The following is a 576,716-nucleotide window of genomic DNA, read 5'->3' as shown; positions in this document are numbered from 1 at the left end:
TGGATACAGAAGGCCACTTTCATTTAGAGCTGGGAAGCTAGAGTGGATATGGACAAAATAAATAAATCATCATCATGCCAGGACACCACACCAAATAGTCTATGCGTGGTTATATGTGTTTGGGCAACTCAGTGCTCTCTTAGGGCAAAGAGGAAAGTTTTTGCCCATTACACTGACTTTTCATTATTAACACTGAACAGAATCTCTAACTGTGTTATAGGGTAGGGCTCTGTTTCTATTTGCATCAGATGTGTGTGTGTGTGTGTGTGTGTGTGTGTGTGTGTGTGTGTGTTTGAACATATTTAAGTATATACATCAACATGTCAGATGTTATTTTGGTTTCAGAGAACTAGATGTGTTTCTTTACCAGTATATTAATAAATTTGTAGTTAAATCTCATTCCAAAAATTATTCAAGACATATATCAGTGTATCTGAATATGGATCATATGCATTACAGACAAAATTTAGTGACTACAGGTAATAAACGTTGGAGAAAGTGAGCAATGTTCAGAGTAAAGAGAGAAAGGAATAAGTATATTTGAACTACTGATCCATTCTTTCCCTAGAGTCATTAATTATTTCATTTCTTTATATATATTAAGTTCAAGCAAGTTTATCAAGTTTTATCCCTCTACTGGTTTGTATGAAAGTAACAGTGTTCACTACTATTATTCAATCATGGTAAAGAGCTAAATTAATCATGGTTACTCAGTGTATCCTTACAGGAGATTTTCTGTGCAAAGATATTTGTTATAGATACTATGTACACAAGGCCACATGATGACTGAACCAGGCTATTAGAGGAGAGATCCCTAGAAAAATATCAATTCTTTTTGTGACCTCTTCTATTTTACATGATTGAATTTTTAAATTTTGGTCTAATTAACTTAAATTATTATAGGTACAATTTTGTGAAATATAGAATTAATGGAATTCACATTTTATGAGATTATAACAATAAAATGAGTTTAATATCATTCTAATTGGAAATATTCCATTGTTCCAGAATTCATTTATCTGGTAGTATCATTTGGAGATAAAGAAACTATCAGTGGTATATTAGGTTCTAATTAAAATTTTCTTGGTTCCTCGGTTAATGGAGAGTTGTGACACATCTTAAACTTAAAATCATTCTCCGTAGAGTTATAGAAGTGTAATCTTCAGGGAATCCAGACCAAACAATGTAAATAATTCAGCTTTGAAATTTTAGAATACAATAGAAATTTCTAAGCATTGGCAAAATATTCATAATTGTAAAATACTTAATTTTCCCTATTAATTTTTTTTTTAGATCAGAGATCATGAGGTATGCAAGTACAGTTGTAGGTTTTTGACAAATTTGGGGATTCCCTGGGATGAAATGCAAATATGAAGTGGGCATAATTAGAACTGGCACTCATTCCTTCATTCATTAACTCTGTTTCAGGAATGTGTTTCACCCCTTGGCATGCACAAGGGGGGACAATGATTTCTCCCCTTTCAAAGAAGTCACAATCTATGTAGAAAGACAAGTACACAAGAAACTATAATTTATTTCTTCATTATCCATCATTTTGGCTAATGGTCCTTTATACTGGTTATGGATATTTAGAATTTTAACAATAGATTCTGATGATGAATCTGCTCTCAACAGAAGGACAATTTCTCTATTCCATTGTCACTTCCTCAAGAGCATCTTCCAGTTTGATATTTTAGCATGATCTCCAGATATTTTACTGACATTTATGTAAATATCCCCATCGCAAAGAACAATTATAGAATGTATCCAATAGAGAATATTTGGGCCAAAGTGGTCTTGTGAGCTATTAGATCATGTTTTGACTATTAAATTATAGTATCATGGTACTGTTAAATCCTATGGGATAAAAATGAGGCTGAAAGACTGGAAAATGGGAAAGCAAAGTGCCAAGTCACTGGGCATTGATTGGAGGTGACCTTCTAATTTATAATGCATAAGAATTGACCAGAAGCCACAGACATTTTAACCAAATCTCTAAAGTGAGCTATATCAACAAATTACAGTATATACAAAAGTGCAATGCTATGCATAAGATAGGGATACATTATGACCCATGCCACCATAACTCACAACATGTAAATCTATTCACAGCTGAATGTTATAAAAACTGTGCAGGAAATAGAACTGCAGATTATAACTTGCTAAACAAGATCATAATTTCCTTATAACAATCTTTAATGTACTGTCTTACCACAAAGCTAGGTATGACCTGTAAACCTTTGGTTGACTTGTTTATGTTGTCATTGTAATCATTAGTTTTACAGATATGGTTACTACAAAATCAGAAATAAGGTGATGATTTAGTATAATGTGGGGGTGCAAAAAGATTCAATACCTACATGTCCATGGCAGGTATTAAAAGGCAATGTGTAAGAAGGGACCTATAGCATCAGCTGGGACCATTTGGGGTAAGGACTCGGGTACAGGTAAGGGACAAACATTATGAGGCAGGAAGGTGATGTGGGAAAATGGAAAAGCCCCAGAAGAAAGAAGAAAAAATAGAAAACAATTCTTCAAGAGTCAGAAGGAAGCCAGAAAGGTCAGAGAATGTGACCTCTATCAGGTAGTAAGTCAACAGACTGAGGCTTGAACCCAGTTCCAAATCCTTACTGTGACCTTAACTATACAGTAGAGATATTGACAGAACCTATCTCACTGAGCTAGGGAGAAACTTAAACGATATAATGCAAAGACACAACATGACCCCTCAACAAGTTAAAATTTATGGATAAATAGAACAAACCAGGAAGAGAGCGTACTTACAAAACAGGACAAAAATCAACCGTGATAAAATATAAGTCACAAGAATATTAATATATTAACAATGTGAGGACCTGCCCCCTACTGAATCAGCTAAACCTATATAAGCTTGATGCACTACATCATATGAAATTTTGGAAAGCTTACATATTTGGAATCTTTGTCCTCTTCTCTCAAATAGTTGACTTCGTGTTGCATTAAGCTCAAAGAAACTTGAAACTCCAGGACAATTACATCACTACATCCTCTCATCCTTCTAAATAATCACTATAACAAAGATGCAGACGGCTGAGAGACAAGTCTCTTGCATTTCCGCACACCTTCCAGGCAAGGCACTAACCATCCTTTGTACCAGACTATCTATTCAAGTGTCTTTGTATAGAGGACATCCTTGGAGTTTAGAGCTGGTGCTTCTCCCTCCAGAGCAAAGGGAAGACATATTTATGGTCCATTCTAAAAAATTCAGGTTCCCTAAGTTCAGAGTTCCTCTTGTAACAAACCTACCACATACATGTACAGGTATTCTGTATCCTCTTTGTAGGAACTGAGGATCAGAGAATTGCCTCAAATTCTGGTACACTTGGTATTGCTAAAGCTGTCATAAACTTTGCTGTCTCCAATCCAAGGATAACGCATCTCCTACCAATATCCGTTAAATTGTGGCGGGCTAACTTACTAGTTTGCAAGTAGGGTAAAATCTCAGGCTCTTCACGATTCTTGACACAATTGTTTCAGGGAAAACATACCCCCTTAAGTAACTGATAAAAATGTATGACTATGCCATTTCAGGAGACTCTTCGGATCCCCTGAAGCCCATTTACTGACTGCTATAACACTGATGGACCAAGGGTTTAAAAATCCCTCTGTAAGTCAGGAGACGCTACACTCAGTCAGAGCTTATCAAAAGTCGTCATGACCATGTAGGGGACAGATGCTGCTGGCAAATGAATAACAGCAAAATACAGCTAGCTGGGAATGTCTGCCCTTGGAACAGGACTTGGTAAGTGAGCCTGACTACAGAAGAAGTGGGACAGGGACTGGATCTTGTCAAGTCCGTTGTTTGGTTCAACCCAACTCTAAAGACTTGATGTGCATTCCTTTCTACAAAAACCTCTACAGCCATCTATAAATCCCACACTTAAATTCTACTTCAGCACTGAGCAGACGCTTCAAACCTTAGAGTCACAACATACCACCCAGTTCTCAATTTCTTTCCTTGATGGTAGCTCTGTCCCACAGTGAGAGACTTTTAACTAGATTTTTTTAAAAAATGGTACCAATGAAAATATGTACAGCACATGTGTTTAACCCAGCTCATGATATCTGCCCATTTTTATACTCAATCATGTGAGAAAATTAATGTATCATTTCTAAAACAATGTCACTATGAGATAGAAAATTTTCAAGAGGAATTTCAAAATGTTGACTGAAGTATCTCTTGGGAAAGGGTATATATGTGTGATGTAGAGGGACAGGCAAGGGCACGCTGAAGATTCTCCATGTTCTAATAAATTAAAATTTTGGTTTTATTGACTCCCTTTAAAAAAATGAAAATAGCTCCACTCCTTAATGTAAATTGTTCTAATCAGATTATCTCCTAACACTTAGCCAACATCAGCTTTGAGAAAGTACAATCTTGATGCGAGAAGAGGGAAAGACAGGAGTTACAAAAGTCCAGTCTGCACTATGCTATGCTTTGTTTATTTTCCTGGGTGTTTTCATAAGAGAAAAATGGAAAATTATCTTGTGAGGAACACAGTGTTTTAAGGAAAAAATATTTTTATCAGTGGTGTTATCACTGATAATTAAGTATAAAATAGGTTTAGGGGATAAAATACTCTTAAATCTACAGGTAACAGAATATAGGTATTATATATAGAGAGAGAAATTAGGCAAAAATGTTAATTATCTCATAAGAATATACTTGCAGTACCTATTAATGTCATTAATTAGAAACTTTCAAAGGAAACAATGACTAAATGATACATGTATTTAAAATGTCTTTAATTCATTAGAAGACATCTTATCCAATCATAAATATTTAAATCTGTCTATACTACAAACACTAAATCAGTTCACCTTTATAAGTAAGGAAGAAGAATTAGAAGAAAGCTCCTTTGAAAAACAAGGTTAGAGGGGCGCCTGGGTTAAGTTAAGTGTCTGCCTTCAGCTCAGGTCATGGTCCCAGGGTCCTGGAATCAAGCCCCAGGTCTGGCTCCCCGCTCAGCTCGGAGTCCACTTCTCCCTCCGCCCCTCCACCTGCTCGTGCTCACACACTCTCTCTCTCTCTCTCTCAAATAAATAAATAAAATCTTTAAAAATGTTTTTGAAAAAAAGAAAACAAGGTCAGACAAAAAGAAATAATAGTTGTCATTTGGGCAAATAACTCACTACAGAAATTTATTCCTTTATAAATGTTTTAGGAACACACAAAATTTTCAGAGATTAGTTACTCCCCTAACTGTTCACCTGTCCATCAAACATTACATTGTTAACTTCCTTCTTTGTGGTATATCATCTGGTTTTCAAATATTTCCAGAGTTGTTCTACCATCTCAATTAAATTTAACCAACAAATGTATTTATCTCTAAACACTTGTAGAGTTTTTCTTTAGTGCTACCTTGAGTCCTGCGCATAATATGTCACTTTAAGATACAATTTAATATAGCCTATAGCTTCCACTGCAATGTCTCTCTGGACATTCTTGCAATAAAAAGTTTCCGTTCAAAGATGTTTTTGTGGAAGAAAAATATTTAAATTTCCAATATTGTATTGAAACCTGCATGACAAGCTTTGCATTTGATCTAAAAACTTGAATAGTTTTATAAATAAAGAGTATTTGTAAATACTAATACCAGTAGGGGAAAAAAAAAAAAGAACCACCATAGACCTCAACTCATTATTTTGTATCATATACCCAAATTATTCAAATCATGTAGTCACAGATTTTTGTAGCTGGAAGGAAATGTTAGCAATTAAACATACGAATGAAGAAACTAAGGTTCTAAATGGTTAAAGGACCTGTGTAGAGAACAACTTCCTATAAAGATAATGAAAGACCAAAACCAATGACCAGGATTTAGGCCATTACCTCCTGTTCTACTAGCACAAATCAGCAAGTGGCCAATGGTACTTCACGTTGTACTGCCCTGACAATCTCGATATCCATACGCCCTCGTGTTAAGTATACGCCTATTACCAAGGGAAGAAATTCTCCTGGCTTTCTGCCTGCCATTTGTTGTAGACCAAAGTCCATACCCTCTGGTCCAGCTGTACTTTAGACCTCTCTACTGACTTACACTCTAATGTATTTTAGTAGCAGTTTAAATATCCTGATCCAGGGATGTTGCAGGATTACCATTACGGTTAATTCTTTTTTTTTTTTTTAATCTTAAACTCATTTTATTTTTTTAATTTTTTTTTGTTTTTTTATTATGTTGGTCACCATACTATTCATGCTTAGTTTTTGAGGTAGTGTTTCATGGTTCATTGTTTGCGTATAACACCCAGTGCTCCATGCAATGCGTGCCCTCCTTAATACCCATCACCGGCCTATCCCAATCCTCCCCGCCCCCGAAGCCCTCAGTTTGTTTCCCAGAGTCCGTAGTCATATTACAGTTAATTCTTACAATATACAAAACCACATTAGCTGGAGGACGGTGCTACTGTCATTGAAAAGGTTATGCCCCAATCAGTTTTTAAGTTTCTATGCAGCTACACCAATACTATGCAGAAACAGGCCTTGGGAAACTCTTAATTTCTGAAGACAAATAAAAAGATGTGCAACAGTTCTTTCTTTTTGCTAAAAATGTTCTAGCTTGTTAGTGGTTGTTTGTGTCAAATCCGAAATGACTGCCAAAAGACACATCTAACTTTTTACAGCTATCAGCTTCCCTACATGAATGGGAAGGAACCCATTTTATTTTTTTAAATGATTCTGATTTTCTTGTCCTAAAAACAACAACAACAAAATAACGTAGGAGATTAAACCCTAAGTATGAAACCGTGTACAAAAGGAGAATAGGTTGTGGAAAAATACGCCATCGTAATGTCTTCTGCTATCTGTGCTGCTAACTATAACTCTCGCATATATAATTCCATTATACTTTTATAATTCAGGGTTTTGAAAATGCTTTTGAACCATTAATATATTTTCCTGGTTAAAATTCTTTGAGATGTTCTTAACAAGAGTCTTAGATAATGAATTTGGGCAAACTCTGGAACAGTCTTTACAGTATTATCATTCTCATTAATTTTCAGAACTACCCACTGTGTTGAGATGATTGTCATGGGCCTAAGACTTCAATTTGGCTAAATATTTTTGCATATATTTCAACATATAAGTAACTAACAGATGTTTAAATGTTAAGTTCATATGGAAGAAATGGTTAAATGTGTTTACTCTAATCTTATGATTTCTTTGCAACACTAATTCTTATTTGACTATTTCTTTATGTGTTTCACAATTTCCTCTATGCTTTGATCTACAATGGGCCAATAATTCCAAAATCTCTTCAAAGATAACAAAACAATCCTTTAAAACATTCTGGAATTTAAGCCATTTATGCATGTATAATATTTAACATATGCAGCATCACTAGTTTTTTTGAGAGAAAACCTTAAATAGTAACTCAAACATTATTTTTATAAAATATGCCGAGCTCATATAAAGCCTAGGACTACACTTTTTTTTTTACAGAAAGAGAGTTTTCCATTTATATTCTTATTTGGCTTTAGCAACCTGATATATGATACTGCCCTAACCTGCCAGAAAAAGATGGGTAGGAAGCTAAAAACAATATTACTTTTAAGAGAGCCTGCCAGAAAAAGATGGGTAGGAAGCTAAAAACAATATTACTTTTAAGAGAGTTAATGCAGCACATAGTTCCATACTTTCATCCGGTTTATTATTTTTTTTTCTTTGCCTTTTTGGTTATCTCTGAAGACTGCTTCTGTTTCCATTGTTTCATCCTTCAGCATTCACATATCAGAGCAATAAGTATTTCATTACTGGTTTATCTGTCCAGAGGCTTGAGAAGCGGTAACAATTAACCCTCCCTTCACAGTGATTGATACAGGCTTTGCTTTCAATTTGTTCCACTACACAGATCATGAAATTCTGAATGCAATCATCCTCATTGACCTACACTTTCAAACACACGGCTACAATGAGACGAAAGTAATTATTAAAAGGAACACTGGACTACTGAGATCTGAAACAAAGTCTTTAAAAAATCTGTGAGATGACCTTCTGGTGAAATTGGCAAATTTTGATGTTAAGGAAAATGATAGCTTTGTGTCCCTGTCTGGAAATATTCAATGCAAGCTGATCAATGTATATTATGGTGATTGCACTGACTACAGTATGTACTCAGAAAATGCAGAAAGCCATTTTAGAACTGTTACAAACAAGAGTTAAACTGTTAACATTCCAGCTTAATATAAATTTTTTTCAAGGAAATTAAACCTCCTGATTTGTGTATAAAGAACAAACAGTGACTATAGCAAAGACTGAAGGTTGGAAAAGCAATAGCTTCACTTTGTAAGAAGAGTTGCATACCTGAGTCCTACATCTTCCCTCTCCCCCTCCCTTTAGATGAAGATTCACAGTAAGAAATGAATACATTTTTCACAAAGTCTGAAAAATAGCTTCAAATAAATATTAATCTACTGCAATCGATATATATGAGGGATGGAGAGGGGCTAGCAGGACAGTGGTGACTACAGAACTATATTAAAACAAGGGTTGCAGTTAAAGAAAATCAGGGCGGAAAGCAAGGCAGCAGGCCTGAGGCTCTAATCACAGAACAGAGTGATGGAGATGAACCAATACTGCATGGATTAGCAATGAATTATTTTGAACCGTAATCATATGCCTGCACAGAAGAGAGGCAAAAACTAGCCATTACTCATAAACTGATCTGCTGATTTCTTGTGGGGGGGGGATGAGAATAAATTCATATGCTAAACTAACTCAGAATAATGAAAACCTAAAGATGTGGTTACACTTCAAGTAACATTCTATTTTTAATGTCTGCCACATACCACACAATACAGGGTGTTTAAAATATAAACTATAAAGTGCTTAGATTCGAGTGGGATTGAACCCACCATTTCTTCTAAGGTTAGGATGTGATATAGCCACTCTACTCTCTATTCTTCATTGGCCAGTAAAACTGTTTCTGGATAACTTTAATATGCCCAAAAGTAAAAGTGTTGAGTATTTGGTTAAAGAGAAGCAACAGCATTCAAGAAATTAATTTCCTTTGGATCACCTAAAAAATCATACCAATTGAAGATTCAATTGTTAGAACTAATTTTGTTAGGAAGAAAAAAAAAATCAAAACTGCGGGTAGAAGAGATTCCTGAGATTCTTATGAACAGACTGTTTAAATGAAGAGCACTTTAATCAGTAGAGGAATCCTCACGTTTCTAATGTCTTGCTGTGCATTCTGCAGGTTATAGTAGCAGCTGGTAGAGGTCATATATCTTTTGTGAGCATCCCAAAAAGGCTCACTGCCAGACTGTTAAATTATGAATAAGCAATGAACAAAAGAATGCAGATACGGTGGTGACAAGATAATCCAAGCAAATTTATCTATGACAAATTTCACAGGATTAACAAATTACATTTACACAGAACAATAAAAATGTGTAAAAAAAAATGATGAGCCTACTTTTCCTTACAGCATTAGGAAAACAAAAAAAGTCACCAATTCACTGCATATATGTAAATGTGACTCGATCTAAAGTAAGACATTTATAATATGTTCAAGATATCTTTGTAACATTTTTGCATTTTAGGTAGATATAATACAAACATGGTAGATCTGATTTATATTTTATATATAAGTTATGTTTAAACAGTATACATGTAGGCTTTACATATAAATCATGCAGAGTATACAGAATCTTGTGCAATAAAAAAAAATTCCATTCATATTGAATAGAATATATGTGTTTTTCAGATACAGATTCGGAGGAATAAATTATTTGTATAGGAAAAATACTCCCTCAATCAGTGCAGTACATATTAGTTACTAAAATACCCTTATCCTTTGATGTCTCCATTTTCTAGAACCAGAGAGGTTCTGCAAACAGCGTCAATCAGTCCATCTGCCCCTACCAAAATACTGCACTCTTTCTGAGCAAAGTGCTCCTGGATGAAGTTCAGAACTAGTATCCTTTTCTGTAGTGTTGCCATGGCAGAAAGGAAAATTCGTAGATTGGAGGGTAAAAGGATGCCGATTTGAGCTATATTCACATAAAGATGACCCTTAATCCGACATTACTATTTTTCTTTATAATAAAATTCTTGTTATAAATCTTACAAATGAAAGAGCCCCCGTCTATCAGAAGTAATGGGATATAACTGAAATGACCTATGATTCCATAAAGTGGTCTTAAAATGCTATGTGGCACTACTTTCAAAAATATGTGATGAAGATTTAAGCTTTAACGTTATATATAACCTAGGTACCCAAGTCAGAGCCCTTTAATTATGCATTAGCATACTGATGATAATAAAATACTGTAATCAGAAGTCATTTCTTTTAAGATGATCTGAATGCTATTTTGAATTTTGTAGCCTATTTTTCACTTATACTTCCTATTGACTGCTGCTTTTTATCTTCAATATTTTAACAAAACATCTCTCTAAATGAGCCCTTTCCAACATTTTATAAGGCAACCTATTCTTTATGTAAACAAGAGATTTTCTGAACGTAGAAGTGAATATTTTATTAAAATACACAACAAAATACCCAGCTCTTTCAACCAGAAATACTAAAGCACTGCTTATCTACTCCTTTCAAGGTCTGGAATTCCTACTATATACCTTTTTTTTTTTTTTAAAGCTATTTGGTTGACAGTATTACATCCCAAAACGTAAAGATAAATTTGGCATGCTTGTCTACTGCCTCAAATCTAGCAGACATTCTACAGTGAGCAGTAAGGGTGTCAGATGTTCCGAAGTTTCCCAAAGTGTAGCTTTGGTCAAAGAAGTGTTACGTGTCAGACCAACCCCTGTGATTCCTGGCCTCAGAGAAATTAAAATGTTACCAACGACTCTCCCATCTTGAAGATGCCACAAGTGTCTGTGTGTGCCCAGAGGGGAAGAGGGACTAAGTAATGAGAACTTATCATTTATGTATTTATTGTGGTCCATTTTTAACAAGTTTTTAATTAAATGAGTTAATTAATATATGTAAAGCCCTTAGACTAGTACCTGGCACATAGTGCTATATAAATGCTTGCTGTCATTATTATAACGCCAGACAATTTGGCAGGAGGCCAACCTGAATGAGTCCTTATATATTTCAAAAGACAATATCCAGAAATACAGTGAAGTACTAAAGTGTGTTATTCAGAAAGTCTGTGGGGCTCTTTCCACCCATTCAGTGGCAAAACTATCACAAAACAAGAATGTCTCAATTGTAATCTTTAGACAAACTATGGCACAGTCCCAGGCACAGAGAACAGGAGTGGAGGAGGTCCTGAAGTATTTCACAGTCTACGACCAAAGAGCTGTGTGTATGGGGCAATCCGATGCTTCTAAAACCATTCTGCAACAAATCCTCCCCGAAGTATCTATAGCTTTGGAGTTTGCCCACAAAACTACGGGAACATGAAAGAGTTGAGGGAAAATCATTTAAACGTGAATTCTTCTAACTTTATAAACATTGCATTTCTGAAGTTCTCCAAACATCCGACAAATGACCAATAAGCAGAGATCTAGGTCACTAATCCGTAGTGCACGCGGTCTTCCTGCCACACGGGCTCTCTGGCATCAGCACAGAAAGCCCCGGCACCGCAAAGTCCAAACACGGAACACCTGCACGCTACTGTTAAAGGTACACTCCTACACAGACAAACCCAAATTCAATCCCTAACCCTACTACCTTCCTTGGGAAGATTAGCTTCTGTTTTCTTGACTCAAAGTGGGGATATCAACATTTGCCTCACAGGGCAGGGGGAAGCCACTGAGAAAATTACTGTGAGGTATTTAATATAGGGCCCCAAACATGACAGTGTCCAATAACTGTTGATAATTATCATGTGTGATCTATTTTTATTTTTTTTAAACCCACCAGAGTTTGTTTCTAAAAATCTTCTATAATTTCACTTACATTTATATGGCATCTTTTCCTTCCTTCCTCCAAGAACCTCTAATCATTTTACAGTCATTAGTTACAATATTTTACAACCTGGATACCTACCTTGCCCCTTCCCCCACCCAGAACACTAAACTAACGGAAGTCCAAAGAGGTAGCCTTATCTATATGTCTATAGATTCTGTACTTCCTCTTCTTGCAGAAAAGGGCATTTTCTGGCTCTCTATAATATTCTGCATGTCCAGTATAAGGGCAAGTCTATGAGCAGAGCAAGTGCTCTCACAGACTATTATTAACTACCATCTCTGGCACAAGTCAGGATTGTCCATAGTAGAAGTTCAATAAATAAGGCTGAGTGAATAAACCAATCGATAATTATACTCAAAGGGACGAGCACTTCGGGCCATAGTAATATGCGATTTTCATCTTGGGCCTCATGATTTTGTACACAAGACCACAAATATTTCGATTAATTTACCAAAACATTGTGCTCTAGAAATGTATACAGGCAACAACTTCAAGTGCTGTTTAATCTTGTCACGACCCTAGTCATTTCAGATATAGTAGTAATCACTTTACTCTTACTAAGCTATGTCCTGCTTATGCACTGTAGTATTACTAATATTACTACAAATTATTCTAACTATGTAAGGTTCTATCAAACTTAATAGTGCAAACATCCTATTCACACTAATGGGGCCCAGAGCAGTAAAAATACCATTCAGTTACAGTTGGTTTATTACACTGCCCAATGAGGAAAAAAAGGGGGGGGCAACATTTACTGTGAAAATACTAACATCATTAAATGCAAAGCAATGTAACAGAATTTTTCCATAAATTCTAGAAGTACAGATTTAAATATTAGTACGGATCATCGTACAGATTTAAATATTTAAATTCACATATTCCATTATATGCAACTTTGGTAGCATTTAAATTTTAAAATTAATATTTAACCTACTAATCAACTAAATTTTCAACATACCAACTCTTTCACTACCTTTCAGCCTTATCTAGTGTAAACAATTAAGGAATGTCTGTAAAACACCTGAAGTTAGAATCTCAGCCTATGCAATGCAAAATTATTAAAAATTTAACTCAAATGATGAAACGTTACACTATAGAAAAAGTGGCCATGTTGGGGCGCCTGGGTGGCACAGCGGTTAAGTGTCTGCCTTTGGCTCAGGGCGTGATCCTGGCGTTCTGGGATCGAGCCCCACATCAGGCTCCTCTGCTATGAGCCTGCTTCTTCCTCTCCCACTCCCCGTGCTGTGCTCCCTCTCTCTCGCTGGCTGCCTCTATCTCGGTCAAATAAATAAATAAAATCTTTAAAAAAAAAAAAAAAGAAAAAGAAAAAGTGGCCACGTAAACATAATAGGAGGGGCCAGTTCTCCTCTCATGCATGCTTAATTTTCTTTAAATTTTGTGAACAGCGTTCTGCAGAGGAAAGAGGATTACAGGAATGCAGGAAAAATAAGAAAACAGAAGTAGAGCATCTAAGGTTTACACTGGGGTCATTATTAATAGTAAAGCACTTAAGAAAGTTCATAGGGAAAAACATTACTAGGAGAGATTTAGAAATATTTGTGACATATCCAAATATCTCACAAAATATAAAGCTCTACAGCTTTAAAAATAACTAAATGAGGGGCGCCTGTTGGCTCAGTCCTTAAGCGTCTGCCTTCAGCTCAGGGCGTGATCACAGAGTCCTGGGATCGAGCCCCACATCAGGCTCCTCCTCTGGGAGCCTGCTTCTTCCTCTCCCACTCCCCCTGCTTGTGTTCCCCCTCTCGCTGGCTGTCTCTCTCTCTGTCAAATAAATAAATAAGATATTTTTTAAAAAAATAAAAATAGCTAAATGAAAGCTACACTGCCTATATCCTCCCCCAAAAGTGGTGCTTTACATAAGCACATACCTATGCATCTTGTCATAGAAAACCTCACCACAGAGCAGGAGATCTTGGACATCAGGGCCCATTTCAAACAGATGCAATTTTAACAGGCCACTGGATTCCACCCAGACTAAGATCTGGGACACAGTAAAAGTATTGAGGGGTTCATGGAAACTCCGGCATTCCCATGAAATAGCTCTACTGTAGGGACAACCACTGTGTAGAATTTCAGAGGAAAATCAAACTTCCTATCACTAAAAATACCAAACTGGTCCAATGCGTAGATTATATTTAAATCACAATACAATTCTTACCAATTCATTGCTGAGATACTAATTTCACATCACTTATAGTCAAAGAAAAGTCATATTTTTAAGAATATGCAAAGATACAGGGACCAAAACTACTCATAATACCACTAGGTGCTGAAAATACCTCATGTAACTTTTTTTTTTTTTTAAGCCAAAAGCATTAAGTAATGCTGATGTCAAGTTTGCTCCTTGTAATGAATCAAATCTAGTAACTGGCATATTACAAATTTGGAGTAGCTATTTGTCTCTCAATTCATAAACCAGAGATTGGGAATATAGAAAGATGGTGTAATGTGGGAGGGTCCTACATAATAAAGGTCATTATAACTCCTGACTCCAGAGCTATACCGTCTAATATCCTCTCTGGTGGTTCTATGATATGCCCATGCATTACAGTTCTTGTTGACAGTCTGTTGCCTTGGAAATATTTCATTATTTCAGTTTTTCCATTTGTAGACCCCTGGCCTTGTGATATGAAGGCCATCCTATTTCATATTTTCGATTATCATTTAAGCAATCTTGTGGATCTATTTATATATAAGCAAGTGTTAGACACGCATGTCATCATTTATCACTCTGTGTTTAAGCTTACAATGTAAAAAGAAACACCTCCCAAAAAAAGTCTCCACCGCCACTTCACTTTAAACCAAAATCCCTGTCCCACTGTACTACTAAATATGCTTTGCAAACCAGCATGGACACATCATATGCTTGACACTTCTGTCTAATTTTCTTGGTTATACATCCACATAGTGGAAAAACTCTGTGGTAGTGCTACAGAATTTGCAGCCTATTGGAGTTTAAAGAAAAATCAAGCAAGTTTAAATACGCAAGGTTTTCAACTTGTTCTCTCAGGCTCTTTCTGTGTGTAAGAGTAAGAGAAATTTAAGCAGTACTAAATAGTAACGAAAGACATCATTAAGAAGAAGCTTCTTTTTCTAAAATTTACCCTGTAAATATTATTAGAAGAAAATGACTTTTGCACTGTATTACTAAACTCAGGTCAGATATTTTATAAATTAACAACAAGACCATTGGAAAAATATCTTTTTTCCTATATAAGTTTGTGATTACTGGTATATTTGAAAAGCAGTAAAGAGCAGCGTCCATAAATGCCTTTATGAAATCAATGATTTGGAAACCATTTTGTAAATAAATGGGAGGATATCACCTAAAGGATGTCCACAGAAAGTCACCTTTTATAAACATATTTGTGTTCAACTGTTACAGAGAAATACTACTACTAACCAACAAGTTCCAGGCACAAAATGCACATAAAGGTGAAATGACTCTACTTAGTTTAAGCAAGTAACTATGAAAAACAACCCCCTCCTGAACAAACCATCTGACTTTCCATTTCTCATTACAAAACCAAATCAACTAACATGTGTAATGTTTACACTTAAAGTGTTAAGAGCATTTAAAGCCCTAATAACAAAGTCAACCCTCGGGGCATAAAACAACTGGCCAAGTTTGTGGTTATTACTGTCTGAAACATTTCGTTTATAACTCCTTCTTTCCTCTCTATCGCTCCTTCTGCCCCCTCCCTCGTTATTCCTCCTCCCTCTCCCTACAGGTTAAACCTTCTCAGATCCAACCTTTAAAATGACAGCATCCGAGCTGAACAAGAAGATGCTATTAAAGGGCATTAAATTAAATACAGTATATCCTCCTACAACTTCAATCAGAATTTCAGACCAAGTGTTATTTAGTTCAGCTCTCAAGTGGAGCAGAATAACAAACCACGCACTTTGATTTACCTTCTTCGAATGCCAAATGGAGACAGGTGATAAAGAACGCACTCATGCACGGGCTATGAAGTTTCCTCTAGAAATTAATTCTATCTTCAAGATCCCTATCTCAGAAAAATTCCCAAAATGGCACACAAATAGGCCTCTGCTAGAGAGATTACTAGGGCCATCCCAGTAAATACATTTACTACCAACAGAACTGGGGAAGGAGCACCGGTGGAGGAGGAAAGAAATCAATTACAAACTTCTGATCTGAAAAAGTATTCATCACCATGTTAAAGGAAAAATAACTATTAAAAGACCCACACAACGCTCTGAAAAAATTTCTTCTTACCTACAAGAGCAAAATACTTACTATGTGAATTCTCCATGAAACACTGAATATTCCTTTTAGCTGTATGAGTTGTCAGACAGTTAATGCTATACACATTTCACATCTTTAAAAACTGGATCATGCATGATTTACTTTCAGGTATAGGATTTATATAGAAATTATCTAGAGTTTAGAATTAGTCAATTATGTACCTACCTAACAAAATTCTTCCCTTAATCCTGACTATTCTGCTGTCCCTATTATAGGAAGGAAACAAGCAATAGTGCAACTGAAGCTTTCTAACGAATAGCTTGTTTAAATATCTCTCTACCCTCTTCTTGATGGAAGCTATAGTTTAAATGCTATGTTGTATCAAAAATAAAACCTCCCATGTAATAATAATTAAATCTTGCAACTACTATGGACTTCCCTCATCTTTTTTCTCAAGTTCACTTACACCTATGAGGAAAGTTGGGGGTGGGGGGCATATATCTAACAGCATTTGTTTTCCTCATGAAGCAATGGGTAACATTTCATACTTCCTACTGAGCATTTCCTCTTCGGAGACAGAAAAAGATACTTTGCACAAACCAATATGCTATATGCAATTAATGTCATTAACGCTGCCAATTAATAGCAAATAGGATTCCAAACAAAGTAGGCTGGGTGGACAGCAGAAGGGAAAACCACGTGGGGCGGGGGGTGGGTGCTTAGTTACTATGCAATCTAACAATGCCATTCACGTAGGACGGTTAAGGATATTTTGAATACAAACTCCCTTTCCCTTTGGCTTTAGTTTAACTAACTTCAAACAGACATGCTCGGCTGAGCCCCTTGCCTGGATATGCAATTCTCACCAGGAACTTTTTAAAACACAGATCCCCAAACAGTAACTAACGGGGCAGAGACGTTCCAACTGTTGGCACATTTTGAATCTCGCTGTTTACTCGCTAATTTGGATTTGAGGGTTTTCTTCATCCCTTTTCTTTTTGTCTTTGGGGAGCGGGGGAGTGGAAAGGAGGGCAAGATGAGAGCAAAGCAGGGCAAAGCAGGAGACCCACAAGTTGCCAAGGCTAAGGGCGCAGCCCGGGCGGCGGGGAGGCGGCGGCCGCGCGCCTCTCTCCTCCCGGCCCGGCCTAGCTGCTCCGCGCGGAGACAACCCCTCCGCGACACATTCCCGGCCTGGCGCGAGCTCCGCTCCCCGCCCCCGGCCTCCTCCTCCTCCTCCTCCTCCTCTCCTCCTCCTCTCCTCCTCCCCCTTCTCGCCTGCCTTCCCTCCCCCTCCCCAGCCTCATTCCTTCCTAGAGAGCAGCTGCCAAGGGACCTGCGGCGGCCCCGGGGATCCCCCGGCCCCCCACCCTCACTGCTGTTCCTCGTCACACAGCAGCCCCTTCTCTTTTTTTGTTTGTTTCTCTCTTTTTCTTTTTTTTCTTTTCATTCTTTTTCTTTTTTCTTTTTTTTTTTCTTTTTTTTTTTTTCTTTTTTCTTTTCTTTCTTTCTTTCTTTTTTTTTTTTTTTTTTTTTTTTTTGTCAGCGAGTCACTCCATTCGCCGAGCCGAGGAGGTGCGACTGCTCGGAGAGCCTGGCGCCGCCGCCGCCGCCACCACCGCCGGAGCCCGCTCGCTGCCGCAGCCGCCGCCGGCGGACAATGCGCGCGGGGACCGCGGGCGAGCGCTGAGCCGCAAGCCCGCAGACGAGGTCCCGGTGGGCTCGCGGCCCAGGAGGAGGACTGCGGAGCGGGCCCCGCCACCTCGGCGGCGGCGGCGGCGGAGGCGGCGGCGGCGGCGGTGGGAGCAGCCGCCCCGGCGGCAGGTTCAATAAACAGAAAAGTGTTACCGTTCTCGCCTGGAAGGATCCTGCTGAAAGCTGGGCTTGGTGGGCGCCATCTTCCTGCTATTTTTTTTCCTCTCTTACTTTTTGCCTCTCTCCCCCCTCCCGGGGTGGGGGGCGTGGGGAGGGCGGGGGGTGTGCGTGTGCGTGGGGTGGCGGGAGTGAGTGCGGGCGTGCGCGGCGCTCAGCGGCGGCCCGGCGGGCGGCGGCCGTGGCCCTGGCCGTGGCTGCGGCGGCGGCGGCGGCGGCTGCCGTGCTGCTGAGGCAGGGAGGCTACGGAAAAGTAGTGGGGCCGGAGCCTCGCCGGCGGCCGGCCGTCCCCTCGCGCCGCCGGTGCCTCTCGCCGCAGGTCGCCGCCTCCTCCGCCGCCTGCGCCTTCTCCTCCCCCTGCTCGCCCGGCGCCGCCGCCGTCCATGCGCCGCAGAGCCCCCGCGGCCCGGGCCGCTTCGGCTCCCGAGACATGCCCAGCGCGGAGACAGGCGACCGGCGGCGGCGGCGGAGGAGGGGGAGGCGGCGGCGGCGGGGGGAGGCTGCCGCGCGGCCCCGCGGGCAGCCCGGCCCAGGGCCCCACCGCCTCCGGGTTCTCACCGTCGCGCGCCGCCACACCCCCCACTGTCGCCCCCCACCGCCACCACCCGGAGCTGGCCTGGTGGCAGGTGGGGCACACACCCTCTCGGCGGGGGGCGGTCGGGGCCTAGGCCAGGAGGGGCGGGGAGGGGGAAGACACGCAGGGGGTTCCCAGCTTGACCGCTGTGAAAGTATTTCTGGGCATTTTCCAGCTGCTTTGCTCCAGAGCGCTCTCTCGCACGCAGACACACACCCCCCTTCTCTCTCCCCGTCTCTCTCTCTCCTCTCCTCTTCTCTCTCCCTCTCTCTCCCTCTCTCCCTCTCTCTCTCTCTCTCTCTCTCTCTCTCTCTCGTTGGGGGACTGGGAAGCTCCGCTGCCAGCGCAACAACGCCACTCAGTTGCAGTTTCGAACACTTCCCTTCTCAGGAGTATCGCAACCAGGGAGAAAGAGAGAGGAACTGGGAGGCCACGGGAGCGGCCTCGGACAGGACACCGTCCCGGCAGCGCCTTCTGAGCTAGTGGAAATAAACGCGGGTGGGAGTGCGCTGACCAAGCCAACGAGCCGCGAGAGCCCTGTGGGCGGGCGCAGCGGCCGCACAGGCACCTTAGGGCTCCGGCGCTCTCACCAACATTTCCCGAGCTGGAACATCTGCATTATTCACGCGCATACATATCCGCAGTCCCCGGGGTTCACAGGTGAATCCCCAGGAGTTTCAACGCAGTTAGGTATGAACGCCTGTCCCCACTTGGCTCCTGGGACTTGGGACCGGAGGAGTAGGGACCTCTGGGATCAAGCTCTGTTGTTTCCCCCATTTTACAGCCCAGCGAGGCCTAGAGAAAGGGCTACTCAATAAAGGGCCATTGCTGGTATCCCATTACCTGGGTAGACCCTGGTCAGAGCGCCCTCTCCACTAAACCACTCTGCTGGGTGTGGGCAGCTTTTCAGGCAGAGACTTGGGTCAGTCATGTGTCAACCAGGAAAGCAGAAAGGACTCCCAACGCATTTCCACTTTGAATAAAAGAGCCACACAGAAAACATTAGTGCTGTGTGAGGCTTTGCATTTTACTTTCAACTTCGAAAAGAAAAAAATAGACCTGTAAAGGGGTCCCCTTCGGTCCTACCGTCCCACTAAACTGGGGCTAAGAGTTGGAAACTTTGAAAACACAAGTGTTTTCCGTGGCAGAGGTGTTTAATCTGCGTGATGGTGTTTGAGTTCTCTTTGGAGTACACTCTACAGGTAGAAGATGAGAGTGATTGAAAAATGAGCTGAAGTGGAGAGTACTGAATACAAGCTATACATGGGCTGGCAGGGAGCGGGGAGCGGGGGGGGGGGGGGGGGGGGGGGGGGGGGGAGTTGCCAGTCAGAAGTTTTGGCTCCAGGACAGTCTGCCTAGGGCGTTTCTACCCAAAGATGACAGATGAGAGAAGTTGTGTGCTCCCAACAGGCCACTTTCGCTTGAAAAGCACCCAACTCCTGTCACTCCCTCATCAGACTCCCCAAAAGCGCTTAATGCAAAAAAAGATATTTTGGTGAAATGATGCGTCACCATTCACTTTAGCAAATGTATCCAGGTCTTGAAGTGGAAACTAAGTCTGCCCCTCAGAGCGTCTAAAGCCTCACATGCTGGTGGCCTGGTGAAATAATGCCAAGGGACACGGGACTCATGACTCAAACCCTCCCTTAAGCATTTGCCAATAATCTTCTTGCCTCACATGGCTCACTCTCCTGTCCCCAAATTAACAAAAATTAAAGGCGGTAACAGGTGTCATCATATCTGACTAATGAAACCAAAGAAAGCTCCATTTTTCACAGCTAGCATCTTCTCTTCTGTCAATATGACTGAACATAGAGAGGAAGGAAATAATATATCCCAAAGGCTAAAGTTTAGAGTTGATTATTTTTAAAGCTTTAGTCTTTAGCACCACAGTGGGAGTCAAGACTTAATAAAGTAGCCCAAATTCAGAGATGAAGGTGGAAGGCATCAGTGGAGCTTTGAGTGTTGGAGTGGGAGATATGGAGGTTGTTACCCCTGGAGGCTCCTGACTTGTGGGGGAAATTGGCCCTGGGAAGATCTTTGTGGTGAAGGATTCCAACACTCTGAGAGCAAATGGAAAGGCTGAAAATTCAGGACCACCTCTTATGCCCAATTTATATCTTAATGGATTAGTTGGAGGTCTCTGAAATTGTCCAAAGGCCATCTGACATTTCTGACCCCTGACTTTCTACTTCACAGACCATAGTATTATAGCCCGCACTTCCTAAAGTGACGGTCAGATTATATTGTCATTTAAATGTTTTGTAACTGACAAAAAACCCCAAAAAACAAAAAACCTTACCTGAACCATGCAAAGGAAAAAAATCTAATTCTTTTCTAGTCCTTTATGTTTGAAAGATTCCCAGATCTTTTGTATTAAAGGTTCTTTTAACCACTGAAAACAAGACTAAAATATTTAAAATTTAAAAAATCTCTTTGACCAGAAATAGTCTATTTTTGAGTTATTTTCAAGACTCTCTTTTAAAACTTCCGACAGTACTCAAAGCGTATAATGAAGTCTTCTACAGAATATTTGCAGTACTGGGCATCAACTTGGAAAACACTCAGTGTGTTATGCAAAATCTGCTCTGGTCGCTGGGCCATTGGTTAGAAAGCACAAAATATGGCAGTGATAGATTATCTTAACCTTTTCAGTTTAAACACTGTTGGTTCAAATCAAAGGTTCTCAAATCAATGAAGTTTGAAATACAAGGTAAAAATAGGAACTGTTATTTGAATTATGCATTGTGTATATTTTAAGTTAAATGCCATTGGCAAATCTCTCAGATATTTAATCGTGTGCAATCTGGGAAACACAAATATTTAATTTCACACTTTCATGTGTTCTTTTTTTCTTCCATCTTCTATAAAACTGAGCCCCACAAATGGGAAGCTTACCTTTCATACTACATTGTTAGTTTTTCTCAGCACATTTTTGTGGATTACATTTTTAATAAAATCTTGGAAGATCACAACTTGTTCTTAAGAAAAAACTTTAGGGTTCTAGGGCTCTTGGTGGTAGTATCCCCCCCAATTCCTTTCCTAATTGAATCAAAGAATGTTTACTAATTCAATATCACAACTATATTTTATTAAAAATCTACAGATGTTTGGGAGAAATACAAACAAGTAATACTTCAAAACTTCCTTCTCACCCTCCTAGCCTAACTTTGTAAAATTTGCTTCCTAACTCGCATCTCTGAATCTTACGCATTTGCATTATAATGCATTTAAGATGAATACTTAACAGCGCCGAGGAGACTCGGATTTCATGCTGTATTTCCCTGTAGTAACAGGTGACATGATAACACTATTATGTAGAATTGCAAGTCTACAGCTACACGTGAAAATCGTTCCTATTCTGTTTGGAAACAAATGATCAATCAGCCTCCAGTGATCAATTGCCCCCCAGGCTGCCCGTCAGCTTGGGTTCGCACCCGGCAGAGGCAGTGAGAAAATTCTGCGGAAGGGGACGGGGATCCCAAACTTTGCAAAAGCACCTTGTGCTGTGTCTAAGACTTCGCTGCAACTCCTAGGCTACGCGGGGCTGGGGTTCTGAATTTGGGGCCAGGCAGAGGGCAAAGGATGATTTCACTTCGCCAGTACACTGGAGTGCCTTTCAATCCGAATTGTGAATTTTTTTTTCTTTTTCATCTGTAGAACGAGGAGGAAGCAAAGTGAGCCCTGACGGTGTGCATGTGTGTTGTAACGCATAAAACAGGAGGCAAAGTGAGTCCCACCCCAGCACCCCGGGGCGGGGGCACTATCCCAGCCCGGGCGGGACTACTCACCGCTGCTGGTAGGAGGTGATGCCCTGGACGTTCTGCGGGGTGCCGTTGGCCGCGGCGCCGGCCCTCCCCATGCCCGCACCGGCCGGCACCCCCGCGGCCGCTCCGCCGGCCGCTGCGGCCGTCACCTGCACGCTGAAATCCGGAAAGATTCGGATCATCGCCGCGGCTTCGGCCCCCGGGCGCGGCGGCTCTGGGCGAGAGCTGGCGGGGGCTCGGGTTTGGGCTCCGGCGGCGGCAGCAGCAGCAGGGCGAGCAGCGGCGGCGGCAGCAGCGGAGCCAGGCACCAGCCTGCAATCCCATTAGTGAGCCGCGGCCACTGTGCGCGGCGGAGAGGCGCTTTGATGTGCGCGCAGCGGGCTGGGGTGGGGGGGCCGCGAGCGCTAGGAGGAGGTGCGGGGGGCGTGCGAGGGACTTGCAAACAGCAAAACGTGTCAGGGTGGGGCCTTTTTTCCCTTTTGGGGGGCGGTGGTGCTCCCCCCTCTTTCCAGGATGTTGCTCTCACTGGCTGCTCCGGCTGCGCGGCGCGAGCCCAGCTGAGAGAAGAAGGGGAGGGGTGGCGGAGGAAGGATGCACCGGGAGGCTTGGCGAGGACTTGGCCGGTGCAAGGGAATGACGGGCAGCGGAGGGTGCCTTTCTTTCCCGCCCCCTCTACACACACACACACACACACACACACACACACACACACCGCGCACTTCCGACCCAAAGTGCAAGACTGAGGCGCGCGCTCTCCCCTCTTTTCTCTAGAGAAATAACCACCATCCAAGCAGGCTCGCGCCTCCCGCGGCTTCCAGCAACCTGGACTTCAGCCCGCGTGTGCAGGAATGGGGGCTCAGAGCTTCCCCTCCCACCCGGGACCCGTCTCTGCCAGTCTTCTGCACACAAGGCAGTGCGGGGGTTGCCAACTGCAAGTTGGACTACTGGAGAACTTGATGCTTATCGAGAAGGGATGGTGCGCAAAGGAGAATGGGGGAAGGGGGTCGGGCGGAGAAGCCGCTTTTGTGCAATGGAGAGTTTGTTCCCTTTATAAGAAGGGACTCTCCTCGCTCCTGGTGGGCGGGCAGGTTAGTCTTGGACAAACTTGCAAGCTGGGGACTGTAGGTCCATGTAGAGAGATCCGGGTGTGCCCCGGATGACCCATCTCTATACGCCCTTTTCAAACGTTGAAACGAATAAATTAGCAGCCACAACTGAGGCGAACTCTGTAAATTGCAACCACCAGGGAAACAAAAAGAGAAAACACGTGCATTTATTTCCTCGTGTCTCCCAGTTACTTCTCTGCATTGTTACATTGGTATTTCTTTAGGGGATGAGGAGGGATGCTTGTGATTTGGGCGCGCCTTTTTAATGACAACTTGCACTTCTTCTCGCCTTACTAGTCGGGGGTGGGGGCGGGAGTGGATCCTTTCCCCCCACCCCCTGCCCAGGACCCCCTGTTGCCCCACTTCCTCCCTCTTTCTTCCGGCTAGCGAGCCTGGACCGGAGTTGCGGGGCAGAGGCGCAGCCCCTGAGCCACGCGGGGCTCGATAGGGCTCCCCTCCTCTTGCACGCACCCACCCGCGACCCACTTTGCTGGTGCTGATGTGGGTTTCCCCAGCTCGTTCTCTCCTTTCCTCTCCCCGCGCGCGGAGGCCCGGGCCCGGCAGCCGGGGGACGAGTGGCCGCCGCGCCCGCCGCACGAACCCAAGTTGGGCTCGGCGGAGCGTGGTGACCGCGGCCGCGCCGCCCCGGCCCTCGGCCAATAGCGCCTCGCCGGGCGAGACACCTGCTTAACCCTTTGAGCCTGGGGCGCAGCCGGCCGGCGGGGACCCAAAGGGGCAGGGCCGATTGGCCAGAAGTTGCCAAGGCCGTGAGGGGCAGAGACTGCCCAGCCTAGCGTTCCCGCTCGAGGTCTAGGGGCCAGACGCCTGCCCTCGCCGCAGAGCTGGGCGTCCCCTTCCACCCTCCTGCCTCTCAGGAAGCAGCCGACCGGCACAAAGGCCGGTCCGCGCCCCGGCTGCGTCCCGCGCCTGCCTAGGCAATCCTTGCACTCCCCTAACCCGAGTCAGTTTCCGGAGGAGCCTCCCGCGCCCGGCAGCCGCAGGGAGACAGAGGGAGGGAGCCCCAGCTCTCGCTGGCCGGGCCCACGGCGCAGCTGCGTTTCCATTTTCCTCTCAAAGAAAATGCTTTGGACGGCAGATAATACCAGGAGATATGAAACTGCTTCGTCCCCCACATGTTGCACGTAAAAAGAATCGTAATGAGCATCTGTGGCGTGTGCTAGGGATCCCACGAGTTAGTTGAAGACCTAACCGAGGTCCTGACTCCTTCCTTCCTGGGAAGGGGTCATTTTCTAGTTTAGCGGCGTTTCATTCGGAGATACTTGCTTTTCAGAGGCCAAACTCAAGGTCTTAGAACCGGGTGAGGGGTGGATGTTGAGAGAGTGGAGGGTCTGAGTAGATGGAAAGCCGCCTTGTAAGGATCTGGTCGCAGATGTGGGTCCTTGTCTCACTCGGAGCACCGCAGCCAGGCGATGCGGGTTGACTGGGTCTCTGCGCCTTCTCCCCACCTCTCATCCTCAGGGCCGGATCTGAAGAGAGAGATTTTAGATACCATCCCTTGACTCTAAGCTGACTTTCTAGTTGAAAGAAATAGGAGTTCATGGCATTCTGGAGAGGTCAGGAATGTTTTAGGGGTTCGGAAAAGTTCTCCTCTGACTGCATAGGTGAAGGCCAGCAGTACTTTAGGCCAAAGGAAGCCAAGTAAATGGCTGATGAATGAAGCTAAAAATGAACACAGATCCAGGCAGTGGCTTTCTATAAAACAGCAATTGTCTGAATTATTGGCCCATTGTGGGGTGGTGCTGTGCTTGCCACCTGATATCTAGGTCAGCCAGGTGACAAAGGCTTCCAGCAAGCAGCTCCAGCTTCCATATATACTTTGACTCCAGTAACATAATGCAATATTCCAAGCTAGATCCGGTTGATCCAGAGGCAGTCTCAACGTGCCAAATGATGCCAAAAAGGGGAACCCTCTTTGGCCAAAAGAGCAGAATTTTTCGAAAATTACTTTCCCTTTTAAAGTCTTTCTGTACAACCAACAGGGAGTTATATTTGTAGACAGTATAATAGTTCTTCTTTGTTTCAATACAATTCTATGGATAGAAAAGACCAGCGATTATATTTTATTGACTACTTATTTTACAGAATAGTTGGTCTGGAAATATGTGGCCCTGCTTTGCTTCCCTTCTGGAGGGCAAGTTCTTCTTGGAAACTTAAGGGGCAAAATTGTCCCAATGGAAAGAATATGTGAGATCTGTTGTTAGACATTAAGACTAGATATGCTGAAGCTCACTTTCAATTATACTTTATATTATTAAAAGAGAGTTTAGTGAGCACATTCAACTTCAAAGTTCCAAGCTGTCAACCCCATATTTAAGAGAATTAATATAGCTCCTGCCCTCCAGAAACTTTCTTTTCTAAAATAGAAATACACAGAATACTCAAAGAAGACTTACACTGTAGGTTACCTTAGAATGCCTGTGAATGTATTTCAGTATTTTGTCCTTACATGTGTGACTCTACAGGTTCGGTTTGCATGCATGAGAGACAAAGTCCTTACTGGATCTGCTTATCTGCATGTTCATTAAGGACCTTAAGCAAAATATAAGTTTATTCGCTCATTAGTAATTCAGATTTCATTACTCTTTCACTTAAAATCTTTACATGCTGGCAGCTGTTTTGAAATATTTTGAAAGTTGCTTTGGCATTCATCCAATGAAAGGGGCTCCAGTTAGCATTAACCTGTATACTTTCTCATCTTGTATTCTCCTCCCCACGAAAATCTACATATTAGTGTATGTAGAGATCTAGAAAGAATTTTATGTTGTTTTAACCCTCAATACATGCATAGGATATATATACAGCTGCCACGATTACATGTTTACATCTTCATCCTTGTTGTCAGTGTACAACTATGCCTTTTGCTCATATGATAAAAATACCTATTCTCTGGAAATTCATTTCCCTATACTTAGAGTTAAATGGTTTGACTTTGGATATTCACTATTGGCTGTCAGAAGCTACCAATGACAGGTAGGAGAGAGGAGCTACAGAGCTTGATTGTATCTAATTTTTGCTTTACTTGGGTCAGATACTTAAGAGGAAAATAAAACAGTACCTAGAGATCAGGATAACACAAAGCAAAACAAAATAAACAGAACGGAAATTCTATATGTAATGAACAAGTAAGATGTTTTACTCTGAAAGGTTGAGTGTTTTATGAAAGTGATCATGCTGCAAGGAGAGATTTTTTTTCTATTAAAAAAAAAACCACCTCATGTGATAATTTACGACAATCTGTGAGATGAGTCTTCATTGTAGGAAGAGCCATGAGTTAAAATTAACATCCCTCTATACCGTGGGAAGGAGATTTTACATTCTGTAGAGGGGTTAAATATTTGATTTAAACAATTGTCCATCTTTGCTTCTCAATCCAAACTGAATTCCAGCTCTTACTGCTAAATTTGCCATGCTATTAATATGTCCTCTAGTCCATTCAAAACGAAGACTATAATGTCAGGGGAGAAAAAAAGTAACATAAACTTGGCAAGATATACTTTCTTGATATTCCAGAAGAGAAACTAAGGAATTAAGAGAGAATATCTAATAAATCATTATTTATAATATATGTATGTTCATATATAATATATAAGGAGAGTACTGAGGATTTTTCATATTAATACTACCTATATCAGATACTGAATATCTCAAGCTATTATGCTAAACTAATTCTCAGAGGACTTTATAAATATATAGCTAGAAAGAGAAGAGATTTAGTTAAGAGAGGAAATCCTTTAGCTATTTCTTAAATTCAGCAGCTGGCAGTAGGGGAGGAGGAATTGTTTTTTTAAAAAAAATAGTGGGAAAGGGCCTCAAATCCTTTTTTTTTTTTTTTTTTTAGTTACAATATTCACACATCACGGTCCATATTATTCCAAAGCATCTGCCAATCAATTGACTCGAACTAAAGCTAAATTTAGACTTAAATGCAAAATAACCAAATCCTCTCAACATATACAAAAGCCCAATTTGCCTTCAGACAACAATCTTAAAATTGTCCTTTGCTAATTTTTTTATGATTGTAGGTTTGATTTTGGAGTTGAAATCTTTCTGATTTTTAGGAGACAACTTAAAATCTACCTGTGATCACAAAGGAGTTACAACGGTTTTAGTTGTTTCTTCTATTACTGGCAGCATGAATTAGAACTTGCACGAAGCCACTAAGTGTGAGTTGGTAGTTGCACCACAGACCCAGTGACCCATCACCTTTTTATTTCAGTGAAAATTATACCCAGTGCCAACTGGAAATTTCATTTCTATTTCACTTGGTTCTTCCAGGTAGGCATACTTATATAGCCAATGGAGTCTTTTCTTCACTGAATTTTTTTTCTGTGAATTTTGAAATCATTAATTCAGTGACTGGTTGTATGAAGGAGTGATTAATTGTTTTAGATTAATTTTTTTTCAAGATGAAAACAACCATTCCAGATGAGGTTTTGCTTGAATTTTTCATTTTCTGTAGGATAGGACATTTTATAAACCTAATCACACAGCAAATCAAAGGAATGGTTTTATTATGCTCCATGCTGAGTCAACCATTCTGTTTCTATTAAACTGTTATGTCTCTTCACTTAGAGGAGTGATTCTCAAACTTCAGCGTGTATCAGAATCACAAGAAGGGCTTATTAAAACACAGATTTCTGGGTCTTACCTTTACAGGATCTTATCCAGTAAGGGGGCATGCTAATATTTGCATTTCTAACAAATTCCTAGGTGATACTGATGTACTTGGTCTGTGTACCATATTTGAGAAGCACTTACCTGCAATGTTTATCCTAGAAGGTTGGGATGGGAGATCTAGACTCAGATCCTGATGCTACTCACTGATTGAGTGGTCAAGGGCAAGTTATTTAAACTCTCTCAGCTTCCACAACCTAACCTGATATTAATTCAGCCCAGCAAAAAATGCATTTGTCCTGTGTGGTGGGAATTCAGACACAGTTCCTTCTTGAGGAAGCAAAAAGGTTATTAGCAGAGGTAAATATATAAAGAAATAAATTGCAACAAAGTATCTTCCAAGGGCAACAACAGATTCATGTGAAAACACAAAAGTGGCATGGGGGGTTAGGAACTGAACTAGATGAAAAGAGTAATAAAACACAGTCAGGAGCTTGGGGTGAGAATTATGCACTCTAGGTTTGAATACAGTTCTACCTTTTACAAGCTGAGTGACTTCAGGCAATTTGTTTATTTCTCCCAAACCTCAGTTCCTTCATTTGGAAAACTAGTAATATTGTTCTCAAAGGAGTGTTATAGGGATTGATATAAAGTGTGTAAAATACTTAGGACAGTGCCTGATTTATGTTAACTACTCAGTGAAAGGTAGTCATCAACATAAGAACAACTTCTAAATTATCTTCCAAGATCTCTTCCTTGGAGATGGGAAAGGTCCTGATAATTACCCAGGTAAGTGATGCAGTATTTACAATGCTCTACTTATGAATGCTGACAAGTCTAAAGTGATATTTATTTTAAACTCTAGGACAATACACCTGCAGTTGTGAGTGATTAATTTTTTTTATCAAAGTCAAGAAAGGTAACATCAAAATATTTCAATTGTTCCCCAGAGTTTGGTACACTTTTGATAAAACTTAAAGTTCTGCTTTACACAAAGGACAGTAAAATTCTGGCATTAATCATGTGCAAGATGTGTAGAGGCATAAAATAGTTTCACAAGATGTAAATACAATACTATTGAAGATTTATCTATTTATTTGAGAGAGAGTGTTCACGCCAGCAGGGTAGGGATAGAGGGAGATGGAGAGGAGAGAATCTCAAGCAGACTCCATGCTGAACACAGAGCCCCATGTGGGGCTGAATCCCAAGACCCTGAGATCATGACCTGAGCCAAAATCAAGAGTTAGAGGTTTAACCTACTAAACCACCAGGCACCCCATCAGGTCATTTAAAAATGATAAAAAGAAGATAAACTCATTACATGTTAGTGTAAATAACATTTTTTAATTAAAAATTAACTATTTCTTGGGGCACCTGGGTGGCACAGCGGTTAAGCGTCTGCCTTTGGCTCAGGGCGTGATCCTGGCGTTCTGGGATCGAGCCCCACATCAGGCTCCTCCACTATGAGCCTGCTTCTTCCTCTCCCACTCCCCCTGCTTGTGTTCCCTCTCTCACTGGCTGTCTCTATCTCTGTCGAATAAATAAATAAAATCTTTAAAAAAAAATTAACTATTTCTTACCAAATCAAAAAAAAAAAAAAAGAATGATACTCTTCTGTATTTTTTATTTTTTCAAATATCTGGCTTAGTATAAGACAATCAGACTCCCATATCTCTTCTGCATTCAGTCTGTTCTAAAATGTGGTTTTGGTTAAAGTATGTGAAGAAAATTCAGTTTACACAGAGATGTGTGTGATTACTGAAGAATTAATAACTGTGGATATTTTTGTTATTATGCCAACACTCAATAAGTTTCTTAAAAGTTAGCTGTAATGTAGAATCTGGAATTATATTAAGAAATTTTTTATACTCTAATCATTGAAATCCATTGGACTATGGATTTTTTGGGTACATGTGTGATTTTGTATTTTCAAGCAATGGTAAGTTTTAAAACACATTAACTGTATTAGGCAAATCTTCCAAGTGTTAACACATTTCATTGCCCAATATTAAAAAATGACATTTATTAAGATCACTACCAAACTAATCAATAAAGTCTTTACATACTGGGAAGCTGTCAAGCTCACCAATAGCAAATACAAGTTTCCTAAATACTAATTTTCACTTGGTATCTCAAATATTATTATTGGTAACCAAATATCATCAGTTGCACCTTCAAAGTAACAGATGGCATTTTATTCATTTTCAAGAAAATGTCGCTAAATCCCCGCATCTGAATAATCATCATACGTCAGTTATTCTTTCAAGTATAAATTGTGCTCCCTGGGTGGGGTGGGGGGATTAATGGCTAGTTGATCTCGTAACTCAAGGAATGGCACAAGTTTTTTTGTTTTTGTTTTTTGAGAGAGACATAAATTTGCAGCAAAAGTGCTTTATGTGTACTTCCCCTTTCATCGGTAAGAATATTTTAAAGATATTTGTTTAAGGGTCCTGATTGAATAAAATTAATAATTCTTACTGCTTCATCAAGGACATTCTTCAATGATACTGGCTGCTTTTGACTGAATGTGTGGCAGGAAAAAACACAATGACTGCTAGTACAGCTTGGTGTTGTGGTCTTGATTCATGTTGACGCCACTTTACTCACCACTGCTGTTGCACCATCAGTTCAGACAGCCACAGTGAAGAAGACAAACAACGTCTTAGTAGTATCGTAAAATAGCGTGACCTCATGGATACCCTGAAAATGTCCTCAGCCTACACTTTGAGAACAACCATCTTACTAGTAAGCAAGTCTCAAGTTGTTGTTCTTATGACTGAGAAATAAAAGGAAAAGTTTAAACTCTTCATGTGATGTATTTTTTTGAAGGGTGAAAATACACTTTGCAATTATGGATTGCTTTGCTAATGAAGCATGGATTATTATGGATGTATTAGAATTTAGAATTAGAATGGATAATTAGGACTATATTAGAATTTTGATTTGGAAGAGAATTCAGAGATAGGTACTTTGTTTTCTTATACTGCCATCCAGAAAGTGGGCACAGTTTGGAGCAAAGCAATTCAAATACTTAATGTTGAGGATCTGGGACCAGGAAATTAATTTTCCCTCTGTTCTCCAAAAAAAATGATGAGAAAACAAAAATCAGAATGACACTCCAGAAGGATGGAGAGATGAAACACATAAGGAACTAGAGGAAGATCCGTAGCAGAAAGAGGTTTTCCATTACACAGAAACCAAAGAGGACCACTTGTGGAGGAACTGAGCCTCCCTTACTTGGGAAGAATTTTAGCAAAACAAGATGACCACCTTCTAAGAATTCAGATAAAGAATTTTTCACTATGGGTCTGTTGGAGTCAATGTCCCTTAAGTTCATAGTTTTTATAGACATAATCTTTAATTATATTATCTCTATACCTTAAGCAAGACATCCTAACACTGTTTTCCAAGTGTTTTGTAATCTTTCTAACATGGTTTACACTGGCAATCACAAATCTTTTATTTATTGTTTATCATTATTCTTTATTTTTTATCATTATTCAAAGTCTTCTTCAAAATGGAAATACTGAGTAATTGTGAAAATCAGCTTCATTTTCTCAAAACCCCCAATTCAGAAAACAAAAGGAAAAAAATCTGTAATTTAAGTATTTATAGTAATTAATTTTGTTTAAGTACCCTGGACAGCTGCTCAAGATACAGACCAAGTAGGAGGAGGTAACTAAACCTTTTGAAGCTAAATCACTACTTGTTATTAGTGATTCATAATCAAAGGCATATCTCAAAGAGATGATAAACTACTGAAGAATGAATCATTTAATATATAATTTAAAATAATCTTGTTCAAGAATTATAACTCAACTGTCAGATATATATTTGATGAAAGTTCCAGAAGAAGGAGCTTCTTGGATGACTTATTTACAGAGACAACTTCCCAGTGATTGTGTCTCAGGGGAATCAAGAAGGGATGTTATCAGAAATGTTATCTGTGTATCTCTGCCCAAAGCTAAACACTTAAAACTCTGCTTTAATTTTACTTATTTTGACTGAGAAATCATCCCTCCTAAGAAGTGATTTGTGTGGTCAAAGCCAAAGAAAACTATGGATTTGAGGAAGATTCATTACCAATTATATGAGGGAAAACATCTAAACCAATTGTTCAAATTTGAAAGTTTTGCCAATTTTATTCAGTTTTATTTTGGACAATGGTACAAAGTATTTTCACTTGGAAATTGCCTTGTTGCCAAAGATCTTGGCTTATTATGATTTCCTCATCTTTAACTTTTCCTTAAAAAAAAAATTGAACATTACAGAAGTAAATTAAACTGTATATGAAATCACTTCAGCTTTGTATAAAACCAAAGTTAATAATTGCTTATATCAAACAGAAGTATTTCTCTGTCATGTAAATATGTGGAAGTAGATGGTCCAAGATAGAGGTACCCAAATTTTCATGCAGGAACCTGGGCTCCTTCCATCTTGTTTCTTCTACCATGCCAGTGCTGTCCCAGATGGTCAGCTGCCACGTCCACATTGTACACAGCAGGATAGAAGTACCAGAGTTAAGGGAGAGAAGGGCACGATCTTCCTCCTAAGAACATGTTTTAGAAGTAACACATACTACACTTACATCTCGGTTAGCAAAATTTACTCAATGGCCATGAATGCCTGTAAGATAAACTGGGAAATGAAGTCTATATCATAGAGTCATGTGGCCAGGTAAAAATCAAGTGTTCCTTGACTGCAGAAGAAGGAGACAGTCCAACTCAGAAATCCACTTGACATCAGGAGACAAACAAATCCGGAGAAGTAACTCTTCATTGAAGTTTATGAGGATGAATTTCGAACGGTATTTATTTGAAACCTAGTTATAACCACATTCTGAAGTATTCACCAAGGAAGCTGGAATGCATTCTGATTGCCATTGAAGCCAAAGAGAAAGGGATATAGGAATAAATTGTGATCACATTTTTTTCTTTTCTTAAAGGGAAGATGGTACATTTTTAAGAATTGCAGAATAGTGAGATATTTTGTATTGTGAGGTATAATTTTCATTTGATCCATGGCTGAATAAAACCTAGATAATTGTGCAAATATTGTTCATTCAATAGTAATGTGGTCAACTATTGTTCTTTTAACCCATATTCAGAATATGAGGGAGGGGTATCAAGGATAGAGATTATCCCAACACCATGTTCATATTTTGTAGGATTTAGAGGGAACAAGGACGCTAGGAAGCCTCACTCACCCCTTTCATTGAGGGAATGGCTGCAGGCATTCAACAATTTAAGAATGGGAGAATCTGCTTTTGGTGATCTCAGATGTCCTTACCATCTGGTTCTGCACAAAGGCAAGCTATGGCTCTAGGAGAACTTGCTCCCTGCCACCATTCCCTACTAAGACTCTCTTACTTTCAACTCAAGCTTATTTTGAACTTTTATCTAAATTCCAAGTTTCTTTTTAATTGTTACCATTTGAAAGTTACAGGGAAACTCAGATACTTTAAAAACAATTTAGAAAGGTCCACATCCTGGAGTACATGTTAAAGGTCCGGAGAGGAAGAGTTGAGTCAGAGCACCTGGATTTTACAGGGCCAAGGACTGGAGGGAAATTACTTAACCTCTCAGGGAAGAGTTGCTTTCGTTCATTTCCTTTCATTGATGCATACATTTATTTCAACACTCCTTGAGCACCTACTATATGCCAACTATTCTTTCAAACAGTGGGTCTACAGCAGGGTGTAAAACAAAGCTGCTTCTAATGGAGCTTTCATTATAGGTAAGAGGAGAGAGCAATAAACAGATACCTGCAACAGCTGGAAAAGCCAACTTCAGAGGGTTGTCAGAAGGATGAATTAAGACAAACAATAAAGTGGTTAGGCTAGCTCCTGACCTGCAAACATACTTCTAGGTGGGAACTTTTACTGATGATATTACATGGATTTGGGAATAGTACGAATCAAAAAATTCGAGTTTGCAGTAATCGTCTAAAACAACATGCCTAGTCCGTATTGAAGATGTTACTCCTGGGGCGCCTGGGTGATACAGTGGGTGAAGCAACCGACTCTCGATGTCAGCTCCAGTCACGATCCTAGGGTCCGGGGATCCAGCCCCGCCTCGGGCTCCCTGCTCAGCAGACAGTCTGCTGGAGATTCTCTTGCTCTCCGTCTGCCCCTCCCCAGCATGGGCTTGTGCGTGTTCTCTCTGCTGCTCTCTCTCCAATCAAGCAATCAATCTTTAGAAGGTGTTAATCCTATTATCTCATTTTTATTTGGTAAAAAAATTTCTGCAATATCTAATGAAAAATAACCCCACATTAAAATATTTTGTACCCCTTCTTTCTTATTTCTCTGATTTGTCAGAGTAAAATATATTTTTAAAAAAATACCTCCCAAAACTAATGGTGTTAAAATGGATAAAGAAATGAAAATGAAAAATGAATATTTCTTGATTATCTGCTGCTAGTTGGGCACCATGTTCGGCTTTCGACACACACACTTTCCTTCAACCCTTGTAACAATCCTATAGAATACCTCTTATTAGCTCCAGGTTTACAGATGGAAAAACTTCTAAATTTCAACAAACTCCAGTAAATATTAGAGACAACTAAAGAAAAAGAAAGACAATGAAAATAGTTCATGGTTTTTAGTTACCAGTTATTTTACAAATAATTGGCCGCAAGTATTTTTCCTGTAAGACGCAAAGGAATATAATGCCACCAATCAGACTGAGAAGATAAAGGACAGTTTTTATATCTTACTAATTAATTGTCCTAAAATATATCAGGATTTTTTCCTTTCCCTATTACGTTCACTTAGCTATAATATAAAAGTTATAACACGAGAGTTCAACTAGGAATGCTAATAGAAATGTTAAGGTTTTTTTTCTATTGGGTAATGTAATGATGGTACAGATCAATAATTCTCTAGGTGTGTTCCCAGACAATCTTCATCATCATCATAGAAAATGGTGAGAAACGCAAATTCCCAAGCCCCACCTATTGAATAAAATCCTCTGAGAGTGGGGCCGGGAAGCTGTGTTTTAACATGTCCTCCAGATTACTGTGATGTACCCTAAAGTCTGAAGATTACTATTGGTGACCGCTAAAGGATGTTAAGGGTCATTACAATACTATTTTTTTTCTGAGGCGAGAGTCTCTCTTCTTAGCCTAAAAAATTTATGTCGTTAGTTCCCTCCCATGAAAAGAAGAAGCAGAAAACAAGACATTCCTTTATTGACTGCAAATTTCAATACATTTCCAAATATCACCAGTTTGGGAGCTGCACCGATAGGAAAACGGGAGCAAATATTTCAAAGGCAATCAAAGACGGATTCCCTTTCTAAATTCTTCTGCTTCCAAAAGAGTAGGGAATATATTGCAAAGACAAGATCCTGAAAGCACAGAAGGGAAAACCCACAGAAAAAGAATACAGAGCCCTCACAAACGTGCTTTAGAGACTTCCTTTCCTACCTGGAGGGCCAGAAGGAGTAGGCCCTGTTCCATATGTAGGAGGCCAGACAGCGGGATTGGTTTGTTAAAGCTGTCACTGAGATTAGAGCTTCCCGAAGCTCCTGTCCTAACATCAAGTCAATTTCTTGCTAAACTCTTTCTCATTTTAAATGGGAAAAAGATTAGGCTGTTGAGTGCTTGGGGAAAAATATAAGACTGGCTGGTAGGCAAGCTTTCTTTTTTAAAAGAAAAATTCTCTCAGCCTTCTGAACTCAAAGATAGCGTAATAAAAGTTACAGAGAAGTCTAAAATGAGTGGGAAAAAATGAGAGGGTAAGAAAAAGGAAACCAGATCCCTCTTAAAATCAGTGTTCCTTCTCAGTATCGGTGGGGAAACAAACAAACAAACAAACAAACAAAAAACACCTTTAAAGTCCTTATAGCGGTATTGTTGAGGAAGAAACTAAAAAATAATTCAGAATAATATTTGGAGACTTGAACTTCAGGATAAGGTGGGAAACAAACAAACAAACAAACAAACAAACAAAAAACACCTTTAAAGTCCTTATAGCGGTATTGTTGAGGAAGAAACTAAAAAATAATTCAGAATAATATTTGGAGACTTGAACTTCAGGATAAGGTGGGAAACACAGGATAGAAGGATGCAAAACAATGCTTAACAATCAAAGTAGCCCTAGTTCTCACACGTACACTTGCCCTTCTGTGGTGTGGATGCCCTTCTCACCATCTCATTAGCAACTCCTTGGGCAGAGACCTGCTGCAAAATATAATAGAGAGCAAAGAAGACTAAATTGTATTTTCCTACAAATGTAAAAAGTAGTAATGAAAGGGTTCCTGGAGCTGAAATTATCCCCCGTCTGTTTACCGCAGAGCTTTGGCTTTGCAGTAGAGTTCTGGAAAATGAGGTTATGGTGAAGGTCACGAAGCGAAGCTCCCAGAGTTTGTTCCCCTGAGGAACTGGTGAACACGTTCCATGAACTAAACTAGAGGAAAGGCCAAGTGATCTTGAAGCAGGTGGGCAATGTAGACTTTAGCCCAAATCAGAATTTTACCAACTTACTTCGTTAGTTATTACTCACTGGGAATTACATGCTAAGATGAAGATAGAAGTTTGCAAGAGGTTGTAAGTGGTGTGTGGGATGGGGATGGTTATAATGCCCATGAAAGATCAAGAGACAGGAAGCAGGATTTGGCAAGGAAAGCCCCTAGACCAGGAGGATATAAATCTGAGATTTGTGAAAGAGGAAAGTGGAGTTTGGGGGTGGGGAGGATTGGCCAGGGAGAGTCTTAGACTGTGAAACATGGAGAGTTAGATCATGTGTCAGAGGAACCCCACGTTGGGCAGAAGTGGTCAGGCCCTGGTAGCCTCACACTGCTCAGTCACTGGGGACTACCAGGGAAGACTGTGGTCTTGGTTCAAAGGTTGTGTTACACTCCAAAGCCACTGTCACTGGAGTCTGCCAGCCATTTTCAGTCCCTGAAATGGAACAGCAAGTTCTTTCCTGAAGGGAGATCCAAGTAGTACATTTCTATGGCGGCCGTAGGCCACCCTCGTGCCATATGGATCCACTTCTCCATGTTTTCACAGCCCTCCAGGACGCCTGTAGGTCTCTCTCCTAACGTAAAACTACCGTCCTTTTTGCAGCTGGTCTTCATCATTGCCCTTCTGTACTCTTCATTTTAAGTTCTCCTTGTCCTCAGTCACCACTTCTCTGGTCTCGATGGTTTTTCACAAAGTGTATATTTCTCTGCTGCAGACAGCTTGGACTTTAGAACCCCAGGCTCCTGTGTTGAGATTCTCCAAATGGGATTTGCCATAAACTCCATTGTATCTTTTCCGTGGCTGACATCTTCCGAATTATGGAGTCGGCCTGATTATATAGTCCAAGCAGCAGGGTGGCTTGCACGTGCGCTCTGGACCTGCTCTAGAGCCCTGCCCCCTCGTGTTTGGGCTGAAGCAATATCCTAAGTAGGGAACGAACCCAAAGAAACTCACCAGGCATTGTGCTTCTTTCTTTTTTGTAGGGTATACAAGATGCAGTGATTTGTACTTTTTTTCTACTTTGTAAGGGGTGTCCTAGCATGTCTCTCACTGCTGAGTCCCTAAAATTTTACTGACATGATGGGTCCCTATATCTTCATGTGATTTATTTCCTGTACTCCGGAGTACATGCGTCTCACCAAGACTTTCATTATCCCTGTCACCTCTTACTCATCCTGCCTGATCTGCATAATATCATCAATGCAGCAGATAAAGTGATATTCTGAAGGAAGGTGGATGGTCCAGATCTCTTAGGACTATATTATGACATCATTTATGTAGCCCGGGGACAAAACTGTGAATGGATAATGTTGTCCATACCATGTAGACCAAGGTGAACTGTTTCTGTGCATCTTTCTTGATTAGGATAGAAAGTAACAAATACATTTGCCAAATCAAAAGCTGCATATCTTGTCTTGAGGTTCTCACTAGGGTGAAATTCTGTATTCCAAGAGAGTACTCCTAAATCAATTAAATCTCCTTTATCCAGTCTTATGTTCTGGTTCTCTCTGTCAAGAACCTTCAAAATCCAATCCCAGGGTACTTCCCCAGCTTCTGCTAGAATACACTTGCTGGTTTTTGTAGCAAATTATCCTATGATTGCTTTCTCTATTGTCAAGCTCAACACATCTCTCACTGGATTATACTAAGACTTGATCCCCGTCAGCAGCAGGACAGCCTGCTGCCTTGCCTTGCCAGGAGGAAGACTCTGCGGTGTCCTTCCACTTGGGGAGAGTTCTAGCTCTTAATAAGGATGGACAGGCCCCTATGCAGTCTCTGAAGGCTCAGAGGTTTGGGGAACCAAAATCTTTAGGGGTATCTACTTTGATGCCCCCACATCATATGTCGAGCTTCCTGATTTTCCCGGCAAGTGCTCTGATCATGAGACTTGCCTCCACTGAGCAGTGAACTATCCAAAGCTCTCACTCCAGAGTTTTGTGGGGTTTTTTTGTTTGTTTGGTTCTGTTTTTGTTTGTTTGTTATTTTTTTCTGGTTTCCTCCTGCAGAAGGTAAAGGCTGCTTTTGAAGCTGCCGAAGAGGTCCCCAGGTCTCCTCCCTTAGTGTTCAGTTTGGTAATTGCCCTTAGCTTTTCATTATTCTCTAGTGTTTCAATTAAGCATAATGACAACAAGCCAAATGCACTGTACTTGTAGACATTATTCTCCGCCCATCTCCTATTCAACATTTTTTGAAGTCCTGAATCATTGTTGCAACCAGGATATTGCCCTCTACTGCCACACTGTCCCCACTCTCCACCCCCCCAACCTGTGAAGGTTTCAGTAATGGAGTCAGCACCTGTGCCAAGAACTATGTGCGCCCTGCTTACCACCCAAGGTGGGGGTTCTCCTTGCCACATAAGTACTGAATAACCCAGCCCCAAACCCAGTCTTGTCATTAGCTTGGGCCTTCCAGGAGGCAGAGGCTGAGACAGAGGTAAGAACGGACCAGGTTCACTGGGAGAGCTAACACCCGTGAAAGGTAAAAGGGAAGAGAGCAGGAGTGGACAGGGAAAGCTTTCAGATCAGAAGTGACCCAAGTTGCCAAGTTGCAGAGGGACACCTGTTATTTTTATCTGCTCGGCATCCACTCCCCCTGTTCCGCAAACCGTACTTTGGTTTCCTTAATATAGAAATGTTAGAGAAAGGGCCACACAGTGGCGTAAGCCTTCCTCCTCCTTCGTATGGGCTCAAAAAGAGTCATTTAATGTTAGAACGGAACTCACACAGCATCCAGTTCCAATCCAATGCCTTCAAGAGGGATGTGACACAAGTTGAGGGACTTGTCTAAGGTCACAGAGCCACGTGGTGGCAAATCACATTTTGATTTTGTCTTCAGTTTCTAGGCCATGGCTCTGTTCCCTGTAACACACTCCGTCCCCTGAGAGACAGGAGATTACACAATGTAATTCATAGAACTCACAGAAACAGAAAAAAAATTAATTTATAAACAATAGCAGTCAGCTAATGCTAATTTAGTATTTAACGCCAGTAATCCTGGATAATGTGGCTATTGAAGAGTAGTTGCTAACGTGGGCTTCATACTATAATTTAGCATTACTTAAGAGAGAACAAAATCAAAATATGCACTTTTGAACAAAGTGTGAAAAATGTTTAATCCTTATTAATTTTTCTTTTTGTGACTTGCCTCAAAATGTTCCTTTTCTTTGTTCAGCATATTTCTATTCTTTAGAACTTCTGCGTACGATCTAGAATGTTGTTAAGATGAAAATCATTTTGGAAAATTAACGTGAACTTTTTCTAGTGCACTGTTATTTACTTAATTACTGTAAAGAATATCAGGGAGACTTTGCCAGTTTGAGAGGGCCACTATCTTGTTGTTATAATGTATTCTTAGAGCAGCACTTTTAAAAATCAGCAATCTTAGGTTTTAAAGGTTAAATTAAAAGCTAAATTTTTGAGTGATGACTGTGTCCACATAAAACACCTTAAGGAAAAGGTGAAACATACGTTTATGAGTAATTGATTCTTTTATAATTTTTTATTTTCTAGAAAAGGGCTCATAAACCATCTGGGGATTTCTATTTCAGAGAAGATTTATTTGTAGGTTTTCATTTGTTTCACCCGGGCATTTTATTATTTTAAATTTAAAATATATTTTGGGTTTTTTCATATGCCAGATTTTTTTTTTAAGTTTTCCAGGTTTTTCTAAAAGCAACATTACGATCAATCCCGTGCTGTTACATAATTAGCTTAGTGTATCAGTTTTACACACTGCAAAATGCAAACAGAGAGGAACAGACCAAAATTAAACAAGGCAACGAGGAGAGTGTACTCCATTAAACGTGCTCCACTTGGCAACTCTCTCTGCTTCTATTTTTTAAAGATAAATTTGATTTCAGGAAATTCATCTATAATATTCAATTTAAAGCCTCAAGTAGTCCCATGCAAATCTTTAGATTCAAGAGGCCATAATTGCAAATAGATGCACTTAAATTGTATGTAGAAGTGCCATCATTGCAAACATCTAGTTAAAAAAATATATTGATGACAAGAAAAGCAAAGAAATGAAACTTGAGTATATTAGTAAGAAAGGAGGAAAGTTGCATCTCGGTATTTTGCTACTAAAGAAAGCCTGATTTTTTATTTATTTATTTTTTTTTTTGCCTCCTCAGATTCGATAAATTCATTGGTACATCCAAGAAATATTCACTGAGCTTCCTGTTCACCCAGCACAAGAGTTATGGAGATGGATGGACCCAATCCTGATGCCCGAGGAGCTTAAAGAAGCAGGAAAGCTGGGGCGCCTGGGTGGCTCAGTTGTTAAGCGTCTGCCTTCGGCTCAGGGCGTGATCCCGGCGTTCTGGGATCGAGCCCCACATCAGGCTCCTCTGCTAAGAGCCTGCTTCTTCCTCTCCCACTCCCCCTGCTTGTGTTCCCTTTCTTGCTGGCTGTCTCTATCTCTGTCGAATAAATAAATAAAATCTTAAAAAAAAAAAAAAGAAAGAAACAGGAAAGCTAAATGCACGAACAAATGGCTAGGGTGCCATGTGAGAAATGCCGCAATAGAACTTTGTCCTGATGGACAGGGAAACAGAGATGGGAAGGTGACGGTGACCTAGACAAATAGAAGGGAGGATAGGAAAAGACTTCATGGTTGAGGAACTCAATAGGAACTTAACAGGTGTAGAAGAAAAGGACATTCCGGGTCAGCAGTTTCTTGCAGACGAATGAGAGTATGTATGTCTCATGCAGGGAGTGGACATGGGCAGAGAGCAGGCAGGGTGTGTGGTGGGATGTGGAGGTGAAGAAGCAAAGCAAAACAAGCAACAGGAAAGAAACTCAGGTGTGCAAGACAGCAGATGCCAGAGAGAAAAACCCTTGAATGCCACGCTATGGATCTGAATTTCATCTCCTTGTCTATGGAAAGTCATGGAAGATGTTTTAATTTTATTATGTCAAGATTATGGCATAATTTATACTATAGAAAGATAAAGTCTACAAGATTGCCGAGGATAGATTAGTGGGGAAAGAGACTGGAACCACAGACCCACTTGGAAAACTGTTCCAACGGAAAGTGGTGTGGTGAGAAATGCTTGGCCTGGAAGAACGCGGTGGAGTGGAGGAGACAGGAGCGTAGCTTGGATAAGGGGTGAAGATCAGTGGTGTTAACTAAGGTAGGGAACATGGTGCACTGGAGAGGAAAGACATGTTGGGATTGGGACATGTTAAACTGAGGTGCCCATGGGTACTGAGGTGGAGCTGCCCAGTAGACCGTTGGAATATCAGCTGCCGAGCCTAGCTGGAGACCGACATACGTGGTACGGAGGGAAGACGGGCCGGCGAAGACCACTTGGGTCTTTCACAGCTGTCAGCCACAGAAAGTTGCAGTTTTTATCATAATTGTCTTCTGGATGGCTATAAACACACAAGAAAACACTGTTGTGTTCATACAGCTCTCATCAAAGAATAGATGCCTGGAGAAAGCAGGACCTTGACTCAGCTAAACAGCTGGTAGGTGGTAGAACCCAGAATCAAACCCAGACCACTAGGACCACTCATGTTACCAGACAAAACCAAAAGAAATGTGATGTCTGAACTAATTAATGCATCCAGCTCTCTAGGCCTTAACTTCTTCATCTGCGAGAAACTTTTGGATGACATGGTCTCAGAACCCCTTTTGACTCTACAGTTTCATTATTATATGCCACATTCGTGAGGAAAACCTCATTCTGGTTTCCACATCCAAGCTGAGTGAATTTGAGGAAATCACAAATCCACCGAAGCCCAGTTTTGTCATTAGTACAAATTGTTAGGAGGATTTGATGATTGTGGCCATGTGCTTTTCCATTTATCATAGTGGTCTTTAGGAAAATGTAAATTAAAACAGCATGAGGCCACTACCCATTGTCTAGCTTGACTAAAATGTAAAGGACAGAAAAGACCAAGTGCCAGCTGCCATGTGGCTCAATTCTCAGTCACTGCCGGTGGGGTTGTAGACTGGTACAACCATGGGAGAGAACCAGTAGTGTCTCATATCCACACAACATGCGTGCGCTGTGACCCAACTGCTCCTCCTTAAGGAAGCACCCAACAGAAATACATCAATCTATTAACCAAAAGTCATATACTAGAATACTCATGCCACATGATTTGTATGACTTGTATGTGAGATCATAGAAAAAAATGTATTAATCTCTGCTCCTAGTTCCTAGAAAAATGCTCCTAAAACCCTTGTAGTTTCCTAAATGACAGAGCCCTCGGAACATCTCTTGTAATACTTGGTCTTTGTCCCCAGACCTTGACAGAGCCTCCTCTATCCTTTGCAAATTCCTAAGTGATAAGAGCACAACGGGCATCTAGTTCTAACGAAGCAGCTCTGGGTGGGCACCTGGGTGGGCTTCTGAATAGGGGGCTGATCACCAGAAATAACAAAGCTTTGATTAGAAGCTTGGTATTTTCAGCTCCGTCTCTCCCTAACTTCTCCAGAGAGGGAAGAGGGGCTGAAAACAGTTAACGCCTGAGCAGGCCTACATGACAAAGCCTACATAAAATCCCAATCGTACAGGGTTTGGAGAGCTTCCGGGTTGGTGAATACATCCACACACCAGGAGGGCAATGTCCCCCAACTCCATGGGGACAGAAGCTCCTGTGCTTGGAACCTTCCCAGAGCTGGTCCTACGTATCTCCCCCACCTAGCTATTCACCTGTATCCTTTGTCATATTCTTTAATAAAGTGGTAACTGCAAGCATTTCCCTGAGTTCTGTGAGCCGTCCTAACAAATAATAAATCCAGTGGGGAGGAAGGAAGTCATTGGAACCTCCAATTTGTAGCCAAGTTGGACAGAAGTTGTGGGTAACCTGGGGACCTACTACTTGTGATTAGTATCTGAAGGGCCTGTGGCGGGTGGGGGGTGGGAAAGGGCAGACTCATGAGACTGAGCCATTAACCTATGGAATCTGATGCTCTCCCCAAGTAGATAGTGTCAGAATTGAATTAAATTGTAGGACATCCGGCTGGTGTCACAGAATTGCTTGGTGTGGGGAAAGATCCCACACCTATGGGGACCAGAAGTGAAGTGTTCTATGTGAAAGTAAAAGAGAAAGACACGGGAGGAGAACTGTAGGTTTTCCCAAAACAGAACCCCAAACTAGAAATTGCCCCCAAATTCATCAACAGAATGGATAAATAAATCAAGGCATATTCAAGATAGAAGGAAAATGAAATAACAAGTCTGTCCAACATGACTAAACCTGACCAGCGAAGGTTGAGCAAAAGAAGTCAGACGCAAAAAAGTACATACAGCATGCTTCAATTTATAGAAAGCTCCCAAACAGGCAAAGTTAGTCCCTGCTGTCAGAAGACAGGAAGGGGTTACCCCTTGAGGGGGAAGAATGAGTAGCCTTAGGAATGCTGGTAATATTCTGCTTCTGGATCTGAGCGCCAATTATATGAGTACAGTTTGTCAGAATTCATAGAGTTCTACACCTACCATTCTTGCATGCACCTTATACTTCAACAAAAGTTAAAAAACTCTTCTCAGTATCTAACAATTAGCATTCTCTCTATATAAATATTTACTTCTAGAGAGACCTATGTTCATTTTACTGTAAATGATGCCTTCTATTTATTATAATCTGGTAGAAATATGTCCTATTGATTAGACGTCCATGCTAAAAAGTACAGAGTTTTATTAATTAAAACACTGAGGCAGGAAAACCAAGAGTTAAAATTAGATAATCTTTAAATGTAACACCATGAGAGGTTTAAAGCCATGGAAACTGAGGAGAAAGGGGCGAAAAAACTGAGTTTCAAAGACTGTGATGGTATAAAAAAATGTAGGTTTTTTTAAATTGAAAATTTTAGAGAAATTTAGCATATTTTCTTTCAATTGTAGTTTGTATAAAATGAGAGAACTAAGATGGGAACAATTATTTGTCATACTTGAAAGAACGCTTAAAGTTTATTAAGTAAATTAAAATTTGAAGATCAAATGTAACAGTACCTAAATCTTCTAATTCTCTAGCCCCCCTTTTTTTTTGTCCAAGTTAAAATAAAAAAGGGTTTAGGTTTGCAATCCCATATGATTTATTCCTTTATGCTACTTTCTATTTACAAAGCTTCTCTAGTTGAGGGGAACCTGCCTCAAAAGCTTCAAGTTTCTTGCAAGAGACAAACCATTTAACTACAATACATTCAAAAAGAAGAGACAATTAATGCTGACAGAGGGAGTCCCACAGTAGCCCACAGGGAGGGAAACCAACAAAAGATAAGAAATGTGGGATGTACTGTATGGTGACTAACATAATATAATAAAAAATCATTATAAATAAAAAAAAAAAGAGAGAGATCATGTGTGAGCGAGTGGGAGGGACAGAGGGCGAGGCGGTAGAGAGAGAGAAAAAAAAAGAAATGCGGAAATTTACTCATTTGCCTCAAAGGGGTTTTAATACAGTCACTTTGCCTGAGCCGTGGATTCTCCTCTTGAATGTGTGTCATGCGTGCGTGCGTTGAAGGAAAACTCCCTTTAGCTGTCCACAGGTTCGGTGGCCAGAAGGCTGGTCAGGGCTGGGGGTGGGGGGACATTTTTAACAACTTGGTTTTATGGGGACCTAGACATGGCTTCATATTTAAACTTGAAGATAGCCTTTGGCTATGGCTTCTGACTGGTCTCTACTTTCTGAATTGATGAGGACATTCCAGTGCTAACCCTGCTTCCTCTCCTACCCCTTCCGTGTCCCTTTCTTCCTTCTTATTCACTCCATGGGCAGAAGCCTTAAGGAGTATTTTCCTTTCCAGCATTTATTTGACAAAAGCTTCATTGAAACAGCATTCTCAAAATAAATAACACCCACCACCAACCCCCTGCCATTGTCTGACAGAAAAATACCAATTAAAAGAAGAAACAAGGTTAATGTAAAAATTACAGCTTTTGGAAAAACGACCACTAATTTCCAGTTTTAGAGGAAATGGGAATGCAAGCCTGGGCGAGTAGGAAATTGCAGTGTTAAGAAAGAAAATGAATGCCAGTTTAAGGTTGCAAGTCAAAAATCACCAGGACCAAAAAGTAAAGCCCGAGGAAAAAAAAAAGTCAAAAAAGAAGGTGACAGACATGCTGATTAAAAACGATCTTAAAAATGAGTTTCTTTTGAACATTAAATGGAAAAATCCGGAGTTTGGACTGCCAACTGTTTATAAAGAAAAGATTATTCGGAAGAACTACGTGACTCAAACAATAACATCTTTCAGATTCTGCTGGGAAGATTGGTAGATAATATGAAATTTAAACTAACATTTGGACTTTGTCCATTTTGTGCTCAGTGAAGACATTTTTGGCATGCTATTTAAAATATTTTCATATCAGTTTATCATTCCAAAATACAGTGAAAACACACACATCTGCAGCTGTAGTCTGTGGTATAAAGGAGAAAAATGGAAAAGGCTAAGGCCATTTTACCTTATATAGAAATAAATAACAATTCCCTGTATCCACTTCGCACTTATTTTCACCCTTTAATGTACATAAGATACAATTTTAAGAAATTCTTTGTAAGAGCAACATCATCATGGAGACTTGAGCCAGTTGCTTAACCCCTGCTATGCTTTAGTTTTCCAGGCTAAACCACAGAGACAACAGAACAACCTATTTCGCTGGGTTCTTGTGAGGATCTAAACACTGCTAAGTACTGAAAATGATTTAGGATGGTGTATGCGTGTAGTACTAAAAATAAAGAGAAAAAAACAAAATACAAAAGTAAAACAATACTTACTGTTTATTAAATTACCAACCATTGAAACATTGGTACTGCTAGAAACAAAAATACGAAGAATATGTGACAAAGACCATATGTGGCCTGCAAATCCTAAAATATTTACTATCTGGCCGTTTGCAAAAGTATTCATCAATCCTTGCTCAAACAGACCATCTTAACTACCGTAGACAACGTTTATTAAGCGTAAGTGAGTAATATATATGGAATGTCAGAAATATTTAGATTTTTCTCTAGGGTTACATAGCATTTACGAAGATTAAAAATTGATTATATAACCAAATTATAATTTCTTGTATAAATTCAAAGGTCACCAAAATATTTATCAAAGAAACATATTCTGAAGTATGTCTGACGCCAGCAAATTGTTGAATCAGATTTTTGTTGTTGTTTTTGCTATTTTTTTAAAGCCTGGCCTATGAACGTGAGTACCAGGACCTAGCATATGAGCATAGACATGTCAAGAGTAACATTGCCAAAGTAGAGGTGCCTGGGTGGCTCAGTTGGTAGAGTATCCAGGTCTTGATCTCAGGGTTGTGAGTTCAAGCCCTGCATTGGGTGTGGAGCCTACTTAAAAAAAAAAAAAAAGGAGAAGAAGATTACTGTATTATTGTATTATTGCCAAATTAACCTCATTCAGAGGTTAATTTGTATTATTGTATTATTGCCAAATTATTGTATTATTGCCAAATTAACCTCATTCAGAGCTGTGCTGGGTGCACAACTCAGGGGGCACCAACCACATTGTACTCTATGAGTCATCTTCAGGGGTGGACTTGTGAGCAAAAGACAATATGAAGGAAGCCCCCTGAGTTGTGCACAACGGTATTAAACCAAGCTCCTTTTTCTGTGGAATTTAAGTTGGCAAATAAGGAAAATAATTTAGACGATCTATTTCTATTTTAATGGAATTTTTTATAAACTCCATCTTGATACCTTCCTGTGAAGAAGGAGAAATAAACTTTAGATACTAAAAGGATAATTTAGAAAGGTTAGGGTTTTTTTTCCAGAAGTATGCCAGCTAGTTGGGGGTCTATGCAGCAGGACTAGTTGCCTACCATTGGACAGTCATCTGGTCCACCAGGAAAGCTCAGCTTACTTTGAATCTGTGATCTAAAGGAGGTCATAGAAGCTATGCTTATGAATTTTGCTTATGACGTAAAGTTGGGAGGCCTGGAGGATACCAGGCCTGGTTCCCGGATGAACAGTTTACCAAGGACTAAACCTAACCAAAACAATCATAAAAGAGATTGCTCTTTTGCATTAAGAAACTCTCTAAATCATGACTCTCTCAATATCGACATGCATAATTGATTTTTGAACCTAAGCGTACTTTGGGTTCAAAAGACTCAAGGAATTTCAAGAAAGCTGGGGTAAGTACGGAGAACAATAGTTGTCCCTAAATATTTGACTTTTTCCCCTTTTCTGGAGTAAAGAATATAAATTTCATACATGTTCTCTCCCCACCCCCACCCCAGGTGAAAATGTAAGGTAGGATTTACCTCAGAAGTTAAAAAGCTGAAGGGCTTACAGCCAGGTTTCACCCACAGATGTGTATTTAATCTACTGCCCTTGTCCACAGTGTTTTCTCTAACATTTTGAATTAGTTACCATGTTGAAAAGCCACAGATTTCACAGAACTATTTAGATTTTTGGCATCTCTTGAGTCATAAGAAGACTTGGCAACATTGACCCCTCACTGGGATGGCAGTATTCAGCTGGAGCAGAGTAGCACCTTCCAGGCACCACAGTCTCCAACGCTCTCTACTGTGTCACAGCTGGCCTGCTGCACTCATGTATGTACAGGTGTTTGAACTTACATAACTCCAGCAAAATAAAATGATAAAGAAATTCTTTAAAAACAGAATCTATCCCCAAATGTAGTGGGTTACCTGAAGAGAAGTTAAGCTTCCTATTATGGAAAGCAGCACTGTTGAAATAGGCTGGCATGAATGTTACAGTGAGGATTCTTGTATGGGGCTGGAAGTTAGGTTACACCAATATTTATCGATGTCTTTCTTTCTTTCTTTTTTTTTTTAAAGAGATTGACAACGTTGTTTACTTAAATTATCTTTATTCTAATGACTCAAGCATCCACAGATATAAAATTTGTGAGTTAAATTTTTGTGTTTTATCTCTGATTTGTATAAACTCCAAACAAATATTTATTTTTATAGATTTTATTTATTTTTCATTTAGAGAGAGAGAAAGGGAGGGAGGGAGAGAGAGAGCGAGCACGGGGTGGGGGAGGGACAGAGGGAGAAGGAGAGAATTGCAAGCTGGGCATGGAGCTTGACTCAGGGCTTGATTCCATGACCCTCAGATCATGACTGAGCCAAAAATCAAGAGTCGGATTAACTGACTGAGCCACCCAGGTGCCCCCAAATAAATATTTAAATTAAATTCCAAAATTATTGCTGTCAGCATCCATAAAAACCTTAAAAAAGAGTCAAACTTTTGTGTTTCCAGATCTTTATATATTCATATTTTAATTTGAGTTTATGATGTGTGGACACAGGCTATATTTTTTGGATCAACACTTAGGTGCTGGACTTAGTTGAAACTAAACTTCAGGGTAATTCCCATTGTCCAAGATTCCCAGGAAGCTAGGTCCGATTCACAACCCACATTCAGAGAAAAACAAGTACATGATCCTAATTATGCCAATTCATTCCAATTATGAATTTTCAAGAGCTGGTTTATGCTGTTTGGTATTTAGGTGCCCATTCGTAGGTTCCTTTTTCAAATGAAAAGCTCTGACTCACTGGAATGAAGTCAACGGGTATTTGTAGTAAGTACTTAATGAGTGGCCACCATTGTCAGGACAAAAGATGTATGAGATAAAGTCCTTGCTCCTAAGGAGCATACTCCCTCTTGAAAGACAAGTCCTAAACAGAACAAATAAATAAAAATAATAAAAGCAATGTATAACCAAATATACTACAGCCTGCTTATACAATAGACATTTGAGGAAGGGAAAGATTAATCCCCACTGATGTAATTTGTGAAGAATGAGTAGAGTGTGGATAATCCAAAGGAGGGGAGAGATATTCTAAGTAACAGGGACAGGATGTGCTAAGGAACATTCGCCCACATTAAAGGAAAGTTTGAGGCATGTGTGGGTATGTGAGAATCTGGATTACAGAGGTCCTAAACACCACTCAAGGTTGAAACCGTAAGTGTTCCTTTACTTATGGATGAAAGGGGTTGTATGACGTAATGACTGTGACAGCATCCTGAAGACCAGCCAGAACACTAGCGCTCTGGTCTAGGCGGGTGTGAAGAGAGGACTCCTCCAGGAGGCAACAGAAAGGTAATTACAATTTATTTCAAAAGGTGAACGCATGGCATTTAGCCATGGGTTGGTGTAGCAGCATGGTGACAAATCAAAGAGAAATGCCATGGAAAACTTGGACTTTGAGCATGCTGGTGTGCTGACACAAACAGTTGGATGAACTCAGATTAGAGCCTGCTGCCTTTCTTTTGATATTATAGCCTCAAAGGGGGGAATTAGCCTACAGGGAGGTGGGTTGGTTTTTATTCAGAGACAGAACCAAAGAAAGAGATTGGCTAAAGGTACCAATTTGGGGGAGGAAGTAAGAGAGGTTGAGAAGTCATAGGCTACAACATCAGTCTCTTGCTCTTTTTTTTTGTTTCCTCAGCGAAGTAGGCAGCAAGGTCATCTACTGAGGGTGAGTAACAGGGCTACAGCAGAAGCATGGGGACTGTGGAAAAGGCATGTCAGGAGCACAGTCATCTAGAAATTCAAAAATACACAAGCAAAATAAGATTGCTATTTAAGCAAGATGAAATAGTATGAATTTGTAGCTGAGACTAATACCATGGCCTTGAGATTTTTCTCCAGGATCCTTTGATAAGAACTGAGGATACAGAACCAAGAAAGTGGACAGTAGGTAAAAGAGTCATAAGATTTTGAGGTGGCATCTTGTTTGTTATTGGCACGATTATTGCTCATTGCAAGAAGTTGAGCCTAGTTGAGGAAGCAAATAAAATCAGAATTGCTTGGATGGGGGTGAGAAAAAGGGAAGTACTGAGGGCATTGGGAGGACAAAGTGAGCAGAAGGAATGAGGAAGCAAACAGATTACGTATCAAAAACAAACAAACAAAATCCCTGTGTTCAAGATGGACAGGGGTGGCGGGCCGAGGTGACAGTGGGGCCACAGGTGTGGCTGAGCCCAGGCTGGCTAAAGTTGTGTGCTGCCTAAAGATGAGGAGTTTTGAGACCAGGAAGTTACAGGGTCATCCCCATCTGTACCGGAGCCATGGAAAATGGTGATAGACTGAGATTGTAGAGGAAGACAAGGCTTTAATGCCATTGAGGAGGTTGGAACACCATCCTGGTGGCTGGAAGCCGAGGTGAGGGAAAGAGTGGTTTAGGGAGAGGTGACGGATTCCAGAAAATTAGTGACTGGGTAAAGTTAGAACAGCGCCCCAGGTACGGCAATGTTTAAAGAAGTGGCTGCCCCTTGATTAGAACACTCCTTGTGCCTCTCTTCCTATCCCTTCCGGCCGCAGCTTACTTCGGAAATCACTGCCATGACCACTTCACACTGACGTAAGCCGACGGCACCCCAGCTCAAGCACACCCGCAGCCCTTACCTTCTACCCCGGGGCCTTTCTGACAATAAAATGTGGCCCTCACTTAGACGCAATCTGAAAATAGAGGGAGTTAGCAGTATTTGTCTGCCACATAGCTGGTGGATACATGCTTCCCTCTTCCATCCATTGGGCAAACAATTCTAAGATGCTGCGAGGCTTCTCAGAATGTCCCAAGTGGATTGCTCTCCTATGGTCCATAGCAGTGATCAGTTTGATAAGGCATCTCTGTACTGGCTTTCCCCCCTTCCTAGGGTCACCCATCCCAGGTCCCCACCCTCTTCCCTGGGATTGCTTATTAAAATACACCAACTCTGGGCACATGGGTGGCTCAGTCGGTTAAGTGTCTGACTCTTGGTTTGGGCTCAGGTGGTGATCTCGTGGTTGTGGGATTGAACCCTGCCATGGCTCCACACTGAGTGTGGAGTCTTCTTCAGAGTCTTTGACCTTCTGCCCCTCCCCAACTCACGCACGTGCGTGCATCCACACACGCACGTGCACGCTCTCTCTCTCTCTCTCCCTCTAAAATAAATAAGGAAAATCTTTAAAGAATTAATTTAAGAAGGTATACCAACTCAACGCAAGCTCTTGCAGTACACCTGCCTTCTTGGAAGAATCTAGGACTCTTATCTGTAAGAAGAAGTCACTAAGTGAGCAATAGGGAAGGTTTTATGGTCAAGTAAAAGTCAATTTTCAGTTAGGTTGAGGAGGAAAGAGCCCTGAATGACCTAAGAGAAGTTATCACAAAACATGCATTTCAAAAGAATCTTCTGGGTGAATGGATGGGTGGCAGATCAGAGCTAGAGCAGAACTGATAGAGATGAGAGCATGGAGGAGAAGAGAGGGAGGTGAAATATGAATCATGTATGTTAAATAATTTCCTCCATACTAGAAAATAAATATGCTAATAACCATGAAGGTCATGTTTTAGACAATTGTATTTATTGCTATAGCTTTGCATTTGCCTTTATCTTCATTTGTTCCACGCTGGGCAGAACATCAGACAGTCTAGCCTGCTGTATATTTCTATTTCTTGCCAACATGCTGATGTCATCCTCTATCCAGCCCTTAAAGTCATTTCAATTCACATTCATGTCTTTTGTCTTTTTCTTGGTGTCTAATTTACTATAGTTTCATTGAACTTGCTTTTCCCTAAGTAGAATACATGGTCAATTCATCTAAGAGAAAATGTCAAGAAACAAACTAAATGTATACACAATGAAACCGTGTAGTGATCACTGGGGACAGTCTTAAAAATATGTATACATATACGGTAATTTAAAAATATATACACAAAAGCACATAATTCTGACAGAGCATTAGATTTCCAGAGAATTTTTTTTGTAGTATCACCACAAAATTTTGCCCTATTCCCTGAACTTCTGAAATTTGAACCAATCAATGACAAAATATTTTGAGTCTCTTCTGAGCTGAAGTTTGTCATTTTTAGACATCTTTGGTTTAAAATTTTCGGTTATAAGAGGCATTGGTCAGGAGTTATAACAAACAGAGAGAAGACATCTGTTGTTACTTCCTGAATGTGCTGAGTCATAAGCCAGGAAGACTCACTAGACCTGTACCCGACAGCAGGCCTGGGAGAAGGGCCGGCGCGTTTGACATTGACCTGAACCTCCAATTGTTGTTGTTTAGAGAGAGTTCACAAAGGACACATTTGTTTTGGAATTGTAGAAAACTGAGATCAAAAGAGACCCTTCCGGTCATAGGCTCCCCATTTCCTGCCAGTCTTTTATGCCCTGTTCTGTTTTTTGTTTTGTGTACTCTTCACCCTTGCCTTAAAGTTCTTCACAGATGACCCTTTATGACATTATTTCACGGTATAATATTATGCATAAAACTGCCTTGTAGGGGCGCCTGGGTGGCACAGCGGTTAAGCGTCTGCCTTCGGCTCAGGGTGTGATCCCAGCATTATGGGATCGAGCCCCACATCAGGCTCCTCCGCTATGAGCCTGCTTCTTCCTCTCCCACTCCCCCTGCTTGTGCTCCCTCTCTCGCTGGCTGTCTCTCTCTCTGTCGAATAAATAAATAAAATATTTAAATTAAAAAAAAAAACTGCCTTGTAGGTCTCTTGCCCACAACCATTCTAGATCTGGTCCTTCTAACGCCGAGCAAAGTTCTGCTTGTCCTGTTCCCTCACACTCTCCTCTCACCTGCTCACATTTACGAACCTCAGGATCCTTTCGCTCCCACAGTCCTTCATTCTTAGCCACAGCTTGTAGACTTCGTCTTCTTTATCCAGGCTCTTTCTATTATTTCTGCTATTTGTTTTTTAATTCCTCCCACTTTACCTCTCACTTCTCAATGATGAGGAAGTTTAAGCTGATTTTTTTTCTTAAATATAATTCACCCCCCCCTCATCAGAGTTAGTGATGGCAGGTTTAAGTTATGGATTTAGAAGCACAATTCAGAAAAACATAATCCTCACCATCCAACAGACTCTAAGCCACAGGAACAGTCTTATTAGCTACCCTCCCTCCTTTCTTGAGTAAGCTTTCCAAAAGCTACTTGGTCATAGCAGTGCTAATGACCGAGATTAAAATGTATTTATTAAGCACGCAGTGGCAGGCGCTTACTAAGCCCCATATAAAACAAATTAGTTTTAGTGCTCTGTCTCTAGGAGTTTGAAATTGAAGCTCATCCATGGGTCCAGCTAGTTGGAGGAAAATGTAGTATTTTACTAGCATCTATAGACACGAACTGTGTTACATAGGAGGCTTGGGCTGTTTTCCACAACTAAGACATTGATTTGTTCTGTTGTTGTGGGGGAGGGTATCACCCCTACCCTATGCTCAATCCACAGGGTTTAATTGTTGCTGACCCATGCCCTCCATCTCCCAACACACACAAACATATGCTTACTCACTTTGGAGGTGGAGGAGGACACCTGATTCTGGTCTGGCCATTCAGAGCATTCTGAACGTTTTGGGGATGGGACTGTGATAAAACTCAGTCCAATGAGACTCAGTCCTGGGACTTTCATCTTTCCAGTGAAGCTGCTGAGAAGATGGCATGTAAGCATAGAACTGTTGGTGGCCATCTTGCCAACTCTTACAAAGAGTCTCCCTGAAGGAAGCAATGTAGAGGAGAACAAATCCAAAAGATGGAGTGGGAAATCAAGTCTGGATGACATCCTTGGAAAGCCAACAGATGGTCAGATTTTTACTAAAGCCAGTTCTAATCCCATACTTTCCAGTTACATGAGTCAATATATATATCAGCTTTAAGCCAGTTTGATTGGGGGTTCTGTTACTTGCAACTGAAAGAGTCCTTACTTATGTATGCAGTTCGCTAAATAACCAGTCTGACCAGACTTTTTTCTTTTCTTTTTCTTTTCTTCTTCTTCAAGTGATCTCTATGCCCAATGTGGGTCTTGAACTCCTGACCCCGAGATCAAGAGTTGCATTCTCTATGGACTGAGCCAACCAGGCACCACTTGACCAGACTTTTATATCATATCTTTTGTGTTCTAGCACTTGTTAAAGTGAGATCTACATGCCATTTGCTTCAGAATCACCTAGAATGCTTACAAAATGCAGATTCTTAGACTCTATCCCAAACTTCTTAATCAAAACCTAAAAAGGGGGGCTTAGATAGACCTCATGTCAAGCTCCCTCTGGTGATTTTATGCACATTAGATTTTGGAAAACACTACTGAAGTCATAACTTTTCGATTGTATTCACACAGATCAACCCATTTTTTATCAAATGGGGGAATTCAGTCAAATAGCAATTCTTTTCAAATAATTGGCCATCGGATTTTAAAACGTCAGCACTGAAGTAGATAGGAAAATAGTAACTACTTCAGGGCACGTGTGAAGAAATAGTCACAGGACTTACATGTTTAAATAACTGCAGAAGTTCCTTATCACATTCCACCTGTAATCCAAGCGGCCATTAGAACAAACGGATAAGGTCGGAGGGGAAACTAAGTAATTTGACCTTAAAGAGAAACAGGAATCAGGGCGGACCATAGCAGAGACCCAACTATCAAGTGTCTCTGTTCCGTCAGATGTTGAAGGAAGTTCACACCTCTCCAGTCGGGCACTAATCCCTCATTTCCCAGAAAGCATTAGTCCACTGGAATGTGGTTCATTTCTAAGGACCCCCTGGACCCCTCTGCATCTTTGTGCCTTTTCTACTATATTAAAATGCACATATGTTTAATCAGTTAAATTTTTGAGGCAGACACCTTGAAACTTAAGAGATTCACTTCCAAACCAGTTTCAAAGGAGATGGAAGATTTGGGGAAAAAAAGTCAATATGAATCCTTCAGCTGATCCATTGCTAAACGTCCTGCGGTATACAATCAGCAAAAACCATGGAAAGAAACATTCATATACTTAACTTCCTGATGAATCTAAAAACATTAGGCTAAGTGAAGTAATTCAAATACAAGTAGAGTGCTTATTATATGACTCCTATATGGAATTCTAGAAAAGATAAAACCACAATGAGAGAAAGTAGTCAGTGGTTGCCTAGGGCTGAGAATCAGAAGGCATCTGCTACAATGAGGCTCAAGAGAACTTTTTAGGGTCATGGAATTGCTCTGTATCTTGCCTGTGGTGGAGGTTACATTAGTGTATATAACTACCAAAATTTAACAAGCTGTGTACCTCAAACGAGTGAACTGTATGTAAAGATAGCTCACTAAAGCTATTATGAAAAAGTGAACTTTACATGGAATGAGAACCATGTTTATCAGGAACCAAAGTAGGAACCAAAGACAGGCCTAGGGAGGCATGGGTTGATATCCGGGAAGACTGTCCATGGCCTGGAGAAGTAGTCAGGTCCCAGCAGAGAAAGGACCTTGGAAGTCGAATGGGGAGGGGAGGGAGTCTCTTATTCTCTATTCCTCATTCACTCTTGTTTAATGTTGCCTGCTGGTTCCAGGGCCACAGGTGATCAGAGCCAGAGGAGGCTCATAGCTCTGTCTAAGGGTGATCGGGGAGGAATGAGGCCTTTCGCATTAGCTCACGTGCAAGAGCACGTCAACCTCTTAGAAGGGATGGACGAAGAAGGGCTATAACAGATGAGAATAACGCACAGAGCCATCCCGGTGGTGGGCAGCTAGCAGATGTACCGGGAAGGAAGAGAACACCGCCTCATCTGGGGAACGATCATCCAGAGACCGGTGACCTTTTGTTGCAGGGTAGTCCCCTTGGGATTCTTTGAAAGATGTCCCCAGGTTATTTGCCCAAGACACAAGTTCTAAACAATTTGTGAGTGAAAAACTAAAGGATACTAGTAAATATCCATTGAATTAGAAAGTTAACCTCTAGAGGGGATAAAAAAAAAGGTTTGTAAAAAATAGGGAAAATTGCTTTTGAAAAATTGAGGGCATTTAGCAAGCAAGCTTGATTATAACCACTTTACCTCAAACCTTCCCATTGAGAATGGAAGGTTTTTTTTTTTTTTTTTTTGGTTTGAGAGTGCTTTCCCATAAATATCCTGTCTGCATGCTGAGGGAACAAATGAGAACAATTGAATTCTGTCCATTTCATGAACCCCTTAAAAATAATAGGGTGCCCCATCAGTAGTGTTTTACGAGCCAAAGGATAGGTTTGGGCTGCCAAGTGGGTAACTTTCTATTTAAACCCTAATTTTCTCTTTTACTCATTTGCTGTCATAAAGCAAATGAAATTTGGCTTTTAAAAAAAGTGGTAACTCATGTAAAGAAACTATTAGAGGGATTATTAAAAATCCATAAATTACATTAAATTTATAAAAAGCTCTTAGTGCCAATAAATAAGTCATGTCCTTATCTAGACACATGCAAACTGGGCATCCATAAAAAAAGCACAAGGAAATGAAAAGTTCAAATGGAAGAAGAATCGCTAGATGAATTACTTCATCCTAAATGTTGCAATTGGCTCCTTTTACAGGAACAATTTTTTTTCCAGAGGTGATAAACGCAGAGCCTCATCAATCCAGCTCTTTACCCTTGGCGGATACTTGTCTTTCTTTCTTTCTTTCTTTATATATATATATATATATATATATATATATATATATATATATATATATATATATATATATATATATATATATTTTTTTTTTTTTTTCTCTTTGGCTCCAGACACAGAACAGAGTATCTTTGTGATCCAGGATTTGTTTGAAGAGATTTCATCTGGAAAGAAGTCAAGCAGGGCACTAGCGGGGGAGCTTTTACAGATTATGACCCGTAATCTGGTTAATACTCTGAAACACAAAGCTCCAAACGTTGGGATAAAACTACTTCATATGCGGCCATGTGCTCTACCTCCCCCACCCCCTTTGGAAGTCATCCCAGGGTCTGAGAAGAGCCCAGCTTGCACATGCTGGCTAAGAGGGAAGAGAACATGGCTATTATGGCATATATTCTAAATCTAGCATCGGATAACCACCCGATAATAGGATTCACTTATTCTGCTGTTATTGCCACAGGAATCTTTTTATAATTTTTTTAATGTTTTAAGTGTAGGATGTCCTATCCATGGCCCTTGATAAAGACGGGTGGTTGGGGTTGAATGTAAGTTTCCATGTTCACTCAAATATTTGGGCTGATCCTTCCAGTTTTCTTTTTTTTTTTTTTTCCTGAAAGCTTACATAAAACTAATGTTTAACTTTACTATATCCATTTGGAGACCAGTAAATTTTAATTTGTCCTCTTTTTGGAGCCATCTGCGGAGAGTAAATTTTCATAGCATCTAAGTTAAATGGTGAATATGTTTTCTTGAAACACAAAGAAGTTTCTACAAGGTACTAAACAATACTATTTCTCTATCTAAAAAGAAAGGTTGAAGTTTATTTCTCAAATTTGACGCTTGTTAGGTTGTATAGATAACAAACAGATTTTTTTAATGGCCATTTAAAGGCCTAAGACATTACATCTGTTTTGAGAATAATAACTGCTTGTGAGAAATGAGATCTCCCAAACTCTGGCTTTGTGTAGGTCAGTCTCTCAACACATCCACTTGCATCCATGTGCCCTTTGTCCCCAGGAATCAGGCATCCCAACAGTGATTCCCCAAATAATAAATGCCTGACCAAAGAACAATCCACACGCGGACATGTTAGCGGAGAGCGCGAACCCCGAACCCCCGGTTCCTATGGGCATCATCCCTCGGCTCCCCAGTCAGATGTGAGGAGTGATTTGTTTAGAGGAATGCTTTGTCTGACAAACACCTGAGAGAGAAGTCATGAGACCTCAGACAGATCTATCCACCTGTTCTCCGATGGAGCCGTTGTCCTCTGACTCTGTTCCCTCTGACACTGATGCCGCCAGGGCAGAGAGATGGGTGAGAAGCGGCAGTGCCTGTTTCTGCTGGAGTAGCACGGGGCCTCCTGATTCACTGCGGGTGAAGTTTTTGCAGACTAGTTGGGGACTGCGTTTTTAGAAATGCTTTCAGAGAAAAAAATAAATTTCAAATTTCAGTCAATTGGCTTTTATACCAACGCTTAGAATCCACTCATAAGTTGGGAGCTCCTGGGATTATTCTTCCGAGGTCAATTATTTGCTGTATTGGTTGAAAAACTGAAGTGAGGCTAAGTAATTTCCTCATAAGATTCAGAGACCGAAATGACTGGAAATTCCCAGACACGTCTACTCTACACATTATTCATCTCATTCAACCTGCACGTTGTTATTTTGTTCATATATAAACTGACTTGCCAAAAAATGAGCCAAAGCATTGTTCCAAGTGCAATTTTCAGTGCAAACATTTTTTAAACGTCCTTTTGGGCAGGCAAGACAGTAGATATGAACTTTCCATTCTTCCATGACTCAGTGGAAAGGATCAGTTCTCATACCTCCTTCGCCAACCCACAGTGTTGAAATAAACCTCATTCTAAAAACTACATTTTGCATGTTTTTATGCCTAGTGAGGTAGAGAAGAAAAAGGAAAGGGAAAAAGGGATCTTTCAACCTGAAGATGCATGGCTGATTTAGGCCCTTGGGAAGCTTCTCTGCCCTATTCTCTCTATTTATTAACCCGGCATCTCGATGCATTTTTACAATGAGATTTTTAAAAACAGGTTTATTTTAATAGAGAAGTGCAGAATGAAATTTAAGATACAGTTAACACCATTCCGGGATAGAGCCAAGTGTTAATGCAAAATGAACATACGTTAGAGAACATGTAACCTTTCCCAGGATGAACTTCCCACATAAATCCTCTCCTTTCTCTGGAGGCTGTGAGAAAAATATCCCGGCTGTCAAAATGGGAAAGCTTTTGATTCCGAGTAATAAGGGGCCTGGGGCAAAGGACATAATTTTTTTATCCCATTGTCCTCATTTGTAAAATGAGAATAACAATACCTTCCTGTTCTACAACACTGTGAAAAAGAAAAAAATTTTTTTTTAAGTTCCAATTTTGTCGAGGTACACTCTAAAATCTGTCTTTAAATTCAACCCCCCCGGACTGTTTGATTGTGACTTTTTTTTTTTAAAGATTTTATTTATTTATTCGACAGAGATAGAGACAGCCAGCGAGAGGGGGAACACAAGCAGGGGGAACACAAGCAGGGGGAGTGGGAGAGGAAGAAGCAGGTTCATAGCAGAGGAGCCTGATGTGGGGCTCGATCCCATAACGCCGGGATCACGCCCTGAGCCGAAGGCAGACGCTTAACCGCTGTGCCACCCAGGAGCCCCTGGTTGTGACTTTTAAATGCCTGAGTAGGTGAGCTCTATTTCTTTTGCACATCCAAACCCTTCCCTCCCCCCTTCCTTTTAATCTACAACCTTGTTAAGTTCTAACATTTAGAGTGTTATGATACCCTTCCAAGCACATCATTTGATTTGATCGTCACAGCAGCCCTGTGAGGTAGATGTGGTGTTTCCGGTGAGAAAGCTCATGGAGGAAGAAGCTGCCATCTTGCCTGAAGCTCACAACCAGGAAGCAGCAGAGTCTGGCCCTGAACCTCGGTCTGCGGTCAGACTGTCGGGTAGCCCATGAAGGATCATGGCGGGACACAGCTGGTTCCTCAGCAGGGAGAAGGCCATGCTTTTCTTGATCCTTCTTGTTCTCAGAGTCCCCTTAAAGCCCCCCAGATCACTGGGATGAGGAGCTGTCAAGATGGGAGATGTGTGTGTGTATGTGTGTGTGTGTGTGTGTGAACACAAATAGAATGCGCATTCTGTGAAGGCAGCACAGGATTTTATGAAGCTCAGCTAAGAACTGCTAATTGTTTGTCCTTTGCCGTATTTTTTCCAAATATTTTTTTTTCCAAATGATCAAATGGGGGATGGGAACAGGATGAGAGAATGAGCCAGAAAGAAATGCCAGTAATCATGGTGAATAATAGTCGTGGGGGGAAGTGACATCTTAAGGCTTTACTGTTCTCATAAAAGTGGTGCAGTTTTAGAGCTTTAAGCTGAGCAAACCTCTGGGGTCTACGGCCACCGTGGTTCTATTAGCACGAGAAAGGGCGAGTTGGTATAAACAATAACGAGATTTATGGGAGCGCAAACTGCTGACTATTGACTCTGATTTTGAAGAGAAGAGAAAAAGAGAAAGCGAAACTGGACTGATTCTCATTAGGTCCCTATGTATGGGACAGTGAGAAACTTGTCCGATTCTAGTGGGCATTAACGAAGAGAAGGCAAGCGACGGATTCAGATGCCTTAAGATGATAGTCAACGAAATAAAACGGAAAAGACACAATAAAACAAAATAAAAAGCTGTTGTGTGGCTATTTTGCACCGAAGGTTTCTAACCACCGAAAGGGACTGAGAGTGAGTTGGCCAGGACAGTGGTACTCAGAGGAACAAAGACTTTGAAATCCTACTTGGTGGAAGGAAACGCTGATGCTCAAGTGGCTACCAGTGGAGAGGAAAGCTCAAACACGCTTTTATTCACGGCTTGCCCTTCAGCTGGTGAAATTTATCTGAAGAAAAAAACCCAGGTTTTGCCTCTTCTGCTTGGACTTGACTTTTACCCCATATTAATGTCTGAGGGATCCCACCTCCCCTCCTTCTTCCCTTCTTTGTCGATAAAAAGTACCTTAAACCCGACTCTTCTTTTTTCAGTTTATTTTAAGGTAGGAGAGGTCCTTTTCTACTCTGGAAACTTCCCTGTTGGAAGCTATCGAGCTATCACATTTTGGACTCACGGATTGATATTAACCACCTCATTAACTCAGATAGATCTTTTCAGCAACAAAAGAATGTTCCTTATTACATTTGCTTAGATGAGAAGTACATCTTTTTAATAATTACAGGATTATAAAAACAAATATGTAGAAAAGGAGTCTTCGGCCACAGAAGGGAACTTAACCAAAGTGCCATTGACAGATCTTAATAAAAGAAAATGGGGCGCCTGGGTGGCACAGCGGTTAAAGCGTCTGCCTTAGGCTCAGGGCGTGATCCCGGCGTTCCGGGTTCGAGCCCCACATCAGGCTCCTCCTCTATGAGCCTGCTTCTTCCTCTCCCACTCCCCCTGCTTGTGTTCCCTCTCTCGCTGGCTGTCTCTATCTCTGTCAAATAAATAAATAAAAAATCTTTAAAAAAAAAAAAAAAGAAAAATCAGGCTTAAACTAGACAATTGAATACTTGAGCACAAGATCTACTCCCATAATCTGGGAATTTTATGGTCTCCCTAAAGGAAAGAGTATGTGGTCTGTTAAATCTGATCATAAAATATCTCCTCGAGACCTTAAAATGTAATGGGTGGGATGTTCAATCCATTCAGTATGGGCCAACTGCATAGCTAAGATGTCAGCCCCCCAATTTCAAGACAATCCTTCTGGTGTTATTGTCACAGTCTACAGCCTTCAGAAAAGGATGGAAACTATAAAGCTGAGGACATAATACAAATATTAAGATAGAAATATACTGTAGGTATGTATTTATTAAATATATTCGAATATCCTATCTGTACATCTACTTTTCTAGAAAAGGCCTGGAAGGATACAAATTAAAGTCTTACGTGGTCATCTATGGAGACCGAGATTGGTAAGAGGCAGCTTTTACTTTTCATTTTGCCCATTAACGTTACTGTATTCGATTTTTTTCCCAAGGAGGATTTATTGGTGAAATTTAGCAATTAAAAATAAAGTCAATACAGCCTCTTTTCTAAGGTATGCATAAAGCGAGAGGAGACATTTTAAAAATATCTGGTAGCCTCAGACAGTTTCAGTGCACAGTGAAAACCAATCTTGGGGGTGATCTTGAGGCCAAAACAGAAATCATGATGTTAGGAGGGGTCTTTTTATATTTAGTAGAGCGGCTCTGTACATTCACTAACTCATCCTAATTTTTTATTGCCCTTGAGATGCATTTAGAATCAAGCAGTCAGCAGTTATTTCTGCTTCAGGAGAATAAACGATTATTCCAGGTAAGCAACTGATCCATTACCCAGAGTTCATCCCAACAAAAGAACACTGGAGAGTACCAGTTCGAGGGTTGCATGTTATACATACATACTCTATGGCTTGGAATTGGGAGTTCGTGATCAAAAAGTCGAATAACAGCAAGATCAAAAAGTAGAATAACAGCTACTTAGAAGGTTAGAATGCACGGGGCGTAGAACACCGTATCCTGACACGTGCAGTCTCAAACTGAGCAAAGCCTGTGGTCAGACGGACGCGTTTTTTTGTGAGAATGGAGACCTCCACCAGACTGCAGTTCGGTTTGTTTGCAAATGTTTTAAAAATATGTTGTAGAAACAAGGGACCCAGTGCTGAGGTGCTCAGGTGCGGGAAGGGGAAGGGGGATGGTTAAGTGGGGGGAGGGGGTGCTTAGAGTTGTTCTAGCCAGTTTCCTAAATCAAGTCATTTATAAAAGTCGAAGAAGTAGAAGACCAAGTTCACAAAGCCCCAGAAACTGCAGATTCGTAGAAGAGACAGCCTCTCTAAAGCAATTGAACAAGGAGAAAAAGGGCAAGAGGGAGACACTTCATAAAGCCAGGCCTAAACTAACGCTTCTTGCCCTACACCTTCACATTTACACTTAACCTAAAAAGATTAAAATATCATAATAATTCTGAGATTTCTGGCTCTCAAGATTTCCATTATGACACATCAATAAAGCAAGGCAAGGTGACTGAGAAAGAACGGCCGGCTTTCATTTCCTGCTCATTTGAAGGTCACTTTTGGAGATAAAGATTATATTTTTGCAGAACCAGAGGATACACGAACATTTCTAGAAACTTGTAACATCAGATGTTCTGAACGAGCGAAGGAAAATGAATGATCCTATTAAGATACTTCTGACCATAAATCAGAGGTGTTAAGCTCTGACTGGCTAACTTCAGCTTCCCATTTGACTCATTTGAAAATGGGGCTGATGTGAATATAGATTGAGGGAAGATGCCCAGTGCCATTAGAGCTGGCTCATAAGCTACTACTCGTCGGTCTCCGATTGAAATACAGTGTGCCTAGCACCCGGAGACAAATATTTGCATCGTTTCATTCTTAAGTGACTCTATGCAAGTAGCAGAAAAATGGGGTGTCGCGCTTGTAATGCAAAAGAAGCGATCGTGGTAAAACTCCCGGGCGCACCGGGAAGCGCGGTGAGCAATTTATTAATGTCGAGCACCTGGGAAGGCATTCTCGTTTTCAAGCTGACCCTTCTGCCATTTTCAAAAGCATCTGTTCTCCCCTGTGCCACTGTTACACCCCCCCCCCCCATTGCTTAGTGGTCTTTTGCTTTGAACTTCTAACGAGCGAAGCTTCCACAAGAGCCTGTGGCCCCACCTGCTGCCATTTCTTCTGAGTTCTTAGTCTCCACGGACTTCCCCCCCCCAGACAGCACGGTGACGGTCTGCCACTCGCTCGTGGGCGGGTGTTCCCATCTGCAAGATGAAACTAAAATAATTCTTACCCCAGAGGGTTGTTCTGAGGCACAGAACTGGGTTTGTGCGCGAGAATGCGACGCCCGGCCCTCCACAGGTGGCCCACAAACGATAGCCTCCTTCCACTCCAAACTTGCCCGGCCGGCCCGCAAAGACCAACGCCTCGATAGAAAAGATAGAAAATTGCACTTACCTTTGTCTTTCCAGGGCTCCACTTGGTGTCTGGCACACAAAAGCCACTCAAGAATCTTTGCTTCACAAATATTGTGTAGAATGTCCTCTATAAATGCAAATCAGTCAACCATTTCAACGGTCAGCCGGGCAGGGCGCTGAGGGCGGTGGGGAAGGCCATCGAATAGCTTAAGAAATGTCATCGGCGAGTATCCTTGGTTGAGGCCAGCCTCCCGGGGCTCGGGGAGCGCCTCTGACCGCCTCCCTCTGACCTGGGTGTGCTCGCCCGCCACGTGCCACTAATCAGCACAACACACAGAGCAGAACATTAGAAGCAGCTGCTCGAGGACTTTGCAAATATCACTTCTCCTTAAATGTCAGAGAGCGACATATATGCTCGTCTCTGCAGAGTACGGAACAGAGACACCCAGACGTAATCTTTAAAAGAAACAAAATTAGTATCTGATATTTTCTAATATAACTACCACGGGCATTATGATTAGGGAAGTCCTACAGGAAAGCACTCATGAGGCTGAAGATAAAAAGGCACCCTAAGAAGTAAATAATGACTCAACCTACGCATTATAGTTTTGTCATCTAGGCGGTTTCTTAAACTTGGAGTTGAGATATAGAAATATTTTTCATACTAGAGTTGAGTGATAAAACTATAGTCCTTTAATACTAACACATTTTAAAGAAAGAAGAACAAGACATTTGAGTAAAATTCCATGGATTTTTTTTATAAAGACTTTTTTGGACAAGTATATAAAATTCTAAAAGAAATACTTCAAATTAAGGGAGGACTTCACTAAAAAACCCACAGTTCATTTGAACTGAGATTTTTTTTTTTTTTTGAGTAAACAAAAGATCAAAACGTTGTGTTATAGAATCCAGAAACTCTTTCCATCTCCTAAAAAATTTCCGGAGAGGATACTCTAGTTTTGTTTTGACATGTTTTTGGTGTTTGTAGGGATGACTTTTGCACCTAGGTAAAAATATTGTAGTTTGTAAGGCTTTGGAAGTTATTTGTTTCTTCATTCAGTGACAAGCCAAGATTTTCTTTTTTCTACAAGACTGTTTATTCAAGTTGGAAAATTAAATTTAAATAATTAAAATATCAAATATTTATGGATGTTATTAGGTATAAATGTTAAAATCACAAATATTTGAAAACTAAGTTTTCAATTAATTTCAATTCAAAAATAAATTCAATTAATTTATCATCTATGAAAGTATTTTCAAGGTCTTTCAAACTTCATTTAAAAAAAAGAGTATTCTGTCTTTTCTTTATTATATACTATGTATTTGATCGTATACTCTAAGTGTAATGATCATAGTTTCCCACATTCATCCATATTCTTTCATTTGTTTAGGAATGTTTATTTGCTCATTTAAAAATTCTACAAATTTTTGTTGTTTCCCATAAAGTCCTAAGCTTTGGATATAATTATGTACAAATTACACAATACTTCCTGCCCTCGTGGGACTTACAATCTAATATGGGAGACAGACACTAATTTTTTTAAAGTCACACAAGAGAATGATCGCAAAGTATGACAAATGATCTAAAGAAGGAGCGCTTCGCGCGTGACTGAAACAGGGGACCTGACCTTGTTTGGTCGCTCAGGGAAGACTTCTCTGAGGAGGATAGCTAGACTGAGGCATGAAGATTACTGGTCATTCACAATGGAAAAAGCTAGAAGTGAATGCCAGTTGGTTGGCCTAGTCTGAAAAGTTGAGAAGAATCATTTGGCTTTGGTGTAAGAAGGGAGAAAGGCCCAGTGGTAAGCCTCTGCAAGATCCCGTGACAAGTGGCTATGCCAATATAGTGGCGGCTGACACAACCAATGGCTACAATAATAACAAATTATCAGCTTTAGTGACCTGGATACACTTACTCATTCAGTCATTCTATTTTCCCTGTGGTAAAATAGTTTATTGAGATCTTAATTTGTGTTTTTCCCTCTTGCAGTTCTTTCTCCCTCAGCACTTCTATAGGATAACGGGGGGCTGAGGACGTGGGGGTGCTGAAGAGTTGGTGAGCACACCCGCCCTGCTCTCCAGGAGTCAGTTCTAATGAACTTCGTATTTCCCACCATCCATGTGATGAGGGATGTGCAGATGATGAGGAGCAGAGGGCGGGCTGGGGACAAAGTGGTAACAGACGCCCCACAACCCCCACCATGGGATGTATGTGGCATCCCTCAGGCACTCCTGGCTGCCCTGAAGGACAAAGAAATAGTTGACCTATAGAGACCACAATCCTGCAAGACTTGAGTCTCCTTTAGTGTACAAATGTCTTAGCGGTCTACAAGAACAAAGCATCTCTGTCAGTAACCTAGCTTCCAGAAGGGAATGTAGATACAATTGAATGTCCTTGTAGTCTGCAGCCTCCAGGAAGTTCCCGACTATCTTCATGGTAATGCCTTACGAGAGGGGTAAAAGGCCTTGACTTGACAAGAGAGGGGTAAATGGCCTTGACCTGACAATGGCAAGGCCTCGGTATCCTGTGAGTCTTCTTTAACATCTGAAAGTCCTTTCTCAACCTCCCTTTTTCCTTTCCTCCCCCAATCCCATGGTATATAATCAGCCACCCCTCACAACCCGGGGCAGTATCTCTTTCTGCCCACTGGTCCTGTCCCCGTGCTTTAATAAACCACAATTTTGCATCAAAGACGTCTCAAGAATTCTTTCTCGGTCGTTGGCTCTGGACTTCACCCCACCGAACCTCACCTGTCCCTCATCACATGCAGGATCTGGGCTGAAGGTTGAGTTTCATTTGATTTAAAGAAAATGAAGACATGTGCCATATGGAAGCTACTACGATTATGGTTGCCCCTTCCCAATCTCTCTATTACATTGGACCATACACGGTGAGCACATGTATGCGGCCGTCCTCATGCTAGAGGCTAGGAATAGAGTAGGGAGTAGCCTAGTCCCTGGTTAGAGCTTCCAGCACAGCGAAGAAGACAGAGAAGGTCTACAATTAATCATTCTGTAAAGAGAAGCACTGGGGAGAAATCCGCAGGGATGGTGAATACGCAGGGAGATCAGTGGATACAGATGGCCCAAGATGGCCGCGCAAGGAAGCTATCTGAGCTGAAGGAGCCAGAAGTGTCCAGGAAAGAGGGTGACAGAAGGAACCGGAGTCAAAAGCATCTGGCCAGCCAGGCTGTCTGTTTTTTAACAAGCACAGGGGAGAACAACATGAGGTGCCCTTTTAGAGGCTTAGAACCAGATCATGTGGAGCCGTGGAGCCCAAGGTAGAGAGCCTGAGTTTAGGCAGTGGGAAGACATTGACAATTTTAGAACGGTCTGAAAGCTGACCGCTCTTCACCGACGGCACTCCCAACGACTGAGACAACGGGGCCTTGAAAGGGCAGCCTATCTCCGTGTCCATCGCAAGAATATTTCCATCATCTTGAGAAAGTTCCCTGATGTCAGTTCTCAACCCCACCAGAGGCAATGGCTGTTGTAGATATTTATCACCGTGAATTAGTTTTGGTTAATCTTAAACTTCACATAAAGGGAATCATAAGATCTGTTCTCTTTTTTGCCTGACCTCTTTCACTAAATACGATGTTTCTGAGTTCCATCCATGTGTTGTGTGTAAGTAGTTCATTTCTTTTTAATGCGTACTATTCTGTTGTATTCATAAACCACAATCGGTTTTTCCATTTTTCCGATGAACATTTAGGCTGTGCTCAGAGTCGGCTATTATGAATAAAGCCACTATAAACAAGTCCTTTTGTGAACAAATGTGTTTATCTTGGGCAAAGACCGAGAAGTAGAAATCCTGGGTCATGAGGTAGGCATACGTTTAAGAAATTGCCAACATTGTACATTTTCACCTGTCAGGTGTGAGAGCTCTAGTTGCCCCACCCCCTTTGCCAGTATTTGGCATCGTCAGACCCTTTCATTTCAGTCATAGCGGTTACGAATGGCATCTCTCGGTGGTTTTAATTTGCACTTTCCTGATGACTAATAAACCTTCGAGTGTGCTTATTTGCCATTTGTATATCTTCTTTTGCGAAGCGTCTATTGAAGTCTTTTGCACCACTGCCCTCTCCTTTCAAAATCAGATTGGTTGTTTTCTTATTTTTGAGTCTTCAGAGTTCTTATTCATTCTGAATATAAATCTTTTATCAAATATATATTGTAAATATATTCTCCCTGTCTATGAGTTGTAGTTAAGAAAACTTAAAGGTAACTCATAGACTGGGAGAAGAGCAAAGGTTTTTAATTTTGATGAAGTTCAATTTTTTCCTTTAGAGTTCCTACTCGTCATTTCTAATTGCAGTGATCTTTGCGTAAGCTGGGCCACTAATATTTTTCTCCTATGTTTTCTTGTAGAAGTTCTATTGTTAAGTTATATTTGTTCCTTTCTTAATAGATTTTATTTAAATTCAAGTTAGTTCACATACAGTGTGTTATTAGTTTCAGGGGTAGAATTTAGTGATTCATCAGTTGCATATAACACCCAGTTCTCCTTACATCAAGTGCCCTCTTTAATGCCCATCACCCAGTTGCCCCGACCCCTCCCCCCACCTTCCCTCCAGCAACCCTCAGTTTGTTCCTTACAATTAAGAGTCTCTTATGGTTTGCCTCCCTCTGTTTTTATCTTATTTCCTTTCCCTTCTTCTATGTCCATCTGTTTTGCTTCTTAAATTCCACACATGAGTGAAATCACATGGTATTTGTCTTTCCCTGACTTATTTCACTTAGCAAACTGCACTCTAGTTTCCTCCTTGTCGTTGCAAATGGCAAGATTTCATTCCTTTTGATGGCTGGGTAATTGCTTCTATGATACATTTCAAGTTAAGATTCATTTTGTTTCTTTTCTTTTTTCGAAGCAGTTACAAGCCCACTCAGATTCCAGGGAAGGGCATAGACCCCACCTTCCAATGGAATGATACTCTTTACCACTGTTTGTGTATGGCTACATGACATGTTTGTGCTCCAAGTGGCTGAACAGAAATATCTGTTGCATGCCTAAATATTTTAAGCTGATGGTTGCACTTTACATGATAAATTAAAAAGTGCGTGACTTGAAAAAAAATTATATAAATTGAAATTTTGATAGAAAGCAAATTAAGACATCCAAACTTCTATAAAATTCCAAAACAAGGTCTTTTAAGAGGTAACCTAATAAAGGATATGAAAAGACTAGGAGAACATAAAATTTATCTATTTCTTTCTTTTTTTTTTAAGATTTATTTATTTATTTCAGAGGGAGGGGGAGAGAGAGAGTGCAGGGGGGAGGGGCAGAGGGAGAGGGAGAGAGAAACCCAGAAAGACTCCAAGCTAAGCATGGGGCCCGACTCAGGGCTCCATCTCATGACCCTGAGATCATAACCTGAGCTGAAACCCCAGAGTTGGTCGCTTTAACCAACTGAGCCGCCCAGTCACCCCAAAATTTGTCTATTTCTTTATCAAATAGTTATTGAGTATGTGCTATGTGCTATGTGCTGTGCCGAGCTGAGTTGGGCACAGAAAGAGTTCATTGCCAACAGTCCCTGCCCTCGATGACTTTACAGTCTAGTGGGGAAGTCCGTGCGAACAAACAACCCTGTTTAGGATACCTGTTGTCAAGGAGGCAGGTGGTATGCGGATGGCAAGTGTGAGACTTTCGCAGACTACTTAGCAGCGATGCCATCTGGGGCCATCTAGCTCGCTAGGGTGAGCAGTGGCCTGCCATGGGAGCCAGCAGGGGCCTCTGTGTTCTAGGCAAGAGAAGGCATATGCTAAAGAGAAATTTGGAAAGTTTTGAGATGGTGTGGCATGTTTGGAGGAGGAAGGGGCTCTTGCTGTGTAAAGTCTGCTGTAGGCATCTTTTCCAGTCCACAGGGGTAAGAGAGCCAATGCTTTCTGACAGATTCTGTTGCTCTTTGGTTTGGCACTTTATCCTGAGGACATCAAGGAAACTACACCCATTCTCTTACCCTACTAGTTAAGGATCAGAAGGAATCAGACATCCTGCAATTACCCTGGGACATGGAATTACTCCAACGTTTCTTTAAACCAGTTTACTCCAACGTTTCTTTTAACCAGTTTTAACCAGTTTACAGAATATTGGTGGCTAAATGTTGGGGTTAAAAAAAATACTTTCCAAGGAGAGTATCAAATCTACATTTATTACTATTCGCCCTGCCATTTTTCACATGCACCCAGAAATTTTAGAGAAATTCTTCTAGAGAAGTTGCTGAAATTATGTAATGGTGACAGTTGAACAGATATTCAACTGTTATAGTCCAGTTAGGGGACTGTAAGTCTCAATCTTGTGGGTGAGGAGGAAACTGATACCTCAAAATATGGTTTTCTTTATCACCTGCTAAATATATCTGAGAGACCATATAAATCAAATTTGCATATATTTGTCAATGAACAACGCTAGGAAATTTTGAAGAAATATGTATTTGAGTTCTCTTTATTGAGAAACGGCCAGATAAATAAATTGTGCTGGAGGTCAGCACAAAAGAAAAGAACATGGAGCTTTCGAGAAACATCTTTATACATGAAGGAAAGGCTATGATGAAGACATTATTCTCAGCAAAGAACCCTAAATTCATGAGGGAGACCTAAATATATTTACTCAGTGTTTTCTTTGAAGAAGCCACAACTTTAATTGGATCCCGATTTGATGAATATTTTTCTTCTTATCAGCAGAAATAAATAAATAAATAAACACATAAATAACGACAATCTGAGTTTCTCTTTAGGCAGCCTCCATTTCTGGAGCTCAGGCTGTGGAGTCCTCTGAGAGAAGCCTCTCTCTCTGCACTGTGCATTCATCACTGTCATGTTGCCCGGTCATCACTTACAGTTTCAGAAAAGTTTCTGAAATATTCCCTTTTTTTCTGCCCAGGCAATATGAATCACACTGATAGCATTTTCCACTGTGAAATGGATATTATGGCAATGAAAATAATTCGCCCCTACCAAGTATCTGAGAGACTCTCAGGAGATGCCACCCAAAGACATTCATGTCCACATGCCTGTCAGAAAGGAGCAGAAGAGGCAGTTTCCAGGAAGGTGTCCGTGGCCTGCCTGACATCTGAACCTGTCAGGTCTGGTGTCAAAGTGGCTTCTCCCACTCTCCATGTTTTGTTTATCAAGGCTTGCTCTTTTGTTGTCACAGAATTACACTTCCATAGTTCTGTCTTACTGAGATCTGGGGGATGCCATCTTGCTAAGACGGACCAGTTGGTGGATAGAGGAGAAAACTTCTGCCTTGTTAAAATATCCAGGTGACACCCCATATGTAAGTTCAAGTATTCCAGAGATTAAAAAATAGTTTCAAAGAATCCAAAATTTCAGAAGGTTCAGATTAGCAGCTACAAATTAGTATGTTTAGAAGCATAAAGTTGTTTACTTTTGCTTTTTGGCAGACTGTGTTGGAGTTTGCCTGTGACTGGATATATCCTATATGATATTTGATTCTGAGTTATTGCCACTGGGCATCAGGCCAGTATTGGATCTTTTTTGATTCCTGGTTAACTCTTCTATATGCAAGAAGTCTAACAAACACCACACACAACAATAGCCGTGTTGCTAGGACGTCTAGCACCTGATCATAACCAGGCTCCTCAGGTGTCAGTTTTCCTGTTAGAAACTCCAGATTACTCATAATAAAAAACTCCAGGGAGAAAACAGGAAAAGGAGGCCTCATTTCTATTTTCTTTATTTCCTATTTTAAGTTCTTAGTGAGATATGGGCATTACAAGGAAAAGAATGCTGGGAAGTACAAACATGAGGCTCTCAGATTAAAATCTAAGAAGTGTGTTCTTGGGCAGGTGATCCGGGACAGGTGAGACAGCTATGATGGTGGAGTGGGCTCCCTGCAGAGCGAGAATAAGAACTTAAAGGGTAAAGAAATATTTCCCGATGCTCATTTCAAAGACTGTTTGCCAGTTTGCTTCAGGTGTCAAGTGATTCATGCCCAGGGTAGGTGGATGGATACGCAAGCTTCGAACAGATGGACGTAGCATGCTTTTATTGCATACAGCTAATTCGTACAATTCATCAACAAGGCGCTGAAGGATGGATAGAACCGTTGATTGTGGGGTAGTTGTAGCTGAGCTTCGAAATCTTTGGTTGCCAGCCTCTAAAAACGTCTCCTGTGATCTTTGCCTCCTGGTATGCATGCCTTTATGTGGTATCCTTGCACACTGAAGCATGGCTGGTCTATGTGGCCTATAGAACACGGCAGAGGTGACTTCCCAGGTTAGGTCATAAAGGACAATGAAGTTTCCACCCTGTTCTCTTAGATCATTCTTTCTGGACAAAGCCCATGACAATGTCTTGAAGACACGCAAGGGGCCCCAGGGAAAGGTCCATATGAGGAAGAATTAGTCCAATGGCCAGCACCAACTTGTCAGCCATGTGAGCCACCTTGGAAGTGGATCCTCCAAGATCCGCCCAACCTTCTGATGACCAAAGCCCCAGACACTATCTGAATTAACCTCATGGGACACCCTGAGCCAGAACTGCCTAGCTGAGCCAGTCCAGAATTCATGATTCACAGAAACAAACAAATAAAAAAGTTGTTTCAAGACATTAAGCTTTGTAGGAATTTGTTACAGAGCAGTAGACCACTAATATTGAACTTCTTCTCCCATCTGATTTCTCCAGGTTACTCAGTTACCTCAAAAATACCTAACCTTGGGAAATCAAGACCCATTCAGGCCTTGTCTCCTTGTGGATTGCTAACTGTTTGCCAAAATCTACTTCCTTCAACTTCCTGGGCACACAGCTAGACTAGATTCTCCAGCCTCACTAGAGGTTAGGTGGGACCATGTGATTATGTTCTGGCCAATGGAGTATAATTGGAAATCGGGCTCATATAACTTTACCCATGTGCTCCCCCATGCTGTTTTCCCTCTATTCCTGATTGGGATGCAACTCTCAGAGTGACTTTTAAGTTCTGTGTTGAAGATGGCCTTGCCACTGTCAGCCCAAATCTCTGAAAGACTATGTGGAGCAACGTGGACTGTTTTGTAGACAAAAAATGAGTTTTGCTCTGATGCCACAAAGCTTTGGGGGTCTATTTGTTACACAGACCTAGCCTATTCTAGTCTACTCAGTGCCCTCCAGACCCTTTTGGGAAACTTCATCAAATCTTTTTCCTTTCCTACGTACTATTTCTTGAAAGTTAAGTTCTCTCATAAACTAGTAAACAAATCTGTTCTAATAGGCTCAACAAGTGGGCCCATATTAAGGTTTGAGCACTACAAGATAGCATATTACGGTTTAACATGGTCTGCTGACAGATATATATTAAACTAAAGAAGCAACTCCAAAGAATTTCAAGAAACCTAGCAAGCTAATGAAATAGCTTTGGGAGGAAAGACAGATTTTGCATGACTCCAGTCACAGCATATAGGGACCTTCCAACATTTGGAGGATGTTGGTACTGAATTACAATGTATTCTCAGAGTTTTAGTCTGGCTGACTCCAGGGAAGATGAAGGTTTGTCTCTAAGTTTGGTGTGATACCACATCACGAGGTTTGTTGTTTCTGGAGACTGGTGTTGGGGCTAATTTCTCATACATAGTTGTGGCTGAGCAATTTTAATCCTCAAATGTTTCCATGTCCTTTAGACATCAGCAAGAGAAGAGGCCAAATATAGTGACTGAAGATGTGATGTTTTGTGGCATACTTAGACACTGAGGAAGATCCCACTATGATGTGTTGAAAGCAATTTAGGTTTAGTTTTTTTATTTGTTTGTTTTATGAAAAGGAGATAAAAAAGAAGACAGGAAGGAAGAAAATATCCACATAATGTTGGCCACACCTGGAAGGTTACGCCAACTAAGGAGAGATTATGCCACCATCAGATTTTACCAGATACTAGCCTTCGTTCCTCCTTTTACAGATTTCCCACCAGTCCCCATGTAGCCAGAGAGATGTGACTGGCGGAGAGTATGCAATGCTCCAGCTCCTTCATATCTGCACATAGTTACAGAGCAGTTTAACACTGTCTTTTATGGGTAATAACACTAGGAAAACATTTTCTATATACTCGTGTCTTAGCCTGGGTTCCTCAGGAAGCAGAGCCCTAGGCTAAAAGCCTATGTGCAATTCCTTTATTAGTCCCACATGGTCCTGGGGGACGGAGGTGAGGGCAGTCACATTTATCCAATGGTTCCATCAGCAAAGAAGTTATACAGATGGCAAATAAGCATATGAGAAAGCTCAACATTGTGAGTCATGAAAGAAATGCAAATTAAAGTCACCGTGAGATTCCACTATAACATATTGGTATGGCTAATATTAAAAGATTGGCCATACCAAGTGTTGGCAAGGATTTGAAGCAAGTGGAACTCTGATACACTGTTGGTGGGAATGTTCAATGGAATATTACTTTGGGGAAATGGTTTGGTGGGTTTTTGTAAAGTTACGTATTCACTTTCCATATAACCAAGAAAACCCACTTCTAGATATTTGGAGAAATGAAAGCATCTTCACAGAAAAACTTGTACACAAATGTTCATAGCAACTTTCTTTAAAATAGCCAACCCTAAAGTAACCCAAATATCTAGGGAAAAAAGAATAAACAAACTGTGGTAAATCCATACAATAGAATTCTCCTCAGCAATATAAAGCAGTGAACTTCCCTCACACATAACAACATGGGTGGATATCAAAAACATTATGATAAGTGAAAAAAATCCATACCCAAAAGCATGCATACTGTGTGATTCTATTTGTATGAAATTCTAGAACAAGCATAACCCATCTATATTGACATATCCTTGTTGCCTGGGACACAAAGGGACACCCCCTTTCATTGGAAGATTCCATATCTTAATTGTAATAGTGGAGATAGGGCTTATAATTTTTTTTAAAATTCCTTGAAATATAAATTTAAAATGAGTATATTTTAAATAAATTATACCTTACTGAAGCTGATTATCTTAAAAGACTTTTACTCCGATGGGATTTTTTTTTACATTGTTAAAACTAAAAAACAAGAAAGTATCTTGAAAAAAAGTTTCACTCTACAAAAGGAAGCTTTGCTAAAGAAATAAGGACATAGCCTCACGTTGAAGAATTATGTATTCATTATACAAAATGTGATTTCACTACACGTGGAATCTAAAAGACAAGTAAATCATGATGTACTATATGGTGACTAACATAACATAATAAAATAAAAATTTTTTTAAAAAATTAAAAACAAGTAAATGGAAAAACAAAACAAAAGAGAAACAAACTCATGGAGAACCAACTGGTGGTTCCCAGAAGGAAGGGGGCTGGGGAGGATGGACGAAATAAGTGAAGGGGATTAAGAGGTCTGTCTTCCAGTTATAAAATAAATTAGACATGAGGATGTCAGGCACAGTATGGGAAATAGAGTAAAAAGAAAGGTGAAGAATATCTAATGACATATGAAAATGATCAAAATGGATTTTTAAGGGAAAAGAGTCACATAACTATAGGTGAATTGTGTCTCTTTTTAAAATTTTCAAATCAGCCCTCATAGCTTGAAAGTCAATTTCTTTTGTGCTTGCCTGCTCCCTTATAATTTTTTTAAATCTTGGCAAAATGCTCATTTAATTGTATAGCCTTTGTGCAAATTATTGTGTTGCTCAAGGATTCATTTTGACCCCGACTTCGTATTCATAATTGAGAAGAAAGAAGAACATACGTACATAATTTGTTTCTTCACAACCTGGGAATAGATCTAGCCACATGAAGAAATACATTTTGCAGGGGGGTTTTTTGTTTAACAAGATTGAACCAAACCAGGCACACTGAAAATACTAAATATTAAAAATTTGGTATAAATAATAACGTGTTTAAAAACACATTTAGGTAGGGCTTATTGTAATTGTGCTATTTTCTTTCTTGAAAATTAGAGTTCATGAATTTTTGCACAGTACATGATTTTATCTCCAAAATAATTATAAACATTCAGGAGAAATCATATTTGACTTCACATTTTGTCTAAGATTTTATCATTTTAATTGTCCTTGTGGTTATTTGTGTGTCACAGGAGCATTCCTCGTCCTAAAAGTTAACCCAGTTTTCTTTAATTGAGGGAGTGGAATCAGAAATGGAGTCCGGGGGCAAAGATTGAGAGGGAAATTGAATAGCAGTTCCATTTAGGTTTCACAGAGTTAAAAGTACCCATGATCTATTATAATTTCAGGAATGAATACTCCTACTCATAAAACACTTTAAGAATTGTTTTACTTTGCTCAAAACACCTTCACTACCTCCCAGATGTCAACTAGATAGAATCTTTGTTCCGAGTCTGGAATCCAATGCTTTCTATGACCAATCCCCAGTTCCACAATGACCAATGATGACTTTGGGCAAGGTACTTTCTCTGAGCTTCTAGTTTCTTAGTTGTTTCTAAAAAATATACAGGGAGAGTAATGTCTTGGTCATAGACTTGTGGGAGATCAATGAACTAGAACATTGGGCACACTATATGATTGGCATATAGTGGACTGTTTAATCGTGGAAACTATTCATTTTTTGTGTTGCTATGATTTTATTTGTTTATTCCCCTACTGGGTTGTAACTTAAAGGATCACCGTTGTATTTATTTTTCTGTTGTCTATTCAATGAATATTTATTGAAGGCCCACCACTGCCGGGCATCATGCTGGGTGCTGAGGCTACAGTGGTAAACAAAATGAACAGAGCACGAGCACTTAGGTAGTTCTCAGTCTAGTGGGGAAGAGAGTCAATAAATAAGAAATTCACATGGAAAATAGCTGATGGGGGATATTAGCATGGAGAAGTGGGAAGGTAGACCTAATTTTGGTGGTAGTTGTCATCAGAGAAGACCTCTAAGAGCTGAGGTTGAGACCTGAGAAAAGAGTTAGTTACATGCAAAGAGCTGAAGGGAAGAGGTCCCAGTAAAAGCAGAGTCTGGGCCGCAGGCCAGGTTTAACAGAGCTGGGTGTGTGAACGAGCAGAGAGAAGGGGCTGAAGTCAATGAGTGAAGGACAGACAGTCCTGAGATCTGCCCCTCTTGTTTATATCATTGATATTGTTACTTGGATCAGTAATGTTGGAAACCTACATGATTACCCTACATGATTATTGACAAGTTTAGCATGTCAAAAATGACCTTGAAGTAGGCACTCAGCTATTTTGCCTTCTGAAGTCTGAAGTCAAAGACAAATAGCATATTTTGTCTGAATATGAAGACCCAAAGAAAAATTTAAGGAATCTTGGGGCACCTGAGTGGCTCAGTCAGTTAAGCATCTGCCTTTGGCTCAAAACATGATCCCAGAGTTCTGGGATTGAGCCCTGCATTGGACTCCCTGCACAGTGGAGAGCCTGCTTCTCCCTCTCCCTCTGCCTGCTGCTCCCCCTGCTTGTTTTCCCTCTCTCTCTCTCATAAATAAATAAAATATATTTTTTTAAAAATTCAAGGAATCTCTACTGACTTCCATTGTCTCCGACAACAGACTCCAGTCTTATTATCATTAGTATACTAATCCCTGGCTGGTTTTTCCTTCTTTTTGAAATTTTCTCTATTCCTTCTTTAGAATGCTGCTTCATGGGAATGGGGATGCTGTCTGTCTTGTTCAGCAGTGTCTCCTGAGCCCAGAAAAGCATCTGGCACATAGTGGGTGCCCAATAAATGTTTGCCGAGTAGATTGGGAGATGGACGGATGAATGAATACTATGGTAGTGCAGGCAAGAAATGATGGTGGCTTGGACTCTTGCAAAAGAAATGGGGAAAGTAATAGATTTTTTTGCACATGGAATCAACAGCACTAGCTAAGGGATCAAATGTGGGAGATAAGGGCAAATTATCAGGGTCGGTTTCCATGACTGTGGATTGAGAAACTTTAGTATCTTCAGTGTTTAGCTTCCAGCCTAACACATAGTAAGTGCCTTAGAAATGTTTGTTAAATTAATGAATGGACTTGAGCTTGGACTTTAACAGATTCACTCAGTAGTTGTGATACTGAGAAGTACCTATGGGCATTCTGGACAAAATTTCCCCAAATCTGTGCCCATCACTGATGCTTTGATGCCCAGTCTTTTCTCAGTGGCTGAACTCTGCAGGCTAAGGCTGCTGAATGGCAACTGTTGAACATTACTGCTCTGGAGAGAGACACAAAAGCATGATTGCTATTGCCGTCATTTAACTTGTGGTTTCGACCGTCTTGCTATAAACGTAAGTGGTTGGCAGTTCCTCACCTTCTTCCCTGGAGAAAAATGAAGAACGCTAATTCAGAACAATATGGCAAATTTTCAAATTAATTATTGGAACAGTATCTGAACCATGAAAAATTCAGTTTCCAAAAGAGGATTAAAAAAGAGCATACGGCACTAATTGTCATAGAGTCCTTGTTACATTTTATAGATCTTTCATTTTGTAAAGCAGTGAATCATTTAAAAGAAAAAAAGTTGAGCAGCAATCCCAGCGAAAAGTTAAATTAATACAGACATTAGCCCAGGCTCCACGTGTATGATGTTGGCAGGCTACAAAAAGCCCTTGCTCCTGTGGGCGCCGCACGTGAGAAGACAAGCTCCCAATTTCTTTGCTACAGAAGTCATTTACTAGAATGTGAACCCTGATGTGTCCTTGTCCCAGGAATTCATTATGTAAGCTTCATGGGCTTGCTGGCCCTCCAATTAGCCAGTTTTCCTGCCTGATTTTTTGAGACAGGGACAAAGCTATTTGAATGCAGCAGTATCTTGCACAATATGGAGTCTTTATCACTTTCCCCCTGTCGATGATTTTACAAATAATGATGTGGAGAGCACAGGGAAGATAACCATTTCAGCATGTGGCCACCAATCATCTCTTATTGTTTTCAAAGAATGGGCAAGTGTTATTCTACACTTTGGGTCAAAAGAATTTTTTAAAAATTGGCTGGAGTCCTATGCATGCATATCTAGAAAAGTTTCATTTTTAGAATCAACAAAATCGTCGTCCCCTCTCCTAACTGACCCCACGACTTCAAACCCGCACTGCCTGAAACGAGTCTGAAACGCTGGAAGCCTGTCTCTTTCCCACCCTCCCTGCCCCGGTTTCTACGGACTTCCGGTGACCAGCAGGGCAGCACAGGGTAGCTGGAAAACAGCAGGCTCTCGAGGGACCAGCTTGACTTCACAGCTTGGCGCTGCCCCACGATGGCTGTTCTACCCAGGGAAGGGGCTCGTCTTCACCTGCAGAATGGGTTTCATCACCGACGCCGTGCGAGGTGGCAGGCAGTGTGTGCATTAGAAGCACGTGTACAGTTGCGACCACAGCAGTCGTTGTGGCCTCCGGGCACCCCGATTTGTGCATTAGTCAATGGGACCACGTTCCTTTGAGTTTTACACTGTGAGGCTGGCTCCCATTCCACAGATCACACATCTCCCTGCTGTTCCTCATTTATTCAGTTAACAACCATGAACTGTGGGACGATTCTGTGCCAGGTCCGACATGAGTCAAGGTGCTTTGGAAATCTCCCTGCCTTTTGGAAGACTGTGTCAAACTGCCTTTTGGTATTTTTTTTTTAAGTCCAGGACATCCCTTATTTAAATAGGGTATATTCCTTTCAATACGGACCCACTTGCGGAGCGCCGCCGCTTGGGAAGGCACGGTGATAGCATCGACGGAGCCGCGGACAGCCCCCTAGGACCTTGCAGTCCCATAGTTGATGCCGTTGTGTGCGAAGTCGTTCAAACAAGTAATTTAATAAACATGTTCATGATTTAGGTCTGGAGTATTACAGTTTACCATCTCCTGGGGGAGGCCACAGACTTGAGGACTCAAAAAAAAAAAATGCACGTATACAGCATGTCTTTCACTTGTGTAAGAGTACAACTCTAGACATTAAAATACACTATTTTTATGTTCAGTAGAGTGCCTAAAATAGTCATGTCTAGAAATAAATGTCCATTTTCACGTGATAGAGCATGGATAACTGGTACCTCAAATAGTATACAGAATCTCATTTTAGTCAAAAATTATAATATTTTTCCCACTGAACTTTCCACCAGAGCTACCGAAAACATAGGTGGAGAATACCAGCGAGTGGGAGCCCACAGACTCTGAGCACAACTGCTGGAGCAGTGAGAATTTAGGAATGTAGCAGAGGGTCCAATGCTTGGCCACCCAGAGGGAGGCAGGGCGTTTGCCCAGAAGCAGGTTGGAGAGCCTGCTGACCCAGCAGGATTATAGGGCAGCAGAGGAAGCCAGGAAAGTGTGCAAGGCCTAAACATCCCAGCCAGCTCTGGGATCTGAGGGTAATTAAAAGCCCATCCTGAGAGGAGGGACCCAGCCCAGTCTTCTGAATACTCAGAATACTATAGGGACTATCCCATGGTTATTTATTCAAGAATAATTAAGTGCCTACTATGTGCAAAAACTATGCATGTGGGCATTTCACACGGCCTTAATTCTGCTCTTATTCTCCTCAAGAGAGTCCACCAGCAGGGTCTCGTTGTTAGGGAAAGAAAAGTGCTCTCTTTGTCATTTCTGAACTGAGATGCTTCCATCAACCTTGAATTACAGGAAAAGTCTCCTATACTTAGCCCCTGTTTGCATCATCATCGTCATCATTATTCCGGGCTCCTGAAAGGGAGCCGACAGTGCTTCTTTTAATGCCAGCTGTGATTTGCATGTCCATGGAAGGTTTGAAGTTTCAGAAATTAAATGTCGGGGTGTAAAATTTTCTTGAAGGAAGAAAGTATGATTGCATCGAACTTTCAAAGTACAATCAAAGTCTAAAGGAAATATAATTATTATTGTCGGTTTATCACTTCAAACATGTTGTTGTAAATGTCATTATATCAGATGAGTTTGGTAACAGGTTTTCCATTTTGCACTTTATTTGACAAGGTGATTCATTGTTTAGTGCAGTTTAAGATGTCAGTCCTTCTGGAAGGAATTGAGCTGAGCTGATGTGCATAAGAACATTCTTCCATCAAAGTATATGATTAAAGAAGGGTTAGACTCCTGAAATATGGTTTCCAAACTTGCTTTGAATAAGTGTAGTTTCTTTGTCAAGATAGAATTTATCCCAGTGTGCTACATCTGGGAACGTGTACACAGCCTCTCCATGCTGCCCTAGCTCTAAGCCCGTGGAAGGTGAATCTACTTTGGATAGGTTTGTCCGCATCATGGAAACCTATCTAATAACTGAAATTGTGTTTCAAATAAAATATTTCACAATGAACCAGGATGATAGAACACTTGGCTCAACATTAAGCATGTTGTATTTGGATTAGTATGTGTTGGTCAGCTAATATTAGACATTTTACAACAGAGCATCTAGCTTTTGAGCCTAAAGGGAGCCAGGTCCTTCTTTTTTTTTGCCATTTTTGCCATTTTGATGATGCCCAGAGCATTTCCTTGTTTTCTTTGTTAACTTCCTATATCAAATTCTGAATAAGAACACAGGATCTTCAGAATAAAGAAAACCATTCATCCCTCTCTATATATACATATATATATATATATACAATATATACAAGTGTGTGTGTGTATATATATATATATATATATATATATATATATATATACACATATGTATGTGTACACACACACACACACACACACCTACAAGGGGATAGCAACTGGGCTAATTAATACATTATCTATCATATTCAAAGCAATTTTGCAAATTATTTGCATCCTTATTATACAATCAAGGGATCTAAAGCTTTGAAAGGATAGGTAATTTGCCTAAAGACCTACACATGGTGAGTAGTAGAGCTGGGATTTGAACAGAAGCCCGGTGACTCCAATGCCCAGAGCTCTTCCTCTACTGTGTATATGTCCAAAACATACCAAGCTTACCCCCTTTTTAGCAGTTTTTTCTATGGGTTTTACTGCTTGCCTGGGCAATACCTATATTTATAAATAGTATCTATTAAAATTCCACTTGATATCTGACTTAGGGTCTTGTTTTAGGAGCAGTTGTGCATATCAAACAGAAGCTGTAAGACAGAACATTTCTTCTTTTCTTTCACCAAATTGAAATATATGCTGATTTCAAGAAAGGTCAAAATGTCCCAGGCCTCTTAGAGGGAACTAGAAGGAGAACTCCCAAATACCTTCCAAATCATATTAGTTAAAATTAACCAGATAGAGGGTATTATGTGATAGAATTCCTTGTTTAAACTGAACAGCCATAAAGAAATAGATAGATGATAGATGATAGATAGACAGGTAGATAGATAGATAGATGATAGATAGATAGATGATGATAGATAGATGATTGATAGATAGATGATAGACAGACAGGTAGACAGATAGATAGGTAAATTGAACAACCTTCTTATGAGATACAGTGACCAGCATTTGAGAGTATAAAATAATTGTGATGTATTTATGCAGTTGCCATTAAAAACTGACTGATATGTCATAGCTGAAGAACAGCCTCTCCAATGATAAAAGCAGAGGCCAACTTGACACTATGTAGACCCAAGCTTGAAAAATTTTTCAAGGCCTTTCTGTTCACTCTGAGGATGGGTAAATCCAAGATAACTTTCAGAGCTCTTAGCCCTGTCTCACTTCTGCTGCTTAGAATGGAATCGAGACACCAAATTTTGGACCTGCTTGAGAACTCCCATATCTTGAACTAGGAGAAAGGTTGTGGTGGCTTCCTATTTATGTTGCTACACTGGAAGCTTTGAACTGGAGGTTTGTATGTATATTTGACCATAGGTTTTTTGGTTTATGTTACTATGAATAAAACCATGTCTGAGTAAGAGGGCTTGTTTTCATTTCCATTTAAATTTTTTAAGATATTATTTATTTAAATACTTGAGAGAGACAGCATGTGTGCATAAGCAGTGGGGGGCAGGGACAGAGGGAGAGGAAGAAGCAGCCTCCCTGCTGACCAGGGAGCCCCATGACTCAGGGCTCCATCCCAGGACCCCGAGATCATGCCCTGGGCCGAAGGCAGACGTTTACCCGACTGAGCCACCCAGGCGCCCTCCTTTTAAATTTTTAAAAGTGAATCTGTATGCATGTCTAGCTACACACACCTATCAACAAACACACACTTCATGGTTTTTAAATTCAATAACAGAATTAAAATAGTCATCACACTTTCTATAAATTACACATTGCTCAGCAAACAGTAGAGGCTTGGAGAGCAGTGAAGGGCTTCAGCTCTGACGTGTAGGTTCAGATCCCAGCTCTATTTCCATACTGTTTCTGGGACTTAGGGAAATTATTTAATTTCTCCCTCAGTTTTTCCATATTTAAATAGTGCCTATTTCATAGGCCTACATGAGTTCATAGTTATAAAGTACCTAGAAGAGTATTTAGACACATGGTGAGTTCTATTTACTTAATAAATAAGGTTTTTCCAAGAAGCAACATGATTATATATCACCTCACACCTGTTAGAATGGCTATCATCAAGGGGCACCTGGGTGGCTCAGTCGTTAAGCGTCTGCCTTCTGCTCAGGGCGTGATCCCAGAGTCCCAGGATCGAGCCCCGCACCGGGCTCCCTGCTTCGCTGGGAGCCTGCTTCTTCCTCTCCCACTCCCACTGCTTGTGTTCCCTCTCTCACTGGCTGTCTCTCTCTGTCAAATAAATAAATAAAATCTTAAAAAAAAAAAAAAAGAATGGCTATCATCAAAAAAAGAAGTAACAAGTGTTGGCGAGAAGGTGGAGAAAAGGGAATGCTTGTACACTGTTGGTGGGAATGCAAACTGGTGCAGCCACTTTGGAAAACAGTATGAAGTTTCCTCAAAAAATTAAAAATAGAGCTACCATATGATCCATAATGATCTACTTCTAGATATTTATCTAAATAAAACAAAGGCACTGACTTGAAAAGGTATACGTATAATAGAAAACTATCCAGCCATAAAAAGGAAGGAAATCCTACCATTTGTGGCAACATGGATGGACCCTGATGACATCATACTAAGTGAAATAAGTTAGACAGAAAAGGACAAATACTGTATGATCTCACTTATTTGTGGAATCTAAGAAACAAAAACAAGCTCATAGATACAGAGAATTTGGTGGTTGCCAGAGGCAGGAGTTGGGGGCAGGGGGTGGATGGAATGGGAGTCAAAATGTACAAACTTCCAGTTATAAAATAAATAAGCCATGGGGATATAATGTATAGCATGGTGGCTATAGCTAATAATACTGTATTGTGTATTTGAAAGTTTCTAAAAGAGCAACTTTTTAAAGTTCTCTTCACATGAAAAAAATTTATAACTATGTATGGTGATGGAAGTTAACTAAACTTATTGTGGTGATCATTTGACAATATATACAAATATTGAATCATTATGTTATACACCTAATATGTTATATGTCAAGTATGCCTCAGTAAAAAACACATGACCATAATGGATTAGAAAAAATATGCTTAGAGGCATATTTTGAGAAGCATTAAGTCTTTTGAAGTTATACTTGGTCCTTTGAAGGAGATAATCAATAAACTTTGAAGTAGAAGTCAACTTTTAATGTGAATTGGCTTCCACATAAAGGTGACTACAGAAAGAACCAGAATAATATACATTGTGCAAATTGGCCTGACCATTACTATTCTGAACTACTGTTCTCAGAAACAGTATGTAGCAGTGGTCAGAGAATTAATCTGGTTGAATCCAAGACCAACCCTGGACAAATAACCTAATGTCCCTGAGCCTCAGGGTCTTCATTTATAAAATGGAAATACTAATATTTACCTGTCAGGCTGTTGTGAGAATTAAATGAGATAACATTTGTCAAGACCTATTAAGTATTGGGGCATCTGGGTGGCTTGATGGGTTGAGTGTCTGACTCTTGATTTTGGCTCAGGTCATGATCTCAGCTCAGGGTCATGGGATGGAGCCCTGAGTTGGGCTCTGTGCAGCAGGGAGTCTGCTTGAGGATTCTCTCTCTCCCCCCCTCCCCCCCCACTCATGCTCTCTCTAAATAAATAAATAATAAATGAATAAATAATGAATAAATAAAATCCTTTTTTAAAGGATTAAGTATAGTGCTTTACCCAACGGCAGCTATAATTTATAATTTGATTATTGGAGTCCCTTGTTCACAGTTTCTCACCGTTTAAGAGTAAGTGTAAATGGCATCCATTGACTACACTAACAATTAAATAATATATGAGAATGTCAGTGGACCACAGTAAGAGCTGAGTAGTCAATATGCATACATGCAGCAATGGCCAGATGTTTCTGGAATAATTTGTCACTTTTTTATTTCTGTATTTTTAAAAAACATGGAAAAACCATAGTGAATTTAAAGAACAAAAATTTAAAAAGAAGATAAAATAAAATATTGAGAAAATAGGAAATCAGCCCTGAGAAAAGAGATAGAAAACATTGACCTTTTTTACCCGAAGAGACTGACAAGTGACTTAAAGTTTTGAAGGACAGTTTTTATGAGAACGCTGACTTTCATTTGCGAGGTGATAAAGGAGCTGACTATAAGCAACAGAGACTACGGTGTCTGACATGGAGGCTGTATAGGAACAATGTTCCTGCAGCAGAAGAGTCTTTGAAGAGACTTTAGAAAGCTTTGAATATACGGTAAACAACCACTATCTTGGATATTTAGAGTAATTTAATCTAATGCCAGGGACTAAAAAAGTGGACTTGATAACCACTTTCTACTCTAAGATTTGAGTTTATAAACTTAAGACCAGGGCTTCCCAAACTTGGTTCTGACGCACACCAGTATATGGCATTACTGTTGTGGTAGGGTTGGATCTTCTCAGCCCCATGGCGGCCCAGAGGGCCTATCACCATGAGCAGCCTCCTTCCTTTACTCCAGAGCATGAGATCATCATTTCTAATGTAGGTCATAAGGGGGAAAATACAGGAAATCCTTGACTTTGTTGTGTAATGTACCAAAAAAAAAAGCTGGTATCTAAATACAAATATATTATCAATCAACTGAAAACTTTTTGGAGGCTAAATAGAACTCCCCAATACATACATGGAAACCACAACACAAATGAAAAAAATTAAGGAATTTATAGTCTTCATGATTCAGACTCTAGGTGTTCTTTAGATTTTAGAGGAATTTGGATTAGAGGAATCCAACTGGAACACTGCAATGGCTTGACCAATGTGACAAGGTCTGTAACTTCATGACAAGTGCTGATGAGCCCATCCATTTTCAAAATCTCTACCTTGGAAATCTAGATTTCCAAATTTTCTTGACTGCAAACCAAAACAACCTCTTGAGTTAAAAGACACAGATCACATTTATCACATCCTCTGACTTTCTGCTTCTTTCTTCTGTGTCTCCAAACTGTATGGTTAGGAACTTTATTTTTGAACACAACCAAAGTAGGAAATACTCACTATTTATTCATTTGCCTACTATTTATTCATTCTTTTCTTAAACAAAAATTTAGAGCACTCATATATTTATAGAATGACTGTTCAAAGCTTTGGGTGATCCACTATTGCGGAAAGCTAATTGGGCCTCTAAGATATATGTTAAAATAACTATAAGAGAGGATATAAGAAGAGGCACGAGGAGAGATTGAGAAATAGGTTTGGATAATTGGGAGGGAGAAATCAGCATGCAGAATATATTTCTGAAGATAAAATGCAGTCTTTCAATCAGTTAGAAGCATTTTAAGACTTTTCATGGAACTTATTGATTTATCATTGGACATTGAATCCATAAAGAGGCCTAAGTGTATGATCTCAACAGAGATTCAAGGCTTATAATTCTCTCTCAGAGCCATTACTGCTGAACAATATGGCACAAATTAACATGGATAGAAAAGGCCTTCTTTTTGACAGATGAAATGTCTATTTTAAATGGCATAAAACAGGGCTGGATCCCAAGCGCCCTCTTTTTAATTTTATAACTAAACAAATTGCTTGTTCTTAGATGACCTAGCCACAGCAAGACAAGTACCCCTCATGTGTTGATGACATGCCTTCCTACCTGGTCACAGAAGTGGTTTTGACAAGCAAGTCAACCTATTGGCCAACTTATGTCAGGAAGAGCCGCTAAATATTAACTCTCCTAAAACCAAATGATCGATTTTGGCAGGCACACTTTGACATCTAAATGGAGAATATTAACCTGGTCTGCTCAACGGATTGCCATATGTAGTTCCTTAGGATCCCAGTGTGTGATTTACCTGGTTAACCCTTGGTATGCAGTTGGTCTCAAAATTAAACATTTTACAGAGGTCATGTTAAGGATCCTCTATGGTCAAGACAGATCTTTGGTACTTCTTAGCCTCAAAACATTCCAAGGCAGGCCATTTCTTTTGTGCTTTATGGTACAGAATTCTGGCATCGCCATCAATTTGTGCAGACATTGAAATGCTTTGTGAGAATTGCCCTTGAACTGTTTGAAACTACTCAGTTAGCTCACTGTTGTCCGGACGTAAAATGACTCTCCATTAAGATGAAAATACAGGGCAAGTCCTTTTATCTTCACACGGAAACAGCATCTTTGTCATCCACACATAAGATCTTTTTTCAATCAGAAAAGTGGACTACCTGTGAGGAGAACTGGATAGCATTCTCAATTTTGAATTGTCTATTATTCATTGTCAGTCAAAAGCCTGGCTGAGACTATTGATACTTAGAAGAGATTATCGAAGAAATCCACCGTTGTCATCTTCAAGGTTCTCCAAAATGCTACCGTATTATGCCCTCAGTTTTCATCTAAGCGTATTGTAAGAAGTAGCTCTATGCAGGCTTCTTTACAAAAAAAAAATATTTAAATTATATTATGTATTATGTCAGTCAGTGGTCCCCAAATAAAGAACCATTGGGTAAATTCCTCTCAAAGCTCAGGTGCAGTAGAAAGTTACTTCTTTTTATTAGATAAAGAATACTCTTGCCGGTCATGTTTTCTTCTTTCCCTTGATTGCCGGGTTGCTTGGAGTGGGTTGTTATGCTTTAGCTTCAGTACTTTCCTTTAGTCTGGATTTTCGGATAATCATTTCTTCACTGTTTTTATTTCTTGGCTCGAACCTTTTATTAACTTAATGATTTTCCATGTAATTATGAATTTTATTGTAAGCTGCCTCACATCACATATCACTTTTGGAAGTATTGTATAAATACATATGAGAAATATCTGTTCAACATGGAGTCAATACTAGATTAGGGACTATTTGGAAGAACATCCTAGAAAATGTGGTCAGTATAATACCTGCAAAAGAATAACCTGAGGTATTTATTATACAGCTTAGGCCCTACCCCAGTCCTACTGGATCAGAATAAAGGTGGGGACTGGAAATCTTCATATTCACAAGCTTCTCTGGTGAGTCTTCTACAGGCCAAAGACTGAGAATCCCGTAAACCACCTTTCAGAGGAGACATCTGATATTTTACAAGTACTGTCTTCAGCTCTAGTAGGGCACAAATTTAGGCTATCACAAGGACTTGATTAAATCAAATGTGTGAGAGAAAGTGATACCTGCTATGAATGACTCAAAAATGAATTTTAAAAATTATTGCTATGAACCATGAGTCATGCGGGTCTTGGCATCAGGGTGGCAATGGAAATAGAAAGTACCTAAATGGGATTTCAAAATTTGGGGAAGAAGGAAACCAGGATTTTTCTAGTCATGTTTGGGGAATTAAAGAGAGAAAGAGAGAAATCAGAGCTATTCTGGTGTTTGAATCTTGAGCAAGTGGAAAAATGTTAATGTTATTATCTGAGAATCATATAAAAGAGTGAAAAATTACAAGTTTGGGGGCCCCTGGGTGGCTCAGTCAGTTAAGCGTCTGCCTTCAGCTCAGGTCATGATCCCAGGGTCCTGGGATCCAGCCTTCACTGGGCTTCTTGCTCAGCGGGAAGTCTGCCTCTTCCTCTCCCTCTGTACTCTTTCACTCTCTCTCAAGTAAATAAAGAAAATCTTAAAAAAAAAGAGAGAGAAAAATTACAAGTTTGGTTTTAAAGTATGAGCTCGGAGGTGAACCATCAGGTGGAAACACAGTTGGGTAAAAGGAACTTAGACCTAGAATTCCTGAGAAAAACCAAGCTTAGTGATAAGATGCTGGAAAATTATACCTAGAAGTGAGGTGAAATTATGAAAGTAGGAAATAACTCTGATGGGAACTATAGAGTGAAAAGCGAGGAAGCCTAAGAAGGAAATCTAGAGAAAGACCTGTAACAGAAAAGGCAGGAAGGAGACACGGTCAAAAAGGAAGAGGTAAGGAGGAGAGTTGTAGCCTTCGGAAGTCAAAAGAAAAATGGCTTTCAAGAAAGGTTTCAAGTGCCAGATACTTCTTTGCTGTCTAGCAGGACTATAATTTCCTGAGGAATTGTGGTTGAGCCGTTTCAGAGGAGTGGAGGGGACAGAAATAAGACTACAGAGGGAGAATGAATGGAAAGGATACACTGGCATAAAACTTCCAAGAATTCAGATAGTGTAGGCTGGAGAGAGATGACTGTAACATGATGGGAAAGAAGGATTGAGAATGAAGCTACTGCTAGACTCTACAGTGCCCTCTGAAAATGATGAGAACGTGACCCTAAGTAGACATAGTCCCACGTGAGCGCTGGCATGACTTGGACAGCAGAATACTGGCTGGATTTTATCCTGACTGGCCCCTCCAGCTGGGCGTCTTGCGGCAGAGCACAGAGGCAACACTCCTGAGAGAAAGTGTTTGATGACATCAGATACGTAAGCATGTTTCTAGGCCTAGGAAAAGTTTCCAATTATTGGTGGGGGTAGAGGTGGCACGGAGTCTAATTAAGAGACAGGGGGATAGGGATAACTCCGAAAGGAAAATCAAGAGAAGCATGAAATCATGGATTCAAAATGCAGCTGCTCTTAGACAATAAACAGGGCAGATACGGCCATTGACACCAACACCTTACTTTAAAAAATCTCTTGTCATTAATCCTTGCATATAATATAGGCATGGATGTACTCTAAATCTCCTTTTGTAGTTACAAAAGTGCTTCCGAAAAGTTTTGACCAGTGAATGTGATACAGTTACAAAAAAGTTTGAGTCAGATCTCTGTGAAGTGACACAGAGTGATTTCCAAGGGACAACATCAAATAAAAAAAAAATCAAAGGCAAAAGACACAGTAATATGCTAGCTTTTGTGCTAGAAAAGAAAATAAGAGCATGTACATATATCTGCTTATTATTACAGAAAGAAATAAAGGACAGATAAAGCAGAAGACAATGAGACTGCGGACTTACCAAGACGGAGGGGAAATGGGCTTGATGGGCTGGGGGAGGGGGTAACTGTGTTGAATATAACTTTGTGTGTAGTTCTGACTTTAGAAAGCATGTTAATAGTCTGCACATCCAAAAAATAAAATTAAGTCAATAAGAAAAACAATAACCTAAAACTAAAAAGAAATGAAAACGAACTTATTTTAAATGAATGTCATAACTGAAGGGAAGAAGTAAATAAGGGGAAAAAATGAAGGAAGGAAAGAAGGGAGGGAGAAGAAGCAGAAGGAAGGGAAAAAAAGAGGAGAAAAAAACAATACAAACTCTGAAACAATTTATTTAACCAAACTCCCTCAGTACTGAGCAGAGTGAGGTATGTAGGAAGGGAAATGTGGCGATGGGGGAACTGCAAATGAATCCTGAACTCTTTTCAGGAGTTGTTTATTATAATGCTTCTGAAGCAATTTCTGAAACTATTTTAAATGTTTTATTCAGCAAGTGAGTAAATGTATTGATGTTGCTGGTATCCAGGGTTGTCATGGTGGAAGAAGGGAATAACAAATATGGAATCGCAGCAGTCAAGAATCTTGTGGGATAGATTGACATTGGAGGAACTGGGGAGAACTCCTGATCTCTAAAATAAGTAAATGTATGTGTACATGCATGTTTGCGTGCGTATGCATGCATATATACAAATATGCCTTTGTGCATATATAATTGTATGTATGTGTACATATATGTGCATATACATTCATGTATTTCCTAGCTTTGTTGGATGAAAGCATCAAAAAGCAAAGACAGACCCATAGCCATAAGAACACCTAGCGTTCAGATCTTTGTCTCTAATCAGTCCCTACTAAAAAGAACCAAGGCTCTGCAGAGAAGAGGCTGATTAAAAAATTAGGGCAGGTAAGTACAAGATTAGACTGGAACACTTTATTATACCAGAAAGTAATGGATTGCATTAAAGATGTCGTAAGAATTCAAGAGCTAGATTGAAGAGGCTCACACTAGCCAAATCTGAGACAATTTCTACACCAAAATAATTTAAAGTGCAGTAATGAATTATAACGGGGAAATAATTCATGCCTTTTTATCTATAATAAATAGATAAATAAATAGGGGGAAAGGGAGGGATCTAACTTACAGTGGAATACCAAAGCCGACTGGTAAATGGTAGCATTGGAAAATCGTAATATTGCAACCATCTTGGCAAGGATCAGATTAGACAAGACTTACCAACGAATGCTAAATATATGAAAAATTCTGAGGCCGAGCAGGGTATTTGCTGGCTTTAAAGTATTTCTCCACAAAATGATCAAAATTAACCTCACTAATGGGGGACAGATGCACTGTGTGTCTCTCAGCATGACACTCCAAGAAGGACAGAACACCAATATGCCTACTGAGAACGCATGCCTTCAATGCAATCGCCAGGAAAGATAAGATAAACACAAGATGAAGAATAGTGTATTTTTAAAAGGGGTTGGGAGAGATCTATTCTTCGTAATTATCAATATCATTCAAACAAACAAACAAACAAACAAACAAAAATGAAGAAAGGCTGGGGAAATGTTTCCAGATTAAAGGAAGCTAAAGAGATATGACAACTAAATTCAATACCTACTTTGTGTAGTGAAGAAGGAAAAATGCTATAAGGGATATTATCAAGGAAACTGACAAAATTGGAATGTGAAAGGTAAATTAGATAAATCTATGATATCAATATAAACTTTTGAAGTTGATAATGTACTATGGTTATATAAGAGAATATACCTATACCTGTATTAAGAAATATACAATGAAATATTTAGAGATAAAAGGCCATGATGTGTGTAATTTATCTTCAAAGAAAATAAAAACACTAATTCGAAAAGACAGATGCACTGTTATGTTTACTGCAGCAGTATTCACAACAGCCAAGATATGGAAGCAACCCAGTGTCCACGGACAGATGAATGGATAAGGAAGATGTGGTATATACATGCAATGGAGTATTATTTGGCCGTAAAAAAAAGAATGAGATCTTGCCATTTGTGACAACATGGATGGACCTAGAGGGTATTATGCTAAGTGAAATAAGTCAGGCGGAGAAAGACAAATACTGTATTATTTCACTTAATTCACTGTGGAATTTAAACAAAATGAACAAAATGAACAAAAATGAACAAAAAACCCCAAAGACTCTTAAATACAGAGAACAAACAGGTGGTTGCCAGGGGGGTTGTGAATGGGGGGATGGGTGAAATAGATAAAGGAGATTAAGAAGTATGAACTTCCAGTTATAAATAAGTCATGAAGATGAAAAGTACTGTATAGGGAAGATAGTGAATAATATTTTAATATTGTTGTACGGTGACAGATGGTGACTACACTTATCATGGTGAGCACCGAGTAATGCAAAGAATTGTCGAATCAATGTTATGTACCTGAAACTAATATAACATTTTATGTTAATTATACTTCAAAAATATAAAAAAAATAAAACAGATGGGGTAAAATATTTACAATAGGTAGACCTGGTTAAAGTGTACTATTTTTATTTTTGCAATAGTTCGTAAATCTGAAGTTATTTTATTATAAGAAGTTAAAAAAAAACCATTGGATTTGTTATTTTAAGTGTTTATAGTTAGGTGTGTTGCCAGGGTGAAATCCAACAAGTAGGATCCAGGCACTCTCTTATCTTTGGAAATAGCTCTTGAAGATGATGAGAAATTTTGAGATAAATTTTTTGGAAACTGAGACTTCAGTATTTACTCATTAAGCGAGAGCACCTCTGGGCAAAAAGACCCATGTGAAGAAAAGTCATATAAAGAACGCTAGGAATCAGCAAATCCCACGTTTTCATCTCATCAAATTAAAACTTAAGTTTTATTTTATAGAATTGTCTCTCTCCACCATCTCTTTCAGATATGAACAAAATACATGGAAGGGAAATTGCATATTTTAAAGTACTTATCAAGCAAAATGTAATGATAAAAATGTATGTTCCTACGAGAACATTAATCTCGTCCTTCATGATTAACTATTGCGCTTTTCTTTCATCAGGCTCTGACCTTTAAGGTGTTCCTGTTGTGTGTGTTTTTAATGCCTAACTTTTCTGGAAAATGTGCAGAGGTCATAATGAGGCATAATTATATACAATATATAATTTTCTTTGGCCTTTTTCAAGTGCTAATTTAGCTATCATTTCTTCCTATAGAATTTTTATAAGAAATTTTTTTTTAAAGTGAAAGTCTTTTCTTCAGTTTTGGCATGAATTATATGTTCAATAAGTAATACAGACAGGAAATTTAGCAACGTCTGTATGAATGTTAAGTGAACTCCATAAAATAACTCCTTATTTATCTAGATGGAGAACGAGTTTCTGAAACAGCTTTTTCCCCTCCACACTCTGCTTTTATGAAAAGGAAGCCAAGAATAATGACCCTAGATCTCTTCATCCTCTGTTTCCTTATTCTAAAACGGGTATCACCAATTAGCACAGAGCCTGGTACAGAGTGAGCACTTGGTGATAAGAAGTTGTTTTATTATTATTTAGATTGATTTAAAAAATAATATCCAGAGTATGTTTGCTGACCTAGCCAGATTTCCTGTAACTTATTAATATACTATACCAAATGGTAACTGGTAATTGCTACGGTGATGCCAAATCATCGAAGATGAAATTTTGTTTAAAAATGTTCGAGTTGCTAGTAAGTCACAGGTGACTTAAAAAAGCAGACCCATAGGTTAACAAGAATATTCTGGCTTACAATCATTCCAAATCCATCAGAATCTGTTTTCTTTTCCTTTTAAAAAATAATATACCTATTGAGTATTATTTCATTCCTATTGAAAATGCCTCTTAGCCTTTAAATAATTAGTAATTTTACTTTCTAAAAAATGTTTCTACATACAGTCTGCAAGGAAAGACATACTGGTGGTCCTGAAATTAGAAAGTTGTAAAAGTATTTAGAAGAGAGCCAAAATGGGTGTACACTGTAAAAAAAGAACTATTTCCTGAAAAGTTAAGGAGCTTTCATTTTATAAAACCTTGCCGTAAGCATCATTAGTCATCTGAAATCAGCAGGGATAAGAGAACCTATATGAAGACTGATTTGATTTTCACAGCACTTTAATGACAAGATAAATTTTCAGCAACTTGGATTTCTATATAAAAAGACATTTTAAAATAAATGAAACATATTTGCAAGCAAGCAAGCAAACACACACACACACACAGAGGGAATTCTTTGTTTTGAATTGCTGACAGTGTAAGTAACTTGATCAACTAATAGAACAAGACTAATTCTATAAACCTTATTTTTTATAAACCAGCGGTTAGGGAATATTGGGATTTAGAGAGGATCTTTTGCGTTTTTACGTTCCTAATACCTTCTGTCATTTTAGTCCTTGAATAAATTTTGCTGAATAATGTTTGTTTTATGCCTGTAATGGCCCATTTGTTTACAGGGAGTTAGGATGTGTTTTTAATGGCAGGAAAAGTATAAGGACAAAGAAATATTTTAATAATTTTAGTGTTGTTTCTTATTAAATCATGTATTTGTTAATTTTTATTAAGTTGAGAAAATACCTTATCATAGGTCTTGATGGTATGGAAAAAATACCAAATTACACATCTGTAATCTTTTTCCCAATTTCCACATAAAATCAATGTAGAAGGGAGAAAGATTAACGTCACGGTCTGCGAAGTCGATGAACGTGGAGGCTGCTGTGGTGGAGACACAAAGTGTTTTGTGTGTATCTGGAAGACACTGATGTTCCATATCTGATGTCTCTGTAGCTAACCGGGGTGAAGTTACTTGGGCTAACTTATCAGAATTGGCCATTTCTCCAATGAAATGTGAGGCCAAATATTTTCACATTTTACATTTGCTTCCCTTAAATTCACTTTTTAAAAGAACGGACTCACCAGAAAGCTTGAGTTCTTCGTCATTGTGGAGGGTCCAGAGCTGTCCATCCATGCACAGGGGTGTCGATTCTCTTTTCTTTGGAAGTCCTTTCCCAGGTTTTGGGGTACTTTTCAACCAAGAGAGCACAAGCTTCAGTGTCAGTGATTCTTAAACGTGATGTTATAAGGGGTTTGTAACCAATAATAAGGTACCAATATTTAAAAATAATTTTTTAGGGTATCTGGCTTGCTTAATCCATTAAGCATCTGCCTTCCACTCAAGTCATGATACCAGGTCCTGTGTTCGAGTCCCACATCAGGCTCCCTGCTAATCAGCCTGCTTCTCCCTCTCTCCTACTTGTGCTCGCTCTCACTCTCTCTCAAAGAAAATAAAAATCTTTAAAAAAATAATATTTTAAAGTATGACTTAGGTTTGCTTCAAAGTTATGCATAGAGTAATGTCACTCCAGTCAGCTGCATTATGACCCTCTTTGAGTGGGAGAGAAAGGTGCGGGGCGGGGAGGGGGAAGTTTTTCCTCACTGGAAATTGTTTATGAATCCTTGGTAAAAGCCTGGAAGGGTCTCACACATGTGAACATCTTCCAAGTTGTGTGTGTTACAAGAGAAAAAGAGAGGGAGAAAAGTTGCTTTATGTAGACCCTGTTTTACTTCAAAATTCAATTACAAATAATCTTTGCATATTTTCTGCTTTGTGAGGGCCCATCAATCAAGGAACAGAATGGTCTCAAGGTACTGGCCAAATGCCTTTGCTACAAGAAACTGTAATAACGTGAGCCTGACTTGCACATAGCATTGTGTTATTTTACTCTGGAAATGCAACTACATGGCAAGTCTCATATTTAGGGGCCATTGCTATATGAAAGGTACGTGGTTGCTTTTTAAGGAAGAGGAAGTGGCTAAACAAACCTTCCTTGAGTGTTCCCTTCCTAGGCATGTGGCAATGGGAGGTAGTAGTGCTGTTGATGGTGAATTAAGGAAAAAAAGTAATACGGATGGTTACCCTTTGAACATCTTCTATTCAATAAGAATGCCCACCTATGGCCACAGCAGGCTCTGTGGTGAATACTTATTTCCTTGGCAAATTCAGATTGTTGATTATGACCAGTGTGTGGGAAATGAAAGTGTATCTTACATAATCAATGATCATGATTTTTACCTTTGTTGGGGATGAGAAATAAATTTGGAAAAAAAAAAAACACAAAAAACCAAAAAAACGGACTCTTTGAAATGGCCCGGATTTAAAAATGTTTTAGAAAAACATTTAGAGAAAGGATTCCAGTTTATCAGTGAATTGAAGTGAGTTTAGGTTATGTCAATTTTCCTGATGGTTCTGATTGAACTAATGACTTACTCTGTAATTGACTAACCCTCTAAATCAATCAAAGCCAGGCTGTAATAAGTGAACTAAATTTAAGTCCTTAAACCGACTGTGGATGTGAAACAATCTTTAAGTGTATGAAACAAGGCACACTTCATTTTACTAAAGGTAATATGAAACTAAACTTGAGAACTCAACAAAATCTAGAAAGCAAAAAATAACGATGGCAGGTGCTAATATGTTACATTGATTTTGCAAATGGGAATCCATCTACCTCTAAGAAGACAGTGTCAGAATTTGGAACACTGTAGACCAGAAATGGGAAAGCTTTTTCTGTATTGGACCAAAAATATTTTTGTAAATATTTTAGGCTTCGTATGCCACATGGTCTCTGTCTCAACTACTTAACTCTGTAGTTATAGTGGAAAAGCAGCCATAGACAATATGTAAACAAGTGTGTGTGGCTATGTTCCAATAAAACTTTATTCATGGACACCAAAATTTGAATTTCAAGTAATTTTCACATGTCATGAAATACTCGTTTTTTTTTTTAACCATTTAAGAATGCAAAAATCATTCTTAGCTCATAGGCCAAACAATAAAAGGCTGTGTGCCCAATTTAGCCCAAACCGTATTTTGTTGACCCCTGCCTTCAACTAATAAAGCATGTGCTATAAGAGTAACCTGTGAACTTCAAGACATATCAAGAATGTCAGTGACTCATTCGTTCTTCATTAAAGAGTAGCTATCGAACACAACATCACCTATGCACTATACTTGACAAAAATGTTTACCCTGAGTTGAATAATGAAAAAAAAAAATTGGAAACATCCAGATTGTGGGCCATTCTATAAAACTGGCCTTGACTTCTCAGAAATGTCAGTTATGAAAGACCAAAGAAAGAGTAAGAGCATAGGGAACCTGTTCAAATGAAAAAGACATGAAAATTAAAAGCAATGAATGATTTTTGTTTGGATCTGGCATTAAAACAAGAACAACTGCAAATGGACATTATTAGGGCATTTGGAGAAATTTGAATATAGATTGGATATAGATGATCAGATATTGTTTTATCAATTTTACATTCCTTGGGTGTTAGGATGGTATTGTGGATTTGTAGAATAACACTTTTGTTCTCAGATGATGTAGGCTGAAGCATATAGAGAAGTGTTAGGATCTGAAATTTAATTGCAAATGGTTCAATCACACAAAAGTGTGTGTGTAGAGAGAGAGATGAAACTAATGGGGTAAAATATTAACAATAAACAAATCTGAGTGATGAGTATGCAAATATTGTACAATTCATTCAGCTTTTATATAGGTCTGAAATTATTCAAAATAAAAATTGAAACAAGATATAGAAAAAAGACAGTTGTAAATTTAGTTGGCTCAAGTTAAAAAATTTGAAATATAGTAATTACACGATGCTTGAAAAATCAGGTATTCATCGAAATTCTAAAGTACTACTAAACTCATTTGGGAATTAAAATAATTTGACTCCTAGGAAATAGCTGGATTATTTCAGTGTGTTTTGATAGTTGCATCTAATTTGTTCCCAGGAATTTTAGCTATGGGTAAAACCTCAGCTGGATGAGCCAAACACAACAAAATCATCAAACTCAGATTCTCAAAAGCCCTGAATTTAGATTGTTCTATTGTTGTGTAAGATGCATATTTATTCAGTGACCAGAAATTTTTTTTCTGTAATTAAAATTTTCAAATAGAAAAAACATTTCACTTCTAGTAGTCAGATCCAGATAATTCCGCATACTATTTTTGTTCATCAGGTTTTTGAAAATGTAGAGAGACTAGATAGAAAAATGAAATAAATGAGTCATCATTTAATTTGGAGAGATCACTCTGTTCAAGGACATGAAAGGCACTTTCACAAGAAAAACTGTAAACCCTTTGTAGGCAGAGACTGTGTTCTAGTTGCCTTTGTATCTCTAATGCCAAACACAGTGCCTCACACAAGTAGCCACTCAATCAATGCTTGTTGAATGACTGAATAAATGAATAAATAAATGGGGGAGGGGACCCTGCTTTATATGGAAACAGGTTAGGTTTGGATTTGATGTAAGGAAAAGATTCAAGATGACTCCGGCACTAGACTGGGCCACTAAAGGACATGATGGATTATTTATTTATTTATTTATTTATTGAAATTTACAATGATAGAATAAACATATATCTTGAATATATTTTTAGAGAAAACCACTTAAATGTTCAGATATTTTTCTACATGTATGATGATAAAGACAGTTCCTCAATTTCAAGGATTCTGTCTGCTAACATTCACTCAGGTTGAAATGGATCTGAAAATCATGACAAGTGACGGGTAGTTGGAGGGAATGAAAAACAGAAATCACAGCAGCTGGGAGAAGACGAGTAACTGGCCTCAGTTATCTTCAAGGATGCCATGAGAAAGGAGGGGTGGAAATACTGACTAGCTCATCAGGACAGAACAAGAACTGGCAGCAAAATTAAAAGCAGAAGAAAGGGAGCACTACGTACATTTTCGCAGCCGAAGAAAAAACCTTCCAACAAAGACGCGCCCAACCATAGGACAGCTTGCCTTAACAAATAACGAATCACTCACTGGAAGGTGTAGGCAAGAGTTGGTGTGACCATTTTCAAGGATGACTGGGGAGGTAGTGCCCACACAGCAGGAGATTGAAGCTATCCCATCCCTTCTAACCAGAAAAAGTACTGTTCAATAGAAGTCATTTTACAAATTCAGTATTAATATTAAGTAGGTAATTAACAAATATTCTGAATACGTGAAGGTCTTCAATGAGCGTATAACAGGTAAATGGAACATCATGGTCACTTTGTTCCAGCAGATGTAGACCTCGGCATTACCCAAGGAAAGTTTAGGTTGTCTCAATATGTAAAATAATACCATACCTTAACAGAGATCCCAAATGCTCTTAGGTGTTTCAAAGACTCTAGGATTTCTTTCTCCACATCTCGGGCCACTCTCCCCGTGTCCTCTGTTATTTCAAGCCTAGCTTATTTTCTACAGCTGTCTCCTAATGAGCCATTTATCTCTAATCTCTTCCCCCTGTAATCATCCTGACCGCCACTACCAGATGTCTGCCTAAACCTTTTGAACTATTACCTATTCAAAAGCCTAGAATGATTAATCAATTTAGAAATATGTATGGGAAAGATTAGAAGAGACGTAACAATACAAATAGTTATTAAAACGTTAAAATTATAGACTAGTATTTTTTAAATGTTCTTGGTGTTGTCCTAATGTTCTAATGATAAGTAAAATCAGGTGCAAAAGAAAGACTACAAAGTTTCCTTACTACCTACCATATTACATACCAAAGCTCCAACGTGACTTTTTCAAAGACTCCTCATTCGGTCTCCCAGTGTACCTTTTCCCACTACCCCTGCAATGAAACTCCACTCATTTTCTATTGTCTAACTTTCTGTTCCCTTCTAGCACTTCTCTCCCGCCTTATCCCTCTTTGCTACTTCTGCTTTGTGCCCCTTTTGCTACTTTGCTCTCTTCCTTGCCTGCAGGACACTGCTGCATCTCATTTGTATATTCACCGCATCTGTGCTGTAGGTAGGCTTCCCGAGGGCAGGGCCTTGGTTCATCTATGCATCCCCCGCATCTAGAATGGTCCTTGCAGATAAAAGGTGTTAATCATCTAGCCGTTGAATGAATGATTGCATTACCTATGTTCCTAGTTGTTTAGGTTTTAGTGTAGGTCTCTCAAAATGAAAAGGTACATGTCGCCCATACTGCCTAATTCAATACTTAAATTCAGTAAATTTTTATTGAATACCTACTGTGTATCAGGCACTTTAGTAGGTGTTAAGATATAAATTAAAAACTGCATTTAAGAGGAGTAATAAAGACCAGATGGAATATTTCTCAACTAATTTCTTTTAAAACAAAATAAATACACCTGAAATCTATAGTCTAAGTGAAAATAGTCAAATTTTCTAGACTTTACTACCATCTTTCTAGCAAACGCATTCAAAAGGAATTACATAAAATAAATATGAGACCAACTAGATAGCCTGAAATCCAATATTAAACCATTAATGATAAGTAGAAATAAAAAATCTAGGATAGGTTCTTATTGGTTTAGGGGAACTGGCATTTAATCATTTGTGTTCCAAGATCTTTACAGTGATCAAAAGATTTTGAAAATTATGAAGGCTTCATGTATAGTTTAAGTAATTTTAAGCCTCTTATGCAATATGGATATTTTGGAAGCTCTTACGTGTTCTAGTTTTTCCAGAATCAGATGTAATAATTTGCTAAAGAACACAGGTAGAAGAGATCACTGATTTTCCTTTTCCCCCAATAAACTATGTTTATTATGCCAATTTTAATTACCATGCAATCTAATGGTTTAAGGCTTATATTTTCCACATCACTAGACATCATAAACATGAAAGCATTTTATACTGTCATTATACATCAATGTTTGTACTTGGTTATACATATATACAGAAATTATTCACACATCTTAACCTTGCTATTTCCTCCTTTCAAACCAACATAATTTTACCGTGAAAGCAGCTTTTTAATAAATGGTATAAGAAATACAGCAAGGCACACTTTTTTTAAAAACTTTTTTCTCATTACCACCTCAAGAAGCATAAAAAACAAAAAATGTTGTACATAATTTAACAGTAGAATGTCACTAGTGTATAATATACAACACCATATAGTTGTTTCTTGAAGTGCTGCATAGATAATTATTTTTTAAATAAAATAAATAAAATGGCGCTTTTAAAAGTTGCTTAATTTTGAAAGAAGGACCAGTGTTTCTTCTGTATGCTGCAATCAAATCAAATGTTGGCTTTTTAGGTAAATCTCTTTCAATAAACATAGGCATCATACCATAAAAAACAAAAAAAATCCAGATTGAAACATGAAATTGGTCAAGTTCCGGCGGGGGGGGGGGGGGTGTCATTCCAGACAGGTGAATTTAATGGACCATTGATTTGGTGGACTGCAGAATTTTAAAGAGTAGATGGGGAGGGAGGCGGCAAACGGAAAAGTCTCGCTGGAGAGGCGGGGTTGGTAGAGGTAGCTCGGGATAGGAATCCGTGGGAAAACAAGCAGCTCTGCAGAGAACTTCAAAGACAATCACCTAAAGAAAACCAGTGCACAATCCAGGTCACAAGGCTCATGTGGACAAATCGCATTCGGAGGGAAGAGTCATCTTGGGAGAGGTCAACGGAACAAATGGCAGTGACGTGATGAAACCACAGACTAGCCCAGGGTGGGACTAGGAGACCACCCCTGAGGTACAGCCAGGCTTATCTACGAGAAACAAAAGAAGTGATAAGAAAAGGTATCAGAAATGTCAGTTTCATTTGCAAAACTGGGCCCTTCGAGGAAGCCTGCCATGTTGGAACTACCTGCTGATATTCTGAAATAACAGGATACATAAAACATAGTGATGTTAATAGCCCAAGGTTCACATTACTGACAAAAATATTTCAGAATCAACTGAAAAATACATTGCTTTTTTTTTTTTTAAAAGACATGGTTATAAAGAAAACAAGAAAAATCATCAAGCTTGACCTTTTCTCTGGATATCATCTACTCTTTTGGTTGTGAACTCAGTTTTGAACCCTCAAGACAGCTTCAAATCACTATGAGACTGTGAGGCTGCCGGAGCCAAGTGACGCAGCCAAGTATCTACGGTGATTCACAGCCTGGGAACCTGGACCCTCAGGTGGTTTAACCTTTCCCTTGGGGACTGTGTGTGTGCCCGTGGGAACTGAACAATTCCACTATTATATGGTGGTGACGTATTCATAGCTTTGTTATAATCCCAAATGTTTCACCCCTTGCCGGTAAAAGGATATAACCTGAGCTTCTAGCTCGAATATGAATGCATTTCATTTAAGGTACAGACGCCCTGTGCAAATTAGAATGATTCAATTATTTCTGTACATCTTGATGGCTCAGATACAAATTTGTTCCAAACTCAGTCAGTTCTGCCTATTTCTAAGGGGCTGAAAGCAATAAGCTGGATGTTAGGAAAAGCTGAATTCCAGGGATAGGCAGTATAGTATGCGATTACTTCAGGCCCTCTGACCAGCTCTCAAATAAAGCAGGCGTTTGCTTGTCTAGGTTTAAACCGAGCTCTGATGTCTGACGTCAGGTTGCTTTATTGCCTTTCTAGAACTAAATATTCTCATTCTCTGTCTTTCTCTTTCTCTATAATCTTGCAACCTGTTTACGAGCCAGAAAGACTTTAGCAAATGTGGCTTGGCTGAAGTCACAGGAAGTTGGGGAGAGAAGGCCGGTTCTCAAGAACAGGGAGAGATAGACAGGAACAGATGGACAAAATTTGGTACAGTCAAATACTGCAGTAACTCAAGAAAGAGCATGGTGCATTGTTCAAATGCCAAGGACACGACTCGCTTGAAATATGGACACTGAGTAAGGAATCCTTAGGTGAGGCAAAGCTGGTCTTACTAAATGCTGATTTAAATTCTCTCTGGCTAATCAATTCTTTCAACTTGGCCCACTTGGAAAGGGGCAGGCAAAACTGATTGAAGCACAGATCTGGGGTGTGTGTGTGTGTGTGAGAGAGAGAGAGAGAGAGAGATGGGTGATGACCAACAAAATCTTTGTTATTTAGCATGGCAGGGCTAGTTATTCAGAACTGATGGATAATTAAAAAGCATTTCACATCCACCAGAACCGTGACTTACTAAAGTGATTTTAAAGGTAAATTTGATGCGATTACACTTGCATTGTTTAGCGAAAAATTAATACACTATCACCAAGAGTAGTTTTTTTAAAACTGCTTGGCCAGCTTTGGATCATATTAAACACTTAGTATCAATCCAACTAACACAATATGAATTTATGTTCTATACGTGAGAAATGTTTGCTTTTAAAGTTTTCTCAGGTTGTAAAAACTGAGTGGGAACAATTTTACTGTGTATGTGTATACTTGAGCGTGCATAAACACAAGTAATTGCTGAAAATCTAAAATCTGTGAGCTACCAACAATCACATTTGCAGACCAATAAAGCAGGAAAAGCAAACGAGCTAAAAAGTTCTGAAGGAAATACATGCGTCCTAAGTAAATACAGCCCCTCCGACACACACACACACGTGCACACACACATACAACATACACAGTAAAACAAAACTGAAAACCAGAGTAAACCAAAAAGAAAAAGTACACACTGGCTGCATGTGATGAGTTAAATTTTTATACCACAGGATTTATCCAGCCTGAAGTTTACGGTTAAATCATTCACCAAAGATCAGAGGCTTATGATGAGGATTACGAAGAAATAACTGTCAGAATACAGCAAAAAGATTAGTGCAAAGTACATCTCTTAGGCAGGTCCTAGGAGGCACTCCACACATACATTATGTGCTTCTTCCAAATTAGGCAGAAATATCTGGATCTATCCAGTTACCTTTCCTTTGATGTGATTCGTTACAACTGACCTCTCTATTTTGGTAGAAACATGGCACAAAAATGAAAATAGTGAAAAGCACAGCAGTGTGCCTAGAAATCAGTGCAAACGCATCCTGTGTTAGATCATGTTTAAAAGTTCAACAGTTTCAGTGGGTTTTTAATTAGAACAGTACATGAAAAACCTCAAAATTTTTTGAAAAAAAAAATTCTTGGTACGGTTGCAAGCTGTAGCTGCTGTTCTAAGTTGTAGCTCTTCCAGATGACGTAACTTCATCATCCGAGAACTTAGTTCTGGGGGAAAAAAAAAAGCCCAGCAAACTGAACTCAGTGTATTTTATTATCTTGCTAGGGCACCCCAACTGATGGTTTTGAAACTGCTTTAAAAAGTACAGTTTTTCCCCCTCTTTTGAATCTTGTAGAAAGTACAATGACAACAGTTAAGCTTTTATAGACACAAAGTCTCATATTTACCAAATAGCTTTACTATGCATCCCTGATATTTAACACCAAAGGCGTGTCAACCTTTTGAGATTAAATAATTTGTCCTGGTTGGTAGTATTTTAACAAAGTGTAAATATTTATGCCCAGGTACCCAATCCTAACGACAGGTGAAAAATTTAGGCATCCAGATATCTGGTCTGCAAGATACTGAAAAAACTGAATAGGACCAGTGAATATGGCCATTTAAATGGCCCTTGGCGGATCACAAGTCACTTGGGGGCGATGTGAGTTCTGCAGAAGTACAATCTGGCTGCGGCTCCCACTGCCTGAGATGGGGCCAGGAACCACCCCTCGGGTGCTCAGCAAAATCTCGCCAACTGTCAGGTGGGCTAGCTGATAGTTTTGCACCGTCGTGCCTGTGAAATGTGAGGGCTGCGCGGATCCCACAGCACGTTCACTTGCCCAGGTCCAAAGATGGAGCTGCTTAACATTTACATTTCGATTCTCTAGCTACATCATGGAACAGAAGGAACTCCCAGAGTATCTAAAAGGGAAGGGTGCGACCCCGGGACTTCTCCAGGGCCAGTGCCGCTGGAGTTCTGGATCTTGGCATGACTGGTGACTTGAGGGCCCCAGTCACACCATATCATGCTCTGAGGGGTGTTGCTTTCAAGCCTTTATCCCCTTGCGGAAAACAAAAATCAGCCAGGCTCCACCAGCCCTTCCGTGGAGCTCGGCAGAGGCAGCAGGACATTGGGTACTAATAGAACTTGTTTAGAAGCGGCTTATGGAACTGCAGTTACTCTCCCTTAATGGTCGGTTTTACTGCATACTGATGGAGAATGTGATTATAGGGTGGACATGTTTCACAGAAAATACGTTTCTCTCTCTCCTACTTTTGTTCTCACTTGCGGCCAATTGTAAATTGAGTCTGAAACATAGGAAATTAGTTGAGCTATATTAGTAAGTAGGATGTCTTTCTTCAATTTTGCATACCGAGTTTATTTTTAGGGTATATATATGGTATGGATTCCCCCCCTCCCCATTTCTAGCAGCTCTACACAGAATCACACATTTTAATGAGCTTAGGGCACAGGTGTTGCAGGAAAAAAATAATGATGTTTGCCATTCATCTTTCAAATTAAATAATGTGTTTTTAAATAGTAACTTTTTTCATAATACATTATGGGAACAACATTTATCTGTCACATTTTAAAAGATGTATTTGTAATAAATGTAAATTACTTTTAGAAAATCAGTAATTAGGCTCATCAAAAAATAAACAATCTGCCACAAAAAAGATAATCTTTAGCATAGTTAAGTGTAATAACTGTTATTTGAATAAGTTAACAAATTAGGGTAGATTGCTTCTGTAATTCATTTCCTATAGCACGAGTTTAGGTTACGGCATTAAGCTTCTGGAGTGGGGGGTGGAGATGGCATTCGGCACCTCATACTTTGGTGAAACACAACTCTCACATTCAAAAGCTCAAATTTTCTTCTTTAGACTTGATTGAGAAAGTATATTCATCACTGGGGCTTAGAAACGGAAAATAACAGAATTTTTGTGTCACTTTTCGAGCCATATCATCATCTCCGAATTATCAATCAATAGCTGTCTTATTAAATGTGAAGAGTGGAATGACTTTCTCAAAAATTTTGATGGAAATCAGCCTGTCACCTTCAGGCAAAATTCAAAAATTCTGTTTTTATCAAAACGCCATTAACTTGTCATGTATTCTCTCCGCATTTGCTTTCTGGGCCTGTTCTCGGTCTGTGTGTGGATAAACAAGAGCCTCTTCTTTAACACCAACTTTCCCCTCCTGTTTGAATCCTCAGCCTTGGCCGTGAGTAGGAGCGGGGACAGCACAGCCTTCCACTGGGGAAGCAAATGTGATGATAGTTACATGAGACAGAAGCATAAAAGGAAGGCCCAGAGCAGGAGATGCAGCCTTTAACCTCATCATTGTTCATTTCCAGGCACCGGAGGGAGCGGGCAGCTCTGCGTGCAGGAAGCTGAAGTGGGGAGCCCTGTCACTCCGCATGCATTTTGATCAGAGGGGATACCTGCAATTGGGAGAACCTTTTTCTTCCCTCACTGGCAGAATGTGAAGTCCTAAATTATTCGCTGCTTCCTCAAATTTTGTATTCTGCCAGAATGATGTCGTAAAGATAATGTCATTAAAAATGTTGCTTGTGACTGTCTCTCTCCCTTTTGCCTCACAGTCACTTGTATTGTTGGCAATGTCTCTTCCACCTAAATGTCTTATTCAGTGAAATGTCTGCCATGCCCAGTCCTGCTGACTAGTCTTCCCTATCGTGGCACTGTTGACTCAAACTCATAGTTGAAGTACATATAGATATATATTAAATACATGTTAGAAATACATTAAGAACATGTATTAAAACATGAGGAGCATACATACCTTTCAATGAGATGATTTTCATGCGTGGAGAGGGTTGCACTCTACCTATGCATATTTTTATGTTGTTCTTCATGAAGATTTGGAAGATTTTCCTCACAGGTTAAAGTTTTGGGGTTGGGATGCAACACAGCCTTGTCTTTTGGCTGCTTTGCCTTCGAGGAGAGTTCTGGAACTTCAGATTTGGCTGAAGCAGCATTATGTTCTTCTGGCCTTCCCAATTCACCTGTGTTTTCTGAACTCTCCTTTTCACTGCCCAGCCTTGAAGTAGTTAGCTCTGAGCTTTCCCCACAGATCGTAGCTTGGGGTAAACCATCCGCTCCGTTTGCGACATCAGATTCTTCATGATGGGGAGGAGTTGAAAGAGCCACCATGTCTGCCTCCTCAGCTAGGAGAGGAGTGTCACTGGACTTTGGAGAGCCGGCTGCTGCTGCTTGTGGCACAGAGGTTTCACCGGAAACAGCAGGCTCCTGTGGAGGAGGGCCGGAGAGGCAGGGCTCATCTCCATCCGGGTCGTCCTCAACACAGGCCTCAAAGAAGCATTCAGGGTCTTCCTTGTCTTCTAAGCCAGAGTCGGTAACGTCCAGCGGCAATGGGGTGCTGCTCTTCTCTTCCACATAACTGCTGACCTCCCCGCAATCACTGTCATGAGATGAGAGAGATAAGTAGGAGTAAAAGTCCCCTTTTCTCAGCTGGATGGGCCGGTGAGAATGTTCCAACACCTTCTCCTTGATCTGAGTTAACGAGGTAGGAGCAGCTGCCTCATTTTCAGGTTGAGATTTACTTTTCAGGGCCGTTGAAGCCATGTCAATGATTTCCTTAACAAAGTCGTGTACTGAACAATCCTCAGCATCTTTTTGATGGAAAACATCTGGCTCACAGTCACAACAGGAAATGTTGTCACTGACAGAAACATTCTCCTCTGTTTCGTTTTGTTCAAGTGCTAGGCAGCAACGAGCAGATTTTCCAGCCACACCTAGTGCATCATTAGAAGAGTTCAGTATATCGGAATCCTGTCTATTGAGAACTCTGGCTTCTGAAGGCAGCTCTGGGCAAGACTTCTCGGTGGGAGTAAAAGCAGTTGTTGGAGTTTCAAAATGGTGGTGGTTTTGACATTTCTTTAGACGATGTCTAACAGTTTGGGGAACAAATTCATTTCCAGCAATATTTGAATCATCTGAGCTATCCATAAATACTTTGCACTTACAACGCTCACTGTCTGAATTCTTCTTCCCTGTTGTACCAGGATTTTCTGATTCCTTTGAAATCCCATTCTGTTTATCTTTCTGCCTTTCTGGGGTGCTTTCAATATTGCCATTTTCCATGTCAGCCACATATGGGTCTTTGTTAACTTTGAAAGTATTTTTCTTATTTTCACCCTTTGTCCCTAACTCATGGGTGTGGGATAAATTCTTACCATTTCCATTACTTTCAGAGAGACGTTTTATGGAGCCGTTCAGTAGAGCTTCGATGCTCAGGGTATCAGAGGGATTGGAGATCTCACTACTACTTACATCCTTACTGCCCTTTATTTCATCACTGAGGTTACACCTTCTCTTCTCTTTTGTCAAGGAAAGCTTTGGTCTGATCCAGGTCTGCAGTTCATTCTTTATATAGTCCAGCCCTGACATCAAGTTGCATTCTTCATAAATTTCATCATCTGTTGCAATACTGGAGTCGTCATCCTCATCTTTGATGCACAGCTCTTCTTCTGTCAAGGTGAGGGTAGAGCTAGAAAGGAGGTCGCTGTCATCTTCATCATCAGTGCAAGCAGAGGTGCAAGAGACATTAACAATCATGCTGACATTGACGTCGCTTTCATCAGCCACCGACCGAGTCAACCGCTTCCTGAATGATGCATTTGATTCCGGGACCTTGTTCTTGTGTAATACAATATCCTCTGAGCAAAGAGAGAGCTCATCACTGCTGCTAAGCTCTGTAAGAGATGCTGGCGAATCTTCATTGATTGAAGATGCTATGTCCAATGATAGCTGGCCAGTAAAGGACATCTTTTGGGAACTGCTTTGGAGAGTCATATCAGAAACACTTCGCTTTATCTTTTGCTCCGAAGGGCTCTGGATATTCTCTAAACGATTCAGGAGATCCAGTGTTCTTTTACTCAGTTCACCAACTGAGCCACTGCTCACACTTATGTCCCCAGAGCTGTGACAGCTAAAAAGATCCTCATTGCTTTTATAGGATGTCAACCAACTTTCTAAAGAAGTGCTTCGCTGGAGGCTGTCACCGCCATTTTTAAGGATGCCCAATCCAAATAAGTCACCCCCTGGAGAAAGGGACTCAACAGATGAGCTGTGGGATAACAGGGAGAGCTGTCTACCATTCTGCATGCCAGTGAATGTCTTCTCTACATCACCACTTTTATATGAATTTCGATCCATTTCATGGGAAGCACTTGCCAAATGCCTTTCATGGGGAGGTGCATCTGGTTGTAACTCTGAAGCCTGATGTTTAGATTTGCAGGACTTTTTATCAAAATAAAAACCATGAAGCAGGGGATCCTCCACATGTGCTTTTTCACTTTGTGACTGTTTCATTATCATTGGTAATTTGAGTTTTGAGCCTTGGAGGTATGAGTAATCATAAAATGTAAACACATCATGTTTTCCTTGTAATTCTTCTCCCAAACAATCAGGGGTATATTTGGTAACACTGTTTAAATCTCCAGCTTTTCCATTTACACAACCCACTGGTGAAATGGATGACTGAGAGCTATTTGGAAGCTTAATGCGTTCCTCCTCATCTTTAAATTTTTGCTTTAACACGTTAACTGCATCTCCCATTTGTGGGTCCAGATGTTCAGTTTCAGGGTTACTTGGGGACCCATCCACCACATTGAGCAAGCACATTTCAGAGTTGGTAGTGGTTTCAGTGTCTCCTTCACTCATGATTCCACTCTCACTGCCTGAATTCTGGCTCATGTCGCCTCCATGGCACGGGCAGGGCTTCACCAAACTGGAACCTCCTACAAGGTCCGGCAAAGATTTGGTAGATGAAAACGAAGAGTCTTTACTAAGACTCTTTGTTAAAACACTAGGCTGTGTCACGCCGGTGAACTTCGGGCTGTTTTTCAGAAATGGCATGTGGTTGTCCTCATAGAGTTCAACATTGTGGAGGCTGTACACTTGGTAAATGTGTGGACTGGAGGGGGCAGTGATACTTGAGGCATACTGAGATCCCCCATGGTCACCTGCCTCTTCTTCATAACCAGGGTCCTCACTACCTATCTCTTCAAGCTTTAAGGAAGGCATGACAGGTTGGGGTTCTTGATCAAGGTCATTTGAGTCTTCATTCAAACTAATTAACTTGTTACTTATGTCAGTTTCATCCCATTCCAGGGCATCCTCACTTGTGCCATTTAGATCCATCAAGCCAGGATCAATCACATTCAAAGTCTCCTGTGTAGGAGGAAGAGGGAAAAAAAAAAAAGAAGAAGAATTAGGGAACACACAAGCATGAACATTTTATCCATTCAAAATCTCTTGGAAGAGTCAGGAAAGAAATTTGCCCCAAGCATGGGTTTGAAAGATAGCATAATTATCAGCTCTATGTTTCTCTGGAATAACATCCAAAATTATTGAAATGGGTTTTTCTATCAATAGTAATTTGTCACTGAAGGCAATAACATAGATTAAAATGTAAGATTATTACAGTCAAGTTGTAATTTTTGGAATTAACCACTTCCTATTGATTCTTCTACATTTTTAACCTGGGATTGGGCGAAGATAAAACTGTCAGGTAAATGAAGGGAAAAAGACATCTTTAAGGCACGTTCACACTGATACTCTTAGTTCTGCGGTCCATAGTGGAATATCATCTGTAGCCACAAACGGCAGACTCCCTCTTTTCTATGCCTGGGCTTTCCACTTGAAGCAGCCTTTGCCTTGGGGAAGTAGAATAGACTTATGGCCACCTGTAGAGCCATTCATGGTCAGAGACCCTTGCTTGTCTATCTTTTCTTCTGCCTTCCTTTTCAGAATTTGGCCCTGCTCCCCAATAGACCCAAGATAAACAACACTTGATTGGTTTCCTCACCTACATTTTACTGGACCCTGAGTCTCGGGCCCTGGTTCTCTTAGTCTCTCTCGCTTCCCCAGTCTCTTCCTACAACAGAGATTCTACTTTGATCTTGTTCACTTGCCTCACTATTGTCAGTCCTACCCCTATTTATTCAAAGCAGGAACCCTCCCCTCCAGCCCACCTCTAGCCCTAGAATAACAACTATCTGAAGACTTTCCTGACTCTCCAGTTTGACTCAGCCCAGATTCTCTTACACTGCACTCTGCCAGCACAGTTGGGATCCTTGATCTTTCCTTGAACGTCCTGGTTTTAACTTGGGTTAGGTGGAGCTTGACACATTATTCTGGGACACAGTAGTTGAATAGGCTCCTGGACTCTGTCCAGATCCCCCCACCATCCTCACTTGCTGTCCAGCTGTCTGGATTCATGCTAGAGCCAAGAGAGGTGATAGAGATACGCGGGCCCTGACAGGCTCACCTACAGACAGAAACTCAATTAGAATTCTGCAGCTCAGCCTACGTATATGCAGGGTAGTGAGGCACGGCTCTAGAACTATGCGGAGTGGCTGAAGTGTTGACTTTGCTGCCTACCAGCTGCATGGTCTTGGGCAAGTTGTTTAACCTTTCTGAGTACGGATCTCTTCGCTCACTTGTTCAAGGCGGCTAGCACTATTCATCCTTCGAGATAATTCTGAATACTAATAAGCTAATGCTTGTGAAGGTTGAGGAGGCAGTCAATATAAGGGAGCTGTAATTCTTAATACTTGTAGCGTTGCTCTAGAGTGGCCTTGGGTCGATTCATAAAGGGTTCTCTCCGCCTACCTTCTCTCCTTATCATTCCTTTCAATTTGTCCTAAAAACCATAAGGGATTGACGACATGGTAGGTAGAGAAGGATGTCACACAATATAATGGGTCAGCATATTTGCCATTACAATTCAGAATTATTTTAACGGCCTGGTGAAAAACAGTCCATGATGCTTTTATTCCTCAGTAGCGGGCAAACGGCTTCACCAGCAACACATTCATAAAACTTTCCCAAGAAGCCCTCGGTCCTTCCTGGAACTAGTAGTTAAAGGACACCACACAACCTCATTAAGTATAAAATACCCATTAGCACTTTATTACACTGGATATGTAAGAGATTATCTGTATAGCCTACTTAAGTTTAAAAGAGTCCAGTTACAAGGTAAACATTAATTAAGGGATATTTTTAAATTTTATGACAGAAGTCCTTCACACTGCCAATGTCACAGCCATTAATCTAGAGCACTGGCAGTCATCATACGCACTTAGGGATGGAGTACATTTACTGTGATGAATTTTTACTAGGATTTCTGTTTATTCTTTGCTTGCTGATAAAGGAAGTACTAATGACCAGTTAGTGTGGCTAATGAATGTTAAAATCTTCAGCTGTAGAAACAATCAATCAGTCTAATCAAATAGTGTATTAATTTCAACTACTATCTTGCCTGACACCGGACTCTGAGAGTGCTAATAAATAATTGAACTAGTCTTTCAGAGAAGCTCTCTTTGTAACTCTCGGGTTGACTCCAACTTTTAGCAGCACAGATTTTCTCTGAGAGTCCCAAACCCGGGGGGGGGGGGCTCACACTAGCTGCAGGAATTGTGCCATCTGGGTGTGCCATCAGGAGCTTAGCCCGAGTGACGCCTATAACTTGGACTTGTCTCCTGTGACACAGTCATTTTCTGACCAAGTGCTGCCTTTGTGGCATTACAGATGCAAGTCTCAGGAAGTAGAAAACTTAGAGCAGCACCTGAAAGAACAAATCCTTTGCTCAATTAGTAGTCGGAGTGGAGATTTTCCATAAGAAAAAGATGAAATTTTGTAATATTGTCCTTCCCCCTCCTTAACTCTGTCCTCCCGTACATCTCTTAAATTTATTGTAATTGCTGAAATTTTTTGTATGTCAATTCCTGGGACTATCTGACAAGATCCTTTAGAAAATTGTTTGCTTCCGACTTTAAATTTTACATGTTAAAGAAGTGCTATTTGGTCTGCCCTCATTCACTCCCTTCTGTTGTGGATTAAATTCTGTCAATATTTTCAATAAAATCTCCATTTCCTCAAGATTTAACCTCAAACATAAAACATCTCCTGGGGGCAAGAAAGTATGGAAAGTTTCCAAGAGGAAGGGCATTGGGATATTTATATAACTAAAAAGTTATCTTTGAAAGAAATGATATGTGTATAGAGTAATGTAACTGGCAGGAAAATTATTTGGTCGAATGCCCTCTTTGATGATAGCTCAGCAGCCAGTAATGCTCAAGTTAATTAACCATTTGTTGTTGTTGTTTTTCTAGAGAAACTGTCTGGTACTTTTTTAAAAGGCACAAATGTTCCTGTCTTTGATAAAGTGATAAATTAGAAATGGATTTAGATAAAATCTAAGAATATTTGACTGAAACCAAAAGGATGGTGAGTAGTCCAGGAGGTTCCAATAGAGAGACTGCAACTCCAAAGATAATTCTCAATTAAATTAATTTGTGTGAGGGTCTTTCATTCATCAACTTGCTTCACTGGTGCAGAATTTGGCCTCAACCTGAAGCTCTATATAAATAATTGCATACACCTACACACACCCCTTCAAGAAACAAGTGGAATTAATTGGTGCTGGGTTTTGGGGTTTGCTTTTTTTTTTTTTTTTAATTCTTGGAAGCAGGTTATTTATTTCAGTACAATACACACAGAGAAAGTAAAACAGGCTGGAGAAAAGATGACGATGATGATGATGATGATGATAATGATGATGAAAGAATCAAGATTCCAATTGTAGGAAGTAACGTACAACAGAATTAATTTCCTTCTGTACTTGTATGGCTTTAATTGAACTAGGTCTCCCAGGATTGCATTTCTAAGATTTTCTTAAACTTTTAGGTTACAAAGTGGGTTTTTATAAGAGATGAGAAACACATTACCAGCTAAAGTGTTGGGTAGTGTAGGGATGAAGGAACCTGAATTCTATAAAACAACCCAACAGAGATAGGATATAGCTACCTCTAGATTCCTTTAATTTCCTTTAAAAAGTTGCATCTTTTGAAAACCTAAAGAAGGTCAAAAAGATCAGCATGAATGGAATGTTCCAGTCGAACTTCTAGTTCTCTAAGTGGGCAAAACCATTAAGAGGTCTTACAATTTGTGTTCCTCCTATTTATTCCAGATCCAGGAGTTGATTAAGCAACATCACTTGCAAAGTCCTGGGAATAGAGGTTTATCTATAGAAAAGTGGAATATAACAAAAAGATACAAATAAATAAAAATGATAAAAACAGAAACATAATTAACTGTAATTGAGTAAAGATCTGTGTATTTACCTTAGAGCAAAAAGTAGACCACATGGAAGTTTGACAGCTTTTAAGAGAACTCAGAGTTTGTAGTAATCTGCCTCTTTTGGGGCAGAGATAGATTCAGAGTTAGCATGAAAAAATATAGATGAAAAAAGAAATAGGATGAAAAGCAAAAATGTTCACTAAATGTTTATCACCCATTTTGGGATTCAGGGCAGAGACTCAAATAGATCTGAGTGTGAATCCTGAATCCTGAATCCCCTCTCTCACATGTTAGCTCTGTGGGCAAGTTATTTAACAGTTAGTAGTTACTTAGTTCAACTATTTAATAGGCCTCAGCTCCATGATTTGTATATCCAAGATAATCACAGCACATTGGGTCTACCTTAGGGAGTGCTTGGAGCTTCAAATGAGAAAATGTATGTCAATACATCTATAGTGGGGGGAGCAAGGGGTTGGCACACAGTAGGTGCCAATGACTGGCAAGCTATCAAGATAGATTCCCTTTGCTGAAATGGGACAGGGCTGACAATTAAATAACCATAACTATGTTTGCATGAAGACTGGTGGTTGGTTGACTAATCTCCTTGGTACAACCACATGCATGGAATTTAATGAAATAAACATCAATTAGACCCGTTACTCACTTCCATTGCCCTGTAAATGGGGTGTGGGTTTGTCTTTGTCTGTCCTGACTGGGCTTATCTCTCAGGAATAACCAGATGAGAAAAGACACCTGCCCAGCCCTCAGCAAGGCCCATAACTCAAGCACTTTCTATTTCCTGAAAATAATCTTTTATTTTTTTAAAGGCAGGTCCATTGTCTGTGAAATTCTATCACAACTGACACATGAGAGCAATCCAATCCTGCTCACTATCTATCGGATTGACAATAATGTTAAAGTAACTTGTCTCAGCTCAGAAAATGCTTTGAAAGTCTATCTCACACTAATGATCAAAAACTGTTCTAGCGAATGCTCTTTTTCAATAACAAAGCTGATTAGAAACTCAAAACAGACAAGTAAAACCCAAAGTCATCTCACAAATCTCACTAAAATGAGTACTGACATGGACATATTTCCTACTCTTGACTATACAGACATTTCTGAAATAGTTGCAAATGAAAAATCCATTAGATGTTGTTTTAAAATGAGTTTTATAATAGCAAAAATTGACTTAGTTCTCAACAGGGCCCAGGGACAAAAGAGAGTCCAATATTAAGAACCAGGGGTTTTCCTCCTGGATGTAAACTCCATGAGGGCAGGGGCTCTGTCTGTCTTGTCTCCACTAGAGCCCCCGAGCCTGAGACAGTGCCTGGCAGAAAGCAGGTTCTCAAAAACCTTTACTGAGTGAACTGCATGAAGAAAGACTTGGCTGTGTTCTCACGAACTATTGAAGAGATCTGGGGAAAGGTCCCGAGGTTAAATTCAGCCATGGTGAAACCACCTACAGCATTTCTGACTTTCTAGCTGGTGCCACCTCTCAATTAAAAAAGCTAGTACCCTCAAAAATATTATGCTCAGTAAAAGCTGTACAGAAAGTCATATATTATATGGCTTCATTTATATGCAATTTCAGACTAGGTAAGTGCATAGAGACAGAATAAAAATTGGTGGTCACCAGGGGCCTGGGGGAAGAGAGAAGGGAAGCAATTGCTTAACATTTGTGGGGTTTCCCTTTGGGGCAATGAAAATGTTCTGGAACTAGATAGAAGTGACGGTTATACAACACATGAATGTACTCAATGCTAGTGAATTGCTCACTTTATGATTAATTTTATGTTATGCTAATTTCACCTAAAATTTTTTTTTTAAAAACCCCAAAAATGAGAACCTGGGTGGCTCAGTCACTTAAGCATCTGCCTTCGGCTCAGGTCATGATCCCGGGGTCCTAGGATCGAGCCCCGCGTTGGAGTCCGCTTCTCCCTCTCCCTCTGCCCCTCCCCCCGCTTGTGCTCTCTCCCTCTCAAATAAATAAAGAAAATCTTTTAAAAAATTAAAATAAAATAAAATAAACAAACAAGATAATAGGAGTATTCAGTCCCGTTGAGTTTCAGAGCCTGTAACACCATCACACATAGCAGGACTTCACTCTATCAAGAAACTTGCTTATAAAAATATTACAACAGATAATATTTCTGAATTCATTTATATCTCGGTGCATATATTATCAATAAAGATAATTTGTTATTACAGACTTCTTTGTTTGGTCTTTGCACGTGCTCATCGTTCTAAGAAAGGCTGAAGAAAAGAACATGCTGTGTATAGTACTTCTCTTAGTTAAACTTCATTCGTTGTGATGCAACGGTCTCTTCTGAGGAGAGAGGAGTGGGGTTAATACAGCCCTGATTTGCTAGGATAGTCCAATCTCCTTTGACCTTATTCTACTTGATTCCTCTGTAGTATTTGACTTGAAATTTTCTCCTCTTCTGCTTACTTTGATGCTAAGCCGCCTCACAAAATCCATTTCAGCTGCCTTTTAGGTGATAGTATGTCTCACAGTCCGTCTTGCCTCTTTCACCCTACAGACTCCCCTGCCTTGAGTTTAGCCACATTGCTGTTGTCTATTATTTTGAAGGGTATATAGGCTACGTTGAAGAGAAAGGAATTCAAGAGAAATTATGGGGGGAGGGGGTCGTTGCAAGAAGAAGGAACAGTAAGAAGCAAAGGCAGATGGGCTAGAGCTTTATGGGTACTTTCATAGGAGGGAAGAGCAACCAGCAAAGGAAACACACAGCAGGAAAATCCAAGTAGGACTGGTATTATATTCTGGGAGTTGAGAGAAGGGGACGTTTAAAGCAGTGGGTGGTTAAGAGTGTTATAAGAGCAGAAAAGATAAGAAGAATGGGAGGTGAGGTAAAGCCACTGAATTAGCAAGAAGAAAATAATTTGTAACCTTGCAGAAGGCAGGTCCTAAAGGCTGGGAGGTGAGGAAATGAGCATCGGACATGCCAGAGAGTAGCCTGAAGGAATCCTGCTTTCACAGTAAAACTGCTGTGGAAATAGGGAGCCCGTCCTCCCAGGTGCTCTTCACCACCTTTCCTGTCCTCCAGCATCAGTCTTGGAAGGAGAACGGAAGTGGAGAAACCACGGAAGCCAAAGAATGTATAAGGTTCAATAAACAGGGTGATCAGGGCGCCTGGGTGGCACAGCGGTTAAGCGCCTGCCTTCGGCTCAGGGCGTGATCCCTGCGTTCTGGAATCAAGCCCCACATCAGGCTCTTCCGCTGGGAGCCTGCTTCTTCCTCTCCCACTCCCCCTGCTTGTGTTCCCTCTCTCGCTGGCTGTCTCTATCTCTGTCGAATAAATAAATAAAATCTTAAAAAAAAATAAACAGGGTGATCGTGAGGCTGTAGAAAGGACTTCCACAGAAGAAAGAAGGATCCACAAAATATATGCACTGCTTTCTTCCCTCTCTACAACTTCAGTTTCACTGGAGAGCCTGCCCCACAGGAGTGCTCTTTAGATTAAGAAGCAGTATGTTTGTGCCGATCAATTAAAGACACTTAGATAGTGTCACAATTACTAACTTGTAGGTGCAGGAGCCTCAGTGTTGGTAGTATTAAAGCTATGTGGCGATAGTCAGACGCCTTGCTTCAACCTATGTTGTCCTTAAACATGTTACTTATTGTATAAATCACCACTCGTATCTGTTAGGCATCCACTGTAGGAAAAAGGTATCTTCCCACCGACCTCCAAATGTTTTACTAGAAGTAACTAGAAAAATCATCTCCTAGCATTGGTAAATAAATTATTTTGTCTTGACTGTTGCTTTATATACAAACATATTGAAACTTTCATCATAGTCACAACAGACTGAATAGGAAAATTAGTTATTTTTCTCTTCTTTGTCACTATTTTGTTTCCTTGAAAATTTTCCCCCAGAGTTTCAAGAAAGTAACTAAATTCAGAAGTGCTTAAAAATGAATAATAAAAAAAAAAGAACTTAGGAAGAGATTTTTAAATAAAAGGATGTCTTTATCTGACCTCTTCGGTATTATGTAGAACCGAAACAAATAAAAGGAAGTACAGAAGAAACATAACTTCAGTATAGTCGTAAAAACCCACCCCATAAAATGGGGGCATTTTCTACATTCTAGCACGTGGTAAACCTACTTGGATGACAATGACAGAATCACATGCCAGGTCTAATAAACTACTTTCTTCCCCCCAATGATAACATCTGGCCTCATCTTTCTGGCATTGCTTCAGCTGTTTGGTGTTTGTCTTATGACAGTCAGGACTGACAGAACATTTGAGTTCTCTGCCTCTGGATGTGGTTCTTGCCTCCCCTTTGCCTTAGTGAGTAGACTCTTTCCCTCCTTTATGATAAGGATCTCCCATTAATAAAAACCTACACTTTTTGAGACCTGCAGAACGTATTCATAGTAAAGAGTTGACAAGTGCCATCACCAAGTGACGTTTTCTAGCACACGGGCTTTTCTGTGACATAGACTTGGGTTTCCAACTTCAGACTGAATTTTAAGAACACGAGATTCGTGGCATGCTCCTGAGGTGGCCTAATGTTAAGGAGAGCCTTTACCAACGTGCTGAGGTCTGCCTGAAAAGCCAAACATGGCATAACGCCCTTTACAAAGTACATATTAGTTGAGAGAATTGTGTGTCTTCTCATTCTCAGCAAGGTACATATTAAGAGCCAACATGGTGTTATTGTTCTTAATTGTCTGCTCCTCTCAGATAAATAGGGTGGGGGTGGTTTTGTTTTTGTTTTTTTTAATTCTAGGACTGACACTACAATGCACTGATCAGAGAAAAAAAAAAACGAAGACTAAAATATTGGCCAACTTTGATAAGCCAAATTATCAGAAACGGCACATATAATTTTAATCTCTTCTCCCTCCCAATCAATCAAACTTACCTTGCTTTTCTGAGTTGATCATCTGATTGGCCCAAGGTTTAAGATGATTAACAGGCAGCTAGCTCATCTATGATTCATTTTCTTATGATGGCTTAACCCTTGTTTCTATTATCTGATTTTATTTCATTTGATTTACACCTTTAATAGGCTCCTTTCAAGATAACTGCTTTCAGACTTAGGGAGAGCTAAACATTCTCAGAATTGCTAGAACAGCTCTCCTGCCTTGTCACTATTCCCTCTGTAAAAGTGATGAGAGTATACAAGTTACACTTGATGCTGGAAAAGCTGCTTGAAATTTCAGGATGAGTTTTCCTATAAGGTAATAAACATCTTTGCAGTGAGTTTCCAAGAGATTTTCTAGTTTTGATTCCTAGAATCCTTAGACATGTTAAAAATGCAGAATCCCTGGGGGGATTTTCTTTTTGCCATCTCAAGAGAAAAATACTAAGGATCCTAAGATCCGATTAGATTTAAAAACTCCATCTTGATTGCGATAGAAGCTCTGGTCCTGCTCTCTTATGGAGGAGGCACTTGAGAGTTTTGAATGTCAGGACATTAATTCAAACTGTAACCCAAATCAAAGGTTCCCAAATCAAAGACATGTAAATTTTATTCTAGAGGAAAAACGATCTCAAAATGTGAATTCGTTTTGTAAATTAAAAAAAAAAAAAGCAATATTAGAGGTTTAGGGTCACCTTAATCCCTTAAAATCCTTTTGCAAGGCAAAGGCAAAAATAACCAAAAAAACCCTACAAGCCCCAAACCTTTCAGATATGGGTCCTTAAACTGGCAATTTAGAGAATATGCTGAGTTTATAGTCCAGGGAGGCAAGACACCGACCGGCCGGTGGAGCTAATTACCTGGGCAAGACCTGCTGAATTTACTACTCTAGGCACTCGGCAATGGTGGCATCTGTGACTTATCCCTGCTTTGTTTGCAGTCCGTGCACAGCGTAGCGTACGTTGACTACATAAAACTTGACTGCTTTTTTTCCCTTAATAAATAGCAAGTAATCAGGGAAATATAATGTAGGTGACCTCCACCTCCGAGCATATCAACAGTATTTTCCAAAGGTCTACTTTATACGAGACATTCTCCCGCAAACATCACCGCTGCTATCAGGAAGCGTGGGGGACACTTGGAGAAATAGAGACCCCTTATGTTTATCTGCAGATAGGCTCCGTACTAAGGTAACAAAGCATTATTTTTCTCTCCAAATTTGAAGTTCCTCCTCCCACCAAATTAATCATTTTCTCTCGTTATTTAGTAAAATCACTAGATGAGCTGTGACTCCATAAACTTTAGGAACTCATTTATTATGTTGCCTGATCAGACCTTGCATTTACACAGTGTACCCATAAAACCCAGCTTCCATTAGTGCTGGGGAGGAACAGTCCTGCTCCCTATGCTGGGGAAGGTGAAGCTGGAGAAGATAATTAACCATGAAACAATAAGGAGGCTTGCTGGGTAAGCAGTAGTGTGAAAACAGTTACTACTCACAAAAGAGGGGAAATTAGCTTGCTGGATAAAAAAGGAAGTGTCAGATTGAAGACTGAAAGGCCTGCCAACAGAAGTAGATAGCTCTATGCATCATTAATGAAATTTTTTAACACTTAAACGCCACAGCTGTCCACATTTAAATGCATGTAAATGCCATGTGTTTCCAGAGATTAATATGCATGTTGAAATATTTCTTTTCCCCTTAAACTTCGAGATGTTGTCTCTGTCTATTTCATTTCACCTACTTCCTCTCCCAGAATAAAAATGCACCAGCTTTCTCAGCATTGTGTCCTCATTTCCAAAACCCACGTACACTGAGCCTCCTGGAGATGGGCAGCACGCTCATTATATTTTAACAAACACATTATTTTACATTCATAATACCGATATTTTAGTAAACAGAAAGTTTGTTTTGATTTTGCTGCTTCACAGAGTGAAGACTTATGATGTGCGTTTCCTTTCAAAACTTCCTCCTGGAGCATTAGTGCTCCCTGAAGCAGCCCCATTTTGGCAGAAATTCAGTTCTGTGAAGTGCCAAAAGAAATAGAATAAACAAACACTGCTCCATGCAGCTGGTAAGATAATTTACATATTACTGCACACCAAACATGAAGACCTGAATATGGATTAGAGCTACGGTGATGACACAAATGTCATATAGATAAAGAGAAACAAAATCCAACACATCGTTGTTTATTTTACCGCTGCTACTGTATGAGTGCCACTCAGAAAGAAAAAAAAATATGGAAGAATTGCTTTTTGAAAATTGGATTCCCTTCCTCATTTGAAGTAGCTTCTTTCAGACTGTGAAACAAGAAAAAGAGTGAAAAGGCATGGATTCTTTGGATCCCCTAATATTCTGTGCTTTTGTCTTGTGAGTTCAACTGCTTACAATGTGCATCAATTTGAATGACATGGGTCAGTCATCTTAAAGGAACAACCTTTAATATACAGACCCGAATCCCTACCTCGCCCTTGTGCCGCCCTTGGTAATACTGGCTGAGCACGTTGCTCTTTGAAAATTTAAGTTTCCTGAACGTGATCTTTGGGTAGGCAGGTCCAGGAGGCCATCTGGGCCCATTAGAGCTCCAGCAGGAAACACCGGAGAGTGGACAGGACTTGCCTAGAGTCCTTCGCTAACTTCTCTTCTCTCCTCATTCCTGCACATGCCGATGGCTTGCTTGCTCCAAATGAGTAGACCCTTCTTGTTCATGGCTGGATGTGTGGGTGTCCTAGGGAGGGAGGGACAACTCCCTAGATATTAATTGCCCTAACTCCTTTCCAGTCCTTGCGGATTACACAAGCTGTATGAAGAGCTAAGAGAGTAACACTTAAATGATGATGGTGACAAGGTGAGGAATGAGAATGCCAGATATTTTTAGCTTCCACCAAATTAAAAATTCTTTATCCCACATTGGACAAGGTTGACTTTTCTTATATGCAAAAACTGCTCTTGGAATGGGATTATCTTAGGAGCTTCTAGTACTTTAATATTTAGAAGTAATTGTCATGATACTTACTCTTGCTTAAGTGTAAAAACAAGGGGAGAAATCAGGGCCATGTGAGAGAATCTGGTTAGTTAGGTATCATTAAAGTTTAATAGTCAAGGAATATTCTTTAACTTTGAAGAAACAAACCATTTGAGAAAGGTCAAAGGAGTTGGAGTTATTGTACCCGGTGGGTAAAGGCTATACAGGGACTTATTTTCCACAGCATTTGGAAGGTTACTACAACTAGGACAATGAAAAAGTTCTCTATATCCAAAACTCCAAACTCAAGAAATGGAATTACACTGCAGCAAGAAAAAGAAGGTGAGATTCACCAGAAGGATTTGTTATTGAAAGGGCAACTAAACATTCTCATAGATTCTCATGAAAGTTTGTGAAAAATCTATCCCTAGACTTTTTTAAAGGCAGAAGGGAGAAAATGTGGTTCAAGATAATCTTACATAGTACTTCTCAAACCAAGCTTCCTAAAATAAATCCTTTCATGGTATTACTCCTGTCCTTAAAAACAAAACAAACACCAACAACAACCTTCAATGGCTTTTTTCTCTTCTAAATTATTCTGAGTTTTAAGGCATTCCATAATGCAGTCATATAAAAATGACCAAAATTTAATTTGTGCTTCCAAGCTGACCTTGACCACATAGCTGCCTCATGAATATCCCTGCTCATTCGTGTCACCATGCCTGTGTTCATAGCAAGTATTCAATAAATATTTTCTGAATGAATGAAGGAAGGAAGGAAGGAAGGAAGGAAGGAAGGAAGGAAGGAAGGAAGGAATGTGGTTTCTATTGCCCTCACCGAATCTCTCAAAATGCAGTCTTAAACTCCTCTATAAAGATTGATCTGGACACTCTACCCTCAGCAGTTTCTCTCTCATCTGATTCATATACCAGTGCTAGAATCATGCACTTTAGTATTGATATTTGTCTATTCATTTAACAAATGTTCACTGGATACTTACTACATAGTACCACCCAATCACTAAGCAGATAGAAAGCTGAACTGAGCACAGACTCACCTCTCAAGTGTCTTGCAGCTTTGGTTTAAGTTTTGTAATTGGTGCTGTCATTTTCAGCCAAACACAGTTTGGGATAATTATTGTCTCATTTATGTCAATATTAGCTTACTGTCGCTCCATATAGCTTGCCAATTTCTTCAGAGCGAAGACCATGTCCTGTACTACTTCTGTGTAGATAAATCTCCGAACGATGCTGACCATACACTAGGTACTCTAGGTACTCTCGAGCAGCTACCTATAGGTTCAGTCCCTTCCAACTCCATGACCCAATGGACTCAGACAACAAACCATCCTTGCAAATAGGTTAAATATTCAGAACCCAACTCTTGCATAATAAGCAGTGATATACTGATGGTATTATGACTATGGGAAGAATATTTAACCTAAGTTAAAATACCTTTAGTTTTTCAGACTTAGAGCCAATGGATCTGCAATTACTCTCTTGCTTTACTATACTCTTCATGCAAAAATTTGCTTTTTCCATATTGGTATTTCAATTTTAACCCCCTGTATGACAAAACAAAATCTTTTCTTTGACATTTAGTAAACTTAGTCATTTATAGGTCAAAAATTCATAAACACAATTCAAGTGAAACAACGGACCTAAAATATTAGACCTGAATAAAAAAGAAAATTAGAGTAAATCTGATCTTCCTATAGCAAGATAAGAAAACTATTTGACCCTAGTGGCATTTTCAATTAAATGTTTTCTTTTCAATCAAAATTTAAATGTGACTATTGCTTCAAGATCAGCGGGTTGGTATCGAGGCTTAATACCTATTATTTCTAGACTAGTGCTTTCCAATCTTTTTCAAGTTATGACATATGGAAAATGCTAATATAGACTAGCTTACCAGGAAGGAAGGAAGAGGTTACTCACTACAGAAGGCAAATGGCCTGGACTCCTCCCAGGTCCTGCCCAGCATCCCCCCTGCCACACACACACACACACACACACACACACACACACACACACACCAGGAGGGATGAGGGTTTCAATCTCTTAGCTCACCTCTAACTAATTCAAAGTACATGGATGGGAAGCTATACTTGACATAAATATAATTAAAGGTTTCTTTGGTTAGGAAAACCATGAATATATGAGAAGGTGGAGAAGTGGGTTGATGAAGACTGAATTAATGGCAGTTTGGTACAGGAAGAAAAAATAAATAAGTAGACTAAAGCAAATATGAACTTTTTAGACAACACTATTCATTCAATAAATATATATTCAGCAAATTCCTTCAGCACATATTTATTGAATGCCCTGTCCTGAATAAAACAGACAAGTTTTAGTGGGTAAGATTTACCTAGTGGGTAAGATTACAATCTGTGATAAGATATAAGAGGCAGACTTGATCTACTCCAGGAGGTCAAGAAAAGCTTGCCTGAGGAAGTAGCTCTTCAGCTGATTTGTGAAGGATAATAAGAATTTTCTGGGAGGCAACTCACAGCATGGTGAGTGGTGAAGGCGGAAGGAACAAGGCTCTCAGGCAGGAGGGAACATGCTGCATTTGGGGACCTGACAGCAGGTAGTGGGTCTGGCCTGCAGAGACAGGATATGTGACTGGAAACAAGTCTGAAGAAGCAGGCAAAGTGGTGTGATCAGATGAGTGCTTTTTAAAAGATTACACGGGCTGTAGGGCAGAGGAAGTCAACTTCAGACGCTGTTGCAGTGGTACAGGTAAAAGGAGTAACTAACATCTCTGTGCCAGGTAATATCCTAAACACTTTATGAGAGATGCCAGTGGCTCTGACTAAGGTGGCATACAGTTAGGGAAAACTGGATCAGAGCTCTTTTGAAAGTAAAACTAATAGGACTTGAAAACGTTTCTGAAAAACATGATTTTTAATGGGTTTACATAGTCCATCAACTTACTCACAGTTTACTTAAATATGTATTATAAATCCCTATTGTTTCCATTTATGGTTGATTTTTTAAATAAAACATGATTGACATATTCATATAAATGGCTCAGATTACTTTCTGAGAGTAAATTTGAGAAGAATAAATACTAGGCCAAAGGGTGTGACAATTTTTAGGATATTGATAGGTAGCTAAATACATAATTATGCCAGCTTGCAACCGATTCTCACCTCTCTAACGTGGGAATATGTCATTAATTTTCCCTCCTTTTGATGGGTAAAAAATAGCAACTGACAAACTATGTTACTTTACATTTTTTTCATTACTAATTGAACTGGATATTTACTCATGGGTTTAGTAACCATTTGTATTTATTACTTTGTATTTATTTATCATTTGATCATACCCTTTGCCCATTTTTTGAGTATTTAGAAATAACTGGATGGACAGTTATCAGGGCAAACGGCTTATGTAGTGTGAAAGCATTTCAATATAAAATGGAACTGGAGATTACAGACTGGAGAATCTCACACATTCTCCCTCAGAAGAACAGAACTTAAGAACTGAGAAACTGATTTCTCTTAAATTCCTGATTTACACAAGAGTGAGAACTGTTTCCTGATCAATGATCTGCCAAGAATCTCTCTCCATCCTCAAGCCCATGAACTTACTGTCTGCACTCTGGCTGGACTTCCCGACCTTTGCACTCTTCACCTATGAATACAGCTCACCCCAAACCCTCTGTGGACTCACCTGTAGCTCACTATAGCATGCATTTCCTGAACTGCAATTCCTCTGCTATTTCTGAATAAACTCAATTTCTGGTCATTTGAACTTGCCTCAGTTTACTTCCTTATTTAGGCTGACAGTAGTCAGAGTGGGGCTAGTCTACGGTGGCTTGGAAGTTTATGAACTCAAATTCGCAAGCAAAATAGAGCTACAATATATCCTTGTTCAGTGGGATAACATCATTACAACAGTATTTTTGTCATTAAAGCCAGACAGTGGTATGCTGAGTGACTGAAGAGGTTAGATGGAAATCAACACACTGACAAGGAGTCTACTCTAGCCATTAGGCTGTGCCAGGAGTGGAGTAAAATTAGGATGGTGAAAACAGAAAAAGGAGGGTGTGACTTTTCATCAACTTGTCACCCCAAAATTACTCAGGGAAATGGAAGCCAACATCCAGCCCCAAACCACTTGCACCATTAATAGTTCCATTTCTACAGATTCTCCATCAAAAAGATCTGCATTCCTTCGGGAATCACTCTCATTGCCCTTGGGCTTACTGCGCATAGCCCTTCTGCTTCAATCTAGGTTTGAAACTCCTGTCCGGGCCCTTCTGGATTGATGTTTCCTAAGATTTGGATTCTTAGCTCTGCTTGATCCTAGCCTGCATCTTAGATTTCCCCTGGATTTACATCAGCAGCCTTGGATCGGGTTTGCCCTTCTACTGCACCTAGTACTAAACTCTGGAGCCCTAGTTTGCGTTAGAACACTTCGTTTCTTTCTTTCTTTCTTTTTTTTTCCCCAAAGATTTTGTATTTATTTATTTATTTATTTGAGAGAGAGTGAGAGAGAGAGAGAGAGCACATCGAGGGGAGGGACAGCAGAGAGGGAGAAGCAGACTCCCTCCTGAGCAAGGAGCCCAATGTAGGGCTCAATTCCCAGACACTGAGATCATGACCTGAGCGGAAGGCAGACACTTAACCAACTGAGGTACTCGGGCGCCCCCTAGAACACTTCATTTCAACTAGTGCTGAGGACTTCCGATTTTAGCTCTGATAGGTAAAGAGCTTTGGATGTTGTCACTCCTGTCTTCAAAAGAAGGAAAAGCTAAACAAACTGAAAGCCAGTGATTTTTCTTGGACCCATTCAAGCACTGAGGTTGCCAAGAAAACTGACATCCTGAAATTTGTAGACACAGGCAAGTCCAGATGATCACAGATGAGATCTACTTACCTAAAGCAGAAGCTGCTAGAGCCATAAACTGATTGGAACACCTCGCTTTCGTGTCTCCCCTAAGGGGTGGGGAAGCTAAGAAACATTTATGAAGGACACGGCCCAAGAGCACAGGCCCACTGAAACTGAGAGTTAATCTTTTTTTTTTTTTTAAGATTTATTTATTTATTTGTTTGTTTATTTATTTATTTTTTAGAGAAAGAGAGAGAGAGAGAGCCCATGGGAGTGGGAAGAGCAGAGGGAAAGGGAGAGAGAATCTGAAGCAGACCCCACACTGGGTCTGAGATCACAACCTGAGCTAAAACCAAGAGTCAGATGCTCAACTGACTGCACCACCTAGGGGCCCCAAACCGAGAGTTAATCTTAAAATAACAAAACAGTTCTCCCCACACATTATCTACACCACATAGAGTGCCAGTAGAGAGTGGATTACAGCTAAAAGAGTGGCAAATTATCTGAAGAATTCTTAGGAAACCTCAAAAGCAACGGAGGAGATAAAAACAAGGACACTAAAGAAGTTTGTCACAAAAGAATTACAGCGATGGCAAACGTGAAATACAGCCTAACTCTTAGCCAGAGTAACATAAAACCTTACACTAATGCCCTATGTACCTGAATTCCTATCACCTGATGTACTCTGTCCAGCTTTCACAAAAATATTATAAGACATGCTAAAAGGCAAGAAAAAAAAGTCTAAAGAGACAAAGCAAGCATCAGAATCAGACCCAGATATGACACAGATTTGGGGATTAGCAGTCAGAAAATTTTAAATAACTATGATGAACACATTAAGGGCTATAATAAAAAATAAGTAGAAAATATACACGAATAGACAGGTAGTATAAACACAGAGATGAAAACTCTAAGAATGAATCAATAGGAACGTTAGGGAAAAAGCTGTAAAAGAAATGAAGAACACCTTTCACAGACTTATTAGACTGGAAACAGCCAAGGAAATAATTGATGAATTTGAAGATGAGTCAATAAATAATTTCAAACCTAAATGCAAAGAGAAAAAAAGTGATAAACAGAATGGAATACCCAAGAACTTTGGGATAATTTCAAAGGATACAACAGATGTGTAATTGGAATACCATAAAGAGCAGAAAGAGAGAATGGAGGACAAGAAATATTTGAAGTGGAATGATTGAGAAATGCCAAAATTAATGACAGACACCAAACCCGGAGGAATCAAGATAAACACCAAACTGGCCTATCATATTCTCAAACTGTAAAAAACCAAAGACAAAGAGAAAATCTTGAACGAAGTCCGACGGGGAAAATGCGGACCTACAGAAGAGCAACGACAGGAATCACAGCGAACTTCTCATTAGAAACCACACAAGCAAGGAGAGACTGGAATGAAATGTATAAATTATCACAAGAAAAAATCTCACTAACCTTTAATTCTATATCCAGAAAATTCTCCTTCAGAGGTGAAGGAGAAATAAAGACTTTCTCAGACAAACAAAAACTGAGGAGATTCATTGTCATCAGATTTTCCCTGCAAAAAATGTTAAAAGAAGTTCTTCAGGAAGAAGGAAAATTACATAGATCAGAAACTTGGGTCTCTATAAAGGAAAAAGCAATGGAGAAGGAATAAATGAAGGTAAAATAAAATAATTTTTCCTACCGTTAACTGAGCTAAAAGATACTGTTTATTTAAAGTAGTAATAGTAACAGTGTTTTGGGAAATGAATGGCAGTGATGTTGTAAGTATAGGAGGAAAGAATAAAGAAAACTCTTGTTATAAGTCACCTGCACTACACATGTGAAAAGATATAGTGTTATTTGAAGGCAGGCGTGGATTAGTTTAACATGTGTCTTCAAAGTTTTAGGACAACCACCAAAATTTTTGATTTGCTAAAAGAGAAAACAAAATGAAATAATACAAAATGTTCCATTTAAATTTTAAAAAGCAGAAAAACAAGGAAAAGAAATCAAGAAAAAATGCAATGGATAGAAAATAGTTACAAACATGGTAAATATTAATCGAACTATATTAATAATCACTTTAAATGTGAATGGTCTAAGTACTGCAATTAAAAGAGATTTTCAGAGCAGATAAAAGAAGAAGATCCAACTATATGTTGTCTACAGGACCTACTTTAAATACGAAAATTCAGAAAGGTTAAAAGAATGCAAAAAGATATACTATGCTAACATTAATCAAAAGAAAGCATGACTACCTATATAAATTTCAGACAAAGAAGACTTAGAAAACAAGGAAAATTATCAGAGTTTAGAGGGGCATTACATAATAACGAAGGGATCAATACTCTAAGAAGAAGCTACAATCCTAAACATGCACGCATCTAAAAAGAGGACATCAAAATATGTGAGGCAAAAACTGATAGAACTGCATGGAGAAACAGAAAATTCATTGTTATAGCTGGATTTCAACCAGGGCTGAGGGCTCCACTTTAGCTCTATTCTTTCAGTAACTGATATATCAATCAGGCAGAAAACCAGTAAGGATATAGCTGACCTGTAGAGTACTATCAAGCAACTGGATCTAATTAACATTTATGTGAATTTCACTCAAAAACAACAGAATACACATTCTTCTCAAACTCACATGGAACATTCACCAGGGCAGACCATATTCTGAGCCACAGTATACACTTAAATTAAAAAAAAAAAACAAAAAACAAAACAGAGATCATACCTATAATGTATGCTTTCAGACCACAATGGAATTAAACTAGAAATCAGTAATGGAAAGACAGCTGAAAAATACTCAAATATATGGAGATCAAACAACACATTTCTTAATAACACATGGGTTAAAGGAGTACCAAGAGAAATTTTTTAACATTTTAAACTAAATAAAAATTAAAATAGAATTCATCAAGATTGTGAGATGTTGCAAAAGTAGTGTTTAGAGGGAAATTTATAACATTAAATGCATATATTAGGAAAAGCAGAGAGAGATCTAAAAGTTAATAAAGCTTCTACCTTAGAAAACTGAGGGGGGGGGGAAGCAATCTTAGCCTAAAACAGAAGACATCAATTAAAGTAAAAATAAGAGAACAATGGAGAAAATAAAATCAACCAGTGCTGAGAGAGGTGTGCCTAGAATTAATTTAATTGGTTTAGGTTTGGCCAATTCTGGCTGGAAAGGAGGGGTCACCTCAACCACAGAACCTATCACACAAGATTTCCTCAGCTACTACTCACTTCTCTGCCATTTGCTCATGTGTTTATTAAGCAAAAATGTATTCATTGCCCAGTATGCCAGGCAATGTATTGATTTCTAGACAATTACAAAGATAAATAAGACTCGGTCCTTGCAATAAATAATAATAGCAGCTAACATTTATTGACTCTGAGGCAGAAATTGTTCAAAGAACTTTGCAACTATTAATTCACTTAAACCTCACATAAACTTAGGTGAATATTATTGTTTACTTCCATCTTACAGATGAAGAAACTGAAGCATAGAAAAGCTAGGAAATTTGCCACAATCACGTTGCTACAAAGTGACAAAGTCTGGCCAAAGCTCTTAGTCACGGGCATTCCACTGCAATAATCAAGGAAAGGAAATTTCTCAACTTCCTTGAAAATCTACTCTTGTCTACTGGAAATTCTCACATTAAGGACACGTATTTTATATTTACCATCAACCCCTTCAACTGCAATTTAAAAGCATTTCTTTCTTTCCTTCTTTCTTCCTTCTTTTCTCTCTCCCTTCCTTTCTTTTTCTCACTTAGTGGAAACAGGAGGGAGGGAATGTAGAGCTGTGTATAATACACTTTCATATATTTGAAAAAAATGGTAAGGAATTTATGAAAGAAAAAGAAACTTATTGGAAATTACTTTTAAAAGCTTTTTGGTATTTGAAGCTTGGCTAGAAATACTCTAAAGAAGAAAGCTGTTTTTGACATGTATAAAGATTTTTTAACAACCGTCTCTCTTGTAAGTAATTAAGTACAAGTAATTACATAATTACTTGATTATGTAGCAGCACTAAAATTTTACAGGAGGTTTTTCACTTAAACTCTAGCCTTATAAAAATAATTGCCACAAGTCAAAATTATTTTCTAAATGCAGTAATTCTTTCTGCCTTTAATTTTTTTTGGGGGGTGGATGGGGTGGCATCTAGGTCTATTTTTGTTTAGCAACCAGAGCCAGAGAAATATGTAATTTAATAATGTGTCACTGTGTTCAGACACTGACTTAAAACTTAGAATGAATCTCCAAGTTACAATGGTAAGAAACACTTAGATGGGAAATGAAATTATAAGCCAAGGCCACTTTCTAGAGAATTTCTTTGGTCATAAATTTCTAAAACCATCAGTCATATTTGGGTGAGAGTGCTATTACTTTAGTCACAAAAGAGCGTTTTAAAATACTTGGTTTCTCAAAGCACATCACAAAATAATAAGATTGAGAGATAGAAAAAAGTATTAGAAATAAAGAAGACTCACAAAACATAATTTTATGCAAACTCTGCTTACAAGAACAATCTTGAGTAACATATTATGTAGGCCTTCCTTCCTTCCTTCCTTCCTTCCTTCCTTCCTTCCTTCCTTCCTTCCTTCCTTCCTTCCTTCCTTCCCTTTTGAAAAGTGAGCTGTCTCATCATTGCAAATGTTCTCAAGTTCTTAGAACTCTAATTAAAATGTGGTAATTGGTTATGTTACCTCAATTACCATGATGCATGGACACTGATGCAAAGTGACACCAATTGAGTCCCTTGGGTGTTTTACCCTGGGGCCATCCCATTTATCGTGGCCTTATTATTTTCAATTATGTGGCTAGATGTGTTGCATACTTTCAAGGCCAATAAATGTGCGGGGGTTTTCTGAACTCCAGGTTCTGTTTTCAATGCTAGAGCTCTGGAATGCCAGGGCAAAAGGAAAAAAGACATTTTTTTGTGAAGAATAAAAACGTAAAATCCTATATCCACTAAGAAGTTAAAGGTACACTTGCCAAAATAAAGGTATTTCAAAAGAATACAGATTTTTCTGTTTAAAACCTCTGTTTGAAAAGCAAGAATGATTTATTTGCTACTGATAACTACTCCTCCTAACAAGGAAAATAGTGATGGGACCATTCAGAGACCTTATATGAGAAGATAGGGGAATAAACTGAGATAGAAAAGATAAATTTTAAAGGTTTGGGTTTTGAAAAGGGCTAAGCAGAACTGTACTGAGTACTTCACAGGCTTATATTACAAGCATGACAGTATTTTACAGAGATGGGTCTCAGCATGGACGTGAAGGTAAGATCACTCTGAAATGGTTATAGTATACAGTGTTGCCCCATGGGGACACCACTGGTGTTTGTGGGGGAAAAGCCATTGTTTGTTCCAGGCACTGTTGTTGTCTCCCCTGCATCCATTCAGTGCTAGTGGTGTCTGCAGGAATGACTCCTGGACATTTCTCCACAAAAATCTAGGAATGAATTAGGAAATTATTTGGGGACATCATCGATAAATATAATTTGACACTATGTCAAACCAGTTTCCTTTCCTGAGAATGATTCTTATGTCTTCACAAGGTTTTATTTGTTTAAAAATCACATTCTCAGATTTCCAAAAACTGAAGAAAATTTTCTGTCCTATTACTTATTTTTTTTTTTTAAAGATTTTATTTATTTATTTGACAGAGATAGAGACAGCCAGTGAGAGAGGGAACACAAGCAGGGGGAGTGGGAGAGGAAGAAGCAGGCTCATAGCAGAGGAGCCTGATGTGGGGCTCGATCCCGGAACTCCAGGATCACGCCCTGAGCCGAAGGCAGACGCTTTAACCGCTGTGCCACCCAGGCGCCCCCCTATTACTTATTAGTTTATATCTCGATTTCCTTTGAGAGTTTCCAAATTGGTACAACATTTGTTCATATGTTGCAGATGACAGAGGAAACTAAATTGGGAAAGTTGTAAGAAAAAGGAGGAATTATACTGCCCAAAGATCTTATTTTATTTTTCAAAATTTTTATTTTTTAATTGAAGTGTAATAGACATACAATACTATATTATTTTCAGGTTCGCAACAGTGATTTGACATTTATATACATTACAAAATAATCACCACAATAAGTCTAGTTACCATCTGTCACCATACAAGGTTTTTAGAATACTGTTGATTATATTCCCTATGCTATACATTACACCCCCATGGTTTTATTTTATTTTCTATCTGGAAGATTGTACTTCGCCATCACCAATTTTCCCATCCTCCACTCCCTTCTCCTCCGGCAACCATCAGTTTGTTCTCTCTTTCTACGAGTCTGTTTCCATTTTATTTTTGTTCATTTGTTTTGCTTTTCAGATTCCACATATAAGTGAAATTATATGGTATTTGTCTTTGTCTGACTTATTTCACATAGCATAATACCTTCTATCTAGGTCCACCCACATTGTCACAAATGGCAATATTTCATTCTTTTTTATAGTTGAGTAATATTCCATTCCATATATGTTTGTGTGTGTACACACATACACACACACAAACACATACACACACACTTCTTTATCTATTCATCTATTGAGGGACACTTAGGTTGCTTCCATAGCTTGGCTATTGTAAATAATTCTGCAATGAGCCTAGGGGTGCATATGTCTTTCCAATTAGTATTTTCATTTTTTCCCCCAAATAAATAACCATAAGTGAAATTGCTGAATCACGTGGTAGTACTATTCTTAATTTTTTGAGGAAACTCCATACTGATTTTATAGTGGCTGTACCAATTTAAATTCTGACCAACAATGCATGAAGGTTCCCTTTTCTCCACATCTTGCCAACATTTATTTCTTATCTTTCTGATAATAGTCATTCAGACAGGTGTGAGGTGATATCTCATTGTGGTTTTGATTTGCATTTCCCTGATTAGTGATGTTGAACATTTTTTCACGTGCCTCTTGGCCATCTGTATCTCTTCTTTAGAAAATGTCTAGTTAGTTCTTCTGCCCATTTTTAATTGGATTTTTTTCAATATTGAATTGTATGAGTTCTTCATATATCTATTTTGCATGTTAACCTCTTATCAGATACGTCTTCTCCCATCCAGCAGACTGCCTTTTTGTTCTGTTGAGGATTTCCTTCACTGTGCAAAAGCTTTTTAGTTTGATAGAGTCATATTTGTTTTATGTGCCTGAGGAGACTGAGGTAAGAAAATATCGCTAAGACTGAAATAGCCAATAGCTATTTGATAATAGCTTACTTACTTACTGCCTATGTTTTCTTCTAGGAGTTTCATGGACTCAGGTTTCACATTTAGGACTTTAACCTGTTCTGAGTTGTCTCTTTGTTTGTTTTTCTTTTTGTATATAGTGTAAGAAAGTGCTCCAGTTTCACTGTTTTGCATGTAGTTGTCCAGTTTTCCCAACATCATTTATTGAAGAGAGTGTCTTTTTCCATTGTATATTCTTGCCTCTTACAAATTAATTGGCCACATAAGCATGGGTTTATTTCTGGGCTCTTTGGTATGTTCCATTGATCTCTGTGTCTGTTTTTGTGCGTTCCATACTGTTTTGATTATTACTGTTTTGGAGTATAGTTTGAAACCCAGGAGCATGATACTACCAGCTTTGTTCTTTTTCTCAAGACAGCTTTGGCTATTCGGGGTCTTTTGTGGTTCCATACAGATTTTAGGATTATTTGTTCCAGTTCTGTGAAAAATGCTACTGAGATTTTGATAGGAGATTAAAGATCTTTACATTGCCTTGGATAGTATGGACATTTTAACAATATTAATTCCTCTAATCCACAAACATAATAATCTTTCCATTTATGTGTGTCATTTTCAATTTCTTTCATCAATGTCTTAAAGTCTTCACAGTAAAGGTCTTTCATCTCCTTCACTAAATTTACTTCTAGGTATTTTATACTTTTTGATGTAATTATAAGTGGCATAGTTTTCTTAATTTATCTTTCTGGTGGTTTGTTATTAGTGTATAGGAAACAGATTTCTGAAAATGAATTTTGTATCCTGCAATTTTCCTGAAATCATTTATTATTTCTAATAGTTTCTTTGGTGTAATTATTAGGATTTTCTATAGATAATATCATGCCATCTGCAAATAGTGACAGTTTTACTACTTCCTTTCCAACTCAGATGGCTTTTCTTTCTTTTTCTTGCCTAATTGTGGTGGCAATTCCAATACATTGTTCAGTAACTGAGAATGGGCATTCTTGTTTGTTCCTGATCTTTTCTGAGGAAAAGACTGTGATAATACCTGTGCGTTTGTCATATATGGCATTTAGTATGTTGAGGTATGTTCTCTCTTACTTATTTTGTTGAGACTTTTTATCATAAATGGATGTTGAATTTTGTCAAATGCTTTTTCTGCATCTATTGAGATTATCATCTGATTTTCTTTCCTTCATTGTGTTAATGTGATGTGTCACACTGATTCATTTGCAGATGTTAAATCGTCCTTGTTTCCATGGAATAAATCCCATTTGATTGTGATTTATGATCCATTTAATGTATTGTTGAATTCAGTTTGCTAATATTTTGTTGAGGATTTTTGCATCTATGTTCATCAAGGCTCTTGGCTGGTAATTTCCTTTTTTTTTTTTTTTTTTGGTAACATCTTTGTCTGGTTTTTTTATCAGGGTGATGCTGGTCACAGTAAATGAGTTTGGAAGCATTCCTTCCTCTTCAATTTTTTTGGAATAATTTGCGAAGTATAGGTAATAACACTTCTTTAAATGTTTGGTAGAATTCCTAGCCAAAATGCCTAGGTTTGAATGCCAGATCAGTTACAAACTAGCTGGGTAACTTTGGAAAAGTTGCTGAAACTTTCTTTGCCTCAATTTTTTCTTCTGCAAAATTGAGAGGATAATAGTACATATACGGTTATTAAAAGTTTTAAATGGGGGTGCCTGGGTGGCTCAGTCTGTTAAGCATCTGCCTTCAGTTTAGGTAATGATCCCAGGGTCCTGGGATGGAGCCCCACATTGTGCTCTCTGCTCAGCGAGGAGCCTGCTTCTCCCTCTCCCTATGCCTGCTGCTCTGCCTACTTGTGCTCTCTCTCTTCCTCTGTCAAATAAATAAATAAAATCTTTAAAAAAATAAATAAAAGACTTAAATGACTGATCTCAAGATCTTGAGATCAAGCCTCAGGTCAGGCTCATGCTCAGTGTGGAGTCTGCTTAGGACTCTCTTTCCCTCTGCCCCTCCTTGCCTATGCTCGTGTGCTCTCTCTCTCTAAATAAATAAATCTTAAAAGTCTTAAATGATTTACCATGTAACAGAAAAGGCCCTGATACCTATTAAGTGTTATTATGTTAGCTATTATTATTATTGCTGTTGTTGTTATTTGGTCCTTCAGAAAACCAATGCCCCCCCCTTTTTTTTCTTATTTCAAAGCAAGGATACTCACTATCAGGCTTCAGGGTAATCGATCAACCCATTTGCAATTACATGTAAAATTCTGTATATGCCCATGTGTTTTTTTTAAGTTTTATTGAAGTATAACTAACATAAAATAACTGCACAGCTTTAAATGTACCATTTTATACATTTTGACATTTGAATACACCCATAAAATTATCACTACAATTAAGATCATGACTATATTTATCATCCCCAAAAGGTTCCTCATTACCCTTCATAATTCCTCCACTGGTAACAAAGATTTTACCCTCCAATTTTTTCTTTTTTTTTTTTTTTCTTTTTTTTACTTTTTACAATTAGGTGTATGATCCAATTTGAATTCATTTTTTGAATACGGTGCAGTTCAGAATTCAATTTCATATTTGTGCATATAGATACTCAATTGTTCAAGGATCATTTGTTAAGAGATTACCCTTGTAACTGCTTTTGCATCTTTGTCAAAAAATCAACTGACCATTTATGTGCATCGCTATTTCTGAGATATCTATCCTATTCATTGATCTATTACTTGGCCTTGACACTAATGCCTTACTCTCCTGACTACCATAGGTTTTTTATAAGTCTTAAAGTCAGGGTGTGTAAGTCCTTCAACTTTATTCATCTTTTTCAAAATTGTTTTGGCTATTCTAGTGCCTTTGCATTTCCATATGAATTTTAGACATCAGCTTATAAGTTTCTACCAAAAACATTACTAGAATTTTCATTTGAATTACATTAACCCTATAAATAAATCTGGGGAGAACGGATATCTTAACAATATTATGCCTTCTGATCCATGAACACAGTATAGTTCATCACTCATTTATTTAATTTCTGTCAGTAATATTTTATAGTTTTCAGAGTATAGGTTTATGCTTTTGCTGCTATTTTAATTGATACTGTTTTTTAATTTCAATTTCTGGTTGTTCACTGACAGTACATAAAAATACAATTGATGTCTGTATATTGGTCTTGTATACTATAGTTTGTTAAAGTCCTTTACTAGCCCTACGATATTTTTTTGGAGATTTTATAGCATTTTCTACATAGATGATCATGGAGTCTGTGAGTAAAGATAATTTGGCTCCTTAACTTCCAAGTGCCATATCTTTAATTCTTTTTTTTCCTTGCTTTATTGCACTGGCTAAAACTTCCAGTGCAATGTTGAATAGAAATGGTGAAAATAGACACCCTTTTCTTGCACCTGATATTAGAAGAAAAGGATTCGGTCTTTTACCATTAAATATGTTAGCTCTAGATTATTTGTATATGCCCTTTATTAAACTGAGAAAGTTTCTACTTTATTCTTAAGTTCTGAGTTTTTATAAGGAAAGATGTTAGATCTGATAAATGCTTTTTCTGCACCCACTGTTATAATCTTAGAGTTTTCCTTTCTTAGTCTATAAATATGGTGAATTACATTGAGTTTTTTCAAATGTTAAACCAATTTGGCATTTCTAAATCTCACACTGTCATGATGTATTATCTATTTTATAAATTGCTGATTTGTTTTGATAAAATTTTGTTAAGAATCTCTATCTCTATTCATGAGGGATGTTGGTCTGTAGTTTTCTTATAATGTCTTTGGGTAATACTATCTCAAAAAATGAGTTGGGAAGTATTCTTATTAAATTTTTCTGGAAGATTTTGCATAATATTAGTACTATTTCTTCCTGAACTATTAGTAAGAATTCACCCATAAAGCCATTTAGGCCTAGATTTTTTCTTGTAGGGAGGTTTTTGACTGATGTTCAATTTATTTAGCAGATATGGAGCTATTCAGGTTGTGTATTTCTTCTCAAATTAATGTTAGTAGCTTGGAACTTTCAAGTTTTTCTCCTTTTTATCTAAATAGTTGAATCTAATGGCATTAAATTATTCATAATATTCCCTTCATATTCTTTTAATATTAGTAGAATATGTAATGATGTCTATTTACTATTGCAGATGTTGATAATTTGTTTCTTTTTTCCTGATCAGTCTTGATAGAGCTTTATCTTCTCAAGAAAACAGCTTTGTTTTACTGATTTTTTTCTCTATTATTTTGCTGTTTTCAATTTCAGTGATTTCTGCTCTGATCTTTATTTCTTTTCTTCTACATACTTTGTATTTAATTTGCTCCTCTTTTTCTAGTTGCATAAGGAGAAAGCTAAGATCATTATTTTAATGGCAAATCTTTGTGGCACAAATTTTAATATTTTCTATTTCTATTCAGTACAAAACACTTATAATTTCCCTTTTTCATTTCTTCTTTGCTCCATGATTGTATATAAGTGTGCTATTTAGTTTCCATATATTTGAGGATTTTATCAATATATGTCTTTTCTTCATTTCTAAACTAATACTATTATAATCAGAGAGCATACTTTGTATGATATGAACCCTTTTAAATTTAAGACTTATTCTGCAGCTCACAAAAGAGTCATTTTTGGTAGATGTTCTGTGTACATTTGAAAAGAACGTATATTCTTTTGTTGTGGGCGTTTTAAATGTCAATTAGATCAAGTTGGTTTATGGAGTGTTTACGGCTTTTACATTCTTACTGATTTTCTGTCTGCTTGCACTATCAATTATTGAGGAAAGCTGTTGGAATCTCTGCCCAAAACTATGTATTCCTGTCTTCTTCCATTTGTATCAATTTTTGACTGGTGTAAAATCTGTTATCAGAACATAAATATTTAGTATCAGTGTGTCCTCTTGATTAATTAGCATCTTTATCATTAAAAAATGCCTTTCATTATATCTTATAATATCTTTGCTCTGAAATCTAATTTGTTAAATGTTAACAATTATGTTAGCCTAATGTATATTTTTCCATACTTTTAACCTATTTTGTCTTCATAGTTAAGGTGGGTTTATTATAGGCAACATAGAGTTCAATCTTGCTTTTTTTCTTTTAATCCAATCTGACAATTACTGCATTTTAATTGGGGTTTTTAGTTCATTTATATTTAACAGAATTACTGATGTGGTTGGTTTAATCTTCCATCTTCCTCGTTTCTCTTTGATACACCTGTTCTTTATTCCCATTTTTCCTCTTTTCCTCCATTGTGTGTATGTTTTCAATGATTTCATCTTGTTTCCCTTTTTGGACTATTAGTTATGGTTTCTTGTGTTTTTAAAGAGTTGCAGTATACATTTTATCTTTTCACAGTTTATCTTTACGTGATATTATATTATCACATGTAATATAAGAACCATTCAGCAGTATGGTTCCATTTCCTGGCCTTTGTGATATTGTTGTTGTATGTTTTATCTCTCCATGTGTTATAAATTCCACAATACATGGTTATAGTCTTGCTTTAAACAACCTAATTACCAATTAAAGAGATTTACAAAAAACATTTCATATTAACCCACATAGTAACCATTTCCAGTGCTTAACATTTCTTTGCACAGATTCAAGTTTCTTTCTGATATCATTTTTCTTTTGCCTTAAGTATTTCTCTTAACATTTCTTGTAATGCAGTTCTACTGGTGATAACTTTTTTCATCTTTTGATGTCTGAAAACCATTTTTATCTTCCTCTTTGAATATTATCTCTGTGTATAGAATTCTTGGTTGTTACTTTCTTCCAATTCTTTATAACGATGTTGCTCCACTGTCTCCTGATTTGCATTGTTTCTGAAAAAGAAGTCAGCTATAACTCTTAATAATATTTCTGTTTTCCCTGGATGCTTTGAAGACATTCTCATTACTGGTTTTAGTCAACTTGATTCTGATGTCTCTTGGTGTAGTTTTTTTCATGTTTATTGTGCCTAAGGTTTGTTGACACTCTGGATCTATGGATTTATAGTTTTTGTAAAATTTGGAAAATTTTGGCCATTATTTCTTCAAAAATTGTTTGTCTTTACGTTCTTTCTTTTAGGGATTCCAATTACATATATATTAGGCTGCTTAAGGTTGTCTCATGGCTCACTGATGTCATGTTTTTTATTTTGTCTTGTTTTTCTCTGTTTCATTTTAGACAGTTTCTACTGTTGTTTTCAGGTTTATGGATTGTTTCTTTTTCAATGTATAATTGGCTGTTAATATTATTCAGTGTATTTTTCATCTCAGTTATTATAATTTTCATCTGTAGAAGTTTAATATTAGACAGATATCTTCAATGTCTCTATGTAATAACTGCAATATTTTTTTTCTAGCTTCTAGTACATATGGAATGAAAGTAAAATAACTTTTGGGGTGCCTGGGTGGCTCAGTTATTAAGCATCTGCCTTCGGCTCAGGGCATGATCCTGACGTTCTGGGATGGAGCCCCACATCAGGCTCCTCCACTGGGAGCCTGCTTCTTCCTCTCCCACTCCCCCTGCTTGTGTTCCCTCTCTTGCTGGCTGTCTCTCTCTGTGTCAGATGAATAAATAAAATCTTGAAAAAAAAAAAAAAAGTAAAATAACTTCTAATGTTCTTGTCTATTAAGAGGGGGGAGGGGAGGAGGGCAGAGGGAGAGGGATGTAGAGAATCTCAAACAGATTCCCCAGTATGGAGCCTGAGGTAGATCTCACAATCCTGAGATCATGACCTGAGCCAAAATCAAGAGTCAGGTGCTGAACCAACTGAGCTACCCAGGTGCCCCGAAACAGTTTGATTCTTTCAGTTCTTGCTTTTACAGTTTTTGGGCAAGACTAGAACAGCATTCATTTAGTCTTAATTTTGCTCCATTACTAAGGCAAATCAGTCTTAATACTCCGGCACATGCCCTGTGAATATGAGGGTTTCTCCCGTGACTGATGGGGAAAAGAACTACTGCCAGCTATGTGGGAGCTCCAGGAATTGTTACCTGTGATTTTTTGGATGGTTCCTTCTGCTTAAGACCTGAGAGGATCCCTCCGCATATGTCTATAGCTCTCCCTCTGTAGCTCCCTCCTCTCTCGTACTCCATCCTATAGCAACTTTAGCTGCCTTGGCCTCCTCAGACTCCCAGACCTGTCTCTTCCACTCAGTGAGACTGCCAGGTTCTGCATAGATTTCCTTTCTGTACACTGTGCCCTGGAAACACTAGGCAGAAATTTGGGTAACCATCGTATCACTTCATTCATTTCACATCTCTTCATTGCCTGATATTCAAGGTTAAAAACTGTGATTTTGTCCAGTTTTTTAGTTGTTTCAGGTACAAGGGTAATCTGGTCCCTTGCTTTATCTTGGCTGAAAATGGAAGTCTGCCGATGTATTTTAAGAGGAAGAAGGCTATAGCCTTCATCAGGGAGTTATCGTTTCTTCACCAAAAATTAGGATACACTGTTCTGAGTGGATTTATAGATTATTGGTAGGGCTTATTGTTGTTACTATGGACTGTCTTATACATTTTAATTTTCACCTATTGTAGCAAGTGATATTTAAACTGTTAAAATAATAAAAATCCCGGTTCTCTATAATAAATACATAATACATTTGGAATGCTATTTTGGCAGATGGGCTGGCTTAAGGTAATACAAATGTGTAGTATTGTCAGTTAAGATATGGGCCTGAATCAATGAAAGGTGTAAAAGGAACAAAGTTCAGGTTTCTTTGTCTCACAAAGAAAGAAGGCAGGAGACTAGGGAAAAAAACAACAACATACAAATCAAATGAAAATTAGAATTAAAGCTTGAAAAGTACAGACAGAGATCAATTTTACAGGTAACACAGACAAAAGTAAGTCTGGGCAAAGAGTTTAAATATATGAAGAACAAGTGTAATGTCAAATAATCATGCAATTTCAAAATCTTCATAAGGGAGAGAGACGTTTTTGGGAATTTAATACAAGATCTCTTGCTTTCTTGCAACTGTTAAAAAAGAGATAAATATATTGATTATTTACCTAGTTAGGGGCAACAGAGTAGCTTGTTTGACATTCATACACTTAACTGAATTTTTCTGAATATTATAGAAAGGTTTTCGATATTTTTGTCAGTGTTAACTGTAAGAGGGAAGGCAGTAATTACCTGTGAATATTGCCTAGTATTATAGTTAATTTGTACATTTGTATTATCTTTCTAGGTATGCTTTTTCAGAAGGGGGAAGGGATCTTATTCACTTCTGAATATCTAATACTGACTACTATAGAGTGTCACGTAGAGAAAATCCACTTATTTAATAAATACTATGAAGTACCTATTAAGTCTTAGGTAGTATGTGGGACTTTAGATATGCAAAGGTGAGCAGAAACTGGCTATGCGGCTGCTTTCTTCAGACCAACGGAGAAGACTAACAGTAATCAAATCATCACCCAAACAGATGTAAATTGAACAATAAGGAGCACGGCATGTATGATTAAGTGACATCCCTTATATAAGCTATTTCCAAAGTGACTAATGAAGAAAATTCTATAAAATGCAGTGATTGAATCAGAGCTTCTAATCCTCAGTATCAGAACCTAGCCCACACGTTTAGAACCACTTTATCCAATACGTCATACAGAACTTCCCTCAGAAATAACTTTTGAAGAAAAGAGTATACCATGGGATACTTCACATCATGTTTTAGAACTTGGAAACATTGTCCCTATCAGACAAAAAGAAAGGTCAGAACATTTCTTCATGGTTTCACGAAGGCGAATATTCTCATAGAAATGTAACAATACTCAAAGCCATCTTGTGGGAATATGAACACTGATAATGAATATAGATAGAACTCTAAACCAAATGTCAGAATAAAATAAAATTTATGAAATAAAGCATGTACTCATTCATTTAGCACATATCTTTAAACACCTACCATGTGCAAGTATGTACCACGCCTGGGAAACCTAGCAGTGATGGTCCTTGTGCACAAGAAGGGGATGACGTGAGGGCAGGGACATACGATAAAATGCAAACAGACCACTTAGAGACTTCTGATTCTCTGCATTGGCAGCCTCCCACAATGGTCAAATACTTGCCTGCCCATCAAAGCAACCTGGACTCTTTATCCAACCAACAGAGATCAGAAACAAGAAATATCTCCAACTTAATGAGGTACCCTGTGCTTACTGCGTTGTTGGCGTTAGTCCCATTCTCTTCTATCCTTTTCTTGACAGTGATTTTCAACCTTATTTAGCACAGACGACCTTATTTGCTACCTCCGTCATTCCAAACAACCTACACATTCAGGAGCTAACTTAAAGAAAAGGGGAAATTTTTCTCTATCTGCAATGTATATCTACTTCTATGTATTATCTTGAGCCTCTAAGAAGTAGCCAGGGTTTTAAAGTGAAAGCTTACCTTTACCACAGAAGCAGGATAAAAATGTCTACATCTAGTCCACAGAGATCTAGGCTTGTATCCCTGATCATATGATTTCAAATAAATCCCCAAAGAAAGCCATTTTTGTCTCCTCCAAAGCATTTTGAATGCTTCCAAAATGTCAAAGCTTCTCCAGGCACAGATGGTTTTTGTGTAAGTTTTATCATGGTCACTACCATGCTTAGAGGCTTCAAACTATAGAATAAAAAATAACCTCTTTTGCCCTTCCCAAAACTCAAAAAAAAAAAAAAAAAAAAAGAGAGAGAGAGAAAGAAGGAAAGAAAGAAAGAGGAAAGAAAGGGAAAGGAAAAAGGAAATACTCCAGCTAAACAGCCTCAAAACAAACAGGTCATTTCAAGAAAAGACATCCAATTATATAGACTCTGATTACTGGTAATAACTTGGAAGTCTTAAGAAATTTAACAACTTCAGCTCAAAACAATTAAACTGAACTGTTAAGGATAAAATCGCCCCCTAGACTCAACATAGCTACAGATGCAGGAAGAGTGAGAAGGCTACTGATTCATTGTCCCTTCTGTTCCCAGTCCCCAATGCCAAACTCATCAGACAGCAAATATTAATGTGTTTTAAACATTAGAATTCATAGGAGAAGGCTTTTTTTTTAATGTAGCAAGATCATTACATTTGATTTTTCAATTTTGAATCTTGGACTTTCCAAAGACATAGAACTGATAATACAAACACATAAGAAAACCTTTCCATTCCATGTATGTATGTATGTATGTATGTACTTCATTTATGTAAGTCAAACATGAGACTTAGGCCTTCAACTAATGGACACTGACTTCAAGGTTATTTGAGGAATGCAATTGTTTTATCAATAAACCTTTTCCCTTAGTATATGGAGGTTTTATGGACAAGGGCTTATTCTATATTATTATTAAACAAGTCTAGTCACATTTACTTCCTTCATGTAGCAACAGCTTGAACTTACAATTAACTTGGGAAATTCTTAAAAGGGATCTCTACCCCTACCTTGAACACTGCATTAAACCTTGAAGAGGAAACTTGCTAGCACTCAGCAATGCACCTCTATTGGAAGGAGCTCCATGAAGGAAGAGTGGAGTCTGTTGTACAAATATTGTTAACTCATCATGTAATGAGATGGTAAGCTGTATACTTTATCTGTAGAGCATACACATTGCTACATATGCTTTGAGAGTGGAAAGCCACCTTCTAACAAAATCTTCATGGGGTATTGTATGATTAAAGAATATCATTGGTGAAGGAATGACTGAAGGAATTAATGGCTTAGTTTGGTAAGATTAAGGAAAATCTTCATGTGATTTTTTTAAAGACAATGAGATACACTGAAACACTTCTTATTAGTAGGCAAATAAACCTCTGCGCTATGACAAATGGAATTTCATTGAGTGGTTGAAGATGTCTATCCCTTTAGTTTGCAAAACCACTTGTAAGTTGAATACATTTTCCAAGCCCTGAAATAATTTTTTTCTTCTGAGAAAAATAAGAGACCATTATGCTTAAAAAAGAAATCACTCACAGACTCCTTTCCCATCTTCTTTTGTAGCCGTGTTTGCCACTGGACAGCCTGCATGACAATGGCTTCCCACCTTCTTTCGAGATTTACAATGATCAGTTGCATAGGCTGGTGGTCTGCATTCAGATTGCAAGTCTCCCGGTCATCCAGAAGATGCTGGCATAACCGCAGGATGGAGGCCACTCCACGACGTCGCTGCTTGATTTCACCACAGAGGGACTGCAACAAAGAGAGGGATCGATCTATGCGTGTTTGTAGAGAGAATTCCCTAAAACATGAAACGCCTTCTTCCACCATAATTTCAAATTGTAGTGATGTACTCAGCTATGAACAATAAGACAAGAAGGGCTCTGAAGTTGTCTTTAGATCAGAGACCTCCTACTGATACCCAACTCATGCCAAATAATTTAGCTGCATCCCATTCTTCATCCCTCTTCTCACTGATTTTTCCATCTAAAATGCTGGGTCCCACCTTGACACCTGGGTGATTAACAATTCATAACTTAATGAAATAAATCATGTAGGTCACGGGAATGCCAAACAGACTGACATGCTTTGATTCCAGGTCACAGGAAACACAAAAGACAGAAAAGTGCTCCAAAAGGAAATGGAATTTTCCCAAATTTACTCCTAGATTTTTTGGAGCCAAAAGTTTAGTTTTCTATTGGCTGGGAAAAAGTTAAATAAGATTGCCAAAAATTTTGATACGTAACATCTATTATTGGGGAAAAAAAGGATAAGCAACATTTCTCTTCCGAAGCTTGGTTAACAAAGCAATAATGTTCTGAAAACAGAAATTAGGATACTGGATTATTACTGCACTATTTGTTGGTTGCTGTTTCTTTTAATAGACCTTCACACAATTTAAGAAGGATATGCATGCATCAAAATAGCATTTTGCCCCCAGAAGCATTTGTATTGCTGCAGTGACCCTAAGCTGAACGATTCAAGCAAAATAGTGGGTACACATGTCTGAAAATATTATATCTTTTCTTTGCCTACGGATAGTGTGTAAGTGATATTCTAATTCAAAGCCTTCAGGAGAAATGATGATTATATCCACAAACATCACTGAATTACTAATCTCCTTCTACTGCTACAATTGGACTGCTCTAACAGTTAACAGATTGCTTATTAATCAACAAGGGTAAACAAGACAATGCAATTTCATTTAGTGCAAGAGTTTTAATGCTTAAAAGTATTTGTGCTTAAAATGTTAATCTAGATAAGGCTTCATTAGAAGAAGTCTTAAAATGATTAAGTGCGGTTCATTGAAATGTGCACAGAGTGGTAGTAGATCAGCAGGTGGACATTCCATACAGATGTTCTGCTTATTGATATAATACATGCTAGAGCCATTTAAATGACCCTAACTCAGTAATAGCTGAAATTCTATTATTTCTGTAATGAGAGAACACTGTACCTTTAATATTTCTGAATTTTAAATAAGGTGAATGACAAATTCCCAAACCTCTATTTATGGCAAAATATGACTAGGAATTTTATTATTCAATTTATACCAGTGCAGCATTTTTAGTTATGTTTCTTGAACTTACCCTTATTTATTTTCCTAGAATTCATTATTATTTTCCTACATAACGCCTGATATAACCACCAGGTCTGACAAATTTCTTTACTGATGCTATTCATTTGTTCCATGCTGAATGAGGAGAAACCCCTGGATATTCAATGATAAAACTTGAGGGCCTACTACAGCGAAAAGCATTGTTTCCATCTCCCCCTCCAATACTGCTACCTCCCTGCTCCTAAATGCATCTTCTCTCTTTCTCTCTGTCTCTCACTCTCTCTCCCTCTCTCACATACACACCCCTTCAATTTCCTCTCTTGCTCTAGAACTGTTGAACAAATCAAACTATCAAGCCAAATGAATTCCTGCCAAATTTTGGTCCCATATTGACACTTCAAGATAATAATGTAGCCAACTGAAATTGGTTGAAATGAGTCCTGTGAATATGAATATTGAAGATTTCATTTTTCATTTTAGTGTTGTTATAAATTTGTTTAAAATACAGGGTTAGGAAAAATCAAAAGTGCTATTTCTATGCCATAAAATGGGATCTTGCAAAACTCTCTTTGCAGTTGACTAAACTAATAACTGCATTCCTCAAGCCAGCAAAAAGTCCCAATGTTTCTTAGCCAAATGGAAATTTGCCATGGACAGCACTAACAGTATGTGTGGAGTTAGCACAGCCACATTGGTAACATTTACAAAGTAGCCCAAATGGGCTTCATTCACCTCACAGGCATTTTCAAAGTTCTGAAACAGGACGTGTGAGATCACTAGGGGAAATTTTCATAAAGGTCATTAGCCATAATTTTTTTATGAGTATCTAGAATGTATCCAGTATTTTAGTATCCAGATGATCCCCAACCCACATCTTAATGTGAGTCAGTCTAGGTAGTTTAAAAACCGTGAAAGCTGTTTTTGACATTCAGTATCAGATTTGATGGGATGTTAACATTCACTATCTAAGTTTTGGATCTTCACAATCTTACAATTTTTCTTTTACTTTAAATATCCAAAGAACTTAGTCTATACCCTGGATTAATAATTTATCCTATATGTACATGGAGAAATAACACTACTTTAAAAAGGAGGTGAAAATCGGGAATTTTAAATGGTCAACATATTTTTGATATTTTTTAATATCTAGGAGATATAAATGATAAAATAACATTCTTCTACATAAATGGGTTTCCATGACAACCATTAAAATGTACATATTTATTTATAATCACAAACACATACTAAATAAAACCAATGCATTTGCTGGCAATGTTTCTTAGAATCAGTAGCTTACATTATTTCCATGATAAACTATGCACAGAGAAATGTTAAATATAACTATACAGGAACAAATAAGTATTGTAACTATTTCTGGCTTACATTTTCAGAGGAAAGTACTTTAAAACAGAAATCCAAACTAAACAATCTAAGTAAGACACTGAAATAAAATAAACTCATCCCTGACTCCCAGACCTCCTCAAATGTGCATTGCATGGTCCATCTGCTAGGAACTGTTTCAGGCACCAAGGCATCAAAAAGGAGCAAGTTACTGCTCCTTTTCTCAAGGAGCTGAGAATCTACGGAAGGTGGACTGTACAAATAAGTGTGGTCATGAGAGTGACGTAGAGAGAGACGTGTTAACAGAAGTTAGCACAGTTGCTCTTGGAGGAGTTGGTGAAATCTTCAGGGAAACAACGTGAACCAGAAGGTTTAAGCTGAACGGTTGCGGTTCTCAAGACAGAAGGGTCGGGAAGGAAGTGTTCTGGGGCAGTGGGGGTACCTAGTGTGTCAGGGAGAAGAGACAGTGAAGCAGGTGGACAGGGGTAAGGAACAGAAAAGTTCCTAATGCTTTTCATCATTGCCAATTTGGAAGCATTTTCCTTGATATCTCATGAGATCATGTTGGTTCCCAAGCATAGTCATACTGCCTTCACAGAGAAGTACAGAGATAAGAAGACCGAAAGGAAATCTAAAATGAAAGAAACCCCCCCACTAATTATTGATATGTCTAAGAAAGAGATTCCAAATGATTTGGATGTAGTTGTCCTATGAATTGGTAATTGTTAGGCAATTTCTTCTTACAAGACTACCTCTGTTAGTATGGAGGTCGTTGTCTTGTACCACTTTGGGATTCGGTTGTTGGAATATGGTTTGGGTGTGCTGTGTTTAAATTTCTGATGAACTTTTTATTTACTTTATTTTACATTTCTACTCAATTTCTTCATGTTATTAAAAAGGAAGGCTTGCTACGAGAAATGTAGAAAAGTAAAAATCTAAATTTCTAAGTCAATTTTTTTTTTCCTTTACAATAATCAGATCTCCAACACTCTAAACACATCTTTTTGGACATGTTGCAATAGTATTGCCAAGAGGCTAGAGGTTTTTATATCACACTTATAAACTGTCAATCTAGTTTTCAATTCATCAATGGTGATGCAAAGGAGTATTTCTGGTTTATCTGGGGGGTTTTCTTTCTTTCTTTCCTTTTTTTTTTTTTTTTTGCAATGGGGGTTTTTCTTTTTCCTCTCCTTTCTCTGTCAACCTTTTTGACTGTTTAAACCACTCTATTATTAAGCCAAATGTGATGTAACATCATTTTTGATACTGGCTTCAGCTTAACACCATTAAAGGTAAGACTTCCAATACTGGTATCTTATTTTTCATTATATATTAAACATAAACATATATATACCCATGCACATAAATACATATTGTATAACATGATTATAATTTACTTGTATACCCATATTCTTGACATTAAACAACAGTGTCAGCTACATCACAAAAGGATATAAATAAGCTTACAATCAAAGAACTGTAATTAGACCAAAACCCAAACTGCACAATAACTAAAATATAAGAACCAAATAGAGAAAAGAGAGATGAGGAAGAAAATACAATTTTAAAAATACCCAAACTGGGCACCTGGGTGGCTCAGTGGGTTAAGCATCTGCCTTTGGCTCACGTCATGATCCCGGAATCCCAGGACTGAGTCCCACATCAGGTTTCCTGCTCAGCAGGAAGTCTGTTTCCCCCTCTGCCCCTCACCCCACTCCTGCTCTCTTTCTCAAATAACTAGATAGCATTTAAAAAAATACCAAAACGAAGCATATGTTAAAAACAGAGAAAAAATCTCGTTGAGAAAATTCCAAAGCAATTTGTGTCTATATATCTTACATAATTATATTCAGCAGGTTAATGTGACATCATTAGGTAGGTCAATATGAACAAAGCGATAGGACTGTAGGTGAACTGTCAACTAAAAACCATTTACGAAGGAATTCCATTTGTAAAGTCAAACATAACACTATTTTCTAGATTGATCAATTGCTTAACAATATCTACTGAGTATGCCCTCTCCGTAGCAAGCACAACAAAGAAGTTTCAACCTGCATATATGGATACAGACTTGCCTTTGATCTACTTGGAGTGAGGAAATAACAGAGAGAGGGGAAAAAAAGTGAAAAAGACAGGCAAGTTCTTCTGGTTTAAATATTCACAAGTAAATAGCTCCATATTCTGTGGCAAGGGTTTCCCACACTTTTTCAAGTGTTTTTCCTTTTTTGCACTTTCTGTATTTTACCATTTTAATTTCATGAAGTGGGCAATGGTCTTCTCTTTGTCTGCTCCCTGTGACTAGATGTGAGAGCAAAGGTTCTCAGACAGTGCTCCCCAGGCCAAGCAGCATCAGCATCACCTGTGAACTGGGAAATGCCAATTCTCTGCTGCCACTCCACATCTTCTGAATCTGCATAGGCTCCAATGAGCTATGGTTTAACAGACACCACAGGTGTTTGTTGGAAACCACTGGCCTACAGGAAAAGGAGGAACTTCGTTTTATAGATAAGAGAATGAACCCAGGTGAGCAGATTTTTTTTTTTTTAATTTTAGAAGTATAAAAAAGAAGTTACAAGTTCTGATTCTGGAGCCAAGAAGTCTAGAGACCACGCCCATTTGGTGATCAGTTATTTTTTTAATTGTTACCGAATTACTGAAAGAAAATGAATCAATCAATGAATAGATCTTTTCAACTAGAGGTATCTTTATATTATGAGTACTTGCTTGATGATCTCCAGAATTTTCAATATAATTATTAAGAATGATGATAATGGGTCGGTTAAACATTGGACTCTTGGTTTCAGCTCAGGTCGTGATCCTAGGGTCCTGAGATCGAGCCCCAGGTTGGGCTCTGCGCTGAGCATGGAGTCTGCTTAAGACTCTCTCTCCTTCTCCCTCTGCCCCTCCCCACCGTGCTCTTTCTCTAAAATAAATAAATAACTCTTTTAAGAAAAAATGATAATATGTTAGGTTGTTTGAATACCATATTTGGGGATTTTATTCCTTTTTATTAATTTTCATCAAATTAGTCATTTAGTAATGAATGACTAATACATATGACGAATATATATGTACTAAATTAAATAGAAACTTCTCTTCGAAAGTGTATATAGTGAAACAAAACTATGATGATTATTTGGAAGGTACAAGGCATCAGATGCAGGGAGTTAATGCTGCAGCCATGGTCTAATAAGAACATACAGCAGATGGCGAAAATGAGAGGCAACACTGGTACCTCTGGGAATCTTCGAAAGATGCTTTTCACTGGTTGATTCTGGAATATTATTTTGGGACAAGGTCGACAGAGATCAGATGGATGATATTTCTCACAGCAATAGACATTTATTGAGCATCAATTATGTGCCCAACTCCACACTTTTCATTATAGGATTGGAATTGGTAAATAAGAGGAATATAATAAGATGTGGTACCTGTTTTTAAGTGTCTGTGATTTGACTGTCAAGAGAAGACTCTGTCTCCTCAAAGTAAAAGAAAAAAAAAAAGGCGAAGGTTTTTGATAAGACCTCCCATCAGGTTGTTGTAAGTTTTAAACGAAGTAAACACAGGAAGTAAATCTTCATTACCTGGGGATAGGCAATGGTTTTTTAGATAGGACATCCAAAGTAGAAGTGACTTCTGACTTCTAAGGCAATGATTTCTTAGATATGACACTAAGAGTACAAGTGACTTTTGGACAACTTAATCAAAATTAAAAACTTTTGGTCTTCAAGTGACACCATAAAAAAAAAAGAAAAGACAACCCACAGAATGGAAAACAATATCTGAAAATCATATATCTGATAAAGGACTTAGTATCCAGAACATATAAAGAACACTTAAAATTAGATATATAAAAATATATATAAAGATAAGTAACTCCATTTTTAAAATGGGCAAAGTATTAAATAGACATTTCTTCAAGGAAAACATGCAACTGGCCAATAAACATATGGAAAAATATTCATCATCATTAGCCATCCGGGAAATGCAAATCTAAACCACAACTACATACTACTTCACCTGCACTATGACGGCTAAAATAAAAAAGACAGACATCACAATGTTGGCAAGGATATAAGGAAATTGGAAACCTCATGCGTTGTTGGTGGGATTGCAAAGAAGTGCCATTCATTTTGGAAAATAATATGACATTTCCTCAAAAAGTTAAACATAGAATTACCATATGGTCCAGCAGCTTCTTTTCAAGGTAAATGCCCAGAACTGAAAACATACAACCACACAAATATCCATAACCACGTTATTCATAATAGCCAAAAAGTGGAAACAACCCAAGTATCTATCAATGGATGAATGGATAAAAAGATGTAGTATATCCATACAATGGAATATTATTTGACAATAAAAAGGGATAAAAGGGATGCCTGCCTGGCTCGGTCAGTACAGCATGTGACTCTTGATATCGGGGTCATGAGTTGTGAGATCGAGCTCCATGTTGGGCTCTGCGCTCAGAGGGGTGTCTGCTTGGGATTCTCTCCGTCTTCCTCTGCCCTTCACCCCTCTCTCTCTCTTTCTCTCTCTCAAATAAATACATCTTTCTTAAAAAAAAGTAATAACAAGTTGTACTTTTGAAAATGGTTAAGATGGTAAGTTTGATAATATGTATATTTCACCACAATAAAATTGGGGAACCAAATTAAAAAAAAAAAAGTAATGGCTATAAAATTCCCTAAGATGGAGTCATAACTACAAACCTATAAATCTCAGTCAACATAAAAGACATTCTGCTATATGATAAAAATAATACAGTGCCATTTTTAATATAGCTGTCCTACTTCTAGAAATATCATAAAACATAAACAGAAAAGTATACATAGAGGAGCATGGATGTGGAAAAGGAGTTGAAGAAAATGTGGAAATTAAAGAATGTTAGTTAAGTCTAATGACTGCAGTGGTGAGTTTCATTTACAATCATATACATCTTATGAAATTGTAATCTATTGTGTGGTTGGTGTCAGTAGAAAAATGAGAAACATGACTTATCAAATGTACTTCATGTATTTCACCAAAGATCATTCTAAGCTGACTATATGTCTATGAACCAACACAAAATTTTTAAAAAGTTATGTTCTCTTCAAATATTTAGTCAAGGATTTACTTGACTGCAAAATAATAACCAACAACCACTGAATCTTATTAAATTGCTAGCACACTATTCTGCGTATTTTCTTAGTTATTTTTCACTAATCTCATCCATTAATGATAAGCATGATTTGTATATTTCTATCTGCTATGTATTTTGTTAGGTATTTTATATGTATTGGCTCATTTAATCCTCACAACAGTACTATGAGATATATATTATTGCCATGTGCCTATTTTACAAATGAGGAACTAGAGACAGAAAGGCTAAGTAACTGACCAGAGCTAAAACAGCTAATAAGCAGCAAAGGTAGGATGATAACGCACGCAACCCGAATCCCAAGCCAATTCATAAAAACATTATGCTACATTTCCTTCATAAGAGAGCTGAAGAGGCTTGTAAAATTTCTCCATTTTCAGACTATTCTGGTCCCCAGTTTCCAACCAGACGTGGCCACAGCCATAAATTTATTGTTGCTAAGACAACCAACAAGTTCTTTAGTATACCTTTCAGGAGTCTATATTATAACCATTTTTAGGCCATTGTTAAAAATTAGTAATCTACGCAATTCTTAAACCCAGGGTGGTTGTGATAGCAGAGATGGAAAAAATACTAATTCATTCACTGAACAAGTATTTATTGAATACCTACGATAATGGGCACTGTTCTGAGTGTTTGAGATGCATCTGTGAACAAAAAGACAAACTTTCTACCCACAAAGACCTCACATTCTAGCAGACAGTGGAGGATAATCTCTTTTCTGAGAAAAAATGTAAGTTGTATAAATAATCAAAAAGAGATTGAACAAAAGTAGGAAACATTCATTAGGCCAATGATCATCCAAGTTTCCAGCAGACGGTCAGCAGATCTTTTGGTCCTGATGGCTCCATTCTTGAGCCAGTTATGTGCTAACCTTAACTATATCTAGTGTATAAGTATTGCAAATAAGACTTTCCATCCAGGAACTGTAAAGAGGTAATTCTTCAAAACAGCAAAAAAATTAAAATACCTCAAGTGAGGTACGAATGATGACTTGCATATTTTAAAGGAAATATGGGCAGATGACATCTCCATATTTTAACTGATTCCAAACTTAAAAGACAACATCAGTCGATATGGGAACTCAGCTCAGTTGCAAAACCTAGGACTTAATCTATATTGAAGCTAAATATTCTATAAGCATGCAGCGAAGTGCAAAAAATAGCAATTGAAAAATGACATGATTAAATGGCACGACATGCAATCATTTGCTCTCAATTATATCAATGTATCTTCTTCGTTTCTAGGAGTCAGGCAGAAATATTGTTTTTTAAATGCCTCTATTAAATTGGTCACCAATAATAAAATAGATGAGAGTCCTAATAAGCTCATTTACATAACATACATCATACACTACAAAACTATTCTCTCCAAACAGTTTTGCTCATAGATTTGTCTCCTGGTTGTCATGAGTCTTTGCTACATTAGCAGATTTCAAAAGCATAATACTGCCTTCAGGACCATTTGTAGAAAAACGTTTATGAAACTTTTCTAGTTAACCCTTGGCAGGATCCTTATTGCTAATTATGGAAAAGGTATTGATATAATATCTTGGCTGTCACATTTTATTATGGTGATGGTAGAAGCAGAATCTAGGTCTGACATTTTGGAAATACCATCTAATTGCAAGTTAGAAACAGAGAATGACAGTTTTAAGTAGATTATAACTTCTTTCAAAATAACAAACTGGTTTATTTAATGTAAAAGCTGGATTTTAAAAATAGCATTAAAGACCCCTGAATTGGTTTACCAAGCACATCTCTATCAGCTTCTTGAAGAAGATCTGGGATGTGTGCCAAAATAGTTTCAAAACTGTACATGACAATATAAGTCTAGATTCTAACACCAAATGATTCCTTATAACCATTTAAAATCAAAATATTTCCAATGAATACTTATATTTTTTAAGAAAAATCATCTCCCCGCTGTTCATCTAGGCAGCAGGTGAGTGGGGTCCAAAGACCAGTCATCTTAACCTCCATGGCTTAAATAACCTGACCTTTGACCTAGAAAAAGATCTAACTTCTTCTTGCAATCTTGCATCCTCACCAACAGAGTTGAATCATTAAGGGCCGCCAGGACTATTAGTTAATACTATGAATTCTTCGAAGAATGGTGTCATCAAGGGAAAAGCTAATCATTCTTTTACAAACACTCACTTGATGTTTTAATTGTACCTTCATGTGTTGAAAAATATTAATTATATTTGGAAAGGAGTATTTCTATTAGCTATTTTCTTAGCTGTGGACTAAAATATAATAGCCATTCTAAAATTGCCGTCCCTCACTGTGTTACTCCATGAAAGCTATTGTTATCCCTGTGTGGTATTCTTTAATTTTTTCGTGACTTTCCCTACATTAGGTTAAGTACTTTTAAATATGTTTGTTTTTAAGAATCAAGCTCAGTGGTCATGTGCTTAGTTCATATTCACATGTAATTAGTAATATGTTATATACTTCCTTTTCTAAATTAAAAACACTATTAAAATTCTAGACATACAAAACAATATGAAGATTAAGTTACTCTAAAGAAAACTGTAATAGCTTACAGATTGCTTGTATCATTACTAAAATGCTGGTATCTATTACAGAGTCTCCCTGGAATAAAGAATGCACTTTTGGCAATAATCTTTTAAAAAATGTCCATTATTGTTAAGATGCTAAACTAGTCTGCAATTATAGGAAGGTAACTTTTAGCAATAAGGGGGAAAGGGTGCTGGATATAAATGCAACTTAGCCATTATACTACAAAATACCTTTTCTTAAAATTCCACAATCACTCTTTTCATAAGCAGATAAGGCATTAATTGCCATTTATTTTTACATTATTACATTTTGAAATCTATTTACAACACCCACTGCACTTTTTATCTCTTATTAGATTCCATGGGAATCATTTCAAAGTAATTCTGGGGGAATGGATAAAGGTGATTTGCCTCCTCTAGATTATCTGTTGATCCCAGCTACCCGAACTCATCTGCGTGTTTAATGGATGTTGGGTATTCACCGGCCCGGTCAAAGGAATATTCAGGATAGTCTTGAGGAAAAAAAGAAAAGAATTCTATGTGACACGGTACAGCACAATACACCCATTAGGCTAAATCTATAAAAGAAGGATCATTGTAAAGATCATACCTGGAAAATGAAATAGCAAGAAAAAGCAAGGAGAGAGAAAGTGAGAGAACACAGAAGCAAGGAGGACCTAAGAGGAATTCCCAGGGATAGTGTGGAACATATAGGAGAGGGCAGATTCTTGAACTAACTGGTTTCATGACTCACTCAGCTCTGCTGCATGGTATTTTTCTAGCTCTCTCATCCATACACAGTTGACTATTCCTCACCCCTCTCCTCCATCAAACCCTATTTTCCCAAATTTATCTCTGAGTAACATATTGTTTATTTCCTATGAAGCCACTCTTGGAACTTGTTACAAAGCTCAGAGTGCTACTTGAAGTAAAACAACTAGGAACTGGTATTTTAGGGAAGTATTCGTTTATTCCAGAATCCTACAGGTGGGAAATAAATGAATTCAAGAACACTTGGGACACAATAAGAATGCAGGAAGAGAGCTGCGCTTTGGGGAATAACACCACTAAAAAGGAGGAAAATGATACTAGGGACAAAAAGTCAACCCTGGAAAGACCCTTCTCTTTATTCATTTACTTCTCCCTGACCTGGAAGAGACTGAGGTATAGACAGCTCCACAGACTTCGTATTTCTGATTTTATTTTTATAGCATCTAAATAGGGCATTTTCCTATGAGTTTGGATCACCAGGAATTTGCTTCTTAGCTCTTTCCTTTGCTTTTGTGTTGGAAACCCAGGGCAACTCCACTCCACCAGTTTTCAGTATTTCCAGACGTGCAGTAATGCTAACCGCACTCTCAGGGTCGTTTAGAAGTTTAACTAATATATAACAGCAAAACACTCTTCAACCATTATATTAGGTAGTAGAAAGATGCTGACTAAATATTAGCCAACTGGTAAATTGCTCTAATGATTATTTAGCTCAAAGCAATATTCCCGAACCTTGTGAAAAGGAAATGTAATAAGAACTTCAGTCTTTAAACACTCCCATAGCTAAAATAAAGCAGAGGTCCAGGAGAATTTTTTGAGAGCATTTTCTTGAATAAAGTTAATTCTCCTTTTAGAGGATTCTGTTTTCATTTCTTCTGAGACACCATGTCTCTCTCCCGCTTGTTCTGTAAAAGATGACTGAATATATTGGGAGGTAGTGCCTTCATTCATGCCATCTAATATTTTGGTAGCAAGGCAGAATATACGTCATTTGAGCATGAAGGTGTTCCAGTTGAACGTCTGACAAACACTTGGATTGAGCGGAAAAAAGCACAACTTAGAGTCTTCTCCTAGTCTGGCAGTAACTAGTTGTGTGATCTCAAGTAAATCATGTAACTTTTATGTGTCCTCAATACTCTTTCTCTAAAATGCAATGATCCTTTAGCTTTTAAGATCTTCTGGAATCAGATTATTACATAAGCTTATTCTGTTAAGAAATGGGAAAAATATCATGTGGTAGTCTACTATGGACTTACAAAAAAAACAGTAAAATACAACTCTGAATATCTCTCAAATCAGTTGCAAGTTGACTCTCATCTTCTCTGGTGAAATTCTAGTGGTGAAAGAATAATTTCATTTTGTCTATCATTTTTACTTATTTTCTGTTCACTGTCCTGTACTGTAGGAAACTACTTCAATTGGACCAGTGTTTTGTTGTAATCATTTGTATGAATCAACCTTGCTTGGCCTCAGATTCTGCTCATGTGTTCTGCTCATGTTCTAACATCTTCAGAGTCTAACTCCAAAAATCTTCATAGTGAGAATCACAGGCCTAAGCAAAGCACACAAAATTGAAAAGTCAACTTCCATTGTTGCTTTCATAAAGCTTTGAAGTCCGTTGCACCAACGTTTTATTGAAAGTTAGGATGGCATGTTTGAATGGATATCCATTGGCTATCTTGCTGGTAGTCTTGGCTGACAGATAAAGGAATGAATGGGTCTTGAAACATCCTTCCAGTTCCTAAGAGTCATTTCTCCTATCATGACTGAAGGGCAGTATAGAATGCCATTTTGAAAAAGGAGGAGAGCATGGAAGAACCTGGTTTACCACCTATCCCAACTTCTCAAAGGAACTTCTAAAACCAGACCTGCTGATCCATTTTTACACTTATTCTCATGACACTAAATTCAAAAAGAAAGAAAAATATCCTTGGGGAAGAGAATGCAATATTCTAAATGTGCAGGATATAAGTTAGGATTTAATCAACAGTTTAGAGCATCAATGAAATTAAGAGAGATAAGTTAGGCTATTTTTTTTTCCAGATGGGAATAATGATTTATGTCTCTGTCCTATCTTAGAGAGGTTTTGGGAGGATTAATGAGCTAATGTCTCTAAAGCTCTTTAAGCTCCTCATATGGAGGTACAACATAAACAGAAGGTGAAAAATGATAGCAAACTCAACACTGAGTTGAACTCCTGAGAGTAAAGCCCCTGGAAATGAGAAGCTGCTGCAGGTCAAGAGGGTAGGTCTCTGAATTTCAATACCAAAGGAGCCTTGGTTTATTGTCATATGTATTTTTAATACTGCTTAAAATAGGACTTCATAGTATTAATAAGTATTTCTACATTTCCTGTTGATCACAATGTCTCTTGCAATGATCATTTTTTATTTCTATTCATCAAATGAGATAGGCTTATTATTTCTATTTTATAGAGAAAAAATTGAGTTGTGAGAATTGCAAAGACATCGGTATTAACTTGCATGAAATCAGTGGTTTGGTATTATTGGACTAAGGACTGGATTAGGATCAGGAGACGTGGGCTGCCTTCTGGCTCTGGTGGTGTGGTCATTTCATTTATCAGGGACTTGTTTTTTTCTTCTTTGGAATAAGAAGGTTGAGCTAGCTAAGTGATCTCAGGTCCCAACTCGTGATAAAATCTGCAATCTGCTAAGTACTTCTTGAGTATCTAGTGACTCTTAGGTACGTTGTCTATGGTACTAAGAAGGGTATGCAAAACAAATATTTTAAGATAGTCCTACTTTTGAAAAGTTTATACTCAAAACAACAATGACATATCACCACACACCTATTAGAATGGCCAACATTCAGAACACTGACAACACAAAATGCTGAAGAGGATGTGGGAAAAAGATTCTTATTCAATGCTGGTAGGAATGCAAAATGGGACCAGCACTTTGGAAGACAGTTTGGTAGTTTCTTACAAAACTAAACATACTCCTACCATACAATCCAGCAATCGTGTTCCTTGGTATTTACCCAAAGGAGTTGAAAACTTATGTCCACACAAGAACCTGCATATGGATAGTTATAGTACCTTTATTCACAACTGCCAAAACTTGGAAGCAACCAAGATGTCCTTCAGTAGGTTAACGGATTAATAAACTATGTTATAATCAGACTATGGGATATTATTCAGTGCTACAAAGAAATGAGCTATCAAGCCATGAAAAGACATAGAAGAATCTTATTACTAAGTGAAAGAGGTCAATCTGAAAAGGTTACATACTGTATGATTCTAACCATACAACATTCTGGAAAAGGCAAAACTATGCAGAATAAAAAGATCAGTGATTGCCAGGGTTTGGGGCAGGGGGCTAGGGGTGAGGAATGAATGGGCAGAGCACAGAAGATTTTTAGGGCAGTGAAAATACTTGGTATGATAAACCATAGTGACAGATACACATCATTATATAGCTGTCTAGACCCACAGGATGTAAGCATCAAGTGAGCTATAATACAAACTATGAACTTTGAGTGATCATGATACGTCATTGCAGATTCATCAGTTGTGACAAACGTACCACTCTGGTGGGGGATGTCGATAATGGGGGAGGCTATGTATGTGTGGGGGCAGGGAGTATAATGGGAAATCTTTCTACCTTTTCCTCAATTTTGCTATGAACCTCAAATTGCTCTAAAAGAAATAGAATCTTAATTAAAAAAAAAAAAAGATTCCACTCTGGTTTGTTGCTAAGACGCATAGATTCTTACCTACACACACTAGAATAACATTTAAATAAGCACAGGAATTTCTTCAATTTCTTATCTCCAAGCCTCCAGGCACGTGCACATACTATTGGGTTCACTCTCCCCCTTCTTCACTTCAGATCTCAATTTAGAGCCACTCATTCTAGGAACTTCCTTGCCTCTCCCCAGTAATGCCCCCTGTACTTCCACAGCACACTATGTTAATTCCTACCACAGCACGCGCTGCAGTCTATTCCACTTGCCTGTTGACTTGTTCCTATCCCCCTTTTAGATCGTGTGTTCCTTGGAAGAGGACAATGGATGGTTCACCCTAGTACCCAGCACAATGTCTGACATAGGTGTTTGCATAAGGGAAAAGTATTGCATAAATTTAAAATATCTTTACCCACACTCCCAAGTAATCTCGAACTGGCTTCTGTTTTTAGGTACCAAAAGCCATCTATCCTTACACATGTTCTATTACTTCCAATGCTTTTTGTTGAAGATTCTGTTCCTTATTTAAAGGGGACCTGAAGGCAGAAGCAACAGCATTCCAGGAAGAGAGGGGCTCTTAGTGGGAGAGAATCCTGAGGAGGCCTTCTACTTTCACACTCCTACCAGCATAGCAGTTCCTAAATCCTGTCATCTCTAACCCTGAGGTCTCTCTTAAATCCAGCCTACTATCTTCCACTATTAATACACTATTTCAAGTCCCCAGAACTTATCACCTATGTTACAGAAGAGCTACCTTCTAACAGGGCTTTCTCTCTCAACGCTGATGGACACACAACTCTGCAAGACCTCTCTCCTGCTCTGGGACACTGAAGATGCCCACTTAGCTTGCTTCCAACCTCACCTGATATTAGATAATGTAGGTACCCAATGCTTTAGTATCAACAGACAATTTGCTATCCCTTGTATATGGTCTATATTTTTCTCATTCTGGAATTTAAATAAAACTAAGGGGAATCAAAATTTTCTGTTTTCTTTTTGTCTGGACCTGAAATATCTCTCAGACGATCTACCTATCTTAACACTCAGTCCCGGAAAACAAAACTCCCTCCTTAAGAATAAAGAGACATAGGAAAATCAACACATACACTAACAGACACGGTAGTTCAAAGGAGGGTCCATTGTGAACACTCAAAGCAACAGACTAACAGACTCCTTTTGAAACAGAATACCTACAAGAAAAGAGAAAACCTTAGAAAATTTTAATCCATTTCTCAAAAATATGCACAAAGATATTGCATCCATAGCACTGAGGTAGGCACTTCCGAAAATGAAACAAATTAAGATCAGTAAAGATTGTACAAAGATGAAAAGAACCTTTGGTGAACTAAAAATTGCAATGAAGACAAACTACAAAATTAAGTACTGCAAAAACAGGAAACAACCTTGAAAATTCCACCAAAAGTCCCTGTTAAAGTGGAAATAAAAATACATTTCTTTAAGTGAAGGAAAGATCCAGGTGACTCAATATGCACAGAATAGGATTTCGAACAGGAGGGAACTAAATGTATGGAGAACTTGTGACAATCAAACAGTAAGTAAAATTCTCTGATCTAAAGCAGAATTTCAGTTTTCAAAAGCAATTAGGACTCACCAAAGTTCCCAGCAAAAGAAATAAAAAGAGACCAAAACTCAGTCATATACAAGTGAAAAAACAAGGTTACTACGTAGCAACAAAAATCAGACTTCTCCTTTACAACTATAAATGCCAAAAGAATCATTAACAGTTCAGATGGTCAAAGGTTATATTCCCCATGGCAAAATTTTATATTTGGCCAAGCTACTGTTTATATGTAAGGTCAAGTAAAATAATTTTCAGACACGCACGGGTTTGGAGAATATACTAAGGATGTACTTTTCCTATAAAAATTATTAGAAGACAATATAATAGTATTAAGAGTAATTTTTTTAAGAAAATGGAAAACCATGGTGTTAAAAAAACTGATGTTGAGCAATGAAATTATTATAATTAATTCTGAATTATTTTTCATATCCTTATGAAATATAATGCAAACATCAAAGAAATTATTGCAAGTATGAGAAAGAATGTAATTACATTAGTAAAATAACAATAATATTAGCTAATAACTAAATCCAAGATATCAACAAAAATGGAGAAACAGCGTAGAGGATGCAGAGAAGTCAATTTCTCATTTTAAAAGTGGCATCAGTAAGAAGTCGATTCATTCTTATTATAGAATATAAAGGATATATTTTTTAAAAATTCCAATTCACTAGGGTAAAAATGAACAAAAAACATGTATTATAGCAAAATATTTAAACAAGACCACAGTGTAAGCTTCATGCATCACTAACACTCAGCCCAGTGCCTGCCACATGGTAGGTGTCCAAGAAATATTTATGGAATGAATAAATGAGTGAACATGATGAAATAAAAGCAATCTTAATCTTATCAGCAATCTTAATCAAAAAACTAAATGTGAATGGGCTTGGTGTTTTTATTAAAAGCTAAAGATTTTCAGATTTCATTAGAATGCAATTTATAAGAAAATTTACCTAAAACAATATACCAAAAAACTGACAACAGAATGACAGGGAAGGATGTATTATGCCTTTAGATACATGGTGAAGTACTTCAAGGCACCTAATAGATGGGAAAGGAATAAAGCAAGGGGAGGGTCTCTGACTGTAGGGTCTCTGGTTCGTCCTCTTAGATTCAAATCCTTCATCTCTTCAACCTGCTCATTAACTATATATATATTTATTTTGTATATATAATTAAAATTATTATATTATTATGTGTGTATATATATATGACATTTTATGTATGTATGTATATATATGTATGTATATTTTATGTATGTATATTATATATGTATGTATATTTTATATATTATATATATTATATATATATTTTATATATTATATATATTATATAGATAATATATATTATATATATATAATATATATATATGAGATTTTATTTATTCATTTGAGGGAGAGAAAGAGCATGAGCAGGGGGGAGAGGAAGACGCCATGCTGAGCAGGGAACCCAATGCAGGGCTCAATCCCAGGACCTGGAGATCATGACCTGAGCTGAAGGCAGATGCTTAACCATCTGAGCCACCCAGGCACCCCACTGGTCATTAATTTAAACCAAGAGTTTTCTGCATTCCACTTCTCACAGACCCGTACATTTGCTTGTCATCACTGTACCAGCAATTTATTGGGATAGTTCTTTCCACTTTTAAATCAACCAAGTCCTGAGGATGTATAAAACAACAAAAACATATAAATTCATGTTACCTATGCCACCATTCTGATTGAAATTCATAACTAGGAAGACCTTTTCTTTCCCATTTTAGACCAGCATCTCTATTCAAATTATAAAGATACTATAATGTTAGAAAGGAAATGGGTACGAAGACAAAGTTGGCTACTGTGGTGCCAAAGGCAATAAACTCTGGTTCAAAAGATGCCTTTGTCGTTCTGAAGCATCATTCTCAATGAAGTAAAACATGACTCCTGGTACACAGAACTGGCTATGTGTTGGAAGTTTTGTGCCAGACCGAAAGTGTTGTTTAGAGGAATTAAATGGCATCTATAATTGAATAAATTTATCAAGGAAAAAGAAGCCTACTACAGAGTCACAGAATGCCAGAGGTGAAGGGAAGCCTTTCAAACTAAAACCCTAAATTTACAAATAAAGAGTATCAGGCAAAAAGAGATTATTTACCGAGATCACATAGCTGGAAATCCTAGATCATAATGTCGCCAACCAACAGGACCGAGTGAGGGCACTCAATTAACACTACGCACTGGTGAACTGCAAAAGAATAATGCTTTACTAAAGTTACAGAAGAGGACTGACCACTCCTTATGAACATGAAAAAAAGAAATTTTGCTTATCTCCTTAAATGGAGATCTAATTGTGTGTGTAGAGCAGTAATCCGGGAGAAATAGGATGAAGATCTAAAAAGAGTGTTTACAAAAGAAGGTCATGGAGACAGAAAATGGGGAAGAAGAGGGACTCTAAGTAGCTGTTTTACCATCTTGCTCAAAAGCTGAAAAGTAGTCTAATGTGGAGACCCACCCTTGATAATCTGGGATCTGGTCTATTGCATCCTAAAAGAGCCGTGCTTTTCACAGGTGAGAGGCGAAACTTCAGTAAAGACCTAGACATGGGTCTGTCTCACGACCCTGAGATCATGACCTGAGCCATAAGTCAAGAGTCGGATGCTTAACCAACTGAGCCACCAAGCACCCTGATTATCCCCATTTTTAAGATGAGAAACCTAGGGCCTTAAGGAAGATCATGGATTAGAAATAGGTAGAGCCACTATAAATCGAAGAATCTTGAACCCATTGGTGCAAGCTTCTTCACTATTATGGGTCAGATGCACAGCTCCTACCCTACACTTAGATAAGTGGACAGCATGGAGATGAGTTTGAAATTCTGATCTCCCAGTTTCTTCCCAATTTGAGTTTATTAACAATAAAAATAACATTTAAGTAATGTTAAGAAGTCAATGAAGAATTAAGAATAGAAACAATCACAGTGGATTCAGAGCCTAAATGCAGTTCTGTTGATTTTCTCAGTAGCCATAAAGTAAAGATGGGTGAGACCTCGCTCATCTTTCTAGATTAGCATTGCAGCCTTTAACTCCCACAGATCTGGTTTACCTGATAGCAGTAATACAAATGACACATATGAAATGAGTACACAGCTATATCTTTGTATCCTCAACTCACTCCTCTTCATAAAAATCATGCAGCATCTTCTTCTAGTAAAAGGTATGCTCAGAAAGAATCAGGCCTCTGTTGTTTCTTTTTATTTACTTTAAAAGGCTGCACTGGGAGTGCCTATAAAAATTTCCTGTGGGTCTTCCCACCACCCCCAGATGGTAGTGTATATAACATTTATTTAAATATATCTTTGAATTTAAACCTTAGCTCAGCCAAATTTTTTTAAAGGCAGTTCTGGATTGTATCCAGTTACTTAAAATTACTAAAGTGTTCAATGATGGATTTTTTATATATGATGGGAAAAGATATCTGATAAAAGCTGAATTCAGTATTTTATTTTGATGAACTTACTTGGTTAATATAATAGCTTTTTAAAAAAATTATCTAAGACATATAGAAAAGATTAAGCCCTGTCTGATGTTTGTTGATTTTGAAAGCATTTTCATGCTTTTGTCACAGCCAGATTGAATCACTGTAATTCTTTGCAGCTTTGCCAACAACATCATTACTAAGTTTGTAATGGCTCCAGGACACAGCAATGGGGATGATCCTGGATCTGTAGGAACCACAGCTTCCTTTCACTTATTTCAAAACTTCCAAAATACTATCTTCTGTCTTCCAACCAAATCTCCTTAAAAATATGGTTGTGGGGGACACAGGAAGTGTGACTCTTTATGGTGGCATTTGAGATTGGTTATAGTGGACATGGGAAATTCCCTCTAAATGTCTTGGCTAGGTTGGTCCAATTTTTTGCTTCTGGAAATTACACAGTGAGATTTGGGAAAATATTTCTTAAAGCATGTGAACTGTGTTTAGCGCTTTTATTTATCTCCTTTTTTTAAAAAAAGTATATTAGTGATATTCCTTTTCAGAGTAATTACTTAGTAATGCTGCACATTTAATAATTTGACATCCTTTTAAAGACTCTACCCTAAAACTTTGATTTCCAAGATTTAAAACATTGACTCACTGACTTCGTTCAGTTGGCTGTCAAGTTTTCAGAAATGGGATGAGGAACAAGAGTAGGCTACCAGTCCATTTGTTTTTTTTCTTTTCAGAAATATATCTTTGACCTAGGGACTGTTGAGTCTACAAAGTAGTGGCCAATTCTGGAATAGACTTACTAGGCCTGACTACCAGCTCTATCATTAACTATCTGAATGACCTCAAGCAAATAACTTCCATTTTCCCTGCCTCCGTTTTCTCATCTATAGATATGGGATAATAAACTACCTGCCTCAGGATGGTGATAAGGATTAAATAAGCAAATGCAGGTAAAACATTTAGAAACTGTGACTGACATCCTATGGACACTTGGTAAGTACTGTCTTTGTTCAAATAGTTAAAGAACGTTTCGTCCCTCCCACTGCCATGCTAGAAGGAGATGCAGATGGCAGCCATTCGCATATTTATGATAATTTTTGCAATCTAGAGCAGGGTCAGGAACCTAAGGCCTGAGGGCCAAATCTGGCCCACTGCCTGCTTTTGTAAATAGTTTTGTAAATTAGTTTTATTGAACAGACTATATTAATTCATTTACATATTCCTGGTGGCCGCTCTTCCAGGACAGCGGCAGTGTTGAGTAATTGTGATAGAGACTGTATTATCTGGACTTTTACATAAAATGTTCGCCAACCCTTGATTTAGAGGACAACAAAGCTTCAACGTTTATTTTGAAGGATCGGTGAATGACCAGATGGGAAAATACTGGAATTTGAACCCCGAGACCGTGGCTTTTGCTCGTTTCTGCTCCTAGTTGCTGTGTGGATTCAAACAAGTCATGTTGACTTTCCACCTCTCAAGTTCATCGTTCATAAAAATAGATAAAAACACACCCATAAGAAAATGATCATAATTTTCGCCTTACATGATTAGTATAACATTTAAGTAGAATAACTTGGATAAAAGTGCTTGGTCCAATTTAAATCGCTAAGCAAATTTGGGGCATTAATCATTGCCAAGCTTACCAAATCTATTCCACTCAGTCACCTTCTTGAGGACAGAGCCTCTTGGCAGCTCTAAACTTGTCCTTCCCAGGCTGGTTGTGGGCCCAGTCTAGTGCTGCAGCCTCTTTGAGCTAGTATTGAATAATTTCTCCCCAATTTGAGTCTACAGAATAACGATTTTGGTTATGGAATACAAGGACTGTATGATTAAGTAATGATTTTCTCTTTGAAGGGTCATCATTAAAGAGTAGTGCTTTCCAGCCAATGGCATTGAAGCTGCACACACACGGCTCTAAGGGACCCTTGGCCAGCTGACCTCATTAAATCTCTGACATGCTCTCCACATTTGATTGCAATGGTGTATTCAGCCCTCGACGATTTTGCATTTCTGTCCCAGGGCTCTTAGGTTCACATCTCGGCGTATCTCCCCATCCTAGGCTTTGACTCTCTCTCTCTTAAGTAGAATTTTGCCTTGTGTCTAATCCTACCTTTATCACACTTACTGCCTTCCAGAAAAAGAATACATTCCACAATTACTTTTTCTCTTCTTCTGAATACTTGAGATCCTGATCCTTCTCTCATCCCAGACCAACCTCTAAGAAGGAAACAGTTGTGTCTACAAAGTGATGGGTTTTCCTTTTTACAAGCAGCACCCTCCCAGCCTGTTCTCCTGGATGGAGCGCTGCAGCTTATCTATCATTACTCTGGGTGCATATAAAGGAATTCACTCTGTTAAAAGCCCGAGATTTTAGAGAATGGAAAATCATAAAGCTAAGTCCTATGGATAAAGCCTGCCTTCAGTGTGACCAATGACAGCAGAAGACATTTGGGAACACACAAGAAGAGGAAAAAATGTGGCAAAGAGTTCCACACGTAAAGGTTCTCTAATAACTCTTATCTGAGAGGTTTTTATCACTTAGAAAGGCAGAAGGTATAGGGTCTTTGGATTTGTGGTAAGTAAAAAGTTTTTATTCTGCATATGCTTATTATCAGTTATGATTTGGGCAGGTTATAAACATTATGTTACATTATTATTATATTACAAACATTTGGTTTAATTCATCCAATGAATGTGATAATATACAGAACACTTGATTAATCATACATTAAGCGCTAAAGAGTAAGCGGCTCAGAAATATTTAAAATTCTGGCGAGGAAAGACATTTATTCCAACAGACAGGCGTAAAGCTTTCTTCCAAAACAAAAAAAGAAGTGCCATCATGCTAGATCCACTTAGCTGATCTGATCAAACTCCTCAAGGTCAAAACTTTAGAAGGGACTAAAGCTTCAAGCTATAGAGAAAAATTATCAGGGCTCCATAATCTCAAAAAGTTGGAACGTTTCCCTTTAAAAAGTGACACACAGCCAAGAAGTTTACACTGATGTAGTACAAAAATGTAAAATAAACCCACAAATATTTTCACCTCCCAAGATCTTCAGTAGCTAAAACTATTTGCTATTCTGGCCAAATTGCTAGAGATGGTGGCTGATAAACCAACCACAAAGAAATAGTGACATTTAGTTCTGTCCTGTTTTTCCCTTTGAGTCATCCAGCATTGAAGGGCATTCAGTAAATATCAATAAATATCAATTTTGCAGAGTAGTTCAGAGTCTTTAGAGTCAGACAGCTCTGGATTTAAAACCTAATTCTACCACTCATTATATGTGGCCTTGGACACACAAAACTTAACCTCCATGTGCCTGTTTCCATTTTGCAGGATGTGCAAAATCAAGATTCTGATACCAACTTCATAGGTTGCTATTAGCATTAAATGAGATACATGTATACTCAAAATGGAGTATCATACAATTGTCAAAATAAGTGAATTATGGACATACTGAATGACAGGAATGAATCTTGGCATTATAATATTTAATGAAAAAGGAAGTCTTAAAAGATAACATACAGCATGATTACCTTTTAATAAAATTAAAAATAACTAAAATAAAAAAATATTCTTTCCTATCAAAGGAAAGCAAGGGCACAAAGAATATTGGGTTCATGATTATCTTAGATAAGGAGAGGAGGGGATGGACTAGGGCTGGGAAACCATATGGGGAGGTGAACATTATCGTCAAGGTCCTACCTTTTTTGGGGAGAGGTAGAAAAGTCTCCATATTTATTATATTATTTTAAAAACATCTAAATATGCAAGAGTAGGGTATAAAAGCAGTTAGTTAATGAATAGTGACACCGAAAACATAAAAATCCTCTAAGAAAAACAATCTTTGAAGAAAAGAAATAAAATAGCAAAAAGCACGTGATAGTCTTTGGTACTTTTGAAATGAAAATTCTAGGATTATTTTCAGGCACTAAAATGCACATGGTAGATAATGAATTAGGTGTGGTGAATATTTTCATAGTGGCTAGAAAGTATTAGCAAATGACTAAGACACCTACGAATTATCTAATGATCTGGAAGTCTACAGACTTCTCTTTGTCTCTCCCTGTTTCTCTCTCTGTTTCTGAAACTCTCCAGTCTGTTTCTAGGATAGCTGAAAATCACATTGATGACACCATACAAAGCTAAAGCAGAAAGCTAATGTCTTTTGGAAGCACCAGCAAAATTAATGCAGAACTGCTTGTTCTCCATTTATAATAATGACAAAAGTGGGAGGCGGGTTGTTTTTAAATATCCATGAGATATGGGGGTAGGTACATATATAAATAATTATAATAACGAACTTCCTGTTATTGTTTCCAGTTATTATGTAACATTTTCGGGTTTATAATAGTAAGAGATTCCTATCCCTTAAATGCACCATTACAAAAAGTAGAAATAATAATTTATGTATGTAAACTCATTATGGTGTGAGATAAATACTATCAGTATCCCATTTTATAGATGAAGAAATTGAGGCACCAAGGGATAATACAAGGTCACACACCTATCTGGGGCCATTAACTGGGTCACTAAAGCTGTGATATAGATACTACAGAGAAAAATATATTTCACATCATTCAGCCCACCAATGACCAGGATGCTTAATACGGTGCATGTTACGTTCAAATAACACAGCGTTCAAATATCTGAAAACTCCATCTCCCTGTAATGGGGGTCAGGGCAAGACAAGTAGGGATGAAATAACAAATCTTCTGGATATTAGATTTTAGGCAGGAAAACCCATTTGTCTTGGGAAGAGCCTTTCATTTAATTTCCAGTTTGGTCTTGTCAATTCAATGGCAGAAAAGAAGGTCTTCAACCAAAACAATCTGTAGGTGTTTAATGCAGGCAGTTTATGGGGAAGTACTGTGCTCTTACCTTTGAGGGCTCCTCCTCCTAGGCTATGCAGGTGAGCAAGGTGAGCCCGCCTGTCTGGCAGATGAAAGGTGAACCACATGTGACTACATTCTCTGATCGACTGCTGGAAGATTGCAGGGCTGCGAGGGGATGGCAGGGCACGGGATGGAGAGCCGGGGCGGGGGGTGGGGGTGGGGGAGGATGAATAAAACCTGGTCCTGGAAGGCTTTGCAAAGAAACAGTTGCTTTGTCCTAAGAAGTTCTTTCCTTCTTGGTTTTCCCCTTTCTCCTCTTTGAGACCATTCATGCCAGAAGGTTTCTTGCCACCAAATTCATATCCTATAACCCCAGAGCCTCAGACTGACAACAGCCAGAGCCCAGTCACCGCATTTACAGGAGGATTCAAGTAGTACAGGCTAGTGTAGGCCTGAAAGAAAGTATTTGGATTCTACACTGCTTTTGAGTAGATAGTGCATAAACCATGGGAACAAATGGGGTAAATGCTTCTTCTTCATGGACATACAGTGAACACACACACAGCTGTGTGGCTAAGGTTGGCATTTTTCTCCGATGGAATATGCCTGTAATGGAGGAACCTCTTACTTTATTTCTTCCCTCCATAAATAGTTGATTCTCTCATATGTAAAAATTATGTTTCCTTTTGTTAGCATTAATGGTCTTCAATTAAATCACGTGCTTTTTTCATATCAATTTATGGAAGTATTTTTAGCCGCATTATTTATGGAACATTTAGGTCTGCCTTTCAAAGTCCTCAGTAATCTTTAGTGTCTGCTGGTCTGCTTTTAATTTATCGAAGCCCTCCTTCCACGGGCGTTGCACAAAACACACAAGCAGCAGCGATTTCCCCTATACAATGTGTATTTGATAGGCTTAATGTTCATCTTTATACACACAGACGCTGGCAAACAAGAAATGTGGAGGGTGTCTATAAATTCAAGGAAACATTTAAGTGCACAGTGATACATAGATACATGGGTATCATACTTTATGTACTTGATAAATATTTCATCCCTACCATAAAGAAAGCTTTTTATCAACTTTGATTGTTTTTTTATTACCTTAAAGTATTGCAGTTGTTTCTCAGCATTCACTGTTCCTTCCTTTTCTTGTCTCAGGCAGGAATTGAAGATGAAAAGCTCTGTATCTCTTAGCCACCCTTTCAGTTCTTTGATCCTGACCTCCAGCTGCCTTACCAGGTTTCCGCTTTCGGGAGAGAGCAGGTCACGTGGACCAGACCCACTGTGTCCTGCCATTGTGTCCTGGATCTTCTGTCCTAGGGTTTTCTACCGCATCAGATTAAAAACAAAAACAAAAACAAACACAAACAAAAAACCACCACCAACAAAAAAACAAAAACATAGATTAGCTTCGGTACCAAAAACATACCACAGTTTAGTTAGTAACAAGAGCCACCTGGAAGGTGTCCAGCTGCACCTGCCACCTCACAACGGACATTCAGTTCAGATTAGCTCATTGTTTCATTTAGGATTTTCGAATTCTTCAACAGTGTGTGTTGTTCTGACTACCACTAGAGGCTTAAGAAGAACTCATTCACTTATAATTTCCTTTAACAGGAAGGAAAAGTTCACCATGGTCACTGATGAAAATTCATTTGAATTCTCATGATAGGAGTTTACAGTAAAATATTCTCTGCATAACATTTTCAGGAGATAGAAGTCTGAGTTTAATCAATATACTAAAGAGGCCAAGAGTAGATTGTGCATGGAAAATTAAATTCCTTCTTTTTTTTTGAGGGGGGGTTCATAAAGTACAATTTCCCAAACCATATGACTGAGGGCTGTTCAGAAGGGGTAGCCTCCTTGGCGCTGTTGTTGCATTTTGCCTGACTTGGAAGTTGTTCAACCCCACAATTCTTCCCACTTTGCATTTCTGGATGCTAGACTTTCTAATACATGTGTCAAAGTAAGTCCCAATCCACTATGTTAGAAGCCTTCTTAGATTAACCACTACGGCATGAACACGCAGCTGAGAGGGATTTTTTTTTTTTTTTTTTTTGGTGGAAAACACTCTGGAGAATCAGTAGGAGTTAATCTATAATGATGAATTAAACCTACAAAAATAAGCTTTAAAACACAAATAAAATTAAGTCAACAAACATTCATTTGCTGTGTAGTGTTCTGTAAATAGGATCTTTAGGAGATCATAACAGAAAAATCGCCTTTCTTGGCAACACCCTTGTATTTTCATGGTGCAAATATTGATCATTTGAAGACCCTCAGTGGAATCCAGATTTAGCTATTGTTTTTATGCTGTAACAAAAGTAGCAGCAGGAGGTGAAATCAACGCCCTTGGAGGGTAGGGTCACAAAAAAGAATTTATTGCCACTTTTTTGTTCTGGAACAGTTTGCAATCATAAATTCTTCATAAACAGAATACTTCAGAGAATGGTCCGTCTTCATAAATATACGACAGAGGACATCAATTTCATTTAATTCACAATTTGTGTCAGCACAGCAGATGCCAATGCCTGCCTTGATAGGGTTGTTTAATATGCAATTGAGACAGAGTAATATGCAGCACAGGGGACAAAATTTCACAGATTAAACTGTACGCACCACTGACATTTCATTCTAATGTATTTCCATTCCACACTGTTCACCTTAGATGAAAGTAATATGAAAAACCATATCCCTCTATTTTACTATTGTTAGAAGTTAAAATCCTTGTCTTTAAATTTTTTTCATGCCAATTAAAATGTAATCATGCCAATTAAAGCAGTGTGCCTGGTGGTGTTAGTGTGGCATAGGTTTTGTTAAAATCTTCCCTCTACCCTTCTCTCCCCCTAAATCATTACAAAACTCTGCATATCATACTCCAGTGGTATTTTTGTCAAAATGGCAACCATTTTTCAGGTATCTGACTCACGAAGGATAGCTAACTATTCTGTTTCTTTTTTCTTAATATTATGCTGATTCAAAATTTTTGTTGAGGAAGCAATATACACGACATCAAACAATTTTCAAAAAAGATGATTGTCAGTTACTTATCAAATTAGAAATGGATATGTTAAAATACAGCATAAACTACTGCTCTCCCTATCAAGCACGTAAAGTTGCTGATCTCATCTATTTAGTGAAACAACCCTTCAAAAATGTAGTACGCTAACCACATTTCTCCTGTAGGAGATCAATGAATTCTGTGGAATTTAGTAGGTTCCAATTTAAATCATCATATTATAAAGTGGAAGCCATTAATTCCTATTAAAAAGTAACGTAACAGTAGGCCAGAGGAAAAACTTTCAGTGTTCTAAGTTACTGTGCACAAGGGTAGAGTGTAGTGAATTTAGATGAGAAAGCAAGCATTTAAACCTGCAGTTTTTAATCACCTAGATTAAGTATGGCATAAACTGAACACTGGCATTCCTCCAAGTCATCAAGGTACACGGAGAGCTTTTTATTCAAAATATTTTTGGAGTATTATTTCTTTAAAATTAAAAAAAGTCAGGAAATGGAAGGCATGCAAAATTATGCTCCATAACTGACACCACCCATACTTTGCTGTTATAATTAATCATTTAAGTAATTGACAAATTTAGCTTACCCTTGATTTGAAGTGAAGGCAATTTAGGAGAGAAGTTGATGAAAAAATACAGTTTAACCTCTCTCTCTCAGCTGTCTTCCAACAAAAGGACAGCACTGCCTCCTGCACCGTGCCATCCTGGTCTCTGGTTAACAGAGTCTCTATATTGCCTTTTTGCCAGATTCTTGCATCTCAGTCTTTGGCTGAGACCCAGCCCATCATTGCGTGAAATGAATTACATGAAACTTTTTTTTTTTTTTTTTTGGCTTTTGTTAAAAGTGAGCTGGAAATTGAGGCACAAAACAGAGGCCGATTTCATTCTGCAATTCAGATTTGGGTCAGATTTGCATCTTTGTTTTGGTGGCTTTAGTGTGACTTGAAAAGCTGTAGTGACAACTCCACTTTTCATCTGAAGGGTACAGTAAATAGTTAAACAGTGGATGTCTCTAACATGTACCTTCAGAATAAATTCTATTAACATTCATTCAAGCATGACAGTCAGTGTATATCAGATATACTGTATTATAGTTGACTTGGTGCATACCCATAATACATGGCATATTTTACTTACTTTTTTATGTATTAAAGAACCAAAATTATTAAAATCTGAGAGGAGACAAGCTCAGAGTAAAAGAAAAAAATCAACAGAAAAGGAAAAGCAGTGTTTTCCCCTCATAATAGCATAAATAGCTTGTTTGAAATGTAGGTAGTGAATTGAAAGAGAGAGATATTTGTGCTTCAAATTAGAAATCAGACAGATAGAGTACTTCACTACACAAAAAATGTACACATAACCTACAAACAGTAATAAAAATGCAAATACCCCGAGCAGTTCCCATTTTTCATTAATTGAATCCACTTTTTCAAGGAGATCATTTGGTAGTAAAACGCCACCTTTCTTCAAAGCTTCAACCTTACTAAGCAGCTCCGTCTTTTTCAGGTCCCTGATGGACATTTCCACACTGTATCGCTAAAACGAGAAGAGAGAAGGACAGATATCATTAGGGAGACAGGTGTTCTTAGAAAACCTTTGAGCACAGAGTTAGTGATGCTCATGGGTGTTAAAAGTTTTTGTTTCCAATAAAATGTATGGGGAGGCTAAGCCGAAGTACCTTTAGTAGTTCAGGAATATTGCTGAAATCAGTCCAAATATATATCACTCACACATACATAAACATCAAAGGTATTCCATTTAGCTGACTAAGATTCATGTCATTTTATTATTTTTTTTAAGATTTGAAGATTTATTGATTTTATTTTTAGAGAGATGGAAAGAGAGAGAGTGAGCCAGCAGGGGGAAGAGCAGAGGGAGAGAATCTTTCAAGTGGACTCCTAGCTGAGCAAGGAGACCAATGAGGGGCTCGATCCCACGACCCACAACATCATGACCCGAGCCAAAAGAGTCAGATGCTTAACTGACTGAGCCACCCAGGTGCCCCGATTTACGTCATTTTAAAGTAAAGTTTACACACACATTTGATCTTTAATTTAAAATATTCCAAACAGGAAAATACCTGGTCCAGGGAGATTAAATATTATAGTTAATATCAGTCAATATTTGGCTCCAGAGTGCTGTCCATCTCTCATCTCTGCCCCACAAAGGACTGGTGGTACAGGTTGTACAAATAAAATAATCCCTGAAGATTGTGTGGACCCTCCTCCTTATCCTTTAAGTCTCCTGAATTCTCAGTTAACAACCCCCCCCCTTTTTTTTTTTTACTTAAAAACTGCGTGGACTTGAGAAAAGGTACATATAGAGAAAAAAAGAGCAAAGCAGTGCTTTGGAAATGGTTACAAATCTATGCTTCTTTATTGATTACCATAAAATGTCCCCAAACATTGCAACTGACTACAGACACTTCTTCCCCAATATACATTGTATTCTAACAAACTGCCAAGTGAGTCTCTGCTAAAAGATGTTTTGCTAGAGATAATCTCAGTGCCATTTAATATGGCAGTTACTATAGTGATTCTCTTCAAATAACTCTATTTGGATAACTTCATAGTTAGAAAGCCTTGTATTACGAATAACTATAAATGATTCTGGCTATATTTTTAAAATATACTACACATAAAAACACCTCTGAGTAGAAAACTAGATTCTGGTTAAAATATTACACATATTTTACAACTTTAGCATGTTTCCAAAACATAATGGTAATCCCCCCAATTTTAATTTGAGGCACATAAATTGGGCCACTGAGGCCCTTGGTAGTATTGCTCCATTGTGCTAAGCTAAGTAAGACGAGCACCTTAGCAGATCTAATCAGAAAAGCTGTTGTCTGGGCAAAGCAGCAAACCAGCAAGTTCAAAACATGCCCAAGCATGTTACTCACCCTGAAAACTAGCTACTATATAAAATCCCAAACTAAAATACAATTGGAAGCGGCTTAAAGGAAAAGAAGGTGTGAGATCCTCGCTTTGGGTAATAGATCCTCAGCATTTCCGTGCGTCTGTTTGCATACTTTTAGTTTCAGAGTTTAATCTTTCATTTACACTAAACATGCACATCATTTGTATTATGTAAACTTCTCCAAATGTTAGTCATTTGTGGATCACAGAACAAAATGTTTTAAATGAGGTGATTTAAAGCATTTCATAGTATTAATGAATGTTGATCAGGATGTCAAAGTATCCAAAATTACATGAATATGCATAATGAAAAAAATCAAGGGTTGTTTTAGAGCTCTTCCGGAATTTGACCCGTGATACGTGGGAGATTCTGATTGCATTTTCTAATGCCAGGCAATTACCTGGACCATGCCACTCCAATACTTAAAAAACACACTGGCCACTCAAGTTTTCTGGACAAAACACTCAACAAGTATTCTAGAAACCCAGATAGTGTTTCATTTATCAGAGTGATGATTGAGGAGAGGGCAATCTGCTTTCTGTAATCAGATTCCCATCTAAAGAGGATACTGCTGACAAAGATTTACATAATTAATTTGGTAAGACTTCTTTGACATAATATTGGGGAAACCAGCATTTCAGGCAGGCAGAAGAATCCTATTCAAATCTTTTGCTTCTGCCACATGCACTGACAGAAGCAGTCTGCCCGCTCTGCCACCTGGGAGCAGCCTCAACCAGTTATCACTGTCACTGATGACAAGCGCATCCCCTCTCTCTTTACCCCAACTTTTAATGGCTCCCACACAGCAGATCAGTCAAGACAGAGAACAGTTTAGATTTGTCCCATAAAAATGATAGTCTTGTAATAATAAAAAATATAAAAAGCAATTAATTTAATTTTAGACATAATAAAATAATTTTCTCTATGAAATGTGGTACAAGTAGTCACTGCAACGGCTATTATAAAAGGTTATTGCATTAAAAAAACTTGTCTTTATGTACGCTCCCTGTTGTGTCACCATGTAAAATAGTGTAGAAATAGCTTGATTAAAGACGTGATTGATGGACAAAGCCTTCAAACTATGAAAGCTAAGAGAACCCAGCTAATTGCGAGGTGTGCTGGTATGTGCACGAAAGCTAGAATGTCATGTAATTTAAGGCAAAAATATTTATTTTAATTTTTGAGGCACTCCAAAGGTTGGATCTGATACAATTTAGGACCTCAAGTTGGATAAGAATGTAGCGATGCCAGAGGGTTGTTTCCATTGAGGCCCAGAACATTTTGTTCTTCTCTCTTCAACATCTTTTCAGAAGCCTTAGATGGGAAGAATCAACTGCCAGCCCTATCAGTTCTCAGTCATCCTATCAAGTAAGGCTACTTTCTCCTGTGGTGAGAAGATAATTTAATCTTCATATTCATTTCATCCACAGCACTAAGTGAGTGAGCAGAGGCTGCCCCATTGTGTCCTATAGTCTGGGGATATTATGATAGAGACTACTCTTCAATAGCCAAAAATGAGATTAACAAAGTTAAAGTCAGATGGCTTTTCTTGAGTGCTAAGGTAAATAAGCATCCAGTATTTAATTTCCCCTCAGCACCTGCTGTGGGCCTCTCTGTCTAGTCAAAAATAAAATATACTCTATTGAAAGGGCATATTTACATTATTAAGTGTATTTGCTTGGCCAATTCAACTTTGACTAATGAAGCCTCCTAATAGATACGTGAATGATCTAAATTAAAGACGCAGGCCACTCCTATGCTAAATGCCATTCCTATGTGTACAGAAGGTATATAAGAAAACTTTAAAAATAGAGTTAAAAATAACCACAAACACTAGCTTGCTGTTTTAACCAAAAATTAAAGAAGTTTTTAGAAATTCTTATTCAGCGCTTACTTTTTTACAAACACAAGTGCTAAAATTGAATTATAAAACAAAGCCAGTAAAAATAGGGATTTCTGAAGTAAATATAATTAGAAATGCATAAAGACTTGATTGAGATAACTTTTTTGACAGTTATGCTAAAGGCTCTTTTCCCTCCTAAAATCTTTCTTTCTTTCTTTTTTTTTTTTTTTGTTAAAAATCACACCAAAAATTCTGCCCAAATGGAGACTGGAACAATGCCTTGAAACAGTGTTAATTGTCACCATGGAAACCAGAAGAATAAGCCATTTTGAAACTGGTATAGAAGGCACACATTGAGCAACTCAAGCATTTTTCTGCCTCCCTCAATGTTAAAGAACAAGATGCCTTGTCACTGTGAGGTCAGAGAAAGAAAGCATCATGAAAGGGTTGTAGATGCTCACCGTCTAGTAAATAAAAAAATAGAAAATAAACTACATACAGCTAATGCTATAAGACTCTACCCAGTGAATCTTTTTGAAACAGAAAGATCATCAAAAGATGGCCAGGATGGGGGGATGGATTCCACCTAAGCAAAACTTCAGGGCTATATTATGTGAACCTTGCCCCCAAAGCTCCCTGGGAATTCTGCTGTTGTAATAAAACTTCAGAAGAGGAAAGAAAAAAGGCAGCATGATGGAATTCAAAATAATGCTCTAAAAGCACACAGAGAGATTAAGACATCCATTGTAAGACTTTTGTATGGTGCTTCTGTTGGTTATGCTGAAAAGAGACCAGACATTGCTGAGCAGAGAGTGAAGTTTGGGCTACAAGAAACACAAGAATTAAACCAAAGAATTTCCTTGATTATTAAAATAGTCCGATTCTGTGTCTTCAGGGTTGGAGTATTTACATCTTATGCCATATTTTAACTGGGCTTTACGTGACTTTCTATTAGGAAGAGTTAAAGCAAGGAAAATGATCTAGTTATTAGAATAACAAGTTTGAGTGTCTTTTCCAGTGCAAAGTAATACCACAAACACCTGGGTATCCAGCATAATCTCCTTTTCCCAAAAACTCACAATAGAAAGATAGAGAAAATAGAGCAAGAAAAAAAATGTTTTTTAGCTTATTTACAAGAAAGCACATGCTAGGAACACACCAAAACACCAAACTACTGGTAAAACTATACGTGAAAATATGCATTTTTGCACAAAACTGCAGAGATGTGTCTGTCTGTGACTCCCGTATTGTGCTTTCTGGCTAGTGTTTGCCCTCCTCATGCGAGGCTTCATGGTGGCCCCTCAGCAAGTCCATGCCTAATGCCATTCAGTGGCGAACAAAGAGTCTTTTTATATGAAAGTCCAGGGTCCACGGCTCAGCTGTACATGCCCCCAAGTGCAGGAATCTGTTAGAGGCCAGCGCCGTCTCTGCAGCAGCTCTTGCGCTGCCCCCTTTTCCAGAACACCAGTGTCCAGCATCTCACAACGCGAGTGGTGTTTCACATGGAGCCAATATCACCAATGTTTCAGGAAGATGTGTGAGATGGAAGAAGGCTCAAGCTCAAGACAAATAATAGTCGTTATTTCTTGCAAACTCTTTGTATTTTACCATTAGCAATTTATGGCGAATAATTGCACAGAGAAATTATAAAGACTCCTACAATTGTCCTTGTAAATTAATAATAGGCTTTCTTGATTGGGATAAATTTGCTGCTGAGCCTTTGGAAAAATTAAAAAGTGCAATGTCATTTAAAATTGCCAGAACTCGCACAGCAAATTACATCTGAGGTTAAGAATTGAGTTTTACCCCCTCTTCTAGCTTATTCCATTTGCATGATCTGGAAATCACATTACATTGGCCATGTATTGTTAATTGGACATAGATTGCATTATCTTTAATATAAATCAAACTACAAATATTAAAATGAATTGCAAATTCCCTAATAGAAGATCATAAAACAATCTTTTTTAAAGTATCTCCCATTAATAATTTAATTCCAATTATATCACTCAGAAAACTTAAGTAGGAAACCTGGCAACTTATTTCTCCAATCATTTCTTTTACATAACAAATACCTAAGCCTTTGAAAATAAATACCCAGGGCAGAATTCGTTGTTATAGAAGAAAAATAAAAACACCAAGAACTGAAAACTTTACATTCTGATTCCATGTAAAATCCTGCATAAGAACACCAAGCCTGCCTCTCTCATCCCTTCCCTACCCATGTCAAGGGTGAGAAAGAAGTCTCCACAGAAAAGATTTAACTAAGTTCCAGAGCGATTGTAATCTTACTCTCTAAAATTATAAAATTGATTACTATTCTTCTATTTATTTTTTCAAAGGTTCTCTAGCCCCTTAGATTTCCCTATAAATCTGCTATCTTTCTGAAGCCTTTGCATGGCCTTTAATGAGTTTATATTAAATATTTAATACTGTTTAGGGCATATCCACTACTACCCAAAACAGTTATATTCCCAGCAGTCCCACTGTTTCAGGCAGAGGACTTGATTGATCCTCCTAGCCTGAATTGAGTAGAATGAAAAGAAGCAGTTGGAAAATAGCAGCAATCATTTAATGCAGATGACCTCTGACAGCCTCGCAGCTCTTCTATCTGAACAGAAATTTGCATGGGGTCTCTGTGCAGAGGAACAATGTAACCTAAATGGTAGACAATCTTTATTCTAATGAAGTGGGTGTCAAGGTCAATGTAAAACTGCGATGATAAATGGTGCACCACTAGGCAAGAGAAGTTGCATAGGCATTGTAGTGCTTTCACATTAATTGAAGACTGAAATGCACTGCGTGAAAAGCACAAGCCTCTCTTTTCACCATAATGTGTTAATGCGCCAATGCCGAAATGATTTCTTCAAGATGTTTGCCTGTTGACACATATCTTATTGCAAAAATAACACAAATGTGGAATTATGGCAAAAAATGGACATTTTTAGAATTTAGCTTTTTCCTGGAACAGAATTACAAAAACCTAAATAAAATGTCCCCAAACAACATCCTGACACCTAATGTAATTCCTTTGATCCCCTTTTCTTTTCTTTTTCTATTTAGACCTGTCTTTAATTAGTTTCAACCAGGCAACCTTTATGGACCCCTTCACTGGGTACTTTTACGCTGAGCTAACTGTAAAAGAGGATGACCGAGGAGAGGAGAACCATTCAAATATTATTTTTTCTTCTCACTTCTAAGTTTTTTGCTTAGTCTGCAGTTAAGATCTTCAGGTATTGTTGGTCCTGAATGAAAATGTATGAAAAGCCTATGGTTTGTAAAAGAAAATAACTATTTTCTAGTGTGAGAACTAGAAAACTATAATCTGGCCGTTTGACATTGCCAAAATGACTATACAGTAATAATTACACCATTTCTTCAGTTGATCTAGCAATTTTGTGGCAGCCAATTTTTTGCGTTATATAAAAATAAGGACTGTAAGCTGCTTTAAAAAAAAAATCTTGATCTACTCAAGCCTGTAGAGGGGACATTGTTTGCTAATACACTCATTAGCAACCAAGCATTTTAACTTCATCAATTAAACAGGAAATGGAGTTGCACCATTAGTTTCACAATTTGCTAAAATACTGATAAGAGCATATTACGAACCATTTGAGAACCATTTCAGGCTCAACCCGTAATATGTCATAGACTCGGTGCATTTTTATGGTTGACATTTTTTCCCCCTGATTCCGGTAGACGTTGCCACCTTTCTAACACTAAGCTTCCTGCTACAGATAGATTTTAACAATGGAATTACAGTTATACTAGTCAGGAACGGTCTGCGGGTCTTTCGGTCCGTAGTCTTGGTGACTAGGAGGCTATTAGGATGATTTACTAGAAAATAAATGATATTGCTGGCTTGCAATTCTGATGGAAAACAAACTGTTTCAAATAGAATTGAAAATTCCTTAAATGGTAATTCAGAGGGGAGAAAAAATCTCAATATGAAGGAGGATAGTGAAAAAGAAAAAAAAAGTTACTGATGAAACTGTTTAAAAAACTGTACAGCTTCATCTGTGTGTGATTTGTCAGGTCTGAAGCTTTGACGTGCCCAAGGGGCAGACCCCAGCGGGGAGTAGGCTGCCGAGCTAAATAGCTGTGAAAGAAGTCTTAATGTAGGATGGAATTCAAACTAACCTTGACATGACCTCGGGAAAAATATGCAAAAAGTAAAATGAATGCACTCTGCAAGATACATCCTAATTTTGTGGTGGAGCTGGTTAGTTTTACAAACATAACTGAGGCCTTAAAAGAAAAATAGAAAGCTAGTAAACGGGGCAAACTTTGGAATTCAGGCAAAAAAACGTAAGCAAGCATGATGTGTTACTGTGAAGGCATGTGAACCATTTGGAAAGAATCCAAATAAAAACCCACACCGAACAATATTGTTGTCAGCCTGTCTATTCAGGAAAATTGTTTTTTTTTTTTTTTTTTTTTTTTTTAGGTTGAATATAAATGACACAAAGCCAAGATTACATCACTGCATTACAAAGTCTGTTGTGGTTTTTAGCTGAACAAGCCCCATGGATCTATTGGTTTAGGACAGTAATTCAGTAAGGAGGTTTTAATGTGTTATTTTTTCCTCCAGTGACAATAAAAAATAGAGGAATTTAAGGAAGAAATATCGTGGGTGCTCTCTAGTCGATCTGTTGCTTTTGATCTGTGTTTGATAAGCCAAGCTCACATTTTAGTTGACGCATTGAGTCTTGATTTGACTTTATTATAAATTTTGCCTGTTTTGAAGTGATTGGCTTAGGAGGAAGGCATTTGTTCTAGCTCCCCGGCCAAGAACTGGCTAACTCATTGGATATATGGAAATTTTAATTGACTGTCAACTTGTGTAGAAATTCAATCCTATTACCTTCTCAATGCAATTTTGTAGCAATACCAGTTATTTACTACACTACTAACCAGATTTTAAACATAATTAAATTGCTAAGAACATACACCCAAAATCTAATGACTTAAATCCCTACAGCAAGGATGTGAATTCCTAGATCAGGTATATTAGATTTTCATAAGCATAAAGTGAGCAGAAGGATGCAATCATTTAGAAGCACAGAAGTACAAGGAGTTTTCCTGAGAACCTGTTGAACAACATTTGTAAAGATTACGGCTTCAGGGAGATGTTAGACCACAGGGCTCTTTTTTGGTCTAGTCTTATTCAGTATTTTTATTAATGATACATCAAAGTAAAATATGTATGTGGTATGTTGACTGGATTGCCAGATTATACTAATCTCCATGATCACTAAAGAATAATAAATATTTTACTTCAGAGATCAGAAATTCAAATACATACAAGGTAGTGGTATGCAAGGTAGAGCCAGCAAACTGGCTCTCTGGGGGAAAAAGAAAAGAGAAAAAGTCCTGATTCGTAGTGTTTGCTGATTTCCCTGGTGTAAATACTCCCACCACTGCAGATTCCAAACTACCAAAGGTTGCTACTGCTGGCAAAATTCTTGAATATTTAACAATCAGTTCTTCTGAGCCAGTACTAGCCAGCTCCAGTACCCTTCCACCTGGCAGCTAATGGAAAGAAGTCGAGCTGAGCACAGATAAGTCATCTTCTTTCATCCTGTAACTGTTGCTAATGTCTTGGAGAAAGAGAACTATTTTCTCTACTAAAAGAAAAACAACGCAAGAATGTGAGGATTACTAACATTAGGTCCCAGTGAAGGGGAAAAAGGAAGAAGTAGTGTGGATTGTGGAGGGTAGGAGAACCCAAGTTCCAGCTACAAGGGGCAACTACCACTCAGCGCTGCTGACTGCTCCTCTGTTGGAATATGGCTTCAAGATGGCTTCTATATGTACAGGGATATATGTTTAAGAGAAGACAGAAATTTGTATTTTTATGTGAAATCTCTTAACTTTTATACATTGAATTTAAACTTCTTAACACTGTACAGGCCAAACTATGTCTCTGAGTTGGATCTGAATTCAAAGGCAACTGCTTCACAATGTCTATTTATGATGATACTGTGCTCCAAAGGGAACACAACACACTAACATAGTAGATTAAAACTAAGTAGCAGATATGATACATGTCAAGCCTAGATAATAATCTCCCACCAATGAAAAAATAAAAATACAAAAACTGCATAAACAAGAGAAGTATGTAGGCTTCAACTGTCTTCGGGTTCGATGAGTCAACAGACAGTGGAAGGTAAATATAAAAAAGGATATATGATCTGGGGCTGGATTGAGACAAACATAGGGTTATAAATAAGAAAAGTAATGGATCAGCTTAATTGTCATTTACTAAGCCCAAACCTGCAGTCCTGGTTCTGGTTGTGTTCCATTTTCCAAGCGGGGCTTAGACAATGTCTAAATGTCCAAAGAAGAGCACTCAAGGGAGGCAGAATATTCAACACTTCTCCAAGGAGCAAGCTGTTGATGGAGCTGAAGATATTCAGCCAAGGGGTAAGTAAGAGTTGAAGATGAGAGAAGAGAGGGAAGGACATGTTAGCAGACTTGGAAAATTAGAGCGCTTTCAATAGAAAATACTAACTTCTTTCATCTGGTCTCAGTGGTCAGGCATGGCATCAGAATAAGTAGAAGAAGAATAAGTAGAAGAATAAGTAGAAGCGAAGCTTAGGTGACAGGGAGTTCCCACTTAATCACAGGTATTCAGGCAGAGGCTAGAAGTGTACCTGGTTGGGAGATTTTATGAGATAATGAGGCACTGAAGGAAGACTGGCCTAGAAAATAAAGTCTAAAGTTCCTCTCTATTTTAGAAAGTTGAGCTTCTTTGGACTCACATCACCAAATCAGCCATAACGATCATATTATTCTGTGTATAGGAGGAATGCCAAGACCAAAACACCCCAAGTCAAGGAGAAGCCACCACTTACCGGAACAAGACTCACATATAACATTCTCATGTAGAGAAACCTAGGAGAACAACAAGGGAGCAGAGATACAACTGCATAAAATGTAACCTATACAATCAGAGCTCAAGATAGGACATTGAAAATGAGAAGAAAAGGCAATGTTAAATGAAAATCCTCAAATCATCTTCAATCTGTTCTACTTTTAAAAAGTATTTCATCGAATTGGAGGTAGTAAATGAAACCTTTTGGGTCCTTTTTTTCTCGTAAATATTTTATGGGAAACTTCCATACAATTTATGCAATTAAGTACATATTTCAACAAGGTCTTTCCTGTAGATTTGTTATAAAGACATAAACTTCACAAATGGCACTCTCAAAAATTTTCTTCCATCAATACAGAACTTTCTTCTGTAACAGATTGAAGAAATGTGTTATAACCCTTGCTGCCAGCAGTGTGGGCATAATGGCAATTTCTCCTCCATGCTATGAAACTTCATGGTTGTGCTATATTATGTTGAAAATGTGCACATCTCAATGGGTTTTCTGTGCATTCCAATGCACTTCAGTGACGATGTGGATCATTGCCATAATACATCATGACTGTTCTAATTACGGTTTCATTATGATGCACCATATCAGGGCTGTCGTAATGTCATGTCAGCACATAGTAAGAATAGTTATGCAATTATGTAATATCTGTTAGGGTACATAGTATAGGATGGAAAAAAGACACGAGGAGCCGCAATTAATGTAATGGAAGCTCAGTTTTCTCCTTCAAAAAAGTTTCCAATTTAAAAGTATTACTTCTTTTGCTTTCCGTCTTCTGACCTAAACCAATGCCTTGAAACACATCTATTTTTGTTTCATTGGGTACTACTTTATAGCAAATGGATTTTTTTAAATAAAGCAAAATAAGATGAGAAAAGGGAAATTCCTGATGTTAGCTGTTCACCATGTCACAGAAGAATGAGATTTACCTACTATATGCTACAAGAGATCCAGTAAAAATTTGAGTGTAGTAAATTAAAGTCCACTGAAGGCTTACCATTACGCAAACTTCAAACAGTGTCACATTCTTCTATCTTCCTTGATCTCTTGTGTAGACTATAGAACTTCTTACCTTACCCCTTAAAACTTAACCAGCTATATCTTAAATGAACTATGATCATGAAATGAGATAAAGCATTGATATCCATATTTACTTCCCTAAATTACGACCATAAATATACACTTGCCTTTAGCCTAGCTGCCATTAAATATGCCCAAATATCTGTAAAGACAGAAATCTTAGTATGTATCTTATATTTGAAGAACAAACTCTCAAAGGATGAGGGCTATTCCCTTTTTGGCCAATCATGGAGTACCCTGAATATTTGAGGTCTTCAGTAAACACTAAATCAGTGAATCCTTCTTCAAACTAAGTGATACATGAATTGCTGTTTGTTGTTTTAATATACAACCATAGGAGAGTTTATATATCAAAGCTTACCCCATATCTCTATAGCTGAATTATGGGCTTGTTCAATGCAAGTATTTATAATAGAAATGCTGATGAAGCCTAAACCATGGACGTATACAGTTGTGCAGCAGCAACCATTTCAAATATAGATATATTTTTAGCATTAGGAGGCACCAAGTTTGTTTAAATCTGGACTTTTTTTTTTTTTTTTTTTTTTACAATTGCAAGTAATGTTAATAGCACACTGTAAATGTTAAGGCTAAGTGTGCAATGTCAAAATAGATTGAATCTCTCTGAAAATTGGAAATTCAGGCTTTTCAAACGTAATCCAGATGTTTGGCTTTTATTCAGATTTCAAGAAAGAGGGAACTAATATGATATAAAATTCATACATGCATATTTCATTAGTGCCTTTTGTATCGCTGAATTAAACATTCTGAAACGTGCTTTTCCCAAATCACAGAGTTTTAAACCAAAGCAGTTGCCAAGACGTTGCGCACCTCAAAAATAATGCCAAATTAATTTCATAAGGAAGAGACTATATATTTCTCATGTTAATGCTGTTGATAATGTTTCTTCAAAGAGACTATCTTGCTTTCTCTTTGAGGAGGGCAAGAAAAATGAGAGGTAGAACACTGAAGCCATTGTAGTTTATCAAAAAGATATTGCTGCAGAACACGGTGACTTCAGAAATCTATGAGAATCAGTGACCTAAATGAAGGCTGAAAGCACTACCTCCCATAATGTCATTATCAAAAGGTATCTTTTCAAGTTTAGAGCAAATGGGCATTCCTCAGGGACTATGGACACCAGCACTGAGAAACTCACCATGATTATCCAGAACTCACCATGTTTTAGGTTGTAAGACAGAGCCAATCAAGCATTTCCAGAGTTGTCTGTTCCCAAAACACAATGGAAATGCCATCCTACCATTATATATTCACATCAAGACTTTTTCCTTTGAGGTATATTTTTGACTTTTTAAATGGTTTTTCTACATCTATAATCTTAATAGATCCAAAATGCCATGGAGTTTTTCTTGGTGACCGCCCAAATCCCTGAACTGTCAAATATTTGATGCCTTAGGCCACTTTCAGACGGTACTCTGGTACCTTCACTTCAGATAAGGATGAACGTAGTTTCAGAATTAGATTATAAGTTCCTACAGTGGAGTGTATCTGGTCAGGGATCGTGTGCTGTTCACCCTTTATCAACAGTTAACTCTTAGCATTATGGGTTAGATGTAGAAGTTGGAAAATATTTATTCATTTGAATTTCTCCCAAATAAAAGATCAAGTGAGCCTATATCAGTGTTCGGAATATATGTCAGGAATAGTATGAGTACACAGAAATGACTAGCATGTGACTGCCTCCATTTCTCTTTGAACTTCATGCTCAGTGAAAAACTATTTGATCGGAACCTCCAATACAAAAATTTTACTCTCAATTTTTAGACAGAAACTATGAACAACATTAATTGTTTCCCATGGCCAAGAATGGTTAACCTAAGAAGAGCTTCTATAAAATGTATCAAGGAAAAGAGGAAGGTGACAGAAACCTTTTAAATATTTAAGGATACCTTTTAGGAATTCAGTGTTTTCTCATAGCAATAGTATTTGACCAGGATGTAAGAGGTGGGTCCAATTTCCAGTTCCTACACCAATCTGCTATAGATTTAAAAACCTTTCTGTTCTAGCCTTTTGTTTGTCTGTTTGTTTCTTTGGGGGTACATGTCCATATTTACTATAGAGAGATCTTAAGAAAAGAAATGATAGAGATGTCAGGCTTTAAGCACTGTCTGTCGCTCCAGAATCCAAAAGTTTGTCACTTCGATGGACTGTTTTCTTTTTTGTTCTCCTATGGCAAGCCCATGGGGAAAGTCAGTAACGTCACTTCTGTTTTACAGATTAAAAATTGATACACAGAAGCTAAGTGACTTGCCCAAGTTCAGTAAGATATCGCTAAACCCAGAAACAGAATTTTCAGGAGGAATATTAGCTTAGTTTGCTAGGTCATGCTGTTATTCTTGAAAATGCATCATTAGGGGCGCCTGGGTGGCTCAGTCCTTAAGCGTCTGCCTTCGGCTCAGGGCGTGATCCAGGTGTTCTGGAATCAGGCTCCCCTGCTGGGAGCCTGCTTCTTCCTCTCCCACCCCCCTGCTTGCGTTCCCTCTCTCACTGGCTGTCTCTCTCTGTCAAATAAATAAATAAATCTTAAAAAAAAAAAGAAAAGAAAAGAAAATGCATCATTAGCTATCAGTCCAGAATTCTGAGAAAATTGGTAGGCCCTGGCAGTATAATGTAAATAAATAAGGTCAAGAACGTCATTCAAAGTGACTCTGGAGTGGTCAAAACACACTTGAGAACCCCACCCTTGGAGCTTCTATGGCTGGATTCATTTTGGTGTAAGTTCATCCTCCAAACCTCCCCAAAATTTTAGTAGCATTAAGTTGAGGCTAAAAGGGCAGACAGGCTCTCACTGATAGTCATACCTGTTGTTCAGAAAATGATGGCTCACAGTTTGAAGAAGCTCTAGCATACAGGTGAAAATTTATTAGCATAAACTAAGACTATAGAGAGCAAACACTGGTTATGATAACTGCTTTTGAGCATTTTTCCAGCTATGTAAGGGGTCTGCCACAAACATTCAAGGACGTTTAGTAGAATAGCTCCATCAAAGAGAAACACGGTGTGTTTTTGAGTGTGTGTGTGTGTTTATGTGTGTGTGTGTTTGTCCAATCGCGAGAGTGATAAAAGAAAGAAAGAGGAAGGAGTAAAGATTTAGAGAACAAAATGAAAGAAATACACGGATGGAGAGAAAGTAATAAGGAAATAGGGGAAATCACAAAAGTTTCACCAGATAGGGGAAACAATAATAGTCCACAGAGAATAAATCATAAAAACTACATAAAAATAGAGAATGTTGGAGAAAAGGAAGGAAATCACAGCTAGAGAGAAGGTTTTCAGTGAATGGGTCCCCTGAAATAATTGGTTGAAAGAATATGATACTGATGACTTAAAAATTCACATAAGGGCTGCAAAAATTCAGTAAGTGGAGATTGAAACAAAAAAAGCCAGAAAGACCAGGATGTGGCCATTTAGTGCAGCTTAGAACCATAACAATGGGTAACTTCTTAAGAAGAAATAGGTACAAAACTTGTGATTTTGAGGATTTTCTCTAAGCATTTCACCAGGGAGCCCCTTCACTGGGCACTGCCATTTCTTCTGCCTTTGCTCTACTGGTGGCTTGCTCTATTGAGGGAAGTTATTTCATATTTTCTTGGTCATCCCATCTGTAAAACAGGGACAATGATGTCCTCACTACTTACCCACCACAGACGTTGTAAGAAATCAACACATCTTCTTTGTGTGAAATTTTAGATCTCTGTGTAAAACGTGCCATTTTGAAACAAAGCCTTCGATTCTAATACATATGACTTGTAATAAGATAATGTGGTCTGTTACCCATTTGCAAGTTAAGACTGCATATTTCCCATTCCTTTTTATAATCTGTCTTAGAAATAATGTATTGTAACTACTGTCCACATTAGAGAATAAAATAGGTCACACTGGAGTGGGGTCTTTGAAAAGGTAAACAATAAACAATATTTACAAATAATACATATTATATATACATACTTACACTAATATATATATTAACTATGTATATATAGTCTTCATCTTTTAGAAAATAAATCAACAAAGTGTTACTATTTTTCTCTCCCCTTAATGAAGGGAGGAGGGAACATGCTGGTATTACCTAGTAATACTACTTCTCAAAACCTACATACACACAACCATTTGATCACTAGGTTCTATATTCAGGGTGACAGAAAAGGACCCATGCCAAGCATATTAATTTGTGAATCAATGAGTTCAAGGAGTTTGGTAAAAAGTAAATAAATAAACGAAGATAAAATATATGCCTGGAATCAGAGTGCCTATTTTTAAACTTTGCTTGCATTGCTTACTAGCTGTGCCCCTCCCTGTGCCTTAGTTGCTCATCTGGGGATAATATTAATACTTCTTTCACAAGGCTGCTGTGAGGATTGAATGCGCTAATATATGCAAAGATCCTAGAACAACTCCTGTTATATAATAAGCACTAGATACAAGTGTTTGTTCAAACTTGATCCAAATGTCGCCTGCTAAGAAAATATGACCTTTGGCATAACTTTTCTCATCTCTTTTATGCCATTAGTTTGTATATTTATGTATATAATTTCCCTTCACTACATGCAACATTGAATCTGGGATTCAATACTCAATGGAAAACAATCTCGCCTTTTGTTGACTTTCACTGAACACATGGATGAAAGCTATAATGAGGTGCTGCTGATTTGCTCCTCTTCCCCAGTGTACCTTCCTGATTTGGATAAAGACCTAGTCATGTGTCAAACTAACTCCTAGATCTGAAGACTCCCCCCTCACCCCCATGTTGTATTCTTCTGCAATGTACCTATCTCCATATCTCCATTCCACTTCTTTAAATTCTATGCAGCGAGGTCCAGTTCAAATATCACTTCTTATGAAGACATTCTAAGAAGACCAGCACTCTTTTTTTTTTGGTACCACACATATTTGCTCTCTTTGCTATTCTTTCATGGTTTTTGGTTTTGCTTTTCCAAACAGGTTATAAAATCCTGAAGGAAAAGGATAATCTTCCCTTAATTTTGTTTTTCAGAGCATATAGTAATCTCTAACAGATGCTTATCGCCTCGTCTTTACAGTTGCTAACACCAGAGAGCATAATTTCCTACTTTTCCTGACTTTTAAAGTAAAGGTGAAATTATTAGACCATTAATTCCTAATATGTATTAGACATGAACATGAGACATACGAACATACATTTTAAAATATATGTGGTAGGAAATGTTTGTGCTTAGGCAAACAGAAAGCAATGCAAATTTCATAAATTATTAGTTGAGCTTTATACTAATTAGTGCAGTTTGCAGAGTGGGAAAAAACTTGTAATCAATTTTTCCCCAAGCAAGTATGAATCTGCCTTTAACCAGATAGCTCTCCAGAGAAGTAGGCCCAGTAGGGAATTTGGAATTAGAGAGATCGCCTGTCACTAGGTCTCCCAGGGTAACTCTGATTCAAACGTAAGCCTGTTCTTTACCAAAATGCCCTAGGGACAATTCTGGTCCTTTCCTCATAGACAGCTAAATGCCTTTAGCAGTATTTGCCATGACATCCAATGTGACAATTCAAATACAAACCAGTGATGTGCATATCGCAACTCAAGCAGAAGGTAAGAACAGGTTGTTTGTATCATATAAAATGACCCTCTTTCAATGGAAATATAAGTGAATATATCTGTTCTATGCTGCAAAGAAATTTGAGGCAGATTTGATCATTCTGCCCAAAGAAAAAGGTAGGAAAACTAAAATGTGTAGAAAATAAGACGTCAAAGAGAAAGCTAAACTTCCATGACAGATTCAGCAAGACACTATTCAGAATCCAACTGAATAGTTATCTACTACTGAATAAAAGTAAAATGTGAAGGAAAGGTTCTAAGAAGACTCATAAAACACGCATTTACGACTACCACCTGAAATGAACTAAAAATAATGTGGCATTTAGAAACTATACGCTTTTTATGGTAGTTTGCCAAAAAATTTTTATTTACCCATGAGTTTGTTTGCATAGCCTTTGAAATTGAGTTCCTAAAATTCTGGGTTTTGCCAGATTGTTCTTAGCCAAATCAATTACTAATTGGGATAATCTTTGATTTCTCACCAGTGAGAGAATATTGAGGTTGGAATGGACCTTTAAGCCACCCAGTCCACCCCCCTGGCTTTATAGATGAAGAAAATGAAATCTGAGAGGTAAGAGTCATTGCCCAAGGAGAATCCAGCCTCCTTCTCCAGCACTTTATCACACAGCTTTCTAATCTTCCTTGCGTGGCACTGGTCTTTAGCAAAGCTCAAAAATAAGATAAATGAAAATTTAAAAAGAGAATCTAGAGAATAAAAAACAAAGAAACTGGGGTACAGATCAGAAGTCCACCTATGCTCTTCAAGAGAAATTAACACACGGAGATCTGAGGGGCATCGGCCTTTGTTTTTCCTGTGGAAGCTTCAAGATTAGTTAATCCTGCTAGGACACAGCTGAGAATAATACTGAGTCATGGTAAACTTCTTACGTGACAGCCAAACTTCTTTTTAAAAAAATCACTTTCATGTAGGTGTGAGTGTGCATTTAAATATTTTTATTTTGTTTTTACTGTTTTAACTGTTTCTAACTCTTAGAATTCATTTTCTAAAAAGTTCAGTGTGAATTTATGTTTCAGGACCATATATAAAATAGAGAGTGATTTCAGAGCAGCAGAGCCACCCGGAGAAGTGCTAATAAGAATCACAATGAAAGTTGAAAGAAGTGCATTAGATCCATTTTCTGCTTTCCTTTGGGTCCCACAAGCACGACAGAGTATAGGAGGCCACCTGGTGGTGAAATGAACCAATTAACCATTTAACACTACATTGAAGAGCAAGGAAAACTGGTAGACTTTGGGTTGTTACAAGAGGAAAACTTGAACCTTGGGCAAAAGAATGATGCTCAACAGGTATTAGTGGGATACAACAGACAGAAAATTGAACTGGAAAATCATTCAAGTCTGTAGAATAATGCACATCACTGAAGATTTGCCATAAAGGTTATTTATACAAGGGACTGGTGAACTTTTTCTGCAAAGAGCCCCATAGTTTAGGCATGCGGGCCATATGGTCACTGTTGAAACTGCTCAATTCTGTTACTGAAGTGTAAAAACCGCCACAAACAATACATAAATGAATGTGCCTGGCTATGTTCCAATAAAACTTTATTTAAAAAAAAAAACACAAAAAACAGGCCATGGGCTGGATTTGACCTTCAGTCTACAGTTCGTTAACCCCTGATTCTGTATTATGTATGGTGCTATTTACCAAGCACAAGGCTGAACCACTTACATACGTTACTCATGGGATTCTGACAACCTTTCAAAGTGGGTGTTATCCCCATTTCACAGGTTTGAAAACTGCAGCTTAAACAGTTTAAACAATTTGGTAAAAAATGTACTACGCTCTTTCTAATATAGAAATGCTTTATGTAGCCTCGTGACCATTTTTCCTCTGTGACTACAGAAATCTGTTCTGATCCTCCCTCCCATTTACCCTGCAGAGACTGCTTTTGGTTCTCTCCATGGAGACTTTGCTCCTGTTTCTCCATCTTGTGTTCCCTTGAAATGTTGTTTGTCTCTTACCATCTCTTTCTCCATCACTTCTTTTATGTTTAAAAACTTTATGTCAGTTTTCATAACAACAGATGTAAGCAAGCATGAAAAAAGACAAAAGCAATGTATTAAAAATAGATAGCCATATATACAACAATAAGCCAAGGAAACTGTCATACTGTGTATGCTCCAAATGGAATGTGAGCCAAAAACATGATGCTCACTCTTACATAAATAATATATTATGCATCCGCTGGGAGAAGCAGCAGCTCTGTCCCTAAACGGGAAGAAGATTTTTTAGCCCATTTTACATCATTTTCTTTTCCTTTTCAAACTTTTTTTTTTTTTAGGTATACGTTGTAAGTCATACCATCTCAGACAGGCCATATTCCTCTTCCAAACCATCCATGAACTATTTTATTAACTGTTAATAAGAGAGAGTTGAAAAACCTGATGGAGAAATCCATGGAGCTTGGTAAAACCCCTCAAATATATGGATTACCAGCACTACCTCAATGTTAGCATATTTTCTCCTCCAAAAGAGGATAGAAGTGGTTTCAGTTAGATAGAGTATAGACAAAACTGATATAAAGGACTTTTGAAAGATTTTTTAACTTGAAAAGAAAGCTGCAAAAGCTTGAGAAATGTAACTATAGAGAAAGCAGAAAGAAGAGGTTTAATTACCGAGCATGGATTCCGGCCGATTTGACAATTAAACCTAACAACAGAAGGGGTTTACACTAGATATAAGAAGACTTTCAGGGCAGGGAGAGTTGTTAAACATTTTAATGGGAGGCTGTGGAATTCCCTCTGGAAAGATCTTTAATGGAGGACAAATTCTCTCCTATCTGGAATGGATAAAAAACAATCCCTGAAAGAGAGGAAATGAAATGAAGGTCCTTATGAGGTCACTTGTAGTCCTGAAACTCCAGGTAAAATTCTCACTTCCCGTGGAAATAAATAACTGTACAAAACCTCTAAGAGATTCACTTTGGAAGTTTCAGGAGAAAACACTCATGAAGCAGGCAACTTAAATCAGTATTTATCGAGTGAGTGCCCGATCTTACCTGCCCCCGGGGAGATGTACACCCCCAACAGAGCACAGGTCGGTGTGGCAGTGTGGACAATGCACAGAGAATGCGATTATTCACTTCACTTAATTCTTTAAAAAATCTTTGTGCTCCAATCAGCTTTCTGGAACTGTCTATTTCCTGAACTTGGTGAGCTCAAAAAAATCTCACAAGAGCTGGCTGTCACATGAGATTTCTGGCATTACTCATGGTATCCCTGGATCTTTCTGTAAACAGAAAAGGCTTCTGACAGTGTTTCCATACTTCATCTCTTTTTCTAACCCAAACTTGGACGGACGGAGCCTCTTAAACTATCATCAAAACATGGATCATAAAATGCTAGCCAACTTTGAGTTATTTTGCTATATTCCCATGTTGCAGAAAAAGAATTCAATTAGCTCAACGCTAGAGATTCATTTATACTTAAGTTTTAATGAACATGAGAATTTTTGTCCACGGCTTGTTAGAACTCCAGTGATTCACAGAGTGGATATGTAGCATCAGCAGGCAGAAGAGACTGAGGAAGAAGAGAGGAAAATCGCACAGAGAGGAACGCTCTTCACACATATTTTCAAATCTCAACATGTTCCAGCTGAGGAAAGCTGAGGAGGAAGGACAAAGTTCAATGGGAAGACAGTAAACCCAAATGGATGTCAAGGACATAAATAGGAGCAAGAGGTGAATTCATCACAAATCTTTACCGAATTCTAATTTCAAATGCAACATCTTTTAGCTTTTTCTTAATTGCATAAAATCACTGACGCTCACAATTAATGGCTAAGTTAAAAATATAAATGACCACATATGAGGATTATTTTTAAAAACTATGAATAGTGTGAAACTTCTTTTGAAATGAAAGAGTGGGAGAAAGTTTCAAAATTACATTTTAGATTTCTCCCGACCTTACAGCTGTCAACCTTAACTTTTTAAGTTGCATGTTCTGAATTAGCTAGCTGTAGCTTTGGAAAGAAGAGTCAGCCTTTTACACTCTATCCATCCACCCTCATCACAATGGACTTGGTTACCTCTTACTGTTTTTCTCACCTCCCTCATGACTACTTTTTTAGACATACATACTCCTCTGAAGTCAAACCTAATTTTCTACAACAAAGACGTCAATAAACTCTCCCATTAACTATGGTACAAGGGAAAAAATGTGACGATATTCCTACCATGTCTGATGACTGTTCACGTTCACCTGCATCTATTGTTCTGTTTTTAGGTTTTACATTTGCATGGTACATGGTATTACTTATATGTATAAGTAATTATACTGTCTACATAATCAAGAATGCATCAACAAATAGTACAGTTTGAGAGGTTGCACACTAGTCACAGAATTAGGGGGATTAGTTGTACATTTTTGTACCGTTTGACTCAGACATGGGCAACATGATCCTTCCCCTCCTCCTTCCCTCTTTCTTTCCCTCTCTTTCTCCCTGATACCAACCTGGCCCAATCTGAGTACCCCGAGTATTAAGAACTGCACTTCACACACTTCAGTTTTTAAAGGAGAGAGATTTTTGGTTTTGTTTCTATATACGGTATAAGAGGAGGCCATGAAGTCTCAGACTGAATGACCACAGCATGAAAATAGGGTTGTTTTCTTGCAAAAGTAATGAATTGATAGCATAGTTATGATCAGTAGAATTTAATTAATAGCTTATTAAATAAACATATTTGAAAAGTGTTTCTCAATATATATTTATTGGGTTTCTATTATGTGCCAGGCACAGCACTAGGCAGTGGAGACATGGCAAAACACAACACAGACATGAAGCTTGCCCTCCTGGAGTGTGGAGTTTAACAAAAATTATAATCATTCATTCTCACATTTGGTCCACAACATTCAAATCTATCATAACTATTAAAAAGTATGCATTTAATTATAACAAAGTACTCATGGCTAAATTATTCTCAAGGAGGGCTCTCTTAGGGAGGCACCTGTGAATACTGACAGGGTGAAACTATTATAATGAAGGTAGCAAAATTAAATATGCCAAGACTTATAACACAGAAATGAGCTCCAAGCTGAAACTTGGCATATATGAAGGAAGTTTGCTTAGTCACTTACATATGTATGATTTAAATGTCTTGGGATTACCAGCATTTTTGGTCCAAGGAATCTGGTTTCATCCAAATTCAATCCTTATGAAAGGTTTTTTTAACTAAATGAGTTAATACTTTGTATACGTATATATATGTGTGTCAACACACACAAATGTGTGAGCATAACCATTTGTGTGCATGTACCCCTTCCACAAACTTCCTAGTTTTCAGTGGATAAAATGAGACGACAAGGGAAATACAACGAATCACAAATTTTCTTTAAGCCAATGTCAATGAGCATATAGAATCAATTACTTAGGAAAGTGGCTGAAATAGTAAGTTCAGAGGAGTTACAGGGGTGTATAGATGTCCTTCTGGAGAAAGGCTCTGTGGTCTAAACAAGTTTAGAAGAACAATGAGAATCAATTCCAGAAGCATTAGCCTGCTTGACTCTTTCCTGGCTTCAGTAAAAGAAAATGCGTATGAGGGTATGTATATGTATATGTGTGTGTGCGTGCACGTGTGTGTGTGTGTGTGTGTGTGTGTTTATGTTTTGTGTCTTATGTAAATGAACGAAGGTTCAGCAGGAAGACCACTGCTTCCCTCTTAGCTTACCCCAGTGTGCCTCATTAGGTACAGAGTGTCGCAGAAGTGCCTGGTTTAAGAATGTATGAGCTTCGCAAATGCCAACATTATTAAAAATATGCTTGGGAATGCCCTAGTTTCTGAGAACTGAAATTGCCTCCTTGACAGGACTGGAAAATGGCTTTTCTGCAAATGATATTCCTCTAGAGTATCTCTCCATGGGGACCCTTCTTCAGTAACTCCCCTTGGCAATAACAGGATCCATGAGGTTGAATCTTCTTTGGGCAATGCTGCCTTTAGTGCATCTCCCCCACCAAAACATAAATATTTTCAGCCTTAGCTTTCCCGAATCTGAAAAAAATATAGGAAGTTCCTGTGAGGCTCCACATGGCAACAGTCTCGTAGGGTGCCGAGGTACTTAAGAAAGTGTGAGGGTTTTCACAGAACAGCCTGATGACTGGCTAAAGAGCAAACCCAAGTCCATCATGTTTTCTCTGCTGATGTTGCATTTAATAATTAGGAACGTCTTTCTTTCTGGCACAAGAAGCTCATGCAGAGGGAGGAAAATGCACTTGCAAGAATGTTGCCTATTGTAGAGAAGAAGATACAGAGCAACAGTGAGCAGGCAAGTAGCATGTGAAAGATTGTGGGCATTAAAGCCAACCAGATTGGGTTCAAACTTTGACTTATTTACTTATTTCTTACGGTAGCTACTGATACAGCTCAACAACTATTTCTAGCTTTCTGCCTTTCAAGCATATAGTAGGGATTCATTTCCTCACCCTCTTTGGAGTTGGGTGGGGCCATGTGGTTAGTTCTGGTCAATGATTTTGAGAGGAAGTAACGTGTTTCCCTTCCAGGTAGAAGGTTTAATGTCAGGAGGGAGACCCTCCAGAACTCTTTTCCCTTTCCACCTTGAGGGAATATTTAAGAAGGTGGCTGGTTCATTAGTCTGCGTCCTGGAGTAAGAAGAATGCCAAGCAGAGCCCATAGCCAACCTGTGATGGATATGTAGTTTCTGTGAGAAATAAGTCTTCATAACTTTAAACCTTTGAGATTTGGGGGTTGTTTGGAATCTCTGCAAACCCTAGCCTAACCTAAGAAACTGGTTCTTTTAGGCTAGTCACTTAAGCTTCCAGTGTTTCACAAGCTCATATTCATGAAATGCGGAAAATAATCCGGGATCATTGGGAGAGCATTAAATAAGCTCATGTGTATAAGGCACTAACACAGTCAAATAGTAAGATCGGACCAATTCAGTTTTTTTCTCCCTGCATCCTACTCCTATCTCAACACACACACACACACACACACACACACACACACACACACACACACACACACAGAGTCTTCCCTTTTTATCAAATGGTGAGATAAATAACATCTGTCCTTGGTCCCTTTTCTAGATTTCTTCTTTCTACCGATTCCATCTTCCCTTCCTAGTGCCCTTCCATCCATTTAAATGAAATATTAAAATTGGCATTTAATTCCGTACTATTCTCTTACCTCCTGAGAATATCTGTATCCAGTAGAGTGCGTTCTTTTTTACCTCAAAGAAATGAATCTTAAGGATGGGATTTAAAGCAGTATGGACAGTTAGTAATGGAAATAGTTGGGTTGGGGAATTCCTAATACTTCAAAAATGATGTCCCTTGGAAAATCACAAATCTACCTCCTTCTAAAGTTAGACATGGTAGTGAGATAAGGACAAGAAAAAAAGGAGGTTAATGGGTTTATCTGTGAAAGTACTATGGTTGAGCTTTTCTCACCCAGGGTTTTCCAGACTATTCTGAACAGGTACCAGAACTTCTATATTCTTCTTTCTTTCTTTTTTTAAAATATGGAACATGTCACGAATTTGTGTGTCATCCTTGCACAGGGGCCATGCTAATCTATCATTTCAATTTTAGTACACGTGCTGCTGAAAAGAGCACAGGACTTTTTTTTTTAAACAAACAAAATATTATCTAGGTACTCTTTTAGCCTCACCTTCCTGTTTTAGGAATACATGCATGAAATCCTAATAAATTGTAAAAACTAGAATAATCATAAGGACAAAATATTTGGATTCAAGAGCATATCTTCCACACTTGGTTATGTTATGATATAATTTATGTTGCGAGTTATGTGATTTACTGTTGTAGTTATGATATAGTTATGATAACCAATACCTTCCCAATACAGGCAGTTATAGTTATGACAACCAGTGCCTTCCTGATGTAATTACATGAAACATTAAACCTAACATTTATCCTTTCTATATCAAGACCCTTTTGTCAATGATAATACTTGGTTTTCCTCTTTAAACCTTGGTTGTCCTTTTTTCCCCAACAAAATAAAGAACTCCTAGCTCATACCATGTAAAGTGCAATCACACATCCTGTTTTTTTTCTAGCTACAAAGTAGATCAGCCCAAATATGAATATAACCACTAAAAGATAAGTAATTTAAAAATAGGCAATGCTAAAATGTAGGTGAGGGACATTTCCATGGACTCACTGACCTGAAACATAACACAGTAGCGAGCAGTTCTGGAGCCAAAGGTGGCAGTGAATCTAACAAACACGCTTTCTTGTAAGTAGTTTCAGTGTTCTTCTAATTTATTTTACAAAAACCAGAAAGAAATCTCCAAATATGTGGACTTAAAGCCAAATCTCTCAGTTTAACACGGTAGGGAACACTGTACATTCACATCTAATTAAGTAAAAGTCGTTTTTCAAAAGTTAAAGGCTGAAATTTTTGCAATTTAATCCAAAATTTTATTAGCAAACTCTAATGATTATCCTGATTGCAATTAATAAAAGCTCCCAAACAGGTCGACTCATTTAAGTGCTATCTGTAATCATCTGGATTTTAACATGATGGTTATTACTTATTACCCTGAAACCAAGCCGCGCAATGAGATATTGATTACTTTTAACCTTTAGATCCAAGGATTTAAGAAAGGTCAGAGGAGGGGAACGCTATACCTTTCTTGGCCGGCAAACGTATTGCCTTCAGGAGAATTCAAATGATTCCCGTTGGCCAAGTAGATCCAAGATTAGTTTATTCTCTGGGCTGACAAGAAATGATGATGCTTTTAAAAATAACACCCAGCACGTATTTAGTGAAGTGTTACATTTACATAACCAGTGGCCTCAAGATGTGCTTCCCATCACAGCAACTCTCCGGCTGTTAACCCTTGAACAAGTTTTGTTCACGGAAGCATCTTTGTTGGGACGAGATACTAAACGCAGTGGCTTTCATTGGAATAAACTCATCTCATTAAATTCTCTTGCGGGTTCCAAAAGGCTGAACACAATCACTGGCCACTGCTGGCCACTGGCATTTCTTTGGGTTTTCTTTTTCCATGACAACATTTAGAAATATTTTTCACATTTGTGCCACCGAAAAGCAAGGAGTTCTTGGTGGGGTCCAGCAGGATTACGGGCAAGGGAAACATAACTGTTATGTGTTAGATTAATTTGCAGAACACTTGGCATTATTATTGCCAAGTCGTCAAATTGTTCCAAGTTGTTCCGGAAGGTTGTTATTAATAGTATGTTTTCTGAGGAAAGTTCTGTCTACTTTTGGAACTGCATTTCTGTTGCCAAGGAAACTCCTTTAAGCACAGTTTTCTAGGAGCACACTGCTGCTTTTGTTTGCCAGTGTCCTATTCATATCATCTAAGTAAGCGTTTTACGTGCTCCAGCCTTCGGTCCCAAATGTTGAAGTTTTAGCCCATTTAAGTTGCTTTTTCAAACACGGCTTATGCCTGCTATGATTTCCCTCTTTCTCTCCCCCCTTTTCTCTCTCTCCCTCTCCATCCAAAGCCTCTCTCTCCCCGCCTTCTTCCCACTCTCCCTCCAACACGCCCAACTCTTACTATTCAAGGTTTATTTTTTTAAACAGTTGCATTAGGGGAGATAGTTTTCACGAGTTTTTGATAAATTAACTTCAATTTGAATAATAATTCCATAGGTTGTAGCATTAGTCCTTCAAGTGTTAATTATCTTTTCACTTTAAAATTAATGTAGTCATTTCCTCCTGACTCCTCTACCCCATTTATTGAAGTGCTGAGGAAAACATGTCATTGAGTCCCGAGCCAGCCCTGTTGTTGTGATTAAGCGTGGTCACATGGCCCATCTCTGCCAAAAGGAGGGCCCTGAGAAAAGGTGACAAAGACAGTGATTTCCTGTCAGCAAAGAGTACGACAGGGCTGTCTAGAAGTGATGCAAATGAGGGGAACTTTCCCCACGGCTTGTTTGATCCACTCTAGGCCAGAGCAGGCCCGGCCAGGGAGAGAGGGAGCCGCACAATACAGCAGAGGCAGCCCAGAGAGCCAACGCACCTTCCGGACAGTAGCTCACCACCAGAGACAAAAACTGCTGGCGGGCCTTCCCTTCCTTGCCCCTCTGCACACAGAGCCAACTATTTCTTGGCATACTATTCTCTTAACATCCTTCCTTTGTTTTCCTCCCGTCTCAAAAAAGTGACTCAAATAGGAATTATAAGCCCCAGCAAAAACGGCGTTTCCTATATTGTTCAGAAACCACATCGTCATCTACTTTTCCTTCGAAACATGCTCAGGGTGAGTCTGGTCCTCTCTCAAGAAAGAAAAGAAAAATATATATAGTTGTCTTCATAGCAAACACTGATTCATCAAAGCTTGCATTAATATGACAGTTAATCTAGGACTTTGTAGCTTTAATAAAAATGGAACAACATATTCATTTCTACATAGCAGTGGAGGCAGCCTAGATTTTCCTATTCTGATCACTTTTAAAATGACTAGATAATGTTATTTGAAATATTATAATGATTTTAAGCATATTCTTCTTATCTTAATGGAGTTTTAATCTAACATACAATTAAGCTCTACAATTAATCTACTGAGAAAGAGGTAAAAAATTATCATTAGGTTCTTATGCCTGATATATCTGGTACATTTTTACCTTGACTGCTTCAATAACTAGTAATTTGCCTCATTTTGGTACTGAAATTCCAACCTAAGGCCTAATTAACAGAATTTAATTCTTTAAAAAGATTTATTTACTTAAGAGAGAAAGAGCGACAGAGAGAAGAACATGAGTGGGCGGAGGGGCAGAAAGAGAGAGGGAGAGAAATCCCCAAGCAGACTCTCCACTGAACGTGAAGCCAGACACAGGGCTTGATCCCAGGACCCTGAGATCATGGCCTGAGCCGAAATCAAGAGTCAGATGCTTAACCGACTGAACTACCCGGGCGCCCCCAGAATTTAATTTTTTGACACATACTTCTATTCTGTACACCAATATGTAATTTTTTTTTTAAAGGTAATGGATTTTCTTCTATTTTAAGCCCAGCTACTACAACCTGGACTATGAACCAGCCTAGTATTACATTTTTAGGAGCTTAAGTTCAGTCATAAAGGTATCAGGCCACATCTGAAATTATTTGGATCAATCTGGTCCAGAAAAAAACGAAGAAGGACTATTAGAGAGGGTTGAAATTTGTGAATGTATAAAATATAGGGGTAGCCGGATTAATCTGTTTTCTGTGATCGGCTCATGGGTATTACAACATCATTTTGGCATCAATAGTTATAAAATAACAAGTCAACTATGCCCCATTTTTCTTCTTTTACACTGTGTTTCTTATTTCCCAGCATTTCTAATCCTATTCCATACATGTTTCTTTTAAAAAGTCACAATGCTTATCTTTTAAGACACATCCAAATTCTCTAAAAGTGACATTTTCTCCTTTAAAATGTATCCCTTTCTCTTATGTTTTTTTTCCTAAAACAATTCTTCTTTCAGTGTTTAGTTCTCTTTTTGTTCGTATTTGTTTTTGAGCATTTTCTTATCTATTTGTTCATCCACCCATGATTTTAATTTACCCTTTTTGTTTTTAATTGTTTTAAATTACCCATTTTTGTTTGGTTAGTTGTATATTAACTATTTCAACTGTTTTTCTTTCTCTTCAAGGCTTACATTTCTCCGTCACTTTCCTAATATCCTCTTCTTTCAAATATATAATACTGATGTCTTCTCTTATTAATCCCACCTGGCCAAATGATCCTTGAAAGGAACTACCTCTGGGTGACAGCTGTGCTCAAAGTCTATAAACATTACCTGGCAACAGAGTTAGAGAAAAATAACTCACTTGCTAAAAGTATTATGTTTAGAAACTTACTTGTAAGAAATACTGTGGTTAGACATTTCTCTCCCATGCCATTCTAATCCCTTATATATATTTAAAAATCCTAACAAAGTTTCATATCTAAGTATCAAAATAAACTTAATTTCTTCAAAGGAAGTGTAAATTTTTTCTCATGGAAAATGTAAATTTTGCAATTGAGCACATTTCCCTCTTTGCTTTTACTACCAGGAAACCCAATGTGAAATTTAGGATCTTTAGTAAGTGCATAGGACCATACAGTCTATATGTCTACATATTAACTCTTCTCACTGAAAGAGACTAGTCTATGTATATTTTCCCCAGTTCTGATTTGTATTTATATGTTAAAAATATTTTAAAATTTTTCCTGTGAATTCTTACGAGCAACCTCAAATCCACAGCAGAGTAAAAAATCAAATCAGTCTGTTTACTGAATGTTGTATTATGCAAAATGAACAGCCCTTTTCCATTTGCACACCGGACATATCTGTTTAATACTTATACCAACAGAGAAAGATAGAGGACACTTGCATTTTTCCATAAAACCAGAACAATATGAGAGTAACTAACCCTCAAAATGAAATATAAAATGTTCTGTGTAAATTCCTTGAAAGTATAAAGGTCTTAGTTAAAATGGGTACTAATGTTATATAATTTTTCAGCTGGAAGCATTATTTTAACCCCTCAGAAATCATATAAGCTAATATTTTATTGATAAAGAGCAACTAAGCCATCCTCTCAAGGAACAAATCTATAAATGCAGTGTTCTAGTGAGCACCATACTCTCTGAAAAACAGCTCTTATTCAAGCATAACAATAATCACCAGACTGCAACTTCTGAATCTGGCCCTTGAAATTAACCCTTGGACTCTGGAACCCCACACCAATCCAGGATCACTAAGGGCTCTGTCATCTGCGCTTTGTAGGTGGCAGAGAATGCGCGGTGCTCTGTGGCAAGGCAAGGAGCCTCTGACAGGGCACAGCCTCACAGCACTCCAGAGTCAGCTGTGTCTGCCTCTGAGGCCAGGACAGCAACAGCAGCAGCCTGAGCTCCAGCCTCTCCAATCTTGGTGATGCTTCCAGGTCACTCAGGCTATAAAATTCATAGGATGGGGGAGGAGGTGTCTTGAGCTTCCCTGAGCCCAAGAATAATGCCACCTTTGATCTGTAGAAATGAAAAAAAAATGGAGCTTTTCCTTTGCAAGTGGGTTTTAAATATTTCTCCATTAATAGTTAATGCACATGCAGACCAGCAGAGTGACAGCTCCCTGTGATTATGAATTCTGGCTTCGTAACTCCAGTCCAAATAGGAGCTGAACTTTCAAAATCACGGTGGTTACTTTTGACAAATTAAATTGTCCTACTTAGGAAGGTAGGAGGAATGAAGAAAAAGAAAGTGAAAGAGTGGGAGCAAATTCTCCTTGGAGGTGATTCTCAGATTGAGGAAGAAAAAACAAGAAAGAACTACATCTGTGTTTTCTAGGCTGACAATACTGCCAGTGTTTATTAGAAAAGAGCTATAGAAGGTTCCAGCTCAGAGGTTGGGCAAGTGGGCCAGACAAAGACAGGAGAAGGAAAGACACTGGCAGGATGGCTCATTGTGTCAAAACAAGGAAGAAAATATTCTTAAGAAAGTGGTCGTTTTTAAATAAGAATCGGGTTGCTCTTAAGACCCTGCTGTTGAAAATTAATTAGAAGGAAAATGGTCTTAAATTCCTAACGATCTGAAAATACCAAGAAATGGTTTAAACAGAAAATCTACTTTGTAGCCCATCATAATGTTAAGGTTCTAAATTATGTCAGGTTGTGTCAATGCATTCTTTGCCTGTTAAATCTAATTCTTTTCCTTTAAGAAGTCCCTGTGGTATTTTGCTGGTTTGGGGTAACCAACATACCACAATAGGTGCCCAATTCGGGAGGTCTGCTGAATGAAGAGTCTAAGGTATTTATCTGTATTTGCGTATCTAGGAGTTAAGGCCAGAAGATTTTCTAGCAGAGACTAGAATATAAAATAAATAGGGAAAGTCAGGCATAGTAGTGCCTGATGTTGAAAAGGCTAAAAAAAATCTTCACTCTCGTTGACTACCATCTTATTACACTTTCTCTAAACCAACATTTCCAAATGTGAACTTTGGGGATCAACCTTAGCCTGTGTAATGCATGTCATGAGTCAGGATCTGGGCATGACTATCTACTCCAGGAAAGGAGCCGAGCAATAAAATATAGAGAGTCCCCCAAGGAGAGGAGAGAAAAGGTTTTGAATTCTATGGTAACAGGAATCATGCTTCTGTCCTGGTCTACAGCCCCTGGGATTTCACCATCACTCAGCTGAAGGTCTCTCTGAAAGGTTTCACCTTCATTCTTTATGATAATACCAGTGATCACAAACTTCATTCTCACCCTTAATTTTTTAGTATACGTGTTGCCAAAGTGAGTGCTCATCCTTAATTTTTGAACTCAACGACTGCTAATTCAGTATCAGCTATGTAAGATGTTTTGCTTAACAACATATAAAATCCAAGAGGAAGGCATTTTTCTTACTGTGATAGAAGCATTTTAAGAAAGGAAGATGATGTACATAGGTTGAGCTGGACTGGGAATGCCATGAAATGTGTTGGGCATCCTGCTGAATGGTCTCGATGACCAGGAAATGTGAGTAGTGCAGGCCCCACAGGGGAAGCGGGAGTCCCACTGACAAAAAAAATGGTTTTGTCCCAAATGTCAGTGGTGCCCTTGACGAAAAATGCTGATAGAGCACTGGTATCTTTCAAGGACAATAAATTTAAAGATTAAAGTCTCAAATGGTATTGAAAGCCAAGGAAGGCCTGGGGACCAAATGAGAAGCGCTATTACTCAGGGGTCTCTGTGATCAATAGGCGCCAAACTCCCCTCCCCCAGGTCATCAGTTCAGTTGATTCCTAAAAAGGCACATTAGAACAGAGGAATGGGACATGGAAAATGTTGACCTACCTGAGAATCCCTGAGGATTCTAGACAAAGACCTGAAATTAATCCTCCTCCATCAATTTTTCTAATTCGGGAGCCACCCCAAGTTCTAAATGACTCCGTAGTCAATATCCTCAGGATTGCTTTGGAGGTTTCTAAACCTCTGGAATTATGTGGGGGCTTGTGTGAAGAAAGACTCTACAGACCTGTAGCAGTTGCCCTTGGCGTGTAGCTCAATCTTTCATTTTGCTTATAAACCGAGTGCAAAGTTAGGACCAGTCTCATGAACTTAGCTGCGTTGAGCGCCTCAGAGCAGGAAGATGATGACAGGATATGAGTCACAAATGAAGAACCCCAGTATGGAAGATGTTTGGGAAAATACTATATAATCCAGGAGTTCTGAGTGGGTGGAATAACAGCTTTCAAGATGCCAAGACGGGAATTCTCGGGCAGAGCATTTATAAGGAAACCACACGAAAAAGAAGACTGATTTCCTATTAATTGTGATGTAAATTATATGGATGTGATTTTTGACAAAGAATAGCACTGTTACTGGAAAAAAAAAGTAGTGGTTTATGTGCAAAATGCAAAATGCATCAAGAAGAAAAGAAATGTTATTTGGCATCATGAATGCAATAAAATCTGAGATAATGGCTTATGGTTAGTTAACTTTTGTATTATTTTCTCCTGTTGGATTCAATTTTTAATGCTTATTAGGAATGAAACTAATATTTTTGTATCAATAAATTAATAAAGATTAATGGGCATTTTTCATACATAATTCTTGCTCCTGACATGAAATGTGAAATCACCTAGCTTTGTTTACATTAGGTGAAGACTGTTACTCCAGGCATGTTATGCCAGAAGATATACTGGGTAGTTTTGTTGTTCATGTGGACAGCTATCCATACAGGAAATAGCTAAGAGTCAACGAACTCGATTAATGTTGGACAGAATTCTTTAGGGAATAAAATATCACCATTTGCTGACTCCCTGGGGAGCTTATAGCTTCTCTTAACCAAGACGATTCTCAGGGGACACTAATTAAAAGTCAACCAGACCCTTGAAAAGTATAAATAAAGATCTCTCTATAGAGAAGGTAAAAGCTAAAATAACATTTTAGGAAAGGTAACTTAAAATGATAAAAAATGAGGAAGAAAGAAGACAACTTTTATTTGACCTTGAATGTACTTCTTATTCTCTAAGAAATTTTTAAAAGCTAGAGGGTAGTTGCTTCTTGTCATTATACTGTTGCTGATTCTGTGGTTAGTTATTAATTTTATTTTTTATGATTCACAATCTGCTCTTTGAAATATGCCATATGCTCAAAGCAATTCAAGGATGACAACTGTCAGAATTACTCCAATAAAAATTGCCTAAATGAGGAAGATTTACTGCAATCTGATATTTCAGTGGAAAGTCCCTCTACCCTCCCCAACAGCTTTTTCAGACACTGAATCTTGCAACCATTTTTTCAGTCAAAATCACATAGCTGTTTTGTAAGATCTTCTAAGACTCTTTAAGCAGAATTGGTAAAACACATTAGACTAAGGGTGAATTAGCAGACACGGAAAAACAATATAGATAGTTATTAGATGGATTGCCTGCAATCAATATATGAGTTCCAAGCCAGTTTTCTTAAATCACACGCAAATGTATTGACTTGATATGACAATGTCTGCTCTGTGTATCACTAATAAACATTAAATTGAACGAGCCCTGTACCCTGGAAGCAGCAAGCCAAACTGAAGGCAAATTTCTTTTTTCTCTGGAAAGATCTGAGGGGTGGATAGAATCCACCTGAGTGCTCCAATGAAAACACATTTTGCTCAATGTTACCAGCCCATTTATCCTTCATTTTGTTTCAGTCTATTTATTAATGCGGTTTCATTTATTGCTATTCATCTTGGAGATAAATCTTTGTCCTTCTATAGAATTACACCAAATAGAATGTGATAAAGGGAACTTTCTTGCAATTATGATGTCGGTGCAGCCTGTCAGCACACAAGGGATGGAAATGAGTTTGGGGACAGGGAAGGGAATTCTAATAGACACCATGATACATACAATGAACGCAAAGATATCCTGAGAGAGAGAGACTTGTCAGGCTAATCAGATCTTCCACAGCAAGGTAAAGGCAAGAAGGGTAGCTCTAACCTTGTAAAGATGCTGCTGTTGCTCCTCTGACATCATCAGGTCGTGGCTGTCCATCACGAGGGACTCCATGTCAATCAGCCAATCCCAGAGCTCCTGATATTCTGAATCAAAGTCCAGAAGCCTGAAGATAAGGCACAAAATGTATTATGCATAAATACAGTGTAGTTGTTAAAATCTCATATTAGAATAATATATTCTTGAAAACCCATGATGTTCCTAGGTGATACCTGTAAAAAGAGAAGGGAAAAATTCTCTGTGTGGTTACACGGTGGGCAAAATAGAAACTCAAGCCTGTGACATAGCATTTCTTAGATTTTGAAAACATAACATGTTATTCCAATGCTCATGCCTGAGACATATCGTGACTATTTCCATTTGCTAACCCTTTTTGAGGATTTACAACACTTGAACAAAATGACCACTACCATGTCCTTGAAAGAGAGCACTGCCATATTTACCAGATTGAGAAATGGAGGGTCAGTGCCTTGTGAAAGGTACATGGTCCAGAGTTTTGGGTCAGAATAGCACCCTCAAAATTCCAACCTCTTTCTCGTCTATTAGATTTTCATAGATGTCACATCCTAAATACATGTATGATCAAGAATACTAATTCAACTAATTTCTCTACAATGATCACAATTTATTATCAGATTTGAAATACCATTTTCACTGGGAAATGACTCAATCATTTATTTGTCCCTCTGCTGTCTATCTGCCTATCTCTGCAAACATATACCCTACATTTATTGTCATGGATGAGTAGCCAGCATTTCAGCTTAACACTCAGAGATAGGCTTGAGTGACTCGGGTAAGCCGGTGAGAACCAGGGGCAGATCCAGTATTAGACAGGTGTTCCCCACAGACGTGTAGGAAACAAAGGTAAGGACAGGAAGTCAAAACAATGAATCTTTGAATAGCCAGCAATCATTAAAATTCAAAGGAGGATCACTACGGTTTTCAACAAAATAAATCATTAGAATAAGGAGCTTAAAAGGATTAATGTGATTCTTTATTGAAAGCCTGGTGAATAAGTAAAGCCCAGATTCTTCTAAAACACTGTGATCAGAAAATGGAAGTGCAGGATGAAAAACTACGACTTTGTCCTTCCCCCAAAAAATCATCTCCCTAAAAGAAACCACATCCCTGTCAAACTGTAACTGAGCAAACCCCTATCAGTGCCAATGAAGCAGCAGGCTCAAGTACGGCCTGGATTTATCAAGTGAGTATCTTATGACTACCTGTTCCTGTCTCTATACATCAAATGACTGCTTTCCACGAAAAGGAACATCCACTTTTCATAATTTACAATTGAATCTTAATCTATCTGTCAAAGAAAACTTAAGGTGTGTCTGGTGATAGAGGAGACTAGATCTAGAACTGTCTTATTTTAATTACCTTACCATAATTATAAAGATTATTGATTAAGACCATAAGCATCCAGGGGCAAGGATCGTCATTGGCTGACGTGTAGAATTAACGTTTACTGAATGCTGATGTTGGGTACAGGTGATGTGACCAAAAGTTTCAGCAAGGTTACGGTGGCCTAGAGCAGTGTTTCTCAGATTTAATGTGCATGTGACAGAGATGAGGATTTTGTGGAAATGCAGGTCCTGATTCAGTAACTCCAGGGTGGGGCCTGAGACTCTGCATTCTCGGCAACGGACAAAGCTGCTGGTCTCAGACCTCACTTTGAATGGCAAGGAATCCCAGCATACAGAAATGTGAAATAGTATACCATTTCAAAATACTAAAAAACAAACAAAACCACCATAACAGGGACAGACAAACCACCAAGCTTTCTTTATTAACTCTCAATGACTAAGAAGGAATGACTAACAAGCATTTGCTCACACGACAAGGACAATCATTTAGAAATACCACCTGAATTATGGTCATCATTTCTCTCTCCTTGCACCATCCCACATTTTAGCTATAAAGACAGGGGAAAGGGGGAACATCACCCCCAAATTTAGGAAAGTATGATTTTGGGAAATAGTAAAAACAGCAAAGAGAAATAAAGGGAAAAGCTCACCCTTTCTGTATCAGTGGATTTAAATAAGAAAGAAATGAAGGCAAGAGGAGCTCACGCTAAGATGTGGATCCTTCCCTCTCTTGCACTAAGACCCGGAGGGGAGGTACGTGAGACAGGTTGAAAGGTAAGTCAAAAGCACTAGGATGTCAACTCCATTTCCTGCTAGGAAGTCTGGGAAGAGACTTCACCATAATCTGGAGTGGGAATGTTACAGTCAGAGAGAACTTTGGTCAGGACTCCCTTTGCTATGTACTTTTATCCCCCAGACGAGGACACTGTTCTCTCACTCCCCACCTGCCATGAGGTTTCCAGCAGTTCAGCTGGTGAGCCTGACAGAGGTTGGCAACATGGCAACAGAGGCACACTGACCCCTAGGCAAGACAGGGGAACCTCTGGAGCCAGACCTCTGAGGTCAGTGAGGGTTGAGATGAGGCAGCAGGAAATACCTCCTGACCAAGCCAAGAGATAACAACACAGACACAGCCCTCTGTGGGGTATAACCTCAGAATATCTAGGGCAAGATCCATTTCAGTGAACCCAGCCAGCCCCTACCCAAGGGCCACAGTAAGCCAGGGGAACCCACCACACCCCAGAATCACAAGGTCATCTAAACCCAGATGCCATCTTAGAAAAAAGAAGGGAGAGCAATAAATCTGAAAAAAAGCATTTACCCCAAGAGGTAGCTCCCTAATGGTGATGTTAATTTATTAGGGAAGGCTATAAGCATTGTGTTAAAGAGCCTGGCTTCTGATCTTAAAGCAAGGTTCTCCCCTCACTTTACCAGGAAATTATGTGTTTAGGATGTTTCATAAAAATTATCAATCAGCAAGGAACATAAAGAGGCCTGTTTTCTTTTCCATATGTGTATGAAAAAGCAAAATTTTGATTAGGACCAAACAATTCAAGGGTAAGAGATGCATTTATCTTTGCATCTCTAGTGCTCAGCATAGCACCTGGTGAACGATGATGAACGAATGGAGATAATGAAGCCACAAAACTTCAGTCAGGCAAGAGTGACTTCAGAAGAGCAGCATGTGGCCGACATAACAGTATCTCCTCCCCAAATGCCAATACCAGCACAGCCAGTGCCACACCAACGGACTTCGTCACCCCTTCCGAAGGTGGGGTTTTGTTTCAAGTCCATGATAATGGGGCATTTGCTTACTTAAAGACTATGTGCAGTAGCTTCTCAACTAAGGTGAGTAGCCAGCCCCCATTTCTTCCACATCTTCCCCTTTTCTGCACTGAAAATTAAAGGAGATTGAAATAAACCAAACATATATAGGATGGTAAAATTTGCCACACCCTTATATCTACTGAGCTGTTCCCTCCTATGATTCCCCTTAGCAAGGGACTTGGAACAAAATCATTTCTTCTAGTTAAATGCACCTCGGATTTCTTCTCAGGGAGTCTACACGGGAGACCCACAAGAGGCAAATGAACCTAACACAGATACTCACCCTTTCTTCAGTCTAGTCTATCTTCATTTTAGCTGAGAATATGCAGGCTTGAGTTTGTTAGCTACAGTAAATGCTTTGGTTTCATATTTTGCTTCATTAGTACAGAATCGACAGCACTGTTTTCCAAACAACAATTCTCATAAGGTCCTAATACTGAAGACGAAAACATTTCTTTTAAGCATTTGTGCCTGATTTCAGATTCTCGGCCATGTGTTAATTCCCAGCTTAGAAAAGACCTCAGAACTTTCCAAATTTAGTGAAATTGAATATGTAACTTCATAGCAAATCACAAACAAATTACTAGAATTTCTTTGTTGGTTCTTCGAAAGCTTCTGAAATGAATGCAATTAAACGTGCTCATTAATTTCAGGAAAATTTGTAGGCAAGAAGGTAGTTTACTTTCTTATGTTTATGTTACCTGCAAAAGTGTGCGAAGTGTTTTTCAAGTGATTTTGTGAAAGACACAGTCTTCTAGGAAAAGTGCCAGCTACTACACAGGAAAACAGAGATGATCATAGATGAGAGAATTTATCAAGGGTAGCATAGAACTAGTTAACAGTTTTATATCCCTTTGAAGAATATGCTGATTCTATCAGCTGAATTCAGAACGAGCTTGTTTTCTTGAATTCTTGGTGACAAAGGCCCTAGTCTCTCTTTTTTAGAAGAGAGAGAGGGGCAACTGAAATTGTGGCAAGTGGCTCACATCTCATAAGGGATATAAGGATGGGAACTACCCTTTTGGAGGGATTTTCCTCATAAAGTTTTCTCTGTCAGCTGTGTTTCGGTTTGTGTTAATTCATCCACTCAAATATGTATTCTGTTCAATGTTCAAAGATCTCAAAGCATACTTTTTCAGTAGCCTATGGATCTGTTATATTGTCTATGAAAATGTTACAAAGTGAACTCATATATACTCTAGGACAGTGTTATAAAGCAAACACATCACCAAAACGGTATTCTTTTGGATACTCCTTTAAATTGCCACGTACTCGATCTTAAGGGTTCACACTAAAAGAGTCGGACATTCTGTTGTAGGTGTAATATTCCCATTTTAGGAGGCTGAAAAGCTTACACATGTTATAAGGAGAAACAGCCTTCTAACTCAAAGTCCGTTTTCGTTAGGCAAGTACAGACTTAGGAATATATTTATTTCACAGAGAATTTAATAGAGATGGAGACAAGCCTATGGAGAAATAAATGTCCAACTTTTTCTTTAGTGTTTATTTCCAAGTCTGGGTTAACTACTCCAGGTAATTGACAAAAATATTTCCCAACATCCTGTCCACCATTTTACTCTGTCTTTTCAAGGTTACAAAAAGATTCCAGGGCTTTTCACCGCAGAAATAAAATACTAACAACCTTATTCAGTATCATTTTTCTGCAGACTGGATAGCAATACATTATTTGTAAGGCTAGCATAGTTTAAGAAATAATCCTTCCTCTAAACCCTGATGGGAGTTATGTCTGACTAGCTAAGTGTTTGGATACATAAATGCATTCAGCCTTTGGTATTTAAAGTGAGCATCATTAACTCAACATTTCAACTTAAACTTTGCTTAAAAGATAAAGTTTTGCCCAAGTGAAATCAATGGGAGGTGTGTGTGAATATATGAGGTTTCAGCTTGGCCCACTGAGGAATTTTGATTAAAACAGACAACCAAATGAAGAAATCATCAAAATAGAGCAATTACTGGTTGAAGAAAAGATAACACTAAAAAGTCCTGGCAGTTTTTCTACCTAAGTCTGAGTAACATATATTTGGGAGCACTTAACACTCCGTCTTTCATATGCTTACTGGTTCATTTCACACGGACACATCCAAAAACACAGGACTGGTTCCTGAAATACCAGCTTGTCTATAGTGGGACTTCTTTTAAATGATCTAATTTTCCTAGCCTCCTTAGCATATTGATTCTTTCCCCAAATATTCACTAAGTGCTCACTGTTCACATTATTTGCTCAAGGAAGTTTGCCTCTGCTTTTCAAAAAAGACACTAAAGGGAGTGGTAACACAATCTTGTACAAATATGGTTTAAGAATTTTACTTAAGTAAAATACTAATCATAGATCCGAATTTCCCATCACCCTTTACTCCATGTGGCATGTAAGCACAGAAGGGAGATGGAACAGGGCCACCTGCCCCAATCATAATATCATTAAAGAATACAATTCAGCTTTCTAGCCATGGAATCTGATCTGCACCGTTGCATGTAGAATCCCTTTCCACTCTAAACATATTAAAGTGTGGACACTAACTTACTATTTTGAATGAAAATTCATGAGCGACTTCCTCATGAGAAAAGCAGCCTGCCTTTGCCATTAATAAATAAAAAGGAATATGGAGTTCTTTCCACTAGTAATTTTCTCAACTCTCATATATGCCCACATACATGTGAAAATGCCTGCAAAAAAGAAAATCAACCCTACAAATTTGCTAATGACTGGCCCTCCTTTCTCATGGACTCATAGGTGGCCTGCCCACCAACAGTGGTTACTGTAACAAAAGCCATAGAACAAAACAAAATTCTAATCTCCAAGGTTAGAAAATATCAATTAGAAATATCAATGTAGATTTCTGGATGTATATGGAGGATTCTGTTAGGCTGTCAGGAAGTCAAATCCTTATCCCAATTTTCAAATAATACACTGCACTAAGTTCTAGCCAAACAGCTGGAAAGCATTCTGAAGAATTTAGAATCAGTAGTGATTCTGACACAAATGGAGGGATGATACAAAGCAAGAGATGATGTCATTTAAAAAGAAAAGAAAAGAAAAGAAAAGAAAAGAAAAGAAAAGAAAAGAAAAGAAAAGAAAAGAAATCTTCCTACGCCATCATCTGTGTGTTAGAGGGGACTGGATCTACACATGCTGCTGGCACACGGGGGTGAGTTGGGCAGCTTACCCTTTTGTCAAAGGACTACCCCACCGTAGGCTTCACTGGTTCTCAAAGATTTAATAGGCAATAGAGACTATTTATTCTTAAGGTTAGGGCAGGAAGAAAATAATCTGGAAATTACTCTCTGCGGCCTAATCCCTAGCAAAAGCCTAGTGGCTGAATTAACACGGAGAGCCCACCTAGAATGATTTTGTTTGTCTCCTCCATCGGGGCTGACCCTGCTCAGAGAGTGCTGTGCTCAGACTACAATGTGTTAGTTACTTGTAGAACTGAATTATGCTTTGACTTCACTTCTTCAGCCTACGTTTAAAAATTGCCTTGGGAATTTCATTTCTCTTGTAGGGATGTAGGATCACAGAAGCCTGTCTTCTCCTTCAAGAGCTACAGGAGAAACTCCTCAGGCCTCGGTGGCATAGGAAGGTGTGCTTCCCTCAATAGATATCACTTTTTTTTTTCAAAAAAGATTTTATTTATTTATTTGACAGAGAGATAGCCAGTGAGAGAGGGAACACAAGCAGGGGGAGTGGGAGAGGGAGAAGCAGGCTCCTAGCGGAAGAGCCCGACGTGGGGCTCGATCCCAGAACGCCGGGATCACGCCCTGAGCCGAAGGCAGACGCCTAACGACTGTGCCACTCAGGCGCCCCTCGATCGATATTACTTTTAATCTTAGGACACCATTAATTTTATGATGGAGGAGACTTTTTTCTTTTCTTTAGTATGGAAAATTGTGAGCCAAATCACAGCCCCTCTGGACGACACGCAGAGAATATGCATTTGTTTTCTTACACATATTTTACTTTTGCTTAACTTACTTCAGTCAAATATTTATCTTACTTTATTGTCAATATTTTTGTAAGTTGACTCAAATCCTTTGTGAAGAAGACGGGGGAATGAATAAAGGAATAAATTTTAAAAAGAAGAGTTAAGCTCTGCCCATTACAATGCGGTACATTAGATTTGTCATTGTCCCTGCTGGCATCTCTCTGCCTCTTCAATGGGCCTCGTCAACTCTCCAAAGCAGTACAAAAATTAAGATCGAAGGGAGATACAAGTATATATCTTTATTAGTTGACTTTATTGTTAACTTTGAAGTAATAGTTCCCTGGAAAGTATGCTTCTGCCTCTCTGATTTGCCCTTTCCTGGATCCTGGCATGGATGGCATCAGATCACTGAAGTGGAAGACTGTCCAGGTCTAAGATTAGTTTAATGTATTTGCACATTAAAAGGGTATGATATCATGACCCCAATGAATACATTTCTACTGGTGAGATTTTTTTTAGCCCAGAAAGACCTATTTTAATAATTGCATAGTACCCAGAATATCAGTCATCCAGAAGGTAGCCAGGTAATTTATGACCCTTTTGATGGCATGATGTGTTGTGATCTTAGTATTTAATAACATCAGAGTACCAAAGATGGAGCAAAAACAACATGAAATGAACACCAATCAGCTATTCATTAGATTCAGACAGGACAAGAGTCAGAGGAAGAAAGCAGAAATTCATGGCAGAAATAAAGTTTCTTTGGGTTTCCTAGTGATTTATCTGTGAGAGCATTCTCAACATTAGCACAAATAAGAAAGAGTACTTCATTTTATGGCTGATGTGTACCAAAAAGAAGACATTTTATATAGCAATATTCCAAAAACACCCATTGAGCACAAATTCAAAATGGTCATTCTGTGTGTGTGTGTGAGAGAGAATATGAGTAAGCATCTATGTTCATCTACCTGCAACAGCGATATTGTTGGCATGGTGCGCAAAAGAAAACCAGGAAGATCACCTTGCAGCAGTAAAATCCAGGGTGATTATATCCCTTCTGGTGGTTAAAATCATTCAGTGTATCTTACTGCTTAATTAATTTAAAGAACCAAATTTGATCTTTAATCAAACAATAGTTTAAATAGTGAAATATTTGTTTTCATTTGTCAAAATCATTTCCCTTTGGCGATGCTTTATACGTATCTGTGCGTGTTTTTTCATACCGATACAGAGATGCTTCTTTTTCTGAAGGAAAATGGACTCATCTTTCCTGCCAAACTTAACCTTTTGTCTATTTAAAGTCCATTTAGTTCAGCCTGTTGTGCTTGGGAATTACCTATATATCCTGTTTGTATTTGGGAGTAAAATTTACACCAAAATCTTGCATGGTGAGGAGTGAATTACTTGTATATTCTTAGATACAGGGCATAAACCTTGACTATGTCTCCATCTGCAGACATTTCCCGAATTTCCTCATAGCCAGAGGAAGGCTGGCATATGGCCAATGAGACTGAGGTACCTTCTAGAACTTTACCATAGAAATAGAAGTCTCTAAGAACTCCTTAGTATTCCCTCCGGATCCCAGGAAGCAGAGTCAAGAAAGAGCTCTGTGCCCTTCTGCTTCAACAACATCAAATTACTATTTGTAGTAACCCTCAAAACACACACACCCTCCCTACACAGTTACTGTCTTGTGGCTGAAATCCTCACCTTCCCTCTACTCAACCTTTTTCTAATAGCTAATATCTATGCACCTTTTATGAAAGCTCAGATATTCCTTCCCCTCATAAGTCTCCCTGAGTAGGCAGACCTCCTAAGTACCCCCATAATACACTCTATATTGAATTTTACTGTTTCATAAGGTTGTATCTGAGTGTCTTTGTCTTTCTCTCTCACTAGACTGAGGACAATAGAGATTAAGGTTTTTTTATGTTTTCTGTTTCGAGCATCTCATACCACTCCCTGCAACATAGTAGTTGCTCAATGCATATTTTATCAACTAATTTTTATACATCTATTACATTATAAATATTTTAGATATTTTCTTATCAATTATTGTATTTCTGTGCTACAAAAAGTATATGGAGTAGGGGGGTAGGGGGATGGGAAAAATAGGTGAAGGGGATTAAGAAGTACAAACTTCCAGTTAAAAAATAAATAAGTAACAGAGGGGTGCCTGGGTGGCTCAGGCGTTAAGCGTCTGCCTCTGGCTCAGGTCATGATCCCAGGGTCCTGGGATCGAGCCCTGCATTGGGCTCCCTGCTCAGTGGGGAGCCTGCTTTTCCCTCTCCCACTCCCCCTGCTTGTATTCCCTCTCTCGCTGTCTCTCTCTGTCAAATAAATAAAATCTTAAAAAAAATAAAAATAATAAATAAATAAATTACAGAGATGAAAAGTAGATCATATGGAATATGGTCAATAATATTATAAAACATTGTATGGTGACAAAGAGTAATTATACTTATTACTGTGAGCACTGCTTAATGTGTAAAATTGCTGAATCACTACGTTGTGCACCTGAAACTAACATAGCATTGTATGTCTCCTATACTATGGTTAATAAAAAATAAATAAATAAAAAATTTAAGAATATGAAGTAGACTAGGATACCTATTCTCATTTTACAGACAGAGATATTGCCTTTTGAGGAAGTTAAGTGTCCCAATCAAGGTCACCAAGCTAAAAAGCAGCAGAATGCCAACTTGAACTCCAGTCTCTAATTTTTAATCCAGGAGACACTCTCTCCTCCTTTAAAAAAAAATTAGACTAGAGGGAAATTCATGACTATCCCTAAAGGTAAATATTATTTGTGTCATTGAAAGCAATCTGAGCAGTCCTAGTTCACTCTAATATCTAGGATCAGAAGCTTTTACCTGCAGCTTTGAGACAGAAAATAGTAGGTGACTGTAGCCCTAAATTCCTACCAATCAAGATACCACCTGGAATCCTCAATGACGGAGTTTTTATTTTGGATGACTTGTTTAATATAGCAGGAAAGGTTCCAACTGAATTCAAAATGTTCGGATTATCCATACTTTTTTTCAAACAAACATTCCTTAAAGATAATGTCATGTCCATCTGGGTAGGGGAGTCGTTTACCATAAAGTAAGTTCCTACCTCTCTCAGCCTCTGCTGCCCCAGAGTTACCATTGTCCTTGTTCATGGTTGAAGAGCCTCAAACATTCCTGAGCTCCAGACCTGCTCCGTGGGCATTTCTACTTGGATGTTCCACAGACCATCTAAAGAACCACGTCTCACACACTCAGCTTCTTTCCCCCACTCCTGCTCCTCCCCTTTCTTCCCCATCTCAGTGAGTGACATGTCCATCTGCCAGACGGCACAAGACTGAATCATGGAAGTCCATTCTTCAACTCCCCCTCCGTTAATGCCCCCTACCCACTTGGTGTCCAAGGCCTGTCTTCAACTTCCTTCTTTCAGTTTCCATTGGAAACTCTGAGCTTCCATTGCTACAGTCCTAGCTCAGGCCCTATTTGTCACGTGGATGACTAGAAGAGCATCTTCATGGAGCACTGCCTACTCTTGCCCTTGCCAATCTATTCTCCACACTACTGCCAGAATAGTGTTTCAAAGCTGACATGCTGGGCAGTCTTTACTGGTTCTAGAGGTTCATACACACTGCTGCCTCCATTGGAAGCGTTCTCATCGTCACTTCTGGCCATGAGGTATATTCCATGACACTTCAGGAAGATTTTTCTGATTTACATCCATCTGCAACACACTGTGTCCTATTGTCTCTACATCCCCGGTACAGACTTCGCTTAACAGTTGTTCAACAAATATTCAATGTTAAATGACACAAAAGTCATTTGAATCCAAATCCTATTTTTTTCCCCATCCCTGAACTAGCAATTAGAACATCAGAGTGGCTCCTTTCTCTCTCTTCCTCATTCCCCTCATCTGATGGGTCATTGATTCTCTCTGGCTTTAGTCTCTAATGCAGTCTCCACGTTCTCAATTAATTTCTTTAAACTAAAATCTTCATTGACAAAAGCACTGTTTCTCAAACAGCAGCATTAGAATCACCTGGAGGGCTCATTAAACAAAGGTTGCTGGTCCCCGGCTCTAGACTTCCCAATTTAGTAGGTCTGGAGTGGGACTAAGAATTGGCATTTCTAACAAATTCCCAGGAGATACTGATGCTGCTGGTTCAGAGAACACACTGTGAAAACTACTAGTGCGAAGAGGTTCTCAACTGCTGGGCGTTAGAACATGTTTATATCTTGGCTCATGCCTGCCTACTGAATCAGAATTTCCAGTGGGGTGGGGTAGACAGGCATTTATCAGCTTAAAGGCTCCTCAGGTGATTTTCACACACTATCCTCCTTAAGACCCATGAATTCAATGATTAACTCCAGGAGCAGGACTTCCCCTTCTTCGCAAGCCTTATTTTTCACACACCCTCTTTCTAGCCTGCTTTCCAGTCATATGGAACCAGCGGCCAGTCTGAGGATTCCAGGCCTTGCTCCCTCTCTCTGAGCCCCAGATCACTTCCAGCTCTTCGTTTACGCATCCATTCATTCGCTGAGCATCTAGCACTCACCAACCACCAGATGCAGGGCAGAGTGTGGTGAGCATGACACATGCAACTTGGCCTCATGGAGGCCACCCTGTTGCTCTGAGCCCCTCTAGCACCCTCTGCTCCCCCTTCTCTCTCATCTCCCAGGTAAATACTGGCTTACTGCCACACTTCTTGCTAGACTGTAAATTTCATGAAGGCAGGGACCATGGTCTGTCTTCGTAGGTGCTCCATAAACATTTGTTCAGATTAAACTGAAAAGCTCTTCCCCTGACCCAGCCTGCTTTCTTTCTTTTCTCTTTGAGTACAGTCAACACACTATGTTACATTAGTTTCAGGCATACAACTTAGTGACTTGACAGGTGTATTCGTTATGCTAAAGTATAGCTACCATCTGTCCCGTTACATCACTATTACAATATCATTGACTGTATTCCTTCTGTTCTGCTTTTTATTCCTGTGACTTATTCCATAACTGGAGGCCTGTATCTTCCTTTCCCCTTCACCCATTTTGCTCACCCCTTCCCCACTCCCCTCTGTCAGCTAACAGTTTGTTCTCTGTAGTTATTCTGATTCTGCTTTTTGTTTGTTTGTTCATTTTTTTTAGATTCCATTTATGAGTGGAATCTTTGGTATTTGTCTTTCTCAGCCTGATTCATTTCACTTAGCTAACACCCTCTAGGTCTATCCATGTTGTTTCAAATAGCATGATCTCATCCTTTCCTATGGCTGTGTAATAGTCCATTGTGAATAAATGCTGCATTTTCCTTATCCATTCATCTACTGATGGATCTTTAGGCTGCTTCTGTGTCTTGGCTATTGTCAATAATCCTGCAATACACATAGGCAAGAAAGTATATTCTTGGGGAAAAGACAGTCTTTTCAATAAATGGTGCTGGGAAAACTGGAGAACTACATGTAAAAGAATAATTTTTTTTTGAGAGAGAGAGAGTGGGGGGGTAGGGGGGCAGAGGAAGAGAGAGAATCTTAAGCAGGCTCCATCCTCAGTGCAGAGCCCAATGCAGGGCTTGATCTCACAACCCTGAGATCATGATCTAAGCCAAAATCAAAAGTCGGATGCTTGACCGACCGAGCCACCCAGGCACCCCAAAACTGAACTACTTTCTAACAGCATACACAAAAATGAATTCAAAATGGATTAAAGACCTAAATGTGAGACCTGAAACCATAAACATCCTAGAAGAGAACACAGGCAGGAGTAATTTCTCTGACATCAGCCATAGCACCATATTTCTAGACACATCTCCTAAGGCAAGGGAAACAAAAGCAAAAATAAACTACTGGGACTATATCAAAATAAAAAACTTTTGCATAGTAAAGAAACCCATCAGTAAAACAAAAAAGTCAACCTACTGAATAGGAGAAGATATTTGCATATGATCTATCCAATAAAAAGTTAATATCTAAAGTATATAAGGAACTTACACAACTCAACACCAAAAAAACAAATAATCCAATTATAAAAAAATGGGCAGAGCACCTAAATAGACATTTTTCCAAAGAAAACATACAGATGGCCAACAGACACATGAAAAGACGCTCAACATCACTGACCAAGCCTTCTTTTAAAAATCATCTCCACAGTCCTCTCTCTGCTGTCTTTCCTGATCTGCTCCAACTCCCCCCACGATAGTGAGAATTGAGCTCTGCCTTCCATGAGCCACAGCCCCTACCCAATAAAGACTTCTTTTTTTTTTAAAGATTTTATTTATGTATTTGACAGAGAGAGACAGCGAGAGAGGGAACACAAGCAAGGCGAGTGAGAGAGGGAACACAAGCAAGGGAAGTGTGAGAGGGAGAAGCAGGCTTCCTGCTGAGCAGGGAGCCCAATGCAGGGGCTTGATTCCAGGACCCTGAGATCATGACCTGAGCCAAAGGCAGATGCTTAACAGCTGAGCCACCCAGGCGCCCCCCAATAAAGACTTCTAACCTAGCACCTGTGATCCTTTAATCTATGTTGCTTACAAACTGACTCCTCCTACTTGTGAGCCTCTCCTTTTTGCCTTTAATTTCTGTATTTCCTATTAGTAATATTTGGCAAATTAATGAAAGAAGTTGATTTCGGGTTCATTGAAGCTTACTTCCCAATGTTTTTGCCCAAACTTCCTTGAGGCTTTAACGAAATCTCCTTAAGACTCTTCAATTTCTCCAGAGTAGAAAAATACCATAACTTAATTTCATACACTATGGAATATGCACAACATAGGATTCAGAGGAAAAAACGTTTATCAAGAGTCTGAATGAAATCCTCAGAGAGAAGGCAAAGCATGCCTTGATGAACTGTCCACTGCATTTGGACCCAGGGCTTGGCGTTGAGGTCTCAGCTCCAACTTAAACAACCATCCTGGGCGTGCCAATCACACAGCCTTTTTGCCTCCCAGTTCTATCATTTATAAACTGAACAAAAGACATGGTTTGTGATCGACAGTAAGTCTTGACAGCAAGTAGGATGCTACTTAATGAATTAAACAGCATCTTTGAAATTCATTTAAAAAATGAAATCAGACAACCTCTTGATAGAAAGAGGTGTCAGGAAAAGAGATGGTTACACTTTACAAAATATACAAAAGGTAAGTGCTCTTGACAAACTCTGCTCAGGCCATCGTGCCATTCACACAGTAGGCCTTCAGGGAATATTTACTGGGCAAAAGAAACAAAACAATCTGTAAGTGCTTTCATTTAAATTGGCAGGCATGAAAAGCACCAATCTGCTCCCACCAAGAATCATCAGTGACTCCTGCATTGCAGGCCCCCCTGGAAGCCAGTTTCCCACTTTGCGATGCTGGAGCCAGCGGCAAATGTCTCCCCTAGGTAAACAACTCTGTTACGAGTGCTCACACAGCTTCACATACACTCAGCGAAATCTTTCACCACACATATTCATGACTGCTAAACACACAGTTCATAGCTGTATATAAGCTCTGCTCTATCACCTTGACACCCAACTTTTCATCAAGCCAGAGAGGTTACAAGTCATCTCTAAGCAATATTGTGGTTAGGTAAACCTTCTAGAAATTTAAGATCACATTCTACCTAGCCGCTGAGTCTTCCCTGGAGTAGCTGATACATTTTTTCAACCACATATCCATAGTACGCATGTAGACATGGGGAGGAAATAAAAATATATGATTGTATCAGCAGCTTAATTTTCTCTTCAGTGGATAGGATGTCTGCATATGGAACGAAGACCCTAGAAAGCCCACACTATTCCCACAATTGCTTATTGGAAACAATGCTCATTCTATGCAACAAAAGGAACGGTTAATGAAGTTTATGTATCATTGGAGCAGATAATTTTACAAGGCTGTGCTCTTAAGGCTCCAGAATTAAGGATTTGACTGTGGAGGCAGGGAATCTTAGGGGCAGGACACCCCAGATAACCTCACCCACATGCATTCCTCCAACAATGCTTTTCTGTATGTAAACAGAAAACAGAAAGGAGTATATGGGTTTGTCCTTAGTATTAAATAGCTGCCTTTTCTTCAGTACACTCTTAAATTTCTGCACAATGCACAGCCTTCAGCACCCCAAGGAGCATAAACAAAGGATATCAGGCAAGTTCACCTACTCCCACTTCACGGAACAATGCTTGCTGTTAACTAAGCAATTCCCACGGCAAATGTATGATTTGTGGAGCCCAGAGTAAGTACTCAGGTTGGGTCCTTGGAATCTGAGGTCAGAAGCACGTGGTGCCCGCTCAGTCCCCGGGGCTTTTAGAAAACATGAGAATGTGACCTAAAGTTTGTGCTTGCATCTACACCAAAGACTATTTAGGTACTGAGAGAAATTAAAGCACATTAAAGCCTCAAAACAGCTTATTGTTCATGCTCCAAGATTTAACCTTTTCTTTGTTATTTGCTGCTATGCTTTTCTTCTTACAAGTACTTAGGCATGTCTCCTGAATCACATAAGAGAAATCAAATATACACATAATGTGTCTCTATATAAAATAATCCTGCTACAGCAGAAAATTATATAGATTTGAAAATTTGAAATTTGAAAATTTGAAAAGTCCATTGCCGTTTCCTAAATAGAATTATGACTCTTACCCTTTCCCTGGATTCTTAGACCCCGGGTTATATCACAAGACAGAATTTATAATCTGTACTTAATTTATCCCCAAATATCTGTAACTATAAGCACTTAAAATACAAATGAAAACAAGTACCTGAAAAGATTTCTTTCCTCCTGACTTTTCAGGGAATATTTTGGCTATAGTCACACCCCAGGTTTATATGATGCTTATTAACATGTGATGGAACTTGGGGGAACAGTTTCTCCCCCTTGCTGCCTGGCTCATGTATAAAAGTGAAATAGGTTACTGTTTCCATTTTTATGAGTATACTATTATTAAGTCATTAAACTAATGAAATATTTAAATTTAACTAGTACTCTTTTACTCTCTAATATTACTTAAAAATAATAGAATTGAGCCAGAAAAGACAAAAAAAGAAATACATACACACACACACACAATATTTGCATAACTTTAAAGCCATTTGGAAATATCTGAGTGCATGAGTTAATTATTTAATAGTATGTGGAGTTAGTAGAAGGTAAATACAGCCATATGTCTCAGGCTGAATGAAACTGGTGGGTCACTGAAGTTGTTCGGTTCTTTCACGTACCATAGACAATTCTAGTGCTAGCCTGTTATTCCAATTGACTTTATGTGAAGCCAACTGGCTAACCCAAGGTCTCTAAAGAATTATTAAGTATCTATGTTGTCAGGAAAATTATGTTCTACCAAATTTCCAGTGAGCTTTTGATATTTAAAAGTTCTTTGGATAGACTTTAAAATAAACGGTAAAGGGGGAAAAACACGGAAAAAATGATTTATGAAGAAGAAAAACCAACACCATAGGCACAGTGTAGTCCCACAAACACTCCTACCACCTCTGCTTTGGAAACAGAGATTTGAAATTTGTAAAAAAGCTGCTTTGAAAAAAAGAACCACCAAGTTAGGATGTTCTGGGTTAGATGACAGGGGCTGATAAAATCCACACTCTTCCATTCTCTCACAAATGCAACAGAACATACAAGCCTGCTCTCCCAAGTCTGTTCGCTAAGGAGGAAATGCCTGCTGCACACCGACCAGCGGAGAATCATTGAAAAAGTAGAGATTAGCGACAGTCAAACAACAAAAAAGAATAGCTCCCTACCCATTGCCTCCCACTGAATGAACTTTTGACATATCGGCAAACTCTTCTTTCCTCTTGCTGCTGCTGGTGTACTGCTCACTGTACAGCTTGAGGGACATCTGCTCGACAGCATCTCTTTGTGCTTCCAGGTAGCATAGCTGAACCTCAGCCTGGAGAGAGAAACAAAGAGGAACTGCTGTGTTAATCCAGAAGGAATGCATTTCAAGTGAGGTGTAACAACTCAAAGAACGGGAATTGTTCACATCGTTATACTGCTCCTTTTCGGGTTGGATTTAATGGGATCAGCTGGGCATATTACAGAATTATATTTTAGATCTGAATCTTATAAGTTCCTCCTTAAAATACGACCTGAATAAATGAACTCTGAGAAGACTCAGTAAATATCACCAAATATCCCTGAGATCATAATACTGTATGATGAGATTTTACATAAAAATTCTGTGAAATTCCTTAATAATATTCTTCCTCATATTGCCACATACGTAACATTTATTTTTTAAAGACCTCCCTCCAACCCATACATTTGCATGGACGCATATTCTGAATGTTTCTCATTATCTTCCCTGAGAAGAATAAAAAAAGCCTAGTACCAATTCTAACACATCTTCAGTAGTGACAACAGACTTCCTTTATTACATTTTTTGGGTCCTCTGTATTATTATCTTAATTTTAAAACAGAAGGAATGGTGATTTTGCTTACATGTTGGTTTGAATTGTTACATCTTTCAGAGTTACTTGGGGCTTACTGGAGTAAAGAGAGGTAGTAAGTTCACCATGCTGTTTTCTATCAAACAAAGGCCAAAAGAATGCTGAATAATATTTGGCATGGAAATGTATTGAATAGATGCTTTATTTATTGCAGCTGTTATGATCCCTGTGGCTTTAGGGTTCCCCAGAACACCAGATGAGATGGGGAATGCTTGCCCACGGTAACGTGGAGGGAGAAATGCTGAGTTTGTGTGCACTGTGGACCAAAGGAACTCTTCTTTCTTTCAGCCCTACTTCACCAAATCCAAGCATGTCCATTCACATTTCTGATAAGCCTTAAAACTGCTTTCTAATTTAATTACATATTGTGTTAAAAACCGTTCTGGGTCAGCTGTTGGGTAGTTGCCAGAATTCTATCACGTTTAAGAAAAGCCAGGTCAGACACGACCTTCTGCTTTATCGTGAGCCAACCAAGGCCTTTTGCCTGTTCTCTGGCTTTATAAACTCGACTATGGAAGAAAAAAATAACCCAAAAAAACAGTGTTGTAGAGTGGCAGCTGTTTAAAAAGAGCAAATCAGGACTCTGTAAATGAAAAGGGTAGTTTATGAAATGTAATATCTCAAACCATTCTGGAGTTCCTATGTTCCTATGTTCCTCTCTACAAGTAGCTAATTATGAATGCTCTAGAATATGGAGGAGGAACTTTTAAAAAATGTGAAAACTCTACATTCTTATCATTGAAGTTTCAGAAATCAGTTAAAAACTGTAATCTGTACTTGGTTTATGTGAATTTTTCTTGCCCAAACTAATTGGTAACTAATAGTCAAAGAACTGAAAAACAATAATCCTCCCAACTGCTAACCCTTTTCTACCTTCCCCCTCAAGACTGTAGGGATAATGGGGAGATCTTCCCACACCAAGCATTTTATTGAAAACCCCATTTGAATAGTGTACCCCCACCATTAGGTGCCAAGAGCCATGTTTGATCCCTAGAGGTTCTCACTAGTTTTTAACCGTCCTAAGGCAACAAGCTGGACCACTCCTTGTTCCAGATAATGATTTCACAAATGTGTGCCACTCATCACAAAAAGAGTCATCAAGAGTGAGGTCAACTTAATGTAGACATCACTACTAGGAAAAAATAATTGGAACTCATCCCTCTGAGATCCTAGGCCATTTCTGTGTACAAAAGGACACACCTCTCATATGACAGGAATACATGGAAAAGAGTTCAGAGAACAATGCTGAGAACAACTTGAAAGATAATTAGTTACCTTATGAAAATGATTGAAATGTTGCAATGTAAGACTTTATTGCACAATATCTCACAGGAATTGACATAGGAAACTTCTCTGCACTAACAAAGAGATGAATTAGATGGCCCAAGTCTTTCCTATTCATCTCTATCTCTCTCTCTGCTTTCAGTGATTCATTCCTAAACATGATGATAAAAATAGAACCAAAGAAGCTCCTTCTGTTAAGGTTGAATGGCTTTGTCAGTCTAAATCTCTGCAGACTGGTTAAATTTTTCTCATACAATATCTTAGTCTGAAGATAAATTTTTAGGAGGAAGATTTGAAGAAAATACCCTTCTTAAAAAAATAGTAACAATCTCTGATTAAAAGAATTTTATTTATTAGCACTTATGATAGTAGTGGACACTTTTGGACTATATTTTACAAATTGTAGCTCAGCTTGGTTAAATAACATTACTGATGTGTTATCAACAGAATTGGCAACTTACTCATTAAGGAAAATAAAAAGGAGTAAGAGAGAATAGACTCAGTAACAGATCAACTTGTTACTTCCTGGTCAGAGAGGTCCGTGGTACCATCAACAGGAGTAGGTGTATAAAAAGAGCACTACGGATGGATGAAACAGATGAGCTGGATTTGAGTCTTTTGGTTTGAGGTACTGGTAGAATACCCAAAATGAGACGTTCAGTAAGCAAGTGGAAATATTAAGCCTGATATACAAACCTAGAAGCAAGGGCTGACATTAGGAGATGAAATGAGAATGCCATGGAAGAGCGCGTATGAGGACAAAACGAGGATCAGTTCTCACTTACTCTACTCGAGGTCTGCATTACCCCTTGGCTGACCTAATGTGATGGATTCTCTATCATTCTCCCTCTTTCCTTCTCCACCGTCCCCAAATCTGTTTTACAGATGGTTCATTGATTAATTTCTGAATCATAGCTGAGATCACTGGTAGTTGTTGCTTCAGGGCTTAATTCTGGACTGCTTTTCTTCATTTATACTGTTTTCCATGGCTTTCAATGCAGTCTATTTGGTAATGGCTTCCAATGTTCTCCTCTGAGCTTCACACTTACATATCTAACCAACCACCTGACATTGCTACTTGGATGTATTTTAGGCAGAAGAATGCAAAACAGAACTCTCCAATCTCATCCTCACCACACCCCCCAGGACTTTCTGAACTTAGGTCTTTCCTTTCAAGCAAATGGCACCACGTTTTGCTCAGGTCAGAAAACTGAAAGTCATCCCTAACTCCTCCTTGTCTGATTTCCCACAGCCATTTACTCTCTAAATTCCATTGATTCCTCTCCCAAAATGTCTCTCCAGCCTGTCTGCCCAATCTGCATTCCTTCCAGCCTAATCTAAGACTTCATCCCCTCTCCCTTGCAGTACAACAATGATCTTCTAATGTGCATCTCTCCTCATTCATTCCTGCCCCTCCAATCCACCTTTGCAGTGGCCACAGAGGTTTTTATAAAACATAAGTTGGTTTCATACTGTATTCAGACAAAAACAAACAATACAAAACAAAACCCAAAAACTTCTTCCATGCTCTAAGGGATTTGGTTCTTGCCTACCTCAGATGTCATTTTATACGTGTCTCTCTGTCATCCTGTCATCCCTGCCTATTTTCAGCTCTTTAAACAGCTCTTTCCTGTCTCAGGACCTTTGCACATATTGTTCTCTTTCTCTGGAACATTCTCTTACTAATGTCTTCTTGTCCATCAGCTCTCAGTTGAGATTTTATCTCAAAGAAAGGTCTTCCCTGATTACCCTACCAAAGCTAGATTCACTCTATTCTTTTCTTTTTTGGAACAGTGTTAATTTCCTTCCCAGAACATAATACAATTTAAAATTCTTGTATTTATTGGTTTATGCTTTTCTGTCTCTGTCTCCAGATTCCAAGCTCCATAATGAGGCTGTGTCTGTCTATCTCCTTTGCTATTTTGTATTCCTCACACCTTGGCAGTATCTGGAACATGATAGGAGCTCAGGAAATAATTACTGAGTAATTGAATTGTACATTCATACATCCATCCATTTATTACTCATATATTCATTGGGCCTTTATCATGTGTCAGGAACTGCACCACGGACTGTAGGTACAAAGAAGAACAAAACAAGAAGGGACTACTTTTCCCAAAGAACTACAGTATAGTGGAGGAAAGAGTTATGCCAACAGATGGCTACAAGTATGCCCAATGAAATGAATGTGGGTGAGGATGGGAATTAAAAAAGCAATTGTCTGAAAGTGAGGAATGGGCAAGAAAAGCTTGAGAGAGGTGGCATTTGAACCAGATCTGGGAATATGGGTATGATTTTGTCAGGTGAAGAAGCAGATAGATATCTTTATAGGCAGAGTAATTTGTCTGTTCAAAGACAAGAGTCATGAAAGGATGTGGCATGTTCAGAGAATGGTAGCTGGAGCTTTGGGGCATTTGGATGAAGAGTCTAACAGTGAAGGGGGTAGGCTGTAGAAGATGTCAGGTTAGGGAATTTGGATGCTATCCAACAACATGCCAGCAGAAGATGTCATTGTTTCTGTGATGACCTTCATCTTTTTCCACCTCCCTTTTTCTGTCATGGCAAGAGACTCACCTGATGAGTTAGTCCAAATATGCTCATAAAGCACCTACTTCCTGATATACTTTGAAAACACTGCATTGAGAAGGGAATAAACACCTAAGAGGTTCTAGTAAATTGTACTTCTAGTAAATCTTTAATGTAATGTTATTGACTACCCCCTCACTCTCAATGCATATGTTGAAGCCCTAACCCTCAATGTGACCATATTTGGAGACACGGTCTTTAAGGAGGGAATTAAGATTAAATGAGGTCACAAGAGTAGAGACCTAATCCAATAGCAATGGTGTCTTTATAAGAAGATGAAGAGTATCACACAGAGAAGAGGCCATGTGAGGCTACAGCAAGAAGGTGGACATCTCCAAGCCAAGGAGTGATGTCTCACCAGAAACCAAACCTGAACATCTTGATCTGGAATTTTCAGCCTCCAAAACTGTGAGAAATAAATTTCTGTTGTTTAAGCCACCCAGTCTGTAGTATTTTGCTATTGCCATCCTAGCAGACTAATACACATAATAAAGTTAGAAACACCGCATTCTCATCTGAGGTTGAGTATTATTTCTTCGTTGCTTATCATTAATAGCATGTTTCCCCCTTTGTTTTATAAGCACCTAGAGCCTAAGTCACTAGGGATATTCCTCTTTAGATTCAGACTACAAATTAATAACTTAATCAGAACAGAAGACACAGTGTGCTAAAATATTTCATTTAAATTTGGCTTTGTATGTGGTGATCCAAATTCAATAACCTTCTTTGGGGCCTGAATAATTACTCAGCCATATACTTCCCCCTGATATTGCATCTAGTAACAAAATAGCTAACCCAAGATAAATCTAGGGGTTAAATTTCCTAACAATCTTGAGGGATTAAACACATAATCACTTTTATAATCACATATAGACATATGCCTTACCCTTGTCCTAAAAAGCACTGATTTAGTTAAGAAATGTCAATTATTTCATCATCACTGCATGTCCCAGCATCCTTTGCTGAGTAAAGTATCCTGAGAACATTAAAATTAATTTCACTCTGTCTTAACTCATGCTGTTAGAGGTCTGTCTGCTCACTCACACTGTACTTCACAGCTTCCCACCACAGCTACCTGCCTACTTGCATCTGGGCCCACAACCTCTTCCTTCCCTCCTGTTTTTGTGGAAACTTTCCATATTTCTATCTAAAACCAACCCCTTCACCTGTGCACCAGACCTCCTCTTATCTACATAAAGATGATCACCTCTGCAGTAAATTGTCCTTCTTTCCTGCATTAGGTTTTTTTCTCTCCTCTGCATTATTCTCATCAGCACAAGCACATCAGCCAGAAAAATGCTGTTGTTTTTCCCTTGGTGAGGACAAAATAAATAAATAAATAAATAAAAAATAATCCCTAGACACCAACTGACACTAATCTATCCTCTGGCCAAAGCCCCATATCTCTGTTTCCTGCTATAGCAAAATCACTTTTACATACGCTCTCTATATTCACTGTGTCCAATTTCTCTCCTATTTTCTCTTGAATACACTCCAATCAGGCTTTTGTCCACATTCCCCATGCCAACGGTCAGTACCCAGTCCTCAACCTATCCTGACCTGCTCCAGCAGGGCTAGTCGGCATGCTCTAGGGGCACTGGACCTTGTTTGCATGACAGCTCAGTCCCTAACCTCCCTCAGGTCTTCACAGAAATGTCATCTTCTCATTCGGGTCTTCTCTGATCTCCTACTTAAAAATTCAACTCACACCCACCCCCCTGCAATCCCTATACTCCTTCATACATATTTACTGTATCTAGCCAAATATGCTACTTAGTTTGTATTGTCCATCTTCCCCTGGTGGATTAGAAGCCTCATGTGGGCAGGGACTTTTGTCTATGTGTTTGCTGCTGTATCAACAGCACCCAGCACAGCACAGGGTATAATATAGGTACTGTATAAAAATTGGTTGAATAAATTGTACTGAGTTTGAAAAGTTGAACTGGTTTAAAATGTACCAAGAAATAAAACAGATTATTTGAAGGCTGCGGCAGCTTCAGCTTGATTTCTGAAACCGTGGGCTTCATTCTCACTTAGAAAGGGGACTATTTTTTCTTTGACAAAAGAAAATTATTGAAATACGTAACTTGCTTTCTTTTCTCTAGGAATAAAAAAGGAGAAAAGCTTCCTTAATTCAAGAATCACTTGATAATGTTTTGTTCAGCTAACAGAGTGATCTTAATGTCATATATCATATCAGAAACTAACCAGGACAGTCACACGCATAGAGAATGAAAACTTTAGCTATTGTCTTCATGTGGTAACCTTCACAACATGTTTCAAAACAAGTTTTAAGTTTTCTGGGTAGGAACTTGTCTTACCTTAATAAAATCTGATTTCTCATTAAAAAAAAAAGAGGAATAATTCTAGCTTTTGGAGGAGACATTAACAATGCCACAGCTTGTTTTTGGAAGAGCCCACAGTTACTCTGGAGGATCCTTTATATGAGGGGGGTGAGAGAGAAGACTGTACTTTTTCTGGCAATAACATTATTATTTGGAAATATATTCTTACTTTTACTACACAGACTTTTCTTAACCTTCGGCGTAGTATCTTTAAGCACATGGCTTTTCCTCTTCCTTATATATTTACAACATATATATTGACGTCTCTATTTCCTTCCCTTTGTATCCCACCCATGCAACTAGCCCAGATTGCCCCTTCTTCTGGAAGCACCTACAGGTCTCAAGGCCCCATGGGACCTGACAAGGACTTCCAGGGTTGATGAGAATCTACACTTCTAAATCTCCATGATTTTGTTTGGTAGAGCTCCCCATACTCCAGGATTTAGAGCTATCGCCTTTATAGTGCTACTGCACCCCACCCCCACTGCCTCAGGATCCTGGTTATTTGGTACATTTTTGCCTTTGTCATCATTGTAGGTGGTCCATAATTTCCTAAAACAACTTACCTTTGGGACTGAATTCAAAGTGCATCTCCTTTGAGGAGAGTCTGACTTGACAGTACAGAAGAATCCTGAACTCACCTCCTCCCATGAACACAACAAATATACAGCTACATATGGAACAATTCCATCTGAAAAGGACCTGAAAGCTAACTGAGCAGCGCTTCCACAGCAAAGGATAGAAGGGCCACATTGAGGGGGTGGGATAGGCAGAGACACAGTCTAGAAAGAAATCTCACCTCAGGTGTCATTGATGAAGGATAGTTGGAAGGCAGGCAGGCAAGGACAAGGGGCCCCCACCCTAAGAGGAGACTACCCTTAAAAGGATTTTACACCACCCTGGAAGGAGCCCTCTACCCTTTCCCATGTGATAGATAGATGACAAAACCCTGATTAGATGACAGGCACAGGGAGGGTTAATCACATTAAAACAGCACCCACAAGCCCATAAAAACTCCTAAAGCCCATAAAACCTCTTGGGTCCCCTTCCTTCTCAGGAGCTTTGTACTAAACACTTTGCCATCATTCAATAAACCTTGCTTTGCTGCCCACCACTCTGTCTGGTCTACCTCTTCATTCTTTAAAGCAGAGTGACCAAGAACAGCAGGCACCAACAGAGGAAAAAATCCTTTAACTCCATGACCCAGGTCGAGAGGGATCTCATAATATGAAGCTTATCCCTGAGGAGCAAGGGGGTTTGACACCCCAGCCATTGGGAACTGCAATGGAGAGATGAGCCCCTAAAGTGTCTGGTCTTGAAAACCAATGGGACTTACTTCTAGGACAACTATTGGGAATGTAAAAACTACCCTTAAAGGGCCCATGCACAGACCCAGTAGCCTAGGGACCTAGCACAAGAGCAAAAGTTTGAAAGGCACCTACATCACAAGTGAAGGAAATTCATTTGTTAACATTATTAAAGTGTCTGCCAGAAAGGCAGGAAGATGTTGGAATTCTCTATGAGAATAAAAGCACTAGTGGGCACCATTTTTGCATTCTGCTTTTGTCTTATCGGTGTTCGCCCTGTGGAGGGACATTTTCACATTTGCCCACCCCCGGTAGCTACAGGCATGGCCAGGCTGGCTGAACACACTGCCCCCACACACCACAGCCATGAGCCTTCAGGCACCATAGCAGGACTCTCCCCCGTGTCTTCAAGCCTTACTCCACCCCACCATATCTGGCGGGAATGTGAAACGCACACAAGGGATGCTCCTTGAGCATCTGGCTCTGGTGGCCAAGGGGAATGTATTTCTGGTTCCCACACATCTGAAACAATTGAAGAGACAGTCTTTGGCAGGCTACCACCCCCAGAGCACTACACAAACACCAGACTACAATGCGTCTCCAGTCTTCATGCAAAAAAGGCCTATCTTCTTGTCCTGGAGCTTCAGGCCTCAGGCACAGATTTTAGGTTTGCCATACATCCAGAGGCTACAGAGGTACCCCCAGGGAACATGGCTGGGAAGATACAATAATTGCATCCTCCTTTGACCTCACCAAAGCTTGCTGATATCTCCCAGAAAGGAGCTTATACACATATCTGAAGCCATGATACTTGCAACTGTTGTCCAAAGGATATCTCCAGATCTCCTGCTCTAGAAGTCATTGCAGACCCACAAGACTGTTGATATTTAAATATCTTAAAAGGATGCTACCTGAAGTTCTGGCTTACAATTACCCTAAAACTAGGCACTGTCCTAGATCCCTCCCTTTGCAACACTGAGAGGTTTTGGCACACCCTCAATAGCAGGGAACTATCAACAACAAATCAGGCTACTTAGATAATCACAAAGTTCTGAGAAACAACCAAAAGCTAGAGCAAGGTTGAACAGTAAGTTCCATCACCTATACAGAGCCATTCCTTCAAGACTTGGAGAAGTGCCTGTTTCATCTAATACACAGAAACAAACACAGAGAGTCAAGCAAAACAAAGAGACATAGAAATATGTTCCAAATTAAAGAACAAGACAAAACCTCAGAAAAAGACCTTAATGAAATGGAGATAAGTAATCTACCCGATAAAGAGTTCAAAGTAATGGTCAGAAAGATGTTTAATGAACTTGGGAGAATGGATGAACACAGTAAGAACTTCAACAGAGATAGAAAACATAAGAAAGTACCGAACAGAACTCACAGAGCTGAAAAATACAACAGCTGAACTCAAAAATACACTAGATGGGTTTAGCATCAGACTAGAAGAACTAGAAGACAGGATCAATGACCTGGAAGACAGGGCAGTAAAACTCACCCAAATACAAGAGCAAAAAAGAAAAAAAAAAAAGAATTTTAAAAAGTGGAAGATAGCTTAAGGGACCTGTGGGACAACATCAAAAGGAATAGCATTAGCATTGTAGATGAAGAAGAGAGAGAAAGAAGGGGGTAGAAAAGTTATTTGAAGAAATAATGGCTGAAAACATCCCTAACTTAGAAAGGAAATAGACACTCAGGTCCAGGAAGCACAGAGAGTTCCAAATAAGATGAACCCAAAGATTTACACCAAGACAAAATGAAATTAAAATGCCAAAACTTAAAGATAGAGAGACAATACTTAACAGCAACAGGAGAAAAACAACTTCCTACATACAAGGGAGCCCCCATAAGGCTATCAGCTGATTTTTCAGCCAAAACTTTCAGGCCAGGAGGGAGTGGCGTGATATATTTAAACAGCTAAAGGGAAAAATCTTCAAACCAAGAACACTCTACCTGGCAAGGCTATCATTCAGGATTAAAGGAAAAATAAGGAGTTTTTCAGATAAGCAAAACTAAAGTAGTTTATTATCACTAGACTGGCCTTACAAGTAATATTAAAGGGACTTCTTTAAGATGAAAAGAAAAGGCACTAGCTGGTAGCAAGAAAACACGTGCAAGTAAAACTCTCACTGGCAAAAGCACATTTATAGTAAAGGTAGTAGATTACAACTTAGAAAGCTAAAGAAGGTTAAACACAAAAGTAGTGAAATTAACTATAACCATAATAATTAGTTAAGGGTTACACAAAATAAACAAATGTAAACTAGTACATCAAAAACAGAACACACTGGGGAGGGGAGTAAAAATGTACACTTGTCAGAATGTGCTCAAACTGAAGATGCTATCAACTTAAAATAGACTGTTACATACATAGGATATTACAGGTGAATCTCATGATAACCACAAAGCCAAAATCTACAATAGATACACAAAAGATAATGAGAAAACAATCTAAACATAACATTAAAGAAAATCGCCAAACCACAATAGAAGAAAGGAACAGAGAGGGACTACAAAATCAACAAAATGGCAATATACACATACCTATTGACAATTATTTTAAATATAAGTGGATTACATTTTCCAATGAATAACAAAGAATAGCTGAATGAATAAAAAGAACAAGATCCACCTATATGTTGCATATAAGACACTCACTTCAGACCTAAGGATGCACACAGACAGAAACTAAAGGGATGAAAAAAGATATTCCATGCAAATAGAAGTAAAAAGAAAGATGGTGCCACTATACCTCTATCAGAAAAAATAGGTTTTAAGGCAAAGATGGTAATAAAAGGCAAAGAAGACCATTATATAGTGACAAAGGGTTCAATTCAACAAGAGGATATATATAACATTTGTAAATATTTATGCACCCAACATAGGAGCTCCCAAATATATAAAGCAAACATTTAAACACCTAAAGAAATAAAATGACAATAATAAAATAATAGTAGTGGACTTTTAATACCACTTAGCAATGGACAGATCAGCCAGACAGAAAATCAATATGGAAATATCAGACCTAAATAACACATTAGAACACATGGACTTAACAGATATATACAAAATATTCCTTCCAAAAGCAGAATACACATGCTTCTCAAGTTTGCAAGGAACATTCTCCAGGATAGATCACATGTTAGACAACAAAATAAGTCTCTACAAATTTTTTTTTTTTAAGAAATTGTTTTTTTTGTTTTTTTTTTTTTAAAGATTTTATTTATTTATTTGACAGAGAGAGAGACAGCCAGCGAGAGAGGGAACACAAGCAGGGGGAGTGGGAGAGGAAGAAGCAGGCTCATAGCAGAAGAGCCTGATGTGGGGCTCGATCCCAGATCGCCGGGATCACGCCCTGAGCCAAAGGCAGACGCTTAACCGCTGTGCCACCCAGGCGCCCCAAGTCTCTACAAATTTAAGAAAACTAAAATCATATCAAGCACCTATTCTGAACACAATGGTAGGAAAATAAAAATCAATTACAGGAAGAAAACTAGAAAAATCACAAATATATAAAGATTAAGCAATACTCTACTGAACAACCAATGGGTCAACAACAACAACAACAACAAAAATCGAAGAAGTCAAAAAAATACCTAGAAACAAATAAAAATGGAAATACAACATATCAAAATCTATGGGATGCAGCAAAAGCAGTTTTAAGAGGGAAGCTTATAGCAATACAGGCCTACCTCAAGAAACAAACAAAATGGATCTCAAAAAAACAACCTAACTCTACATCTAAAGGAACTAGAAAAAGAAGAACAAACAAAAAATCAAAGTTAATAGAAGGAAGGAAATAATAAAGATCAAAGTGGAAATAAATGTAATAGAGGCTAAAAAATCAGTAGAAAAGATCAATAAAACTAAGAGACTGTTCTTGGAAAAGATAAACAAAAATGACAAACGCTTGGCTAGACTCAAAAGAGAGAGAGAAAGAAAGAAAGAAAGAAAGAAAGAAAGAAAGAAAGAAAGAAAGATTCATAGGCAAATATCCCTAATGAACATTAATACAAAAATCTTCAACAAAATATTAGCAAACTGAATTCAACAATACATTAAAAGGCTCATACAAGATGATCAAGTGGGATTTATTCCAGGGATGCAAGACAGTTCAATAGTCATAGATCAATCAATGTGACATACCCCATTAACAAAATGAAGGGCAAAAATCATATGATCATCTCAACAGATCTTAACAGGAAAAACATTTGACAAATTTAGCATCCATTTATGATAAAAACTCTCAACAAAGTGAGTACACAAGGAACACATCTCAATATAATAAAGGCCATACATGGCAAACTTATAGGTAACATCATATTCAATGGATAAATGGATAAAAGTCTCCCAGTCTCCCTACTTTAATTCAACATAATATTGGAAGTCGTAGCCACAGCAAGTAGGCAAAAAAAATAAACAAATAAATAAAAAATAAATAAATAAAAGTCATCCAAATTGAAAAGAAAGAAGTAAAACTCACAATTTGCAGATGACATAATACTAGATCTAGAAAAACCTAGAGACTTTACCAAAAACCTGTTAGAAACAATAAATGAGTTTAGTAAAGATGCAGGATACTGAGTCAATATACAAAAATGTGTTGTATTTCAACATACTAATAATGAACTGTAGGAAAGAGAAATTAAGAAAACAATCCTGGTTACAACCGTATCAAAAAGAATAAAATATCTAGGAATAAATTTAACCAAAGAGGTGAAAGACCTATACACTGAACAGTGTAAGACACTGATAAAAGAAATTGAAGAAGATACAAATAAATGGAAAGATATTCTGTGTCCAGGGATTGAAAGAATTCACATTGTTAAAATGTCCATACTACCAAAGTAATCTATAGATGCAATGCAATCCCTACCAAAATTTTAATGGCATTTTTCACAGAAGTAGAACAAATAATCCTGAAATTTATATGGAACCACAAAAGACTCTGAATTGCCAAAGTAATCTTCAGAAAGAACAAACCTGGGGGTATCACACTCTCTGGTTTCAAACTATACAATAAAGTTATAGTAATCAAAACAGTATGGTACCAGCATAAAAACAGACACATAGATCAATGGAACAGAATAGAGATTCCAGCAATAAACCCACACATATATGATCAATTAATTATTCACAAAGGAGACAAGAATATACCATGGGGAAAAGACAGTCTCTTTAATAAATGGTGTTGGGGGGCGCCTGGGTAGCGCAGTCGTTAGGCATCTGCCTATGTCTCAGGGCGTGATCCCTGCGCTCCAGGATCGAGCCCCACATCGGGCTCCTTCGCTGGGAGCCTGCTTCTTCCTCTCCCACTCCCCCTGCTTGTGTTCCCTCTCTCGCTGGCTGTCTATCTCTGTGAAATAAATAAATAATCTAAAAATAATAATAATAAATGGTGTTGGGAAAGCTGTACAGCCACATGCAAAAGAATGAAAGTAGACCGCTATTTTATACCATTCACAAAAATTAACTCAAATGAATTAAAGACTTGAATGTAAGACCTGAAACCATATAAGTCCCAGAAGAAAACATGGATGGTAAGCTCCCTGACATTAGTCATAGCTATGTGGGTAATTTTTTGGTTTTGTTTTTGTGTTTTGGCTATAACTCCTAAGGCAAGGGGGGGGGAGCAAAAATAAACAAATGAACTACATCAAAATAAAAAGCTTTTGCATAGCCAAGAAAACCATCAATGAAAATGAGAAGGCGACCTACTGAATGGGAGAAGTTATTTTTAAACCATATATCCAATAAGAGGTTTATATCCAAAATAGATAAAGAACTCGTACAACTCAACAACAAAAACAAAAAACCCAATTAAAAAATGGTCAGAGGATCCGAACAGACATTTCCCCTAAGGAGACATCCAGACAGCCAACAGACACATGAAAGATGTTCAACACCACTGATTATTAAGGAAATGAACATCAAAACCACAATGAGACATCAGCTTACACTTGTAAGGATGGACAAGACAAGAAATAACAAGTGTTAGAGGAGATGTGGAGAAAAGGGAACCCTCATAGGCTTGGTGAGAACTTAAATCGGTGCAGCCATTATGGAAAACAGTATGGAGATTTCTCAAAAAATTAATGATAAAACTACCATATGATCCAGCAATTCTGTTTCTAGGTATTTATCCAAAGACTACAAAAACACTAATTGAAAAGATACATTATTTACAACAGCCAAGATCCGGAAACAACCTAAGCGCTCATCAATAGATGAATGAATAAAGATGATGTGGAATATATATATATATATATGGAATATAATATATATATAGAATATAATATATATATATAATGGAATATACATATTATATATATGTGAAATATAATATATATATATATAATGGAATACTACTCAGCCAAAAAAAAAATAATGAGATCTTACCTCTTCAGACAACATGACAGGCCTTGAGGGTATTATGCAAGGGAAATGAGTCAGACAGAAAAAGACAAATACTATATGATTTCACTTATATGTGGAATCTAAAGAACAAACAAACAAACAAAACAAAACAAAAGCAAACCTGTAGAGAACAGACTGGTGGTTACCGGGGGGGAGGGGGTTGTGGGGTGGGTGAAATGGAAAAAGGGGCACAACTGTATGGTGATGGATGGTAAGTAGACTTATGGTGGTGATCACTTTGTAGCGTACAGAACCATCGAAGTAGAATACTGTATACCCGAAACTTACCTAATGTTATATACCAATTTCACCTCAACTTAAAAAAGTGCATTTCCCTTGTGCAGAAATGAACTCTCTAAAGATATTTATTATCAGCTACATTCTGGCTAAACACAAAAAACATTTGGCATTACAGCGGATGAGAATCTCACGTTGTTTTTCAGTCCTATGTGCATGACTAAGTGGAATAGCAAAGCCTCCTTCTCCTACAGAGTTGGAGGAGGAAGTCACAGGGCTAAGGAGCAATGCATTTTTAATAGTATAATTGATTAAGGGCCTTCATTTATTCATTTGACAAATATATCTTGACAGGATTATGTGTAAGATATTGTGCAAATTACAAATCTGGGTCAGACGTGGTGCCTGTCTTCAGGGAACCTATAACTTAGAATTACAGAGAAATTATACTAAATATAGGAGCTAAAATATTCACCTAAGGATAAAACTAATATTACACTTCAAAAATGTTAACAAAGAAACAGTACGTTTGTTAGAATGTTCTTTTTATCATTGGATAAGAGAGTTATAAAAGTATTTAAAAATATAAATATTTGCCCATTGTTAAAAATTAAATATACACCAAATATTTAACAAGTGTCTCAAAGTTACTTCAATATTATACTCAGCAAAGACTACTGTATATACTAATCTTTGTACATTAGGATACAAAACTCTTATGACCATACTGGCAGCTCCAGAAAACCTAGCCTTGGGTTCCCAAGGTTTATTTATATTTACATTCATAGATACATGAATAATCAATTCAGACAACCGAAAAAGATAACTGATTTAAGTGAAAAATATTACACCTTTAAAAGATCATCTTTATTTCTACTGACTTGATGCTGTTTGCAAGTCATTAAAAACATTCATGATAGGGGCACCTGGGTGGTTCAGTCAGTTAAGCATCTGCCTTTGGCTCAGGTCAGGCTCAAGTCATGATCCCAAGATCCTGGGATCGAGCCCTGCAAGTCCAGCTCTCTGCTTGGTGGGAAGTCTGCTTTTCCCTCTCCCTCTGCCCCTCCCCCCTGCTTGTTCTCTCTCTCTCTCTCTCTCTCTCTCTCTGTCTCTCAAATAAATAAATAAAATCCTTTAAAAAAAACCATTCATGATAATGTTTAAGAAATTCCATTTTAAAGCTATGTCTTTAATGATATTTGTTAAATGGTAAGCATTTAGATAAAGTGGAAAAATTAACATGAATGCTAATTTCCTTATTTATTCTGCATTTGTTTGGGTGTAAAGAAAAATGTCTCCTTCCTCCATTTTAATGAAAGATGAAATGCTTATTAAAAACAACCAGACCTCCACCTAACAAATCTAAAGAACAAATACATCACACAACCGCATTTGTGGATGGCCTCATCCACCACCATCCTCCTCTTTATAATGCAAGTAGTTAAAATCATTAAAAATTCGGCATTTTATGTCATGAGCTACGGTGGGAAGGGAGTGTGATTACACTGTGTGGACTGGAAGGGATGATTAGAATTTCGATGTCTCTCCATTACTGTTTCCTTAGCAAATCTCTGCACAATGACACGGGCATCAAGTCAGTGTTTATATTCTACGGCTGCGCCCTTGTTCCCATCTTCCAAATTCCACTACAGCAAATCCTTATTTACTTTGTGGCAGAAACTAAAAATTAAAGATGTGTAACGTGAAGATATAATCTTAGCTCCTCTTGCCCTGCAGGACTGGCAGTTCCTTCCCCAGTACAATTATGCCGGCAAATGTTGCTATTAACTCTGTGACTACAACATGCACTCCAGTTCCTTTGAAATTCTATAAAATAGTTGTCCTTAGATGGTGATAGAAAGGAAGGAATGAAGCAGGAACAACAAGAATTACTTTACATACTAATAATAACAATTTAGTTATCAAAACAGAACTGAACAAGTGTGTCTTTATACTGTTCTTTTAAAAATTTAGCCTCCTAGGGTTCTAATAATCAGGGCCTATGGTTCAGGAATGCACAGTAGCACTCAGCTCGGTGCCTATATCCTCATTTCAAAGAGAATCATTCAAACCGACATCCACCCTGTCAAGCATCTCGACTTTGAGCCGCTAATGTAGAATAAAAATCAATATAAATTTTGATCATTTGATGAATATTTACTTCTTTCTTTAGTGTTTGGGGAGTTAGAATTGAAAAGTGCTGAATCAAGTCATTTTATTTTTTTGTGTTTGTGCCAACACCAATTTACTACCCTCCAGAAAGTTCCTGAACAAGATGTCTCAGGTGGCACGCATGTTGGTTTTTCCTGTCAATCATAACTGTACGTCAGTAGGGAACCGTGATCATTTCCCTTTCATACACTTAGTGTTCCAAAAAGGAATATTTTCATTACTTTCCTGGAAAAGGTAAACTTTCTCATTTAGACACACTATTGTAAGCCTGGGTGTCTGTTGTCTTTGGCATTCAGCTGAGCTTAAATTGATACGATCTATTCAAAGTTAAACACTTTATCTTAGGCTCCAAGGGCCGTGCACAATAAACAGAGTTTACGAATGTATTCCTCTATAAGCAACATTCAGTAACACCCCCAAGACAAAGAGCTTTTATAGAAGCTTCCATCTTCCTCCATATGTTTTCCAAAAAATAACAAGAAAATATCAAGTGACTGCTCTAATCAGCAGAATGACTTCACAATAAAGACTTTACACTTTTATTTATAAATGAAACAAAAATGCACTACAGAGAAATGACAGTAAAAGAATGTGGCAATTAAAATGTGATTCCAGTGTAAGTCTACTTATATGAGTAGAGCAGCATGCTGCCATTTTTATTATGCTACTTTGATATATATATATATAACAAAAGCTTACTATTCCTACAGAATGTTTCCATAGTGATTTTTAAAAGAACGGTCTTTCCCAATTTGAAAAAGACTAAACTAATTGCAAGCACCAAAGAAGTAAGCTATACTCATTTAAAAAAAAAAGAAAGAAAGAAAAAAGAAAAACTCACATATGACATAATGGCAGAATATTCAATATTAAGGAAACATTTTTGATGATTCCTTATAAATTAAATAAAAATGGCAGCAGCTGCCTCTCCCAAGGATGATATAGCCCTGGACAATCACTAGATATTATGTAGACAGATGTTTTAAATAAAATAAGTATTTAGATTGCTAGATACCTTGCTATATATGAAGGCAATTATAGGATGTCTTTGTTAAATTACATTTTTCATTTTTGTGAGGGGAAAAAAGAATTGTCCTGGAAACAGTACCGACAGGAAATGATCCTATATCTAAAACAGCTGGAGACTGTAACTAATATAAATTTACTTGAAAATAAAAATGCTGTGTGTCTCTGGAGACATGCAGTAACATGCCATAAAAACAGATGAGAATATAAAAGTATTTAAAAGGAGGGAAAATACATCATATCTAGGTATTAAATTGAGATGTGATTCACTGATAAATGAGAAATATTTAAAGATGAAGAAAAGAAAGAGAATCAGAAGTTATTTTAAAACTTATAATAAATATTTTATTTAAAACCAGATTTTAGGGAATATCAAAATATTTTTCCAGGAAAAACCCTGTGCTTTTCAATATATTGGTTATTAATTTACTAAAGTTATAATAAAAATGTAAGGGTAGATAATTGTGTTTAGTCAGGAAATTCTAATGGAAGGCAAGATGCTCACTCTGAGTAAGACAAGGACCCGAATATTGGATAAGAATATTCCATTACATTTCAAAGCCATATGTAACAGCCTCCACACAAAAGCTCCCATTTTTGGGGCGCCTCGGTGGCTCAGGCAGTTAAGCATCCAGTTCTTGGTTTCAGCTCAGGTCATGATCTCATGGGTTTTGGGATTAAGCCCTACCTTGGCTTGAAGGAAGTCTGTGTGAAGATTCTCTTCTTCAGCCCCTCCCCCCACCCACACACACGAGAATGCACTCTCTTGCTCCCTCTAATAAACGAACCTTAAAAAAAAGCTCCCGTTATCTTTGCCCATCCCCCACTCCCTTTTGTTAGCTAGTGAATTAAAAAGATATCAATATATTAATTCATAGTAAATATTCACAAGCATTAACATCTTAACATGGTAGTCATCTCCAAACTCAAAAATTTCAGTATTCTTCATTTAAAGATTGAAATGCATAAATCTAAAGATAACTTTAAGAAAGGCTATGTATGAAAATCTATTTTCACAGCACAGGTGAGGAGAGCCTAAAAAAGACCCCCAAGTCTTGAGTGTCTACCTCCCTCATCTATGCCGAAAACTTATCCTGGGGTTCCTAGGAATCTGGGTATCAGGCAGGAGAAGATCATGTGAAATTGGGATTTCCTACGGGGCCCCAATTTGCACAGCCAGGGAAGATCACAGAGCCTTAGAAGTTAGCTTATGCATGTCAACCAAAAGGGAGAGGCAACAGGAGGAAAGTGGATGAGAAGAATAAAGACAGGGAAGAGCAAGGATAAAAAGCAAGCATGTATATGAGTGTGAAGAATTGTTATCACAGTAGTGCCCACAGAACCCGGAATGAAATGTTCTTAAATAAAATCTTAACTTTAATAAAATTCTTTTGTAGGCTGAAGTTGCAATACCCTCAAAAATGAAACTCTAGAACTCAAACTGAAATTCAAAACATATTTCCTATAGACTGAATATTTGTGTCCCCCCCCAAAATTAATGTTGAAACCTGATCTGCAATATGATGGCATTAGGAGGTGGGGTCTTTGGCAGGTGATTAGGTCATGAACCCTCATGAATGGAACTAGTGCCCTTATGAAGAGACTCCACAGAGTTCCCACCCTCTGCTGCCATGTAAGGTCACAGTAAACCAGGAAGTGGATTCTCAACAGACACTAAATCTACCAGCATCTTGATCTTGGAACTCCCAGCCTCTAGAACGGTGAGAAATAAATGTCTGTTGTTTATAAGCCACCCAGGCTATGATAATCTGTTACAGAAATGCAGACTCACTCAGACAATATCCAATAATTCTTCCCTCCTTTCTACAAGTTCCCCAAATATTAAGGAGCTACTGGGGCTCTTTTCTGGTGGATCTGTCACACACACACACACACACACACACACACACACACACACACACACACACACAGAGGCACAAAACTCTGTTACAGTAATTCCCGTACATTCATATCATCTTCATAACTACATAGACTGATCATCATCACGGCTGTTTAGAGCTCATAAAGGCTGGCTTGTTGCTTAGCTGTTCCTGAAAATGCTCACTAGTTCATTGCTATTGTATCTGGAGGAGACCGAAAAAAAAATACAAATACATATTTTTTTCCTCTCCAATGACTTGATGCATAGACATCAGGCATAGTGCTATTCTAAGTTAGGGATAGGCTAAGCAAAATTATACCCTCCTGCTTTCTCCTCACTTTTGCTTACCTCAGTTATGTCTTTTCTGCTCTTTATTTTAGGATCAGAGTGAAAAAATGAACTATTGTTATCTCCTAAGCCAGATGAATAGTTATAGAAGGATTCCTAAACATTGCTCTGTCCACAGCAAATTTCTTTTAGTTTGTTTGTTTGTACTGAAATATAATTGACATACAACATTATATTAGTTTCAGGCATACAACATAATGATTTGATATTTGTATATACTGAGAAATGATCACCACAATAAATTTAATAGACTTCTGTCACCACACATAGCTACAATTTTTTTCCTTATGATTAGAACTTTTAAGATCTACTCTCTTAGCAACTTTAAATATAAAACATAGTATTATTAATTGTAGTCGCCATGCTGTGCATGGTGTGCTAACTTTTTATTGAATTATAAAATACATATAGAAAAGTGCCCAAATCTTAAGTGTATAGTTTGATGAATTTTTATAAACTGCAAACACCCATGAAACCAACACCCAATTGAGAACCAGACATGGCTAGAACCCCACAGTCGCAACACTCCCTTCCTCCCACAGCTCCCAAAGGTAACCATGGTCTTAACCACTTACCACCACAAATTAGTTTTGCCTGACTTTTGTTATTTATGTAAGTGGAATCACACAGAATGTGCTCTTGTGTGCTTGATGTTTTCACTCAAGATTCTCTCATGATATTGTATGTAGCTGTAATTCATTAATTCTCATTGCATGAATAGATCACTATTCATCTACTCAGCTGTTGATGGACATTTGGGTTGATTCTATATTTTGGTTATTATAAGTAATGCAGCTCTCATAACTCTTACACATGTCTTTTGGGGAGAATATGCATGCATTTCTGTTGGGTCTATAACCAAGAGTAAAAGAGCAAATTTCAACAAATTGCTCCATTATTATTTTATATTTCCATTATTCTGTATTTCTCCCTCGTATTGACAAGATAATGGGAGGTGTTAGATACTATGCTCAAAATCTGTTTGAGGGAAAGATCTGACCTCAGCCTCAACTGGTGTATTGCAGACACATGTTCCCTTGAATACAAGAGTCTTCAGGGGTCTGCCTTGTCTAGTCTTCATTGTCTATCACTCCTGAGCTGCTCTCATCCTTGCCCACTTACTCTAGCTATGCTAGGCTTCTTTCAATTCCTTGAATGAGCCTAGCTTCTTCCTACCATGAACACACCATTCCCTCCGCCTAGAACATTCCTCCTTTCTTTTTCACATGGCTGTCACTTTCATATCTCCTTTAGGTCTCAGTTTAAATGTTACTTCCTTTCCTGATCATCTCGTCTAAATCAGGTGCTTACTATTATTCTATTTATTTTCTCCCTAATATTTACTATATCTTACCATTATATTTATTTGACTGAATACCTTTTTTTTTTTTTTTGCTTATTTGCATGCTTGCTTCTTCTGATCCACATCCCAATGAAATGCAAATTTCACAAGGGCAGGGACCTCATCGTTTTTATTCATAATTGTATACCCAATGCCCAGGAAATTATATTCTGAATGAATGAATGAATGAATGAATGAATGGGTTGTTCAGCATAGATTCATGAACAATCTCAGTAGGAGGCCTGAAAAAGATGTGATGTCCTAGTAGAAAGCAGAGATCTTTGGCGAGTGCTGGCAAACAACTCAGGCTGACAATCTGAGAGGTAAGATATGAATGGTGGCATTCAAAAGACTTCCTGAGCTGTGGCAGGATAAATACCCTGAAAAGGGATGCTTTGACTAAAGTCTCCTGAGATTCCTTCAGCTTAAGACATAGATTGGGATTGTCTATGAATTGCAAACAGGAAAATCCTGGTGGCTATTAAGCCTCCATGCTACGCATTTTAATTTAAAGTGATGACGTTTAATTTTAGCCGGTCTCTATGACACCTTAACCCTGGAGATAAAAGACTCAGTTGAGCTCAGACATGGGGAAAATACATCACATTCCAGGCCACAGTGAGAAGCAGAATTTTTAAAGTCATAGTAGGGAAGAATAGTTGAACGACATATAACAGGATGGGAAAGTTCAAATCACAAGGAACCAAGAGAAAATGAAAATGCTTAATAAATGGTCAGACTTGCTAAGATGAGTTTGCAAATCCAAAGCCCATGTAATTAGGCTGTCAATTACCAAAGGGGAGAGGGATGGAGCAATTTACCTCTTGAAGTGCCAAATTTTTTTTTATTTCATTTCTTTCATTTAGGATGGAAGTCTGAAATATTTCATATCCAGAACAGATTCTGTGGAAGACTCAAGATATAAACGCCAATTATAAAGCAATTATACTTGCAGGTAGCATTGGAGCTACTCTTCATCACATAGAATAGCTTTAGGCCCAACGATTTTGGAGCTCTTGTTTCTCGTTTAACAATATACGCCCTCTACTGTATCCAGGATAGAAGAATTACTCCTTGCGATTCTTGATGTGACAGCCTCTAGTAGCTCATCTTATCTTTCACATGATACGTTAAATTAAGCTGGGAAACTACATCCTGAAAGTTGTAATAAGTACCAAAAACAACAGTTAAGTAGCCTCAAAGTAAGAGCATAAGAAGCTTTCAGCAGCAGCTTGTAGGCTTTGAATTTTCAGCAGCGTTTTGGCTGTTCAGGTATTTTGCTCAGGTACTGTAGCTTCGACAATAAAAGCTGGCCATGTAAGTTAATATCTGGAGGTATAACTATCAAGATTTCGAGAAAGAACCAAGAAGGAAGGAATTCTGTGCTTGGGAGAAAGATATGTGAGCTGCATGGGGTTTTTCACAGTTATGGGCAGTTGAACCAATTCTTACTATGAAGTGATGTTAAAACTTTTTTGGTGGTCTGCTGTTGCATGTAAGACATATCACAGGAGTAGCTAGTGCCCTCATGTTTGAGTCACTGTACCCCTTACTAGGCAGCCTGTTCAACAACCAACTGACTGTATGATTACATTTCCCCTATGGCGGCCTACATGAGAAAAGACCTCTCTGTGCACATCTTCTGATCATATCGCTGTTCTGGCTTAAAATTTGAATAACAACAAAGAACAAAAGTCTTTTCATGGTTGCCATTTTCTTTAGAACAAAATTCAAATGTCTGAGGACAGTACTGAAACACTGTTCATAAGCGGATCCCAGTCCACCTTCCCACACACCCTCTTTGACTTCCTTTTCTGACAAATAGCAAATTCCACTTGTACTCACATTAGACAAAACCGTATCTCCCACATACACAGCCTTTCCACCTCTGTTTCCCAAGCTTTACTCCATCTCTATAACTCCACATCCCACACATTCTAACTGGTCCAATAACCTTCCCCTCACCTGAATTTCCTCAACGTATGATATGCACCTCTCTTATAAAACATGTATCTCTTCCCACCTCTAGATACTCATGATTCCTTCATCCTATTAGATTTTAAGCTCCCCAAGAACAGGATGTGAGCCAGATTTATTTTGGTATAGCAGGTTCCTGACACATGGCAGATACTTAGTAAGTACTTGCTAAATGAATGAATGAGGCAAAGAGACAGTCTGGTACAGCTTGTTTCTTTATAAAAATAGCTGAACATATCACTTTAAAAACCCCTTTACAAATTAGGAGCAGGAGAAGAATAAAGTGAGCCTGGGACATCTTGTGCCAGAAAGCAAAGAAGCATTCATTGACTAATGGGATCTGTCAAAAGGACACAGGAGCCATCAAGATGAGGCTCCTTCTTGGCAAATTTGGGACAATCTAAGCATCCTAAGAAGAATTATTATACTTGATTGTAGCATATTGAATAAATAAAATCAATCGATCTGCAATTATACTTAAAAGAGAGAATGAAAAAAGTCTCCCTACTGAAGGTGACTATGACAGCAATTTCTTTCCCCAAAGCTTGGGAAGTAAGGAGGAAAAACGAGGCATTTCACTTGCTTTTTAAAAGAGGAACTGTAGGAACACCTGGGTGGCTCAGTTGGCTAAGCGTCTACCTTCAGCTCAGGTCACGATCCCAGGGTCCTGGGATGGAGCCTGGCATAGGGCTCCCTGCTCAGCGGGGAGTCTGCCTCTCCTTCTCCCTCTGCCTTCCCCGCCCCACTCATCCTGTCTCTCAAATAAATAAATAAAATATTTAAAAATAAATAACAAAAATAAAAGAGGAACTGTAGTTCATCTGAAGTCGAAGAAGAAGCTTTATAGAAGAATAGCACCAGGTAAAAATGTGAAAGAAATGTTAGATTAGAAAACTACCATCTTACAACCCCCAAAGAAATAATTGATTCCAGAAAGAATCGTCCCTGGATTCTAAAACCATTCAGCAAACTTTCAGTGGTGAACTGAATATTCACATGATGTCAAAACATTGCCCTATAGATTGCCTGCTAATTACAAGGGAAATCTCCCCACGGAGGCGTGTAAGCTGTCACCACTTCAGCATCACAAATAATGGACAACCTGACTTGATGAGATGACACAGGAAGTACACTTGCCAAAGATGTTTAACCTTATTCTGAGAAAGCTTCTGGACACAATTTACAGTTTACAGGAAATAGGGGTAGAGGAGAAAGTTACAAGACACTGTGAGGAAACAATCAGACAAATCTAGAACATAAAACATTTCACATGACGATTCACCTGTGTCTTCACATTGGTATTCCAAAACTGCTGGGACTTTAGTTTGAGTAGAGTTCTGAGACAGAAAGAAACGTGGGAATAAAAGATGACAGAAAGAACAGAGTCATTTTTATATTGGCATTAAAGGCACTGCTGTCTTCAATATCTTACTTTGCAGCTTGAGGAATGGCCTCAAGAGAGAACTGTATTTTTTTTAAATGATGAATACCTTGCTTTTAGTCAGAATTCCATACCCAAAAAGAAACTCTCCACCATTTTATTGGACATGTAAAAAGAACTGTAAGATTTTATATTTACATAATTAGATATTTATATTTTATAGTTCCACCCCAAATAATCTATTTTCCTTGAAACGAGTATTGATTTTGTTGTGTTATTTGACTCAGTCTGCGTATTAACAGGTAAACTGGATGTTGTGATCCTGAGTTCACTATCTTTCACTTGTGTTAGCTCACAATTCACTGGGTACCTGAGTAAATGCTGTAATCATCATTGAGAATGGGATATTGTATTTTTTGATAATAAATTACATTTATACCTTTACGGCTTATGTCAGTTCACATATATTTTCTCATTTGATAATTATAACAATCTTATGCTATGCTTGGGGAGATCTGGTATTATTATCCCCACTGAACAGATGCAGAAGCCAGAGGTCAAATAAATTAGTTTGTCCAAAGTCACATAGGTAATGAGAGGAAGATACAGGGGTTTCTGGCTCCAAGTCCAGTGCTTCCTCTACTACCCATCTCAAGTACCCTCTCAGCCACAGTCCTGCAACCCTGATCTCCAATCCGCAACCGGTCCCTGACTAAGGCAGCTAAAATAGCTGGGGTGTGGCTCGAAGGCCCTGTGTAAGGTATACAGACCAGTCACTTTCCTGCAAAGCTCAGTACACCTTGTTCTGTGATTCTTGGACTCAATCAAAGAAACAAAACAAAACAAAAACAACAACAAAACCCTCTCTGCTCCTTCACCTCTAGAAATGATACTGATTGTGAAACTTTCGTGGCTGTGTACCACCACCATGTGCTCCTTCTCCACACACGCTAACTATCACCTTGCCCTGGTGCAGCTCACCACTCCACCATCTTGTCACTCCTTCCGTTCACATGTCCAAGCTGTGATGAGCAATGCCGCCTCACTGTAAGGATCTTTTTCTTGGCAATTCTGTGGCCGGTTCCCAATCAATGATAATTTGTTACCATTATCAGGATGTATTAATATTCAGGGTTCATAGCGGTCCTGTGGTAACAGAAATTTCGGGCTGGGGTTGCAGTACATGTTGAGCCCTTAAATTCTCTGCATTTAGTTTGTCTCCCTGCCATTCCTTTCAGGAGACATTCTACCTGTTCCCCTCTGCTCTGCTGTTCCCTGAACCGCCTCTCTAAGGCTTTTGTTTATGTGCCATCCTGACTTAACTAGACTTGCTCAACTCTTCCCCCTCCCATTTCTGGCTCCTCGCTCCCTCATCCCCCCCCCCCCCCCACCTACTACTCCCTCCATAGTTGGATTCTGCCGGCCCTCTGCTCACAGCAACCTGCCTTTTCTAAAGAGGACATGTGAACCCTAGATGTTTGGAGAGTAAGGTGGTCAGACCCTGCTTATAGTGAATTGTTTCATTCCTTGTTTTCATTTATTTCCTTGTTTGAGCCTGGGTCACAAGGACAGGACAAACATACAGTCCAATGGATAAGGGGGAAGCCGGACAAGGGAAGATGGACCTAAGATTTATTGAAAGGCTGGACTCTGAACAGTCTGGTTTAATCCTCTAAGTGATCTGGACAGCTACTGGTAAATTCACGGATCCCCTGGCACCTACTCAGATTTCTCTTTCCTTTCCAACACGTGGAGGCTTGCATATTCCAAACACAGGCTTCATGAGGCAACTAAGGGCTTGTCTGGTAACCTGTGAGATAATCTGCCCTAATCATGTAGCCAGCATCCGTGGCCTTTGTCTCCCCAAATTCTACCTAGCAGCCCTCTAGGGAATGCTGTCCTCACTGTTCCTGTTCTATTGGAAATAATAAGTTCCCAAAATGAAATGTCACTCTCTATACGGTGAGTCCTGACAGAGAGGTTATGAAAAGTTCAGTGATCCTTGTCAGAAAGTGGGGGAGCAAACAAGGAGACATAGACAGTCAAGGACAAATGGCTGGAGGGGAAAAAAATGAAATATAGAGACAGAAATGGCCAAAAAGCCTTTTATATTTCATCTAGGTTCCAGAAAAGTCATGAGATAGTAAATCAAGAAAGAGGAATGGCAAATAGAGTCATTAAGTACTCCACCTTCCTCACTCCAGTTTAATTAGTGTTTCCATATTCTCTATGAACACCTAACCTTTCCATATACTCTCAAAATCCTACATTTTAAATATTATTCATAATTTGGTGATGAATCAAATTTCTTCCTAAAGTGGATTCCAAGTCCACTGTAAGCGTCACAGACACCTTTAAAAAGTGTGTTCTTATTTGACACTTGGGGAAAAGCAAATTAATTTTCTATAGTTTTTTTCCTGTAATCTTTTCACCAGGGTCTACAGTCACTGCTTTTCAGAATTCCCTCAAATCCCCGAACTCAAATTCAGTGCTCCAGCCAACTCCTTTCTCCCACCACCAAAACACTGAAGTTTCTTTCCAGGATTTTGAGTGATTGCCTCACAATTAGGAAAAGCCCAGCACACCCATTAGTTTGTCACTTCCTACCAGATGTTTTCCAGCTGTTCCCAGTGTCTTTCTGCTAATGCTCTGCCATCTGCCACCTTAATGGTGCCACAATGGGGAATGGATGCTTTGGTGACTTTGTTCTCCGAGTTGTAAAGACCTGGCCCATTGCCTCATCCTGGGAAAATCTGATCTGCATATTTGTCATATTTCTCCAGCTAGTTGTTGCATTTATTCCACCTACTAATTAGCCAACATGGAACCAGTTGTGACGTGAAGTATGGGAGCTCTCACTATCACATCTAATCCTGCATTGTTCTTTATTAACGGACACATTCACATCTCATTTCTAGTAATCATATGTCCTGCCATCAGGACAACAGCTGACATATTCTTGCTCAATCAATACTATTCTTATTTACTTAAAAAAAATTTTTTAATCAGCATGCCAATAGCACATCAGGATAGTAAACAGTGCCTTTTATGTCACCTTGTCAGTTACACCTTACACATGGAAATCTTATGCTCATTTGATATCGTCTGCAGTTGAATGAAGACAAATCTGGGCCCACTGAGATCGACAGTCAGAGTCAAAGTTTGCCAAGGAACACGAGTAACTGATACTTATACCCAGGAGCTGCAAATCAGTGTGTGATCTATTTGTGTATACTTATTAAGGAGATTATTGCTTCCCCTATTATGTAGAGTAATGGAAACTATTTTTTCTGAAACTATGATTATACTAGATGTCAAAAAGGTTAGCACCAATAGCTCATAATCCTTTCCAAAGACCCAACAGAAGTAGTTGTTATTGGGTCTTCAGCAAACATAACAGTAAGTTCAGGAGAACTGATAAGCATACTAATTACAATGTATCTGTCTCCAGCCATCTATTTATATTTTTAATTCTTTTTTTTTTTTTTTTTTAAGATTTGGGTCCACCACTTGACAACCCCATGAGTTATCTTCCAAGATAAAACAAACCTATGGCTCTCTTAAATGAATAGCTTATTTCAAGTACTTGGGCTTATACTGCATGTGAAATGGTCAGATTCTAAACCTGAGACTGAAAGGATATTAACGTCATCCCTGCCCGGAAAAACACACATCCTCTGTTCTCATAACACTGACCATTTTATTTTGAACAAGTAGCCTCTTCCCCATTCCAGCTCATAGCTAACTGAAATTAGCAATAACATCAATCTTTACTTTGATAAAGCAAAAAAATCCCAAACAGCATGTCCATGCTTTACTTAAAGCAGCCATAAATGTAGCAGCAGTACAACTGTCATGTGCTAAAAATAAAAAGTTAGCTCATTTCTGCTTTGACAATAAACAAAGTTGCTTTGTTTATTTAGTTGCTTTGCAAACAAGCAAAGAGTCTTCGACTTATCAAAACAGGCTGGCTTCTTCTCAGGTATGCTGGCCCTTGTAAGGTAGGAAGACAAGGCCTCTAAGGAGCTACTAGTTAGCAAGGGACACAGACTGTAACAAGTAATTATAATACAAGGCAGAATGGGGTAAAAGAAGAGCAACAAACAGGTGCTGATAGTATCCTGGGAACCGGAAAATACTTATGGAAGAGGTGTTGTTTTCACTGGGTCCTGGTGGATGAACAGAATTTGACCAGTAGACAAGAAATAAATACAGTTAGGCTGAAAAAAGAGTCTATAAATTCACCTACCAAGCTCCACCATACTTCATATAATCACTGATATTTTGCACCCCTAAGAGTGTTATTTAAGTTTTCAATGCAGTTAATTGAAACCCTACTAGATGCAAATCAAAAGTTTCAGCCTTAATTGAGATATTTTGAAAATTGAACCCATTGCTTCAGGCAGGTGCTACATGAGATTCCATTAATATAGGTAATTAACATTAGCCTCTGCTTTAATTAACATGCACACTTTAATTAGCAAAGCATTAACCAACATTAAAAAATCTGATCTTCATGCATCACAAAAAACTGCAAAGTTATGACTACTATGTTATTTTTCTCCAAGGTTGTAAATCACAAAACAGCGATCAGTTTTGAAGTACACACCAAATTTAAAATATTAAACAGGGAGATACATACGATATGAGTGAAAACTCTGTCAAAATGAAAAAGAGTGTTCTTTAGAAAATGTAGAGCCAAACGCTTTCACATTTTAAAGATGAATTACATTATTACCTTTCAATGATCGTTTGGAGGGCAGAATCTGACTTGAAAAAACCCCTATAGATTGTCACCTTTCTCTTTTTTAAAATTAGTTATTTACTTATTTATTTGAGAGAGAGAATGAGAGAGAGCACGCACATACACAAGGCGAGGAGAGGCAGAGGGAGAGGGAGAGAATTTCAAGCAGAGCCCGTCCTGAGCACAGAGACCAACTTCGGGCTCCATGTCAGGACCCTGAGATCAGGACCTGAGCAGAAATCAAGAGTTGGATGCTAAACCGACTGAACCACCCAGGCAACCCTGTCACCTTTCTTATATGTAATAAACAAATGAATATAACACAGTTAACATTTTCAACGTGACTGCCCATCACCCAGCCTCTTCTTATCCTTCCCGGAGACCAAAGAAAGCATCAGCTACAATACCATTTAATACTTGAGGTCTCAATGAAGCAGGAACATCATTTTTAAAACAATCTATGTTGCCTTGCTTTATCTTAAAGATCCAAATGTGTTAGAATAGTTTATTGTCATCCTACCATGTGCTGGACAACCAATAATTAATTGTTAAAAATGCATTTTTGTTAAATACAAAACTGACTTTCGTGGTCTTTCCTTAGTATTAATCAGTTAGATGAGCCAATTTTCAAGTACTATTAATCCTGTGCCCTCCCTTTTTTTAAAAAATCATTTTAATGAAAATAGCTTCATCGTTACATGGAGTAAATGGTACCCATACAATACACCACTGTATTCTTTTGTCCCAAGGCGTATTAAAATTATAGCAAAAAACATTGCAAGCCTTTCAAAACACACACTTACAGAAAAAGTGATCATATTCTGATTAAGAAAAACATTCATAATACTGCACAAAATTAGAACAACTAAGTCCCCACTGATCCTCTACTGTGTATAAGGTGGTATTTTAGACACAGAGAAACCCAAGTGACCATGATAAAAAGTGTCCCTCATGGGTTTATATTTAAATCTGAAACTGAAAATACCAGAAATCACAGCCATTATGGCAAATGCTGGCCTAATGAGAAAGGAGCTAGCAGGTTGCATTCATAGATTTGCAGGCTCATTTGCTGTGTTAAGCAGATACTACCACAAAACCACTAGCTCCCAGTGACTTTAAAGAGAGTTGGGCTTCTCTCCTGTTCCCACCATTGACCCCTTCACCATAGCCTACTACAGGATCGGCATGAATCAATACCTTTACTCTCTGAACTCCTTTTCAGCTGACAAATTAGGAAATGAGTATTTCTTGGGTTTGCAAAGCCATTCTCCAAGCTGTTACAGTGAATTCCTTGGCCCTTTCTCCTGTGGCAAATCAGGGCCTGGGCTCCTGAGAGACCACGTGGGAACATTCTTCCTGGATCAGTGCTGAGGGCAGTGCCCTGGACACCGATGCAAGGGCACTTCTTAATTTTGTTTAAATGCATGTGAGCCTTTCTGAAGTTATTCCTCTAACCTAGAGATTTTATTATGATAAAATTCCTTCTACAGGGTTGCCATATATCAGTATTATCCACATTCTGCCCATTAAATTCATGCGGCTGTTAGGCAGGGAAGTACATGCAGGAGAAGCAGGCGCCCTGAACACTGACTTAGAATTCTGTGATCAACCCTCACAAATATCCCTTCTGGTACTAGGTTCCAAGGATCTTCTTCAGAGAAGGCCTTCGGAGATGCAAGAGTAGACCCACAACATTGAGCATTTGTATAACTGCATATAAATATTTAAGACAAGCGAGTTTGCTCTCCCCTAAGCTGATTTATTCTCCTTCACTCTAGATAATGTTTCTCAGACCACTAGCTTTACAATCACCTGTGGATTCACTAAAATGCAGACTCCAAGGCCCCATTAGCATCAAATGAATCCTAGTTTTTGCAGGGTGGGCCAGCTATAAACAGCACTCCCAGGTGATGTTTACTCAGAGTAAATCAGAAGAACCTCTACAAAAAAGAAACTGGTTTCTTTTCCTATTTATCATATTACAGGAAATGGTCACAGAAGTAAGCAAAATATTCCACACCTAATCTCATAGCTTCCAAACAGAGTAATATGAGAGAAAAAAATAAGATCTGAAGGGGAGAAAGATTTACTAAAATAGAGTCACTTTTGATAATTAGCAAAATTTGATGGGCAGATAAGAAAAGTCACATAAAAATAGAAAGATCTATGTTCACTTTGAATATATTTTTATAGTCATCTCTGCTGTAAATATTGCTTCATAAATGCATTTTAAGTATGAAGTTTTCAAATACATTTCTTAAAAAAAAATTCAACTTAAAAAACCAAAACAAAACCAAAAGCAAAACCAAAAATCAAAGTTAGCTCTGCTGGTGGAGTGCTCTGCTTTTATTACTTTTACTTCACCAGTAGATGGCTAAATTTTTATCATGTTTCATGTCAACCAACTCTTTATGATTTTTACTGAAGTAACTAAAAGAGAGAGACTTATCTTGAGAGCAACGGGACTTATCTTAAAAGAGACAGATTTAACATATATTGACTTTCTTTAGATTTCTGATTGTATTCCCCATAACATGATCACCATAAATCTGGGAAAATATAGTCCAACTCACCTGCCTACACAAAAAGGTTAGGTTGGCAGAAAAGGTTTTCTCCAGTCTGATTCCGGTCTCCTTTTCCAGTCTTACCTCCCATTACTTTCCACACAACCCTCTTCCCTAGACCATTGTCTACTCCTTACTGGTTCCAAAATAGGAGCTTCTTACCCTGTGTCTTTGCGAGCAACATTTCTCTTCATGAAACACCTTCTCTAGTCTGCTCTCTTACTTACATAAACCCAAAAAGTTCTCTAAGAGCCACCATAAACACCAGTTCGCCAGTTCGAACCCTTATGCTTCTAGTCCTCCACTACATATCATAGACCACCTTGCACTGGTAGTGATCTATCTGTTCAGGTATGTAAGACTTATTTTCCTAATGAAATCATGATCCCTTTAAAGTCAAGGAATCTCCCAGGGCACTTAAAACCCTGCCTCACACATCAGAGTTACTTGAAAACTTGATATTGACGTTTTAAAGGATTTACAATGGGGTGGGGGGCAGTGAGAGGGGGAGAGGATGGAGTGGGGAGTGAACTGGGTGAAGGTGGTCAAAAGGTACAAACTTACAGTTAGAAGATAAATAAATCCCAGGGCTGTAATGTACAACATGCTGACTATAGCTAACACTGCTCTATTGTACATCTGAAAGTGGCCTAAAGAAGTAGGTCTGAAAAGTTCTCATTACAAAGAAAAAAATTTATAACTATGGGAGGTGACAGATGTTAACTAATCTTATTGTGGTAATCATTTTGCATGCACGCACACACACACACACACATAAAATTATGTTGTACACCTTAAATTTATACAATTTACATGCCAACTACATCTCAATAAAACTGGGGGAAAAAAGAATAGCTTAAAAATCAAATCAATCAATCAATAAAAGATATACTACAAGATTCAGTGACGAATTGTGCAAATATGCTATATGGCTTTTAAAATTGTATGTTACCTTGTATTTATCCCCCACACATTTCTGAATGATTGAAAATTACTTTGGGGAAAATTTTTCTGACTGCTTTACATTTCTCTTTCCCCTTCTCTTTCTTCTTCTCTCCTGTATTTTCCCTTCCTCTCAAAAATGAACAATATTTGAATGAATAGGAGTTACCTATTGAATTGAATGGTATAACTAGGGTAGAAGGTAATTGAGAGAAAAGGGTGATAATCTCCCCCAATTGCAACCAGCTCACTCTTTCACTCTGTCTCACTCTCTCTCTCTCTCCTCAAAAACTGAATCTAATTGTTCAGATAAAGAGTACATGATCCTGTGGCAAAACATGGCAGAATCAGTGGGATACTTTGGCCCATCAAAGAATTTGTAGGGATCTTCTAAAAATCAAGCAGAACCATACGTGAGTGGTTTACAATGCATGAAATAAATTGAAACTTGAATTCTGTTCTTAATTGAACATTAAATACTAAGTTTTATGGTGAAAGTATGGTGATTTTTATGCTTAACAATTCATAAAATATTATATTACAAAAGGGTCTTTCTATCTTAAGATAATTCAAATTAAATTATTTAAATAAAACTCATTTTTCTGATGAGATAGTAATCTCTGTCACAGTCAACTATTTCTTAATCTGCTGCATTTTCATGCTTCTCCTGATAGTTATTTCTCATTCAATAATCAATTTTACCCATTGGCACAGTGTTTCTATTGATGAATTTTTCTGAATTCAACCTCTGTATTTTCCTCACCAAAATATTTTACAACCAAAAGTTAAGTGTTAAACAAGATTGAGACTGCAAATCCTACATATACCATTTTGTGAATTTACAGAAGGGCTTAGAATATGATTCTTCTGTATCTTTTACATATTTTATAAAAATAGCTGTTTAATATTTTTAATTGTGTACAAGGTATCTTGCTAAAAGACTGTCGGTGGAGTATATCTCATTCTTAATAAGCCCACAGAACTGTGTTTTGTTTCAATTTAATTGGTTTGTTGCATTTGTGATTGGGTTCCCGTCAGTTCACTTTCTCATAGAGGAGAGAATTCTCATTTTAGTCAATGCCACTTCATTCCATAACAGAACATCCCCTAGGGGAGCCCTTACGGTATGAAAAATATGCTGTGGGACTGTGGCAGGAAAAGAGACCCCGAAGTCAGTGGTGCAGGCTTCAGAGCCCAACTCTTGTGAACCTAGGGCTTGTAATGGCCTCACAAAGTCCCCCAGCCACTTGTGAACGACATACCAATATTAAATTGAGCATGACATTTTTTGAAAGAGGAAATTACATAGCAGATATATAGCTGCTAAAAATTATGGGCATTTTATAGGGCAAAGTCTGATTTTTAATAATGATCTGAAATAATGACTTTAAGTTTGAGCAATTAGTAAGACTTTAAGGTACAATGGTTTCAAATTAGACTTGTGCACATGGCAGAAGAACCCAAATGGCCCAAGACAGAGGTCTTCTGATTTGCTACTATGAGTCTGTATAGGTTTTAAACAGGCAGAAACCTGGAAATTGCCAATCATTCAACTTGCATGAACAAGAAATGGTAGAAATCAATTATTATGTTTTTCTGTTGAACATGCTAATTCATTACTACAAACAAAATGAGGCAATCTTTTGTTTGCTCTAGTTTTGCTAACACAGAAACCACAGAGAGCAAACAAATACAAACCTGTTACTTAATACTTAACAATTTCTTCATGTTCTTTGAGACAAATATAACGATACCCATTTTATAGATGAGGAAATTGGTAGGCAAATCTATTTATAGATTAATAAAAGGAAAAGAAAAGAGAAAGCGTCAAACAGGATAACTAAGCTTTCAATGGTAGAATACCTAAATGGAGGCCAGATATGTACCAATAAGACAGTGACTCTTCTGCACTTTAAATGTTAGGACACACAAAGTTGCATGGGAGTAAACCGGTGAAGGATTTAAAAGTTGGAGAGATGTGCATTCAGAAAGAGGAATGGGGAGAAAATATCAAGCGAGGAGAAAGGTGGTCAAATTCAGAGCAGAGCAGTTGAATTTTAGCTTGAATGGAGAGTAGTTTTCCTGACTGGAAATGAAAAATTAATTTGGTGTGATGGCTGGAAGTATCTTTAAAGAAAAGGCAAAATAACTTGGATTTGATGCAACAGGGAATGATTATAATGCATGGAATTTCCTTCTAGGAAAACTTTCTGTGTTTTATAAGGATCAGAAGGCAAAAGAATGCTTAAAAATAATCCAGCTCCATGATAGTCCGGGTTTCTAAGAGAAGGAAACACAATCAGGTAAGAGGCTGGTGGAGTCATCTAGACATAAATAGATTAAGGCCTAGGCTACTGGGACAGCTGGGGAAATAGAAAAGTGCGATTCCAAAGGGCCTTGTTGAGAAAGATTCAGTAGAAGTTGGTGGCTGATGGTTCCCATTTGGAAAATAAAGAGAGAAGAAGAGTGAAAATGGCTTCTAGTATCTATTGGTAGTCAAAAAACAATGAATCTAAGATACAAGGGGCCAAAAGGAAATTGCAACAATTTCTTGTTGTTGTTGTTGTTATTGTAGTTGTCTAAGATTTTATTTATTTATTTGAGAGAGAGAGAGAGAGAGAGAGCACAAGTAGGGGGACCAGTAGTAGAGGGAGCAGCAGAGGGAGAGGAAGAAGCAGACTCCCTGCTGAGCAAGGAGCCCCAAGGCAGGGCTCCACCCTGGGACCCTGGGATCATGACCTGAGCTGAAGGCAGACACTTAACCATCTGAGCCATCCAGGTGCCCCTGATTTGTTGTTTATAATCTTTATAGGAAGATCTTCCACAGTACGTAAAGCTACAACTGACCCTACATAGTCTGACTATACTATCCGTAACATTTAGATACCACACCACCACCCTTCAAACAACTGAGAAAGAGTGATGAATCTGTTAAACCCATGATCCCTGGCTGCCATGAGACACACAATAGAACAGGCATGGGCACCTGGCCTAAGGTATAGAAAGTGGCTGGAAATGGGGAGGAATGGACAAGGCAGGTACTGCATAAATGTGGGCACTGGGCACCCAAGGTGGAGGTCATCAAAATATGTTAAAGGGCAGAGAGGGGGTACTGGGGCAAATTCCTATGGCTGGTCAGTATGAAGAGCATCACATAATCCACACAAGAGCCAAGGCTATGTCCCCCTAGGGCTATCCCTAGTTGTTTATATGTATTCCAATCAAAGTTAAAATAATTAGGTATCATGGATAATTTTTTCTTTAGTATGTCTCACTTTATGGCTTAGAACAAGTAAAATTTACAATCCTCTTTGGTAAGTCACAGGATTACATTTTAAAGAATACAAAATAGAGGAAAGAGAGCTCTTAGAACTACCCAGCCTAAACCAGTCTTCCTAATAGTTTTTGTTATTTTCTTAAAGTATTAAAAAATCTATGAACAGTCTAGGTGAATGCAAAACAAGTGTGACAATGCTGCTTTTGCTATTATTGTATCTTCATGGGGAACCCTGGTCCGATTAAAACATATTTGAGCTGGTAACAGATTTCTGTTTTAGGTAACACAGAGTTTTGTAAATTAATTGTACGTAGCATTTAGAAGTTAGACTGGATCACCAGTATGTCTTTAAAAGGCAGACTTCTGGGGTACCTGGCTGCTGTAGTTGGAGGAACATGCAGGTCTTGATCTCAGGGTCATGAGCTGCAGCCTCATGTTGGATGTACAGTTTACTAAGAAACATAAACTTAAAGAAAAACAATAAAGGCAGGGCAGCCTGGGTGGCTCAGTTGGTTGAGTGTCTGACTCTTGATTTTGACTCAAGTCATGATCTCAGGGTCATGAGATCGAGCCCCGTGTCAGGCTCTGTGCTCAGTGTGGAGTCTGCTTGAGATTCTCTCTCTCCTTCTCCCTCTGCCCCTCATTCCCCCGCTTGTACTCTCTCTCTCCCACTCCTGCTCTCTAAAATAAATAAATAATATATATATATATATATATATATATATATATATATATATATATATATATATATATATATTTTTAAAGATTTTATTTATTTGACAGAGAGAGAGAGAGCACAGAAGGGAGAGCACGGGCAGAGGGAGAGGGAGAAGCAGGCTTTCCGCTGAGCAGGGAGCCTGATGCAGGGCTCAATCCCAGGACCCTGGGATCATAACTGAGCAGAAGGCAGATGCTTAACCAACTGAGCCACCCAGGCACTCCTATTAATACATAAAATATATATATATATATATATTTTTTTTTTTTTAAGGCAAACCACTGTAAGGTATACTGGGCTCCTTGCACAGGACAAAGCTAAGGTGCCAAAAGATGAAATATTGCAGAGTAAATTGCAAATACTTGTCTGCATGGTACATGACTAACATTAAGGGAGCTTCATTTTAGAAAAGAAGAATAAGACCCCAATAACAAGCTAACTTTTTAACTGTGACATTTATGGCTATGAGGCAAACTCAGACCTACAAAATTATAATAAAACCCCAAACCCTAGATAATTAATTTAACATCCGTGTTAAAGAAAGAAAGAACAAGAGCCCTTCTTAGGTTCTATTTCTAAAACTGACCTATACAAAATGTGAGCCATGTGAGCTTCTTAGAGAAACCCTGTGTCTCCAACAAAGACAACGAAGTTTTCTCTACAACACACTTTCTAGCCTCCCTTCATTTGTTAAACCAACTTAAAATCATTTACCAAATCAATTTGCAAACCTAGCTTAGTGACCAACCAGCTCTTACTTTAAATATTATTTTTATGAAATCCAGGTCACTTCAAAAAGGGGTTATACAAAATTAACCATAAATTATTTAAAGTGATTTGTTTACTATTGCATATTTGTTCCATATTTACATACTAAATTTTCGGACTGCTGAAATTTATATTTAATTAATTCTTATTTATAAAAAAAGAAGAAATAATGCATACAACTTGATGTAAAAAAAAGTCCAAATGTCTCTTTATAAGTGATAAACATAAAATAAAAATAAAATTACACTGGAATCTATTGTAGCCTTTCAGTTCATGCCTTAGAAATATAAAGATATTTGCAGAAATTTAATGAAAACTTTGCAGCACAATTAAATGTAAAATAAGTTTTCACATGCATTTGTCCTGCCAATTGGCATACATAATAGAAAAATGGTAGAGAATAGGTTAAACAGTCTAAAAGGATTTTAACCTTAAATTTGACAGAAGTTAAATGGCTGTGACATTGGGTTCTTCTGCTTTATTCCAGCTAGTAATCCACCCTCAAAGTTCCTGTCAGGTAAATGACCTTGTATTTCATTAACTGATAATTAAATGGATTTATTCCACTAACGGTTTTAATTAAAATGCTAGAAATATTGATTACCCCTCTCATCCTTATTCCCCCAGATGAAAAAAAGGTTTTAGGAATGTTTATTTAGAGAAGACAGAGAATTAAATTAGATTGAATCTCTATGAGACCCGAAGACTGGTTCTTTCATTTCTGCTGCTCAAGCAGAAAAAGGTTTCAATTTTTTGATGTTTGATTAATTATTTTGAAATCCATTTATGCTTACCTTGGTGTTTAATTAAAAATGTCATTTTTAGCATAATTAAATTGGCTATCTGTGGAAGACTAACTTCAAACTTATATTTTAAAAATGCAATGCCTTTTTTTTTTTTTTGTAAAAGAAACTTTTTAGTTATTTGCTTTTTCGGTAGAGCTACTGCCTCATGAATGAAAAACTAAGGAGAGCTGGAGCTTAATTGGATTTCCTACATTTGAATATTAGGCCACATATGCTTATGACTAGTCTAGGTTTATTTGGCTGTGCTCTTTAATCCATTAGTGATTCATTCATTCTAACAAATACAGAGTATGCTCTTCCAAATGTGTTGGATTTCGTAGTGTTTACACTGACAAAATGTACCTCATAAAAGCTGTCTTCAGCATGCCTGGGTGCTTTTCTACAGCTCTGATTCAAGTAAGTTAAGATACAGTTTCTACTGTCAGTTCTGTCAAAGCACATACAGGCAATTGGAAAGCATTTTTGCTAAACATCAGACCTGATAATGACAGAGTGGGAAGTGTAATAAACAGGAAAGGAAGACCCAATCCTTCTTGCTTAAGGCAATTGACCAAAAGGGAATGCACTCATATGTGCTCCTCAAAAAGGCAATTCTAAAAATGATCACCATTATTATTTATAAAACAGTGCTAAAAAACTAATTTTTCCAGAAACGAAGAGTAATTCATAAAAAAAGGACAACCTGAGAGGTAACTAATGGAAACCAAATCTGACTCGACAATGAGATATTTTGTTGTAGCTTTTAAACCCAAATCAGTTCAAATCAACACATTTTCTGAAATATGTGGGGTTTTTTTTTGAGGAGCTTCTTCTAAATTCTTCTCTAAGTTTGTGACTTATTATACAGTTCTGGCTCGCTGAAGACACAGAAATGGGAACACATGCAATTCTCATGCTTATGACGAGGCTGCAAGAAATGCTGGTAGCCATTTGTATTATTTTGAATGGAAAGACAATAAAGGGGAGAAATACTGATCCAAAGACTTTAGATAAATTCCTGTTTTGGTGCGCTTTCATAATTCATGATTTGGGTATCTGTTTTTAATAGCCTAAAGGTATACCTTCTCAGGATGCACTGACACACTTTGTCTTTTGATGGAGAAAGGCAAGCGTAGTCATGCTGATAATATAATTCTTCTAATTCTTCAAGTAACTCCAGAAGGGTTCTGAATATGTTTGTGCTCTGAATAAAAAGGCATATTTTGTAGAGCTGGGCAAAGTGAATTCGTGGTGGTCCAACGGTCCATAGACATCAAGTTCGGAGCCTCAGTTGCTACAAAGAATACTAACTTTCAGCACTCACATCCCTAAATTAACCTAGTAGTGCCAACATTCACTGGCTAGATTTTAGCAGTGTAATTTCAACTGTGTGGCTTTATTCAAAGAGTGTTATAAGTCATTCATACATCTTCCTTCTGTCATTATCAGAAGAAAATTCTGGCCAAAGCTTTTACCAGACAGCTTCATTCAAAAAGTGAGGAGGCCACTTAAAGTAAGCTCAAGCTTCCTAAGAAAAGGTTAAGGGAAAAGGGCTGTCTGTCAGCAAAAAAGAGGACTAGAAAAAATGAAAGTGAACAGGATTCCAAAGCTTAGTTTTCTTACCAGTAAAAGGAAACATATTTGGTCACACACCTCAGTTTTCTCATCTAGCAAATGGGAATAATGCTGAGGGAAAAGGATCATTCCTTTCTGAATGCACTGGCATCTGCTTCACTGGAAGTAAAGACCGATGAACACTATTCACACAATGATATCTGAATCAGTTCATATTTGCAGAGAAGAACAAAGACACAGCGATAAGAGAAGTTGGCCTGAGCTACTGTACTTTAAAAATGTCAGGTTTCATTTTCATAATAATAGAAGCAGGTTTTTTTCATAACACCTATCGTTTCTGGTATTTAAACAACAACCACTTGTCAAGACTGCCGATAGTCTTAGCACATACACCTACCTTCTTGACTACTGTTTGGAAGATAGTGACTTGGTACGCCCTCTGATGCGCACGGAGATATTTTCAAGTTACTAATATGGCTTTAGCTCCTTTCCCATGAACTTTAAGAAAGTAGCCAGGATGAAGAACTTTATTTTTATCACAGACATATGACATATTTTAACCTGTCTATGTACAAAAGTAGCGCTGTTAACAATTGCAACTTTCTTCAAGTATGCTATGAATCACTGTATTCCTTTCCCTCTTTTCATGCACCATTGCCACTGTCTTACCTTCAGCGGTTTTGCTAGATTTCAATGAAGATGGAACTAGAGGGCACACATTAGAATTTTATATCAGTTCAAGAAGGGGAGAGAAGAAAGGCATATGAAGCCAGAATGACATTCATTGAAGGTTCCCGAGGGAAGATAACACATGTTTTTGTCTCTCACCTGCTAGGCGTGCTAAATCAGTGCAATGATAAGCTAATTTATGAAATATATTTCACTGAAACCTGGACATCTTTACTGTTGCTAGTTCAGCCATTAGAATTTCAGAGATAATGGAAGCCTAATTTTTAAAACATAGAAGATGTGAATTCTCCGTACGCAGCTTCAGATGCCTAACTAAAATAATTGTTAACCATGCAGGTGCTTAGCCTAAACTCGGATTTTCTACCTGTGCCTCTCTGAAACTTGTCACACCAGTGTTGAATGCCATTATTTTTCATTACAGTGTCAAAGTGATGGGTTTTGGGAAATCCAAATATATAAAAATAAACCTATTATATATTATTATGTGTGGTTTCAGATGTACCACTGCCATTTAGCTCTTCAAATGTTCTTTATGATGCTTTGTAACTCAAATGTCCAAACTTGGCTTCTTTGCTGCTTTTTTAAGACCCAATCTTGAGCTATTTTTCTTCAGAACTATGACTTTAACAAAGGTTTTAGGCAATCACAATCAGAAGAGTGGGCGTAGAAATGATAGTGATGACTCCAGAGGTGTGTGCGTCAATGTTTCCAAGTAGGCACCATTAAAATACAATGCCAACATGGCAGCCCCTGAAACCAATCCTGTTTTGTTAGCAATAGAGCAGATAGTTTTTCATATAATCAATGCCTTCTCCAAGGAATGGCAAATTAAATGTGGATCAAATTAAAAGCATCTAAGCATAAAATTAGAGTCAAAACAAGAATTTCCCATTAAAAAGTGCTATTCAGCCTTGTGTGATATTTTTTGAAGACTCCTTCTCCCTGCCATGCTCGGATCCTCCTGCCAGGTTCCCAAGAATTGTGTATAAACAGTGTCTGCCTCCCTTACCATCGTCCTGCTCCTCTCACCAGACTTACTTGAATTCAACACAGCCTTGTTTGAGGATCAACACATGAGTGAGCTCCTCTGTCACCCACACCAGAAAGTGCCATCAGGGAGTGTACAAGGCCAGTTATAAAGGAGATTGTCTGTTTACCCACAAATATATTGTCAATCAGCAATGATGGGAAAGGAAGTGCAGCAAACATTACTGATAGCTTAATGGCATTTAAATAAGATATTCAAGGTTGAAAATTCCTCAATGCCACCTTGCTCTTTTAATGGTGCCCCCTGTAGGATGAAACAGTTTTTCCTGACAGTATGCATAGAAATAAATAATTGGGTTTTTAATTTAATGACCTGATTCTCCTTGTGCAGAGAGTCAGAATTTAAGTAAAATCTAACCTTTCAAGATCAGGTCACTGTCCAAAGTAAATATTCTTTTTCTTCAGCTAGATAATTGCACCACCCCAAGCAATGTACTGACACATGTTTTACAGCAAAGATGATAACAAAAGATTTAGGATTGTCACAGAAATAAATCTGTAACTGAGAGGTGACTGGTTTGTAACTTTTGTGCTTGAATGATCCATTGATTACAGTAAACACACCTGTTCTCCTGTCAAAGACCTGAAGCATCATGGTATGGCAGCTTTTCAGGAAACGAAGGCCTCTCTTGACAAAGACAGAAGCGAATTTTATTGGGTAATCATATGAAGAACGTGAGTGCTCTGTGTAACAAATTAGGGAGACGAAGTGAAAAGGCTAAAAAAAATTCATATATTTAGAAAAATACAAATGTTTCAGGACGTGAAAGTTGCTGAGTAGAGAAAAGAGAGAAAATAAAACAGGCAGAGAGAAACAGAGAAGCTGCGGGATTAAAAAAAAATCTTGGTCCCCACAATACAATAAAGAACTAAAACAATCCAGGACTTGTTATATAGACTTTGTGGCATTTTAAGGAAAACTAGAAAAAAATTTCAAGTACTTAAAACCCTTTTTACTTCGTAGGCCAGTAGAACTCTCGGGAACATCTTGGAAACAAAACCCCTTGGGCAGTATTTACAGAGAGATCAAGGGAATGTCTCAAGAAACCAGCACTGTGTTAGACTTCCTTTGCTCCAAGGTCACCAGATGAAACCCAGCCAGCTTAGAAATTACTGACAGCTTTCCTCTCTGACGCTGGCCTGGAAACACTTGAGAGGAGGGAGAAATGACCTTCACAGAAAGAGCCACTTCTCCGGACATTATTTGACAGCCTTTGGAGGGTAGCAACTTCCCATCGCTACTACCTCTACAAGTTCTGAAGTGCAATCCCAACTCCATCCGAAGTGAAATCTATGTAGATGGTTGGGCTTACAATGCCTCCGTATCATTCTGTGGTAAACAGAAGATCGCCAAACAAAATCGGACCATTTAACATCAAATGATCTGTCAGAAATGGTCTACTCCAGCGAATGTCTCATCCTCAAGGGTCTGCAACTGAGTAGCTTTCATAAGTCAAAATTACGAGCTTTCTTTATGTATACATTCATATGAGCATCTATTAATGTAGGATTCATTAATATTTCAGTATGTCAGGTGAATATATCTATGAGAAACAGGGGAAAGAGGCAAATAACCAAAGTCAGCAGTATGAGTAATTCAAAGCTACTAATTGAATCCTATGTGAACGTGAAGAACCATGCATTTTTCATTTCTATTTCAGATGGCTTTGGTTGGGCAAAGAATGAAGACTAAGTACCAAGTGCATTATAGCTCAAATGTCCATTTATGTAAAGGCTGTCTCTTCTCTTTATGTTTCCCCCGATGACACACAGTTGGCACAAAGCAACACTTGTAACCCTTCCTCAACAACACAAATGTCTGGGTAGGAAAAAAAAAAAAAAAAAAGGAAACATGCTCATGAATCAGGAGGGAGGAAAAACAATGGGGGGGGGGTACAAAGAAAAGCAGGAGATACAAAGAGAATGCAGGAAGAAAATGAAGAAGGCAAGAAAAAGAAAAGAGAGAGGCAAGCTGGAAACACTTTTCTCGACATAATATGCATCCTTGTAGATGGGTTTTACCACTGATTCCTACTTTCTACTTTCAGATTTCAAACACTCATTAGGGGGACACAATGGTAAAAGAGTCCCTTCCAAGAGACCCAGAGCATTAATCTTCCTTATTATATTTGTTTCAGAGCTATACTGAAATGTGCACATTTGTTCTACTTGCACTAGTAAGTCTCAATTTATCCTCTTATATTGTCATGAAAACTTTTTTTATCTTAATGAAAAAAATTCTAATACTATGTGAACTTTAATTGTATTGCCAATTTCCTTGTCATATTGTATTCCCACGGTAGAGTATTAGCACTGATATACTTTAACTGTGCTTCATGTATAAATTTATACACACAGAGGCATATGCATTTTTTAATGGGATTTACCTGAGTAATGCTAATAGGGAGCCACACATGTAAATCCTTGTGCATCGAAATGAAAATATAGCTCTACATATTCTCAAATAAGGTTTCTTGGGGGTTCATTTAATGTTTGTGGGGAATTCATGTATATTTGTAACCAGTTCTAATCATCCGAAGGTCACAGAAATCAGAATATTTTTTAAATACTTCTTTCTGTGGTGGGTGAATGGGACACACCATGTTCAGATTTGTTGCTTTCTTCAAAGCCCATTTCAAAACAAGATGCCTAATTTTAAGGACATTTTCCCCCTATTTTAAAAAATAAATCAACTTTGTGGAAGAAAAAATATATAGCTGCCAAGTATATATAAGTTCAAAAGTTTTTCTATTGCCTGAAATAGAGATGCAAGAAATTACATTAAAGTTTTAAACAGAAACAGAAGTTTTCAGTCGATGTAGATAAAAATCTATTAGAGATAAAATTGTTTTGACAAAAACTGTGTAAATACAATGCCACTGGCTGCAAGCCTATTATTGAATGCAAGTGGAAAATAAGAATAGCACTCCTGAAGGGGCATTGCTAAAGTGACACAAAATAAACACAACCATTTCAGTATAATTTTTCACATTAATTATGTTCTCTTATCGTAGATGTATAACTAGCCAAGTATAACAACAATAACAAGATAGCACTGAAGTTATTTTGCAAACAGGAAAAAGCAAATAAAATAATACTGATATGCTAGTTATTAGATTACTAGCCTTTTATCTTGTGGAATAGCTTCCCTGAACAAAAAGACTATATTAATCATTTCTGTTCCTCCAAGAAAATGATATTGCATTTCTGGAAAAATAATGTTAACAGCCTTTTTCCTTAAAGATACCTTCATTTATTTGCTGATTTGCCATCTCCAAATCTCCAACTACCAAGAATATTTTCAAAAACAACTTTTAGCATAAGAATGTTGCCTTCTTTTTTTTTTCCTCTCTCACCAAGCTAAAATGTAATACAATGTTCCTCACTTTCTTAATTTGCACTGTTATTTTCAATTTTATCAGGGATGTATCTATAGCTTGCATCCTTTTTCGTCTCCTCAAACAAACTCCCCTTTACCCAAGTTCTAATTGTAGCTCTCTGTTATTTCTCACCAAGTTAGGGACCACACTGAACTCAACCAATGGATGCTTCAAAGTTTGTCTTCTAGAGGCCATCATTTTTGTCAGCTAATCTTAGAAATAACTCCCAAGTTCAACCCAAATATGTTTGGTTAACATATGTCCTTCAGGTTTTCAACCCAAAGACAGTGAAAGTTCTCCTCTTTGCCTGGGAAGTCCTAGCTTTCTGATTTTCTTTATTCTATTGTATATTATTGTATATTCCACTTTGTCCACTTACTTACTTTGTATTCTTCTCTTGCCTTCAGATCTACCCTTCTGTACACTGAACATGCCAGATTTAATCGAATGCACACCTGATTATTCATTACCATCAGAGTGGAGATGGGCATATTTTTCTTTATTAGTCCCAAAACGTTATTTTTAGTGAAGGAAAAATTCACAAGAATCTTCTAAGGAGTAGAAGTGCAGTAAACTATTTCTCTTGCATCTCCCCTAAAAATAGTATCCGTGATGTGCCTTGAACAAAATCTGAGGATTCTGTGGATAGTGCATCCAGTGACACTGGTTTATGAAAACATAGTGTCATCAAAAGAAAATGGCAGCAGCTAATGATTTCTTACTATTTCACATCTTTAGATTTTTGTACACTTGTTTGTACATTTTTGCTTGTACATTTTTGACCGTACATTTATGTAAGAGTCCCGTGCCATTACTACAATAAACTTTCTAAAGTAGAGTTTTTGTGTCATTTCTAAATCACATTCTTTGAAGCTTAGCAAGGTTTAGAACCTTGGTCTCTTGGGGGTATAATAGGATATTAAAATACACCACTAGATGTGCCTAAGACTCTCAATCAATTGAGGGTTATTTGTGAGGGCTAATGTGAACACAGACAGGAGAGAGTTGGTCTCTATTCACAATGCGAAGCATATTGAATAACTAACTTATTTTAAGGATTGATTAGAATAGATGCTTAGGCTTGCATTCTACTTATGTAGATATTTATAAATTGTTACAAAAATAAAATTATTTCTTTTCATCTCCCTAAGTTAGTTATGAGGAAAATAAAAAAGAAATGTGGAGGAGAAAACTGGAAAAGACATGGACCCCAAAAAGAAATAAGAGGCCTCAATCCTCTCTAAGGCCTAAATCAAAGCTCTGCAGTATTTTTAAATGTTTTTAAATGTTTTTTTTAAAAATGATTTAATATAGTGAGTTGAGATACATTACATTAGATATAATTAGACCTAGACAGGAAAGGTGGTTCTGAGAAGCTAATGAAATATCATTAAGGTTGAATATAAGATTGTTGATTAGGATAAAGCTAATCCTGATTAGGATAAACAAGATATGAGCTAGAGATCTTATTTTTCCTCTTATTTATATATTTATTTTGCGAGTAAAGGAGAGGTGTGCTACCTCACCTTATTGGAAGGAAAAAATAAAGAATATTGCCATTTTTACATTTTGTTAAAATATTCCATCAGGACGATAATGTCTTTTCCACTTTATTTTTGGGAAAGGCATTTGCCTTGAGATGTATCTATATTAAGGTAAAACATATGAAAAAAAATTGTATTTACTTGCTGTATATTATGCCTTCATGGCAAAGATGGCCCCAAGCAGTCTGGCTGCTCCTTCCCTCCCAAACCTCACCCCACACCAGGGTCCTTCTAGAAAAAGATTTTCAGACCCTCATTCCCCTTCCACCTTTGTTTATGTAATATCTAGTCATTATTTAGATCTCTGGTCCATTCTCATTCCTTAGTGAACACCTGCTTGACTTCCCTGACTAGATCAAATCAACTACAAGTTCTCCTAACACTCTGGACTTCTCCCTTGTGGTATTTTTCATAGGTGCAATTTTATTTTTATTTGTGCAAATATTTGATGACATTCCATCTTCCTCAAGCCTCATGAGGGGACAAGTCCCTATCTGGTTTTGCTCACTACTGTTTTCCCAAAAGCTTAGTGTGGTTCCTAGCACATGGAAGGCACTTGATAAACATTTGACAACTGAATGAATGAATGAATAAATGATCTTCACTTTGTGTTGAAATGGTTGGCATTGTATAGACACAAGCAATCACTGGTTCTAGTCTTGAGATAGATGAAGAGGACTGTAGCGTCCTCTCTGTAAAAAATTGATGTATACTTGAAACCTCTTCTCCAAGAGTAAATATCTCAGCTCTTTGAGCACATCAAGGATTAACCACAAACCATAATTTCATGTACATTCATGCAAAAACAACTTAGGTATTTCTGGATCACTTACAATTCCTTTAATCATCTTCGGGTCTTATCTGTAGCCATCGATACATCATAACGTTGACATATTGTGAACTATTCAATAGCATTGAAATGTTATATATTGCATATATGTTAGTTCTCATAGATGATGGCAGGGAAGCAAAGTAAATCCAATATATATAAAGCCATCCAGACTTTGAAATTAGAGACTGCTATTGCCATATCAGGACCAAAATTCCCACTGAAGCACAGAAATTCATAAAGCATTTCATATTCTTTAATTGCTCTTTCCTCTATACTTCCAGAAGAGATCATTTACTCCTTCACTTTAATGTTTTTGGCTGACATTATAGTTATGATTATGTATATCGTTAAACATTTTTCCTTATCTATAACAACCTTAGGAATAGGAACCAAGTTCTGTTCATTGAATACCACCTCCAATAATCTATCACACCAACAACCATGCACAGTGCTTTGGTAGTTAAAACACAACATATATGTTTTAAATAGAAGGGACGAGAAAAAATAAAGTAAGAGAGAGGGAAGGAGGAAGCAAGAAAAAAAAAAGGAGGTAGACAGAAACAGTGGTCTTTCCATTGATGATACCATTTTGCCTGCATCAAGCCATTAGATAATACTGACTATTTGCTGCAGTTATTTTGCATAAACTCAACAATTTTTAAGATTTTACCACAACATAAAATCACCTACTGATTAGATTTTCATTCCTTCTCACTATCTCTCTCCCCTCAATTATCAGGCTGAAATGCTAATATACAGTGAAATAGGCAAAATTTTGGAAGCAGAAGAGAAAAGGAAATAAAACAGAAACATATATATAAAACACAGAGTTGAATATGTTGTCTATTAGGCCACAGGCTGCTGCCACCCTCCAGTGCCTCTGCCTGTATCAGAAGGGAAGTTCAGGACCAGTTAATTCTACCACGCTTCTCATCCTTGCTAGGCTTCACAACTACTCAGAAAGAAGCCCCCTTTTCTGTCTTCTTACCTACTCTCACACATTACTGCTCCCAACTCCTCTTCTGCATATCTTCACCATCCCTTTCCCAAAAAGTAGGGGCTGCTCATTCTTCCCCTCCACACTCGCCATAATGTGAAGAGAGACCGTCTTTGTGTTCCCATAGCCTGTTCTGAACTATTGCTCCTTTACCCTAACTTAAAAACATGTTTCTGGAGACTTATCTTGAATCTTTGTGTATGGCCCATTACTCCTGGATTTTTCCCGTTCATTAGTTGAGGACTATGGCACCTGGCTCAGGATCTTTATCTCTTCCCCAACCACAGTCTGCTTTGGACAATTCCATTTTACATGAGGGTGACTCTTCCCACATTCCAGTTCCTTGACTTCTTCAATTTTGATAAGCTAACCGTTCTACAATCCACTCCCATAACCATATTCTTGCCATATCTAGAATGTAAACTCGCATGTCCCACTTCTCTGACCACAATCTCTAATTTCTCCCAGCTCACTTGTGTTGGTTGTCTCTCTCTCTCTGTCTCTCTCTCCCATTGTTAATGCATTTACTCTTCCCAGACATGTCTTGAGTAATTATAATTCCTGACCATATATCAGCAACCTTTAGTCTTCCCGTTTTTTCCAACCTAGATCTCAGGGTTCATTATTCCAACCACCCCCTTGCCACTATTTCCTGCCTCTTGACTCAATTGAACATAGTCTTATATATGTTACAAATAACCCAAAACAAAAACAAAGCAATAAGAGAAAACCTTTATGTAACTTTGACCTTTGGCTGTGACCTTGTTTTTGCCCTTCCTTTCACAATTAAATATCTTCTTAGAGTAACCTATCCTTTCTGCAATTCTTCACTCTGAATTGTTCTTAGACCCACTACAGTCTGGCTTCCATCCTCCAGGATCCCAGTCCTTCCTCCACCACTACCTACCTCAGAATATACTGCTTTTCACTGACTGCCTTGTCAAAAGCCAGTAGTTGCCTCTGTTCTCCCTTCCTCCCCATCAGTTACCAAGTTCTGCTGACGTACTATGATGTATCATAAGTTAACAACCATTGAATTTATACTATGTTCCAGGCCCCGTGCTAAGTGCTTTCTACTTCATCCTCACAACACCCTGTGGAGTACACAGTCCTATTATTATTCCCACTTTATACATATGAAAAGTATAACTAGAGGTGATAGGCTAGGCCAAGATCCTTCTACCTCCTAAACATCTCTTGGACTCAGCCTCTCCTCTATTTTTCTGCTGTCACTGCCTTTGAGCAGCTCAATGAGAGGCTTCCCTCCTCACTGCTTTCCCTCTCTCCATTCCATGTCCTCCATCCATGCTCTCCACTGCTGTCAGAGACTCCTCTAAATTTCATGGCTTAAATACTTGCACAGGTGTACCTTAACTGTCACAGTAAAGCTCAGTGGTCATACTTATTACACAAGTCTGCTCATGGTCTGCCCCTTGCCTGCCTCCCTGTTCTTAACTCATGCCATTTTTTCCTTCCCCCACACCCAAATGGAATAATTTATTGCTCCCTAACAGTGTCATACCATGACTGCTGCACAAAGTATACTTGCAAACAATGTATTTTTATTTTAGTCTTTAAAAAACTAAGTTCCTGCATGGGAAGTTTTGCGACACCTGGTATAGGCACCTTTCTCCACCATTGTGACTTATCACATTACACTCACAGTATGGAGTTACATGTCACTTTTTCATGCTCGACTAGGAGTTCCTGTGGGGGCTAGAAGGACTGTGGTTTTCTGAGCTTTGAACCATCAGTTTTACCCAGAGTGCCCATCAATACAGAAGAACTCAGATAGTTACTTCTCAATCTCTTCTTTCTAATTTAGCCATCCTGATTTGAACCCACACATCAAAAGAATGTTTTTCAAATTCTATCATACACCTAAAGAAGTGTTCTTATAATTTTCCAAGTGCAAAACAAATGATGTTTAGATAACACTCCTAATGAAGACAGCATCCATGAATTTAGAGTAAAACAGAATCCATTTGCTTGTTTTGATGGGCAAGTCATTTGATTGCCAGCAATTATGCTATATGTGTATAGATATTTCTGCACATGTACCATTTGCTGCATTTCAAAGTCTGCTATATTTAAAGGTATATAGATTTTTCGTTTAAAAGTCTAACAGATACAGGGACACCTTTATTTTAAAGAATTTTTTAAATAAGTACAAAACATTTCTGGGCAAAATACAAAGTCCTTACAAATACTAGTCTATATACAACTGAGCAAGAAGACAACTATTTGCATGTAAATCAGTAAGCTTAATGGTGGATTTCAGGTCTCTTGAGAACTATCCAACATAAAGCAACGAATAAATTGAATGGTACCACATTGTTCTCACAAAAGCTAATAAACATGGCTTTATAGCACCCTGTTCTTTGAAGTAATCGCCTCTTCTACCATTATTTGGCTTAACATATATATTCCTATGACTTTCACATGTGTATTCATATTTTTAAAAATTAAGTACTGTAATTAATCACCCATTTTCAACATTCTTTATGTTTAGCAAAATATGTCCAGTGAAACACAATCATTTTCCTATAAAAATATTTGACATTCTTTCCGCCCCACTATACTTATCAATATCTTGAATGTAACTATTGTCTATTTCTATCGGTGTTCTACAATCAGATTTTGTTCCCATTCATTCATCTATCCTAGCTCCCAGCTCTAGGACAGCTTCCTAGTCACAGCCTAATTAATAATGGAGTTCTCTGTTGAGGGTAGTACTTTCTAAAATTACTTTCAATTTAATAATTACAGATGGATCCGTGATGTGTTTGCTTCATGTGATTCTTTTTTTTTTTTTAGTGAATGATACAAATTAAAATAGACAATAAAACATCCAAACACAGGGCCCTCGTTACTTATGTTGTACATAGCTCACATATACCTGAAGGCTTGAAGCAGACTTTTTACTCTGACCATGACTCATGCATCAAGCTTTCCATAATTCCCTGTTATTCACAGTTGTATAGAATTGGCAAACTGCTTTTCCATGCCCCATTCCCTCATGAAAATAAATTGACTCCCAGCGTTTCCTGGAAAGGCTGTAACTTTATTTTCCAACCTGAAAACAATTAATAAAGTACTCAGCGGTGAGTCCCAAATAATACAAGACAACTTGACCTTGGCAGAATAGACACTTCATTGGGCTAGGAATGATTTTCTCTTTCAAAACTTCCCTGACTAAACTCAGTAATACTGAGGGCACTCTTGAGCCCTACACTGAAAACTGACCCTAATGTGTGGCCCTCACTTCCTTTAGCTTTGAATTCCTGACAAATTTTTATCTTAACACTAAACCAATTGTTATGGCTACATAATTATTTCAAGCTTGGGGTATATTTAGGAAACTGGACGATACGCCAGATGTCAATCATTGTCAGAGTGGTCTGAAAATCAAATCATATTCTGTTAAAGCTATGGCCATTTCTACACTGAATCTCTCCCTACACCCCCAATTCCCCCAAATGCCTAGCTCTCACAAAGAATAACCTCAACAAGAGAATTACTATTAATCAATTAGGGTGGATAGCCATGATGTCTTCAGCCTATAGAAAGATACAGAATAAGTTTAACTCATCACTGTATTCAAAAAGCTTAAAACTAGGAGGAAACAGTAATGTGTAAGTAAAGACAGTGCCAAAAAAATTGTAAGGGAAGACTTCATAGAGAAAGTGAGCTTTGAACTCAAACTTGAAGTTTGTTTAAAACGGAGATAAATGAGAAGAAAGAAAATCATTCCACATGAAAGCAACGACACAATCCCAATTACCACTTACTGATCAATTAATATGTGGCAGGTACCACACTGAGCATTATACATGCTTAACATTAGTTAATAATATTACAGCCCTGTGATTTGGGTACTTTCACTATCCCCATTTTGCAGATAAGGAAACTGAGGCTTAAATAGCCTAAGTAACTTGTTTAAGGTCACCCAGCTAGTTGGCGGAGGGAGCAGGGTTTCCTCCCATGCTGTCTCAAATCAGGAGCCACTCTTAATCACTATACTCTACCGCCCTAAACGCATGTGTGGAGCTTTGGGGGCAATGAGGAAACTGGCCCAACTAGTAATGGAAACTATGTGAAGCAAAAACACAAAGGAAGTTTGCCATATGAATCAGACTGTAGGCTGCCTTAGAACTAGAAAAGGTTTGAATTTGAAATAAGGAGCTACGGAAGGTCTGTGAGCAAGAGAGCCCTGTTACAGAAAGACCGAGCTGGGGAGACATGCAGAGGCACAGACTGGTTTGGTGAAGATGGGGAAGTACTTGGGCCTTTGGTAACTGTATTTGGTGAACTTTGCTGCAGTAACAGCCCCCAAATGTTGGAGGCTTACAAAACAAATGTTTACCTCTCACTTACATAACATGCCTGCTAAGGATGGTTGTGAGTGAGTTACGAGTTTTCTCCATCTGTCTCCTTCATTCCTGAATCCAGGATGAAGGAGCAGCCCTTACTTGGACATGCAAGTCTTGTGGCAGAGGAAAAGAGTGAGAGAGCTGACAGAGACATGCAATGGTTCTTAAAAAATCTGCTCACTTACCACTGTCGAAAGCAAGTCACATGGCCAAGCTTGGGCTCAAGACTGATGGGGCAAGGGTGCTTCCTCCTCCACAGGAGGCCTGCAAGTCACATGGTAGTAGGCAAGGGTGTATAATCCTTTTACAGAAAAGGGGACTGTATCGTGGGAACAATAATGCCATCTACCAGAGGAAGCCTGTGCTCTTTAGAGATGCTGTCACTATAAATTAAAGCAGCAGACCGAAATGAGTAAACTTCATAGAAGGGGGTGAAATCTCTTGTTCTCCCCAGATAGAGGGCTCTGTCTTGAGGAGAACAACTGCTGTTCTATTTCCATATTTTCTAGTGTAAAAGCCTTATGGTGTATGATTTTATCATCTTGTGCCTAAAATCTGTCAAAGACTGAAAAGTGAGTCAAAGTTTATATGAATTGATGGGGTGGATATGAATCCTTTATACTGTTTCATTACAATTAAAACGAAATCAAATTAGAAAAATAAACAGGTAAAGGACCCAGTTAACATGTGTCATACCTTCTGGATTTTCTATCATAGATGGTATTACAATTAAGATGACTTTACCTGTTGACTCTTTTTGGCTGGTGACCTAATAAAATAGTCTAGTTGCATACAAAATATATGTGATACAAATGAGTGATAGTTAAGAATGACCTAATCTAAATACATTTTGGTGCCAAATAAGTTGCCCCCAAGTATGCAAATCATTAACTCAAAAAAAAATGACATAATGGTATTCTTAGAATGAGCTGTCTCCAAGACTTTCTTTGGAATTTTTGAAACCTACAAAACTGCAGTCTGAATCTTAGCTTTGCACTGTCTGTTTGGTTTTCTTGCTCAAATTTGTTGTCCCTACTGGTCCTTTATAGCTTCCAAGGTCTTTCCAAAAGGTCACTGTTTCTCTGGTCCAAAGCCTGGTTCTTTGATCCCCTTCTCAGCTCCCCCATCAAGCACTCCTGTTTGGATCCTTATATATGGATGTATATCTCTGGAAATGTACCATTTTATCTGAGCACAAAGTTTGCCAAATACAGAACATTCCCATTAAAGATCAGTCCTTGTCCAATTTTCAATTAGAAAATGGTCTGGGGGCGCCTGGGTGGCTCAGTTGTTAAGCGTCTGCCTTCGCCTCAGGGCGTGATCCTGGTGTTATGGGATCGAGCCCCACATCAGGCTCCTCTGCTGGGAGCCTGCTTCTTCTTCTCCTACTCCCCCTGCTTGTGTTCCCTCTCTTGCTGGCTGTCTCTCTCTCTCTCTGTCAAATAAATAAATAAAATCTAAAAAAAATAAAAAAGAAAAAAAAAAGAAAATGGTCTGTCTCTCTCCTTTCTTGCAATCCCACCAATCTTTTAGGACAAGCCCAAGTTTTCCCAGAACACAAAACTTAAAGTTTGGGGAAGATGACATACTGGGATGTGCGGTATATATTAAATACTTGATAGGTATTTGTAGAATAAATTGACAAATGGATACATTGACTGATCATGGTAGCCGTTAAGCCCTTCCTATATATCAAAAGCTCCTAAACTTTCATTCAAAGACATTTAAAGAGAATACAATATGTGTTTTTCATATAAGATGCTCAATAAATATTTGTTGTTTAGCTGGCAAAGAGGAAAAAGTATGGTCAATGGTTCATAGCAGAAAAGATGTCCAGTCACATCATCTCCCACCTCCCCCACTTTTAAAAATAAAACAAGCATTTATAAGCCCTGGGGAAAAGGAATGAAAATACAATGAAAATTCTACCTCTAGGAAGACAAAGTTGTCTCACACTCCATCATCTACAATGCCATTTCCTAAATACTATAGAATGCTATCAGAATGTCATCAAGGTCTAAGAAGCCTTCTTTTGTATTATAATGATCTGCTACATAGAACCATATTTATAAAAGAACACTGACAACCCACAGCCTAACCACATCTACGGTATATTGCATTTGCTTTCTAAAGACCTTTACTTAAATTGACAATCGAAATGCTGCTGTAAATTTTTAAATCATTTTAAACATCTCATTTATGTGGCAAATTCAACAGCTTATTCTAAGGCTACTTTCAACAGAGTAACTCAAATTGTCTTATGAGCTACATCTTATTGGTGAAATGCTGGAGTGCTAGGTTCAATCATAGCAATGGACTTTGAAGCACTAGAAGAATGTGAATAGAATCCCATCTCTTCATGCTGCAATTACTGCTCTCAGGAGATCAATAAATGTATTTCTCCCACTTTTGTACAACTGCACAACTGTAATATATAGTGTTTACTAACTCTGTTTTGCTACATTTGTAAAACCTATTTAAAATCTAACCAATCTCAATCTTAAAAAATCATAAACTATTCAATCATGAAATCCAATCACGAAATCATAAACTATCCAAGAAAGCATTCCGAAAAGTGGAAAATTGGTAAATATAAAACCTGTCATTATAACATCATGAGCTTATTTGCATAAGCACAGAAGTGGTGCTAATCTTAATCTTATACACAAACATAGGGTACTTAAAGAATAATTTTCTAAAAATAACATGGTAAACAATAGATGGGATATTTCAAGCACAATGTGAGATTTTAGTAATATAAACACGAGAACAAAGCTTCCTAACAAAATGAAATGCTATTCTGGAAAAGGAGGCATGGAAAGCATATTTCTTAAAAGAAAATGTGAAGTATAAAATGTCTTGATTTAATTTAAATCTCTATATAATTGGTGAATTTCGAAAAATTCACCAAAATTATTGGCAGTAGAAGAAAGACTAGAAGGAAATATTACACAGAAGAATGTTAGTCATCCTTACCATTCAATGATAAGAGAATTGTGACTTTATTTGTTTTTAGTGCTGTCTGTAGCTTCCTGGTGTTCCTCAACGAACATCCATTATTATTAGTGTTAGAAAGAACAATGCATCATTTAGAATATCAAAGGAACTAACCCCTTTGAATCAGGAAAGAGTTACACTGTTAAGCAGCCCTCATACATTCTATGTGGAAGGGCTTACCTTTTACCTCAGATTTCAAAGAACACTGAAGGCTCACATTATCAGGTTATAATTTCACTCTGTTGGAGTTATTGCTTGCATATAAATCTTAGCAGGAGACATTAGCCGTGATAGGGATATTTTCTCTCTGATCCAAAAGCATCTTGCCTTTTTCCCTGAACTACTGTAAAAATTATTACAAAAATGTCTTGGAAAATAAAATCAATGCTGATACCTAACTCCACTGCATTAACAGGTTTTTTCATCAAATTCTACAAGTAATGCATTATATTGCTTTCCTTTTCCAAAATAGCAACATGAGGTAATTTCCATTGTACTCTTTTTATAGTTGAAAAAAGAATCCTTCATTTTCTAAATGTTGAACAATACAGTAAGCTGCTTGCTTATATTCTCATCTGGGACCTTATTTCTAATTTCAATTTAAAGATGGTTTGAAGTAAATTAAATGGGCCTATGAAACAAGATCTTCTCAAAACCCAAGTTTAAAATGAGATGAGAGCTTCAATTAAGAATTTCACATGTTACATTGTGACAACATTATTTAATGGTGACAGGAAGAGGCAGCTGAGAACTGCAGCCTCAGTTCGCATACAGGAAAAGAGAAATCCACATATTAGAATAATAAATTTCTGGCTATTACACAGAAATGGCACATATTCACCTAGCTATTGGAAAGCAGTTTTCTTTTCCTTTCACATCAAGGTCATTCCAAACTAATTACTTTGTTTAGTCAATGTAATATGGCCGAGGATTGTCATACTTACTAAAGACTTAATTCCAAGGTACTGAAGAAGTTTGGTCCCTTGTTTAGAAATCTGGGGTCTAATCCTTACAGCTGCCTAACAAATGAATGCTTACATGCAACTAGCTCACTAGAACATGTCATAACCTTCCACGTATGTTCTGATTAGGAACAAAGCTTAGGGTTAATCTCTTACATTTACAGAAAAATCCCACTTATAATACCTCGAAATCCAGAGATGCGGGGCAAGCTTGAGAGCATACTTCTACTAGATCTTGGCAGGGCCGGGGAGGGGGGGGGGGCGGCGCGGACGCTGAATGGCTTTCACATTGAAAAAAAATGTATGCCTGCCTTTTTTCATTTCTTTCTCTCCTTTTTCTCCTTTTTTAATTTTTTGAGAAACTAGCACTTCAGCAAATCACATAGTTACACTGTGTCATGATGCATGGTGTTTTCATAGTAATGTGACATGTCTAAATGACAAAACGCTGGCTATCTACCAAAATGTAAAGTAGCTTAAGTATTTTTCCAAAGGAAAAAAGGCCATTATCAATTTCTTCAGCAAATTTCTTTGCTGTAAAATGGCAGCCAACCAACTTAACACCAACTCTTCACAAAGTACAATGAAACAAAGGGTTCTAGGTATGGACGATTTTGTTTACGAAATTGTTCACTACCCCTAGCTTCTTCCTTCTTGGCTCGAAGAGGTAAAACTATGAACCTTGAAATTGCTTTATCTCCCCTTTGTTCCTAGAGAAGGAGCAATGGAAGACTCCCTCCCCAATCTGCACACCCCTCTCTCTTTAGGAGATCTGAACTGCAGGTGGTTGGATGTTTTTATTTAGAAAACAACTTATTTATAAACCATTGGATGGCAAAAATCTGGCATTGATTCTCCCTTTTGTGTGCCTCAACTTATATATTTTAATAAAATGTTTATTGTATTCTGACTTCTCACAGGTACTGCCACCATAAAAACAAAACACAAAAAACAGTGACACAGAGATGTGCGTGTAATTATCAAGAGAGATGAGCTTCCCTACAATTTAGAAAGGAAACAAAAAAAAAACCCCCTCCTTTCTGAGGGGAAACTCTTTCTATCCCCCCCCCCCCATTTATTTGGGCACCAAGGAAAAAAAAAACAGAAAGGAGGAAAGGAAAAGAGGAAAGAAGGGAGATGTATACTGTGTTTTAGGGGCCTGGCATAGGTACCCAAACCTAGCTATATAAATGAACACTTCCAACTTGAAAATAAAAAAGCAAAAAAACCCAAAAAACTTCCTTTTATTATTCCCTCCTTTTTTTCCCTTGCAGTGGTCCACGGTGAAATTCTTTCCGGGAATCATTCACCCAGCCCTAATTCTAATAGAAGACTTCAGAGCAGTTTGTGTCTAATAACAGCTCTGTGGAGGCCCTTGGAATTCTAATAAAGAACCATCAACCTATCAGAAGAACATGTAATTTTATGTTCATTACTTCTTGGTGCCCAGCTGTAGAATTTGGATGGTTGCACCTCAATTAAAAGTTGAATTGAAGTTAATATCATTTAAATAAAAACTTCAATAAAAAGTTAAAGTTCTATTCTTAATAGCATTAATATCCTCTAATGACCGCTATGGTCTTTACCACCAGATAACTGACCTCCTTGACCCTTTCCTAACTGAGACACCTTCTTGTAACACAATTATTTAGCAGTAGTGAGCACTTGCTGGGAGATTACTCTGTAACCAAGCACCTTGATTCTCAGTCATCTCCATTCTGACAAACGTTGCAGTTTTCCATTACGAGTTTTTCTGTTTCTCAAAGAGAAGCTGCTCTGGCTGCACATCAACTCCTCCCACCCTTTGCCCCGCAGAGGTTTATCATATAATTGTTAAAAGCCTTAAATGTAATTAAAATGGTATAGAGGCGGTCTACTGTTCATGCGTAGTGACCGCTACTATTAAGGAGCTTAATCTTCACCATTTGAGACCGCTCTAACAAAAAAGGCGGGGAGGGGGGATGAATGCTTAAAAAAGAAGTTAAATGTGGCTAAGTCTCTTTCCAACTGGACTTTGCATATGGTGTTAAATTGGAAAATATGGGAGACAAAAAGACGTCCAAAAGGATGATTTTAACAGGAGAGACTTCCACAAATCCTTTAAGAACTTCATTTCCTGTTTTCCCTTTCCTGGAGACTGCCATTAACTGGGGGTGGGGCCAGAGAAGAAAGGCAAGGGACACTAACCCAGTTCTCTGTTAAAATAACATCCTAGAAGGATCAATGTTCCTGAAAATATTGAGAAATTCTCATTTTATAATGTATCTTATTTTAGAGAACTGTTTAAGGAAAAAAATTAAACTTACACTGCTCTGAAACTTTATATTTTATTTAAGAACAAATCAAGTTGATAGAAAATAATTCTGATTTTTGTGCTAACTCAATCTCCTAATCTAGAAAAACAATGTAATTCCAAATACTGATGAATAAATAACTAATTTTCTTACAAGTGAAACTGGGCTGCAAACAGAAGTTAGGCACTACTGATATATAAGATACCCCTAGTTCAAAGTTCATTTATTTTATTTCTTTGATTTTCACAGTGAGTTATTATTGCAGTTGGAGATTATTCAAAGACTGAAGACCAGATAGTCTTTGATTCCTCAGAGGACAGACAAGAAGAACTGAGCATTTGATGGCAGTTTCAGACATAAGCAAAAGAATTTGTTCAGAAGGATTTTTCCACTAACATAATGTGTTGCTCTGAGGAGTCATATAATCTCTTTTTCTATAAGTCTGTCAGACTTTAGGTCTATATGCATGTCCATAAGCTCTGAACAAAGCCAGGAGACTGAATAAAAACTTCAGTTGTTATCAGCCTAAAGGTTCAGTGATTCCCAATCCTTTCAAGGTTAAAAAAAAGAAGAAAAAAGAAAAGAAAAGAAGGAATAGAGTAGAAGAAATCATCTACTCATTCACCAATAAAACAGTATCTACTAAATACTGTGTAAGGTATTGGTACAAAAATGGAGGAAAGAAGTCTAGTTCTTGCTCTCATGGAGTTTATAATCTAGTGAACAACTGTGAGACAATGAAATATATGAGAAATTCGTGTTGCCTCACACAGAAGCACATGCTGCAGGGATGTAATTCTGACTGAGGGAGAATTAGGACAACCCTAATGGGTGAAGTAACATTTGAAAAGGACAGATAGAGAGCAGGGAAGAGCACCCGGCCCAAGGCAACGGCTTGGACCTGTGATCGAGTGTGGCACTGGAGAAGTGGGCCTGGGGTATGGGCTGTGCGACAGGACTAGGGGCCAATGAGCCCAGAGAAGTGATTTGATGCTGGATCAAGGACATTTTGAATACCTCGTTAAGGAGTTCAGATGTATTTGTGGCAAGGCTTTTGAGTTGGAGCTTGATGTGATCCAACAAGTATCTTAGGAAGATGAGGAGGGAAGTAGAGTGATCAGTATCCAGAGGTAAAATTGAAGCTCAGAGTCAGTTCAAAGTCAGTGACACTACTCAGCCTCAGCACTGAGGCTGAACACTGAAAGACTCAGGGTAGGGTGGGCACTGCCCACATTCACCATAGGGTTATAGGCAAACAAGTCAGGACACCCTCAGAACCTCATCTGTAAAATACAAACTATTTGCAACTCCCTGATTCTATCTGCGGGAAATTACATTTCAAGATTCGTCTCAGCCCTATCCTCTCTGGCTGGAATCGTAAGGCCTAGACCAAGTGAGTGCGTGTAGAAAGGAGATGAGATGTAAGAGAAAAGCACCCCTATGGCTCAACCAAATGCTAGTGTTCTACTGATGTGTAAATAAAAGCATTCTTGACCAATCACCCTTGACCCAAGCTCGGAAAACAAACCAAATTAGACATATATTTGGCATTATAATGGGCTTGCCATTTAGTCCCTATTGGTCTCTGTACATATTAGACCAAAGTCAGGCCCAAGTGCAGTCAACTAAATAGCATCTGGAATGACCCCTGAAGGGCTGGTAAAATATCCTCCTCTTGGCTGAAATGGTCAAAATAGTGCTTGACTCGTCTTTCCAGTAGATGCCAGAAGCAGGAAGAGCAATGTTCCCATGCAGCTGGTGCTAAGGTATGACCAGAGGTGAGGCTTCCATAGACCAAAAAGAAAAACTGTCAAGCAAACATTTTTACTACACTGAAAGAAAATGAAGCAAGAAAGGTTTTTTTTTTTATTTGTATAAAATATATTGTTCTTCCAGGCTGCAGTGAAATAGTTTCTATTTAATTGCACAGAAATCCTAAGAAGGTTACAGCAATGAAACATTAAAATTCTAAGGGCAACTAATAACATTAAAACTTTATAGCCCCAGATAGAATAATTTAGACAAAAACAACATGAACATATGTTTTGTGTAATAATAACAAACATTTATAGCTGTCAAGAGAGAAAAACACAGGTTTATGCACACCTTAATGGTGTGCATGGGTGAGCATGAGTATATTTAAAACATAATATATTACAAAAATGACAGCAGGCATGGCTCTTCTGGGTACTATGTTAAATCAATGAATAAATTACCAAAAGTGAGCTGTGGCTGTTTGGATGTGTAATTGAGCTTAACGTATGTAGTGTTATTTCAAAAGAAACTGTTCAAGGAGTTTCGAGCCCAATCCACTCTGCATCTATCCTAGGCAGTTTACAAATAGCAATAAATGAAACCGTTTCACAGTAGGAAGGAAGTTTAGTTATACACATTACTTAAATGGAGGAAAAGTTAATTTTAATATGCTTTGCAGGAATTGAAAACAAACTTATAATAATTTGCTTATGTTCACCAAACTGGAAATTGAAATGTTAATATTTGAATTTAAATTTATTTTAATTATTCACTGTATGACTCACAAAACCACTAGAAATTATCTGTTCAACTTAAAACAAATACATATACAACCCTTCATAAATATATGTTTATTATTCTACTTGTTTTAATTACATCATTTGAATGCCACACTTTTTCAAAATATTATTAGGACTACAGAATATGAAGTAAATTTTAAGCTTGTTTGTGTCAACAAGTTAATGGCAATTGGTAATAACTGTGCTGCAGACAAAGCCATTAATGTGATTTTTAGAATAAAAATAACTTCTCATAATTTTCTTTCTAATTATAAGGTTGTTTGTCTTACTTAGTACTCTACCACAATTTTATGAAACAGGGAAAGAGGTATGTTTTCTTCTTTTTCCCCTGCCTGTTTTTCGTGGCCTTAATCATCTCATATTTTTCTGTAATATATAAAATGCTGTGACCCTTTTACATAGAAAAGCTGAGACAAAATTCCCTAAGAATTAATTCCTAAACCATTTGAATTACAGATCTTGCCAAGTAGCCAAAGGGCCACTCAACAACTGTAATTTCTTTTGAGGAGATTGCAACTTTAAGCAATTTAAAATGTTATGATGGGCTTAGGTAACAACCATGCTGACTCCTTATTTTTCATTTCTTTTGTGTTAATAGGGTCATTATATCATGGCAGATACAGGATGCAGGACCGTCATGTGTTTTATGAAAAGAAGACTATTTTTCTTGAACAGCATCTTTTCATCTGTCCTATTAGTCCCGTGCTCAGTCGTCATTTACAGCCACCTAATACAACAAGTACCTTCCGATGCTCTCCACAACTGTGTGGGGCCCTGGACTCGTAAACCCAGACTCGCTTTTCATTCGCACTAGACAAATAGCTTCCTACTAGCACTGAAAACAACTAACACTCAGCCTGTACTTAACAAAGATCTTTTTATTCAAAATCACAATACAATTAGATAGGAAGCCATCCCTCTGCATTTTCACCACCACTTTTACTCACGTTGCCACTATTAACTCACTTTGCCACTCTAGTCTCTTCTCCCCAAATTTTGCACAAACCAACCAATTTACTGACTCTTCCAAACCCTAATCCCCCAGGGTTTCCAGGCTTCTGTGAGCAGATGATGACTGACACAGTTGGGGCAGTCAGATGCAGGTGGACAGTGGAGCCCACTTAGTGCAGTGCTCGTTAGGAGACCAAGATATGGAAAACACTAGGAAATACTGCTTTATGAGCTGGGAGTTTAAAGACTGGGCCATATATGCTAAAATAGGTAAAGCGACCTGGAAAAAGCTTCCTTATCTTACCCTCTTTGGAGTCTTTTCTGTCCGTGACTGTAACTATAGGTCTCTTATCCCTCGGGTCTGGCCCCACAGAGGTACTGCTGGCAGTTAAGCAGCAAGCATCAAACACTCTGCAGAAAGAAGTTTACTAAGGCTCCTATGGGTAAGGCCATAAGAGCCAGAGCCTTTTCTGACTATACTCATTTCAAGCAGCCCATCTTCCTTTTCTGATCTAAACTGAGTCTTACAGAATTAATGGGCAAGGAATGGGGGAATGTACGAAGCAGAAAGGGGTCAGTAGCCAAGTTAGTGTTAAATCACCAGCCCACTGACATGTTTCAAATGTTGCCCTATGAATACTAGACCTACCAAGAATAAATAATGAACACAGAGTCCTAGAAGCAATTTACTGTAGATCTCCAGATACGTGTTAATAAAATCTTAACCTCAAAGACCCTTGACAAGGTATCATAATAATTATTTCCAAAAACAATAACAAACATTAAAATCATAATTAAAGAATTCAGATCCTGTACCTTTTATATCTCAGAAACTAGTCACCTTAGGGTATAATGCTAGAGTTCAACAAGTATGAAGATGTCACACACTGCATCTGTGGGGTCTACAGGGCAAATATTGTTGCACTGAGGAGGAACCCCAGACATCACAGGATGCTGGGTGGAAGACATGGCCTACGCTGGTTTTTCCGGCACTTTAACAGCTCCTATCACTACCACCTCTGTGACCACCCAAGGTCGCTGTATTGTAAAGCATATGGCGCTGAGTACAGTTACCTCAAAGTGGCTCTTTCTAGATTCAACTTCCCGTTTTCCTTTTCATATCCATCCCCTCTGCCTCCAGTTGTAGGCTGAGTCCTTGCTTCCAGCTGTGTTTTTGGTTCTCATGCCCACCTTCTCTCTGGATGCTGTGATTCTCCTTCATTTCATGTTCCACTCAAAGCTCCTCACTTCAGCACACACGATGGCTCCAGCCCCCCACTCACCGCGCATGAGAACAGGGAGTCAGACAACTACTCTAGCAACAACTATAGGGTATGTATGTACGAAATATCTCTGTATGTATGAAATATCTCTGATCTCCTTAGCAACCATGGATGAATTAGTCAATCATTCAACACTGACAATATATTCATATATATCATTCCTTATTTGCAGGTGCAGAAAAAGGATTCTCTTAATAGTCCTTGGGGATGGTACCCTCCATTTGCATATTGCTTATGGATACAGGGACTTATTTCAAGCTCTCAATGATCAAATTCTGAAATATATCTCTTTGTCCCTATCATTATTTCTAGTTCCAAAGTCAGTTCCTTCCCAGTTATGAAAATTATTGATAACATCAGTCTTGGGAAAAACTTCCTAATTTATTTGTTTTTCCCCTCCAAAGCATATCAATCACTACACTAACACTACTGTATTACATGATATATTCTTATTACAGTTTGTTTGAAATATTAACTTTACCAAATCAACATACCTTTTCCCTTTCATTAGAACTATTTTAAGAAATTAATAAAATTACAAAGCACTAAGTGGCTAAAATGAAAGAGTAGGAACTAAATAGTTGTACAGTGGTACATACTTTCCTTCAACAATTTTCATAACTTTCATTAAACTTAATGGAATTGTCAAGCACATTCTATTAAAATATGATAATCTTATAGTAATTATAGGAAATAGGAAAATAAACAAAAAAAGTGTGAAATCACACACACTTGATTGTCCTTCCTGAAAGCTCAATAACAATTACTTAAATTAAAATTAAGTGTTTGAAAATTATAGTATTGTACACCTGCCACACTTTTCATTAATTCACAACTTGTACGCCTAGGATGTCAGTGAGCTAACTAACTCAAATAACCCTGATAAAAATGTCAAAAAAGGCAAATTTCCAAGTATGGACATAGTAGGTTGTTTTATTTTTTTTTTTCTTTTTCTTAATTGTGAAATACAAAGATATAAAACATTTGGCATTACAAAGATACTTCACCTTAGTTTTATATAACCGGCCTAGATTCCATCATATCAACTAAATCAATTGAATCTACGTAACTTCAAAATTGACACAAATATTTGAAGGACTAACAGAAATAAATAACCTAAAGAATCCCCACATAATAAAAGGATTTTGATTTCTGTTGTAAATTTTTTAGTCATTAACCAGCATTTTTTGAGAATAGTCTTTGAGGGACACATGCTGAGCACTACAGTGTTCAGAGCAATGAATAAGAACTATTTCCCCACCCTCAGAGAGTACACAGCCTGAGGAATATCTTTTTTTTTTTAAGATTTTATTTATTTATTTGAGAGAGAGAGCATGAACATGGGGAGAGGGAAAGGGAGAGGGAGAAGCAGGTTCCCCGCTGAGCAGGAAGCCCGATACAGTACTCAATCCCAGGACCCTGGGATCATGACCTGGGCTGAAGGCAGACCCTTAACCGACTGAGCCACCCAGGCACCCGAGGAATATCTTTAACACAAGATTCGAAGACAGAATGTGCTAAGTGCTACAAATGAGGTAGAAATGCTACAGGCACATTCAGGAAACTGACAGTCACTCTGACTCAGATGGGTCCTGGGGGGGAGGGGAGTGAAAAGGATGGAATAGGTGCAGATGGGCAAAGATCTGGGGAGCAGAATGAGAAGAGCAGAGAGAAAAGACATGTGGCTGTAGCAAATGAAAACAAAGGAGACTCAAAGAGACAAAGTTAGGAAGGAGGGAATTTGATAGGTAGGCCATGGAAAACCACTGGAGCATTCTAGATGGAAGAATTACAATGCAAGTGAAAAAGAGGCAAGAGTAGGCACTGACAAGGTCAGTTGGGAATCTAGTTTTAGAACTGTGTCCTGTGTGACCTCTGAGTTCTGCAGAGGTTGGGGCAGGGAGGGCTAGAGAAGGCTCAGATGGCAATAAGCAGGGGGAAAGAGTTCTGAGTCAACCAAGAAATTCCACTTTGGTTCTGTGTGTGTGTGTGTGTGTGTGTGTGTGCGTGTATGCGTGTTAAAAGCATCTGTTATTTTATTTTTATATCTTGGTTTGTTTTATATGTTGAGGTTATGAGTAAGATTTAGTTTGAAACAAATTAATTGGCTAATGCTTTTTTCATTTAAACCACCAATCAAAATCACATATTTTATTTACAGACTGGGGAGCTGAGACTCAGAAACTGTTTGATTTGGTAACCCAGAGGTCATGAGTGAACAGTGATGAGGACAGTTTCACTAGAGTACCTGTGGCCGAAGGCACCACGTAGCAACGAGTTGGAAAGAGGTTTAAAAAAGAGATGATGGCTTAGTAGTGAGGACAAAAAGAAGTAAAAGTACTTTGAACAGTAAAAGGTAGAGAAAGAGTCAAAGTGTAGAATACTCAACAGCTGTTAACACTTCATTAAAACAGTGAATTTGTTGCTTAAGATTTGTGTGCCCCCAGTAACAGAAAATTCCAACTCCACTAACAGAAGAAGCCTAAACAAAAAGGGAAATTGTCAAAGATGCTGAAGGTAGGATGGCTCCAGGGCTGGTTAATTCAGCTATTCAGCGATATAAAAAAATCCATCTTTCTCCTCTGTCATCTTTGGCATATCAGCCTTGACTTCAACCTCACTCTATTCATAATGCGACAAAATGGCTATGGCAGGTCAGCTTCATGTCCTGGTGAAAGCATCCAGAGTTTGGGAAGGGAATCTTCTCTTCTTATTCATCTCTTTCTACAAGAAAAAAAAAAAAAACTTTCCCAAAAGCCCTGCAGACTTTTCTTCATATCTCACTGGTCAGAAAGGCATCAGCTGGCTGTGCCTAAACCAATCAGTAACATGGAAGGGGAGCCCTCTTGGTTGTCTGACGAATACGGCCTGGGCTGGAGAATACGGTCCACCTCCCTGAACCCCACAGTACAGAAGTAGGGGGTAACCGCTGTTGGTTAGGCAGTCCACCTGCCTGCCAATGAAGCCTAATAAGCATTGTTTGATGCTGCTGTTGATGATTATGTCAGCAGTTCATCGTCCCCAACCCTTTTCCCTCCTAGAAGGAGAAGTGTGCCTATACTTTCCAATATCCAATTTTATCACTTATGGGATGAAAAAGAACTATCGATTGCCTAGGAAAAGTATGCACAGCAAGAGTTTCTATTTTAAGGCATTCATTGAAAAAAACTACTGTGAGACAACATCTGCTTAAAATGCAGGATTTCCAAAGAGATCCTATCTTCAAACTCTGTTACTTGATTCCCCTTTTGTATATTAGCCAAAAGAGAAGTCATTAAGCTTTCTGCGTACAACCGACACTAAAAGAATCTGCAGATAACGATAGAAGATGCTATTTGTCAAAGGTCTGGAGCAGAAATACAACTGAAAACTACGATACAATTGGAGAAAACACAAAAGTAATTACAAAGGAAGAAAACCACTCAGAGCGTCAAATTTACCTTTATCCAGTGATATCTTTGTTCACATCGCTGTTCTCTTTGTCCTATTTACACCATTAATAATTCTTAGCCTTCAACCAAAAAAGGGGATGGGGAAATTTGCAATTACTGATTAACAGTAATAGTTACTGAAGTTAGTTACAAAGTTCTCACCTGTCAGGAAATGAGATGATTTCATTTCACTCTAAAATGCAACCAAACTAAGAGTAACACTATTTAAGGATAATGTTTTAAAAAATACATTTTGCTTTCCAGTGAATCATATTACTCCAATTTACTTGAGAGAAAACACATCATGACATAAGAACTTCGCTAATGATAATGGGTAGTGGGCCCAGAAAGTTGCCATTTTATCAATAAATATGTAACTCTTAAAAAGGTTTGTGAAGTGGAAAAACAATAGTCAAAGGTGGGGGGCTGAGGGGAGTGAGCATAAACCACTTGCTAAGTATACAACAGGTCAGGTCCTAGAATTTCCAAAGTCTTGAATAATGGGAAGAATTCCAACACGTTAAGTGGCTGGCATCTTACAATATTCGATATCACTGATACTACCGAGCCTTCTTAGCATTGGAATCACGAGTTCACATCATGTGGTTATCCGCTTACTTTCGCTGGGAAAGAAAGAAAAGCTTTGGGTATGAGGGTCTGAAAAAGAGAAAAGAGCTGAGACAAAGAGGAGTTTTTCAAAATTCCTCATAATTCAAAACGCATAGCCCTCAAATTATGGATGAACTTTAGAAGGTTCAAATAAGTACCGACGTTCATATATATTAATTTCTTTCTAGTCCCACAACTGGACCAACAATTCCCATCAGAAACTATTTAACTAGTTTTAGCCAGATGGAACTATCCGGTGAAATTCAGTATTTCCCCCATCTATCTAATGAAAGCCAGAAGAGGCATCAAATGAATGACAGCAGGAAAATAAATCTGACCAAGCTGGTTTGGAAAAATGCATGAGTGTGTGTTTTATGGAGACTCTGTTCCACAGAAGTGATCCAGGTCATTTTACAGAGCAGAGCTCCTCAACCCTATATTTCCTTCAAAGGTCCAGAAGAGTATAAACTATATTATGTTAGCTAAACCTCATTCATCATTTACTAGAAGCATGTGTATGTACACAGATTATAGTGCACCAGATATAATATGTCAGAGATTAGACTTTGTTAGCGATTCAAATAGTGGTATGATCCAGTTCTGCCCTTTCAGTTTATGTCAATTTAGAGACCTTTACCTTCTCAGGTTCAATCTCACCTAATCTTGTTAGAGAGCTTCAGAGCAAAGACTACAAATTTCATCAACCAGTGTGCTGGTCAGCTGGTAAGTTACAACTGACACTTTTAGTCCTTTTCAAAGAAGCAACTCAGAGTATATTCTCTCAGCAAGTCTGTATAAATAGATTTTTTTTAAATCTAACAACCTATTAAAACAATTAACCAACTAGACCTCAATCAAGAAAGTACAAAGATAATAATAAAATAATTTTTTTCTCTTTTTTATGGCATAAATTACTAGTTATTTTAGGAGAAATAGATGAAATGGCTCCTTTAAAGATTGTTCTATTCATAATGAAAAGCAAGAGGCAAAGGAAATGGGAGAGAATTGTAGAAAAAAAAAAAGAAGGTGATACGATAGAATTGTGCCATTATTTATACAGCTAAGACAAAGTACGTGAAAGATGAGAAAATAAAGTGTAATTCTGTCCTTAGCTTTAATAAGAATATTCTATATCAACCAATTAAGAATAAATAAAGTACATTTTTAGCCCAAATAATGTTTATAGTGCGTACAACAAAGTAATTTAGGATGTAAATGCCGCCCTGAGGAGTGTATAGTCATGGAGTGTAGTCACCTTAAAAGTTAACTATACAAGATATAAATGGAAGTTCAAGACAACAATGGAAATGGTGTCACAGGCTGCGTGTGATTACTCACCAAAGGTGTGCTACAAATAGTAAATGTAATACAGTTTAGAGGGGATATCAATCACTTAGGACTGGAAAATTATAGGATATTTCTATTGGGATGGTGGGATTTGAATCTCCATCTTGTTCTCTAGTCCGTCCTCACCCTAAACCCTCCCTCTAATCAAATAATTGTCTCACTGACTAATCACACTGAATCTTCCTTCATTCTAAATCCTCTGGCTTTCTTCCCTCCTTATTCTTGCTTACCATCCAATACTCCTTCTTTCTCTCCTATCTTAGAAGATACATCCTGCCTTCCTGAAACTCACAGCCCCACCTGATTCACTTCTTCTCCCTCATCTGAATCATTGTACCAATTCACCTTCTTTCTTGTCTTTCTTCAAATTCACCTTCTTTCTTGTCTGTCTTCTTCAATTGTCCCTTTTTAACTAGTTCTATTCTTTGGCTTATAAACATGACAGTGTCACCCTTATTCCATGAAAAGTCCCTCTGGCCTACATCCTTACTCTCCCTTGGCTGCCAGCATTCTGGAAGTTTCACTGTTGACCTTGTTTTAATATGGCATCCTTGCTCTCAGTTACTCCAGACATTCCTCAAGGTTCTATCATATTTCTCCTTTATTCCCATACAATAGTCCTTTCTTGTCACTATCAACTTCCAAGGCTACAGCTATTATTTCTATTTTGACTACCAAAGTTATATCCTTAGCATTGACCCCCTACTCTAAGCTTCAGGCTTGCATTTTTGACTGAATATTGCACATAACCACATAGATGATTTTCAGACTTCTCCTATTTTGAAATCATTGTTGTCAAACTTTTTTGCACTTTGGAATCACCTACAGAGGTTACAAAAATACCTGTGCCCAAGTTATACACCCGGATATTCTTATTAATTGGATACCAAGGTAATTATACTTAGCTTTCAAAACTGCTCTTTATCAAAATGTGCCCAACCTCTGTAAATGCTAACATGATTCTCCTAACTGCTCATGCTTAATTCCTTTGAGTCACCCTTAACTCTTTCCTCAGAAGCCCCCTATTCTCCAGATACCAAATCTTAATATTTCTTCTTCTATAACGTCACTTCTATTTTTTCTTTATATTATCGCAGCCACTGCTTTACTTCGGCTGCCTCTAGTTATTGTACTAGATTCCTAATTCGGTCCTTCCTCTCTCATCCTACTTTTGCCATCTGTTTTCTATGGCTAAATCCAATCATTAAAAACACTCATGGCACACTAGTAAAATACAAAGTCTTCAGCTGATATTCAAAGTTCTCCATTATATATACACCTCAAAACTTACCCGGCTTTATTTCCCACTATATCCTCATTCCTTCCCATAAACACGTAGACACCCTATGCTTAAAAGAGCCAAACTATTCACTGCTCACCACTTTCTAGATGTCCCTCATATATTCCCTTTTCCATACTTTTGACCATGTTAGTTCCTCTGCCTGGAATGCTCTCCCTCTAATATCTTCCTACTAACAACTTACCAGAATATTAGAGGGCTTCACAAAATCCATTTTCTCTTAGGGATGTGGGTAGCCTTCCCAGACCCCATCAGATTGAACTAATGTTCCCTCCCCCAAATTCCCTGTCCTTATGTGCCTTATTATAGGATTTATCACACAGCCTGCCTTAATTGGGAATTACACATGTGCAAATCTGTCTCCACCGATGGGCAGTGAGCAAGGTGAGGTACAGTGTCCCGTCCAGAGCTACGACAGCACAGTGCAGTTACACAATCAATATTTCTTGATTTTAAGGATGGATAAGAACAGTATAGATATAGAGAATAGGAAAATCCCTGGGCAAAAAGTAGAAAAGAAAAGAAAGGGAAAAATGCATTTGGAAGATGGTGAGTTAACTAGAAAATTTATGAAATGAAAGAGTGGCATGAATCTTCACTAAGTAGGTGGAGTCAAATGGCAGGGTGAGGTGTTTGGCCTTTACCCTGTCATGTAACGTTGTTAAAAAGAATGAATAAGCCTGAGTATCTTATATATGTTTGGGGCCTAAGTTCTTCCATCAGTAAAGTGAAAATGATTATAGGAGTTACAACTGCTAGTACTGTTAGGAAGAATGAATGAGGCCATCCAGGTAAAAGGCTTGACACAAACCTAGAAAGCAGTAAGCCCACTCTAAGAGCTAACCCCATTAATAGGGTCTGTTATACACACACACACACACACACACACACACACACACACACACACACAAAATGGCTATACAATAACATTTAAGATGTCAAAAGTAAAGAAAGCTTTTCTGACTTCGATTTCCAGAGCTAGAGAAAGGACAGAATGAGAGAGAGACACAGGCAGAGACATACAAGCAAAAAATGTCCAAGAAACAGACTTGGGCAGTTAGCTTCTACTATATTTCACTGGACACATACTTGCTTCCTTTATCTTTCTCCTTCTGTTCCTTCTTTTTCTTTTTCTCCCCTCCCTTTTCTTTTGTCTTGGTCTCTCGCTTTAGGCTTTCCTTTTTCTCTCTCCCTGGTTACTCACTCAGCAAGATCCACAGCCCGACTTTGCCCTGCAGGGGGCAATGCTAACCAAGTGTTGGCCTCTGTGGACCAACTAAGTGGAAAGACGGGAAGCCACCGCCCCAACTCAGTGCAAAAAACGGCTTGGAAGCTGCGGTGAGATGGCTCCCTGGGCTCTAGCCCAGCAGGACCTCCAATCTAGGTAACGTTTCCTGAGAAACATTAACCCTCATTTGGGCGCAGTGGGAGGTATGACTGGGAATGTTCTATGAGTCTTGGTGGCAAAGAGTGCTACGTCCGTTCATTACACTGAGAAAAGATCTCCATCTCTGTGAGCAGCAGCACCGCACAAATGGCTACACTCCAGAGGATTTCCAAAGAGAAGGAAAAAGCAGAACGTGGACATCTCAGTGCTTTTTGACCTCACTGGATGGGAAAGACACTCTGGGTGTGAGAACAGTTAAGCAAACATTTGGAGGATTCAGGGCGTCGAGTGCAGGTGTGTGTACATGTGAAAGCTGCTGTTTTATAAGAAGTCCTAGGTGACTCAATAAACACAGGAGCCAGAGCAGAGTAATCCCGTTAGCAGGGCTCTCCTCAGCTCAGACCGCTCCCCTGCCAGAAACAACACATTCCGGGAAAAAGGGCAAATCACACACTGAGGTAATTGTTTCACACCTTCAAAGAATTTCTTATTAATTTCAAATTGTTTTTGGAAGCAATTCAGTATCTTGCCTTCCGTTTTGTGCTTAAATACTTACGGATTTTTTTTTTAACGTTGACCTCCACTATGTACCAAAAAGTCCCTCTTAATGTACTTACTGTATATTATCTTTAAAATAGATCAGGCTGAGTTACAAAATGTAAGTTCTGCCAGTAAAAGAGGGCTGCTTTCCGTTGAATGTAACTTTGTATACAATACCATGCATCTCTGCATCCCTAGGTATTCTAGATTCTGAGATGAAGGCACTCTGACTAAAGAGGAAAAAAATAGACTACCTCCTCACGTCAATGACATTTCTCTGTGTTGATTAGAGACGCCAAAGAATTTCACTCCCAATTTTTGCTGAGCCAAACACTTCCACCCTCAAGGCCACCACCAGCAATGGAAATATAGTGTGGAAAACTAAGATAAGCTGTGGTCTTACATACCATATCGACCATGATAGGGATGCCCGTTAGCTGTCCTTTGACCTCGTACATATTTTTATCATCTCAAATCATTTTTTCAGTCACCTCATTAGAGTGGCAGACCATTTTAAAACATTCCTAATCGTGGATCCACCCATACATCTGATAATATGCAAATTCAAGTGCCTCAAGGAGATTAGAGGAACTATCTTTTATTCAATTCTATCATAAATTTAGTACCTACAACTGATCTTCAAAGACATAACTCACTTTTGTTTCTGTCTTTCAAAAACACTTTTGAAGAAAAGTTGCCCTTCTGATAACAAAAAAAGCACTACTGAAGAATCCACAGTAGAGGAAAGGGCTCTCCCTAGGTACTGCATATCAGGACCCTGTTTATATAGTTCAGCAGAGAAGGAGCTGGATCAGATACTGGCTTTTAGGAAGAATTCTGCATGAAAGAGGTGGAATTGGTAATGCATTTACTACTCATTTGCTTGCATCAAGAACCACATTCCATTTCAATCTGCCAACATCCTAATTAAGATGATCTGAATCTTGGGTGATCTATTATTCTAGATCTGAGATAGCCCAATTTACATTAGACAAGATGTTACACTCTGTGCTTACACTGAGATGATAAGACCACTGAGCATGTCTTCCCTCATGTCTGGCCCAGCACTGGGCAGAGCATGCTGTCAGCACTCCATAAATAATGGCCAGGCCTTTGCCTGTTGTCTTTCTCTCTACCACTTTAGGCACAATTTAATCTCACTATATCATTTCTGCTTCCTTTTGACATATATAGCTGTGCTCCTTTTTGCATGAGGAAGACAGTAAAGTATCTCAAGTAATTCTACATGTATGTGTCCATGTATATGGGACTAGCAACACATACATGCATTTCTCATTCATTACTTCACTGTTGTTTCTGAAGAGCTTATATGAAAGAACATGTTACCTACATAAGCTTTTGAGCCAGAAAAGGAAAGAATACAAAGAGTGCCTTGGAAGCATCAGGATCAAATTCCATTCCAGGATAATAATAGCCAGCTGCAATATTACCCAAGAGGCACTACAGGATACAGAGAAAATATCATACAAAGGTACTCTCCAAATCAGTTTCTTTCTCCCCACTTCAGTTAAAAAAAGTTACCCATAATTTATTTTTTAAAAGATTTTATTTATTTATTTATTTATTTATTTATTTATTTATTTATTTATTTATCTGAGAGAGAGCGAGAGTAAGAGTATAAGCAGCATGGGGAGGGGAGCGGCAGGGGGAAAGGAAGAAGCAGACTCCCCACTGAGCAGAGAGCCCGATGTGGGGCTCTATCCCAGGACCCTGGGATCATGACCTTAGCTGAAGGCAGACCCATAACCAACTGAGCCACCCAGACCCCCCAGAAAGTTACCCATAATTTAGTGATATAATACTAGGTTAACACTCAGTAATATAACACTAGGTTTTGTCTGATAAACAAAACACAAAAAAATGTATGTTAATATTGGACTTGCCCTCCCTAGATATCTGAATAAAGTCCAGGTAGTCTGCGACATGACCAAGTCAGAGGCCATGCGTATGTCCCATCTTAGCCACTACGTAAAATTGCCCTTTGTAGGGCTGAGCAAATATATTTAAGAAATGTTCTTAAGCTTGCTCTAAGTGCTATTGTTGAACAGATAACATTGATGACCTTCATAGTCTGATATCCATTTCCAAAGGGATGACAATCTAAGATGTCAATCTAAGAACCTCAAAGAAGGCAGATACATAAGCACAACCCTGGAGTTCAAAGCACCTAGCCCTGTGTCTCCTTTCACTAAGGAAATGAAGATGTTCGATGGAATCCAGGGTAGGTCATCCTTCAGGTAGCTGTGAAGTTTTCTGAATTTACAATAAAATCTTCAAATATTCTTTGTGCTGGAAACTTACGTGTTTCTTTTATTCTTTTTCAGATTTATTTATTTATTTGACAGAGTGAGAGAGAGCAAGCTTGGGCGGGGGGTGAGGGACAGAATCTCAAACAGATGCCCTGCTGAGCATGGAACCAACACGGGGCTCAATCTTAGGAGGCTGAAATCACGACCCGAGCCAAAATCAGGAGTCAGATCCTTAACAACTGAGCCACCCAGGCGCCCCTACAAACTCATCAGTTTCTTTAAAGAGGACAAAGGAACCACTGTCTGATTACAGTGATGCAAAGTTTGAGATGTCACGTTAGGGACATCCTGGGCTTGATTCTAAGACAGCTGTAATGATGGCTGAATAGGTGAAAAGTAAAGAAACAAAAAAGAACATCTTAAAGGAAGCAATGTGCAAAGTTTAAGAACGCATTCTTGTTTTCAGAATTTTGGGGTTTTGCCTTGAAAGGTCAAAAAAAAAAAAGAATGCAGCCTTTTTTAGGTGTGGGGTGTTCAGTGTTTTGAAATCCCTCCAGCTATACACCATTCAAAAATTTTAACATACTGAAAGCCTAGTTTTAGCTGATAAACTTTAACCAATCTATCTTAAAATAAAATACATAATTACAAGCATATTTTCAATCCTTGGAAGTGAGTGCTGAAGCTCTATTTCTAGAACTGGTGAATTCTGTTCTCTATTTCCATGTATAAAAGATCGCACAGTCCTGGGAAAACACTTTTTTAAAAAATGAAATACAACAAATAAGGTATGCTGCCGAGTCCTGGGGGAGAAGTTTCCCAGAGTCTTTGAATTTCCTCCTATCCTCCTTCTTTACAAGATTTCTAAGACCAAGTCCTTTTCTGCAGTCTCTCAAACAAGGTAAAAAAGAAAAATACCCCCTAGATATATTCTTTAGATTTTCTATTATGCTTCTCAAGTTCCCAGCAGCTTCTGAAGTAAACTTAAGATGAATTCTGGAGTTATTTTTTTTATTATGTTTTAATTTTAGTTCTCTTTTAGGTCTAAGATGAAATGGATGATCATAACTGCTATGCTTGGAGATGCATTTCATGGCACAACTTGTACGTGACCTATGCAAGGTCACGTCATGGAAAGAGAACTGACATGATAGATAACAAGTTGAATCCAAGCTTTTAGTCTTGAACGACTTCAGGGTAACCTAGTTAAGCTTGCTCTATTTCCTGCAAAAAAAGTTTCTTTTTAAACAGTACATAGTAGATATGTAGTCTGTATAGGGTTCTCTCTCTGGTTTGGATAGTGTCAATTACAGATATATGAAGAACTATTCCTCAAATCACTGATCGTTAAGGGGTTTTTTTGTTGTTTTGTTTTGTTTTTTGTCACATTGTGAGCCTTGGTGCAGACTGTGGCAAGCCAGCCTAATTCTCGTCCACAATAAGATCCCATGTTCCAGCCATGCCACACGTTTTTACACCTTGAAGTCTCTGCACATGTTTCACGCTGACAAAAATCCTTCCCACCCCTCATTTAAAACATCAACTCCCCTGTAAATCTTTCTTTTGATACCCCCAAACAGGGTTCATCATTTCCTTCTCTGTGTACTCATAGTGCTGCAACCCTATCTTAAGTAGAGTATTTATCAGATTCTATCATAATTATTTGTTTACTGTCTCCACCACCAGAAATGAAAACTTGTACATTTACCCTTATCTAGGATTTCCCCATGTGCCAGGCACTGTTTTAAACACTTTAGATATGTCAACTCTTTAATCTGTATCACAACCCGTTTGCAGGGTATATTATCACTGCTTCCATTTTACAAACGAGGAAGCTGAGACACAGAGAAGTGATGTCGTTCTCCCAAGGACACATAGCTAGTGAGCGCCCAGAGCTGAACTCAGGCAGTCGGACATCAGTCCGAGTCTGAGCCTTCCCTGATATTCTTTGTGTTTGCCCCACAGACGAAGGGAGGCAGGTCATGGATGTTAAACAGACACAAAGAATCATCATACTGATTTCTCCATAGTTTCCTAAGCTTAAATGAGAAATATATTACCTTTGTCTTAAACGGATTTCACCTTCACCCTTGACTATGGAGGAGTTCATTTGTCCAGAGAAAATTCAGCCCCAACTGGGAAGACAGAGCTAGTTGAGAGGTAGAAGGCCTGGGGTTTTGCTGCCTCTGGGTCAAACTCTCCGCACCTCCCTCAGCTTCCATGGCTGCCAGAACCTCCCTCCAGCAGCCTCTTCCGGGAGCTGTTTGTAGGTGCACGACTCTGCGCACATAGCATGACACAGAATGCTGGACATAGAAATAGCAGTAACGAAAAACACTTGGGTTATTCTCTGTAAACTGAAGGGACTCGAGGAACACACTTTGACTTTGGGGATGATTTAAACAGAGAGGTTTCTGTCATTGTTTCTTAGAATCAAGGCACCCAAATCATTAAGAACCAGATATATTTATTCTTCCTCCTGACCTTTAAATTGATATCTCAAGTCCCCACAGATGATCATCAGCCGTTTTGCCATTTAAATCACTTCTTAATTCTTGTATTTGTATTTTTCTGATTAAAATAACTTTTAGTCATTGTAGAGATTTGGAAAATTCAGAGATATCTAAAAATATCTAATGGTATATTATAGGACTTTCCCAATGTTTTAAAATGCTCTTATAAAACATGATTTTAAATGGCTGTATAACCTTTCATTAGGGTAAGATGTAGCTATGAGTTAATGAAACAATCCCTGTTTTAAAACATTTGGTTGATATCAATTGTTTGCTGTTATAAGACTTCCTTTCATTCTGCGTGAGGATCCCAGTTGTATGAGAATCGCTAAGCCCTGCAGGGAAAGGGCCTCCTTAGAGCCTGTAAGATGGTGGTTCTCTGGGAGCTTGAGGAATGCAGATTCTGGGGCCCCAGCCAGAAGGTTCTGATCTGTCAAGGCTAGGCCTGGGCAGGTGCTCCTCTTTTTGAGAAATGCTGACACTGCCTCTCCTTGGATAATACTTTCTCTTCATTTGGTTACTTCTTTACTTCCTCTCAATATACGCACCCCCCGCAAAATGAGCTGATTTCAAAGTATCAAAGTCCAGTTGGCCCCAGTGAAGAGGGCTACTCATTTGTAGCCTCAGTCTTTTATTAATTTAGGTGCCTGCACCATCTCTGCAGTTCCTCTTTGGCACCTCCCGACCATGACTCGCACTTATCCCGCCTCCACTCACCCATGGTCCACAGCACACCAGGAGCAGCTTTTTATGCTGCCAATCAATGATGTCATTTCCCTCCTCACTACAAAACCCTCCCCTGTGTGACCATAGGCCACCCAGCTTCCCTCAGACCCTCCTTTCTCTCTCTCTCCAACTGCACTGGCCTGCTCATAGAATGCTGCCTCCTCAGAGAAGTCCTCCGTGATGCCCTGATCTAAATCACTTCTCCCAGCCCAACCTCTGGCTGCTCCCTTTTCTTTTCTTTTCTTTCACAGCACATCACCATCTATAAAGGAATGATTATTAGATTTAAGTCTGTCTCCCCACTTCACCACAAGACCCATGAGACAGGCCCTGAGACTAATTGTTCATCACCAGCATACCTGGCCCTGAGCAGTGCCAGTGAGAGGCAGTACTCTAAGTGGAGATCTACATGGGCTCTGGGGCCAAAGGGCTCAAATTCAAATCTCAGTTCTGCTACTTGGGACCTGTGTGACCTCAGGCAAGTTACTTAACTTCTCTGGGCCTCCATTTTCTCCGCTGAGGATTATATGAGACTACCGGATAGGTTTGTTGTGAGAATTAAATGAAAGAATCCACAGAAGTGCTGTAGAAAAGCATGTGGTATGTAGAATGCACCCAATACAAGATAGCTTTTTAAAAGGAAGCAATCACTACACCTTGTTAAATAAATAGAACACAAGAGCTTTTTGAGTTTCGTCTTTTCTCATTATCACTGCCCCCCACCCCAGCCAAAGCATTAGCCCCAACAACTTCTCCCTGCAGCCTGCTCCTTGAGAGGACTCTACTTCTGCCCTGAGAAATATGCTGAATACATTCTCCCTTCCATATTATTAGTTCCAGCTTTGATCCTTTCATCACATCACTTCCTAAAATGTGTGCTCATGTGCCAAGCCCCTGCTCTTCCTTCCTTCAAGTATTTCCTGAAATGTGACCTCCTCCGAGGAGCTTTCTTTAAGTGGAACTGAGCTCATCATTCCATTCTCTGTTTCCAACAAGTAAGTTAAAGGTTGTTGTGTGAGGTTCCAAAGCTATAAATCTGAGCTTTTCACTGGCTGCAGGGTCTCACCATTGCAGGGCCGGTGGGGTTTCTCCTCTGCCTACCCTGAAGAATACGAGTCTAAGAAGGTAAAGGGTTTGTTTAACTTGCTCTGTACACATTTAGCACAATGCCAATCCACATGGATGCTGAATAAATGTGACTTGATGATGATTTAATTACTTTGTCCACGCCAGGAATAGAAACCATGAACTCTTAAATCTGTTTCCCCCCACGTTGCAATATGTTTCGATGCTGAGTCTATTATGACACTGGTTTTCTGCATGTACTTTCCCAAAAGGATAAATACAAAAGAAAGAGAGATTACATGAAAATATCAAATTAATAAAATTATTTTTCACATCATGAGTCCAAAGATACCTTTAGAACAGCAGTGCACTGTAGTAAAAGGTGCCTCATTTAAAGTTTAATTGCATATGCTTTATGGGTTATTTTGTAAATCTAAAATAGACAACCAAGACATGTCAATACTCATTTTTAAAGTACTTGTTGTATTCGGTGCATGCACCATTATGGAGAACTTACACTCAGAGCAAAAAGATTTGTAGCAAAGCATATGACCTTCTTCCCACTACAATGACCATCCCCTAATTAGGCAATGCATCTGATAGTCATTAACAGGAATGAGATAATGAATCACTTTCTCTCTTCTTTGTTAATTTGCTGTAACCAAGCGGCTAATGGATGTCAGAGCTGAGTGATTGCACTGATTATAGTGATTTATAGTTGCAACAAAACAATTTAAAACCATTCTGATTATTCATGTTAAAGATGCTTTATGTTTTGTTTACTAAATGTTTTATGTCCCCCTTTCTCCTACCCGTAAAGTATTGTCCCCCTCCTACCCTGCCACTTTTGACAAAAAGACCTCTTCCTGGAAAACTTGAAAGTTGTAGGCTTTTTTTTTTTATTGTTTTAAACTAAGCCATTTCATTTTGTTTATCTTTTCTCTCTCTATATCTATCCAAATAGATATATAGATATAGATAGATGGATATAGAAATAGATATACAAAGTTTACCCAGTAGAAACAAAAAGCCTTAGGGGTGGAAAGAAAACTTCAGTGGTGCCTAGTTCAAAAGAAGGCAGAAATGAGAGGAAATCAGGCAAACTTCAAGCCACTTACCTTGGGGCTTCCACTCCCTTCCTCGCCCTCCACAGACACATCAGTAGCCAGAATCTCGGCTTTGATGGTATCCAGAGCCCTGAGAATCCAGCTGTGTTGTCGTTTGATTTGCCTCTGCAGCTCCTTCCACTGGCTTGCAATCATCCGCAGCATGTCCTTCAGCCCTTCTCCAAAAGGAGGAGAAAGCACAAGTTACAGACTTGACTGCCTTTTTTAGCCAGTATTGTCTTTTATCCAGTAAATTAGATGAATATTTCAAATACTTAACTTAATTTCAAACGACCATTATCATCACCTGCCACATAAGCATTTTTCTCCGAGGAGAGGGGCTGGGGATTTTTGCCTTCACATAAGGCATAGGGACACAAAAATGGGATCCCCACAAGGATGCACGGCTCGGAATCGACTTAGCTTCAGTATATTGGCTAAAACAAAAATGCATGTTGAACAAAAATCACGATATATAAAAATTCCTAACACTGAAGCTTCATATTCCAAAGAAAAGGCCCTGTGTGTATCTGTGTGGAGACTTTATAGTGATCAGAAAGATGTACAGAAATAGGTAAAGTGAATTCAGTGAGGGGTATAGTAAATGGGCCAGAATTAAGACAGCAGTCTTTTGCATTAGCACGTCCGATTAATGCTGCTCTTTTCTTATTTAGCTGTGGTGAGCTCAAAGCAAGAGCCAAATTATAATTCATCCTGTCTTATGGTCTTTTACTACCAGGATAAGTATAACCAAATGACAAAACTATTTTTTATTTATAATCTGTTCCTCATAAATACATTAATACTGGGTAAGAGTTGGTTTAAGGCCAAACTCTTCTAATCCAATGACCAGCAAAAAAAACATGCAAAATGTTCATGTGTGTGAATTGGCAGGGAAATAATCGGATATATCTAGACCGCCTGCCTTGTATCTGTAATGCTATCTATAAGTACCCTAATGCATATGCATTATAACTATTTGCACAATTCTCATTCATTATCTTAATGTTATTTCCAGAGCACCTACATCAAAAAGCATGTCAATGTGAAGTTTTCAGGAATGTGATTTCAATTGAAACTCGGGCGAACAGCAAGCCCAAAATAAAATGAACAGACCATTTGGAGGCAGTATTTCATCTTATAAGTATCACAGCATTGTATGCAGTATATGAAACATTTATAAATCTTGAAGGTCAATCTGATAATGTAAATATTAATAATACATAAGGAAGGGAATATATGCAGTAATTTACAGCAATGCTTCTTCATTCTTAATAGTCTGGAGACATAAAGGCTTGCAATATTTCAGGAGGATTTACCTGCTTTGTGAGATGCAATAAGCTCGAGAAGTTGGTGTCCTTCCTCCTCCACAGCTTCCTTGAGAGCACAATGACTGTCTACATTCAACTTAAAACTCTGCAAGGAAAAATATGAGCATCAAACCCTGGCAAGGCAGCTAAACATAAAACATCCATACAAAATTACTTGCTACTTTTTATCAAGAACCACACAGCCCAATTTACCCAATAGACAAACTAATTTGCAATACTAAAAGCTATTGATATTTGGGATCTGGGCTCAAAATGTTTCCATTAGATTAGCAGAGTGCATCTGTTTGGAAACAGCTGACAAATCTAGAAATTCATTAGGTTTTTATGAAAAGTCACATCCCGTAGGCTATATCAGGAGTAGCAGTGTTCTATAAAATACACTGAATTTCTACCAGCACATATGAGCTCTTTTCTTCACTTTTTAAAAATGTTAGTGATAGCACTATTTATGAAACCATAAAAAAATTGGCAGCATAAAATATATTAGCCTTACATGCATATATATAAATCCATTAATATAGTAAGGTTTGGATTCAGCTGTTTCTCAGATATCACACAAACCAGCGAGTATCAAAGTGGATTGAGGTGCTGTACGGAGGAGTCAAATGCTTCCCAAATCTTTGATTTTTAAAAGCTTATTCCTTACAATGTGACTCTGCTTGAAAAATGAATACGTCAAGCATATTGGGGGCATTTTTCACTCACGACAGTTATCCAAAAACCAAAAATTGCTGGTATGGCTGAATCTCAACTCAGAGCCATTTCTTTCAGGGAGCCTTCTCGATTGCTTTACAACATGGAGTTATATACTCCCTTCTCCCTGCTCCTTATGTGTGTTTCTACTATAGAGTTTATCATCTGTTTTCTGCTTTCTTTCTATACTTGGCTACCAAATCATAAGCAATTTTAAAGAAATGCCAGTTTCACATTCATTTCCAACTCATGTCACACACAAGATGTTCAATAAATTCGCAGAAATAATGGATATCTGTCGTAGCGGATCAATAAAACTCTCTGAAGAGGAAGGCTTCCATTTAGGTATTTCAAGAAACACAGCTGGTTTTCCAAAAATTTCTCACCTCTGGAATGTTAGAAGGCATTCTGACCATAGGAGGTCCAGTGTAGAGTAATCATAGTAACCAATCTATTGAGTTAATGGCTAGTCTTTAGGGCGAAAATCGATTCCTTGAGTTGACTAATTAGACCATGAGTTTGAAATACTGTGCGCCAAATGTTGGGTTTTCCATGACAGGGTTCCAAAATATACAACGTATTTTGCTGTCACTGAACACTCATCGAGCAACAGCTATATGCACAGCACTAAGCGTGGTGTTAAGAATATTTAACAGAATTCATGATGATACAGACCCAGTTAGAATGTAATTTGGATGAAAGAGGTTAAACTACCATAAATTGTGAAATTAGGTATCATTCATTCAAAAACCATGCATCGTGCCTGTTCTGTACACTGGACTAATAGTGAGTTAAGGGGTTTAAAACATGGCCTCTGGCATCAAAGGGCAAATAAACATGTTACTAGGAGAACAAAATACAGCCCAAGAACATCATCTTGGATGTTCAACAGTGAATCTGGGTTCTCTTTTTCATGGTGGAGGAAAGGGGGTCTTTTTAAACCTCAAAAGAAAAAGCAGATTAAAAGAATCTGGATGTGCAGGAGACAGGGACAGAGAGATCAGACCATGAAGTATACAGATAAGAATTTTGATTAAAAAAAAATTTTTGGCTCCAAAATGATGAACCATTTCATCTGACTAGAGGCAAAAGAAAGAGTAAAGTTTTAGCCAAATACGATGGGAGAAAAACCATATTAAGTTTCCCCACAGGCTGTTCACTCTTTCTTGTATCATCTTCTTTCAGCTACAGGTATATGGTTGGATAACATAAAGTATGGTGAAGTATGGGAAGCCTAATGCTCCTGGTCAATGCAAACACAATGATATCTATGAAAAACTAAATATTTATTATTTTATAGCCAAAATATGGCTGCATGTACTTTTTGCCCCTGCAGTAGAAATCCTCAACTCTGAAGCAATGCCATGTGGATTAAGGTTCCTGTATGTTTCAGGAAGAACGGACAAGGAAAAGAAAAACACTTGAGATTGACGTGAGAGTGCCACAATTTAGGAAGAAACCTGTTCTACAGATTTCCTTATAACTGTAAATTCAGCCTAGTGCTCTCTCTGATTCTCTGTTTACTTACAACAGACTTGTGCTGAATGGTTCGTAATCATGAGCTTCTGAAGAGGTGCATGAGGCCTATGTCTCAGAGCAAAAGAGAACCTAAGGACCTGTGAGTAGGTTGGATAATTTGACATAATTGAAGCCAAGAGTATAGAATAGATGCAGCTGGGTCTGGTTCTGCCTCAAGATGATGTGGAAGCATTTGATTAGGAAAGTGGAAAAGATGAGGTATTCATTATCAGGAAAAAGATAAGCTGATAAGCTTGATGCTGTAGAAAAGACTCATTTAATATATCTATTACCCAAATGGTACAATATTGCTTGATTTTCAGGTGCACCCATTAACCATTAATAATATCAACTAGGAATACACAATGGGCCTCTGAGAAGGCAGCCATACAGGCACATTAACAAAATTGTCAATGAAATTTCTGGCTGCTAAAGGATTCTGTAATAAGCTCTCCCTATTCTGCCCCCACCTCTTCCTTAGGGAAGGAAGCTTAGACAAAAGGGTTTTATTTTCTTTCTTTTTCTTTTTCCTTGAACCTGATACTTGGACACATTTCCATTCTTGTGCTCCTAACAGGTTCCCTCAGCAATGCCTGATATCCCTCTGCAATATCCATAGCATTCCCTGAAAATGCAGGGCATCCTCTGAAGATTTAATTTATGGCAACAACATTGCCATAGGTGGGTACCACATTCCTATGTCACTGATTATGTGAAATTCCTTAATTATGAGTAATCTGGGTTCTATGAGACACCAGCTCTTTTTTCACGTCTTTAAAGCAGCATGTAATTGAACATCTAGAAGAGGAATGGAAATGGAAATGGAAAATACAGTGACTGAACAAAGGCCTGGATTACCAAAGAGATGGTACATCAGAGGCTGACCAATGGGTATTTCCATACCTGCAATCTCTAGCCTCACCAGCTCAGATAGATCTGGGAGCATTACTCCTTGGCAGAATCGAAATTTGGGGAAGCATACCGATTGTACTTTGACCATGATCAGACTTTACAAAACAGATAAAGTACTACATCTAATCCATTTCTATTCAAACTTCTGAAGAGCCCCATTTGATGGGAGTATGGCAGTCATGCAGATATGAAATGTAATCAAGGAAATGTGTGCCTTGGTGGACAAAACTATGACAAAGGTGAAGAATGACTACTCATGAGGACTCATAAGAACAGATATGGATCCCCTGGTATAGGAAATAGTGGGAAAGACCATAATCACATTCAGAGGCTTAAAGATCCAAAGTGGCTCAGCCTTAGTGGCACAGTATCGTGAACACAGACTTTCAATCATCCAATGAAATACTGTTAATGTCTGCCAGGTCCATTGAGGTCCGTGAGTTTTGGGATGTTCATGAACAATCCGGCCAAAAAAAGTTATTGAGTCTTTCCCGACCAATTTCAGTTTTTTTTAAGGGCATAAATTAATAGATATTTACCGGGCAGTCTTTACCAGGCTTAGAGATACAAAAGGTAACAATACACAATACACAATCCTGGCACAAGCAGCATATAGTCTTTTGGGTAAAAGAGATTAAAAAAAAAAAAAAAGCCAGTAGCCTTATATGACCCAGCACAGCATAAATGTGGAATTAGGGTTTGGTATCTAATAGAGAGTGATGGGACCTTCAGCAAACCGAAGAGTAATATGTCCTACCCAACGAGATTTTTTTTTTTAAATTAAAGTATCATGCTGGCCAAGTAAAACCAAGACTGTGGGCTATATTCGGTGTAAGTGTGGTAAGTGCTGGATAGGTGCTGTGGGATTCTAAGCTGGGCGCCAGGCTCTGCAGAGCCTTGCAGGGAGGTTGCAGAGAAAGGACTAATTTGTATGCAGGCCTGGAGATAGCGTTTATTGCAGCAGGAAGTGGGAAGCCACGAGCAGCTCTGTGTGGTTGGGACAGGGTACAAGCAGGAGAGGTGGAAGCTGTGGCTACAGATGGTCATTAACCCCAAGGGCCATGAAAGAGGGAAGAAGATGTCAGCAACACTGGAGAGGGACTGGTGCAGTTCTGTGTTCTAGAAAGCTCTCTCTGGTTGTTGTGCAGAGTTGATTTTTAAAAGGGCAGACTGGAGACAAGCAGGCCATTTAGGAGGCTGCTATGGTAATACAGGCCAGATGTTTCTGCATGCTCACAATTTTTTTAATTAAAAAAAGGTATGCTTTTCTTCTAAATGAATGAAAGAAGAAAAAAATGGAGAAAATCTTCTGTCTTTTTAAGTTTTTCTCAGTGTGTGAGAGCAGCGTGTGCCAGAATTTAGTTCTTTGGCTGTTCGGATGATAAATACCAGAGGTTATTAGTCAGGAGTCTCCCAATGTGAAAGACATATTGAACTGATGAACTTTTACTCCCACTGTCATTTTAAAGAGATGGTATATATGCTGATGAATAAGGCACTTGATGACACTTTTTCTTCACACAAAAGATTTTTACTACCCTAAGAAAATGAAAACTTGCTTTTTTTTTTTACAAGGGCAGGAGGAAGAATGTGTGTTCAATCAGAAAAGCAGAGACTTAAAAAGTCACCTGCTACCTGCCTCGGGCCATCTCCACCCGGGCTCCACTCTGAGACATGCCTACACCACCCTGCGTTCCCGCAGGGGCTCTTCGTGAGGAAGAAAGCCCCATCCCCTGGGTCGCGCCTGGCAGGTCCTCTTCCCCTCTCCCCAAAGCCGTCGACAGAGTATGATCATCTTGTCCTCAAAATATAAAATATACCTCGCAAACGCCATATGTGCCAAGAAGTTAAAGATTTTTATGAGTAAACAGTTCTTTGTTTAAGAACCTCCTAAAAACTTGACAAGGCATTATACAGCCATTCAAGTGAAGATTATGGAATCACATGAAAAATACACAGAACGTATTGCAAGCCCAAAAAAATGAAGATTCAGAATTGCGTCTGTGATGGTAGTATACCTATGTAAATGAATAGTCCCAGTGCACGGAAACAGAAGACCGCGGGGAAACAGAACAAAATGTGAACATCATTTGCGCAGGGCAGGACTTGGAGTTAACGGAGTCTGGTCTCTTGGAATGAGCTCTCAGTGCTCTGGCTTTCTACAACAGAAGATGAAAATAATACTGACTTCTAGGTTATTGTGAGAATTAGAGATAATGATTATAAAGCATTGACGCTGCGCCCGGAAATAAGTGGGACCCAAGAAAAATCATTACGACTTTTAAGTTCTTTTTCTCTTTTTCTAAACATGTTCTGTGGGAAATAGTACTTTCTGGTGACTTCAGACGACAAGGAGCACTTACTGCCGAGGCCCTCTGAACTCCGCCAGGGCAGATAGCACATTGTCTTTCCTTCAGTGTCACCGCCCAGCACACGCCTGTCCACAGGAGGCGCCCAAACATAGATGCTGCCTTCTGAGATTGGGGTGGAGGGCACGCGGACCGAGAGGCCAATGATTTGGGGCTTCCTCTTGCCTCAAGTGCGTGCTCTTGGGCGAATCATCTAACCCTTGTGGGCTTCTGTTTCCTTGTCTGCAGTCCAGGCATTTGGACTCAATATTTTCCAGTCCTTGGACACGTTGATTTTATCTTTCAGCCAGACAGTCCAGGATAGGTGGCTTGGGAGACTTTTTATTTATTCTAAACTAGAAAATGTTCAAAGGGGGAAGAATCCCAAAGGCCATCTAACCATTCATCTACCCCAGGGCAGCTCCGTCCCTCAACCATTCCTGGCAGATGTGTTCATTCTATTTTTAACTATCTCCAGGGAAGTTTCTTCTAACTTCTCATCCTGAGTCTGCAACATTTATTCTCAGGAATTTAAGAGCTCTGTGCAAAGCAGCACGAGCTTTCCTCTGCTTCAGATTCTTTTGCCAAGTCATCTCTCCAGTGTGGGAGTTGGAAATCAGAAACATTGTGAGAATATGCCAACAAAATCCACACGTCCAATCAATCATCAAGCCCTGCCAATTAATTTCTCCATCCTCGACTCTTCCACATTGACTAACACTGCCTTTGAGTCAGGCCCCCATCATCATCCCTTGCTAGGTTGACTTCGAGAGCTTTGGTCATGGCCCCTCAAAACTATATTTATTCCTTATTTGTGGCATGCCTGTGAAGGCACAGGCATTGTCCTAAGCACGCAGGATGTGGCTGTGAACAAGGTAAATATAGCCCCTGACCTCACAGAGCTCACAGTCTAATGGGGGGTGGAGGATGTGCATCTTATAAACAGGCAGTTGCAATCGATTGTGTCAAGGAGGCCATAACATCATGTAGGTACTGGTGACAGCATGGACTCTGGAACTGGACGGCCTGGGTTCAAATCTCAGCTCTTCCATCACCCACCCACTGTGTAACTGTGGGGAACCTCTAGGTACTTAGTTTGTTCAAATTTAAAAAGGGAGAAATGTTAGTGCCTACTTCATTTGCTGTGAGGAAGAAAGGCCTTTTTGCCAGTAGAACACAGCCTGGCATATCATACTAGCTCAATGAAAACCATCTTATTATACAGAATGGCCCGCCTCCAAGACAACCGAAAAAGATGCTCCTTCTCTTAAAATCTTCCAATAGCTTCCCAGCATTGTAGGATAAGGTCCAGCCCCTGGCATGACCTACAGAGCCCTCTAAAATCCCAACCAAGTCTGCTTCTCAGGTCCCATGTCTGCCTTGAAATGTGCCTGAATGGCTTCAAGTTTCCAGCTTACACCAGCCATCTCGCTCCTCTCAGACTCCGCGCTCACTGGGACCTCTGGTAAGGACTGGTATGGACAGTCTTCCCCTTTCCCTGGCTAAGCCCTGCTCATTCTTTAAGATTCATCTCAGGGGTCAATCTCTCTAGCAAGTTTTCCCTGACTTTCTTTTATCCTCCCGGTTTGCACATTCTCCTAAGTATCCCCAGTACTTGTGCAGAGCTCAAACCGCTACTTGCTGCCATGTTGGATAACTAACTGGTGATGTGTGTGCTTCCCAGCTGTGAGTTCCTTGAGTTCCTTCTCAATCATTTTTGAATCCACAGTGCCTTGGACGGTGCCTGGCACACAGAACATGCCTACCAAATGTGCAGAGAACAAATAAAGATTCATAACAAAAAACTTCCACATAGCTTTCAAACTGCACATGGCACTTTGGGAGATGTTGGTACAGTCACTCTTTGCTTGGAAGTGGTTGATAAATGCCTCCAAATTTTACTCAGTGAACACCATGTAAATGAGCTGTCATGTTCCTTCCCTTACAAAATTACTTGCCAATCACACTTAGATGATCCCAGGGTAATTGCCATGTAAACTGTACCCTGGCTGAGATAGCCCAAATCATCAATTTAACTTTACCCTCTCATCATATGGTACTTACCACATAATTAAATAAATGGTCAGCCACCACCACAATTGTCTATATCCCCAACAAAATGAAGTGGCTACATTTGTTGCTGATTTATCAGTTATGACAATATGGAAAACACACTTCAGGTATAATATCAGAAGCTTAAAAAATTTAAAAGCACTATGTACTCTTGAGAAAGATATTCCAAGTTTATGATCAAAAAGAGAAGCATTATAAAAACTTTGTTTTCCTTAAAAAAAAAAAAGAAGAAGAAGAAGAAGAAGAAGAAGAAGAAGAAGAAGAAGAAGTCACTAAGATATAAAGACAAAAAAAAAAAAAAAACCCTCATTCCTCCTAAGGAGACTTTCTTCCTAAAACCTCAGATAATAAAAACATCTCCAAGCACTTGAAGGTGAGTTTAGCTCTTCAAACAAATCACAATTTCTTTCAAATAAACAGTTGCATTTTTCCTGTGTGGAAGGCAAAATGTATTTTACTTAAGGTTGACATTCTTTCCTGATTGACTTGCTAATATTTTATGCAAGAAGCAGATACATGGGAGAGATCCTAAATGTTGACAGTGCCTCTTAGTGACCACATTTTCATTTGCTTTTCTGGATGCCACCTCCCCACCTGGCACAGGTAATCACGTTGACTTCCCAGCATGGCCACATTAGGCCAAATGGATTCTCAAACAGGGGTTCTGTCTAAAGGGACCATTTGACTTCCAGAACACACTGCTCTGAGGCTCTGATTGAAAAAGAGGTCAACGCTGGCCCAAATATCACTCTCCTCCTGCAGTGGAATAACTGATGTGCAGCAGCCCCTACAGATGTGGAGTCACCGAGGTGATGGATGGATAAGAGTACATTATTCACATGTACATCTGCTAATATACAGGTCCCAGTGCAAACACCAAGACTTAAGAATATTATGTGGATTTAGGGCAATCCCTGAAGGACTCTACTTCCATTAGAAATTTGTTTGGCAGCCTGGGGCAAATCTATTCCAACTCCCACATGCTTCATGCATTTGAGAGGGGGAACCAAACTGCTTTAAAAAATAAATTTAATAAATTTTGTAATGTCAAATCATTAACATCCTGTCTAGTCATATCGTCTTCGTATTTTGAAAGAGCAACATTAACCTGTGGAATTTTTTTTTAAACCTTTCTAATATCTGAGTTAACATTTTTATTTTCCTTGGGTTTTCTGCCAAAGGGAATGAATTACATCCTGAAAACAGGAGAAAACATTCCAATTTTTTCCCTCTATAGGCATTTCTCTTGTCACAAATATACCAGACAATACCCAGAAAGCTCTGTGACCAGAGTCCATTTGGGTTTGGAAATAGTAGAGGAAATAATTTAACTTGCAGACATTCCCGGTTATTGTTTGCTGATTTACAATACTAGTTACAATTTGCTGCCTGTAATGGTTGTAACACTGCTCTTACAAATGCTCATTCATTCATCTAGCAGATATTTTTAGTACCTATTATGCACATGCAAGGCTGGGTGTCAGAGGAGACAGCACAGACACACAAGCCATCCCCTCAAGTAGGTGACGGTCTGGGTGGATGGGGAGAAATCCAACCTCTCTAGGGACACCTGAGCTTCTCACACCACGTATTCTTCTCAGGTCTCCAAGGAAAATGCTCACAATTCTCCCCAAATGAGCAAAGTATCCTCACATACAACGTGTTTATTTATCTTCACAACAATCTTCAGTAGCCATAGCAGGCGTTTTTTCGTGTCAGATCTGTTTCAGGCCTGAAACTCTTACCTTAATATCACTTATATTGAGCGAACAGCTTCAAGATTCTCAAATTCCACGTGACACAGTAGGTAAGTAGCATCTGCACATGGGTCTACACAGGAAGAGAGGTGGGAGGTGACAGCACCCGGGCTCAGGTGAGTTAGGTCCCGCACTGGCTTCTGTCCATACAGTGTCCTGCAGCCTGTGCTGGAAGCCTCATGGTGCAAAGCCAGTCTGCAAACATTCTCCTCAGCACTTAGCTTATCACTGCTCTAAGTAAAAAGTGCTTAAGAAATGCAGTGTTTCCCTGGCATCCTAATTTTAAACACCCATTCCGTCCTAAAAAGATCAATAAACAAAATAATAAATTGGTAAAATGTTTAGCCACCAACAATTTTCAAAACGATGAGAACTGCTGGGTATCATCGCTCAAGTCCTTAAACTGAGTCAATCCAAGAGTGTATTCCCGGGTGCTCTGAACAGTTCAGGGATCCTTTTTAAACTGAAAACGGAAGACAATACTATTTGTCTCCTAGATGTACAGAATTAGTTCTATGAGCCAAGGAACGGGGTCCAGGACTTCCACATGGCCAAAATGAGCCTCCTGTCCCCACATATCAACATCAAAATGCCTCCATGCTTATGAATTCCCACCAGAGCTTTCCATTCCCAACCCACCAAAGGAAGTAACTCGAGGCTGGGAGTTGAGTATTTTAAATCCCCCAAAGAGAAGTAATGCTGCTCCTTACTAAACTCTCAGCTATTCACCTTAAGCTGATGGGAATCAAGGGCAATAAGCAAATGGAACTTCAAAGCTCCTACGAGGCCACCAGCTCTGTTCAGCAAGGCTGAGGGAAGTGGCGGCCAAACTCACATAGTTCAGGCTTTTGAAGTCTAACTGACTGCCTCCTGTTAGCTGAGCGATTCAGTCGCTGCTGTACAGTGGCAGCTGCTGGTCTTGCAAAGCTCTGCCTTCTTTGGCCAGGGCTGCCTATCATCTCAGCAGAGAAAGGTAGCCAGGCAGAGGTGGGCACCAGAAAGTGGGAAAAAGAAAAGCTCATCATCTCTTAACTTCAAGCAATGAAAAATGGAGCTGAGGTGGAGACAGGAGGGCAAGCAAAAGAAAACCAGCTGAGTGTATTCTGGGAAATTTTCTTGTATGGCTAAAAACTCTGTTATTAGTATATTGTGTGTTTTTTTTAATGAAACAAATGAAAGCTATTTAATAAAAAATACGTTATAGCATGACGTTCTAAATATAGATGATAAATGCATCAAAGTATCTGTATGGCGATTTTGTTAGCCAGGAACATTACCACTTTAATCCAGTCTGTCTTTATAAGTACTTAGGGTAATGACACATTAAAGAAAAATTTTCAAACTCTTCAAGGATACCAAGACTGTGAACACTGTCCGCAGGATTTGGGTGCTTCACTGCCACCTTGTGGTAGCACTCTCAAATTGCAGGTACCGATCCTAAAAAGAACAATGAAGTTCTAGAAGGTGGGCTTTAAAAGTTACCCCTATAAACACATACTCAACCTCTGTACACACATAAACATAGACTCTACTCACTTTTCCAGGCCTGTAGCAAAACCTGTCCCTAGCGTATGAGGGGACTCTCATTACATGGGGGCCCTCAGCTGCTGCTATAAACAGACACTAATGGCACAAGGAGGAGATTTTTAACTGATGTTAAAAAAAAACCCTGAATGATCACTGCAGTATTATTTGCGAAAGCATAAATAAGGACGCAGCTTAAATGGCCATCATCATGGGAACGATTACATAAATTGCGGCGCATCCACACAATAAAATATTAAGGAGCTGCTAAAAGTAAAATGGGTAGTAGATCTTCATGTACTGACAGAAGGATGTCTGAGATATCTTCAGATATAAAAAGCAAGTCATTGAACAGTATGTATAATATGAATTTTAAAAACTCTTAAAATGTATGCACTTTTACATAAAGAGGTCCAAAAGGATATAGAACAAACTGTTTATGCAAGTTATCCAAAGAAGGGTAAGACTTTTCACTTTTATTTTTACAGTCTTTTATACAGTTTGAATTTTTTCCCCAGTGAATATAATGTTTTCCTTTACTTCCATAATATCAGCATCTGCATGAAAGACAAAATTTCCTTCACCTTCAGCACATGCCCCCCATGGTCACTGAGCTTTTGTAACATCTGCCCCCTTTCCCATGTAATATTCCTTGTAATGCTCACATTCCCCGGTTCCACACACCCCCAGATGGCCCTAGAGCTTCAATCCCACTCTACACAGCTTTCTGACACTTTTCACACTCTTCGATAACATTCAAGTCTTGGTCAGATTTCTGTTAGCTGTGAAGTAGCATGCCTTGCTGTGCTATTGTCAAGGACATTAGTAGCCTCAGGGGAGAGTAGGGAAGAGGAAACAGACATTGGCAAGGAGGTTTCTGACTATTGAGAGAGAACATCAGAAAGAGAACTCTGACTCATCCCCCTCCGACTAATCTAACCACTCTCTTCTGTTCTTACCTTCCTTCTACCTAATCCTGACCCACATCCTCTCCAGTTTTCTCATGGTTAGACATCACTTCATCCATGCATTCAATAACAGCCTCCCTGATCTTAGGTTTGTTCCACCCATGCCTAGGTAAGCAAGCTTCCTGGAACACACTGGTCTTCCCAGGACTGGAATCCAAACATGCTTTTGACACAGGTAGAGACCTGTTGCCTGCTTATCAGCCTGGCCTTGACGTCTGCTGAACCCCGGATTCTTCAAACTGTTGAGAAATCCATGTTCTTTTGGAACAGAATCCCCCAAATACTATCCTCTTAACATACTTTCTATTCACATCATCCATCTGGGACTCATTTCCTTAATATATACAAAACTCCCATAAATCTTGAAGCAAAAAGCCAATGACCCAACAGAAAAAAATTGGCTAAGAATATGAGCAGACAGTTCTCAGAAAATAAATACAAATGACTCTTAAAAATATGAAGAGGTACTCGACTCCACTTAAAAGATAAGAAATACAAACTAAACCACAATGAGATGCTATTTGTAACTATCAAATGGACAAAGATCCCCAATGTGATAACATACTTCATAGCAAGGATGTGCAGATATGGAGGCATTCTCATGCCCTCCTGAGTATAAACTGGTACAATTGCTATCAAGGACAATTTGGCAATACGGAAAAATTGTAAATGTGTATAACCTTTGGTCCAGAAATTTCACATGTAAGGTATTTACTCCAAGGATATACTTACAACGATGCAATATGATGAATATACGAGGATATTCACTGAGGCGCTGTTCATAATTTTAAAAAAGACTGCAAACAACCTAAGTTTTCATCAATAAAGAACTAGCTGAGTGAATTATGGCATATTCATAAATGGAACACTGTGCGGACATTCAAAAGGATAAAGTAGTTCTACCTTTACTGATTTTGAATTATTGGTAACATACATCAAGGGAACAAAGTTAAGTACACATATGCATTTGTTTCCAAATACCTTGAATAACTCTGACAGAATATGAAGAACCAAGGAAAGTGGATGCCTCAGAGGAAGAGAATCGGTCACCGAGGGGACAGAGGTAGGAGGCTTACTTTGACTTTCTACCGTTTTACTCCCTTCCTTTATTTACCGTTAGAATTTTGTGTAACATCCACATATTCATGAGCCGAACACACACACACACACACACACACACACACACACCCCTTAAAAAACCGATAACGTTGTCTGTACCAGCATATCTTTCGAATGCTACACTCAAACCCATTTTCCATTATGCTCATAGTTATTCTTCCTCTAAGCCAGGGACTTCATCCAGTTAATCAATGTCAAATTGACCCTAACCCCATGGAATTTACAGTTGATTCATGTCATTCTCCTGTTCTAAAATAAAATCAAACCCTCACGGAGCCCCTCTGTGCCCAGAGAATCATTCAACCCATTAAAAAGACATTCAATCTCCTTCACCATCAGCCCCAACCTGAAAGACCCCAACCTGATCTCAGCCACACAAGATGACTCACCACACCTCCCTTACTTGGCCATAAAGTTTCCTCCTATCTCCTCTCCTCCCCTCTCTATCCAAAAGATCCCATATGGCCAGCGAGGTCTACATCCAATTATGTCTTTGAGGCTTCTTTACTCTCAGGAAGAACCAATAAAACTTCTCTCTGTGCTCCTAACAGTACTTTGCTTATCCTACAAGAAGTTTACTGCTCAAAATTATATTACATTTATCTTTTATGGCCCTAGAGATGACTACATTTAATCTGTGGTCATCTCCCTTAGATTGCAAATCCCTGGAAGAAAGAAGCCAGACTCATTCATCATCTATTCCCAGCACCTACATAATTGCCTGGCACACACAGGTGCTTGATATAGATGAACTCCTCATCACCACTTCTCCCCGTGTTTTCTCATTCATCAAACTGAATTAAGAATACTGTTCCTCCAATGCTATTTCTATGGAGCTGGTTACTGTTTGCCCAAAATGACATGGTACTACCTATGCGAATTTATCTCCCAAGTTTAAGCCAGGCCCTTGTGCTTAGTTCTTCTTCCTAACTCTTGCACAGCTGTCTGGAGTCAGCTAGACTTTGCTTTCTCCTACTAGATATCTGGTCTGCTATAGATTTTAGAAACTGCTGGTTTGTTTTCCCGCAATTGGTTTTATATGATGTGGTGCCCATTTGGTGAGTTAGGCATGCATAAAAAGTACTTGGGAGATCAGAGTTATCTTTTCAAAAGCAAATATGGATGTGAAATGAAATCTCTAGAGGGAGAAGTTGCTGTCCTGCTCTGCTGCTTTACTCATAAGCACTCTCACTCTGAAGATATTATGAATTCTCTTAAAGGAAAAAAAATCTAAATAGTTTGCCCAGAACTATTTATGATGCTTCTATTCGTAACGCATCTAGTCAAAAATAGCTTTTGGTAACTTCTGTTTCTTTAGACACTAAGAAAGGTGATGAAAGAAACCACCTAAATGTCCATCAACAAGTGAAAGGATAAACAAATTGTGATAACTTTGTACAATGGAATATTACTCAGCAAATCAAATGAATAAGCAGTTGAAACATGCAACATCAAAATAGGTGAAAGAAACCTGGGGCAGGGGGAGATGAGAGAGAAGAGACAGAGGACACATTTTGTTTGACTCCATTTATGTAAAATTCTAGAAAGTACAAAAATAATCTTCATAGTAACAGAAAGCAGGTCAGTAATTGCTTACAGATTAGGGAAAGGCCAGGAGGGAAGGGAGGAAGGAATTACAAAAGAGTCATGAGGTAGTCTTTGAAGGTGATGGATATATTCACTATCTTGACTCTGAAGGTGGTTTTATGGGTGTATACATTTGCCAATTTGTCGAAGCTTGGAGATGTATATTTTTTAAATATATACAATTTATTGTATGTCAATTATACCTCCAATAAAGCTGTTTTCAGAAAAAAAATAGAGGTGAGGAAGAAGGGAATCTGGCCGAGAACATATGTATACAATACTGTTTTAAGTTTTCAAAGAAGAGGGATGTTCAGTACTCACAAAATACCTTTCCAGAATGACATTTTCCTGAGAATGTTATTTTCTAGGAAGACGGGAATTGTATTTTTGAAAGGAGCAGCCAGGTTGCAAGCAGATGATTAATTATCATGGAAAATCATTGATGTATCATTGCAATTTCACAGTACTTCTTACAGTTAAAATAAAGCTCCTTCATATCTCTCATAAAGGTATTGTGAAGCTTTAATTGATTTGTGTTGGTAAAAACCCTTGGTTACCACCATGGAAAATAATTGAACTAAGTATCAAAATATAAATGTACAACTTTTGTTATTGTTTTTATGTTTGTTTTTCTTTACAATAATCACTGCAGAGTGGCAACTTTTCTAACCCATGGCTAAACCAAGGAAGACACTGAACTCGGGGGCTCACACATCTGTTGATTCAATGTTGAATTATAGAATCTACAGAGGTGTTTAAAGAAACCTGCATAGCTACCTCTACGTACTGGATAATCTCGTGCATACCACTTGCTCACTCAGGAAGGAGCAGCAATGACTTATGCCAGTTGAATTCAAGGATATAAATCTCTGGGCTTAGTTGTATGCTTTCTTTATGGGAAGGCGGACACTCTTTGCCTTCTTTTGAGAAGAATAACTTAATATTAACTCAGCACCACAGTAAGGAAATACAATAAAAAAAATAAATGACAGTATCGATCAGGAGGACAATGTCGACATTGTCCTCAGAGACATGGAGTAACTCGGTTTGTCTGAGAGACGTTTAAACAACAGGCTGTATCTAGAGTCACAGACACTGCATAACGCAGCATGGCAGTGACTCAGTAATTGTCCCTAAGTATCACTGCTGACCCACGCACGCTAAGCCTTCAGTAACTGGTAGCCAGTATTATTCATAATTTCAGAAGTCAAAGTTGTGATTGCCACTGAACATTCACTGAGCAGGTCTGGAGAGCACAGTACCTCACTCTTTGGAAAGCAGAGATAAAGATGTTCCTATGTTCTCTCTCTTCCAACCAATATAATTAGACGCGATAATAGAGAAAACTCATTTCAAGAAAGTGTTGATCATTAGGCAACAACAAGGTTATTCTTTAAGAGATAAACATTTTAAGAAGGACTCTTTGCTACAGATATAGGGTAGAGATTCACAGCAAAGGGGATGGTGGGGTCCACATTTTGGATGAGACTGTCACCATGAGGCAGGTACAAAAGCATGCAATTCATCATGGGCAGCTGTAAAGAGTTCGGCAACTTATTAAGGCTAGAATACAGTAGTCACAGGCTACATGTGGCAATTTACATTTAAATGTAAGTTAATTAGAATTAAAAATTCATTTCTTCAGTTGCTTTAGCCACATTTCAAGTGCTCAGCAGATGCATGTGGTGAGTGGCTCCTATGTTAGTGCAACCTTGAACATTCCATTCTCACAGAAAGTTCTAGTGAATAGGGGTGGGCTAGAATGAGGCAGAGGCCAACACAGGGATGCTAAGGAAGGAACTCTGTGGTAGGGACTGAGAACAACGAGTGCACAATTGTTTACAAAGAGGCCATGTTGCTCAACTCCCAAAGAGAAGCGAGACCCTGGTTCATACTCTCCTAGTCTGGCTTTCAACAAATAGCCTAGAGTTAAAGTACCCTTTATGTCCCCATGCCCTCTGGGACCTCAAAAACTAAATGTGTGTTTTCCATAAAATATTAAATCAAGAGAAATTAAGACAGCACACTTAATGTGAAATAAAGTTCATATACTCCTGTTTAAACACAGATTAGAATTTCTGTCAGAACAATGCCAGTGAAAAGTTGACATTCTAATTAATACAATTTACATTATAAAGCACTGAATATCTTTATCTTGCTATTATGAAATGCCCTCTTAAAAAAAAAAAAAATCAAGGCTCTACTGAATAGGGAATTGAGTAGCAAGGGCAATATTTAAAAACCCACGTACAAGAGAGGTGATTAGGGTCACTGGCATTTTTACACACCATCACCCCAGGTCTCTAAAAAGGGAAGCAATACACTCATCCTCTTACACACAGTTTTGTCATCTTTTATCATCCACAAAGCTATTTTCATGCAGCAATAGGATTTTGAGGCTGTTTTACTTGTAATGCTATAAAACATACTGCAAACCGCAAATACCAAAAGCCTAACACATCCTTGCTCTCCTTCCCCTCTTCTCCCCTCTCATCTCCCTCTCTCTCATTCTCTTATTTAACATCACAGGGAACCGTCTGGAACACTGTGAACTCGCACACATGTAGGACTCCCAGACGATGTTTATTCAATCCAAATTCTGAGTGTGTAAGAGGGGCAGAAAATCAACCCCACAGTTGGGTACCCAAGGATTCGTGTTCATTGCCTTTGTCAATTTTATGCTATCGGTGAAAGGAATAAAGATGAGATCCTTAAAGCCTGAATTTTCATTTCCTATGACAACGTGCTTTTTCTTCATGCTTTATCACACTCCACTACTTGGTTTCCACCCCTTCATAATTGATATCGGCCATTTGAAGCATTCAGTAAAAACCTCATGAGGTTCATCAAATGTCCCCCAGTCTATAATTCTTGCTTCTAACATATTCAGAAGCATATTCATCCAAGTATTTTCCACTTCCCCTCCATGGTTTTCCCTGTGCACAGGGACGAGTGTAATGACAGTTGTATTAATTATATGCTGAAAAAACCACATAGCAGCAAAAATGATGGAGATCATCATTTTAAATATTTTATTAAAATAACCCAGTGTAGAACAGATAATGTAGACCCTCTTGATAATGAGAGGTTCATTAATTTTACAAGAATTCTAGAAAGCTTAGAATGGTCATCAAAATTATCTCTTTCATTTATTTATTTTTCAGAAAGGGAAAAACCTTCAATCATACCTTTAGAGAACAAGAGTCTAGTAAATTTTCTAAGGTATATTTAAGTTAATTACTTACCTTTCTGGGAAAAGTTTTGAAAAAAAAATAGCTTGAAATATGGAGGATTTAAATTTCATAGTATATTACTTGAAATGCCTGTAAATTTTCAGCTTCTGCAGTTTACCCCATTAAAACTTGGTTTCATTAGCATATAATGACTTCTGATAAATAAAATTGATATTCCCCATAAACAAACAAGCAGTGCATTAAAATCCTTCCATTACTAACAGCAAAAGCAACACAGTCTTGCCTACCAAGTGTGTCTCCAGGTACAGTTTAAGGCCATCCGTCTCTGCTTTAGGGGGTGTCCAATTCTCAGTGGTTTCCATGGCTTCATTTAACCACTGAATGAATTCATCCAGCTTGTTTACAAACCCCTTTGTGACAGAAAAGAGAAGGGGAAAAAAGGACAAGAAAAGCATGTTAGTTGATCATTTCTCTAAAGCCAATCTTAAAAATTCCAAACCTCACAGAGGGTAAAATTGATATCCACTGCCTTCCCATTCTAGTTTCACACTGTGGAATGGAATTTCCACTATTCCTGGCACGAAATCTATCAAAATGGAAAGACACTGTGCATGACTCCCTCTCAGTTTTTCCCTAGGAACGCTTTTTCTGAAGAATTTGGACTGGATTGCCGGGTGTCTCTATAAAGGTGTCCTCCGATCATCAAAACATTTCTGGTGTCTGACAAGTGCCCTCTCACCAAAAAATCAGGTCCCCTGCGAGGAACACTCCCTGGCCTTGGGGGATAAAAGCATTCCCATAAAGATGGTGTTCTTTACTCAGAAGCCTATGGAGTTGAGTTGCCTTAACTGAACTACAAATCTATTTTTAAATCACGTAAGTGTTTAAAGGGTTTTGGATGAGTTCAACTGACAGCCCAACTGTCTGTGGTTGAGCCTGGGTTCTAAGAAGCAAGGAAGGGTAGAGGAGGTGGGATGAATGAACAAAAACGTAAACATCTGACTCTGGGTGTGTCCTGCATATAAAGAAATATTCTTGGCTAGGAAGCACAAATCACAATAATCTTGCAATTTTTCAAATAGTGGTTATAAAAATTTATTGACCATTTATAAGAACACATCTGTAGAAACGGAAAATACTTTGAAAAAAATGAAAGCCCAGCTATGAACCTAAAGGAAAGAAATAGGGCTGGGCGCCTGCTTTCCGTGTCTAGGTAAACAGCACCACCTGGAGGTCGAAAGGAGCAAGGACAGGCTTCTACATTTATGCTCACTGAAACGGCTTGGGATGCTATTTCCCTATTAAACTTAACCCGCTCTTCAGATTTGCTTTTTGATTAATTTTGATTAATATTTTTAATGCTTAACTGAGGATATCCTGAGACCAAATTGAGAATAGGTGAAAATTCATTTTCTTTATCATGCTTCTCAGAAGCTAGGCTTCTGTTACTAAGTTTTCTCCTAAATGTTTAAGATTCATAACCCTTTAATCCCTGCAGTCGATTGGCCTCAAAATGATTATTCAAAAAAAGAGAAAATGGGACTGAGAAGGGTGGTAAAGAGAAAGGCAGACAAATAACACTCAGAAACACATTCCTGTCCGTCAAAGGGGGATAGAGCAGAGATGTGGGCGTGGAGGCCCACGGAGTCCATCAGACTGTCCCACCACGCTCTGGTATGTCGCCGCCCTGCAGGGAGCTCAGCCAATCATCCCACCTGGTAGAGAATCCTCTGTTTTCCCATGTTGCTAAATGTTAGCCGAAGCTTTCCCTATTTTATCCCTATTGTGCCAAGATTAGAAGATAATCATACCCATCCTTTTGAAAACCTAACCTAATCAGGTTGTTTTGGTAAAGCCAATAAGAAATACCATGTTAGGGTCATCTTAATTAGAAGCTAAGGCCTATGCATTTGCAATTGGCTTGTCTGGGAACCAGGAGGTAGTTTAACATACCTCAAGTCCTAGCCTCCAACCCCACCCTGATGACATCACTGAAGTTCCTTTGGTCATCACTCATGAGTGTTTCTTCCAGGTAAGGTGAAAAACATATCCAACAGGGATGGTTTCATGAATTTCACACAACACATTCCCCGACCAAATGCGTTTTTCTGATGAGCCACCCAAATTACCCTTTTCTCTAATTTTCTCATATTGTATCTTGTTCTAAATGCTAGGAATCCATGCCAAGTAATTCCTTTCGCCCTTTCTCATATATTCAGGGTATCGGTTTATCTGCTCTTTCTCCTTTTGTGCATTTCCATAAATTTGAGAGTTGCTTTGTTTTTCATTTCCTCCCCAAATACTTGAGTCTTTTAACACAGATGTTACTTCAGGTTCACTTTTTTCAGTCAAGCCTCCCACCTGTTTAAAACATCACTCCCCAAGTCCCTCTTTCTGGAAGATTGCCCACAACTCAGAATACATAAGAAATTCTTATCTGACTTGAGGTTTACCATAGATCCCTACAGATGTGTACAGTAAATCTGTGAGCAGAAACAAGGGGAGAGTGTGTTAGAACTGAAGTCCTAATTCTTGATGCTCTCATAAATACAGTGAAAAATTAAGATACTCTTTGTTAACAAAATGGACTTACAGAAATATCATCTACAGAACCTCATCAGAATATCCTCATGGGTTGATAATTGTGAGATGAAATAGTATTTTATACTATTAAATTGTATTTACTACTGAATTTGAACTTGAGTGGCTTTATCTGTAAATTGATTTGGGGAGAAAATTAAGTCAGGAAGTAAATTATTTTGGAAACAACTGATTAAATCCAAGAAGATAATCAGTAAAAGATGTTATTTGAAATGTAATGAGTTATATACTATTTATTATCTTCTCTTCCTTCAAAAACACAAGCAAACAAAACAATGTGTGTATATGTGATTGCATGGCTACCTCATCACAAAAGGTTCATTTCAGCCAAAGAGTATTAAACAATGTGGGACAGCTTTCCTAACGGAACCATGATTACAGAGTTAACTGAAATCCATGAGATGCAGATTAGGCAAACTCGTGGGACCGGGTGAACCTTTCTGGATGATCTCTCTGCATAGCCTAGTCAGACAGCAAAACCAAGGCTGTTTGACACAGAGGAAACAGAGGTCCTGTCAAGGCTTCCCTCTGGATCTCCTCTGAATTATAACCCTACCCTCATTTTCATTTGTTGCAACTTTTCTCAACTCATTTCTTGCCAGTGGTAAAAAGTTTCATCCACCACAACAGAAACCTGGAAAATCCTTGTAATCTCATAATAAAAAGCTAAACACACCTCCTTCTTAGGGAGCTCTTAGCTTTCCACCTCCCCTCCCGCTAATACATGTAGCCACAAAAACATAGACAGAAATCATAAAGACAAATGACACTGGAGTCCGTCCAATTCCTGATACCTTTGTCACTCGCCATTTCTCCACCTCTTGGAGCCCCTTTATGTGTGTACTGGTACCAATGTTCTGTGTCATGGACAGTGTACTATCCCCATATCAGGAGATGCTCTCCTTAGAAAGACCAACTAAGTGCCACTCAATATACCGAACCATACAATGTGCAGGAGAATTCACAACTGGACGCATACAACCAATATTTGATGCTAATTTTTAGAAGCTCTGCAAGAGTCCTTGTGGTGTGAATGAAGGAAAATGAGGTGACATCCATAAAAACATAGGAAAATGGGGAAAAATATAGCATTGTATTTATTTTATAATACAGATCAAGTCCTAGCATAACAAATACTAGGCACTCATTCAGTTTTTTAACCAATATTTATTAAGTGCCTACTCTGTGTAAAGCACACTGCTGGACATTGTTGGGAATAAAAAGATAAATATCACTGCAGCAAACATTTCAGGAGAACATAAAGCATGTCTCAGCACTGGCTTACTCAATTCAAGTAATTGTAATAGTCAAAAAATTCTGATGATCAATAAAAGAGTTGGAATATCCTCCTGGATTTTTCTGTGAAATGTATTCTGCCTGTATCAGAATTCTGTCCATATCCAAATTTGTTGTTATTCTCAGTATTTGACCCATCTGTGTTTGTTTCTCTAATATTCTGAGTTCACACTTAACTACTTTGAGAGACCAAGAGGACTATAAAACTCAGATTTCCTTCATGACACTATCCAGTGCTGCCATCACACTATAGAAAAGCACATTTTATGCACGTTCCACTCACCGCTACGGGCTGAACTGCACATCTCTGAAAGGCCGCATTCTAGCCTTCGCTGTCCAAACTCCTGCCAAAGTATCTTACCTGCTTAGCCTCTCTCCTGTCATTTTCGACCACCAGCTTCCTGACTGTCCCTTTCCTCGCCTTCTTCCGTTACCCTTCTCTGCCTCCCGCCAAGCTCTCCAGGGGCACACTGAGTGGGACTCAGTCCACAGGCCCCAGTCCTCCCAGGCTACCCCCTTAATTGTATCCTTCTGGACAGGTCCCTTGACATATTCACATCTGACACATGTTTTGAGAGTCTGCAAACTCTTCACTAGAGCCAAGCCAGGATTTGACATCCAGAAGAAACCATGGCCATCGAACATGAGAGAACAAAGGCCGCCGGCAGCCTTGTTACCACCCGTTGACGGCACACTTTCCACTTTCAAATCATTTGCATTTTAAAAGTTCCTTAATGAAGTGCTTCTCAAAAATCTTACTTCTAAACTTTCTGAAGCATCAATCTCTTTAAAGACTAAGCAGCGCAAAGTGCATGCAAATGCATACTTTCAGCTTTGTACAAAATGATTGCTCGAGCCCTCAGCTGGCTAACATGTATTTGAGGATTCTATTCACAAGGAAAATTTACCCTCGAGTCTTGCAAATAGCTACCCTCTCACGACAGGTTAAGAATGCCCATTACTTCTTTTATTTTCCCACCTATTTCTCTCTACAGCAAACCTGGTTTTGTCAGACACAAACTGGCGGTGATGACTGTTGCTGTCTGGAAAGGCTGTCGTGTGGAGCAGGACTAAGAAGGGAGCACCTTCCTTGCATCAGATATGGGACCAGAAGCCAGCAATACAGTAGGAAACAGGACAGTGTTGAAAGCCTAGTGGGTCATTTTGTATAGAATTCCATGATTTTTAGACCACACTGACATTGAAACCTATTTCTCTAAGAAGGTAAAGGGGGACATCTACAACAGGAAGTAGACGCAATTTTGTCACAGTGTGTGCAGTGGTGCTGATTCTGGTTATTGTACAGATGAGGAAACTGAGGGTCAAAGAAAGCCCATGGCAAGAGTTGGCGGAGTTGGGGCCCAAACTCACATCTCACCCCAGAGACGGTTTCTCTCAGCGCACCACACTGCCCTCTAGAAATACTATTCTCAGAGACACGCCATTGGACCCAGATAAAGGAGAAGCAATAATTCTTCCCAGCCTTTTAGTCTTGGCACTGAGGTAAAATTCTCTAAGCTCTCAGTCCTTCCCCTTCACTACTTCTGTTCATTTTTCTGAAAGGAGATCTTTGATGAGGCTAGATGCTTAGCAAGGAACACACACCTTTTTTTTTTTTCCCCAAGCAAAAATCACTATAAACTTCACTTGTAACTCATGGAAAATTTCAACCAAAAATGTAAGGCAGTTACATGCTAGAATTAGCCAATTCTACCAGTGCCTCAATTACAGATGACTCTGACTCAGTTTAATCCCAGGAGTTCAGCCAAGGACCTCAACTGCTAATTTCTTTTTGTTGTTAGAATGTGTGTGTGTGTGTGTGTGTGTGTGTGTGTGTGTGTGTGTGTGTACACCCTCAGAAGGATTCTCATTTCTCAGTGGACAAAGAAATCAAGCATGATGTCTGACCTCATCTAGATCAAATTAGCTGCCTTCAGACAGGGACCTACTGAAGGGCATCGAAAAAGTGAACTACGTTCACTATATTTATGAAAAAAATTTACAGCCTCTGCTGTTGAATCTTTTAAACCTTTATTAAAATGCATTTACCCCTTTCTTAGTATTCCAAGATTCAAAGATTCACTGAATGATCTCATCTGAACAATGCTAACTGAAACATTACGTAATCCTCAAACTGCACTCACTGTGTGCCAGGACCTTTAAAAAGTATTTTATATACAATAGATCATTTGAGCTTCATAAAGACGCTGTGAGGTAGGTAGTATTGTGACCTGTTATACAGGTCAGAAGACTGAGGCTATGGGCGCTGACGAGACCTGTCCAGTGCCATGTGGCTAGAAGGTAATGGCCTGAGAATGTGAATCTGGACAGCCTCATCGGCACCACGTGAAATCGTGAAAGGTCAACCGATCTAACAATTTGTCTCAGTCCCTAGCAGAAATTAGAAGTTGAAAAACATTTAAATGAGGATTAAATGTGGGGGGCAGGAGAGATTATATTAAAAGAGAAAAAGAAAAACATACCCATCATGAACCAGTATGGATATTATTAAGAGAACAGTTGCTGCAACCAGACAAAACGGAATTTGATTCCAAGCTGCAGGCACCTCTTACTAACAGTATAAAGCAAATGAGCTATTTAATGTCTGAACCTCATTTTCTTCATCTGTAAGATAGGGACGGTAATATCCATCTTGGGTTAACATGAGGATTTCAAGAAAAATACATGTTTTAAAGCCTGATGTAAAATGAGGGCTCGATAAATGATTTTTTAAAAGATTTTATTTATTCATTTATATGAGAGAAAGTGTATGCACCTGCAAGTCAGGGGAGGAGCAGAGGGAGAGGAAGGAGAGAATCAGACTCCCCTCTGTTCATGGAGCCTGATGCAGGGCTCAGCCGACAACTCCGACATCACGACCTGAGCTGAAACCAAGAGTTGGATGACACTTAACCGGCTGAGCCACCCAGGTGCCCCTTGATAAATGATTCTTAAAAATCATTCCTAATTAACAAGCTCCAATTTGATCTTTTATCTCTTTGACCCAGAAAGTTTTGATTATTCACTAAGTATACAGCACTGTGCTAGGCCACAGGGGGGATGGATCAGAAAAGCCGACACACAGCCACAAGGTAAGAGGGACACACAGAGGAGGGAGATGACCTGTCTCAGGTCATCAGATGAGGCAACATGGAGGCGGCAGCCTCTAAGCCTGCAGGTCAGCAGGGATTTCCGTATCTCCTTATACCACCAGTAGGTCTGAGGGGAATCGCATTTCTCCGTTAATAGCCAAAAGTTTAAGAATAATCTGGCTTAACTTTTCAAAACGGGCCATATGCTTTGGAGCCAATCTTAACATTAACAATGGCTACCAACGAGTAATCGCAATCCTCTTACCCTGTGCACAAGGAAGCTTTATTTAGGCTCTGATAACTGGAAAAATTAGAACTCTATTTAGAAGCAAAAGTATGCATTGAAGTTTTATATGTACATTTACCAACATATATATTTAGTCTTCCTTTCTGGTTAATTCATATACATACAGTTCTTACTTGAAATGCCTAATTTAGATTTTTACACAATAGTAGTCTGATCCAATTTACCTTTCCTAACCACCTACCTACGTATTTAATGTGCCACTCAAGACCCAGAGGCTCAAGATAAAAGGCCAAGGAGTTAAAAGAGGTGCTTTGGATTCTACCACCTCACACATTTCCCCATGTTCCTATCCACAAAATCTAACACAGTGGAAGTAATTGACAGAAGGGAGGATATGGTGTGTGCTTTTAGGAAAAAGATTGAAGAGAAAATGAAACGGTTTAAGGCAGTTTTAACTCTGATGCCACAAGGAAACTCAAACACTGAAATGTTTTATGAAATATTTAAGCTTCTTTTCTAAAGGTTGAATGGGATGACTTTAGAATATAAAAATATTCCTGATAAAATTATCCCAGAATAAAAGTAAAAGGCTGTCGGTTGGAGAGAGAGAGCAAAAAGGAGGCATGGAATGGTATTATCTGAAACTGACCAGGTGGAAGTTCTATTCTGAACTCAGTATCATCTAGAAAGGATAAATGTAGCTGATTCATCATCTTCAAATACTGTTGACAATAGTTTCAACTGTGAAAAGAAAAGTCCAGAAAGATCCTTGATTTTCACAATGGGAAAGAGTTTCCTCCAACAAATCCAGAGTTTGAGATCAGTTGCTCCCTATTGGTTTATAAAAAGAGGTAATCAACAAATCTAAGGGCAAAACAAGATCGAAATACATATCATCAAAGTCTAATAAAAACAGGAATGAATAAAAGAACTGGGAATAAACAACAGGTCAATATTTATTGAGCACGTATTATGTGCCAGGCACTTACTCAATTCTTGCAACAACACTATGTTATAAGAGTCCTACACTGTCTATTTTATAGAGGGAAAACTGAAGTACGGACACGCTCGAGTACTTACACAACTATGAACACTTTCACAGGACTGAAGCTGGGGATCCTCCCAGGGAGTCGGGCTGCCCCAAAGCTTTGCTCACTTACTCTGAGGGAGATCTTGCCTCAACTACCCCAATCCTCCAGAGGCACTGAATGAGCAAATCAGGTCATCTTTATCTACCTCTGAATCCCCAAAGAGGACCTGAGATGTCACACCTTGGAATTTAGGATAATGATAGTTTAATGGTTTAACTGCAGGTTTTTCATATCCAGTATCATAAATAGTGATACTGAATATTTGGATGATGACTATCTACCAGCTATTTCTTAAATAACTTATGTAGTCATTTAGTCTTCACGAATTTCCCTATTATACAGATGAAGAGGCTGAAGCCTAGAGGAGTTATGTAATTTATTCAAGGTCATAAAGCCACAACACAGATACTAAGTAGTTTTGTTCCAGAGCCCAAGCTCTGAGCTCCTACACAGCCTTTCTCACCAGACTTATTCCCATGAGGTTCCCAGAGAGAAAAACAAAGGACAGCAACATCCACTGTGGCCCATTCTTGTTTCCCAAGCCTTTGTGAGAACCCCAGCTCATGCCACACAGCTTCACCCAGTCCCATCACAGCCACCTCTGCTTTAGACAAGTCCCCACACTCTGTGCTCTCTCTTTTCAGTCCCCTCTTTTCTCCTTCTTTCTTGACCACTGTTTCTCTTTTGCCTTTTTCTTCTCTTTTCTCTTCTCCTAGTCCCTCCCTTCTCTCAGTCTCCACTCCTCTTTCCCTTCTTTTGCTCCCCTCCCTTCCTCTCCTCTTCTCTCTCCCTGTTCATTCCGTCTCTCTTTGTTCTGCAGCTTTCAATCTCCCCTGACCTAATTAATTGGAGCTAATTAATCACTTTTAATAAACATTTCCCAACATGTCCATAAAGTTTTGAGGCTGCTCAAAAAGGGGCTGCTCCTTGCCACTGAAGTACAGAGCTGAAGATACTGCTATATTCCTGTATTTAGATTAGCTCCGACAACTTTCCTGATGAGTAAGACCTCCTTGCAAATCAAATATCTGGAACAAGAACGCATGTCCTAGATGGGAGTGTTGATAAATGCTAAGATTATTCAAAAGATTACCTGTGATTGTTTAGTTGTTATTTATCTAAATATTCTCAACTTTCTTTAGGGAACACATAGCTCTTTAGTAATAACAAAGTTATTTTTAGGAAAAAATTATTATTCCACATGGAGAGTTTATCATAATGAGTGAGCAATTAAATAGCCAGCTTTAGTGACGGGATGAGAAATTTGCAAATGATATATGCAACATATATGGTTTGGGTTAATATCCAAAATATATAAAGAACTTACACAGTTCAACACCAAAAAACCAAACAATCTGATTAAAAAGTGGGCAGAGGACCTAAATAGACATTTTCCCAAAGAAGACACACATACGGTCAACAGGCATATGAAAACATGCTCAATATTACTAATCAGGGAAATGGAAATCAAAACCACAATGAGGTATCACTTCACACCAGTAAGAATAGCTAGTACCAAAAAGACAAGAAATAACAAGTGTTGGTGAAGATTTGGAGAAAAGGGAACACTACTGGTGGGAATGCAAATTGGTCCGACTACTGTGGGAAACAGAATGAAGTTTCCTCAAAAACTTAAAATTAGAAATATCATATGATCCAGTTAATTCCACTACTGGGTATTTACCCAAAGAATTCAAAAAGATATATGTACCTCTATGTTTATTTGCTTATTGCAGCATTATTTACAATAGCCAAGATAGGAAACAACCCAAGTGCTCACTGATGGATGAATGGTTAAAGAAGATGTGGTATATATGTGTATATTTAAGAATATTCCTCAGCCATAAAAAAGAATGAGATCTTGCCATTTGTGACAACATGGATGGGTGTAGGGGCATTATGCTAAGTGAAATAAGTCAGACAGAGAAAGACAAATACCATATGATTTCACTCATACGTAAAATAAAAAAGCAAAACAAAGCAAAAACAGACCCATAAATAAAGAGAATAAACTGGTGGTTGCCAGAGGGAAGGGAGTGGGGGCATGGGCAAAATGGGTGAAGGGGAGTGGGAGATACCATTTATGGCTTCCATTTATGGAATGAATAAGTCAGGGATGAAAGGTACAGCATAGGGAATATAGTCAATGGCACTGTAATAGCATTGTATGGTGACAGATGGGAGCTACACTTGTAGTAAGCATAGCGTAATTAGGTATGTGGTAAGCATAGCATAATCACTGTGTTGTACACCTGAAACTAATGTAACATTGTGTGTCAACTAGACTTCAATTAAAAAAAAATAAGTCATGGAGACAAAAAGTACAGCACAGGGAATACAGTCAATTGTATTATAACAACGTTGTATGGTGACAGTGGTGACTCTATTCATCTTGGTGACCACTGAGCAGTAATGTACAGAATTGCTGAATCACTATACTGTACACCTGAGACTAATATAACATTGTACATCACTTATATACTTCAATAATAAATTTTTTAAAAGAAGAAAACTGCTACCTTTCTACCAAAGAACTGCAGGGTGGCAAGTCAGTAAAGAATAGAAATTCAGCCACTGCACTATCGTTAGAGCCAAGAAGGCAGAAAATAGTATTATTTAAATGCATGTGCTTGGAAAGGAGAAAAGTTTGCATAAACAAGTCTGCAAAAGGCCCTTAGGACCCATATAGTTCAATGCTCCCCATTTTACAGGTGAGGAAACTGAGGCTCAGCAAGGTTAAGTCCTTGACTGATAATACACACCCAGTAGGTAGCCAAGTCAGAAGAACTCAGGGGTTGTGTATTCAATACAGAGCTCAAATTTTAAAGTTTTCAGAGACATCTTTTGGACAAAATTCTTAGAGCTCAAAAAAAAAAAAAGTACAGAAATAAAGCTTTTAAAACTAATACAAAATTTCAGAGTACTATTGGTTTAGTTAATTGTGTATACTATCTAAATTGGGTAGCATTAGGCCAGGTCAAGTAAAGACTAAATTGTCTTTTTTGTTCAAACTCTAGGTGTATGTATATACACAGGCACATGTGTGTATTAGGTTCTTTATTCAAAAAAATATTAATTGCGAGCTTACTCTGCATTAGAAATTGTATTTGGACCTGGAACTCACATATAAATGACAGAGACTCCTCCGTTACAGAATTCAGAGCACGGTAATATAAAGTGTGACATGTGTGATAACAGATCAGCAGTTCTCAAAGTTTTAGAACTCCTTTAGACTATTACAAATTATTAAGGGCCCCACAGAGCTTTTGTTTCTATGGGTTAATAACTATAAATATTCATTTTAGAAATTTAAAAAAAATTAATTCACTGAAAATAACAATAATAATCTATTACACTCATGTTAGCATAACACATTGTTATGAAAAATAACTGTTTTCAAAATGTTAGCTGTATGCAAATCTTATTAATGTCTGGCTTGAGAGAAGACAGTTGGATTCCAAATGAATATCATTTTATACCACAAGTCTCTCACCAACGTTCTAGTCCTATCTCAGGGTGCCTTCAAATCGGACTATTCTGAATTACTAAACCTGTGTTAGTTTACACTAAGATTCTGTAGTTATTTTACATATTCTCTCTCCCCTTAACATAAGCCAAAGCTTATGTTAAGAACTCGCTCAACGCTTATAAACTGATAGAGGTGAAGCTCGGAAAAGAACAGACTGACATGTTTTGTTTTAACTGCACAGAGTCAGGGATTGTGGCCTCAATCGTCTTTTTAAAAATCGTTTTCTTTGTTTTGTTTTTTTAACAGAAAAATAAAAAAGAAGACAGCTGGATTCCCATTTCTACTTCTGCATTTAATCTACTGAAATATCATATGTCATATAGCCTCTGGAAAACTCTACAATACAAAGAATGAGAGTGAAAAAGGCAAACAACATTTTAGTAATAATACGAAAATAATTGACCTCGTGGGCCCGCTGAAAGGATGTTGGGAACCCTAGAGGTACCCGGATCATAGTCTGGGAACCTCTGTTGTAGATGGTCCCAATGTTCGGGAGTCAATGGAAAGGCATTTAACTCAGTCTTGGGGCATCAGGGAGGGCTTCTGCGAGGAAATCACAACTAAGCTGAGCCTTGAAAGATAAGTGTAAATGATTCAGAAAAAAATAAGTAAATAAAAAGGTGTGGGAGGAACAGAGAAAAACATTCCTGGCAGATAAAGTCTGAGAAAGGACAGCTCATTCTGAGAACCCTAAGTTGCTGAGCATGGCTAACACTCTAGAGGCAAATAGGGAAAAACTGAGAAATGAGATCGGACGGTCTGACAAGGAGCCAGACCACACATAGCACACTCTGGAGTTGGGACTTTATCCTGAGGACAAGGTGGTGATTTCTGAAGCAGAGCAGAGAGTGGGTGGCCGAGTGTAGGGTTGAGACCAGAGGAGCCAGTTAAAAAGCTGCTAGGCTACACTCTGAAATAGTCAGTGAGGGCTGGACTCAGGCAGCAGCAGTGGGACATGGAGGAAACGTGTCAGGCCACAGAGAGAGACAAGTTAAAATGGACAGGACCAACTGGATGTGAGGGAGGAGAAACTTGTTAGAATCTGAATGATTGCCAACTTTATGTTAGTCAGAGGTACCATTCTCGGAAAGATGCAGTAAGAAATTCAGAAGGAAAAAAAGGCATGCAGGCAGATGATGAACATGGTATTAGATATTATGAGTTTGCTTTCTGAACTCAGTTGAGGTGCGGAACAAGATCTGGGTTAGAGAAAGCAACATACTTCGGCCTTGGAGACCATAAGCATGGATAAGATAACCTAGGGACAGTGTATAGGGGCAAATCCACTGTGCCTTCTACCTTATGAGGCCCCAGAGTGCAATGCACTCAACTTGCTTTACTCCAGTCCCTCATTCCGTGTCTGTCTCAGTGATTCTCAACCCTGGCCGTGTCTTAAAATCAACTGTGAAATGCTTTACACATATGCCAAATTCAGAGGAGAATCTGCTTCAAAGTCTCCGAGGCCTACAACGATAAAAAGCCAATAGCTGTGGGGCACTAGGAACGTTTTAGTGTTGCTGTCTGAAGAAAGTACTTGCTGCCCCTTTGCGACAAGCTTGCAAGATCTGGTATAATCAGGAGACAGGATGTTCTCACAGTACTCAGGACTTGAGGACGCAGGTCCTGGTTGCAAAATGAGGGCACCGAGCTGAACAATTTCTCATGCCTTTCTGACTGCTTACATCTGTGGCTCTTGCATACAAAGCCTCCTTCAAAGCTATGCATGTTCAGATAATTCACCTTCTCTCTTTTAGTTAGACAGGAAGCTGATCCTGGTGACCTTCACACACTCTCCCAATGTCTCCCGCTCCACTCACCATGTCTATCCTTCAAGATCAAGCTCAAATGTTCCCTTCCCAACAAATTACCCCAACCTATTACTGCCTTTCCAACACACTTTCTTAATCTTTCCATCTTTAGCAATCACGGCTTTGAGGGATAATTCTAAACCTACTGGAGGCCCTTCCTTTTTCTTCCCATAATATATTGTAATGACCCTTCCTCTGGTTAAAAAGTGCTGTGGGGATTATTATTCATAAGTACATGATTATAAATAAATAGTATAAATATGTATAAATACAAATTATAAATAAATAAGTACATATTATTTATAAGGGTGTTGTGTGACAATATTATAAACTAGAAGCTTGTTTGTATTTGTCTGAACACACGTTCATAGCATAAATTCCCCTACGTAAACTTCCTAAAATGTCAAGAAGTGCATTAACTAAAATTATTGGGCCAATTAGAGAAGAATTATCTCTAATACAATATAAGAATCATCTGTCAAGACGGGAGGCCCAGAGTCTCACAGAGAAGAGAGGTGCAGAAATCTAGGGCAACCAGCACTGTTCCCAAGAAGAGGGAGAAAAAGGCCTTAATCATCGTGGGTGGGGGGTCTGAAGCGTCATAATGACCAAGACAACTGAGGGTGAGAAGAGAAAACAGGGTGGTGACATTTGACCCCAAAAGGCTGAGTGTAGGGCTGAGACCAGAGAAGCCAGTTAAAAGGCTGCTGCAGTACACCCTGAAGTCGTCGGTGAGGGCTCTGGACTGAGGCAGCAGCAGGGGACCTGGGGGAACCATGCCACATTAGAGTCAGAGTGACCTATATAGGGGAAGCTGCTAAGGCCTGGCCCCTCCCCTCCCATATCAATAATAATAACAACAACAGTCACAGGAGCTAACGTTTTGAATGCGTACTACAGAGCAGGTGCTAATCTCAGCTCTTTACCCATCTTAACACATTCAATAGTCACAACTCTTATGTGGAAGATAACACTTTTAACCCTAGAAGGAGGAAACTGGGACAAGGCCAAGTCCCTTGGTGGAGACAACGTAATATTCTTAGCCACCTTCCTCTGCCACCATCTAGCACCACAGAAGCTCCCTCACATGTTAATACGGATGGCTCCAGAACTCTCATCCTACCAAATGCACCGTTTCCTCTGCCAAAGAGTTCTATTACTTTGCTGAATATTCCCTCCTTTCGGCACCTAGGGCAAGGCTACTACTACTCTTGGAGTTCTTTCCAGCTACATTTCCCTCATATAAATGTGTCTCTGGAAAGAGGAACAGGCACAGCATAATTTTTCATGAGTCCTGTATCCCACGGAGAAGGCCCTGGTCAACAGCCTCTTGAATACAAGGACATGCACCAAACAATATAAAACCAAAGATGTAGTAAGGATAGGATAAGGAAAAGAGCTTTAATGAGACTTCATTTTAGAAGGGTACAAACAGTATTATCTATTCTATAGAAAATAAAGAAAACAAAACAAAAATACTTTTGTTAATTCAACTTATCAGCTTTATTTCTATAAGGTAATGGGCTCTAGTAGGAAGAAAGGGGAAGAGTACTAGATTGTCAATTGTGACATACACCTTTCTCTCTGTCTGCCCATCTCTCACCCTCTCTGTCTTACACACACAGACACACACACACACAGACACACAGACACACACACACACACACACACACACACACACACACACACACCTTTTAAGTGAGTAGTGCTGAACAGTCTCCAGACAAATCAGAAATATCAGAGCACCACCCATCAGTGGCACCTCTCCAGTTTGATTATCTCCAAAGCATGCAAAAAGAAAATACCAAGAGCTTCCTTTATTCCCAGATAAAAAAATGAAGACAAATGGTAAAGCCACTGGCTTCCTAAAAGTAATGCACAGGACTAAATCAAAATGAGAGATGGAAAGCACATGGGTCTGAGCTTACAGGCAGCATCTTTCCTGGATAAAGTTGCTTATTTGACATGCAAAATTCAGCCCAATCATCTTTATATAGTAATATCCATAGCCTCAGCCACAGTCTGACATCATGAGTGACCTTGACACAGAACCCACACTCTTGGAATGATTTTCCCCCACACTGTCTGAACAGAGCACAAAAGCAGTGCTGACAGGTAATTTTAAGACATCACAATGGCAAGTCTGCCAAGGTGAATGTCTCCTATCTGCTTCATTTAGCTGACCTTATTTGCTATAATTTCAGGCTAATCCATATCTAATTCTCACTGGGTTACTCGCTTGTTTACTGTCACCATTGTCCCTCGTCTCTTAGCATCTTACAAACTCTAGCCAGGCCCTAAATTCCTCTATGATGTCTGGTTCTTGTCATATTACAGTGCTAGAAATGCGGCATGAATAATGTCGGACCTTCAGGCTCACCGATATCATAGCCTCACCCTCACTTACCATTAGGATCTTCTAAGGGGCAGTCACCCAGCATCCCAAGGAACAGAAAGCCAGATATGTGGAAGGGATATCCTCTACTGCCGATTTTACTCAGAATGGCTGCTTAGTCATTGCCTCATACTCAATCCCATACAATTTCAAAACTAAGAAGCATCTCCCAGGTCATCTACCTCACCTTCCTTATTAACATTTACTTTTCAAAACTAAAGCTTGAGGAGTTAAATTTCCAAGGTAACAATGTTCCTTATTGGCAGAATGAAGATTCTTATTCTAGTTCTTTCTACTAAAGCTGATGCTGATTACCTGGATTCATAGACGAAGTCACACTAATGACAAGTCTAGTATTTATGTAGCCTTTAGAGTTTACAGTGAGCCTTTGTTCTTTGTAAATTCACATAATAATCCATGCAACCATATGACAATTAATAATATTCCATTTTAAAGATGAAGAGACTTAAGCACTAAATTTTTAAATACTTATCCAAGTTTTCATAATTAAAAAGGTGGGGGTTTGTGAACTGAGCCCATACTTTCTGCCTTCAAATCCTATACCCTTGAGTAAATGACCAACTTCTTTATGCCTCTCTGTCCTCACTGGTAAAATGGTGATACTATAGAAGAGTGTCTGCTTCAAAGAGGGATTTTTTCTTGAGAATTAACACGCGATGACACATTGAATGAATAACCTCTTCGTACCCTGCCTAAACATTTGTAAGTGGGCCATAAATATCAAGATTTTGTTTTGTTTTGTTAATTGTTACCTTTCCAAAGAAATACAGGGTCATGACTTTAGGTTTAAGGATAAAGAAGAATTCACTAATATTCTAAGAATTTTTTTAGTTGAATTGAAACAAAATGCAACACTCTTGATTTTCATCATCACAGAAATACTTCCTGCCAATGTAGTTAGGCACTTTCATTATCTTGATACAACAAGACATTGTTTAGTCATAACCTTTCCATACTAAGAAAATAGCGAAGAGCTATTTTTGTTTAATGGGTGAAACTATAAACAAAAAAACTACACCTCTTCCTTGTATATTTCAGAGGCCAAAAACCAGATGCAGTGACTGGATGTAGCCTCACAGTGGTGCTAAATCATCGTGATAAAGCCTCAACTCCCATCTAAGGCGCTGCAGAAACCAAAGTGACGCAGGACTACTGGAACATTCCTATATGAACCAGGAAGGAATTTGCTCTGGATCCCCACAGATCTTTTCTACCAACCTTGGCATACTATCTCAACGAATCCATTAGCAATGTTAACTCACGTTTTTCCTGGCAAACAAAATATACACAAAAGATTATTATCCTTAAAAATGATGTTATGTTCATCTAGAATTTTCAATTTGGATTTGAGCAACAGAGTTTGCACGTAAGATAATAGTGACCTTTGCCCCATTCACCCACTGTGTATCTTAATTTCATATGACCCTTAGGACCATTTGTTAAACTCCTTTACATCTCTCAGCCTCCAAACTCAGCTTGAAATTTCAATTCTTTTGACCCCTTTCCTCCACTCCCTTATTTTTAAAAAGCCAAAGATTTTTACTAATTTGTCCTTTATAACATCTCCCACCTCTGTCTCTTTATTTCCTCTGCCAGTTTCCAAACCCACCGTTCAGACCCTTTTACATGTCCAGGCTATTGCAATAACCTTCCAAATTATCCTTAGAGGACTAGCTCCCAACCTTGCCTGCACATCATAATTGTTTGAAGAGCTCTTAAAATTACCTGCCTGTTGAGATCCTGATTTAGTGTGGGGTAGAGCCTGAGGTTGGGATATTTTTCAAATCTCTCCAGTAATGATAACAAGCAGCCTCAACAGAGAACCACCTTGCAAGTGGTATATCCAGGCAAGTGCCCCACAATCAGATTAACCTTCTTAAACTATATCAATTTTCTGGGCCAAAAATTTTAACTAGTTTCTCATTTTCATAAAGATTGCAAATTAGTGACTTGAAGGCCAAATCTATCCTACACATATGTTTTATTTGGCCTGTTTTAAAATTGTTCAGGCCCAACATTTTAAAAATTGGGAGATGTCACATAAAACCCAGATTTCCTACTTTTTTAAGACTTGTAAGATCTTGCCACACAGGGTCCACATTAGAGTACAACACTCACTTGCCCTTAAACACGGCACTTACCCCCCAGTTGTTCAGTTCCTGTCCCTCCCCATTTGTCCCTGGCTGAGTGACTCATTTATGTGATCTGTCTGAACTCTCCGAGGCATTTTAGCTTGTAGCTCCTGGTCTAGGGGATAAAGTTCAAATCGAACAATGTGTTCACTCCCTCCCTCACTCACTTATTCTTTTATTCATGGATTCATTGGGCAGGTATTTATTTTGTGTTTGTACTATGCAAACATTTGGAATTCAAAGTCCATCATACTTTGCTCCTACAACAAACTATTCTATGCAGATGTCTGCCTCCCAATGTTCCTAGTCTAGAGGCTCATTTCCCAAACTCCTCTGCAGTTAGGTGATGCCATATGACAAAGTCTGGGCCAATGGGATGTGAACAGACAGAATGCGCAACTTCCCGTGTGAGCAAAAAGGTGGCTGCTCTCCACTTCCCTTCTCTGGTAAGCTGGAATGCTGATAGAACAGTTGAGCCACAGAAGAGGAACAGGGAGAAGGCACCTGGATCCCTAGATGGCCTCTTTCCTGGACTATCTGCCTACCTCTTGTTATTTACAAATATATATATATGTATATATATTTGTATCTTATTATATTTTGGGGTCTCTTTGTTTCTAGGAGTTTAGCATATACCCCAAAACACCAAGCATCTCTCTTTACTCCTTCCCAAATATACTTTATATATTCCTGCCCTCAACCTTGGCTTATGCCAAAGCTTCTGTCACTAACCTTCCACACCTCCTCATCTCTATCTAAATTTCACTCGCCATTCAAGACCTAGCTCAAGTAGTCCCTCTTCTGTGATGCTTGGTCTAGCTATACTTGTTATCATCTGCCTTCCTCTGCTCTCCCAGTGAATGACTTTCCACTTGGTATTTACCAAATATTATCTTATGTAATAAGCACAGAGCCTTGCACTATGCTGTCACAGCTCTCTCAACTTCTAAGTCCAGAATCTAAGACAAAAATTTAGATTGTGCATGGTATAAATAAAGAAGAGTATACAGAGTTCCTGCACCATTCTATTAATATTAACCTTTTGTTGAATAATCATCTGTACTATCAACACATGTTCAATTTGTGATCCTTTTGGGCTTCTGAATCTCCCAATTTTAACTACAAAGCCGAGTCTGCCCAATTCTTTAAGAATTTGGTTTTTTTTCCTTAATATTTAAACTAAATTCTTATTTTCTTTATTCTTGCATCTAAACAATTCCTCAGCTCTCTACATACATATTTCTAAGACTAAGCAGTGCACTAAAAGGAACAAGTTCAAGCATGAATGGTGGTGAAGAGCCAACCCACAGTGCTCTCATATTTGGAATCTCAGAATTTCTAGACAATAATAGAAGGAAAGAGTAGAAGATACTCTTGGGGAAAGAAAAAGGGAAAACAGATCCAGAAAGTGAAAACTATCTGGTCCAGAAAAAATTAAAGAAAAAGGAATGGGAGAGAAGATATAAGGAAGAGAAGGAAATCAGGGACAAGAGGATGACTAGCAACTGAAGGAAAAAGTTATCATAAGGGAAAGGCCCATACAAAATGAAATGGCAGTGAAAAACAGTGGAATCCAATAACCTTAAATGATTCTTATCTGATAAGACGCTGTTAGGAGATCATTATCAACACCTAAGAGAAAACTACTACTCTACCAACTCTAGGAAAACTGGTACACGGGCGGTATAAAAGAAATATCAAAAGTGAGTGAGAACTGAATTTATGGCAGACCTTGACTATATATTTAACAGTGAGTTACTCTGGGATGAATAAAGAAAGATAAAGCTGTATTTCAAATGAGACTTATTCAAATTTCAAATAAAAATCAAATAAATAATGCCCAGATGAGACTTTTTAAAAAGAATGACTCCAAGTGTGTGTGTGTGTGTTTTTTTTTAAAGGACAAATCCCAGAAGATGACTTGGTTCTACCTATGAAGCTGTGTCCTAGCTTACAAAAAAGCCTGGGGTGAGATCCTTAAAAGATGAGAGGTGATCACATTGAGATAAAATAAAGGAGAAATCAAAGACCTAAAACTATAAAACTCCTACAAAAAACATAGAGGAAAATTTTCATGACATTGAACTTGGCAATGATTTCTTAGATATAACACCAAAAGCACAGGAAACAAAAGCAAAAATAGACAAACAGGACTATGTCATACTTAAAAACTTTTGTGCATCAAAAGACCCATTCAAGAGAGTGGAAAGGCAACCTACAGAACAGGAGAAAATCTTTTCAAATCATATACATAATAAAGGGTTAATATCCAGAATATACAAAGAACTCCTATAGCTGAACAATAAAACATTGAATAACCCAATTAAAAACAAAGAATTTGAATAGATATTCTTCCAGAGATGATATACAAATGGCCAACAAATGAAAAGATGTCTCAACATTACTGATCATCAGAGAAATGTAAATAAAAACCACAATGAGATACTATCTCACACCCTAAGGATGGTTACTATTTTAAAAAAATGGCAGCAAGGATGTGGAGAAACTGGAACTCTTATACACTACTGGTGTGACTATAAATGGAGCAACTGCTATGTGAAATGGTATGGAGATTCCTCAAAACATTAAAAATAGAACTACCATGTAATCCAGCAATCCCATTTCTGGATATATACCCAAAAGAATTGAGAGCTGAGTTTCAAAAGTTTCAAGGAGATGCCTGCACAACTATGTTCATAACAGGGCCATTCACAATAGCCAAGAGGTGGAAGCAAGCCAAATGTCCATCCACAGATGAACAGAAAAACAAAATATGGTATAGACACACAATGGATTATTATTCAGCCTTAAAAAGGAAGGAGCTCCTGTCACATGCTACGACATGGACGAACCTTGAAGACATTACACTATGTGAAATAAACCAGTCACAAAAAGACAAATACTGTATAATTCTACTTACATCAGGTACCTAAAGTAGTCAAATTCATAGAAACAGAGAGCAGACTGGTGATTACCGGGACTGGGGAAGAGGGAGGAAAAGGAAGTTTCTGTTTTTGGGTACAGAGTTTCAGATTTGCACGATGGGAAAGTTAGGGAGATCTGTTTCACAACAATGTGAATATGCTTTTTTTTTTTTTTTTTTGAGAGAGCAAGCGAGCATGTGCACACTAGTGGGGTGTGGGAGAGGCAAAAGGGGAGAGAGAGAGAGAGAGAGAATCTTAAGCAGACTCCACGTCCAGTGTAGAGCCCAATGTAGGGCTCAATCTCATAACCCTGAGATCACAACCTGAGCTGAAATCAAGAGTCGGACACTTAACCAACTGAGCCACCCAGGCACCCCAACAATGTGAATATACTTAGCACTAATGAATTGTACACTTAAAAACTGTTAAAATGGCAAGTTTTACACTATGTGCTTTTTACCACAATGAAAAAAAGAAAAGGAAAAGAACTCAGGACAACATGCTATTTCTTTAATGATTGCCGTCATCAGTGTGGTATCATTGGTGTGTCAACATACAGTCAAAATGAGGGTAAAAGATACCCATTTTATCTCTTGGAAAAAGAAATCAGTGCCAAGTTAATCCCGGGACCAAATCTCTTCCTCATTCGTATTACTCATAATGGTACCTACCAGTTCCCAGCAGCAATGGTGGCCGCTTTTGAGCTGCTACCACAGACTTGACTGTGGATAATACATAGCCTAGTTACAAAGAGCAAGCACTCACCTAAGTACTTGCTGCACTGAATCTGAAATAACTTATGTGCAAAGACATCCTTAGCTGGCACCAAAAAAGTTTTTAAAATCAGGTTATAGATGTCCCGAAGATAAAATGCAAACAATAGTTGAGTCACTGAACTATAGTGGAAATGCCATAACATGACATTTGAAGACATCGGTTGCTGGAGAGAAAAGGGATCAGCTATGTCATGTATCCATCAACTTGGTACCAATGAGTCCAACCTAATGGAGTAATGTCTTGCAGGATGAGCTTTGAGAACTTATGTGAGCAGGAAGCCTGTTCTGTGAGAAGTAGACACTGCACTACATCCCAAAGGACAGATCTCCTGAGATGCTTCACTGAGGTGCCACCAGGCTGCACGGCATTCTGCCAGCCCCCCACGACTCATCCAGCTCTTAATCTGGCATCAATAATTACTCACCTTGAACAAGTGGCTACTCACTAGGCAGTTCATTTCTATTCAGGTCATGAGGGAGAAGTCACACTATTCATTTACTAACCTAGTAATGGTTTGTAGGTTTTCTAAATAGATTTAGTCTGCATATGTGATTATGGTCTAACTTCCCTGGCATTGGAATATACCTTTAGGAGAAAACCAAGTCAGTTCTGGCATCTCAGTCGGAATTGCAGCTCTTACACTAGCAGCAGTGTGACCCTGGGCAAGTCATTAGCATTGGAGCCCCTGATGTGTCATCGGTAAAACAAGACCAGTAATAGCTCTTCCACAGGGTTCTCCTATAGATTAAATGAAAGAACCTGTATCAGAACCTGGCATACAGTAGATGCTGATGAGAAATCATTTTCCTTCCTTCTTCCTTACTCTAGAGCAGGGTCAGCAAATTTTTTTCTGTAACAGACAGTAAATATTTTAGGCTTTAAAAACTACCAGTCTCCATCACAACGACTCAATTCCGTCACTGCAGCCCGAAAGCAGCCACTGATGATGAGTACAGCTGCGTTCCAAGAAAACGCTATTTTAAAAATTAGGCACTGGGCAAGCTATAGTTTGCTGATCCCTATTACTTACACCACATAAGACACCACACAGTAAGTTAATCTTTCACCATTCTGTTTGATTTCATCTGCTCCAGACATGCCCTCTCCTTTCTCTTCATTGCTTTTACTCCATTTCTTGAATGTTCCACAACAGATGAATCGAGTTCAATGGTTTGACTAATTTTTTCACTTTCAATTTCAGGCCTTGAGAAGCCCCATTAGAGGTGAACACTCAGACTTGAGATGCTCAATTACTTCATCCACACAACAGGTTCTGGGGAAAATCAACCATATTTAAGCAAAATCCCCTCAACTCCCACCAAGAATTGGGAAAGGAACATCCCTTAGGAACTCACAGAGTTAACAGAGGAATTTTTATTTGTGGAGAAGAGTAGGCTGTGACTTGTTTCTCAGGTTTAAAATATTGTTTAATAAGTACGTATTTGCTTGTATATGTGTAAAGAACTTTCTACAGGACATATAAACTAAAACAACAGTGATCACCTTCCATGTGGTGGGGCCCCAAGATGGGGAATAAGGAGGAGAGAAAGTTTTTTACTGGATATTTTTTAAATATTTTGTTTATTTACTTGAGAGAAAGCAAGTGCAAGACAGAGAGTCTCTCCCTCCCTCTACTCCTCCCCCACTCAATGAACGCTCTCTTTCTCTCCAAAATAAAGAAATCTTTATTTTAAAGATTTTATTTATTTATGTGGCAGAAGACAGAGAGTGAGAGAGCCCAAGTAGGAGGAGCAGCATAGGGAGAGGGAGAAGCAGGCTCCCCACTGAGCAGGGAGCCTGACATGGGGCTCAATTTTAGGACTCTGGGATCATGACCTGAGCTGAAGGCAGATGCTTAACCCATTGAGCCACGCAGGTGCCCCAGTTATTTTTAAACATACATGTTTCTAAGCCATGTGAATACATTATGTATTTAAAGAAATTAATTTTTCTACAGAATAAAAAAACAAATTAAAAAGAAATCTTTTCACATTCACAAAACCAGCCCACTATAAGAAAGACTCAGATGTGAGGAGAGGGGAATTACGGGAAACTAAAAGGTGTGTAAGACACTTGTCACTCAGGTGTTATCCCAGGGATCCTATCACAGCCCCATAAAGTCCTTAATGTGATAATGGGCTTTTATGTGCCTTCTACCCTGTATTCTGTGTGACTCAGAGAGAAGACAGGAGAACTTGGTACATGAGGGAGAAGGAAACACACCACACTCCATTTGGTAGGAGTGGAATCGGAAGCAGGATGTAATCTTTAGTATTTTATAACTTTTTCATATCAGGCCAACATTCCTCCCATGGAATTCTACACTTCCTCCCGTCTTGTCTCAGCATGTGCCACATGTATACACTCTTCCCAGCCACCTCACTCTTTCTTGCTATTGGGTCTTTTCTTTCTGCCTTCAAATAAGCTTTAATTTTTTCTAAATGACACTTTTATTTGACTGTACTTTCAGCTATCCCCTTTTGCCTCATATTGCTTTCTCAACCCAATTCCTTGAGCTATGAATGATTCTCTCACTTCCTAATCATCTATAATCCAGCTTCTACCTCGACTCCTGCACTGAATTCACTTTTCTCTACTGCCCTCATTGACTGTTTCAACCAAATCTAAAGTTTGCTTCTTTTTCTTTGTTCTTATTCTTCTCAATCTCTCTTTTGCAGAGAACAAAGCTAATATCCATCTTACATCCCTTCTCTTCCCATTTACTTAACACCCAAGAATCCTCTCTGCTGAGAGGTAAAGGATCTATACTCTAGAAACTACAGAAAACTGATGAAAGACATTGAAGAAGACACAAAAAGATGGAAAAACATTCCATGCTCATGGATCGGAAGAATAAACATAGTTAAAATGTCTATGCTACCCAGAGCAATCTACACTTTCAACGCCATCCCGATCAAAATACCATGAAGGGGGGGGTAAACAGAAGGGGGAATGAACCACGAGAGACTATGGACTTTGGGAAACAAACTGAGGGTTTCGGGGGGGGGGGGTGAGGGATTGGGATAGGCTGGTGATGGGTATTAAGGAGGGCACGTATTGCATGAAGCACTGGATGTTATACGCAAACAATGAATCATGGAACATTACATCAAAAACTAAAGATGTACTGTATGGTGACTAACATAACATAATAAAAAATTAAAAAATAAAAAGAATCCTCTCTGCTGAGTGGACCTCTCCCTTGTCCTTGCCTCATAACTGGGCTACAACTTAGAGTCTCAGTTCCCACCCCTCTTCCCTTCTCCATCTATCCTCATTCTCTCAGGGAATTCATCTATTCTCAAGACTTTATCTAGTGGGAAGGGTAAAGCACATGGAGCACATGGCTTACTAGCTGGGCAGCCTAGGAAAAGTGATTTCATCTCTCTGCACTCAGTTTCATCCACTTTATTTTTTTTTTATTTTTAATAATAATTTTTTATTATGTTATGTTAGTCACCATACAGTACATCCTTAGTTTTTGATGTAATGTTCCATGATTCATTATTTGCGTATAACACCCAGTGCTCCATGCAATAAGTTTCATCCACTTTAAAAAGGGGATTCATTCATTCATTCAACAGTCTTTATTGAGCACTTACTATGTGCCAGGCACCATTGGAGGTACATTAGATTCATTAGCAAACTAAACGGATAAATATTCCTTCCCTCACAGAGCTCCCATTCTAGCAGGGGGAAACCATAAACACACTAAAACAATAAGCATGCTAAACAGAATTATATAAAATGAAAGAATACAGTGAGACCTGTAGAAAAAATAAAAAGGTTTAGGTTATACCTTTTATTTTTTTTAAAAGATATATTTATTTTAGAGAGAGGGGGGTCGAGAGAGCGAGAGGGGGAGAGAGAGAGAGAGAGGGAAAGAACGCTGCTCTTACAACCCTGAGATCATGATCTGAGCAGAAACCAAGGGTCAGACACCCAAAGCACTGAGCCACCCAGGCGCCCCCTGGGTTATACCTTTTAAAAGGTGGTCAGAGTAGGCTTCCCTAAGAAGTTAGTATTTCAGCAGGCTCAGAAGAAATTTAAAAAATTAGAAATGAGAGCATCTGATGGAAAGAGTGCAGGCAGAGGGAACTGACAAAGATCCTAAAGGCATGGGCATGCCCAGCCTGTTCTGGGAACAGCAAAGAGGCCAGTGGGAATGGGTGAAGTGAGCATGAGGAAAAGCAGGTAGAAATCAGGTCAGAGAGGAAATCACAGGAACAGTCTACTTAGGGCCTCTGAATGCAACAGGAGCTGTTGCAGGGTTTTGAGCAGAGGGGTCATATGATCTATGTTTCAAAAGGATCATTTTGGCTGCTGTGTTAGAAACAGACTGTAATAGGAGCAGGATGGGAGCAGAGAGACCAGTCAGGAGGCTAGCACCAGAGCGGGAACACTGGGGGTAAGAGAAGTGGTCCATTTTGGATAATAAAACCTACCTCGTAGGGCTGTTTGAGAATCCTGTGAGAAAATTACTGCAGGTAAACTGCCTAGCAGATGCTTGATGCAAAGAAGATATTAAATAACACCTTGTCTTATTATGTTATATTTGCAGGTAGAATAGGTTCTCTGGGTCACTATAAATAGATCAAAGCTAGAGTGTGACATCCAAGGTCAACTGACCTGGAGGCTGGCAGCTGTGCCACTGAAGTGATAAAGGGAGGTTGGACGGACCAAGGGGCTTACTCTTTTAGCCTTTACTTCATATCCCAACTCCAGGATGGTATTTCCAACTGCCTACAAGACACTTCCTCTTAACAGTTTTATCATATAATCAATATCAATGTATCTGTTTTTTTAAATTACCTGCCTCACCTCCACCTCAAGCCAGCAACCCATCCAAACACTTTCTTCTATTAAAGATACAACAGTGCCCAGAGGCTGGACACTTGGCTTCGTCCTTGCAGAAATGGAAACAAAACATGCTACCATTGGAAGCTGGTATTGCGGCCACCATCTGCTTAAAACATCTCTATCTACAAAAGAAGAAACAAGGCCCAGAATGAAACAGGATTAGCTATGGGCCTCTCCAGGCTTTAATGACTGAGCAAGGCCTAGGACCAGTTTTCTGGATCCTGCTTTCTTCAACAGCCCTCCCCACCCATGCCTGTCCCACATCACAGCAGTCCCTCACACTGGCTGCCACAGGCCAGTTATCTTTGCCCTGGCCACCATCACAACTGCCATGACCTCCTTCCTGTTACTGTCAACTAAATCTTCTAGAAAGGCTACTGGAGGCCATGACTTACAGTGCTTTCAGTGTGCTCGTTCTAGGTTCAAATGCTTACTCTGTAATTACTAGCTGTGAGGCTTAAAGCAAGTTTTCTAACCTTGTTCTGCCTTGGCCTCTTCATCTAAAAAAGTCCTACCTCCCCCCAGGACTTAAATAGAATAAGGCATGTGAAGATCTTATCGCAGAGCCAAGCACAAAATAGGAGCCCAAGAAGCATTAGTTATTGTGGGTTTTATTACTACTCTCAGTCACTTGCAGAGAAGTTGCCATGGGAGCTGGGTGAACACATTCTAACTGCCTTGTACTGGCCTTCAGGGCCTTGTAGCAACCAGCTCCATTATATGTATGGGAACTTTCACTGCTCTCTGTTCACAGACCTTTCAGTCAGGACAGCTCTCTGTACCCCCCAACCCCCATAAACATGCTCATTCCCAGATCCCCCCTCTGTGTTTTGGCTTACGCTCCTCCTACCTGAAATACCCACTGCCCTTCTCTCTGTCTTAATCCTGGCATTCCCTTCAAAACTCCACTGAAGCCTTGGCACTTCACAAGAACTTCCCAGGCAAATCCTGGCTCCACTGATACCATTTTTTTTTCATAATACTACAGTATTTACATGCAGTAAATATTGATCACTTCCTTACTGAGGAATGGGAACATTTAGTTAATATATGGGCTCCAGAGCAGGCTGCCTGGTCTCTCCCAGCCTCAGTCTCCTTATTCATACAATGGGGTTAATATTAGGGTTGCTGTGAGAATTGGATACATAAATTCTTGGTAAAAATAATCATTAACATACGTTTCTATATTATAAAGTATATATTGATATATGCTATTATATATTGCCCTTAACTTTTCCTTCGCTTCACGAACCTTCATTTGCTTCCTCCAGGTTAGCCTGTCCGTGTGTACTATACTATTATCCAGTGTAATCACAGCTTCGATTATGGAGCTCAGTCCTGAGAATTCTGACATCGGTCCTCAAAGATTTCATCTAATAATCCATTCTAAAAGTACAGATTTGGGGTGCATGGGTGACTCAGTCACTTAAACGACTGACTCTTGATTTAGGACCAGGTGATGATAGAGGCCTGTGTTGGGCTCTGCACTGGGCATGGAGCCTGTTTAAGATTCTCTCTCACCCTCTCCCTCTGCCCCTCCCCCCGCCCCCTCAACCTGCCCTGTGTGTGTGCATACACTCTCTGGACCTCAAAACATAAACAAACAAATAAATAAATAAATGTACAGATTTACCCAAAATATCATCTCCCCATCTCAGAACCCATGGGTGGTACACAGTATAGGAAGCACGGTTATTAGCCAGAGGCCTCAAAAAGGAGAAAGACCGGAGAAATACAAAGATTCCCCCCCAAAATTGGAAACATCTGGTCTATTTCTATAGGGCGTTAACACTGGGAATGGTAAGCTATTCTGGGGTTAGAACAAACAAACCAAAAATCAGTGAGGATGACCACAACATTCCATTCATGTATTCCTGAAGTACTGGTGTGTGCACGGCTACTGTTCTACCATATTTTGTATTCCACTCAAAGGGGCCCACCATTCATCAGGAGCCATGTTAGGTGTGAGCAATATCAACAGAGATTCCTACACCAAGCAGGGACACAGCAAGCTAACGCACTGCCAAGGGTAGTTCCTAATGATGCATACTCTGCCACAACGCAGTGATCATTGTGCTTTTTCTTTTCTTCTTTGAAGAATCAGGCTTATCAAACATGGCAACACATTTTATAATGAGGATGGGGAAGGACTGACCTTTTCCCAGCATCACTTCCAAAGATCAAGTAAGAAATCTTGCAAGTTAAGACCACCTTACCTCTATTTTCTCCCATACGGCTTCATAGTTGTCTTGGTGTTGAATATCTTGCATCAGTTTCTGAATTAAAGCAGATTTTGTGGCAGAATGGCTCTCATTTTTTTCAGAGGATGAAGCTCTCTCTGACTTCTCATGGATGTATTTTTTCATACCAGAGAGAGGCATACACAACTCCTCATCAGAAAGAATGTCACTCAGGGGCCCAGACTCCATGCTCTCCCCCAGGGAAGAGGCTATGTCACTGGACGAGCTCGGAGACACTCTGCCTAGCCTCGTATGCTTCTTCTTGACATGGTACGTTGGATAGATCTCAGAATCTGAGTTCATTTCAGACAGTTCCCAGTCATCAATATTTTGGATAGTTTCTCCTCTGGGTTTCTGAGGCAGAAGCTTTGTCAGGTTCTCCAACTTCAACGCTAAGACCTCAGTCTGCTTCAGATGAGAGGGCAGTGCTAGGTATTCGTCGGAGCCATACCAGGCCTCTACCACCTGACCATTCCTGGTGACGTGACTTGGGGAGGAGGAGTAACTTTTTTTGCTTTTGTTTTTTGAAAGAAGGGGTACTGGAGACACGATGCTGTCTGAGCCAACAGAGGATTCGCTACTTTGAGTAAAAGGTGGTGAGCTGGATGTTTCTGACTGTACTGGCAGTTCGGCATTCTGACTCCTCTGATTACATGGCTCGAGTGAAGATGTGGAAACGGAATCTGTTTCTGGCCCCTCTATGGCCTTGGGAGTACCTGAAGGAATTCCATTCGGCACTACTGAGCTCCTCATGCTTTCAGCTGGCTTGCCTGAACCCACTCCCCGTTTAGGCGTTGGGCACAGAGGCCCCTCTCCTGGGGCCTTGTGTGGCTTTTTAGGTCGAGGTTTCTCTTTATGGCAGTCACTAAGCCTTCCCAGGCTGGAGGATATTTCCTTGATGTGACTTTCGACAGTGTTTTCAAGATTCCCCTCCCCCACCTTGTGCAAACACTCATACGACTGGCTGGCAGCAGAAGGGCTGTTGGGGTAGGAAGACTGTAGCGCCAGACAAAGCTTGGCTCTGTCGGGAGGATCCACCAGAGAAGGGGTGCTTCTGCTCATCTCAGGCTTGAGATCAGCCATCTGCTTCTTTCCATCAGTGCTTTTCAGATTACTCTTAAAAGTTTCCTCTTTAAGGAAAAGCCCTCTTTTGGGCAATGTGGGCTGTGTGGGAGAGTCCTCATTGTAATTAAAGCAATCTCGAATGGATCGCTTGGGAGTTGCATTTTCACAAGGCAGAGGCTGTTGGTTCTTTGTCCCAAGTTGGGAGGAGGAACTGGATTCTTGCTTCACAGTCTCAGGAGGGCGTTGATCAGCATCTGTCAGAGCTTCCCCTGAAGATGACCCCGGTGGCTCCTCGACTGTCAAAGCACTGTTTTCTTCACATCCACCTTTGTCATCTGCTGAAAGAGATACTTGAGATGCCTCCTCACTAACTGCTTCGCTGCAGTTGGAAGGGACGGGGTCAGTCGCCACCGTGAGTAATCCAACACTTCGGATGAGCTCAGGGAACTCCTTTTCCATCTCACTGTAGCTCCAAGAGTCAAAGGGTTTGGTTTTGACCTGGCTAGAGGTCATGTCACCTAGGCCACCAAGCAAATCCTCACTTGGACTATAGTCAGACAGTTCAAAAGCAGTAATACCACAATCCAGAGACAAGTAATTTTGAGAGCATTTGATAGTTAACTGTCCTGAGTCGTCCACTTCTGTTAGAGAATCAAGCCGGCCCTGAAACAGACAAGGGCAACAGTTTCAGTAAATGCAACATCGATTACATTCAACTGCTATTCAAATGAAATCTCAGCAGAGGCCACTGTAAAGGTCAAAAATGCAGCAGTCTCAATTGCTTCTGGTTTAACATACAGAAAAGCATATTAATCAATTATATTGCTTTATGTTCTTAAATATTTTAGGATTTTTTCTTTAATCTGGAGAATAGAGGCTTGATAGAAACGGTCAAGGTTGAGCCAAGAATATCCATTCTTGCCTTAACTTTCCATTTTAAAATAGCCTGTAGTTCATTTAGTAAGCATTTCTTATATGATGCCTTAAGTAATAAAATTCTGGGAACAAAGTAATAGAAGAGTAGAATCTCCATGAAGATCTGCTTTGCATATTGCTATCACTCCAAGACCTACCACAGTGGCTAGCTAATAGAAGATGCTCAATAAATACATTTAAGTGGTATAATTAATTACAGTAAGTGTGTCATGTTAACTATATATTCACGAATCACAGGAAGGTGAACTCTGAATTTGCATACAGTTCAGGACCAGCTTCTGTTTGTACCCACCCTTTTGAAGATAAACACAGGAAATCCTGGAGAAAAGTAATGAATATCAAAATGCACCATCTTAGTCCCTGTCCCCTCTCTCTGCATGCATTTTTCTCCCCCACTCCCATTTGTCATGTTATGTACCAATTGCCTCCCTCCCTTGTTATTTATAATTCAAGAGAGTCCAGTTTGATTTGAAACCCCCTGTGCTAAAAAAATAGCTTCACAGGTAGTATTTTTAATCTTTGATTATGTGATGAAGGGTTTTGTCTCATCACTAATGCAGTTTCTTTTTTTTAAGATTTATTGATTTATTTAAGAGAAGGGGGCAGAGGAAGAGAGAGAACCCTCAAGGTGACTCCCTACTGAGCATGGAGCCTGACATAGGGCTCAATCCCAGGACTCTGAGATCATGACCTGAGCCGAAATCAAGAGTTGGCTGCTTAACCAACTGAGCCTCCTAGGCATCCCTCATCACTAATGAGGTTTCTAATCTCACACAACAAATGGGGAGATTTTTGATTGACGATTTGCTTAAGACAGAAGGGCCCTGGAATCCTTTTATGTCTACCAGCTAAGGACAACCTGATCTGATCTAGCCCCTTAGGAGATAATGGAAGGAAACTGAAAAGTGAAGGGTCGTTCGTTATATCCCCAGATCTCTCTTGTACTGGAGAAGGAAGTAGGTGAGCAAACTGAAGCCAGAAGTCACATGGCTGCTGAACCCTGTGTCCTACCGCCAGGTTATCCCAAGATCTGGCCACTCTGGGACCTCACACTGGGTTTTTGTTCATTTGTTCCTTTTGCTTTTGGAAATTTTCTCTCCCTTCACACCATTACCTTGCCTTTATCTCCTACTCCCTTCAGTGGTATTCCACAACATTCAGATTAATAATAATAATAATAATAATAATAATAAGCCTCATTTCACTTTTCTAAACCTCAGTTTCCTCAAGTATAAATGGGGATGGTTAATTACTATGACTACTTTTTCATTTAATCCTCACAATAACTTTCTTCTGGGGTCTGTACTATTGTCCCTATTTTATATAACAGGAGCCTAAGCCAAAAGAAGGTACATAACTGCATATGGCCTCGCATCTAGGGGCTGAACTGGCCTTGAATGGAGGCTTTCTGACTCAGAGTCCACACATTGACCTCTGCATAATAATTTTCTCTGATTCATTGGATATTATTTTAAACAAACATACCCCCTCCTCCAGTTTGTTCTCCACATTACCACACTGTAAAGAGTAACCTAGGAGCGCCTGGGTGGCACAGTTGGTTAAGCATCCAACTCTTAGTTTCAGCTCAGTTTCATGATCTCAGGGTGGTAAGATCGAGCCCTGTGTTGGGCTTCACACTCAGCGGGGAGTCTGCTTGGGATTCTCTCCCTCTCCTTCTCCCTCTGCCCCTTTACAAATTGCAAACATGATGTTAAAGTCCTGTAATAGCTTCCTGCTGCTGGGTTAAAAACCCAACCCCTTCCAAGAACAGACATGTAGAGACCTCTCTCAAGCCACTCTCCCCTCCCTGGCTGCACCCAGCCACAGTGTTCTCCTTACAGTTTTTGAACATAATGAGTTCCTTCTGCCTCAGGGCTTTTGCACATGCTATTTCCCTCTCTCAAGAAAGCTTCCCACTTACAACATCTCTTAACTAGTTTACTCTTACACAACCCTCAGACCTCAGAGCAAGCTTCACTTCTTCAAGATTCCTAACTCCTACCTAAGTCAGAATTTTTTCCTTATAAGCTCTCATAAAATTATGTTATTTTCCATTTAAGCATTTACCTCAATCTGTAAATAAATACTATTGTGATTATTTGATTCATTTGTTTCTCCCATTGGTTTATAAGTACCACAGGAGTATAAATCACATAGAAAATGGCTGACTCACCAGAACACTTGCAACATTTAGCATGGTGATGTGCAAAGAGTAAGCAATCACAGATGAATCTGTTGAATAAATGAATGAATCGATGAATGAGGACGTTTTGGAATGTGACTCTACGCCTTCATGTAATTTCTTCCTCTGATTACGTAGTTTTAGTTGACTCTAGTGATTAAAAGCCCAAGTTTCAGACTCAAATTCTGGCTCTACCACTAATTAGCCATGTGACCATGAGCCAGTAGCCTGATGTCACTAAACCTCATTTCCTTCATTTGCAAAATGCAAATGATAAGCCATGTCAAGTGCTGTTGTGAGTCTTAAAGGAGATAATATATGTAAGACACAAGTCTGGCACATGAATAGGTATTCAATGAATGTTCACTCATTACTTATTATTACTTTTACTGATCAAGTATACTGACGGGGCAAGTTTCATCAGAATGAGAGGCATCCCTATGCTAAATTACACTGCAAAAAAATGGGAAACCACTATTAACTGCCAATCTCAATAAAAATTATCTAAACGGAATTGTGTGGCTTTCATGCTTATCATGGCTTATCATGGAATTGATGTGGCTTTCATGCTTATTATGGCTTATCATGCTTATATTTTCTATCATTTTTATCATAAAAGTACAGCACTGTAGCTACTGAAGTGAGGTGAAAGAGGTTTTAAGTAAAAGTGTTTCTATGATGGGTACAGAAAAAGAAATTTGAGAGTTCAGGCAAAAATCAGATCCCTACAAGTGTCAGTCACCTGTTTCTATAGCCCTGGGAAAGTATCTGGTGTCCACTGTGACAGTCAAGGACCCCTCATATCAGGGATACTGTGCAATATAACTGGTACTCAATAAAAGATATTAGATGAATATATGGTATATGAGACTACATCTCAGATAATAGGGTATGACTGTGTTTCCCTAAGTCTTCCCCTGAAAATCCCTTCCCTAGCCAGTCCTTTGGAAAAGAAAATACCATACTCAAAAACACCTGGTGCCCCAAAGGGAACCCTCTTCCATCCTGTTCCCAAACAGGCCAACTATTTCTGTGCATGGCTGACTGTCACTCAGGGGTAACTATTTTTAATAAGACTGCATTTTTAATGTGGAAAAAATCCCTCCCTGAAAAACAAAACAGTGCATCCATTTTATATCTTAAAGACCAAATGATAAGCATCTACCCATGCATTGTTTTTAATGCAGTTTGTTATTAAGAGCATTCTTCAAAAGTACTTTTTCTAGATTTTTACCATGCGGAGGCAATTTTTTAAAAAGAAAGTTCCGTGAAGTATCTCAGAGCAGATGAGTAATGAGTTTCATTTCTTAAAATATTCCTTAGTAATACTAATATTCTTAGCCCCGTTGCTTTGTTCTGGACCACTGTCCCAGAGAGTTTTCAAATGCATGTAATAGTCTCAGGTGGGTAGAGAGGTGAGGAAGAGTGCACGTTGTTTTTACAGTCCTTTTTTTACTTCAGAAATATCACATTTAATTGTGTAGTGCCATTAGCTGTGTCATGGCTGCCCAGCAACGTCTCAACTCAAATATACTTTGATTTAGTATGTTATCGAGCAGTTCCTCAGATGAAGCTTATGTTTTATGGGGATGGTGATTTATTCACTTTATTGCTGGCTTCAGTCTTCTCTGAGACATCAAGGACATTCCCCCCCCCCAATTTGAAACAAAATTTTTGCTTTGTTCCTCACCCATAATTAAGTTAACTGAAGCTCTAGTTTCAAATGTCTTCTTAGATCTTTCTTTTTTTAACACTACATTTTGCTACCAATGAATAGGAGATAAATTCATAATTTAGAGACTTGAAGATCTCCCTATTAAAATGCCCCAAAGTTCTATCAGTGTTCACTGTTACTTCAAGGTCAGTTTTGTACACTGACTTAGTGTTCTTACTGAGAAGAGAGCTGGAAATAGAATTTTACTGTTTTAATCATGGGTACAGTAAAAAATGTTGTACGCCCCCGACCCTTCCTCCCCTAATCTCACTACATGGTGTTCGTTACACTTCAATTACTAACATATACATTCACAGACCTCTTACCAGAATGCTGCAGCTCCCCTGAGTCTTTAGACCACATGAACTAGATTCTTTTTTTTTTTTAACGATTTTATTTATTTATTTGACAGAGAGAGAGACAGCCCGTGAGAGAGGGAACACAAGCAGGGGGAGTGGGAGAGGAAGAAGCAGGCTCTCAGCAGAGGAGCCTGATGTGGGGCTCGATCCCAGCACCCTGGGATCACACCCTGAGCTGAAGGCAGACGCTTAACGACTGAGCCACCCAGGCGCCCCAAGATTCTTGATCAGATTCGCTTTAGGCCTACCATGCTGGGATTCTATGGTTCCGAACGTGTTCTGGAGAGCAGCAGTAGACTGAGAGGAGCAAGTAATGATAGGGAAACGGAAACCAAAGCAAAGTTTACTCTCTTATAGGCAAGGGGAAAACACACAAAAATATTTTAATATGTTTTATTTATACTATAGTAATTATTTTTAAGAATCTCCATTTTCTACAGGCTAAAATTATGAGTCAAATGATTAATTTCCAAGATTAATCCTAGTCCACCGATTGTATCTCCCTCTTCTATCCCTAAAGCAGTGATTATTTGCATTATTTAATTCAATTCAGCTCATCAGATTTTGATATACAGTGATACAAGTAAGGTGCTAGGGGAGATAGAGATGATTCTAATCTGGTACCAACACTCATGCAGTTCAAATCTAGCACGTACTCTGTCATGATACAAATGGACCTATGACAAGGGCTAACAGAAGAATACATAAAGTGCTTTGGGTACGTGCTCCGGAAGGACAAATGCATTCCCACAGACAGGGTAAGTATCGTGGAGGTAAAGGGCTTACTTACCACACCATCTGGCATATGGTAAATTCTTAATCACTGTTGGCTACCGTGTTCTTATTGTTAACAGTTATCACTACCTCTGTGATTTTACCTCTCTCAACCTCAGTCCTATTACCTGTAAGATAGATACAATAGTATCACCTGTGAAATAAGAGTAACAGCACCTTTCCTGCCTACCTCCTAGAACTGTCTGAGGATCTAACAAGAATATGAAGGTGATTCCTGACATGTGTTATTCATCTTTGAATGCCTAGTGCTTTATATATATATAGTAGGAAATCAATAAATATTTAGGGGAGATAGAAAGGAAAGCAGGAAGGAAGGGAGGGATGGATGGAGGAGAGAAGGAGGAAAATTACTATTATTACAACAGAGATCTATTATGAGCTGGTTTTATTTGTTCTATTTAATTATGTCTAGATTTATGTCCTTAGGTAGTCACTTAACCACTCTCAGATTCAGTTTTTCCATCTATAAAATGGGACTATTTTTAATATCTCTTACCCTCCTTAGTAAATGAAACAATAAAGTGCTTATCAAAGTATCTGAAATATAAAAAATTTCAGTACAACACACTTTTTATACAATGTTGAGCTTTGCCCTATTTTTTATTTGTTTAGTTGGTTGGTTTTGTTTTAGCAAAACATTTGCTAATTTGCTTACAAAATATGATGTGTCATATTTAAATAAAAGAATGAAGTTTATGCATTTTGTTTTTGCAAAGATAGAACTTGCCACTTTCTCAACTTTCCAACTTATTCTTTAATGTGGCTCAGAAACTCAACTAGCTTACAAGAAGAGAAAATGAATTCACTTTCACTGGAAGGACATCGACTATTTCAATTTATCAGCCTGTTTAATGCCATTTCCCTCTTCATTCTACAAATCTTTCACAGCTGAATTCGTTCTGATAAAGCTTAGAATTTAATCCTAATTCCCTTCCTGTTTTCCACAATCCCAGTATGCTGGCTGGCAGAAACAAATAAAACTTTAGTCTTTAAAATGTTCTCATGGAGTCACACTAGAGGCACAAATAGGTTTCCATAGCTTTAGGAAGGTTGGTAATGGAAACAGTGCTTCAATTCACAGAAAAATATCCACAAAGGAGACAGCTAAGAATCCACTGTTCTTTTACGCCTCACACAACATATTCTTGAATTTCAAATATGACAATGCACTAAATTGTTTCCAATCAAATCTGTAAATAACTGTTGAGCTCACATTGTGAGAACCATTATGGACACTACTTAATATAAACTAGAAACATAAAGCAGTGGCCAGGGACAATTACTCAGCCTCAACGACTTTTCATCATTACCTACCGTCTCTTGAATGACACCAGTGCAAATCAGTGCATGATGAAGGTATTCCGCAAACAACGATGGTAACAATAAGCCCTAGAACAACTGCTATATCTCCTGCTCTACAACAAAGAGTCGATGATCAGTAAATGTTTATTTAATGAACAAAAATGTAAAATGAACTGATTTTATCCAATGATTTCTTACGCCCCCCTCTAGGGGTAGAAAGTGAGCAGATCTGATGACTGATCAATACTGGATGTTGGGCAGAGCCAGCAGGACACACAAGGAGGAACAAGAGGAACAACAAAATACGTACAGATTGCGGATGGCAGGTAGATAGCTAAAGAAGATCTCTACCTCAATGGCATACACCTCATGAATACCACACTTAGGGCAGAGCTGGATACTCCAGAATTCTTTGTAATCTCCCAGGACCACAAGAATCCCAGTCAAGGACCCTCTAAGGATCCCGTCTGGGAGGGATGGCATCAGGGCACCACATACACCCATGTATGCATTCTATGATTAAAAAGAGGACTCTACCAAAGTCTGTATCACTTCCCTCACTGCCACAATAACAGGAACAGCTGAATGAAAACGAAGAACATAAAGCTAGAAGTGAGGCCAGTAGATTTTGATTCTCATAAACTTCCAGGGCCTGCGGGGAATTTGCTATGGCAAGAGCACCGTTATTATGAAAACAATAATCAAGAAGTATAAATCATTTATGAGAATAGGCACACATTTGTTTTGTGTTGTTGAAAATGTTGGAGCCACTGAAACATTAATTAATACTGAATTATGCAACACTCATTATAAGGCCTTTTAATCTTATGCATTTATATAAGTGTTTTATAAACTTCTACAATATCTATTTTCCACAAAACCAAGGGTAGGGCACTAATGCGGATGTCCAGAGCCAAGGGACTATACACACAGACACACACTCTATGATTCTATATACCATAGCTATCTAGCTATCTACACACACATACACACACACATACACACAGCTCTTGCTTAGTTATTAGCACAATGCTTTGCTCCTATATATGTCAATTTTATGTGGGATGAGGAGAGTTCATTTGGATTCAAATTTACCGTGTTCATTCTTTTTCTTTTACGATTTTATTTATTTATTTATTTATTTATTTATTTATTTATTTATTTTATTTATTTATTTGAGAGAGAGAGAGAAAGAGTGCAAGCAGGGGTGGGAGGGAGGTGCAGAGTGAGAGGGAGAGGGACAAGAAGACTCCATGCTGAGTGTGGAGCCGATATGAGGCTCAGTCTCACGATCCCAAGATCATGACCTGAGCTGAAATCAAGAGTCAGATGCTTAATCGACTGAGCCACCCAGGTACCCCCCACAGTGCTCATTCTTAAGCCGTGCATCAAAAGTGACAACAACGAACTCTTTAAACTACTCTTAATATGAGTACAAAAAATCTAAACACATTGGTTGTGTAAATTCTGAAGCTCATTTGACTCACTGTATCCAGAATGATTTTTTCAAAGCATGAACTTAATCATGTCAATTCCCCAAACAAACTCTCCTGTTGTCCCTAAAATAAAGTCCAATTCTTCTAATATGACTTTTCATCTTCATAATCTGACCTCTGCTCACCTATAATTTCAAATCCTGGTGCCTTGACCTTTCTGCTCCAGTGTTGTCTAGAGCTCTCTGAGCCTGTCATTCTCTTACTTCTGGATCTTTGATGATGCCACTCTTTCTGGCTAGAACCTCTGTTCCCCAGTCTAATCCTGCTTCTCCTTCAGATCCCAGGTTGGACTCACTTCTGGAACAGCTTTCCTGTCTGAATTAGGTGCCCCTTCTCTGTCTTCCAGTGGCATCATGTGGATTTATCACAATCTGCCCTTAATGTCTGTTCTTTTGTCTTTATTGGGTACTAGATTCCTTGAAGGCAAAGACCACATTTGGTCACTCTTATATTCTTAGCACCTAGTGCCTAGCCATAGTAAGTGCTCAATAAATATTTATCAAATCACTGAATGGGGAAGAAGCTACTATGGGTGGTATGTGCAAACTATCAGGTGTAAATTAACTCTGGTCTAAAGTTTCATTCACCTCAGAAGTGCCCTAGCCTCTGGTCACTATACCTAGATTCAAAGCCCAGCTCAGGACCTGATTATTTACCTACAAAGAATTCCTATGCCACATCTCTGAACTGAAAACATTCTCCAATGGCCACACTCGATAACACACTACTTGGCTTCAAATACCCACCTCATTTGTCTCTTCAGAGAAAGCCTGCAGAATGTCTGTCTGCCTGGTGTAGTTGCCATTGGCGTCCTGCAGGCCCTGCAGAATTCGCTCCCGCAGAACCAGCACAGACACGCGGAGCTGGTGCCAGAGGAGCTGCACGGCGTGGATGTCCACAATCACGTTGACGGAGTAGGACAGCAGCTTCAGGGAGAACTCTGTTTCGAGGAGGGCATGGATTTGCTCCACATGATCCGAAATATCTTCACAAATGTCCTGCAGTAAGGAAAAGCAAAATATATGAAGACTATTTAGCCTTACTCCAGGGACCAGTGGCAAAAGTCACTCCTTCACTTGACACCAACTGTCAGGGCCCACAGGTCAGGTAAACCACATGCTGGGTGACTTGCCTTTGTTTTAGATCAGATGAATAGGGGCAGCCCAGATTCCTGGGCACCGGCCCGCCAATGCATGCAGGTAAATCTATCTTTTTCTAAACCACAAAAACGCACTATTCTTTCCAATTTAATTATTTCAGTTTGAAAGTTTACCCAAGGTAAGAGGTCACCTCACAATTCCACCCACTATTCTCTTTATTTGCGGTTTGTTGGGGATCCTGGCAAGGGTGCCAACAGCTGTTTTCTGGGCTAGTGGGGAGCCCCTCTGAGCACACATTATTTCAGGACAGAGGCATCATCCAGACACGGAGCAGGAAGAAAGATGGGATAGAATGTGTGCTTCACAGGAACTCCCAACCATTCTCAATGAGCCATGGGGTCCTTGGTGTAAGGGACAATTGTCACATTTCCACAATAACAGATTTTAATATTTAAATTCATAAGGAATATCTAAATTTCAACTCACACTTTGTAATCAGAATCATTCTTCTATCTAAGTATAGGTGACATACAATGTGACAGTAGTTTCAGGCACACAACATAGTGATTCAACTTCTCTAAATGTTACGCTATGCTCACCGCAAGTGTAGCTACCATCTGTCACCATACAGCGCTATTAAAACATCACTGACTATGTTCCCTAAGCTATGCCTTTTAACCCTGTGATACTTATTCATTCCATAACTGGAAGTCTGTATCTCCCACTCCCCATCCCCCATTTCACCCATTCTCCCTCCCCCCTTCCCTTTGGAAACCCTCAATTTGTTCTCTATATTTATAGGTCTGACAGAATTACTCTTAAGAAAGCAAGCCAGAAAAACCCCAAGGACAAAGAAAGACAAAAATACAGTTTTGTTTTTAAGACCTGGACATTTTAAACAAAAACATTACTGAATCAAAGTTTCAATCTCCTCCACACATACTATTAGGTAGGCAGATTTGGCGTCTGATATGTCACTTGTCCTTACAATTTCCCAAACTCCCATTGTGCCGTCAGAGGTCCTAGCATGAAATGGGTAGCATCAATGGTAATATTTACTTGAGCAATTTGAGTCCATTAAGCACCAAAAGGATGTACATGTCAGCTAAAAGTACTCAGTGATTCATTTTTAGTTATGCATCAGTGATTTTTTTAAAATGGGGCTTCTATTTTTGATTTTTGTTAAGGCTAAAATTTTAGGATAACATTTGAGGTCTGAGTCCTATTACAAGTATCCAAACAGTGATTCTGTGCTGGAAACACAAACTTTCAATTTCATATAATTCAATTACTTGTTTCTGAAGAAAAATTAAAATGGAATCTGTATTTACTGTGTAATAGTAGGCAAAAAAATTCTATTGAAGCATGATGGAAAGTTGTGCTGAATTTTTAGTAATAATTATTGTACAATTCCAATAAATATTCTAATATTATTTCTTAAAACTCAAGAACTAATTAGTGATAGTTACATAATTGGTGATAAAAATTTGAAATAGATTAAAAGTTTAAACAGATGCTGGAGTCCTAAAGTTCTTACAAATGTGGCCTATGAGCACATGCAGTCCAAAAGAGATTTGGAGCAAAAATCACATTACCTTATTAACCAGTACATGGGAACCACTCACAGCTGGATTAGCCAGTCTCTGCTGCCCTTTGGCACATTTATCCCCTACGCCTCTTATTCCTGATACCTAGACCACCTTCTAGTCCTGTACCCTTCTCCCTCTTGGATTAGTACATTTCTATGTAGTACTGTGTTACCTTAGGAAACTCTCTTCCTCCCACTGCTGATCTCTTCCAAATTCTCTGTACTTTTCCTGGCTAATATTTCCATTCCATTGTAAAACAAACAAACAAACACTCTACTTAACTTTTTCACAGAACAGTACATCTATCTCCTGCTCTTCCCCAAACCTGACTCTGTCCAAGGTTCCTGCTTCCCCCACTGCCCTCCCAGTGGGTGAAGGCTGTTCATTCTCCCAGGCCTCATCTGACAGATGGAGAGGGGGAGGGCTGATAGGAGAAGGACAAGCCTCAGTGATTCTTTACCACTTTCTGATCATTTTTCTTTTGCCCTCATACTAACACCCTTTGTTTTCACTAGGTGTCTGCTGACTGCTAAGCCTTCTCATCTTCCTTCTTCATTATTGCTGCCTATATTCTTCTCTTTCACTCCTCCACGCTGAAGACTGCAGTGGCTTGGTCCTCTCCATACTGAGCAAATCATCATCTTAGGCAACTTCAATATTCATACTGATGAACCAACCAATATCCTAGCCTCTAATGTCCTTTACTCCATAACCCTTAAGACCTTCATTCCTATTCTATTGGGATACCTCTCTGCCAGAGCCCTACCTTGGACCTTGTCATCACTCCACCTAAGGAACAATATCAGAAAGTCCCCTATGCCACCAACCTCTCTTTGTCTGACCTTTTCACTTCCATTCTCCCACTACAGGTGCTCTTCAAACCCAGCCCAGCCACCAGCCCCTCCACCCCCCTCCTAGCACAGCCTCTATAATAATCACTTCAACCACTCCCTTGGTAGTATTCTCCACTTCCTCACACTCTTGATTTCATAATTTGGATTTGTTAGTATCTGTCTCCTGGGTCCCACTATGACCCTACAGATGCAGAATACATTATATACCTAGGGGAAGAAAAGGTTTGGGTAACTTTAATGCCACCTGCTCTAAATACTCAAATAGGCATTTCTCAACCACACCATTCCCACCCTCCCATTTAATATGTTATATATAGTCTTGGCACTATGAAAACTACATGCTATCACTCTTTCTAAATATAATTTGGCTCCTCCATGATGAATGTAGGAACTTAGTCAGAGCCAGGTCATGGGTCAAGACGGCCAGGCAACCATCCAAAAGGGCACCAAAGCATCAATGGTGCCTGTTAAGGTTTTCACACCCTCCTCCTTACACATCTGTGAAATATAAATTGGCCCTGTTCCTACAGAAGCAAATGGGCCCTGAGGAGAAAGAAACACTCTCCCCCCCAAGAGCTGACCTCCCTCTATTGAGTATTTTGGCAATGTGCACGTGCAGTCTCTGTTGAAATTCTGAAACTAAATAATGCATGGCATGGTGCAACCTTCTGGGGTCTATTCATTTATTTATTTATTTTTATGCCCTCTACTCTGCTACCAGGTATCTGGTTCGACAAAATTACATGCACACAGAAACTGTAGAAGAAGAACTGCAGATATATGTGTATGTTTTGTGTGCGTGTGTATGTGTGTGTGTGTGTGTGTGTGTGTGTGTGTGTATACACAAACATGGATCCCTGTCTCACATCAAGGTCTTTCATCCATTTGGAGTTTATCTTTGGGTGTATATATATATATATATATATATATATATATATATATATATACACACACACACACACACTCAGGACAGTGTGTATGCCCCCCTCCAAACTTGGAATTAGAATATTCAACGAGAGGTTTAGAGAGATAACTGAGTGATTCTGAATCTATACATACTTTTTAGTAATGTAAAATCTGCTCTTCTCGGTCCCTCTATGTAAATGTCAACCAAATATTTAAAGAATTATCAGTTTGAATCTTCTGAGGCTTAGATCCTTAACCATTGCCAGTTTGTTGTACATTTATACGAAAGAATCTGAAGATTATGAATACTCTGTTTATTTTAATCCAGTCAACTAACTAGGTATTAGAGACTTTTAAAAAGGATTTGCTGAATGGCTACATCCCAGCAGAGGCTGTTTGGAATTAAAAGGCTCTGAAAAATCTGACCTGTTGGAGGCCCTAATCAGCACTAGATTAACAAGGTGAAGTAGAAGCATGGTGGGGTGGGGGGTGTTGGTGGAGGGTTGAACCAGAGCCCAACTGATGCATATAAGCCTTGACTGCACATGTGACTCTAGTAGATAGCAACTGGAAACTAGACTGTACGCACATGTTTGAACTGCTCAGTGTATAACAAACTTTTGAGCACTGCAGTGCTACTTACTAGAAACAAATTTAGTAACTTTAGATTCACAGATTTTTAGGAATACAGAAAGAAACAATCCCTTCAAGTTCAGGACTGGAGATTAAGATATATATCTATATCTATATATATCTTAAAGACCTATAAGCAAAAGTATTTCTCTCTATCTGCTTACTGAGAACATTAACACTAACATTAACATTATACAATTAGAGATTTTAAATTTAACACAGCAATGACTGGTTAAGCTGATGTAGTGACTAAAATTCATCGTGAAGTATAATCCCCTCAAATTTTAATGTTTGACTTCAGATTCTTTCCTATTCCTACAGAGGGTATTAGTAGGCAGAAACCTGAGTGTCTGTAAAGGAGATAAGATCAAGAAAGGGATGAGGATGTTGAAGACTATATGAGTGACAGCATGGAACCCTTTCCAGCATCAAGGGGAGAGTTGGCTTGGTCCACCAGTGTATCTTCTATAGAGCAAGTTATTCCTGTAAATCCATCTTTCATAATATTAGCCCAAAATTATCCCATTTCTCCTGTTCACACCTAGTTCTGGTCAGTATTCCTATCAATTTCAGCCCTTCTCCCCATTGTTATCTCTACCAGACCTTTCATCTCTGACCTTCAGATTCCTCTCCTGACTCCCAAGTATGCCTCAACTGGGACAAGGTGATGACGGACGGATCCACCAATCCCGACTTTTCTCGTTCTTAAAACCCCAAATTCATCTATTTCCCTTAAAGGCAGCTCTCATCCCTTGTATGCCATGTCCACAAACAGAGCTAGAGGACTGTGGGACTGTGTGGAGGTAGGGGAAGGCAGATCCAGGGAGAGGAAACCAAAAATACCAAGACAAACTGTTAACATTCAGAAGTGTGCCTGGAGTTGGCTCTGTTGTCCTGTTCTGTTAAGAATAAATGAAAGCAAATATATCTAACTTCCTATGAATATGGTGACAAAAGGCTGTTTCATATAATTATGAAGATTTCATCATCATCATCAGAACGCAACTTCATTCCCAGAGTATGTATCTTGGTATATGAATGTTCTCCCCAACTAGGGGGCTGGTTCCCCAGCGCCTCTTCATATAGTTAGTGGCTATCAATAAATCGGAAGCTCGAGAATTCTGATGATATGGATCTTACTTTAACATACTGACAATGAACAAAAACTTAACTTTAGTAGATAGAATTATTTAGTTTTACTTTTCAGTATCATCAGTTGGTATCAATTACTTTAGCTACTTAAAATCTCCCATGATGCTACATGAATTTCATTCATTCCCTTATATCTTTTCCTCTAAGATGTTCTCCAGTAAGCCCATTTAGATGACTAAATCAACAGACTTCTCAAAGAATAAAAAACTTTTAATTTTAAGTTGAGGATAGTTTTTAAATGTTCTTCAAGCAAGGACACTTTTTTTCATAGATCCTCAAATTGTCCCTGGTGCAACCTATAATCATTAAGGATAGAAGGATAATGTCTTTAGAAATTAGTCATTTGGTTTTTTCAGTGAATATGTGGAGCACCCACTACGTACTAATCCACGCACTGGGGATACAAAGTTGAATAATGCCAGTGTTTGACCCCACCTTTGTGGAGTCCCCTGCCTGGTAGGAAGGGGCAAGGAACCAGAAATCATAATTGGGAAGATAAGAGTTCACAGAGAGTGCACAAATGAGGAGGAAATGACTGTGCCCATGGAGGCAAACACGAAAGGGGCAAGAAAGCTTTCCTAAGGAAGTAAAGTTTGGGTCTTGAAGGAAACAACCAGGAGGATGAGGCAGAGAAGAGCATTCCAGGGAGCAGGTGTCAATGCGGTCTCCCTAAATATGGACCCGGGGTTTGGCACTGATTTTTCTTAGTCATGGTATATTATATACCACCCATAAAAGAAAAAAATTATTTTATCAAAATTTAACTCTGTGAAAGATAATTTTAAGGAAAAGCTAAGTTACCAGGAAAATATTTGCAAATCACCTATCCAATAGAGGATTTATATCCAGAATATTGTAGCTCCCTCTGATCTATGGGAGATACGTTCCAAGAACCCCAGTGGATGCCTGAAACAACAGATAGTACCAAACTCTACATATACTATGCTTTTTCCTGTACATACATTCCTTTGACAGAGTTTAATTTATAAATTAGGCACAGTAAGAAATTAACAATAATAATAAGAAAATAATTTTAACATACTGTAATAAAAGTTGTATGAATATGGTCTCTCTCTAAATATCTTATTGTACAGCTCTCACTCTTCTTCTTCCTATGATGTGAGGTGATAAGACACCTATGTGATGAGACGGAGTGAGGTAAATGAAGCAGGCAGTGTGATGCGGGGCCAGGCTACTACTGATATCTTGACGACACATCAGAAGGAGGGTCCTCTGCTTCCAGACTGCAGTTGATCACAGATAAGGAGGAACTACTGTATATAAAGAATTTTTAAAACTCAACAGTAAGAAAACTAATCTAATTATATAATGGGCAAAAGACTTAAACACTCTACCTAAGTGTAATGATGGTAATATAACGATGGTATAATGATGGTAAAAAAGCACATGAAAAAACTTTCAGCCTCATGAGCCATTAGAGAAATGCAAATTAAAACCACAATGAGGGGGCGCCTGGGTGGCACAGCGGTTAAGCATCTGCCTTCGGCTCAGGGCGTGATCCCGGCGTTATGGGATCGAGCCCCACATCAGGCTCCTCTGCTAGGAGCCTGCTTCTTCCTCTCCCACTCCCCCTGCTTGTGTTCCCTCTCTCGCTGGCTGTCTCTATCTCTGTCAAATAAATAAATAAAATCTTTAAAAAAAAAAAAACCCACAATGAGATACCTATGAAAATGGCTAGAATAAAAATCTGCAGTAATACCAAGTGCTGAGAAGTTCCAGAAAAACTGTAACTCTCCTGCAGTGCTGGTGGAGTGCAGAATGTACAGTCACTCTGGAAAACAGTTCAGCAGATTCTTAGGAAGTGAGACCTACACTACCATAGCACCCAGCAATCCCACTCCTGAGTGTTTATGTTAGAGAAATAGAAACTTAGGCACATTCACAAATGAAAAGAAGTTACTCATAATCACCAAAACCAAAATGCCCTTCAGTCAGTAAATGGATAAACAAACTATAGTACATCTACATAGTACACAACAAATGGAAGAGAGATCTACTGATACGTGTAACAATTTGTAAAATCTCAAAAGCATTATGCTAACTGAAAGAAACCAGTTTCAAAAGGTTAAGTGCTGTATAATTCCATTTATATGACATTCTCAAAAGAAAATTATCGTGATGAACAATAGATCAGTGGTTGCCAAGCATTGGGGTTGGGGAGGGCATGACTGTAGACTGATAGCACAAGGCAGGTTTTTTGGGGTGATGGAATTGTTCTGTATCCTGAGTGTGGAGACGGTTAGACAAATCTACACATGGGTTAAAATTTGTAGAACTATACACCAAAAAAGAAAGTCAATTTTTCTGTATGATAATTGTAAAAATAAGAAAGGAAAATCAGTTTATAGTCTCTTGGTAAAATGCATATAAAAATTAGTTTTGGGTCACACACTCCCTTCAGAGTCTTGGAAATTAACAAGAGCATAGTCATAAGGTCATGGCACTATCATTCTCCCTGATGCTACAGCTTCCACATTATTTTCTGGCAAGTATAAAAGAAAACGAGGGTAATCTGGAGCCCATCTCAAAGTGAACTCAAGCAAATGACAGTGGTTAACAACATATCTTCAAGGCTGCGTAAGACTTTTTCCTTAGACATTTCTGCGTTCATGCGGGAAAGTGATGTTCTCCATTTTGCTTAATTCACAGACAGCACAGTAGCCTCTGTGGTGTTCACAATCACTCACAGCATAAAATGCACCGAATACATCATGTTGCCAACTGCCCACTTCGCTCAACCTTTCTGACACACTGTGGTCTCAAAATTGCAGCTGCTGCTGCCTGTCTTTGAAACAGGAATCTTCTATGGTTACTGAGGCAGCTCATACAAACACTGACCTGGGACTGTTTACAAATAAACTCTAGCTGGTTGGGCATTTTTCTTTTAATTTAGTTGTGTGTTTATGTCATGGAGGTGCCTTTTTTTTTTTTTTTTGTAGGATTGCTGTATATTTTTCAGTTGTACCTTATTTTTTCTAGACAGACACAGTGCTGTTATGTATTTGACCAGTATGTTCAGTTTTCACCAGCACATGATAGGGATGAGGGCACCCTTCCTGTGAGTGCTCTAATTGCTTCAGCTCCTGCTACTTGTCCCGGGGAGAGGATCTGTTTGCTGTCTCATCATAGGGCCACTATGCCCATTTTCAACCATTCTTGAAACATCTGGAAGGTTTTCTTGTGAAATGACAAGTATCCATGGATCAACATTCTTCCAAAGTGGCCCAAACTGCCAATCTTCAGGCTGTGTGTATTTGGAGGGAAAACCACCCTTCTTGCAACTTCCCTGCCCAGGTACTAAAGCAATACTTGGCACCTCAGTTTCATGAAGTTCCATAAATACAGTCCTTCCCCTTCGCTCTACTTCTTGCTTCCCCATATGCAATCCCCAAATGAGAAAACACAGAAAATCCCCCCTATATCCACAAACTGCCTCTCCATGGGAACAAACAGTAATTGGTAGGCATTTCTCCACTCATCTAAAACCCCAAATAATGTTTCTCTTTTTCTTCTCCTAAAAATAATTTCACTGTATCTCTCAAAACACTCTTGACTTGTATTTGTGTAACTGCAGGACACACTCAAATGGTTTTTTCTAAGACACTGAATTAAAGCCTGCTTTTTAAAGGGCAGTCAGGCCTCCTTCCACTTCCATTGTTTTCCTATCACAGTTTCAAAAATCTCAAACCCTCAGCTTAACCAGTTCATACCATTACATTTAGAAAAATATAAATTACATTTGTAAATCACATTTACAGAAAGTTTTCACAATCTAAAGTCAGTAAGCAGGGGCGCCTGGGTGGCACAGCGGTTAAGCGTCTGCCTTTGGCTCAGGGCGTGATCCTGGCGTTATGGGATCGAGCCCCACATCAGGCTCCCCTGCTAGGAGCCTGCTTCTTCCTCTCCCACTCCCCCTGTTTGTGTTCCCTCTCTCGCTGGCTGTCTCTATCTCTGTCGAATAAATAAATAAAATCTTTAAAAAAAAAATAAAGTCAGTAAGCAGAGAACTAAATAGAAGTATTTTCTGTACATATTTTAGTCTTAATGCAAAGTGCCATGTCATCATGACTGTTCATTTTGTTTACTAGCAATCGTAGAAATAAATGATTAAAGTATCTTTTACCCATATGCTCACCATATGTGTGTGTGTGTTCACTAGGAAAAGCTGAGAAGAGATTCTTACCTAATACATGGACTTTATATTTTAAAATACAGATCAAGGGAACACCACAGTTACTTGGTTTTAAAAAAACTTCATAAGTGAGCCATTTGAACTAAAACTTGCAACTTTATATTAAAAACTTCCTTCTGCAGAGTATTAATGTCATCTTCAGTTGATTTTCAAAACTGTACTTTCTCCAAAATACACATAGATGATCCTATGACAAGGTATTTTATTTCCCCCAAATTAGACTGTTCCCTCTTTTTTTTCCCCCTTCCGTGAGAAAATATACTGTCCTAATGGTCCTAATTTCTTCTCTGTCATATTGAGAATGACTGTAATGGGAGGGTGGGGGAGAAGCAGAGCCTTTTTATGATCATCACAGTATGTACTTCTCTCCAAAGTTTTAAGAATTCTATGGTTACAAATAGAGGTTATCCTTTTAATTGCTAAAATTTGGAAAGTGTGAGGACTGAAATGAAATTATTTATGTGCAAATGATTTTGCTGTTATCATTAGCTATAACCCATCCATTTCCCTGACCAGACTGTACCTTTCTGGATGCAGGAAACGTGCCTTCATTGTCTCTGTATCTATACTGCCACACTGCTAGCATACTGCCGCGCATTTGGTCAGTGTTCAAAGGATGTTTGCAGAATAAAATACTGTGTTTCACAAATCAAATTGAAATCCCTATAAAGCAAGTACTAGTCTAGTTTCCTCCCTTAAGTGCATCCACGCTAATTGGCACTCGATTGGCAAAAGAAAGCCCTGACATTGGATGTCAGCTGTTCTGATTAGTAGAGGTGCTGAAAAAGCATGTAGGTTTGGGAAAGTAAAGAAGATGATAGAAAGGAGAGGATGAAGATGCTAAATACAGACGTGGAAGCCTTCACACTTCCACTTTCACACTCTGAAAGTCTACTTTGCCTTCAACTGAGAAAGGACCAGCTGGAAGTTCTGTCTGGCCATACCTGCCCATATCCAAATCTGGATTGTTCTTCACATAATTTGAATTTTCTTGTTGTTGTTGTTAGAACTGTTGCTTAAAAACTTCAGAGGATTCATTGATTGAAATATCACTTTAAATTCCTAATCCCAGGCTCTCACTTATATGAGAGGAAAAAAAACCTGAGCAAAAAAGATGAGAAGAAAATTGGCAATTCCTAACGCACGTTGGAGAAAATGGGTTTTTTGTTTGTAAAGATTTATTTGAGAGTGAGCGCAAGCAGGGTAGGGGCAGAAGCAAAGAATCTCAAGCAGACTTACTGCTGAATGCAGAGCCCAACGCGGGGCTCAATCTCACGACTCTGAGAACATGACCCTGAGATCATGACCTGAGCCAAAATCAAGAATCAGTGGCTTAAGGGACTGAGCCACCCGGGCGCCCCAGAGAAAATGGTTTTCTAACTGGGCTATTGCTTAGACACAGTGTTACACCTGGCTCAGGTAGATAAATGTTCAACACCTAAGTGCAATCAGTAACAAAAATCACAGCTATGGTCTTGACTCTAAACCACCCATTTGGAAATTGCTTGGAAGGTCTATACTTCCCACATCTGTAGAAGTGATTTCAGGTAGAATGGACGGAGAAGTCAGCGGTGGTTCTTACACTGCAGCGTGCTTGTTGATCATGTAGATTCTGGGCTGCTCCTTTGAAGAAAGATGGGACCAAGAGATCTGCATGTTCTTAAGCACACAGTGGCCACGATGCCAGTGTTCTTGGCACCACACACTGAAAACCACTGAGCCAGATATGGATCATCTGGCTAGGCTGACCAACACTGAAAACGGAACTATGAGCACAACTTGAAAGGTAACCCACCTCTGACATTATTCAGATGTATCTACGGCAGAACTTACATTCTTTTTGCCCCAGAATATGATTTTCCACAACTTGATTTACCCACTGCTGACAACATTGTGATAATCTAGAGGACAGCATCAGGTTTGTGGGCTTGTTTAACAGGCTTTTTTTTTTTTTTTCTTGTTGTTTTACACTTATATTATAGAATGAAACAGATATGGGAAATCACACAAAAATATACAGCTTACTAAATTATTATAAGACAAACATCGCTGTAACAAATATCCGGGTCAAAAATTTCCCAGCCATGTGCCTCCTCCTCATCATAAAACCCTCTTTCCCTGCAAAAATGACCACTATCGTCACTTGCACAGCCATCACTTTCTTGCATCTCTTTCTGGTTTTATTACCCAAATATGCACTCCTGGATACTATAACTTCCTTTTACCCGGTTTTTCGCTTGCTATGACCGTTTAAGTATTTTCAAATCTACAGATTCCATCTATATTCCTTTTTCATATAATTTATCTGTTGAAGATCCTGAGGCATTATACCTGCAGTTTCCCATAATTAGGATTTGTTGATTGCAGTCAACCATGTTGGCTCCTCTGTCCTCTTTACTTCCTACAAACTGGCAGCTGACTCTTGAGGTCTGATTAGTTTCAGTTTCAATTTCTTTAAGTATTATTGTGTTCTTTCAGAAAGAGGCTTTTACCTTTGGTTTTGTTCTTTTTTGATAGTTGATGACATCCACTGTCCTGGTAGTTGGTGCTCTGTGCCTAAGTCTATTAATGCACTGGATGTTGCCAAATGATGATATTCTATCATTTTGTTTTCGTTTAATAGCTGGAATAACTTCATTAGAAGATGCTTCCCTTTCTCAACTATTTATTTACAGTGATACAATTCATAAAGGAAAGTCAAGATAAACGCTTGATTCTTAACCCAGTTTACAACATAACAAATTGCTTTTCTGTCAAATCAGAAAGTAAGCAACCATTTGGTTTACTTAATATCAAGTACTCATTGACTTAGACATATGTGATGAACTTCGATCCGTTACAATGCTTAATCTTATGAACCTCAAACTGTCCATCATTAGCCAGTGAGATCCCCTTCAATTTGATTTTAAGTTGATTATTCTAGTTATTTTTGATAGCTTCCTCACTCATCTTGTATATTTCCAGACTTAAAATTAGCCATTCTTCTAAAAAGCCTTGGCTTCCTTTAATGCCAAGAGTTTTTTTAGACTACCATCTGGGTAATAAGGATGCTTATTACTACTGGATTAGTCATTGTTTGTGGGTTTTTTTAATTAACAGAGACAGAAAATATGAATATTTTAAAGAAAACACCTTGTGAGTTCATAACCGGTATTTCCAATTCAAATTCATGACTACAGTGGTTTTACCTAACATCTTCCATACTACATCAGTCTCTCCTTTCTTCCACACCAAGAATCCTGGTTCTCGAGAACCAGGGGTGATGGAATTAGAAGATCCCAAAATTACTTATTTGTTTTATTTCATATCACACATATGATAGTTTCAGGATAATATTAATACTACCCTAATACTATTACTAATACTGGCCATGGAGCAAATAACTAGGTCAGGCATTTATGAAGATACCTGGCCACAGTGACATTTGTTATCATAGAAGAGAGCAGGGTCACCTTTGGTTTGTCTTTAGTCTTTGAAAGAACAGAAAATATACCCTAGTCTCACATTCACCACAGTTCACATTATACAGATGAAATGTTTGAGGGTTTTGTAAAGTAAGTTCCTTTATCATTTTCAAGGTCTTTCTAAAAGGGAAAAAAAAGCCTCAATAAAAATATGACTAAGAACCACATGCTCACTGGTTCTCTGGGGAAGGAAAAATGTTTTGGTCTTAGAAGGTATTCCCTGAGAGGCTTCTTGCCTCAGCAGACCCTTCCAGTCTCTCCAGCATCTGCAGACCAACAGAGAATGTGCATAAGACAAAGATCAGTGAAGGAAGTATCAACAACGTACCAAAGAAACTGCACCGTGACGTGTATTCTAGTGCTAAGCGTGCCAGGTTACGTACTCTTCTTTCTTTCCAGTATAGCAACTACAGGGCATAGGATGATTCTTATTCATTATTAGTTTAAAGCTACCCAGTGATAGGAACAAATAGTCCTTAAATTTGTATGGAACCAGAAAAGACCCCGAATCTCCAAGGAACTGTTGAAAAGGAAAAACAAAGCTGGGGGCATCACAATGCCGGATTTCGAGCTGTACTACAAAGCTGTGATCACAAAGACAGCATGGTACTGGCACAAAAACAGACACATAGACCAATGGAACAGAATAGAGAGCCCAGAAATGGACCCTCAGCTCTTTGGGCAACTAATATTTGATAAAGCAGGAAAAAACATCCGGTGGGAAAAAGACAGTCTCTTCAATAAATGGTGCTGGGAAAATTGGACAGCTACATGCAAAAGAATGAAACTTGACCACTATCTCACACCATACACAAAAATAAACTCCAAATGGATGAAAGACCTCGATGTGAGACAGGAATCCATCAAAATTCTAGAGGAGAACATAGGCAGCAACCTCTACGACATCGGCCAAAGCAACCTTTTTCATGATACATCCCCAAAGGCAAGAGAAACAAAAGATAAAATGAATTTATGGGACTTCATCAAGATTAAAAGTTTCTGCACAGCCAAGGAAACAGTCAGAAAAACTAAGAGGCAGCCCACGGAATGGGAGAAGATATTTGCAAATGACACTACAGATAAAGGACTGGTATCCAAGATCTACAAAGAACTTCTCAAACTCAATACACGAGAAACAAATAAACAAATCAAAAAATGGGCAGAAGATATGAACAGACACTTTTCCAATGACGACATACAAATGGCTAACAGACACATGAAAAAATGTTCAAAATCATTAGCCATCAAGGAAATTCAAATCAAAACCACACTGAGATACCACCTTACGCCAGTTAGAATGGCAAAAATAGACAAGGCAAGAAACAACAATTGTTGGAGAGGATGTGGAGAAAGGGGATCCCTCCTACATTGTTGGTGGGAATGCAAGTTGGTACAGCCACTCTGGAAAACAGTGTGGAGGTCCCTTAAAAAGTTAAAAATTGAGCTACCCTATGATCCAGCCATTGCACTACTGGGTGTTTACCCCAAAGATACAGACATAGTGAAGAGAAGGGCCATATGCACCCCAATGTTCATAGCAGCAATGTCCACAATAGCTAAATCGTGGAAGGAGCCGAGATGCCCTTCAACAGATGACTGGATTAAGAAGTTGTGGTCCATATATACAATGGAATATTACTCAGCTATCAGAAAGAACGAGTTCTCAACACTTGCTACAACATGGACGGCACTGGAGGAGATAATGCTAAGTGAAATAAGTCAAGCAGAGAAAGACAACTATCATATGATTTCTCTCATCTATGGAACATAAGAACTAGAATGATCAGTAGGGGAAGAAAGGGATAAAGAAAGGGGGGGGTAATCAGAAGGGGGAATGAAACATGAGAGACTATGGACTATGAGAAACAAACTGAGGGCTACAGAGGGGAGGAGGGTGGGGGAATGGGATAGGCCGGTGATGGGTAGTAAGGAGGGCACATATTGCATGGTGCACTGGGCGTTATACACAACTAATGAATCATCGAGCCTTACATCGAAAACCGGGGATGTACTGTATGGTGACTAACATAATATAATAAAAAATCATTATTAAAAAAATAAAAATAAAAATAAATAAAGCTATCCAGTGATAAAAATAGGTCTTCTCTTTAAGCAATGGGCTGTGAGGCTCTTTTTACTTACCATCTTGCATGGCCGAAGTTGTACGATTTATGTATTTGTTTAGTTTGTTCAGTGGTCTGTATGTCATTTCTGTCTACTTCTATGAGATCTGTCTTCCTTAGGAAATTCCTATGTGTCAAATGCTTCATTTGTCAATTTGCTTTCTAGAGTGCAGCACCACATGCAAATAGATTCTTAATACATGCTGATATTAGTGATGTTGAATTCACGAACCATGAAATAGAAGCTTGAAGATGATTATGAGAAAGAATAAGTGAATCACAAGATGTATCTAGATCATTTTGTAGCAGGCTGAGTGTCATAAAGTCTGAGTTCTTGGTCCTGGTGTGTCCTGACTACCTGTGTCCCAATAGAGCACTGAGCCTCAGCTTCCTCATCTATAAAGACAGTGCTGGATGGATGATCTCTACTCTCAAGCTCCAAGATTTTCTTTTGTTTTCTTTCTCTTTTATTTTGTGTACCCCTCCCATAATGCAGAGTTTGAGCTTTAGTTACCCAGAAACTTCTGTGTATCTCTGAAAATTCTGGTAAAATGACTGCTATTTCCTAAGAGTAGTAGAATGAGCACTAAACTGGGAATCAGGATACCTGAGCTCCACTCCTGGGGACATTGGAAGGTATCTCTACAGCTCTTGCCAGTGACCCTGCCACAGGTTCTGAAATAACAGTGCAGATCCACAAACCAGGCAGAGGAGGAAAGATCTATGGTTCATTCATAATGAGGGCCAAGACCTCCACCTTCACTCCAGGGTTAATTTCCTGAGGAGCCCTTTTGGTTGTGTTTTCTTTAGTCACCATGGTAAGCTCGGGCTATTACTCTTCCCCATCCTGTGTCCCTCCCACCCCAACCCTGCTGCCTGCAAACACACTCTCTCTCTCTCTCTCTCTCTCTCTCTCCCTTGGGGCTCATTTCCATCTGCCTAAACCACCATTACTCTCTCTTCATTTCAGTCATTTAATACTTCATTTTCTAAAAATCTATCAATACCTTTTAGCAATTTAGATTTGCCTACCCAAGGTGGGAATTTAAGCATTTCAAGTTATAAGTGATCTTACAGGTTTATTTATAAATGCTTTCTCTTCACCTATTCATAAGTATTATTTATACCGGGATTAAAAGGTGAAGGAGACGAAAGCCCTATTTGGGATTTCACTGCTGACTCATGATGTGACCTTGAGCTGCTCGACCTCTTTCTTAGATGCACTCTTTATATATTTAGATCACTAAGACTGTGGCACAGCTTCTAAGGATGCGTTTCTATGTCTTCCTCCCCCACATAAATATCCACAGCAACTAGCTTCGCTGTTGATTTGTATTTAAACACCCACAGCATGACTATTGGGAGCTAACATTATAGACACAAGTTTTCAGATCTCACATTTTAGAGTCTAGAATAGGAAGTGAAACCTTATAGGATCAGAGTCCTGTGAAGAACCAATTTTAGGGGACATGCGTAAGACCCTGCAAATGAGGTAAAATAAATCCAAACTCTAAAGTACCGATGTTATCCTTTCATGTAGGGCAGATGGGAATGCAAGTCATCAATTAACCTCCTGGATAGCTCCCACTGCCTCCCACTGACCCAATAATTTCATTCCTAGGAATCTCTCCTAAGGCAAGAATAGATTTACCTACTGAAATGTTATCAGAGTTGTTTATAATGATGAAAAATTCTACCAACCAAAAAAATCAAAAGAAAGACTGGTTTTTGAATCACTGTACTGTACACCTGGAAACTAACATTGTATGCAAATACTTGAATTTTTTTTTTTAAAAAAAAGGAGATTGGTTTAACATGATGTGATATTTCACATAATGAAAAAATACACAGATGCCAAAAATGATGTTGCACAATGTATTTCATAGCATCAATGTTCAAGATACATTGTTAACTGAGAAAAAGTAAGTTATAAGGGAGTTTTATAAAAAATGATAGCTATGTATACTCAGAGAGAAAGAACTAAAAAAGATGTCAAAGCTGTTGATTGTATTTTCTGTAGGTGGCAGCATTACAAATGATTTTTAATGTACTGTTTGCTGTATGTTTTAAAATTTCTCCACTATAGAGTCATTTCTTTTGTGTAAAAGAAAAAAAGTAAAAGTGAAACAACAACAAAGAAATGAAGTCAGTGTCCGCAGCAAAACAACATTCAAGGAGTACAGGCAAACTATGCCAAGTAATATAAGGCACAATATCAAGGTGAGTGAAGAAGATCAATGTCAAAGGAACAGGATCCTCAGACTCCCAGTATCCTTTTTGCATAGAGAGACCTTCACATCATCCATACCCATCATTCTCTTAGGTACTAACATTAATCGCTGTTATTAAGACTTTTAACTCTGTTTTTGCTTGATTACTTTTTTTATGTTTAGCAGACTTGAAATAAAAACATGGGTGAGGGAAAGACATTCAACAACTGAAGTGAGTGCGAACGTAAATTACTCATCGTCTCTTCCTCTTAATTTGCTTGATTTGTCCCAGAGTACGGCTGGATAGACCATCAACCATCTTCTACACTTTCATACAAACCCACGAGGGAGGGATGTTTCTGAAGACAGATTCTACCGATTGATAAAGTAAGATCTTGTTTATCTCCAGGAGTGACCTCCACTCCCTAGGACTCAGAATCTTCCACTGTCAAGCAACTCTAGCCTTTGAGTAATTACCAGAGAAGTGAAGACATCTGAAGGGAATTCAGTGCTCCCTTGGGGGCACACTTTACATAAGTAATTTAGTCCTTCACAATTGCTAGGAATTATTGAAATAAATAATTCTTGCTAACTAATTTATATAAATGTTTACCTCCATCAACCCAAATAATTTGTACTGGTGGATTTGTTTTGTTCCTATGCTCACCCCTTCGACCACAGAATCAAAAAGAGCAAAATGCATACATCTAATGCATTTATGGGAAATTTAATGCTGAGCATCACAGCCCAAATTAAAACATAGAATTCAGCTTATATCTTAGTTTAAAAAAATCCATTTTGGTATTTTGCCTGCTCCATGCTTGACTGACTCTCCATATTAGAACTCCTCCTCAGCAAGCACCAGACATACAAAGCGAGACAAAAGTTATTGAATTCCAATAATGTGGTTTTAAATCTACTCTCATTGCCCTTTTCCAGAGGCCCCTTTGGGAAATAAAAATGGATCAAAATAACATATCTGACCACCAAGTGCAGCAACCATCCATTATTAATGTCCCAATGACACATCAAAATGGAGGACGAAGGATCTGTTCAAACAGTCCTGTAACACCAACTCAGCCTCCTCAAAGGACCTTACATTGAAAATCAGCAACCAGCTAAGAAATAAATTCGATTTCAATGCACTTTCCAAACATCCAGATTAATTTCACCTATAAAATCGTTTTTAACTTCATTGCTTACTTGGATTGACTATAAACTTAGTGAGGAAGAACTTTTTGATTACACACACAGAATTCTATTCGTACCTAACAATGAGCAGGGTTTCCGAAAGCACACAAAAGGAAAAGCAGGACAATAAATGAGCTCTGAGCAAGCACAAATATCAACTGAACCTCAGGTCATTCCTTTCAACATTTAATCCATGATTAATAATCTCCTGCTTACAGTATCCTAAGTCTTACGCCCCTCTACCCCAATTTAACCGCAGGCAGAAACCATCTTATGAATGTCTAGTGAAAAATCAGATGTGTACAGTAAGTTCATAATGAATAATAAAATTAAAGACACAAAACAAGGGGCAAATGAGCTGGAGATACAGAAAATACGAATAAGAAAAGACTACAAGAGAGATTTATAAGGATAAGATAATTTATATTGTTTTTTCATGATTAAGACTTTATGTACTTACAAGAAAAAAAAAGGAGAGATTGAGGGTGGTTTACAAATAATAAGGCATACCATTAAAATAAAAAAGCAGGAGGGAGAAAGATGAACAAGACACTTAAAAGGAGATAGTTGCTGCATTTAAGCATAAAGTTAAGCACTATGGAAGGAAGAGGAAAAGGTGTGGCCCTGAGTGGATGGCTGAAGAAAAAGACCTGCTGTGGGAAATGAGAGACATAAACGAATTATCAATAGTTAATACAAGAGGGTAACGGTAAATGATTCTTCTAAGTGGAGTGACCTAAAGACCTGGAACACCCAAACTGGGAAGACCTTGCTTCTTGAAAATGGCATGACATCTAAATGACAATAAATCATACTTTAAGCATAGCAGACAAAAGCCAGATTCAACTGAGGGAGCCTGGTGCAGAGACACTGAGGCTGGAAAGGGCTGAATTCAAATCAGAGTGAGAATACTGACAAGGAAATTCCTAAGGAAATTTATCTCTCGAACTAGTGAAAAGTGGCCTCTAACTAAACTTCATCTGTGTTGCTCGTCCACTTACACTACACAGAGGATCTGTGCTCCAGGACTGCTCATACGAATGTCAAGAAGGTTCTCACACTCCAAGCAGAGGGTTGAAGGTGTGTGTAGGATGATATGGTCCAGAGGGACCTCTTTTCCTCCTTTCTCCCTCAGGTTGGTGCAAAGGTCAAGACCATCATCGACCCTGAAGAGTCTTCCACATCAAAATGCCCCTGGCTGTTCATCACAGAGCAACAGAGAGTGAGGACTTGATTGGCTAGCTTGACTCTAGTGCTTTCCCTCAGCAGGAGCTGACACGAAAAAATAAATGGATGCTTCTTTGAAATGGACATTCTGTCATTATATGTTCAGGGCCTTGAGGCCATCTTGACATTGAAAAAAGCAGTGAAGCACCTAATTATAATAGCATTCATTTGCTATAGAAAGAATAGACCTATTTAAAGGGAAATATTGGTAAGGACAGAGCTTAAGATCTATAAATAGGCTACATAAGTGACAGAACAAAGGCTGAAAACAACTATGTGAGTAGAAAGCAAAATAAGTGCACAAAAAATACACCGAAACATTGCTGGGGAATAGGTTTGCGGGTAATTTTTTCTTCATATATGTATCCATATGTTTATGTATTACAATTCATTATAAGGAACATGAACAAATAATAATTTGGTGGTTTTCTGCTAGCTTATTTGTTCTTTGGCATATACACAAAGAACTTGCCTTTTAAAAAGAGGAGGCAGTGATGAGTGCTTTCTAGCAGAAAGACACAGTTAGGACTAACCATGGGAGAAGAGCTGTTCAGAAGGAGGGAGAAATAACACAAAGGCTTTTGTCTAAGAGCCCTGGAACCTAAGTGATAACCAGCTCCAGATCCTCCTTTAGGTGCTCTGCCCACAAAGATCTTACAGCCAAATCCTCACCCACGGACTCACCCCAAAACTTCCTTTATATGTAGCCAGAATACATTTTGTTTTTCAAACTGTGGGAGGTCAGCTGCACTGCAGGGCGGTTGCCAGTGTTGATGGAATGACAGAGATTTCCGGGAGAGGCAACTTCAACGGGAATAAAGGAGTGTCGAGTAACATACAGCAAATGTAAATCAACACCAGGCTGGAATGACCAGCCCTCAGAAGGACTATAAAAAGCCAGCAGAGTCGCAAGTCTCATGAGCAGGACTCTATTTGCCTTGGAGCCAGACTGCGTCTGGGAGTTCTGACCAGCCTGGCTGCCAACGAGCAGGCAGTGCCCTGATCTACCCTAAGCAGGAAGCTGGTGTCCTGGAACCACCTCCCCTCCTGGGTAAACACCTGGAGGAAACACAGGCCAGGACAGCATCATTTATAACTGTGCAACCTCCACTTTGCTTGTATAGCCAAGAAGGAGTCATAAAAACACACGCACCACACAAATTGCCACTGGAAGAATTTTTTAAACTTCATTTAGAAATTAGTTTTCAACAGAGGTAATATGAGTAGTTCTCATTGCAAAAAAAGTTAGAAAAGACAAAAAATTAATCAGGGACCATGTCTGTATTATTTATCCCTAAAGCCCAAAACATTGCCCCATAGTATGATAAATAATCAATAAATAATCACTGAATGAAGAGTAATTAAATAAGTCACCAATAATCCTACTCTTTATACAAAGTAGTAGATAGCTTTCTATTTCGTATTCTATATTTGCGTTGTTTTTCCCTCAATGGCATATCATTAATATTCTTTCATATTGATAAATATGTTTCATAATTCTTTATGGCTGCATGGTATTCCATTTTATGAACATACAATTAGGAAAAAACACAGTATTTTTTTAAACCAGTATTCTGTGGTCGGCCCTTGGATTAAACATCATCTTCTTCAAGGCACAAATACCATATTGGTCAACTGCCAAATTCTGCTGATTTCTCCTTTTGTTAGAATGTTAAGAATAAAGAATAGAGAACTTTTTTGTCTTGCTTGTCACTGGATCCCCAAAACCTAGTACAGTTTTCTTATTACCAATAAAGAATGAATGAATAATGACTCTTGCCTTTCCCCTTCTTTTGATTCCTATTTCAACTACCCTGCTCCCGTCTGAATTATTGGCATAGCCTCTGAGCTGGTTTTCTTCCTCCAATATGTCTAACTGCCTTTCCTAAGGCAATCATCCCTTACTGAATTTTACACCAATAAATGGCCCTATAATTAGGTGATAAATTTCCCTTTTTGTTACATGATTCCCTTCAGAACAACCTTAAAGGCTCTGCAATGTTAGGGTAAATTCAAAAGTCCTTTTTTTTTTTTTAACATTTATTTATTTATTTGAGAGAGAGAGAGTGCTGGGGGGGGGGCGGGGGGGAGAAGGAGTCTGAGTGCAGAGCCCAACGTGGGGCTTGATCTCACAACCCTGAGATCACAAGCTGAGATGAAACCAAGAGTTGGACACTCAACCGTGCCACCCAGGCGTCCCAAAATAAGTCTTTTTTCTAGTTTATCAAGGACCACCATAAAAGAATCCCAAGTTACTTTCAAATAGGAAGCTGCCTTCAAGATTTTTCAGTCTGAAATCATTTCACATCTGAGGTCACTGAAGCTTCGAAGGTTCAGTGATTTGTCAAGGACACATGGCTAGCGAGTGGTAGAGCCCAGATCTCTGGCCTGCGGGCTGTGGCCTTTCCTTCAGGCCACACCAGCTAGCTCCCAGACTTCCTTGTCCATTTCATCTCCCATCCAGATTCACAGGAGACAGTGTCAGACTCTCCCTGAAATAAGCCTAACTCATTCTGGCTCTTGTTTTTTGCTCACAGCATTACCATGGCCTAACCTGTCCTTCTGTCCTGCCTCTGCATGTGATGGAATCTTTTTCAAGGCCCTGTTCAAGCCCTGCCCCCAATGCCTTTCACCAGCCAAGCTGAATTATTTGTCCTCTGATCTCCAGCGGCATTTGCCTGCCCCACTCATTCCAGGACTTAATTATACATTGCCTTGCAATGGTACATATTTCACAGCTGAGTGAAATAGCTTGCTGCATGCGTAAGAAGGAAAAGAAGGATAGAAATGGAAAAAACACTACAGTGTGCTGAGCCAGCCAATTACATTCTGATACTGGAACACACCACTTAATAAGCACCACCTTCCCTGCGTTGCATCTTGAAGTTTTCTTTAACCCTTTCTTACCTTAAGTGTAGACTTAGTTTGAGGCCTGTGTTTCTGGTTTGCTAATTTTAAAGTCTTCCACCTTAAAAGCAACATTGTTTTTTTATACATTGAGGCACTGGGTGGTAAGGCCTTTGAGGGGAAGGCTTGCGCTTTACTTGTTTTAGTATTCCTACAAGACTACACATTTTTTAACAAGTCTGGTTAGTTTTCTATAAGTAATCCTACAACTGCCCGAGGTTTGCCCTGCTGTTATCCTTAACTGACTGATACTGTTAACAAATAACAAGTAGTTGTTGAATCAATAGACAATACTGACCAAGTTAGAAAGAAGATGATTAAGAATTTTACTTAATAACTTGCTAAAAAACAAAAATCGTCTAATACAGTGAATTTACCTTATACTAGCCCCCAAGGTCTCTTCCTGTTCTCCAACTCCGGAGAAACACTGCTTTTTAGTCATGTGACTAAATTTTTTTTTTTTAATTTTTCTTAAGGTCTTCCTAAGAAGTGTGTGTGTGTGTGTGTGTGTGTGTGTGTGTGTGTGTGTGTGTGATTATATATGCACACACAGACAAAGGGATGAGGAATTTTTCTTTTTTTTTTTTTTAAGATTTTATTTATTTATTTGACAGAGAGAGAGACAGCCAGCGAGAGAGGGAACACAAGTAGGGGGAGTGGGAGGGGAAAAAGCAGGCTCCCAGTGGAGCAGAGATCCGGATGTGGGGCTCCATGTGGGGCTCCATGTGGGGCTCCATGTGGGGCTCCATGTGGGGCTCCATGTGGGGCTCGATCCCAGGACCCTGGGATTGGGCCCTGAGCCAAAGGCAGACGCTTAACGACTGAACTACCCAGGCGCCCCAAGGGATGGGGAATTTCTTTAAGGTGAAATAACTATAGTGAGATCTACATATGAAAGACAGTTGCAAATGCCATAAAACTGTTATTTTTTAAATACTGACACACAGGTTTGGGTTTGAATGTATTTCTGAATCAGGGGCTGGTTAACTGGTATATTCAGAAATGTACTGATGCATGAATGCAGCATCTCTGCCTACTGGCCAGCAAGTCTGTATGTGTCTAGATACGTACATATGCTCACAAAATCAAGGCCAGATTTCTAGCGAAGGCACGACTGAGATTCGGCATAGAGGGATACATAGTATACGGAAGTGGCAGGGGCCTATCTCTCCATAATGGAACATTTACATAGTCTTTGTAGTCTCTTTTGATTTTCAATTTCTACACCATGGCAGAACAAACAGAACTATGACTTTTGTTGTGCACTCTACAGAGCTGATTCAATGTTCTTAGGACGGTTCTATTAAGTTTCTGACAGTTTAGTCCCTTCTGTTCACCAGAACTTAGGATATTTCATTGTCACTGACATGGAGGAGGAACTACACTAATTCTAGACTTTGTACATCCAAAAGTAGTATTTTCTGTCAAAGTTGTCACTCTGTGGAGCTATCTACCTTTTTCAACAATACATTTTAAATAGAAATTTCTAGAATTCCACTTTAGGAATTGCTTGTAGGTCAAGTTAACAAGTTGCATAATAAAATGAGTATCATATCTTCACATTTCTTATTTTTGGCCAAAGATTAATATCCAGTTTAATAAGCCCGCTTATTTACCAAATACTTGGCCCTAAGTAATATTTGCCTGTTTTCAAAGATGATTTTACCTATTTAATGGCTGAAAATTAAGGCATAAATGAGGACTTTCAAAAAAGTATGAAGAAGTCTCTGAAGATTTCAAAAATCAGTTTTTAAACTACTGTGTATATTACTGGACTCTGATTATGAAAAGGAGTATATTTGCTATAAATACCTTATGACTGATCAATGGAAAAATTCTTATTTATACATCTCACAAACAAGATATACATATACATTATGCATGTAACATAATGTCTTAGACATAACACTCAATAAATATACTTTTTCAATAATCATTCATAAAGACGGGATCAATATTATTGATTTTTCTTTTTGCCTCCAGCTCCAATATGGCTTGACACAACACTGTTACCGATTCTGTGTTTATTTAAAATTTTGATATTTTGTTCATCATGGATTTGTCTGCTTTAATTTTAGTTTTTAAAACTACTACATTAAAGGGCAGCTGGGTGGCTCAGTCGGTTAAGTGTCTGCCTTCAACTCAGGTCATGATCCTGGAGTCCTGGGATCAATCAAGCCCCACATGGGGCTCCCTGCCCAGCAGGGAGTCTGCTTCTCCCTCTCCCCCTGTCACTCCCCAACACTCATGCTTGCTTTCTTGCTTGCGTTCTCTCTCTCTCTCTCAAATAAGTAAATAAAATCTTTTAAGAAAATACTACATCAAAATATTATTTTTTGATTACTAAATTTTTTTGTCTCCCTCTTAAACTCTGTTCCTGAGGCAAGTCTTCACTTGCTTCAACCTAATCTCAGCCTGCTTTGGCTAATCCACGGTGTGAGGAAAATCAGAGACATGAAGCAAAACCTCCCTTTTGAAGTCAGGCCACCACCAGCCAATCGACAGACATGTGAGATAAATAAATGCTTACTGCTGTATGCCACTGAATTGTGGAGTGGTTGTTACGCAGCAAGAGTTAATGGACAGAACAATAACAAATATAAGTCCGTACAAATTAAGTATTGGGGGATAGTGGAATGTAAGAGCTATGACTATATTATTCAAATTTTGCTGTTTTTTTCTGGAAAAATTAATTAGAGTTTATAGTAGATTGTAGTATTGATCTCTAATAATCAATGAACCTCTCTTTAAAAAGATTACACTTCCTCATCCCACTGATAACAGGCTTGGCCATATGACTTGCTTTGGCCAATGAAATGTGAGCCAAAATAAAGCAGCTGGAATTTTAGGAGCTTTGGAGTGGCTCTGTCATCAGTCTTTCCTTTTTGACTTCAGGAGACCAACATCTCTCAGATGGACATTCTCCTTCAGCCTGGTCCCAGATGATGGACATTGAGCAGAGCTAAGGATCCGCCTGTGATAGGCATGTAATGTGAGCAACAAATATACCTTTTGTTGTAGGCCAGGATGATCTACAAGTTGTTAGCTGCCACAAAATAACTTAGTGAAAGCCAACTGCACCGGAAAAGTAACTATTGAGAAGGAAAAAGTAAGCCTACCACTACTCAAAGATGATAGGACTGTGTGCTTGAAAAACTCCAACAAAAAAGAAAATTTAACAGATAGTAGAGTAAAATTAATACGTAGAAGTCAATACTCCTCATACGTACAAATAATAACCTCTTGGGAGCTTTACCTGAAGGTTCCATTAACAATGTAGCAACAATAAAGATAAGGTACCTTGGAATAAACCTAAGGGAAATGTGGGAGACCTAAGGGAAGAACACTTTAAAATACTACTGAAAATGTTTTTTAAAAAATGAACAAATTGATGACAAAGCATGTTCTTAAATAGGAAGACTCCACCCACTAAAATAGCAACTTCCTTAAGTTATTTTACAAAGGTAATGCTATTCCTAAAATAAGTTTTTACTGGGGAAAGGGGGGTGGAGAGAAATGGGATGGGAGTCTAATTCTAATATATAAATGGACAAACAGGAGCATCCAGAGAAAACAACAACAAAATGAGCACTGAAAGCAGACTAGTCTAGCAAATATTATAATAAAAGTCTCCGTAATTAAAATGGTGTTATGCTGGCACATTAAGTGCAGACAGACAATTAGAAAGAATAAGTCCAGAAATAGACTCAAATACACATGGGTATCTGAGCATGTGAGAAAGGAGGCACCTCAAATTAGGGGCAGAAAAAAGTAATAACCAGATAAGCATTTGGGAAAAAAAATTAAGTTGAAACCACTGCGTACCTGGATAAATCACACACAGATCAAGGATTTAAATAGAAAAAATGAAAATGTAAAAATTACTAAGAAAAATAAGTAAATGATTTACAAGCTTGGAGTAGAGAAGACCTTTTGGATTCAAAATCCAGAGTCACTAAAAGAAAGATAAACTTGACCACACTGGAAAAAGAAAACTTTCACATAGTGATGAAGAAATAGACCTTAAGTAAAGTCAAAAGGGAAACAACAAGCCAGCAAAAAAATATTGCAGCTTATATCCCAGGGCTTATTCCCCTACTCAACACTGAGCTTCTTCAAATCAATAAAGAAAAGACCAACAACACAACTGAAAAACAGGCAAAGGAAATGAACACAGTTCACAGAAAAAGTAATAGAAACAGTCCTTAAATATGTGAAAAACTGCTCAATCTTTCTCATGGTAAGAGAAATATAAATTTAAACAATACCAAAATATCATTTTCCAGCTACAGGATAAAATTCAAAAACTGGCAACAAAAACTATTGACAAAAGTGTAAGAAACAGGCACTCTTATGCATTCCTGGCTGGAGGGCAAATTAGTGTGACCACTGGGAGAGAAATTTGGCCATTTCTATCAAATTCCAAATATATACACATTGACTTACAATCCTACTTCTGAGAATTATGGCTCAAATACATTTCTCCTTTTTGTGAAATGACTTATGTTCAAGTTTACTTACTCCAATACAATTTGTAATATCCAAAGACTGGAAACAGACTAAATGTCCATCAGTAGGGGACTAGTTAAGTAAATTATGGTATACTCATTCAGTAAAATACTACACAGTTATAAGAAAGAATGATGATGAAAAAAGGTTCTATATTCTGACACAGAAGGATTCCTATTAAGCTTAAAAAACAAGATGTGGAACAGTGTGTATAGACTAATACAGGAAGGAAATAAGAATATATATTTATCTTTCATTATAAATGCATATACAAACTCTGGAAAGATCATTCTAAAAGCCAGTAAGAATCAGTACCCACCTGGTTGTTATAGGGAAGGGAGGAGCCAGGCCAAAGGGCTAACGCTCTGTTAGAGGATGGAATGGGGACTTTGCATTGTATATCTTACAATATTTTTAAATTTTTGAACTTTGTGAATGTATTCAAAATATTCAAAAATTTAAGACAACAAAAACCCTAAACCAGTTTGCTGTGGGTAATTTAAAGCTAAAGGGCGGTGGTCTAATGACATTGTCTTCAATAAAACCTGCCCTTGATGGACACATGATTATAATCATGTTACAATCAGTAGTCCATGGAGAACCATCACTCTTTACCACTAGTCTGCCTCAAGAAATATTATCTCATTTCTCCATCTAAAAAATAAAGCAGTTTATCCAAGCACTTCAATTCAATAATTTCACCATTAAGAGCACTTCTGTTACTATTCTTCTAAGCACGTTTAAAAAGCTGAAAACTTCAATAGAACAGACTGCTCATTATAACATAAAATTCAATTTATACATTGATTGAAATGGCTTGATGAGGACCTTAATAATCCTTTGCTTTGAATGAGGAGCTTCAGTACATGGAAGGAAAAGGCCCACTCAAAATGATAATGCAGCGCTCAGAATAGTACTATTATTTGAACCATTCAGTAACAAGGAATATTTGCTTCATTATACTGGACTGCCTGTCATTTTCCAAAACAGCAGTAATAGGATACTGTCATTAAGTCATAGAGCAGTGTAGGAGAGCCAATGAAAGAAAATATTACAACCATCAGGTTTTCTCCCAGAACTATATTTATACGGACAGAATTAAATGGGAGGCTGAGAAACATAGGGGAATGAAAAAAAAGAGAGAGGCAAACTTTAAGAGATTCTTAACTATAGAGACCAAACTAAGGGCTGCTGGAGAGGAGGTGGGCAGGGAGATGGGCTAAATGGGTGATGGGCATTAAGGAGGGCAGTTGGTGTGATGAGCACTGGGTGTTATATGTAAGTGATCAATCACTAAATTCTACCCCGGAAACGAATATTACACTATTTAACTAACCAGAATTCAAATTAAAACTTGAAACAAACAAATAAATAAATAAATAAAGCAAAAGACCACCAACAAAAAAAAATGGGAGGCTGAGAAACAAACATAGGGGAAGAGGCAGGGCAGTCTGACGGAAGAAGCATCACTCTAGAGAGTGAAGGCTTGCATTCTAGTTACATTTTCCCCTTAACTAGCCCAGCATTTAATTTGCCTGGGCCTCAATTTCCTGGATTGAAAAGTGTGGTTAATAATACCTTATCTGCTCTGGTATAGACTCTGCCATGCGTTCACCAAACCCATTTCCTTTTCCTCCTGGGCACAACATTGAACTACATTTCCCAGGTACCTCAGGAAGTTTAGGTGGGGGTCACATGACTGAGTACTGGCCAACAGAATGTGGGTGAAAGTTATGTATTTCATTGCTTATAACCCCAAAATCTCCTTGAGGATCCTCTGAGGATGCACTCTCTTCCCTGTCTGCTGGCTCGATTTAAAAGATCCAACTGAGGAATCTGAAGTCCTAGAAAAATGGCAGAGCCTCTGGATCTACACTGTTCACTATGATAGCACTTGAAATACAGCTAGTCCAACATGAGATACATGTAAGTATAAAACACACATGGATCCTGAAGACTTAATATGAAAGAATTTAAAATAACTTATTAATAATTTTATTTTGACTGCATGTTGAAAAGATACTCTTTTCGACAAATGGGTTACATAAAATACATTATTAAAATTTATTTTACCGGGGCGCCTGGGTGGCACAGCGGTTAAGCGTCTGCCTTCGGCTCAGGGCGTGATCCCAGCGTTATGGGATCGAGCCACACATCAGGCTCCTCCGCTAGGAGCCTGCTTCTTCCTCTCCCACTCCCCCTGCTTGTGTTCCCTCTCTCGCTGGCTCTCTAACTCTGTCAAATAAATAAATAAAATCTTTAAAAAAAAAAAATTTATTTTACCTGTTCATTTCTACTTTTTTTTTTATATGGCTACTAGAACATTTGAAATCACATATAATTCACATTCACAATTCATATTAAAATTTACCGGACAACACTGCTCAAGATGTAAGGAACCTTGATCCCTAACTGACTGCACAGAACAGAACTGCCCTGCTACACTGCTGTGTCATCACCACTCCAGAATGTACTTGCAAGGATAACCTGTGAGGCTCACCCCTTGCTCCTTTGGGAGTGTATCCTAGTGTTCCCTGTATGCATACTTCTCCCAGCTGAGACAAGAGAAAAAGAGATTTGTTCACACCTAGGGTAAACAGGATGCGGGCAGCATATCTTATGACATGATGGTGGCTATGACCATCATACCTTTAGACTCCAGAAACATTTGGCAAAACTGGTAGAAAAAAAGGATAAACACTGGAGGATACAGAGATATTTCCCCACAGGTGGTGATTAGCACTGATCAGTCCTATTCTCCCACCTAAATCTTTATCTTTCTAGCTAGCACTGGCACTCACACTGACAACTTACCAATCCTGGGTAGACACATTGTATGGATGCGATTTTAACTACTGGCACCTGTGCAACCTGAGTGGTATGTGTGCCCTCCTTCCAACCAGGGACTCAGGAGGACAATGTGCAGTGTCCCAGAGTGATAAAAGCATAGGAAATGGTAACTGGCTGAATTTTATATTTTCCCTCTTTCCTTGTAGTAAGAATCCTTCAAACATACTGCAATATTCATGTTCACAAAATATCAATTAGTAATCTTATCAAGAAAATACTGTGTAGCAATGTGCCAAATTATCAAGTCATGAGATGTGTGGGCGTGCCCACTTCTCCATAAAAATTACTCAGGTTTCTGCAAGCATGATCATTGCTAAGAATAATCTGTTTATATTTCCTGTTTCCTGTTGATAATTCCACAGATCAGGCTGATGAAACATGTTAGTGAGTTTTCCCCACCTCTTCCTCATATCTCTTTTTTCTTGGAAGACTTCATCTAAGTGGGTCAAACCCAAAGATACTCAAGAAGCAAAAATCTAAGTCTCAAGTATTTCTTGGATATATCAGTTACAGTTAAGCTTATATAGATAATAGCTAAATATAGATACACTGTTTCAGTTCATACAAACACAAATCCTTACTGAAAAGCTTTAATGTTTTTATCAGATACACATGTACTTCATGAACAAGTTCCACTTTTAATAATAGGTACTTGGTATAAATGAGGATTTATCAACTGTAATTGTGAGATTTTTAAAGTTAAAAACCATGTAACAAATGAACATTGTGTGGGTCTATGTCTTTTGTTTTAAGTGACTAATGCTTCAAAAAATTAAGCATGTCAAATACACCATACTTATTTTTAGTTTGATAATAAATATGTACTAATAACATCAAATACATAATAATATCAAATATATAATAATAAAATCTGATAGTAAATTTATGTAATAATATCTCAAACATCATGAGTAGTGATATTTATTTAATATTACTACTATTGTGTCAAAAAATGTTATCCAAGTTCTATTCTAAGCATCAATATCAAGGCTATGTGTTATCAACCACATTCACCTTCTGAACAGGTTAAATTATGACACACAGAGACCTATCTATATAAGCCCCAAATCAACAACACTAAAACCTGAAACAAGGAGCAGCTTTCTTAATTGTGTAAAGAATGACAGTCCTAAATGGGTGAATAAGAATGGAATTCCTTCTTTCACTCCTTTTTTTAAACCAAATTTTATTTTTGTGTTGTTGAAATATGGTTTGCACAGATACAAGTTTATAAATCAAAAATGCACATCTTAACAAACAATCATAAAGTGAACACATACGTAACTACCACTGTGCTGAAGAAACTGAACATTGCTGACAGCCAAGATATTCCCCATACGTCCTTTTGCCTAGAGGTGATCAAGCCTATTACTTTATGGTAATCACTTCTTGTTTCTTTGTTATCGTTTTAGCTAGTTAGTATGCAGACCTAAATAAAATAGTTTAGTTTTCCTTGTTCCTGATCTTTATATAAGTGAAATCATATAGTAAGCATTCTTTTGTTTCTTTCACTGAACACTATGTTTGAAAGATTTTTTCATATCTATCGTGAGAAATTCTTCTAATACACAGAAGCATATACAATTTATACGTAAAGTACGAAGAATAGTAATAAAATGAACATTCATGTACCCATCACCCAGTTCTAGAAATTTCCCTTATTTCTAAACTGGGTTTACCTAACAGTTTCTAACATGTTTGACATGAAAAAGAAAAGGGGAGAAAACATGTAGAACAATTTAGCAACTAGTACTGACTTGGTAGTTAAAATCCTCTGAATGTCTTTACCAGGAGTACAACCAAGCCAGCCTGACCTCCCTATGCCATCCCTTGAAGCTGCCTGGCCCAGCTGGCAACTGAAGCTAATTTATTCCTATGGCCAAGCTGCTGAGGATACACTGTACGGGAAGGAACAAAGGCATGCGTAAATCCCACCCAGGGCCTGAGATGATAAAGATAAGCTGCTTTTCTCAGTACACAGAAGGCTCTACACACAAAATTATTTTGCTGCTCTGGTTTCAGTCCTATAGGCATATCACTATAGCTCATTCCTGTTCCCTGAAGATGCCTCCCCCCAGTTCTGCCATGGAGTGTCTTCTGGTGGTAGGCCCTTACTTTAGGTGATACCCAGCTCATGATAGGGCTGAAGGACAGCTCCAATTACTTCCTATATCCTATATGCTTCCTATATCCTCCATACATAGAGGTAAATGCTCCCTTAACAAATACTTACTGAGCTCCAAGAATGTGTAAGGCGCACCACAAGATGCTATGTAGTGCAGGGAATATGGTAAGTAGAGTGAAAGCTCTAGTAAAAACCCCAGTCATGGACCAAAACATTAATCATTGAAGACACACTGATTACAAAATAAATGGTGAAAATTTCTGGAAGAATAAAATAGGATATACATTACAAAAGAGTTGCTACCCTTTGGGGAAAAGGTTAATTAATTTATTTTGGGCTCTTATATCCTGAGAGATCCTGTGAGGTCGAAGGGGGCCCTCTTACACACCCCACACACACCACTGCATCTCATCGTAGGTGTGCACAAACCCACAACAGCCCTCCTTCCCTGAGTGCAGTAGCTCCTTATGGGCAAGTGTTGTTCATTCTCGAATTCCCAACAGGTGACATGTGAGGGGGTGGGCTTCAATAAATAACCAGCAAACTAGTGAATAAATATTTACTACCCGAAACATCAGCCTCAGCCAAAACCTAAAATAAAAGTTTAAAAATAAGTTCCCTTATGGAGTTTTCCCATAATAGAAAAAAGCCATGCCTTAAGAAGTTGACATACATGTTAACTTGATTGTTGAATAGCTTTAGGGATTCTTACCAGATAAACACTCTTTCAAAAAAAAAAAAAAGTATCTACAGAAGGTAGAGCATTATATGCATGACTGGAAAAATGGTTCCCATACCTAACTCAGGGGTCATCCGTTGTTATATATTCAAGGACAGATATTAAGCCAGAATGCAGTGGTAAAGCCACACCTATTGTTTGTGGGCATCCATTCTGACTGGCCAGTGCCCACTTCATGCCGCATGTTAAATATATAAATATCATGCGTTATACAGAAAGAAGGCTACTCACTACAAAATGACAATCACCTAACAGTGGAGCCAGGATGGCTGTAGAAACCCTGCCATTGTGAAGACGGAATTGTAGAAAAACATCTGAAAATTATCAGTGAATTCTACTTATACCTTAATTAATAAGGTTAATATATAATTAGTAAAATAGTTATACAGTTACATTTTTACATAAATACCTTAGAAAATTCCTAACAGAGAAAAGCCTTCAAAATAAAGCTGGAGTGGCTATATTAATAGCAGAAAAAGTAAACTTCAAAGCAAAGAATATTACCTGGGATGAAGACAGTCATTTCATAGTGATAAAAGGATAAGTTCATTAAGGGGACATTATAACCCTAAATGTCAATGTATTTTATGAGAGAGCTTCAAAATACATAAAGCAAAAACTGATAGAACTGCAAGGAGAATTAGACAAATTCAAAATTAGAGGTGGATATTTCAATATCCCTCTCTCAATAACTGATAGAACAAATAGACATAAAATGAGTAAGTAACTATAGAGAGAGAATAGTTGAACAACACTAGCAACCAACTTGACCTACTGACATTTTAGAATTCTCTATCAAATGACGGCAAATGCCTGTAAGCATTTACCAAGGTATATCATAATCAAAAAACAAGTCTCAATAAATTTTAAAAGATTCAAGTCATAAGAAGCATGTATGCTCTTTGGTTACGGTGAAATTAAATTAGAATGATAAAAATGATGACGAAAAGATCTCTGGAAAATCCCTAAATAGGTAGAAAACAAATAATACACTTCTAAATAATCCATGGGTCAAAGAAGAAATCAAAAAGTAAATTAGAAAGCATTTTTAAATGAATAAAAATAAATACACAGCATTTAAAATTCTTATGCTGCTGCTAAAGCAGTCTTTGGGAGAAAACTTATAGCACTGAACACTTACATAAAAAATAAAGTCTCAAACAATAACCTCAGGAAATTAGAAATTAGAAAAAGAAGAGCACTGAGATAGCACACAGGGACAAACTCTAAAATTCTAATATACATTCAATCACTGACAAGCTAACACAGGATGAACCTTCTCAAAGACATCCCAAACCCTGCTAAATATCAACCCTCAGCCATTGAGGATGTATGCCCACAGTCACCGGATTTGATAAACATCGTAGGTAGCACTTGGCAGAGATGGTCAGTTCCGTTTGAGAGACCAAACAAAGAAGCTAAGGCTTGAAAAAAAGGATGTAACACATACTACCAGATTTCTTCACAGGAAGTAACCTTTGCTGATCATGTTTTTAACAAGACAGCTCTCATACTTGATGAGAGTATTTGACTCTGCTACTATTCTTTTGGGGGTTAAGGCTAAACTTCCATTAAAATGAGTTTATGTTCACTAAACAATTAGAACAAACCACACAAAATTGCCATTTCAATATCCAAGACTGTCAAATATTGGCAAGTTTTTATTGGTCAAACTAACAATTTCTAAGATTGCAACAGATGTGTTAGAAAATCCGCAATATAATAGAATAATAGAAAATCCACAGCTTTTCAGGTTTATTAAATTAACATAATGCACAGAGACTAGGATAATATTCTTTTCAATCTTAATTTTTTAATTTCTTAAGTTTCAGATCATGATCCTTATCTCCAGGAAATCTTTCTCTAACAAAGACACTATTTAATATCCAATACATCCGATAGGCCACTCCCAAATCCTACCACACAAAACATCCTTCTAGAAACACCCAAAAGTCTTCATGTGATCCTATACATATATATTCCTTGACAATGAAAAGGTAGGTTTCGCTCCTGAGAAATTTTTCCTAGTTTATGCAATGTCAATGTACCTCAATATAGAACCTGATGGGCAAAAAGAACAATCAAAGCATAATTTAAGTTGTGACTCCCTCTTCATTTTACACATGGATTCCTTAAAAGTGATCAGCTTTCCAAGTAGGTATTAAATCATTCCAATTACAAAACCCCATTTGCACATGTTTTAGAAATATGTCTGTCATGTGATATGAGGTATATGTATAAATTTTTTAAAAATGCTGGATTAAATAACCCACTACGTGGAAGTTCCAAAGCATCATTTACAGAATTTTCAGATTTATATTATATGCCAGATACTCGGAAGCCAAAACTAAATCTGATACATTATAATGTAGGTCAACACTGGAGCAAGATGAGCAATAATATGGCAGCATTTTATGTTAATCAAACTAATATGGGGCACAAACAGAAGGCTAAGTGTGGTTGTTTGGAAAGAGTCATGCTGATTTTCATCTTAGTCTAAAGGTAAAATACAGATCTTATTAAGTGCTCTTAAAATACATGAAAACTACACTCAGAGGCTTAACATTTTCTCCCATCATTTCTCACAAATATAAAAGACTGCCTTTGGGAACTAGAATCAGGGAAGCAAAACAGAAAAGAGGAAGATAATTTTTAAAGAGGCGTTTTTCCACATGCCAGATAAATCACACTTTGTATGAACTCCATTAATTTCCCTTATGTCCTAGAATTTTAGCGCATTTGAGTAAGAACATGAAGACTTTCATTTGGCATAATGTCAAGGTAGGGAGTAAAACAGTGCCCACCAACATAGGCAAGCTGTGTGCAGGAGAGAGGCTTGAGACTCTCATGTCCAACTCTGGAATTGAACAGTTTCATGGTCTCTGTCCATCTTACAAAGAATTCCACGTAAACAACAGCCTACCTGAACTGTGAGGCAAGAAGAGATCCAAAGTACCGTGGGGTCCTACAGAGACGGCCGAAATTTCATGTCCCTCAGCCAAGCCATCCGCTCCTGTCAGTTACTCCACAACCACCGACAGGTTAAAGCAGAGCAGATAGCCCAGATCTTGTAACTCAAGCAGATCTGGTTTTTAACCAGCTGTCACTGGTTAACCAGCTTTATGAACAGAGGATATAAAACGCAAAACAGAACTTTCTTTTCTTAACCTGAACACTAACAGGCTTTAGGCCTAACTGGCTAGAAGTTATGAACTGTGTAACTATAGTAAGGTTTCAAATCCTCAGTCCCTCAGCTCCCAGACTGCTAACTGGAATTCCAGTCCACATGTGCCCCCTCACAATTAGCAGGGTTATTTTAGGCACTGACCTAAGTTCTCAGGGAATGTAAGCTGATGGCAAAGGGGTGTCTATGTGTCAGTTGCTTGGTTACAACAGAAAGCTCATTCAAGAGGCTTACAATCTGTGTGCAGCACTTCCTCGAACTCCCACCACACGAGTTTTTTCTTCAGAGAGGAAGAAACATAGAAATGATACATCTTTCTTTTAATATCCACAGAGAGCTTAGGCCCATCATAATGATAATTCAATAGAAGCATGCAAGGGACTTGGGCAGTTTTTTTGTTTGCTTCTTTTAAAGATTTTATTTATTTGACAGAGACAGCCAGCAAGAGAGGGAACAGAAGTAGGGGGAGTGGGAGAGGAAGAAGCAGGCTCCTAGCGGAGGAGCCTGATGTGGGGCTCGATCCCATAACGCCGGGATCACGCCCTGAGCCGAAGGCAGACGCTTAATGGCTGCGCCACCCAGGCGCCCCGGGACTTGAGCAGTTTTAGAAAACAATATTGAGTTCTGACTGGCAGTATCCAGTCACATAATACACTGCTCTACAAGAAGCCCCCCAAAAAGTAAACTTACTACCCAGAATCTTATCAGGATTGTTCATTCCCTTCCAGGCTCACACAGAGAAAGCTATAAATACAAAAATACTCCGAACATTTCTGGTAACTATGAAAGTTAGTTCCCTTTAGAAACTGATACAGATCTACTAAGGCCTTGTATTTCTAATAAACTACTCCACCTACTGGTTAATATGACTGCCTTGTAGACACATATCTCATGGGAGAAATAACCAAAAAAGAAACAGTAGAAGGAAATTACACTGTGCCTCCTTACCGGTGAGTTCCTCCATGAAGCTCTGAGCATTGTGACTCCCAAGAGGCTACATGGGATAAAGTCACGAAACTTTCAACTTCCTCATCCGCACCCTTCTCATCATTTCCACAAAAGTCAGGACTAAAGCAGAGGGATTGAATTTCCAGGAGGAGAGTGGATATAAATTAGATAAAAGAAAGTATTTCCTGGGTTGGAGATCTGCTGTGAATCACTTATAGACAGAATTAGCCGAACTTCATTCTGAGAGAAGTTTAAGTAAAAGGGTTGATAAATCTATTAGGAAAGGTTAGTCATAGTCTCCCTACAGAGAACACCACATCGGGTGAAGTCTGCGAGTCTCTTCTCTTGCCTTCTCTACTGCTCTCCTAAATTCCTGACAGTCGGCTCAGTGGCTACCTCCTCCAGAAGCCTCATGACTCCCCTGAACTGGTTTAATGTCCCCTCCCCAATGCTCCCAGGATCTGCTCCTGCCTGATGTCTTAATGGTCTTGTTCTCTCCTTCCTGGGTCCTCAAACAGGCAACTCTAGTTGGTGGCTATTGTCTCAGGTTCACCTTTGCACAGCAGGCTTAAAACAGCATGGGGCTCTTAACAAAGTCAATGAATGTTTGCTCAATAAAGAATTCTGGGATGTTACAGAATTACTGGAGTACCCAGGGCCTGCTTCTGGGTTCAAGAAGCTCCTCCTGCTCTACTCCCACTCTCCTGAGATACTGTTAAGTCAGGGTGACCAGCAGTTCGGAGTTGGCACATGGACATCATACAGACTTCTTCATTATAGAACTCAATGACTGTCTGATGAGGGAGCAAGCAAATGAATAACTGCATGTCAAATCCTTGCTAAGAATGTACTTAGAGTCCATTCCCAGCTCCAAACCTAAGCCAGGTTTGTTCAAGTCAGTCAGTTCCAATGATAAGTAAGAAGCCACCTTCCCAAAGGCAAAAGGCTTTCACAGAGTTGCCTCTCAGACATGCAATTACTCTTTCTCTAACACCTCAGCTCCCACTTCCTTTAAGCTGAGGTTCTTTCATTTATGATGATAATACAAAAAGGGAAGACACATCCAGCAGTCAAAGCCAACTCACAGTGGGGATGAATCACAGACTATGGCTACAAACTGGTGGCACTTAACCTTCAAATTCTTCAAACATCTTTCAGAATAAGGAAAAAAAGTGTATTTTCTACTAGAAGTGATAAAAGTATTTGGGCCACTAGAATATGTCTTAGGGATTATTTTTTTCACTACTGGTTTTTATCTAGAATTTGATAGCATAACCTGTGGCAATTTTTTTTAAGACAGAGAGAGATATAACCCCAGTTCTGTGGTCAGTTATATCCTGGCAGAAAAAAAAAGAAAAAAGGAAACATGTACTTCACAGGGTCCTATTTTTAATTCTCATTTAAATAGCTGTCAGTTCTTGCCAGCACAAAAGAAGAAAGATGATAAAATCAAGACAAGATTTTCTGACCAGAACCAAGTATTAACATCAGTCTGGAAAGCTACGTTTATTTGAGAATTTACATATTCTTCAGAGAATTTAAGAAGCATTTAAACATAATTTTCCATAAGTCTGCCACACACCAAAAGTTTACATGTATAAATACGTACTTGTATATACATATATGCCTTGGTAAATCTCTGATGACTTCAGACTGATTCTTGTACATGCATACAAGAATACAGACACAGAAGTATTTGACAAAGTCAGCTGTAAGAGGGTTTCTTCTAAGACTCCTATAAGGGAAATGTATTTCATTAATGGCTCTCATTGTTAAATAGATTCCTTCATTTAAATATAAATTAATGTGTTGTTAAATATTCATTATATCTTAAGATCTGTGCTCAGCTCTTGGAATTTTAAAAATTAAAAAACAAAAAAAACAAAAAAACCATGGCCCCTGTTCTCAAGGATCTTAGAATCTAGAGGGATAGTAAAAAGTAAATAATCACAATGTTGTTTGAGAAGCACAGTGATGGTACCCACAGAGGGTATCATGAGAACAAGAAGGAGAGGAGGGGTACCTCATTCAGAATAAGAAAGCTAGTCAGAGGAGGTGAGGCTAAGCCGAAGTCTAAAGAACAAGTAAGACAGAAGCAGACCTGGATTTGGGGGAAAAGCATTCCAGGAAGAAAAAGCATCTTGTAAGAAGACCTGAAAGCAGGAGAATATGAGATGGTGTTGATGAGGGAGCCGAGAACACCTCAGTATGAGGAGAACCCAGCATGCAAGGGAGAGAGTGAGCAGAGAGGCAAGAAATGGAGCCAGAAAATAAGATGACGCATCATACTTCAAGCCAGCCCAGAGGAAGGGAGGTCTAGGATCACAGTTTACAGTACACCTTAATCCTGAGGGGCTTCTGTGGGCCTTCAGTGGTAGAGGACTGAAATGAAAAACTGAATTAAGTCATGATTTAGTTTCCCATTTGAATCATAAATCCATACAGATAAAATCAACTGTCACAAAAAAATTACATAACTGATGTCTGATATTACTCTCTATATAGTATTCACAATATAAATATAGATGCTATTTAAACATCAGCTTCATTTTTAAAGGGAAACATAACACATCTTAAGGCAATGATTCAGAATCACAAAGTCGTTGGAGTTGGAAATCTTCTGGTTCAATTTCCTCTTATTGTAGAAGAGGAAACGTAGATGCAGAGAGGTTGTCATTTGTTCCAGTCATGTGCTAGGAAGGGACAACCTCTGTACAAGGACAGAGATCTCTGAGTATCCTATAGCATGTAGTGCCTGCCTTTAGCGTTTGCTGGTGGGGGAGGAAAGGGCAGATATGTATAATATATAAAATTTTATCCTATGGGCTATAGGGAGCATTGTTGGATTTTAAGCACACTAGCAAAAGCTTGGGTGAAATTTGTATTTTAAAAGCATCATGCCTTGTTTTGATAGGAGAGTAGGAACAGGGGTCTTTTTAATAACTCAGAAAAAGAATGATGATAGTTGGACCAATGCAAGGCAGTGGAGATGGAAAAGAGAGAACATATTGCAGAAATAATAGGGGGATATAACAAACATGATTTGGTAACCAGATGGACATGGTGGGTGAAGAAACAGAGATGCTGAGCATGAGTAACTCCTCATTTCCAGGTGTGGGTAACTGAGTAATCCTGAAGAGGTGTATGGTGGGGTGCACATGAAGTGTTTGTGGAGAAAGGAGATGCCACCTAACCTTGAGATGAGCAGAATTAACCTGAGATCCGTGGAGTGACAGATGTCACAGCCAGATCACCTGTACATCCCAGGGGGTGCTAAATGACAGTCTGTGTATTTGAGGTAGTTTGTGCTATCTTTGTTACTCCCTAAGGCCTGGACCTAAATTCTAATCCCGGATACTACCATACTTTAATAGCACCTTAAACTTTTATTTTATATCATTTCTTGATTTCCATTTCTGGTTATGGCAGATGAGCCTATGCAGAAAAACCATGTCACTGAGAACAACTAGACACACTGAACAAAAAAGAATCAGTTTGAAGGCATCAGAGATTTACCAAGACCAGGATTTGAGAGTCTAAATAACATCCCACAGAGAATGGAAATTCAGAGCGATGATGATAGTTGCAGTTGGCACCATTTTACCCCTTAAGGCCTTTGCAGATTTGTAAGCAGAGCTAAGAAGTTGAAAAGCTGAGCTGAACTTTAGCAGCTTTCAGTGCTGGAGAGACAAAAACTGGAGTTCAGAATCTACCAAGGAGAAGGAGCACTGGTAAAAATCCAGCCCTTCAGAGAAAACCTCTAGGGGACCACTCCAGAGGAGTACAGGTAAACCAGAAATAGACCAGTCCTCACAAATACATAAAAAAGGATAATAATCATGACAAGTTGGATTCATCCCAGGAGAGCAATGCTGGTTTAGAGTTTGAAAAAGAAATTTTTAAAAGTCATATGATGATCTTAATACATTCAGAATTAAAGCATATTCACAACAATTTAAAAACATGAAAAAGGAAATCTATGCTGACAGAAATACAGGAAGACTTGAACAGATAAAGAAATATACTATGTTCTTGGACAAGAAGACTCAAGATTATGAAAATGTTAGTTCTTACTAAATTCTTCTCTAAAGATAAAAAAACCCTAATTTTAAAAAAACCCACAGAATTTTATTTGGTACTAGACACATTGATTATAAAACTTAAGTGGAAAAATAAGCCACTAAGGCAGAAAAATTTTACAAATATCATTATTTTCAGAACTTTTCTTTTAGTTGAGGGTAGATATAAAACCGATCAGATAACTAATGAACCGTATTATAAAACTATAGTATATAAAGCCATGTGGTACTTACGCATGAATAAATAGACAAATGGAACAGAATATAAAACTAGAAATAGAAATGTGATAGAATCAGCATCAGTAGAGGGGAAAAGACGATTTGTTCAACAGATGTTTAGACACTAAGGTAATCTTCGATTTAAAAAAACTTATATGCCCATGTTTTTAAGATGTAGATAGGAATAAATTCTCAAAGAAAAAAGATTTAAAATGTAAAAAATCAAAACTTAAAAGTAGTGGAGGAAAATACGTAAGAAAAATATTTATAATGTCAAACTGAGGAAGACTAAAGCATGACACAAAACCTATAGAGAAAAAATTGATAAACTTCACTGCAAAAAAATGTTATATTTTATACAGACGTTTTATTATACGTCTCTATGAAAAAAATATTATAAACAAAGTTAAAATATAAAAGACTAAAAAAAGTATTCACAAATATTTACATTATTTTCTGTACGTTAACACGTAAAAGAGCAATGACCCCAACAAAGTTTATTAAAAAGGTATTAGTAAAGATTATATAAAAGGGAATATAATTGTCTTTTTTTTCCCTCTGTCAAATGCGGTTTTTATTCAACTGATAAGCACTTTTCTACAGTTGCACCTGTGGAACACCACGTGGCAAAAACAGGAGTTTTTTTTTTTTCTCCAGGTATTTCTTTTTCTTTTTTAAACTTTATTAAAAATGAGATTGGTCCTAAAAATATAAAAGGAAAGAAATTTAAATTCACAAAAAAATGTACATTATTAAAAAGTCACTGAAACACCACATTTGGTTATATAAAAAGTCAAGTCCCTTTTGTTGTAAAAGGCACATTGAAACGTGTTGGCATTGATGGTGTGGTTTCTTCCTGTAACCAGACCTATGGAGGGAGGGGGAAACAAAGGGGCAGGGAGTAGGTTTTATTATTTTTCAACCTGCCTTCCCTAGTGAATATCTTTATTTGTCAAGAAGAGAAAATCCACCTAGCTCAAGGGGCAGTGAAGTTGAGGAAAGAAACATGAGAAACGGCCCGCTTGTTCATGCTTTGCCCCCCAATCCCCTTTCAGTTCAACTTCTCCAAACGGAGGCTAGGACTCCATCCCACCTTAAGAGTGCCTGGTCCCTAGGGAAAGAGATGGACCTGGGACAGGAACACAAGGCAGAAACATGGCGATTTCACGTCCCCATCCACCTCACCTCCAACAATTAAATTAAGCTAGTACATTTTATACCAGGGGAAAACTGCCATGGGGAGAAAGAGCCCCTAACTATAACAGTCCCAAATGTTTGACTAACACAACTTTGTTACAGTGCAGTTATTTAGATAAAATATAAAGTCAATTCAAATATTGTTCAATTCACCCCTTAAAAGCAAAAAAAAAAAAAAACCCAAAAAACAAACAGACAAAAACACCTCAAATAAAATGAAAAGTTTTTAGGTTCATCTGACAGAAAAGGCAACTTAAGAAATAGGCCATGGGGGAGGAGGGGGCATAAAGGAATAAGAAAGGGGCTGCCCCAGAACTTCCCAATACTGCCCCCCAATCCCTTCCATGGCTACCCAGTGCTGCCAGAAGTACAGGGAATGCTCCACCTTGCCTGGCACCTCCTCCCCACCAATGGAACATTTCTTGGATGACTCAGCTCTCTACTCAGGCCAGTCAGCAGCCATATCCCTGATGCTGCCCTAATAATTCAACCTCACTCAAAATAAGAGAATTGAAAATTAAAACTATATTGAAATACTACTTTCATTTATCAGATTAGCAATAACACAGAATTAGTGAGTATTGGTGTTGAAAGAGGCATACTCATAGTTTGCTGATAAGAATGTAGATTAGTACAAGACTTACGCAAAACAATGTGGCAATATCGACCAAAATTACCCGGGTAAGTCATTTACCCTTTGAGCAGCAAATTACAATTTTAAAAATTCTTCTCCCGCAGGTATAACTCACATAATAGAAGACAACATTACAAAATTATTCACTGCAGTATTGGAAATAACATAAATGTTCCATTAATAGAGTTCCTGATTAAATAAAGTATATGTATAGTGGAAAACTACGCAGTTGTTAAAAAAAGAATAAGACAGTTCTTAAATTCCAATATGGAATACTCTCCAAGAGGCATTATTAAATGCAAAAAAAAAAAAAACCCAACAATATGCCGTGCACTTATTTAAAGGTTGCAACATTTGCATGAAAAAGAAAAATGAGTAATTATTCATCCATAAATAGAACCCAAGTATATTTGCTGTGGTTCTAGGCCCTTGGGATATAGCAGAGAACAAAAAGAAAAAAGACAGATAAGTAAATAAAATATAGCATATGTGAGATACAGTAGGTGCTATGAAGAAATCGAAAAACAGAATAAGGGGACTAAAGAGTGCTAGGGTGATAGCAGAGATGCTGCTTTATACAGAGTGGTCAAGAAAGAATCTCTGATTAAAGTGATATTTAAACAGAGATTTCAAGGAAATGAGGACTGAGACAGGAGGGTATCTGGGACAGGTGCACCCCAGGAAGTCTGAAGAGCCAGTGCAAAATCTCAGAAGTGTGAGCATGCTTAATGTACTTAGGGAACTGCTATATAGAAATGAAGAAAGGGAAGAGTATAGGAGATAAAGCCAGAAAAGTTGGCAGTGGGAGAAGGAAGGAGACAGAGAGCCATTGCAACACTTCAGGCTTTTCTTCTGAGATGGGAAACCACTAGAGGATTTGTGGTTTCCTAGGAAGCAGACTCTAGAGTGGAGATTAGTGTGCAGGAAGGTTCTTGGGGAGTGCTCTTGGGATGAACTCTATTTTTTTTTTTTTTTGAAGATTGTATTTATTCATTTGAGACAGAAAGAGAGAGAGCAGGAGCAGGGGGAGGGGCAGAGGAAGACAGAGAAGCAGACTCCCCACCGAGCAGAGAGCCCAATGCAGGACTCCATCCCAGGACCCGGAGATCACGACCTGAGCCAAAGGCAGACGCTTAATGGACTGAGCCACCCAGGCGCCCCTGGGATGAACTCTTGAGGAAGAGTAAGGACACAAGCAGGGTTGGGGAAAGTTGAGCTATGATGCAGTTTCAAAGAATGCATCAGCCTGCCTCATGTGGAATTCTGAAAGGGAGACTGCTCTTCAGACTGCCCCAATTTAGAATAAGGAAGCCAAACCATTGTAGGCCCACAGCGAGTTCCTAAATGGACTCTAAAAATCGAGATTGCTGTGAGTTCATCAAAGGGTGGGAGAAGAGGAATTGGAAACCATAATCAGAGACAAGCTCTAAGGATTGCTGCTGTAAGGCGAGCAAAGAAATGAGGCGGTAGCTGGAAGGGAATGTACAAGTGGAGGAAGAGTTCTCCCTCTCTCAGACTGGGAGGTGGTACGGCTTGCTTGTGTACTGAAGGGAATAATGAAGCTTGTATTTGTTCTGGAAGGATTTATGTGACACTGAGAGCAGTGATTGCCTCTGGAAAGGGGAACTGTGAGGCAAGAGAATAAGGGCAGGAGAAAGACATCCTTTTCGGTGTTTACCGTTTTGTATCTTTGCATGCATTCTCTAATCACAATCAACCAATAAAGTGGAACAAATTAAGCAAATCTTCCTAATACTGACACCAAAAGAGATCCTCAAATGTAGTGTGAAGTAAGAGAGTTGGTTAAATAACAGTAACCGAGACGTTTTCAAAATTACATAAATATGAAAATAAATACAGACTAAAAGTCTAGAGGAATATATATCAAATTGTTAACAGGGGTAATCTCTAAGAATATAAAAAGAGAATTCTCACTTTTCTGTTGGTCTGATTCTTTTTACAACAACTGTGTGCATCAAAAAGATACATATTTCATATTTTAAAAGTACTTTTACTCTACATGAATCTGTAAATATGAATTAATTTTCTTTGTGTTAAAGCAACCAGGAAACCAACTGATACTTCGCTGGGCCACTGGGATTTTCCAGCATAAGCAGATGGGGGTAGGGGATGAAGAAGAAGAATCAGACCGGAGTTGATGGAGTACAGTGTACTGAACTCTGGCTCCTGACAGTATGCCTTGCATTGCTTTACATACCAAACCTTACCTACTATTACTGGCACCAAAATTCAAACGAATGGTAATGAAAATAGATTTTTATAAATCTTTGGGCTCCACACTAGTTTACAGTAAATCACAAAACTGTTCCTTCCTTCCTTCAAAGTAGCTTATCTATATGAGTCACTTTACACAAATAAGTACAAGTCGAGGAAAGAAATCCAACATCAGAAAGCATGACTGACTATGAATGGGCACCTTGACTATGAATAGGATACAAATGTTTAAGAAGAAAGTCCCTTGAATACTGCATATTGTGCTCTTATTTCGATCATAAGATGTCAGGGCTTAACACAGATCTTCCATTAATGTAAGAGCCACATAAGAGAATTCACTATTTAGGTCAATTGTGAATTTGTTCATCCTCAAAGATGACTCCAACATTCTCTTATTTTGGAGCTATGATTTTTTTCATTCAACCTGGAAGAATATAGTTCAACTTCTTCTTTCTTCTAAATATCTAACAGAGTCGCCAATATTGCTCTCTCAACCAAGCAGCTGCCTATCATTTGTTTGAATTAAGAAACGCAAATTTATTCACAATGCACTCCTCAAAGAGAGACTATTAAAAGACAAACTCCGGGGCGCCCAGGGTGACTTAGTCGGTTAAGCATTTGCCTTCAGCTCAGGTCATGATCCCGGTGTCCCGGAATCAAGCCCTGCGTTGGGCTCCTGCTCAGTGGGGAGCCTGCTTCTCTCTCTCCCTCTGCTGGTCTCTCTGCTTGTGCTCTCTCTCTCGCTCTGCCAAATAAATAAATAAAATATTTAAAAAAGAGAGAGAGAGAGACAAACTCCAACACTAAGCTTTAATTCTCTTACATTTGCAGAAAGATTGTTTTTTCCTCTCACAGTTCAAGGAATCCTGCAAATCCCAAATTGGCCTCACAAAGCCTAAACCATCAGAATACCAGCATAAGGTAGGTAAAGAATACTGCAAACCTCTTAGTAATTGACTTACTAGAGATTCCGAAGCACAAGAGTTGTGAGAAAAGATAAATATATAAGCCCATCTATATGATACAGAAAAATAAACAGGATACAATACTAAGTTAAAGAAACAATGCATAACTTGATTACCCTGAAACCAAAACCAGACAAGGATACCACAATAAAAGAAAATTGGAGGCCAATATCCCTGATAAACATAGATGCAACAATCCTCAACAAAATATCAGCAAACCAAATTCAACAATACAATAAAAGGATCATATACCATGATCAGCTGAGATTTATTCCAAGGATGCAGGATGGTTCAACATCTGCCAATCAATCAATATGATACATGACATCAACAAAATGAAGTATAAAAAATCATCTCAATAGACACAAAAAAATCATTTGACAAAATTCAATATTCATTCATGAAAATAACTCAACAAATGGGTATAGAAGGAACGTATCTCAACATAATAAAGCCATGTATAACAAGCCCACAGCTAACATCATACTTAATGGTAAAAAGCCGGAAACTTTTCCTCTAAAATCGGGAACAAGACAAATATCCACTCTCACCACTTTTATTCAACATAGTATTGTAAGTCCTAGCAAGAGCAATTAGTCAAGAGAAAGAAATAAAAGACATCCAAACTGGACAGGAAGAAGTAAAACTGCCACAATTTGCAAATGACAAATATAAAAAACCCTCTCCATCAAAAAACTGCTAGAACTAATAAACAAATTCAGTAACGTTTCGGGATACAAAACCAATACACAAAAGTCTGTTGTATCTCTATACACTAATAATAAATTATCAGAAAGAGAAATAAAGGAAACAACCCCATTTACAATTATATCATAAAGAATAAAATAGCTAGGAATAAATTTAACCAAGGAGGGAAAAGACCTGTACATTGAAATCTGTAAGACATTAATGAAAGAAATTGAAGAAGACACAATAAAAGGAAAGATATTCCATGTCATGAATTAGAAGAATTAGTGTTATTACAATGCCCATACTACTCAAAACAATATACAGATTCAATGGAATCCCTATCAAAATTGCAACTGCATTTTTCATAGAAATAGGGCAAAAATCATAAAATTTGTATGGAACTATAAAAGACTCCAAGTAGCCAAAGCAACCTTAGGAAAGAACAAAGCTAGAGGCATCATGCTCCCTCATTTCAAACTATATATAAAAGCTATAGTAATTAAAACAGTATTGTTTTGGCATAAAAACAGACACATAGATCAATGAAAGAGAATGGAGGGCCCAGAAATAAACAAGAATACAGCCAATTAATTTACAACAAAGGTGCCAAGAATACACAATGGGGAAAGAGTAGTCTCTTCAATAAATGGTGTTTGGAAAATTGAACAGCCACATGCAAAATAATGAAATTGGACCAGTACCCTACACCATACACAAAAATTAGCTCAAAATGGATTTAAAGACTTGAATATAAGACCTGACACCATAATAAGCCTAGAAGAAATCATAAGTGGTAAGTTCCCTGACACAGATTTTGGTGATGATTTTTTGAAGCTGACACCAAAAGGAAAAACAACAAAAGCAAAAATAAACAAATGGGATTACATCAAACTAAAAAGCTTCTGCACAGCAAGGAAAACTATCACCAAAATGAAAAAGCAACCTACTGCAAGGGAGAAAATATTTGCAAATCATATATCTGATAAGGGGCTACTACTCAAAATACATAAAGAACTCACACAATTCAATAGCAAAAACAAACCAATAAAAAACAAAAATGAGCAGACGATCCGAATAGACATTTTTCCAAAGAAAATGAACAGATGGCCAACAGGTACATGAAAAAATGGTCTACATCATTAATCATCACAGAAATGCAAAGCAAAACCACAATGAAATATTGCCTCACACCTGTCAGGTTAGTTATTAACAAAAAGACTAGAAATAACAAGTGTTGGTGAGGATATGGAGAAAAAAGAACCCTTGTGCACTACTGATGGGAATGTAAATTGTTGTATCCACTGTGGAAAACAGTATGGCGGTTCTTCAAAAAATTCAAAATAAAACCATGTGATACAGCAATTCTACTTCCAGGCATTTATCCAAAGAAAATCAAGACACTAATTCAAAAAGACATATGCAGCCTCATGGTCAACATTTTTTACAATAACCAAGACATGGAAACAACCTAAGGTTCCATCAATATATGAATAGATAAAGAAATTGTGGTATATATATGTATACACACACACACACAAAGACACACACACACACACACACAACAAAGTATTATTCAACAATGAAAAAGAATGAAATCTTGCCATTTGCAACATGGGTGGACTTCAAGGGCATTATGCTAAGTGCAATAAGTTAGACATAGTACAACAAATATCATATGATCTTTCTTACATGTGGAATCATGTATATACATATATACATAAAATAAAATATATATACAGAATTCTTTCTTAAGATTATACATATTTTATAAATATATGTATTTATATTCATATATATGTATATATATATAAAACTAAGCTCATAGTTACAGAGAATAGATTGGTGGTTGCCAGAGGCAGGGGGTGAGGGGATAGATGAACTTTTTCTGTTTTTTCTTTTTAGTTTAAATAAACTGAATTTTTAAAAAGAAACAATATAGGGGCACCTGGGTGGCTCAGTTGGTTAAGCATAGACTCTTGGCTTTGGCTCAGGTCATGATCTCAGGGTCATGGGATCAAGCCCCGTGTCTGCTCTGCACTCAGCACGGAGTCTGCTTGAGATTCTCTCTCCCCTTCTGCCCCTCCCCCCTCTTAAAATAAAGAAATAAATCTTTAAAACAAAAGAAACGGTATAAAATTGTGATGGAGTCTGAATACAATTTTTTATACATGTAAATAAAAACTGGAGAAAGGAAATACATAAAAAATGGTAATAATGCCCATCTCTAGTGGGCCATCAATTATTTTCATTTGCTCCTCATTTTTATAAGAATATATATTATCCATATAATCTGGGGGAAATAATAGAAGTTACTTGTAAAAGCAATTGTATGTAGTGCTAAAAATCAGTGAAAATGAGAAGTAGGTGTTTATTTCGTGTAAGCCACATGTTCCCAAGTCGAAATCAGATGGAATTCTTTCTCAGGAAGCATCCTCCCCATATCCCTGGGGGTCCTTTAACATGTCAAATTCTCATAGAAATAGGACTGGGCAGCTCCATTCTCCCCTCTCCTCTTCTCTCAATATATTTTCCTCAACCCCCTCTAACTTGAGCCTAGCTCCTTCCTCCTAGAAACTAACTTTATTCTGAGCCAAAGAGAACAACATAGTAGAAATCAGGAATTCTTGTGGTGAATGGTGAATTCCATTACACCAAGGAGGCTTGTTTATGCTTCTCTTCTACCCCCAACCTTAATCCAACCATTCTCTCTCCCTCCAACCTATGTGGCCAGGCTCTATATATCCCCATCTCCTGCCTAAAAGCCAAAGTCATTTTTCTTCGTATAGAGTCATCACAACGTAGTGTGTGTGTTCTGGGAGCTCCCCATAAAATCTACCCTGGTGTTCAACTTCTTTCCCAGACCCGCACCTTGAACAAACATAGCTCAGGCTAAATCTAGTTTTCCACATGCTGATTATCTCTTTCTGGCATCAAATTACATTTTTGTGTTTTTTGATGGCAGAGATCTCCTCTGATGTGTTTTCTATCTCCTTTGACTATCCCCCTAGACATTCAGTGAATCCTTGTCACCACAGCCTGTTAGCTTAGCTGCTACTGCTTCACATCTTGACTCCAGTTGGAGCTTGGAATTTTCCTCCTCACTATTGACTTACTTCATCTTTCAGTCATCTGGTTAGCAGAAGGACCTTCATCTCCCTGACATCTATCCCTTGATTTCATAGATCTGAGTGTGAGGTCTTCCTGATGGCAATCCCACAGGGACTTGACTTGAGGGTGCATGTACATGCATGTGTGCATGTGTGTGTGTGGTGCTTCCTGGCAACAACATTCACTGATGTTGGCTCTTAATCACTGAATGTGAAAACTCAAAACTTCATACATGCTAGGGTCAGGATATGCCTTTCCTCCCAACTAAGTCTAAGAGTTCGCTTTTGGCATGTAGGGGTGATGCCCACTAGGTCTGGCAATCACTGTGGATGCTAAACCCCAGGCATGCAATGGCTTAGGAGAATCTAAGACTCTCATATGAGATACATTTATATAGTGCTTACTATGGCCTGGCATCATTCTAAGCACTTCACAGATACTATTTAATTTAATGCTCATTACAATCCTATGAGATAGATCCTATTATTATGGCCATCATTTTACAGAAAAGGAAGATGAGGCACAGTGAGCTACTTTGTGTACCCATGTAAGAGGTGGGGCTGGAATCTGGACCCAGACAGTTGGGCTCCAAGAATCAACTCCCTTAGCCACTACTCTAAATTGCCTCTCGTTTCTAGCAAGATCTCTATAAATAAAACTGCTTTGTTACTGAAAAGATCTGACTCAATTGATTTGGGGGACCAAAGTAGTAAATATACCACAAGGTATTTTTGCAAGTCTGTGATACATACTAGTCTTGGAATTGTGGCACTAAATTAGTTTGTCAGGACAGACACTTAACACACATGGAAGCCAAGTTGCCTCGGAGCTGAGCTTCGACCAGCCAGCCTCAGCCACTCCTTGGGAGAACTGTGAACCCCACCCTCAGCTTCCCTCTTCAGCTGCTTCTACTTATGGAATTTTTCTCTCCATTATTTTTAACTCTGGGATTCAGAAAGATCCTCAACTCAGTGCCCCACATCTAAGGGTTCTCATTTTCATGTGACACAATTAAAATATGGCTAGAAAAAACTCTATCTATGAGAAATAAGGCTAATGTCCAGGATGAGACCTACATTGTTATACAAATATCTTAACACAATGTATTTTCGAAGTGCTTCACACAAGCAAAGCTCAACTGAAACCTCTTACAGCCCTCATATTGCTGTTTGCTCTTATGTGGGTAGAGTCTGAGCTGGTTCTGGGACCTCTTGAATAAGAAGGCACCACACAGGGGCGCCTGGGTGGCACAGCGGTTGAGCGTCTGCCTTCGGCTCAGGGCGTGATCCCGGCGTTCTGGGATCGAGCCCCACATCAGGCTCCTCCGCTATGAGCCTGCTTCTTCCTCTCCCACTCCCCCTGCTTGTGTTCCCTCTCTCGCTGGCTGTCTCTATCTCTGTCAAATAAATAAATAAAATCTTTAAAAAAAAAAAAAAAAAGAAGGCACCACACAGGGGTGCCTGGGTGGCTCAGTCGGTTGAGTGTCTGCTTTCAGCTCAGGTCATGATCTCAGGGTCCTGGGATGGAGCCCCACGTCGGTGGTGGTGGTGGTGGTGGTCGTGATGGTCGTCATCAGGCTCTCTGCTCAGCAGGGAGTCTGCTTCTTACTCTCTCTCTGATCCCTCCACTATTTGTGCGCTCGCGTGTGCGTGCTCACTCTCCTTCTCTCCCTCTCCTCTCTCTCTCTCTTTCGCAAATAAAATCTTAATTTTTTTTTTTTTAAAGATTTTATTTATTTATTCGACAGAGATAGAGACAGCCAGCGAGAGAGGGAACACAAGCAGGGGGAGTGGGAGAGGAAGAAGCAGGCTCATAGCGGAGGAGCCTGATGTGGGGCTCGATCCCGTAACGCCGGGATCACGCCTTGAGCCGAAGGCAGACGCTTAACCACTGTGCCACCCAGGCGCCCCTCGCAAATAAAATCTTAAAAAAAAAAAGGCACCACACATTTTTCCCTAGGCCTGTCAATCATTTCTAAGGAGTTGCTTCTATAGCTCCACCCTCCCTCCCTGCCCTTCTGTTGATAACCCTTTTAAAAACGAATCACTACAAAAATGCTGAGTGCTTGAGGTCAGAATTTTTGCCAGTTTTGTTCACTGCTATGCTAAGAAGAATGTCTGACAAATGGTAGGCTCTCAATAAATATTTGCTGAACTGACAAATATCATATAAGATACTAGAAAATACAGCATATAAATATGTTCAAAAACAATATACTGAACTTCTGGTTCAGCATAGAAACAGGAAACTTTTAAAGTACTAGGTAGATAATAATTATAATGTTGCATAGTTAAAAGTGGGCTTAAAACATTTTTACAGGGTGTTCAAAGCGGTAATAACAATTGCAGGCTTCAGACTTGACTCATCAGATTAAAATGCGAGGCTGCGGGGGAGCAGGCTGGTTGCACACTAGTGCTGCCAACACAGCTGGCTGTGCATCTCCTCATGCAGAAAGTTCATTAAGACGCTTCTTTCGAAGTTTTGCTCTTCATAGAATAGTCAACATACCTGCCTTCCACCCTGCAAGACACCTTGCCCAAATGCCACCTTCTGAATAGGAACTGATAACAAAACAGTCACTAAAAATGATCAATTGGAGGGGATGCCTCACTTGGTTACAGTCAGTATGAAAGCAGAATGGTGTAGTAAATTCAAAGAGCGAGTCTGGAGACAACCTGAAAGTTAGTCTTAGTGCTGCTATTAACAACTTTGACTCTTGGAAGAGAAGCAATCTTTGTGCCTCAATTTCCATGGCGTAGGGTGAGGATTAATCGTGATAGTACATGCACAGTGCCTGACATGTAGTAAGTGTTGGATAAAGGTTCACTATGGTTATTATACATTCATAAACCACTAAAAATAAAGTATAAAAGAGTACTATACTAAGATTTCCATCCCTTTGTATTACGTTCATCAGGCTGTAGCTCTGGGTTCATTCTCAGAGTGAAAATTTAAACAAATATAATACTTCCTATGTCTCGAAAACATAAAATTGAGAATAAATGTTCTAGAGCTGAGGAAGTGAAAAAATGCATATTTCTTTCTCAAATGAATGGAAACACAGTTTTCATCTAAAAAAAGTTAATATACTTCCTAAAGCAAGGAGCATATAAACATTTTTTTTTAATGTAACACAGAGATCTAGAATCAGAACAAGTTTTGGAAAATGAGTGAACTACAAATATTAAACAGAATTTTTCAGAAAAGTGTAAGACCAAGCAAGCTACAAACATATCCCACAAAGAAACGTAAATCCTCATCTCCCTCAGGAAGAAGGGCTGGTTTCCTGCAAGATGCAGTCCCTTTTCCTTTTCTGTCGTAAACCCTAACTAAGCCAGCCCCATCTGGAATTCAGCTTGGTTACAAACAAGTATGTCTGTCCGTTTGTTTACCTTGAAACCTTTTCTCTCCTCAGAGAATTCCAAGGACAGTTGTCCTGAGAATCACTCAAAAGCACCCAGTTGTTTGTTTTAAATCAGAAAACTTGTGTATATATACAGAAGTCGAATCATGAAATTACCTATATTTAACTGCCTTTGACCAACAAAAAAAAAGCAATTTCATACGGCCCCATTTCAGTTGTAAATGGGATGGATGTTGTCTTGAGGGAGTTGGGAGGTAAGGAAGTAGATGGATAAGAAGAAGAAACGTAATTCTCAATTAATTTTTACTTCACCTCTGTAAAGTTGCTGTATCATAAACCCAAACACTTTGTCGAGGAACTGGCATTACTTCATGTGGTTCTCTCAGCATTAATGAAAAAAGACAGGGAAGCTCAGCGTGGACAGCAGCCATGGAGCCATCGCAAAACCGCGTGAGAAGGCGGCGAGGAAGTGAACCGCTCACAATGCTAAGAAAACGATGGCTTTCTGCCCACTGTGCTAGGATGAAAGCTGTGTGTGTGGATGAACAAGCTATTCTGAGAAACAAGATCAGGCAGTTACCTACCATGTAAAGCACTAGATTTTCAGTCCCCTCCCCTGTAATCCACATCCCTTCAAATGAACCTTGTCCAGGCAGGTTTACTAAACAGTTGCAAAATGCTTGGGTTATGATCCTACAGGAATACAAGCAGCAAGCAGCTCACTCCACTAATTAGACATTTCAAGCTCTTCTTCCCCCACCCTCCTCTTTCTTGCCTTCTTTCCTTCTGCTTTGGAATTTTCATGAGAGTATGACATTTGACTCATTCTGAGAGCAAACACTCTGTTTTCTGGCTTTCCTAATTCGAAAACCAGATGGCCTCTTTCCTGGCCCCAGGGAAGAGGGAAAACAACTTGTTATCAACAATTTCACTTGGCTTTCCATTTTCTAGTTTTCAAACGCGCGATCCCATTGCTACCTAGTGGATGTGCCCCGTAGAGACGGTGTGAGCAGCCTCTGAAGCAGGCTCCCAGCACATCACTGCCTCTGAGGACCATCTCTCACTTCCTCCCATCCTCATCTCTGCTCCCCATACCCACCGGCCATCAGAAGCAACATGCAATATCATTCTAGGCTGTCATCTATATTACATTGGAATTACCGTTGCAAAACTTGTAATAATAAGCAGTCAGTTAATCTTAGAGAAAATAAATGCAGAAGATAGAAACTATTTCCTATATTACAATTCCAGTGTTCCACAAGAATTTATACTTAGGCAAATACATGTGTTTGAGAGCGCTTCTGGCCTCAACTTTAATCATTCGAGAGAGGAATAGTCCAACCAGTTTAAACTAGCTTTTCACTCTTTGTAACCCATGTAGCATTCCAAACATTTCCAAGCATTAGAGTTACATCATTTTCTCTCTTTTTTTTCCCTTTAATACAAATAGCCATTATATTCCATTTTCACGACCTTTAAATTCCCAATATCAAATTACCCAGCTGTTGTTTCAATCTCTCTCAGTTGCTAGGAGATGGAGATGGTGGCAGACCAGACCAATTTTCTTCAACACAAAATTGCAAGTTGACATAAGAGAGAACTAAATTCAGTCAAAGCACAATGAGCCCAGCAGTTGGCAGCCAGGCTGTGTGTCTTTTCACAGCTGCAGGAGACAGTTGGTTCAGAGAACCTCATTGCCATCTCCCTGCCAACATCCCTGCCATGTTTTCATGCCTTCTCCATAATGCCCCTCAGCAGAGAGGCATTTGCATTTGCATTGCAGGGATCCCTCTGCTGTTACACTGCCTCTCCTGGTGTTAAGTTCCATGGCTAAAGACCATGATCTTTTCTGGACCAAGCCCTTCAATAACAACAACAACAACAACAACAACAACATAACAACAATAACAAAGAGAAAACACTTTAGTGAATGCCAGGAAAGCATTTATACTCCCCCACCACTTCTGATTGAGGTACTTACTCTCCCAGCTTCCAGGAGTGTTGGCTGCTTACTGCTCTCTCCGGCAACTGCCCTTGGCTGCCTCACCCAAGGTCATGTCCTTCCCTGGTAGTTTTCTACAGCCAATACCTGCTCAGTGAGGGGAAGTATAAAAGCCTAGCAGAGAAGGGGTAGGGACACCACTGCATGAAGTCTCCCATAGGAATGACCAAGGTCTCTCTCACAGCTGCCCTGGGGTTCAACTCCTCTCCATGCTTGGTCTGACACCCCACACCTCTCACAGGTGTTCTATCAAACGGCCTCCAGCATGCAAATCCCAGAGCCTCAGAATCTGCTTCCTAGGAACGCAACCAATAATGACAAGTACATTATCAAACCTCTAGTTACTTTTAAGGAACAATCCAATGGGCTTCTATATATTGAAATCTGAAAGAAATCTCATAAGGACTATTTTTCCTGGTTTACACACAAAAATTGTGCCAACACGGAAGTCGTAACCCAGGATGACTGACACACTGCAATATCGGTGCTTACTCAGAGGAGTCCAGTGACACAACGCCCAGTGTTCCGTTCTCAGCCAAACCCCAGTCAAGGGGCAAGGTCAATAGAATGACTGTAAAATGAGGTAGATGAATAAAGACAGTTTATACCCTGGATGGGGGTGCAGGCTTCAATCAATGCAAATTGTGCAATGAAGACATTAGCTGCAGTCCCGCTAGGAGGTACAGAATTTCATCTACTCAAATAGTGTGAGAGAATGTTGAAAGAGTTTAAAACAAAAATTGAATAAAGGTAGAATACATCCTGGACACAAGCGATGCACTGGGTTGTGAAACCAAGTCCCAGCTAATAACCGTGGACTTGTTATTGCTCCATGGGCAGGAAAGACTTCAACTCTATATAAAAAGGTTCAGCATGGTAATCTATGGTTTTAGAAGTAGCACCCAGGTCTTCCATTCTGGTCCGCGGTGTCTTACTACACCAGTCCATAACTGGATTAAAGAACTGGTCAGGAATCAAATAACTTCTGCTTCCTTTAGTTGTGTAAATGAGCATAAAACACCAGGAAAATGTAGAAATAAGTAGACAGATAATGGCATAAGCCATGGTACCTTGGGCTAAATTTAGTAGTAAATTTTGTAATTACAGAGGTAATCTGTACTTATTATTTAAATTTTTTTGAAATGTTTTAAAGAATCTGAAATACAATTTGCCTTGAGGTTTTGTTTTTCTTTTAAGTAATCTCTACACCTATCATGGGGCTCGAACTCAAAACCCTGAGATTAAGAGTCACATGCTCTACCGACTGAGCCAGCCAGGTGCCCCTGCCTTGAAATATTAATTTGAAATGTTTAATAGGTATCAGGTGTGATTTTAATAAAATAATTTGATGAATTTTTTAACATAAAAGAATCTACTTTATCATAGTTATAAGTTTGGTTTATTAAATTTTCTAATTTGTCTACATGATAGATTAGGTTTCTAGGTCTGTCCTATTCATCTAAGGTGTTTGAGATTATTAGAAAAGTTAAAATGTTTTAAGAATGTAACTAAGTTTGTGAATGACACTAATCTGTTAAACTTATGAGCTAACTGAACATTAACCAAGAAACAAATGGCAGTGACTGCTCTTGTTTTTATACTAAACTTACTAGATGTATCAATAGAAGAGACAGAAAATGCTTAAGAAAAATCAAGCTTTAAGATTTCCCACTCTAATAACAATACAATTTCTAAGTGTTCCTTTCTACCTTAATTGTCAGGAATTACTAAGCCTCACCCCCGTGGTGTCTGTTCAGACTATGAATCTCTAGCACAGCAAACTTCATTTAAATATTTTGTTAGCATTTCATGCTCTAAAATTTCAGAGTTGGCAGTTTTCCTCTCAGCTGCTTGAAATAGCTCCCTGCTTATGTTTCCCAAGAGATAAAGCTGACGGCTCCTGGTAGGAAAGGGCTGTGCCACCTGATGTGAGTCACAACAACAGCAGTGATACAATTTATTTGAAATAAGTCATAAGTCAGGCAAGAGAATCACATTAACTTTTTCCAAGAATAAAATACTATAATTATAATCCAAAATTATAATTAAAATCCTTAGTCTTGGTTTGATGGCCATTCAGTCTTTGGGGAGGAGGGTGTTATCCAAAATAGTGTTTCTCAAATTTTAATGGGCATATGAATCACCTGGGGACCTCGTTAAGCGGCAGGCTCTGAGTCTGTAAGTCTGTGGCGGGGGTAGGGATTCTGCATTCCTAACAGGTTCCCAGGTGTTGCCTAAGCTTCCAGTCCATAGAGCACACTTTGAGTAACAAAATTCTAAAGGTCAATACCCCTGCTGACATTTTGTGGCTTTTTCAGCAGTGAAGATTCTCTGTCAGGGGTGGGAGTGATGATGCTTAGGTCCTAATATAGCATCGCTATATGTGAAGGAATTGATGTTTCACCACTCAAAGGTTTGTTTGTTCAAAGAGCAACTGACATTAAAACAAATCAATAATTCCCAACATCTATAGGCTACTTTGTTAGGAAATAACGTAAGGAATAGACATTATTAGGCTTAAAAATGACAAAATATGTCAAATATGCTTGTCAATAAATACGTCACTCTGATCCTTAGGTAACTGAAGGTATAATCCTTCACTTCGGAAACAAAACATAATCTGTATTTCATAACTTAGAAACATCTCTGAGCAACACTTCTTTGGCTATCAGGCCGAGAGGACGCTTTGGGATTCTGTTTCTCTACGGAGGCAGGCGAGAAGCTAGGAAAGCAGGAGAGAGTGTTTCTCTATCAACACTAGGTGGCGCTACAATACAAGCAAACTAACTGTAGGGTCAATCTCTTCCCTTGCCAGGATATCACTCTTAATGACTTAATCACTCAACCTTGCCTACTTTCTTACAGATTAAGGTCAAAACTGATCTTGAGTTTATTGTACAGATGACTGGACATGTTTTAAAAGTTTTCTACTTCTAGGAAATGCTCTAGGAAACTACTGGAAGTTTAATATGTCACAGAACCTAATAGTTTTTTCAATGTATGAACATTTGCGTGCATGCGTATTTTCAGTTCTTAAGTTACACAGGAGGATCTTAATGGTCACAAAGTTTGTGATATATTGGCATACAAAGAAGGTTGCGAAAATCTCTTTCCTTGGAGATCTTTAAGAGCAACACAAAACCCTCTATTGATTTCCTGGATTAGTTTCGTAAGCCTGCTGAAGCAAGTTGTTGAACTTCATCAAACAATGCCTAGAAATTATTTCCTGGCACAAGGTCTCGTGGCAGGACAGGAAAGCACCTCCCAAAGCTGCATGAGTACTCACTGCAAATCCCATGAGTCAGGGAGGAGTGACAAAGGAGAGGAAGGCTCAGCAAGTTTTCTAGTTGGAATGTGTACTTAATACCTCTTCCAAAAGCATCACTGTAAGTTTTGGACAATCTGTTTTACACATTCCCCTAAGCAAAGATTAATTTGGACCAAACCTCTCTATTATTCATATCTTATTAAGAAACACTTTCAACAAATGCTCTCAGATCAGTACCCCAGAAATGATATTGATAAAGGTGGGATAGGATTGTTAAAGCAAAGGGAGCAAGTCCAATTAGAATACAGGACACTTGGTGATCGGCAAGTCTCTGGACGTTGTTGTGGTGAGGAGAGTTTTAATCAAGAGAAAACATGAGGGTGTGGAGTATCGGGGAGACAGAGGGGGAGATAAAGATGGAAGGTGGGAGAACAGTAAACTCTACTATAAATGAAAGTCCTGCTTTGCAGTTTTACCTTCGGTCATGACAGCCCAAGTGTGTGACTTCGCAGAGACCCCTCCTAATCTTTGAACAGGAGAGATGACATCCTGAACATCCCACAATTACAGGGTGCCTATGCACAGAGATGTAAACTTGAATTGATGAGGTCCCTGCCCTCAAGTGTTTCTGTGCTCCACTGACCAGGTGGGCTGACTTTCACTCCATGAAAGGGCAACACATTGTCTCATGAGGCTATGGTGTATTCATTTCCTGGATATAGAAAGCAAAGTATATAGGGATGAAAACGGAGGCCAAAAAGTCAAAAGGCATAGAGTAAGGAACATTTTTCTCATGAAACCAGCTCTTCGAAGTATCTCATCTCATTTCCTCTTCATTGATGTCATCTGTAAATATTAATAGGGCATCTACTTTGTTCAAGGTGCCAGGTTTCCTCTCATACTAATATTTGAATAGAAAAATCATAAGTCTTTCTAGATCCTAAATGCTATTCTAAGTCCTATCTCCTGAGGACTGTGTTATGAAAGCTCCTTTTGCTGGTTCAGGTTCTCAAACTCACCTGAATCCAGCTCTTTGAAAGGAAGGTCAGTGATCATTAGGGTGAGAATGAGGGAGAAGGAATAATATTGAGAGCAGAGCCAGGAAGAAAAGGCCTGTAATCAGCGGCTGAAAAGTCACCTGACGGAGAAAGACTCTCGAACAAAGGAAACAGAAACCAAAGGCAAATAAAACAGAGAAAAATTCACATGAAACGACAGAAGGAAAGAAACGGGGGGGGGGGGGGGAGCCTGACACAAAGGCGCAGTGCCTGAAGGGAAGCTGAGGAAAAGACTGGGGTTCTCATCGAGAAGTAAAAAGTGTGACATTGCAGGAACCACAAACCGACTTGGGATTCTCACCTCTCCCTCACTGCAGACCAGAGTCCTGGCAAGAGTCGCCCAAACAACCAAAGAGCCACCCCTGCTTTTAAGACAGCACGGTTTAGAGGAGCAGAGACAAGACGTGCTCTCAGAGGATCAGGACTGGATTCCTGATCCTGACACTCTCTGGTCACGCGTTCTGGACTAACTGATGACCCCCTTAAATCTCCATTTCTTCTCCTAGAGAATGATAATGCTTCTGCTACAGGCTTGTGAAAAATCTTACAGAAATGTTCATCATTCTATTTTTTAAACTTAACTATGGAAATTTTCAGACATTCAAAAGCAGAGAAAACTGGATAATGAAACCCCACATACCCATCACCCAGCAATAACAGTTACCAACCCTGGCCAATCTTGCTTCATCTACATTCCCACCTACTCCTGCTGATCTCCAGTTATTTTGAAGCAAATCCTAGACATGCTTATTTCATCTAAATAAGATTTCCGTACACATTGCCATAAGACAAGGACTCCTTTTGTTAAACATAACCACGATACCATTATTATACCCCCACAAAATGTAATTCCTTGATATTTTCAAATATCTAGTCAGTGTCCCTATTTCCTCAGTTATCCTATAAACAACTTGTTTGTATAGCTTGCATTTTGAATCAGGATCCAAACAAGGTCCACACACTGATTGGTTAATATGCCTCTGAGAGCTCTATCAGTCTGTACGTTTTCTCTTTCCCCCTCTCTCTCCCACTTGGAAGCTTTCTTGAAGAAGCAGAGTTGTCTGTCCTGTTGAGTTTGACATTTCACAGTCTGGGTTTTGCTGATTGCAACCGCATGGTATTATTTAACACTCCCCCCTACGCTGTATGTTTCTTGGAAATTAATAGTTAATTAATCTTGATCATATTCCAGTTTTTCTCTTTTCCTTTTTTTTTTTTTTTGGCAAGACTAACTCATGGATGGTATTCTATAGTTTTGTCAAGAGTTGCATATGGTTGTCTTTCTGTGATTTTTATCAGCTAATGAAAATCACTGCCAGCATTCCTCACATAAGTTATTCTGACTAGCTAACACATTCTCCAGTAGATTCCTCAGCAACCACTCAGGAAACAACATATCCTGGTTTCTTACAAGTTTGTCTGTGATCTTAATACTTGAAGTGCTATTTGGCTGAATGCTTAGTTCACATTTTCTTTCCCAAGTATCCTAAATATGTTACTCCATTGTCTTCTGGCAAAAAAAAAAAAAAAAAAATCAGCTGACAAAAATCTAGTGACAATTTTATATTCTTTCCCTTATCAATGACTTGGTTGTTTAGCCTGGATGACCATAGGATTTTTTTCTTCTTTCATTTTTTCCCTCCAGTAGTTTTCAGTTTTCTGAGTCAATTTTTTTTCTCATATGCATAGTGCCTTTCCAATATGTAATTTTAAATCATTTAAAAATTTATTCCAAGAAAGTCTTCATGAAGTAGAGATGTTACTATTGGTTCTATCCCACTGTTTTTCTAATTATAATCCATGCTTGTATTTTATTCTCTTATTTTAGTCAATTGCTCTTGGCTCAATTAGAAACATTAAGTATCATCTTCATATGTTTTGTGGGCATATCTTTCTGGCATGCTTTTACTGTCTGTGAAGATGTTACTCTGCTCCTTACTCTTTTTTTAAAATAGTAATTTTGTATAGTAATCTTTTCTGTTGTTCATTTTCTGTATTACTATTATGGCTAATAATAATACTTTTAAAGACATTTGCAATCACAAGTAACATAGGAAAACTTACTAAGAAAAGAATATATAAACTAAGTATAGCATCAGCAACACAGATAATTTATACAGCCTCTGTTATCTGTGGAATGTAGGTAACATTATTACTGTCTTTGAATTTTATTATTTATCCTTATTTTACTGAAGAAGAAATTGATACACCAGAAATTTAAAAATGTCATGTTAATGGTAGGGCAATATTATAATTCTAGGCTCCTAATTACCAGACTCTATATGAAGATGTACATAATTGGAATGAAAATTTATTATTCTAACCTGAAGAAATTGGCTTTTTCTAGGTAGATTTTTCTCTGCTTAGTGTTTCTTTTAAAAAATGAAAGCAGGGGCGCCTGGGTGGCACAGTGGTTAAGCGTCTGCCTTCGGCTCAGGGCGTGATCCCGGCGTTATGGGATCGAGCCCCACATCAGGCTCTTCTGCTATGAGCCTGCTTCTTCCTCTCCCACTCCCCCTGCGTGTGTTCCCTCTCTCGCTGGCTGTCTCTATCTCTGTCGAATAAATAAATAAATAAAATCTTTAAAAAAAAATAAAATAAAAATAAAAAAAATAAAAAATGAAAGCAAATTTGATATATTTCTGATTGCTAATACAGCTTTAGGGTAGGAAAAGAATTACCATCTTGAATAAGTTAACTTTCTTTTATATACTTTTTATCTACTTCCATGTATTTGTCAAGGCTTTTCTACTACACTTGCTATCAAGCAGGCAAATCGAACAAGATGTGAATTTGATCACTAGAGAATATCTGTAGCAAAACAGTAGAATCCCTAAATCGCAAAGCAAATATTTGTGAATTGTTAAAATGATGACCAGGTCAGCCCTGCAAAGTTACCTGGGGCTGGGGCAAGAGGGATGGTTTCAGGCAAGTGAATGGAAGAGAAAAGCTGAAATTTTCTATTTTGGTATAATTATATAATTAAGGTTCGTGGCCTCTGAACAGAGATGAAAATGCCAACAGGAATAATTGAGAAATTTCATGTTTATGATGTAGGTAAGAAGCATGTGGTCTTGAGACCAAGCTCTCTCTGTGCAGCTTCACCAGACACCTGAACTTTATCAGAATGTCAGCCCCAGCAGCACACAGGGAAGAATGTCCAGTGTGCTCATCATACAAATATCTCTCCATTTGGTTTCACTCTCTTGTCTACCACTGTGTTGAGATCCTGAAGTTGATCCTAGATTAACAGGAAGCTTGGGATTTCTGAGTTGTGCCTGCCCCAGCCCCGTGCTGAGAGCTAGGGGGAGGGATGGCTTCTCACCATATGTGCTATACAGAGAATTTCATTTAGCCATGGCAAGTTTCTAGTTTTGAGCAGCCTTCACTCCACACCGGGGCCACCTGAGGGCCAAACTGAGAAACAGGTAAAATAGAGTTCAGAATCCTCATGACATCACCTGATATTGCTAAAAATGCCCAATACCAGGGGAGCTTTAGCCCTTCCCTTCCCCCACTTGATCAATACCTACTTCTTCATAGCGAATTTCCTCAAGCCCTACTCAGTTAGATAAGGCCCTATGCAGTAGATTAATTCAGTGGTTCCTCAACCTTGCGTTCACCAAGAAACTTCTCTTGTTAACTCTCATCATATCTTATCCTTTCCCCACCATTAGCCCCATGTTTTGAAAGACTGTGCTTGTTGGACAAGCTAAATATATTTAGAAATTGTTATTTTTCCATTTTTCCATTTACTCAATGACAAATACAACTGCTTCTCAGAGCTCCCTGACCAAAATGAGATAAAACATGTTTGTTACATCGTTGGCTTGACAGCATTTTAGACAGAAGGCAATAACAAATGTTGGTCTATAAAACCATACAATGTATAATTATATATTAATGTACAATTTCCATCAGGCTTTTTGAAGTTTTCAAAGCAGTTTAAAAAGTATTATTTACTTGGAAATCACAGGTTGAAGATCACTGATTTTCTTCGTATTAAATTATTTCTCATGTTTTATTCCCTTCTCTTGGGTAAGATAATGTCTTTGATTAAAATGCATATAACTATTAGCACTAAGGAAGTAGCAAGTCCATTAAAGAGTTATATCTGAGGTCCATGGACATGATCCAGTTCTCTGACCCTGGTCATGACCAGCCCTGTTTGCCACCTACAGACACATGACAATTTGAGGTACTTATCTTGGAACAGAAAGGCTGACCCAGCAATTTACAAACATTATTAAACCACAATATAAGCTTGGTTAATTTAGATTTCATATCCAGCAAGGTTATTTGTTTCAATTTGAGAGCCTAATTCATTTTGAAAGGCTGCTATCAGCTCTGTATTTTTGTTATTTGATATCGACACAAAAAAATCTTGCATGTTTACTTCTGAGAACAGTTGTATTGGTGATTTTTTTTTTACATAGTATTATATATTATAGTTTTTTACTCTGTATTTTGGTTTTTGGCTTTTGTAAAAAGAAGAATTTTAATCTCTACTTTTTGTTCTTTTTAAAGTTAAAATTGAACTACATTTCAGGGAAGTAAGGACAATATTTCTATTTTTTTTCCCTCATTTTGAAGGATTTGCCAAATTAAATACTATGGCACTATATGACATTCAAAGACTGCTCATTGTTAAAAGTAAACCATGGTGAATGTGACTTTTTGTATAAAGCACTATGATAAATAATTAGACCAATTTTCACAGATCCCAACAGCTATAGCACCAGTATTATATCTACTTTATAGTAGAATATTCTCATTCAGGGGCACCCGGGTGTCTCAGTCCTTAAGTGTCTGCCTTTGGCTCGGGTCATGATCTTGGGATCCTGGGATCGAGCCCCACATCGGGCTCCCTGATCAGCGGGAGGCCTGCTTCCCCCTCTCCCATTCCCCCTGCTTGTGTTCCCTCTCTCTCTGTGTCTCTCTCTGTCAAATAAATAAAATCTTAAAAAAAAAAAAGATTATCATTCATTTATCACATCATAAAAAAAGTTAATCCTTAATCACTTTTAAATTTTTGAAATTTATTGTGTATCACTCTTTTCTACATATGCTCTTCCACCACTAAAAAAGTGGAAACAAAACAAAATACCCCCAAAGTTTTGGCCTTAGAAAAAATGATGGGGAGGTATCTGGGTGGCTCAGTCAGTTGAGCATCTAACTCTTGGCTTTTAGCTCAGGTCATTATCTCAGGATTGTGAGATTGAGCCCAGCTCTCTGTGCACTGAGAAGTCTGCTTGAGATTCTCTCTCTCCCTCTCCCTCTGCCTCTCCCCCTGCACTTTCTTTCTCTCTCTCTTTCTAAGACAAATAAATAAATCTTAAAAAAAGAAAAAATAATGAGGTAAAATCCCTTCCTCTGTCCCTTACTCTCATCAAACAGGCCACTCCAGAATGTCCTGCTTTTCACCCATCACCCTTTTCCACCAACCCATTTTATGTAGGCAGATGGACAGTCAGCAAACTCAATCATTTGTTTGGGATTTTTACTTCAAGTACTTCCAAAGTAGGTTGGGGCAGATTACAAATGTTATGTAATTTAAAAATAGGACAGCCCTGACAAAAACAGATCAGAGTCTCTTAAAGGAGATAAAAGGGACAGAGATTATAAAGCTCACCATGTTTTTCCCTAGTATCAACATCACAAAGGAAAATTTTGGAGTGAACCAGTTTTACTTCAATAAAAAGGAGAGGGCAAGCAAATTTATTTTCAAGAAAACTTCCTGGGATTTTTAATAAACCATGTTTGATGACAACCTGGCAAGTACACTGAGACACTATTCCAATGGATAAGTCTCATATCCACATCATTCAATTGCTACATGTTCAAGAAAAACACTATTCACTTGCTCTATATTCAAGAAAAACACAAACTTTTAAATGAAAAAAGGAAGGAAAGCAATTGAACATAAGGAAGCATTTATGCTGGGGAAAATACCCTAATCCATTCCAAATCTATAATTATAGGCCTTTTTAACTATAGTGAAAAAGAAATATAAAACAAAAAACAGCTCTTTAAGTACCTAAAAATGTGTATTTTCTGCATCTTTTCATCTCATGTAAAAAATCAAGTTTTCACTGTATTTTATCTCCCTATTGGTCTGTTCCAGCAAACCATCAGTCCTTACACTGTGTTGTCTCATCTTCTACTGCTTTATATTAGCAAGCCCAAGACCAAGTATTGTCATGTACGGAAAGCCCTGTGATGTGGGAGTCAGGCATGGTCACATGAGAAACTATGCTTTGCCCAGAAAACCTGCCAGTCTTTGGTTCCTGCAGAAGGACAAGCACTCACACTGAGTTGCAATCCAGCACACGACTCACTGAGGGGGCTCTGCCCTTTCTAAATTTAAGAGTTTTTACTCTTTATTAGAAGACCCAGATGCAAATAGGAAGAGAGCCATCAACCTTAACTTCTCTGTTATTTATTGCTAGCAGCTACTGGACAGTCAAAAAAATGTCAGTGAGAAGAGAAATGCTGAGGGAAGCAACCAGGATGCACACCGAGGGAAAGGACTTGGAAGGCATGTTTAGACAGTGTGGGGAGGACTGGCCATATGGCTGGTTTTGCAGGCTGATCAAAATCTTCCACCTAACTTGAAGCTCCCTGCACTTATGGTTTCTTACGTAAAGTCATAAAGTAAATGAAGGTATTAAGTTTGAGTTTCAGAGATGAGCTGAAGACAGAGACTCTGAGAGCTTCCTCAAACAATTCATTTCTAAGCAATGCTGTCTAATTTAGATGCTATTCATGAGACAGATTTGATTTGTAATTTGGCTTACAGAGTCTGTTTGAAAAATTCTATTATCACCACAGCAATTTCAAATAGCTAATAAGCATTTGGCAGCCTGACTCTCAAATAGCCCAGTTAGGCTTTACAAGCATTTATTTCAAGAAGAAATTTCTAGATAAATATTCGTTATCAAACTAGATTGCAACACTGACTTACACTTCAACTGAGAGACAGCACAAATCCTGCCACCACCTGCCTACAAAATTTAGAGCTGCAGGCTATAGAGGAAAGGACTCTGGATAGAGGGTCAGAAAACTGGGGTCTAACCTAGACTCTGCCCTCATTAGCTGTGTGAAACCGAGAACTCATTTAACTTCTCTAGGCCTCTCCTTTCTCATTTGTGGAATGAGGAGTGTCATAGAATGATCTCTCAGGTTTCACCCCACTCTAACATTAACAAAAATTATCCCACTTCTCTAAATGTCTCTGTATGGAAAACTCTACCTTTTTACTGATATACTTATGTGTACAACAATAAATGATGTTTCTGAAGCCAGAGGTCCCTTTCCCATGATGTGGTCTTCAAAGGCATGTTCTCTCAACCATTACCACCATCATGATTCCTTATTTGAGGCATTAAACTAGATTGCAGAGGATTAAGGGTCCCTGACTTCCATCTTTACAGTCAACAGGTAATTTAATAATATAAATATCATACAGTAGTACTTTCCTTTTATTTGTTTAAAGTATTCACAAATTACTTCCTAGTAATACTTAGTAAGACAAATGTTATTATTATTTCTACTGTGAATAGAAAAATTAAATGGGACTTAGAGAGGTTAAGTGACTTGCCCGAGTAGCTATGAAGGTCTCTCTCACAATCGACCAAGAGAATGTTTACTGATATAGTGTCTGCAAGGCAGTTCTGCAATATGTACCAAAATATAAAACACGAAGAGCCTTAACCAAGCAATTCAAATTTTAAATATTTTAGACAAGTACAGAAAGATACATGCTCAAAGATAATAAACACAACACTTTTTATAATGGAGAAAAAAAGAAGCAAGCTATACATCCATCATTAGGAGACTAGACAAATAAATTAAGGCACATCCAGGCAGGAGATTACTATGTAGCATTAAAAATGATAGCATAGAGCTACAGTTAATTAAATGGAAATATGGCTACAACTTACCCTTAAATTAAGGAAAAGGGGTGAAGAAAATACAGGTTAAAACATCAATCAGCACTGTCCAACAGAACGTCTGCAATTATGGAAATGTTCTGTGCTGTTAAATACAGCTGCCACTAACTATACCTAAAATACGACTAGTGAGCCTAAGGAACTGAAATTTTTTTAGTTTTATTTAATTTTAACCAATTTACGTTTAAATACCCATTGTGGCTAATGCTACCATGCTGAAGAGCACTTTAGACACTGATGTTTAATTTATGGCTATTTATTTCTTTATAATCAGAAAAAAATATAAAATCTTTTGTTTAAACCTCAAACCTGTGCCTAGACGACAACTAGAAGACACAAGAGTAAATTACTCAACAACAGGTTTATCTAAGGAGCTGCTGTGCCTGCAGCATGAGAGCCCAGTCCGTGTTTTATATGTGTGTTTTCCATACCCGAGCATGACTGCGCTAATTTGGCAAGTTTCCTAGATACCAGTTCACATACAAGCAAATAAATAGCTTTACGCCAAGAAAGCTATGCCCTTTGTGCTAGGTCTGTACAACAGACCAGAAAGAAAGAGTGATAAGTGGAAGGAAGCAGAAAATAGAAGCTGGAGCATTGAAAACAGAGCCAGACTTTTGGAAAGGACGATAAATTACTCAACTAATTGAATGGATTTGTAGTGATTAGGAAGTTCATGTTTCTACTTACGAATATTGATTACATCAAAATATACTGCAGCAACAAAATATCTTATTTTTTCATATACCAGCCTGCATTAAAATTTAGTCTTAGACAATCAGGCAAACCAGCTAAAGGCTAAAGAAGGAATGCTTGTTTGTTTCTTCACAGGTATTTCCAGACTCCAATCTATTTGCAAATCTAAAGCAACATTTTTCCCCGAGTCAACTATTTTTTTCCACTACTGGATTATGAGACAGATAAAACACCACTTTCCTCATTTGTGTTTTTCTTAACATCGTGCTATTATAAACAAGATCTGTAAACATATTCATATAGAAGGCTTTTTTTCCTATATTTGGAATTTAAAGATGCCTTCTTAAAAGACCAAATTGGCCCAAACTGTAGCATTTTTTTAAGATTTATTTATTCCAAAGAGAGAGAGCATGAGCAAGCGTGGGACTGCAGGGGGGAGGGGCAGAGGGAGAGGCAGAGAGAGAGACAGAATCCCAGGCAGACTTCCCACTGAGTGTGGAGCCAGACTCCGGGCTTGATCTCACGACCCTGAGATCATGACCTGAGCGGAAATCAAGAGCTGGGTGCTTAACCAACTGAGTCATCCAGGCACCCCAAATTGTAGCAGTCTTAATAGTAAAACTGTAATTAACCTATGTCCTCAATTAACTGGATCCTCCCCATATTCTACATTTTAGGAGAAGAAAAACTAATTCCCAAAAAGGACATTGAAGGGAGACGAAAACTTTAGCATAAATCTCCTGCTACATCTAAATTTGTTATTTTGTAAAAATGATTTCCAAGTGATAACCTCAAAAGCTGCAATAGCTTTAATCCTGTAAAAGATTTAGGTAATGTTCAGTACTACGCACTTGAAATTTGGGAAGGAAACGTGCTAATATACCACAGAACATTTTTTAGCATAATATAAAATCAAATTTGTTTTTTATTTCATTCTGCTAATTAAAAATGTCAAATGAAATATGTCCTGCCCCTTGTAGACCTTGTTTATTAAGGCTGTATCTTACTGTGTTAATGGCCAAAAGCAAATTATAGAAGAGTATATTATAATTGGCAGTGTATACAGTTCCCACAACTCTAACACACCTAAACATAGACACATTTGCCAACACAACCTGCCAGAGTCACAAACACAGCAAGCACTGTTTGGACTGGGAAATAATCATAACTGGAACTACTAACATTTATGTAGCACCTGGAAGACTCCCAGGTTCTTCCAAAGAATGATCTTACTTATTTTTACAACAGCCTTCCGAGGTCAATATTTACAGGGAAGAAAATTAAGGCTCATAGAAATCACTGAATTGCTTGGAATCTAACTTCTATAGGGTAGCAGAGACGGGACCACAACCTGGCCTGCCATCTCCGAATTCTGGGGGCTTTCCACTCTGCCTCACTCCCAGCACGGGGCCAGCAGGAAGGGGGCAGGCATGAGGGCAGTGGTGAAAAGTGATTATCAGTGATTTGAGAAAGTTCCATTCCAGGATCAGTAAGCTGGTTGATACTAATGAGGCAACAAGTGTGCTTCTGAAATCTCTGAGGCAGCTTGAACTAAACGAGCCACCATCAAAAAAAGGGACTAGCATATTCCAATTTGCCCTTTAAATTCTAGAACACAGCCTCAACCCAGTTTTCAGAATATCTTCAACTGTCTTAGCAGTTACTACCCAGGTGCTTAGAATCCAGCTCCTCCTGCTTAGATGAGATTAGTCATCCTGAAGCCCTATGACTCAAGGCAGGGATCGTCCATTCACCAGCAAGGTCTCTGTCTGAAGCCTTTCCCTTCCATCTAGTCTTTACAAGCCCAGAGCCCTCTCCTCTGCATTTTCTGAGAAAGCCTCTGGTATGTATTTTTTTTTAAAGATTTTATTATTTATTTATTCGACAGAGATAGAGACAGCCAGCGAGAGAGGGAACACAAGCAGGGGAAGTGGGAGAGGAAGAAGCAGGCTCATAGCGGAGGAGCCTGATGTGGGGCTCGATCCCATAACACCGGGATCACGCCCTGAGCCAAAGGCAAACGCTTAACGCTGTGCCACCCAGGCGCCCCTCTGGTATGTATTTTTGATGCAAATGTAAGCCAATACTTTTCTTATCCCAATGACACTTAAATTTAATGCTTTGTCTATAATTATAGAAAGAAAGCCTTTGTGGTGGGCAGAGAAAATTCAGGCATTACAGAGCAGACTGGAAGGTTAATTCTTCCAGGTGAAGACCTCTCCTGAAATCCCACCATCTTTCTGGGACCAGGAGGCTCCCCCAAAGCCCCTGATGTTTATGTTTGTGAAAAAAACTAATGCAAACAAGAATCCAGGTGGCCATTTTCTACTAAATATAAGACTGTGGAATCAATTACATGTTTTCCATATCTTTCCTTCACCCTCTGAATCTTCCCATTCTGAAATCAAGAAAAAGTGAACTGAAAGAGCAGTATGATAAATACTACAGGAGTTAACTTGGAATGCCCATGAATGGGTTTCAAAGGGTCTCTTGAAATAGTATTCAGAATAGGATGGGCATGTGTTGCAATCTCTTGAGAAAACAGTTTACAGTTTTTATCATATTTTCAAAGAAATTGCTAATCTAAAAATCGTTAACAGATTTTAGGATTATAAAGACTTTGCTTTTATTCCTAGCTTTACCACTTTTGAGCTGTGCGACCGTAGGCAAGTCAATTAACCTCTCTGTGCCTCAGGTCTTTCATCAGAGGTCTAGGTGCTATAGTAAAGATGAAATAAGATAATGTATGCAAACCACTCTGAGGAAAGCAAAGCATAAATGCCAGATAGCTGGTGAGTACTATTGTCCAGATGTTGAAAGAGAATGGGGGAACAGAGCCACAAACTTGGCAGAATTTACAGCTTGCTTTGGGTGTGCAAAATATTAGAACTGGAAGGAGCCCTGTAGTTCTCTCATTTTACAAATGAGGATACGGAGACCCAGAAAAGGCAAACACTGCCACGTCATAAGGTTAGTGACGGAACACGGGCACCAGATTTTGGGTCTACTTCAGGCAGTTGAGAACAAAGAGAAGCTGCCACCGAGGCATGGTTGTTATCCAACTCCAAACAAAAGCCATTCAGCCTCACCTGATTTATAGGCATTTTACCTCCCTTGCAAGAGGACCTTCGGTCCTGGCATCATAAATCAAAATGTACATGCATTTCATTTCTAGCTCCTCCCCCTCTGCTCTCCTTACTACAGGAAATGCAGGGTATGAGTAGATATCTGACTGATTTACATCAGTGCTTACTACAGGAAATGCAGGGTATGAGTAGATATCTGACTGATTTACATCAGTGCACCTGTTTTAACCTTTGAAACCAAGACTCCCACTCTAGAAGGTATTAAAGTGACTGTCATGAGTGAGCACATTCCCATACCAGCTCTCACGTGGACAGAGAATGGACGTGAAAGAATATTAAGCTGTATATTAAGCTTGGACAAGTAGTTCAAGATGGAGAGATTCATAATTTCACATCCTTTCAAACATGAATATGTGTTACACTGGAGATTTATTAGAATTGAACTGATAAAAGACTTGCGTAGGACTCAGATTTAATTTGGCCCAAACTTTAGGTTAAATTAACTGGAGAGTCTTGTCTTTGATGGAACTTAATTAAAGTTACTCATCACTTCATTCTTATTAAGAAAAACCTCAAATTTTTCCCTGAGTTAATTCCAGCAAAATTCTGCTTGTTTTGACCAAGCCTTAACCCCAAAATTTCTGTGAATAATTATACTAATTTAAAAATGCTTATGAATACATTTTATTATTTCACTGAAATATCCTTGGGAGGTTATGGTTTTCCTGGCATGCTAATGCCACTTAGAGCAGAAAGGAAAGTTAAAAATGTTAACGTGAGGATTCAATCATTTGGCTGACCAAAAATGTCTGCAATTTTACACAAAAGAAATGGGAGAATTCTCCCTTAAAAAATTTCTAGACTTGTTTGAGAAAATTAGAAAACAACATATAAAAAAGCAAATAAAAATTCAAGATAGCAAACACTGGCGCTAAATTATGGACCAAGAGAATAGGTGCTAGGCAGCGTGGGCTGAGAGCACAGAAAGGCTTTACAGTGGAGAGAAGAGCTGTGTGTTAGGGCTTGGATCACTGCTTTTAAGTTTGAGGTGGAGAACAGCTCTGAGTCTAGAATTTGTGCTGCAATGTCCAGCTGGGGTCCTGATCTAAGGGAAACACAATCACCTGATTTTTTTTTTTTTTTTTACTATCTTTGTTAATAAATCTACGAAAGTATCAATAACAGACCAAGTGAAACAAAATAACTTGAATGAGAAATAAAATATACTACATTCGCTTTTTAAAATAAAAGCGGAAACCATAAAAGTATATTAAATAAATGCATAGTCTTTATAAAGACTTGTGCCTTAAGCATTTGTTCTGGAAACCTGCAACACATTTATGGGACTGCATTTTAAAATATGTACTGAATTTTAGAATAACCACATTAAATAGTTATGAAATATTTATTCTTATTTATGGTCCTGTGGCAGACAAAAATTATAATTGCTTGTAGATCTGTAGGAAAAACTAAGCCCAATAATTTTATTTTATTTTATTTTATTATTTTTTTTTAAAGATTTTATTTATTTATTTGACAGAGAGAGAGACAGCCAGAGAGAGAGGGAACACAAGCAGGGGGAGTGGGAGAGGAAGAAACAGGCTTCCAGCGGAAGAGCCTGATGTGGGGCTCGAACCCAGAACGCCGGGATCACACCCTGAGCCGAAGGCAGACGCTTAACGACTGAGCCACTCAGGCGCCCCATAAGCCCAATAATTTTAAAACCTAAAACAAGCAACAATAACAAAACAGATGTCCACCAGTTCTGAGAAGAAAATTCACTGGTTTTTCTAACACAACCCATTTTACATATCTACAACTTAATTTATAAAAGTTTAAAAAGAAATATTATTTTAAAAAATACAGACACCTCAGGTTTATAACGAATTAAGAAGAGATACATATAAATCACAAGAAGAAAAGAGAAAAATGAAAGGAAAGCACATAATCTTATGCACACAAGATAATGTCAGCCGCTGTATTTATCATGCAGAGTTAAGATTCATTTTGGTTTATCTAGCTCATTACTCAATGTAGAACACCAGAATCCAACAGATAGGTATATATACCCCAGGGAGAACTACTAGAGTTAACACATTTAAAGAAGAACCCAACAAATCCTCAAGGCAACATAGCTGTTTCACAGTTTTTGCCATAACAATGACAAAATAACCCACTATACCAATTCTACATTTGTCTACAAAATACAGTACAAAAAACCCAAAGAAGCTAAAATATCTCAATTTTGTCTCCTTGCAGTAACTATTCTTTAATGATATCAAGTTTTCATTGCCAAGATGACTTACCTCTAAATGTTCACTGATGCACGACTTTTGGAATTGCAAATAGTGTTTTGAGGTAAGGCTCTTCCCCCTAAGTCATATCCCTAAAGTGCAAAGTGTCCAGGATGTTCTGTCAAAGGTCAAACAAAATGAAAATATGCATGTCCTCAAATTTCCATCAGAGATGTGGGAACTAACTCTCCCTCAGTAAGATCTGCTAATTATTCACAGGTCTAAGTATATCGGTTTCCATTAGATCAACAAAATAAAGAAAATGGATTTCATGCTAGCATAAGCTGTATATTAAGCTTGGACAAGTACAGAAAACAGGATTCCTCATAATAGCTAGAGTAGTAATAACTCAAATTGAAGACTGTGTCTACCACTGTGCTCTAGTGAGCACCATATGAAATATGGGGAGGCTCTACAGGACTGACCATACTGGCCTTCAAAACGGTTTCACCAGATAGGAGACATTTTAGCTGCAATTCAAAGGATATGTAGCTATTTTCCCAGACACAGAAGTTTGGGGTAAAGAGTGAGGTGATTTCCCAGAAAGAGAGAAACCATGTTCCATTCATGGATTTCTGAAAGGGCCTGGCTTTTCAGAGGTGCAGGAAAGGAAATGACAGAAGACACAATAAGCCAGCTGGGTCCACACTCGGAAAAAACTATAGGCCATGCCGAGGCATTTGGACTTTATCTGGGAGGGCAGCTGAAAGCTAAGGGAGGTAAACATTGCAGTTAACATATTTTTTCAAACAACACTTCACTCCTAGTTAAGTTATTTCCAGGATGGGGGCATAGAGCACGCATAAAGGAGGTAGTCTTCTATGTGGTGTTATTTGAAGAAATCTCTCCCCACCTTGTCACTAACACCTGACTCCCACAATTACAGAGATGGATGCCTTCGGCCAGTATGATAATATTCCTTTGCAGAAGCTAAAGTCTCAGCTGTAGTCACTGTTAATACTGTAGTTTATTACTTTATAGGGTCTCCTAATAGAAATTAGGTTCCTGGAAGAGGGTAAACTGCGAGAAATCACTGAAGACTTTCTTCATAATTTGCCTAAGGTCCATTTCCCTCTTTGTGAACCAATTCTCCAGTAATTGTTATATCCATTCCCTTTTCCTCAGGAAAAGAGCAGATCACTTTCCACTTTCATTTCATACATTCCTTTTCCATTTAATGATGTATTTGGCAAATTTGCCTCATTCAAATAATGAAGAAAATTGGTGTATTAAGTTATCACAGAACAATGGAAACAGCTACACCAAAAAGCCCACTAATAACAGCCACACAGCTAAAACGAACACAGGAGAGACTTCCATTCTGTTCCTTTTTATTCTATCCACTTTTATACAAAGAAATACAGCCCTCAGCCCTAACACAAAGTGACAATAGACACAGCAGTTCAGTTTGAGTCTGATGAGGGCAAATTCAGCCACAGAATCCCAGCCGCCTCTGACTTCCCCACGGCCTCTCTGGGCTTGCATCAGCCACCTCGTCTGACGGACTTTTTCTTGTTTCCACCTTCCACCACCAAAGGCAGCCACCATTTGTCATTTACCAAAGGGCCTCAACTGTCTCACATCTCTCCCCTTCCCAGATCACCGGGCACATATCGCAAATCATCCTAAGACACAGGTTTTTACCATGTTACTTCTTTGTTTGTAGATGTCTTTATGACTACTGAATCAAGCCCAGACTCCTCTGAGGCATTCAAAGTATTTATGGTCTTTCAAAATGTGTCTCTACTAACTCCAATAATATATATCATTCATCATTCCTTGGCTCCAAGGAAAGAAGCCCTCTGTCTTTCATATGCAAAGCAACCTTTGCTCAAGGTATCTCCCGTGCCTATACAAGGCAGCCACGGAAAGTTGTGCAGGTGGTGCATTGCACAACTTCAAAAGGTGACATTTATATATAGTCTGCACAATTATAGGTGGGCAGTCCTGTGCGTGGACTTCTCTGTAAAATAATTTCTAATTCAAAAAGTTGTATGAATTAGAGAGAAACATTTACTTTATCTGGATTCAGTTTTCTTTTGTTTATAAAAAATTTAAGAGAATAACATTGATACATTTAAAACATATGGGCTGGTATCTGGTATAGATGTATTCCCTTTCCTCTCACTGTTTTTACTAACTTTACGAGGTCACTGGAGAAACTAAAAAAGTTCAAAAAAGTCATGTAGGAATCTTTGCTCCTAAATCAGTTATTTTAAGTCTCTGGCTGCCTTTTTGGGAGGAATGGAGAATGCACTGACCAAGCGAAATGTATCCAAAAGCCCTCTGTTCAAAATCATCTTCCGGTGTTGTCAGCTCTAGCATGCACTGGAATCACCTGAGGAGTCTTTAAAATGACTGATGCCTAGGTCTAAACCTAGATTCTAATGTAGCTGTCTAGAACGTAGCCTGGGAAGTGGCATTTTTTTTAAAGCTTCCAAGGAGAGTCTACTGAGCAGCCAAGGATAAGAACTACTATCTCTACATATGCCATACCTAGAAATCAACTGATTTCTTAACATTTCTCATTAAAGATGTCCATCTCTTGTTCCACCCACTTCCATGTTAGGATACTAGCAATTCACACCTTGGTGTCATTTTACTGTAGTCACAACACATGTTTCCCTCTTTGAGATATAAAATGTTGAAGGGGCAAGGTAGCAGCAAATAATGAAGAGAAACAAAAAACAAACAAAAGAAACCAAGTTCTCTCCCTACCTCAGAGTAGCTATGAACACTCCTACTCAAAGGGACCCCAGGTTCCAAGTACATCCCACTTCAAAACCCTCACATTTCTACTGGTGATGAATTGAAATACACATAAATTGGATCTTCTTCTTAATTAAAAAAAAGAAAAGAAGAAAAACAATGTGCCCCTGCACTCAAATCCATTCATCTTAAACATCTAACACAAGAAAACCAGAACTTACTGTCTTATACTTGATAGCCACCAAAATTTCTCACACCTGTAGAATGTGTGAGGCCACCGCACTAAAATAGAAAGAATATTTAACTTAAGACTCAAAAAGCATGGTTTGACTCCCAAGCTGATCAGCTAGTAACCCTTCTAAGATTCACTTTCCTCATCTACGATAGGGAATTATGGTAACTATTAAATAAAATATTCTAAATAAAAACTCCTGGTACACATCAGCCATTCAGGGAATGCTACTGAATTGAAAACTCTCTAGGCAAGGGAAGAGAATTAACTCGTGTCCTGCCTCTGGTGGACTGCTCCTCCAAACATCTAACGCCCTGAAACCATGGAAACTGATGACTAGTGTTGCTCAGTGATAGTTCCTGCTGACACTATTTTATTTTTTCTTAATTTAAGTATGGTTGACACAAAATGTTATATTAGTTTCAAGTGTATGACACAGTGATTCAACATCTCTGTGTGCTATACTATACTCACCATGAGTGTAGCTACCATCTGTCACCGTATAAGGCTATTACAATACCACTGACTATATTCACCATGCTGTACCTTTCATCCCCATGACTTATTCATTCCATAACTAGAAGACTATACCATGCTGATATTAAACCCATTTTTTTAAGTAACAAATCCCAGTAAGATTTCTCTAATCAAAATAATGAATTTCTTCAGACTTTTCTCACTGGACTCACTTTCAAATCCTTTTATGATATTTATTACATCTCTCTAAACTCTGTTTTCATGGTTTCTTTCAAATTGTGACGTCTATGATAATCCTCATTTTCCATGCTACTATTGCTAATTAAAAATTATACAGATGGGGTACCCAGGTGGCTCAATCAGTTAAGCATCTGACTCTTAATTTTGGCTCAGGTCATGATCTCAGGGTTGTGAGACCAAGCCCTGCATCCAGCTCCATGCTGGGTATGAAGGCTGCTTAAAATTCTCTCTCTCTCTCTCTCTCTCTTTCTGCCCCACTACCCCTATTTAAAAAAAAAAAAAAAAAAGATTACACAGTTGGGCAATCTGGTAGACTTATTGGGATACCTTGACAGTTAATGTTCCCATCCTGAGCTCTAAATACATCAGTGCATGTGGCTAAGGTTCATGCATACTCAAAGATTTTCCATAGTAATATGTGTCAGAAGCTACCAAAGTTAATTTTCCCATGTCTTGACCATGAGTATTCACAAGCATAAAACATGTGCTAGATCTGAGACTTTTAGATCATCTCCCAAAATCATGACAAAAATATATTAACCATTCAACAATTTTCTTTTTTTTTTTTTTTTAAAGATTTTTTTTTTATTTATTTATGTGACAGAGAGACAGCCAGCGAGAGAGGGAACACAGCAGGGGGAGTGGGAGAGGAAGAAGCAGGCTCACAGCGGAAGAGCCTGATGTGGGACTCGATCCCGGATCACCAGGATCACGCCCTGAGCCGAAGGCAGACGCTTTAACGACTGCGCTACCCAGGCGCCCCCCATTCAACAATTGAAAAGTATTTATTTAGCACACAGCTATTCCTAGCATTAGATGTGTGAGTAGGGAAATAGGGAAATATTTACTCGATGACTAAGATGGATTTTTCCACATAATTTGGTGTCCTGAATTTCTAAAATTAGCCTCTCAAACATTAAGCATTCTTTTTATTTCATCCATTTTTATTGGCCAATGACACCAAATACTGTTTCATAATCTAGGCACTAACCATAGGAAAAACTTTTTCACCGATAAGCACCATACTGAAGGCATACTCCCAAAACACCTGACAACGATCTAGTTTTCCTGAGAAAATACGTTCCAAGGAATTCACATCAACCAAAAAAGAGATTCCAGCTACAAATCTGGGCTTTGGGAAAATAAAAACAAATTAACATCTTTATACCTATCAACAAAAAACTCAGCTTTATTTTCCAGTTTCCTGGGATTTAAGAATATGCTTTGAGGGGGGCGCCTGGGTGGCACAGTGGTTAAGCGCCTGCCTTCGGCTCAGGGCGTGATCCCAGCGTTATGGGATCGAGTCCCACATCAGGCTTTTCCGCTATGAGCCTGCTTCTTCCTCTCCCACTCCCCCTGCTTGTGTTCCCTCTCTCGCTGGCTGTCTCTATCTCTGTTGAATAAATAAATAAAATCTTAAAAAAAAAAAAAAGAATATGCTTTGAGGGATGCCAATTTAATGGGCATTTCATGTGAGTTCTATTCCCATATAAGTACAAAAAGCAATGATGTTGGAAAAATTAGCACCAGGTAACATTTACTTGCAGGATATGTTTCAAAATTAAAATATATCAAAGATATTGAGAAAAGTTGACAGTGGTCTAAAGCAGTAACTATCACACTGTCTTGGCCTTGACTCAGAGAAAGAAATAAATTTCACCTCATGACCCAATATATATATGTAATATATGTATATAACTAACCAAGTTTCACAAAGCTTACTTCAAGTAATTCTATTTCATTGTTTTAGCTCTTCAATTCATTAAACTGATTTCACAACACACTAATGAATTGAGAAAACAGTGCTGTTCTTGGAAAACAGTGGTCTAAAGGGCAAAAAGAAAAAAATATCTACTCTTCACCCCAAATGAAGATTTTGGTCTTCAATCTTAAATTGGTGCTTACTTAACTTTAAGATGTGTTAGAAACCAGAAACTGCCCAAAGATGGTAAAATTGAATGTTTTAGGCTTTAGCCCTTGGTCATATTAAGACCAGAATCCTCCAAGCTCTAAACTGCTGATGTTACATTTTAGTTTCATTCAGAGTTCCCTTTATCAAGATTTTCTGAGATCTTTATCGAGATCCTAGGGTGTATTTTAGATGTGCCCAAGAATCAACCCTGGCTGTTGCTCACTGGCCCAGCCAGCAGACTCCGTACTCCACAGCTGCCACATTGGTAGACCTCTGCCACCTTAAGCAGAGCTTGGCTAGTTGTTTTCCAGCAGTAGACGAAAGAGAACACTCTTTCCTCTACACCTGCTGTACGAGGGGAAGGAAGAACTCCAGGCAAAGAGTCAGCCCAGACAAGTCCTCCAAGTCACACCCACAATCTTTTCCCCTCACTGAGTTGCCATGCTGCCCGGCTGGCTGCTCAAGATGGATTCCAGGGCCAGAAACGCACTTTACTACAAACTACCACTCCCCACCAACCCATACTCCCTCCAACACTGGGACAGACTCCTTGACCCATCATGAGGGTGAATTCTCTCCCAAGAGCTCCGTCATCCCAGGACTCCCATCACTTTCAGTCCATCAGGCCCATCTGATATGCCAACCTCAGCTATCGAGAGAATTTAAACCTTTTTCCAGCAAGCCCTCCACACCTCTTGAGAGTCACTGGGTATGTGAATCTACTCCAGATGTCAGGCACATGTCAGTCTGGATACAGCCCAGTCGGAAGAGTCTCTGTTTAATGTTCGAACTTTGAGAAGCAGGCCCAGATCGAAGAAACACACACAAACTTCATCTGGAGGTAGCTGAGGGTACAATTTATCTACAGTGGGTTATTTGGGGAGCTGATTCCAACTAAGTCACGTCAAAACTTCTGTTTGTCATGAGGCCATATAATTTAGCCTATGCTAGCTAGTCTGAGCCTTGCCTCTTCCCTGTCATGTTTCCAGGAATACAAATAATATTCTAAGAAGACTGTTGATCGAGAAGCAGAGGTGCCAAATTTGCCTATTTAGTATCCAAATACATTCATCCAGACGAGAAGTCTCAGTTAAAGTCAAAATCTTGTAAGGTTTTCGTTCTGGTTTTCATACACAGCACAGTCTCTGAATCCAAAAGAGGAGAAGGAGGAGAGGGGAAGTTTCTGAAAATGGTTCAGCTGGCTTCTCATAGTCCTTAGTAAAGAATATCTGGAAACTAAGAAGTAAAATATATGGATTACATTTTTAGCTTTAAAAAATGGGAAAACTACATAGTAGTACATTACATCATTTCCGTATTTTAATCTCAAGGTTAAATGTTTTTATTCACTCTCTAGAACCATCACTTCCCCACCCCCAACATGGGAACTTTATAATAGTGCTTTGTGGTTCATCCTGGGGGTTACAATAAACTTCCCCTAAGAACTTGGAAATAAGGTTGGTAAGTGTAGTCTCTGATGAATAAACTTTAAGATCAACATAATGACCAGGAGATAAGCAAAATTACCTTTAAAGAAAAAGAGTGGCTTCGAGTCTAAAAGACCTAAGTATATGTTGATTGACAAAAATCATTACCAAAGAAGCAGTCAGACAGAAAAGTGGATAGGAGGAGGGGGACGAGGCATAGCCACTTACAGAAAGAAGCCACCTAGAACCCCCCCCCCAACCCCATGCAGATTCTCCTAGGCAAGATCTCCAAGATTTCTGAGCTGCTCAGATCTTCCCTAATGAGAAAGTAACACCCCAAATGTACTTGGGCCTTGATTCATCCAATGCCTCTGTCCTAATTCAATCCCCGACAAGGAGCCTTCCTTATGTGACTTCCAGTGTAAGCCTATCTATGAGAAGAGAAGGCACTGAGTATACAGACTCGGACTTAACCACAAATGTAAACTGCGCCCCTATCAAGTGCCTGGCTCCTGTCCTAGGTAACAAGGGTAGAATAGAGAATTAGACATTTGAGGTCACTGGGGCTAACACAAACAAGTAAACAAATAAATAAGATAATCGCAGCTAGTGATAAGAACCATTACTAAATAAATAACTAAATAAGCTGAATAATGGATTAGGTAATCACTGGGAAAGGGGATGGGTATTTCAAGAATGGGTCAGGAATAGCTTCTTTGAGAAAGTGACATTTAATATAATTAATGTTAAAATGTCCCTATCACCTAAAGGAATCTAGAGATTTAATGCAATCCCTATCAAAATACCAATAGTATTTTTTACAGAATTAGAACAAATAATTGTAAAATTTGTATGGAACCACAAAAGATCCCAAATAGCCAAAGCAATCTTAGGAAAGAAGAACATGGTTGGTGGTATCATAATGCGAGACTTCAGGATATACCACAAAGCTATAATAATCAAAATGGTATGGTTCTGACACAAAAACAGACACACAGATCAACGGAACATACTAGAGAGCCCAGAAATAAACTCATGCTTATAAGGTCAATTAATCTACATCTCAGGAGACAAGATTATGCGGTGGGAAAAAGACAGTCTTTTCAATAAATGGTGTTGGGAAAACTGGACAGCTACATGCAAAAGAATAAAACTGGACCACTTTCTTACACCTTACAAAAAATAAACCAAAAATGGATTAATGACCTAAATGTGAGATCTGAAGCCATAAAAATCCTAAAAGAAAACACAGGCAGTAATCTCTATACATCAGCGTTAGCAACATATTTATGGATATGTCTCCTCAGACAAGGGAAACAAAAGCAAAATTAAAGTATTTGAACTATACCAAATAAAAAGATTTTGCATAGCAAAGGAAACCATCAACAAAACAAAAAGGCAACCTACTGAACAGGAGAAGATATTTGCAAAGGATCTATCTGATAAGCGGTTAATATCTAAAATATATAAAGAACATATACAACTCAACACCAATAATAATAATAATAATAATAATTCAATTAAAAATGGGCAGAGGACCTGAATAGACATTTTTCCAAAGGAGACACACAGATGGGCAACAGACACATGAAAAGATGCTCAACATCACTCATCATCAGGGAAATGCAAATCAAAACCACAATGCGCTATCGCCTTACATCTGTCCAAATGGCTAAAATCAAAAACATAAGAAATAACAAGTGTTGGTTAAGGATAAAAGGATTCTATCATGCACTGATGGTGGAAACATAAACTGGTACAACCACAGAAAACCACAAAAAAGTATGAAGGTTCCTTAAAGAATTAAAAATAGAAATACCATTTCTATTCTTCAGGTATTTACCCAAAGAAAACAAAAACACTAATTCAAAAGATATATACATCCCTATGTTTATTGCTGCATTATTTACAATAGCCAAGATACAGAATCAATCCAAGTATCCATCCACAGATGAACGGATAAAGACGATGTGGTATATATACACAATGGAATATTAATCAAATATTAATCAGCCATCAAAAAGAATGAAATCTTGCCATTTGTGACAACATGGATGGATCTAGAAGGCATTATGCTGACCAAAATAAGTAAGACAAAGAAAGACAAATACCATATGATTTCACTTTTTGTTGAATCTAAAGAACAAAACAAGCAAACAAACAAAACCAGAGGCTGAGCCTATCCTGAGCATTTTCCAAAAGCACTTTTCAACTGATTTTTTAAGTTCTATGTCCACACGATGATAGAGAGGACCATGACGACAAGACGTAGAGCAAGCAATGCGAAAGGGAATGTGAGGCGCAAAGACAAGTTAGGTGAGGCTAGTTTTTTGTGTGCTTGCCCTTCGCCAAACACAGCACAGGCCCCACCTCACTCCCAACCCCTGCCCAACTCTCTCTTAGGCTTGCACCTCCAGCTGTTAGAACGTGGCTGCACCTCTGACTGACGAGGATCCAGACTCTGCCAGGCAAAGATAGAGAAAGAAAGTTTCTAGGCAGAGGGGACAGGAAAAGCGCGGAGGCAAGAACTAGCCTAGCATTCCTTTGGAACTTCCAATGTGCCTGGAGCTTTAGGAAGAAGAAGAAAACAACAGGAGCTATGGTCAGAGAACCAAACAGGTGCAGAGCCACAGGAAGAAATCTGGGTTTTATTATGGCCAATAGGAAGCAAGGGAGTAACAGGACCTGATTTAAACTTTTAAAGATACCATTGGCTCCTGTGTGGAGAATAAAATGCAGGGTGGTAGAGGAGGCTCTAAAAGTAACCGAGGCAAGCAGTCACGTGGCCTCTCTCAGGTGACCGCAGTAGTGCTGGGGACACGTGAATGGCTTTAGGCCACACTTTGGAGCTGGATCCACAGGACTTCTGGACACACATATGTGTGGGATGGGGAGTCATACTTGGGCTTGACAAAGTGCCGTGCCTTCCACTGAAATTAGAAAGATATGGGGGCAGGAGGGATGAAGAGCTTTTCAATGGGCATATCTGCTTTGAGATACTCATTTAAAGACACAATTAGAGATGTCGGTTAGGCAGCTGGGGTTCCTGGGAGAACACGGAGATAGATATATAAATTTAGAGATTATCTGTGCCTATATGGCCCTTAAAGCCATGGCATTCCCATCCCTGTGATGGCTATTTTTCACAGTAAATCAATAAACTGAGTTATTCACCAGGACACTAGGAGCCAAGGTGGGACACCCCATAGCAGACGGCTGGCCTTGCCCACACTGGGCCTGCCCCTCTGCTTTGCCACACCCCTTAACTGAGAGCACCTTCTACGGTTGTTTCGTTGTATTTTCACATAAAACATTATGCTCAAGTTCCCCCTTCATTCTGTGGATCAGTGTGGAAATTTAAGAAACTGACATGTATTTAAAAATATTTTAAGTGCATCAAGGTGCTTGACTGAATAAAGAAATATTACACACACACAAAAAAAGGGAGAAATTAAACCAAGTGGATTAGGAGACCAAAACTAAATCCCTGTGTAGATTAAGCCTCAGTTCACTGACCAGAGCTCATTGACTTTGGGCTCAATGTGCAAGGGCTCAATTATTACAGAATATTTGAGAGCATAATGGAAAATGTTGGTTAAGTCACTTGATGAAATAAGTTGCAAAAATAAAGTAATGACAGAATCCCTAAAATTAAATTAACATAAAACAATTTCAATTCATCCCTTTAACAGTCATTGATTAACTATTACGTGATTACTATGTTGAACTCCTGCCCTTCTGGGGCTCTTCTTTCAGCGGGGAAGACAGACCACGCTGTGGAACAGGGCAGGATGGAGGCAGGTGAGAGATGCCTTAGGACAAGGTGAGATGACAGACAGTTCCAAGGAGAAAAAGACAAACAAATCACCCTAGAGGTAATTTCTCAAACACTAACCATAACCCTGGTTGATTATATAAAAACTTTGCATGCCTGTTTATTTAAATTTAAATTTGCATGTACTACTGATGTAAGTAAATGAAGTTAACAGACACTTTAATGTTTTTAGGAGCCCTTAGCAGCATTTTTAGTGGAGTCTTCTCAAGATATTTCCATTTACCCCCCATTCTCCTTTAATCTTTTGCCATCTTTTCTGTGTAAATCTGAGAGATTTACTTGTAAGTGCAGCATTAGGAGGAACAGAGGAGAGGAGAGGGGAGGTGGCGCCCCCTGACTTCCATTTCACTCCAGCCTCGAGGAGTGGGAGAGCTGCTCCTGTGATTAAAGGAACCCTATTTCAAGGAATGAGACACATCATTTCCTGCTGCACAGTGAGGAAACAGCCCGGCTTGCACTGAAGCTGGTTCCTAGCCATCTCTCTGTTACCTTTTTGCACCTTCTCCTTCCCAAGATCCTGTGGAAAGACCACCCAGGCCTGCTCAACCTGGGAGAAGCCCAGCCACCTTGCCATCTGGCTTTTTTTGTTTTCTCTCTCTCTCCCCCAGTTCCCGCTTTCCCTCTCTTGGACACTCTCTCCAATGCAGCAGCTGGACTCAGGACCTGCTGAACCAGCCTGAGAAGGCGAGCCAGCCGTGCTCTAGGCTTTGGGGAGCACGTTCTCTCGCCTTAACTGCTCATCCTCTCTTCTCACACTGACGGCTGCAGACTACAAACCATTTAAGTGTTAAGATCTAAGAATCTGTTTGGTCTTTGGTTTCACATCATTTAGGATGAATGAGCTTAGGTAAAAGTATTCACCTTAGGATCTCATCTAACTCACTAGAAATTTCCATTAGTGTTTGGGGCCAATGCCCAGACTGGCTATAAATCTGCCTTGCTTTGCTGGTCATTAACCTGAGTGCGCGTTTGCCTCAGGGACCTGGAAGAGAGGAGTGGCTATGACAGAACAAGATTCACTGTACTTTGGGGTCCTTAGGCCAAATTTTCCATCAATAGCACTCTTTACTAGCACCTCCATTTCATTATTAACAAAAGTCAGGCTTTTCAAGGCTCTAGAAGCCACAGATATTTTTTTACATCTGAACTCTGAATGAGTTGTTATAAAAACACCTTTGTTCTGTATGATGCATTGTACCTGGATGAAAGGACTCATTCTAAAAGGAGAACACCACCCTTCCCTATCACACCAGAATCCACTCTTTGCCACAAAGGCGGCATCAACTGCCACAGAAGAGAATAATCATATACCATACTCACAATCACAGCTCAGTATGATGTTTTACTTGCAAGAGTCTTTTTATTAAACCTTTTTATAATACTTTCATTCTCACAGTTGATTTCTATGACACTGCACCAAAATGCCCTTCTCTTTCCCCACTTCTCCCTATTATCCCCTAAGGTCATTTTGATTCTAGAGAATCAACCCACGAAGTAAAATCAGGAAAGAATGAATTTTGCCCCTGTGTATCAAACCTGCTATTCTGTTTTTCTCCCTGGACATTTCCTCATTGTAAGTTACAGAACGCGGGCTCCAGGTGCTACGACCTTTTTCAGACTTCTGTCTAGAATGGACCTAAGTCCAAAGACCTTCCTTACCTTTAGTTGAACTAGATGCACATCCACATGCTTGCTGTCCGAGTCCTGCTGGACTGAATAGGTTAGGTCCCGAACCCTCTCTGAGGTCATCCGGAGCCAGGTCTCGATTTCAGGTAAGTGGAGGACAATCTTCCAGTCGGCCCCTGTATGCAGTGGGGGTGGCTTTTCATACTGCTGGTCAGAATCCATGTCCTTCAGTGACTCTTCTCCCTCACCTTGCTCCACAGTGGGCGTCAAGTTGATGGCCATGGGTGAAGCATCAGTAGCCATGGGATCCAGGTCCTGTGACCTCAGCGGGGAAAGTGTCACGCTCATGGTTAACATGGAGAAGTCTAAACCTTACTTCTTTCCAAAACAGCTGAAAGGCAAGAGGAAAGAAGAAAGCAGGAAAGAGTCAGACGAGATTGCCAAATAAAGAAATGATACTTTGCAGAAGAAACAGGATTTCTAAATTAAGCCAGATCTCTAAATTAAGAAACCATAACTCATGGCAAAAACAGAAGGAGGTGTTGTGAGTTTCTACATAGTAGCCCCAAGACCCAGCGTATAATAGGAATACAAAACCATGTGGTATTGCCCACCCCACCATCCATTCTCTCCTCATTCCTTACTAATAAAATCCTGATTTTTCAGCTGTGCATATTCCTGCCAAGAATTTAAAACTACATTTCCTATCTCCATGGCAGCGAGGTATGGCCACGTGACTAAGTTCTGACCAAGGAGATGTAAGTGGAACTTTTGTACAGAAATGTTTGGGAGAACTGCGTAAAGGGAGCCTCCTTAATTAAGGAGGGGCCTTCTTTCCGCCCTTCTGTGCTGCCCCCTTCTTCTAGCCTGTAATGTGGGCTTGCTGGCTAGAGTGCCAGTTGCTATCTCAGACCAGGAGATGCTTTGGGGTATGCCAGTAGAGGATGGCAGAGCAAGTGGTCAGAACATGGATCCCACGTGATAAAAAGGACCTACTGTATCGGTCCTAGACTGCTGCCCTGAATTCCTTTTATTGAGAGAAAAACAGAACCTGGTTTTAGCCACTATTATTTAGGGCTTTTCTACTATAAGCACCTAAGCCTCATTTTGGCTATTATAACCAATACATTCAATACATGGATAAGCAGAGAGAGAACATGTTCTAATTAACAAAAACACTGTGTGGAATTCAGGAGAGGTTGCTCCTTTCTACAATATGTTAGGTAAGTAGATAACATGTAGTAATTCCAAACCTAAACTTTGCCAAAAACTATAAATCATGGATTAGTATATACAGTATACCTAATTAACTATCAACTTAAATTACATTAATATTTGGTTATGTTGAAATTTTTAGGGGCTTCTGGGACTTCAAGAGTAATAAATTGCTCTTTAACATTAAAATATTAATCTGGATGGCTCAGTTGGTTCAACAGCTGCCTTGGGCTCAGGGCTGAGGTCATGACCTGCCACAGCGGGCTCCCTGCTCAATGAGGACCCTGCTTCTCCCTCTCCCTCTGCCCCTCCCCCGCTTGTGTGCACTCTCTCTCTCAAATAAACAAGATCTTTTAAATAAATAAATAAAATGTTAATTAAATATGTTTAAAATAACACAAGTGTAAGTCATAATAAAGTTGACAAGCTTAAGAGTAAGCTGGTTTACTAATGTAATGATCTAAACTATATAATTCATCTTTCTTCTAGAACCAGCCTAATATAAAATAACAACTTTCAGGATCTTGTACTTCAAACATTATACAAAGACATTTTTACTTTCAGGAGCAGATGCTTCTACTCACGTAATGGGTTTCATTTTCTTTTATTAGACTTTTTCTGGCTCTACACATTCTAGCTCCCTTCCCCAAAGATGAAAGGTGACTGAACAAAATATGAAATTAAATGTGATTATCAGAAAGTAGCCTGTATTTCTTTAGATTCTTAATATTCACTTAGTAACAATAGCAAAGTTATTTGACCTACAAAAATAGAGGTGGGGGGAAGCTCCCAATTTTACCAGGAACATGTAACTTTCCGTACAGAAATGGGCACAGAGAATAAAAAGACTTACTGAATTGACAAAACCCTTAAGAATAAGTTAGTCCTATGACATATTATTTCAGAAGCCTTCCAATGTTGCAATGTACTGCCCCGTCTCAATTTCTTGAACATTTAATTTTTAAATTAAATGATAAGCCCTTTTATGGATGAATTTTTGAAAGTGAAGTTATTTGCAAAACTAAAATATTATGTCATAAAGTAGGTTTATCACTTTGGTACCTGCCTTAGAGAATGGTTTTAGGTTTCAACTCAACAGCTTTCTCCACCTGATTGCAAGAGGGACAAATCCATACCCCACATTTTTAACCACTCTTGCATAGTTTTTTTTTTAAATAATACTAGACTTGGCTATTTTTAAAAACTCTTTAAAAAAAGAGATATCAAAACTCCAAGAGCAATAAAACTCCAGAAGAGTGAGCTACCATACTATTTATTCATACCCTAGCCTCAGACAGGCTCTGGTTCTGATTTCCCAAAGCACTTGTAAATTTTTAATCAATTCATTGCTCTCTGGGGGATCTGTTTAGAATTACAATCCCAGAGAAGGAATCTGATACACAAAGGTTAATAAAGGTTTCCAGCGGAAGGTCACAGAACTGGTGATAAATGAAGACGACACTGGTGTCACACTGGCTACCTCTTCTAAGAAACCAGACTCACCCAAATAAGAAGAGTAAATGCCAGGGTAGCGTACAGTGAACTGTTTCAGTCACACCCACACACGCACTCAGACACCCAATCCCAGATCCCTCCCAAGTGCCCTGCACAACTGAAAAATGACACTTGGTCATTGTGTTTTCTCTGAAACTCCTAAATCAACACAGGGCTTTTTCTGGAATATCCTACTGTAAACTAAAGAACAGACTTAAAAATTGGCTCACAGCAATTTATGTCCCAACATACATTTCCACATAGACCATCGGGCTGGGCACTGGGCAGGCACAGTGCAGTTCTGTGTGGGGCAAGATGCTTCACGTTTCTGGGTCTCAGTTTCCTCATAGGTAAAATGACAAAACTGGACTCGAGGATGAGTGAGATCCCATCTGACCGGAAGAATCTGTGATTACTTAGGGCTATTTACCCAGAGATTTCAAAACCATTGGAAGCATCCTGCCTATACTGAGAACTGTGTAGACACCCAGTGCTGGCCCTCCATTTTACCAAAGCACATCAACAGCATCAATAGATTTGTCCTACTTAATGGAATGAAATAAAAGAGTATCACACAAATGCCTTTTGTAAATTATTATTTACACATTATGTGTTACTAATTCCTGCCAGAGAAACGAACACATGAGATCCTCTCTCCTTGTAGTTTAAAGTTAAAGACCAACAACAGAGATGTGGTTCTATATGTAGAGGACACACAGAATAAGATAAAAACATTAAAAATGTAGCTGGTGCTCATCACACATGAGTAAAGGGTAAGGAAAACCTACAATCAAGCTGCAAAGCAAAATTTTCCTGCATCTATAAAATTTCAACAAGGACATGATGTTTTCATATTTAACTGACCAGAATGTAGACAAGAGAATCTCCATATCTCAGAGAAGTAAAGCAAAGCAGTGCCCTACTCAAGTTTCATTTCAATTTCTGTCTATTTTCCCTCTCATACACTTTTCCCACTGGGAAAGGAATACCGTATGTGTCATAACAGCATAGCAAGCCTGGAAAGTGGCATAAAATTGGTTAATTATCCATTTTCATGGAAAGTAATTACTATAAACATTTAATTTTCAATTCTAGTAGCACACATTTAATGTGCCACCCATGGATAACCAATCTCTATTTTTGATTTTCACAAAATCACATCTGATGTCAAAGATAAATTTATACTTTAAAGGAAAACTGCTTCACATTTTAGAGACCTATAGTAACAATCTTTGCGTATATTTTCCTGCCCCTATCAGAACTACTCAAGCTTGCTTTCCCATCAAATTAATTACTCCATTTGAATGCAAATAGCAGGAAATTCAGCCCAAGCCTATTATATGTTCTTCTAAATACTGTTAAGTTTTGTATTCTTCCTTTATAAGGAAGGCATCTTGCGAAAAGATGCCTTTCCAGTCACAGAGAAACTTTCTTTTAAAGCCAGCAGACAACTTCTGACGATGCAAATTAAAACAATGACCCAAACGTGTACAGGTGCCCACCCACTGTTACTCAGGTTCCAAAGGTGCATGACAGGGGTGATCAACGAGCTTTTTGGAACCCAGTGACCTCCCCTTCCCCTCCCCCATCAAATGCTTAGTTGTGGCCACCTCTCCAGCATTAGAGATAATACCACCTTTATCCCAGCGGCTGTTAAAAATAACATATCAAATCCTTTCCTTTCCACAAATCCAAAGAAGGTTCAACATTTAAAGTGCAAAACCTGCAAGCCGTAAAGATTTTAAAGCTTTTTTTTTTTTTAATTTGCGGGAGGTCTTTTCCCACCATATTCTATTTCTCATCCTATAGAAACAGAAGAAACATCGCACGAATTGCTTACTAACAAGGATTGGTTCTGCCATCTTCTTGACAGTCCTGAAGTTTTTAGTTGAAACCTGACAGAATGCATTTGACTAAGTCACATTTACATCAGAAATAGTTCTCCGACCAAGCTAGGAGACAAAAAAATGCAGCTACACAGCCATCAAAGCTGCCCACCTCTTTCTCCCTTCTCTTGTCACTTCTCCCTCTTAAATAAAAGAATAGAAAAGCCGGAAATCTGCCGCATGTACTCACTGTAAATGCTTTTGTCCCTAAAGGTCCTTCAGGATTAAGCGTCTGGCTCCTCCTTCTCCACCCCCCTCGGGTCTCTTCCTGTGGCCAAATAAGATAAAGCCTGGTGTCAGGGCCGCTCCAGGCCAGCAGGACACAGGCAAGTCCGAGGGCAATGTCTTTATAGGCCCTCAGGAGCCTAACACTCTTACAAAGAGAAGGCTCCTCCGCTGTCCCTATTTGGAAGCTAATGTATAAACTCCAGGCCTGTGCAATCATAGTTAGGTCTTTTGCAAACAAGCTGTGATAAGTGAGCAGAGAAAAAGGAGACAGTTGCCAAAACAAGGATCACTATGGAAAAGAGTGTCTGGGTGGACAGAGCACATACAGTCACGGTTTAGAAGAACCAAGAGTGTGTATCTTAAAAACTGAGCAATCCTAAAGCAAAATAAATTAATAAATAAATGAATAGTACTACGTTAACGTAACCAGCTGACAAAGCCAATCTGAAGGAAATAGGTTCAAGTTCCCTCTCCTTTCTTAGGAAGAAACCGTTCTTTCCAAGTAAGAACATCATCATGTGTATAGTTGGACAGGCGGCAGTTTTACCATCCATGTAAATCAACCCCAAGCCTAAGTATTTACTCTCAATCTTTCTGTGCTCTGCTTACTCCCTAAAAAACAAGTGAGAGACTAAAGCATAATTCTAGCCAAATTAACAGATCTGCTTGCTACAAAGCACATGTTACACAACTGAGATAGAGAAAATTGTTAGGCATCACTAAGTGTCCTTTTTTCCTCCATCTTCATTTCATTTCTTTTATATTGCCATAATCATTCTTCACAGAACCTATTCATAGAGACAATGAATTTTGAAAGGAAAGAAAAAGTTCCACTGGAATGTTTTCAAAAATGATTTGGTTACATTAAGGAAAAATAAATAAATGAATGAATATAAACAAACAAACTTAAGAGGTGTACCCTGAATCTGATTCTAGCATTCTAGAATCAGGCTCTGCAAAGAAAACACAAAAAAAAACATTTAATAAATTGCTGAATTAAATGTCATGGCTACCTAGATGAATGAGGCTCTAATTCATCATCTGGTTTTAAATCTTGCTGCCTGCGTATCTCCCTGGCCTCTTGTGAGGTCAAACGTTGGGAAACTTTAAAGGGCTCTAAGCTCTTTAAAGGAGGGAGCCCAAGAGTTCCTGCCAAGTAGATTTTTACTTGGGGGGAAAAGAGAGAGTAGTTTCTGTAAGATGCTCGTAAGGAAGTCTCCATAATCACTGCCTGATTCCTCCTTCTCCTCAGCCCTCTTCTCCAGGCCCCAAGGCCTCCAGCATTCACCCGAAGCAACAAGGTTTAGTGAGATCACTGCCATAACCCCAGATTAGTCTCACTTTCTAATCCTCCTGCCACAACAGAGCAGCCTGCAAGCAGATATCCATGAGAAGGACTTCAAGTGATGGGGGTGGAGGGTGCGACATATAAATAGTGGGGCCCTGACAGATTTCTGCAACTAAAAAGATTTTCTTGGTGTTAGCACCGATGTTTCTTCTCTCTCTTTTTTCCCCTTTAATATATCCTTTGTGCATGCCTGTGTCCCCAGGCAGATGGTTGATTATATCCTGCTAATCACACAGAGACCTCTCCCAGTATCCCTTCAATCACCGCTAACTCCCTCACCCAGAGCATAGGGTCTTCTGTCAGCCATAACACACTTCATCAATCATCTTCCTTCTCAGTCTCTCCTCCTTCCCCCGCACCCCACCCCCACCCCAGATTATTCAAATCCTTCTCCTGTGGCACAGACACCCAGATTGACTCGTCTAGTCACCACACCTCCTGCGTTTTCTCTCCCCCACCACAGCAGTCGGTTCCTGTCACTCGGAGATTCATTTGGCTGCATTAAGCAGTCAGCTGTAAATGGTGCCCATCATCATGAGTGTGCGGACCTGGATTCAATGATGAGTGTTCATATTTCTTACTCCCACCCCTAGTTGCTAATAATCATCTTGAAGCATTAGGTGGCTACCTTTCTGTTGTTCAAGAAAACGTCTTGAGAGGAAATGGATCGTAAAACTCTAACCCATAAGCTGCACAACTGTTCCTCTTGTCAATGCTATTAACACAAAGAAAATGAAACAAGATTCATTTCAAATCAACTGACATTACTGAGAATCAATTTTATATACGGCGTATGTGTATATATGACTCATGTTTGCCCTCAAGGAAATTATAATAGAGACAATTTCCCTCCCTCTTCTTTCCCGTCCACATGCACACACACACAAGTAGGATGAGCCAAAAAAGCCCTGTGAGGCACCAGTGGATTGGGATTCATCATCCGGAATGGAGGAAAGATAGGAGGAATATTTTCTGGCAAGGTAACATTTGAGACAGGCTTGTAAAAACAGGTATGATTTAGATGGGCAGGGATAGAAGGGAAGCGGGGAAAGAATTCCAGCCTGGGGGGACATCTCAACAGCAAGAAGTTGGGAGAATCAGCAAATGATTCAGCACTGAGATGAAATGGGAACTTGATGGCGACCAGAAACAGGTAAGGCTCCAAGGTAAATTGTGGACATAAGAGTGGTGCGGAGGCCATACTATGAAGTTTGGAATGAATCTCACAGAGAGCAGAAACTCCAAAAAGACTGTAGAAGAAGAAATATAGGATAACAGTTGTAGTCTAAAATGGAACAGAAAACCAGTGCACGTACTCCTTTTTACCAAGAAAATGAAACGAGAAATCAGCATATGAGAGGATCAACATCCTCTTTTCCAAGTAGACTTCATTAATATAAAATGTAACCTTAAAAACCTCTTTCTGGGGCGCCTGGGTGGCACAGCGGTTAAGCGTCTGCCTTCGGCTCAGGGCGTGATCCCGGCGTTAGGGATCGAGCCCCACATCAGGCTCCTCTGCTATGAGCCTGCTTCTTCCTCTCCCACTCCCCCTGCTTGTGTTCCCTCTCTCGCTGGCTGTCTCTATCTCTGTCGAATAAATAAATAAAAAATCTTTAAAAAAAAAAAAAAAAAAAAAAAAAAACCTCTTTCTAGTCCAAAAAAAAAAAAAAAAAAAGAGGAGAGAAAGAGAGAGAGAGATATGGTGGGATAGAGGGAGACAGGGAGACAGGGGAGCCTACAAATCTGACTTTTAGATTAGAGTGATTAAAGGAGTTCTGTGCTCTGTCCTACCTACTCCATTAAATATAAAAGGAATTCTCCATTTTTAGTTCTTCATTAACCCTAATATCATAGATTTGAAGTGGAAAAGTTTTAGGAATTATTTTATGCAATGTTGTTACTTTTTTTCTGTTCTAAAATTATTTTTAAATTAATTAAAAACTAATATATATTAATTCAAACATTGTAAAAATAGAAAACATTGAAGTCAAAAGGTTCTCTTCTACTCCTATATTTTCATCCTCTGTCAATAAGTGATAAGAGGCTATTTATCTTTTGTGACCTCATTATGTAAAGTAGAAAGGAAATGAACCCTAAGCCCTATTTATTTTAAAGATTCTGAAGCTTAAATTAGTTGGTCTATATTAATGCAGCAATATACAAGAGTCTGCTAACTCAGTCTTTATTTACCTGGTCTAGTAGATATTCTACAAGAAGTGGCTACTGACAAATGAATTGAGAGTCCTGGGTACAGATAGCAAACTGAATATATGTATCTAATTTTGCTTCCTCTAGAAATCCCACTAACACCACTGCAGAGGGTTTTTTTATTTGGAGTTTTTTTTTTTTTTTTTTTAATACAAACACTCAGAAACGGGAAGAAAAACAGTTTTGGAAAATAAAAATTAGATGAACAAGTGATAAATGCCTTAGTTGACTCAAGAAAGCTAAATCCAAGGGCGCCTGAGTGGCTCAGTCAATTAAACGGCTGCCTTCAACTCAGGTCATGATCTTGGGGTCCTGGGATCAAGCCCCTGCTCAGTGGGGAGTCTGCTTCTTCCCCTCTCCCTTTGTCTCTCCTCATTGCCCCTCCCCCACTCCTGCTTTCCTCGCTCTCTCTCTCAAATGAATAAAATCTTTAAAAATAAAAAAAAGAAAGAAAGCCAAACCAGCACGGCAAAGAACCAACCTGATTCTACTTCAGAATCCTTTAAGCATCTTGGAATTGGTAGAATCAGGTACCTCTGAAAATGAGATGGAAGACTATAGAACAAAGAATTAACTTTACAAAAAGAAAAGTCTGACCTTTGTCCCGACTCCTAGGAGGTAAACTCTATACCTTGGAACTGCCAGAATAGCAGGAGTATTTTTGTTATTTATTGTGGGCCCCCGAGACCACACCTGACAGGACCATGCTAGTCCTCACCATGAGGACTAGCCAGACAGAAGGACCAACCATGTGATTAGAAGGCTCGGGCTTTAAGCAATTACCAGGGCAATCATTTAATCAATCATACCTAAGTAAGGAAGCCCCAATAAAAACTACGGATATTGAAGCTCAAGCAAACTCCCAAGCTGGCAATACTCCAGGAGTATTGTCACACATCAATGACAAGGGGGCAACGCATCCCTGAGGATGTGGACGTTCTGTGGTTAGAATCTTCTTAGTCCCAGGGGCGCCTGGGTGGCTCAGTCGTTAAGCGTCTGCCTTCGGCTCAGGGCGTGATCCCGGTGTTATGGGATCGAGCCCCACATCAGGCTCCTCTGCTATGAGCCTGCTTCTTCCTCTCCCACTCCCCCTGCTTGTGTTCCCTCTCTCGCTGGCTGTCTCTCTCTCTGTCAAATAAATAAATAAAATCTTAAAAAAAAAAAAAAAAAAGAATCTTCTTAGTCCCAGATTCTACCCTATATGTTTCCTTCTTTGGCTGGTTCTGATTTGTATTCTTTTGCTATAATAAAACTAAAATCACAAGTATAGCGCTTTCCTGAGTTTTGTGAATTGATCTATCAAATTATCAAATCTGAAGGAGTCTATGAGGACCCACAATTTTATAATCCTCTGGTTTGAAATAAAGATAGCCCTAGGGCCCCTGAACTTGCAGCTGGTATAAGAAGTCTTAGGCATACTTGGTAGCCTTGGAGGACTATGCCCTTTACCTTGAGTTTGGCCTAACTCTGGCTAAAGGAGCAATAACGCATTGAGATTAATTTTGATTGAACAATGTTTAAAAATAAGTTAGAACTCTAAATCTTCCCTTACTTTGTGTTGCTGGGTGGTTGCTCCCACCTTCAATTCTGGCAGAAGACTGGAGATTTATTCTCCAAAAAGAATCAATCAAAAGGACTCTGGACTTGGGAACAGTGATCGGTTGAAGACAGAAGTACCTTGAAAATGGCGGAGTAAGTTAATATACCATTCTGAGTGCAGATACCCCATTTCCTGCCAATCCTCTCTCCCAACTTGATTCTCCAAAGCCTTTACCCTCCAGTCAAGAGACTAGAGAGCCCCTCTGCAAGAGATCTCATCAGTCCAAGAAGACAAGATAATAAAACTAGCACATCCAGACCATCCTACAATGACATTCACAGTCAACAGGCCTGTCCACATATTTAGAGCATTCGTTCAGCATTCTAGTCTCCTACTTCTAAATATGATCAGGCCCTCAAGGATTAGCACAGATTTAGGGAAAGCTCTAACACGGATAACAGGCCCAAAGTAAGCAACAAAAAATCTCAACCTGGAGGAAACAGGTTATGCAAGAAGAAGATGACTTGACCGAAAAAGAAAGATTATCATAGATAAGGGGTGCCTGGGTGGCTCAGTCAGTTAAGCATCTGCCTTTGGCTCAGATCATGATCCCAGGGTCCTGGTATCGAACCCCATGTCAGGCTCTCTGCTCTGCAGGGAATCTGCTTCTCCCTCTCACTCTCCCTCTGTGCATTCTCTCTCTCTCTCAAATAAATAAATAAAATCTTTATAAAAAAACTATCAAAAAAAAGATTATCAGAGATACGATACTGTGTCCATAAAACAAGAATAGAATGTTATTTTTAAAAGAAGTATTTTTGAAACAAGAAAGAACTTTGGAAAAATAAAAACATGACAGCAAAAAGGAAAATTTGAATACAATGGCTGAAAATAAAGTTGAGAAAATCTCACAGAAAGTTAAGCAAAAAAATAAATAGACAAATTAGGAAAGAAAAGGTAAAATAATTAGCAACCAATCTAGGAGACCCAACATTTGGAGAACAGGAGTTTCTGAATGCAAAAGGAAAGAGAAAGGAAAAAAAATCAATGAAATCTTTTAAGAAATAGGAGGACATTAGTTTCTAGATTAAAAAGACCCACCTAGTGTATGAAAACAGATAAACACTAAGGCACTTTATTTGGAATCTCAGAATATTAGAGAAAATGAAATTTGGGTTAAAGGTAGAGGCATATACAAAGAATCATAAATTAGATTGCTTTGGATTTCTCAACAGCAAATCTGATATTGTGATTTATAATAAGAAATGTATTTTTGCTTATGTCCTCATTTCTGGCAGAGAGCTCCTAAGATCTGGAATTTCCTAAGCATAAAGCAACAGGAGCATCTTTTGTTATAGCAGTTGGCCTTCTGTCCTTGGTTCCCGAAATAGCACCAAAGCCATAAAGGTGAAGAGTGTGTTATTGATAACAAGTCCCTTTCAACCACACCTGAGTTTATGTTAATGAGGTGACTTTTGGAAAGCCCTTAAGGATGGGGCTACTTGCCAGAGGAACTAACCATGATTAAAGGGTTAGAACTTTCGGTCCCAGCCCTCAATCTCGGGAAAGAAGATAAGGGCTGGAAGTTGAATCAATCACCAATGATCAGTAATTTAATCAATCATTCCTGTGTAATGAAGCCTCCATAAAAATTCAAAAGGATGGGGTTCAGAGAGCCTCCAGATTGGTGAAGAAAAATACATCCACGAAGACAGAAGCTCCTGTGCTCAGGACCCTTGGTAACCTCGCCCTACGTATCTCTTCATCTGGCTGTTCATTCATATCCTTTAATATCTTTTTTTACTATTTTTTGAAGATTTATTTATTTGAGAGAGAGACAGAAAGAGTGAAAGAGAACACAAGCAGGGTGAGGGGCAGAGGGAGAAGCAGACTCCCTGCTGAGTAGGGAGCTTGACACAGGGCTCGATCCCAGGACTCCAGGATCATGACCTGAGCTGAAGGCAGATGCTTAACCGACTGAGCCACCCAGGTGCCTTTCCTTTAATATCTCTTGTATTAAACTGGTAATCTAGTAAGTAAACTGTCTTCTTGCATTCTGTAACTAATTCTAGGAAATTAATCAAACCTCATAAGTGGGTGGTAGGAACCTGAGGAGAGGGTTGAGTTAGAGCCAGTCAGATACACTGGTAACAACCTGGACTCGCAATGGGCATCTGAAGTGGGCAGAGGGAGACAGTCTTGTGGAACTGAGCGCTTAACCTGTGGGATCTGATACTATTTTCAGGTAGATAATGTTGGAATTAAGTTAAATTATAGGATACCCAGCAGTTATCATAGAATTGCTTGGTGTGGTAAAAACCACCACACGTTTAGTGATCACAAGTGCCAGACGTAGAGTACTGAAAATAGAGGAGACACAGAGGAGTGTGTTTTTCCTTGTAGCAACACTGGAAGCTAGAAGACAACTGTTCTCCTTAAGAAGGAAAAAGAATTATAGCATAGAGAGGCACCTGGCTGGCTCAGTCAGTAAAACATGTGACTCTAGATCTCGGGGTCACTTTTGGTGTAGAGCTTACTTAAAAAAAAAAAAAAAGCTAAGAATTATAGCACAGAATTGCATACCAAAAAGACTGATAAACAGTCCAATGTGAGGATAGAATATTTTCAGAAATGTAAGTTCACAAAAAGCAACCTCCCACACACTTTTGTCAAAAGATATCGAAGTCTCTGTAGATACTCAACCAAAACAAAGGAAACCAAGAAAGAGGAAGTCATGGGAAGCAGGAAACAGGAGACCTAGCACCTCAGGTTGATGAAAAAGGGAAATCTCAGGATGGCAGCGGTGTACCAGACAAGGAACCAGGATGGAACAGGTCAGAAGACTTCCAGAAAAACTACTCAAACAAGTAACATTGAGAGAAAACCTGATGTAAATGAACATACATACCTAGAAGAGATTTACTCAACTAGTAGAGAACTGAGGGTTGAATTAGAGATAAACACATAGAAAACTAAGCATATAATAATCACAACTCCAGAAAAAAATTAAAAAGTATACAAAAATAGAACAGGGATCATATTACTCTATGTGGTTTAGCTAAAAAAAAATAGCACTTACATAATCTTAATAATATAAACACTAAATGTTGCTATAATTCAATTCACAATATAATTTTACAGGAAGAATGAGAGGGTGGGAATTGTAAGCGTGCACACACATGTACACATGCACACCTGTGAGAGAGTGATAGAGAGATGGGATGGGGGGCAAGCTAAATAAATTCTCATCTTTCATAATAAGTAGTCAACAGATAGTAATGAGAAAAAATACATTTGTGTGGAACCACAGAAGACCCTGAATAGCTAAAGCAATCCTGAAAGAAGAATAAAGCTGGAGGTATCACAATCTCAAATTTCAAAATATACTATAAAGCTGTAATAATCAAAACAACATGGTTCTGGCACAGAAATAGACACATAGATCAATGGCACAGAATAGAGATAGTCCAGAAGTAAACCCACACTTTTATAGTCAATTAATCACAACAATGGAGGCAAGAATATACAATGGGAAAAAGACAGTCTCTTCAACAAATGGTGTTGGGAACACTGGACAGCCACATGCAAAAGAATGAAACTGAACCACTTTCTTACACCAAACACAAAAATAAAATGGATTAAAGACCTAAATGTGAGACCTAAAACCATATAATTTCTAGCAGAAAACATAAGCAGTAATTTCTCTGACATTAGCCATAGAAACATTTTTCTAGATATGTCTCCTCTGGCAAGGGAAACAAAAAACAAAATAAACTACTGGGACTACACTGAAGTAAAAAGGTTTTATACATCAAAGGAAACCATCAACAAACAAAAAGGTGACCTAATGAAGAGGAAGCTATATCTGCAAATGATACATCTGATAGGAGTTAATATCCAAAACATATGAAGAACTTACACAACTCAACACCAAAAAAAAAAAAATTAAAAAAAATAAAACAAATAATCCAATTATCCAGAGGAACTGAATAGGCATTTTTGCAAAGAAGATACACAGATGCTCAACATCACTAATATTCAAGGAAATGCAAATTAAAGCCATGATGAGGTATTACCTCATACCTGTCACAATGGCTAAAATAAAAAACACTAGAAATAACAAGTGTTGGTGAGGATGTGGAGAAAAAGGAACCTTCATGCACTGCACTGTTGGTGGGAATGCAAACTGGTACAGTCACTGTGGAAAACAGTATGGAGGTTAAATTAAAAATAGAATTATCATAAGATCCAGTAATTCCCCTACTAAGTAGTTACCCAAAGAAAACAAAAACATTAATTTAAAAAGATATATATACCCCTGTTCACTGCAGCATTATTTACAATAGCCAAGATATAAAAGCAACCCAAGTGTCCAACAATAGATGAATGGATAAAGAAGTGGGGTATGTGTGAGTGTGTGCACGCCTGTGTGTGTGTAATGGAATATTACTCAGCCATGAAAAAAGAATGAAATCTTGCCATTTGCAACAACATAAATGGACCTAGAGGATATAACGCTACATGAAATAGCTCAGTCAGAGAAAGACAAGTACCATATGATTTCACTCATACGTGGAATTTTAGAAACAAAACAAATGAAGAAACAAGGAAAAAAAGAGACAAACAAAAAAGCAGATGCTTTTTTTTTTTAGAGAGAGGAAGGGAGAGGTGCAGAGGGAGAGAGAGAATCTTAAGCAGACTCCACGCCCAGCATGGAGTCTGACTCCAGGCTCGATCTCAACCCTGAGATCATGACCTGAGCCGAAACCAAGAGTCAGACACTTAAATGACTGAGCCACTCAGGTGCCCCTAAAAGCAGACACTTAAATACAGAGAACAAATAAGTGGTTGCCAGAGAGGAGATGGGTGGCAGATGGGTGAAATAGATAAAGGGAATTAAGAGTACACTTATCTTGATGAGCACTGAGAAATGTACACAATTGTTGAATCATGATATTGTACATCTGTAACTAATATAATACTGTATGTTAACTATACTGGCATCTAAAAAAGAGAAAACACTCAGGAAGTAGCCACACCATTCTATTGTTTGGAGACAGAGGTCGGTACCAAAAAAAAATCAGTTAAAAGATGAAAAGTGGTTGCCTCTGGAGAACAGGACATGGAAAAGAAGAGGGTCTGGAGACTGCTGTTTGTCTTAAACCTCAGAATTACTTGACTCTTAACTATTTGTATGCAAACATAACACTTAAAAATATCTAGATTAAAAAATAAAAGTTTCTTAATTGCAGAACAGGGCTTTAATACTCTCAAGTACACTGAGCATCTCTACATAGGGGTGCACTGATTCCCAAACTTACTTGACTATGAAAATTACTATTTTTTGTATTTTGGTAGAGAGATCCACAAGACTGGGTGGGGCAATTGATTAAAATACTAAGTTTAAAATTGTGCCTACCCATCTCCTACAACACCATAGTTTTTAATACAAAGTGCTTACTGTGACTCAGTTCAATAAGGTTTTCATTCAAATAATCTCTTTAAGAAAGAGCCGCTTCCTATGAACTAAATCTGATCTCACAACAAAAGCCACAGATGATTAAGTGATCAAGTTGAAGGTGAGATTATTTTATTATTTGTTCCACAAGTATATATATTCTGAAGTGAACGACTTCTATTTTTGAAGACAACTGAATCAGAGTGAAATACCAAATAACGAATTTAAGCCAAATCTTTCAACTAACATTACATTTGTTTTTGCTGTTCATGCTGCAACATGAGAACACATCAAATAACGTCCCATACTGCTGTTCTTCCATAAACAGAAGGCATTTTACGGGTGATGAACTCTCATAAAGCATTATTTCCTATTCACTATTATTTCCTATTCACCCTAACCTCCCAGACATGCAAAGGGGATTTTCTTTACAAGATTCTGATGTCAGATTTAAAAATACTAATGGGGGATGATGGCAAAGGCTCTTAATATCCAAAGATCTGATGTGATCAGAGATCTCCCCTCTGAGTGTCCTTTATTACAGAAAGAATACTTAAAGGTCTGGTACTATGTCTGCTTTTCAAAGAAACACTTTCAGCAGGGCAGAATCTATTTTTTCAAATATATTACAATGGTTTTGCTTAAAATGCATCACATTCATTAAATACAGTCAAACACTTTTTTTTTTTTAAAGATTTTATTTATTTATTTAACACAGATAGAGACAGCCAGCGAGAGAGGGAACACAAGCAGGGGGAGTGGGAGAGGAAGAAGCAGGCACATAGCGGAGGAGCCTGGTGCGGGGCTCGATCCCATAACGCTGGGATCACGCCCCGAGCCGAAGGCAGACGCTCAACCGCTGTGCCACCCAGGCGCCCCCAGTCAAACACTTCTGCCCAACTGGCCATCTAAATTGAAGGTGAGTGATAAAACACGACTTGTTCTGACTTGAATTAGTGTTTTGAAAAATAATTCCTAGAACAAATAAAAGTTGTATATCATGGACTTTCAAAGAAAAATAAAATACATATGTTCTAGTGAAAAGTAGAGTATAAGCTCATGAATATTTTTGTGCTGTGTATTCTGGCAGATGATAAAAGGATGGGGCAAGGACTAGCTCAAGCATAAATTCACCTCCATTGAATTTTTGTCTTTTTCCTAATAAATTATTTACTCTCTTGCTTAATGAAATAAATAGTAATAACAGAAAATGCTAAGTAAGGGCTAATGACTTAAAGGCCTCTAAAAAGAACCCAGCAGATCCTTCATCAACTCTAGAAAATTAGTTATAAACTAAATATTGCTAGATGCCTTGCCAGATCTTCCTTTCAGCAAAGACAGGGAAAAAAGTTGTTATTATTTTATTTTGTTTTGAATTTAGGGCACCCCTCTAAATCACAGGAGTACAAAGGGCAAAATGCTGAACATTGTAACAGACTAACCCATACACTCCCTCCTCTGCCATAAGCGTGCTGAAGTCTAAGCTAGAAGCTAAACCCTCCAGCCATTTGATTTTATCACTCACCACTAACCGCGTCTAGCGGTGGTGTGGAAGAAAAGGAGCAGCAGTTTCCCAGACAGGTCATCATTTTCGAGCCTTTCACTTCTGGCCCTACTTAGATAAGTCTTTGATAAGCTCTATCATCCATGCGCTGAGCACCTCGCTTTCGTCCAAGAGCAATTCAGATGCTTGAAAGCTGTCTCCTAGGCTTTTTATTCTTACTTTTTATATCTCTCTTTGTTAGCAGCAGTTACAACTGATGTGACACTCAGAAACCACTGGTCCTTCTCCAATAGGCTCTAGAAATCATTCGTTTATAATTTTTCAATTAATGCCTCACAATCCTATCATATATCACATGACACAGCTACTTTTGGTCTTACTTAGTCATCTGCAGCCAAATACAAATGAATCTCAGACAAATTCTGCTTGTCATAGCTTCTATTCACTGTGGCCTTTGCCCTGATCCTGTCATTGTTAATAGTTCTGCATGACTCAAACACTGACTTGGATACTCAAGGTCCTTTGAATGAGTTTCTTCAGTAAGAAATTTTACTTATGCCTGAAAATGAATAATCCAGAATATTTTATTAACATGCATCTGACCCCATTTTTAAAATAAGAGCATTTTAATTAAGAGGGAGTCTAAAAGGTGAGTTTTGTTTATTTCATTTTTTTTAAAAGATTTTTATTTATTTATTTATTTATTCGACAGAGATAGAGACAGCCAGCAAGAGAGGGAACACAAGCAGGGGGAGTGGGAGAGGAAGAAACAGGCTCATAGCGGAGGAGCCTGATGTGGGGCTCAATCCCGTAACGCTGGGATCACGCCCTGAGCCGAAGGCAGACGCTTAACCGCTGTGCCACCCAGGCGCCCCTATTTATTTCATTTTTTTAACATAATGTAAAAACAGAAACAGCTGACAGGATATGGTTTTCTTCTTCTACCATTATGTCCAAAATAATATGCAAATTTAAAAGAAAACAGATTTAGACAGATTTATAAGGAGTTAGAAGAATATGTCAGCCTGACAGTTTTATGTACATTACAGTTTAAGAAAAAAATGTATTTAACGAGCATCTCACTTTGACACTTTCCTGGGTACACTGGAAAACAAGTTAGTCAATACTTGTTTAACCTTCCACCCTCCAGGATCTTCAGGTCCAGGAAAGGAAGAACTAGCAGCTTCTATGTGTACTTAATTCTCAATTGAACTATAAGGAGAAATAAGCTGGAGAAAATTGATCTTGAACATAAAGAGTAAGTCTCTATGCTTTTTTTTTCCATTTTGTTTTCATTTCCCCAGTTCCACTGAGATATAATTGACACGCAACATTGTGTATGCTTAAGGTATACATGATACACATATATATTATGAAATGATTAACACAATGTTAGTTGACATATCCATCAGCTTGTATAATTACAATTTCTTGTGTGTAGTGAGAACATTTAAGATTTACTCTCTGAGCAACTTTTAAGTGTATAATATTAACTATAGTCACTATGCTACACATTAGCTCCCCAGAACTTATTCATCTTATAACTAGAAGTTTGTACCCTTAACCAACATCTCCTCATTTTCCCTAGCCTTACCCCACAGCAACCACCATTCCCCTTTTTTCTATGAATTTGGCTTTATTTTAGATTCCATATATGAATGATATCATATAGTAATTTTCTTCTCCGTCCGACTCATTTCACTTCACCTATACAGTCCCTCCATGTTGTCACAAATGGCAGAATTTCCTTCCCTTTATGGATGTATTATATACATATCACTTTTTTTTTATCCATTCATCTGCTGATGAACACTTAGGCTTTTTCCATGTTGTAGCTACTGTGAATAATGCAACAAATATGGGGGTTCATATATATCCTCAAGATAGTGATTTCGGGGCATCTGGGTGGCTCAGTCTTGATTTCAGCTCAGGTCATGTTCTCAGGGTTGTGAGATCAAGCCCCAAGCAGGGCTCTGTGCTCAGCAAGTAGTCTGCTTATCCCTCTCCCTCTGCTCCTCCCCCTGCACTCTCTCTCTCTCTCTCAAATAAATGAATACATTTTTTTTAAAAGATAGGGATTTCATTTCCTTTGGATATATACCCAGAAGTGGGATCCCTGGACCATATGTTAGTTCTATTTTTAATTTTTTTAAGTTTTTGTTTAAGTAATCTCTATACCCAATGTGGGGCTCAAACTCACAACACTGAGATCAAGAGCTACATGATCCTCTGACTAAACCAGCCAGATACCCCTATTTTTAATTTTTTGAGGAACCTCCATACTGTTGCCCATAGTGGCCAATTTACATTCCCACCAACACTGCACATGGGTTCCCTTTTCCATAACCTCACCAACACCTATTATTTCTTGTTTTGGTTTTTTTTTTTTTTTTTTTTTGAGAATAGTCTTTCTAACAGATGTGAGGTGATATCTTATCATGGTTTTGATTTGCATTTCCCTGATGATTGGTTATTTTGAGCTCTTTTCATACACCTGTTGGTCATTTGCATATCTTCTTCGAAGATTTTATTTATTTATTTATTTATTTATTTATTTATTTATTTGAGAGAGAGCGAGACAGAAAGCATGAGCAGGGAGAGAGGCAGAGAGAGAGGGGGAGAGAATCTCAAGCAGACTCCATGTTAAGCGGCAAGCCTGATTCGGGGCTCGATCTCATGACCCTGAGATCATGACCTGAGCCAAAATCAAGAGTAGATGCTCAACTGACTGAGCCACCTAGGGACCCTATCTTCTTTAGAAAAAATGTACAGTCAAGTCCTCTGCCCATTTTTAATTGCATTATTTGTTTGTTTGCTTACTGCTCAGTTGTATGAGTTCCTTACATATTTTGAATATTAACTCCTTATTTGATACATAGTTGCAAATATTTTCTTCCAAATCATACATTGCAACGACTATCTCTTCCCCACAGAATATTCTTGGATTCCTAGTCTAATATTAGTTGGCTATATATGCATGGTTTTATTTCTGAGCGCTCTATTCTATTCCATATAGTTTATGTGTCTGTTTTCACATCTACACTCATCAGGTATATTGGCCTTCAGTTTTATTTTCTTGTAGTGTGCCTTATCTGACCTTAGTATCAGGGTAATGCTGTCCTCATTAAATGAATTTGTAAGTATTCCCTCATCTTCCATTTTTTTTAGAAGCATTTGAGGATTGATATTAATCCTTCTTTAAATGTTTGGTAGAATTCACCACTGAAGCCATCTGGTCCTGGGCTTTTCTTTGTTGAGAAGTTTTTGACTATTGCTTTAATCTCCTAGGTCATTATTGGTCTGCTCAAATTTTCTGTGTTTCCTGATTCAGTCTTGGTAGGTTGTATGTTTCTAGGAATTTATCTACTTCTTTTAGGTTATCCAATTCATTGGCATAATAGTTCCATAGCAGCCTCTTATGATACTTTGTATTCCTGTAGCATTAGTTGCAATGTCTCCTCTTCCATTTCTAATTTTGAGTCCTCTCTCTCTCTCTCTCTCTTTTGGCTAGTTTAGCTAAACGTTTGCCAATTTTGTTATCTTTTCAAAAACTGACTTTCAGTTTCATTGCTTTTTCTCTACTGTCTTTCTACTCTCTATTTCACTTATTTCTGCTTTCATCTTTATTATTTCCTTCCTTCTGCTAATTTGGGGCTTCACTTGGTCTTTTTCTAATTCCTTGAGGTATAAGTTTAAGCTATTTTTTTGAGATCTTTTTTCTCAATGTAGCCATTTATCACTATAAGCTTTCCTCTTAGGACTGCATTTGCTGCATCCCATACGTTTTCATTTGTCTCAAGATACTTTGTTGATTTCATTTTTGATTTCTGAAATTTGATCCATTGGTTGTTCAGGAATGTGTTGTTTAATTTCCACATATTTTGTGAATTTCTCAGTTTTCCTCCTGTTAATGATTTCTATTTTTATACCATTGTGGTTGGAAAAGATACTAGATACGATTTTGATCTTCTCAAATTTGTTAAGACTTGGTTTGCAGCCCATCATATGATCCATCCTGGAGCATGTTCTGCGTGCATTTGAGAAGAAGGTGTATCCTAATGCTATTATACGGAATGTTCTGTATATGTCTATTAAGCTCATTTGGTCCACAGCGTTATTCAGGTCTGTTGTTTCCTTATTAATTTTCTGTCTAGATGGTCTATCCAATGTTGAAAGTGGAGTACTGAAGTCCCCAGCTATTACTGTATTGCTTGCTATCTATTTCTTCCTTCAATTTGATTAATATTTGCTTTAAATATTTAGGCATTCCAATGTTGGATACATATATATTTACAATCGTTATATCTTCTTGATGAATTGACTCCTTTATCACTATAGAATGACCATCTTTATCTCTTGTGACAGATTTTGACTGAAAGTCCATATTATCTGATACAAGTATAGCCACTCCTCCTCTCTTTTGGTTACCATTTGTATGGAGTATCTTTTTCCAACTCTTCACTTTTCTTTTTTTTAAAGATTTTATTTATTTATTTGACAGAGAAAGACACAGTCAGCAAGAGAGGGAACACGAGCAGGGGGAGTGGGAGATGAAGAAGCAGGCTCCCAGCGGAGCAGGGAGCTCGATGCAGGGCTCGATCCTAGGACTCCGGGATCATGCCCTGAGCCAAAGGCAGATGCTTAATGACTGAGCCACCCAGGTGCCCCAACTCTTCACTTTCTACCTACATGTGTACTGAAAGCTAAAGTGAGTCTCTTGTATGCAGCATATCACTGATCTTATTTTTTTATCCATTCAGCTACTTTGTGCCTTTAGATTGGAGAAAGAAGTTTATTTATATATAATTTTAGTAGGTAAGGACTTACTATAGTCATTGATGATTTTCTGACTGTTTTTTAGTTCCTTTGATCCTTTCTTCCCTTCTTACTGTCTTCCTTTACAATTTTTTTTTGTAGTGGCATACTTTATTTCTTTTTTCTTTGTCTTTTATGTAACTACTAAAGGTTTTTTTCTTTGTGGTTACCATGAGGGTTACATAAAACATCTTATAAATATAAGTCTATTTTAAGCTGATAACCACTTACCTTGAACCTCATCAAAAAGCTACACTTTCACTTCTCCTCCCCCTACATTTTATGCTATTGATGTCACACTTACCATCTTTTTATATTGTATTAGCAAATTATTGTACCTATAGCTATTTTTAATATTATTATTTTTTATTAATACTCTAGACGCTGGGTGATATACTCAATTAATGAATTGTTGAACATTGTATCAAGAACTAATGATGTACTATACATTGGGTAACCGAATTTAAATTAAAAAAAAAAAGCAACCCCCCAAAAAAATAAATTAAAAAAAAATTGAATCAGGCCATTCTAAAAACAAAACAAAACAAAGCAAAAAACACCACTTTTATTCTAGAGATAAAAGTGACTTATATACCACCATCACATTATTGAAATATTCTAAATTTGACTATATATTTACCTTCACCAGTGAATTTTATATGTTTTCATGTTGTTACTTAGTGTCCTTTCATTTCAACTTTAAGTACTTCTTTAGCATTTCTTGTAAGGCAGGTCTAGTGGTGATGAACCCCTTTAGTTTTTGTTTGTCTGGAAATATTTTTGTCTCTCTTTCATTTCTGAAGGACAATTTTGCCTTTAAGGCATAAGGTTACAGTATTCTTGGTTTATAGTTTTTCTTTAAGCACTTTGAATATATCATCCCACGCCTTCCTGACCTTTAAGATTTCTGCAGAGAAATACACTGCTAGTCTTTTGAGGCTTCCCTTGCATGTGATAAGTCATTTTCCACTTGCTGCTTTCAAAATTCTCTCCTTGCTTTGACTTTTAACATTTGATTATAATGTGTCTCAGAGTAATCTTTGGGTTGACCTTGCCTGGGGTCCTTTGAGCTTCCTGTAACTCAATGTCCATATCTCTTCAAAGATTTGCAGAATTTTCAGCTATTATTTCTTTCTATAATATTTCTGCTCCTTTCTCTCACTTCTCTTTCTGGGACTCCCATGAAATGATGTTCATTTGCTTAATGGTACCCATAACTCATGTAGGCTTTCTTCACTCTATCTCTTTCTTTGTTCTTTTTGTTCCTCTCACTGGCTAATTTCAAAAGATCTGTCTTTGAGGTCATTGATTTTTTTCTTCTGCATGACCAAGTCTCTTAAATTTTTCAATTCCATCATTGCATTCTTCAGCTCCAGGATTTCTGTTTGGTTCTTTTTAATGGTGTCTATTTCTTCATTAAACTCATTTTGTTCATGCACTGTTTTCCTGATTTCATTAGTTGTCTATCTGTATTCTCTTGTATTTCATTCAGTTTCTTTAAGATTATTTTTTAAAATTCTTTGTCAGGCAACTTGTAGATATCCATTTCTTTGGGGTTAGATACTAGAGCTTTATTAGCTGCCTTTGGTGGTATCACATTTGTATGATTCTTTATGATCCATATAGTCCCACACAGATATCTGTGCATTAGCAGGTAAATACCCTCTGCTATCTGCTCCTTGAATTGATGGGATTACTTCCAGAATAACGGTTGTGCTGGGCTGGAGCTGGTTATGAGGCTGTGACTGGGCACGCAGTAAGATCCATGGTTGTCAGGCTTGTTACCAGGGTCTTGAGTGGGTGTATGCTGTGCCTGGTGCCTGAGTAGATGGGACTGCTTCTAGTATCTTGTTCAGTAAAATGGTGCTAGGACAAGTGTCTACTTCAAGGTTCACAGTTGGATGGATCCTCAGAGTGGGGGCCTATTCCCATGTCTGCGGCAGGTGTAGCTCCTGCCAGGACCCTGGGAAGACTACTGCCTGGTCACTGGATGAGTCCTGGGTGGACAGGACTGGCTCTGGATCATGGCCAAAACTCAATCCAGAGGTCTATTTCCGGTTCCACAGCTAAGATTGAGATCTGCCCCTTCCTCTGGAGGCATAAATAGGTGTGTCTCCCACCAGGTCCCCGAGTAGGCTGGTTTGGCCCCGACTATAAATAGAGGAACTAGAGCCAAGTGTAGTGCCTTTTTAGGATCTCCTGAATGGGCAGACATGGGGATCTCCTACCTGTCCCAGTGCCAGCTGGACTACTCAAAGATTGAACCCAGGAGGCCCAGAACCAAGTTTAGGGCCCTTTCAGGATACTCTGAAAGCATACAAAAGTATCTGCTGCCTGGTCTCTGTGCCATCAGAACTACTGACACACTGAGTCTGTGAGGGAGGCTGGAATACAGGGTCCTTTCAGGGTCTCCCAGAGCATAGACAGGAGTGTCTCCTACTGGGACCCTGACCCCCAGACTGCTGGAACACCAGCAGGCTATGGCTGTGAGGAAGCTGGAGCCATGTATAGGGCCCTTTGAGGGTCTCTGGGGATACAGATAAGAGTTTCTCCTTTCTGGTCCCTGTGCCAACAGACTGTGGCTGGCAAGGGGTTAATACCTAGTATAAGGCCTTTTCAGGATCTCCAAGGGCAAGATGGGAGTATCTCCTGCTGGGTCAAGTCTCTGTACTTTAAACCATGTTTATCAGTCTATACTACAAAAAAGAAAGGTATCTGACTATCATTTCACAGGGTTCTTACAACCTTTTACATTTACATCTCTATATTAAACCACACACACACTTAAATATAACAAGGTTTATATTATAACAGGATCTCAGTGTTCAGGCCAAGTAAAACAATGTTCTTTACTACAGAATTTAAAATATTTATCTTTATGAGGGCAAAACACTTTAAAATAGCATCTTGGGTTAAGACTATGAAGCAGTCACTTCAATTAAATAACACTGGTTTTTATTATTCAAAAAGTAGCCGAAAGTCTTTTTTTTTTTTAAAGATTTTATTTATTTGACAGAGAGAGACACAGGCAGTGAGAGAGGGAACACAAGCAGGGGGAGTGGGAGAGGAAGAAGCAGGCTCCCAGCTGAGCACCTGATGTGGGGCTCGATCACAGAATGCCGGGATCACGCCCTGAGCCAAAGGCAGACGCTTAATGACTGAGCCACCCAGGCACCCCCAAAAGTCTTAAAATAACAAAGGCAATTCTTAAATAGTTACTGATTATTTGCTCAATTAAGGGACTGAGACAGGCACACACACACAAAAATCATTACCCTAAAAATCTTCGGAAATGCATGGGCATTACATACACTAACACCATAGGATGACATCATCCGATGGCTAACAGAGGGTCTTCTATACCCATATATTGCATTATATCTCTAAAAGAATTCATCGTCATACAGATTTAACCTCTTCTTCTTGCCTTTTACTTTTTCCAGTATCACTGGTTATTTCTGTGTCTATGAAATATTTAAGGAGAAAAATATCCAAAATCTTATTCTTAGGTTATAATTGAATCAATCACCTCTATTTAAAACTATCCTTGATCTTAGCCAAAAGGCCAAGAAGCAATCTTCTATTTAAAACCGACCTGGGAGGAGGAGTTTAAAAAATACATGAAATAATTACTTCTGCTTCACACTAAACACGCATCCAAATTTAGTTATCTGAATGAAGGCAAATTTAGCTCAGTAAATGGATTAATCTGGTAAGTTATTCAAGGTCATTTTCTCCCTAGGGCAATACTAAATTAGAGATCTGAACTGCCCAGAAGTTTTACTGTGGTCATTCTCTCTTTGTAATATGGCTGTAAAGTGAAAGGGCTTCAGATTTTTCCTCAACGCGTTATGTCATCTTAATAAACAATGCTTTGAAAATAAGGATAAAACTACTGGAAGCTTCCTTTTGGAATTCATTCAGCTACAAATTTCACAAGATGAGCTGTGACAGCCAGCAGAACAAAGTGTTCTGAGCAGAAGACGTGGAAATTGCACATCCAGACAGCAGCCAGAACATCATTTCCCAAAATGTGGTCCACATAATACTGGTCCTGTGAAGCTCTTACAAGAAACGGCTTGGAGGTTGAACACATCTGGGAAACACTGCTTATGTACTGCTCCTCTGAGAGATACATAGCACATATTTGCTTCTAGGAATCTTCAGAAAGAAACTTCTTAATTTTGTTTAATTCAGTGTTATCCAAATATTTTCCAGCATTAACAGAACTAGTGCTCCTTTGGGGAACACTTTGGGGAACACTGCTCTAGAAAACTCCCAGTATCGTTTGTATTTAAAAACAGTATGGATTCCAGAGGGCTACAGAGGGGAGGGGGGTGGGGGAATGGGATAGACCGGTGATGGGTAGTAAGGAGGGCACATATTGCATGGTGCACTGGGTGTTATACACAACTAATGAATCATCGAGCCTTACATCGAAAACCGGGGATGTACTGTATGGTGACTAACATAATATAATAAAAAATCGTTATTAATAAAAAAAAAAATAAATAAAGATGAAAAAAAAAATAAAAAATAAAAACAGTATGGATTCCAGACTTCATGCAGTCAAAAGCAAGAAACCTTTCCTACCCTGCCTCCTGGCTCTCTGACTTCCGCAGTCCTTGCTCCCTCATGCCCAGGCTGCCCCAACCTCAATCTATCAGTATTAAAAGGAGAAAAAAACTGAAGTCTTTGCTTAGCTTCCTTAGCTTAGCTTCCCATTTTATTCACCTTTTAATTTCAACTTTGAATCTCTCATTCGGCTTTCAGTAAGCTTATACCCCTTTTAGTAGGTTCCCAGTTTTACACTGGAACCCTTCATCTGGCATTCTAGATTTCGGCTGGCTAAATCTATGATTAACTTCTGACACTGGCATCTTCTATGCTCAGTGTCCAGGTTTTCCTTTTGATCCTCTGCATAAGCTGTCAATTTAGGTCTCTACTTTGGGCTCATCCTTCTGCCCATGACAAAGTCATTTAAGGCAAAGCCCAAACTGTGAGAATGAGGATGTGCTCCATAGAGAAAGAGAGATCCAACACTGTTTCCTGCAGCTTGGATTCACCCATCGTCAATGAAGAAAAACCTGAAGAGCTTCTTCTCTCATCAAGGCACAGTGCTAAAAGCTGTGGTGATGCCAGCAGAAAGCACAATGACAGGGCACTTTACTTTGAATTATGTTTCAGGGACGAGCTGGAGCAGAAAGCAAGGGAGAAATTGGTGGTTGAATAACTGTGAACTTCCCCCATCCCATAGCTGTATATTACAAGGATTTAAAAATGAGTTGCCCTGTGGTCCCCGTGACTAACTCTTACTTGTTTAATGATTCCCTTATGTGGTATCTGTGGGTGATCTGGGCAAGAACCTATTAAAAAGAAAGACAGGCAATTTAAAGCAGTATACCTACTCTTAAGGACCTCTAGATAGCCTTCTCAGTAGGAATCCAGGAGACACTGCACATAAAACAGCAAGTGTAGGACTGACTGTCCTATTTACGATGAAAACCTCCAAATTCAAGATTAGAACAAATAAAAGTGCACCATCTACACCTACTCTCAGCCATCCTACTATCTTTTTTCTTTATTCAAAGGCATTTGTTTTTGAAATGATAAGAAATGTAGGACTTGACCAAGGCACGTTCCTAACACCATCATCCCTGGCATGTATCACTGACAATCTACTCGCGCCTGGGCACATTGGCACATATTCATTCATTTTAGGGAGATCATGTCCTGGTGATTTGAAGAATGACTACTGGAAGCTCCTTTGGAATGCTGAGCAATGAGTTTTTAGCTTCACCTCCTAAGGATTCAATAGAGACACAAAGGGAGCTGAAGAGTAATTCTCCTTTGGTTATGACATCTGATAAAAGTGGAGTCCCTCCATATTTATAAACCACATTTATGCAGACATACCCTTGCCCAAAGATGCCCTTCCAAGTTGATGGTATGAAAGGGGAGAATGGTAGTGCGTCAATACTATGTCTAAAGACTGAGGTATGTCACATTATCAAGGAAATACATCATGTCATTTAATTTACTTCTAAAAAGATCCAAAGAACATTATAAACTCGTTAAAAGCAGAACTATGGAACACAATTTTGCATCCTACATATTGTCTCACTCAGACCCTTCTGCATAGCAGGCACATGATAAACACGTACTGAATATATGAGTCAGGGAGTGAGTGAGAGTGTGAATGCATGAAGGTTTCAATTAGTGGGGAAATAAAGGCTTTATATGAGTAAGCCAGTAGACAATTGTATGCTACATATTAAATAAGTGTCGGGCGCCTGGGTGGCTGTGTTGGTTAAGCATCTGCCTTGGATGGAGCCCTGCATCAGGCTCCCTGCTCAGCGGGGAGTCTGCTTTTCCCTCTCCCTCTGTCCCTCCCCACCTCTTGCGTGCTTGCTCTTGCGTGTGCGTGCGCGCATTCTCTCTCTCTCTCTCCAATAAATAAAATCTTAAATAAATAAATAAATAGGTGGCTCTGATATAGTTAAAGACAAAAATCTAGACAGGCTAAAAGTAATACTGAGAAATGTTTTATTTTGTTTTCTTTCTACTAACAGGGGAATTTTCAAGGTAGCACTCAATCTGGACCCTATCTCACAAAAACCAACACTCAATACTCAATAAACCCCTTCTCTTACCAGTGTGGTGGGTGGGGGGGGGGGGCAGAGGACATTTCCTTAGCAGACAAATGGAGAAGCCAGTATTACAGAAAACCTACTGGAGAAGAAAAATGATTTTATACTTCTGGTAAAGACAGAAAGTCACCTGCTCTCATTGGACTCTGCTCCCTCTTAAAATCCTGCAAAAACATCACTAAAGGATTTTTTTTCAAAACAAAGAGAGTGAGAGAGATAATAATGACAAAGAATTTTAGAAACCAGAAAACTGGGAACGAAGTAATTGATTTAGCAGATCTGAGAAAGCTAAATATGGCAGTAGGGAAACTGAAAGTCAACCCAATTTATATGTAGAGGCCACAAAACGTCCCAGAATTGATGATATCTCATTCCCCTGGCAGTGGGGTATGGTGGGCCTAAAAACAGGATAATTGCCTGAAAGCCAATTTAAGAAGATGCTAGAATCCCAGATATCCTCTGTTGGAAGTCTGCCTCTCGCTGGAGAGAGTAAAATGGAGAGTCTCTAGACTAGAAGATACCAAACACAATTGAAGGCAAGGGCACCTTACCCTAAACTGAGGAATTAAGTCAACATATACCTATTGAATGTTTAGATCTCATCTCTTCCTCCACTCAGGTCCTACTCAGCATGACCTTAACCCTCTAGTCAAGAGGTTGGATCCTGATCAGATCTGAAGGAAAGACCTACAGATACTGTTGGGAGGGGATAATCTATCACACCCATAGCAGGATTATTGACATTTTGGGCCAGGTAATTTTTTGTTGTAAGGAGCTGCCCTGTGTATTACAGGACATGTAGCAACATCTGTGGCCTCTACCCACTAAATACCAATAGTACTCCCACCTTTCCAGTTGTGACAATCAGAAATGTCTTTAGATACTGCCAAATGTCCCCGGGGTGGAAGGGGGGGGTTATGGCAAAATTGCTCCTGATTGAGAACTGCCTTGCAATGAGGCTAACAGTTGACATGCCTCTCCCACATACTCGGGGCTTCAAATCAGCTTCTTAGATATTACATGAAATTATGTATGGGTGAATATAGATACACTTCTAATTTATGATTAAATTATCTAACCATTTAGTGTGGTTTAGTTCTTCTCAACTAAAATTATTTTATTCTTTATAATATCTAAACTTTAAACAAAACTGGGGCTCCTGGGTGGCTCAGCTGGTTAAGCATCTGACTCTTGACTTTGGCTCAGGTCATGATCTCAGGGTCATGATCTGCACTCAGCGTGGAGTCTGCTTGGGATTATCTCCCTCTCCCTCCCCTTCCCACCCTCCCCCTGCTCGTCAGAATACTCTCTCTTTCTCTCAAATAAATAAAACCTTTAAAAAAATATAAACTTTAAACAAATCTTCCTTAAAAAAAAAAAACACCATCTAAAGTTAAAAGTATCCCAAAAGAATTAAAAAATAAAACAAAGAACTATTAACATTTACCTATGAGAAATGAATTAGGCTTTACTTCATAAAATTCTAAATAGCTTCCTCTTTCTCACTCATGGAACATTTATTATCATAATCATCATCACCATCATCACCTTTTGAAGATCTTACCATGCATAATCAAGAGAGGTAAGTCAGGTGGATTCTCCTGAAGATACCTCTAAAGTTCTGGTCTTCTTGTAAGAGATGAACATCTAATATCAGTTTGAACATTAGAATTTTATTACCTTTCACACTATTTACTAGTTTTAATGTCAGTTTCAAATCAGGGGAGGAAAAAAACCTTTGTTATTATGCTGTGTAAATATATGAAGTGTATTTTGCATATAAGAAAAACCTTTGTATGAGAACTATACAATTTCACAATAGAAAGGAACCTCAAGAGCCATCTGTCAACCTCCCATTCCAGGAAGAAATCACCACTTCAAGGTTCTTGCTACATGTTCAAGGATAAAGGGTTGTTATTTTTGGAAGAAGATGGTTCAGTTGTGAATCGCCTAGAAAGCTATCCAAATTTACTTTTATAACTTTGCCCCACTGGTCTAGCCTTTAAAGAAAAAAAAAGTATTTTTCTCTCTAATCCATCATTTTTGGTTCAAGATTTCTGGGCTCTTCCCTCATCCATGTAGCTTTGCACCCCCAAAATATTTCTAAACCTCAGCAACATCAAGAAATTAGGAAGGAGAACAAGCTTCCTAAGCCATCTGACATACCATCCATGCCACCAAAAACCATTCTACTTGCCTAACTCCTTTCAAACACGCCCAGAGTCATCTGGGTAGTTAGCATTTTCAAAAGGGAAGTCTTTCAAAAGACTGGTTATATGAACTAATCTTGATTGATTGTATGAACTAATCATCCCACACACGCAGCTTCTCATCAGGATCATCCTCTCCGCGGACATGAACCTACACCCTTCGTCAATGTCCACCAAGCAGTGATCCTTATTCCTACTCTAAAGCCATGACAGTAAAAGCACAAGGACCATATTCCTCCCCTACATATACCTGCCTAGAGATACCTTTAAATTACAGCAGGATATAAATTAATAGCCCTAATTATGAAAAGAGGCTAAAATCAAGTCACACTCAATTTACTTGTATTCTAAGGAAAAACCGTAGCAGATGCCCTAGTTCTCATTCTTATTTTTAGACACACTCCTCATCCATTCAAATGAAAATCAAATGAGATCCAAACAGTTAAAACCATCACCAAAATCTGTTACTCTGAACACTGAAAACTTTTTTAATATAAATATTGTTGCTAATCCGAGATCTCTTCCTTTCTTGTAATCATTTTTAAGATTTTATCTCACCCTTCAACGGATGACTGGATTAAGAAGATGTGGTCCATATATACAATGGAATATTACTCAGCTATCAAAAAGAACGATTTCTCAACATTTTCTGCAACATGGACGGCACTGGAGGAGATAATGCTAAGTGAAATAAGTCAAGCAGAGAAAGACAATTATCATAGGGTTTCTCTCATCTATGGAACATAAGAACTAGGAAGATCGGTAGGGGAAGAAAGGGATAAAGAAAGGGGGGGTAATCAGAAGGGGGAATGAAGCATGAGAGACTATGGACTCTGAGAAACAAACTGAGGGCTTCAGAGGGGAGGGGGTAGGGGAATGGGATAGGCTGGTGATGGGTAGTAAGGAGGGCACGTATTGCATGTGCACTGGGTGTTATACGCAACTAATGAATCATCGAACTTTACATAAAAAACCAGGGATGTACTGTATGGTGACTAACATAATATAATAAAAAATATTAAAAAAAAAAAAAGACTCAACTACAGAGAAAAAACTGATGGTTACAGCAAGGGAGGTAGGAGGAATGGGCTAAACAGGTGATGGGTATTAAATAGGACACTTGTGATGAGCACCAGGTGTTGTATGCAAGTGATGAATCAGTAAATTCTACACCCCCCAAAAAAATTATCCCAATTCAATTCAATCATTTCAAAGTAAATCTGCAAGTGATACAATGACTACTTTTACAAGACAATGCAACATTTGAAGACTCACTACAATTTTTATTGTACCCTTCAGTAGACTTTTGTTCTTTTCCCCTTCCTTCCCTGTTCATTTCCACTTGAATAATCCTGGCTCCCAGTCAACCAGTCTTAGAGAAGATCCTGCTCCCCCTCCCACTTCCCATCCCTAACCAGGGTGTGCCAAACACTAATTTTTATTCATTCTGCGGCAGTTCCTTTCTTCTTAGTTTTTCTGCCTCCTCTGCCTTACAGCTCAGGGGAGTTACAAGACCGATGATTTGTGCAAGTAATAGAGGATCCTGACACCCTTCAGAAGGAGCCTACTCCTCTGGCACTTTTCTGTACAGCATCAGGCAGTAAATATCATCTGCAGTCCAGCAAGGAACTCCTCGTGGGACCTTGGGGTGCTTCTGCTACCGTGGCAAATAACAGGCATTAAAACCAAATATTTTACCCAGATTCATCCTACATACCGCTATGGAAGCCTCCTTTCCTCCAGGTTTGGAATCTCCCAATCCATAATCCTAGGGGATTGTTTGGTTTTGTGTGTTTGTGGAGGTTGGCAACAAGAGTGGGTTCTGTGCCATTGCTCTGAGGTTACCTGGTAGCATTTGTTAGTCTTTAAGCCTTAAATTCTGGGTTTCCTGAAAGATACTAGGAAGTGAAATGAGAATGTGAGAAAGATCATAAAGAAGTAGAAAAACTGAGAGAATCTCAAACCACCTCACCAACATACAGTGACTAGTCAGTCTTTGTTGCTCTGCAAAAGGCCACACTTCTCTGTACAGGTCAGCCCCACCCCTGGGTGCTTCCTGAGGCCTGGCCAGGTGGGCGCTGCTGCGGCCCTCACCCTCGATGCTCCGTGAAGGCTGAGGCTCTTCTCTGTGTCTGTGTGGGGATCTCAGACATAGCAGAGCTGGTGAACTGATGCTGCCCAGACCCGAAAACAGTGGGGACTGAACCGTTTTTCTAATCCTCTGAACATAAACTTGGCAGGAGGTTCTTCGAGTTACCAAGCAACTGAACATCTGACATGAAGCTTTTAGCAACCTTTTCCATAGATTACTAAAAGTTCCCAGAACAAATTCATGTCTGGTGCAGTGAAGAAAGAAGAAGGAAACAGAAGTAGCCAAGAAGGGGGTGGGGAGAAGAAGGCCAAGAGCACAAAATAGCCACCAAATCCTCAAGACATGTGGAAGCAGGAAGAAAAGGAAAGCAGATAAATGAGAGGCACTTGGGTATGTGGAGACTCCCAAAAAAGGAGAATATGCATATAAGGTTCAAAATTATCCCCCAAACGGCATTCCCTGAAAGCTCTAGGAAGCAGTTTTGCAGCAAGAGAAGCATTTCTGAAGTTTTCATTTGTTATATAGAATTATGGGTCCTTCCTCCATTTTGTTATAATCACTCCACTCAGCCACTCGTGTCAAGTACATCGCTGTCACAAAATCTGTAATAGGAGACTAATGTTCCTGACAACCTCATGCAGACAAAGAGTAGAAAAACAATGGGAGGGAAACAGCAAAGGTACAGGAGCTCACTACCTCTGGCTTAGAAAACTCTCAATCCATCACTGAATAACCCAGGCAAGATGCCTTGCTGCTGTCCCTGGGGATCCACTCCCTACCCTACCCCTGGCATAGGCAATCAGCGGGGAATTATTTGTGAATAATTTGAAAATAATAAGGAACCAACCAAAAGTCAATCTGCTTTAAAAGTAACACTATGGCTAACTTCTAAAATGAAGAATTGCTGCAGTTTTAATAATATGTGGGTAGGCCTCAAATGCTCATTCTCTCTCTCTCTCTCTTTTACTTTTACTTAACATTGTATTCTACATGGAAGTTCATTCAAAAAGTTTCCAGTTATACTGTGAGCCCTGACACACAGAGACCTAGCTACAGGCATTCCTTTCCAGACCAAGTTCTAAGGGTCCAGAATCACTGGAGTTTGCTGCAGAAGCATTTCTTACCACCAGCCCCTAGAGTACTTCATATCCATTGTTTAAACAGCATATTAGAAACAGTGATTAGCAAGAGGAAGAATCAAAATTTGAGTTACATCAATTTTGCCATTTTGTGTGACCCCCTGGAATTTTTAATTCATGCTTAAAATTTAGAACACTAAAACAGAGTGCAAACAGTAAAACAGAGCACAAATGTATTGTTTGTTTGATAATGCAAATTTAAGATCACACATAAAATATTTTACTGATATTGAATAACTTTATAGCAATTAATAACATTATTCTTTTTAGCTGTTAATTATATTTATTGTAAAGCTTAAGAATGAATCGAGAAAACAATGATTATGATGGATTATTTACATGATTATTATTGAAAATAATTCTGTCCTATATGGGAGAAGGAGGAATATTAAAAATTATCTGTTCCAGGAGTGAAATGCTAGGTATGCCATTACATCTATGGAGCACAGAGTGCCCTCTGGCTTCCAATTGGGTTCACAAAGGACCATTAGTGTAAATCAGGAAAAAGAACGAGATTGGGGCATTCACGTCTTCCTTTCCTTGCAGGCTTGCCCCAGTCTGGCAATATCTTTTGACTTTTTTCCCCGGATTAATTGAGGTATGATTGACAAACATCATATATATGATGTTTTGATATACATATACTTTGTGAAATGATTCCCTCAATCAAGCTAATTACATCACCACATATATTTAATGTTTTTTATGTGTGTGCTAAGAACACTTAAAATCTATTCTCTTAGCAACTTTCAAGTATATAATCCAGCATTATTAACTATAGTCGCCACGTATATTACTGAAACTTTTTATCCTTTGACCAATATCTCCCCGTTTCCCCACCTCCTTGCCTCTGGCAACCACTGTTCTCCTCTCTTTTTCAATGAGTTAGGTTTTTTCACATACCACATATAAGTAAGGTTGTACATTATTTGTCTTTGGCTTATTTTAATTAGCATAATGTCCTCTGGGATCATCCAAGTTGTTGCAAATAACCGGATTTCCTTCTTTTTATGGCTGAATAATATTCCATTGTATATTATTCTGCCATACCACATTTTCTTTATCCACTCATCTGTAGATGGACATTTAGGCTGCTTCCATAACTTGTCTACTGTGAATAATGCTGCCATGAACATGGGGTGCATATGTCTCTGGAAGATAGAGATTTTGTTTCCTTTGAATTTATACCCAGAAGTGGGATTCCTGGATCAAACAGAACATCAGTTCTATTTTTTAGTTTTCTTGAGGAACCTCCATACCGTTCTCCAGAATGGCTGTACCATTTTACATTCCCACCATCCTCTGACCATGGCCAGATTTCAGAGCTCCTATCCGAAGCTCTTTCCACAAAGCTGGTTCTCAATATTCTCTGTCTCTGTCCCTGGCCCAGTTCCTCTCCCTCTCTGTTTCTGGATTACAGTTATTGCTTACTCTTTTTCACAGTTCAGACCCAGGAGTAGACAGGTACCACGCTCACCCCTTAGTAGCCTAAGGATACTGCACTACCCCTTGTCATTTCTCTATATCCTGCCCACACCTTTATAAATTTAGTTTTAAACCCTGAATTTACCCAAATTGTATGTATCAGCTATTTCCTGCTAAGACCCTGACTAATGTATATTCTTACTCCTCATAACCCTACTTTCCATCATTATCCTAGACCTCAAATGGAAAGTTTTCTCCTCCTTAAATATGCGTATTCTAACTCCACCGGCTCCTAGGATCCTGGGAATGGAGTAGTTGATATTAGTTGTTTAATTACAGTTTCAGGGTTCAGGGACTACTAGGGGAAATAATACAGAACATGCAGTAAGCTGAGGAATCTCTGCAGCACAGCCTCTATATATCCCTCCCTTCTCAAATGTTACTAGTCACCTCATAAAAATAACATTGGAAAACTGTCTCATTTAGCACAACCCCTACCTCCACAAAAATCACTTCATTATTTTTCTGCTTCTCTCAAAAATGGTAACTAGGAACTCACCAGTCATACCATCTCTACAAATAAATATTCTGGGATTAATCAAAACCTTTTACCATTTTAAAAGGGTTAATCTTAAAGCTAATAGAAAGGATTAATTCCAGGCCGTACTGACTTCAATCTGTCTGCATTCTTTGCCCTTCATTTTATCTATTTCCAAGTTAACAGAAACTAAAATGATGAAAAAGACTCTACTGAAAGTATTTGTTAGAAGGAAGAATATTTTTGTTAATATTTTATTAATATTTTAGGGGGGGAGGCATGTTTATGAAACTCAAAGGATCTTGATTCTCTCCCCCTTAATGTTTAAAATGGCTTAAATGCTTTCATAGTATGACACTGGACCTCCCAGTGCCAGGCAAACTGCAGCAAGAAAACAGAGAATTAATTGCTGCAAAGCAATTCATCAATCTGTTTTGATCCTAAAGTGATTCCCAGGAGAGAATTTTGTGGTGGAAAGGGCCACCGAAGACACAGTTACCATGACTAATCTATATTGATGACAATGAGGTGAAGTTGACCAGCAAGAGCTATAATAATAGTGAAGATATCATGCTTAGTACAGCAAGGCACTGTTTTAAATACTTAACAGGCATTGACTCATTTAATCCTCAGGGCACCCCCAAGAATTAGATCATTATTACCACTCCCATTCTATAGATAAAGAAACTGAGATTCAGACAGTTTCAATAATTTGTCCGCGGTCACACAACCAGTAAATGACAGAACTGGGATCCAAGTGCAGGCCACCTGGCTTCGAGCCCTGATATCTAACCACCAAGATAAGCAGTCTCTACTAGAACTTAAGAACACAGTCCTTTTAGTGTTATGCAATTAAAAAAATACAGTTGGCTTATCACAGCACATGATTTCCCTTTAATCTCTGCTTCTCTTTTAGGAACAACTAAAAATGGGAACTGAGGCATCCCAAGAGAACTCCTACTGCATCTGTGAGGTCACGGACATGGCATTAGGACCTAGGACCAGGAGAAGAAGAAAATGAATAAATGAGTTCAGTAATTTTCATCATTTAGGAGGGAATCAAAAACTCCTTTGTGAATCTGGACAGCTTCGGTCTCTCTCCTCAGAAAATATTTATTTTGCATTTAATTTCAGAGAGTCTGCAGAGGCCCTAATGCCTATCCATAGGTCCTATGTAAGAAAACTCTCCTTGGATGATTTCTGAGTCTACAGTGCCGTACACTTTGTAAGAAAAAAAATCAACCAATGAACTAATACTTATTGAGTGTCTACTACATGCAAAACACGGTGCTGAATCTTATATGGACAGTGTAAGAAAAGATATTACACAGTCCTTGCCTTCGAAGAGCTGCACAGTTTGCAAAGCAAGATAGGATAAGAGTGGGGTGATTAACTTCTCCAAGTGCTCGGAAGAAAGAAATATTACTTCTTCCTTGGGTTGTTAGGCTGGGCTTCAAAAGAAGACCTGGAATATTATCTAGCCTACAGACATGATTACAACTGATATCAGGAAATGAAAATTCTTCATTTTAACACTTGCCTAGATCTGTGGGCTTAATGCAAAGTATTATATATTACCTATAATTATTAAGAACCTTATTTTCCTACCAGATAGTGTGTTTCGCGCCACGTCGGTACCAATTTGCTCACCTCGGCCCAGCTCTCTGCTGGGAAGGAAGCCCACAAGTGGAAACCCTTGGCCTTCCAGCTCGGAAGCCAACTAGGATGTGCATCACACTGTTAACCATGATAAGGACACCTGTCAACAGAAATTAGCTTAAGGCTTTCAACTCATTTCCCTGTGGCCAGAGGAGCCAACAGATAAAAATTTATTTTGATTCCAAGGTGGCTATGATTCTAATTAGCAATCCCATGAGCCCTTACTCTTTTCATCCAACTGTCAACAGTCCTTGATGTTCTGAATAAAGAAGCTGTCCAAACTAGGATTAAAGAGAAGGGGAAAAAATCGCTATTCCTTTTTTTCAGACTCCATGTGGAGGTGCTGAGCTGGCTCCACTCTCTAGAGAGCTCCCTTATTATTTTCTTTGCAATCCTGGTCACGACTCAGGATTCAGGCACTTGCATCGTGTGGCCTTGATTCCTGCTGCAATTCTTCCCAGCAAAAATGCAATGCAGAAGGACAGGTATATTTGAAATTCTGGTAGAATCAAGGTGGACTTGGTTGGGAAATTCTAGAAACTGGAATTAAAGCCTCAAAGAAGACAGATTAAGTTCCTAATTAGCTAAGGTTGCCAGAAAATAACAATGTATAGAAATAGAACACAAGCAAGTAGACATCCAGTAAAACTGTCATCATGCATTCAACCAGAAATGGATCCTGCAGTCCCACGTGTGCAAATGAGAGGCAAGTTTGGAGTAGTCGCCTCCTTTCAAGGAATTCACAATTTTGACACTGTTACAGAACATCCCCAGAGGACGGAGGCGGGGGGGTGAGTAAAGTGGAGAAGAAAGTTTCATAGAAAATTAATAGTTCAAGGAAAGAAATTAAAGCATAATTTAAAATGAACTCAAATACTTTAGCATGCTATAGCTGGGTATGGCGGAGAATAAGACAATATACCCATGTGATAGCTCCATCACTTAGAATATTTGGAGCTGTCAATAATCAGGAAACTCTGACTCAAACTGTATTTAAAGTTCTTTTTTTTTTAATTTTTGCATTAACATAATATTTCGTATAATGAAATAACAGAGGTAGGGCAGTACCTAACCAAGGAGGAGCAATCAGGATTCCAGCTCTGCTGCCCTGGGAGTCTCTTGGTTCTGCTCATTACCCTGGATGGCTTCATCCTGAGGATGAAGGCAAGATGCCTGTGGCAGTTCTAGGCATCCTGTCCTGACACAATGTCCAGAGGAAAAGCAGGACCAGCTTTTCCTGTGTTTCCTCATGACTGATATAACCTTTCCTGAAAGCTCTCAGCCTACTTCCCCTCACATCTCAGATTTAGATCACACACGCATTCTGAAACCAATTGTCAGTGGGAAGAATAGGATTACTATGACTGGTTGTCAACCTGTGGTCCCCGGACCATTAGCAGTACCTGGGAACAATGCAAACTATTAGGAGCAGCTCCAGACTTACTGAATCAAAATCTCCAGAATTAGGGCATAGCATCTGTGTTTCAACAAGAATTCCAAATGATTAAGATACACTCAAGTTTGTGAATCACTGGTTTAGAGTAGAAAGGGTGTTAGATTATCAACCACCATGACCAGGACACCAGGATTAGCAAATAAGGCAGACCATAACCATTAAGGTGACTGACAAGTTATATTCAACTAGCATTTTTGAGTGCTTGCTCCATTCTAATTTTTTTTTTTTAACCTACACTATATCTTTAACTTTCCACAGCAATTCTGTCAGGTATTTTTGTCTCCATTTTACAGATGAGGAAATTGAAGCCCAGACCATTTAACTTGCCCAATTTTATATAGCAAAGTCAAGATGTGAACTTAAGTCTTCTGTTTCTAAATATGATTTTCATTCTATTATGCCAGAACTCAAAGGTGTACCCAGCCCATACCCATATTTTAGGGAGGCTCTAAATTCCTTAATATTCATCTTTAAATAAAGATTGACCAGAGAAATATCCTCAAGTCTACAGTCTTTTTTGGGTCCTGGAATTGTAAGGAAATTCCAGGTTGTGAGGCCTCCTTGTTCCTTAGAGTCCAGAGTCAACAAGGCCTCAAGAGATGGTCCAGAAATGCAACACAGACTTTTTTTTTCTTTCTCAGGAGTGGAAGGGAAACCCCAAAATGGCTCAAACAAAGAGAAATCTGAAAAACAGGTACTCAAGTTTCTGTTACTCCAGAGGTCATTGCCACTCTTAGTAACAAAGGGCCTTCTGTGTAAATGACACGTAAGGTGACCAACAAGGTGGGGCAACAGAACTGAGATTCTTGTGTTGAACCAGGACCCTAGATGGACTTTATTCTGGAGAACAGGTAAACCAGAAAAAAAATCTACCCACAGAGGAAGGAAACAAGGAAACTTCTCTATCTCAGGCTGAACTCTAAAAGGGGGGGGGGCTCCCCTGGTAATTTGTAAGCCCACGCCTGCCCTTATGTGGGTCTGAAATACACATTTACATTACCTAGCAGGTAAATTTCAGAGAAATTAACATCAAAATTGGTTTCCAGATGTCACTGTCCCTGAGGTCCTAGTTGAAGGAACAAACAGGAAGCCTCTTTGTAAAGACATAGCTAGGACTCAGGCCACAAGGGGTTCTCACAGATAACAAGAGCTCACAACCCTAAAGCACAATACCCAAACAAACGTGTCACCATGGCCAACAGTCAGCAGAAACAACAAATGTGAACTTCACATAGTAGAATTATCAGAACCGCCTAGATGACAAGTAAGTTTTAAATTATTTTTTAAAAGTAAAAGAAGGAATAAAAACATGAAAAAGGAACAAGATACTATCAAAAAAAGAACGAAGTAGTTTTGAAAAAGGCACAATAGGGAAATTTCCAACTTCTGTCATTCTCAACAAGAAATGTATGACCTCATTGAGAAATCAGCCTAGGGTGGAACACAGGAGCTATCGGAAGCTTATTGCTTCATAAAGCATTTTGAAATTTGGGTATCTAAGCAGGGAGTTCCCAAAATGCCCAGCTTTAAACGGTATTCAATGCCCACCTCTACCATGACATGGAGAGATTCGTCCCTGTCCCCTGATGTAACATGGTGAAAATCGGACAACAGTTAAATGACCAGCGAGGGTATTTTTGAGAATGAGGAGGGAACACGTGATGAAAAGCTTTGTAAAATCCTTGCTCTGTAGAACCTCTTTATCATATTTTAAATTTGGGGGCTTAATATTTATTTTTTATGGTTATTTCCCAACAAAGGCCAACATTTCAGAAAAGACCAGATTAAACTCAAACCTCTAATTATCTAAGTGAGTCTTCTCTGTCAAACTTATTATAGCTTTTTACTCTGACTCCCTACATGAGGAGTATTTCCTTGAAATTTTATTTCTAGTAACTTGTGGAAGTACAAAGGGAAGAATACAACGTGCAGAGTACCGTCAATTTGCACCAAATAAAAATTCAATTCCAATGCTGGAGAAATGCCTCTGTGAAGGTCTGCAAGTTTGGTAATCATCACAAATTTACTTATTCACAGAGACTGCCCCACCCCTTCTTCTGGCTAGACGCAGCAGAGCCTGAAACCATGGGAGAGGCCTGAATCTATCTGTGGAAGGCTGAAAAGCACAAGAATTGCTCATCAAATTTGATGTTCCTGTCTTAATCCATTCCTGGCTACTCCTTCAGGTTACTGTCTACATTTCCAGCATGTGTCAATCACTTGGCAAAACTTGATGCCAAAAGAAATGCAAAGGACTATCCAAGCCAAGAAGCCCTTGCCTGACCCTGCGTGCCTCAGGGTGAATAAACACCTGGTTTGTACAAAGGCTTGGAGGAAGTAGCAACTCTCTGCCAGGGAGAAGGCCTCCTGCCTGCTGACTGCCGACTTCCTTCCATCACATTTCAGAGGCAGAGCCTCACTGCATTTGGGACCAGCAAGTGGATGCACTCCCAGCCCTTGCATCAATATCAATTATGTTCCTTACTTAAGAAACACTTATTTATCTGAATGAAAGGTACCTAAAGGGTAGGAAAGTTCTCCTCTTAGAAGGTGAGAGTTATCTCTCTGTAACACATAGATCTCCTTTATTATAAATCTGGAGTCAATGTATCTGCAGAGGGAGTACATACTTGAGGGTGAAAGCAACATTGCCAAATCAGTAGAGTTTTATTTTGTGGCTCGTATGAGAAGTAGAAGGGGATAGGTAATTATAGTTTTCCTGTTCACAAGCCCAAAGCTTCTGAGCAAAGACCTCAGTGCTATCATTTCCCTAAAGAACGAGTTGCTGGAGTTCCTTAGCAACTAGGGGAGCTCTTATATACATGACCACCATCCTGGGTTAGCTTTAGACTTCCTCATATATATATCATACCTACACCTGCCTTAAAACATCCAACCAAAAGAGCCTGGCAGGTAGCACTTTTCTTCTGGTAAGTTAATCAAGTGTTACTGAGTGCCTACAGTGTGCTCAGATCTGTGTGTTAAATCCTACAGGGAACAAAGATATTTATGTCATAGATGCCCTCTTCATGAAGTATACAGTTTGTTTAAGAAGAAAATCATGTTTTAATAACTTGTCCCATTATATGGGTTTACCTGCCTAACCTGTTTTGAAGAGCTCAGTGGCTCCCCCAGGAACAGATAAAGCACCTTTCTTGGCACCATGGCCTTGCCTATCTCCCTTGACTATCCTGGCAGAAAAAAGCAAAAACTTGGAAGTCTGAAGTAGTGGTTCTCAAAGTGTGGTCCCCACCCAGGCCAGCAGCATCAGCAACATTGGGGAACTTATTAAACATGCAAATTCTCAGGTTCCACCCAGAGCTTCAGAATCTGAGGCTCTGGGACTAAGTCTCAGCAATTTGTGTTTTAACAAGTTCTTCAGACAATTCTAATGTATGCTCAAGATTGAGAAGCACTGGTCTAAGGGAACTACTTTTCAAAGAGTCTCCTACTTTCCAAACTATCTTGCATTGTTTCCACTTTCCAAACTATCTTGCATTGTTTCCACTTTCCACCTATTCAACATTGGGTAAGTTTTGTTTTGTTATTTTAATGAGTTATGACACTTCCACTGGAATCACAACAGACATTTATCAACTTGCTTAAACAATGAGAATGTTTATTGGCTCATGTAACTGGAAAAGAAGCATGAGGGTAGGTTCCATAGCAGACCTAATCCATCAGCCCTGGCTTGGTTTCCCCAAAATGCTATTAATTCTGCCATCTTCGGAGGGTGAATGTTGCCTTCAGGCTGCCAATGAGAGGATAGCAGCACTTCAATCTCACAGCTGCCCACAAAAGCCTCTAGTGCAAGAGAGAGACAGCTCATTTCTGGAAACTCTCACAAAAGAGTGAGGGAAAACTTTCCCAGAAATCATTAGCACACCTTTCCTCTTTTATCATGGATCCAATTAATACAAAGTCATTCCTGAACCAGTTACTGGCAGAAGGATGGGACTGACCAATCAAGCCTATTCCTGCATCTGAGGTGGAGTCCCCTTCCCTGCCAACCACCCCTTACCCAGACACCTGCCCAGGCAGAGGGAGGGTGGATGCCAAAAGGAAATCAGGCTTCAGCAAAGGAGGAGAAAGGAAAAATGACTGAAAGGTAGACTACTCCAAGTCAACTCATTTCCAAGAACATGCTGTTAGAAAGGAAAATCATCCGTTCTTGACATGGCAGTTAAAGCTAACCATCAGGAAGCTGACAAGCCAAGGCCATAAACTCCACCCCTTTGCATTGGATGGCGATTAGTCTAGAGTGAAATTTATCAAATCTCACCAGCAAACTCAGGAGTTAAGTAAAAAGGGAAAACTATTTCCTTTTTGTTTCTTCTCCCATCATTCTCCCTCTTCTTCCATCCCCCAAAATAATAATAATTAACTATTGAATAGTGAGGTCTTTGGCCATTTCCCCAGTGCTATGAATACTCATTAAAGATAATGAATGACATATTTTACTCACAAATAATGTACCCTGGAGCTATTTCCATAGTTTACCAGACATCAATTAGAGCAGCAACTCTAAGCCAGGCACAGTGTTAAGCAAAGGGGGTACAATGATAAATAAGAGTGGGGCCTCATTTCTAGAACCCACAGTGAAATGGACAGACAAGTGAACAAATGAACACAATGCAGGTGCAGTGAGCAATAACAGATGTATGCCCACACTATAAATGTACTAGAGACACCAAAGCAGTGAACTCCATCTGAGATATGAGGGATGGAGATGATACCCCGGGAAGGTTTTGAAAGATAAATAGGGGGAAAGTGCAACTTTCTGGACAATCTTTAGAAGTCGAAACAGATAACACAGCATAGACAACAGAGCATTTCCTCTGCAAAACAAAGCAGCAGACCTCTTCGAGGACAGAATGTTCCACTTCAGTGGGGGGCTCGAGGGCTGTATCTATCTGTTTTTGAGATATCTTGAAAGTAACTTGCTATTAATAATGAAGTACCAGACTATGCAAATAACTCACTACTTAATAAGTGAAAGCAGGTTCAAGGTTATCACTATAATCCTATTACTATCATTTGCATTCTCATGTGCTTTCAGAGGTGGAAGAGAAAGGGGAGAGAGTTATATTTAGACTGCTGGGGATAGGACGTATCCCTAAGTTTCCCATGATTGTCTATAGTGGGCATGAACAGGATCTATTCTGAGTGCCTGGTGGGAAAAGGTGAGGAAAACAACTCTAGGTTAATGCTGTTAATTTCTGAGGTCACCTCCTAACCTGTGGTAAGCAAGGCCCCGGCAAAGGAAACCAAGGTGACCATGACTTGCACCAGGATCTACTCTATAATGAATGATGTTATTTATCAGACACTTAATTTTTTACATGCAAATTTGTTTTGCCCCACAATTTTCCAGAGACCGGGGTCTTTTTTCTCCTTTTCCTTTAGTTTCTGAGAATGGCAAATACTGAACATTTAATACAAAAATAAAACTGTGTCTACAAGTCAGGAACTGCTTCTTTGACTAAATGATAGAATCCAAATTAAAAAAAAAAATACAGCTATGTTTCATTGACTAGGAAAAGAACCAAAAGTCACTCCCCAAAAAGACACATGGAACAAATAAATATGGTGCAGCCAAGTCCAGGGATAACTGCGTGTGTGTCTGTGTATGTGCTTTTGCATTCAGATACAGAGAAGAGAGAGGGAAAGAGAACTATTGTGTGAGAATATAAATTTGTCTCAAAGTAGGTGACCTTGATTGCTGTTTGCTCCGTTTGCCAACATGCTTGTGACCCACATTTGCTGTGCTCAGGCTTTTTATTTTATCCTTTTCCAGACTCTGACTCTGATGTTCCATCTCATCCTGTAGAAGTACAAGACCAAAGGTCATACTCTATTCCCCTGCCCATGGTCCCAGTTTTTGGACCTCTATCTCCCTAATGGTGTAACACATACTTGCCAGACTTCTTTGGAATCCTAAATCTTTGGAATTTTAAAAGATTTGCCTCAAGCAAGCAAAGAGTATATCCCCTGTGGGTGACACTCAACACATCATGAATGCTCAGTCAACTATACTGAAAGTAGAAAATGACCCTGGAAGAGCATCAGAAAAATTCCTCGTGAAATATCAAATGGCTTCAATTTTATTTACTGCTCAAAGATCATCTTAATGAATGTTATACTACCAGCTGTCAATGTCATACTTGAAAAAGCAAAATTCATGCACCTGTGTTAATATAGTCATTTAACATGACTCTGTAGATGAGAGTGCTTGATGGTCATTACTGATTTTAAACATGCAGTAATTGAAGCCTGGAGAACCTGACTGAAGGTAGATATTTTCTACATGATTTCTTTTCTCTTTTAAAAAATTGTTCTTTCCTTCCCACCTACTTAACTTCCACACTCCCATCCTATTATTTACTTATATGTTCAATTTTGTGAGTTACACTTGAAACAAAGAACTTAAAATACATGACAAATCTCAAGTGTTTATGAAAATATCTATTTCTTTGGAAAGAGCACTTTCTTCCTTTTTTATCATTATCAGTCATATCCAGAAATAATAATAGCCAAGAGGAGGACTAGAAACCATATTTGTCATTAAATCTCTCCCTGCTACAATTCTTCTTTTCAGTTTTTTAAATTTAAATTTCAAAACAATTTTAACCTTTAATTTTGATTTACAAAAGAGGGGCAAAGCAGTATAAGGAATTTCAGTACACTCTTCACCTACCCTCCCCAAATGTTAACCTCTTATACAACCACAGTACAATTGTCAAAGCCAGAAAATAAATATTGATAAAATACTATTAACTAAGCTATGAACCTGATTCAAATTTTGCCATTTGTCCCACTAATGTCCAGTCTAGGGTCCAGTTCAGGATCACGCAATGCATTAATTTGTCATATCTCCTTGGTCTCCACCAATCTGAGACAGTTCTTAAGTCTTTTGTCTTTTATGACTAGGATAATTTTGAAGATTATTGGCCTGATATTTTGTAGAATGTCCCTCATTTTAGACTTGTTTGATGTTTGCTCATTATTGAATTCAGTTTATGCATTTATGACAAGAATACCACAGAAGTGATATTGTACCTTTCTCAGTGTATCCTAGCAGGAGACACATGATGTTAATATGTGTAATTACTGATGATATTAACTTTGATCATTAGGTTAAGGGGTATCTAATAGTTTTCTCCATTGTAAAGTTAGGATTTTCCTATTGAAATTAATAAATATTTCATGGAGAGATACTTTGAGATGATGCAAATACTTCCGTCTACTAGTTTTAGCATCCATTGATGATTCTTGCTTATAGTGATATTTGTAGTATTTAACAAATGATAGTTTTTCTATTTCTATTATTTCTTCTATATTTATTAATTATAATTCTACTTTAAAAGAAGATTTCCCTTCTCCACATTTATTCATTAAATTTAATACTATGAAATCATGGATATTTATTTTATTCTATGAATTATAATCCATTACTATCATTAATTACTTGTTGCTCAAATTGTTTTCTATTTGGCTAGTGGTAGCTCTTAAGTTGGCTCCTATACCCTCCTGGCATGTCCTAATCATTTCTTGAGCATGTCCTTACTTTTTGACATAGTAAGATGCTCTAGGCTCATCTTGTACTTTCTCTGCCTCAGCCTTGAATCAGCCATGTCTCTGAAGAGCTGAAGTTCCCTTTATTTGAGAAAGGTATTTAGAAACCAAGGTCCAGGCTGGCAGTGCTCATGGCCACTGGGTTTTTATTGCTTCTAGGCCCTCTCAGTGGACAGAACTAGGAAATATACATATACTAAGCCATGCATACAAGAGTATAGCTATTTCTATGTATCTTCGTGTATATATTAAAAACCACGTGTTCACAGGGCACCTGGGTGGCTCAGTCAGTTAAGTGTGCAACTCTTGATTTCTGCTCAGGTCATGATCTCAGGGTCCTGAGATCCAGCCCCATGACAGGCTCCATGCTCAGTGGGGAGTCTGCTGAGATATTCTCTCTCCCTCCCCCTCTGCTCTTGCCCCTACCCCCAAACCTCCCCCACCGTCTCTCTCAAAATAAATAAATCTTAAAAAAAAATACAAAATGTGTTCATATTGATACCTCCATTTCATTCATCACAGGGTCATTCCCTCTCTCTATTTGCATTTCCTTTCTGACAGCAAGGTACTTGGTTTTCATTATCTACAATGTGTTTATTTATTTGCTCTAGAATACACATGAAATCATTTCAAAATTGCTAACCCACATCCCTGCGGAAAAAAATAAACTATTAACCACAGAAAATTATTTGTGTGTGGTTCTTTTGGGTTTTGGCCTTATAATATATAGTCAAAAACTGTTTTCCAAAGTTACTTAGGTTAATTCTTTCCTTCTGCATCCCATTTACTGTGGTTAAATTATTCATGTGTAATAGTAGGGTTCATTTGCTACGACTGTTTTGTCTTTGGTGTTTCCCCACATTCCAGATGATTTTTTTGAGTAAGTGAAGCATTAACATGGTTCAAAAAGTCAGAACTATACAAAAAAATATATTCAAAGAGGATGCTTCCCCTTCATCTCTTTTATTCCATTTCTATTCTGCCCCCTCACACATACACACATTTTTCCCTCCTGAATTCTCCACATAACCAATCTCACTTGTTTCTGGTTTATCCTTCCTGTATTTCTTTTTTCACAAATGAATCTTTTCTTATTTGCCTGTCTTTAAAGGTACCATACTATGGACAATTACTTACATTTAGCATTTTTTCACTTAATAATATACCAAGGAAATCATTCCATGTCAGTTCATAGAGATTATAATTTATTTTTAAGTCTTTTGTTTGGGGGATGAAATTTTCTCCAGAAGGATGGAGGAAAATGATATGACAGCTTGTTCAAAGTCTGGAATATTTCAACTAATATTTCCTAGAGAACAATGTTTCTAAAAACACCTGTTTCATGGACAAGCGTGCCTAAGCCTGGCAGGATTCCCCTTGATTGCACAAACAGCTCCTCACTCATCTACAGGACAGCATCTCAGCTAGAAAAATACTCCGCGTAGATTTTAAATTACTTCACCATTTCTCCTCTCTTTTGTGCTATATTTAAACTATCTGGTAAATTAATTAAATATTAATAAGAATTTATTGAGCACCTTCTGAATGCCAGTAACTATGGACCTAAGACACCCTGTAGCTAGAAAGATAAGAGTACAGTAAAACAGAACTAAGGAAAAGACTATAAAGCAAGGCTACATGACAGGAAGGTAGTGTAAAAAAATGCCCTTAAATTACAAAACGACAGTGTCATATCCAATGAAATGATTAGAGACACCAGAAAATTTTTGTTTATTATTGAACCAATGGTTCTGGGTTTTTTTTTTTTTTTTTACTAATGAAGTACAGACCTGAGAAATAAGGTAAAAGGACAAAGCACTTATTTGTGGTGGAATATAACCTAACAGATGATTCTAAAGTCCTACTCTACTCCAACAATCCTGACTCTGATCTTGACAATACATAATTTAATCATCACTAGAAAACAGTGAAAAAGAGCCATAAGAACCAACAAACTGCAGAGAAAACAAAAACCAAAGAAACATTAACATTGCTAGAAAGCAAAAGGAAGGATATAAATGACAATGTAACTTCCACCTGGTCAGCATCTTCTGTGGCCTGATGCTCATTAGCACAGTTAACACAGTGTTCACCTTGGCAGTTATTCTGAATTCCTCAGACCATACACAGTTTTATCTCTTAGAAGTTATCTTTCTTGGCTCTCAACCAGTGTTTCTCAACCTTTTTTGCCTATCAATGCCCCTCAAGTGCTGTTTTATTTTATTTTTTTTATAATCATATTTTTTTTATTATATTGTTAGTCACCATACAGTACATCCCTGGTTTCTGATGTAAAGTTCAATGATTCATTAGTTGCGTATAACACCCAGTGCACCATGCAATACGTGCCCTCCTTACTACCCATCACTGGCCTATCCCATTCCCCCACCCCCCTCCCCTCTGAGGCCCTCAGTTCAAGTGCTGTTTCAGACATATGTTGTCATCGCGCCTCACAAAACTTGACCACCACAGATATACTCTACATGTACTATAAGTATATAAAGCACAAATATACTAAAAGAGTAAGATTTTTTTTTCTTACCCCACAAGAACCAATTTTCACCCATTTCACCTGCTCCTTTTGAGAATGTAGACTCCAGATATTCTCCATGATGCCATTTTCCTGTTTAAAAGCTTTCCATCTTCTTGGGCTAGGTGGCTCAGTCAGGTAAGCATCTGACTCTTGATTTCGGCTCAGGTCATGATCTCAGGATCTTGAGATCAAGCTCTGCAGGGAATCCGCTTGAGATTCTCTCTCTCCCTCTCCTTCTGTCCCTCCTCCCACTCATGCTTCTCTCTCTCTCTCTAAAATAAATAAACAAATCTTTTAAATAAATAAATAAAAGCTTTCCACCTTCAAAATGAAAAAACATGAGAATGAAATGAGGGTCAACCTGCTGAACAACAAATAAGGAAAAGTAAAAGGAACACAAACAGCTAACCACTGAAAATAAGAAATAAACTATAATTCAAGTCAAGAATAAATAAGAATAGCTTTTATGAATTAATAAGACTCCACAGCAGTTGGAAATGGCTACCTAGTAAGGCTAGCTGTCTTTGATGACGCTAAACATCATGCTCAACTATTCAAGAAAACTATCTTCACTGATGATAAAATTGCAGTTGCTCTTTCCAAGGGCAAAAAAATATCAAGTGTTCCAGCTTTGAATCATATTTAGCTATGTTACTCACAGCCTAACTATCAGAGAAAAGTTAAGAAACAAGCCAAAAAACAAACAAAAAAACTTTTGTCAGATATTTTAAGATTGGACCTACAGAAAGTAATCTGAAAATAAATCACTTTTCAAGAGGAGGCATGTTGGTCTTTTTTTCTATGAAATGGTAAAATTAAGAGATTTCTTTTCTTTTTTTTTTTTTTTTTAAAGATTTTATTTATTTATTTATTTATTTGACAGAGATAGACAGCCAGCGAGAGAGGGAACACAAGCAGGGGGAGTGCGAGAGGAAGAAGCAGGCTCCCAGCGGAGGAGCCTGATGTGGGACTCGATCCCGGAACGCCGGGATCACGCCCTGAGCCGAAGGCAGACGCCTAACAACTGCGCTACCCAGGAGCCCCAAATTAAGAGATTTCTATACTGAGCCAGCCTGAGTACAGAAAAAGCTATGGGGAGTTCAAATTTATTGGGTCATTTCCCAATAAAGTTGGGGAACAACACTGAGCCTTTCCCTCCTGAATGCCCCAATGTCCCTAGAAACAAATGCTGAGGAAGAATTGGCATGATAGGATTTATAAAATTAAAATAAGAACAGAACTGGAATACAGGGAAGCACTCAGTGTTCATTGAATGACAAGCAATTTCATTAAGCTCATACATTTATTTCACAAAACTACCCTGTGAAATTATATTTCACTTCATTTTCAGAGATGAGGAAAATATGGCTTAGAAAGGTAACATAACTCCCCACCCCCACCCCAGGGTCACACACAGCTACATTATGGAACATGGATTTAGATTCTGGTGTAACTCCTTATTCCAGAACATCATGGGTCCAGGACCTCGCCATAGTCGCCTACTGTCCCTTTTCACTTTTTGATGCCATTTCTTCCTACTCTTCATTCTTTCCTCCTTAATATATCAGTACACAAAACCTGCATATCTTGATATTCCCCTAACCACCTCCTTTTTTCTTTCTCTGGTTAGTGTCCCACTGGACTGGGTTGTTCCTCCACTTTCGGATTCTATGAAATACCTGAAGGATCAGGTCTTTCTTGCAATTCTTCTGGAGGAGTCTCTAAGGACACCTGCCTGCTGGTGGACACCTACCAATTCCTCATTGCCAAGTGCTAGTCAGTACAGTAACGGTTTGCATCACATAACTTGGCATTTTTCCTTGCTTCATTTCCCTTTTACTCTCAGTCCTCACTACCTGGGTTTGCACCTTCGAGTAAAGCACCTGAATTCTTGCCTTGGGCTCTGCATTCTAGAAAAACTAAGCAAAGACTCTTATATTTAGCTTTAAAATATTTAGGACTTTTATTCAGTGTTACACTGATTTTTTTTTTAAATAGACTACTTTTGGAGCAGTTTAGGTTCAGAGCAAAATTGAAGGTACAGAATTCCCATGTACTCCCTGCCACCACATATGCACAACCTCTCCCACTAACAAAATCTTACACTAGAGTGGTACATTTATTATCATCAGTGAATCTACACTGTCACATAATTATCATCCCAAGTCCATAGTTTTCATTAGAGTTCACTCGGTGTGACATATTCTATGGGCTTTGAGAAATGTATAATGACATGTATGACACACTACAGTTTCACAATATTAAAAATCCTCTATGTTCCACCTATGCATCCTTCCCTCCCCACTAACCCATGTCAACCATAGATCCTTTTTACTGTCTCTATAGTTTTGCCTTTTCCAGAATGTCATATAATTAGAATCATAGAGGATGTAGCCATCTCAGATTGACTTCTTTTACTCAGTAATATCCTTATATCTTTTCATGGCTTGATAGCTCCTTTCTTTTCAGCATGGAATAATATCCCCCTGCCGGCTGTATCATGGTTTTTCCATTTACCTACTAAAATCCATCTTGGTTGCTTCCAAGTTTGGGCACTTATGGATAAAGCTGCTATATACACCCATGTGCAAGTTTTGTGTAGACATAAGTTATCAACTTGTTTGAGTAAATACTAAGGAGTGCAATTGCTGGATCATATGGTAAGAGTATGTTTAGTTTTGTAACAAACTGCCAAACTGTCTGCCAAAGTGGCTGTACATTTTGCATTCACAGTGGCAATAAATAAAGAGTTCCTATTGCTCTACAACCTCATCAGCATTTAATGTTGTCAGTATCCTGGAGTCTGGTCATTCTAACAGGTAAGTAGTAGTATCTCGTTGCTGTTTTACTTTACAATTCCCTAGTTACATATGATGTTTGGCATCTTTTCATATGCTTATTTGCCATCTGTATATCTTCTTTCGTGATGCGTCTGTTCATTTTTTGGTCCATTTTTTAATCAGGTTATTTTCTTATTGCTGAGTTTTAAGGATTCTTTGTATACTTTGGATAATAGTCCTTTATCAGATATGTCTTTGCAAATATTTCTCCCAGTGTTACTGTCTTAAAAGTGTCTTTTGCAGAGCAGAAGTTTTCAGTTTTAATAAAGTCCAGCTCATCAGTGCTTTCTTTCACAAATTGTGCCTTTGGTGTTGTATCTAATAAACCATCACATACTCAAGGTCATCTAGGTTTTCTATGTTACCTTCTAGAAGTTTTATAGTTTTGCATTTTACACTAAAGTCTATGATCCATTTTGAGTTAATGTTTGTCAAGAGTGTAAGGTCTGTGTCTAGATTCATTTTTTTGCATGTGGATATCCAATCATTTCAGCATCATCTGTTGGAAAGAACGTCTTTGTTCCATTATATTACCTTTGCTCCTTTGCCAAAGATCAGTTGAATATACTTGTGTAAGCCTATTTCTGGACTCTCTATTCTGTTCCATTGATCTATTTGTCTATTCTTCCACCAATACCTCAGTGTCAGTCCTCTTTTGTTCTCCTTCAATTTTGTTTTGGCTATTCTGGATCTTTTGTCTCTCCATATAAACTTAAGTTTCAGTTTATCAACATCTACAAAATAATTTTCTGGGATTTTGATTGTGACTGCATTTAATCTACAGATGAATTTGGGACGAACTGACATGTTGACAATATCAGGTCTTCCTATTCATGAACATAGAATACCTCTCTATTTATGTAGCTCGTCTTCAGTTTCTTTCATCAAAATTTTTTACTTTTTCTCATATAGTCCTTGTACATATTTTGTTAGATTTATATGTAAGTATTTCATTTTGGGCATGCTTAAAGTAAATAGTATTATATTCTTAATTTCAGATTATTCATTGCTGGTATATAGAAAACTAACTGAATTTGTATACTAACCCTATATTTTGCAACCTTGCTATAATCACCTATTAACTCCAAGACTCTATTTTGGATTTTCTACATAGACAGAAGATAATCATATCATACACAAAGACAGTTTTATTTCTTCCTTCCCAGCCTACCTCTCATATCCTTTTCTTATATGATTGCATTAGCTAGGACTACAAGTACAATGTTGAAAAGGAGTGTTAAGAGGGGAACACCCTTGCCTGTTCCTGATCTTAGCAAGAAAGTTTCTAGTTCATCACCATTAAGCATGATGTGGGTATAGGATTTTTTTTTTTGGTGGATGTTCTTTATTAAATTGAGGAAGTTCCCGTCTATTCCTAGTTTGCTGAGAGTCTTTAACATGAATCAGTGTTATATTTTGTCAAATACTTTTTCTGCATCTACTGATATGATCATGTGATATGTATTGCTGGGGCACCTACTGGTTCAGTCAGAAGAACATACAACTCTTGATCTCTGGGTCATGAGTTTGAGCCCTACATTGGGTGTAGCGATTACTTAAATAAGTAAATAAAAGCTTTAAAAAATATATTGTTAGAACAGACTATTGCTTTTCAGATACCTAGTTTGTTGTTAAACTGAAAAATTGGACAACATATGTCAATCTATTCTCCACTTAGATTTGTTTTAAAATACTACATAGACCTTAATGTTCTTATTTCACCTTTATCTCTATTGAAGAAATTTAAATGAGAAAGAAAAACAGCTGAGTAACATCTCAAAGATAGTAATTTTTATGTGTTTTGTCAATCTCTCAAAACTCTGGTTTTGATTCATCATTAAGGTTACCCCATGCTCCGGAATGTAATGTTGAACACTGCCACAATGACAAATTTTATTCCCAGGCCACTATTCTGGATGAATAAACACATCCAGGTAACAAATCAAGAAGTGTACTGAAAAACCATCTGCCAAGAATAGCATTGCTTCTTAGTTAACACACTCAGTACAAAGTATATTTCTAAATGAAATGTTTATATACATCCACATATTTCATTTTCAGTCATACATTAATGTCACATCTGAGAGTGAGGAGACTTTTTAAGAAATTAGTTTTACTTTCTATAATTCCTCAGATCCATTCCACACAATGAAATACAAAGCAATAATTTTATGTGATGGTGAATATCTAAATTCTCTGATGTGAATAATGTCTGTGACATATTGTTGAGTTAAATATGCAGATGACAAGAGATTGCACTTTGGGCAATGAGGGATTAGCAGAATCCCTTCCCACCATAAACAACAAGAAAACTGGATAAAATATATGACAATTGTTTTCAACAGGGCTGGGACTAAGGTGAGCCCAGACAGGTGCTTAGGGCACAAAATTTAAGAAGGCATTCCTTTTTAAAGGCCAGTCGTACACTTGCATGAGCCTGAGAGTGAGCGCCTTTTTAAATTTTGTGCCTTTGGTACCTCTCCTAAACCTGGTCATAGCCCTGGTTTTTATCCTTTGGACCAAAGACAGCAACATGACTATGATTCCTGTAAAAAGGAAGTTAAATGAAATCAACACTATAATAGGCCCAGATTTCTGCCTGGAGGCATATTCCAGATCACACTGCAGGGAGAGGAAACCCAGAAAGAGCTGGTGGTCTCACTGAGCTGAGAAGACAGAAAGTGGAGTCTGGAGAGGGCATAGCACCTTAAATTGACAGGAAAGAATACAGAAAAGAGGAAGCTAGAAAGAAAGGGAGCTCCAAAAATATGAGTAGAAATCTTCTTGCATTTTTGGCTGAATATAATCTGTCCATGCACAGGATGAAACCCTGTAAGGCCAGCCAACTTCCTAGAAAATAACAATTAAAGAGAGTTGCAAGCTGAACAATTCCCAAAGCTCACACAGAATTGAGAATCATTTTAACTCCCACTAGGCAGAGTAGAGAAACTTCCTTCAATATATAGGGTACTCATACAGACTCCAGAAGAGTCATACCCTGGTAGTACAGCTAAACTACCCATAAAATAACTGCACCCATAAAGTAACAGTAGACTGCTCCAGACCAGTACTACAGTTTATAAATAAAACTCTAAAATGTTGAAATAGTTTGCAAACCATCTAACTTCTTCTAGAGGAAGTTTGAAAATCTTGAAAGAAATATGACACAATCCAGCACACACAATGTAAAATTCACTGGCTGGCATTAATCAAAAATAGTAACAGAAAATTTTCTATCTCTTATAGAAAATATACACCTACAAATCCCAGATAGTCAATACCTCTAAGCAGAATAAACACAAAGAAAACCATAATTAAATTGGGGGGGGAAAAAAGGTTAAAGAATAATCTTAAAAGTAGTCAGAGGAAAGGGGCACCTGGGTGGCTCATTCAGTTAAGTATCTGGCTTTGGCTCAGGTCATGATCTCTGGGTCCTGAGATCGAGCCCCACATCAGGCTCCCTGCTTAATGGAGAGTCTGCTTCTCCCCCTCCCTGTAGCCCTCCCCACCACTTGTGCTCTCTCTTTCTCTCAGATAAATGAATAAAATCTTTAAAAAAAAAAAAAAGTAGTCAGAGGAAAGATAGTTTATATAACAAAGAACAAATAAAAAAATATCATAGGTTTCTTCTAAGAAACCATGCAAGGCAGAAGACAACTAAATGACATTTTTATGTTATAAAAGAAAAAAACTATCAACCTAGAATTCTACAACCAGTAAAAATATCTTTCAAAAATAAATTATTTTTTAGACAAAAATTGAGAAAATTTATCACCAGCAACATTGTAAGAAATGCTAAAGGAAGTTCGTTAGACAAAATGTAAGCAACACAATTGAAAGGTATATCTACACAAAGAAATGAGCATTAAAAATGGCAAATATATGGATATACATGGATATATAAGATATTTTCCCATTTAAAAATTTTTTAAGGGGCGCCTCACTGGCTCAGTCAGTGGAGCATGTGACTCTTGAAGCCCCACATTGGTTATAGAGATTACCTAAAAATAAAATCTTTAAAAAATGTTTTTAGGAGATTATTAACTGTTTAAAGCAAAATAATAACAATGTATCGTGGAATTTACAACATATAGAAGTAAAATGTCTGACAACAATAGCACAAAGGCCAGAAGGGGAGAAATTAAAGGTTGTTAGATTTTTGTATCATACATGAAGTAGTTAAAGCATATGGTAAACTTCAGAGCAATAAAGCGGTACAGCAAATATAAAGGAGATAGAGGATATAAAATAATAAATATTCACTACTAAATAAAACTACTAAAATAATAAATACTCTACCCAAAGGCAGGCAGGAAATTAGGGAAAATGGAACAAAGAATAGATAGAACAAATAAAAACAAATAGGAAGGTAGTAAGTTTAAATCCAACTACATAATTACACTGGCTAAACATTCTAATTAAAAGGCAAGGGTTAGGGGGCACCTGACTGGCTCAATCAGTACAGTGTGGGACTCTTAAACTCTAGGTTGTAAGTTCGAGCCAAACATTGGGTGTAGAGATTACTTTGAAATAAAATCTTTAAAAAATAAAAACATAAATAAATAAAATAAAAGGGAGGGATTAAAAACCAAGACCCAACTGCATGCTATCTACAAGAAGTTCACTAAAATATAGAGACAAAGATAGGTTGAAATTAAGAGAATGGAAAAGGATATACCATAAGAAATCTAAAGCATCTATTTCAACATCAAACAAAGTGAACTTCAGAACAAGGAATAACACCAAAGAGTAAAAGGGACATACAATAATAATAAAAGAGTCAATTCATCAAAAGGATGTAACAATCCTACCGATTTTCAAACTCCTAACAGTTTCAAAATACAAGCAGCAAAAACTGATGGAATTAAATGGAGAAATACCTTCTTTCACAGAGTCTTTTCGAATCTTTTGCCCATTTTTATTGGGTTATTTGTTTTCTTATTCCTGAATTGTTAAGAGTTCTTTATATTTTTCAAAACTCATTGAACTGCACGTGTAAAATAGGTGTATTTTATTTATGTAAATTATACTTCAATAAAGTTGATTTTTTTAAAAAAGGAAAGCTTAAGTTGGAGGGATGATTAAGTTGCCACCTGCCTCTTCAATTCTTGGATTCAATAAAAGTGATTTAAAACTTAAAGCAGACAACAAAATAAGATGTATAGTATGATCACATTTGTATAAAAATAAATGTGTGTGCACGTACATGTAAATATGCACAGACAGATGCTAGGAAGGAAGTTCCCCAAATATTTAAATGGGTTTTTCTCAGGTCTAAAACAGGGGTGGATTTTACTTTTCGAACTAGACTTTTGTTAGTGCCAATCCATGACAACATCCCAGTAAGGTCTTTGTATGGGAACCGCTGCCCTACAAATATACTTGCCCTAAAAATCTACTTATCTGCATACAGCTGACAGGCAAAGGACCAACACTAAATAAGACTGGAGAGTCAATACGATAAATCTGACACTGCCAACATTGCCTCTCTCTGCAGTTCATTCTCAACTATCTTCATCAAGATGCCTTGTGCTCTCCTGCTCGCTCTCCTCTTTTAGCCAGATGAGTCAAGATATGAAAGATACCAGCCATATAACTTATTCTTTTGGCTACCACAAGCAAAAGTCCAGACTAAAGGTCTGCTGCTGCAGTTGACAGTGTCTCTTCTCACCGGAACTCTCTTCCAGGACTAAGACCCCCACCCTGCCCCTTCACAGGCTGCCTGAGGAAGCCCCCTCCCTCAAAATCTTTACCTCAACCTTGTTTCCACTGCAGAACAGGTCAGTGTCTCCTGCCTTCACCTTCAAACTCAATTCCAACCAAGCCCTTTTTTCTGAAGTCTCTCAGATATTGTCAGTTTTCTGGCATATTTGATGTATGCACACATGTCCAGGGTTCAGTAGAAAACCCACAGAATATAAAACAGAAGAACTGTGTCCCATCCCTTCTTTGCCTCTGATCAGCTGGTGAGCTCTGGCAAAGTCACTTAGCATCACGGGACTTCAGTTTCTGATTCTGGGAAATGAAAAGCTAAACTGAGATCTTTTCCAGCTCTCATGCTAGAATTCTAAAGATATTTTCTACTCTTTAATGACATCCTGGAATACAGCCAAATTCCTCCTGTGGCATATCTGAAAGTCTAGCATATATACATATTTCTACCTTTAAAAACACGATTGAAATGTACCATCTTCATTTTCAGAGACACTATTGAATAATGGGACCAATTCTCAAATCAGAAATTAACATAATCCAGCAGAAGGGGAAGCCTTCAGATAAATTCTATCTCTCTCTCAACCTCCCTTACCCCATCCTCTTGCCCTCATTCTGTCCACCCTCCCATGCTTTTCCTTCTTTCTACCTCTTCCTCCCTCTCTCCGTCTCTCTTTTCTCACTCACAGAAGGCATGAGTAGAACAGCACAGCCAATAATCAGAAAGCTAGTAAACTTGCTGAGATATATTTGCATATAAGATTCATGACAAAGTCATTTACACATGAATACTAATTTATACTGATTCAGCTCGCTCAGGATTGAGTTAAGATCAATCCCCATGTGGACACTTGCGGGTTGTAGCCCAGAAGTGTCATACAGAGTCAGTAACATCTTTGTAGGGGAGGGGGCTTTAGATCAGAATCCACTGAGAAGTTGCTTTCTTCCCAGAGTCTGGGTGGATCATACAACTGCTATCTCAACTGTGCAAAGGTCAGAGAGAAACTGGTTCCAAAGTACATGCTTTGGAAGAAAGCAAACCTCTTAACAAGCAAGATTTTTCACATATTCGTGCAGAAACCTGTAGGAACAGAAATACCTAAAGCATATATATGTATGTATACACACACACACACACACACACACAAATCTATATATATATGAACTTCCAACCACTGTTGGTAAAGACCTTGCAAGTTTTTCCCAGTTGGTAAGAAAAGCCTAAGAAGAAGAAAATAAACTCTCCAATGCAGATAAAGAAAAGCTATAGACCCAAGAGTAAGACATCAGAGAAGATCTGAGTAAGACAAGAGCAGAGATACTTGAGTCAAGGAGTTGCGCCAACTTCCTAATCAGGAGGCAGTGGAAATCGAATGTGAGAATGATGCATCATGTTATTTGTCATTTGCTTTAAATTAACAGTCAGCAATCTGAAGTCCTTTGCACTTAATCCCTTAGCTGCTTTCACAAAGTTCCCAGTAAAGAGCCTTGTCATGTGTCATTGAGGAAAGGTATCTGGGTAGAGTTGGTCCCAGAGAACAATTGTAGATCCTAGACCCATAGCACAAAGAAGCAACCCCTTCCACACTGGTACTGAGCAAGATTCATTCTCCACTGATCTTAAAGATAAAAATTGCCCGTGTTTTTGTTTTGTTTTTTTTTCTTTTTTTCTTTCACGCTAAGCCATTGGGAAGATTTTCTCTGGCCTCTGGCCAGCCTTGGGGCTGCTTTGATGAGTTTAATAGAATCCACGTGGTACGTGCTGTATTGCCACAAATGCAACATTTAAAAAGACAGAGGCCACTAGTAGCAGGTAAAAGAATAATAATAATCTTAGTGAAACAGAGTTCCATTTAAACCAATGCCATCAAAAGACAAACGTCAAGAAGAATTCCTTTCCTTCATGGCCATGTGACCTAACCTCCTGGGCTTCAAAACTTGAATTAGAGTAAACATTTAAATAAATGTCTTCCATCTGCATAACGGCTGCTTTTGCCTCACAGCTTCTTAGGCCCCACCTTCTTTCCAGGGTATCATGAGGATACAGGGGATTTCTTATGAAAGATGGAGTCCTAGCGAGACCCATGGCAGGTAAAGTACCAAGAAAGTAGTACAAAGCTATGTCTCATTTCAAACTTACTCCTTGCCTAATGCCAAATAAATCACAGCATGAAATATTCAAAAAAAACCCATTAATTCCATAAGCATCCATTACTATCAGTGGAATCCATTTTTGCTATTGTGACTTTCATTATTAGCATAAACCATACCCCTTCACCCATCCTAACCCACCCATTCTCATCCATCCCCACCCCCTGCATATACAAGCAAAAGTTTTTAGAGTTTAGGCACACCTGGCACTTTGCCAGTGACAGTCATGCACCCTAAAACCCAAAGAAGTAAGAATAATGTGAACTTTGTTCTCCCCTTTCCAGGGAGCTCATTAAAGGGTGGGGCTATACAACCACAAAACAGGCTAAACCAGTTCCTATTAAACCAGTTCATCAGAGACATGGTAACAGCATAAGGAACACCAGCCTCGGGCCAGGAAGCTGAGGTTCTGCTCCTAGTTCTGCTACATATTTTGACTTCAAACAAATCATTTCACCTCTCTAAAATTCAAGAAGTGGGGTTGAAACTCTCTCCATTACCAAAATTCTATGATTGTGTGACTTCTTACAGGTAGCTATTAACAGCTACCCTTTGTTTCTCTCCTCCACATATCACTAAGCAACAGTAACAAAACATGAAGTGACAACTTTAGAATTTCTCAGTTTTCCTTCCCACTCCCCCATGAGGATTTGTCCGTGGTATTAAAAATATCCTAAATACTCTGCAGATTAGGGCAAATGCAGGACACAGAATCTATACCGTAGAGACTCTACCTATTGCTCCGGTATTCTGAGAATTAACAAAGTCTAGAAAGAAAGTCCTCCTCTCTTTTTTCTAGCAAGAATGAACACAAGGACTAGATTTCTCTTGGGCTAGAATCTGGTGTGACAAGTTAAGGGATTTTGCTCCTTCGTAGAGTTTCCCCAAACCTAAGCCTTGAATACGCAGGGTGCTAGCTGTGATTCAGATGCTCCTAATTCCAGCACTGAACACATTAGTGGTGGCCGCTTGCTGGTCATGAACTAGCCCTTCTATAGCCTACCGCCGGTCACTTATATGCACAGTGGTAAAGGAAGAGAACACAAGGTGGGGGAGGAGGTGTGGAATGGCAAATAAGACAGGCAACTGGTGGTGGGGTGAGGAGTTCCATTTCAGCAGGGCTCAAATTCTCAAGGCAGCAGATTTAGCAAAAGTTACTCATTTTTAAAATCATTCTTGAAAACCCATTAGGAAGGCACCACATTAGAGACTGATACTTGGCCACTCAATAACCTTGTTTTTCTCCTTGGATGGACGAGTTAACTTTTTCTTGGGTTATGCAAGAGATGAAAAAGTTGGCTTGCATTCATGAGTGGTGTTGAAACCCAGAATCGCCCTTAGCTCAGGGAGACGCTCCACCTTGGGGGGAATGAGGGAGCTGAGATCAACTGAGGAAAAGAAAAGTGTGTCTCCCATCTCAAGAGAGCTCTCCAGCAGGCTGAGGCTTACTGAGTGAATCGGAATATAGAATGAGTCACAATATTTAAATTTTTTTCCAAATGTTGCGGGTCGAATTTGCATATGTTAAATTACACATGATGTAACTCCACTCTACTGTCACCAGGCGGGCATACTGGATTTTCTGGGACTGGCCAAATTCAGATAGTCTGTCACTGCCTCAGCATATGTGATAAATGATAGGTTTCAGAAACTACGGTCATTCTAGAAAATGATACAGGCCCATGAAAGATAACTCATTCATTTTTTCAGACTAGAATAAGAAATGACATAGTACCTTGATGTACACTGACACACTCAGACACACAAACTCTTGTTTTCTATTAAAAAAACATTCTAGTCCTATGGCCAGAATGCTAGATAATAGTATTTTTGACAAACAGTTCAATAATAGATATCCTTTTAAAGTTGGTTTAGGACAATTCTTTTTTTTTTTGCACACCTAAATATTTTGCTGATCCTTGAAAGTAGTTTTATCTTCAGCTTCTCTCCCTACTCTCCACAGAGAAAAAAAAAATGTAAAACTCTGCTCTTCTATGTAGAATCTCAAAATTCTATCTCAGATTGGCACATGATCTTTCTAAAGCAGTATTTTTTTTAAACAGGGATTGTAGGGCTCTGGGGCCATTAGGTGATTTCTGAGCTGGTGGCAAGAGGGTGAGGCCAGCAGAGATACCAAGAGCATTCAGGTGATGGCAGCAGCGCCCCTATAGACGCTCCTCATTCCAGCTGCCCCCACCACTCCCTTCCCAGGGAGCCGCAACCAAGTCACTGCATCCTTCCCTATTGGGATAGCTTCCCCCATACAAAGCAAAGCCAACCTCCACACTCCCCCTCTGCCACAGGCAGTGAACCCCAGCAAGCATCTATCAAGGGCCTGCTCTGGACACACCTCTGAAACCAGCACTTGAATCCTGTCATGCTTTCTTTCTGACATGAGATGATAAAACTGGACACTAAGGACTTCATGTTGTTGGTCAGCAAATTTTCTAAGCTGGGGTATCTATAACATCTATTGAGCACCAACAAAGTGCTGGATGTTATACTAAACACTTTTCAGGAAGTAGAATTCATTTAATCTTTCCTACAATCCTAGAAGTAGAAATAATTATTATTGCCAAATTACCAATGAGGACATTAGGCCACCAAGGCAAAATGCAACCTGTCCAAAGTTCTTACAGTGAGGGCACAATGAAACTAGGACCTGAGCCTTGATGTCTGACTCTGCAGCTGGTACAAAGATGTCCTCACTTCAAAGCCTCCCTGTGAAACCCCACTCTCAGACACAGGGGTAGACTCCAGGCAGAACTGCAGAGGCAAAGTCCCAGGCAATGGCTGAGCTGGTGAGGGGACTTGAGAGTATTGGTATCAGCAGAGCAGAAGTGAGGCAACTGGAACAGCAACAAAAAGCAGAGAGAAAGGAAATAAATGTTTGTTGAGGACCTGCTGAGTGACTCCCAGCCTTGTGGGATAGGTATGACTAATCCTCTTCTCACATAAAAAGATGTTAAGGTCCAGAGGCTTAAAAAACACACCGAAGTTTAGTTAGGACCCCAACAAGCTGCAGATGAGCAGGTATGAGCTTCCCCCACCTGGGGAAAGGGAGGAGATGAGACCCCACAGCTCATGGGACTCTGGGCGCTGCACAAGTGAGGACCTGGGGGCAGAGTGTGGGGATAGAGACTGATTAAAAACTGAGAAGAACCTGAAGTACCTTGGGTAGACATGCCACTGGACGATGGTTTGGGCCAGATGAGATCAGTTAGAAAGGAGGGAGGGACAATGAAGCTCTACCTCCCCAGTCTTCCCTCTAAAGCAAACTATGCTCTGCCTCCTACTTCCCCCATTGCTCTGCCTCCAGATCTGTCTTATTTTTTCTTCTCCTCCTTTAATTGTCCAACCAATGGAACTAAGGCATACTTTTATTTTATATATTTATTGAATACAGTCAGATGCTCTCACTCAATTTTTAAATTAGCTAAATGGATAATTTTCTATCTCTATCATTGCCCAGAGCATCACTAAAATTAAAACCATGTTTCTCTTTGTAAGTAAGGGTACCTCACTGACATTTTCTACATTTCTTTAAAAGAAAAAAACATTCCTCATTCCTGTCATTGATTAGGTATGTTAGCTGCATGTTTCCTCCACTCTATTATTATTTTTTAAACTAAAACTTTGGGGATGTGTTTGTTTGATTTATAGGTCCTGCCAAAAACACTAAGGGAAAAACTCTTTTGTAAGAGACTTAACTGAGATCCTCCCAGAAATCTTGAGAAGTAGAAGCTTTGAAGCAGATGGCTGCTCTCTGTACCCCCTAAAAGTGATTTTAATGGTCAGGAGTTACTTTACTCATGTAACAAGGACTCTAGCAGCAGATGATTCTGGAGGTAATGCAAGGGTTTAAGGACATCACTAAGGACCAGAACTTTCTGTCCTTCTGCTATACCATCCTCAGTTTGCAGGCATTGTTTTCCCTTATAAGTCATAAAAATTTTATACCTTTTCTAATTATATGCTTCTTGAAGGGAGAATCTGTTAAAATGTTTTATTATTTTAATGTCTGAACCAGCATTTTCAATAACATAAAACAACATCAAGCCTGAATGTAAGTGAAAAAGACCTCTCAAAATCTTCATTCCTTCATCAGATGTTTATTGATTGTACCTGATGTCAGGTAGGCACTGGGATGCGGATGGAGATAGAAATAAACTACAAACCGCACCCTCTAGGAACATTTATTCTGGTGCAGAAGACACACATAAAAAGAGATCATTGCAGGCCACCCCGCCAAGCACTGTAAGTGAGGACAGAACAGAAGGTGGGACCCAGACAAGGGGCAGATGACTGCCTGAAGACAGTAAGGAAGGCTTCACAGAAAAGACACTGCACCTAATCTGGAAGGATTCATAAGCATTTGCCAAGTGAATCAAGCAGCATTTTCAGTGGCAGGAGCAATGGATTTACCGCATAGAAAAGGAGCTAGAGAGGCAGCTCAGATTATAGAAGGCTTTAGATGCTCGACTGAGGCACATGGGGGACGTTCTTAAGTCTGAGAATGACGTGGTCAGCATCAAATTCTAGGAAGATAACTTGCAACAGTGTGAAGACAAGCTTGTATAAGGAAGCGACCACAGAGGAGGGAGCTGTAGTCATCAGCAAGATGTGATAAGGCCTAGACCAGATGGTGGCAGAGAGGAGTGAAGAAGGTAGGCAGATCATGGATTTCCAAGGTGGACATGAAGGGATTTGTTAAATGATTAAAGGTGGAGTGACAAGGAGGAGACACTGTCGAGGGTAATTCACAGATTTTCAGACTAGATACAGGCTAGCAGTGCCACTCATAGAGATTAAAAATAAAAAGCTCAGCAGGAGCTGCTGAGCTCAGCTTTTAAGTGCTGAATCTGAGGCCTAGAGAGGCGTCCAGGTCAAGATCCAGTCAGAGATGCAGCGCTCAAGCCTGCGCCCCAGTTGTTGATGTGGGCCCCCCCGCTTCTAGGAGGGGCTGGCATTGTCAGAGGGGGCCACAGGGGAAAAGAAAAGAAGCAGGCTGAGGAGAGGAGATTCAGGAAGTAAGGAACAGGACAAGATGAGGGGACAGAACAAGGACATGAGAAAAGGGGCAGTCTTTGTGTTTTACCCTGTAGGAAAGGCATAAAGCTACCTCAGGCCTCCCCAACCTTCCTCAAGCAATTCTGTATAAAATAAGAGAGCAGAATAGAAACAGAACACATGACCTGCATCACAGAGGACAGCAGGAGGCTGCATGGAAGAGACAGGAAGAATGACTAATCAATTACTTCCCTATCTTGCTCCAAAGTATTTAATCATTGTAAAAAAAAAAAGCTAAGCAGTTTGAAATAATTTCATACAGGAGAAAATAATCCTACACACTTCAATTGTCCTTGAAGGAATTACTCTATTAGGTAATTATTAGTTTCGTTATCTGGAAAATTCACTTAGGTAAAACAGCATTTGTGAGAGTATCAAGATAAAAGAATTATTTCCATTTATAAATATTTATTTTTCTCCATTTGTGTTAAATGAAAACACCGTCCTAAAAAAAAAAAAGTAACTGGTTTGGGTCATCTTAGTATCTTTATAATACTAGAAAAAGAATCAAACCATTTAAAAAATCACATTGCTATGGAGCCTAACAGACCATGTACAGGAGGACAATCAATAAATACTCTTTTCTGCTGATGATTAGGCTGGTCCCTCTTCCCCAGCAGGCACCTAATCCTCAGCCACTTTCCTCTCTTCCAGGCATGAGCTCCCACTGACTTCAAAGGAAGCTTTAAAAATAGATTAAAGCAAAGATCATATATTGACTTCAAAAGGAGAGATGAAAACACAGAAGACATTTCGTAGGAGAGGGAACAGAGACAGAAATTTTGTTCCTCTTATTATTTCATGCTTAATGAATACCATCAGCATTCCCTGTACATTCAGCCAAAAGTGCGTTTTCTCCCCTTTGCAGTTTTTTCCATTTTGATGACATCATAATAGTTGTTTATTCTAAAAAAAAAAAAAAATTCTAATTCTTGCTCTAAATATTTCCATATTTTTTAAAGATTTTATTTATTTATTTGAGAGAAAGTGATTGAGAGAGAGAGAGAGAGAGAAAAGCAGGAGCAGGGGGAGAGGGAGGGGGAGATGGAGGAGGACAAGGAGGGGGAGAAGCAGGCTCCCCGCTGAGCAGGGAGCCAATGAGCAGGGAGCCCGATGTGGGACTTGATCCCACGAGCCTAGTATCATGAACTAAGCTGAAGGCAGATGCTTAACTGACAAGAGCCACCCAGGTGCCTCAATATTTCAGTATTATTAGAGGGATGCTAAGTGTTAGTTTTCTCCCTATATGATATGGTGGCCATGACAATACAATTTTGTCACGCCACGCAAAATATTGCCGATTTAATTGTATACCATATGTTACTACGGAAAATGATGAGAACTGTTCTTGATAGCATAATGCTCTTTTATTATACACAGCCAGATCTCATTCTTGGGTCTCTCCTCCTCTCCCAAATTGCAAATCATTTAATATAATAAATTTAGAACTTTATGTATAAGTAGGCCACCAGGGCTACTGTCTCTCTGAATGATGATTATTAATGTACTACCACCGCATTAACATATGCAAATTAAAATAATTCACTCTTCACGGCATTGAAGAGACTCTCAAAATAAAAAATATACTCCAAGTAGGGTTTGTCTTCTCCATAAAAAAATCTGAGATTCATTCTAAAATAATAATTATGATTAATCAGGGGCTCTTAAACAAGCATTGTGAGCTAATAAAACTCCTACAGAGCCCTCTAAACTCACAAGGATTCTGGTGTTCTGCTCCAGAGGTAGAACATTCAGCTAAAAAAGCAAACAGAACTTGAATGCAGGTGGGATTGATAGATATGTAGGAGGAAAGTGGCCATTTTACCCAAACGCTCAGGCCCTTGCTAGGTATCTCTATGCTCCTATGACTGCCTGTGCTCATGGCTGGCCTTATCCCTCAGTATGACTCACCCTGACTTGTAGACACATTCTTTCTCTCTCTCTCCCTCTCTCTCTCAAACACATACACACACACACACACACACACACACACACACACACACACACACACACACTTCTATATGACTTAACCATACGTGGGAGTTGTGAGCCACATGATGCAGAAAAGAGTGTGGGAAGGAGTCAGAGAAATCTCTACTCTAGTCTCATAGGGAAAACAGAGGACGACACAGCTGAATGTGTTATATAATTCAAAAGAGAGATCAGACACAACATCACATTTGATTAAAGTCCATATTAGGACTCACAAATGAAATAACAAAAGCAGTGGGACTACTGCCAACAGTAAGTCAGAATGAGCAAAAGCAATAATTGCATCGAACCAGTAAGGAAGTTCAAAGGACATAGGTATGCACTGATCTAGCTAAGAAATCCAAGTCTGACTTTAAATTATAATACCAGACACTGCTCAAGAAAAGTGGTATTTCCAAGATCTCATGGTAATCCCATATACAGCTAGGAGAGGAGTAACCAAAATGTTACCTTCCTCAGTTTACTCAACTAAACCCAAAAGCAAACAGTTCAAATAAAAACAAAAACTGAAAACATACATTCTCCTTATTCTCAAATAAAAGCTTGGTTTGAGTCTATTTGCATTCACGTTTTGTTTGAACAGATAAATCCTTTTAATAGAAAACTTTCATTTAAAAAGAAACAGTACTAATTTCCTCTGTATTTCGTACATTTTATTTATCCACAAATAGACTCTGACAGAATAATTACTATATGAGAGGCACCATGGTAGGTCCCATGTAAAACCTCAAAGTGAAATTGGTGTGGGCTCCATTCTCTCAAGCCATGGGAGGGGTGCAGGACATGAATAATGATATTACAGGGGAGAAGGAGTTCTATGACCATCAAGAGTGAAAGGCAGAAAAAGCTATGTGCATCTCACCTAAAACCACCTGAAGAAAAGTAAAATCATGTTTCACTTGGGAGCCATGTTTCACTGAACCTTAGTTGTGATGGAAGCTTATATATTTAGGAAAGGGGAGAATGGGGCCCGAGGTCAAATAAGTTCAAATAAGTTTGGGAAACACTTGACAAAGTCAGAATAGGTTCTTTACTGCAGGACTTCCCAATACCTCTACTGGGCTAATGTTACTTGCAAATTCCCAAAAGGAAAATAGAGTTGGCAGCATTTCTCAACTATATTTAACCACAGGACACTTTTATTCACAGAGTATCTCATGGAACTAGTGACCCACAGAACACTTTGATAAGCTGTAGGAGAATTTGAGCTTGTGTGGAAAACATGGAGCACTTCAAATGGACCAGGCTCAAGTAGATGAAGACTAATTAGAAGACAAAGTTGGAAAGGTAGCTTACAGTCAGATCAGGGAGGATGGTGACACGCTGAATGCTCTCCTGGAAACTCCCTCTTTCCTTGGCCATCATAATAAAACAAACCAATAAGACGTCAGTTAAAAAACCAGCTCTACCACTACTAACTGTAAGACCTTCAGCAATTACTTTTCTGTCCCTGAGTTTCCTTATTTCCTCATCTATAAAATAGGGTTGTTATGAGGATTCAATGAGTCTATGAATATAAACCCCTTATAATGCCTGGAACATAGCAAACACATAATAAACCTTTATCTATCTATCTATCTATCTATCTATCTATCTATCTATCTATCTATCGGAGGCTTGATTTCTTTTCTAGCCTTCTTACTATTCCTCTCTGCCTCCTTTGTTGGCTGAGAATTGTTTCTTGTTCCTTAAATACTGGCTTTTCCCAGAGTTGTCCCCTTAGCCCCTTTTTTTCTGTTTATTCTAAATGCTCTCCTTGAGAGCTGGCTTCAATTTACCTGGCCTGCTGCATACCTTCACTACAATCCCAGCTCTGATACTCCTCCTGAACTCCAGAGCGTATTTCCAAATATCATCTGAACATACCACCTGAAACGCTGTATAAGCACCTTGAGCTCAACATGTTGAAAACGGTATTTACTATCTTTGGTTCTACTTCCAAACCTTTCTTCCCCTCTGTGTTCATATCTCATCATCCAACACCCAGTTGTCCAAGCTAGATAACTTTGGATCCATTCTTCCATTTTTAAAAAAGTTGTTATTTTAATCACCTGGTGCTCATGATGATGACAAGTGCACTCCTTAATCCCCATCACCTAGTTCACCCATCCCCTCACCCACATGCCCTCTAGTAACCATCAGTTTGTTCTCTATAGTTAAGAGTTTCTTGGTCTTTCTCTTTCTCTTTTTCCCCCTATGCTTATTTGTTTTGTTTCTTAAATCCCACATATGAGTGAAATCATATGGTATTTGTCTCTTCTCTGACTGACTTATTTCACAGCATTATACTTCTGGAGCTCCATCCAGGTTGTTGAAAATAGCAGGATTTCATTCTTTTATGGCTGAATATTTCGTTACATATTTACCACATCTTCTTTATCCATTCATCCATCAGTGCATACTTGGGCTGCTCCCATATCTTGGCTATTATAAACAATGCTGCTGTAAATATAGGGGTACATATACCTATCCCTTTGAATTAGTGTTTTGTCATCTCTGGGTAAATACCCAGTAGTGCAATTGCTGGATCGTAGGGTGGTTCTATTTTTAAATTTTTGAATAAACACCATACTGTCTTCCAGAGTGGCTGCACCAGTTTGCATTCTCACCAACAGCCCAAGAGGGTTCCCCTTTCTCCTCATCTTTGCCAACACCTGCTGTTTCTTGTGTTGCTGATTTTGACCATTCTGACAGGTGTGTGGTGATAGCTCATTGTAGTTTTGATTTGCATTTCTCTGATGAAAAGTGATGATGAGCATCTTTTCATGTGTCTGTTGGCCATCTGTATGTCTTCTTTGGAGAAATGTCTGTTTGCATCTTCTGCCCATTTTTTAATTGGATTATTTTGGGGTGTTGAGTTGTATAAGTTCTTTATATATTTTGGATACGTCATTTGCAAATATCTTCTCCCATTCTGAGGGTTGCCTTTTAGTTTTGTTGATTGTTTCCTTCACTGTGCAAAAGCTTTTTATTTTGATGTAGTCTCAACAGTTTATTTTTACTTTTGTTTCTCTTGTCTCAGGGGACCTATCTAAGAAAAAGTTGCTACAGCTGATGTCAAAGAAGTTACTGCCTGTGTTCCCCTCTAGGATTTTTATGGTTTCAGGTCTCATGTTTAGATCTTTAATCCATTTTGACTTTATTTTTGTCTATAGTGTAAGAAAGTCATCCAGTTTCACTCTTTTGCATGTAGCTATGCAGTTTTCCCAATCCCATTTGTTGAAGAGACTTTTTCCTATTGAATATTCTTTCCTGCTTTGTCAAAAATTAACTGACATATAATTGTGGGTTTATTTCTGGATTTTCTATTCTGTTCCGTAGATCTATGTGTCTGTTTTTCTGCCAGTACCATACCGTTTTGGTATGGTATTACTATAGCTTTGTAATATAACTTGAAGTCCAGAATTGTGACACCTCTAGCTCTACTTTTCTTTTTCAAGATTACTTTAGCTCTTGGGGGGGTCTTTTGTGGTCATTTTTCACTTTCTATACTCCCCCAACCCTGCCTTTGCCCTCCACTACTCCCCTCCCTACATTCAGTCGGTCAGCTGATCCAATGATCCCATTTCTGGATTATCTCCTGAATTAATCAGTATCTCGCATCACTCAGGCTCTCGTCATATTCTTACCATCTCTCATGGTAACACACAGGTGATCAAACAAGTACAGTAAAATGTTAATAGTATAATCTGGATGGTTAGTTATTCAAGCACTCATTACAGAATTATTTCAACTTTGCTATATGTTTAAAAACTGTTCATAATAAAATGTTAGTGGGAGAACTATGAAGACTCCCTATCATCTAGAGGATAGCATCCAAACCTGAGGTGGGCCCTTCACAATCTGGCTCCAATCTACCACACCTCTCATTCTCCCCACAATTTGCACCCTATGTCTAGCCAAATGGAATGAGTCAGCATCTCCTAATGTCTTATGTACTCTCCTGTGGCCAAGGCTTTGTCATCCTTTGTCACCTTTGTCATCCTTTTCTCTTTGCCAACGGAAGACCCTTCCTTTTATTTCTCTATCTGGCAAACGTGTAAGTGTTCTTAACAGCAGTATCTCCCCTGGGATGACTTCTTAGAAAAAATTAGCTATTAGTTATTGTCAAGCTGTGGTTGGTGGTCATGTATTTTTCCCAAATGCATTAAAAGCTTCTTGATATACTATGTCTCAATCTTTGTATATACGATACCCAGCATAGTCTCAACACATTCTAGGGCCTCAAAACATGTCTCTGAATTAAACTGAAGACCAGATTGACAAGTGTGCTATTTCTTTTAAAAAGTTGTCAGTTGCTGTCTCTGGGCTTTTCCTTCACTCAGTAGCAATCCGTTTGTCCTCTGTTCCACATAACAGTTGTTCTCATTACCCTTCATCTCTAACCAGAGATAACTATGGTTATCAGGTTGTACAGCTGCTATATGTTAATCCAAATGGGATGCACACATTTCAAGTCTATTTTCTATAATTACGTAGTAATTATTTCTTCCTTTAAAGACTTTTACATCAATATATAAGTGAGGAAAAGCTCACTTACAACTAGCTGATACTTGTTCTATTCCTAGAAGGGCTAAACATAACCTTATACACACATACAAATATAAGTTTTTGAAATGATAATTTATGTTATAAAGAACCAGAACCATCAGACTCTGAAAGATAAAAAAGTTCCTCAGAGGGGGCGCCTGGGTGGCAGGCACAGAGGTTAAGCGTCTGCCTTCGGCTCAGGGCGTAATCCTGGCGTTGTGGGATCGAGCCCCACATCAGGCTCTTCCGCTGTGAGCCTGCTTCTTCCTCTCCCACTCCCCCTGCTTGTGTTCCCTCTCTTCACTGGCTGTCTCTCTGTCAAATGAATAAAATCTTAAAAAAAAAAAAAAAAAAAAAAGTTCCTCAGAATTTTTACTCAGGTTTGTATCTAACCTCATCTTTCCCTAAAACTTGACAGGCAACAATTAGCACCACCACTTCAACCTCTTACTTCACTTTCCTTAATCATTCTGTGTTTTCATAAGAAACAGTCTCTCCAAACTACAAAAAAAATCTTGCTTTGGGAGTTCCTAATCCCTCCTTCTACTGTGTTCAGAAAAATTCTTGTCAATTAATGCGTCAATGCTTGATTCCAAAACCCTGAGACTCGCCATTCCCTCTACTTTGTCTCTAGCGCTCAAAAACCAAAAATATGATTTTTAACAACTGCATTTATTATAAAAACGTTTTACTATGGTGAAAAAAAACATGACTATTTCCGGGTTCACTGTGATGGCATTTCATTTGGATGACTAGTATTTCTTATCTATTACAAACACTACATCTGATCCACTAAATATGCATTGGTCCAAGGTTCACTGAACTAAAACATCCCCTCCTCTGTCTGCCAATGGTGTATTTCCTTACAAAAATCTTCAATAATGACTCAGAATTCCTCTACGGTCACAGAAATCCACAAAGGACCCATCAAAAGTAAAAGAAAAATGTTAAGTTAATAAACAACATTTATAAAATGGTTACAATTTTGATTTGTATGGTAAGTGTTCCCTGGCTCCTGGCCTGTTAGCCACTCCCTCGGCACGCTAGCCTCCGCAGAATCACATGGATCCTTCTGTATGGAAATTTGTTTTTTTCATCCCCTCTTCAACAGTTGGGGATAGTGGCAATTCTATATCCCCAGGACATAGTACAGTGCCAGGAATAAAGCAGGTACTCAGTAAACAGGTGCTGAAAGGAAAGAAGGAAGGAAGGAAGAAGAGGTAGGGGTTATGGCTTTTTTTTTTTTTTACTGCTTATGATGTCTTTTAGGTCACAGAAAACAAGATCAGCATTTATTTTGGGGAATTAGATAGTTAATCTCCATGTTTCTGAAGTTCTCTTGCTATCGTTTAATACATAATCTTCGACTCCTCAATATTACTGTTTAAACTAGCAAATAGCTCCCCTCAAAAGAAATCAACCAGAGTGGGTTTAAATAAGATGATTTGTTGACTCTGTTTTGCACCTTCAGGAATTGACTGAAACTCAAACCAGGAGTCATAAGTCACTCCCCTTCCTCTTACACAAGGAAAGAGGATGCTACCATGGAACAGAATACACGAAGAATGAGGCAAATCCCTCTAGTACTAAAACAAAGATGCCCAAGTCTCTGCATGCCAGTAAACCCAGAAAATACAAACTCCAAACATATCTCTAACCACTGACTCATCTGTTTATATTTTGAGGGCCTTTATAAAGTAATATATTTTAGCTTTAAGAGACTATCTTCCCTTGCCCCCCATCATTTAACAGTGAAGTAAAAGATTTATTTTATACAAGTTACTCAGTCCTTCCTCCATTTCACCAGCATTAATACAGTCACTGGTTTCCTTCCTGATCAGTCAGTCAGTAATTTATGGCTAAGCCTCTGGACTGTGCAATTAGAGACACTGCAGAACTCTGCTAATGTCATGCATCAGGAACAATTCTACTCTGCAGGAAATCAAACTCAGTCATTATTTGGGTTCACTTCTGGTAATTACACAATTAAATAGCATTTTGCATATCTAGCATGTTCAGCAACAATTTTTATAAGTATTCCTCATAAGAACCTGGAACAACATCATCATCAGATCAACAGCATCATCTTTATAAGACAAAAAACGATGGGGGCCAAGGACCAAGAAAGTCCTCCCCCTCTGTGTGGAGGTGACGCTCCTCCTCTGAGGGCAAGCACCAACTTGCTCCTCCAATAGCAGTTTCTGGTTTGTGCAGATTTGTCCACAGTCTTTTGGTCTTTTACTAGGGTCCCCTCTTAATGGATAGCAAATATTTCTGACCCTGTCCTGAATATGCCATGTATCATATGTTCTATGGCCAAAGTAGAACAAATCATACTGGCTTAGAAATAATGGCCATGCATTGGCCTGATGGTAAGCTGCTCTAGAGGGCTAGGATTTAAAGGGAACTTACACACTTAGTGAAAAAGAAAAAAAAAAAAAAAACAGTGAAAACAACAAAAAGAATTGTTATTTATATTCAGAGTAAGTCAACCACTGAAGGAATAAAATCAATGCTTAAAATGGATTGTTCTCTCCCTTACTTATGCAAGAAAAGATTCTTTATTTCAAAGTTTAATGCCCATCTTGTACATGTGATGGTTAATATTATGTGTCAACTTGACTGAACTAAGAGGTGCCCAGAGATAGCTGGTAAAACATCGTTCTGGATGTGGCTGTCAGGGTATATCTGGAAGATACCAGCATTTGAATTAGTAGACTGAATAAAAAGATTGCCCTCGCCAATACAGGTGGGCATCAGCCAATTTGTTGAGGGCCTGAATAGAACAAAAAGGTGGAGGAAGGGCATATTCACTCTCTCTACCTGAGCTGGAATATCCATCTTCTCCTGCCCTCAGATATCAGGGCTCCTGCTTCAAGGACATTTTAACTCAGACTGGCACTTATACCCTCAGCACCCCAATTCTCAGGCCTGCAGACTTGGACTGAATTACACCATCAGCTTTCCTGGTTCTCCAGCTTGGAGACAGCAGACTGTGTGAGTTTTCAGCTTCCCTAACTGTGTGAGCCAATTCCTATAATAAATTTCTCTTTCTCTCTCTTTCTAAATATATATATTTTTTTATTTTTATTTACACACATCCAAGACATATCCACATTTTTATTTACACGTATCCAGTTCTTTTTCTCTGGAAAACCCTAACACAGTACAATAACCATAATCCAACACTTGAAAGGAAACAACCTCAGGATCAAGAGGACATTTATTATTAATTAGTCTTATCAGACCAACATCCCCCCACTTCTTTGTTTTTAAATCAGATGTACACACTTAACTAGATTCTGTCAAGAATTTTGACTAAGTTGGGCATCATGTGGATAAGATAATAGGACAACAGCAAATCAGTAACAGATCCAATGACTGTCTAAAAATTACTGCTTTCTGGGCCCTTCTCAGTCTGGAAGGCTTTTTGGCACCATACTGCATTCACTGTCCCTTGCCTGTTTTGGACAACAGTCTGTCCATCTAAGTGCTTCTCAGATCCAACCACTTCCTTCTGCCTCGCTCCACACCTCGGCCCCAGTCCTGCTATCTTCCACCCAGGTCCCTTCAATGGCCAACGTCTGCCTCCATTCTTGCTCCCCTCCAGTCTTTTCCCCACATTTTATTTATTTTTTTTAAGATTTTATCTATTTGACAGAGAGAGACAGCCAGCGAGAGAGGGAACACAGCAGGGGGAGTGGGAGAGGAAGAAGCAGACTCCCAGCAGAGAAGCCCGATGTGGGGCTCGATCCCAGGACTCTGGGATCACGCCCTGAGCCAAAGGCAGACGCTTAACGACTGAGCCACCCAGGTGCCCCTTTTCCCCACGTTTTAAAAGGGTGCCCATCTTTTCTACTTTGCCTCATTTACACGTATTATTCCAGCATGATTATTATTAATACTTTCATTCTCAAAAGTGCCCACCCCAGTGGGTGAAAATCATCTACCTAACTTTGAACAGTATAATTCTAACTACATCACTCCCTTGCTTCACTCTTTCAGTGGCTTCCCCCTGCCCTCAGAGTAAAGCCCAAATTCCTCAACAAGGCTTTTTGACTTCTTAATACCCACTAAACTATAAGTACCATGAAAGTGGGGATTTTCTGTTATTGTCTATTTCATTAGCTGCCATAACCCAGAACAGTGGCTGGCACATAGTAGGTGCCCAAACATGTGCTGAATGGTTTGAATGTTGAAGATTTTAAGGGCCCACAGTCTGGGCACTCCCTCTGCTTCCTACCGCATGTGTCTCCGCCTTTTCTTCAGTCTAATCTTCAGTTGCATTTTACTACATTCAGTTTCTTTCTTACCTCTAGACCTTTGCAGATGTTCTTCGTTCTGCCTGGTATATTCTCCTCCTTCACCCACCTCTACGTCTTTCATCCCTATCATCTCCCGCCCAATTCCTGTGAAGGCCAGCTTTAAAGTCACTTCCTCCGGGAGGCCTTCCCCAGCCTGCTAGGAAATAGCCCCCAACTATTTGTGTACACACTACTCATGCTTTTCCCGGGCTAATCCTCATCATTCTTTCCAGCTAACTATTCTTGCACTCACTCGCTCACTCTTTCTCTTTCAGTTTCCTAGTCTGTTTGTTCCATGATAGCACTTATATATAGTCTCAGCACCCAGGCACCTACTACAATTTCTAGCACCTGGGAAGCAATTAATAGATTACTGTTGAATTAATTAAAATAAACTAATGTGATCTTAAAGGCACAGCATAAAGATGAAATGGTATGACAGTCCTGCCTGCAGTGGATTATGTTCAGGCCCGTGTACCATATGCTAATGAGCATCTGCCTGCTCAGAGAAAAATAATCAGGAGGGTTAACAGACTGTAAAATGGAAACTGAGATAATTCAGCTTAGAAAAGAGACCTGGAGGGAAGCAGGAAAGGAGGAGACAAAGGACATGAGAACTGCTTTCACATTTCTGGAAGATTAAACATGTTTTCGATGGCCCTGGTGAGATCAATGAGAGGAAGTTAGGGCTTCCTAACATGTTTGGGCTTTTTCGCAGCCAGAGTTACCCGAAAACAAATGTGCTGTCTGTGAGGCAGTGAGTTTCCTGTCCCCGGCAGCATTCCATGATAGGCAAATTGTGACTTGGTGGGGATATGAAGTTGGACTACATTATTTTGAGTCTTAGTAGCAAAGAAGAAAAAGAGTAGAAATTGAAGCAGTTAAGCAGCTTGGTCAGATTAGAAGGAAAGTCTAAAAAAGACTCTTATGCAGACCTCACTGAGTTAACTGGGAACTCATCCCTGTCCCCATGCCTCGTGCCAGTGAAGAAAAACAGGCTCGAGCAGGTGGGACAAGAAGCAAGGTCTAACGAGGAGGATACTAAATGGTCATACGGTCACTGAGGAGAAAATTAAAAATAAAAATATGGTTGATGGCAATCCCTTCCTGTTTAAAATATGATAAAAAAAATACAAATAGATATTGGAATCATTAGTCAACTTTTAATAAAAACAAACAAAAAGAAAAATCTGTTCACTTCAAGGTGACGAGAAAGATCTAATCTTTTTCATAATAAATATCTAGTAACACTTTTTTTCATAATCTTAGCTCCTGAGCAATTAATAGTTTTAAAAAACAACCAGCAAAGAGATGAAGTTTTTGACAACTTAATTCCATCAACGTGAACCGTACTGACCATTTCATATTCTTAACCCAAGCTTCTAGTTCCTAGTATAAAAGTGCATGTCTTATCAGGCTCTGAGATAAGAGTCCAGGTGACAAACTCCCGACACTGATCTCTGTTTAGAAGGCCCTGTTGTTTTGTGGACTTCGTAGGGCAGGAAAGAAATTCCTGCCAGAAAGTCTGAAGAAGTAGCTGGGCCTCTCGTTCAAAAGAGCCTGTCCCAGAGGAGTGGGGCCACTGTTCCCAGGAGGGCTTCCAAAAGATCTTCTGAATAATTCATGGTTTGACTGGAGGAGCTCACTGCAGGGAATTTTAGAATGCCCTTATGTTTGGCTACCATGCAGGCTCCTTTCAAGAACCTACTCTGGGAGCTTCATCAAGAGGGAGGTCAGCTTTGTTTGTAAAGCAGCGGGTGTGGTATGTCTTGGAGCTACTTTCCCCCAGCCTCCTCTGAGCTGCGCTATGACCTCACACAAACCCTTGTTTCTCCTAGGGGACAAATTTGAGATTTGAACACCTCAATTTTCATAATTAACATTTTGATTAAACAGACCACACAGAGATGGAAATGCTTGTTACAGCTTTGATGACCAACACCACTTTTCCACCAACACACATACATACACACACACACACAGCATTTTCTTTTGTTTAAATTTTCTTTTTTTATTTAAATTCAATTAGCCAATATATAGTACATCATTAGTTTTTGAGATAATGTTCAATGATTCATTAGTTCACACAGCATTTCCTAATCCAAATGTGGAGAGCAGAAGATGTCACTCTCTAGTTAGAAAAGAAACACAGCAAGAGATAAAATATGCAATGCCAGTTAAAGTCAACATTCTGAAAGTGAAAGGGCTTGGTTCTCAGGACACACTGTCTTGATCACACAATGGTTTTCTAAAGACCTTGGACTGAAGTCAGAGAGTATGTGCCAAGGATCATAGCCATTCCCCCACCCCACCCATAGTCACTGTGCTGTGGGAGAGAGGCTATAAGCATTCAGAGGCAACTGTGACCTCAGAAGGCGCTGCCCCACAAAGAATTAACTCCTGGGTATCCCTGGCATCAAGTTTAGTTCAAGTACCACTTTCTAAGTGAAAGAAGACTTGTTAGCAAATAAAATAATGAAGGCTGGAGACCAAACATCAGGTCACTGCAAATGGGCAGGAGCAGAATTGGGAGTGATGACATGAGACTGAGCAGAGGTAGCTCTTCACAGAGTGGGGCAAACAAGGAAGCTCAAGGGGACGGGGAAAGACCAGGACCAACAGATTACTGTTTGATGTGTGCGGTTTCCTTTACATTTACCTATTTTCATGGGAGGGATTTTGAGGGTGTTTATATGTGAGAAGAAGAGTCAGTGAAGAAAGAGAGGTTTAAAGATACAGGGAATAGAGAGGGGCTGACCAGCAGGCAAAGGCCCCAGGAAGGGAAAGTGGGACAGACTAACTGAAGACAGGACAGGGACACCTCTCCCCTAAGGAAGGAGGAAATTGTGAGGGTAAATGGTGGCATGGAAGCTGAGGAGTTCCCACCCTATGATCAACAGTTTCTTGGTGAGGTCAGGGGCATGGTATTCCCCTGAGAGTGAGGAGGTGAGGTAGCAGAGAGGGGCGTGAGGTAAAAGTGTGGACTGGTTGCTGAGAAGACAAGGAAAAGGCTGCCCAGCAAGACTGCCAGATGGGCCAGAGGCCCTCCCGACACGCAGCCTGGGTACAGGTGCTCCAGGGGTAGCACCCACAGGAGATCGCAGGAGAGAGTGGAGTCTCTGAGAGCCAGAGAAGCTGGAGGAAGCTGTTCAGAGGAGATGGAAAAGGACTAGAATCAGTAGTCAAGAGGGTTAACTGACCATAACAGGCATACATTATATGGTCAGTTCGAAGGATCCTAGGATTGTTAAGTTCTGGTGAAACATCAGACACTCTTAATGGCAGGTGCCCCCATGAGTGCTCTACAAAACAAAGAGTGAGCTAGGCCCCAGCATGAAGAAGCAGTGTGGAAATGACTACTGAGCTGCAGAAAACTTCCTCCTGGAAAATCTCTCTCTACCGTCCCATTTATTTTATCATTAGATAAGTAACTTTATTGTCCGGAGATGACTCATTTGACACAGGTACGGCCACCATATAACTTATGCAATCAAGAGAGATAAAAGCAGGCTGGAAGCAATTAGAGAATGGGAATGTGGTGCTGCGTCCTGTCATCTGCAGCAGAGCCTAATGCCAGTCAGTCAGGGAGTCAGGCCTGGGCACTGGGAACAAGTCTAGCTTGGTTCCCTGCGCTAACCTGGGCATATGGCTTAGACTCTGAGTATCAACTTCTGCATTTGTGAAGTATGGAGTTTGCCCTAGAATCTAGATGATTTTCTAAGCTGTTCACTGATTCTATTATTCTTTATAATTTCAACAGTAATTTTTTAAAGATTTATGTATTTATTTGAGAGAGAGAGGGTGCGTGCACAAGTACATGAGCGGGGGGAAGGGTGGCGGGAAGGGGAGGCAGAGGGAGAGAATCTCAAGCAGACTCCATGCTGAGCATGGAACCTGACAAGGGGCTCAATCTCATGACCCTGAGATCATGACCTGAGCCAAGACACTTAACTAACTGCACCATCCAGGTGCCCCCAACATTAATTCTATTTATAACTTAAATGCCTGATTCCAGAGTCCAACCATCTCTGGCAAGCTAAATCTACCACTTAGCAATGAAGAAAACAAAAACATTCTGACTGGGTCCCCAATGCGACTGTCCTGATTTGCTTGTTGTATTATCATCTCGAAAAGTACTTTTCCCAGTTGGGACTTCTGTAATATAAATTGTGGGAAATGATTCAAAGAGCCCCCTCTTCACTTTTCCTTTGGAATGAAAATCTTATCTCTTTTCCCTCGAAATATCTAGACTTCAATGGGGGACTGGGGAGACACAGAAATGGGTAGTATTAGAGTGGAGATGGAAATAGGATCCAAATAAATAAAAGGTTCGAAATATTGCCAGTGTGAAAGATCAAAAGCGACTAAGCTATTCACCTTAGCCAAAGGGTAAGTAGTTACTTAGACACTTGCCTAAATAATCCCACTCTCTCCCACCATCAGCACCATCACCCTTAAATAGATGGGGTGAGGGTTGTGGAGGGGCAGTGATTTTACAGTTACAAACCTAAAGTTGGGTAAACCACCTGCCCTGCCCACCAGGCAGACTCTACAGTCTACAGTCCAATCAGATTTTCCAAGGGCCCTACTTGTGTTAAAATATAAAGGGAGGGCTTACAATAGAGACCTCTCTGCATCTGTTTCTAGAAGAATCTTTGAGACTATTGATCCACTTCATTTCCCCTTATCAGTTTATTTCCCTCAAAACCTGCCATGTTCTCACACTTTCCTTTTCCTACTCAACTTTTATAAAAAAAAAAAAAATCAGATTTATTATCTCTATATCCTTACCCCAGTGTAAAGCAGTTTCCCACTACCACACTTCCTGCTTCTCCTGTTCTCTCCTCTACCACTCACACTGGAGATATGATGCTGAGCAAAAGAGACATGGACCCTGCCCTCACCCCACTTACAATATAATGGGGTAACCAGCCATTTCATTTACATTTCATTTCCTCCTCTTTCATTCTTTTTTCAACCCACCAAAGGTTACTCCCTCACCATGGACTAGCCACTGCCCTATTACCACCGTAGTAACCATCCATTCACCTTTTCCGTAGAAGCTCAGATGGCACCTCCTCTGTGAAACCTTTCTCTACTGTACTGGTTGGACTTAAATGCTTGTTTTCCCATGTTCCCATAGCATTTAGTATATCATCAATGTGTTATTGACAGGGGTTTGGTTGGTTGGGTTCATCGGTCAGTTTTGTGCTCCTGTGTATTTACTAGGATGGTAAATTCTTTGAGAGAGGGGATGACATGTTTTTCTCTCCATAGCTTCAGTGCCCAGAAGAGTATGGCATCCAACAGCAAACTAAAAAAAAAAAGAGTTCTATCCAGTCTATATCTCAGATCTTAATATTTTATCCCTTCAGTCATTCACATTACAAACCTCAGGGGCATCTTTGGCTTATCCTTTTCTCTTCCCCGACTCCATCAAAGTCTTGACATATATACCTCCAAAATACTGACTCTCTTTCCTGCTCTCCAATCCCACTGTCATAGCTTCATGCCAGCCTTTGTCTTTTCTTACCTGGCCTATGACAATAACCTGCTCACCACTTTCAGTCCTCCCACTACCGACTGATCTTTCAAGTTGTTACAGAAGTGATTTTCTAAAACACAAGTCTAATTATGTGACTTCTCTATTCACTAGGATAAAGCCTTAACTCCTTAGCATGGCTCCAACTCACTTTTCCAGTCCCACGGACTTACGTGCCTCAACCAGCAATCTATGTATCTGACACTCAAGTCATATAAAACTGGTACATGCCATGCTTTTTCCTGCTTCCGGGCTTTTGCATGTGCTAGTGGCCCTACGTGGAACTCCACCGCCACCAGTATATTCCCTCTCCTCCCCAAACACACACATACACCCCTTTTCCCAGCAAATTCCGATTTGGGATAAAAGCCCAGCTCAAATGTCAACTTCTCTCTGAAGTTTTCCTGAGTCTGGAAAAATTCACTTATTTCTCACATTGCACTCACACTACTTCATTCATACCCCCAGTATAGCACTTAATGTACTGTATTTAAATTCTGTCTACACAACTGTGTCCCCTACAATACTGTAAACTTGTTGGTGCCCAAGACTTATTTTATTTATCTTTGTACTATACATAACCATATAATACCAATATATAAGAGGTTCTAAATAAAAATGTTTTCACCACTGCTGAAGATGACCATGGAGTCCACATGTTTGGAAATATGAGAAAAGAAAATACAAAACATTTAACCTGAATGTTGGGGGCACTCTCTGGCCCACAGGCAGAGGAATAGACTAGATAATCTGTTAAAGATGCTCTCCGTTGTAGTCAGATTCTCATAGCATTTATTGAGTACACTAGGCCAAGCACTATGCTAGTTGATTTTTTAAATCGATCATCTTATTCATTTCTCACAACAGACCTGTGAGGCAGGCAAATTATCTCCTTTTCAGTGCTGGAGAAAGAGAAGCTCAGAGAGGAGAAAAGACTTGCCCAAGTTCCTATAGCAAGCCAGCCACAGCAGGGACCCCTTCTGATGTGCAATTCAAAAATAAGTCTGCACAACCGGAAGTGAGCCTTCTTTAAGCGCTGAAGCACAGCAACGCCCCACTGACCCCAAAGAATGGGAAAGATTAATCAAAGGATAAAACATGAAGGAGCAGAAATCAAATGATTTTCCCAGTAGTCAAGTGAGCCCTAGTCTCTGCTGAGATTGAGCCATATAAAGTGTAAAGCTTAATAAAAACCAGTAAGAACCCAATCCTTATTAAAACTGTAGCTGGAACTATCCCCCACAGGAAGGAGAAAAATTTCAGAGCCAATGAGGAAAACTCTAATTAGTCCCTCACATCACACTTTACTCAGCAGAATCCAAAACAAAACTCTAGATGGCGTCCCTGTAAATGGTCCAGTGGTTCATTAGTTACTGTGCTTTGAAACAGCTGCCAACTCGGCTGTTTGCAGCCTTCCTTTCAGTGCTGGCCTCGCTGGCCTCCTGGCCAGTGCTTGTCATCCCTTTATCCCCAGCCCTCTATAGAAAGACCCAACCTGAATTCCCTGATCCCATCGGATTCCTCCCCTACTCATACTGTGTTCTCAGCCTATGATGACCTTCTCCAGCTTCTCAAAAATATACATTCAAAGACCAAAGCTGAAACAATTTTATCAATGTAATAAATAACTACAATGCTGAGTTATAACCTAAAGCATAAAATAAACATCCATGAGTTATACTGATATAAATAAATGACTGAACAAATAAGTAAATGTAGGAGTGACATTCCTTACCAAAAGGAATTCAATTACTAATTCCAATTAATAAGTGTATAAGAATGAGGGAAATAGGAAATCACCATCATGACATCATAGTAATAATTGCTACAGGCAAGATTCACTGATAAACATTAAAATCAGTGGGGAAAATGTTCAGGAGAAGGAGGATATTTACATGGCTTCAAAATACCACCTCCCAAATTTACTAATGACTGTGGTCCTTTAAAATATGCCCACAGAATGCAAGTTGGTACAGCCACTCTGGAAAACAGTGTGGAGGTCCCTTAAAAAGTTAAAAATTGAGCTACCCTATGATCCAGCCATTGCACTACTGGGTGTTTACCCCAAAGATACAGACGTAGTGAAGAGAAGGGCCATATGCACCCCAATGTTCATAGCAGCAATGTCCACAATAGCTAAATCGTGGAAGGAGCCGAGATGCCCTGCAACAGATGACTGGATTAAGAAGTTGTGGTCCATATATACAATGGAATATTACTCAGCAATCAGAAAGAATGAGTTCTCAACATTTGCTACAACATGGACGGCACTGGAGGAGATAATGCTTAGTGAAATAAGTCAAGCAGAGAAAGACAACTATCATATGATTTCTCTCATCTATGGAACATAAGAACTAGAATGATCAGTAGGGGAAGAAAGGGATAAAGAAGGGGGGGGTAATCAGAAGGGGGAATGAAACATGAGAGACTATGGACTATGAGAAACAAACTGAGGGCTACAGAGGGGAGGGGGGTGGGGGAGTGGGATAGACCGGTGATGGGTAGTAAGGAGGGCACATATTGCATGGTGCACTGGGTGTTATACACAACTAATGAATCATCGAGCCTTACATCGAAAACCGGGGATGTACTGTATGGTGACTAACATAATATAATAAAAAATCATTATTAATAAAAAAAAAAAAAAAAAAAAAAAAAAAAAAAAAAAAAAAAAAAAAAAAAAGACCAAAGCTGAAACAATTTTATCAATGTAATAAATAACTACAATGCTGAGTTATAACCTAAAGCATAAAATAAACATCCATGAGTTATACTGATATAAATAAATGACTGAACAAATAAGTAAATGTAGGAGTGACATTCCTTACCAAAAGGAATTCAATTACTAATTCCAATTAATAAGTGTATAAGAATGAGGGAAATAGGAAATCACCATCATGACATCATAGTAATAATTGCTACAGGCAAGATTCACTGATAAACATTAAAATCAGTGGGGAAAATGTTCAGGAGAAGGAGGATATTTACATGGCTTCAAAATACCACCTCCCAAATTTACTAATGACTGTGGTCCTTTAAAATATGCCCACAGAATGCAAGTTGGTACAGCCACTCTGGAAAACAGTGTGGAGGTCCCTTAAAAAGTTAAAAATTGAGCTACCCTATGATCCAGCCATTGCACTACTGGGTGTTTACCCCAAAGATACAGACGTAGTGAAGAGAAGGGCCATATGCACCCCAATGTTCATAGCAGCAATGTCCACAATAGCTAAATCGTGGAAGGAGCCGAGATGCCCTGCAACAGATGACTGGATTAAGAAGTTGTGGTCCATATATACAATGGAATATTACTCAGCAATCAGAAAGAATGAGTTCTCAACATTTGCTACAACATGGACGGCACTGGAGGAGATAATGCTTAGTGAAATAAGTCAAGCAGAGAAAGACAACTATCATATGATTTCTCTCATCTATGGAACATAAGAACTAGGATGATCGGTAGGGAAAGAAAGGGATAAAGAAAGGGGGGGTAATCAGAAGGGGGAATGAAACATGAGAGACTATGGACTATGAGAAACAAACTGAGGGCTACAGAGGGGAGGGGGGTGGGGGAATGGGATAGACCGGTGATGGGTAGTAAGGAGGGCACATATTGCATGGTGCACTGGGTGTTATACACAACTAATGAATCATCGAGCCTTACATCGAAAACCGGGGATGTACTGTATGGTGACTAATATAATTAAAAATCATTATTAAAAATAAATAAATAAATAAATAAATAAAATATGCCCACAGATTTTGTGATAGACCTTCCTCCAAGAGGTAAAGCTCAAGTCCCCTCACCTTGAACATGGCTGAACTTAGTGACTTGCTTCTAAGGAACAGAGTGTGGAAAGAGAAAAACAGTAACTTTACTGGCAACCACCACCTTAACCATGTGAGCAACGTTAAAATCATCAGGAATCAGTTGTGTGGATATTACGAGCCCTCTAATTTATGTGATGAGAAGGGCACATCACTTTTGTGGTATTCTCTCCAAAATCCATAACCTGTTCATGCAGGAGAAAACACCAGACAGACTCAAATTAAGGGACAAATTTTAGAAAACACCTGACCCCCACTCCTCAAAAGTATCCAGGTCATAAAAGACAAGGAAAGAATGTAAAACTATGAACTTTTCACAGACCAAAGCAGACTAAAAATACGATGACTAAAAGCAATGTGGGATCCTCGACTGGATCCTGGAACCGAAAAGGGCCACTAAGGGAACAAAGAGAAAAATCTCAGCGAAAAAGTCAATACTTTAGTTAATATTTGTATACCAATGCTAATGTCTTAATTTTGATAAATACATCATGGTTACATTAGATGTTAACATTAGAGGAAGTTGGGTAAAAGGCATATGCGGACATTCTGTATTATCTTTGCAACTCTTTCACAAATCTATAATTATTTCAAAATAAAAATATTTTAAAAGTACACCTTTTTCTGATTCTTACATGTATTCTATACTTTCATTTTTCTAAAATGATCACGTTATCCTTAAAATATCAGGAACAAACAGAAAGATATTCATTTCTAAAGACTACCTTCTTGGAGAAGACTCCTTTCAAGAGGGTAAAATTCTCCTTCTGTTGTACTCCCGCAGGATTTTGTCCATTCGGAAACTCTGTTGTAGCACTCAGTTCATCCTGTTTTATTTTACAGTTGTTAATGTGTCTCTTTTTGGCAGCTCTAAGGAGGCAAGGGGAGTTTCAATCCCACCGAACACTTAGAATCCAATGAGTGCCAGCTGAGTTATTGTCATGGCCAGAAGCCTCCATCCATCCAAGGCCAGTCCCTGAGCCAACCCTAGCTTAGGGACCAGCCTGCCAGCTGCTGTTTCTCCAGACCTCCCTGCACCTGGGGCCCCAGCAGGTGTCTGTTCTGATGCAATGTTAGCAGAGCTCTCAGACCAATCTGTAGCAGGACGATTTAAATCTCTACCATCCTGGTCCACTACTGAAAATACAGCCTGTATGACCATCGATCCTTACCTAGTGCTCATTTCATACTGGCCCAGGCATCTTCCCGTCTAACTCATATCTCACAGCTTCTCTCCCTTTCCATTATCCTCTGGGGAACCCCACCCACCACTCTAGCTCCAAAGTAAACAAGTTCACCTACAACCTGTACCTATCCTCAGAATGTTCTATTCACCTCCCATCTTTACTGGTATCATAGCTCTCCTGCTATGATGGTCCTCCCAAAAGGTTAAAAACTAGAACATGCCTAGAGTAAACGCTCTGGCTCACTGCACACTAGGCCCCCACAGAACACACAGGTCAAAGACCAAATCTGGAGGGAAAAAAACAAGGGAAACAAACTATACCCAAATTCTCTTAGATCCAAAACTTCATTATTTATGAGAAAATAAGCAAGGGTTCATTTTTATTCAGGGAACAAATAGTTTCCTGGCTACATATGTTAAGCATCAACCACAGGATTTGCATGGAACATGCATTCCAAATTCTAGACTAAGGAAGTGTAAGAAATGACAAAGGTCAAATACGGGCCACAGATTTAGGTACTTTATGATAAATCTAAAATTGTACTTAGAAATCTTGTCCCAGAAGGAAACTGGGAACTGAAAGTGGATCCTTGTGAAGCCATAGCTGGTGTTTCAGACCTTTAAGGTTATACTTTTCAAGTCAGGTAGGCAACAGACTAAACTCAGCGCTTTGGGTACCCTATTTCAATTCTATAGAAGACAATGGTCTGGATGTGGTCTGAGAATCACTTGGCTAATTGGTAATTGGCAGCAAATCCACATACCAGAAGAGAATGCTAAATACAATCCTATATCTCAGGCTGCCATAAATGCCACAATGCAGGCTGTCCATTGAATAAGAGCACCACTTCAGGGCCAGGGAGTGGGGTGGGGGTGAGCACACCACAGATATCCTAGGTGTGCATATCTATTAGTGTAGTTTTCCAGAAGATGGCAGGAAAGCATCCTGTTCTAATAAAATCAGTCTATGATGACAATTTCCTAAAGGTGGAAGTAAAGTGTTTCAAGGAAGGGATGTCTTGTTCTAAATTGCAAATAAGTGCATATGGACTAGCAGCAGCCATGATCTTACTGCATGGTATAGGACTGCTTTCCATTCAGTAATCCTGTCTCTAAATTCTTAAGTGTCAGTCCACAAATAAGGACCCACAAATCATAATATATCTAGCTAAAACAGTAACTTAAAACAGACATGTTGACTGAGCTTTTATATACAGAAACTCACACTGGCTTTTAAAATGTCTACAGTTTTGCTCTCCCTGCACTACACCAGTTCCTTGACCTAGTTTCTCCACTAAAGAGGTCCAATTACGTTACACGGTAAGGCTAAAATTTTGTCCTAAATGTATAATGGAAGAGACTCATTAAACATACCCTAAAACAAACTTATTCTCTGTGTGAATCACATAGTAGTGTTTTGGGTTTTTTAAGAACACTAAATATGAAAACAAATATTTGTTGGGAACATTGACTATATATGGTAAGAGCTCCTACTCCTGCAGGCTAGGAGCTGGAAATGCATAAATGAATAAAACATCGTCCTTTTCCTCAAAAAATTCATATTGAAGTGGAAAAAAAGAAATATATGAATACATGATTATAATGCATGTATTATGAACTAGTACAGTAATACAAACTTTACTAGAGACATATGCTAGGTTCAAGTATGAAAGGAGGAGTGAGGGGTCATCTATATGTAAGGCATCAAAGAAACTTCAAAGAGCTAGTATCAGTTTGGGTCCTTTTGCTGTAAGCAACAGAACCGATTGTCCCACATAAGCAACAAGAACTATACTGAAGGAATATGAGGCAGATCACAGACTCCAAGGAAAAACTGAAGAATTCAACCCCAGAAAAGACAGGAAAAGAGAATGTCCAGGGGGATCATAGTAGCAGGAGGATAATGCCACCATCCACCATTCCCCCGACTTCTTGTCTGCTTGGCCTGACTTGGGATCCTTTGTCCACTCCTGGGGCTGAACTCCAGAGCAGGGCACCTGAACTGACAGTTACATCAAGATTCACAGAGGAAAGGCAGCTCCTGAGATGGGGCACTGGTACCAGAAGGGAAAAGGATGAGAGGTAAGCAAAAAGCAGATGTCTGCTTTAGGGGGGTCTCTCTGGCAACCTGAGCAAGAACAGTTCTGGTGTAAGAGGCATGGAATCCAGACTGCTATAGGCTAACAGCTAATGTAACAGGGTATCCCACCCTGTTAAAGAGCTTGACTGTGAGAAAGGAGAAATGGAACATCAGTAGGGAATAAAGACAGGATCGAGGGAGGGTTTTTTGGTTCTTGTTTACTTTTAACCTAAAGAAGATGTGAGCTATTTGTAGACAGAGGACAAACCCAAAGCAATAGGAGAAGTTTACTATCTGAGTGAGACCTGGAAGGTGGATTTAATCTGGAACAAAAAGAGGTTACTATGGCCACTCACCATGCCAGGCACTTACTGTGCCAGATACCTTGCTAAACTGACTGACCCTGCATTATCTTCTAATACTACCAGGTAGGTACTTTAGTCATGCCCATTTAACAGACTGGAGAATCAGAATTAGAAAGTTTTAAGTACATTGTTCAAGGTCACGCAGGTACAGTGGCAGAGCAGGAAACAGGTACATTTCTTCCTGATTCCAAAATCCCTGCTTTTAATAGTATTATGCCTCTTCCTATAAAACCCAGAGGAAGTAGGTTAAGGGGGGGTATATCCGCTTGTAGATTTGTAACAGGGAGGTAGAACATGGGAATAATTCCGAACATTTAGCTTCACTTTTCTCTGCAGGATATGCCAGCCATTAGTGGAGAAATGGGACCTTAGGAATGGCACAGTGAGTCTGACCAGTGAAAGACAGTTACAACATGAGCTGAGAATGGGAGAGAAACAGGATAGGAGAAAAGGCCTGAGGAGCACGCTGAGCACCGTCCCACACACTCAAACATGGACACAGTCCCCCAGGGTTGCACTGGAAACAGGCCCATGGCTATGTAACTCTCTTCAGCTTCTAGCGCAGGGCTATCCAGGGTGGGGAGGAGGTACTGCAGCACGACGCTGACAACAGAACCATACTGACGTCCCAGCTCTGGCTGTGTTACAAGAGGGGTGAAAATAAAGGAAACCTTATTCAAATTAGTAATTTCTCTGGCTCTGAGCTCAATGAGGTTACTATTTTACCCTATGTGAGCTAGCAGTAAAGTAATGCTTTTGAATTTTACATACGTATACAGACACACACACATACATACAGATATACCCATTTCTATCACTAACAGCTTCAGTCCTGGATGCTAATCCACCTACAAAGTTATGACCTAAAGTGGTCAATGAGCAACAGCTACCTTACTTCTATTTGGTTTTTCGGGGTTTTTTTAATGATGAACAACTTCATTTTCTTGGTCTTTGTTTCTCAAAAATCCATGATTACCAAATACTATTTTTTTTTAGAGCAGAGCAGGTAACAATCTTGGGTAATATGACAAAAATTTAGAAATGCCTAAGACATATCTATAAGATATATCTAAAAGGTTTAAAAATAAAATAAGAGGGGCACCTGGGTGCCTCAGTTGGTGAAGTACCTGCCTTCGGCTCAGGTCATGATCTCAGGGTCCTGGGATCGAGCCCTGAGACAGGCTCCCTGCTCAAGTGTTTCTCCCTCTCGCTCTGCCCCTCACCTTGGTTGTGCACTCTCCTTCTCTCTCTCTCTAATAAATAAATAAAAATCCTTAAAAAAATAAATAAAAATAAAGTAAGATAGACTTGATAGTTAATGCCTCTATGGAAGCAATACTCTCATGAACATTTAAGAAAGCACCTGGAAAATCATTACATTTTGCCTTGAAACCAAGTCCATGATCTAGTATTTAGTAGAGAAGAAATAAGTCACAGGATAGGATGAAAAGCAAGATTCCAGTTATACATTTTAGAAGTACATATGTATAGATCATAGAAAATATCAGGAAAAAGTTATGCCAAATTATTGAACTATATTTACTTCTGGGATTGGAATGGAGTGGGTTTGGAGTTCCTACTCAGAGAGGAGAGGAATTTTTGCTTTTCATTTTCTACAATATAATATTCTGATTTTTTAAAAATAAATCTGTATTACTTTTAAATTTTTTTTTTTTTAAAGATTTTATTTATTTATTTGACAGAGAGAGAGACAGCCAGCGAGAGAGGGAACACAAGCAGGGGGAGTGGGAGAGGAAGAAGCAGGCTCATAGCGGAGGAGCCTGATGTGGGACTCGATCCCGGAACGCCGGGATCACGCCCTGAGCCGAAGGCAGGCGCTTAACCGCTGTGCCACCCAGGCGCCCCTGTATTACTTTTAAATTTTTTAAACTATTTTATTTACTTATTCAATCATTTATCTATTTAAATAAATTATTTTGAAATATGAAATAATTTTAGATTCACAGAAAAGCTGCGAAGATAGTACAGAGTGTCCCATAACACCCTCATTTCCTCTACTGTTAATGTCTCATATTATTAAAGTACATGTGTAAAACTATATAACTGATGGGGCACCTGGGTAGCTTAGTTGGCTGAGTGTACCACTCTTGGTTTCGGCTCAGGTCATGATCTCATGGGTTCTGGGACTGAGTCCCACATGGAGCCCTACAAAGGGCTCCATGCTCCGTGGGGAGTCTGCTTGAGATTCTCTCTCTTCTCCCTCTGCCCCTCCCCCTGCTCGCTTGCTCTCTCTCTCTCTCAAATAAATAAATAAATCTTAAAAAAAAAAAACCTATAAAGCTGATCTTGGCACACAACTATTAATTAAAATCCAAACTTTATTTGGATTTTGCCAGTTTTTCCATTAATGTCCTCTTTTGTTCCAGGACCCAGTCGAAGGTGCCACACTGCATTCAGTTGACATATCTCCTTGGTCTCCTCTGGTCTGTAACAGTTTCTTAGGCTTTTCTTGTTTTTTCATGACCTTGACAGTCCTGAGGAAGAGAGGCTAGCTACTCTGTAGACCCCCAATCTGGGCTTATCTGATGTTTCTCTCATGTTCCTATCAAAATTAGAATAGGCTTATGGGTTTCAGGAAAGAATACCATGAAGACAAAGAGCTCTTATCATCATATCATATAAGGGATGGGTGACACTGGCACAATATCACTAATGATGTTAACCTTCATCACTTGCCTAAGGTGGCATTTGCCAGATTTCTCCCCTGTAAATTACTATTGTTCTCTTTCCATACTTCGTTCCTTGGAAGTGAGTCACTAAGTCTAGCCCACCCTAAGTGGGGTGGAGGGGTGGCTTAAGCTCTTACTCCTAGACATAGGAGTACTTTCACACATTATTTATAATTCTTCTGTAAAGAAAATGTGTCTCTTCTTCCCTGTTTATAAATTTATTAAATTATATATTTGTATTAATATGCACTTATGTATATTTATTTTGTACTTTGGATTATAACTCAATACTACATTATTTACTTTATTGCTCAGTATTCCAAATCTGGCCATTAGTTCTTTTCGCTTGGCTCCTCTGACATGCCCCACTGTTTTGCTTTTGGGGCACTTCCTTACTTTCTCACACTGCACAATGTTCACACTCATCTTAAATTTTTCTTTGCCCTAGCCCTAGAATTAGCCATTTCTCCAATGAGCTCTGATTCCTTTTGTTGAAGAATGGTGTTTGGAAACCAAGATCTGGGCACTGAGTATATCCTCCCACTCCCTTTTAATAAATTTATTGAAGATTTCATAAGTTAGTATATGTGAAGCACTTCTTAACATGGAGGTTGACACAGAGAAAGCACTCAAAAATGGAATAAAACCATTATTGCTGTTATAATAATGATGGCAGTGATGATGATGATGATGATGCACATTTTTAATAAATTTGGAACTTCTAACTCCTAAACCAAAATTGTATCCCATTAGTCATTATATAAAGCCCTAATAGGCCCACAGATCTATATTTCTGAGGCTCAGGACTATATAAGACCAAGAAATAGACACTCCTCCAACCCTGGCCCAGGATTCTGCATTCTCTGGCCATAAAACATTTTTCTTCCTTTCCTAGAATCTACACAGAGTCATAAAATCAAAAGACTTCTGTGGAAAAAGATGTCCCTTGATTTTTAAGTTTTTAAGTTAAATGAAACCTTTCAAGGGCATTTAAAAAACAATCACTTCCATATATAAGTCAAACTCACTTTGGATCTATAGAGTACAGTTTTGAAGTCCTGCCCAAAACAGCTCTTGTTTTAAAATACTGCAATGTCATCAGTATGGAAATGGCTATTGTCCAACAGATCTGTAAAAGCCCCTTCAAACAATTCCTGTTCTGTCAAATACCAATGCCATTGTTCTTATTGATTAATAGGTACTAGAGTCCCTTTTATGAATCAAATAACCAATAGCAAGGGTTCAAAGGGGACCTCTATCTCAAGTACTCTGGCCAGAGTGGCCACCAGGAATCCTCTGGGTGTGAGAATCAGAGAGGATTCTGGGAGGAGGACCCTGGGTCCAGTGAGCAGGCTCAGGACTTGAGCACATACGAACAGTAAAAGATATGGGGCCACTTGCACCTTTCTGGAATTACCTGGGCCCTGCAGAGTTGCTGGGTGGGGAGCACTGTGGAAAACTCACTCTGGTTTAGGATGTATCAGAAGCTTCACAGGGTCTGGGGGAGAAGCACTGCAGTAGCAATGCTAGGAGATTAAAGGAAGCAGAAACTCCCCGATCTAACAAAACAGAAGTTTTTCAGTATTCATATTCTTCTTACTAAACACTCTGGGTTTCTATTTGGTTTTGGATAACTGTTTTTTCATTTTTGGTTATTCTCTCTCTGTCCCAACCCTACATTCTTCTGGGTAAGGCTAGTTGTCCCCTACCATAGGCTGCACAATCTAAAATCCCCCGATTCCTGTCTAGCCTATTTCTGGTCTGGACCACCTTGAACTCATTGCTTTTGCTGTTGGCATGGTCCCACCCAGGTGTAACCTCTAGCCTTCATCTCCACCTTGCTGTCCAGACCAGCTCTTGCCTTTGGGTCATGGCCCTCAGAGGCCATGTGGCTTCACACAAATGTCCTCCAGGCCCTGGAAAACATATTCCAAATTCCTTGAGGAAAAGAGTTGTAAGAATCAAAGCAACCAAAGCCACCTTTCGGGAATGTAAGCAAAACCTCATAATTCTGATAGGGATTGTCATTCCTCTCCTCAGAAAGAGTTATAGGAGGGACCAGGTCAGCAGAAGAGGTGGATTCCTTATTTTCTACTATTGGTATATTACTATTAACTAAATTTTAGACTTTTTTTAAAAAGTGGCCAAGGAGCAAAGGGCTTCAATCTCAGGAGGCCAGCACCAGAAGTACATGTAGCCAGGTACACTGGTATTACAAAGGGAACATGGGATTGAAAGTCATTTACACCTGGATTCCATTTTTGATCCACCCCTCACAGGTCGTAAGCTTCAGTGTAAAATGGGAACCCAATGTTACAAGATCTGTAATGTACTTTAATATACTTCAGCATAATCTATGTGACTTGTATGACTGTTTAAGCTTCATTTCTAGGTGTAGTCAGCTAAAATGTTATCTGGAACATACAGTTCAGGAGTCAAGGGTATGTGCCAGCCAGCATTATATCAGAAAGAGGGTAGCCTCAGTACTACCTGAATAACCAGTTTTACCATTTTGCAAGTTGAAAGTCAGAAGTAGATTTTCCTTAGTGAAATTAAGGATATTCAAGGTATGCAAATTAGCTAAAATACTGCAGAAATACTTGCAAAGAGAAAGGATAAGAGTCCTCAGGTACACCCCTTAGTAATGCTGTCTGAGGCTCGATCCCTAATATGTCCTTGTCTATAACCACTGGTTTAAAATAATTTCTGATTGCATGATACTTACTAAATGATGCAGAATCCTACCTTGAGTAAAGCTTTTACTCAATATACAGTTGGAACCACCTAAAAGGAAAGAGAGCTAGGACTTCATCAAACCCACCGAACAGATCATCTAAAATATTTTGTGCCTACTTTGCTAATGAGTGGTGGTCCGATGAATATCTGCTGTGTAGTAAATTCTGCTGGAGGCTTGCCTTCATTACAATCTGATAGCAAGGCTGTGGAAGAGTGGTAAACTATCACCATCTCAGAATTCTGGGGTGGCTACTATGATTTCCAAAAAGAATCTGAGAACTGGATGTGATCAAATTGGCTTAAGGAAATTCTCAATTTCCACAATTTATACTCTATACAGAGTTGTTGAGGAGTTACATATATTAAAGGCTGAGGTAATCCCTAAAATGCAGTGCAGACATACTGTCTCAGAAATATTTTTGATTTCTGGGGCACCTGGGTGGCTCAGTCGTTAAGCGTCTGCCTTCGGCTCAGGGCGCGATCCTGGCATTCTGGGATCGAGCCCCACGTCAGGCTCCTCTGCTGGGAGCCTGCTTCTTCCTCTTGCACTCTCCCTGCTTATCTCTCTCTCACTAGCTGTCTCTCTCACTGGCTGTCTCTGTGTCAAATAAATAAAATATTAAAAAAAAAAGAAATATTTTTGATTTCTACAACCCAATTTTCCCCAGGGCTCACCAGCCTGGAGGTACAAATAAAATTACATTATTAGTATTGTCTTAAGATTTTCTTTTTCTTTCTCTTACCTGCCTCACCAGAGTCTAGCTCCCTGAGAAAAAAGGGGGGGCACCCTATGTAGAATCTCATGAAGTTTCAGCACAGGTCTCACATGCGTGCACACTCATTACAACGTGGGCACCTTTGCCAGGAAGGCTACACCAAGGCCTTTCCCACTGATGCTCTGGAACAGTGGTCTGAAAGGTAAGGGCTCACTCCATGGAAGACACAAGGCACACCATTAGGAGTGTGAAGAAAATATTAAGTTTTCTGTTCAATTTTTGTTTCATCCTTTTTAATTTTCACTTTTGTGTGTGTTTCATAAAATATGTGATATATTTATATGAGAGGGCTTAGATATTTTTTAATAGATATGGATGTCAATCAAAAGAATTTGAAAAGTTCCAGTTAGAGCAACCATGGAAAGAGAACATGGCTTTCTCCCTCTAGCACAACGTATTTTGCTGAAGGCTGCTGAAGCAGTGGTCTTACGCTCAAATGAGGTGCGCATTCTCTAGTGAGACAGCATTTATGTCCAGCCCACTGGCTCCTCCTCAGTCTTTATAGGACTCAGCTCTGTCCAGGGAGTGACGGGGAGAGGAAACCTCGTGACCCACATCAACCCGGGCTCAGAATCACTCCACTGTCTGGTGATTAAAGCTTGTTGTGGCTGACTCCTCCTCTCCTAGGATGAATTCTTTTCAGAAATCTCTTCTTTGGTGCCAGTACACTCTGCTCACTGATAGCACAAACTATCAACTCATCACAGAGGGCAGACATTCTGTGGACATAGCCAGACATATCTGGAACTCAGTGATGGAGGCAATTCAAGTGGAGAGGCTCCAGGCTATACCACAGCTGACAGGGTAAGGAGAATTAACCCTTCCTTGCTAAATCACATAATCATTTCCAAGGCAAAGCTTTACCTGTACTGAGAGAACCCCTCTAGGCAATTTTGTTCCCTGACAGAGGATGCATAATCCTTGTGTCTGCTTGCATATCCAACATCTGTGGGGAAAATGTGAAGTTAACTGTATACAGTATTTTAATAATGAGTGTGTAGCAGACTGTGTGAACGGAATCTGTATTAGAGAAGTAAATGCACATTGTCAAATGTGGAATTTCCCTTAACAAGATTATGAGTTTTAATGGTACATTTTACTATTCACTGGGCCCAAAAAACATTTTTCTATAGAACATTCTCCACAAATTAAAGGAAGCATAAGGAAAATAAAATTTGATATGTAAATATTGGTCATGTAATGTGACAGTTCCTGTCGAATTTAGGGGAGAAACAGGGTTGTTGGACAAGATACTGGTACTAGACGTATCTGACCACTGAAATCCCACAGGTCTGGGACAGGAACATAAACTCTCCTAAAAAAAAGGCCAGGCAGTGAGGCCACCCACCTAGTAGTCCTCCTCCCTTTACATTAGGAATAGCCCTAGCCTCCACTTACCACTCCTCAGAATTTCCTGTATCCTAGCCACTGTGCTAGGTACACTACACACATGTCTAAACTACACAATACTTGACAAGGCAGGTACTAGGAAGAAAAGCAGAGCCCAGAAAGGCTAGGAAACTTTCCCTAAGCACAGAGCTAGTATGTAACTGAGATCTGAACTCAGAAGTTCTAACTGACCCCAAGCCCAGCTCACCAACATGCCACCTGCCTTCCTCATGGGAACCAGTTGTCTGAATCCTTCGGGGGGGGGGGGGGGTCACTGCTTTGTTCTCATGTGAACATTACTGTAAACAATGCCAGTGTTATAGGTCACAGAGTTAAAACTGGCTTCTGTCCATTGGAACTAATTCAAAAAGACAAATGAGAATCATGCCTGCAAAAAAAGAAATACATTCTGGTGCTGAAGTCAGCAGTATGTAATCCTCTAGAGTCAGGATGTAGTAACTTCCTATAGCAACTTTTGGAACTCTCTGATCAGATAAATTTTTATTTCAAAGTGAAAAAAATACCAAACTCTTTCCATTTAGAGTAACACCTCTGTTTGTCAGAGTTCCCATCCAGTGCTCGCACCATGCATTTTCTCCCCTCTTCAGCACAGCACACTAGCCATAATGAGGTTGCCCTGGACACAGGTTTTAACAGAACTCAAAAAGTTCAGAGCACAGCTAGAAAGATCATGGGGATGGAAGGAGCTTCCATGACAGAATGTCTAATAAAATCAGGTCTATGTAAAAAGGGAAAGCCAAGTGGTCAGGGAGGATGACCTAAACCCATCACAGAATAAAAAATTATAAACTCATTTTCGCCAAAGCCCAGAGAATTAGAAACCCTCCAGGACTTGGTGACTCCTCAGATTAGCGTCTGGGAGGGGAGAGATGGAATGGGAAGCTACGGATGATGATGCCCAGTCTCTACCCTGAGGGACAGGATTGAAGGCAAGGTTTTATTCCAGAGAGTTCAGAAAAAGGAACAAGTCTGGAATGGGGACGAGCATGAGATCATTTTAGGTATGCAGAGTGAAAGTACTCATGGAAGATTCAGAAGACATACCGAAGGCAGGAGAAATAGAAGTCTGAATCTCAGAAAAAAATAACCAGAGCCTAAAAATCTGAATTCATGAGTCATCAGCATATAGCTACAGGATCAGCAAGCATAGGATCATCCAGAGAGAAGGATGAGAGTTAAAGATTTGTCTCTTCCAGTCTAGGACCAGGGCTCATGGTCTCATGGGAGCCATTTTAGACTAAGTAAAATATTCAACTTATTTATGTAGTAGGCATTAAATATATAGAATGCTTGTGAACATTTCATCTCTACGACGTTTTTTAGCTCAAACAATTTTACAGAGTAAAACTTAAAATCTATTTGCTATATTGACATACAATATAGTAGTCCATAGTTTTCATAAAAGCAGTTTATTACTGCTCCTCTCAAAAAACAAAATATAAAAAGGAAAACAGTTGAAGTAAATTTGCAGATGCCAGATAAATTATGGAATTATTATTCCAGAGACAGTATTCTGAGGATAACACGAAAGACAGCCTTCCTGTTCTCCCTCAAAATGTCCCTTAGTAACCTTGTCAAAAACCTACTCTGTCCTGAGGATAAGATTCCAGAAATCTGCCCTTTCTCCTAACCATTTCTCATTTAGTCTGTTTAGGTTCACTTGTTTGCTTTAATAGCTAAACATTTAGATATTTATGATTGAAGGAGTACTATAATGGTTACACTCTAACAGTATCATGACCAATGACTGAGTGGGAAGCATGTAACAGGCGCCATACTGGGGATCATGGACATTCTCAGCAAGCCTGTGAGGCAGGTGTCAGCACTTCCATTTTTCAAACGAAGAAACTGAAACTCAGCGAGGTTCAGCAACTTGCCCAAGTAACATTTTAGTAGCAGAAAAGCCGAATTCAATCCCAGATCAGTCTGTGTGCTCTTTGCATTATTTCACTTACTCATTTAAGGACTAACTGTGGTTACGGATATATAAAAATAGTAAAGACTTACACTACTATGATAATTAACAAATCAGTGGGTTGAACCACATGAAACCACAAATGTTTGGCCATTTTTGACTTACAAAAATGGAAATTCCATATGATTTGACCTTATAAAAGCACAAACACTGGTATTTTTTTTACGAATGGCTGGTACAGCAGTGTGACTTTCTAAAAAGATTTCACATCCAGTAGAAAGGGTAAAGGAGAACCAAACATTTCACTCAACTCAGTAACAGAAAATACGTGTTATGGCTAAAAAGAGACAGAACAAATATAAAATACATGAATTTGCAAGATAAGGAAACTGTTAAAAAGTAGGTTTAAAAGACAATAACTTGCTGGTGTAGGTGAAAACTTACGCATTGACCATAGGTTAAGCACCAAGACTACCGTGAAACACAAGTTAATGAAAGACACAAGTGTGAGACACAGTGATAAATGAAAATGTTTTCATCTACGTGAGGGCACTAAGCAAATTTAAAAGACTCTATGGAACCCTGTTTTGGGAAAATCACACAACTGAACAATTGAAAGGTATGGAGAACCCTGTCAGTGGGGCATAAAATATTAGAGCTAAAAGGAAACAAAAAATCATTTAAATTTAATCCTTTTGCTTTATTGTAGAGGAAACTAATGTTTAGGAAGATTATGTCAGCAGATACTAAAACTTGGGTTCCTTATTTCCAGTCCAGGGCTCTAAAAAATAAGTCAGAATCAGATTCTGTTTGAACACAATAATATCCTTGTGTATTTCAACTGGCCATGGCATGTATTGCAGATGAAAGAAAATTTTCATGAGGCATAATTTTTATCCTGTAGCTTGATGAGGTTGCTAAAGTAAACATATTCAATATGTTTCATAGCCATAAAATAAAAACACTATGAGTTTTAAATTTTAACAGCATTACATTTTCTTATTCAGCCTGTTATTATTACGGTACAACCAGAACACAGCCTTCTCCCAGGATGTTTTTCTAATTACTTTTGGATATTGTTTTGCCTTTTTTACAGAGAAAGGCATTCTAAAAATAGGATGCTGTCAAAATGGTTTGAATTTCAAGAAAAAAAAATCTCACACCTGCTCTCTGAAAAACACTCATTTCAAAAGCATGACAGTTAGACTATGTCTTTAGTACAAAATTCAGCTATAGGTATCCACTGCTAAAAGACAGTTTGCTTCTAATTCAACATAAATGGCAGAAATAAGCTATCTTAATTATTCCCTTCATTTATGAGGCTATATGTTCTGGCCGAACAACTGTATTTCTATGTGCCTCTGCTTTGCTTTACTTCTCATTAGAGCATTTTAAATAGCAAAAGGCACGGATTGACTGCTATGGCTTTTCATTCCCCCTATTTGGTCTTTTCCCTGAATATTCTTTCAATATCCACCAATCCATCAGTCTGAGATTCATAGCTAAGGATTCACGGTTTAAAGAAGAATAAACAACTGTTTCTGAGACTCGAGTTCACTAAAGAGAGATAGAAAGAAAGAAACAACCACCAATAGAAGACTCAATGCATCTTTCAAATGACCTATGAAACCCCAAGTCCCTTGCAGAAACCCTGTAAAGAGGGGGAGCCCATCAGAACTGCCTGGGCAATATCGGTGCTTTCAATGGAAAATTTAGAATAATTGGATGGTACATGATGGCCTAACCATCAGCCACAAGGGCTTCTTGGCATGCTATCTAGAATAGTAAGAATCACTCAAGGATGTTTAGAACCTTGAAAAGCATCACTGCAAGAGAATTCATTTACTACTTATCAAATACAATCATATTGCCTCCCTCATAGGGTTATGTAGATTCATTCATTCTTTTTTTTTTAAAAGATTTTATTTATTTATGAGAGAGAGAGAGAGAAAGAGAGAACACAAATGGGGGGAGGGGCAGAGGGAGAAGCAGACTCCCCACTGAGCAGGGAGCCGGAGGGACAGAGGGGAGGGACAGAACGACGTGGGGCTTGATCCCAAAGGTAGTTGCTTAACTGAATGCACTACCCAGGCACCCCAGATTCATTCATTCTTGCAACAAATATTTATTGAGCACCCACCATATGCCAGGCACTATTCTAGGAGCTAAAGAAACATCAATGAACAAAACAGACAAAAATCTCTGCTCTCATGCAACTTGCTTTATACTAAGGGGAGAGAACAAGAAAAATGTTTGCAGATGGTGAAAGTGCTTTGGAGAAAAATTAAGCAGGGAAAGGAAATTAAGTGAAATAATATATGTACATAGCACAGTCTAAGCACTTAAAGAATATTAATGGATTTTCCTTTCCATTTATGAAAGCTCTGAAAATTATTTCCTTGGTTTCAGGATTGGAGTTGAGAAATTATATTTCTTGGAAGAATACTAATCTTATCCCACTACTTCTGAAAAGTGAAATAATAATAACTTTCACTTATCAAATACTTTGTGCCAATAACATTACATAAAAATACTTCATTTCATCCTATAAAATGGATGTTCTCCCCATTTTATATATGGGGAAAATAACACTCTAGGAAACTCAAGATCATAGACCTAATAATTTTATGTTAGAGTTAAGATTCAAAGGTAAATACACCTAGCTCCAAAATCCATCCTCCTGAGCTCTGTTCTTGTTTAGTGATTAGGTTTAGGGTGTCAGCAGATAGCGTGATTCAAGAAGGGAGACCTAGCTATTGCTCCCATGGAGCAATACCTGTCCACCTCCCCTACCACTAAGCTCTTGCACAGAGAATACAGTCTATATACATAGGTGTAAATTAATTGGATATTAGGATTCCAAAACCCAAAATGGAAACCCTCATTTGGTGCAAGTTATTGTAAAAAATCACTTTAGCTTTGGTAATATGACATTTCCATCACCATCGGAAATTCTAGACTATCTTTGAAAATGAACATTTTTTTCTCCTCAAGCTGGTTGACAGCACTCATTTTACTACCTGTTTAGGTTTTTAATCATATGCGGTATTTATACAAGGATGGTGTTAAATCTAACATCTAAGAACCAGAGAAAAACAGCATACCAAAGATTATGATTTTTGTCATGTTCTTAAAGAATAAAAAAAAATGAAAATAAAATATAGGCTTATTCACAATAAGCCTAATAATATTAACCAGACAAAGACCAAAAGGAAAAACCCTCCAAGTAAAAAATATCATGGTGAAACACATCCCTTCTTAAGCTGGTTATGTTACCTTTTTCTTGGTCCTCTGCCTCTTAGCCTATTCCTTTTCAGGTTAATTAGTCAAAATTCAAATGTTTACAAATCATGGTATCAATTATTTATTACTAAGTTAGTGAAAACCATGTATCTCAACTCATCAGTCTAATTCTTTATTAGTTCTTGAAGCAATCATTAGTTCTCTGAGCCAGTGTTAGAGGTTGTTTTTATTTTTTGCCTTTATTTTCAGATCTGTCCTTTCTCTTTGAGCAGCTGCTCTTCGGAGACAGGTATTCCCCTAGAGTGTCCTAGAAGCTGTATGCCACTCCTGGTCAAGGCCGAGGAAAGATGTATTGCTGTGGTAACTTGCTGTGCTGTCCACCTTCTCACCATCCCCCCCTTCCTTATTTTCATTTATTTTTAATTGAAAATGCAATATAAGAATGACACTAAAGAACAAATTTTTTTAAAACTATATTTGCACATCTCTTTTCATTTTTGCATACAGTCTTCTACAACATAAGGGCCTGCTATTTTGGCTATTTCTAGTTGATGCCACATGGACTGCCTGCAAGAGTGGCTAATATAAATTTTAAGGAGTCATTCCCTTTTACTTCATACACAAAAAAAATAAAAAACAGGTTAAATTGAGTGCAATGTTTGAATTAACTACTAAAGCTAAATGTAAGCAGATTACCTCACAAGGGGAGCTGCAGTATCACTTGGTTTTAGATGGGCTGTTTTTATGCTAATGTGATGGGAATACACTGTGGCAGCGGAGCTAGGAGCCTGGGGGGCTGCTGGTGGAGAGGATTATGGTGGGTCCAGAGCTATCCCAGGTGACAGTGGTAAGAGAGAGACTGGAGGGATAGAAACAAACTATGAGCACTAAGAATCGAAAGAGCTGAATTAAAATGAAAAAGTAAAAAAGAGAAAAAAAAAGAATTGAAAGAGCTGAGAGGAGTACAAAACAATGATTGTGAGTGCCTAAAGTAAGGTGTTATTTAAGAAAAAACATTTAGGGGCACCTGGGTGGCTCAGTTGGTTAAGCGTCAGCCTTCGGCTCAGGTCATGATCCCAGGGTCCTGGGTTCGAGTTCCACTTCTGGCTCCTTGCTCAGCAGGGAGCCTGCCTCTCTCTCTCCCTCTGTTCCTCCCCTCACTTGTGTGCACTACATGGCACACCAGCTCTCTCTCTCAAATAAATAAATAAAATCTTAAAAAAAAAAGAGAAAACATTTAAATCAAGGGATTGCATGAAAAGAACAAAAGATGAAGGCAGCCTCAGATATGCCTGGAGCTCCATCTCAGGGTCCCTCCAACACAAGGGAATAACTAGTCAGGACCGCCTGCCAGCAGAGCCCTGACAACAGGATGTTAAATCTATGAAAAGTTCTCCAAGTAATAGACGTGTGCGTGCCTTTGTCCTAATTTGTTAAGTGTTTGTTCCTTCAGTACGTGATCTTATACATGGTAGGTATCTGAATAGCAAAATTACCTCACACAGCTGGTTCTACAGCTTGTACAACGGCGGCCACGGTAGGCATTAGGATTGTTACAGGGACATGGTAAGGCCATGAGTCCTTGGGGCTTGATCCTTAGAGAAGACTCCAACGCCCCCTAGTCCTCTAAGCAACCACAAGAGCCCCTTATGTATCTGTCAGGTTTTAGCTTACTCTCATCCGGCAAAAAAAAAAAAAAAAAAAAATCTATCATTTTCCTGTGCAGCAAGTGCCATCCTTCATTCGCATTAATTCGCTAACAAGTCTCTGCACATCTGTAGATTAATACAGCCACTTCTCACTGTAACATGATGGGTCAGAATGCTTCACATACTATAAGGTTCAAGAGTCTGTCACCAGCATCTCATTATCACAAATAGTAATGGTGGATCTGACTTACAAACATTAGCATGACTAGAACTGCCTTGCTAGGGAAGGGTTCATTATAAATATTGACTGTATTTCCCTTTTTAACTAAAAAAAAAAAAAAAAAATGTGAACTCTTCCTGTAGTAGTATAAACTCAAATTATAGGCCCCCAGTCTCCCAGAGAGACAATATTAAAAAAGGATAATGCTAAAAAAAAAAAAAAAAAAAAAAACCCAGCCAGCATAAAAATGTTGTGTAATTCAAATGAGAATTAAAGAAGTGATAAAAGTAATCAAGGAGTAAACAAAGGGCGGGAGAATAAACATAAACAATGAGCCACAGGATAGTTAATTAGCTTGCTTTGCAAAGATTTGATTTCTCCCCTGAAAGCAATGGTAATGACAAATAAGCCTGACCTACCCAATATCTTCAGGTATAATGTAATATGTCCCCCATTGCCTATAAAAGAAATGCCATGGAATTACTGTGCATGGCACTGAATTTACCATGGACACCTCTAAGTTACAACGTATGGGGCCTTTGCTCTGGGTTGTTTTGACAATGGCACTTCAGTTATTTTAAGCTCTACAGTTTCTGTTTGAATTATTCCAGAGCAGAGGTCTCAAACTCAAGTATCCACAGGGCTCAGGCAGTAGCCGCTGGGCGTAAATGAATGGGACTGGTGTGCAGATGCTGATGAATTGGAGAATACTGCTACATCAACTCTTGCCAAGTGAGCCACGTCACCTAATTCTTAAAAAGAAGCTTGGAACTTAAATTTGTGTGTCAATTTTTTTATATCGAAATAGCCATACAGGACTGGCTACATTTTTGCAGTGTCCAGAGTAAACTGAAAACACAGAACCCCTTGCTCAAAAATTATTAAGGGAGCACCTGGGTAGCTCAGTTGGTTAAGCAGCCAGCTCATGATCTGGGCTAGGGTCATCCAGATCTCTGGATTCTGGGATGGAGCCCCTCATCGGGCTTCATGCTCATAGGGGAGTCTGCTTGAGGATTCTCTCTAATAAATAAATAAATCTTAAAATTATTAAGAATTTCAAGATGGGGGTCGTGTCTGTGTGGCTCAGTCGGTTGAGCCTCAGACTCTTGATTTCAGCTCAGGTCATAATCTCAAGGTTGTGGGATTGAGCCCCGTATCAGGCTCTGCACTCAGCGGGGAGTCTGCCTGAGATTCTCTCCCTCCCTCTGCCCCTCCCTACCTGCACGCATGTGCGTGCTCTCTCACTCTCTCTCTCTCTCTCTCTCAAATAAGAAATACATCTTTTAAAAAAAAGATTTTAAAAAAGATTAAAAAAAAAGGGGATTTCAAGATGCTTCCCCCCAAAAAAAGAAAGAAGAAAGAAAGAAAGAAAGAAAGAAAGAAAGAAAGAAAGAAAGAAAGAAAAGAATTTCAAGATGACAGAACTTTAAATCAAGTGTGGATGCTTCTTTTTTTTTTTTTTTTTTTTTAAAGATTTTATTTATTTATTTGACAGAGATAGAGACAGCCAGCGAGAGAGGGAGCACAAGCAGGGGGAGTGGGAGAAGAAGAAGCAGGCTCATGGCGGAGGAGCCTGACGTGGGGCTCGATCCCAGAACGCCGGGATCACGCCCTGAGCCGAAGGCAGACGCTTAACCGCTGTGCCACCCAGGCGCCCCGAGTGTGGATGCTTCTTAACAAAGGCTCTATGTAAGCACAGGTTGCAAACCCAGGAAGCCTGATCTGGAAGTATACAAAACAAGCTGCAAGCCATGTTCCGCCCATGAACTGTCCGGCTTAAGACCCTGTCCTAAAGATTCCACATTCTCTCCCCATTTCTTTTCATGACTCAAAACACCCAGCCTCAAGATGGCTGGAAGAGTCTGAAGCATGACCTCTTGCTGAAAAACAGACAAAAACATGGCTGATGGCTTACAAGGGAAACAAAGTCTCTCCTTTGTCCTCACCAAGTCTTAATACCAGCTGGAGGATCCACCTACTGATGGGTAATATGCTTATGGTGAAAAACCTTTTTCCTTATATCTAAAAGTCTATTGCTATGACCAAAGTCCTGTAAAAACTGATACTCCCACAAAAAGCCATCCCACTCATGGCCCACTTACAGAGTTGGTATGTGCAATCGCCACCAAAGAATAGTAGTCAATCTCCAAGTGATTGTCACAAGTCAGACACACCTTATATATGTATGATCATGCACCTGAAAAATTTCAGGAAAGTTATGCAATTACAATCATAGTTTTAAATACATGAGATAATATAATTGTTTAAAGAAATGCTTCCCATTTAAAGTGATGTTTGTAAGGCATACTAGGAGGCATGGACACGTTGCTCATGGCTGGAGGTGACTGGTGCTTGTACCCATATGCACATACCTCCACTGGCACACAGCCTAAAACATTCAATTTAGAGGGCACTCTAGACAGTGTTTAAAAGTAAGAAATATCTTTAAGGGGCACCTGGGTGGCTCAGTCAGTTAAGCGTCCCACTCATGATTTTAGCTCAGGTTGTGATCTCAGGGTCGTGAGATTGAGCCCCGCATCGGACTCCACACTCAGGGGGAGTTTACTTGAGATTCTCTCTCTCCCTCTCCCTCTGACGCTGCCCCTGCTTGTACTCTTTCTCTAAATAAAACCTTTTTTAAAAAAGTGAGAAATATCTTATAAAAATGAAAAAAATCTCTCCTTAACTTATCTGTCATATACATTTCATATTTCCTTATGTCAAGTTTATGACAATTGAGATGGACATGTACTTTTTGGTTGATTACAATTATACTTTTCAAAACAGCATATACTAACAAAATACTAATTGCCATACACATTTTGTCTACACCCAGCAAAATTGTAATCCAAACTCAAGCAAAAAAAAAAAAAAAAAAAGAAGCTATTATTTGATGCAGCAATTTTACCTCCACATGTAGACCATATATGCATATGCACCTATACATATGTGTAGAAATAATGGGTTTATCTATTAGCAAGTGGAACAGAACTAAATAGAAATAGTAGTATTACAGTATTAGAGAGAATAAATTATTCCACTCTAAATTTACGTGTTTATCTTTGTCTCCCCTCCCTAAAATAAGGGGGGTGGGGAGAGATTTGCATCTGTCTTGTTTACTGCTATGTTCCCTGACATTGCCCGGCACATAGTAGATACTCAATAATACTAGTTGAATTGAACTGATTCCATAGGATCAAAACAAATTGTAATTCACTCACTCTAGAACTGGAAATAGGAGGAAATCAGACACATGTAGCAGGTCTACCAACTTCCCTAACTTCCACTGGCTTTTTTATTCCCTAATTAATAATCTAACTCATGTAATCACTGTACCCAGTAACTTACTGCTTTCCTATCAGCCTCTCATTTCTCTAGCTCATGCAGACACAAGCTTGGGCCTCCTTGGAGCAAACTGGGACAAAGGTTAACTTCTTCCCAGAACCTAGAAAAGGCTAATGAGCTCCGTGGAATGATATTTCTAAGTATTCACCATACCCAAATCAATATCAATGTGCTGTCAGTGTATGCATTAGCCCCACAGTCAAACAAAGAACAGCCCTCAGAGCCCACTAATGACGCTGGGCGTGGAGAGCTGGGGATGGGCAAGATGATGCAGAGATGACTGTATCAGCTCTCCTCAAACACAAGGCTTCCAGGATGTTGCACAATACCATCATTCTGGTACTCTGTCAGAGACAGGCAGCATTTGGATTCAGCCACTGAGATACTCAGCAAAATAACTCTCTTTTGATCTTCTTGACCCGAGAGATGGATTTGGAGTACACCTTCTGGCTGTGAGAGAATTCTCCTCTTCTGTTCCTCGCCTGGTATTACCAGGGAATGCAAATGTCTTAAAGTTAGCAGAATATTATATATGGAGCTGATAAGACAGGTACAACAAACTTGATTCATTACTGACCTAGATAAGACTTGCTTTTAGTACAATTCCATCATGCTCACACTCATTCATTTGGCATTTCCCATATGCAGATCCTGCTAGAAAGATGTGTTGAGCAAGGGTAGTGGCAAAAGTTCTGAGCATCAGCACTGCATTACTTAAATCTCTAGGATCAGACAAGGAACCTCACCAAAATTCAAGTGCTTCCCCACAGGAAAATTGCACTTGGTGCCATAAATGGGATTTCACTCCACATGTGAAAATGTGAAATCTGATTTTCCAATTAGAATGAGAAGGGTGGAGTGAGTGTGATAAAGATGACTGCTCTGTATGGTCCACACAGTTAAGATGTCATAAAACTAAGACGTCTGTGAGTAAGCATGTGGGCATCACACTCAAATCACATCAGTTTAGAATCCTGACCCAATCACTTCTTAACTATGTGACCTTAGCCAAATTTGTTAACATGGCTAAGACTTGGTTTCTGCGAAACATGAATATCACCTAATGTTGTAAAGTGAAATTATTATTCTCTATCTTATAGTGTCATTATAAGGCCTAAACGAGATATATACGATGTTAGATCCATCTAACATCGTGCCTGATACATAATAAGAACTGAATAAATGATAGCTGTGGCTGTTATTTTGATTCTATTTTTCTCACTCCCAAAATTAATTAACTTCTTTGCAACTTTGTAATTTAGAAAAAAAGAAAAGAAAAAGCCATAACTAAAAGCATGGAGGAGGTTAACTTCTTGTGAGGCTCCCATGGTGGAAACTTGGCCACATAGTAAACATGGTCTTGATGATCTTTTGCTCATCATTTTGAAAGAAAATTCTCTAAATTCTAGAAAGTTTCAGTGAAACATCACTAAATGCAGCCACAGAGCAATCTCTCCCTTCCCCCATACACACACACCCCATCCAACCCCTTGGGGATATATTAAAAGTAAGGCAAGTGAAATAGCCTTAGCCAGTAATTAAGACACACAGCTAATCAGAGAGCAGCCCGGGCTGTGGCCCTCTGCAAAGAAACCGAGCATCAGGATGACAGCTCCTATTACTAGGGCTTTGTTCTCCTGGAGCAAAAAGAGCACAAAAGCATAAAGTTGGAGAACTGTAACTGCATTTTGAATACTTGCAAGGGGGGAGGGGGAAGTCACAGGTTCCTCGGAATAGAGAGGATATTCCACCAGACAACTGCGTCAGCCCACACCCACCAGCGCCTTCCCCACCCTCAAAGCATGACTCCACTTTTTCTAACACTGCCCTTAAGGAATCTGGCTTCTGCGACTTCCAGTAATTGTACAAATCACCCATGATGAAGCAGCTGAACACACTATTAGACAAAAGAAACAAAAATAAAGCAAATAGAAAACTCATTAAAATGCTGCCTTTGGTTATTTTTACTCCTAACAATTCATGTTACCAAACAAGTCTTTCTTCGTTGCTTTTCTTTGGAAGTAATACTTTAAAAGAATTTTAATGGGCACCGAGTGATTTTCTCCAGACTCATAATCCAGCAACTAGATACACTTTCCCTTCCCCCATCTCCATCTAGGACTCCTCCCTGTCACCTTAGAGCTTCTGACTTAGCTGCGTTCACACCCAGCAGTCCCGGCAAAGCTTTCTGTTCACATTATACAACAAAAAAGCAGGCAAGGAACAATTCATACTCCTAAGTGCTTGCAATAAAACAGGTTGAGCTGACCTCTCCCATCCCAAATAGCTGCATGTCAGCCACATAAGCTTCAAGGACCAAGAATAGTATGGATGCGATGTGTATAAACAAACTAATTAAAATCTAAGGTCTCTCATTCCAGCTAGTGCCTAATGGGACCAATATGATTGAAAAAAAAAAAAAAAGAATCACTGCAAGCTGCCTAGAGGTATTGCTTTTCCTGCTTCCAGGATATATCTCTTTTAGGCTCAATAAACAGCCTAAAAGAAGAGAAACTCAGGGGTTGCCATTCTTTCCTATTAGACTTTTCAAATAAAAACTATTAACTCAGCAGCACTGAGCCAAAAGACCACTCCCTGATTCCAAGTGGACATATTGATCAACTGAACTGACATGTGCCTCCTCCTTTCTCTCTCTTAGTAGCAATCAGCTGCACCAGGAAAATCCATTTCATTTCCCAAAACAAAAGGCAACACACTGTTCCTTATCTGACACTGTCAGGCCACAGTTTTGGGGAGGGGGGTAAATACACACACACATACACACACACACACACACACACACACACACACACAAAACAAAGATGCCTAAGAAACAGCTAAGAGTTGAAATGAATATGATACATGTTTATCTGGAGTTTCAGAATTCAGTTGAGGTTATGACTAAGCCCAGAGATCTGTATTCGCTACAGTCACTGAGAACCCTGCTATTTATTCATCTTACCAGATTCTGGCTAAAGTTAAGAGCAGCACCACGGGCACTTCCAGAGGCTCTCTTCAGTGTTATCCTTCACTGCAACTGCCGCAGACAGCAGACTTGTTACAAGTCCACCTGCAAACAACTCCAGCTATTTTAGAGACTAGCTAGAGATGGGAAAATATCGTGGCAGGCTTTCAACTAACTAGGAAGGACGTGGGTTGAAGGACTACCATATAAATCAAAAGGCTCAAGTAATTTCATTTGGTCTGGGTCTTCGTGCTTTTAATAAATTCTGTATTAAACATGCAAGAGATCCCCTTTCACATCAGGGTTATGTCAAATGCTTATTCAGCATTCGGTCCTTGCCATGAAGAAACTGAAACCCAACCGAGGTAAATACTAAATTTCCTACTGTAAATCACTAAATATTTCAAAAATCACAAAAGCAAATAGGGGACCAATTAGCTCTGTCCCATAAAAAAAGAAATCTATATCTTTACAAGGCTGAAATACTGTGAACTACTCATTTTAGAGCCTATTTGGGATTTTGCAAAGGAAAATTATCTTATGTTTATGAAAAATTCTATGAGAACAACAGAAATAACAGGCAGAGATGGAGCAAGAATAATTCTATGTATTATGATTCCTCTATGACTCTTACAGGCCTTTGTCTTACCCCAGCAGCCTGAAAAACAGATTTAGGTAAAACAGCCTTCTTTCCCTAGTCCATTTTAAGCAGACAACATCCCCCCCCCCCCATCTCCGCCTTAGCAGACACCGACTAACCAACAAAACAGCCATACAATTAAGGCCCGGATATTCAACACTCACCATCTCCTGCTCCCGCCGTCTCCTTTTGATGTTTACAGCACATCTGTAGGATGCAATACTAGGAGATGCCTTGTTTGACCTGCTGCATGATGCTGTGACATCAGTTCAGATGATGCAGCTCATTATGGGAAAGACTGCTGTTGCTATGGCAACTGGGATGTGCTAGGAATCCTTGCTGCATTTCCAGTGGAGCCTGAGACAATACGGAAGCCCTGTAAGAAACAGACGATATGCAAAATGTAGACCAAAGGAAGAGGATCCCTCATTGGACTAAAATCCATAGATTTAAAAGGGATTTCCCTGAAGGCGCATGAGGAAAAATAAAAATTACCTCCTACTTTGTTGTTACACATTTAGGAGAGAATAAGGTTGGGGGGGAGATAGAGATTTAGTACTGAGAAAATAAAAACAAATGCACAATGTTTCTCTGTTGGGCAATTTGATCACTTCTTCCTCTCTGGACAGCATTATAATAGTTTTTTAAAAGTTATTAAAGAGAATTTTTGTTCACTCATCAAAAACCAAAAGAACAAAGCAGGGAACAGGAAAAGAATTAAAAATGGAATATAAACAGCTAAGAAAGTGACTCTAACTCTAAAGTAAATAAGCTTTAATTCTCAAAACATGGGCAAACTCCCACCAATACAGTCTGCCCTGATCATTTCCCCTGATGGACACCAACCCACAGGACCTTTCTAATGTAGCAGAGCCCCAGCTCTCACTTGAGCATGGACTGGCATGGGCAAGGAGGATCTAAGGGGCACACCACACCACTTTCAATTTCCAGGGGCCCATCCCTTGGCCTGCAGAGAACCTCTCCTACTCAAAGCCAAATGCAAGTCTTTGGGGGGACCAAACCTGGTGGTTGGAACAGGTAACCAACCTGCTAAAACTTCTGAAGTCACTGACATTCCAAACATTGGCGCTCTGTTTTCCTGCACAGGCGGAAATTACTCACGCCCCTCCCCCCACAAAAGCTGTAACTGTGTGAAAAGCCACATTTAAACAAGACACAGTGAGGTATTTCCCCAATTGATAAAAGAAAAATGAATTTAAAACGAGGACTCTTTTCTAGTCCTGTGCAGAAACAAACATTATATGTGGTGAGAACGGAGGGGGGAGGAGAGATAGACAGAGCAGCCATTTCTTGCATGTTTAATACTCTTTAGACCATGGATTGAGACAGAATCAAGCTGACCTCCACCCACTCTATCTTCAAATTCTGGGGATGAAGAACATTCTAAAAACCCAAAATCTAACAGGACAATCATGTTGTCCTCTCCAACTTGAAATTTTAAATGGCACAGATAGCGAACTGCATGCAGGACGAGGAGATAGAATGGCAGAAGGAATTCAGGCAGTGCCTTGGTAAATAGGGGCTGACGAAATTGCCTGAGAGGTGCCAAGATCCTAGCAGGGTGCACCATCAGTCATTCACACAGAAGCCCTGCCCTGGAAAGGAAGCTAGGATTCTTCCTGTTTCACCTAATGAGGACTTGGGAGACCAAGAGCTACAGGTTGAAGTTGCCTGCCCAAGTTACCCCTGCTCTCAGTCACCGACTCCAACCCTTTATCTTAGACCACATGGTACACCAAGGGAAGTAACAGGCAACCACTCCAGAGCAGCAGAACACTTCTCCGGGATTCAGGAAGCACAGTTCCTCCAGTGAGCATCTGTGTGCGTTCAGGCTAGTCAATTAACCTCTCTGGACCTTAAGTTTAACTAATAACCATGGTTTGCAAGTTTTGTTAGTAGTTAAGCCCTTTATTCTAATGATACAGTCCAAAGTTGGCTGCCCTGATTGAGGGGTGATAAGAAGCCCAGAGCCAAAACTGATGAACACTTCTCACCCCCTACCTCATCTGCTCTGAACCGCCCCATGATGGTACCTCCAAAGAACCCCCTCAGCCTCTGACGAAGATGGAATGAGTCATAGGTCTAAAACAGTATTACTGGCCTGAAATCCTATGATTCCGTAAAGAGGAGAGAGCAGGGTGGAATCAGGTATTTCAGACCTGAATACAGTTTCTCAGAATGAGAAGAATCTTGTCAGTCTCCTTTACCAAAAGCAAGTCACTTGTTTACTGGGAAGAGATAGATGGCTCATCAAATGTGAGGCCAGATCAGACTTTTAACTTGAACAGGCTGAATCATTAGCCCACAAAATGGCCCAGATCGGAGGGAAAAAAAGAAGAAGAAGAAGAAGCAGAAGAAGAGAAGGAGGGATCCACAAAGCAGAAGCAAATCATAAAGTTTGTTTTTGTTTTGTTTTGTTTTGTTTTTTGCCTTGTGAATGCACCTACAATAGTTCACTTTAGACTTCCCAGTGGTTTTTTTCACTGTTACATATCCCCATGTGGTGGGGTTGTTTTGAGGATCGCATGCAATACTATATATTCAAGCATGTGGAAACCAAAGCACCATAGAAATGTCCAACCTGTTAACTATTGTCACTAACAGCCCACTCACCCCAATAAGTGGAGGCTATGTAGCTCTCAACTGTACATCCAGCCAGATTTTGCATTCTGGACCAAGATGGTTGAGAAACAGCTTGCAAAATCTACACAGCTACAAAGGGGCGCTTACTCCTCACCACTCACTTGTGATGACATCAGGAAAGGTAACGGACAAGAGATACTCTCAGAAGACAGAGCCAGGACCATGGGCAACAAAGAACAAACGAGTTTCTCCTGGAGAGCAGAATCAAGGCCAGATCAGTGAAATGAGGCAGGGAGCTTCAGACCTGAATGACTAGAAGGATTTCAGAAGTGCTGTGGGTTAGGGACCACCACGTGTCTCCTATTTTGCCTCTGATAGAGATGACTGCATCACTGAAAAATCCTGGATTTTCAACTGACATAGTGACTATGTGGGACTTTGGGTAGCTTCCTTGGGATGTGAATACACGTTTGTTGTAGGGCAAAAGGGAGAAAATCAATATGTGGGGTTCAGCAGAACAACTGTGACAGCTACTGGAATTGGTCACCAATATCCACGTTTCTCCTCTTCCTCCTAGGTACCTTCCCAGTGCCCTTACCTACAGGTGGACCTTGGGATTGGTTCTTATCAATGGAATGTGAGTAGAAGTGAAAAGAAACACCTCCAAAGGTAGTTAAGAGCATTTGTGCCTTCCCCATACTTCCCTCCCTGCTAGCTGGATACAAAAGTATCTAGTGGAAAATTCTGAAGCCCCACACTGGATGGAGGGTGGGTCCCTGAATGACAATGGGGTAGAACCATACTCTCCCAACCACCCACTGACCCGCATGGAACTGCAATGAGTGAGAAATAAACCTTTACTATATTGAAGAGATTTGGGGTAGTTACTACACACAAGTTATCTATTTATAAATAAAAATATAACAATTTAGGGTGCCTGGCTGGCTCAGTCAGTAAAGCAAGCGACTTGATCTCAGGGTTGTGAGTTCAAGCCCCATATTGGGCATGGCGCCTACTTAAAATAATTTTTTTAACTGTAACAATTTAATAAAATAGAAATTAAATAATTTAATAAAATATATTAAAATTATGACATTATGTATAGTTATTTATTATAAACTTACAATGTTAAAAACAGGTTTCCTTATTACACAGCTTCTCAGAGTCTTTAATAAGTTGATATGCATGGAGATCCTCTCATGGGGAAAACATTCTATGTACTATTTCCCTAATTTATCTGGCCACAGAATCCTTTTTTCATGGACTAATGTTCCACTGGCTGTCCATCCATAATATAGGAAACAGGACTGTAAACAACAATGGGCTAGAATCCTCCTGAGCCCCTGATTTAGTCTGGAGGCTGTAGAAAAGGAAAAAGTGAAACTTCTCTCATCTCCAGTACAACAGTCTATTTGCAGTCTTTCTCTGCCATTCTGAACTAGCTAGGCAGAAACTGGTGGTGTTATTATAGACAGAGCAACATTTATACAAATGTTTCCTGTGGCCATTTTCCCCTACTTACAATTAGGAGTTGTGTCCCAAATTGTTACCATTTCAGGAGTAAATGAATCTTACTTCCAAATCATCAGCTCATGACGTAAACATACACCTTGTGTTTGTGTTTTCGGGGTTTAAAAAACCCTAAAGCTATTCCTGGAAATATGGCAAGCCTGCAATCCCTTAGTGTATCCTGTTAAAATTTCTGGATCTGAGGACTGTTAGTTGTTAGTTAGCAACTGTTAGTTGGGGAAGTACTAGCTGATTTCACAGGTGAGCCTCTGAATTACCCTGGCTAAATATAATAATGGTGTGTTTCTTGTTCATTTGAAGTCTAAATAGATGTTCCCAATTGCAGGTGACCTTCTATGTGGTGATTCAGGGACTCTATCTTGAGGTTTCATTTTCCTCTAGAGCCTTAGAGTCCTGGGCACTCATCAGGCAGGTAGAGATGGCACAGGGAAAGTTCTTATGGGCCAGATCTGGAAGTACTCTTCTTTACTTCCATCCACATTCCATTGGTTAGAACTCAAATGACCACACATGCTGCAAGAGAGGCTGAGAAATGGAATCTAGTTTTGTGCCCACGAAGAAAAGAAAATAGGCGTAATATACAGTTATCCAGTCTCTGCCATATCATGGTATCAGGAATCTGAGCCTCATTTCAGGCTGCATCTTACATATGTGTCTGCAATACCACCCATGGGTCTTCTTAAGCCCAAGTGAACATTCAGACACACAACCAACTGGTCAGCTCAGAGAGTTTGCCCAGCAGGGCAGCATCAGGCATTACTCTTCTGTAGGAACCTTGTGGCAAACCACGCAACAATCCGCACAGTATCCAGGAGCTATTATATCTAGCCCCGAGGCGACAGCTCAAGAACAATGAGCAGAACATAAGCAAGTTCAGGAGCAACCAGCCTTAAAAGCATTATTCCTCACAGGAGCCTGTACCTTTTAACAATTTCACAGACATAATTTCCAGGATTCCCCCAAAAGTTATGCCCTGTTATAACAGCCACTGCGCTCAGAAGAGAACCAAATGATGGCCTCCTCTCAGGATTTATAGTTATCTCAATCCAGACCAACACAGGCTTGCCCCTCACTTCAGAGGTAGCTGGAGAATACAATGGGTGGTGGGAGGGACCTCTTAGAGATCCGCCAGAGCTAACTCCTCTTAGAGAGCACAGTCAGGGCCAGACCAGGGAAATTCTCCTACCTCAGGTAGTCATTTTTACTAACCAAGGGCCATTTTTACCCTAAGCAATGTTGCCTAGAAATATTACTGACATTTTATCATTTTCGGGTTTCCAGGAGAACAGAGCTACAGAGTTAACCAAAGGTCAAATTCTCTCGCAAAGATAAAGTACTTAGCTAGTCCTCTACCAAAAATGCCCAATTCTAGCTTCGAAACTGACCTCTGTTCACAAAATATACAAGTATTCAAACACTCCAACCACATGCTTGTGTGACCATACACTCATGCTGCCTGTGGATACTGCTTCAATCAGTACATTTTATATACTTTCTGAGAATATCTAGAGGCCCAAAATATTTGGACACCAAACTACAGTGGGCATTTGTGGCTCTTGTTGTGTAATGCTCAGCATCCATTCTAATTTCTTTAGATAACCACGCAAAATAAAAATTCTTGTCTAAAGATTATTAATGATGGGTGATCAGAATAGAACTTGCAGATATAATCATGATACAGAAGCTCAGTTATTATTGTTACCTGAAATTTGAATTTATTATTTCCAGACATCACCTCCACCACATACTAGGTTATACGCTTTACGCGGGAATCCAATTAAAGGAATGGAGCATGTGACCCAGTCTTAAGCCAACCAGTTTGTTACATTTGCCTGACCTACAGACATTACTTAGAGATGAGTATGGGACCCCACTGAAGCCAATGAGATGCAGTGAGACGTTTTACTGAAAACCACTGTTGGCTCCTGGTCTGAAAGTAAAAGGATGACAAAGTTAAAGCTGCTTGCCCATTTTGCATTCACGAATGAAGAACCTGTCTAAGAATAAAGCCAACAAGAGAAAGAGCAGAGCTGAGTTGAGTTGAGTCGGTGAGACTGCTTGAGAAATCACCCCTACTCTGGCTCTGTAGGTTATGAGAGCTAAAAGGTCCATTTTTCGGCTTCAGCCAGTAAGTTTTAGGATTTCAGTCACAATAACAGAGATCTAACTGATCTGCAAAGCCATTAGAGACACTGTGGAAGGTGCAAGTTGGCACCATTAGCATGCAGCTTCCTTGGAAGGGAAAGAAAAGGTTGGGTTCTAAAGCGTTGAACCTTAGCAATGAGACCCCTAAAAGTGTTAGGATCAGGGCCTGAAATGGCAAGATCTTGCCACAAGGAAGATACAAGGCATTACCTTTTCTCCTGGACATTCAAACACTCCAACAGATTTATGACAGTGATCTCACACCCCAATTAGCCTGAGCCCCATTCCTCTTTCCTTTTCCAGAGAAAATTCCCATAGGTAAAGTCCAAAAAGCCTCAAAAAGTGCAGGGAAGGGGGGCACCTGGGTGGCTCAGTTTGCTGGCAGCCAACTGCTCATTTTGGCCCAAGTCATGATCACAGTTGAGGGATCAAGCCTGGTGTCTGGCTCCATGCTCAGCGTGGAGTCTACTTGAGATTCTCTCTCCCTCTCCCTCTGCCCCTCCCCACTCAAAATAAATGAATAGCAAGTCTTAACAAAAAAAAAAAAAAAAAAAAAAAAAGCCCAGGAAAGATAGATTAGATCCCAAATGAACACCTAGATTTGGAGCCTGAAGCAGACCTTGGGGTGATTTTGTCCAAAGAAACTGGCCCCAACCAGTTCAGAGATTTCTCTCCCAACCTTCTGAATTTATCTTGCCTGACTTACAGAGTTAGTATAGTTTGCTGCTTCACTTAGATTTAACTCCAAATACTAACCTTTGACATGAAACCAAATGGCTTTAATGTGTGGGTGGAAGCACAGTTGTGCTGCTTTATGTAGGAAAAGGAAAACATTCGGGACCAACATATGAAGCAGGTATTTACAAACTATTTAAACTCTGCATTGTATTTCTGGGGCTTTCTCGTTGTAGAATTTAATTTTTTCATAGGTCTTAATCTTGTCTACTCAAGCAGACAGTCTTTAGGGTACGAACCATTGTCCTACTTTTGATTTCTCCAGAACCTACAGCACACTCCTTGGCCTAAGTAATTATTTAGTAAGTCTTTCTTGATTCTTAATTTTTTTCTTAAAAAGTAACATTGTTTCCATTCCAGGCAAAGACAAATTTCCTAGCAGCTTTCTCCTTATCACTCCAGAGTTTGAAACATTATAAGATTTTACTAAGGCTTATATGTGTCAATCTTTTTCCTTTTCTTTGATGCCCAAAATAACAAAAAGTTATTTGTTACTGAGAAGACCTGACAAAAATGATAAAGTCAGTCAGCAAGCAAACACCCACTAGGTGTCATCAGACACGGAGATGATAGTGGTCATGATACCTGTTTCAAGTTATTTACAACGGACTCATAACTAACATTTTCAGCCTGCACAACCTTTAAACTAGACTCCTCCTCCTACATGAGAAAATTATTAATAAAATAACTAACCCTCATTTATAAATATTCTCCCAGCATAAATATAATACATTCTAAAAAGATGTGGTTTTCCAAGATAATTTTATTTAGAAAAGTCATTCCTTTTCCTATAAATATATGTGCATATAAGCACACATGCATATACATATAGACTCAGAAACACAGGTGAGAATGAGTTTTTGCACATAATACCAATCTTTCCCTTTACTGTAGGCAACATCATAATTTTTAAATTTACCAATTTACTGCTGGAGTCAACATTCTATCAATATACTTATTACAAAAACATTTCACCATAATACAAAATATTGCTTCATGGAATTCTTTCAAAAAGGATTACACAGACACAAACATAAAAGTAAATCTAAAATATTCATAAGTATACAGGTCACATAAAGAACATATACTATACAGAATACACATATTGAGATATAAAAAACAACAAAATCAAGTAATAAAAGCATTGCTTGACCTAGCTCTATGTTCACAGTGATTACTCAGTGCTATGGACTGAATATTTGTGTCCTCCCAAAATTCATATGTTGAAATCCAAATCCCCAAGGTATTAGGAGGTAGAGCCTTCCCGAAGTAATTAGGTCTTAACAGTGGATCCCTCCTGAACAGGACTGGTGCCCTTATAAAAGAGACCCAAGAAAGCTCCCTTGCCCATTTTCATCATGTGATGGCAAAGCAAATAGATACCAGTAGGAACAAGAAATGGATTCACACCACACATTGAATCTACCAGCCCCTTGATCTTGGACTTCCCAGACTCCATAACTGTGAGAAATCACTGTCTGTTGTTAATAAGTTGCCCAGTCTATGGTATTTCTGTTCGATAGCCCAAACAGATTAAGACACCCAGCTCTTCAAAAATCAGTTGTGTTTCTATATCCTAACAACAAAGTACCCAAAAAAGAAAGTAGAAAACAATCCATCTACAACAGCATCAAAAGAATAAAATACTTAGGAATAAACTTAACCAAGGAGGTAAGAGACTTATACAATGAAAACTATAAAACACTGATGAAAGAAATTAGAGAAGACACTAATAAATAGAAAGACAGCCCATGTTCATGGATTAGAATAATTAATACTGTTAAAATGTCCATACTACACAAAGTAATCTGCAGATACAATTCAACCCTTATCAAAACGCCAATGGATTTACATAAATAGAAAAAACAATACTAAAATTTGCATGGAACCATGAAATACTACAAATAGCTAAAACAATCTGAGCAAGAAGAACAACGCAAAAAGAGGCATAACACTTCCCGATTTCAAACTATCTTAATATAGGAATCAGAACAGGATGGTATTGTCATAAAAACAGACACATAGATCAGTGGAACAGAATAGAGAAATAAACCCATGGCATATATGGCCAACTAATTTTCAACAAGGTCACCAAGAATACAAAATGGGGAAAAATAGCCTCTTCAATAAATGGTGTTGGAAAAACTGGATATCCACATGCAAAAGAATGAAACTAGACCCTTATCTTACACCATTTACAAAAATTAACTCAAAATGGATTAAAGACTTAAGGATAAGACCTAAAACCATAAAAGTCTTAGAAGAAAATATAGGGGACAATCTCCTTGACATTGGTCTTGTCAATGATTTTTTTTTATATGACACGAAAAGCATAGGCAACAAAAGCAAAAATAAACAAGTAGGATTATGTCAAGCTAAAAAGTTTCTGCACAGCAAAGGAAACAATTAATAAAGGAGAAAATGTTTGCACACCATATATCCAATAAAGGGTTAATATCCCAAATATATAAGGAACTCTTACAACTCAATAGCAAAGAAACAAATAATCAGATTTTTAAATGGGCAAAGGACCTGAACAGACATTTTTCCAGAGAAGATATATGTATAGCAAATAGCAAAATATAAAAAGATGTTCAATATCATTAATCAGGGAAATGAAATTAAAACCATAATGCAGGGCACCTGGGTGGTACAGTTAGTTAAGCATCTGACTCTTGGTTTTGGTTCAGGTGATCTCAGGGACTTGGGACTGAGCCCCACGTCAGGCTCCAAGCTCAGCACAGAGTCTGCGTGAGACTCTCTCTCCCTCTTCCCCTGCACCTTCCCCTACCCAGCATTCTCTCTCCCTCTCTCTCTCAAATAAATTAATAAATCTTTGACACAAACAAACAAAAAACACAAAGAGATAATACCTCATACCTGCTAGGATGTCTACTATCAAAAAAATGAGAGATAACGAATGTTGGTGAGGATGTGAAGAAAAAGGAACCCTTATACTCTTATACACTGTTGGTGGGAATGTAAACTTGTACCACCATTATGAAAAGCAATATGGAGGTTCCTCAAAAATTAAAATAGAGTTACCATATGGTGCAGGAATCCCACTTCTGGGTATACATCCAAAGGAAATTAAATCGGTTTTTCAAAGATAGCTGCACTCTCATGTTCATTGCAGCAATATTCACAATACCCAAGATAGAGAAACAAACTAAGTATCCATTAAAAGATGAAGGGATAAAGAAATGTGGGAGATATATACACATATGTATGTGTGTACATTTTATTATCATCATCATTATTATTATTCAGCCATAAAAAAGAAAGAAATCCTGCCATTTGTGACAAGTAGAAAAAGCCAAAGAAAAATAACGTATGGTATCCCTTATATGTGAAATCGAAAAAAAAAAAAAAAAAGGCAAACTCATAGAAACAGAGAGTGGAATGGCAGTTGCCCAGGACTTGGAGGGAGATCTTAGTCAAAGGGTAAAAATTTTCAGTGTTGTACACTTGAAATCTGCTAAGAGTGTAGATCTTAAGCATTCTCACACACACACACAAAAGTAATTTATGTGAGGTGACAGGTATGTCAATTAACTTGACTGTGGTACTCATTTCACAAAGTATACATACATCAAATCATCACACGGTACACTTTCGATATCTTACAATGTTATTTGTCAGTTATTCCTCAGTAAAGCTGGAAGGAGAAAAGAAAATAATTATGACAACAACAAAAGAAATCCAGATCATGTATGGAATTTGGCCAGGAAACAAGCCTTTTTAGTAACTAATATAAAATTAAAATACTTCAGGGCCTGTTTTTCTTGGTGTATTGGCTCTTGGCTCAATGTTTTAAACACCCAAGAAGTGTGGCATGACTGCAGACAGTAACCGCTGTGGTCAGTCAGCACTATAAGAATGTGCGGTTAAGGTTTTGACCCGTTAGTCACTTGTTGTGGACTGCCACTAACACGCTATACCACATGAGCTACACTGAAGAAAAAGACGATGCCCTAAGGAAAACTGAGCCAGCGCCATTCATCTACGTGGGACTTCCAGTGGTGATTTTGAAAAAGGTAAATACCAACACCCACCCACCCCCAAAAGAAGCTCCACCCTGAGGTGCTGCTTCTGATCCCTGGGTAGGGCTCCCATGCATTGGTGGGTTCTGAAATCATTTGGAGTCCTCTTCTGCAGGAGACAGCTTTATGAGTAAATGTTACTCAGATGGTGGAATTTGAGGAGAATCCAAGTCCCATCTGCCCCATGGTCTCCCTCACAAACCTGCTCTGGCTCCTAAATGACCTCAGGATTCACTCCACTCAGCTGGAAGCTAATGAATGGTTTGGACGAGAGGAATCACCATCTGCCATCAGCAACCACCGATACCTGCGAGGCGGGGCATGCTACGAGACAGGCACTAAGCAGACTACTGGGAAGACAATTAGGTTGAAGCCCAAACATGAACGAGCCATGGGAAACTGGCCAAGTCATTTAACATCTCTCAGATTCCTCATCTGTAAAATGAGGAATACCTGCTCTGTTTACCTAATACTGTTACGAGAATAGAGTGCCACATTTTAAGTGCTTTAAGAAAGAAGGAAAGGAGGAATGCGTAAAGGGGAAGGGAGAAGAGAAAAGGAGGAAGAGAAAAGAGAAGAAAAGAGCCTTAAAGAGCTTCTAACAATTCCTTGCAGTTTAGAGGCTGCCAACTGCAAACATCTTGCCTAAAAAAACTTGGTACAATCTGACACTGGTGGGCATAGACTAAATTTTCAATAAATTCTTATTGATCAAACCAATACGTACATCCCCAAACTATTCAGCCACCAAACCTGACATTTATTTCCATGCTACAACGCCAATGCTGCTCAGGGGGGCAAAGGTGCTGATCAAAGTGAATAGAGCTGCACAAAATACCTGGCATGGCAAGTAGACAAGGAAGTACACAATCTTTATAATTGCTAGAACTCTTGTTCCCCTGGCCTGATTTTCAGTCTCTGGGGCTGTGGTAATTCTCAGGGTTGCTTTATAAATACAGAATCAGTAAAATACTGTTGTTCCATAGGGCAGCAGAACATCACCTGGGAATTGGGAGTCCTGAGTCTCAGTCCTGGTTACTAGCTCTGAGGGTCATTCACAGTCTCTGTGTTTCAGTTTCCTCATGACACAGGCCCTGCTGTTTCTGCACACTACTATAAAATCTGCCAAAATAATAAGGGCAATGTGCTTTCAACATTTCAACACTACAGGCCAGCCTAGTGAAAATGGCATAAGTTTTAGAACCTGACAGACCTAAGTTTAAATCCCAGCTCTATCACTCTCTAGCTGTGTGATCATGGGCACATTACTTGCCCTCCCTGAACACAGTTTCCAAATCTACTGAAAAGGGTTAATAGTAAGCCCTGTCTCTTAAGATGAGCTAATTGTGTAAAGCATCTGGCACATATTGGAGTTAAATAAATGGTAATTATTGTGCTTATTTGCCAGCCATTATTTCTCAGGGTAGTCTTATGTAAATGATAAACATCTTGAAGTCTTGAACAATGAATTTTTTAAATTCTAAATTAGAACTGACCATGTGGATGGTGACTAGCAGCAGCAACATAAGTGCTAGTACTAGATCCTGCTGCTACTAGTACTAGGAGCACTAGTAGCAGCAGGACCAGCAACAGCAGCATCAGCTGTAATTACTGTCACAGCAGCAGGTAGTGGCAACAATAACAGCAGTAGAAGAAGAAAAGGAAGAGGACGAGGAGGGGGAGGAGGGGGAGGGGGGGAAAGGAAGAAGGGGGAGGAAGAGGAGGAAGAAGAAGGAGGAGGAGGAGGGCAGCAGCAATAACAGCAAGCACAATGCTCTCTTCACCTGTTCTTTCTTGTACTATGGATTATCTATCCTTATACCATGAAGATAAAGTCTCCCATGCAAATAAGCACTGCTCTGCAGGCACTGGGTCAGTAAGAAATTGAGCAAACCCTGCTAGCTGAGGAAGCTCAAATGCTGAGGGATGTTAAATACTCCATACTAGTTTCTCCCTACTAGTCCTGTAACTTGTCATCTCCATTGGTATTAGATGCAGCAGCTTTATGGAGAAGCAAAAGGAGAAGATACTAATGAAAGACACTGGCAAAAGTTTGAACAGAGCAGTGACACTGATTCATTCAATACTTGAAAAGAAAAGAACGCTGGGTGCTTGTGATCCCAAACTTTAACCTAGGTCAGAACTTTCTTCTCTGAACCTCAAAACTCCCAAATCTTAAGAGACTACAATCCTCCAAGTTCAACGTCATGCTTCAGGAGTCAGGCAAAGAATAAAGGCCCAGATAACTAGCTGGAAGAGAGGTCCACATTGGTCCTGGGTACCTTGGGGGAAATGACAAGAGATTGGCAGAGTGACCAGAGGGAAGCCAAGAAAATAAACTTAAAACACCTGATGGGTTCCTCTACCCATCCTCACAAGCAAGAGTTTCTTTCTGTGGTAAAGATTTTAACCATTGTCTGAGAAAGTAACCAAGAGCACAGATGCGCTGGAATTTCCTCTTCTACTGCATTCCTTTTTTGTGCATGGCTTCCCTTGGGGAACACGGAGCAGAAAGTTTATTCAATAATATATACATGGGTATATGTTTAAAAAGAAAACAATCACATAGGGCCAAACATGGGTAAAGCTTAACCATGAACCACACATAAAGAAACATTCTTTCAATAAGTGCAGTTCCAAAGGGGAAAGCATATCCCCTAGTTAGCAAATATATGTATGAAAATACTAGCACACACTCATCTAAATAACACACATACAAAATTCAGAACAGCCAAAGAACCACAGTACACCAAAATGACAACATATGATAAAATAAACATCCTAATGGAATAACTTAAAGGAATTAAAATAAAATATATAACTTAAAGGAATTAAGATATATAAAGAAGAGTCTGACTTACCACTACTGGATAATATTTTTATTAATGTACAGAGGAGAGACAAAAGTCTGCCCTCTGAGAACAGTCAGAATTCCTGTCTTCTGTACAGGCCTGATGAGCTCTCCATAACCCAGCGTTTTCCCCTTTCCTCAGCAATAGGAATTCAGAGGTCACAAAGAAGGTTCCATTTGGCTGAACCTCAAGGGGAGGAGCAGTTCTACACAGAGCTCTCTGAGCAGACAAGACAATGGCTAGAAAGCTTGGGTCTCTCCCACTCTGCAGGCAACACACATGGGTAATGATCTTGGGAATGGTGCTGGAAGAAAGTGTCCTCAGAGCAAAATCTATCATCGTTATCTCATTACCAGGTCCCCAAGGTCAGTCAGGGCTCACAGGTCTTAAAACTTCCCTTGGCTCCTCCAGGAACGGATTTCCTGATTCTAGATTCCTAACTTCGCCAAGTTCAGTAATTGCCAACAGTGGGCCTCAGCTAGGTAATGGAAAAATACAGAATCTGGTGGCATCAAAAGGGTGTGTACTAGCAAATATCCATCAAATGGGCCTGAGGGTGAGCCAGAATGAATACGTAAGTATAAGAATCTGAGTGTTCAGTCTAATAACATGGTTATCCTCATAGTCAGCTCTTTGTTCACTGGTGGCAGAGACCCACTCATCCGTTTGGTCTCAGAGGCAGCAGAAGTGGCAGGGCAGACAAAATGGAGGAACCTAGCAAAAGCAGAAGCAGCATGGGGGTGGGGGAGAAGAAGAGAGAGAACTATGCCCCACCCCCACCACAAACATCACCTAGCCATCTGAATGGTAAGATTTGCAGTTACTTACTAGCTTGGGCTTGAGTAGAGTGCTCATCCCTAAAACAGACCTAATGGTAACCTACCAAACATTTTGTAAACTCTAAAGCACTACATAAATGTTACTTGTTATCTTTACTATTATTACCAAAAAGATAATACCCAGACTCAACCATTTGGAAATTATACTTTATTCTTTTTGTTGTTTTTAAGCTTTTAATGGTCCAGGCAGTTTCTCTGTTGAACTTTAAAACACTTATTAGTCATGTCAAATATTCTCCCTAGAAATGCTAGACCAATCAATAAATGAGGATGGCAGGGGAAAGAAACTTTTAAAAATTTGTCTTTCTCTTCAAGAAACATACTTTCCATTACTAAAGAAAACAATTACCACCGAGCTTGAGGTATTTATTCAAGGCTATTCCAAGCATCCAGGAGTCAGTTTTTTCATTATAGCTATACGACCTAGAGGGCTGTCGAACAAAGAAAAACTATGCTCCAAATATTATTCCTGCTTCCAGTCATTATGTACACAGAAAACACATTTCTGGCAGCTTTAGGATACTTTTAGTTTGTTCCTTCATTCCAGCCATCATGGTTCATAAATACAGAGGCCTAGCTTCAGAGACTGAAAATATTGCAGTATGTGACTCAGTACCAAACTCAGGGAGTGTAAGTATAGTGTGATTTCTGGCCATTCCTAAGATTTTCCAAGCCTTGATGGGTAAAATCTGAAGGGAAGGGGTAGTGGGAGGGAAGCTGCCATTTAAGTGCTGAAAGCAATTCTATCTGTCCACATACAAGGAACTGAATTCCCTTTGGGGTAGGCAGATCCTTTGTTTTGAAAAAAACATCCAAATGTGTCCTTGGTTACACCTACCAACTTTTCTTGAAGAATAATGTGAAATGATGTAAATCTTTCAAATTTAAAATATAAGTATCTATTTGGTAGAGAAGATTTTCATTTGAGGTTGAGCTTGAAATAGTCTTTAGAGACACTTCTATCTTTTTTCTCAGATAGGAGCTATAGTCTGAGGATAAGGTTCCCCTAAAGGGAGTGGATAGTCCCAATCTTTGGATGCGACAGAGACTTGGACAAAAAAATAGGGACCAAGAAAGCCAACCTTAGACTGGGAGCAGAGGAATTTCATTCGTTTTCCAGGTCTTGGGGGAGTTATGCTTAGATTCTTATGAGTAGACATACTCTGAGCACTCTAGGGTATGGTTAGCTGGCCTCTGCCACATAGAAGTATGCGGGAAACTAGGAAGACAGACACTAGAAATGCCCCTGAAGGTACTGTAGAGCTACAGATTCTGAAGTTAGCAACACTGCTATGGACTGAACTGTGTCCCCCCCCCCCCGCCAAATTCATATATTGAAGCCATAACCCTCAATGTGACTATATTTGGAGATAGAGCCTATAAGATAATTAAGGTTAAAAGAAGTCATGGGGGAGTGCTAACTGGGCAGGATGAATGTACTTACGAGAAAAAATACCAAAAAGGTTGCTTGCTCTCTCTCCACCATGTGAATACACACAAGAAGGAAGAG

The 576,716-nt window shown here is 38.9% G+C and overlaps 2 protein-coding genes and 1 pseudogene across 5 annotated transcripts in view; all 3 read right to left on the bottom strand.

Moving 5' to 3' along the window:
- Positions 1 to 18,059, bottom strand: part of NPAS3 (neuronal PAS domain protein 3) — an 817,945-nt gene extending 799,886 nt beyond the window's left edge. The window contains exon 1 of one of the 2 annotated variants that reach the window (XM_087859047.1): positions 17,998 to 18,059. In XM_087859047.1, the coding sequence (XP_087715173.1) occupies positions 17,998 to 18,047 (50 nt within the window). In that variant the 5' untranslated portion in view covers positions 18,048 to 18,059. The remainder of the gene's footprint in view (positions 1 to 17,997) is intronic. The other variant, XM_087859046.1, reaches the window with a different exon arrangement.
- A 78,580-nt stretch (positions 18,060 to 96,639) lies between these two features.
- Positions 96,640 to 560,794, bottom strand: AKAP6 (A-kinase anchoring protein 6). Of its 3 annotated transcripts, none has more exons than XM_087859041.1 (14): positions 560,623 to 560,794; positions 450,330 to 450,687; positions 363,814 to 364,065; positions 353,195 to 354,946; positions 324,493 to 324,615; positions 306,501 to 306,597; positions 305,194 to 305,360; positions 224,592 to 224,740; positions 207,722 to 207,842; positions 173,898 to 174,044; positions 170,593 to 170,817; positions 144,598 to 144,813; positions 106,472 to 109,884; positions 96,640 to 101,473 (listed from the first exon to the last, which is right to left on the bottom strand). In XM_087859041.1, exons 2-13 carry the CDS (start codon positions 450,651 to 450,653, stop codon positions 106,513 to 106,515), a joined length of 6,945 nt encoding a protein of 2,314 aa, XP_087715167.1. In that variant the 5' UTR covers positions 450,654 to 450,687; positions 560,623 to 560,794; the 3' UTR covers positions 96,640 to 101,473; positions 106,472 to 106,512. The 3 variants fall into 3 exon arrangements, with proteins under 3 accessions (XP_087715167.1, XP_087715166.1, XP_045658544.2); XM_087859040.1 differs by lacking the exon at positions 560,623 to 560,794 and adding an exon at positions 455,082 to 455,161; XM_045802588.2 differs by lacking the exon at positions 560,623 to 560,794 and adding an exon at positions 455,082 to 455,160 and having other exon boundaries at positions 305,194 to 305,357.
- On the bottom strand, positions 198,316 to 198,415 carry LOC123795815 (U6 spliceosomal RNA; annotated as a pseudogene).
- Positions 560,795 to 576,716: the final 15,922 nt, after the last annotated feature.

The sequence above is a fragment of the Ursus americanus genome, chromosome 35 (assembly GCF_024610735.1).
Source record: "Ursus americanus isolate L20-20 chromosome 35, mUrsAme1.1.p, whole genome shotgun sequence".
NCBI lineage: Eukaryota > Metazoa > Chordata > Mammalia > Carnivora > Ursidae > Ursus > Ursus americanus.
This window is presented reverse-complemented; position numbering and strand designations above follow the sequence as displayed.

Excerpts from the sequence above, each read along its gene's own strand:
- AKAP6 (XM_087859041.1), bottom strand. The coding sequence starts at position 450,653 with ATGTTAACCATGAGCGTGACACTTTCCCCGCTGAGGTCACAGGACCTG. Across the intron at positions 306,598-324,492 it reads TGTACCTGGAGACACACTTG|AGTTTTAAGTTGAATGTAGA; the intron begins GTAGGCAAGACT and ends TTTTCCTTGCAG. Across the intron at positions 144,814-170,592 it reads AACAACTGCAATACTTTAAG|TCCCTCTGTGGTGAAATCAA; the intron begins GTAATAAAAAAA and ends TCTTTGTTGCAG.